The 488,460-nt window shown below is 39.4% G+C and overlaps 25 protein-coding genes across 52 annotated transcripts; 9 read left to right on the forward strand and 16 right to left on the reverse strand.

The window, feature by feature from the left end:
- Positions 1 to 2,220: 2,220 nt before the first annotated feature.
- Positions 2,221 to 12,645, reverse strand: LOC144053047 (uncharacterized). The gene is made up of 5 exons (XM_077567057.1): positions 11,771 to 12,645; positions 9,751 to 9,927; positions 7,028 to 7,237; positions 4,218 to 4,431; positions 2,221 to 3,401 (listed from the first exon to the last, which is right to left on the reverse strand). The coding sequence occupies exons 1-5, from the start codon at positions 12,242 to 12,244 to the stop codon at positions 3,223 to 3,225; spliced, it is 1,254 nt and encodes a 417-aa protein (XP_077423183.1). The 5' UTR covers positions 12,245 to 12,645; the 3' UTR covers positions 2,221 to 3,222.
- Positions 12,646 to 17,683: 5,038 nt separating this feature from the next.
- On the reverse strand, positions 17,684 to 26,452 carry prpf18 (PRP18 pre-mRNA processing factor 18 homolog (yeast)). 2 transcript variants are annotated; one of them, XM_077568305.1, is made up of 10 exons: positions 26,238 to 26,452; positions 25,782 to 25,859; positions 25,531 to 25,557; positions 23,354 to 23,455; positions 22,988 to 23,101; positions 21,574 to 21,720; positions 21,080 to 21,148; positions 20,852 to 20,992; positions 18,938 to 19,165; positions 17,684 to 18,831 (listed from the first exon to the last, which is right to left on the reverse strand). In XM_077568305.1, exons 1-10 carry the CDS (start codon positions 26,301 to 26,303, stop codon positions 18,751 to 18,753), a joined length of 1,053 nt encoding a protein of 350 aa, XP_077424431.1. In that variant the 5' UTR covers positions 26,304 to 26,452; the 3' UTR covers positions 17,684 to 18,750. The 2 variants fall into 2 exon arrangements, with proteins under 2 accessions (XP_077424431.1, XP_077424432.1); XM_077568306.1 differs by lacking the exon at positions 25,531 to 25,557 and having other exon boundaries at positions 26,238 to 26,451.
- On the forward strand, positions 26,447 to 34,135 carry bend7 (BEN domain containing 7). 2 transcript variants are annotated; one of them, XM_077568304.1, is made up of 12 exons: positions 26,447 to 26,760; positions 27,297 to 27,405; positions 27,531 to 27,602; positions 28,507 to 28,576; positions 28,874 to 28,915; positions 29,664 to 29,915; positions 30,016 to 30,129; positions 31,579 to 31,751; positions 33,072 to 33,179; positions 33,258 to 33,375; positions 33,589 to 33,701; positions 33,837 to 34,135. In XM_077568304.1, exons 1-12 carry the CDS (start codon positions 26,510 to 26,512, stop codon positions 33,852 to 33,854), a joined length of 1,440 nt encoding a protein of 479 aa, XP_077424430.1. In that variant the 5' UTR covers positions 26,447 to 26,509; the 3' UTR covers positions 33,855 to 34,135. The 2 variants fall into 2 exon arrangements, with proteins under 2 accessions (XP_077424430.1, XP_077424429.1); XM_077568303.1 differs by having other exon boundaries at positions 26,450 to 26,760; positions 28,507 to 28,615.
- A 996-nt stretch (positions 34,136 to 35,131) lies between these two features.
- Positions 35,132 to 41,402, forward strand: sephs1 (selenophosphate synthetase 1). 3 transcript variants are annotated; one of them, XM_077567555.1, is made up of 10 exons: positions 35,132 to 35,227; positions 36,416 to 36,524; positions 36,624 to 36,720; positions 37,213 to 37,316; positions 37,558 to 37,665; positions 37,749 to 37,903; positions 38,804 to 38,894; positions 38,976 to 39,075; positions 39,291 to 39,503; positions 40,672 to 41,402. In XM_077567555.1, exons 2-10 carry the CDS (start codon positions 36,429 to 36,431, stop codon positions 40,884 to 40,886), a joined length of 1,179 nt encoding a protein of 392 aa, XP_077423681.1. In that variant the 5' UTR covers positions 35,132 to 35,227; positions 36,416 to 36,428; the 3' UTR covers positions 40,887 to 41,402. The 3 variants fall into 3 exon arrangements, with proteins under 3 accessions (XP_077423681.1, XP_077423683.1, XP_077423682.1); XM_077567557.1 differs by lacking the exon at positions 35,132 to 35,227 and adding an exon at positions 35,257 to 35,328; XM_077567556.1 differs by lacking the exon at positions 35,132 to 35,227 and having other exon boundaries at positions 35,343 to 36,524.
- A 1,392-nt stretch (positions 41,403 to 42,794) lies between these two features.
- cpt1b (carnitine palmitoyltransferase 1B (muscle)) lies at positions 42,795 to 55,659 on the reverse strand. 2 transcript variants are annotated; one of them, XM_077567549.1, is made up of 20 exons: positions 55,539 to 55,659; positions 54,438 to 54,684; positions 53,622 to 53,774; positions 52,438 to 52,577; positions 52,104 to 52,275; positions 51,928 to 52,029; positions 50,700 to 50,837; positions 50,538 to 50,615; positions 49,503 to 49,610; positions 49,301 to 49,385; positions 47,885 to 48,080; positions 47,588 to 47,770; positions 46,428 to 46,533; positions 46,235 to 46,351; positions 45,977 to 46,141; positions 45,751 to 45,885; positions 44,509 to 44,661; positions 44,327 to 44,440; positions 43,397 to 43,489; positions 42,795 to 43,081 (listed from the first exon to the last, which is right to left on the reverse strand). In XM_077567549.1, the coding sequence occupies exons 3-20, from the start codon at positions 53,760 to 53,762 to the stop codon at positions 42,953 to 42,955; spliced, it is 2,355 nt and encodes a 784-aa protein (XP_077423675.1). In that variant the 5' UTR covers positions 53,763 to 53,774; positions 54,438 to 54,684; positions 55,539 to 55,659; the 3' UTR covers positions 42,795 to 42,952. The 2 variants fall into 2 exon arrangements, with proteins under 2 accessions (XP_077423675.1, XP_077423676.1); XM_077567550.1 differs by having other exon boundaries at positions 55,451 to 55,576.
- Positions 55,660 to 56,598: 939 nt separating this feature from the next.
- LOC144053268 (kelch domain-containing protein 7A) lies at positions 56,599 to 62,130 on the reverse strand. 4 transcript variants are annotated; one of them, XR_013294373.1, is made up of 9 exons: positions 61,661 to 62,130; positions 61,013 to 61,207; positions 60,317 to 60,501; positions 59,888 to 60,227; positions 59,230 to 59,375; positions 58,421 to 58,512; positions 57,976 to 58,025; positions 57,718 to 57,878; positions 56,960 to 57,082 (listed from the first exon to the last, which is right to left on the reverse strand). XR_013294373.1 is itself a non-coding variant. In XM_077567552.1 (8 exons), the coding sequence occupies exons 1-8, from the start codon at positions 61,904 to 61,906 to the stop codon at positions 56,900 to 56,902; spliced, it is 1,608 nt and encodes a 535-aa protein (XP_077423678.1). In that variant the 5' UTR covers positions 61,907 to 62,130; the 3' UTR covers positions 56,599 to 56,899. The 4 variants fall into 4 exon arrangements, 3 of the variants coding, with proteins under 3 accessions (XP_077423678.1, XP_077423677.1, XP_077423679.1); XM_077567552.1 differs by lacking the exon at positions 58,421 to 58,512 and having other exon boundaries at positions 56,599 to 57,082; positions 57,976 to 58,130; positions 61,013 to 61,204; XM_077567551.1 differs by lacking the exon at positions 58,421 to 58,512 and having other exon boundaries at positions 56,599 to 57,082; positions 57,976 to 58,130.
- An 892-nt stretch (positions 62,131 to 63,022) lies between these two features.
- chkb (choline kinase beta) lies at positions 63,023 to 73,777 on the reverse strand. The gene is made up of 10 exons (XM_077567994.1): positions 73,271 to 73,777; positions 70,019 to 70,241; positions 68,694 to 68,827; positions 68,516 to 68,620; positions 66,727 to 66,785; positions 66,426 to 66,513; positions 66,240 to 66,348; positions 65,280 to 65,380; positions 65,111 to 65,192; positions 63,023 to 64,427 (listed from the first exon to the last, which is right to left on the reverse strand). The coding sequence occupies exons 1-10, from the start codon at positions 73,684 to 73,686 to the stop codon at positions 64,371 to 64,373; spliced, it is 1,374 nt and encodes a 457-aa protein (XP_077424120.1). The 5' UTR covers positions 73,687 to 73,777; the 3' UTR covers positions 63,023 to 64,370.
- A 684-nt stretch (positions 73,778 to 74,461) lies between these two features.
- LOC144053495 (axonemal dynein light intermediate polypeptide 1-like) lies at positions 74,462 to 78,967 on the reverse strand. The gene is made up of 6 exons (XM_077567995.1): positions 78,733 to 78,967; positions 77,876 to 78,012; positions 77,623 to 77,792; positions 77,232 to 77,410; positions 76,336 to 76,500; positions 74,462 to 76,246 (listed from the first exon to the last, which is right to left on the reverse strand). Exons 1-6 carry the CDS (start codon positions 78,811 to 78,813, stop codon positions 76,214 to 76,216), a joined length of 765 nt encoding a protein of 254 aa, XP_077424121.1. The 5' UTR covers positions 78,814 to 78,967; the 3' UTR covers positions 74,462 to 76,213.
- Positions 78,968 to 81,055: 2,088 nt separating this feature from the next.
- Positions 81,056 to 83,496, reverse strand: LOC144053157 (zona pellucida sperm-binding protein 4-like). The gene is made up of 7 exons (XM_077567279.1): positions 83,460 to 83,496; positions 82,653 to 82,837; positions 82,483 to 82,580; positions 81,881 to 82,038; positions 81,612 to 81,804; positions 81,336 to 81,531; positions 81,056 to 81,139 (listed from the first exon to the last, which is right to left on the reverse strand). The coding sequence occupies exons 1-7, from the start codon at positions 83,479 to 83,481 to the stop codon at positions 81,056 to 81,058; spliced, it is 936 nt and encodes a 311-aa protein (XP_077423405.1). The 5' UTR covers positions 83,482 to 83,496.
- Positions 83,497 to 88,002: 4,506 nt separating this feature from the next.
- On the forward strand, positions 88,003 to 94,247 carry LOC144053645 (uncharacterized). The gene is made up of 8 exons (XM_077568307.1): positions 88,003 to 88,491; positions 88,598 to 88,716; positions 89,208 to 89,311; positions 89,388 to 89,562; positions 91,356 to 91,473; positions 91,546 to 91,631; positions 93,249 to 94,072; positions 94,141 to 94,247. Exons 1-8 carry the CDS (start codon positions 88,087 to 88,089, stop codon positions 94,200 to 94,202), a joined length of 1,893 nt encoding a protein of 630 aa, XP_077424433.1. The 5' UTR covers positions 88,003 to 88,086; the 3' UTR covers positions 94,203 to 94,247.
- Positions 94,248 to 95,733: 1,486 nt separating this feature from the next.
- On the forward strand, positions 95,734 to 120,128 carry mapk8ip2 (mitogen-activated protein kinase 8 interacting protein 2). Of its 2 annotated transcripts, none has more exons than XM_077568297.1 (14): positions 95,734 to 96,183; positions 104,975 to 105,080; positions 109,866 to 110,102; positions 110,198 to 110,276; positions 110,651 to 110,854; positions 111,043 to 113,266; positions 113,724 to 113,932; positions 114,507 to 114,582; positions 114,786 to 114,958; positions 115,059 to 115,168; positions 115,303 to 115,425; positions 115,950 to 116,020; positions 116,097 to 116,195; positions 116,914 to 120,128. In XM_077568297.1, exons 1-14 carry the CDS (start codon positions 96,119 to 96,121, stop codon positions 116,984 to 116,986), a joined length of 3,849 nt encoding a protein of 1,282 aa, XP_077424423.1. In that variant the 5' UTR covers positions 95,734 to 96,118; the 3' UTR covers positions 116,987 to 120,128. The 2 variants fall into 2 exon arrangements, with proteins under 2 accessions (XP_077424423.1, XP_077424424.1); XM_077568298.1 differs by having other exon boundaries at positions 110,651 to 110,752.
- Positions 120,129 to 121,074: 946 nt separating this feature from the next.
- arsa (arylsulfatase A) lies at positions 121,075 to 127,032 on the reverse strand. The gene is made up of 8 exons (XM_077568299.1): positions 126,726 to 127,032; positions 126,056 to 126,296; positions 125,656 to 125,874; positions 125,412 to 125,581; positions 124,152 to 124,276; positions 123,752 to 123,879; positions 122,860 to 122,962; positions 121,075 to 122,743 (listed from the first exon to the last, which is right to left on the reverse strand). Exons 1-8 carry the CDS (start codon positions 126,944 to 126,946, stop codon positions 122,448 to 122,450), a joined length of 1,503 nt encoding a protein of 500 aa, XP_077424425.1. The 5' UTR covers positions 126,947 to 127,032; the 3' UTR covers positions 121,075 to 122,447.
- A 519-nt stretch (positions 127,033 to 127,551) lies between these two features.
- Positions 127,552 to 354,432, forward strand: shank3a (SH3 and multiple ankyrin repeat domains 3a). 10 transcript variants are annotated; one of them, XM_077569368.1, is made up of 31 exons: positions 127,552 to 127,682; positions 128,409 to 128,541; positions 128,624 to 128,700; positions 203,976 to 204,427; positions 230,834 to 231,037; positions 234,750 to 234,821; positions 261,461 to 261,569; positions 263,722 to 263,873; positions 265,548 to 265,715; positions 266,956 to 267,072; positions 271,320 to 271,397; positions 272,461 to 272,527; positions 273,287 to 273,522; positions 274,399 to 274,562; positions 281,730 to 281,911; positions 283,432 to 283,455; positions 288,198 to 288,224; positions 289,526 to 289,552; positions 308,107 to 308,220; positions 324,428 to 324,503; positions 327,895 to 327,977; positions 329,432 to 329,556; positions 330,547 to 330,682; positions 333,260 to 333,340; positions 333,717 to 333,740; positions 334,758 to 334,885; positions 334,971 to 335,076; positions 336,564 to 336,599; positions 336,690 to 337,090; positions 337,470 to 339,559; positions 347,191 to 354,432. In XM_077569368.1, the coding sequence occupies exons 4-31, from the start codon at positions 204,107 to 204,109 to the stop codon at positions 347,741 to 347,743; spliced, it is 5,901 nt and encodes a 1,966-aa protein (XP_077425494.1). In that variant the 5' UTR covers positions 127,552 to 127,682; positions 128,409 to 128,541; positions 128,624 to 128,700; positions 203,976 to 204,106; the 3' UTR covers positions 347,744 to 354,432. The 10 variants fall into 10 exon arrangements, with proteins under 10 accessions (XP_077425494.1, XP_077425495.1, XP_077425493.1 ...); XM_077569369.1 differs by lacking the exons at positions 127,552 to 127,682; positions 128,409 to 128,541; positions 128,624 to 128,700 and adding an exon at positions 143,762 to 144,145 and having other exon boundaries at positions 203,976 to 203,998; positions 204,130 to 204,427; positions 336,564 to 337,090; XM_077569367.1 differs by lacking the exons at positions 127,552 to 127,682; positions 128,409 to 128,541; positions 128,624 to 128,700 and adding an exon at positions 180,062 to 180,139 and having other exon boundaries at positions 336,564 to 337,090.
- Position 354,433: 1 nt separating this feature from the next.
- Positions 354,434 to 361,297, reverse strand: rabl2 (RAB, member of RAS oncogene family-like 2). Its single transcript, XM_077569379.1, has 8 exons — positions 360,680 to 361,297; positions 360,557 to 360,586; positions 359,757 to 359,836; positions 359,595 to 359,674; positions 359,305 to 359,416; positions 359,126 to 359,223; positions 358,426 to 358,509; positions 354,434 to 357,973 (listed from the first exon to the last, which is right to left on the reverse strand). Exons 1-8 carry the CDS (start codon positions 360,790 to 360,792, stop codon positions 357,890 to 357,892), a joined length of 681 nt encoding a protein of 226 aa, XP_077425505.1. The 5' UTR covers positions 360,793 to 361,297; the 3' UTR covers positions 354,434 to 357,889.
- Positions 361,298 to 362,014: 717 nt separating this feature from the next.
- Positions 362,015 to 368,642, reverse strand: LOC144053447 (ciliary microtubule associated protein 1A-like). Its single transcript, XM_077567904.1, has 9 exons — positions 368,446 to 368,642; positions 367,515 to 367,570; positions 367,120 to 367,411; positions 366,102 to 366,180; positions 365,668 to 365,871; positions 365,479 to 365,586; positions 363,343 to 363,464; positions 363,132 to 363,272; positions 362,015 to 362,401 (listed from the first exon to the last, which is right to left on the reverse strand). Exons 4-9 carry the CDS (start codon positions 366,175 to 366,177, stop codon positions 362,285 to 362,287), a joined length of 768 nt encoding a protein of 255 aa, XP_077424030.1. The 5' UTR covers positions 366,178 to 366,180; positions 367,120 to 367,411; positions 367,515 to 367,570; positions 368,446 to 368,642; the 3' UTR covers positions 362,015 to 362,284.
- An 817-nt stretch (positions 368,643 to 369,459) lies between these two features.
- On the reverse strand, positions 369,460 to 377,219 carry LOC144053444 (ciliary microtubule associated protein 1A-like). Of its 2 annotated transcripts, none has more exons than XM_077567899.1 (7): positions 376,724 to 377,219; positions 375,162 to 375,276; positions 374,869 to 375,072; positions 374,663 to 374,770; positions 373,285 to 373,406; positions 371,822 to 371,962; positions 369,460 to 370,335 (listed from the first exon to the last, which is right to left on the reverse strand). In XM_077567899.1, the coding sequence occupies exons 2-7, from the start codon at positions 375,271 to 375,273 to the stop codon at positions 370,219 to 370,221; spliced, it is 804 nt and encodes a 267-aa protein (XP_077424025.1). In that variant the 5' UTR covers positions 375,274 to 375,276; positions 376,724 to 377,219; the 3' UTR covers positions 369,460 to 370,218. The 2 variants fall into 2 exon arrangements, with proteins under 2 accessions (XP_077424025.1, XP_077424026.1); XM_077567900.1 differs by lacking the exon at positions 376,724 to 377,219 and adding an exon at positions 376,336 to 376,431.
- Positions 377,220 to 377,640: 421 nt separating this feature from the next.
- On the reverse strand, positions 377,641 to 384,506 carry LOC144053442 (protein tyrosine phosphatase domain-containing protein 1). Of its 3 annotated transcripts, none has more exons than XM_077567898.1 (13): positions 384,031 to 384,506; positions 383,756 to 383,941; positions 383,627 to 383,680; positions 383,395 to 383,513; positions 382,524 to 382,661; positions 382,175 to 382,446; positions 381,805 to 382,101; positions 381,197 to 381,400; positions 381,000 to 381,116; positions 380,832 to 380,933; positions 380,658 to 380,738; positions 378,757 to 378,867; positions 377,641 to 378,669 (listed from the first exon to the last, which is right to left on the reverse strand). In XM_077567898.1, the coding sequence occupies exons 2-13, from the start codon at positions 383,932 to 383,934 to the stop codon at positions 378,547 to 378,549; spliced, it is 1,797 nt and encodes a 598-aa protein (XP_077424024.1). In that variant the 5' UTR covers positions 383,935 to 383,941; positions 384,031 to 384,506; the 3' UTR covers positions 377,641 to 378,546. The 3 variants fall into 3 exon arrangements, 2 of the variants coding, with proteins under 2 accessions (XP_077424024.1, XP_077424023.1); XM_077567897.1 differs by having other exon boundaries at positions 377,645 to 378,669; positions 383,600 to 383,680; XR_013294420.1 differs by lacking the exon at positions 377,641 to 378,669 and having other exon boundaries at positions 380,658 to 380,754; positions 383,600 to 383,680.
- Positions 384,507 to 384,661: 155 nt separating this feature from the next.
- Positions 384,662 to 390,592, reverse strand: LOC144053445 (ADP-ribosylation factor 4-like). The gene is made up of 6 exons (XM_077567902.1): positions 390,393 to 390,592; positions 389,734 to 389,814; positions 389,545 to 389,654; positions 386,655 to 386,726; positions 385,643 to 385,768; positions 384,662 to 385,557 (listed from the first exon to the last, which is right to left on the reverse strand). The coding sequence occupies exons 1-6, from the start codon at positions 390,457 to 390,459 to the stop codon at positions 385,474 to 385,476; spliced, it is 540 nt and encodes a 179-aa protein (XP_077424028.1). The 5' UTR covers positions 390,460 to 390,592; the 3' UTR covers positions 384,662 to 385,473.
- A 3,771-nt stretch (positions 390,593 to 394,363) lies between these two features.
- Positions 394,364 to 398,081, reverse strand: LOC144053446 (galactose-specific lectin nattectin-like). The gene is made up of 6 exons (XM_077567903.1): positions 398,019 to 398,081; positions 397,697 to 397,724; positions 397,138 to 397,223; positions 396,929 to 397,060; positions 394,515 to 394,626; positions 394,364 to 394,443 (listed from the first exon to the last, which is right to left on the reverse strand). Exons 1-6 carry the CDS (start codon positions 398,079 to 398,081, stop codon positions 394,364 to 394,366), a joined length of 501 nt encoding a protein of 166 aa, XP_077424029.1.
- Positions 398,082 to 403,326: 5,245 nt separating this feature from the next.
- On the reverse strand, positions 403,327 to 422,552 carry LOC144053685 (C-type lectin LmsL-like). Of its 2 annotated transcripts, XM_077568390.1 has the most exons (9): positions 422,356 to 422,552; positions 409,027 to 409,053; positions 405,225 to 405,341; positions 405,025 to 405,087; positions 404,886 to 404,913; positions 404,687 to 404,772; positions 404,413 to 404,544; positions 403,636 to 403,747; positions 403,327 to 403,564 (listed from the first exon to the last, which is right to left on the reverse strand). In XM_077568390.1, exons 4-9 carry the CDS (start codon positions 405,085 to 405,087, stop codon positions 403,485 to 403,487), a joined length of 501 nt encoding a protein of 166 aa, XP_077424516.1. In that variant the 5' UTR covers positions 405,225 to 405,341; positions 409,027 to 409,053; positions 422,356 to 422,552; the 3' UTR covers positions 403,327 to 403,484. The 2 variants fall into 2 exon arrangements, with proteins under 2 accessions (XP_077424516.1, XP_077424517.1); XM_077568391.1 differs by lacking the exon at positions 409,027 to 409,053.
- On the forward strand, positions 421,293 to 430,523 carry LOC144053158 (macrophage mannose receptor 1-like). The gene is made up of 12 exons (XM_077567280.1): positions 421,293 to 421,356; positions 421,477 to 421,504; positions 421,629 to 421,714; positions 421,852 to 421,983; positions 424,640 to 425,101; positions 428,307 to 428,351; positions 428,485 to 428,547; positions 428,673 to 428,700; positions 428,843 to 428,928; positions 429,066 to 429,197; positions 430,066 to 430,168; positions 430,236 to 430,523. Exons 1-12 carry the CDS (start codon positions 421,294 to 421,296, stop codon positions 430,313 to 430,315), a joined length of 1,308 nt encoding a protein of 435 aa, XP_077423406.1. The 5' UTR covers position 421,293; the 3' UTR covers positions 430,316 to 430,523.
- Positions 430,524 to 452,782: 22,259 nt separating this feature from the next.
- On the forward strand, positions 452,783 to 454,435 carry LOC144054019 (galactose-specific lectin nattectin-like). The gene is made up of 7 exons (XM_077569040.1): positions 452,783 to 452,834; positions 452,946 to 453,008; positions 453,142 to 453,169; positions 453,286 to 453,371; positions 453,484 to 453,615; positions 453,985 to 454,090; positions 454,159 to 454,435. Exons 2-7 carry the CDS (start codon positions 452,946 to 452,948, stop codon positions 454,227 to 454,229), a joined length of 486 nt encoding a protein of 161 aa, XP_077425166.1. The 5' UTR covers positions 452,783 to 452,834; the 3' UTR covers positions 454,230 to 454,435.
- An 8,823-nt stretch (positions 454,436 to 463,258) lies between these two features.
- LOC144054017 (echinoidin-like) lies at positions 463,259 to 465,237 on the reverse strand. Its single transcript, XM_077569038.1, has 7 exons — positions 465,182 to 465,237; positions 464,966 to 465,028; positions 464,815 to 464,842; positions 464,614 to 464,699; positions 464,355 to 464,483; positions 464,014 to 464,125; positions 463,259 to 463,939 (listed from the first exon to the last, which is right to left on the reverse strand). The coding sequence occupies exons 2-7, from the start codon at positions 465,026 to 465,028 to the stop codon at positions 463,839 to 463,841; spliced, it is 519 nt and encodes a 172-aa protein (XP_077425164.1). The 5' UTR covers positions 465,182 to 465,237; the 3' UTR covers positions 463,259 to 463,838.
- Positions 465,238 to 472,984: 7,747 nt separating this feature from the next.
- Positions 472,985 to 474,713, forward strand: LOC144053904 (lectin BRA-3-like). Its single transcript, XM_077568807.1, has 7 exons — positions 472,985 to 473,052; positions 473,200 to 473,262; positions 473,406 to 473,433; positions 473,553 to 473,650; positions 473,766 to 473,891; positions 474,097 to 474,205; positions 474,278 to 474,713. Exons 2-7 carry the CDS (start codon positions 473,200 to 473,202, stop codon positions 474,352 to 474,354), a joined length of 501 nt encoding a protein of 166 aa, XP_077424933.1. The 5' UTR covers positions 472,985 to 473,052; the 3' UTR covers positions 474,355 to 474,713.
- A 989-nt stretch (positions 474,714 to 475,702) lies between these two features.
- On the forward strand, positions 475,703 to 487,083 carry LOC144054016 (uncharacterized). 6 transcript variants are annotated; one of them, XM_077569032.1, is made up of 13 exons: positions 475,706 to 475,757; positions 476,124 to 476,265; positions 476,353 to 476,396; positions 478,065 to 478,128; positions 478,194 to 478,325; positions 481,562 to 481,666; positions 481,743 to 481,792; positions 481,867 to 481,983; positions 482,076 to 482,121; positions 483,531 to 483,602; positions 483,705 to 483,843; positions 486,272 to 486,354; positions 486,663 to 487,083. In XM_077569032.1, exons 2-13 carry the CDS (start codon positions 476,233 to 476,235, stop codon positions 486,837 to 486,839), a joined length of 1,062 nt encoding a protein of 353 aa, XP_077425158.1. In that variant the 5' UTR covers positions 475,706 to 475,757; positions 476,124 to 476,232; the 3' UTR covers positions 486,840 to 487,083. The 6 variants fall into 6 exon arrangements, with proteins under 6 accessions (XP_077425160.1, XP_077425158.1, XP_077425157.1 ...); XM_077569031.1 differs by having other exon boundaries at positions 475,725 to 475,757; positions 483,690 to 483,843; XM_077569034.1 differs by lacking the exon at positions 486,272 to 486,354 and having other exon boundaries at positions 475,703 to 475,757; positions 483,690 to 483,843.
- The last annotated feature ends 1,377 nt before the right edge of the window (positions 487,084 to 488,460 follow it).

Consider the following 488,460-nt stretch of genomic DNA (forward strand, 5'->3'; position numbering starts at 1 on the left):
GCGTCTTCTCGAACGAGCAAAGAAGGCTGAAAATGACATCTTCATTCATTCATGATGGGTGTTTACTGTTTAGTTCATATGAAGGCGAATGTTAAATCCCAAGAAATATCATACCATACATTTTATTGACTAATTCATAGTTTATTTTCCTCTATTTAATTTTGGTTTTCTTTTTGGAGCCTTTGATAAGTAAGGAACCATATTGGATAACATTTTATGAAGTTTAGTCAAAATGGACTGTCGCCACCTCACTGTACCCAGCCAATGAAAAATTAAAGAAAAAATAGATAACATTTCTAAAAATATAATATTAAAATTCCATATAGTTCTAATATAATGGAATAAAAATCCCAAATATATATATATTTTTTAAATTGCACCACTGACCATTTATAAGAAAGAGCAAAAATGAGTAGCTCACTATTTGGAGAGATCAAGTCAAAGTGTTTAACAACAATGTTTAAAGCATTTATTAGCCCAAAAAAAAAAAACAGGCACCTTTTTGCAATATGTGTAGTCATAAAAATACAGCAATTCCAAACATCCATCCATCTATTTTCAGAACAATAGTTACAAAATGGATTTGCATTGTAAGTAGCTTATTTGTTGGCTCACTATTTCCCAAGTTGAGGCTCTTGAGGCTCGCCGTGTCCATTTTGTTTAATCTCTGATCCTGCTGTTATTACGAGTTTTCCTTTATAACAGAAATATAATTAACAAAGGACCAAAGTTAAACGCTCACAATTTGGTAAGGACAAGTAATCACAAAGTATTTATTTTGATTGTATTTGCTGCATTCCAATCTTGTCATTTTTTTATTTGTATGAATTCATTATTATTATTATTATTATTATTATTATTATTATTATTATTATTATTATTATTATTATTATTATTATTATTATTATCATTGCGCTTGACAAAGTTTCGTTGACTGTGTTAGCCAATGTGGAAGCTTTTTTTATTGGCAAACACTGCCCTCTTGTGGCAGGAAGGAAGCATGTACCAGGCATTTTGGGTGCAACAAATGTGTTGAACTTCCAGTTTAGGTTCCCAAACTAATGTCAAAGTAAGACTTGAGTCAAATGAGTACAAAGTAGTTGAGTCTCACATGAATTCAGTCCGCTTAACATTTGTCATTGATCACAGCCCGTGGTCCCCGTTGGCCAGTCTAATTCATTTACCAACTTGTCATTCCACACATTGATTAAGTTGTCCTTCAACCTTCGCCACCCACCTCCACCCCAGCTGTTAATTATATGCAAGGATAGAAGATGTTGTCATTATTGCGTCTAATCTACGTAATGAGAGGCCTTGTAGTAAAGCAGCAGGCCATCTTAGAGGTCAAACCTGTTGACCTACGGGTCAAACAGGTCCATGAATGAGGCTTTCTTCATTAGATGAGACAAACATTAGTATTATTTGGGATGATTCTGATTTGTTTAGTACACTGATGTTAAAGGTGCAAAGGAGGAAACAAGTTTTGTGCCCACTCGCAGCCTTGTGCAAATCTACAATATTGTTTTTGACTTCTTGTAAAAGCCCAGAGATTGGAAGCTCATCTCAACACACAATACCAGTTGTGATTATTGTGATTTGGTTGAGTGTGCACAGCACACTACAGAAAATTAAGTTAAATTCAATATTTTGGGGGTTGTGTTGTCTTTTAGGCCGTAGAATACATATAATTTACAAATAAAATACTATTTTAATATTAAAACTGCTTTAAAGTTATAGCATTGACAAAGCACCTGAATGACATCCATTGCTTTCAAACTAATTTGACCAATACATTAAAAAAAAAAAAAAACATGTCGGCTGATTATGATTGTGTTCATTCATAGGTGATTTGAACAGTGGTGATGTGGCAAGAGAGCTTGTCACGTATTCATGTTGTGCTATTCAAAGACACCACTAGAGGGCAGCAACGCTCTGTAAACTATTAAACGGTGGTACGAAAATTCCTGGAGCTGCTGGGGAGAACACACACAAAAAAACTCAGACGCAAAGTGAGCCACTGAGAAATAAGTAAGTAATTTAAAAATGTTATGTCTGCTACTAAAATGATGAACAGTGATCAAAGACCAAACATCTGTGAAATCTCATGAAAGATGATAGATAACTTTGATGACTTAAACTAACATTCAGATGCACTGTTTTTGCTTGTTGTGTTGGTATTTAGTCAAATGAATGACATTTTTTATCGATTAGGAGCACAGACTCACGCAAGGATTTTATTAAATTCGCTCCATAATAAAAAAATTTAATCACATTGATATGACATCACCTTTACTAACACAGGATTATTCACATAATCAATATGTCTTTTCTTAATAAAGACGTGTTTTTTTTTTCTTTATTAAAATACTCAAGAATGACAGAACCTTTTTTTTAACCACCCTCAATTTGCTGAAAATCAATCTGTTTGAGAGGGCAGTCATGTCTTGTTGCATCACCCCGCCCCCTCTACTGTGGGGTGCGTTGAAGCCGGGTCTTAAAAGGACATTTTTGTAGTGTTGATGGAAACTATTGACACTCCTTCACAGCTGCAGTCAAAGCAGGAGTCATATTGTACTCACTGGCTTGTGTTGTCAACTTCAGATTCAGATTTGGATTACCTTATTGATCACTATAAAGGCAATTGGCCCAGTTACAACTCATCCAAAAACATGAAAACAACAATGACCGACAGAGTGGGACACGAAGCCTGGCAGGTCGCCTTTCAGCGCTCTGAGTTTTTTTTTTGTTGATGAAAAAGAAACAACAAAAAGAACACAAAAAAAGATGCTCAAGCTCTACTCCTTAAAGGGGGGCACAGTATGAACCTGGGAAAAACTTTTTTTTTAAGCAACTATAAAAAAAATCTCTGACGTTGAGATTCTTAAGCTGTAGTCAGAGCAGGAGGCATTTACTCTTTTCAGCAGAATCACAATCTATGGATAATTCTCTCTGTGACTTTGTAGGAACTGAAACAACTGGCAAGTTTAAAGGGTGTGATTGGCACGTAATAAATTATTTAGTTGGTTAGCGTAGTTTTTACATCATCATTTTTACATTGAGTATGAAAAAGGATACAATCCATCACACAAAAATATGCTATTCTAGCAAAGACATCAGATAATCATTACAGTGCGCTTTGAGGTGGTCTACTCATTTGGTGTTACTTTCTCTCTGTGACCACTAGGTGGACACAGTGTGCACCATCCATGCAAACAGCCAATGTCAGGCATACATGGACTCAGTCAGGCCCGTCTGCTTGAAGGTGCGAGCCACTTGTTTGGAGTGTTGCATCTTAGCCGAGAGGGCTTCCAGGACGTCGTGCTGGTCCACGGCAGTGGCCGTGCGATAGATGAATGTGCCCATGGACTCCAGGCCTCGCAGGCCTAGATTCACCCCGCAGCCTAGAGGACAATATGGAGTTTATAATAATCACAATTTATTTGATCAACGCATTCTGCTGGAAATTCCACAATAAATATTGAATGAATGAACTATGGTAATTTTATTAATGTCGAGTGTGTTATCATCTTTGAAAATGACTATATTACTGCATACTTGTGAATTTGTGACCATCTCATGTATAACCGTTTGGTTGTTTTATACTGCCCCCAAGTGGCCAAGGCGTGCATATAAAAAGGAACAGCACAATGAATGATATTGTTTTAAATCATGATGCACAAACGGCTTCATTATTTACATTTCACTTAATTATGTTAACGAAGTACAAAATCATAAAGTGCTATTTTCCTTATTTTAAAAAAAAATGCTACAATGTTTTGTTATTTTTTAGGAGGCTGATACGGATTGATGGCAGTTCTATTCATTTATATGGGAAAAGAAGATTTTGTATATGGTGAACAATCGCTATTAATAAAATAAAATCAAAATGCCTATGGCTAGTGAGCTTATAGGTTCATTGACAGGTTACAACAAAGAGACTGGAAGAGTCACAGAGAGGCCTTGGAAATTTTCATGGATTAAATCCCCGTTGTGAATTTTGCAGTTCAGCTCTTTGTTAGACAACAAGTTGTCCAAAAAAGTAGTAAAACACTGAAACATTGGGCCCACATGCCAGAAACTGACGCTGCAGTTAGACATTCAAAAGTGCATTCAACGTTTACAGAGCTCAAATTAATTTCACCCAAATCTCAATATCCCCCTTTTTTTTTTTAAAGAGTAGTGTATATCTCCTTTTAGAACGTGATGGTGTGTCGTACCCGTGTCAAAGTTGAGGACGCGGGCGGCTTCTCCCTCCACGGTGACGGCGACGTTGTCCCCCTCGATGTAGGCGGCGCTGACGCGTCTGTGCGACAGCTGGATCTCGAAGAGGCGGCGGCTGCACTGCATGTGGTAGAGCGTCACGTCGTTCAGCCGCGGCTCGATGTCCGTCTTGTACGCGTTGAAGGACTGGTGGAAAATGTTCTTCATGATCTGACCGAGCAAAGAAAGAAAGATGCTCCTTAAAATGACATTTTGGACAATAACTCTCTCGAGGGAAAAAAATGTTAGCAAGGTAGAGATACAATTGAATAAAAACTTGTATGCAAGGTGGGAGTTCAACTACAACCTTATGGCTGCTTCTAGCGATATTATCACAATATGAATGTCACATTATTATTACGATAATGTGTGGAGGTTAGCAAAATAAAAAATGATTTAAATACAATCTATTATTGGGGGGGGGTGGGGGGAGCACAATATTGTGTTTTTGTACGTAGTACCAGCAGTGACAAAGAAATATGCTTGGCCAGTCATTTTATTGTCATGTGATCCTATTGGCTCAGTGGCGCATAGTATCATTGTCTATGTAGTTTTTGAATTTTACATGTTTCGTTTCCCTCTCTCTGGTGATTAACGTGGCTCTTAAATTTACATGACCAAAACATGTCTAATTGAAATTAACCCGCACTAATAATCTAACCACCAAAGGGTGCTGAAACTGCACAAACAAAACCTCTTTTTTTTTATTGATGTCATGTCATTTTTAACTAATTCACTGCCATTGACGGCTATAGACGTCAAAAATTCATTTGAACTATTTTTATTAGTTACATTTTTTTTTCCACTTTTGCTAACAAAATAATTTTTTATTGTACATTCAGAACAGATATAAAATTTGTGATTAATCGTTAGTTAACTAGTGATTAATCGTTAGTTAACTAGTGAAATCATGTGATTAATTACAATTAAAAAATGTAATCGCTTGACGCCCCTAATTTAAATAGTTAACTCAAGATTAATCACAAATTTGATATGTTATAAATGTACAATACAATTTTTTTATAGGTTTTCATAAAAAATGTAATGAAATGAAAAAAAATTAAACTAATAGAAATAGTTCACATGAATTTTTGACGTCTATAGTCGTCAATGGCAGTGAATGAGTTAATATCGCTGACGATATTGCCGTTAGCGGGACATCCCTAGTCATTCATGAATCAAAGTACCACTATGTTGATTTCTTTAAAGAGCTAAAGTTGCAAATGAGAAAATGAGAAGTTTCATTAGCATGAACACAGCTAAAACAATTCAAAAATGTATCGATCCCAGATGGTTCATTCAGATTTTGTAAAGTTGATGACTTGGAATCAGTGGCGGGTCATCAAAGCCCTGAAGATGAACAATTCCCCATTCAAGAGTAATGGTAGCACCAAGCAAACCTCGCTCACTCCCCTCCTGTTCAGTGACGCTGAATGGTTTCTTTCACGCAAACTGGCGCAGGCATCTGTTACCAAGTAACGCTACACGGCAAGTGAATGGACGCCCACGTAGCAACAAGGATGGCCTTGCCATGTACCTGAGTGCGTGTATGCTGCGGCCACACACACAAAAAGTACACACGTACACACTTGAGTGCATCCACAGACACACTCTCTCTCTCTCTCTCTCTCTCTCTCTCTCTCTCTCTCTCTCTCTCTCTCTCTCTCTCTCTCTCTAATGGTCTCTGCCATGAGCATGGTCCATCCGCTGAGTGCAAGGTGTTGAACACCTTGAGCACATTCCGTAAACACGGCTCTGATGTTTGGTCAGTTCGTATTTGGTGTCATTTGGGGGCCAAGACAAACCCCACATCTGTGAACTGTAAATATTTTGAGTAGGCCTATTCTTATTTATCATCAACTAAAAAATAAGAATTTGAGAAAATTTGCCTATTTCCTGCACTAGATTAATCTCTTAATCTCCTATCAACACTTTTTCTGTGATCGATAACATCATCTGATATAGTTTACCATTTTGCCGAAAAGATGAAATAGTTCATCGCATGAGGTGTTCAGTGTTTGTATTAGTTTTTTAAGTGAATGAATTAAGACTAAAAGAATAGCAAAAACAGACAATTTGCTGTGTTTGCCAAACAGGAAGACCACCTCTGTGTGTGACATACTGTATGTGCAATATTACTACTACTAGCGAAGCACTGGGTGTCAACTGTCAAAATGTTATAATGACATTAGTAGTACTAGTAGCACAGAGTTGTCAACTAATGTACACTGCTCAGTTTTTTTCACACTAGTAACTTGTAGTTGTCCACCTAGTATAGCAAAAAGAGCGGACATAACTTTTTTTTGTCCACTACTGCCTTCAATTAGGCACTAGTAGTGGCAAAATATTACTAGCAAGTGCTACTACTCATCCTATGAGTGCACTATATTGTCTTAATAGTGAAGATAAACAGTTTGCTAGTAACAATTTTGCACTACTACCTTCTACAATAAGACAGTTGTACCACTAGTGCACCTTAGTCATTCAACTAGTGCATTAAACTGTCAAACTACTTAAGACAGAGCGAACTTGTAATGTTTTTTCCACTACTGCCTTCCACAAGGCACTTGCAATAGAAAACTACTAGTGCAAATAAAGTATTCTACTAGTGTATTGAATTGTGCAGACAAAGAGTGTGCTTGTCAAAGTTTTTTTTGACCGACTAGCCATAGTAGTGAAAAAAAACATTATTAGTATGACACAGTCATACTATTACAGCACTCGAATCGTTCTACTAGTGTGAGGACAAAGAGTACTAGTAACTCACCGAGGAGTTTGCCGTATGCCTGAGGAAGCGGACCATCCTGCCGTCAGAGGCGGGACACGCAAGGGCCATGTAGCGGTTCCTGAAGGTGCCGTAGATCTTCAAGTGGAAGCCCGGCTTGGCCGCTGTGTTGCGGTGCTCCCTCGGGGCTTCCATACCGTACGCGGACAAGTCGAAGTAGAGACTGTGGGCGCGGATCTCCGGAGTGGGAACCTGACGACAAGATGGCGACACAATAAGGACAAGTCACACAAAATCTCAACCGGGGAATTGACTGTTATAGTAACTGAGGGTCTCATTTACGTAACATCCCCCCCACAGTGAGTTTCTCTGCCTATGACTTCATCAGGAAGACAGGGTGAAGATCCAGAGCCACTTTCAAGCTATGGCAGGATTACAAAATCTGGAACAACTATGAGCAAAAGGTAAGCAGAGCTGCCCTGACTGTCATGACAAGTTCGCTCTATATTATTTATTTGGTTGGTACTAACATAACTATGAGATTCATTTTTCAAAAATCATTTCCAGTTTAATATATATATATATATATATTTTTTCTTTCTTTTTTTTTCTTTCTTTTTTTTTCTAGAGAGGTCAGTATTGTCCATTCGGTAATTTTACCGATTTGACATCTCATCATCATTGCTGTCTTTTTTTTTTTAATATATATATTTTAATATATTTAGGAACGCTACGGAAGCTTACCTTGCTTTCTTTATAAATGTTTTACATCGCTCGGCCGAGAGCCTGCCGCCATTCTACGTCACTGCGCACTGAATGCCTTGCAACGTAAATAACAATGGCGGCGTACGTCCAGATAAAGTTTCTACAAAATGTATTAAACCGGAAATGATTTTTGAAAAATGAATCTCATAGTAATGTAAGTACCAACCAAATAAATAATATAGCGCAAACTTGTCATGACAGTCGGGGTTCCTTTTCATTTGCATTGAGATTGATTACGAAGTGCTGTCTCCATGAGTGAAACCATTTTTATTGTCTTTAAAGGCGTTGTTGCATCAAAATCATTGGTTGGATTCCAGTTGACGGTTATAAACATCCGTAACAGTGAATGAGTTAATTGATGTTGGGATTATACTGTAAGGGATCCTTCAATACAAAAAGTTTGAGAACCCCCTCATTTGGACTATATATGTGGCGAAGGAAGCCATTTGCATGTATGAGCTCTATGCGGTGATAAAGTAGAGAACATACAGTACACGAACTCCTCGTCTCTGCTTATGATGGATCCCTTTCAGTTCAACACTACAACATTACAACCTCCCTCCAGCCGGAATTGATCCATCTCCCTTGTAGTGACATAAAACAGCCAAGTGGGATCAAACAGCATTTAGCGGATGGCAAGATGATGGGGACGGGGACAGGGATGGGGAAGGACAGTAAGCGAGGCCAGCCGGGTCAAATCTTGGGAGGCAAATTCAATCAGAACAGGAAACAAGCCTGGAGGGGGGCGAGCGGGGGGGAGGGGTCAAAACAAGAGGAAGCCACACGACCTCCGTGTTTGGAGGACGTGATGTGAATAGTTAGGATAGCATCAAATAGTAAGAGAGACTGTGACTCAGCATGTACAGTGGATATATTAAAAGTCTACACACCCCTGTTCAAATGCGGGGGGTTTATGATATAAGGAAATGAGATTGATTAATGTGACCTGCACAAGTAAAAAAAAAAATCTAAATATTTTCAAGAGGGGAAGTAAAAATAAACTAAAATGATGTGGTTGCACAAGTCTGCACACCCTCTTATAACTGGGTTTTAGCTCAAATGTTCAACTTTGTTTTAACATTTTGGCATTGTCTAATGAATGAAACCAACTTTTTGGCCATAAATCCAAAAGGTATGTTTGGTGCAAACACAACATGCTCATCCTAACAGAACACCATTTGTTCTCATTGTTTTTCTTCAGCTGGAGCTGAAGCCTTAGTCAAGGTGGAGGGAATTATGACCAGTTCAAAATAGCACCCAGTGATAGCACAAAATCTTCAGGTTTTTGTGGGAAAGCAAAAAAGAAAAGAAAAGTCATGGGAAACCAAACTGGAACAGCTGAATTTTATTTTTTGTTAATCAGAGACATTGTGAATGGTGGCAGGTGTGTTTTGACTCCCATTAAACATGAGTTTGAATTTGATTGGTTGAATCGGAACACATTCCAGTTAAAAGAGGGTGTGTACACTTGCGCAACCACATTATCTCAGTTGAATATTTTCTTATTATTTATTATTATTTATCTTCCCTTCTCGAAAATATGTCATTGATTTTTCAATTGAGCTGTACAGATTCTAGTTCACACTAATGGTGCAAAAAGAGAAAACCTCGGATTTGATCAGGGGTCTTGACTTCTTATATGCACTGTAATAACCCACACAGCATGCTGCATGGAACTGTGATGTGATATTTATCATATGAAATAAGATGAAAATCAATATATTGCTGCCTGTATTTCATATTAGCTTAGCTGGGAAATACACATGATGGACATCGCAAATAAAAGCCATTATCCACCCCCATCAGGAGAACTGCTCTTGTCAGAAAGACAAATATTTTTTTGCTGACATGCCAACAGGACTCTTTATATTCCCCACCACTTTTGTTATTGCCTGTTTGCACAAATTGTGGCTTTATGGTCTTTTTAATATCCTCCTATATCCTGTTTCTGATGACTTCGTACACTTCAGTTTGTTTGTGCTCGCGTTGGTTTATTGCACCTGTCTCTGGTCCAGCCTCTCGATGCTGGCGTTGGCTCCGTAGGCGTGGCACGACTCTACTGTGTAGTCGGAGCTGAGGCCCAAGACGGAACAGGAGTCGCCGCACGAGCCGTCAGCCACCACAATCACGCGTGGCCACTCGCTCGCTGGGATACGCCGCAGGTAATCCTCTGTGAACTAGAAGGGAAAACACACCTCAATTGCAATTATAGAACAGTTTTGCTAGTCAAACTTGGCTGCAACAAGTTTTGTTCATTAAACCAATTAGAGGTTGGACAAATGCTGATGTCATTGAGAGCAAGGGACATAAACCTGCAGCCATGACTCTGTCACTTTCTATGGTCAACCTTAGCTCCTCCCCAAATGTAGAAAATAATAAAGATGTCATTCTTCCTTGACATCAATCATCTCTCTCTTCAACGTTTATTATTAAAATCCTTGACGACCCCTTATGTCTACACGGGGCCACAAATTCAACAAAAGGGCCTACAGGCAAACTAGGGGTGTGCCCAAAAAATCAATTCTCATTTAGTATGATTCGGAATCAATTTTTAATGTCCCAAAATCGATTTTATTTAAATTATTTTATACTGTCTTGCCTTTGTCTGTGTGTGCCTTTATTTGGAGCGCTGTTCATGTTGTACCCGGTTTGGCCACTGAGGGGCAGTGTGGTTCCACGGGGTCTAATACACTGTTAAGTTGTAGCCACATTAGAGAGTAGAAGGAAAAAGTCACGATCAAGTTATTCCAATAAAAGTTGTTGTTTTGCAGTGTGGAGCCGTTCTTTTGAGTGATAAAAGTGCCGCGAGTAGCGCGCTAATTAGCATTAGCAAGTCAGACTGGAGTAGATCATTACAATTCCTTGCACATCTATAGATTGAAGCAAAAATCATTGTCAATCAAATCATTTTGAATAAAAAAATCATTTTTTATCGAAAATGTATTCTGAATCAAATCGCAGACCCAAAAATTGGAATCGAATCGAATCATGAGACATTCAAAGATTCCCACCACTAATGCAAACACTAATAATTATGTGTCACAATGTTGCCTGCAGATCTCACAAGCTGGTGGCAAAGCACTTAGTTTGTCTAAGTGAAACTCCTCAACTCATTTCAACATAGTTCCTTGCTATCAAGCTGCTATCAAGATGCTTCAAGATGGCGGGAATGCACTTTTTCTAGTGGTAAGGGTTGAGCCCATGCCCACAAATAGTGTAAACCCTCAAGGTTTGTTATTGCCTAGCGATGCCACATCATGGCAGCAAAGCACTACTTATTTCTAAATATGTCTTCACTCATTACAACTTATTTCCTTGACACCAATATTTGGATTAGTTTAAACTGATAAAACTATTTGTAAAGGTTTTATTATTATTATTATTAGTAGTAGTAGTATCTCTCTATGGATGGTCTGGAACCCCTACGAAGGAGATGTGACATTAATGCAAACTAACTTTATTTATTTATTAATTTTTAACAGAACTTCGGAAGTCTCTCTCGCTTCACCTTGCAAAATGATCGGCGCCAATGCGGAATGTGGACGTACAACAAGGTCATGTGCGGGTTTAGAATGCAAGCATTGGTGTTTAATGAGGCGGAGAGGTGGACACAAACAACAAGTCTCTGGTCTGCAACCATGACACAAATATTCAGTGAGCATTCATTCATCCATTTTTGCACGCTATCCAATCCACGCCAAATCTTCACACGTTTTTTTTTTCTTATTTCTTTGGACTGGATGAGTTTTGGCTTGGGGAGAAGGGACGAGGACAAGTGTCACTATGATGATGTCATTATTACAACAGTGTATGCATGCGTGTGTATGTATTGGGGGGGTGGGGGCGTGCATGGGGGTCAAGAAAAATGAGTACAGAATATTGCAAAAAGTTTAGCACATTAATTGTGGTCAATCAACAATTTAGTGGGGCAGCGTGCGAAAAATTAAGCAGGCTATACTTTGGCACCAACTGTTTACAACCCTTATGAACAGATATAAAAAACGAGTGCGCTGCAATTACCTTGCTGCCGAGCTGCACCCTGACGTCCACCTCCTGCTTCTTCTGTTCCAGGATGCTGAGCAGGTACTCCTGGAACACGCCCATCCTGGTGAAAAAGTGCTCGTCGTGCCAGCATCCCTCCATGTTGTCAAAGTCCACGCCGAGTCCCAGCAGAAAGTCCACGCTGCGCGGGTCCAGGGCGATCTGCTGCGGCCGGCAGAGCAGCGCGCTCCGGTTGCGCTCGTCCAGCACGGTCAGCTTCAGCACCTTCCCCGAGCGGACAGCGACCAGGGCGGCCGTCAGCCCCACGGGACCCGAGCCCACGACGAGCACCGAGATGCGGGCGCGCCACCGCCGGACGCCGTCCAGGCCGGCTTTGAGCGCCACGTACACGGCCACCGCCACTACCGTGCTCAGCGCCGTGTCGTACGCAAGGGCGCGGAACGTGTCCTCAGCCTCCTCCACGCCGACGTGTTGCGACTGCACGCCGTCCATGACCCGGGGACGCGGAGGAGGCGGCAGTTGTGTCTGGAGGTGAGCCAGTAGGAGAGCGGCCTCCCTTTCGTCCGCCAGTGGGAGGGAGAAGGCTGTCCCACGGGGTAAACACTGGCCGCCTGCGACGTGCCATGTGCGCTCGCTCTCTCACTCTCTCCCCTCATGTCTTCTCCCCTCATTTCTCTCTCTCTCTTTATCTGTCTGTCTATCTGTCTCTCTCTCTCAGTCTCTGTCTGTCTGTCTGTCTCTCTCTCTCTGTCTGTCTCTCTCTTTATCTGTCTGTCTATCTGTCTCTCTCTCTCAGTCTCTGTCTGTCTGTCTCACTCTCTGTCTGTCTGTCTCTCTCTCTGCCTGTCTGTCTGTCTCTCTCTCTCTCCGTCTGTCTGTCTGTCTTTCTGTCTGTCTGTCTGTCTGTCTCTCAGTTTCTGTCTGTCTCGCTCTCTCTCAGTCTCTGTCTGTCTCTCACTCTCTCTCTGTCTCTCTCTCTCTCACTCTCTGTCTGTCTGTCTCTCTCTAATTCTGTCTGTCTCTCTCTTTGTCTGTCTGGCTTGTCTCTCTCTCACTCTCTGTCTCTCTCTCTCTCTCTGTCTGTCTGTCTGTCTGTCTCTCTCTCTCTCTCTCTCCCTCCGTCCCTCCCTGAGAGTAACGGTACCAAAGGTAGGCTACTCCTCTCACACATTGATATTGAGGCCTACCTGTATTGTATTGAATGAAATATGCCAGTTTTGATATTCAACAGCAATAATAAGAATAAATATCCTAATTAGGAAAATTTTGTTTTTGGTCTCCTCTCAGGTAAGGATACAGTAGGAGTGGTATAGCTCAGGTGGTAGAGTAGCTGTCTCACAAGCTGAAGGTTGTGAGTTCGTTCCTCAACCCTTGTCTAACTTGAATGAATAAATTTAGTTAAAACCTCTCCTTGAAAATTTTACTTTTACTCACTAAAAATACTTTGAGTAAAATTCACGTTGAATATTTTACTCTTTTCCAAGTGTAAATTTTACTATTTAGTTACAAACACTCCAGAGAAAAGTTTCCTGCACCACATTTGCAAAGGTTCCCACAGAAACATCAAGACAAGGGGGGGATCTTTGAACAGTAAAAGAGTCCAAGTCATGTGGGGCAGTGTATTTTCACAGGACAGTGATAACTGTTAATGGGGGAGCTTGAAACAGTCCAGTGAACTGTCTGTGTTCCTGCCACATGCACCTGTGGGTCATTGGGGAAGTCCTAAAATGTAAATGCATTGTTTTTGCTTATGCTCCCATTTTTCATGAGCTGAATCTACAGATCTAAAACTTTATCCATGTGCATGTATACAGTCCATAATAGGCCCATTCCTCTCAAATGTTCAGAATTCTATCGTGTTAGTGAGCATTTCTTCTCTGCCGAGATAATCCACCTACCTCACAGGTGTGGCAGACCAAGGTGCTAATTAAACAGCAGGATTGGACCCTACAGGCGGCTCTCGGCTGCCCACAATAAAGAGCCACTGTAAAACGTGCAGTTTGTACAAAATCTCTAAATTGGCTTCAGGCTTGACATGTTTAGTAATTAGCAGGTAAAAACTACAACAAAATACAAATTTGGAATGGATTTTATTGGAATTTATTCATGAACACATTGAAGTAGTACATCTTGACGTTGCATTATCAGACTACATTGGAGCATAAGATGGCAATTGTGAGCATGAGGCTTGAGGACATCAATTTCGTAGAGTCTGTGTTCTGTCTCCATTCTAACGAGCTACCGGATCATCACCATGGTGACGGTCAATTCAAACAGAAAGATGCTGCCGAGTATAAGACTACGCAGAGAGGCAGGAATGCAACAATAATGGTGTGCTGATTTGTGAAGTGAGATGTGCTTTTGTCATTTAATTAACCCTCTGTTATGATCATTTACCTCCTATTTGAAATGAAATGCATACTCTTGAATGCTGAATAAACCACTTAAAAATGCAAGCATAATATTTTAATAAAGCTGTATAGTAGTTTCTGTGCGTTTTAAGAGGCGGGGCCTGGTGAGGCAAGTTGGGAAGTTGGCAAGTCTGTGGCGTCAGCTATGGCCGACAGCAGCTCTTGAATGAGTGGGATTAGCGTCATATTTTTATTGTTCTCTCTGCATCAGTGATAGTGGCTCTCCTTTCCCAATGGCGAGGGCATTACAGTAAATAAGTATAGAGTGAAACCGAGCACGCGAAAATCTGCACGTTATTGATACTCACACAAAACAAAAAAGGTTTGTAAATGCCTTTAGATAGTACAAGATGGCAGCAATGCACTTAAATAAAATTAGACAAAGCTATGGCCGGACTAAATGAAGTTCAATTCAATATAGGTACTGGGTAATATTTTTATATGAGATTTGGCTTAAGATAGGTGAATATGCGACTTTGGTGAATGTAAAACTATGATATAAATGTATATAAAATATACAGGAATTCACTGAACTGTAAAAATATTGAAAAATATGGTTGTCAAAAAAAACGTGCTGGGGCACTAACAACAAGCTGTGATATAGTCGGGGAACACTGCACTGCTATAACCACTTACCTTTGGAGCCTATTAAATTATCCCCATGGGGTGATTTAAGTTATAAATCGGGAAGACAAAAAAATAAAGGAGCCTCATTTTTTGTAGACTTTATCTGAAGATACACTTGGTCACTTTGGATGGTAGATAAAAGACAAGTGTGTGGGAGATGGAGAGTAGGGGGTGAGGGTTATAGGGGGGGGGGGGGGGTTAGGGCACACTGTACTGGTGTGACTCAGCTTGCATCTTAACTGGTTTCTAGGTGCCCCGGCAACGAAACCGCGTACATAGACAGTCAAGGTTGAAAGCTCCGGATCCAGCTACCGCCAGGACCTGCTCACTCATGGGTGGGCGGGCAGACCTTTAAGCGCAACAGCCATATTTGATTTTAAAAACAGACATATGGGTCAGCTCATTTGTAGACCACGTAAAAAAAAAAAAAAGGTTAATACATGTAAAATACATTTTAACATCTATGATTAAGCCATATGCTAAATTAGTTGTACTGTATAGTATTAAAAACTATTTTTTTTTAATTATTACATACAATAAATCCATGAACTAATTATGTAAGTAGACAATTTAATAAATCGATTTTTATTTTTGGAAAGAATGGTTGATTACTGCATTTTTGCATTACATTTCCTTGCCCACCTCTGTGCTAGCTAGCTGCTAGACATTCCGGGTGACCAAGAAAACCGTAACCCACAGCTAAAAGTGAGACGTCACAGTCGAGCAAACAGAAATTACCATCAACATTTGGGTAATTATAATCTTTCAAACAAGTACTAATTTAACACATGGAGCAGCATCACATAAAAAGAGAGCATGTAATTCAACCTCTGCTTTGTGATGATTACAGGAGCCTAATTGGGGATCTTCTCTGCCTCTTATTTTTCTTGTCAATTACACTGCATGTCTTCCAGTAGCCCACATTCAATTTTGGACTCGCCTGTCTGATATAAAAACATATTTAAACCGCCCCACTCTAACAGGGGACACTATACACAAACATCTCAACAAAAGAATTGACAAGCACGCTGTTGCTTTGATTCCTGGCAAATCAGATGCAATTACGCAGCAGCGGGTCACGGAGATCGTGGTTCTACCAAGGATTTGAATACATAATCGTCACCCTCCGTTATTCTTGATACAATCCTATTGAACAACAGGAGCACAAAAAGCAGCTTTTTAATCATCTTCATCAGAGGAAAAATTCCAGTATGGCCTCACGGTTGCCATGGTGGATGACATTAAAGCATTCAATAGTATGCAAAGTAGGACGCATTTGTTACGCCAAGAAGAAAACAGGCCAAGGTACTGTAAACAACGGAGCAAGACTACAAACCAACTGTTGGCTACCAAGTACTTTGTTACTCTCAAATATCTGTAACTTTACTATAAGAGTATTACATTTTTTGACAAATGTTTACTTTTATTTCCTGCAGTTGAGAACAGGTATTGGCACGTTCTATTCCTTACATTGTCAAAATAGGCACTCGGTAAATTGGTGAAAGATTAAACTATTTGCGCAGTTTTTCTTCTCAGTTAGCGCACAAGGAATGTCTTGTGTGCAGTCGGCCGTGTGAAGTATGATAACACGCAGCGCCATTTGTGTGTGCCATGGCCGTTCCAGTTCAGGGTTCTTGTGCACACGTCACACGGTCCCACTGGACCACGGCCAAAATATTTCGCTTACTTAACTCAAGGGCGGATAAAAGCCTCCATGGTTGAATAAACACAATGATCCCCTCCATTCACTGGGCAAACATTTAACATTCCCGCTGCTCGAATAATTGTTTTCGGACGTCAGCGGAGGAAAATCCGACACCGGCAATTTGCCCGTCAACCTACCCTGGCTCAGCATGGCGAGGTAATGACGCGCGGAGCAGACGAAACTGGAGCTGTGATGACGCGCACACACAGCGGACCAGACGACTAGGAACATCAGGAACACTGAATCGCCATGGTTACACACATCGTGTAATAAGGTCAGAGAGTGAGTGACGTCAGATGCTACTAGCTCAGCGACGTCCTGGACCGCGGCCATCTGCAGTCGGGAATAACACTTCACTGCATGGGATTAGCATGGCAACAAATTTTTATGGAAGTTCAGATAAGAGGAGATCTTTCATCTGGATGAAGAAAGCAACAGAAGCCTCAACCCATACCCAAGAATTAAATTGCCTAATCTCATGAGCATTTGCTATGAAACTGTTAGAAAAACTACATTTTTTTTTTTTTACATAGCTTTCTAAGAAGTGTTTAATGTTTTTTTTTTAATTGTCAGGACAAATACCAGTGAATGAAATTAACTCATTCGCTGCCATTGACAGCTATAGACGTCAAAAATTCATTTGAACTATTTCTATTTAACATTTTTTCCATTTTTGTTAGCAAGAGTATGAAAATTTAGAATTTTTTTGTACATTTAGAACAGATGTAAAATTTACCCCTATTTTTTTTTGAACTTTTTTTTTAAAGAAAAGATTATTAAAAATTAGGGCCGTCAGGCGATTAAAATGTGTAATCGTAATTAATCGCATGACTTCACTAGTTAACTCACGATTAAATAATTTTTTTTTACATCTGTTCTAAATGTACAAAAAATGTATAGGTTTTCATACTCCTAACAAAAATGGGAAAAAAATGTTAAATAGAAATAGTTCAAATGAATTCACTAGTTAACTCACAATTAATCACAATTTTTTTAATACAATAAAAACAATTATAGGTTTTCAAACTCTTGTTAAACTAATAAAAATAGTTAAAATGAATTTTGACGTCTATAGCCGTCAATGGCAGTGAATGAGTTAAAAAAATACAATTGAAATTAAGTTTGAAAAAAAAAATGGAAGAAGTCGGGAATGACTTTATGGCGAAATGAGATTAGCATCTAGGCAAGTGCATGACAACAAACCGTTTTAATGGAATAACGTTAAGGTACATTGCATAGATTTTTTTTGCAGGTGTCTAAAGACAGCAATATAAGACTGAACCAGTACATTTATTTTTTTTAATAATAAAAAGATTATATGACAATATGGAGTTTTTGTAAGGGGGGAGGGGGCAGATAACAGACAAATTTTATGAGAATGTAGTAGAATTTTATACAATTTTTTTCTAATGTATGACAAAGCCTGGAGTTTTCAGAGAGTTTTTATTTAATATTTTGAAATAAAAATTTGTAAGAGGGAAAATAATATGCCAGACATATCAGTTAAGAGATTAATTGTGAGAATTTAGTGGAATTTTGTACAAAAGTAATTAGGTCATTTCAAAAAAATGTTTAAATGATCTGAAAAGAAAAACAATGCCACAAATAAATGAGATAAGAGCCTATTCTTGTGAGCAGTTAGTATTTAGCACACCTAAAAAAAAATGCAATGTGTGATGTACGTGCAAACATAAATAAAAATCAACTTCTGAATTACAGAAAATGACTGTATTTTAAATGTAGAAAAAATATGATTATAATATGATTATAGCCGGGGGATTATACTGTTGCAATATGTACCGGTAGTTAGAAAACAGTCCAGCAAATAACATTGTGTTTTGTATAAAATCCTACTAAATTCTCATGAACATGTTGGCTGAAAACAACAAACAACAGAATAAACACACCTGATTCAGCAAAGGTGGCTGTGTGTAATAAAACTTACACTACAGGATCTTCCACATTTGACAGCATGGTGGCTCACACAAAATACTAAACAGTAAATGTTTCCTGAAAGAAGAACACCATTCTTAAGAGGATCCATGATTACGCATACTCTCAAAAGACCAACCAGCTGATATCTACTTTGAAAAATGAGATGCTGAGCAAACCAATAAGCGTCGTGACGAGTCTGAAGATAAACACGCGGAGGTGGATTCGAGTTATCGCCATCGGAGAGTGGATTCTGCAACAAGGTGCAGCCTTGACATAATCCAGCTGCTTACAAATTCCCACCGTTTAGTTGAAGCGTGGCATTAAAGGGCGTTGTATTCCACACACTTGGATGGATCTGTTGTGAAGTGTTTTTGGCAGATGGTCATCAGCCTCTTCAGTCCCTGCACGGGAGGAAGGAAATTGTTTCATTGATTTGTTTTTGGCTGTTTGTAAACCTGACACGTAGATAACCAGGATCTGTTCTTAGTCGTGCCGCCATTCGCTTACCTGAATATACTTCCTCTGCGTTTCATCATTGAGGACGTGGGCCACGTGCTTGGAGAAGATCTTCTCTCTGCCCGTACGGGCGTGGATGCCCACCATGGTCACGCCGATAGGCCAAGGGGCGTTTCCGATGGCCATCTGGAGATAGGAGTCGTTTGCCTTGACGTATTCTCTCTCCAGCATGAATTTGATGATGTCGGTGATAGACTCTTTGATATCAGCTGGTAAATTCTGAAATAAAACACCCACATATTTAATCTGTTGTCAATGCAGGAACTACATTACTTGGTTAACTTATTCACTGTTGACAGCAATAGACGTCAAAAATTAATTTTAACTATTTTTATTAGATTAACAATTTTTTCCCATTCTTGTTAACAAGAGTATGAAAGCCTAGAATTGTTTTGTATATTTAGAACAGATATAAAATTTGTTATTAATCGTGAGTTAACTAGTGAAGTCATGCGAATATTTACAATTACAAATTGTAATCGCCTGCTGCCCCTATTTTTTTTATCTTAAAAAATAAAATAAAAAGAATCCCTAATTTTTATTCTTTTTTTTTTTAAGAAAAGATAAAAAATTAGGGGCGTCAGGCGATTACAATTTTTAATAGTAAGTAATCGCATGACTTCACTAGTTAAAACATGATTAATCACAAATTTTAAATCTGTTCTAATACGATTTAAAAAATCTAGGTTTTCATACTCTTGTTAACAAAAGTGGGAAAAAATGTTAAACTAATAGAAATAGTTCAAATGAATTTTTGACGTCTATAGCCGTCAATGGCAGTAAATGAGTTAATAAGGCTGCAAAATATCGGGAATTTTCAAAATCATAAACTTTCCATTGCAATTGAATATAATATATAATAATGAATATTTATTTGAATAAATCAGTAATTTACTAATGTGAAGGTTGGCTCTTAATGGAGAACTTTACCGTATGTGTGGAAAATATATGACACAAAAAAACAACCCTTTTCTTTTATAGATTTTTATCTTGTGTTATTTTCACAAGTCTTGAGACTTAACCTGGGACCTCGGGGATTGTATTTCGTGCCATGTCAAGTGGAAATGTGTGTTAAGACAAACAAAAAATCCTTGGATGTTTGCATCCATGAATTTCGAGAAAAGAAAGTATTTGAATCCTTGAAATATAAACTTGAAATATAACTTGAAAGGACAATGACAAAATAAAAGAAAGTGAAATAAAAATAGAATAAAGTAAAATAATAGCAACCGAAAAAACAATACAAATACTGACTGTTCCTGTGCGTTTGGGCCTCTTGCAGTGTGGTGCCGTGCATCCATGGTGTACACACTTAAAGTGAGTACAGAAGAAAGTGACGATTAAATACTATTAAAATAACTCGTTTTTTACACATTGGAAAGAATTTGCGCTTTTGCATAGTGTTAACTTACCTGTGGTTATGTGTTAACCCAAAGCATTCGTGTGTGAATATTCGTTATTTGAAGGAAAATGACTCCCGAAGTCGATGCTAACTTCCGGTTAGCATTTGAAAGGGATCCTCCCTTCGCTTTTAGCATTAGCGGTAGGCTAGCGATGTTTTCAAAATGAAGCATGTTTTGTACAGTATAAATATACAGTGGATGTAATTCTTAACATTGTGTGTTTAGTTTTACAGTTAACTCCAACTGGAATGTCATTAAACAGCTTAAAGGATGGTTGGAGGACAACAGAATAACCAGAATAACATACGCTACACACTTGCTAGTTGCTAATGCTACCGAGCAAAATGGTGCATTCAGGGTACTTTCACAGCGTCGAAAACTTATTTGATAACGTTTATAACGTTTTAAGGGGAAAATAATCGGCCGATTATAATCGATTAATCGGTCGGGCCCTACTATACACACAACCAAAGAGCCACAACTGCAACACCAGCCATGTTACCTTCTTCCGGAGTTTCCTGAATAGAGGTTTGAGGTACGACTCTGTTTGCGAATGGGTGGCGCTGGCGAGCTTCCCTTGAACGCTGCGCTTCACGTGGTCCTCACGACTGTTCAGATCTTTGGCCCACACCCCGAGAAGGAACTGGAATGGGAGCAGAAATGACAATCTAATCAATTGACAGAGAGCCTCGCAGCAATACAGAGCTGTGATTGCCTCCAGTTGTCTTACACTCAAGAACTTGTCAATGACATCCTGATCTCCGTCGTCATCTCCTCTTCCTAGAGTTTTTCCAAGAGCCTATATGGGTGATAAATATACACCAGACAACATCCAGTGTGGAGCTCTGAGTATGAGTACAGGGCACACAGTTAATGCGTCAATATCATCAATCAACATGGGCATGTGAAATTTCTCCATTTCACCAATAACAAGAAAAAAAGACATGTTCCATTGAACTCCATGTTCACTGTATTATATAGATGTTATGCTGTTCGAAATGGATAATGGTCGAGATCCCTCACTTATTTTTTCATGAAATACAAGCTGCCAATGTACATGCAAACAGCTAAATAATGTGAGCTTGCTGACACGGTGGACCGTGGCAGGGTGGACATGTTTGGCTAAGACTCCAGAACAAAAAAAAAAACAGCCTTGGTTTGAAGGTTAGCTCTTTTAAGACAGCCCCTATTTTGGGTCAAATTTTCCAGAATGTGTCATCGTACCTCCAGCTCTTCTATAGTGGTGTTCTCTTCGTGCACTTTGAGGTCGTGCTGAGTGTCGTGTTCTCCTGGCTCTGTCCCACCGACAATTTCGTTCAGGTACTGCTGGTCGATCTTGTCCATGGCCGCTTTCAGGTCATTTCTCAAACCCTACACCGCGCAGACAGTGGATGGCGGAACCATGAACAATATGTAATGAACACAGTTTCTGCACTTGCGTTGCAGCTGTGCTGTGAGTGTCAAGCGTAGTATAAAGCACACACAATAAAATGCACACAATTAAGCATGGGCTGATTACCGGTTTAACAGACTATTTAAATTGGCCCATTTTTTCCCATTCCTCCTGTGTTTTCTATGAAGGATCCATTACTCTGAAATGACTTGCTCACAGAAATTAGAGCGGCGATCGCTGCCTGACCCACTGGCATCTGGATTTTGGCCTGTTTTACTGTCACTTCTCTTCTTCTTCTTCCCATAACTCCTTACCGGGAAGGCATTGCCTCACAAAAAGAGTCTACCTCCGCCTGCGGTGTTTCAATTCATTACCTGATTCAAACCCAAAAATGTATGAATACGTTTTTAATAATTTGTCTTTCACTCCCAAAAGCGTATCTATACGTTATTTTTATTTTTTTAATGCTAGACCATACAGAGGGCTTTGATACAGCTTCTGAGATGAAGCGGCAGCTTAAAGCAATGGTAGTTATTACAAAAAAACGGCCAGCAGGTGGCAGCACAGTATAAGAGGTCAGCCAGGGCCATGTTGCAAAAAAGCTCTTTTTGCCAGTGTTTTCAACAGGTTTGGGAATAATGATGAAAACTTAGCTACATTCTGATGCTAATTGCTGCAAAACAGAAACAGATACAAATATACTTTTTTTTCCTGATGAAAGAAGAGACTCTAATCTTTCTTTTGATAGGTTCCATGTTTTATAGCAATAGAGCAGAATATTCTGTGGACCTTGCAAAACCAGTCAAAATCCATTAAAGCAGCCGGGAGCAAAGGAGGTTGCTTCAGTGAAAATGCCTGGGAGTGAATGTGTTAAAAGGACTCTCGTGTTGTTTAAAGTAACATTGTCTTGCATCACTACTTTTCTGCAGTCCGGTCATCCACGAAAGTGATCCCTCCATCTGTCATCCCTTCTAAAAAAATGTTCCTGTTTTCCCTGAAATGGGTTTCCTGGGAATTTTTTCGCATTTGAGGCGTGTAGACCAGACGTGTTGTTGATTCTAGACTACTGTGTGCTTTTGAAGCCCTTTGAGAACCATTTGTTGTGTTTGTCACACCCTAAATGTTGTCTTGCAACACAAAGCAAAATCGGAAACGAACTCATAAATAAGGTCACTGCATTGCTAACTGAAGGGCTCACTGTGTTACAGTATATTGTTTTCCACCTCAAAGTGTGTGGAGGCATACCTTGTTTACTTCTGGAGTCAGAATCTCAATCTTGCGGAGTCTCTGGAAGGCATCGTAGTCGGACTCGCCGAACAGTCGGATTGGCTCGCCTCGTTCTCTCAGCCGTCGGATGACCTAATCGCACACACCACATTTCTTGGATTAATGAGTGTTTTTCTAGGAACCTGCTAATGATTTTAGCCTCTACTTCTACTTAATTTTATTATGATGACATGCTGTGCTTCCAGGTTTAACTGCTTCTTTCAGTGGCTCAAAATAGGTCATTGAATATCTACACACTGACTGCCATTATTATGTGATCACGTTCTTATTACTCATTTCCCTGTGACGCGTGAATAAAAGTGAAACGGACCCAATTTCACTCACCTCCTGTCGTGACAGCGTCATGGGCAGCTTCTCTTCCGTCAGTTCCAACTCCAAAACAGGATTAGCGGAGGTAGATGCTTCTTTCTCTTCCTTGTTGTCAATCTTCAAGAGAAAAAGGAATACACAAAGGTTAGTTTGAGAATTTAAAGGCAACTTGAATCTTATATGAAATGCAGTTTCATCTGTGTAATGTGAAAGCTTCTGGACCGACAGATTCAATGAGGATGACAGCACAGACTTCCATGCATAAATTACATGAAACTATTAAGAAAAGAAAAATTGCAACGTATTATCTAATTGACTGCTTGATGATTGCTATGTTTTTTTTTTTAGCTACTTATAAAAAAGGAAGTAGTGGACTTCATCATGCTTTCATTGATGCATGCATCACTTATCTTTAAAACTGTTATTAACAAGTTTAATCAATACAATCTGGTAGAGCAGGGATGGGCAACTTAAATGATGTTAAATGTGGGGGGGGGGGGCACAATATTTTTTAGCAGTACTACTCGGTGGGAGGCATATAGGACCACACACTACCTAAACATATGTATGATAAAAATGCCATCTTAAATATGGATTAAATATGTGCATTTGTGCAAAATACATGCTCTTCATATAGAGGAATAGATTTTTCATAATACATGTGTTAGTACATGTATAAAAAAATCCAGCCTTCACCAACAAAAGGTTTGAACAATCAAAAAATAAGCACATACTGTGTCTACTCACACCGTAGATCGGGCAGTAAGATTCGTGCAAACACTACTCAGAGCCGTATATATAGTTGGGCCAACTCAGTTTCAGCAGGGTAACAAAATGGCGTCCGTATGTCATGTGACCAGCAGCTGACCAATCACAGCATGACCTTGGTCAACTGCTGGTCACATGACATATGGACGCCATCTTGCTACCCTGCTAAAACCGAGTTGGCCAAACTCTCTATATATGGCTCTGAAACAACTAAGCCATATCTGCCATCTAGTGGTGAATGGTGATATTACAGCTTAAAACTATACTCAACTTTATTTATAAAATAACCTAATTTGCTGCATGCAAAGAGCTGTGCATGGATTAAACTGCATATGGCCCGCGAGTTGCCCATCCCTGTGGTAGAGAATAAAACCTTAAAAAACAAACAAAACAAAAAAAATGGCCCCTTTCACACTGGCCCCCAGAGGCTGCGTTTTCAAAGCTTGCTGTGACTTGTGTGTAACACACCGATGCAGGATGGTTTGGTTGAAGTCTACACAGGAGTTTGCCGGCTGCTGATGTCGGACAAAGGTGGAACACCACCAGTGTGCAATTGCGGATGTCGCGCTGACGACGCCAGGCATCCAATTATCTAAATGTGCAAAGTAAAATCCCTTCAAAAACAGTAATGTCCCGCCTTCAGTGAGTTCTGTCTTAAAGGCAGAGGTGCGGAATTGGGGATGGGGGCATCCATTGCAGTCTGGCCACCCTGTAAGTGGGACCCTTTCATTGTTTTCCTTTTTATCCCCAAAGTAGGTTTTCTTTGATTTTTTTTTCTCCTTGCTAAGATGGTGAGTTTAGACCACAAGTAATGTTGACTTCTGTGGGCTGGGGGCTTGTGAAGGCCTGAACAACTTTTTTTGTGATAAGCTATACTGTACAATATATAAAAAATCATTGTAACTGTAACATTTGCGCAGACTACACGAGGCATCTAATTAGCTGAAATAAACGAGTAAATCTTGTCTTAATTAATGCACCAATTTTCCTGGTAGCCAGTGCCAAAGGGGCCTAAAGACTAAGACCTAACCATTGTAACAACAACTTAAACATGAACAGCAACAACAAAAAAAACGTAAATAAAAGAGTTGCAAGGTAAAAACAAAAAAATTATTTGTAAAATGTGTCCAATTTCAAATCAGTACCCATGCGGAAAAGCACACTAAAGATGTGTCCTGATTTGGCATTGTGGCTTCTGTTCCTTGTCAACTTTTTATAAAACCATGAAACAAGTCAAGGAAATACGAGGAGCAGAGAAAATTACTGCAATCACAAAGGACCATGAAGAACTGAATCAAAGTCTCTTGTTGTCAAAAGGTACCAAGGAAGTAGAAGCAGACACTCTATGTGCATTTAAAAAATAAAATAAAAATCACACTCTTTTAAACATGCATGATGTCTACTTCCTCTGTGCAGACCCATACCTGGCTGTCAGGAGTTTCTCTCTGAACCTACAGAGATGCAGGTAGCAAGTTGAGGAGAAACAGCACAGTGAAGACAAATACAAATACTAAATGCACACCTGAATGTGTCACCTTACTGGTGTATGCGCGCGCGCGTGTGTGTGTGTGTGTGTTGCATGTATCTGTCTGTCGTCATCTGTCTGTCTGTGTGCCTAAATTATGGCAAAACACTGATCAGATTTGTGATGTTTGCATGTTTCACAACAATCCACCTGATAGCCGCATCTGTGAAAGTAGTCCTCCTGCTCCTTGCGCGCAAGATCGGCCCTTTTGAAAAACTTTTTGGAGTCCTGGGAATAAAAATGGGAGTACATTATTGTGAGTTATTTCCGCTGCTAGGGCAACATAGGAAATGCGACACTTCATTAGGTAAACATGAACACGCTACCAAGTGCTAATAAAAGAGGTTGTACAAAACAATCTAATATTATCTGTATAAGTCGAATTTGGCCTTATTTTTTTTAAGTCAGTTAATTAGTGACTATCAAATGATAATTTCAGCTTTGTGAGTAAAGTTAACCTAAAGGTTAGGGCTCGGTCGATAGTTTAACATAATACAAGTAAAAGAAACAAGGAAGTCATTCTATACCAGCCGTCTAAAAACAACGTTAGCATTAGCAAAGGACCTTAACAAGCCCAACAGTCCCCAAATATACAACACAACTCACGTCAACGAGTTGCTTGTCCTCGATGTGTTTCCTCTTCCTCGCGATTTCTGCTTTAAGAATATCCATCCTGGTTGTATAAAAGCAATCAATATTATATATTAGCAGCGGTTATTTTTGCCGTGGCCGACAACTCGCCACCTAGCGCTTTGTTATTTTGCCAGAGCCAGGAAATCGCGCGAGAACGCGCGAGAATACGTTCGTGGTGAGTCACACGGTAATCGACGCCATATTTGCCTTAGATATCTCTTTGCCACATTAGTTGCCGTGCCGTGATGGAGTCGGTCACGCTCTGTGTTGGTGATGAGTTTTCTTCATTTAAAGAAGTAGAATATGCTATTGCAGCATTCGAAAAGACACAAAGTGTGCCTTACTGGCGCAGAGATACGCGAACTTTCACATCAGCCCAGAAAAGGGTGAACGTCCATGATAACGCAGCTCTGAAATATTACGAGATCCGGTATGCGTGTGTGAAAGGTGGGAGAAAATATGAATCGAAGAAGACTGATAAAAGACCTGAACAGTAGTAAGTATCCAAAATTCCATTTGCACTAAGCCAGCCCTGTATGCAGGCTAAGTTAATTGTCAGACAACTCATGCTCATGCTCAGGTGAAGAGTGAAGGGAATTTTGGCTCTTATGTCTTGGCTCACTTAAGAACCGACTCTTTAGGCTCCCAAACGGCTCTTCAGATTTTTTGTTGCCTAAATTAATATATGGTTTAAAAAAAAAAAAGTAGACTCATGCTTATCCACATGCTAGTGACTTTTGGTATGAAACGACACCGGTGTTTTTATTAGGCCATAAAGTCTCAAACTCTAGTTCTCAAGGGCTGCAGTCCTGCATGTTTTAAGGTTTCCCTCCTCCAACACACCTGATTGAAATGATCAGCTCATCAGCATGCTCTGTAGGGACCTGGTAACGGTCCTAGACATTTGATACTGTGAGAGGGAAACACAGCAACTATAAGACATTCTGAAGGACATTATATCCCAAATAAGAGCCGAGTTCAATGCGTTAGTAATCCAGTGATCAAATTCAACTTTTTTTTTTTTTTTTACAGCACATTCCGTGAAGATTGTGGATCGTTTGTGCAGTTCAGGGCTACCAAGGATGGAAAAAAGCTTGCAGTTGTAAAGATTGACACACAACATAATCACCCAGTTTTTGAGGTTAGTAAAAGTTGATATAGTTAGACATTATAGATGTCAGACATGACTCTGTAGCGTTGTCGTTATTTTTCAACATCTTTAAATTGTTATTTAACTTGTCCTTTTTTTAAATTTATTACTTGAAGGAAGAATTCCAGTTTGATGATGCAGAGTGCAAAGATATACAAAAGCTCCTTGGTACGAAATCAAACAAGAAAGTAAGTTACTGGAAAGATGGTGACCTTGTGTCTATTTGTTTTATCCCTAAGAGAAACACATTAGTAGAAAAGGTTTGTGAAACGATTGCCGGTAGGGAACCCTGGGCCTCGAGGGCCTCTGTCCTGCCTCTTTACTATGTCTCCCTCCTCCAACACAGCTGACTCAAATGATCAGCTCATCAGCAGGCTTCGTAGAAGCCTGATAACGATCCTGTTCATCGAATCAGGTGTGTTGGTGGACTGAGACATCGAAAACAGACAAGATGGTGGCTCTCAAGTAACAGGGTTCCTTACCCCTGGTTTAGACTATGGGGTAAAAATGGCTTCCGTTTTTAAGTTCTGGGTCCACCATCTGCGGTGGGGGTGAATATTTGTAAAAATGTGCCCAATAACCTTCTACAGGCCATACTTGTTTTCCACACATGCAAATATTTCACATTAGTGAGTACTGATCCGCTAAAAAAAATCACTTGTAGGGCTCCAGACTGCCTTTAGATGTTTTTTACATTATTGAATATTTTTTTTGATGGTCCACATGTTCGACTTAATTAATTCTCATTTCATTATTTTTCAAAAAACAAAAAAACATTGAATAGGAGGTACATACGGCATTATTAAAACATAATTAACATGTTTCAGTACATACGAATATGTCCCTCACAGGATGGAACTCTCACAGTCCATGTCTGAACTTTCCATCTTTATTTAACAAAAAACCATAATGTTTAAACATACGGGTGTACGCCGGTAATGTGCACAAAAGGAATGCCCAAATGTATTCCATCGTCACGTGACTTTGTCGTCGGTTATGATGATGATCTGCATTGATGATTAATGGAAGGGCATACATTGATTCTTTCAATCTCTTGCTCTTCTGCGTGGATCCCTGCCACAAACTCAAAAGAAGATGGACAATGGGAAGAGTAAAAAGACGAGGAGGAAGTCGCAGAGCTTTAAACTCCTCAGGGACGAAGGTGAGCGCGCGAGCCTTGTGGGACTACCTGATCAACAAGGTAATGGCACACAATTTGTGTACGGACATTTCATTGAAAATTATTTTACCAAAGTGCTTTGTCTTACCAATATTTTGTCATCGTAATTGGTCACATTGTGGCGACACAATAAGCTCTATGTCACCTTTTCTGCTTTGCACCATGTAGTTCATTCACGTCACTCACAGGTAGTGGTGGGTTGTCGGGGCATGCAAGGAGGGAGGGGGAAAGGAAATGCTTCCAATCTTTTGTATTACTATTTTCTTTTTTTAATTCTAGAGTTGGATGTCCAAGGAGAACAGGTTGTGGCGGTGCCAGATGGTATGTGGTACTTGCAATTACATTTCACTCGCAATTTATTCATACTTGTTTGTTACCCAATACATGAGTAAGAGTGTACCCCTGTTAAGATACAGATCCTGCTGATGTAAATAAGTTAAATAATTTGGGGGGGTTACAAATATTTATAGATTTTAATATAGGCCTACCCCTGTTAATAGAAATACATTAATAATATAAATTGTAATGTTTTATTGTATGCATAGTTCTCATAATTTAAAAATCATTAAAAAAAATGTAACCTAATATTTATTATCCATTTGTATCTTTTATTTTACAATAAAGAACATGGTCAATTATTCCAAAAAATAGAAAAGCAAAAACTATTTCACTTCAGAATTGCAGAATAATAAAATTACCCATAAATAATGCATATTGATGAGACGTACAAGATTTACAATTATGTTGTCCCTTTTTTTTCCCGTTCACCTTCATTGCTTGCTTTATACGTCGAAGTCTAATGTGTAGAAAATGTTTCAAATATTAAAGGAAGTTTAGGTTGTTTTATTTTGTACAAAACAAAAATTGACCCAAGTAGTGGGTCGGTCCAGTTTTTGACTAAAAAGTGAGTTATTTGTGACTCAGCAGTTTTAAGAGTTAACTTTCGCTGGAAATTTTATTAGGAACTTTACAAAAATGTTCCAGCCCTATGCAACTCTATAGGTTATATTTTAACAAGCTATGTGGCTACTATCTTAAAATCAACTGTACCAACACTGTGTCTTGACAGTTTGGATGGGGGATGACAGCATGGTGATCAAGAGGCAAATCACAGGCATGATGCAGCTTCTGGGTGACAGGGCCAGCAGAGCGTATCAACGTACGGAAAAAGAGCAGGACGACATGTCGGAGGTGGACCAACTGACTTGCGGACAGCCTGCACTTTTCACAGAAGTTGAGAGTACTCCCGCCTGTAGTGCTGGCTCTGAAGACCCGACAACCGTCAACAATACTCAGGATGAGACCAAAGTGGAGGTTCCCGGTATGAACGACTCTATCCTTGACGCTGTCAATCAAAATAGAACATTACTCTTTGGAAAGGTTGAAATTGTCAAATGACAAAATATGGGACTTTCCTGCAGTGCCGGGACCCGATGCGCCACGTGCCCCCTGTTGCATGTGCAACTGCAAGGACACGTTACAGGCCATATTGCAGGAGCTGCGCACCATACGGACGCTGGTGCAAAGTCAGAGAGGTGAGTAAGGGAGTGATACTCACCTGAGAAGCCCGTACAAATCAGTGACAAAACCGTCACTATATGGAAAGACAATATAACACATATCATTTGGAGCATTTCATTTTCAATATTTATGTAATAACATAACAAAAACATAAGAAAATGTAAATAAAATACATCATACTCACTTGAAATACTGTATATTAAATTCAGAAACGTGTGCAAATTGCTAAAGGTGTGTTTTGTCCAAGTTGGCTGATAATAGATTTTGCTCTGACCAACCATTAAAACTCTTTTACTGCCAGCTACTGGTGGTTGTGCACCAGTGAAGTTGTTTCCAAACTTGAAATTGACAGTGGAACATATCAGACCCTACCCCACCCAACCCCGTTGAAAAACATATTTGACAAGTATACTCGTCAGTGGCAATGAGTTTAAGAGTATGTGAAAGTGCGGATGTTATCCAGGACCAGAGATCAGGCCATGCAAGGCCAGATTTGAAGTCCGATTGGCAAAAGGAGCAGTCCCATTGTTAAGATAGTATAATTTAGATTCCAAAGGCCCCGAGCAGATTAAATGAAGATTACCTTTGTGAAACCGGTGTGTTTTGTGCTCACGTTTATGTTTTTGGTGTTGTTGTTTTTTGTTTTTAAACCATGGGTCCCAAGGAAGTGAGTGTTGATGAGAAGCCGATGTCCATTGAATTCAACACTTGAAATCATAAAAGAATATGCACGAGGTTGTATGTGTCGTCAACTTGGCAAAGCAGTATGATCACAGTACTTCTACGATATGTACTACTCGAGTCCATTAGAGATGTCAAGATTAATTGACAATAATCAATTATCAAATTAACACATATTTTAATCATTAATCGTTTGGAACCGTTGTTGAACTTAAAATTGTCTAAACGCTCTGATTTCAGCCTCTCAACAGTAATTCTTCCCATTTCTGTAGTCTTTCATGAAAGCAGACTGATGATCTTGTTTGTTGTGGTTTTTAAATAAGAAATGTGGAAACATCTTTCACTTTGGAAAACAATGAACAAATTAGTGAATCAGATTCTAAAAGGTTGGGTAGTGTAAAATTAGGACTTTACAAGATTATGGCTCAAAAAAAACATACATAAAAATGCTTTTGCAATATACTTTAATGCAAAATAAAATTGTATTCGGTTATTCGATGATTGAATTCTAAATATAATCACTATTGACAGCCCTAGATTCCATAAATGCTATAATGCCATTCAAATGAATGAAAAGATTAAAATAAAACTCCTAAAGAGATTAATTCAGTGAAAAAAAATAACGAAGAAAAAATATTTTATTTTATTTACATTGTATTGATTTATTGTTATTAACATTACAGTATATAACACGATAATGTACAGTGGTTCTCCCACAAAAAAAATGGTGGGTGTTTTTCTGATAATGTTTACCACTCGTAAGCATACTCTATTTTTTTTAGTGTCATCGCCGCAGCCCTTCCGATCAGGCCCGGGGCCCACTGCTTATCACAGGACCCGGAAGCTGAGGCCATTTTTTAAAGTGGCAAGAAGGCGAACTCCTTCCACTGCTGAGACATCGCCACGCAGTGCTACACCCGCAGAAGCAGGAAAGCGACGGCGCAAAGTCTCAGATGTAACGGCCGATCAAAATTGCATATGACATTTCACACACTAAAGAAGAACCCAAAGCAAAAATATTCTATGGAATAATTTGTTCTACATAGGTGGGAGCACATAGAGTTATTGATTTCCCCTTTTAACTAATTACATGTCCGGGTTTTTAGCATAGGCGAGACCCAGCTGGCCTGGCTGCGCCTCTAAGCCTAATTAACACAATATACACATACGAATTCAGTATATAATAGTGCTGGGCGATATGACAATATATTTCGTAAAGACGATAGAAATATATTGTGTCAACATCATTTTTCACTTACAGTAATTAGCAATCAATGTTAACCACAGTCAGAAAGCTTGTTTGATGGTTTGAAGCTTTCATTATGCTTGCTTGTTTCAGACAGCTGTCACTAGGTGGCAGCCTGAAAAAGTAAGGACACATCCCTGGAGTTTCTCCCAAAATTGAATGGCGGAAATAGCCCCAAAAGGCTTCGCTGGGATGCTTTCATCACCTACAAGCGGGTACTCGGGTCAAGACGACATTGGTTCTTCTTGCGTCTCAGCAGCAATTTCTAGCAATGAGCTTTTGCTGGCTAGTTAATGCGCATGAACACATTGCTCGGTTTCGCTCTAAAGTTAATCAACACAGCTTCCAATGGCGGTGTTTAAGTTATTACAAGTATATCATTGCAATGCTAACTGGCTAATGTTATGGTAAAACTGGAATTAAGTGCTTGGGCGATCGATTACTTTTCATAAAGCGGCGCTTGTCTAACTTTGAACAAGCTGACAATTTAATGAGTTTCTGGAGAGAAAAATGAATGCTACACAGGAAATGTTATAATTGTTACGGCGTCTCGTACGTCCACCAGGAAGAGTGGCCTACAAGATTAAACGCGTTGAGGATAAGCGATTCAGAAAATGGATGGATGAAAGGATCCATATACTAAATTAGGTTTCACAATACAGTCCTGAATTTTGATTTTGACTTTTGAAATGCACAATAAATGTTCTCAAGATTATGTTACATTAGAGTTCATCTTTTTAAAATCAATTTATGCCTGAAACATTTTCTATGCCTCTTGCTCTTATTTGGATTGATATTTACATTTGTGAAAAATATGTTGACTACAGTGCCTCTTATGTTTACATTTGATAATTTTATGTAGCAGCACTACCATTTGATACAGATCTGTTTAATGGCACGTTATTATAAAATTATTTTGGGCCTGTTTTGACGTCAAGAAAAAACTGTGGCAAGCTATTTCACAGGCTACATAAAATGATGTCGAGAACTTTGAGTTTGACGCCTGTGCTTCATCGACCGTCTTCTCAGTCGGTGATTCGTCTCGCCAAGGATTACGACGTGTTCATCTCCAAGGCTCAGCTGGACTCCATCCTGGTCAACCATACACGATCCGGAAGCCTCCTCTTCCGGAAACTGGTGCGACGTTTTTGTGACTCCCGACGAGACATAATAGGAGCCGTTTTATATTTAAACATGTCTTACTGTGTTTACTAGGTGTGTGCTTTCTTTGATGATGCCACCTTGGCAAGCTCGTTGCCAAATGTAAAAAGGAAGAGAGGGCTTAACGACAACCGGAAAAGCCTGGACCACAATATTGTTGATGCAATTAAAGGTAAATTGAGAGAAAATGGCAAAAGGTCTCAACTAGTTTCTTTCCCATTGGAAGAATCAATTATGTGCCAACCAATCAAAAGACAGCTGTGTGTCTAGCTCCAACCACACACACACACAATAGTACAGATAAAAGCCCACTGTTAAATAAAAGCCGTAATTTCAATAGACAACTGATACTACATACTATCTAAAGTCATGCATATGTGTGCAGTTTTTACAGAGAAATATTGCAGTGAGCACAGAATAGAGAAACTGCCTGGCCCACGAGACTGGGCTCGGATCCTTCACGATCAAATCAGAATTGCCAGGCGGAGGCTGAAAACGGTACGTAACCCTGATGTCATCATGTTTGCTGTGTATCGCTACGTTGGCTGATAAGTTTAGGGCCACTGAAGAGTCACTTACTATGCTATCTTGTGTCTAAAAGTTGTTTGTTTTTTCATGCTTGTTTCTGCACAGATGCTGCAGGAGTCATAAATGGACCTTTAGCAAGTATGGTTGCCTGGTGCAACAACACTACTGCAATAAGAATGGGAGGGTCACGACCAGTACCGGACTGTGACCAACTGTTTACATTACTGTACTTGAACCGATTTTGTATTTCCTTCCAGTTTCGTAAAATGACTCAATTGATTTGTGTTATTCATGTCATCATAATGCACCTGCTGACAACCTCACCTATCTGTCCTCTTGGTGTCTCCAATGAAATGTATGTTTCAATGTGCATCTTGACTAGTCAATAAAGCTGAGTCATTACATTTGTGTTATTTTTTTTGTGACTAGTTTCAGAAATAATGTGATTAAATGAGTGTATGTAGTCCAGAAATCATGGTGGGCAAGTGGTTCGCACATCTGCATCTCCCAGCTTCCACATTTCAAAAACATGGGTTCATTAAGGACTAAATTGTACGTAAGCCTGAATGTGAGCGTGAGTTCTTCTTTGTCTATGTGTGACCTTCACTATTAATTGACTGGCGACCACTCCAAGATTCATCCCTAATGAGGACTAGTGCATGAGAAAATTGATAATAGGATCAGGATAGTGAAACAAGATGTCTGCTTGCCAGAAGTTGAGCTGAACTGTTTTTGTTTATTTCACATCACATATATCGTACCCTCGCATTCGTTTGATATTTATAAAACATAGTCATTGAAATCTGGCCCACGGGCCTTAAACTTGATGCACCAACAATCTGATTTTTGCCATTTTGAAGTGCCTCGATTGATCAAATTTGTCCTGTTTATATCAGCGAAAGGTTATTTCAGGCATTCCACCTGCTCCACATATCACTAAGAGTCAGTATCACTTCCATTGGTGTCTACAAAGTAAAGTTGTATATCATCTCAATGTGCACCTCGTATTGTCAATAACTGTTGACATTCTTTTGGTCTTTTCTGGGGAATCCGCCCGTTTAGTTTGAACTATTACTATGGATGATAAAGCTTCAATCTGTAAGTGAAACGCTGAGGGTTAAATTGGAGGGAAAACGCCGAATTAAAGGTACACTCCGTTTTAGAAATTCGGTTGCCAGACTCGTCGACTTGTTAAAGGGGATGTTGAAGCATCCACAGTGCCGACAAAGGACCCATGGCGATCCCGATCATTTCCTATTTTTATTTTAGGACAAATATTTCCTCCAAGTTAATCAATCGCTATGATGGCATTTTTAATTACGTCACACGACGCTTGCACGCACAATAACAAACACATTTTCCATGAAGAGGCTCTAAAATAAATCAATGTGTGGCATTTACAATCAGGCACTATCTGGGGACGCCTAATTGAAGGCCCGCTGCGAGCCGCAGCCGTCCCCGCTCTTGTGTCGGGTTCTGGCGCTGACTTGAAGCTGGTAAGGATCAACTGGACGTTTCAATTAAAGGGGAAATGTGACGCGAATATAACTCCGCTTCGGCACTCAAATTGCAAACGTGGCCGTTGTAAACACCTGTGGTGCGTGGCTGCGTTACCGGCGTTGCGCTGGTTGCACGCCGGGCGCCGATTTTACCGGGAGCAAATTGATGTGGCCCATGTCGCATGGCGTTGGACAGCAAAGGGTTAATTTTTTCCACCGCCGACATTTTTGTTCGGCGCTCTAATGGCAACTTTTAAACTTTTTATTTCGGACGCAGCAAGCCTGATCCTTGTCCCTCCATTTACGTTGTACATTCCAAACAACAACTTGTACTGGCATTGCAGTCCATGTTTGCGTCTGCTAATAGAATGTAGCATCACCTTGTTCACACAATGCGTACATCACTTCATGCACGAGTCGGCGGCTAGGCTAACTAGAGCTCGCACTCGTACAATTTTTACAGCACGTTTAAACACGTTAAAATATTTGGAATTCGCTTTTAATACGTTTCACATTATGTTAGACAAATTATACGTACTGATTTAAAAAATGAACTGCTTGCTACCTTCGAGGCAACCCGGTTGGTTGTTTTAGGGTTGAATAAACTTGGCAGTGTTTTGCTTCTTGAACGCTCCCACTTTAGGACACCAAAATGGCCTATTAAAAAGCTCACCTGGCGAATGTGTTTAATGGGGGAGGTTTTATTATTTTTTCTTTTTGTCATGTGAGGACGTAATGAAGCTGTCTTGCTTGTAACAGCTCCTCTCACTAACCCAGTGGTGGAAAAAAAGTACAAATACTTAGTTACTTTGAATAAGTACTAAGTCAGATTATTTAGTTACTGTTATGTGAACTTTTCGTTATTTTTATTTTTAAAGTGTTGAATCCCTATTACATGAGTTGCATATATATGTATATAGCCCTTAAGTGACTACAGTACCATATGGTACTAAGTGTCTCATGGAGCGCATGCAAATGTTCTGTGCCCCAAAAATTGGATTTCATTATGGAGCTGTCAGCATCAATATTTCATTTTAGGGAATGGAATTATTCTATTTAAGTCCCCTCTTTGGGTGAATAACACCGTCATACCCATCTTTTTCAGTTGTCTTTTTTCACTGTTTCAACATCAGCTTCCGGATTTTCTGATTCAAGTTTTGCTTGTATATGTGTGTGGTGGCCCAGAGCATCTTCAGAAATGTCGGTGAGGGAGTCCTTCAATCCCGAGAGCTACGAGCTGGACAAGAACTTCCGGCTCACGCGCTTCGCAGAGCTCAAGGGAACGGGATGCAAGGTCGGAGCTTTCCTCATCTGTCACATATAAAATGATTGTATGTGCAAGACCATACTCCATTTAAGTACGGTAGCTCATAGACATTTTTGTTTGTCACAGGTGCCCCAAGAGGTTTTACAGAAGCTTTTAGAGAACCTACAAGAGAACCACTACCAAGAAGATGAACAGTTCCTGGGTGCAGTCATGCCTCGATTAGGTCATTATAACACTCAATAGCAATTTCAAACTAAAAACCAGACTAAACAGGGCAAGACAAGGCCGTTTTATTTATTAAGTACATTTCATACACAAGGGAAGGTAATGTGCTTGACATAATTAAAAGTACAACATTTAAAAACATTTACAAAAAAAAAATGTAAAAGCAAAATAAAGAAATACGTACAGTGCAAGAACACAATTTTGGAAAAAAATATTTTAAAAGACCTTAATCATAGGTATGGGGGGGCATAGTTTGTAATCTGAGTTTAAAAGCGCTGACTTAGTTTCCATTAGCTGCACCTGATTCCATTTGTGCGCAGCGTAACAGCTAAATGCTGCTTCACCATGATTGCTTTGATCTCTAGGCTGCACTAATTGACCAGAGCCTTCAAACCTCAGAGCTCTGCTGGTTTATATTCAATGAGCATTTCTTTAATGTATTCAAGAGGGCCTAAAGCAAAAGTAATCTTTGCGATTTTCTATTTTCCAGGCATCGGCATGGACACCTGCGTCATCCCCCTACGACACGGGGGCCTTTCACTCGTCCAGACAACAGATTACATCTACCCTATAGTGGACGACCCCTACATGATGGTATAAAGCCGATGCATGATGAGTACCAAATATCTCAAAAGCTGGTTGAGGGCAAGCCCTCATTTTCAATGGTGTTAATAAGCAAATGAAAGTCTCCATCTTTTTCTTGTATTTGTACTTGTGAGTGTGTTTTAAATGTACACCTTTGGCTTAACCAGATGCAATCAGTATTCCGTGACTTTTTCAAGTATAACGATCTGAAAAATATAGTAGAGTGAAAAACAAACAAAAAATTTTACAGGGTCGCGTGGCATGCGCAAACGTCCTCAGTGACCTGTACGCCATGGGGGTGACGGAATGTGACAACATGTTGATGCTGCTAGGTGTCAGCAACAAAATGTCGGAGAAGGTGAGAGGTCGCGTCCCGAAGAAACTGGGCGGCACACGGACAAGTTTGTTACTCACCCGAGTATGTCCTCCTCACTATTACAGGAGAGGGACAAAGTCATGCCGCTCATCATGCAGGGCTTCAAAGACGCGGCGGAGGAGGCGGGCACATCCGTGACGGGAGGACAGACGGTGCTCAATCCCTGGGTGGTCTTGGGGGGCGTCGCTACCACCGTGTGCCAGCCCAATGAATTCATCATGTGAGTTATTTTTGCACCGGCTTTGCTGAAGCGAGGTGCATTGATGGGAATTGAGCCTTTCTGCCAATAGTGAAAATCTGACAAGAATTGACCCACCCTAAACAAGATGGCGGCAAAGAAATTTAAATGAGGCTGATACTTTTGTTGTTGTTGTTGGTCTCTAACAGACAAATTCTCTGGGTTTTATTGTAAGTGTACTCACGCTGAAGGATTTTACATCATCAGTATTGAACAGGTCTAACATTTACGATTATTGGCCTCGACCATTTCCAGGGATGAAAACTCACCCTTTGGGCCTTTGCTCGCTTGGATTGCAAGGGTGGGAAAATGCTTAACTCATTCACTGCCATAAATTCATAAAAATAAAAAATAAAGATTATTAAAAATAAGGGGCAAGAGGCGATTAGAATTTTTAATTGTAATTAATCACATGACTTCACTAGTTAACTCACGATTAATCACAAAATTTACATCTGTTCTAAATGTACAATAAAAAAAAAGTAGGTTTTCATACTCTTGTTAACAAAAGTGGGAAAAAAAATTAAACTAATAAAAATAGTCAAAATATTTTTTTTACGTTTATAGGCATCAATGGCAGTGAATTAATGAAAAAATTCGGGGCGTCGGGCGATTAAAGTTTTTAATCATAATTAATCGCATGACTTCACTAGTTAACTTGCGATTAATCACAAATTTCATATCTGTTCTAAATGGGCAATAAAAAAAATTCTAGGTTTTCATACTCTTGTTAACAAAAGTGGGAAAAAAATGTTAAACTAATAAAAATAGTTAAAATACATTTTTGACGTTTACAGCCGTCTATGGCAGTGAATGAGTTAATTTTGGCATTTTTTTATAAAAAAAAATCCATTTCATTAAAGGTTTTGTGCTGCTCCACAGGCCAGACAACGCGGTGCCAGGTGACGTGCTGGTGCTCACAAAGCCGCTCGGGACGCAAGTGGCCGTGGCAGTGCACCAGTGGCTCGATATCGTACGTTTGAACACATTTACAAACGCGCGTTTGCAAATGAAGATTTTGAACTCCCATCACTTGTGTTGTTCTACATCACAGCCAGAGAAGTGGAATAAGATCAAGTTGGTAGTCACGCAGGAAGACGTGGAGCTGTCCTACCACGAAGCCATGACGAACATGGCTCGCCTCAATAGGACAGGTAAGAAATACGTCATCATCGATTTGATTTTTAAGAAGTGTGTTCGGTCTTTAGGTTCTTTAAAAAAATAAAAAAGCATGATTAATGATTGTAATGTGTTCTTGTAGTTGTTCCCCAACCTCAGTACAATATTGTAAATGTGGTACAAGTAGGGAACCGTTGCAAACCTTGTTAAAGACCAACCGTTCTAGTGTGTACGTTTTTGTTCCGGGCAGCCGCCAGCCTCATGCACACGTTCAACGCGCACGCCGCCACCGACATCACGGGCTTCGGTATCCTTGGCCACGCCCAGACGCTGGCCAAGCAACAGCGGAGCGAGGTGTCCTTCGTCATCCACAACCTTCCCGTGCTCGCCAAGATGGCCGCCGTGTCCAAGGCGTGCGGCAACATGTTCGGCCTCATGCACGGCACCTGCCCCGAGACGTCAGGTACGCAATTTATATGTATTGGAATTTAGGCTAGAATGTCTTGTCTGCATTTTTTTAGGTGAGATACCCCCCCCGACATTAGTTTTACCTCCTCTTATGTTGAAGGTAAAATTTTAAAGTTCTAGATTAAAATGGACATTTCTCTGTGTTTTTGTATTAACTCATTCACTGCCATTGACGGCTATAGATGTCAAAAACTAATTTGAACTATTTCTATTAGTTTCACCTTTTTTTTTGAGTATGAAAAAAAAATTATTGTACATTTAGAACAGATATAAAGATTTTGATTAACTAGTGAAGTCATGTGATTAATTACAATTAAAAAAATCGCCTGATTAATTATTAATTAATTAATTAATTGAAAAAAGAAAATATTTAAAAAATTAGGGGTGTCAGACGATTACATTTTTTAATTGTAATTAATCTCATGACTTCAATAGTTAACTCACAATTAATAAAATGCTATATCTGTTCTAGATGTACAATTAAAAAAAATTCTAGGTTTTCATACTCTTGTTAACAAAAGAGGGAAAAAACTAATATAAATAGTTCAAATGACTTTACGTCTCTAGCTGTCAATGGCAGTGAATGAGTTAAAATTAAATGTTCTTAAAGGTTTCATAAAAAAAAAAAAACTCTTTCAACTTGATGGGTCTATTTGACTTCCAACATTAATCTTCGATGATGTTAATTCGATTCTAGCAAAATATGATATATATATATATAATAAGTGGCTTAAGGATTCGTATAAAGAGTTCAAAAACTTTATTTAACCCTGCAGGGAAACATGTTGTGTTGTAATAATTTCAGGACATCAAAATGAACACAAATGAATTTTTACAAAATAATGTATCAATAATATAGATTATTGAAAATAAAAATGTTGTGTTAAATTTAATAGATTAAATATGTCAAAAATATATAAAATGTCATTCATTCTGCATTGTTGTGCTTTTGAAATTGAACAAATTAAAAATAAACCAAAATATATAAAATAGGTCATTCATTACTGTAAATGTTGAATACTAATAATATAAATTAAAAATATGTCAATGAAGTAAAAATAGTTTTGAAAAATAGTGTTACTTGCCCATTGTAAAATCATTACACATTGTTGAGAGGCTATAGTCATATAACTTTTTTTAAATTTTTTTATATGGAATTTCAGGAGGGCTGCTGATCTGTCTGCCGCGCGAGCAGGCAGCGCGCTTCTGCGCCGAAATCAAGTCGCCCAAGTACGGCGAGGGCCACCAGGCGTGGATCATCGGCATCGTAGAGAAGGGCAATCGCACGGCACGCATAATCGACAAGCCGCGGATTATCGAGGTGGCGCCGCAGGCCGCCGCACAGAGCGTCAACCCCACGCCCGGCGCCACTTCCTAATCCCCCACCTCACAATCCAAACCCTACAAAACCGCCCCCACATCATCATCATCTTCATCCTACACCCTCATCCGATGGTGATTTCGTTTTGAAACTACAGAACCATTTTAGTAGTGTCCACTAGTTTGAGCACTGGGCTGGTGTGTACGTGACAAACAGCACCACCTAGAGGCCCACGGTGGCATTACATCACCGTCATGGACTCAACAAGAAAGTGATTGGTCTTTCGTTTGCCTTTTGTGTGTGTTTTTTCTGTACTCTTAAGGCGAGAGAAGACAACAGACCCACACTGCTGATTTGTTACAGATCCCGGCTTGTCAGCTTTGTCGGAACTTTGCTCTCTCCAACAAGCAGGCCCGTCTCGTCATTGTTGTGGTTTTGTTTAGCCACTTTTGTACAGTTCTGAAGTTATTTGCTGTAACTGATGCCTTGAAAGAAAGTTTTGGCAGAATGTTTTTTTTTATTCATTTGACTTTTTGTATTGACCCCACCGGAATAAATACTCAAATACTATGATCTGTTGTTTCAGCTGGCTTACTTCCTTTCCCTCCACACATCACGATATGTCCATTTCAACAAACAGTGAGTCATTGGCGGTGAGTTTCAACAGAACAGTTCCTTAGTTCAGAGATAGCAAACTGCCATTGTCCAAATACTTCTACTGTATCTCATTCAAGCTTATGTGGGATGTTCACTAATAACCCTTAATAGTCTTTTACTTGCTAAAGCACACACACGTATTGTGAATCGAATCAAGGCCAAAACATGTTTACGGCAATTAAAATTAAACCACTAGAGGGTGCTGGAACTTCACAAACGGAAAACGACTTCACCTTTGTAACAGATGTTCCTTTTACTATAAAGTCGACAGTGTCGTGGTATTTTCCATATTGTCATATCACCGTTATCACATTTCAATTAATATTACGTTAATATGACGACTCAGGTTTCCATCCAAATGTTTCGAATTTTTTATGCGAATTTTGGGGAGAATGCGCAAAACGGACATGCGACTTATGCCCGTTTCCATCCGCTCTTCTTTTGCGAATATGCGCCGCGAGATGACGTTGTAGTGACGGAACTTTGGGTCAATGGGGAGTTCCAGGTGGGAATGTTGGCTTTAACGGACTGAACGGAAGTAGTTGTGTGTGAAAGTGTGTCGTTACATTGAGAGATGATGTTAATAAAGCCATCTGAAATTGCATTAATAATTTTTGTTTAATTATAAAAAAGAATCGTGTTTCTTCGTCTCCCCAAACACATCTTTATCTGCCATTTATTTTGACTACAAACGTGCGTGTGACGTAGTATCGGTCAAAACGTGCAACGTATAACCGGTCTTGTAGTCGCTTATTCGTTTCCATCGCCCAAAATGTGCATTTTCCTTTTTTCGATGCGCTTCAAAAACCACTCTAAGTGTAAAAACCTTTTTTGCTAATTTCTGACGTTTCCATTCAGTTTATTTTTCACAATTCTTGAAAATTCGAATAAAAATAGTTGTCCCCAACATCGGACAGTCACAATGTGATAATGCGATGGGGCTTGATGTAGTAGCAGGACTTTGTTAGAAAAACTAAGCTTCAATTATGTTGTTGTCCCACAGCAACTGCTGACGTATTAGCCAACATCACTTAGTGATATTACTTCAAATATAAAAGAAATGTCACTTATGGGTTATTATTCAATATGATTTAAATACAGTACAATATCTGTATAACAAATACAATGTAAAGATATTTTTTGTGCTCGTGCAGGACTCACAAGCACAAACTTAATTTGATTTGAAACCGTGACAAAATAGAAGGATGGCTAGTTAGGTGTTCAACCAAACTGTCACCCTGAGGTGTTCCTAATATTTTGGCTGCTTCCAAATATTTTCAACAGTGTATTCAAAGAAGGAAACTTAAATTTAAGATCAGTGTGTGGATGATTTATTTACAAGGTTCCTATTCACAAAACCACAATATACAGAGCAATAACTTACAGGTGTGTGTGTGGAATGAGACTATGACATCATCGCATCAAGTCTGACGCACGCACACACACATACAGTATACACAAGTCTGCTACATGTACTTCTTGCCATTGTTGAGCTGCATCGTAACCTCGCCTGTCGTCTTGTCGTTTGTGGCTTGGAAAAGCATTTGGATGTCCATCATGGCTTTGTCGATGTGCTGACCGAACCTGCTTGAGTCCTGCACGGATCACACAAGGAGCCACAAGTGGCAAATTAAAAGTAAAAGTGGTGGAAGCAACAGGGCAGGCATATCAATATGCATATAGAGGCACGGAAATGGCACAGTGGGATTCGAGAATGTCTCTAATGAGGCCCCCCCTACTGGCAGGCTTACTTTATATAATAATAATTGACAGGAGTACATTTCAATTACGTCAGTAGTATACTCATCTTTTTTTCTTTTTTTTTTTTTTTTACACACGTATTTTGACTACCTACTGTGAACGAAACATTAGTAAGTGAATGTGTGTGGCATCACGTGACAGACATTTACCGTGTCAGGGCTGGAGAACTTGGAGGAGATATGGAATGTGATGAGGTTTTCTCCAACAATGATGTAAGACACGCCGTAACCGTCATCGGCCACCTATAAAATTAGGCAGAAATATATATTTTTTAAATTATAATAATTAATCCCATGGTTAAAACTCATTCACTGACATTGATGGCTTTAAACGTCAAAAATTCATTTGAACTATTTCTATTAGTTAAAATTTTTTCCCCACTTTTGTTAACAAGAGTATGAAAACCTAGATTTTTTTTATTGTACATTTAGAACAGATATAACATTTGTGATTAATCGCTAGTTAACTAGTGAAGTCATGCGAATAATTACGATTAAAAACTTTAATCGCCCGACGCGCCGAATTTTTGATATTTATTTTATTTTGTTATTTATTCACTGCCATTGACGGCTATAAAGGTAAAAAATTAATTTAAACTTTCTATTAGTTTAACATTTTGTCCCACTTTTGGAGTATGAAAACCTAGATTTTTTCTATTGTACATTTAGAACAGATATGAAATTTGTGATTAATCGCGAGTTAACTAGTGAAGTCATGCGAATAATTACGATTAAAAACTTCAATCGCCTGACGCCCCGAATTTTTTATCTTTTTTTTTTTTATTCATTCACTGCCATTGACGGCTATAAACGTCAAAAAATTATTTAAACTATTTCTATTAGTTTAATTTTTTATTGTACATTTAGAACAGATGTAAAATTTGTGATTAAGTGCGAGTTAACTAGTGAAGTCATGCAATTAATTACAATTAAAACATTTAATCGCCTCTTGCCCCTAATTTTTAATGTATATAAATATTTTTTTTTATTAAATGGAATTGAATGAGTTAAGGCAGCCCTTACATACAGTAGGCCTATGTATGTATAAATTCCAATAAAATCATCAAGGATTTCACTCACTGGCCCAAATCCGCCTCCAGCACTGACATATTTAGGGAACTTATTGATGTCCACTAAGTTGAGCTGCTGCTGAGGAGTCTGACTGGTGGACAACTTCCACGGTTCCGACAGAACCTGCAAGCAAGCACGTGGGGCTGTTAGCGTCATTTAGCGTTCTGCCCGGAGCGTGCGCGCATTCTCACCCTTTTAAGGAAAGGAGAGTCCACGCCCACATACTTTGACACGACGTAGAGACAGAAGAGGTGTCGGTCGATGCCGGAACCGGTCATGGCCAGGCGGTACATGTTCTGATGCTTGTCGGCCGCTCTCCGAAACAGCGTCAGCCTCTGTGTGTTCTGTTACGGACACGAGGAGACAAAGGCGGGAAATGAACAGTGGTGGGAGGTTCACATACTTCATTACCGCATTTAGACTTTTTTTGATGACTTTCATTTGAAAACAGAGGACTTAAAAATATTCTGTATATTAATTTTGAATGTATAATTTAGTATGATTTTGTGGAAAAATACAAAGTAATTACTAGAAAAACACACATTTTGGTTAATGTGTTAATGTAAAATTTCTACACTAATTAGTAGAAAACCATAGCATCTTTGAGGTGTGGTGTTCAATTCAAGTTTATTTAACTAATGAATACCATAAAATACTCAAAATTACGTGACATACTGAAATATCCGCCTCCTCTTTGTTGGCAATTTAGTAGGCATTTACTTAAAAAATATATCGTCGCTGCTATGTGAAAAACAGTTGCGTCCATTTTTGTTTAAGGTATGAAACTGAATCCAGACATCCCAAAAACGTAAAAAATGTATAAAAAGCATGACAAAAATGGACAGTGTTTTTCACATGGCAGTAGTGACTATGTATTTTCTACAAATGTTGCACTAAAAATATCAAACTATTAAAAAAAATTGATTTAAAATTAGAATTTTAAGTCAATATGACATTTGATAATCGACTCAATGAGAATTTAGCAGTATTTTGAACGAAAATAGACAAATTAATGTAAACTATAAATATTTGGTTGTATATTTGGAAATGTACTTTTCTTTCACAAAATTTAGTATGATTTTGTATGAAAACGTATATTAGAAAATAATAAATACAATAAAAAAAATTAAATGGTGTGGCTTAAAAAGTTGTATTTTTTGTTTTTAGAAATGTTCTTTCTTGGTTGGACAAACAAATTTAGCCTTGGTGGCGACATTTGTGGGATTTTAAACAAAAATGCTGCAATTTGTACACCAATAGACTTACAGATGATTGAAAATCCATATTTAGTGGCCTACTTAACCCCTTTTTTCTACTAACCACTAATAAAACATTGGTTTATCAATCCTCATTGCTTTGAAATAAAGGCAAAATGGCATTTTCAGTGTGACACAGTCTTTCTCTGCCCTGTTGACCGGGTTAGTCCTTCTTACTGTCGCCCGTCGATCCTCCATGGCTCTGACGAAGGCGACGGCCTCTGAGGTGCACGAGCGCACCGTCTCCGTGCGGCCGTCTCTGAACATGCGCGTCATGGACGACTCGTACGTCAAACAGAACTCCCCCTGATCCTGGCGGGCGGAATCATACCAACAAGCGTGCGTTCACACAATAATGTCATAATAAGTACGGTGATTTTCCAAATGATGAAAGGCAGCGAACCCTAAACTGTGCCAGCTGCAGGGCCATCTGAATAAAAGCATCCGGGCTGGTCTTGCACTTTTTAATCAGGCCTTTACCAAAAGCACTAAACAGGTAGGCGAGGAAGTCCACGTCATCGGCTATCTTTTTAGCAGACAGGTAGGACGTCTCGATCACATTTTGGCACTACACAAGGAAAGAACACACACAGGTGTTTTTCCGTTACGGGTTGCAGAAGGGTTTGGCATTTTAAAGCGCACCCTGAAACTGTTAGCATACCGTTGCGGGAATGAGCCACTGCAGTCGAGAGGGTTGAGGGAGGCCTTTGTTCACGTCTCCTTTGCAGTGGCCCTCCTCTGTGTAGCCCAGATGGAAGCAGTCGGTGGCAAGGACGTACTAACACACGCACAGCCTCGTATGATTAACACACAACAACAAAATAATAATTGGCGGTCAGGAGAGGGTGAATTACCTCCCACATGTGACCCACGATTGGCGCGTCGGCCCACGAATGCTCAGCGTTTATTCCCATTTTGCCATTGGGGTAAGATACGAGGGTGAAAGATTTGTCAAACCACCTAAGAGAACAGAAAGACATTGTGTGATGGTCATTTGATTAGCACAATAGAAGTATTTCTCAGTATTCTCATATGAAGGAATTGCATGTTTAAATTCTATTTATTCATTTTTTAGATTAGAATTTTTTTTTGGGGGGGGGGGGGGGGGGTTAGTACCGTAGTATGTTACAACTTTTATTAGTTTTTAACATTTTTTAAATGTCATCATCATCATATTTTAATTATAGTTAATTGTAACAGAGAAATCATAGGATTCAACTGAAATACTACTTATTTTTTAACATTCATTATTCTGTGTACATTTTAATGTTTCAAAACTTACAATTATTTTCAGCACCGTATTACAGAAAATGTCTAGTCATAATAAAAAAAAAATATCTACATACCATTTAACTCTAATTGATTGTTAATTGAAAGACCCCCCCCAAAAAAAAAAAAAACAATTACATTTTTTCATTCAAAACAGTTTAGATATTTAGTATTTTAGTAAAATACTATTTGTGTATTTTAGTGGGGGGGAATTCAATTTTTTGGGGGTCAAAATAGCATTATTATTTTTTTAACATTTACTTGAATTAATCTTTAATCAGTAGATATTTATTTTAATCACCAATATAGATCTGTATATGTAATTATATATTGTGAGAAATCATAGAATTTAATTTTTATCCATTTCAATACTGCCTACTACTTATACTGTACCTATACGTATACTATGTAACTATATTCATTTGTAATTGTGAGAAATCACAGGATTCAATTTATTAATTTAAAAAATATATTTTCATTTGAATTAAACTTTTTCACATCATTTTTAGTATGCAGTACATTACACACTTTTATGTATTTATTTTTACACTTTTATTTATATATTTCAGTCGAGACTTCATTAGTTCTATATGCATTGTAAACAATTTGATTACTTTTGTTAGATATAAAACAAAAATAAAAAATAAACACTTTTGAGCACTATAGACAGTTATTTTTTTATTTTTCCATTTTTTTTGTCAACATGATCGTGTTTTTTAAGCCACTCCGATGATCTGACTTTTACCTGTCGTAGCACTTCCCGTGCAGCAGTGATTTGGCATAACAGTCCAAAGAGTTGCTCTTGGCATCGAAACCCTGAGGCTTGTCATCCAACGCCAGGAAGAAGGCGGCTGATTCCACCGCATCCAAGGACACTCTGTTCACTCCTTGGCTGAAGTATTTCATCCGAGCCTGAGCCCAAGTAACCCTAGCGGAGGTAACGACATGGTCAGTTATCTACCAGTGGATGCTCAATCCACCTCGTAATCCCACCACGATCACATCGCAATTGTAAACATACACGAAAATGTTATGTGTTCACCTGTTTCCTGCAGTCAGCGCTGCTAGTTTGAGCTCGCCGGGCTGCGGCTCAGACGTGTCGTTGAGGATCCTGCTAAATTGGGTCTCCAGCTCGCTGGGTAGGAGGTGGCGTCCACCCGTGTACAGCCACACTTGGAAGAAGCGACCCTTGTGGTACACCACCAAGTGCTTCCTGTCATTCAGGTGCTGCACGAAATCTGCACACCGCGACAAATTAGGATTTGATTTAAACAGTGGTTGTAATGACTTATTACTACCCTACTACCCTTAAACAACTTGGATTTTTAAATCTGTTATGAGCTGGATGAGAAATTTCACAAGAATTTTGTGGGAATGTGTACAAAAAAAAAACAATTAGTAAGGAAATATACATATTTGGGAGTTAACATGTTTAAACTCTCATGTTACTTATAAAAAATATGGCCTTACTGTGACTACTTTAGAAGGTGAATTTGAAGATATTTATTGTCCCAATGTGGAATTTAACAAAGACTTTTTGAGAATTTGTACAAAAAATACACTACAATTTGTTTAACACATTCACTGCCGTTGACGTCTATAGACGTCAAAAATTCATTTGAACTATTTCAATAAAAAATAAAAAATTCACTTTTGTTAACAAAAGTATGAAAAGCTAGGAAAAAAATACTTTACATTTAGAACAGATGCAAAAATTTGTGATTAATCGTGAATTAATTATTGAAGTCATGCAGTTAATTACAATTGAAAATTTAAATCACCTGACACATTTAAAAAAAAAGATTATTAAAAATTAGGGGCGTCAGGCGATTACATTTTTTAATCGTAATTTATTGCATGACTTAACTAAAAAAAAAATCTAGGTTTTCACTCCTCTTAACAAAAGTGAAAAAAAGAGTTAAGCTAATAGAAATATTCAAATGAATTTCTGACGTCTATAACCGTCAATGGCAGTGAATGAGTTAAAGAGCTAAGTTGTTTTTTATTTATCATATTCTTTAAAAAAAAATTACAAAAAATTATCCCATATCAACACCCTCCATATCCACGAAAAAAAATTGGTATCTAAGAAAATTCACACTTACATCTCCCAATCAAAAAGAAATGAAAAAAAAATCAACAATAGAATAGGAAATTCTTGAAATGTACTATTTGCAGGGAGCTAGAGATTTAACCCTGCCGTGACTAAGGAAAATCCACAAATAATTGATGGCTCTCCTAAAAGGGGTTTGGAATTACAAGATGGCGGCAAATAACTTTTTTCAGTTCGAAACCTATGTCCCCTGACTAAACTAAGCAGCCCTTCACCTCCTCATAGTGATACTATAATAAACCAAAATAGGCTACTATTTTTATTTTTGACGTGGCTTTGACCTAATCACCCAACGGCAAGAAAGTGAGTGAATGAGCAAAGTATGCACATGAGATTTTACTGTACCCGTTTCGATGCCAGGGATGCGGGTGGTGTTGAACATCCTCTCCATCTGAGCGGAGCACATGGGAACCGTCCCTACAGCCCTCAGCTGAGCAGCCAAAGAAAACCAGAACAAAAGTGACTTTGGTTCCAATTAAATGCAGTGTCATGGTGTTCCTTTCAAGAACTGGTCCTGCATTGTGTATTAAGTATGTGGAGTCATTACCGGCGCATGTTCACCGCGCTCCAGTTTGCGTCTGTACTGCAGCATGGCGTGCACTATGTTGCCTGCACGCGCCGCCTGCCGGTGAGTTGGCGTCACATACATCAGGTCCTTTGGAAAATAAAAATTGGTAACAGGAAGCAATTTAGCGATAAATTGCGAGAGAATATTGACACTTGAGTTGGTTAAATAAAATACGATTAGTAGATAACACTTGAAAAAAATAATAAGAAAATTCTTTAAATTTCATAAACCTTTTGGCTGTATAGCTTATTTGAAATGTTAACTCATAAATAAAATGATTTATGTAAAATGAAATAAAACAATTTAACATGAAATACAATAAGACATAATAAAATGAAAAAAATAGAGTAAATACAAATAATAGCTTTGCCTAAAATAAAGCATGACAAAAATAAAAAAGTAATCTAAAATAAAAAACTACCAAATGAAATATAAAATAAATAACTAAACATACAGTACAATGAAATCAAATTAAATGCAATAAACAAAAAAAAAACATTGAATAAAATAACATTTACAGTCATTTCTGGCCTATAAAGCGCACCTGACTATAAGCCGCGCTAGCTAAATTTGGCGAATACTCGAGTTTGTTACAAATATAAGCCGCACCCGACTGTAAGCCGCAGGTGTTTTAATGTTACCGCACCACCTTCCCGCTACTTTATTTTCCATAATGAGGGCGCAAGTTGTCTCGCTCTTGTTCTATCTCTCCTACTGTATTTGGACTCATTTGGTTTGCTCTGCCTGATGCTCTTGCGCTTCCTTTATAGTGCGATCTTTTGATCTAATGAATAAGCCGCACCTTTGTATTAGCCGAAGGGTCGAATGCAAGTAAAAAAAAGTAGCGCCCTATAATCCAGAAATTACTGTAATGTTTAACTCTCAGTTGTCCCATGCTCATCATTTTTCTGTGTTGCTTACACAATAAAATAAGATTGCATTAAATTAATTAATAGCTTGTTGTCTTTACTGTGAACTAAACAAATACGGCGTGATAAGTGTTCTCCATCTTACCATAATGTAGAAGTTACTGTTGACCATAATTGGGCCACGGCCTCTCAGGTAGATGTACTCCTCCCACCAGTCACTTACCTACAGGATATAATATGTAAATATCTATGTTGCGTTAATACTAATAACACCATCTTTTATAAGATATCACTGTACCATACTCACATAATTGGTTGCCCACCAGGACTTGAGGATCAAGTATCTCTGCAGCTGGGCAGCCTTTGTCTCTTTAAAGTCGTTGGCCAAGATCTCCATTTGCTTATAACCCTCATCGTCCAGCAGAGGACGCACGGACTCCAGGTACTGCACACAAAACAAATGGAGCATAACTGGACAGAAATGGCCTCTTATGTTCCTTTAAGGAGAGCAGCAATCGCAATCTAACAGTCCAGAACACTGCAATCGTATGTTATAGAAATCAGCACGTTTACAAGTTATACAAGGTAGTTTAGAAGTAACATGCACAAGTAATATGCACATTGCATGATGATTAAGTTCATCATCATTAGTTACAGCAGAACGGAATGCCAAACTCATTTACATATATTTACATAATGGATGGATTACTAGTTTTGAAATCCGAAGTCAAGGATAATAGCTTGTTTAAATATTTTTCAAGTTACTGTAAAAAGTAACAAAATTATATATGACATGAGATTTTGAAATTTTGGAACAGATTCTTAGCGAGAATCATGGAAGTTGACACAGATGATTTTTGTGATGTTTTCGCGGGCCATATAAAATGACATGGCGAGCCGCATCTGGCCCCGGACCTTGAGTTTGACACCTGTGCAGTAGAATGTCACCAGGATAAAATTGTAGTACTGGCATTACAATAAAAACAAGCCACAATTGGACTGGAATAAAATTGTAGTAATACTAAGGGAAAGCCATTATCTTAACGAAAAGCCATAATATCTGTGAATAAAATTGTAATTTTATGGGAATTAATACAAAACAGAAACTGCAATGTTATAGCAATTAAACTGCAAAATGATAAGAATATAGTTGCGCTTAGAATAAAGTAGCGCAGCTTTACATGAAAAAAATTGTCACGTTACGGGGAAAATTACATTTTGTGAAAATATATATTTATTTATTTTAATGAAAAAAAAGCCGTATTGTGAGATCAATTTAATATTACATGAAAAAAGTCACAATAATACAAAAAAATAAAAGGCTAAATATTATGTAAAACAAGTTTACATTAGATTTTTGGAGAGACAATACGCAGGATGAGAAAAAGTTAAAACTAAATATTTTTTTTTCTCTTGAATAAAATGTTAACATTACGGGGGTTACTGTTGCCAAAGTTTGAGAGCAGCAGCCTCAAAGTAGTAAAGCTTCTACAAGTCGTTTGGAAAACTTTCCAACTTTCCTGGTGAATACCCACCCTGCGAATGGTGTCTTCCACCCTAGGCACAGGTAGTCGGGGTAAGGACGCCTGGAAGCTGTAAAGAAGTGGCCTGCGCCATGAAAGCATCTTCACCAGGCTCTAGGAGCAAACAAACATTCAATTAGCAATCATTTCAAAAGTAAAAACAATGAGATACATTCATTTGTACGTACCAGCCACACTTTAGTGGAAGCGCTCATCTTTCCGTGGGATTCGAAGATCCAGCCGTGGTACGAGAGCAACGCTTTAAGGGTGTACCTGAGCAGGTAGATAAGGAAGAGCCACAGCGCGCTGGCGAACACCACGGAGCTCAGAACGGCGCCCGTCTGCACTGATAGATATCCTCTACTCACAAAATCCACAACACTGCACTCATTACTTTCATCACGGAGACGCGGTCAATCAAACACGGCCACTTCATTAGGTACACCTGTACTGTAAAGTCAGACAAATGGCGTACCCAATCAAGTGTCCAGTGAAATCGTAAGGACGAAAAGGGTTTCTGACCTGAGCGGCATATGTTCATTGATGGCTTGGACGATTCCCAGGGAAAGGTCCACGTCCGTGTACAAGCTACTCATCATGACGACGACCACGATCAGCCAACTGGATGGACTGGCCGGGTACACGCCGGCCAAGATGCCGTTCTGGCCAACAACAATATCATCATTTTCTTTTCCAAACATTGTGTGTATAGATTTAGAGGTGGTGGCAAGTAGCCAAGTACAAATATTTCATTACTGGACTGGATTTATTTAAAGTATCTGTAGTCTATATGATGATTTTTTTTTTTTGTATAGCAGTAGTGAGATGTAATCAATGATCAACTACAAATACAGGTACAGTACTGTACTCAATTCTGTACTTGACTTCTATGACTTTATTCAGCCACTGCTGAAAAAAAGTGCTTAACACCACCACTGTGCAAAGTAATCAAGAACAAATAAAAAGTTACTGTACTTGGGGAGGTACAAATACAAGTACTTCATTTCTGACTTGACTTAACTTTTCAAGTACCTGTAGTTGAGAACTTTTTTTTAGTATCTGTTCTTTTCTAGAGTATTTGTTTTTCTGGTGACTTTTTATTTAGCAGTGGTGAAAAGTACTCAAGTACAAATATTTTTTTTATGTACTTCAGTAGACTTTTTATATACAGGTATCTGTACTTTACTTGAATATTAACTTTTCGGATAACTTTTTTTAAATTTTTATCAGTGATGGGAAATAAGAATAAGTACAAATATATAATTACTGTACTCAAGTAGATTTTTCAACTATCTGTACTTTTCAATAGACGTTTTAGGTTTCTGTACTTGAGTATGAATTTTTCAGATTCAGTGTTGGAAAGTAATCAAGTACAAATATTGTATTACTGTACTCAAGTAGATTTGTCAGCTCTCTTTACTTTTCAGAAGACTTTTTAGGTATCTATATATTATTTGAGGACTCATTTTTCAGCTGACTTCTTATTCATCAGTGTTAAGAAGTAACCAAGTTCAAATACTACATTACTGTACTCGAGTAGATTTTTCACATGTGTGTACTTTGCAACAGTATTATTCTGACGACTTATTTGACTCCCCACATTTGAAAACAGGCAAATATTTGAAACAGTACATCTACTTTTAACCCTCTTTACTCATACACAAATACCTATACTTCTACTCAAGTACAGGGGTAGTATTTTTTACCTTGAACTGTATGGCTCTCTTCTTCCACACCATCAGTCCAGCCTGGCAGATGTTGGTGATGACATCCTGGCTTAGTTTGAGGTCCACGCCATCTGGACGAACGGTGAACTGGAAGCCCACCGCCTGATGGGCTTCGGCCATTGCTCCTAATCACTGTCGGTCATACAATTCGTCATTATTGTAATGCTACATTTCAGTGTCATACATAGAAATATCTTTAATATTTGGTCCCTCTCATTCAGCTAAATATGACAAGTTTTATTAAGTACATAAATATGTATGTTTTTTTTTTTTTACTAAAACAAAGTATTACCAAGAAAAAAAAAACGCAATTTGCTATTTCACCCTGTATAGTTGACCCAAAAAAAAAATGGTACAAATACTTTGTAAAAGCATTTTTTTCCCTCAGCATTTCATCCAGCCAGTTTTAGCCCGAAAAGGAGCCAGCATGCTCTATAACATGACCCCGATGACCTCTGAGCACAGCAACACATATTTGTTGTTTTTTATATTTTAAGCGCACACACGTGGCCCAACAATAATATTGACGTCTGCTGGAGAGCAGGACAGGCCCGAATGATGACGTGAAATGATTTTTCCACGTCACGCGACTGCAGTCACACAAGTGGGTGAAAGTTCAATGGCCAGATATAGCAGAACTCTTCCGGCAGCAGGCCGCAGACACACATGCGTGGTGATATCAATAAACATAAGAACATCCTAGAATTGATCTCGTTGTTTAGCCTCCTGTGTGCTATGTATAATCACATTTAGTAAGAACACATCAAATGACAAAACAGAGGAGTTTTTATTTACCTTGGCTTGATTGTGAAGAAGGAGAAAAGGCGCTGTTAACTTTTTGCAATGAAGCTGTCTGTCCTCTGCGCTGCTCAGCTTTGTGCCCTTCAAGAGCTTCTTCATTCAGGTGGCAACTCACAGCTGCACTCTCTCCCTTGAGCCCAACAGCGCTCACTCTCTTTTTCCCCCCCTCTGTGGCATGTAACAGGACACCAACCAAAGTCAGACGCTCACCTCACGTGTGTGCAGTCACCAAAGCTGTTGCCTGCGTCACAAAAAACATAAATAATAGCATTCATCAGTATCGTATAATGTATAGGGAAACAAAGGTTGAAAGGCTATAGAATTATGAGAAAACATAGAATCATTAGAAAATATAGAAATATATTTTGGGGGAAATGGCCTTATTACAAAATAAAGCTATAAATATTACTGGTTATGTAACTAATGTTACAAAAATACATATTTTATAAAAATGAAAAAATATTTAAGAAAAAAAAAAGAATTATTTGAAAAAATGTATTACAAATACAAACAAGTATCAGTATAAAAAATATATAAATAAATATTGGGAAATGGGCATTAGTGTATAAAAGAGAAATATATTTTACAAGACATAATTAAAAAAAATTATATTAGAACACACATTGGTAAAAATATAGCAATATTTCAGAAAAAGGATTTAATACAAAATATATATATATATATATTTTTTTAATATCAGTATTAGAAAATATAGAAAAACATTGCAAAAAGGCATTAAACATCTAAAAATAAATGTTAGAAACTGGAGATAACATAATATAGAAATAAAATATTTGAAATACAAATACAAATAATTATAAGGGCATTATTACAACATTTTGAAATAAAGGTTCGGGGGAATATGCATTATTAGGCAAAGTAGAAATAAACATTTTAAAAGGTATACTTCAATTAAAAAATATAGAAATACTAGAAAATAGTGTATTATTAGGACTTTTGGTAATTAATAATAAAAATGTAAAAATATTGAATTGGCGTTCATTTACCGAGAGAATGAAGAGGCCTTATTTGAGAAGTAAGGTTTCGAGCATTTGAAGCTACTTAAATAGCATTGCATTATTTTACAGATAATACCTGATGAATAAGGCTGCTTTCACCGCCTGTGCCCCGCGTGCAAAAAGGTTGTTGTTTGTTGCCAGCGCTAAACTGTATCACTCTTTGCTTTGTTTGCTTTGAGTTGGCAGGAACTCACTGTGATGACAAAAAAAGACATGAAGTATGCACAAAGATGACATCATGGCATGTCAGGCACACTTTATGATGATCAAAGGACCACATGACATATTGAGCTTTGAAAAGCAACAATACACTTATCACACAATGTGGTTGGTCACTTTTTTTTTTTTTACTTCATGATTTGTACAAATACTGTTGAATAAATACTTTACAATGGAAAATGTAAAGGAATGTACTGCATTTGTAAACTAAAAGTTTTTGAACATCAAGTTTAGGAAAATGGGAAATTATAAGAAAATATAGAGATAAATATTAAAAGGGCATTGTTAAATTATTGGAAAATATAAAGAATACCAATATTAACTCATTCACTGCCATAAATTCATTTTAAAAAAAGATTAATAGAAAGTAGGGCAAAAGGCGATTCAAATTTTTAATTGTAACTAATCGCATGACTTCACTAGTTAACTCACGATTAATCACAAATTTTATATCTGTTCTAAATGTACAATAAAAAAAATTCTAGGTTTTCATACTCTTGTCAACAAAAGGAAATTTTTTTTTTAACTAATAGAAATAGTTTAAATGAATTGTTGACGTTTATAGCCGTCAATAGCAATGAATGAATTAAAAAAAAAAAAAAACATTACAAATTTGGGGCGTCAGGCGATTAAAATTAGTAATCACAATTAATCACACATTTTATATCTGTTCTAAATGTACAATAAAAAAAATCTAGGTTTTCATACTCTTGTTAACAAAAGTGGGAAAAATAATAATAATAGTTTAAATGAATTTTTGATGTCTATAGCCATCAATGGTAGTGAATGAGTTAAAGGAGCATTTTTTAGAAAATGTAGAAAGAATCAGAAGAAGAAAAAAAAGCAATTATTAGAAATGTAAAAGTATACATTTTCAAGTTTATTAAGAAAATACAGAGAAAAATATTAAAGGCCATTATTGCAACACAAGTACTATAAGAAAAAAGAGAAATAACTATTAGATAGTTCTGTCAAAAAAAGCTAAAAAAAACAAAACAAAAGGCAGCCCAATTAAAAAGCTAGTGTAATATTTATGACACATTTTAAGGGCAAAATATAGCTGTTTTGGCAGATGAATATAAATATAAACATTCAATTGACTCATTCACTCCGAAACAGTGAAGCTTTGTGTGAGTAACAGACAAGCAGAATACTTATATTAAGAGTAATCTAACATTAGAATCAGAGTTCCTAGTACAATACGCATAGTGTGTGATATCAAAAGTGAAGATAAAAGACAGCTTCATAGCAAATGGAGATGGGCAGAGGAGTCAGAACCTTCACAGAGAGCGTTTGCAAGTCCATCGTCGCCACACTGTTATGCTCCACACTCGGCATCACCACCTGCGAGCCCAACAGCGCCCCCTGTCCTGCGAACGCCGCTTTCTGCACACTGTGCACCTGCGCAAAGGAAGTGAAGCACTTGTTGGAGGCCCTCGCCGTTACACAGACCGTTACACAGAATATCTTCCATTTGTTCCAGGGTCCCGAAAAAACACCGCCAAAAATGATTGTACCGTGTTTTGAAAAGAAAAATACCACTACAATGTTTTACATTCTAAAAATAGTTACACTGAAAACAACTAGTGTTCAAATGACTTGTTTGAAGGTTTATAATTACAGCAACAAGGATGCTAGTTTTGTTATCCTGTCTGTTGTTTTTCATTGTGCGTTGGAATTAAAGCGAGTACACTTTTGTATGACCAAGTAACAACTGAAGACAAAAAAAATGGACAAGTAACAGCTCTTATCTTGAAAAACTCTTATGTCGTGTCGCTTGTAAATTGAGATAAAAGTCTATTAAAAAAAAGCTTATATATTTAATTGTGCTGCCTGTCACTAAATGTTTTTGGTTTAGATAGATAAAACAAAGATGCATTATTTAGTTGCAGTAATTCATTTTTGAAATTCTTGTTTAATTTTGTTCGGCGGGACCAGCAAAGACTCCTGTTTCAATGATTTGGGATTTGCTGTCAATGATTGAACAGTTCAGACTTAACAAGAGTTTATATTAACAATCTGTGGTTATTCTTTACCTGCCCCCATTTCTGCGAGCGGACGCAGAACGACGTGACGACGTTATGCGAGTTGTTTCCTCCAATCACCACTAACTTGTCCGAGGCGCCCATGAGCAAGTAAAGAACTGGAAGGTCAGCGTCTGCTCTGGTGAGCGTAGGAAGCAGCTCACACCACGAATCTGCCAGATTCCAAGACACGTTCAGATGACATTTTTCACTCGATCGCTGAATTCTCAAACAGCTTCCCATCCTCAATTGTGATACTGGTACTCGTACCTTGACTGGTGTTGTACTGGAGCAGCAGTTTCTCTCCAGTCCTCTGTATGCTGCCAAGGACGTAGAGACAGTGTCTAAGACTGGTCGCCAGGGGTACGTCATGAGAAAGAGTCATGGTGAACTGAAAGTCCGTGATGGGGAGAGACGAGACAAACCTGAGGCACACAGACATGTTGAAATTACACGTGTGAAAAAAACTGCTTCGTATAGAATGCTTGGCGTGGGGTCGCCTAACCTAGCCTTCCTTAGGCTAACCTAAGACAGCATAACATATCATGGCTTAAACAGAACATAAACACACACACATAAATACATAGAGTAGATACTAGGGGTGTGCCCAAAAATTTTATTCTCATAAGAATCGTAATTCTCATTTAGTACGATTCAGAATCGATTTTAAATGTCCCAAAATCGCTTTTATTTTAATTATTTTATACTGTCTTACCTTTGTCTGTGTGTGCCTTTATTAGGAGCGCTGTTCGTGTTGTACCCGGTTTGGCCACTGAGGGGCAGTGTGGTTCCACGCAGTCTAATACACTGTTAAGTTGTAGCCATATTAGAGAGTAGAATAAAAAAGTCACAATCAAGTTATTCCAATAAGTACTTTTTTTGCAGTGTTTTTTGAGTGATAAAAGTGTCCCGAGTAGCACGCTAATTAGCATTAGCGAGTCAGATTGGAGTAGAACAGAGGTGGGCAATCTCGGTCCTCGAGGGCCGGAGTCCTGCAGGTTTTGTAGGTTTCTCACTTCCAACACAAGCTGATTCCAATCAACAGGATCGTTATCAGGCTTATGCAGAGCTTGCTGATGAGCTGATCATATATCAGCTGTGTTGGAGAAGGGCAACACGCAAAACCTGCAGGACTGCGGCCCTCGATGCCCACCTCTGGAGTAGATCATTACAATTCCTTGCACATCTATAGATTGAAGCAAAAATCATTGTCAATCAAATAATTTTGAATAAAAAATCATTCTTAATCAAAAATCGATTCTGAATCAAATAGCAGACCCAAAAATCGGAATTGAACCGAATCGTGAGACATTCAAAGATTCCCACCCCTAGTAGATACAGTACACGGAGCAAAACAATCTAGCATAGATAAAGTAATAACCTAGCATAGAATATGATAGAACAATATAACAATCTAGAATAGCAAAATGTAGCATAACATATGCTCATCCATCCATGATAACAATCATAGTGATTGGACACTGTTATGGCAATGCCGTGACGTCACTTCTTTCCAGTACAGACCTCCATGTGTCCTCCCATGGATCGTAGCACTCCACAGCTGTGTAGAGGGCCGTGCTGGAGTCCGGGGTGACTAGGGAGTCCAAGTACCAGCCACCTACTGCGTAAATACGGCCCTGGCAGGCCACTGCGCTGAAGTGCCTTCTGTGCTGTAAACCAACAAAACACAGGCAAGGAGCCAAACAATTGTAAGAACTTTGCACTTCTTACAGCATAAAGGTTCAACGTTACAGTTCAAAGCCACAGCAATGTTGAACAGATAAAAAAATAATGAAAAATAATAATAATACATTAATAAATTAATAATAAAAAATCCTTCAATTTCCATCTTATCGTCTCCAAATTTGGCAGACATACAGAGGGAAGATAGCTGTACAACTTAATCATTCTTGGTGACATGTGACCTTTACCAGTTTACCGGTACTAGTCAAAAGGACAAAAATTTAACTGTGATAAGCCACATTAAGTTATATATTAAATGTCTCCGTGAATGCTTTATGGATCCATGTCAATATTATGTCATGTGATGGTATAGTCACTAAAAAGCTATTTCTTTGCTGGAAAGATGACAACAATTACATTGACAGGCCAGACTTATTTATTACTTCTTTTTTTTTTTTTTTAATGGAAAGATGGCTATAAATTAGGATCTTTGTCTTACCTTAATAAGTGGAGCAGCAGCAGTCCATTCCTGAGTCAAAGGATTATACCTAAACGTGGCTATTTTGAAGTCCCACCTCCTCCTCACAAGGGTCCTGTAGCCTCCTATGATGTACAAGTAGTTATACAGTACCACGGCCGTGAAGCACCACTTGTCCGTCCAAAACGGGAACTCCGTGATGGAACGCCACAATCCGTTTTGCTCGACGAAAACGTGGCGGGCGCGCTCCGTCTCCGGATCCTTCCAGGACATCAGGTTTTCCTTCCGAAGACTGCAGAGACGAGGCTTTCCTTGCGTCCTCAAGAGGATGAGCTCCTCTTTCTCCTCGTTGCTCAGACACCTGAGGCATCAAGAGAAGTATGGCAAAAGCGAGTCAAGAGTCACTTTCCTCGAAACACATTCTCAATTAATAACGAGCCGTCAACATACTTGATGACATGAGGCAGCTCCAGCAGGTTTCTACTCAGGTAGGCGAACACGGTGCTCCTCAGCTCCATGCAGCAGATCTCCTGAGCCAAACTCAGGTAGTACAAACACCTCTGCGGCCTCAGCTCCTCGGTCAGCACGGATAGACACCGCGAGAGGAAGTCCTCAGCCAGGAGGTAGCTGCTGACCTCCAAAAACAACACACAAAAAGTTAGTTTGCCTCCTTAAGTGGAAGTTAACCTTAAACATTTATTGACAAAATGTTATGTGACCTCACTAGTCTAAACATGACATTCTGATTAATATTACATTTGTGGAATATGAGTTATGAAGCAAAATCCAGCCGTTTTAAACCATCTCAGGAGGCGGCCATTTTGCCACTTGCTGTCGACTGAAGATGACATCAATGTTGCTCAGGGCTCAGGCAACGACCAATCACAGCTCACCTGTTTTCTCAAGCTGTGCTTTGATTGGTTGTTACCTGAGACCTGAGCAACTGTGATGTCCTCGTCAGTCGACGGCAAGTGGCAAAATGGCCGCCCCCTGAGATGGATAAAAATGGTTTAATTTTGCTGCAATGTAATATCAACCAGAATACCATATTTAGACTAGTGGGTGGGGCTGCATAGAACATATTATTGGGGGGACCACCACTGATCCTACTAATTGGGAAACATTTTATAGCTTATCTGTGAATACCTGTATATGCAGGCCTAACTCCTCCTCTCGCGGCGTCTCGAATGTGTTGTTAAAGTAAAACTCCAGTAGGTGGTGAAAAACATCTGAGGACACGAGTTCCAGGTGGACCAGATTTTCGGCGGCCTCCCTCATTCCGGACTGGGACAAAGCCCGGAAGTACTCGCTGCACTCAGAAAGCCTTCCCAGGTCTGCCTGCTTGGACGATGAAATGGTTGATTATGAAAAAAGAACATTATTGTTTTGGAACACAAAATGATTTTAAATTTGTGGGTGATATGAGCAAAGTCCTGTCGCAAATATTGAAAATCTTCAGTTTTACTGTAATGTAAATGAACTAACATTTAATATAGTTTTGACCCCTTTATTAGTCCCTCGTCACTCTCCACTCCATCTCTACCGCAGCCTCCCCAGCTGACTCAACAGCGCTACTGCTACTACTAGCAATAGCATTTCGGTCTTTCTGTTGTCGCTGTCGGTTACACACAAATGTCCACTGTGATTTTACTCACAATGGGCTAACAAGTTACTTTTGTGACCTTTTACTCTGAATTAAGACTAAAACTGTAATAGTTTTGAATAGAAGAACGCTTTAATACTTTTTTTTTAATATGATGTGTTTGGGAGCAACTATCCGTAAACGGTACTTACGCGGAATGTGTGCGTGCTGGTCTGAATAGTAACCAAGCTTCCGCCTTGGCCTCCCAGGTCGTACGTGCGAAGTTCCATCTTGCGTTTCCACTCGTCTGAGTGTTCTTGGTGTGACGCATTGGTGTGGGTGACACCTGCTGTCCATGCACCAACACTGGGAAAAACACTGCACAGTCTTACCAGACCATACTTCAGCCACATACGAATCCACTCCAACGTCTTTCCAAAACAATTCCATAGGTTCATTTCAGATGACCGAATACTGAATAAACTATCGCTAACTCGTCTTGCCCTTTCGACGCGTCACGTTGTTCAAAATTCTGCGTTTGTTCTGGATAAAGAAAAGATCCAGTTGGTTTAGCTGGGCAGTTTATTCAGTCTGGTCTATTTTTGGCACATGGAACTTGAACCTTCTCTGGGCTCCACTGAACTGACACGAGGAAAATAGGCAAGTAGCCCAACCACCAGAGCAGCGGTGTCCAAACTACTGCTTGGGGGCAATTTGCAGCCCGTGCGTCAAATATACTAAATTAACTAATGACACAGGACATGTTGCTTGCCAGCATTTGTACTACTTACTTTCTACACTGGGCGGCGTGGCAGGAGCAGAGAATAATTTGCTCCCATCACTCTTTTATGTTTTCCACTAATGTCACATCACTGTTTGCTTCATTACCTAGTTTTATTTTTATTTTTTTAATATCTAATATATGACTCAGATATTGAGTCAACATAATGCTGCTAGGCTTCGCCGAGTCAAGAGGTTGAGTTATAACAACACTTCTCAGACTTTTGAAGAGAATGCATGGATTTGCTCTGAAGCCATTTTCAATGTTTAAGATTGGTTCATACTTGGTCATTTGCAAAAGTAACAGACCATGTGGTGACTCATTTGTGGAAAAAAATATGAAATTAACCATAATTGGAAATGTTTCCTCCTGACAGCAACGAAATGATTCATTAAACAATATGTAATTGCTTCACATAACTTTACCGGATGGATGAGTTTCAGGGCGTGAAGTAAAGGTGAAGCATGTCAAGTGGGCCTTGTATTAATCTGTATGCAGTTCTTGAAAGAAAAAGTTTGGACACCCCTTTTCTAGAGACTTAAGTTTATTAAATTATATACAGTACACTAATAGTGCAAACAGGAGCAATGCAAAACAGAGAACAGTATGTTTTACCTGCACTTAAATAGACTGGAAAAGTTCACCATTTACTTTTATCTCCCAAAAATGGTTGGTAGAGCTTTTTTGGTTACAACAAATTCGATAAAAAGGTGCATGACAAACCACAAAAACAAAAACAAGCCACTCCATATATTTTAAGCCGTGCTCAGGATAATAATAATAATTAAAAAAAAAAAATCCAGTAAGATGTCAATGTTGTTGTTTATTGTTTTCATTTCATAAACATTCATGCTGTAGTATTATTTACAGCAGAGTCACCTCGGCCCTATTAACGGTACACCTGTCCAAATAGTTATTTTGTAGAGTACAGTACAGCAGTATCACAGCTTATAAAGGTCAGGAGTTTTGGGTCCTCAATGACAAGAGACAGTAGGCAAAATAGAAGTCATATTAAGTCATAATTCTATGAGAACAAGATGATACCACAAACAGGTCAAATTTGAAAGAAAAGTCACAGTTTTAACTTTTAATAGTGTAGTCATAAATTATAGCGCCTTTCAATAGAAAGTGAAATCACCATGAGACATTTAAATACTTATTGTAAAAAAAAAAAAATCTTGGAACATTCTGATTTTATTCTTAATTTTTTTTTTTTGTCAAATCAACTTTTGTCTTGCAAATTTGTAACTTTTAGTTAATAATTGTATTTTATTCTTGTTTTCCCTTAAATTGATGATTTCCCTGGCAAATCTATGACTTCATTGTTGGGGAAATACATATTATGTCTTGTAATATGACTTTATTCTTGTAAATTATGAAGAACTGTAATTTTTAAAACAATAACAAAGAATTTTGTAACTTAATTCTCCCAAAATTACAATTTGTCTCATAAATTTATGACATCATTCTTGTAAAGCTACATGATTTTTTTGTGTGTAATATGGCAGCTTTCATCCTTACAAATTTACTTTTGTTTTCTTTAAGTATGACTTCAGTCTAATTTTATTTCAAGGGATTTTATGACTATTTTCTGAAAATATTTTCCTTGTAGTATTCTAAAACTTAAATATTTTCCTTGTAGCATTATGACTTAATTATTCCAACAAAATTATAAATTTATTCTCAAATTATTAGCATGTCTTTTACTGCGTCCCTAATACTCCTTCGTCCAGGACAGTCTAATCACCAAATAACGGAACACAATCCACTTTCGAGTACCGTTTAGAGCTCTGGATGACATGTGCTTCTTCATATGAATGTGGACGGAACATCAGTTATCAAAGCAAGTGAGGTAGTCAAAAATAATAACACAACCGCCTTCCACAATGAAAAGACACGACAAATCGTTATGCCAAAAAGTGGTCCATCATAAACTAGTGCATCAAAGAGAAGAAAAAAATGATGGGGTTGTGGGAGGAGACGAATATATCCAACTGGATTTAAAGAACTTGCTTGGACTATCTCAATTTTTTTGATTAGAAATGCACACATAAGACTGTTCTCATTACAAGCTTTTAAATGTACTTAAATAAAGTACTAAAAAAAAAAGTTTGGATTTTCAGATGAGTGCAAGGAGGGCTTCAGGAGAAGAGCTTCTTTTGCTTGAAGTAAGCATCAAAGCGGACCTGGGCGTAGTCCTGGTAAATGATCATATGATGGATTACAATGAGACAAGTATGTACCCTACATAAAATCAGCAATATCTTGATTCATGAGTTTCATTTGATCTAAAAACAATGAGATATGAGCGCTAGATGGTGTCAGCAAGCAGCATTTTGGCGGGTAGTAAAAAAATTCCTCAGAAGAGGTCAAATGCTTTTAAGCTGTTTATCGCCACTCCAAAGTCAAGTTTATTTTAAAACTAGGCATATGACAAAGACATTTTACAATGTGTATTTAATCAAACCACATTACTTTGCTTTATGAAAGTCTGCAGGCAAAACGTAATAGGAAACGACATAGATTGGCTTATGCCATTAGCATCAATATCGCGGTCGTTATAAACCTTTACACGACTTTCATTTGAAAACAAATACTAGCAGCACATGCGGCTGGAAAATATAACAATACTCAAAGGCTTACTCTTTACACTCTGCAAAAAAAAAAACAACTAATATTACTGCAGCCTGATTGCGACAATCTTCCCGCATATCATCATCAAATCTTCTTCGAATGTCTGTATGCGCTATCCCTGGCATGAATCACGATGCACAAACTGTTTAACGCTTCATATTCTACTTAATTATGTACTTGGATGTTTTTATAAACTTATGAAGGTACAACCACTACTATCAAAACAACAAAGGGCTCTCCTCCTTACCATGTAGCCAAACTCGATCTTGGAGAGCTTCGCTTGGATAATGGACCAAAGGCCCCACAGGAAATGTGACGCTAACGCATACCTGCACAAGACAAAGCTGTCATATAATTGTGTTGTACTTTTTTAAAAAAAATTTTTAATTGTCAACGTGTTGGACAGGCCAGTTTACCTGTTGGCTTCAATGATCATCGCTTCCTCCAGCTGCGTCTGGTCCACACTTTGATCACCGCATTCTCTCTGCTCCGACAGATAACTTCGGATGAAATGAAGCTAAGGAGAGAGAGAATTAAAAAATGTTAAATATATCTTAAATGACCACAAACATACCGTAAATATATATAGCTATTTTTGTTATGTTTTTTGTGGCTTTTTGTCATTAAAAAAAACATACGACTTCAAAGGTATTCATTCTTGTAAAATGATTCATTCTTTCTATTCTCAAATTGTTTTTTTTCTTGAGGAATTGCCACCTTTTTTCTTGAAAAAATACGACTATGGTGTCATATTATCACTTACGTAAAGTTTCTTAAAATAATTAGGCTTTTATCTTGCAATATTACGACTTTCCCCATCAACTTTATCGAAATAATATTTATTTTAACTCGCTTAGTATGACCTTTTGTGATTTTTTTCCCCTTGTAGTATTACAACCTTTCTTGTAAATTTGCAAGCATTTTTCAAAATTATGACTTCCCTCGATGTAATTCTCTTAAAATCATATTTTTTTCTGCATATTTACAACTCATAGATTACATATTTTATTTAGTATTTTATGTATTTATTTTTTGTTTTCCCCTCCACATACAGTACTTATCTTTATTCGGGTTTTTTTTGTTTAGCTTTGTTTCACTCACTTTTCACATTACTTTTAGCAACATATTAAATCTTAACTAAAAAATTCACTAGAGGGCACTGTGAAACGAACTACATTTTATAAAGCTGATCATGAATGAGAATAAGGAATATTGTAACTTTCTTCGTTTTTATCGTTAAATATGTATCAAAAATGTTGCATTTACAAAGATAATGATACTTAGTTTATGAATACTTACTAAATGTGAATAATTGACCAGTCCAATGGAATTTAAATGTGTTCAAGTTGCAATAAATGATGAAAATGTGTACCAACCTGTTGCTCTCTGCTTGGGTAATCCTCCGGCGTGGCTTTGTAGAAGGGCCACTGGCTGTAGGTGTAGTCATACATCCACTCGCAGAAATGGTTCCCGAAATCAAAACCCCTAAATAATAATTTTTTAAACACATTCAAATGGCACTGATTTATTTATATAAAGCTACATTTCAAACACGACTTCACCTGTAGTTGTAGCTGCTGTACTCAAAGTCGATGAGCATCAGTCGGTCTGTTGAGCTTTGGTCCGCTTTGTGCAGTATCAGAATATTACCTGCAAGGACATCAAAAGAAAAGCAAATGAGCCTCTTTTTTTTTTTTTTGACAAAGTAAGGAATGGACGAAGTGTTCGTACTTTGTGACTTCTCAGATACATACATAACCATCCTGCACACTAATGACTGTGAACATTTATGAGAAAACTGTTAGTGGTCTGCAGATCCCATTAGTGGAGAGAGCTTTTTGTGTTTTTTTTTTGTTTTTTTACCTTCTTGGACATCATTGTGGCAGAAGACCACAGGCGATGGTGTTGCTGCTAGTAAGTCACTGTGTGAAACAAGAGCAAGAGACATTTGACCCTACTGAACAGCTAAGAACACATGACATTCAGTTAAGTCCAAAAGATTTGCACACAACAAATTTGACATTTAAGTGGTTTTTTTTAAGCATAAACGACAAGAGTATCAGAAACGGAACACCAAATCATTGCTCATGAATTGCCCCTTGTGGGATGAACACAGTTTTCTGAAGATGACTCTCCTATTCAATAAACAATTGAAAGTATATTGGTGGCTGGCGTGGATAATAACTTAAATATTTATAATAATAATAAATAATAATAACAACAACAAGAATAATAAAGAAATAGCATTTTGCCACTTTCTTGAGATTTTCCACTTTAGATAATTCATCATAAAAAGTTCACTTTAACAAAAAATTAAACTGTCACCTGTACATAAATTACATTATGAAATATAACAGCTCCCAGAATGGGTGGATATTGACAGTTTTTCAATAATATACTCCCACCTATTCAGTTTTTTTCTAGAGAATAGTCATACCAAATACAAACTTGTTCCGTGACATAACTTTTGCCATTCCTGTGGCATTTAGGGCTACACACATGGGAGTTACCCGTTTGTTTATTTGTCGTGGATTGAAAAGTAAGCAACCACTGCACTATGGTGTGTGTGTGTGTGTGTGTGTGTGTGTGTGTGTGGTCTTGTTTTTGTTACATATTGGGGCCAATATATCGGGATTTCACAGAGTTGCGGACCCCCGTCCTTGTGGGGCCATTTTGCTGGGCCCCACAAGTTTAGACCTCTTTTTGAGGGTCAAGACTTGGTTTTAGAGTTTAGGTTTGAATTGGGTTATGGTTGAGGTTAGGGTAAGGAATGAGGGTAGGCAATCATTTTCGATGGTTGGGGTTAGGGGGGGTGGGCTAGGTTGGTGTTATTATGCCAATGAGATGGCCCCACAAAAATAGTAAAACAAACTTGCGTGTGTGTGTCCATAACAAGATTCCTAGTTGATGTGGGAACACTTTATCATCATAGAATGCAGCACAATCTGCATCTTAGCGTTTGATAAGGACGACCGACACGTGCGGGCATGCCAACTGGCCGCGTAGACAATTGAGAGGAGAAGGCACTGGGACAAAGGTCAGCCGCTTTCCCAATGAAGGCAAAAATCAAGACAGCTCTTCTTTCCAAAGCTTTAAAGCCCATGTCTCACAGAACAGCGCAAGCTTGCAAGGGTATGCACATTTAGCGAGTGTTGCTATTTCGTCAGGTTTTGTTCAAGACTGCAAAACGTTGTAAGGATGTTTGGTAGCCCCTTGCAAGCCATTTTTAGGTTGTCAAAGAACTTTTAAACGTTCCAAATTTGATGGCGACAAGAAAAGTTGCAGTCTTTTGAATGAAACCTGACGAAATAGCAACACTCGCTACATGTAAGCCTGAGATACACCACACTAAGGAAGATAAATCATGTCATAATGGTTTTGTTTTTCCCCCTTATCTGTATTAGATAAAACTGTTTTATGAGCACTGTATAAAGAGCCGTAAAACACTAACATTGCACATATTGTTATGGTTTAATGAGCCCGTGTGTTGCATCATCTCAGACCAGCTGCCCACTTTTAAATGAATTAGAGACAATATAATGACTTAAATGATTCACTTGATTAAAAAATATGTATGCCCCTATTATGTTTTAATTATTAGGTATTAACTATGAATGAACAGCATATGACTCAAAGTTCTAAGTCCACTCACCGAAGGTTCTTGAGCTCCGTTGGCAGATTGAGCTTCATCAGCTTCTTGTACTTCTTCACATGGGTATCGCGCGTGAAAGTCAGCGTCAACACTTGATCCATGTATCTAACAGACACAGTCAACAACATCATTAAACAAGCGCGGGGGACGTGAGGAGAGAGCTAGTTTTACTACTTACCTGTCAATGGTCCCAAACAGCCAGGTGGGCTCTTTGTTAAAGGGCATAACCATTTTGTGAAAACGTGCCAACTTTGTGGCGGTCTCAGCGGAGATGTCGGCGTCTGACAGCTGATCTGTGCGCATGCGGGTGTTCTGCCGTTTTCAAATCAGACAAACAAAAACGGCAATATGAATAGCCAGAATGTTTTTTTTTGTTTTTTATGGTGTGAAAAATAGCAGATAAAAACACAGACGTGCACACATCGACGTGACTCGTCAGATACACAGAGAACGAAGCCGGTGGACAGAACTCCGTCGGATAAACAAATAATAGATATTGTCGGAAACGGATTACGCCACACGAGCACACTGGAACAATTCAGAAGCACTTTATGCTATGTTCACACCAAAATAGGGGGAAGCGTTCTGCTGTCGTGCCAAAAGTATTTACCCCCCGTACAAAAACTGCATCCCCTGCCGTGGGATATTATAACTTTGACCACAGAAAAGTGGAGATTCTTCGAAAAGGTTCCTTGTAAACGGATATTTAAACTTCAAACATCTGGAACAAAACAGAAAAACAGTACATTCAGTCGTCTGAGCTTTTTCTATGTATATCTGACATTTCTTACTGCGGGTGTGGTCATTGAATGCAACGCGAGTGCTTGCTTTTCTTTTTCTTCTCCACTATAAATATATTTTTTTGTTTCAAAACAAAGCCCACGTGTGTTTATGTATTTATTGAAAAACATGCGTTGTACCCGTAGGAGGGGATACATTTTTTACGGGAGTATTAAGTGTCTGCCCGTGTTGTTGCACGCAGGTGACACCAGACAGGACGCTGTGTGTGACGTAGTCCATCCCTGAAGCCGATGTGGCACATATTTCAGGCCGCGTTGCGAAATGCGAAGAAAGTTCACATTTTTCAACTTTGGGGAATATGCGAATTTTCGCAGCAACACCATATCTCCAAACATGTCACCCGCGCCCCCCCACGCACGCGCCCGTCCGCGTGATATGCAATCGCGCCGCCTCACGGTCCCCCTGCTTTTGGTGACTTGTATGTAAATCTGACGTTAGTAGATTTTTTCTTCTTCTTAGGTGGCAGCCTGGCAGGTTATTTAACATGGGGTTTTGACAGTTGCCATCATATTTTCGGACCGGTCCCGAATTTTTTACCGGAACGCAGTTCCAACTGTTCTGGCCCTCTTTCACACCTGCATTCCATACTATCAAATCTGTGACTGTGTGTAACCTTTTTTTTTTTTACATTTAAAATATAAATTGTCATATAACAAATATGCAAATTTAGATTGTACGTAAATGTAGGTCAGCGTGTCATACTGGAAGATACTGCTCCAAGCGCCCTTCTGGAAAGATGCCGTAGAGTTTGGGTCCCAAAGTCCGCTCGGCCAAAATGGCGAACATGACGCTCTCCGACACCAGCGAGTCCACGCCCTGGAGGATGGCACCGTAGATTCTGAGGAGCACCCGACGAGGCTCCTTCCCTACGCTGTGCACGTGGTCAGGCAGGCTGCACAGGTAGAGCAGATTACTCAGGCCGCCGCTGGAAAAGAGCAACAAAACATAGAACATTACACGATAATCACTAGCATCAGACTTGGCCTCGTTTCCGCCAGTGTCCAAGGTTCAACTGTGTTTGCAACGGATTTCGTAAGATATAATAGTTGGAGATGAAATTTCCAACTATTATATATATATATTTTATTACTTTTGCCCTAATCTTATTTGACCAGCTAAAGTGTTCCTGTTATACATCTATGAAATTAAATTGTGTAAATGTTACTCCATTATCTGCACAGTAAATAAAGGGTTTATGATGGTGCCAGTTTTGACTCCCTCCAAATAATATTGAATGTGAAATGTTTTCAAAAACAAAAAATAAAAGTTTAACCAGCTTCACAGAACGGACTGTGGTCCAAATCGGTGTTTCGCAACCTTAATTTGCGCCATGGCATATTTGACATTTGGAAAACATCTTGCAGTATATCAACAAACAAAAATGGAACAAAAAGTAGATACACAGGTCACCGAGCATAAGGGTGAATTACATTCTACAAGCTATTTGCTGTTTTCAACGCACATTTGATGTCTTTCTAGAACCTCCTAAAATGTCACCAAAGCCCTGGAGGGAGGGAAAGTAGTACAACTGTGGTCATGGAAGAAGCGTTTTAAGTGACACTATACATCTCGACTGAGGGACTAAAATCTTACTCCGGGTATTCTGTAAACATTTATTTTTATGGTTCATTGTTCTAAAATTATCTTGAAACGAGATTAAACTGTTTTGGGATCACAGTTTGTGGCATAATTTACAGTTAAAACAATTAACAGAAGCAATTGGGGTGGTTTCACTTATCGTACTTGCAATTTTTCACTGCAAGGCTCGGTACCCCTCGCAGGCAAGTAGTAGAGGTTCACTATATAGTTCTGGTGACATTTTTGTTTGGTGGTGTGCTATGAAACTTTTCAAACTGTACAGGAGTAGAGGCTGCATAATAAATGTAGAAGTAGAAAAAGAAAAGGCCCCCAAATAATCTGCAGTCTATCTTTTCAACACATTAGAGAAAATACTATATATATTAGGGATGTGAATTGCCCAGTACCTGGCGATTCACTTCGTATCACGATTCATAGGTCACGATTCGATCCCGATACAAATCTATGAATTGATTATTGCGATTTTTTTTTTACTCAAATTTAGAAAATACTCATCAGTAGGGGTGTTAGAAAAAATCGATTCAGCAATATATCGCGATATTACAGCGCGCAATTCTCGAATCGATTCAATATGTGGCCAAATCGATTTTTAAACATAATTTTTTTATGGGAATATTCAACAAAACGTCTTACTGAGGGTTAGGATTTACACATTAAGCATGGAAGAAAGTTATATTAATGGAACATTAAGCCTTAATATTTGATTTCAGTGCTGTTCAAACAGGAAACAGACTGCAACCTAAATTTTCAGATAAATAAATACATTTTCATACAAATCTTACAGTGTACATGTACAAGTTTACTAATTAGCATTTTCTAAATTTGAGTTTAAAAAAAATCGCAATAATCAATTTATAGATTCATATCGGGATTAATCGGTATCAAATCGAATCGTGACACGAATCGAATCGCCAGGTACTAGGCAATTCCCACCCCTACTAATCAGTAAACTTGTACATGTACACTGTAAGATTTGTATGAAAATGTATTTATTTATCTGAAAATTCTGGCTTATAACTGAGCCACTGCATTTAACAAACAGGTTGCAGTCTGTTTCATGTTTGAACAGCACTGAAATAAAATATTAAGGCTTAATGTTCCATTGATATAACATTCTTCCATGCTTAATGTGTGAATCCTAACCCTAAGTAAGACGTTTTCTTGAATATTCCCATGAAAGATTTATGTTTAAAAATCGATTCATATCAAATCGATTTGAGAATTGCACGCTGTAATATCGCGATATATTGCCGAAGCGATTTTTTTTTAACACCCCTACTATATATGCCTGTGAATTGCATGCTGGTTGTATTTGTTGCTGCTCCATGTGTGTGTTAAACACACAGTTGTTTGAAGGTTTGGAATTGGAATTATTAGATTCAGGTTCAGATAACTTTATTCGATCTTCAATTGATCTACAATCAGCCCAATAATAATAATAAGATAAGTGAATAAGCAGCATACATCAAGACACACATCAACTATGGGACCCTAAATGATAAGAACAAGACAAAATAAGAAAAAAATAAAAATAAAATTACCATACCACCGCTGCAAATTTACGCTAGCCCGTCTTTGGCTTTGTGAATATGTTAGCATTGAGCGGGTGGATTATCGTTATAATATATTATGTTTGAACATTTTGAGGGTTTATATATAAACACAATTTAACTCTTGAAAAAGGAAGAGGTCCACCGCACAGTTACAAATTGAGACACAATTTATTGACTTACACTAACAATGCGTTTTGCCTAGGCTGTTCCTGATGAAGCCCTAGGTTGTTGGTGAAAGTGAATAAATTGTGTCTCACTTTTTAACTGTGTGCGGTGAACCTCGTCCCTTTTCCTGAATTGTTGTTTCCTGACACCACAAGCACCAGTGGATACTTTTTCTGTGCGGGGGTATTTCCTCTCCACAATTTAACTTGGATTAAATAAACTTCAACTGGGTAAACAGCTTGAAGCAAGCATGCACCCTTTACTTGGGTGACCTGTGAGCAAGACATATTAGCAGCAATGCACAGGCCATGCCTAGTCTGCCAGAAATAATAATAATAACAATAAGAACAAGACATGTTACACGAAAAGAGGCTGAGAACAGGCATACTAATATAATTTTTGTGTTTGAATAAATTCAAGTGTGTTTAAGTTAGTTTTTAGAGTGTGGGAGGTTCAAAACTACTTTTTAAAAATTCATTAAAAAATAAAATAAAAAAGTTATCTAGATTTTCACCTGTCGCGCGTGGGTGTGCACTGTATCTTCCCCACCATAAACCGGGGTTCCCGGTACGTAAATGACAACAAAATGTGTCCCGAATACGTGGCACAAAGTGAGGGGAAATGATTCGGTAGTCACCTGACGATGCTGATTTGAAAGTCGATTATTTGGATGGTCTTCCACGCTCCAGACAAGAAATCTCCGCACCACGCGAACGCCCTCTCCTTCGTGCCCCGGTCTACCTCCTCGGTCCTGCCGCCCTTGAAGGACTCCGCCTCGGAGTCGTCATCGCCGTTGGCCCCCAAAAGTGGACTCGGGGTTCTCGATGTCCTCTCGTGGGCGAGAATGAGCAACTCGTAGCTGGTCGGCTTCTTTTCGTCCACTGGGATCGAGTCGCCGCCTGCCTGCATCGTGGGTTTCTGGGCTAAGACTCGAGGAGAACCGAGGCGAACTAGAGGTCGGAGAGAGCGACGAAATGTTACTGGAGACGGACGGAATTCGCCGGCAATGCCCACTACCCGGAAGAGGACCAAAGCATATCTAGTTAATCGCATGGGGTCAATGTTTAATCGTAGTCATCATCCCGACAAAAGCCGCAACGCCTCCTTTTGCTAGCACATTGGGGACCACGTGACAGAGTCTGTCCGTGTTTACAACCGTCCAATTGCAGTTTACTTCCGGGTTTAAGGCAAACTGGTTGGTTGTGCTGGGTGGCGCTGTGTTACGTCACTAACGGTACTCTCGAGACTTGCGGTAAATGCAACTGAAAGTCAAGTCACCCATGACTGTCTGCATTATTGACAAACGTAGAAAGTCATGGGTGACTTGACTTTATGTTGTGTTCTGTTATTCGACTGCAGTGCTCGTCATGGATTGTCCATAACGAACATCATGTTCAAACATAGGGGTATCCTTATGTGCACTTGGCACCAGGACACCCTAAGACGCAGGTCGATGATCGACTTTGCAGTCGTGTCATCGGATTTGCGGCCGCATGTTTTGGACCAGGGTTGTCAAACCTACGACCCGCGGGCTAGATTAGACCAGCAGAGGGAGTTTAAACCGGCCCGCGAGATGATCTTGTAAAGTAAGAAAAAAAGAAAATGAGTAGACCAATTAATCAGACAGCCATTATAAAGACGTAATTTCACAAGCAATCCTCAGATGAGTAATGCAACTTGTACACAGAATTGACCTGAATGTCATTATTTTACACACAAACTAGTTATGGTTTATTGAAAAAAATAAAAACAGACCAAAATAAATCAAACATAAACATGGTATTACAACACACATTCAGCTACTGGTAACACAAATGACAAACCTACTGCCAAGATTCTTTCTCACTTGGAAGCAGTTTGCCATTATCATCTCTTCAATTGACACTTCTCAACGTTCAAATATTTTGCATTAGTTAAAGAGACAAAACTTTGTCACCTGCATTTTGTGCGATCGAACCAGCTTCGTTGGTGATGTACAACCGAGTCAAGGCTGACACCTCTGGGTCATCAGGCAAAAGCAATGAAGAGTTTCTGGAGGCGGCCATGCCTGATTTTTTTTTTTTAAATAATCAACAGGTATTGCATAAAAAAAAAATCTAAAATCCACTTTCGCTGCTTTGTAGAAATGTTTCCTTGTAGCTTAGCTGAGTGACAAGTGACAAGTGAAATCTATATTAGCGAGACTAACACAACCATCAGTGACAGGTGTTTTTATGGGTGTGTTTTGACATAGTCTCTGCCAGAACCTTTTGTTTTCGAGACACACCTAAAAAATCTTACGATGAAACTGACCTGAACGTGATCCACAGCTTTGAAATAATTGTACAATTACATCGTGTTGTGTAAAACACACAACTTCTTTGTGGCTGACTCATGTTGCCTAGTTGCACTCAAATACAAAACAAATGGTCACACATTAATTTATATCAATAACCATTTCAAATTTATTTTAGGGGCCTCTGGTATTTTCACGGCTACATTAAAGCAGTACACAATGATGGACCCCCAAAATGTCCCTTGCTATAACTGGTGTTGGGGACTAATTTACAGTATTTCGTTTTGCTTTGTACAATTGTCAAAATTTTCATCAAACTTTGCTGACGCCCATATTTGGTGGCCTAGGTATAAGAGCTTGGCAAGATAACATTACTATCTGTCTAGTACAACTGCTTCTGATTGGGGAATATTTGGGCAACAACTTGCCCCAAAATAGCTGGTTCAAACCAAAATGGCTGACTTACTGCTCATTTTCAGGTGTGGTGTCCTTGAGAATTTTTCATGCATCCTGTTCTGATACACATATCCACCAAATTCCATGTCATAAATGGAGGAAACTAGAGTTGTGGGCACATTTTTATTACTTTTCAAAAAGGCCGCTACTGAGTGAGTTTTGGGGGTATGTGTTGGAGAGCTCTAAAATACATATATTTACACCAGGTACACACATATGCACCAATTTGAGATTTTCCAGAAACAATGAAAAGGCGATTAATTCATTGGAAGAACAATAACCAGGGCCTTAACTCATTCACTTCCATTGACGGCTATAGACTTCTAACTATTTCTTTTAGTTTAACATTTTTTCCATACTTTTGTTAAGAAGAGCATGAAAACCTAGATTTTTTTTATTGTACATTTAGAACAGATATAACAGTTAACTTGTGAAGTCATGCGATTAATTACGATAAAAAAAATTAATCGCCTGACGCCCCCAATTTTTTAAATAATCTTTTCTTTTCTTTTTAAAAATCGCATCAGGCGAATTGTAATCAATTGCATGACTTCAATAGTTAACTCACGATGAATCACAAATTTTATATCTGTTCTAAATGTACAAAAAACATTTTTCTAGATTTTCATACTCTTGTTAACAAAAGTGAAGAAAAAAATTAACTAATAAAAATAGTCTATAGCCATCAATAGCAGTGAATGAGTTAATAATTACCCACTCTCATCCATTCTTAAAAAAAAAGACATATAATATCTAATTGTAACCCAAAGTTACATTCATTCTTTAAAAAAAAAGGGGAAAAAGACATTGTTCAGTGACACGCTCCATAGTGAAATGGCTACTGTGAAGTTACTTTGGTGTCACAACCCCCTCCAACTGAGCCTAAATGGGACAAAATGACAAAGGCAAAGCAGGTTAATACTGTTTGATTTCGCACCATCAATATGAACCCCACTGAAATGCATCATCACCTTAAGCTGCTGATTCGTTCTCTTGAGGAACTGAATCTGCTCCGTGTACTTCTTTTCCTGAACTTCGTGTTTTTCTTCTTCGGTCTTTTCGATGGCATCGCATTTGGCCTTTTCATCACGCAACTCTTTCTGAAGCTCCTCTTTCTCCTGCTCCAGCGTGGCAATCTATGAAGGACAATAGTCAACATGAAAACGATGACGACGCCCACCTTTTAGCGAGTGCACAATGGCGCGAAGCTTTAAAAAAGTACACGGACTGAGCACTGACTGAAGCAGTGAAGCACGTTTATGTCCGTCGATTGGAGTGAATGGAGACAGTCCCTCTCATTCAGTGTACTTGTATTTTTGCAAGGCTTTGCGTCATAAAAGCATTCCCCGAATATGTGGAAGCACTCGGCGAAAGGTGGGCTACGTCATAGGGGGATCAATTGAAAAATGCTGCTGAGATTTTATTCATCTTGCATCAGAAAACTGTTTTAGTCAACCACAACAAGTGCAAGGTGTTTATTGGGTGTAAGGGCTTTCATTTTAACAATGGCATTTCTGTTTGTTAAAATTCCATGCCATAATTTAAACATTTTAAAACTAAATATATTTTATGTCCTTTTATCACGTTTGTAAAAATTATTTGGTTTGGAAAGAGCCAGAAGGCCCTTTTCAAGCTATTTTCATTTGTCAGAAATGCCTGTGGTTCTGAACGGGCCTTTTTCTCATTATTATTAAAACATATTCAATGTGTAAACAAACGTTGCTCCAATTGGGTCACTGTTCTCCTTGATTTTTTATGTAAAACAGCCTCCTCCCTGTTGTACTCTGATTTATCAAATCCACCAACATGCTCAATCAAAGTAAAGATAATGACCTAGTTACTGAAGGAAAGAAGAACTGGGCCTTACTTTTTTCTCCATGTCGACCTTGTCCTGCTCAGCTTGCAGAGCTTTCCTCATGCCAAAAACCACACTGCTCTCATAAAAGGTCTGGTAAGCAGCGATGGTCATCTGGATCTCATCTCGGACCCGCAACAGCAAGTGACCCCGCTCGGCGCAGTTAATGGTCACCTGCCTGATCAGCTCATCTACACAGAGAGCAGCTGCAATTATGATGCAGCCCTTCGGTCAGATTAATACAATTCACAAACATTTACCTTCCATTTATCTATTTACAATAGTCTTCCATTTTTTAACAGCAAAAATCATTTTAAAAGTGCGTTTATATGTTGAAGTATTTACTGTACACTTTAACGTGGCACTGCACGTTATTACATCTTGCGTAGCCTGGCCTCCATACCAAAGCACTGGGTATAAAGCTCTCTTCTGACAGGGCATATTCCCGTCTCTATGGCCCGTCTTTGCTGCAGCTTCCTGTCCAGGTGCTCCTCGAGGTTTACCACGTCTGCTCGCGTGCATGGCGCACTGGACACTTGCTGCACCCACAGCTGGTTTCCTTCAATCCATTCCCTGGCATGACAAGAGAGTGAAAGATAAATGAGTGTTGAATTAGTCGAGTGACATGATGTGGAAAGCAGGGGAGTACACGGCACCTGGGTGGAAAGATGAGGTTGAGTATGTCATCATTTTGCTGCCTCGGGGCTTCTGCTGCAGAAGATTTGGTTTTAGGAGGTGGAGGCACCGGGGAGTCGGCATGTGGTTGGTTGCTGACTTTAAAAGGACGGCCCCCCTGGAAATAAATGGCATTATATTATACTGCCTGATTGATTTGTATTTCATTGTGTGTTCTCTTGACTTTTTTTACTGTCATGTTGACAGAGAGGTTTTTAAATAAAGCACTTAACAATCATCCATTGTAACAGGTGCTCAGTGATTCTCAAAGTGAAGTACAAAAGCTCCTTAAAGTGGTATGCAAATGAATTACAAAATTAAATACAAATAAAATTGAAAACATTTGAAATAGCCTGTTTTTTTTTTTTAATCTAGTAGTAGACATATTTTACTTTTCATTAGCAATATGACAGGTGATAGCCATCTTTGTGGACTTTTCTTAATATGTATATATTTTACTGCTGTTTATTGCTTGGCAGAACATACATGAGTCATCTGAAATGTGATTATTCATCAGGCCCCCCCTTCTCAGTAAGAGCACTAATAAAGAGAGGGAAACTATTTTGGAGGCTATGCAGTTTTCCCCATTGTGTCAAGATTTCAAAACGTATATACTGTATAATTAACAACAGTTAAAAAAAAGTTTTTACTTTCATACTCGTACATGTCAGAGTCTGTACTTAAAAATATATAAAAAAATTAACACCTCTACTTATGCCCCCACCCCCTTAAAAAAATACAAGGATCTGAACTTCAACAAAAGTACATAGTGCGAGTACTTTTCCCACCTCTGATTTACTCAGTGTTGGCATGAACAAATGTCGTCAGTCGCACTCACCTTCGTACACTTTTTATCTGTGGTTTTACTGATTAAAATCGGGGTCTCATATTTCAGCAGAGTCTCGGGGGGTTCAAACATGTTGCCTTAAAAAAATAAAAAAATAAATAACACATCTACAGCGGAAATCCTAGACCCCTGGTTGGCTTCATGAATGCATACGTAACACCGAAGACAAAACTGTCCATTCAGCTGTCTAATTTTGACACTTCGCCCGCGTATGAACGCGTCACCCTTGTCATCAAATTCAAGGGCGGAGTGTTTGAATTTTTTTTCTCTACGAGTGTGACATAATCTGACGTCATCACTAATCGTCTGAGACGCCAGACGTCATCCAACGCGACCAGCCGACATTTAATATGCCCAAGAGGTTGTACACTTTTGTGGCCTTTCTGATAGAACTTTGGAGAAAGGTCTGAAAATGAAGTCGTGAAAGGTGGCTAAGCATTTAGCAAGTCACTTGGTTTCTGCCATAGTATATAATAACATACGTCATGTTAGCTAAAGTAGCTGATCTGTCCGATTGAGTCTGTTTATGCAGGTATGTGTGTAATATTTTAAACATTGATACACACCAGACCAACATTGTCAGACAAATCTTTTAAATACATTCTCAGTGATCTAAGTGTATTTTTTCATGTAATAATGATTTAGGGAGTTATGAAAATGAGTCGTAAAAACGTTTTTTTAATTTTTTTTTTTATTACAGTTCAACCTTTTCATAACGTTCTCAATCTTTATCCTATTTTAAACAGGTGGTATTATTGTAAGGTTGGCTAAACACAAACAAAACATTGTATAAAGATGTTCATTTAAAAACAATGTTAATTGAAAAGTTAAATTACAGTATTTATATGCATGACACACACACACACACAAAAGAATTAAGAGGTGAGAATGAAAAAAAACCACGCCATAATTGGTTGAAATACATACAATATTCTACGTAATTATTGGCACCCCTGGTTAAGATATATAAAAGCCTTCAAATAAATTATTCGTCTTCTTCTTTTTTTTTCTTCACAGTCACCAAACCTCAATCCCATTGAAAACCTGTGGAGTGAGCTACAGATCAGAGTACAGAAGAGAGAACCAAGGTTGCTGGATGATTTTGAAATTATGAAAAAAGAATGGTCAAAGATCCCTGTTTCTGTATTGTATTATCCCATTTTTTGAAGCAATAAAGGAGAAGATTAGTTGCTGTTTTGTTGGGAAAAAAAGGTGTTGTACAAATTATTAACATCAGGAGTGCTGATAATTATGGTGCATGTGTTTTAATGTAAAGGAATGATTTCTTAATGTCGGATGCACTTCAAACAGAATATTTGAGCCATCATGCCAATTGAAGTACAAGGAACCAGGCCAGCAGCAGGTCTGTTGTGTGATTTGGTCAGTTCACATCACATTTGGCAGAATCACAGGAGGAACTAATTCAAGAAGTGTTTGAAAGAATAATTTGCTCCTCTTTTGTTGTTTTAATGGTCGTTTGTTAAGAACATAATGCAAACACAGTAAAACATGGAATGCAGCGGTTCGATCGCTTTTCTGGTTGTTCAATCAAACTGAATACACACCTATGTTGGTGGATAGATGACAAGTAATGTTGTACAATATGTCTTATTATTACTACTACAATCAATGCTAATTAGCATCATGAAAGTGGCAAAATGAAAAAACTGAGCAAAACTATTATTTTAAACAGCTCAATGTAGTAACAATTTATTTATATTTGTTGTATGAAATGGCAACTCCTGTAATGTGTCTTACTGAAAAAACACAACTAATGATGACATTTCTTCTACAGTTGTCTTGTGCCGTCCTGCAAAGTAAACTACGTTGGAAAGCTTTTGCAGTGCTAAAAAAACACAAGGAGGTATGGAGTTTAATTATTATTATTTTTGTTAGGAAGTAATTGGTATAAAACACTTTTCAAAATAAGATTATAGCTTTGTTGTTGCATTAAATTGTGACATTTTGATCCTTCGAGGGTGTCCCTATGAAACTTCAACATCTTATGTGTACTGCAATTGGGAAATAAATGACATATGACTTATACAACACCTACAGCAACTTCAGTGTTTATTTCCACTCCAACATTTCATTGTATTAACAGCATGTATTTCTTGTAAATCCCAGGTGATGAAATTCCATGCTTTTAGTTTGGATCAATAAACTGAATTTCCAAACTGCTAACCAAAGCGCTGTCAGAATCTGTGGTTGTTAGTTTGGTACCCCCAAGGTCCCTCTCTGTGCAGGAAAATAAGATGTAGGATGTCAACTGCAGTCATAAGGTCAAATAGAGAGAGAGAGAGAGAGTGTATGACTACTTACTCCCTCTGTAGCAATGAGGCTCACAGTCGTTTCCTTGATTGGGCTTACACACTGTTGTCTCACAATGGAAATACACCTAGGGAAACATAAAATCAGTTCTTTAAAACAGAGTATTGTGCAAGTTTCATGCACGTTTGTTTGGTCAGAGACTTGAAGGGTAGTTATGAAGCGAGGCTATATTCAGATCTTGCCGTGTTAAAACTGCAAACTCGTAGATAACATTGTTTAAAAAAAACATATGGGCTATACTGCATACAGTATTTGGCATATACCTTTTGCATGAGAGGAGTGCCCTCTGGAACCGCTCCTCCCTTTCCAGCTCCTCCCTTGCCAGTATGGGATGTCGTGGTGGATACAAAAGTGAACATCTTGAAGAAAAAGCGACGATGGTGGCTTGGGAACTCAAGGTTTGACGAGGAGTCGACCTGTACCAGGGTCGTCTTGTAGCGGTCATCTGCATATGGGCAACTGAAATTAAGGAAGTGGGATTAGATGTCCAGTCTTAAACACTTAAAAATGCTGATTAAAGGAGTGGCACTTACTCTTACCCATGAACCAGCAAATCCCACTGAGGTATGCTGTGAGGGTAGGAATCACCAGTGGCCCAGCATCGCTTGAGGGTCAAGACCAGGTTGGGGTCACTCCTCCCCAAGATCCGGACCTCGACGTACACGGGCTCCTTGAGCTCCTTTGTGACCGGATAGTCACTATCGGCGTAGAAGTGGTCGAAGACCACTACCTCTGTACAGACAGCGTTTATAGAATGGTGAATTCAAAGTGACTTCCGATGGCCAACATCACAAAGTTCTTTACCCACCGTTCAAATAACCCTTGACTGTGTGTCTGTTGCTGCCCAGTCTGAGCTCCACGTTCAAGGGCCCCAGAGCTGTGACTGGAGGGGGTACGGGAACCTGGTGCACCTGGATGACAGTTGCTTCAACGGACGTGCCGGCATATCTGCACTTAACGGCCAGCCTGAGAGGAACCACAACATTAGTTACACCGAGTCAAATTGCATCCAATACAGCTTTTCAAAATGTTTACGAACAATAGGCAGTAGATTACTTTATAGGTTTAAATATGTGTCACCAGAAACAGTCATTTATATTTGAAATATAACCTCTAAACTTGAATAATTACATTGAAAAACTAAATTTTAATTCATACATGGAATTTGTATTGTTTAATTTGAATCATGAAAACCTGAATCTGAATTGTACTACAGTATTTGAATTAGAATTTGAAATTGAAGTCCAATGTATATATATATATATATATACGTATATATATATATATATATATATACACACACACATATATATATATATATATATATATATACACACACACACACACATATATATTTATATATGCCCTGTGCCCTGTGATTGCATAGTAAGAAGAGAATCACATACGTACTCAAATCGGCTGTCCCTGGAAATCGCTCCATAGGGTCCAACAGAGGCTTCATAAGAGGCAGACATGGCGTTCTCGTAGATTACAGCACCAGGCTCCTCCTGCAGGAAGTTTGAAGTATTACACTCTATTTTGCTGGAGTAGCGCACACTTTTAAGTGGGACTGGTCTCACCGTGCTGACAGTACCACACGCCGTGACGTAAAACTGGTAGATGGAAAAGGCCGACGTGCTGTCAACCGGGCCGCACCCGGGCTCATTGGAGATGAATGAAAGGGACTCCAAGTCGACACGGGGTAAGGTGGCGTCTCTGCTGATCACCACTATCATCTGGCCATCCTTGGTACACTGGAGAGTCACTGAGCACAACACCAAATGAAAACATCGAAGGAGCAGAAGTACAGACAACACATTTTGACACAGGGATACGTTCTAGATCAACCTGCAAAGATGAAAAGTTGCATTACATGCGTGTGAGTTTCTGGGCGTGAGCTGTGGCTAACGGCAGCTCCTGCATGTGGGTGTTTATCGTGTTGCACTGTCCTCCCAGTGTTTTATAAGACTAATTGAATGTGGCTGTCCTTAGCCACATGCAAATGCATTACAGTACCACTCATATCTCAAGACACCATTGCAGTTGCCACAAAATAGGGGAAAAAGCATGTCCAAATATACGCATTGTCTTAATCAACATGTCTCTGCTAACTTAATTAGCTTCCTCGACACCAAGATGCCTCCAGATGGCGCCAAATCAATGCTTTTATTGTTTTGGCCTAAGCACAAAAACAACAAATAGCAAGGATGGTTTTCTCAATGAAATTTGTAAATGGGTACATTTTCGAGCCACAGAAATACGGTTGTACACCAGATGGTAAAAACTCATATACAAAACGATCGCTTGAAAAATTTGCATTGTCGTGGGAGCAATGAAGCCAGATTTAGCGAGGGAACAGCAGTCCAAATAAAATAGATTTGACCTACCATGTTTGCCATAGTAGCACATATTGCCATCATAGCAGCAGTTGATTGTTTGACACTCAGAAGCCGAGATGTCGGGAAGGCCACACCGTATCTTTTGGTGTGCCCCCACCTCGCAAGATAGGTCTGTGTCCCCGGTGGTGGTTTGCTGACCCCACTGGTTGGTGGACTTTTGAGCACCAGCTTCACAACTCAGCAGCAGGCCGAGCGCAAGGAGACCAATCAACTTCATCGCCTTAATGTTGCAGTACACACACACGCTGGGTGATTTTATAAGGTGTGGGTCATGCTGACATGATAGTCCCTCTATTGGCTTCACCAAAACTGGTTGGGCAGGGTTCTACGTTAAGCCTTTTCAAGAGTCACATTGTGGTGGCACTCCCAGTGCCAGAACCAGCACTGGCCCTGTATATCGCTGGGTCAAAATTTGGTCAAACTAACATTTTTTTCAAAAATCTATACTATTAGTCCATCCCCACACATGTGTGTGGTTTTTGTATTTATTTTTAAATTATTTTAAAATATTTGCCAATTTCAAGTGTTGAAAATTGCTTTCTTTCTTTGATGATACAATGTCAATGATTGAACAAACATTCTGTTTTTGAGGATGACAAAAACACAGCACATCACCAGAACTCGACCCTTCATCACCGCAAGCACGGTGCCACTAGGCAAAAAAAACAACAAGATAGCTGTAATAATAAGTAACACAAGAGAATAAATACTGTAATTATTCATAATAAAAGATAAAGTAATTCATAATAAATAAACATAACTAAAACATTGCATTTTATCTATTAAAAAATATCTATTTTAGGGCCAGTTTTATTTTTACCTGTGTCTAGACTATATGGACACCCTGTAGAATACACAATAAAATTAATTTTAAAAATGAAATACGTAAATAAAATAAAATAAAAATATCTAGTGGCCATAAAAAGTCACATTCAAAATGTGTGGTTGTAAAAGTTATTTTCAGTCCAAGGCAAGTGCAAATAATTAAATTTAATACAACAGTGTGTCAAGTACATTTAGGAGTACTGTATTTCCCATTTAACTGGAGTTTCCGTCTGAACACTGAGTGGCACACTGGGTCTCACCCACATAATAACGTACTCCAAGACAGCCAAAGAAGAAAGCCACAGAAGTTGAATGCATACTTTAGCGTTGTGTGCTAACTACAAAACTGTTAATAAAACAAATTAAAAACAATTACAAGACTAATTGCTGAGAATTCTGCGATCCCCGCCCAATTTAAAACTATTTGCGGCGATTATCTGCCGTGATCGGAACGCAACAAAGCTAAATGCTAACCTCCGCGCACCTTTCAACTGACGTATGCAATGTAATCTATATTGGTTTTGAGGACGGATTTAAAACTATTAAGTGAAATAAATAACTTGCTCATATCTCAACCATTAATTATTTAGGTACTGCAGCTGTTAATAGAAAGCGTAATGGTAAGTAAAATGCCAAATTGTCTAGTTAATAAGCTGGCCCTAGAACAGGGGTGAGCAAACTGGGCCCTCGAGGGCCAGAGTCCTGCATGATTTTTGAGGTATCCCTCTTCCAACACAAGCTGATTCCAATCAACAGGATCATTATCAAGCTTAATCAGAGCTGGCTGATGAGCTGATCATATATCAGCTGTGTTTGAAAAGGGAAACATCCAAAACCTGCAGGACTCCGGCCCTCGAGGTCTGAGTTTGCTCACCCCTGCCCTAGAAGTTTACAATGTAACGGGCCATCATTCGTTAACTTCAGCTGGCCTCCGACACAGTCACGTGGTGGCCACGGGCCATCGGGGCACCGCTAATGTCGAACCCTGTTGGGGATCGTGTGAAGCAAAAATGAGAGTCTAAAGTTTCTTAAGACATGAATATTTTACACTTGGCATCAATCCCTGGACAACCGCTGAGTGCCACATATGAATACAATGCTAACTTGTTTTTAGCAATGACATAATAAAAACCTTCAACGGGTCTGGATGACCGGCGACTGCTCGGGTCACGCTATCTGTGTTCACCGAGTTTTGACAAAATAAACACACACTCTTATCTTCAAGCACATTTTGGCATCGATGGAAATAAAGAGCACAATGTCGCTGAATCTAATCACAACTTTACTGGAATTTCCACACGGTTCACTTTTAAATGGATGGTGTTGGGTTTTTGGGAGGTTGGGGTTGTATGGTTCGGCCACTTGATATTCATTGTCAAAAAGTCATCCCGTGGTTATGCAATTCAGCTAAGTGCAATCAATCCATCCACCCAGCCGGTGTCTGTAGCATTGTGGCTGTGGGTGAGCTGGAGCCTATCCCAGATGACTGATGTCAATATCAGCCAACTTAAAATCAAGGATTTGCTCTGACAATCACACAGATGTACAATTAGTCTCTAACGAACCTACCATACTTGTTTTTGATATGAGGGAGTAAATCAAATACCTAATGTTTTTCTCGTTATTGTAATATACATAAACAAATACAGTTCCCAACACACTGATCAAGAGTTGCACAAAATAGTATTCTTATAGTGTAGAACATCTCTTTGAAAAATAAAACTCAGAGTGAACAGTGAGTGTGCTTGATGTCTTGCTGTTATGGTGTTCCCTTTTTATGTAAAACTGACGATATGGGAAGCTGTTTGGATGTTCTTATTTTGCAACTTTCATGGGTTGGATATAGTGCTGGGGTCCACCATCGATTGGCACAAATGTACTTTGGCAGAAGGCAGTGTGTGACATGTTCTGTGGAGGGCAGGTGACCCTAACCCACTGTCAACATAACCTTTTTGGTGACCGCCATCTTTTCAGTACGATTCTGATTATTAAAAAACATACACAATTGTACTGTATCTTCCGTCATCAATTGGGGTACAGGTGTGACATTTTCAAAATTATGAATCATTATCCTCACTCATGTTTATAATACTGTATAGACAAGTACACTTCTACATTTCTTTTATTGATTTTCATTCATTCTAGCATTATCTCTGTTGATTGGCTGGGAGAAAACGCATGATTGCCATTGCCCGTTTTTGCGTGAACATGTTTAAAGAGGACGTCAACCCCCAAATTTTGTTTACAATAATATGTTGTAGGTTCCCCTACTAGTATAAAGACAGCATTCTGATTATTGTGTTTGTGGAATATGAGTTAAGCAGCAAGATCTGCACCTGTTTTTATTAATCTCAGTGGGTGGCCATTTTGCTACTTGATGTTGACTGAAAATTATATTAGGGCTAAGCAATCATGGCTCACCTGTTTTTCTTAAGCTGAGCCTTGATTGGTCGTTACCTGAGCCCTGAGCAAATGTGATGTCATTTTCAGTTGACACTGACAGCAAATGACAAAATGGCTGCCCCCATGAGATGGATAAAAACGGTTGGATTTTGCTGCATAACTGATATTCCACAAACACAATATTAATCAGAATGCTGTGTTTAGAATAGTGGGGCTGCATAGAACATATTACTGGAAAGAAGATTTTGGGGTTGACTTGGTACAGAGCAAATTTATTACACCGCTTGTCATCATTTGTACATTGAGTCTTGCCATGTGCCTTACTAATTACCCCTCAACATTTGACCATTTTAAACAGGAATGAGTACTTTCAAAATGGATTTGGGGTTTTTATTTAATACTCAAATTCAAGCCAGAAATGAATCAAGCATAAAGTTCTACCACTAACACTACAGTTGTGCTCATCAGTTTGCATACCATTTTTAGGGGCAAAATATGGAGACCATCGCATTATTTCCGTTATTTCTTTTTTGTTTAATCGTTTAATCAATGTTGAAATTTCTGATAGTTTAATTTGAATTTCCCATGAAGAATTAAATATGCTTTGACCGATCACTCAGAATGCATTTTACATGGTGTCTAAATTTATGCACAACTTTTTTTCTTGATTCAGAAATGCACAAATGTAACTACCGGTAATTTTATGTCTAAATCAAGAAATAATCACATAATTTATTATTTTAGAATTGAAAATAATGCATCAGATTTCTATATAGTGCTTTTCTAGACACTCCGAAACACTTTACAATGGAATGGATACATTATTCTTGCACTCATATATTCACACTGTGGTGGCAGTAAGCTACTTAAGTAGCCACAGCTGCCCCGGGGCAGGCTGACGGAAGCGTGGCTGCTAGTGTGCGCCTAGCGACCACCACCAAACATTCGCACTTTCCATACACCATTTTTGCATATTTGCACATTACCCTTGTAGAAGTATACACTATGATTTTTGAACAATGTTGTTCTATTAGGACCACCCGTTTGGCATAATCTTACTTTAGGTTCTGGTTTAATCATTTGTCAAGCTGTGGCTTGTGTTGCACTTGGCACAATATAGATCGCGATCTTGTTATGCAACTGGATGGCACAATTTCAATTTAAAGCTGAGCGGAGATCAGCATCACAGTCAAAACAAAGCGCGACACAACTGCGGTCAACTCAACTGGATTGGTTGACACTTTGTCTTATCAGCTGTCTTGGGAGCAGTCCAACGCAAAGGGTGGGAGGGGAGGCAACCATAAGGCCTGCTTATAAAAGTAGGCAAGCACGCCTCCCGTTCTGACAGCATCTTGTGGGGGTCACTGGTTGTTGTGAGTCCCCGAGAATGAAGCACACCGCTGTGTGCCTCGTGGCACTGGCCCTGTTGGGCAGCCTCTGCTCCGGACACCAGAAGTCCCAGAAGCCCGTAGGTCAGCTGCCCCATGATCAGCAGCAGGCTAAGCATGTACTTGAGAAGCCGCTCCAATGGACCTACCCTGAAGGGCCCACGGCCGCCGTTGAGCATGTGCCTGATTTTATACTGAGGCACCCCGTCCCCGTAGCAACCGTCTCCGTGGAATGCGGGGAGAGGCAAGCACGCGTGGAGGTCCAGATGGACTTCTTTGGAATAGGCCAGAACATCAAGCCCTCCGACCTCACACTGGGTCTCTGTGGTGCAGTGGGTGAGGACAGACAAGCAAATGTGCTGATATACGAGTCCGAGCTGCAAGAGTGCGGCAGCATGTTACGGGTAAGCCACGGTGCGCTATTAATGATAATAATAATATTGAATTTTCGTCCTTTTTTTAAATGCATCAGCCTACATTTGATGACTTTTATTCATCTCCATTTTGCAGACGACAGATGAAGCCCTCGTCTACACCTTCACTCTCAACTATAACCCCACAACGCTGGGCGGCTCCCCAGTTGTGAGGACCAACGAGGCTGCTGTCATTGTGGAATGTCACTACCCAAGGTGACTCATTATTTTCTTATGAAAATACATGCATTATTCACAAGGGGAATTTAAGATATAAAAAAAATACCTGTTTCAATTTGAAAGTGAATCATGAAGTAAAGTACAGAATGTGCACCTTTTATATGGACATGCACAAAAATGTAATTTTTTTATTTGTTTGTATTTTTCTGAAAATCCATTCTTATATAAATTTTCTATAGCTTAATCCTGTTCATAGTCACAGGTGAGCTGGAGTTTATCACAGCTGACTTTTGGTGAGCGGTGTGGTAAACCAGAACTGGTCGTTAGCCACAGAGCGCACATATACAAACAAGCATTTACACTTACATTCACACCTATTGACAAAGTAGAATCTAACGTCATGTTCCAACATCTTCCTGAAAGTATTTCTTGCACAATCAAGCTACAAAGCAACACCAAATTTGGTCATCTTAAAACAACAACAACCCGTAGTCCCATCCCCGCTTTGACCACCTTTAAATCTTCAGGCACCACAACGTGAGCAGCCTCCCACTCGACCCACAATGGATACCGTTCTCTGCGGTCAGGGTTGCCGAGGAGTTTTTGTACTTCACTCTGACCCTAAGGACCGGTGAGTACAGCATCTGTTTTTCTTATCTACTCTGTCGGTTTTCAAAATGTCGACCGAATTCAATCTCTCCTCACAGACGACTGGATGTACGAGAGGCCCCGCTACCAATACTACCTGGGAGATCTGATCCGTATCGAGGCTTCCGTCAGGCAGTACCACCACGTGCCCCTACGTGTTTTTGTGGAAAGCTGCACGGCTACTCTCTCGCCCGATATGGACTCCAGCCCCAGATATACCTTCCTTGATCAGGGGTGAGGAACCGACGTCCCAGCTTGTAACCACATCACTATGGAAATAGACACTAAAACAAATAACTGTACTGCTTTTTCTCAATTAGGGAATGTCGATATTTGTCAACTGTGGGCATGTGAAGCCCTTTGAGACTCTTGTGTGATTAAGGGCTATATAAATGAACTTGACTTTTATCGTCGCTAAAATAATGTTGTTTTAAAAAGTCACTCTACAAAGTGTAATTTCAAGTCGGATAATTAGGATATTTTTTTTCAGCCGATCACAGATCAGCGCTCGATTTTGAAAAAAAAAAGAAGAAGCGATAACCAATCACAGATTCAATCAGAATATGGAGCAATGTTTACATTTACTTTACAGTCAACCGCCGCCATTCGATAGGGAATGGCCCGACCCGCGAATAGTGAAAACCCATGTAAAATTGACATCAATTGAAATGCATGGGAAAAAGACCTGCAAAAAGTATTGATAAACATGAAATATAACATGAATGTCTTATTTTGTCGAGCCAATCAATGATGTCATTGATCGATCGGGCAAATTAAGACATTACAGTCGATCACCGATTTGCAAAAAATCCTAATTATCATCCGATCCCTGATCCGGCCGATCAGATCAGTATAAAGTCTATGGAGAATTATGCATACCACTGTACAGTCTCACGCTGAAATAATCACTCACTGCACAGTGCAGCTTTTCATATGATGTCTCATTTTAAAAACTTGCAGCACAAAGTTTAAAGTTAGATATTTTTTTCTCATATCGCTGGAGTCTGAAACTATAGAGCAAAAATAATGATTTTATTGCTGTTTTTAAATCAATTAAATTTGAAGGAGATTGAAAAATCACTGGATTTGAGAAGTTTCAGTCACAATTGAATCTTAAGTAGAAATACAAACATAACAGTACTGCTTTTCATATGACCATTTCTAAAAGAATCTAATTTAAAACTTATACCACAATGTGAAATTTTAGATCAGAGATTTATTAACCGTACCACTTTAAAGCCTGACACCAAAATATTAAATCAATGTGCAATTACTATATTTTCAAATAATCCAATTTTAGGGATGTTTCAACCACCCACTGCAATTTAATGTCAGTGAATTGCTAATCAGTCCTACACTGAAATAAAGTCACTACACCTGAGCAAGTTCCTCTTTTCACTGTACTCTGTACATTTATCTTATTTAAAAACTCATGTTGTGAACTTTCAAGTCAGACAATGTTTACAGCTGCTCAATGCAGAAAATTTAACTTTCGTGGCCAAAACCTGAAATGTACACAAGAAGTCACATTTGCAGACATAGGGCAGGAAATTCAAACCTGAATCCAGTTTGAAAACTATTGGCCAGAGGCTTGCAGGAGTACCCATTGTGAACAGCTAAAGTGTTAATCTGCTACTTAGAAGGTGTTTGAGTCATAATATAAATATATAAATAAAGAGGCTATTGTAAAGGTATTTTGCGGCAATTTTTTACATTGTGCAGCTTGAAACATCACAATGAGTCTCACTTGTCATTATGCCCCTTCAATCAATATTTCAAAATTATTTCAAAAACAAAAGTACTATGTGACATTTTTAAGTCAAAGAAAATGTTTGCATCTTTTGTCAGCATTGCTTCTTATGAAATCTCCTCATTTTATTGAATGTTTAAAAAAAATAGGTACGCGCAGCTCTTCGTATTATCGCATCTCTATCTCATTTCAAGAACATTTTATCATAAAGGACTTTATGTGAAGCTTGAAATCAGAGACTGTGATACCCACTTGACCCGACTTCTTCTGCATGCAGGTGTTTAATTGACGCAAGGATCACAGGCGCAAACTCCATGTTCATGCAACGCACAGCAGAGAGCATGCTCCAGTTCCAGTTTGAGGCCTTCAGGTTCCAGGGTGCTGACAGCGGGATGGTGAGCACCTCCCAAAGAGAGCCCGACTGGGTTTTTAAAAGCAAAACAACATTCTGTTGACTCTCACAACAGCTTTACATTACCTGCAACTTGAGAGCCACATCGACCGGTCACGACATTGATGGCGAGCACAGAGCCTGCTCCTATTCAATGAACGGGTGAGTGATGAGAAAGGACACACCCACACAGGGGCTTCTTTGTAAATTAGATTACATGTAGTCGAGTGGTATTGTATAAATGTTAATATAATTTAGTAGTAGTAGCAGAATTTTATTTCAATGTAGTAAAAATTTCAATAGTTGAAATAATTAGAGTCAGTAATCATTTCAAATATCTAAAGATGTATCCTTTAAATCAGTGTGTGTGTGTGTATATATATATATATATATATATATATATATATATATATATATATATATATATATATATATATATATATATATATATATATATATATATAAATGCATAATCAGGTAAATTTATAATTTTAATAATTATTATCTGTTATTAATTTCAACAATTTAACAAACATGTCAATGATATCAATTATAATTTCAATAAATAATAAATATTTCAAAGCAAAAATTGAATAATAAATTCAAATGTCTAATAATTTAAATAATGAAAAATATGAATTTGAAATTATTTAAACATCAGATATTTATACAAATAATAGCAAATGTTAGTTAAATTAAAAAAACTGTTATTTTCAAATAAATATTTCATAATCTTGATCAAAATAGCTATAGTGTTCCCTCATTTATCGCTGGGTACTCGTTCCCAAAAATACCTGCAATAGGTGAAATGCGCAAAGTAGTCAGTGTTATTTTTTACATTCATTTAATATATTTAATGGCTTATAAAACCCCTCATCACACTTTATATACTTTTCTCAGACAGGCATTAATATTTTCTCACATTTCTCTTAATTAAACACTCTCAATGTTCAATCCTTCATAGATAAAAAAAAGGTATATGTACTACTGTAAATAAATAAATTCATAAATTAACAAATAATCATGCAAAATTCTACACAAAAATCCACAAAACAGCGAGGCCACAAAAGGTGAACTGATATAGAGAGGGAACACTGTAATGTATTCATTTCAGTAGTTATTGACTGAAACAGTTATTGAACACATGCAAATACTTAGCAGAAGGCCAATTCCGACCTGATTTCTACAAAAAAAGAAAACCCTCATGTATCCTTCTTTACACCCCCCCCCCCCTTGTTTTTGTGCCAAACACATATTAAATGTTCATTCATGGTTTTTGCAAAATAGTTTGGGTTGACATTCCCTGCCTCCACTCCCAATGCATTTCGATGGGGGTCATACACAGACTTTATACCCGGATTTTAACCATTCTCGGGCCGGCCCAGTCCTTTTTAACTTTAATTTTTGAACTCTCTACAATTCCACAACATGGTGCCAAAGTACTGACTAACAGGAAAGCAGTAAGTTCTGCCAATGATACAAATGACCCGACTTCTTTTTTCTTTTTTTTTTGTAACTACAAGAGAAAGGGGCACTGTATGGTGGCAGTAAACTTAACTCATTGAATAGTGGATGTTTATCAGTAATATTTTCATTTCATGGGATGACGAATTGCACGTTTTAGTTAACTGTAAGCTATAATCATCAAGATAATGAAATGTTTCACAGTTTGTGAGTGAATTAATGCATGAGTTTCAATTGAAGGGTTACTATTCTCATTTATTGAGCTGCATCTGTACTGGAGCACAGGCGGCACTGACAGCTTTTGTCCTGCTACAGCTGGCGGGAGGCCAGCGGCGCAGATTCAACATGCTCCACCTGTGACGCCATCGGTGTTGGACAGTACCCAACAGGCAAATGGACCTCCGGTGGTGGAGGCGGCTCTCAAACAGGAGACGTCAACTGGAACACTGGTGGTGGAGGTGGAGGCGGCTCTCAAACTGGTGGTGGTGGTGGTGGCGGCAGCGGTACTGGCGGCAAGCAAACTGGTGTTTCCTGGACCACTGGCGGCGGGACTGGTGGTGGCGGCGGTGGCGGCGGCGGTGGCGGCGGGACTGGTGGTGGCGGCGGCGGCAGCGGCGGCGGCACTGGTGGTGGAAAGCAAACTTCTTGGACAACCAGTGGCTCCGGAGGGACCGGCACTTCCTGGACCACTGGCGGAGGAACCTCTGGAAGCAGCACCTGGCACAGCACCAGTGGAGGAGGAGGGGGTGGCGGCGGCGGCACTGGTGGCGGCGGCACTGGTGGCGGCGGGACTGGTGGTGGCGGCGGCGGCGGCGGCGGCGGCGGCGGCGGCGGCGGCGGCACTGGTGGTGGAAAGCAAACTTCTTGGACAACCAGTGGCTCCGGAGGAACCGGCACTTCCTGGACCACTGGCGGAGGAACCACTGGAACCGCCTGGCATAGCGGTAGTGGTGGTGGAGGAGGAGGAGGAGCAGGAGGAGCAGGAGGAGGAGGAGCGGGTGGCGGCGGCGTCCAAACAGGCAAACAAACCGTTTCTTGGAACCCTAGTGGCACTGGAGGAAGTGCAGGAGGCACTACTTGGAGCACCACCACCACTACCTGGAGCGGAAGGAAGGGCCGTTCAGTTAATCAACAGCAAGGTACGTATTTCAGTTTGACTTGTGTCTGATATTGATATGTAATTGACCTGTTCTTTTTTTTTTCTCAGTTTATGAATGGAAAGGTGTTGTCACACTGGGTCCCTTCGAAATTGCAGAGAAACTCGCTTAAAGTCAACATTTCAACATGGCGATGGAAATAAACATTGTGATTGGATCAATGCTGACTGGATGTTATTCCCTTCGCAACAAATCTCCTTCATAACGCCTCCATTAAAAAAAAAAAAAAAAAAACCTTCAAAAACTGACACAAGTGTCGGAAAGTGACAAATCTTTGTGTACACAAATGGTCACATATTTTGCATTGCCACTGTATAATGATATATATATATTTTTTATTCCCAAATCAGGGATTTGAATGGAAATAAAATTGCAATTGTGTGAAATGCTGCGGTGTCATGATCTGCACAATATCACCCAACACAGTTTCTTAATCTGTAACCTGCGTACATTATGGCAAATAAAGTTCAAATGATGCTTTGCAAAACCATAGTAAAACAAATATATGTTTTGTGTGTGGATCCTATCAGCTGCACAACACACCTATTTAACAGCAGTTTGTTCTGGAATAGATTCTCTCCTTCAATTACAATTTAGAAAAAGTATCAATGGTATTATTGTTCCAATCTTTACATCGAGTATTTACGATTTAGGGATTGTTTTGCGCAACGTTGCAACGTATCAGATCAACAATGGAATTGGTTCAATCTGTCAAGTAAATGAAACCGCAACATGACAATGGGGTGAACCTCCTCTGCCCCCACGTGGACAACTGCACGACTTTTAGAAAGAAAAAAAATCATTCTACTACAGTTGTCGTTATCTACAATAATATTTTAATGATTGTGAAATCAACATTTTAAGACATAATTTAAATTAAGTTCATTTAAATCGTAATTTAAATAATGCCTGATACATTCAACTAATTTTAAATATCTACAACAATAATTTTAAAACTAAATAACACAAATTGAAAATAATGTAGAAATAATTTAAATAATGGCAAACAATAATTTGAATAATGTCACACAGCTGTACCGTAACAAATTACCATCATACTCAATAGGATTGGTTTTATTATTTGAATTGTAATTCATAATTTTAATTTTGAACGTTATTAACATCAAATATTTTCAAATAATTTAACATGTTGCTATTTAAAATGGTCATATACTACTGCTACTACTGATAGTAATAATAATAATAATAATAATAAAAACGCCAAAGTGACTTCTGCATTTCATAGAAAATACTACTTTACTTTAATACTATTTTGTAACATAATTCACAATGTTTGCAAGCAATATTTATGTCAAATATTTCAAATATCAACGTATAAATCACCCACAGTTCCACAAACTGTAATAATGATTACATAAATCATAATGTCAAATAACCAATTGTCATTTCAAATGTTACTATCATAACATAATACTACAGGATAGTACGTAGTGTTAATGTGTAATTATTTTTGTTTATTTGTAATGCATGTCCGAAAAAAAACATTCAATCAAAAGTGATTTTAAAAAACGAGGCTTTTTTCCCCTCCTCCGGTGACGTCACTGCTGGTGGACTATCCCTCCACTCCCTCTGCGCGCATCCCACTGGGTCTAAATGACGCTATCCCCCCCAACCTGCCCCCGCCCGTCTCCGCACTGCTGCCTGCGAGCTTCCGTCGTGTGTCACCCGCAGCATCCTCAACCTCTCCACCCTCTTCACCGTCATCCTCAGACAGACGTTCGCAAGGGGGGGGAGACACTTTGTCTGACATATTGGATCATAATTCGGGATTTTGTTGTTTGTTTCCATGCAGATTATTTAAACCGAGTCGGCATTCCCTTGCCTCCCTCCCTCCCCTCTGCGTGGATGTTCGATTGCTGCTGCACGCGCAACATCCACGACTGAACAAGACGGAGTGGTGGTGGAAGAAAAAGAAAAGCCACCCTGCGAACGCCCTTGCCGTGGATGGACTGCCGTTTCCCCTCCGTGATCGTCTCCACCACATAGTGGGCTCGCGAGTCAGAGAAGATGGCGGACCGGGCTGAGATGTTCTCCCTCAATACGTTCCACTCCCTCTCTCCTCCGGGCTGCAGGTAAGAGGGTGCGCTGGATGCTGCGTGGCGTGTGGGGGAGGACATGAAGGGAAGAGAAGCTTCTTGCTTGCTTGCGCCTCATTCCGATGCAACATGCGGGAATAAAAATGGCGTCATTCATGTCGGAAACAACAACAAATGGTTGTGAATACGCTTTCTAGTGTGGTGTTGTTGTCTGCTGTGGCCTTGCGGTGCTGTGCAGGCCCACGCCCTGATCCTGATTGGCGCCTTGGTGCACGCTGGCTGATGCTGGGAAGTGATTTGTGATGATGCATGAAACACACGAGTGTGAGTGGGATGCACGGCATCATCACCACTGGGGTACACTTGAGCGGAAATCCATATACTGTACTGCAGAATGACTCTTGGCTCTTTGAGATGATTGGAATCGCTCGTGCAATGCAACAAACCGGCCACAACATTAGGGACGCTTGCTCAAACCACTTGCACCCAAGACGAGCTCAAATCTAATCATTCAATTTATTTGTTAATTTCAAACTCAAGTGTTGTAAAAATGCACAGTTCAAAAATAAATCAACAAAATCTAGTCAAAATAATATCTCAAGAACTACACGAGAATCTGATGATAGTAAACGATGATGTAAAATAACATGATGTAATTTAATGTCCACAAACAATTGAACAATAATGCCATATACTGTTTTAAATATAGAATATGAATGTGAGTGTGAATGGTTGTTTGTTGTTTGTGCCCGAACACTCCACACTAAAGGGAAGATACAAGCTGATAGGCGCAGTCGCAGTTCAAAAGTCAGGGATCTTTGCACTCATCTGGGCATTGGTGGAGCATGCATGATGTAGAAAAAGCTTTAACATTTTAAACTCCACAATGCACCTTTAAATGAAAAAATACGTTTAATTAAGGATATACTAAAGTAGTTGTTTTGTGAATAAAGTGATAAGGTTAGGAGAACAGTAAAAAAAAAGGATCTATTTTTTGTAGTCGTATGAGAGCAAATTTTTTAGGTAACAATTTTTTTTCGCATTCATAATTTTGAGTAACTTAGCGTATTGATGTATGATTAATATTCCATTTAGCTCCAAAATGCTGGCCAAACGATCCCAAATCTAAAATCGTCCTTCCGTTTGACCTTGAAACATTACCCAAAAGCGACTAAAACTAAAATATGTATTATAATAATAACGACAGTATTATTTTTTATTACATAGAGCATCATAAATGATGCAAATGTCTCATATCACACGCACACACAATCACATTAGCAATCCCACAGGATTTGTTATTCAACACTGTGCACTTTTGCAGGATTTAGTTTCAACGCTGCAGCTTTATCTCCACATGCTTTCAGATCGATGCTACTCGACAACACGTGACCTCGCGGCACAGCGACAGTTGATTGGCCGTGCTGCTCTTAATCATATCGTTCCCAAAAATGTCAAATGTAATAACTATTGTCATAACATCTGACTGATAGAATATTAAGTTGTGGAGCATGCACGTTGTGACGAATGAGGACCAAAACGTGCACCTGTCATGTAATCCGCTTTATGTAACAACGCGCTAACTCATCTCGACAAATTGAGTCAATCTTTAATCTGATGGATAGAATTACATTATCGTTATTATTATTTTTTCTGCAAGTATTTCTGAATGAACACGCTTTGCCCCAATGCTACTGCACTACTACTACTACTTTTAACTAATGTATTTATGATATATGCATGTAAATTGAGAGGTCGTACACAAATTTGAGTTTCAAGTTGACTATTTTTCAACTGATGCAGCCGGTATTTGTTGTTATTATGATAATATAATTTTGCCAAAATGATAAAAACAAATTATTCACTTCTCATTTATTTTTAATAGATATTATTATTATTATTAATATTTTTACTGTATTTTTATTATTTTGGAATTAATTTTACATTGCTTGGTTGACATAAACATTGGATAGAAAAAGTATGCACACCCCTGTTAAAAAGACAGTTTTGCACAAAAATGTCAGGAAAGGTCTGAAAGAACATCTGAACTTCATTTGGGGTCAAAGGCACTTCAAATGCCGATGGTTAAATTTGAACTGTGTACTTCCCCTCTCGAAAATATTTACCCCCCCACATCAATTAAGTTCTACAGGTTAAAGGTCACAGTAATGGTGGATTTTTTTTTAAAATATTTGATCTTGACCTCATTTTTTATATGACAAAAACCTGGCATTTGAAAAGGGGTGTGTAGACTTTTTATATCCACTGTATTTCCCTTGTGGTGAAGCAACACACTTCCCAACTAGAAAGTCAAACAGCAAATGCTACTTCTTCTACTACAACTATTACTACTGCTAATGATAATATTAAAAATGTATTTGCATTAATGTGCAATGTACATACTGTACATGTAAATTGAGATGTGCAAAAAAAAAAAGAGCATTGTTTTGTTGGAATGACAATTTTCATCTGGCTAGTAAATTATTTTCTGTTATTATTATGGACATTAGAATAGAATAATATACATATAACAAAAAAATACTCCTCATTTTATATTTATTATTTTTTATCATTATTATCTTTTAAAAATGATGCTACATCGATGATGAATTTAAATGTAATTAATTCAATTTAATTCATTTATATTTTGTTGTCAAATCCACACTATAGGGAACACTTTTTTTTTCTTCTTTTCACTATAGGGAAAACTAATGGAACGTAATGTACTATTGTAAACAATAATTTATAGGGTTGGGTGATTATGGAAAAATAATAACCACAATTATTGTGATTGATATTGTGTTCGTGATTAATAAGCATGATTATTAATTGATTCCAAAACTTAATATTTCTTCAACCACCAAAAATCAACAGTAAATATAACTTGAAAGAACAACCAGAAAATAAATTAGTAAAAATAACAGAATAAAATGATAATAGAGTATAATAAAATAATAGCAATAAAAAAAAATCTCATAATGTCAACGAGTACATAAAAAGATCAGATAAATGAAAATATCTAAATTGGGCATCACAGTGTGAACGTAGACTCGTTAAGTTGTTAAAGCAGAAGGTGTATTTTTTTTTATTTAGTTTCTACTAATTCCACTACATTTATTTTTCAAACATACCACCTTTATGTACAAATTCTACGAAACGGTCTTAAGATAAAGCCAGAAGACACTCATTCATGCACTTATTAAATCATATCCATAGCCAGGATATGATTTGTTAGGCTGAATAGTTCCTCATGTTTGGTGAACAGAATTTTACCGAAAGGATGAGTTTTAGTGTTTAGCTGAATTTGAGCTTGAAGTCATTATTGTGGCAAAGAGGGTTGTTCCTTTGCCATTGATTTCATCAGAAACACTTTCAGATTTAGAAGAATTAGAAATGGACTTTAGGGGGGTTGAATGCATGTATAATGAAAAAATAGTCATGGCATTAGATCATTTGATGATAGTAGTACACAATATGCTCTTACTCCTTGGTAAAATGGTATGCGCTTAACAAAGGGCTCCTTCATTAGGTTGAAAGGCATGACTCAAAAGTGTGTGTGTGTACGCACATTTGTGAGGAGTGACAGCAGGGTGACAAGCCTGCGAAATTGATCTCCTGCATGACTCACGAAATAAATGTCCTTGGCTCTTTAAAAATGATGATGTCATCGTGGAGCAGGTGCTATCCTATTTATTATTAAAGCCTTAATTGTTCTTTCTTTCATTCGGTATTTACAATTTTGGTATGATGTGAATATTCACAATTCAGCATTCACAAATTTGCTCTTTTTTTTTCGCCCAGACCTCCCCTTTGTTATTTGCCAACTTGGCTATTCACTGTGTTGTGCTAGGCCAAAGCCATATCTCATATAAATTATTGCTTTGTCACCACTAGGGGTGTGAATTGCCTAGTACCTGGCGATTCGATTCATATCACGATTCATAGGTCACGATTCGATTCGATTAATCCCGATACGAATCTATACATTGATTATTGTGATTTTTTTTAACTCAAATTTAGAAAATACTAATCAGTAAACTTGTACATGTACACTGTAAGATTTGTATGACAATTTATTTATTTATCTGAAAATTCAGGTTGCAGTCTGTTTCATGTTTGAACAGCACTGAAATCAAATATTAAGGCTTAATGTTCCATTAATATAACTTTCTTCCATGCTTAATGTGTAAATCCTAACCCTCAGTAAGACGTTTTGTTAAATATTCCCATAAAAAAATTGATGTTTGAAAATCGATTCGGCCGCATATTGAATCGATTCGAGAATTGCGCGCTGTAATATCGCGATATATTGCCGAATCGATTTTTTCTAACACCCCTCGTCACCACCATATGGCATCTATAGGCAATTCCAAGCCTTTATTTTATTAAAAAAAAAAAATCGTTAGGGGAATTATTCTCAGTTTTTTTTCTTAAAAAAAATTGTGCTTTTTGCGCTATCTAGGAATTTGCAGAGCCTCTGGAAACCTCCAATAAAACTGAAAAACTATTAAAAATTACGATTTGCTGCTGGTCCCTTTAAAAGTGTTTCTATCAAGACACCCGAGAACTCTTCTTTTACATTTACGTACTGTCAAATATGACATTTGATAGCGATACAAATACCCTCAATGTCATTCTTTCATCTTGAAATTTGCTCAAATTGTCCCAAATGACCCAAAATACTGTCCACAAAGATGAAAATATTCAAATGTGTCATTCTGTTGTACAGCTCATACAAAGTTTGTGTACACTGAGGCGACCAAAATGGATGCTAGATTTACCAACGTGTTGAATCAAGGATCAGCTATGTGAATGGGGAGAATCTTGAAACTGAAACTGTACATGCCATCTCTGTTTTTTTATGGGATGGCGGTAACCGTGTTCAAGAGGGAGCATGAAACATTCCTGAGAACTGTCTGTGTTTCCACCACATTTGCACAGTTTCCCACAGAAATGCACCTGTTGGTCTTTGAAGGGCCTTTGGGGATTCTTGAAATAGTCAAAGAGTCCATGTCATGTATTTTTATGGGTCAGTGTTTGTGAATAGATCTGTAGTTTTTATTATGAGGATATTCTTCTTTCCTGTTAAGACAGATATCCCATTACAGTTCAGATGCAGCTAATTTGCGAGATATCCGTGTGAAAAAGACTTCTGTTCTGTCTCTGACCGGCGACTACTAACTCTCCCTCTTGCTATTGAATCAATTAAGCAGCATCATGGCCCTGATTTATTTATTTATTTTCAACAGCATCTCTAAGCATTAGCCAGCAGTTTTTGAGAGTTCCAACGCGTAGTTTCACACACAATTTGACAGTTGAGGCATTTGGTAGTCAGTTTGTGCGTCCCGCAGAGCCTGAATCGACGCCCACGCCTGTTGGCAGAGTTTGAATCTATTCAACAGTTTGGATGGAAAGACTTGGAAGGTGTTGTGACGCACACAGAACACAGTACGTTGACATTGTTATTATTGTTTGCTTCATTTGGACGTAGTTACTACAAAGAAATATTTCAGCAGTGTATTTTTGAGAAGAGAACGCGGAGAAGGCAGAATCGAAGTTTATCTTGATACTTTTTTGTAATGTTATTTCTTTGCTTACTGAATTGTGACCAACCATATGTGCTTTTGAATTGAACAATATGAATCACTATTTACAGTCCAATTACCACTGAGTCTCAGTTCCCCAATTCAGAAGCTTTCTGTGATGACCCAAGAGTTTTTTAAATGGAATTTCTAGTTTTATATTCACAATGTTATTGTGCCTCCCCTATAAGTGTGAATTATAATTTTAAGCCTCTGTGGTGAATAAAATCACATGTAAAATAAAAAAACAAACACATCATTATCCAATAAAGCTATCAATTGAATTTTTAACTTTCTGTTCATTTGTGGTTTTTTTTGCCGTTCATATTTATCTACTACTACTAACTTCTACCTCTACTACCACTACTTGTAATAATAATAATAATAATAATAATAATAAAAAATAAATAAATAATAATAATGATGATCCAGTATTTCTTTTCAAACCATTGTGGTAAATAAATTGGGGGGGGGGGGGCGTTGAAGTGAATATAATGAAGTGATATTTAAAGTTCTCACTATTGCATTAAAAATATGAATTAAATTACTTTTTTCCCTCCTCTCTGCTCTCTCTCTCTCTCTGGATTTTTTGGGGGGATTATCACTATATATTTATTTGCATTTCATTCTTTTGTACATAATTAAGACATCCCTCCCCCACCACCATATTTGTATTTACAGTATTTTATTTGTATTTTAAATTATTGCTGATTTTTGCGCGCGCAGCACACAACGACTGTGAACAGTAACATTACATATAACATTATCATCAAAATTAATGCTAAATAATTGGTGTCCTGGCTGGTCCACCAGTACTATAAGCCACAGTTTTTTTAGCCCCGGTCCTGGAGTACCCCTATCCAGCTTGTTTTCAGTTTTTAAAGAACTTTGTTTACTTACACATCATTTACAAACACATTCAAATTCCAAATATAAAACAAGCTAAACATGGCTTATACAAAATATTTACAATCCTTTAAAACACACAAAAAATCCAATGATTTACAATTGTAAAATGTGCCAAGGGAAAAAAAGTTATTTTTGTCCTTATTGTTTTTCTTTTCTTAAGTGACAGCGGATTTGCTTGACCACCAGCTTGTTTTCCGTGTCTCCCCAGCCAACACAGCTGAAGATCGTTATCAGGTTTCATGCAGAGCTTGCTGATTAGCTGATCATTTGAAACACATGTGTTGCTTGTGGGAGACACGGAAAACAGGCTGGATAAGGGTACTCGAGGACCAGGGTTGAGAACCACCGCTATAGGCCACTATATTAGATGATACAGGGTCACCGTGGCAACCAATATAAAACCTGTATTCGCTTAGTATCACGACTGGTCAAATGCTTACAAATACAGCAGTAGGTACCTTGAGTTACGAGTGCCCCAAATTACAAGTTTTTCAAGTTAAGTGTTACGGGCCAAATGTGAATTGTGTGTGAGAGAAGTCCAAAAAGTAGAGAAATTAAGGTAATGTTATGGGACAAGCCGTTAAAGACAAAAAGACAACACTCATAAAGAACTCCTGTAGGTCACCTCTCATACCTAAGATGCTCACATACTGTATTTTGACCACCTGTAGCCTTCTGACGTCATTCTCTTTGCCATGTCTTTTAAAGGCACATATGTAAACCACAAATACTCCACTGTGTACACTAGTACAGCATATAAAACCAGTTCATATCAATTTACATGTTTTTTATACGACACAGTGTAATTTTTCTTTCTCAATTATGCTCATCAGTTGCTTTCTGTTGCATCAAAGGGAAATCATAACAGCGTCCACCTTTGACATGAGGATTTGCTCCTTGACATTGTGCACAACATAAGCTTTCTTGCATGCACAGTGCGGGTGGTGTCCTTTCCCCTCCATTAGAAGTACTGCAATGCAGCATTTCCTTGTGACACAATTGCAAGACAGCTGCTGTAGAAAACGAATGTGCGCCACAGATAATGAGGCACCGTTGAATTTGGGGCTAACGACGCAAACTGGTCATGCATTACATGGCGCGTCAACTTTACGGACTTTACCTGCTGTGACTTGTGAATGAGTGGCAGACCGATTGCTTCTGGCTTATGCTTTCAACTTCTACACAACGTCTAAAAATAGTGGCAGGGATTGTAGTTGTTAATGCAAAAAAGATGACGTAGTGAGACACAACTGCAGAATTGATTTTTTGTTTGCACTTTTTATTTATCTATGTGGTAATTTTTGTTTTTATTTTGTTGGTTTGTCTTTTTTTTATTGTTGTTTTGGGAGGGGGAGTTTTGATTTTTCTATTTTTTAATTAAAACAAAACAAAGCAATTCCACTACACAGCAAGGTAGTTTAACAAAATACCAGAATAGATATTTGGTATGTTTTTTTTTTCACTATAGCACCACAATTAAAGAATCAATTTTAGTTTCTAGAATCAATTTTAGTTTCTATTTAAAATTTCATTTTTTTTGTGGACGTTTTTGTTTATATTTTTCAATGCAAAAAAGATTTAGTATGAAGCTCGACAGAATTATAGAATAGATTTTTGATTTGGGGTATTTTTATTTATTATTTATTTATTATGATTATTTTATATATATATATATATAAATAATTTTAGTATTATAGATTTGGTTTCTATTTTTGGGGTATTTTTTGGTAGCTTTGGTTTTTATTTTTGGGGGTAATTTTGCCAAATTTTGCTGGACACCGCAACATAACTGATATTTATTTTTATTTTGTTATTTTTTTGTGGTTTATTTTTTGTCAGATTTGCTTTTTAACAAAAATTATTAATTGAAATTATACAGTAAAATATATTTTTGATCCAATTCTTTTTGTTTTACAATATTTTGTAGTAATTTTTTTATTTTTTTATTTTACCTTTGTTGTTTTTTCATATTTTTAATGCAAAAAAAATGCAGACGCAGCAAAGTAGTTTTAAAGAATTAAAGAATTTGCATTTATTTTTGTATTTTATATATATGTTTTTGCCATTCTTTTTCCTTTTTTTGGTATGTTTGCAATGCAAAACGTGCACGTGGGGTGGGAATCTCCAGCTGTAATTTTGTCATGACTTAAGTCTCATTTGGTTGCATCGCTTGTTGCCCGGTGGGACTTAGATAAATATTTCTGGTTGGTATTTTTTTTCAAGAATAAATAAATAAATGATGCAGATGTTTATCAAATAATCCACGTAAAGATAAATCTAGGTCAATGTGTATGTACGTCAACATGTGTTGACTGCGGTGTGTCTGCGTTTGTTAGGCCTTCCCACGACATCAGCCTGGAGGAGTTTGACGATGAAGATCTCTCCGAAATCACAGATGACTGCGGGATTGGCCTAAATTACGACTCGGATCCCTATGAAAAGGTAAGGCTACTGTGTCTTTAAATCCTGATTTCGGCCTCCTACGGCACAATTCAGAAGGGCTCCATCACAGACACAATTCCAGAAATAGACCGATCACAAAAGATTTACTTGAGGTGGTTGGCCATCAAGCTATTAAAAAAAAGTCAGTTCTCACAATATGTCTCCTTTAAATCCTATGAAATTGTAATAAGAGGCTGACAATGATGATCTAAATGTCTTTCATATGACACCGTTGGCACAAACTGCAAAAAGCCTCTGGTTGGTATAATTGCGCAATGAGGAAGTGAATGCGTGTATAATTGCGTCATTAGAGCTATCATTCCAAGCTTATCCCTTAATTAGCTCCTTTGAAAAAAGTATCCTCTCGCGTCCTTACTGTATGCCGGACTCACTCTTCCTTTCTCTGCATCCATCATGTGGTGTGTAAATGTTTTATGCCGGTGGCCCAGAGCCATGACTGCAGCAAAGGGCAGCTGACCACGAATGCTAATATTGGTAACGTTAGGCAGAACCAATTCTCTTCTTCCCTTCATGCCCTGGCTGCTTCTCTCTGTCACCTTATGTGTCTTAATACTTTCCCTCTCTACATCTTTTCATAATTCCTGCTTCATGTCCTATCTCCTTCCCTATATCTTTCTACATGTCCTAGCTCCTTCCCTACCTCCTGTTTCATCTCCCGCCACCCTCTATCGCTTCCTTAGCTCTTTCTACATGTTCAAACTCCTTCCCTTACTACCTCCTCTTTCGTGTCTTAGTTCCTGCCCGCCCAACTTCCTTCTTCATGTCCTCTCTTTCCATCTCTATCTCCTATGATGTGTCCTAATGCCTTCCATGTGTACGTCCTTCTCTATTTCCTCTTTAATGTACTAAATCTGTCCTTCTATACCACTTTTCCTGTATCCTTCATGTCCTCCCTCCTTCCCCTTCAACCTTCATCCTTACCTCCTTCTTCATGTTTTCCATCTTCTCTAGATCCTCTTTCATGTCCTAACTCCTTCCCTATGTCCTTCTACATCTCCTAGCTCTTCCCTCTCTACCTTTTTCTTCATGGTCTACCTCTTTAATGTCCAACCCCCCCTCCTTCTTTACCTCCTCCCCTATCTCCTGTATGTCCTCGGTCCTTCCACTTCTACCAATCCTACCACCCTTCTTCGTGTCCTCTCGCTTCCTTCTCTACCTTCTCTTTCATATCCTATTGCCTTTACTTACACTTTCTTCCCTTTCTTCATGTGCTGTCGTTCCCTCTCTACTTCCTTCTCTACCTTTTCCATTTTTCTTTCTTTCTTTCTTTCTTTCTTTCTTTCTTCCTTTCTTTCTTTCTTTCTTTCTTTCTTTCTCCCCATTTGATGTCCTTCTGTATCTCCTCTTTCATGCCCTCCCTCCCCCTTCCTTACTTCTCTCCCGGAGCTTTCCCTCACTCTTTCCACAACTTCTTCCCTCTATCTACCCCTACCTCTTTTCTTCCCTTTTGTGAAATCCTACCGTCACTCTCTCCCGCCTTGTTTTTCCTTCCTGCCTTCTCTTCTTCCTTCTCAACTCCATCCTTCTATCCACTTCTTTCCCTCCGCTGCAGTCTTTTCTTCCCTATCTACTGCCTCCAACCCATTGAGCGGAATGATCTGAGATATCATTACTTGAGAAGCTTTAGCTCACGTCTTAAGCTTCTGCAATGTCTTTGCTTTTCAAGCGCACCAACAAAAGCCTGCATGAAAGAGATTTCATTTTCTGATGTACAACTCATGCATTGTGAGAATGACACACAGCCATACACATCTGACTGCCCCCCATAAAACAAATCAGGATGAACCATAGCTTCGAGGGCTACATCTTGCTGACAGTAGCTGGATCAGACTCGGCCAGCTGCCCCCGGACCTGCACAAGGACATTTAGGAGTAAGAGCAACAAAAGCCAGACAGGGAAATGTCACACACACAACATTTCAGATTGAATTTGCACTTGTCGTCATTTCAACCCCCTGGGGCAGTCGCTCTTCCGTGCACTGACTCTGCAAAGGGTGACGATCATAACGCGGTGTGATATTTGTTGACAGAAGCTCCAACCTTGAGATTATCCTTTGACCCCAATCCCCAGACCTGATTAATTACAATTAGTCACAGAGGTTCAGTTTTTAATCTGCGCATGGGTGTCCCTTTGAAAGGATCTTGTGCAAAGATACAAAAAACAAAACACATATATTTTGATGACTAAGGATGGAAATTGGTATATTTTCATGTATCCGGTCACTGGTCTTTGGTCAATACATTGATATACGGTTTCATATTAGAAATACTTAAATACTTTAAAAACCTTACTTTACTATACAGGCAACATTTTAATATTCTTGACTGTCGTAAAAATACAAAAAAATAAAGGTTAACCACTGTTAATAATTAAAACAATCTGGTCTGAACTTTGGTTAGCCAGAATTTCACACTGCAGCTTTTGTATTGGATCTCATCAGTTTATGCAACCAGTACTTTGTAGGAATATATTCTGTGTATTTTAAAAAACGAATTTATAAGCGATCACTTTTAACGTTACAGTATAACCTCCTTCCATGTGGGAAAAGAGCCATAGTCAGCCATTTATTAAAATGGTCAAACAAATAAACAGAATGAGCACACTCAAGCAGAATCTGATGTTGACCACTGCTAACCCCCAGATACTCACACGCAGACTCGCCAACATCACATGGCTACCACACCATGACCCGCCTCTTAAAGGCACATACTGTGTTTAACACACTGAAGCTACAATATGAATTATATTGTCTTTACTTTTCATGCTTGTCATTAGGTGTTCAAATACGTTTACAATGTGTTTAAATAAGTTTAAAGTGCACGGGGATTCACTGTATTTATTTTTGTCGTGTCAGATTTGCCGGGCTGATTTGCATGATTACAAGAAGTTGACTGTCTTAATGGTGCTCAAACTGCCATCTCGAACGACTGTTTGGACTGCGGCAGAGGCATAAAATTAGTCTTGCGGGTCTGCTAATTGGACATCTAAAAGTTGTGCTGACCTCTTTTTTTTCTTCCATGCATGAGCAATTTGTGCTAACTGATCTCCGTCCAGGGATGCTGCCATATCGAGGTGCTTTTGAAAAGCACAAATCAATTAAGGGAGATCTGCAACCCTGTCAAATTATTCACCAGTTTGACCGTGAAGCAATCCGGTTGTGCTTCTGTTAGTTACTGTGAATGACCTTATCGATTAAAGAAAACATACAGTATTAGACATTGTTTTCTTCACAATTTAAATCTGTTGACTTTATGTCCCACAGTCCCACTTAGCAGAAGCTAATGCTGTTAACCAATGCAAATCAGTTCAACCAACAAAACATGCAGCGCTGCTGCTTACATTGTGGTTCTGACGCAATAGTGTTTCAGACGTCAGATTCTGACCGTCACTTGAAAATGGTGATTTTGGCCAGGCGTTGCTGCTAAATCATGGGTGTAGAAAGTTAAATTTGATGCAGAGGCAGTATTATGTAAAAGACCCACACTGTGATGCCATCTGGCAAAATTCATAGCGGCTTGCTTAAGACATATTTTCAGAACTAGTCTGATAACAAAAGATTTATTTGGATGTGCAATTTCGCACTGGATGTGTCGGCAGGCACTCCAGAGACCTAACTCTTTGAATTCAAGTAATTAGAAGTCAGTTTTCTATAATAGGCCCCTTTTCTCACTGACACATAGTTGCTATTTATAGCCATGCTTTTTTGGTGACCGTGCAAACAGATGCATCATGACAAAACCCATCCATTATTGTTATTATGATCATCATCCTCTAGATCAGAGGCACTTTTCACAACACAGCTGAGGCATGAAGATTTGTAGTGGTCGCATATCCTCATGGTGGTTTTTATTAGAGGGACAGGGAATGAGAATTTTGACGAGCACAAGCGCGTTAATATCTACTCAAAACAAGTGTTGCTCTCGTCTGAAAAAATCGGGTGTTTGTGTGGCACATAAAGCCAGCGTCAGCAGGATTGTGATGTGAGAGATTTTGATAGGCCCATTAAAAAAAAGACAGCGGTGCGAGAGCCGGAGAAAACTGCTGCGTCGTCGTCGTGCAGACTCCAAACCTGATCAATCACTTCTTGTAAAAATAGAGATCAAATCCACAATTGTCTGTGAAGTTGAGTCTACCAATGGCTGTGATCTTGAATTTTGTCATCAAAACGCTGCTTTGTTTTTGGCATTTCTGGCTACTCTACCCACCCCTCACCAGTCATTGTATTGAGTCAAGAAACAACTCTTAACATGATGCAGTACAGTTCTCAATAGACAGCACACTCAAATATGGGGATGAAGGTGTGGTCTGTTCATCGGGCCTTCCCGTAAAGCTTGTGAAACTTGAGCAGCATGTCAAATTGATCTGTCATCAACCCTCTCTGGCTCTTTGTTTTCACCCACATTCTACTTCATTATTCACAAAGCTTCCTCATAGCTTGGCTGCATGATGTCAAGTGATATTTAACAATTTAACTGATTTTGAAGAGCGAGACCCCACACACGACAAGTAAATGCTAGCACCAAAATAATACTTTTATTGCTTTGAACTGAGTACAAAAAAGCAAATATATGACATTTTAATTAAAAACCGAAGTTAGGGTGCCTCCCCAAAAATCAGTTTCTATGCAAATTGCAAATGTGTGGTGATTTACTATATATACACAGTATATGACTGATGGTAGGATTATTTTCCATTGTAACTGCTGTTAAGAACAGAAGCGCGCTTGAGTTTATTAACTTGATAACATCTACTCCCCATTCCCAGGACTCCCTCATCCTGGAGAAGAACGACATGCACCACCCGGTGTGCTCCTTCCAGGACGACTTCCAGGAGTTTGAAATGATTGACGACGAAGATGAAGAAGACGAAGAGGAGGAGGAGGAAGAGGAGGTGGACCCCGATGCGCCGCCGTCTCCCTCAGCGTCACCTCCCCCCTCTCCCATCCTCGGCACCCTGAAAAGCAGACCCACCACGCTAAACCTTACCATGGCTGTGTCGCAGGTACGCATAAAGAAACCTACAGTATGTGCTGTATACTGTATGTAACGTATACCCAAGTGAGCTTGATGAATTTCTGTCCCTTTTTCTGTTATTAGGATTCACTGAACAACAACAGCAGTCTGTCACCAAAGAAAGCAAGCTGGCAGGACTCGTTGCGCAACCCATCTACACAGGGTGAGATTAGAAGTTGTTATTTAGGAGGCCTCAAAATGTCCGGAAACACACCAAAGAGATAAGACTATCCAAACCTCACTCTGTATTGTCCCATGGAAAGTATATATATTTTTAAACGAACAATCAAATCAGTCATGAACGTTTCAAGGACCCTTGCCTGAAATTGAACAGGTTGAAAAGCCATTTTGTTTCGAAGAGGTTTTGGTCACATTCCAAATATCATACCAATACAATAGAGAATATGTCCAAATAAACCCTAAATGAAACCAGATATCCCAGACAGATTGGTAACGCTAAATTGTGATGAACATACAGTATGGTATAAATTACAACTCATCGTAACCAATCATTATATATTTGTACTGCCTCTCCAGGCCGCACAACTCCAACCCACTCATGTCTGGAGGATGGTAGCCATGTGACAGGCCAATGTCCAGCCTCACCACTTTCCCAGGCTCCAGGGTCCCAGAGTCAAGGTACTCCAGCAAAACAAGCAGGGGAGGGTGGGAACCCCCATTCCCCTCACAGGCCCCTCCTCTGTGACATGGAGGGCAACAGGCGGGAGAGGCTTGAATACGGTAACAGGAAAAACAAAAGCCTGCCCACCTAGTTTAGAACTCATTTCATCCAACATCGGTGATGCCCACCAACAGACGGTTAACTTTGTCCATTTGATCTCATGGTACCACCTATGCATTATTCCATACACAATCTGATATTTTACTTGGAAGTAATTTATTTTTCTCTGTAAATGTTATCTTCTCAGGCTCATTTGGTCAGCTCAAGTCCCACCCTTGCCCTGGTGATGGCACTCAACCAAAGACCGACCCTTCAATCCACACCACCAGAGTAGCTTCTGTTGATGAGCATTCCCAGTGTTCGGACACAGAGGTGGACCATGACCTCAACAACGGCCACAACTACAAACATTTAAATCGGCTTGCCACTGACACATACACAATCACAAGCGAATCTGGCATGGAAGCTGGGAACGACCAGGATCCAGATGGAACCAGTCACTGTTTGTCGTCTACTGCTCCTTTGGGAGGCAATGACGGTGCCGACACCCCCTTGTCTGATGAAGAGCTGGACAAGGACTTTGAAGTTGAGTTCATGCGCAAGGAGACATATGACATGGTGTGCAAGGAGAATCCGTCATCGTACGTGGAGTTCCCGTGCATTGAACCCTATGAGCAGGCTGCTTTCTTCAGCTCTGTATCTTTCAGTCACTCAGATGATCCTGAGCTGTCCAAAAGTTCTGATTCTCCAGCCTTGGCAGCTCCGGTGGGTGCGGTTCATGACTCCCACTCTCCGTCATCAGATCCTGGGATAGCAGACATGAACCAGCAAGGTTACGTGACTTCAGACCTGGATAAGGAACTGAGCTCCCCAGGCTCTGACTCTGAGCTTGATGGAGAAGTGGACATAGCATTTGCTTGCGGAGGTCCAGTGCACTCGAATATGATCTCGTCTATCTCAGAAACAGAGCTTGACCTGACGAGTGATGATAGCAGCAGTGGGCGCTCTTCTCACCTCACCAACTCCATCGAGGAGGCCAGCTCACCCACATCAGACCAGGAACTGGACCCGGATACAGAGTTAGAACAGGACAGTGGGATTGTGGGACTCAAAGCGTCTCTGTTTTTGGGCCAACCTGACCCAATCAAAGAAGGTTCCCCACTACCATCTCCGTCACCTTTACCCTCCCCAACGATCGCCGCCCCATCCCCTGTTGACTCCCCCATTTTGCCACCCAAGTCATACAGTGATGACCAGGCTCCGATTGAGCTAAAGAACGTGGATGACTATCTGTCTGGTGAGCACCAGGCTGACCCAGATGAGACCCTTCCTCCTCAGCAGTGTGAGGACAGCATGTCCAGACAAATGGTGCTCAAAATAGAACCCGACCACAGCCTTGAGTGCTTCAAACGTTCCTTCTACCTTCCAGTAGGACCCAGGCTGATGCCTGCTGAAGATGATTACGATGAAACTAGCGAAGGGGATTCTGAATCAGAAAGTGAGGATGACTTGAGTGAAAACTCTGACTCACCGTGGTTGCTTAGCAATTTGGTCAACAGGATGATCTCAGAAGGCTCATATCCAATAAGCTGTCCTGAGGAGTGCTTCAAGAGGGAGGTGTCTGTGTCGGATACCATCTCACCATCCTCAGAAATTGGTGAGGGAGACAGTTTTGCTGATGAGGACCCAGAAATGATTCGATCAGAGAAGGATGGTGAATTGCCCCAAAAAGTTAAGGTTGAGGAAAGTCAGAGAATGAAGATGGTGGAGCCTTCAAATGAAGGTGTAGCCATGAACTCTTGCCTCTATATGTCTAACTCCACCAGTGACACAATCAAACCACTGAGTCTGGACCACTCTGTAGAGAATTCAGGAGAAACCACAGATTACTCGTCATGCATCGCCAGCGTCTCCACCACTGCTATGAACTTCTCAGATAAACTCTCCAAGAGCACCAAGAGACCAGAGGAAAACCAGGAGTCAAATAATGACTTGCTAGAGGGAAGGAAGGACATGGACTCTCCGAGCTTTAGCAAGAGTATCATAAGTGACAAAGACATCGGACAGAAGAAGGAGCCCCGGACGTCTAGTCGGTCATCCGCCTCCCTTGAACGAATCACTGAAGTCAAACACAGCCTGACACTGGACATACCTACTGCTCAGACCAACCGTTGCTTCAGCCTTACCTACTCCACGGACAATGATGAAGAAGATGACCAAGGGGACTCGTACCCATTCTTGGATGACTTGAGGAGACGGTCTTACAAAGGTAGCGATTCACAGCTTGATGGTTCACCTCCTGCTGACTCCTGCATGCCGGACCATCCCTGTCCAGACCGTAACCTCCCGCCATGTGAGAAAGACCTGTCTCTGAAGCCACCCAGTGAAGACGATGGACTGGCCTATGACTCCATGAAGTACACACTTGTGGTTGATGAGAACACAACTCTGGAACTAGTGAGCCTCAGAAGGTATGCTATGACAGTAATGTTGGATTGTGATAGGTTGTTGTAAATATCTTAATGGAGCAAATTTATTTGGGGTAGTAAAAGGCACTTTATAATCAATGTTTGTATTTTATCCACTGAATGAAGCTTACTTACATGGTGCTACAGTAAACATGTAGGATGTTGACTAGTGTAATCCTTGGGTCTGTGTATAACTGATATGTTGATTACCTATGGAAAAGCTGGCAAATGACGACAGAATTAGTGCGAGAAGGTGCAAATTCAACAGATACAGATATAACAGACGGTATATTGGTTTAGGGGACGATTTTCTAGATAATAATCTCATTAGTCTGATTTATTAACAGAACTTTCCATTGAACATTTGCATCTTTCTCTAATAAACCAAACAAGTCGTAGACCACAATGCCTTGCAGCTAGTTTTCAGTGTGACCCTTTTTAAAAGCCTTCATTTTCTCAGGTGCACATCAGTCCTGAGCGACGACAGTGAGCTCTCCACACTATGCGACGAAGAGCCTTTGGAGAGGGGTCAGGTGGACTATTATTGCGATGAGGAGGGGGTGAGGCCGGAACTGCTAAGTTCTTCAGAAGACTCATCCCCTGAGGCGGACCTTCCGTTTTCCAAGAAGTTCCTCAATGTCTTTGTCAATAGCACATCACGCTCCTCCAGTGAGTCAAATAGCACACTAATAACTTTTTGTACAGCTTTGCATTGGTCTCTAGGTCACAAGAGTGGCATTATGTGAACAATGTCAATGAATTTTGAGCGTCCGTTATTCGTCAACAGTCGGGACACCCTTTTGTCATCCCTCAATATTTCAAGTCGAAAACGTCAATCCGTCATTCGTTCAGCTTCCGTCAATGTTTTCGTCGTTCAATGTGGGCATCCGTCAATGTTCCTTCAATCGTCTTTCATCAATTCGTCAGCAAAATGGGATGTCCCCGTCATTGACGGATTGCCAAATTTATTGACGGATTGACGATAACATTGATGGAAGAAAAACCCCTTCTGTCAATGCTTAGTTCGTCAATTTTCAAAGTTTTCCCTCAATCGTCAACAAAATGGGCGTCCATCATTGACGGACCTCCCGTCAATATTGTCGGAATGCCCACCTCTGGTCATTTGATAGTCAGAGGGCCATTGCATGGTGGTCTTTATTTTTGTTTTTTGGGGGGTATTTTTGTAACTATAGGATAGGAGCTTTTATTGTTATTATTTAAACTTTGTCTGTTTGTCACGTAGGTACCGAATCCTTTGGACTTTTCTCCTGCACCATTAATGGAGAGGAGAGGGACCAAACACACAGGGCAGTGTACAGGTGAGATACAATGCTGAACATCTTCGGACTGGTCAATCAAATGGTAGTTTTTCTATATGTGTGCGGTGATTGGCTTGCAACCATTTCAGAATATACGCCACTTCTCAGGCTGTAGCTCACCCTAGTAAGGACATCCAATAAAGGATGTCTGGAATTGATCTTTGGTGATCATGGTGTTGTAATCCCCGAAACTCCCCGTATAGGTTTATCCCCAGACACGCAGACGAGCTGGAGCTGGACGTGGACGATCCTCTGTTCGTGGAGGAGGAGGAAGACGACTACTGGTACAGAGGCTACAACATGCGCACGGGAGAACGTGGAATCTTTCCCGCCTTCTACGCTCACGAGGTCATCGGTCACTCCAAAGAGATGCTGGGTGAGTGGAGAACCTCGGATTGACTTATGTTCTAAGGTTCAATGTTTTTTTCTAAAAATGAGGCCCAAAAAACTTGACACCTATACTTCTATGCTACCAGCCATGAAACGCAACCCAGCATGGATAGAGACGTTCGACGTGCAGTTCTTGGGTTCCGTCGAAGTCCCTCAACATCAAGGCAACGGAATTCTTTGCGCTGCAATGCAGAAGGTAAGCAAAATATTGAAACACAACAAACACACATAATTGTGTATGGTGGTACCTTGGCTTACTAGCGCTTAAATTACGTTTTTTTTTGTGGGGGAAAAAAATCAGTATTTTGGACACTATTTCCTCTGCGGTAGATTGCACTGTCCCGGAAGCGGACCGTCCATGTGCGCCCCCCGTCCCTGTGTGAGCTGGAGATCAGCTTACAAGGAGTGAAGCTGATCATGAGTCTGGAGGATGAATACGACTGTCTGGACGAGGTGGGAAGAACATAGAAACATGTTCAAAACTAATCTGTACACACACAATCTCATGACCTCAACAGATGCTCAGTTTTAAGAGCGGTCATAATTGATTTACTGAGCCTTCTACACGTACTCGGACTTTAGTCCCACATTTGAATGCATGTTAGGTTCATTGACGACTCTGAGCTCAAGTAGAATGATTTAGGCACTACAAGTGGGAAAAGTGTTACTAGTAAGACACAATCATGCTAGTAGTGTGCTTATTTGTCTTACCAATGGGGACAATGAGTGTACTAGTAGATGGATCTTTAGCTGGATATCAAGGATATTGAATCTCAAATGGCTTTCTATTGTACTTTTCTTGTGGTCAGCTGTTGATCATGATTCTAGGATAGAAAGTCTGACATGTTATGGTTATTAAAGTCATTTGTAACAGCAGGGAACATGGCCATAAAAACCTTGATCCAATTTTAAATTTGGCACCCCAAATAGCGGTAAATGCATTTAATAGAATGCTTTGTTTCTTTTTATGTCATCAGTTTGACAGATGCAGTCACTTCTTCCAGATGAAGAACATCTCCTTCTGCGGTTGTCATCCCAGGAACAACTGGTAACCGGACATAACCTCTGCCTGTTATGATGCCGGTGATGATGTACTATCTGATTTTTGCTCCTCTTTTGCTCAGCTACTTCGGCTTCATCACTAAGCATCCCATGCTGAGCAGGTTTGCGTGCCACGTGTTTGTCTCCCAGGAGTCCATGCGACCTGTAGCAGAGTGTGTTGGGTGAGTGAAAATCCTCTTAGGTTGAAAAACAATGTCAAACAAATGCAAATCTAGTACAAGTTTATCAAACTTTAGGAAATGTTTTAAATTCCCTATGTAACACTTTTAACCGTTTTACCTGTGTAAGAAGAAGGTAGCTACAGTAAATCAAAAGTAACAGCAAAAGACTCAATTTTAACTTTGATAACAAGTAATAATGTACATGGTCAGGCTGCATAAATACTTTTGTCCAAATACTGTACTTCTGTTCGTATGGTGTTCGAATATTTTGTCTATACGCCGTCTCAATATTTTTGTCCTTAGGTAATTGTGTCCGTTTGGTGTCCCAATACTTTTGTCCGAATGCTGGCTCAATACTTTTGTCTTTTTGGTGTCCCAGCACCAATATGTTGGTCTTTTGTCCATATGTTGCTCCAATACTTTTGACCTTGTGGTGTCCTAATACTTTTGTCCAGCCTGACCTTGTCGTTTGTCTCGCTACTAGTTAAGGTAGAGAGATTTGTCCATCTTTTGAGCAAATGTATTGGGATATCTTAGGGGCAAACATATTTGGACACGTATTTGGACACAAAAAGTATTGGGACTTTATTACACTGCAAAAACTGAAATCTTAAGTAAGATATAAGTTGTTACATTTTACCTAAATGTGCTTATTATTATCAAGTATCCCTTTAACTAACTAGCAGAAAAGACATTTAATCGTCTGTGTTTTGCTTAGTCGGGCATTCCAGGAATATTACCAGGAACACGTGGAGTACGCCTGCCCCACCGAGGACATCTATCTGGAGTAAGACACGTTGCCTTGGCTTGTACGCTCATCCACTTTGCCATCAGAGGGCTTCTTCTTCTTCTTTTTGCTCCTCTGAGACTGGGCTTGTCAGTTCAACAGCAAATCCATCTTCTCTCCATCTCAGTGGAATGGTTCCTTTGACCGTTTTCTACGAGACAAACTAAATGCGCTGAGCTATTTGAAGGTTCTTCTTCTGACATTTAAACCACCTGTCTACCTACCTACCTACCTACTAGTGACCACTCTCCCAATGCATGGCTCGTAGGGTTGACCGCACACAGCGACATGTATTCAGGAACATTGGCGAGCGGCTCGACAAGGTTTGTAAATATGTATTTGTTTTCACGTTCCCGACTGCGTGGGTTTCTACTGGTAGTCACACAGCAGCAGAGTAGTTGGAAGAGAGTGCAGTGAGCTTACCTCGGTGTCGCGTACAATACGGTGTGCTGTAAATAGATGTATAGGAAGTAGACGTACAAACAAGCGCCTCATCCACACTCACAAGGGGAGCTGATAGTTTTCTCGCGGTTGTTCACGGCTGTCGGCTGAGGTGGAACTGGAATCGGTTTGGACGATACAACTTGGTTGTATTAGGTGCCACGCTGAATAGAAAAACTAATCGTAAAATGACGAAAAAGTAGTCAGAATCTTACAAGAATTATGTCATAATGTGATTGGATAACAAGATGTAATATTACGAGGGAAAAAGTACTCATGGCGTGACTGTACACTATTGTACAGTATTGTATTATATAAAACACACAAAAATTGCACAATAAAATAGAATGGTAAGAAATAAAATTTTCCTTAATTTCTACAGTTCACTTTCAATAATTTGTCATCTTTTCATGGACAACAGTCCGCAACTTAGCAATTTTTTTTTTACATCCTTGGCTAGCGTTAGAACCTACATCGACTCCTTTCCACTTTCTTAGAGGGCATGGTTAGGCAAATGAAATTGTAAAAAATACAATAGTACACTGTACTGTACTTGTACTGCGAGGTAACCATGTGAACTGTTAGTGGCTGGGATGTTGTAAAGTTCGCTGCTGCCATCCTGTGGTTGACTAGGGAGATTCCGTTATTTTTCTTGTTGCATTACGACTTTACCATCTTTTTGATGAATGGTAAGAATGATACTTTTTTTTAAAAAAAGATGTAATTTTTCATTTAAACGAACAAACAAACAATTGGAATGTATTCTTTGAAGATTACAACTTTTCTCGTGGACATTCTCTTGTTTTTTGGAAATAATTTTGCAGAAACGATTTTTGGGGAATTAAACGTCTATTCTACTTATTTCATGTAATTTGTCATAGTTTTGTTATTCTAGTACAAATACAGCCTTCTTTGCCATTCTCCTAAGATTGCAGTCTTTTTATTTGTAACATTACAAATGTATTCTCCCCCAAAAATATCCGTAAAATTATGTACTACTTTATTTGCGCAAGATTACGACATTCTCACAAGGTTATGACTTTGTTATTGTGACAACTTTATTAAAGTAATGTGAATTTTCGTCATAGTATTACATTTGTCAAAATTTGTTTCCCCATAATATTGTGATTTAAAAAAAAGAAAAGAAAAGGCAATGTATGCCTTTTTTTCTTGTAGGATTACGGGGGGAAATTTTTGAAAAAAATACAACTTTTTTCCTCATAATACAGGGTGACACCAAAAATGGGAACTTTTTAGCAATCTAATAAAACCAAGAGTGATGGAAGAAAAAAATGTTATTCACAGTAATTGAAATCTTGGTTACTAAAATGGCTGAGTGTTTACTTGCTCAAGGTCACTGTCTCGCAGTGCTGACACTTGCTCATGTCTGCCAATACACACTTCAAAAATTCCCGTTTTTTTGTGTCACCCTGTATTATGACTTAATCCACGTAGGATTTACTTATTTGTTTGAAGAATAAGGCTTTTTTCATTCCCATGAAACTCTTCTCCCAAAAATATAATTTTTTTCATTGTAATAGTACATTTTTCTTGTAAAAATAGGATTAACATTTTTATATTACTTACTTTAACTTTTCTTAATATCAAAATTTTTTCTTTATTAAATAGGACTATTTTGCTAAAAACTATAGTTATATCTTGAAAAGAAAAATCTGACTTTCCCTCATGACATTACAACTTTTTTCCTCTCATAACATCACAACTGCATTCTGGTTGTAGAGGTTTGTTCTCTTCAGTGTCGCCCTAAACTTGTTGGTAGGACAATACATAGCTCGTGTTGTAAAACAATTATTCGTTTGTTTGTCAGCCAGCCAAGAGGCCCACCGAAAAGCCATATTTTCACTACCAACGACTGTTCTGGCGTGTAGTAAAAATGTCTGCTGTTTTTGTTCTGAACGAGCTAAAAAAAAAATGGATGTGCTTTTAGGTATGAAGGTTTGGTCGTCACACGCGCTCTCATGTTTATTTCTTGCTTTTAGCGTGGCAACAGGGTGAGCATCAGTCATATAATCTCCAGTATGCAGACTATTTAATATCTTATAAACAAGAGGGGGCACATTGATAAGGAAGGCAGTTTGAGCTTTTATTTTGCATCTTAGGGTCCATGTACTAGTATTCTCATAATTCAGGTTATTGAGGACATTGTATAAATGCTCAAACAGATGTATGAGAATGGTTTTGTCAGGGCTTGGCCGTTATCTCCATCCATCCCAATGCTGTCATTTTGCTGGTGTATATAACCATAGAGACTCCCAAGTAGTGCTGTGTCCTTTTTCTTCGTCTATTATCCAACTGCTGAGTGTGTCATTGATTCAAAAGAGACCACTACAACACAAAAGAAACAACACATTTATATATGTGACCTGCAATAATTGGACCTTTCAGCATTTTTTTTGGCATTACTTTTAGGACACAATGCGGTGACCGGGTTATTGTGCCCCGATACGAAAACGCTTGGGCAAAAATTGATGTTGGAGACCATGAGGCACCGTGTGGCTGCGTTGCTAATTGGTTAGGATGTTTGTGTATTCTACGTACATTAGAGGAACAGTGCAGTATGTGACTGAGCAACATATCTTATCTTTTACCTTTTGAAACTTGTACAACTCAAGGGAGGAAAAAAATAGAATCCGCTTTGCCATGAATTTGGTCTTACGAATAAAATATATGCTTGATGTCCCAAACCGTTCTTCTTGTCTTTATTGTTACAAAACACCACAATGACCCACCGTAATATATATATATATTTACAATATTACTGATATATGATCTTAAACTAGGACTTCATTTTTTATTAATTATTTCCTTTTTTTTGGAGTATTATGACTAGTAACAATTGACAACTTTATTCTAAATAATAAAAATGTGCTTTTATTGTAATAGTACAATTTTTGGCTTAATCTTTTGTAATTTGCTACTTTATCCTGCCGACAACTCCAATTTGTCGTGGAAAAACAAATGACGGACAGATGTTGGGAGGGCTAAACACATTTTTGCATGGTGAAAAACAGTTCTCAGAAGCCGTTGCCATTCTTGGAAGTTTGTGAACAATTAAAATAATGCAGAGAAATTCTATTAAAAGGAAGGACACTGCATGAACATGTTTGCAACAGTTGAGGTAAACCTGACTTCACTCTATCACAATGTTCTCTGTCTATGGGTTCACATTAGTTCCTTCCTTCTACCAAAAAAAAAAACTTCATAACATATTTATTTCGGGAAGACTACGTAAGGGCTAGCAAACATATAGTTAGCCTTAGCCTAATAGCATTATTGCCCAAGCCATTTTTGAACATTTTAAACAAATTCAACTAAAAATAAATCCAGTAGCCACAAATTACAATTCAACCTTTTAGATTTACTAAAACCTGGATTACTGCCACTCTGCATTGGCATGACATTGTTTTTAGCAAAAACATCGTTATTCTTCTATTATTGTTGTGACAGTACTTTAAAAATGAGTTATGCCATTGGTTCTCAGGCCCTGTCCAGACGGAAGCAAAGTTCCTCAAAGAAATCTCGTACACACAGAAGCATTTCAAGGAGCGGAGGACGTTTAACGGCAGTAATGTTTATGCCAAGCCTGGAGTGGCGCTGTAGCGCAGCCACAGGGAATTAACGGAAAGCGTAGAAGAAGAATCACTTTTTTATTTTATTTATTGCAATCTACAGAACAAACATGGCTTTGCATGTATCAACAACATGGAAAAAGACGAACACAGGAGAAGTGACAATGGCGGGTGATACAAGTATAACACCGCTTGTTAAACATGGGAATAAAGAAGCAAAATATTTTGCTGCAAAAACATAAGCAAGCTAAGGAGACTGCGCATAACGACTACACCACGGCTAGCCGCCATTGTTGACAGACTGACGGTTCGCGCGGTCACGCGAGAATTGGCGCATACGTCATCAATCTGCGACAATGCGTCGTCATCAAGCTGCGACCATTACGTCATCGCTGGAGGAGTATCCTGCATATGGTGTCCAGACGGACGCAAACGGGGCGCGTTTTGAAATCTTTCCACTCTGGAGCCCGGTTTCAAAAGTGATCGGTTTCAAGCTCCGAAACGCGCCGTTGTGTTGACAAACGGCCTGAACGGTAAGAAACTTGTGAGGATACATTGAAACTGGCTTTCGTGTGGACGGGGCCTTAAACTTTTGAAAGCAACACTAAGGAACTTTCAGTTTACGTTGATTATGGCGGCGCCATATGGACAAAAGCGGTATTGTTATGTCTGAAGGAAGACCACATTTCCTATGAGGGGAAGCGCATTGCGTCGTTTGCTTTTGAGTGAAAGCCGGGCCAATGTTGATCCTTGACTGTCCTTTTATCCGCATGGCTTCCCTTTTCTTTTTTTGTCTCCTCTGACAAAACTTTTCAGTTGTTTTGCAGCTTCTGCCAGGAAAGCAATAATCGTGCATCAACATTCAAATTGACTTCCGTCTTTGTAACGAATCGGTAAAGGGGGAAGTGACGTATGCTATAAAGCAGTCAGCACGTTTGTATTTTTGTGTGTGGCAGTGTTCCTACCATCCTCCTCAAAGTTGCTTAATAAAATAAAATGATACAGACCCCCTCAGGCCAGGGCAAAAAGTACCATTCAACTAGTGTTTCATCAGAAGAGTTATGAAAATATTTTATCACGGTTGAAAAGTTCCTTAGTGCTACTTTAAATCAAGCACCACCTCAAAAAAATACTTAATTAAAAAAACACTGTAATTAAATAATGACGTTACATACAAAAATGTACTTAAATGAATATTCAAACTGTACTCAACAAATGTACAACAGTGGATTAAAATAAAAGTTTAAGTGACTAACGTTATGTATGGTTTTCATGTGCCACTAGAGAGAGTCCGCATACCGCTAGTGGTACTTATGCTACACTTTGAGAATCACTGAGTTAGGCAATTATTTAATTAGGCTGCCAATACAGAAAAAGTGCAATTTTAAGTGTCACCAGAAACACCGCAAAGTACTAAGCCAATTGTACTAGCCCTCAGCACTGACAGCAATGAGGTTTTGGACTGCACTGTGGGCTGCAGCAAGGCTCCAACTTCGGGTCGTGTCCTTTCCCGATCTGACTCTCCCCGAACAACATGGAGGCTTCGAACCGCTCCTTGACAATCTTGATCCTCTCCAGCAGCGCCGGGATGTCCGTCTCGCCGCCCGGCACTAGTGGGTAGTGCTCCGAGGGGTCCGCCTCCAGGTCGAAAAGCAGCGGCGGGTCGTGAGGAGTAAGGGTGGCGAATACTGAGCATGCTTTGTCAGGAGTGGTGCTGCTGAGGGTTGAACCTGGTGGATGGGAACAACAGTGATAAAAAGGAGTTGGGTAAGGGGATTATGAAGTGGGTTGGGGAATAGAGTTAGGGGCTTGGAAATTTACAAGTGGTTTTGAAATAGACATTCACCTCGTGTGTAGAAGTGCGCCTTGTACTTTCCAAGTCGGAGAGCAAAGAGGCCAAACCTTTCACTGGGATCAGAAGGGTAGAACATCATTGCTTCCCTTTTACTCTGCAAAACAACACGACAGACGTTTACATGAACACGTAACCTCCAAGGTATTCTGGAACGCTTGTTCAACTATGAAAAGGGACCATATCGTCGCTGTCCTGTGAAAAACACTTATGTCCATTTTTGTCTCTTTTTTTTTTCCTCACAGTTTTACGTTTATGGGATGAAACTGAATGCAGGCATCCCAAAAACGTAAAAAAAGAAGAAGAAAAAAAAAGGACACAAGTGTTTTTCACAGGACAGCGATGATATACTAACTTTTTTTTACCAGGATAAATATTACTATTTTCTTGCATTATCTTTTATTTATGTAAAAAAAAAAGAGAGGACCTTTTTCCTTCTAAGTTCACCTGTATGTGCAACTGTGTAAAACTTTTTTGCTTTTAGGATTATTAGTATTTTACAAAAAAAAATCCCCAGTAAAAAAAAAAAAAACTTACTTAAAAAAAAATAATTCTCAAGTAAGAATACTACTTTCTTGTACAAAAAAAAACTAACAGTATTATTTATTGAAAAATATATTATTTTTTCTTGTCATCATGCAAGTATTCCCCCACCTTGACAATTATGACTATATTTCCTTAGGTGGGGAAACAAACCCTTGTTACGATTGATTCAAAGAATGGATAGATTAAGATTATATTTAAAAAAACTTTTGGGGTAAAGTTTCAGTATTTTATTAAAAAAAAAATATATAAAAACATTTTCTTCATTCTTGATACAATACAAATTTTTATCAGATCAAAAGTTTTTTTTTTTTTTTTTTTGCTGGACGTTGGCGGGTTTTACCTTTCTGCGATTGATAAGGATTTCAGTCATATCAACACCATCCAACTCAACTGGAGGCGTTTTAGCTCCGGCTAGCCTAGCGATGGTGGGCAGGATGTCCAGCGTACTGGCCAGCTCACGAGTCACACCTGAACACAAGAAAAGAAAACAAAGTTGAAAACTAAAGAGCTCAAAGCAAAACATGGTGAAGCGGCATTTAGGTGTTATGTTCATGCAAATGGAATAATATGCCAACAGAGTAAAAACAGCCAAGCGTGTAAATGCTTTTGAATCGAGGTTAAAAACAAACACCAAATTTAGAATTGCACAGCTTGAGTGTTGTACCATGTTGTGCCACAACATGCCTGGCAGCACTGTTTGGATTGTCATGAAAAAGCGTAGCGACATTATTGCATCAAACCTGGTGTGATGGTGCCGGGCCAGAAGGCGATGGCGGGCTCCCTCATGCCGCCCTCGTATGTGGTGCCTTTGCCACATCTCAGAGCTCCGGCGTTGCCGCCGCGGGACATGCGCATCAGTGAAGGCCTGATACAAAAACAACATTGAGGGAGAAGTAGAAAACTATAAGAGTTTTGTTGGGGGTTAAAACAAACAAACATCATTTTTGTCATTTCTATTTTTGCAAGAAAAAAAAGTGGCAATTTTACTTTTCCTTCAGGAAAAAAAAATAAACTTAATAAATAATAAATGTGTATGCTTATTGAGAAAAGGGGTTTTAAAAAATCATGAAAATAAGTACAAATTTCATATTTTATGGATATTTTTATACAATCTTTTTCCTTGTTCATCTTACAAGAATAAAGATGCATTTTTTCATGAAAAAAGTAATGTGTTACAACGCTAAATTTTAAATTTTGTGAACCGTTTTTAAGTTGTAAATTTATGCGAATTGAGAAAAGATTTTTAGTTTTCATTTTAAAATGTTTTTCTGTTACTTTTAATCTTACAAGAAGAATTTTGTATTTCTCCCCCCAAATTTTGCAATATAAAAATAGTAAATTCTGAATTAGTGAGCATAACATTGTAATATGAGAAGATACTCGTAAAGGAAATTATTTTCTCTTAAAATGTATTGTAAATGTATTCTTCTGAAATGATGAAGTAATTTTTTCAAGGATAAAAATCTGAATGTTTTCAAATAATTACAACCACTCTATTACTTTTTGCTTGATTTTTTTTCATCTTTCTTCTAACATTACACCTTTTAAGTCACATAATACAATCCTCAAAAAATATTGTTTTTCTTGTTGAATTATGATATCATTTTTTAAATTTACAACTTCAGCCTCATAAAATTATGAATTCTATGTTTGTAGATTACAACTTTTTTATTATTATTTATGATTAGGATTATTTTCCTTTTTGAGGAGTGCAAATAAACAGCCGAGCTGGCATCCGTTACAAATAACATTATCACTTTTTTTCTCATTAATTACGACTTTATCTCTAAAATGACAACTTATGTCTGTCTCCCAAATTTAATTTATGCTTGTAACATTATTATATATATTTTTCTTCTCCAAAACAAAGTTCTCAAACAAAAACTAATAAATCATATTAAGTTAAATTTTGAATTTAATAGCAGAAAATTCCTACTTTTTAAATGCACACAGTAACCACATCCACCACAAATCTGAAGTCCCATCAATTTAAAACCAACCCGTTGTCTGCCGTGAAGAAAACCAGCGTATTGTTAATCACTCCACTCTCCTCCAACGTGGCCAGCAGCTTTCCAACAGTATTGTCAAACTCCAGCAGAGAGTCTCCGAACGGGCCTCTGGAAGTCTTCCCGGCAGCCTCCTGGCCTGCATACTGGGGGTAATGGGTGTGCTGGTGGGGGACACATAAACACATGAATAACAAACATTGCCGTAAAAAGCTACAGTACGTCGTCTGCTGCCTACGTGGGATGGATAGTAAAGGAAGAAGGGTCGCTTCTTCTTGGCCGAGGCGGTGATAAAGCTGGTGGAGAAGTCGCTGTACGCTCGTTCCAGATCCAGGAAGTTGACAGGTTGCTCTTTGATGACTTCATTGTGCATCAGCGGGACCAGAACCGTGCCCACGTCACACTGCCCGAAGCACTTGATGTCCGGAGGGAAGCAGGTCAGGTTGTGACACGGACCCTTAAGGGGGAGAGCAACACGGATAAGCCACAAGCTTTTGTTCGTCGATGAAATACATTAATGTACTGTTAAATAAAATTTGGAAAACTTGATAGATAGAAAACTCCCCAATTTAACTTCCCATGGAAATGTACTTGAAACTTTCAGTCACATTGTTTTCCATACTTTTTGTAACACTGACCATGTCGTGTGAGTACGGTATGCCAAGGTACTCCTCGAAGCCCTGCTTGGTAGGAAGGAACATTCCGTTTGGCCCGAATCCCAGGTGCCACTTCCCCACGGCAGCTGTGGCATAGCCCAGAGGCTTTAGCACCTCGGCGATGGTGGTCTCGTTGAGCGGCAGCCCACCGATGGAACCAGGATACAGAACGCCGGGGTAGATGCCAGAACGGGTCTGATAGCGCCCTGTCAGCAGTGACGCCCTGAACGGGTATTGGCATGTAACAAGATGGTGAGATTTCATTTTAGACACGCTAATATCATTTTACATCAATATAAATATTATCATTATCTTCTCTGTTTGTTTCTCATTAAGTTTCTTTGTTGAAACATTTTGACTACTGTATGTCTAAGTGTGTTTGCAATCATGGGTATGGTCTCCCGGGAAAGATGAAAGAAAACAAAAAAAGCTTCTCTAGTAGTATGACTTAGTTATCAAAAAAGAAAATGGATGGATGGATAGATTATTATTATTACCTGTATTATTTGCACCTGCTAATTATGCTATTACAAGTTATTAAAAATGATAACAATAATAATGCAAATATGTATAAATTCGGCATTTACACAACTACAATTATTTTATTTATCCAAACGTGTAATGATTAAATAGAACAATGTATCACATTGACCTGGACGGGCTGCAGACAGGACTGGTGGAGTAGAAGTCCGTAAAGCGCAGTCCCCCCGCTGCAAGTCGGTCCAGATTCGGTGTAAGCGAGCTGGGATGTCCGTAACACCCCAAGTCTCCAAAACCCACATCATCAGCGAAGATCAAGACGAAATTTGGCGGCGAGGTGGCGTGTGCACAAACGCATAACAGGGCCACAAATCCGAGGGGGGCAAACTGCATTCTGACGTTTGTCACATTCCACAAGAAATTCGGCAAATCAAAGCGGACTCACAACGGGAAGAGAAACCACAACTTCACTTCGGCAATGTAGTGTCGCGTGTATGTGCCGTCACGCAAATGCGGAAATGTAGTCCATTGCCACCGCTATTTCTGGACTACGAAATCAACACAAAACGCATGCTTCCCTGTAGCCAAGCCAAGACGATGTTTAATCGAATCATACTGTATTGCTGAAGTGCCATCTAAATTGAGTAAAAGGAAACACTAATTTGTATTTTATGGAAAATAAAATAGCTTTATTCTTCCACATTTCCCAATTGCGGACACTGCAGGCACCTGTTGCTCACTGCCCAGTAGCATAAACTGAAACCTGTTTTTATGTTGTATCTTTTTATTTCTCTTTCTCTCTGTCCGTCATACAACAACTGAAAAGCTACAGTACAACGGCAACTTTAATTACCATGGCGACAGTAAAGAACGGAGGAGGCGGGACTTCCGACTTCCGGGTTTTCACCCATCAACTTTGCACTTCAAAGTATGATTTCAGTAGCGGAGATCGGCGGGAGCGCGCGGTTGGGGGGTGCGGGGTGCGGGGTGCGGGGTGCGAGTGTTGGAACGCGGCCAGCAGTGGCCGGAAACGACGCTGATGTGTAAAACCCGTGGCACCTACCCCATTGAACTATAAAGGTTGAAATGACGATGGATGGACGCTGTCGACAAGTACTCCGAAGTTCCGGTGAGTTTTATTTATTTATTTTGCAGTTCTTATGGAAATTAGACTAGTGTTCAGGGAGTGATATTGAATAATGCTAATTGTTGTTTCTAATTAAGCATTTAGTCACCAGTCTTTGAAGAATTTTGCTATTGATATAGTTTTCTGTATTGTATTGTTGCAATGAATGTTGGAGTCCCCACATTTTATTTTCAAATCCTTAGCCTGTTTTGACGCCCTTCTTTAAAACCCTAACACTGATTTGAGACCCCAATTCAATACCCCAACACTGCTTTGAAACCGCAAACCGGTCTTGAAACTCTTACCTGAAGCCCTAACCCTAATTTGATTCCTTACTTTGAACCCCCCGACTCTTTCTTGAAAACACTCATTTGAATCCCTAATACTGGATTGTATCACTAAATTTAAACCCTAACCTCAATTTTAAAATCTGATGCTGGCTTGTGGACACTAAAAATTGACATCCAAACCCATGCTTAAAACCCCCAATCCTACCTTGGAACCCTACTTTGAATCCCTATCATTCATTAGAAACCCTACTTTGAAACCCTAACCTTGGCTACAGTGCAGACACCGTAACCCTTGTTTGAAGCCAACAAACCTGTCTTGAAATCCTAATATGAAGCCTGACGTAAAATTCTTATTTTACCACCTTTTTTTATTTATTTTTTATTTGCTGGGTCATGGTGGTACTTAAAATTCTTGAATTCCAGTGTGTGGTCGTTCCAGATGATCTCCCCCTCCCCATGTCCTCCATGGCAACCTTGGCTTTGTCACCACGATTGGACCAGGCACTCGCTTCATTACGCCAACATGAGCAGGAAGAAACGGGCGGCGGGAGAAGACGTCACTACTGATTTTGGTGAATGCAGCGATCCGCGAGCACGTCTGTTTATCCATTTATTTATTCCGAGCTACCTATTCCCATCCTTTGAGGTGGACAGGTTGGGCTTGGATGGAGGAGGTGGAGGTCATAGGAGCCCAGAAGGAAGACACCGCCTGCATTTAAATCACATAGCAGGTCAGTGTACGCAAGTGTATTACTGTACTGCCAGACCATAAAAGAAGATGAATATTCAGATATAACGTGAAAAGTTTTACATTTCGACGCGTGTGATAAGTTTCATGTTTAAATAATACGTGTTTAAATTTAGTTTGCACTTTCAGTAAAACAAAATGAAGCAATTCCAGTTCAAGTCACTGGTGGAGCCCGATGTATGTACGTGCAGCTTCATTTTAAATGTATAATGTTTTTAAACACTTTTCCTTGTTTTTTTTAAACAGTATTATAGAAGAGCAGTAGATAGCTAGTATTTTTTTGGTTTAGAAAACACAAAAATGACTCTGCCAGTGACCTGAACCACAAGTCAAATTTATCACATTTTAATGTGATACCTTAATGTTTAAATATGAACCTTATCAACTTACCATGTTAAAACACAAAACCTCAACACTTTAAAACGTGAAAATGATCACATTATTGTGCGATTGTGATAACTGCTGAGTCAGTGGTGTTACCCACTGAACCATCCAAACGCTATCACTATCCTACTTTTTTTCTGGTACAAAACACTTTCATATCAGGGTTAGCTTGTCAAGCGCTAACTGTAAACTTGAAGTGTGAGGCATAAACATGTGCGTCAGTGTGTTTTTGTGCGCTTCTACCTCACTGCAGTTTAGCTTTGGGGGAAGCGTTGGTGTAGCATCTGCTGATAGTTTTGGTTTACTATTCACTTTCACATTTCTCTGCAGGACTGACCTACATTCAGATTCTAATTCTGTGTGTGCGCGTGCGGTGTGTGCATGTGAGCGAAATGAGTACATTAGAATGAGACACTGTATAGCCATTGATGAATTGGCACAAGCACTTTTATTTCTCACTTGGCTCCTTATTAGTCAGTTGTGTGAGTTATTCACTGTTTTTTCTTTTACAGTGGAAGCGTTATGGTCAAATGCCATCATCCTTTTCTGTATACAGGCTGGACAGTGTTTTTTCCTCATAGAAAATAATGGAAAATGAAATGCTTCGTATGTGTGGGTGTGAAATTTTAGATATTCATGTAAAATAGTTTATTTTAGTAATAAAATATCAATGCACGCTCATATTTAAAACATTTTCTATAACAGAGCTGCACAATTTAAATTTTTAAATCACAATCACAAATTTGGCCACCACAATGAAATTAACCTGATTGTCTGTGATATTTGTATTTAAAATGCTGACAACACTGCTTATTTAATCAAACACTTTCTTAAACAGACAACCACCAGGGTACGAGCATAACTAGATTATAATACTGATCAAAATAATCATGATTAGCATTTTGGCCATAATCGTGCAGCCCTAATCTTTAATTTATTTACAGTTTTGTAACATAAATTGAAAAAAAAAAGAAAAGAAAAAAAAAGTAACTAAATAGAATGTAAAGAATTAAATGAGGCATCATAATGCAAAGATACAGACACAAAAATTTGTTTAACAACTGACTGTGTGAGCTGCAGCAATATTAGTTTTATTTTGCAGAGCATGAAGATCATATTACTTGCTGCACCGTTTGTGTGCATAATCCGTGACCTAAGGGTTACGTCTACTGCAACATCAATGCTAGTTTCATTTGCTCTTCTATGATTTTCTTTGTTTTGTGTGTTAGCATTAAGCTAGCTGACTCTCCTAAGGTAAAGTTATGTGTTCTTTGATTTTTGGACTTGACAATTCGGACCTATTATAACTAAGACTGGGTGCACATTATAGAAAATCCAATGTAGATGGATTTAATTGAATATGAAACGAGAAGATGTGTACTTGAGACGCAAGTCTCTTCACATAAACGCAAAAGACAAGTGCAAAACTTTGGTCTAATTTTTTTTTTTTTTTAATTGTTCAACCTCAGGGCTGTGCCTTTATATGTTTGTGCACAGTTTTACATGATGGCCTCATCAGAATCAGAATCAGTTTTTTGGACGTTGCCAGGCGATCTGCCAGGCTTCCCGTTCTGTTTGGATGGCTTGTGACTGGGGGAATTGCCCTTTTAGGGTTCAGTAAAGCATGTAAAAGCATATGAAGTTTGAAGGACAAGAAGTGCAGAGAGTCTTTTCAGAGGAAGTTACCTCACTTGCCTTATTGTGCTGAATTAAACCGAACGCACACACAAATGCACACACAAATGCACACACACGCACACACTGGCACAGATCAGTTGGCATGTCTGGAAGCTGCAGCTTTTTGGCTTCCTATGTGGGCGTCCTCTGATAGGTTGGTGAGTCTTCTGATTTGTAATTCCCTTGATGGAGCTTGTGAGTCTTGAGTAGCTTTGGAGCTGTTTTTAACATCTGCTTTCACAGCTTTGTGTGTGTGTGTGTCCATGCGTTTGTGTCTGCAGGCCAGTTGAATGTGCGCAGCAAAGAAGGAGCCTGCAGACAAAGCGATACATCCTAACACACCCACCATCTCGAATCCCTCAAACTAAATCCTGACTCTAACTTGAAACCCCAGTGGGACACCTTAACCCTTGTTTGAAACCCCAAAAGTTCAGTTTAACACCTTGCCCTGCCTTTGAAATGCTAACCTTACCTTGAAATCCTCATTCAAAGCCCCAACTATGACTTGAAACCCTAAATTGAAACCATTAATCTAGTTTAAAACCCTGAAACATTTTTTGCAAGCCTTACCCTATCATAAAACTCGAATCTGACACCATGACTTTGTTGTGTCAAACACCAACCATGTCTTGAGACCTTAATTTTACACCATAACTCTTCTTAAAATCTTTAACACTGGCATCAAAACCTATTCTGAAATCCCAACCTGGCCAAATTTAAACCCTTCTGTGACACCCTAATCCTAAATTGACATCCTAACTTTATTCCATCCGTTTAAAAAAATGAATAAAAAATTCTCAATTTGGCTGGTTGCTGTTTGACGCCCGGCATTGTGCTAACAGTGTAAACGCTGTGCAAAAAAATCTAAAAAGATGCAGGCTACCCAATAAACACTAGTGGGCGCTAAAAGATCACAAGTTGAGTTAGCAAAGGCTTTCTGAACAGGGAGGAAAAAAAATGACCATTCATTCAGCTTTTCACCATCTATTCCAACCAAAATCTGTCAAATACGATTTATACAAACCCCAGATATGACATTTTGATTTTTTTTGTAAGCAAAATGTGGATCTAATTAATGTGTGCACAAAATACTGTAGGCCTATTGTGGGTTTAGTCCAGGGGTGGGCAAACTTTTTGACTTGCGGGCCACAATGGGTTTGAAATTTTGACAGATGGGCCGGACTAGGAGCATTTGGACCTCATAGCACAGTAAAAACACACAGATAAATGTACAACCCAATTTACTTATAGTGTGCACTAAGGACTGCGTTTTTCAAATGTGCAAAATCCACTTATTTAAAACAGCTTTTCCAATAGCTTCATTTTTATTGTTTTAGCTCAACTTTTGCTGTGTTTTTATGCTTTGTAAAGTGACCTTGGGTGTTCTGAAAGGTGCTGTTTTTAAATGAAATGTATTATTATTATTATTATGATTATTATAAAATAGCCCTAATCCAGGTAGTACGTTTGCCTCAATGAATATGCAAGATGCGGCATTTACACACTATTTGGCAAAGTGGGAGGAGAAATGTAAATAGATTATAATAGCACATACACTGTGATCTGTCAAACCTGGTGACTGCATCTATTATTAATAGATTTCAATTCAAGGCGTAAAGTTAAAGAATTTTTTTCCATTGGCCCACCCATTTTTAACCCGGGCCCACAGTACGTGTGACACCTGCGGCTGCATGATAGCCGCTGCTGCCTGTCACGCGCTGAGGACAAAGCGCGTACATCCAATCCGTCTCTGACCACTTTTCCATCTCCGTGGGGGACGCATAGCACACGGTGTTTGTGCAGCAGCTCAAAAAGAAGCCAAAAGCCAACGAGGAAACGCTCATAGAAGTGCTCGACGCACGCCCCGGGGATGTATTCACCAATATCAACAGTCTCCTGCATGCACGCTCCTCACCTCACCCATGACAACATGTAGAAAGACTATCTTCAGCTGTCAAAAGGATCAAAACACGCAACAGTGCCACAATGTTGACTGATAGACTGAACTCTTTGTCCCTGCTTTCTTTCAAAAAAGAATTGACCGATTCTCTGGACTATCAGGACATTATTGCTGCGTTCAACACAAAACCGTGCCGTCTCCTGCTATAAATGTCCAAATCCAAATCCAAATCCAATAAGATAAGATCCACTGATTGTCACACCCATCTAAGTGGGGCGAAATTTGTTCTCCGCATTTGACCCATCCCCTGAGGGAGCGGTGAGCAGCAACAGCGCCGTGCTCGGGAATCATGTGGTGATCTAACCTCCCAATTCCAACCCTTAATGCTGAGTGTCAAGCAGAGTGACATTCGGTCCCATTTTTATAGTCTTTGGTATGACCCGGCCGGGAATTGAACCCATGACCTCCCAGTCTCAGGGCGGACACTCTAACCACTCGGCCAATGAGCTGAAGAAAAAACAAACACAAAACAAACATTTCTAGCCTTATTGGATAAGTTCAGCGGGCCGGATTGAAACGCATAACGGGCCGTATTTGGCCCGCGGGCCGGTTTGTAAATGGAGCACGCCTTCACTAGAAACTGTATAACAAAAAAAAGAAGAAGTGATGTCTCCCTCATTTCTAGAGAACGTGCACTCAATTTGCCTACCCAACTCTCCAAGATTTATATGATGCATCGATGCATATACAGTAAAGGTAAAATGTCCACACATGCCTTTTCAAATGAAAAATAATATGAGACCAAGAAAAAACATTTTACAACTTTTATACCATTAATGTGACCGATGACTTGTACAACTTAATTGAAAAGACAAATCTTATCAATACTTTTAAGAAAAAATGAACTGCAATAATGTGGTTGCATAAGTGTGCACACCGTCTTATAACTTGTATGTGAGTGTTCAGAAATAACAATCACATTCAAAATTCATTCGCTTCCTGACTCTGATCGAGGAAGGACGCTCATTTTATCGCTCTGCAAGTTCACTTTCACCACTTTGATTATCTGCGTCCTATTGCATTTTGGGAACGAGAATGAATAAGCTTCGGCTTCATCCCGTCAGCCTTTTTTCTTTTCGGGTAGAATTGTATGTGAAAAGTGAATGTTGTAAATTGTCTCTATGACTGTCTGAAAGGAAAAATGACACAAATAAAAACAAAATCTTGTTAAATGAAAGTCAGCACACACCTGCCGCTACCATTTAAAGTGCATCTGCTTAACTCTAAATAAAGTGCAGCAGTTCTAGTAGGCTTTTCATGACATTTTGGTAGTGATGCCTCGAGTTTTAAGAGGGTGTACTGTACATATTTGTGCTACCACATTCATCTCAGTTATTTATTTAAACTTACCTTCTTGAGAAGATTGTTTTTTTTCTTCTCAAATCTGTTGTATAGGTTATAGGTCCCATTAATGGTGAAAAAAGGTTTGAAAATATTTCTCTTGGTGTCATATTGTTATACCACGTAGAAAACGTAGCTTTTGAACGGAGGTGTGGAGAATTTTTTCCCCACTATCTATATATTGTAGCCACACTAAATAAATTAAAAAAGGGAGTTCTGTAAATCTGTGCGCCATAGTATCTGAAATAATTAGACGAGCACTGTTGAAGGTATCCACAGGCGGTCTCACAGAAATAAATCACAGTGTCAATCAAAAGTGAGCATTAAGTGTTTTATTTACATAAAAGAATGAATATACTACAGTGGCAGCCTGAGGTATTTGCTCAAGGCACATTTTGTGGCCATCTCCTGTTTGAGAGGAGATCAAGCGGTCCTGTGCGTCTGGCTCGTGCGCTGGGGGGAGCGACGGCAAAGAACGCGCTGGCAACCATGGCGGCGGCGCTATCTGGCACAACAGACGCTGGAAGAGCGAGCGAGTGGAATCATGCAGTGAAATCTAACAGGCCTCGGCGGAGCAACGCGAGCCCAGGAACTCATTAATGTTTGAGGAGCTGCTGGGCTAATATTGACATTATTAGCTCGCACATTCGTGTTGTCATTGTTCCAAACTTGGAAGTGAAGGCAAGCTGGCATCATTTATTTGCAAAATTGTCAATGGAGGTTTTGCGATTGCTATTTATTCAAACATATTTTATGCTGCGAATTCGAGTCACATGATTTGACTCGAGTCAGACTTAAGTCACCAATTTTAGGACTAGGCTAAAATTTATGAAAGCTTCACTTTGACTTGGTATCCCTGAGATTTAAGCTATGTGACTTGACAAGATTTGTCTGTTTACATTTGAAGTTCTGCATTTTCAAGATAGTGTGTTATTAGTTTTAATTTTAAAGACATTATTTTGTGTAGTGCGCTCAAAACTCAGCAACATGCTGGGGGACTCTGAGGCGGCCTCATGAAGCAAGTATCAAGGATGGTGCTTAGAAGATTATTACATTTGGATTCAATTGGGATAAAAAAAGAATGTCAACAAGCAAGTTTTGCAACTCCTAGAATGATATATCTATGCGATTTATGTGGTAGACTGTAAATTTGGTCTACGGTATTGATTTGAACCCTACTAGCACTACTGACATCTTACACATTCCGTTACAATAAAACCCACAAAATTGTAACAGTTTTTCTCACAATAGCTTGCCAAACATAAACTCAACTTAATGTCGGTTATGCGTTTTATTGAGAAGACAATAAAGGAAAAGAGAGTACAGAGACAAGTCTGAGACGATTAAAAACTAAGTGATCGTGATGGTGAAGACAGCTAACTGATGCAAGTACTGTACAGATACTGAATACAAAGTGGTCAATGTGCAAATATATGATGTGACCCACAGAGCAAGTGTGTATAACTTAAGACCTGCTCAACCCAAGTAAAAAAAGACACAGCTTACTTGACATAATATTAGGGACTAGGGGTTAAACCATTCCTTCTCAATTATTGTTTGTTACACCGACACCAGGAAGAAGAAAATATATATTTCGCCCCCCCAGTGTCATTTGTCCATTAAATCATTATTAAAAACGCACTTCTGCAGAGGAGCTAATACACCTTGCGCACATTCTAATAGTGAGCACGCCACTGCCACCTACTGTCGTGGAAGTGCAACTATCTTTATTCTGGCTGGGGACTGGTATTGAATAGGGTATCAGTACAGTAAGGTTATCGACATTTTTTCCCCCATCACCTTACTAGTGTCAGCTATAAACATTTCTAATCGAGAGCCTTGACGTGACTTGCTTGATTTTTATCACAGTAACATGCACCAGCATGCATGGAACTTCAACGTTCATACTTATGACTTGCACACATGTGACTTACTCCCACTTCTGCATTTGACACACTTTGCCAGCTTGAATCAACTTCACTGATCCATTGACCATTTCCTTTCGGACCTGCCTGGCGATATTAAAAAGCAAGGCGGGACCATTTCTACCCTCCAGTCTCATCCTCCGCCACACAGCTAAGCTCCAGAAGTGATTTATTCTTTTTCAGACTGACTCCCACCTCAGCCCCCGCTTCTGAGCAATCGACAGCGACGGCTCCCACAGAAAAATGAGTTTACCCGCATATGTGAAGATAGGAGGAGTAGATTTATGCCCAAGAGCAACAATCTCAACATATTCCGATAAGTGTTACATGGGCAAAATTTTGGACGTGGGATTTAGGTGTGAAGATTTATCGTCGTCGTCACCTTGAGATTCGCTTGTCCTCGGGTGCTCCACCCTGACCGTAAACAGCTCTGGCAGAATTGATCATCATCTGCATTGAGTGTGTCATCACCAAGACCTGCTCCTTACCTCGACATTTCCATACACACCTCAAATGCCTCGTTAGAAGCAAATTGTCTTTTTCATTTCCCAATCCGTCGTCACTTGTGTTGTCTAAAGCCTGCCGCACGCTGAGTGATGTGTCCCAATGCGACTAATCGGGACAATCACAAGCGATTTACAGTCAGCGACTAACACCTGCGATTGACCTTTGCACACATGCACATGGAATAACTGCAACTCTTGGTGTTCTTATCAGGAAACAGTTTTGTGGTGCTACATACAGTACTGTTCTATTTTTTTAATGAACCACTAACACGGTGCAGTAGTTAAGGAAGCAGTCACTAGTTGTCATAGTTGAGAATCATCTTGCTATTAAATTAAAACTGCTTTTATTTTACGACATCTTAATCAATCATGTCCTTAGAGGTATCCATGTACTTCTGGCACACTGTGGCATTCTTTCCAGTATTAGTTACATAATAACTTAAACCCCCCCGAGTAACGCATTCCAAGTGTCAAACTCTTAACATATTCATATGAATTCACAATTTATACTCGCATGGAACAAAATGATGTCAAACACCGATGAACACTTGCAGAATACATTTCACACCGGAAGATGTAAACAAGATTGCCGGGCTCTTCATTAGCAGCTTCAGCGCTTTGCTCTTTTACAGAATGCAAGCAGATCACGCTAATGACTTCAGAGGCGCGTACTATAATAAATGCAAAATGCATGAGCGAGGTTCACGATTAGTTTTTGCCGGTGCGAGAGGTTATCTTGATCAGCTGCTGGTAAACACGGCTGACTTTGCTGCTCATGTTGGGAACTGGGATTATCCTATTAAGAGGATATACTGTGCCGGTACTTTATCCAAAGACCCCTGCATCAATTCTAATATGTTTAGTACATGCTGTTATCATGCACATTGGCAGTAATGCTAATAGTTCATGTAATGCGATGAACATTTTAGCTACAGAAACTGCTGTCAACCTTGGGATTACTACTGTATCTGCTCATTCCCTTTGCCCCTCGCCTCAGGAATTGGCCTCACTGTTTCCATACTTTTGAAGAGGACCATACAACTGTTTGTCTGCTACCTTTCGGACTACTTTTTACTTTTAATCTTGTCACATTATTGTAAAGCAACCTTTTTTTGAGGATTTTAAAAACCAACAAATGGCAGTATACCTAAATATATCGTTAACATCCTAAATGTTTGTTCTTTTCACTAAATGGCGAATTCATTGCTAATGCTCTTGTCATTAAATCCAGCAGAGGATTAAATTAGTGATCAAATTTCCACACTTAAATTCCTCTGCTGCATAGTGAGGTCCCGTCAGTGTCCCCGCTGACACAAGTAGCAGAGAGCGGCAGCTCATCATTCTCGTTACCATTTCCGGCGTCAGCTCGGCTTAATCACATGAAATTCATTTGGCGAGGAAGCCGGCAGCTTAATGAACGTAAATGAATTAGCAAGTATAGCGTCTCAAAGTGTCTAATTGCATTCTTGACTCTGAATTAGCATGGCGAGCTATTAGCCACAGAGGCTCATCGAATAGCTATTCAGGTCATCACAGTGCATGTCATCTGCCATACCTTGAATCAATTAGCGATGCGGTTCCCACAAAGTGACATCCTATTTCTTTGTGTCACGCTTGATAACGTCTTCCCGTATTGTTCGTCTTGCGGTGCTGAAGCAGCTTCTCGCTTGTCTGATCTTTCAGGTGCCGTCATTGTCCCAAAACAGTCGCAAGCCCAGTGCATTGAGTATACAATGGAGCCATATTCAAAAAATTTTTTTCACAATGTCAATAGAGTATGATTGTTATTATCTTTGTAAATGTAGTTTTTGAGAACACTGTTGTACATAGGCTAATTTTATTTACATAGACACCAATAGGTTCACCAGATTTTCAAAATGACACTAAAATATATCTGAAAATCAAATATACACTAAATTCTCATCAGGAACTTTTGATGACAAATTTAATCGCTAGTCATTCTGGTGACGGGGTGGTTATGTTATTACTTTGGCAAATGGTAAATGCTATCTTGGTTGACAGTTCAACAGTGCTAAACAAATCATTAAACTTACCATTATATTCACCTTATATCACCCTAGATATTTCCTAGATCATTTTTTTCATTTGAATAACCGATTATCACATTGTTTCATTTCACTTAATTCAGTGACATTTCAGTTGGGTGTCAGCCCTTTAGCTTTCACACCATCTCTAGTTATGACTTTACTAGTGTGTTAGCGTCGATAAGTGACGATAACGATGCCATGTTCAGTCTTCGCAGTAACGGAACTCCGGCGTAAACCGAGGACTGCTGTAAACAGTTCATTGCTCTCTAACTTAATTCTACTTACGTCACTCTCAAGGCCCTCAGCTCAGTTTTGAAGTTCTTTGTAATGTCACTTCTTTCCTGCTATTATTGCCGTCATCATGGCCCCAAATCAAATGGGAATGCTACGCTCTCAAAAAATATCCATCTCATCACTAATGATCACAGTGAGCCTGATTGTCTTCTGTCAGCGCGTGAAACGGCTCCTCTTTAATATGTGCCCACGTCTGCTTAAATATGCTGCTGCTCAACATTTTCAAACAAGAATGATCAATAGGCGTCATCACCAGAGAGCGTTGTGGTCTAGTACACTTTCTTCTGGGCACAGAGGCTCCTATTGTGTTCTTTATTCATGATGCAAATGCAGCCATCTTCTTTTCTGACAACACAGGCTTTACACGATCCCCGGCGAGACAGATGGATATGTACATCAAGTAGCTTGCTGTCAACAAAATAGAAGCGTCACACAAAATAACTGGAAAGGGGGGGAAAAAAAAGCTCCACCAGGGGATAAAGTCGTGATGGCGTAAAGAACACAACACACTGAACAAAGAGCTCCACGGAGAGAGGTTATGAAGTGGTGCATTCTTTTCAAGTACAATACAGAAAAATGCTAAGATTAGGAGGAAAATCAAATATATGTATTGTTAACAGCCTAAAGTAGGATGACCAAACTCTTTTTCACCACATACTTCCATCCATTCACCCAGCTTTGACATCACCTATTCTGGTCACAGTCACTGTTAAGATGGAACCTATATCTCAGTTTGACTAAACCCTAAACTTAAAAACTGAAAACGGGGACGCATTTCTCTAAAGCAGATGGGTCAGATTTCAAATTCAACATCCTCAATTAACTAACATAATGAATATAACTAAGGTATAGAAATTTTTTAATAATAATGGTCTTGAGCCTGCAATCTGCAGCAGGATCTTGTCAAAGACTGAAATTGTAAGAATTCTTCTTCCACATTTATCTTGTAAGCGTGACCGCTGTTGACATCATCAGATCTTGCATGAGTTTAGCAACCTTATACTCTACATCTGCAAACAAACACGTCCTGCCCAAAAAGAGATGCATCAACCCCCACTCTCTTTTATTATTGGAGACAATCTTGATCAATGTAACCATGACAATCCTTGACTTGTATAGGCTACACCTTTTATGTAATTTACATTGGTCATATTCAGCCCCCTCCCAAAAAAATCTCTCCTTCTGTACATATTATATACTGTATATATATTGACACAGGCGACCATTCACACCATCACTGAGGGGGAACTGAACTCACACTTCCGACAAGTCAGTCAAAGGAACCACTCCACCATCAGTGACCCTACTTAGCTTAGCCTGCTAATTTTTGCTTCTTTTGCATTGACTACCAGGTAACATTTCGAGTACCTCGTCAGTCAGGATTCGTTATGGGAGAAATGATGCCTGAAGTGTGTCAATTATGTCCACATTGTGCAGCCTACTGCATATTTTAGTTTTGGTTTCCGCCAATGCGGAAAATCCCACTTCACAAAGATAAGATATTGGAAATGGAAGGAACACATTCAGTGCTTCTTTTGATGATAGTTTTGAACCCTTTATTGCCTCATTTTTAAAGCTTCTCGCTGTATTTTAAGTAGGATTGCTCTTAAATGCTGCTCTCTTTTTCTTGGAAGTTATAGATTATTGTTTTTTTTCCCTCATCATTTGGCCTTTCACCCCTTTCTAGACATTATTTTTCTATTCTTTTTAGGCAATAACTTACATTTGAACACAGGAGCAACAATTCATTCTGTAGTTTCATAATATGTACAGAAAAAAAAGTGAGAAAAAGAGTGGGAAAAATATGATTTTTGCCTGAAAGGGAGTGGGGAGAAGAAAACTTATTTGATCCAACCCCCATCTCTAATCTATAAAACACAAATATACACTTCCTGCAAGTTACAGTATTGCTGATAGTGATGCTACCATAGGCAACATATATTACATTCTTAGTTCATATCAACAATGGTAATACATTCTATATTCCAAGAATATAGTTGTAAGAACAAGACATAAACATACAAATCAACTATATTAATAAACAATACCAACAGTAGTAACAGCAAGGACACACTTGCACAAAGTATTTATAAATTCAAGGCCCACTCCCTGAAATATTGTGACCAAATCATGTTTATTTTAAATCTGGAAGTACAAAACCAATTCCCAAAAAGTTGGGACACTATACAAATTGTGAATGAAAACAGAATGCAATTATGTGGAAGTGCCAAATTTCAATATTTTGTTCAGAATAGAACATAGATGACAGGTCAAAAGTTTAAATTGAGAAAATGTATCATTTTAAGGGAAAAATATGTTGATTGTAAATGTCATGGTGCCAACAAATCCCAAAAAAGTTGGGACAGGTAGCAATAAGAGGCTAAGCCAATTTCACTTATAAAAAAAAACAGCTGGAAGACCAGTTACCACTAATGAGGTCCATTGGCAACTTGATTGGAGTATAAAAAGAGCTTCTCGGAGTGGCAGTGTCTCTCAGAAGCGAAGATGGGTAGCGAATCACCAATTCCTCCAATGTTGCGCAGAAAGATAGTGGAGAAACATCAGAAAGGTGTTTACCAGCGAAAAATTGCAAAAAGGTTGAAGTAATCATCATCTACAGTGCATAACATCATCCAAAGATTCAGAGAATCTGGAACAATCTCTGTGTGTAAGGGTCAAGGCCGAAAAATCCTACTGGATGCCCATGATGGCACTGCACCACAAACAGGAATGCTTACTGTAAGAAAAATCACAGAAAGGGCTCAGCAATACTTCCAGAAAACATCGTGGGCAAACACAATCCACCGTGCCAGCCGCCGTTGCCAGATAAAACTCTACAGTACAAAGAAGAAGCCATTTCTAAAGCAGACCAAGAAGCTCAGGCCTTTCTCTGGGCCAGGGGTTATTTAAAATGGAGTGTGGCAAAGTGGAAACCTGTTTTGTGGTCAGATGAATCACGATTCAGAGTTTTTTTGTGGGAAAACTCATACTGGATAAAGAGGAAGCCGAGTCAGTTTATATCCTTTCAAGAGGAAGATGCAACAAAGAAAGCCCAAAACAGTTAGAGAGACGCGTGTTAGACAGCATTCCTATTTCTAAACTTGAGAAACTTGTCTCCTCGATCCCCAGACGTTTGCAGACTGTTGTAAGAAGAAGAGGGGATGCCTCACAGTGGTGAAAATGGCCTTGTCCCAACTTTTTTGAGATTTGTTGACACCATGGAACTTAATATCAACATAGTTTTCCCTTAAGATGATACATTTTCTCAGTTTAAACTTTTGACCTGTTCTCTATGTTCTATTCTGAATAAAACATTAAAATTTGGCACTTCCCCATAATTGCATTCCGTTTTTATTCACAATTTGTATAGTGTCCCAACTTTTTTTGGAATTGGGTTTGTATATGTATTTGTACTCCACATACTGAAACACAGAAATGTTTTTTCTCACTTTTTCAACTTCTGTGTCCTGTCTGCTTTTGGGTCCAAATTCCGCATCACAAGTGACAGAAACGCTCCCGTCATGTTGACCTACAGTTGTACTCATTTACACTTATGAGCACAGTTAATAGTGATATACACAGTTTTGCTCATAGGTTTACATACTCCAGGTCTGGGTATGTAAATTTATGAGCACAACTGTAATTGAGTTTGGCGGGTCCATGGTTTCACAATTAGTCACACTAGCCTCTCCCTCCATTCCTTTTCCCAGTTGAACTAGTATTAGCAGTAGTTTTGCTCACTCTGGTCACTCTGGTCAGATGACCGTCACTAGAAAAAGTAGCTACACTGTACTTGACAGGCAGTTAGAGGAGGCCTGCTGAAGAAATGTATCTTCCATCTAATCTTATATTTTTCAATTAACTCAAAATAATACTTTTAATAATAATAATAATAACGTAATTACGTTTTTATACGGTTTATAAGGTTTTGTGGCACTGAGTTCATATGGCTGTTTATGCATTAGAGGAGCAAACTTGTTGGTTTCGATTTCAGGCTTCAGGCTTTCAGACCAATAAAAACACATTTTTAACACAGTATCTCTGTACGGCCTGTTACCAAAAGTCCCATCTTGGTGTTTGAAGACTTGTCTGAAGGTCTTCTGCACTTATTCCAGTTCATGAAGCTCAATAGGGTATTTAGAAAAAAACAACAAATCTCCATCCCAGCAATAATCAACTTCTCTTGAAGGTGACCCTAGCTGCAGCCATGAATATGTTATTTATTGTTTTTGTATTTTAGGGGGAGCGCAATTACAGGCCACATCAGTTTGGAGGAGGGTCGATTCGCAGACTGTTAAATAGCCAGCAAGCTCATTGCCATGAGTGGCAGGCATTGCCCTTCTCAGGTGGGAGAGTGAGAGGAATAATTGGGCCAGCTTGTGTATGTATGTGCGTATAAAGTGTGTAACTGCGCTGATATCAATGTCACGCCACCGCTTAGAGGTGGTAATTATCAGACGCAAATCCTTATCCCCTTAATTCGGATCTGGCAAACTGCCAACAAAAGGAGCGGAATTTCGCTGACTTTCGGTAGCAAAACTACACAATACAGATAGAAAACTTGCATCCCTGTCAGGAACCCGCACGCGCACAGTATTCAATTATTAATGCAGGTGTGGATCACTTCTGCCTAGAGAGGGAGAGTTTACACAATGGTTAAAAAGTAATCTTTCATGCTGTTTACCCAATTTCCTCCTCAAACTTTCATCTCCAACAAAGCCGCTCTGCTCCCCACATGACTTTTGAACCCGCAGGAAACGCACGTATACACACACACACACACACACACACATTAATGTGGCTAATGACTGACCAGTACTGACAGGCATTTCATCTTGTTTCCAGCCACACAGGAGGTAGTCAGCCAACACATACACACGCACACGCACGCATACATTTAATATACTGTCTGGTCTGTTCAAGACTGGCTCAGCGTGACTCAGTTGAGTGTGTTCACCTCCGTTTGAATGGCCAGATATTGTTTCACCAGTAGGATCCTCTTACTGCGGACAACAAAGAGAGTCCAGCGTTGCCTTCTTACGCGCACACACATGCACACGCGCACACAGAGGAACAGACTTTGGGTTGGCAGCCCAACAGCAGCAGTCACATTTTGCACAGTGGTTGATCTGGAAAGCTGACTTGCAGACACAGTAACTTTTCTTCTCCACGGTGCTAATTAATTTGGGTCTTTTTTTTTAATTAACAAACAATTTCCATTATTTTTTCTTCTGTTGTAAATTAGCTGCCAAGACCCAGAAGCTCTCTCACTTCTTGATGTTCAGCTCTGCAGGTAGGATGAGTTAATTATTGATGCGTGACTAATTGATGTATTTTTCTACTATAATTTGACATGTTGACACCATTTTGAGGCAATATTGTACCAATGTCTATTGTGGTTACTTTGCCCTTGCTTTTGATCTACAGTACATTTCTTTGTTATCGCCCGACATCGAGTTAAGGGCCTCTAAAGCCCATTCTGATTGTTTTGGTTACACTGTATTATCTTGACATTTTACCTGCACTAACATCTCAGGGCCACAAATAAAAGATGGTCTGTAATGCACCAGCATTGCATGAGATGCACAGCGAGAGATGGGAATAAAAGCCTGCAATATTTAAGTTGCTCCTGAAGGAGGCAGCTGAATGTCAAAGTAGCACTTGGGACTACCTGTCTATTAGATGCTATAGAGAGGCTCAGCATTCATCTGTCTCAAACGGCCTGTTGACCATATTTTTGTGATATTGAAATATATGAAAAGAAACCATGTGAATATGTATTTTTATTCTCAATTCAATAGGTTTTGATTGGACAATTTGTCAGGTGGCGAAGAGTCTGAGTTTAGGTTTTATGTTAGTTCAGAGATATTGAACCAGTCTGGTCTCTAAGCCAAAGTAAATGGAGGGACAACCACTGCTTGAATTGGACGTGTTCACATTCCAGTTAACCAAAGAAAAAGAAAAGTTGTTAGAAAGTAGGCCCTTTTGTTCTTATTGAATCAGCCATGAAGCTTTGCAAGCAGAAAATTGTCTTCCAACCAAGCTGTGAATTGCACCAGCAACACTTGATGTTATCATTGTTTTCAGATAAAGTCTGACAAAAAAAAATCGAGATGTTGCATTTTCCAGTTAAAAAATACAGTGCGATATATTTTCCTTTTGTCCACTCTATATGGAAGACAAAAAAAAGAAGACAATTTTGCAAAACAAGTTAGATGCTCACCCTTTATTGTTCTTAGCCTCAATGTGTGAAGTTGTTCTGCCAGTTGGGCTTAAAAACCCAAACATTTCATTTTCTCTGGACCGATAAGAGTGGAACTGGACAATTTTTTAAGGCACACTGGTATCATGTGAGGTACTGTACTATTTAAAGTGTTCCTCCGGAGTAACATTTCGAGGTATTGGTGGGGAAATGGAGCATATATTGTAAAGTTTGATAAATAACTGGTATTCCCATTTTTTTGTCTAGTCTTTGTATTTGCCAAACTAATTCAGCTTGTTCATTTTACTAGTCATCGTTTTGCCGGATGTGATGTCACCACATTGACAGGCCGTCACTTACTTACTTATTAGTTACCATTGAGCGAGACGCCAGATCGCTTGCCTGTGGATGTAAGTTTGTTAGTCAGACTTGATTATTTATTTCTTATTATTTATTTCATTTTGTTCATCAGCAAATGGGCATCGCCAGTCATGGATAAATGAACCTTCCGTGGGTATTGACGCGGAAGAATTGCCAGAATGGTTCCGATTTGTCAAAAATACCGCGTTGAATCGGGGGAGTCAGTTGAGCCAAGACGGTGTTCAACGTGGTGACGTCACGGCTCAGCTACTCGCCGACAAATACGGTTGCGAGCAGTAACTGTCATGGCATCTCGACAAATACGTTCTGGGAGCAAGCTTGCTTTAATACAACCAGTCTAACAAAAAACACATTTGGATGTTTAGTTTTTCTTGATTAACCATATATATTTTTTTCTCAGAGGTGGGCATTCCGTCAATGACGGACACCCATTTTGTTGACGATTGTCGGGAAACTTAAAAAAATTGACACATTTTGCATTGACAAAAGGTGGTTTTCGTTTGTCAAGGTAATCGTCAATAAATTTGGCAATCCGTCAACAACGGATTTTGGTGACGGATTGACGAATGATGATTGATGGAACATTGACGGATGTTCACCTGGAATGATGGAAACATTGACAGACATCCATTTTGTTGACGATTGATGGGAAACTTCTAAAAATTGACAAATTTAACATTGACGTTCGTCAATGTAATCGTCAATCTGTCAATAAATTTGGGAATCCCACTACTTTATTCTACTTTATGAGTAGTCGCCTAAGCCTTTTTTTATTGTTTGCATTCATGTGCTGGACAAGTGAGTGGCACCTGAATGCGTTACGGTCCTAACAACCTCAACATGCTCCGCATTCCGCCTCTTCTTCCATCACCGTCTCCCTCAGGGCCTCTTCCTCCTCCTCGCCTGCTCCGGCCCCCCCCATCTGTTTCAATTAGGTGGAGTGCGGGGTGGAGCAAAGAGGTCGTTAGCACGTGCACAGCGATGCAGGTGCGCCTCCAGTAAGAAAAACAAGAGTCGCCGTATGTGTCTCTTCGGTGGGGCCGTGCCGTTGGATCTGGATGAGTAAGACAAGGCAGCTGCCACGAGTGTTTGTCAGATAGCAAAGGTAATTTGGGCCAACCGTGACAGGCAGTCGGCAGCAATCTGCATAGGAGACACTCGGATGCTTTCTCTGCTGCCTCGCTTACTCACTGAATTTCTTCTCGCCTCCGCCAGCTCTCTCTCTCTCTCTCGTTGGACTTCCAATCCTTTATCAGCGCAGTGTTGTATGAGAGTGTTTTTCAGCTAGCCTGCTCATTGGATTAGCGGTGAATGTGTTGCCCAGAGCTGTATTCTGGTCTTACAGTATTGCCAATTAGGAGACACAGTGGTAAACAGAAAGTAGACTAGAATGTAGACCAGCTAAAAGCAGGTATAAAGGCCTAGATACACCAATCCGACGCCTACCTCTCTGGCTGGTCGCGTAGTGAAGGAATATTCCACACTATATTAAGTGTAATCTTTGCGTGTCCAAAATAATTGTATTCAGGATCTGATGAAGAAGTTTTCTTGCAAGAATTTATTTAGAAGCTTCTAAAGACACCGTTAGGACATCCACGTCTGAATGCGACGTAGACCCCCCAAGAGTGTGACAATTTACAGAACATCGACTCATTTATACTCAAAAGATAAAAGGTTCCTCCTCCCGGCTCTTGATTGAACAAAGGGCAGACATGTCATCTCCTAGATTGAACAAAGGTGTAAGGTTGATGGTAAACAGACATCTTTATACAGTTCCCCTTCTTGATTGGGGGAACAGAAGTAATCAAAATCTGACCCCAGACCTTCAGTCTCTAATGACAAGAGACTCTGACAACATCATGCACATTCCCCCTCCAACAGCATTGAGGGTACGAAGATCAAATAAAGTCCACCAAATCACCATCCCACTGTATTCTTTTAAACACTCATGATTATATCACATTGATATGCCTATAAGTAAATTCAAAAACAGTAAAACATCAAATTGAAAATGTTAAATGTCTTCAGTAGAAAAATGACGTAATTACACACCGCACCGATCCAGACTAGTACGTACCTTCAGCGCATGCGTGAGAAGTAATTCCCCTCCATACCATTGGCGGCGGTCGTCATTATTCCTAACGGCAACCAGAAACCTCTTTAGGGGGGTGGGATATAAAAACGTAAACATAGCATACCAGTTACTTTTTCTCTCACAATATCCTCCCACGTGAATGAAACCTTTGCACAGTATCGTATATACTGTAAAAGTAAATCCTACCTGCTATATTCAGTCGCGTCCCTATGTCATGCCATAGTTTGGCTTTCATACCTTTGTCGGCATACCCTTTACGGTAATATCATACAATGCCGGTCTCTCTTGAACCAAAGAGACAAAACCAAGAGACATTATATGTTCAAATGCGGAGGGTACAACAGGGTGATGATGTGCAAAATAAGCAAAGAAATAAAAAATTGTTCCAGGCTTCTACTTTTGGAGCAAGGAGGAACCCGACAGTTTTTGTTGTTGTTGTGGTGACATGAATATAATGTCTTTAATTGACCATAGAAAGTTAAAAGCGGAAATTATGTCTATTTGCATAATGACATTCGTGTGTCGTGGTTTCGTTTGGAATATGTATGTGGGAGTAACACTGTCCACTCACAGTTATAAACAGGTTATCCCAAATGTTTCAGAGACCAGAACTTAGACCTTAACCCGAATATTTACTGCATGTAAACTTAGTCAATGACTAAAGCCCCAATACAATTACAATCCCAAAATCAGTTCACGGATGGGCTGCTTTCTAACACACATACGTTAAAGAACCAACTGCTGAGCCCAATTGAACGGGTGTGAACCAAAACAACCGAGCCAACTGAGGCTCACAAGTCATCTGTCAGAAAGTCTGCAGTGTTACCAGCTCGGATATTATTAACAAGTTGCCTATGATGTATTACTGATAGGTCTTAATTTGCATGTTTCATTCACAGTCTTTTCCAGCTAATAGATTATTTCTATTCTTTTTGTAACAGCCATTCTGGGTTGATATTAATCACAATAGTTTATTTCTGAATAGTTACTCTCAGCAGTTGAATAAATAAAACCCCCAAGTATCGTTATGAGGGATTAATGTGTCTCAATGCAAACTTTTTTAAATTTTATTTTTAAACTCAATTATGGTAACCTATATTTCCGTGTTGTAGTATCTATAATCTGATAAAAAAAAAAACTCAGCAAAAACCCATTTCTGATGTCTGCGCTCTGCATTTTCAATTGGAGCATAAACATTCATTGAAATATCTGTTCATACTGCAAATAGTGTTTGCTGGTATTTTGCCAAAGTAGCAAAGTGCAGTTTAACCAAATCGAGCCGATCCCTCATTTGTAGCACCTTCCTCTGCAGCGTTAACAAGATTTTCCAAATATGCAAACAGCAAAATGGAATCACGTAAGAATGATGTGCTCAACTTTATGCGCTCATCAAGTAAAACAAATCATTCTGTTACATTCCAAGAAACTCATTTAACATGTCCAACATGAGCCCTCATGAAGGTGATGAACAATGCTACGTGCGTTTGATCTCCCAGACAACCAAAAGGGCTTGTTTTGTCCCGTCGCTCAAATAAAAACGGCTGACCTCTTCATTTGTGATCCGACCTCATCTCAGCTGGTTCCCTTGCGCACCCAGGCGCTCCAGAAATGAATGATGCGAGCACATGGAAAGCAATAGAACCAATTCAGAAGCTCCTTTGACACAGGGTGCAGTGCTAATGACGTTCCCTCAAGCACAGAGGAGATATGGAATAAGGAACACTAATGACTTTTACTCCTCTGGCCACTCGCAAGCTTGCAGACAGCTTGTTAAATATCGCAGTGGAAGCAACTGGAGGCAAACACCACATGGAATGTCTCGCAATTAAAGGCAAGCTTGCACTTTTCACGGTGATATCATAACCTGTAAATGTGAAAATGTTCAGCAGAATTCCTGGTGATTCCGAAACGATCTTGCATTACATACTTGCTTAAACAGCGTACACACATACGGCTGTTTAACATTGTAAATGGCTCACCCCATGTCACTAAACCTTTAAATGACTTACTCTTCAAAAGCTGTCACATATAATTGCAGCTTCAGGACAGGATGGGCACATATTTAATAATTCCTGAATCTCAAGGCAATGTCCAGGATGGACCAAAGCTCCTCAAAGAGCTTCTTGACACAAATCAGATAAATACAAATCTGAAATCTCAAGACATTGTTCAAGACAAACCAAAGCTCTGCAAAGAAAAAAATCTAATGGAGTCTTGAGTCTTATAGCTTTAATTTGCAATCAGAAGCAGTTCTTTGTCATTTCATACAGACAGTTGTTTGCTACCTGTATCGATCTTAGAACTCTTTTTTTTAAACAATTTGTACTTAATTTTCCTGGTTTTAGATGATGATACCAACCTGCAAATACAGAAAAGTAAGACACTCGCCTGTTTCTTGAGCCAAGGGGACTAAACTTTACTTCTTCACACGGCTAGAAAGAACAAATCTAGTGCACTTCAGGTGACCAACACAGCACACAATACCAACAATTGTGTTTGTCGTTCCCCAAACCAGAACTTTAATACCAAGATTGACCTGTGATAGACAGCTACAGGGCATCCACACTGCCGGAAAAAAATTGTGTAGCGTAGTAATAGAAATACATAGCTAGAAGAAGCTGCTAGCTTAAATGGTAACTACATTACATTTGCAAACTGTGCTTTAAGGTCCAATTGGAATTGCGGTTTATGCTGCTTTTTTGCCTACGCCATCTATTTTGAGGATTGGCCATGAATATGTTACTGTAAATGTTATCATCATGCGACCATTGCACTACACAACACATTGTAATTTATTTGATTAGTCGATCAATATCATTCCGCGGTTATAAGTGATCAAAAATCCTAAAGATTCCTAAATCCTACATCCTTAAACATTGCTTGTTAGGAGGAAGCCTCCAATTTCCAGTCTTTATGCTAAATTGGATTAACAATTTTACAGTTTTCCCTTTTAATTGTAACTATACATTCACATGGGTTAGACGTTTTACTTCCAACATCCTACATTTTGGTGTACAAAAGAACAGTATGGGCTGTAAGATGCGCCCGTCTTTTTCAGGCTACTTACAGTATCTCCCAAACTAATATCTGCCACTGCTAATTGCATAAGGTGGGGTACTTGGCTATATTAGAATGTCTTCCTCTGAGAATCCCCTCCATGATTAAGGAGATTATCTCGCCCCAGCATAAGATCAGGAAACAAAGAAACAGTATGTGAAGACTAAATAGCACATGTTGTGCAACTATGTCATTAGGTTTTCCTTCCGTTGAACATGCAGTTTTTCATCTAAAAGTAATTGCATTCACAACACCATGTATACCATTGACAACAACAGCCTTACCTCCCTCGTTAGGGAGACCAGACGTCCCTATTTATCCGGAACAGTCTCCAGTTTTGAGCCTTGTGTCTCAAGTCCCGGCAGATTTTGTCTGCCCTACTGTATTGTTTTGCCCCACTTTTATGCAGGTCCCGTCTAGATTATTATTATTTTTAATTAGTCCAGTCAGCAAGCCAATTGTTTGGGCCGTGTGTATTTTAATCACACAGTTAGTATAGCCTATTTAATTTCACAATCACATTTGCGTTCTCATTCTCATCCACATCTAATCGATCTTTCGTCATACCTGAACTAGTCCTACTTCCTGCTTCCGTTTCTAAGAATCATGGCAAATCTTGTTTTACTAACCTAATGCTGCGCTCGCTGGTCAGACCCAATGCAAGCTGCGCTTTTCTGGTGCCATATTTCCAATGTTGCAATGTGGGACCAATGCGAGAAAAACGACACAGCCAGCTTCCAATAGCTGTCGGATCGAGCAAAAATGGTTGGATAATGGTGAGTGCATCGACTTGTTTAGTGCTGTTGAACTGTCAACCAAGTTAAAGTTACCACTGATTGTCACACCCACCTAAGTGGGGCGAAATTCGTTCTCCGCATTTGACCCATCCCCTGAGGGAGCGGTGAGCATAGCATTTAGCATTAGCATGACTAGTACTGTCAAAGTTAACGCGTTAATTGATGAATTAATCACCCAAAAAATATCGCATTAATCATGAATTAACGCATTAATTTTGACCATAGATTAGCCTTTAGCGTGACAGCGGATGGCTACGTTTTAGGTAGAACAGGTTGTGTTTGAGCAATAAACATATTTTCATACATTAAAGTAAAGCATTTAATGAATGTTTGCGTATCACATTTAGAAAATTTGTTCATGTCAAAATATCGGCATTTTTTCCCCATTTTAAATTATACAAGTAATTAACTGATTAGAAAAAGAGGAGGATGAGCGTGTGCAGTGGATCAAAAGATTTTGAAGACGTCCTCATAACATTAAATGTCAAAAGAATTAACGCATAACCGGTGCTCTTCAAATTTGGCGAGAAAAAAAAATGTAGATAAAAAAGTGATTTGTTATCAAGCAATTAATCGTGATGAATCAAAAGTCTAAGATGTGATTAATCTGATTCAATAATGTAATTGTTTGACAGCTCTAGTAATAACAAAACCACCGGTCACCAGATTGACTAGCGATTGCATTTGTAATAAATAGTTCCTGGTAAGAATTTATTGTATATTTGATTTTCAGGTAAATTGTAGTGTCCTGGTTAATCTGCTCACCCTAGCCCAGCCCCTTCTCTAAGCAGGAGGGGAGGGCGGTGGGAGAGAGAAGTAGCAGTAAAACAGGCCAAAATCAAAACTATTTCACATTGTAATTATGGTTTCTATCAGAGGTTTGTTTTAATTGAAAATCATATACAGGGAGTTTTTGAGTTACGAACGAGTTCCGTTCCTACGTTGGCTATCAAAATACTTTATATAAAAAACCTTAAATACATATTAGTATGTAAGTGGCCATAATGTGGAAAAAGAGGGCAAATAACTCAAAGATACTCCCGGTGCACAAACACAGACAAGCACTAGCTATAAGGAGAAACACTGAGGACAAAATGGCGGACGAGGTGCGGCCGTCTTAAAGTCGTAGGTCGAGTACATCGTAACTCGAGAACTCTCTGCAAATATGTAATCATCTCATATTATGTGTACACAATTGCTGCTGCATTTTCTTTGTTTGTTTTTAACTCTTTGACTGCCAGACGTTTTCAGAAAAGGGATGCCGTCAGTGCCAGCCGATTTAAGCATTTTCACTGATCTTTCAAGGTCCACAGAAAATGTTGTGTTTGGACTATGGAAACACACATACTACCAAATGAAAGATTGAACTCTCATCTTTCATCAGAAAAAAAAGTTTGTTTCTACCTTATTCCATTTTTCAGTAATCAACAATAGAAAATGGTTAGTTTCACCCAAATGCTCTGTTTTGAAAAAAAAAAAAAAAACGGGGAATAGCAAGTATATACTGCAGTGTGTGTTTGGCCATGTCGCCATCAAGTCTACTCTCAGGATCATGATACGGTGACGTTACGGTGGTGTTACGTCTGGCTTCCTCATTGTCCTTCAGTTCCTATACCGGGTGGTTGATCCATCTTATCCGCTCCATTCATGGTGGCATCGTAGTCCATAACCAGTGTCTTCTCCGTGATCAGACTGTACCCACTCCTCCGATAAATATGCATTGGACTCGTCGTCTGATTGAACGTCCGCCTGAGCAGAAGTGCTCGGGTGTGCTCCGCGTTTTCTGGCATTAGCATCGCTAGCCGGTGAGGGTTTATGACGTGATCATAGCCGCCGCGTCAACGCTTCCAACTTCGGCGTCAACCTCGGAGTCACCATCATCATCATCGTCGTCATCAATGTGCTCTTTAGCATTGGTCGATGCTTTTCGTCTTTGAAAAAAATGCTCAAGCGTGAGCTGCTTGCAACCGGTCGCCATTATGGCTTCCTCAGCCATTGTCCCCTCAACACTCTAGCTCCGCCTCACGTCTTCTACTGACGCCTACCCAATCTTGTCCAAAGAGAGTCATCGCTACCATCTAGTGCCCAAAAATAGGCATTATACTAACTAGATCTGCTTGATACTTTCAGCACAGCTGGCCAAGGCTTTCCTCCACCCGTTTCGCCCAAAAAAAAACAAAAAAACTTGGTGAACGTCTTTTAACGTCTTTGGCGCTTTTACTAAACGTTATTTAACGTTTTTGGCAGTCAAAGAGTTAACAGCAAATTGAGGGAAAAATATTGACAACCAAATACAAATATGATTTTTCAATCAATGCATTTGGTGGGAAAAAATGGCCTAGTTGTAATACCAGTAAAAAGTGAATAAAAGTAGTATTTTTGGACAGATTTTCTGCCAAAATGAAAGGGGGAGAAAATCCATTTAGCAAGAAACCTGAAATGGATACACTTGATTCACTTTAGTGGTGAGACCGATCTGAACACATGTGATGTAAGGGGCCTGAGGATTACCCAGATGAAACCCATAAGACAGTAAGGGAGGAAAGAGTATGATTGAGTTCTCTTGCTGTGAGGGGCCAGCGCTACTAGACTATAATGTCATTGCCACAGCTGTCCTGGCATAATTACAGTCTTTATGGGCTTGAGCAATTGTGTAATTCACACCCGCAGTGCCAATTGAACCAGTTTTTGGAGACGCGAGTCCAAGCAAAAGTGGTGGTCAAGTCACGAAGGTCACGTCACTGGGCTGTCGGCTGTGGTCCGAGGTGTTGAGTGTCTCCGCTCGTCACTTCAGCCCTCCCGCCGATGCAGCCATCACTGTAATGACAGTGGTGACTTTGCCTCTGGCTTTGCTTCGCTCCGCTCGGTTGTCACCTTTTCCCTTGTCATTTTTTTTAAATCTTCATTACTTTTTGTCCTCTTTTTGCAGTTTGTATTATTCTCCGTGGTTGACCCATCATTCACCATTTGTGCTTTCTATGGCCACTGTGTATAAGCAGTTGTGTCTAATTATATTCCTCCAAGGGCCACACACAGCAAAATCCAAGGATGCAAGGGCCAGTTTGACATATTCAACTTTAATTTATCAAACGGAGTAAAATAAATCCATCCAACAATTAGTTTTTTTGCATACAGATCTGGAATTAAAAGACCACTGCAAAATTATTAGCTTCTCTGATTTGGCTATTTACAGGCACAGAGACTTGTCCTTATTAGCTTAAAGGATCTTTGTGCAGTTTGCCACTTTTTTACTCACGTCTGCCTCCTCTGGCCTAAAGCGTAACTGCAGCATCGGTGTCAGGCTTGTTCATGGTGCGCATGCGAGTACGTGCTCATTTGGGCTTTGGTGGAGCATGCAGGACAGTTTTGGTCCTCAATAGTAAATAACTCACAGGCCCGACATTAGACACTCTTGAGCTCCAGTTTAGAAGTGCTGCAGATGAATACACATGGCTAAATTCCAATCAATATTTCAAATACACACAGTATTATTAAAATGATGTATAGCATCACTTTTGGTAGATGAGGGAAGTTTGCTTGCATGTCGCGTCACACGGAGATCAATATAACATGAGGTTTTAATAAAGGTAATGGATTTTGCTATGCAATTCCCATGCAGGCACCTCAGTGTTGCATTGTGCCACTAGCTATGACATAACAGACAACTGCTGTCACACTTGCGTCGTGATTGGATGCCGTGTTCTCTGTCAAATAACATGCAATCATGTTGTGTGTGCATAAGGAAATAGTGCCGTTTTTCAATCAGGTGGGTAGCATTATAACATGGTTTGAACACACTATTGAGGTGCTAAACTTCCTTGTCCAGCATGTTTAAATTACAGTGAGCACAATGTATTATGGTCATAATGTAACCGTACATTGTTCATTGAATAGATAACGTTTTTTATTGAAAGTGAATCCTGGTTCTCAGAAGATTTCAGTAGGATTTCACACAAAATGCATAAACACTTAAATTACTACTCAAGCACCGTGGTTGAAAACCACTGAAGAAAACTTAATCCAATAGGTCATCTCTGCATGTTTAAAAATAAATAAATAAATAAAATAAAATAAATAAATAGCCGGGGAAACTAGTCTAAATGAAGTGCGATATATTGCTCAACTTGTTATATGACAATAAAATGTATTCCACGTAAAGTTCAAGACTTCCACAAATGTTAACTTTTGTATCTGCCTATTATCATCATCAGGAATTCATTTATTCCAAATATCTGGAGTGGTTAAATCTCATGTGGCTCTATTATAATCAGCGCGAGTGGCACAGTGGCAGCCAAGGTTGTCAATGCGTGGATGGAGGACCAACTCTCAGCCTCAACCTGCTGTTTAGATGCAAGAACTCATTAGCATCCGCGTGGTTGGCCCCGCCGACAGAAGACGACACAGTTGGACTTTGATTGAAAATGTGCAATTTACGTGCCGCTGAGGTGTTGAACAAGTTCTCTCTGTTGTAAACACACACTCTTATGTGAACACGATGTATTCTTTTCACCAAAATGGCCTCCAGAGTATGTTTATGACAGGGCTGAGTGAAGGTTGGAGCCAGCTGCTCGTGGCTCTGGCTGCCTGGCAGACACTGAGCCTGTTGTGATACCAAATGTGACATTAGACAGATGGTGATCTAAATATAGAAATACTACAATGATACCAATTGAGTGTGGTAAACATTTCACCCAACATGGTCAGACTAATGAAGACCAACTGCTTGGGATGATTGAGGTTTCAGGTGAATTTTCTGGATGAACTTAAACTGTACTCTAACTTTTACAGGAGAACGTAATTTAACCTGCTAACTTGTTGATTAACGAACCTGTTGATTCATGAACATTTCCGTGTGACTCTTCTGGTTTGTCTGCATCTCTCTTACAACCTGATGATGACACTTAGCTTTGATCCTTGACTGGACCAATACTGTACATTTCCTGTTTCAATTACAATTGGCATTTAAACAGTCCCCTTCATCACGCTGTTTACATTTTGACATCATGATACCATGATGACACCTAGCAATTGATAATTTTGTCGCTATTACAATGCACCATTAGCAGCAGGTTGCAACAGAGATACAGAGATACTGGAAGAGTCACAGAAAGGTTAGATGGGTATGTTCTTGAAAATATATTGATCGATTAATGGATCAAACACTTGTTGGGAATTTTGCCATTTAGTGAGTTGCACTATATATGTATATATATATATATGTATATATATGCATATGTGTTTCCTTACTATACCCATGTACTCAGTGTGAACCAAATCAGGACCTTAAAAATTAAGCTATAACCTGAATGGTAAAATAGTCATTGCACCATACAACTGACTTAAAATTAAAATTACTAGAAATGCAAGGAATCTTAAAATCTGACCACAATCTGTTCTGGGACACACCAGTCACACAGGGTGCTAATGGAAACAGGCAAAATGCATAAAGACACCCCATCACATCCACACAGACAAGCATATTGCTGTGCCACGTTGCGCTGTTACAAATTGGAGAAAATGACAGTACAGTATGGACGGAATGACTGCAGTCTGTCTATGAAGCATGATGATGTGTGTGTTTGCCGTGCAGCTCGAGCCAAATGGCGAGTCTTGTGCCCAGCAAACAATGTGTCATCTTCGTGTTGTGGTTAGCAAACTCAACACTGATCACGATTCAGCCGTTGGGCAATATAAAGTGAGAAAACTGAGAATCTCATTACTTCTTTTCTGGCCTTTCGGTGAAATTGTTTTTCCAGTGTGAGTCAGGGAAATGCTGTGTGTCTGTGTTGCCATGTAGACGCTGGTGATTACTAAAGCTTAGTGCTTTGGTCAGAGAGACCAATCGTAACGTGCAAACAGCGTACCTTGACGTACAGTACTTCTGAATTTCCCAAGTTATGTGCCGTTGTTCAGTATTTTTATTTTATTTATTTTGCTTTATGTTGTGATGGCAAATTTGCGGTATGAGCCAGGTTCACATAGGCCGCCGATAAATGCTGGCAGAGAAACCCACCGCACCTACCAAGCATCACATATCTCACTTACAATTTGAGATGTGGGTACATTTGGTGGCTTATTCAGTCGTGGAACAAACTATACTTGTAAGTTAAAGTAGCAGTAAGAAACTTTTCAACCATGATCAAATACTTTCATAACTTTTCTGATGAAACATAGACTTAAAATTAATTGAATGGTACCTTTGCCACGGCCGGGGGGGGGGCTTGCATCATTTGTACCTACACTAAGCAACTTTGAGGAGGATGGTAGGAACATTGCCACACAAAAAAAGTACAAATGTGCTGACTGCTTTATGGCATACGTCGCTTCTCCCTTTACCCATTTGTTTCAAAGACGGTCAAGTCAATTTGAATGTCAATGCGCGATTACTGCTTTCCTGGCAGAAGCTGCAAAAAACTGAAAAATTTCGTCCGAGGAGACAAAAATGTAATAAGGAAAAGGTAAGCTATCCGGATAGCGGTCCCGGACAGTCAAGGATCAACATTGGCCCAGAATTCACTCACTGGCGTGAGCTAAAAGCAAGCGACGATTGTCCTCATAGGTATTGTGGTCTTTCTTCAGACATAACAATATGTCCATATGTCCATAAGCTTATGTCCATATGGCGCCGCCATACTCAACATAAACTGAAAGTTCCTTAGTGTTGCTTTAAGGCAATACTGTACATTTATTTATCTTAATACTGCTGTGTTAAAACTAACCCAAATTTGGTGAAATAGCTACCTATTAACTCATTCACTCCCAGCCATTTTCACTGGAGCAACCCCCTTCGCTCCCAGCTGTTTTACTGGATTTTGACTGATTTGTCTTGGTCCACAGAATATTCTGTTCTATTGCTATAAAAACATGGACCCTACCGAAGGAAAGATTAAAGTCTCTTCTTTCATCAGGAAAAAAATATATTTCTATCTGTTTCCGTTTTGCAGCAATTAGCGTTAGAATATAGCTAAGTTTTCATCATTATTCACAAACCTGTTGAAAACACTGGCAAAAAAAGCTTGTGGCCCTGGCTGATCTCTTATACTCTGCTGCCACTTGTTTTTTGTAATAACTACCATTGCTTTAAGCGACCTCTTCATGTCAGAAGCTGCATGTCAAAGCCTTCTGTATGCTCTTGCATAAAAACACACACAAAAAAATGTATAAATACATTTTTGGGATTGAAGGACAAAGTAATACAAAACGTACTTAGATGTTTTTGGGTATCAATGAGTTTTAAGTGCTGGATCCAAAAGAGACAGAGCCATTGTTAGGTTATTTATACTCATTGATTTGAGGATTTGAGATGACATGTTGGGTCAGGATTTTAATCTCACATAGATTAACTACCCATATTGTTGAGTTAGTTACCTAAAAATGTGTTACCAGGTTTGCTATATCTGTGGGTAAAAATAATATTATTATTGTTAGTTATTAGTATTACCAACATTTTCTAGTAAGAAGAAGCAACTTTCCCCCGTCAGCGGTCGCCACAGCGAGTCACTTGCATATGTTAGGCTCAGTCTTTAATTGGCTTTCCCTTCCTGATACAATCCACCAGTGGCTGGGAAACACCAAATGGCGTAAAAGTCTTGCCTAAAGACCAGGATTTAAACCCCAAACCCCTTGTCTGAAAGTCAGCGGTGTTACCGATTGAACCAGCCAGCTGCGACCAACGTTTCTAAGAATGTTACATTGAATTAACTTCAACCTCATTACACAGCAAAACTGTCCAAAATGGTGAGCAGTTTCAGATGTTCAGCCTGCCCAAATACAATCTTTAACCTAATCTGCTGGAGCAAAAATAATGAACTCAACCTGATCAAAATTCACAGCTACCCGGCGAGTGAGTTAGGAAAACAACCCATCATTTTTTAGTGTGAACAAATGACTGTGCAGATAAATTGGACATGCACATTTCAAATTGATGGGAATCCGAAGGCACGTTATTGTTAAAGGGGAACATAATATTTAGAAGGCAGATAATCTGCTGGGGAGCATATAAATGAGATTTTATGTGCACTATCCACAAAACGATCATTTGATTGTTTATAATTTTCAGTTTCTGTACAAAAATCATCAAAATTATTGTTTGTAATTAAAACAATACAGTATATATATATATATATATATATATATATATATATATATATATATATATATATATATATAACACATATATATATATAAACACACACACATATATATATATATATATATATATATATATATATATATATATATATATATATATATATATACACATATAGATCTAAAAAAATATATATATATACATATAAATATAGATTTAACAAACCTGGGAAAAATAGCATCATACTTTCATAGTTACTGACGCACTGAAACAGGTGTTCATTGTGCCATTGAGAGGAGCTAAGAGGAGGAGCTGCACGCAAAAACCCGAGCTAGGTATTTACATAACATCTCAATGCCGTTTCTATCATATTGTAGTTTTTGTTTGTCGAGATGTAATATAAATGTGTTATTCAATCAAATGGCTTATGTTGGTGCAGTATGTGTGCCACATACTGTCTTGTATGACCGCCAGCAGTACATTACATAGTCAGCTGTTAAAATGTATTCATTGATTCAGGATCAATACATCTGCAATGTATGCATGCAGAATTGATTATTTCTCCCACTCATTGTTTTGGTCACTTTTTCAATTCCGTCATCGGGTACTCTGCTGTTGTGGAATCACCGAGTCCAAAGCAGCTAGAGCAAGTTAAGCAATGCTTTAGATGTTCAGTGATAAAGTCTCACAAGATTAGCTGATATTTCACTTGATATAAAACACTGGACGATAATGTTTTGAACTCACGGGTTTTGTTTGATTTTGGTTCTACTGTATATTCCGCAAATGCAAATTGTTAAAGACTTAAGATATTTCCAAATGAATTGCACAGGGAGTTTCAACTCGCTTCATTATCGGATGCAGTGAATGTGTTCTGTACTCAACAATGGCAACTTTATCAATATTCAAAGCCACAATTCAGAACTCTAAGAGTTGTAATTTGACAACCAATCCTCCATTCTCTCTTCTTTGTGAGCAAAATCAGTTCGGAGCAGGAGTGATTAGTTTGCCGTGCGATAGCACTTTATGTGCTAGTCTTTGTGTGAAATTGAGAGGGGTCTCGTCCTCGCTGAGCCGCCGTGCCCCTTCCTCAATTGAAACCAAGAAAAAAATAAGATTGCATTCGGGTGGTTTCCCAGACCTCATTACCCAAATGCTTCCCCATTGGGTAAAGGTTACACATCAAGATTCTGGCCAGGATTCTCTCAAGCTATGGTTACCACACGCAAGTATGATAGCTGCCGTCAGTGGGAGGCTTTCCAAAGTCTGTATGCACAAGTTTCACTTTGACTTTACAATGTGATTTCCTTGCAGAACAGATGCTCTGGGGAAACTCTTTGAGTGCCTGTTTACTGTAGGTCACAGCATCCATGTCTTTTATTTAGTGTCCGTTGCAAAGTTTCTGCCTACTGAATATTCCTCATGCCGTTAGTTGTGACCTGCTTTGTTTTGACATTGCTAAGTCCTTCTCAGAAAGCATAGTGATAGTAATACATTCTGCAAGTGTTTCGGAATTCTTTGGCAGATTTCATTCCTAGCAACTATGGGTGTGTATTTTTGAAAATAAACTGAAGTTTCTCATGTGTATTTTCAGTATAGTCATCCAGGTCGTGGTCATCTGGAAAAGAGAATTGAAGTAACTGCACTCTTGGTTGTTCAAGACATCAAATAGGGAAACTGCGCATAAAGTGTACCGAACGTTCTTGAACCACACAAAAATAACAGTTTTGCTGTACCAACACATGTAATCAGTGTTTATTAAAAACTCTTAATAACAGAGAACTGCTCACATCTGCTCACAGAGTGCCAGTAAAGATGAATCAGATAAGACAGATATGCATCAAATCTATTAATGATTTAATTGATTATTAAATCATCCTTCTATTGCCTCTCCCTGATTCATTGTTCCCTAATGACCAATTACTCATACTAGTTGTGTTCTTCCTAAGAAGAGCAGTTCATCATCTAGAGTGTGTATGCAGGTCTAGGCTGACAATCCCACTTCATATATCAAGTGTAATGGAGTACCCTCAACTTGAATTTGATGCAGGTTTACCTGGTCAAAAAACCATAACCATTATACCAATATGCCAGGTTGTCCTGGCAGTAACCACCCACTTCTGACATCTATTGTCATAGAAAATCCTCACTCCATATTCAAATTGAAACCACATGTTACTCCTTCTTTCACATTAACTCGGCCTCATATCAGAATCACACTTCTGATGACAATTTTCCTGGATTACCCTCAACCCGGTTGACCGGGTGGCTCTGACCATGACCAAAATCCATGTCTGACTATACAAATATGCAACCACCCTTTAATTGAAGGTCTCTGATTCATGATTCCTTCAATACTAATTTCTCCTGCTATGTGATCATTGAAGAGTGATCCATCAAACAGAGAGTGTATTCATGTCAAGTCCTTCATGAGTGCACGGTCTGAGTAGAATCATAATTTCTTATTTGACTTTGATGATTTTCAATTTTTATTAGTGAGCTCATTTTAAACTCCCCCCGACTTTGAGGGAGGCATAGGTGAAAACAAGAAATTGGGCAGTTGGGCATGAGTGGGAAAAGAGGAAATGAAGAAAGGACGAGTGTCAAATCTGGTGCATTGGAACTGGTGTTGGCAGAAAACCAAAGTTACCATAGCGACGAGCAAAAACTCTGCAGCAAATGAGAGCCGAGAAGGGGGTGGGTGGGGGGATGGGGGTGGGGGGGGGGTGGCGGATTCATGTGGACCTTGAGGTTTTGTGTCCCTCTTGTTCACGTGTTGTGCTGAGGCAAGTGTTCTGCGCAAATGTAAGATGGGGTAAAATCGCTTTTGATATTGTGGCTTGGTGTTGTAACCTCCTCCCATTCATTACAGGAGAGAAGTCAGGTTAATCAAAGCACTATTAAGCTCATCAGTGCTTCGCTCTAATGGATGACAGCCCCCGGTTGAAAGGATAGGAAGCGGCACAACATTAATTTACATGAGGTGCCGTGTGTAATGTGGACGGCAATTGTAGCTTTTGATGCACCGAACAGCCAGGAGAACTTCCTTTTTTTTAATAAGCTATGTGTGAGGCTTCATCTCAGCTGTATGCAAAATAGGTGCATGGAATTCACAAGCCCACACTTGACAAATATTAGCGGCATCCCCTGATCTAAACTCACCAACCAGTAAATGGTAAATACTTTCAAACAAAGCATAAGAGTAACCTAATTTGTTATTGCATACTTTAACAGCAGGAACATCTACACGCTTAATTGATTACATGGTGTTTCCTCTTTCCTTTAGCTGAATAGCTTTTAGAAAATGGATATCCAACAGCAACATTAATTACAGGTGTTTCCTAAATCAAGACTTGTGGCTTTTGAAACGTGTTCTTTAAGTTAGAAACACCAACCTGGCTCTCCCAAAGTACTATACTGCTATGTATTAATATAATGAACTAGTCTGAGTTTATTAATAACATAATGGCAAAGAAAATAAGACCAGCAAGTACACCAAGCAAGTATGAACCGTATTTTGGTTTACCTTCTGCCATTGTCGTTGAGCTACTGTACAATCTGATCCAAGTTTAAGACCACTTTTTAAAGGAGAAGTCAACCTTAAACATTTCTTGACAATAAGATGTTATATGTGACCTCACTAGTCTAAACTTGACATTGTGATTAATATCACTTTTGTGGAATATGAGCTATGCAGCAAAATCCAGCCATTTTTATCCATCTCGGGGGGCGTTCCATTTCGCCACTTGCTGTCGACTGAAGATGTCACAGACATAATTGCTCAGGGCTCAGAAAATGACCAATCACAGCTCACCTGTTTTTTTGAAGCTGAGCTGTGATTGGTTGTTACCGGAGACATAAGCATCTATGACGTCATTTTCACTGGAAAAGAAGTGACAAAATGGCCGCTTTCTGATATTGATAAAAACTGCTGGATTTTGCGGCTTAACTCATATTCCACTAACAAAATAATTACCAGAATACTGTATTTAGACTAGTGGGGCTGCATAGAACATATTGTCAAGAAAATTTGAAGCTTGGCTTCCCCTTTAAGATCAGTTCCTAGACAAATGCTCCAGTGAGAAACTTAACAAAGAAACAGTATTTTAACGGGCTTTAATAGACAAATTGTACCCATTGATCTCTTTCTCGCTTATCCTCTTGTGAAGTCCACATGCAACAACGTTCCTTGGCAGTTGCCTTCACGCTTGGCATCTTCTGGGATGTTTTGGCACCTGCTAGAATCTGGTGAGCATTGTAGTGTGTACGCCAGTTTTGTGCAGTGTCATCTGGCACCATGTGGGAAAGAGATTAACAATTTTCCACCCCACCAAAAAGAAAAATCCCATTTCTGCCCACTCCTCGCTTCCTAAGCGTTGGTCACCGTCGTAACAATTCAAACAAAATCTCTCAGAGGAAATACAAATATACAGTCACAAAATTGTGAGAGCATATGAGCACGGATAGAAGTAATGATAATAATAATAATAATAATAATAGATTTTATTTGTAACGCATTTTACATTTATAAAATAAATCTCAAAGTGGAGAGCACAAGGCAACAATAAAAGCAATAAAAGTACACAGTAAAAACAAACTAAATCAAAACTCAAAAAATAAATTAAAAATTAAAGTTGTTGTTTTTTTAAAGGAAGGTTTTGAGTCATTTTTTAAAAAAAGTGTAATGTATTATGACTCTTGTGCAAACACCGGCTTTATTTCCATGGAGACGTCCCTCAAATTCACATTTTGGTATTCATTGTGCATCTGTGTGATTGTTGTAAAATAAGCAAAGCATTCAGGTCATTTAAAAAAAATCATCTTGAATTGATTGGGGGAAACAAAGCTTTATTTTAATCTCCAAGGTTACCGGCAGAGACACTCTGTTCTCGTCTTCGCATGAGAATAAATCAACACTGTTATTCTTTCCCACAGGCTGAAAGAGAATCTCCTCATTCCGGCACTGTACACTTTCCTTCATGTTGTTTTGCTGCTTTTGACATCACAATGTAGCCAATACCTTTAAAAACTGTCTGGATGAGGCAGAAGTGATAATACAGTGCACTTCAATGGCAACTACCTTGCATTGTAAGTATTTATAGGCTACATGAAGTAGCTGTGCGCAAGCTTGAGACCTTACATCTGCTTAGAAAACAAAACAAAACAGACTCTCCTCATACACAGCGAGACTTAGTACATAAGGGTGTGTGAACAGTAGGTAATTAGGTAAGGCAGTTTGTCTTTCATAAGCAAGTGTTTGTTTTTATGTCAATTAACAAAACAAGGGTTCAGCCGAATGAGGCTAATGAGGATGCACAGCATTTAACTCTGCTGGTTAAAAGATCTGAACAAAACGTTCGGTTGCTCACAAAAAAAACACACGCATGAGATGAGTGCACTTTGGGAAAAAATAGAGAGACATTTACGTTAGTGAGAGTACAAGAAATTAATATGCATGTGGGCGTGTACTGTTGCATTTGCTGACAACATCTAGCTGCGGTGTATCTGAAGACCACCCATACTTTACAAATTTACATCTCTACCTACTTAAGTAGCCTTGTGTTCTATTGGTCCAAATGTGTTCTTTATTACACTCCCTCATGCACAACTGACAATGTGGTGACAGAGGGCTTTATTTTAATAGACAGCCGCACATGTGCTCAGCATAAAAACAGGTGCATCTTCATTTTTGTGCCGGGTCAGGACTAGTTTAACGTCTTTGGGAATCTGGTACGTCTCGGTAGGCGGTCAGACAGAGAGGGGTTTTCTATTATACACTCCTAGCGCACCTGCCAATTTGGTGACAAAATTTAGACTACACTTTAGTTCAGACGTGGTCTAAGTTGTGGCGCAGTTGGTGTAATGTGATTTTGGTGGATTTGATTTTGGGGTTAACTTACCTCAACTTTATTTATAAAGCACTTTAAAACAACCATTGTGACATAAAAAGTGATGTACCCTTGTGACAAACTGTATGTCCCACACTTTGTACATGGAGTAAAAATAAAGAAAATTTGTAAAAATATGTTTTTGTGATACATATTATTTATACAGGGTGTCCATAAATTCTCTTTACCATTTCAAAAATGTATTAAAAATGCAATTGATTAGATATTTTATTTAGATTTGTTCCATTGTATTCAGCGTTTATTAAAGTTTTTTTTTTTACCTCTTTTAATACACTTCTACATGGGCACCATTAGTTGCACGAAGCACATCAAGACGGTACTCGATTTCTTGCCATGTTCGCTGTAGCATAGCCTCATCAATTGTGGCAATAGCATCAGTAATCCTTTGCTTAAGGTCAGTAATGATAAACACTGTGTGTTGTTTTCAACACTGAATACAATAGAACAAATCTGAATAAAATATCTAATCAATTGCATTTTTAATACATTTTTTAAATGGTAAAGAGACTTTATGGACACCCTTTGTATATGATGTGTAATGATGTGTATTGCTGCTGGAGACGCTGTGAATTTCTCCACTGTGGGATGAATAAAGGTGTATCTTATTTTATCTTATCTTAAAATCAAGTCATACATGAACATGGCTTATAGACGAGATATGGACCGTGCCGTGGGTTACCTTTGCTATTCCATCCCTACTACCTACCCAACTACCAAATTGATCACCTGCCAACCGACTGACTTCTGAGTCAGAAAACTTTGCCACAAAATGAATATATTTAAAAAAAATCATCCTTAAAACTCATTTAGAAACATTCCACCTGCCAACATGATTACTCAAATGATCAATCAACCGGAGTCACTATAACTGATAATAAGTGTAATCAAAGTGTTTTTTTGTGGCTGATGATGAGTAAGCTTGATTTTCATTATCTTCATCATCGTGTGGTCGTCTTTTCCTAATCTACCCCATAGTGATACATTGTGAAGATGAAGCCACTCAAATTCCGACAACAATCTGTGCCTGCTTGTTGCACTTTTCCCTGCGTGTAGCGTCAACGTTACGTTCCATTGGCTTCATTCACTCCCCACCGTGAGCTGGGAACACCTTTTGTCGCCTAACAAAAAAAATAATATATATTTTAAATTATGCCCAGTTAAAATTCTCTTCAGGTCAGAGACTCTTGAGCGGTTCCTACTCTTCTTTATTGGCTTGGGGAGCACAGTTGTCATTTGCATGTTGCCCTTTAACCATAGATTATAGGTTAAGCGCAAAGGATAATGGCCTTTTCATCTGTAGGGAACAACAGCAAATAGAGCGGCTGAATGTGCGGTGAAAGGTGGATGTTGTGAACTTACAGTGGAATCTCTAAAGTTGACCATAGTTTGTTTCTGGGAGGATTCACACTTGTACAACCTTAAAGGCATACAAATTTCACTCTTGGCTGTATATTTTAACCCTGGAGAACCCACAGGGTCAAATTTGGCCCCTATAAATTCTGCTACTCAAATAACAAAGACCTTTTTTTTTTTTTTTTTTACAAATTTAACTTCAAAAGTCCAGAGTGCCACTTCTGACCCCTGCATGGGGCCATCTAGTGGATGAATATTGCACTTACATGAGCCAGTGAGGTGGTGACAAGATGGCTGGCAACATGCTGTTTTGTTGAGCTGGAAATCAATCCAAACAAAACCATTTTCTCAGCAAACCATCAGATGGTAAAATTGTGTTTTTTTTTGTTAATCTATTTCATATCATGTTGCAGAATGCCTAGGAGTATATTTTATATATATATTTTGATAAATTAGCAACTCGGAGCTAGTTAAAAAAAAAAAGGGTTAAAATTGAAAAAATATATATTTGGGTGTTCAGTGAACTTATAGCAGTCATTTAATGTATAATTCATAATTTTCCAAAGAAGAAAAGGTTTTGGGTTCTCCAGGGTTAAATAAAGCTAAATAACTCTCTGAAATGAGCACTTTGATGAAGTTAGCGGGTAGAGGACCTTTTTTTTGATGGTAAATAGTCATTAATTTTTCATTTAATCATCGCATATTGTCCCAATTATTGAGCTTTTTTTTCTTCTTCTTTACATTCTTGCATGAAATCCTTCAGGGCGGACCAGAGACTGAAGCGCGCCGTGTTTGATAGCAGGTGTTCCAGTTTGGAGTCAGTCACGGTGGTTTGTTTTTCGACTCTGTTAGATTGCTGTTCCTGTGTTTTGCATGGCTGCACCCTGAGCCCCACACTTCCACTTATCTATTCTGCTGCTGCACAGTAAACATACACACGCACACACACACAAAACAAAGTCGTCCAATTTATTAACACCACCAGCTGTTTCAACGACCAAAACTGGTTGCTATTGGAAACTCTGCAGTGTACATCAGACACAAAGAAACCGGAATATTTAATCAGATATTTTATGGTAGATGTAATTAGTTGGAAAATAACACTTTCTTTAAAAACAACAAAAACAACTAATTCATTCTATTAAACTAATCAGTAGGTTGAAATTATCGTAACATTGAGGTGAAGTTTTGCCAAAGTTTGAAAGTAAGGCGTAGTTGGACGCTATCGGTTTTGTGACACTGGTTGACTTTCAAATTGTTCTAATTGCAAAGCAAAATACATTGTTCTCTATTTCGCTTATTCATTTTACAGTAAACGAAACTTACTTTCAAACAGTGTGTTAATAAGTTATGTGTGCTTTATGAATTTTAAATGTGTTTATACTAGGGATGTCCTGACCACATCTGATTTCTTCCTTAGGTATTTTCTTAGCAACGAGTTCATGCGACTGTACATAGTGGGTAAATTCTCAAATGTAGTTAGGTGGGCATAAGTTTGCTTGTCACAAAATAATTCACATTTGTTTGACTTCTTGCGTCATATTTCTAACATTCAAACTCGAACAGTGATGCTCAGCGAACTTTTTGACCATAATATTCACTCCTGTGGTCTGTGTGGCTTTCCAGATTTACCGGTAGTTTCATTTGTAGTATCTTTCAGCTAGCCCTGACTGTCGGCCGTGTAAGCAAAATGTTTCCACTTGTCTCTCTCTGCCGCTTTTTTCTTTAACTCTTTGACTGCCAGACGTTTTCAGAAACGGGATGTCGCCAGTGCCAGCCGATTTAAGCATTTTGACTGATCTTTCAAGGTCCACAGAAAATGTTGTGTTTGGACTATGGAAACACACATACTACCAAATGAAAGATTGAACTCTCATCTTTCATCAGAAAAAAAAAAGTTTGTTTCTACCTTATTCCGTTCTTCAGTAATCAACAATAGAAAATGGTTAGTTTCACCGAAATGCTCTGTTTTGAAACAAAAAGCGGAGAAAATGAGCTTTTTGTGAAACGATGTTATTTCATGCACTCTAGTGAATTGTACACTTCTTTTTGTCCATGAATGATGCCACAAACACCTAAATAGTGCTTTACTTCTGTAAAACGCTTTCACCAACAATGAAAAAGTGTTTTTTGATTGCAAAATACGTTTATTTCCATTCAACAGTGTAACAATTTGACAAAACAATTTCGCAAACTATTTACAAATGTGTGCAACTGCGGTACTATTTACAATTATGTGGATGTTTCAAATACAGTTTTTCTTTTTGTAACGCTCCCCTGCGTGCAAGGAGAGGGAGCAGGATTTGCACAACAGATTAGTTTCACTTGCGATGGCTTCTTTCGCGTGCAGACGTTACACTTTCTTGACGGCCTTTTTTTCCGGGGAATAGCAAGTAGCAGACTGTACCCACAACTCCGATGAATATGCATTGGACTCGGGGCACTCTTCGTCGTCCGATTGAACGTCCGCCTGAACGTGCTCGGTTGTGCTCCGCGTTTTCCGGTGTTAGCATCGCTAGCCCGTGAACCTTTATGACGTCGTCATAGCCGCCGCGTCAACGCTTGCAACTTCATCGTCAACCTCGGAGTCACCATCATCATCATCGATGATGATCATCGTCGTCATCAATGTGCTCTTTAGCGTTGGTCGATGCCTTTCGTCTTTGAAAAAAATTCCCAAGTGTGAGCTGCTTGCAACCGGTCGCCATTGTTCGCTTCTTCAGCCATCTAGCTCCGCCTCACGTCTTCTACTGCCGCGTCAATGCTTCCAACCTCGGAGTCACCATCATCATCATCGATGATGATCATCGTCGTCATCAATGTGCTCTTTAGCGTTGGTCGATGCTTTTCGTCTTTGAAAAAAAATGCTCGAGCGTGAGCTGCTTGCAACCGGTCGCCATGTTCTCTTCCCTTCCCCAGCCATTGTCCCCTCTAACTCCGCCTCACGTCTTCTACTCTGCTTGAAAGTTTCTCCACAGCTGGCCAAGGCTTTCCTCCACCCGTTTCCCCCCCAAAAAAAAAAAAAAATTGGAGAACGTCTTTTAACGTCCTTGGCGGCCCTACATAGGTTTTTGCTAAACGTCATTTAACGTTTTTGGCAGTCAAAGAGTTAAGGGAAAGTCAACCCCAATTTATTTTTTTTTGACGATTATGTTCTGTGCAGCCCCACTAGTCTAAATATGGTATTCTGGTTAATATTGTGTTAGTGGAATATGAGTTGAAATCCAGCCGACCAATCACAGCACATCTGTTTTCTGTAGCTGTGCTGTTATTGGTTGTTACCTGAGCTCTGAGCAACATTGATGTCATCTTCAGTCAATAGCAAGTGTCAAAATGGCTGCACCCTGAGATGGATAAAAACAGCTGGATTTTGCTTCATAGCGCATATTCCACAAATGTAATATTAATCAGAATGTTATGTTTAACTAGTGAGGTAACATATAACATTATTGTCAAGAAATGTTTGGTTGACTTCGACTTAAATCATCTGCCGACAAGCACTAAAGCTTGTGGCCATTTGGAACACAAGCTTTGTGGACAAAGGTGCCGCTTACGACAGAGAATTCTGCATGAAACCAGTTAGGTCTGTGAAAAAAATGATTGGAACAACTTTAAAGTGAGATCAAATGACATGTAGTGTTGTGTCGTTCACGACCGTTTCGTTCCAAAAGAACAAATCTTTTCAGTGAATGTGAGTGAACGGCTCAATTCCTGAAGTGATTCGTTCTTTTCTTAGTTCATTTAAACTCAGCCACGCTCATGCTGTCATTCTCGAACGACCAAGCAGCAGCCAGCGTCAGACGGGGGCGAGAGTTTACTGAACATACATGAACGATTCGGTGAACGATTCGGTGAACGATTCGGTGAACGATTCGGTGAACGATTCTGTGAACGAATCTTTTGAACGGTTCTTTTTGATGAACTGATTTTAATGATTCACTAATGTAAAGGATGGTTTACATATAAAGGGTGGTTTACTGGGGGTTAGGGGTGTGAATTGCCAAGTACCTGGCGATTCGATCCGTATCACGATTCATAGGTCATGATTCGATTCAATACCGATCAATCCCGATACAAATCTATAAGTCAATTATTGCGATTTTTTTTTCTCTCTCTCTCAAATTTAGAAAATACTAATCAATCAAGTTATACTTGTACACGGTAAGATTTGTATGAAAATGCATTTATTTATCTAAAACTTCACGCTTAATAATAGGTTGCAATCTGTTTCATGTTTGAACAGCATTGAAATGAACTATTAAGGCTTAATGTTCCATTAATATAACATTCTTCCATGCTTAAAGTGTGAACCTTAACACTGAGTAAGACGTTTTGTTGATTATTTCCATCAAAAATTGCTGTTTAAACATCGATTCGGCCGCATATTGAATCGATATGGGAATTGCGTACTGTAACATTGCGATATATTGCCGAATCGATTTTTTTAACAATCCATCTGGGGGTATAAAGTTGTACATTGGCATCGTGGGAAATAGGTCAACATTTAGAAGGCCAGTGGTCACAGTTTTTCACAGTTGCAGCGCATTAGTAGTTGTGTGATGGTCAGCCGCCAGGTGCGTGAGTGTGATCGACAAAAGTCATTTGTTTAGTGTGCCATTTTCGTCTAATTAAGCCCTGTCGCTCGATGTGCGGCAGGTCATAGACACCTCAGTGCCTTCAAATCCGACACTAAATAAATATGAAGTGATGTGACATCATGGTCATTTGAACATTGACATTCTCCCAAAAGCGCAGGTCAATCAATGATTCACCGCTTTAGTTGGCGAACAGGCCATTTGTGTGCTCTCTCTCTGGGTGTCATTTATCAGCTTGTGTGTTCAACCCAGCACTGCACACACATCCCAGCCTGGGATGTGGGAACAGTTGATGATGGATTAACAGGGGAGAACATTGGGCTTTGTCTAAAGCCAGGAGATGTGATTGTATTACGCTTGCCACTCTGTCCAAATCTTTTTCTTGGGATTTCGTCTTTTCTCCATTGGATGTACTGGATTGAATGTATTGCTATCAAGATATCTGGCATGAATATCGAAATATGAAATGTTGTCCATATCATCCAGCACTAGTTTGAAGTGTTGAGTATGAAGTTCTGCCTCCATGAGTAAAAAATGTGTTCCGTTTCTTTACCGGCGCTCACTTTTTTCTTCACACTTTGGGTTTTGCTTCTCATTCAACCTCTTAACGTCACCAGTGGTTGTCATGGTAACAAAAGCCTAAGTAGTAGTACTGGACCAATCCCTCTAAACAAGATTTGGCAGACTTTGATAATAAAAGTAAAAAAAAAAAGTAATGTAATTCTTGATTGCTGGATTAATTTGATAAAAGCATGTCATCAGAATGTTATTGAGACACTTTTAACGCATAATTTGTCTCCTTTAAGTGCTAGTTTTGGTCCCATTCACTCCTGTATGATTTCTATTCTAATGAATGTAATTTGTCTCCTTTGTCATAGCCAATTAATCGATGCAGGGGCCACTCGTCCCTTTCCATTATTACACTTCTTAATCTTGCCACCTGACTGACGACAGAAGATGATGTACAGAAGCAAACCTTTTCCCTACACACATTAGAGCCAAAGACGAGCTATATCAAACAATTTCTATGTTTGGGGGAATTCTGAGGAACCTCTAAATGGGAATTCTCTTCAACTTGTACTATTCTGAATTTGACTTCCATTATGAGTGTTAGTCGCCCTTGATTGCTACGTGGCTAATGTCTGACTCATTTTTTCCTTCTTTTGAGATTTTTCAGAAAATGCCTCACTTTCATTTGGTTATTTCTTTCCTAAGACCTTTTGAAGTATTTTATTTGTTCGTTCCTGTGGTCAGTACCTCTTGTTATCTTTCACTTGTTTCTATTGAGCCCGCATCAAATGATCAATGTCCTTACTCCCTCGCTTCAAGTGCAGTCACTCTCCGTCCGCATACAGGCGCTGGCTGCTCGATAACAATTATCCCACTTCGTTTATATGCAATGACAGAATGACTCTGGCACAATTTGGTCGGTTGGATGCAGATGTCCTTGCATTAGTTTGATTATATGATTAAAAAGTTTAGGGGAGGGGCAGCTCATTAAGACTACTTAAGTACTCATAATACACACCCTTGTCCAAAAGCCAGTTTTTTTTATACAAGTGACACCAAGACAAATGACACAAATAAAAACAAAATCTTTTTGAGATAGGAAGTAAAAATAAAGGCTTCCATTGATGCCCGAGTGACACAAACAAACTGTAAGTCACATAGTCCCCATAGTCTTTCCTGGAGAGCTCAGTATTGTTCATTCGGTAATTTTACCGATTTGACATGTCATCGTCATTGCTCTCGTGTGTGTGTGTGTGCGTGCGTGCGAGTGTGTGTGTATTCATTAGTTAAAAAAATCCCATACCGTTCACCTAAACCGAAAACTTCCAGCCAGAGTCGTGAGGCCGTCAGGAGACCCGAGGAAGGACCAAAGAAAAGAAAGGAAAGTGAAATCCAGCACCGACCAGACACCACCCACCACCCACCACCCACCGGGCCACCAACCAGAGTCCTTCACCAACCCCAGAAACATCTAAATTTCAACAAATCAGGGAGACCTCAAGAGACCAAAGGAGAGACTGAGCATCCATTGATGCCCGAGTGACACAAACAAACAAACTGTATGTCCCACAAACAGTATGTAAACATTCTGTGACTTCTTCCCTCATTTCAAACCCTTATGACTTTAACAAAGCTATATATTTTTTTGTCACCTCTGAGAAAATGGAAAAAAGGGCCACTAAACAATTAAGCTAGTGGTGGCCTAAATGTTTTTGAGTCATGTGAAGAAAGGAATTCAATTCCAACGACTTAATTTAGAGAACAAAGCAGAAGGCAGTGACTTCTTAAGTCTCCAAACAAGAACAAGGGCTAGGATAGGATAGGAAAAGGAAGTCCAAGGACAGAACACAACACACACAAACAGCAGCAGACACATTAGGCTAATACTAAATAGCCAGGAAGCAATTTGTATCCAATAGCCCTTAGCTTAAATAACAGTCCAAACAGTACTGTGAGTTCTAGCCTTTCTATAGCCCCCCCCAACAAAAAAAAAACATGCTGGGAAGCAGTCCAATAGAGGTCTTGAGCGATGGCGACAGAGGGGACACACTGAATGGAGGGGGTCCGTCTGCCAAGGCGACACAGAGGACGACATCAATCCTCATCTGTTTGCGTTAGTGCTCCCTTCGGCCTGAATGGACGTGAGCGTCGCTTTGCCACATCACACAGCCGCTGATGAGGCAAGCGCTGCCAAGATGGCAGCCACACACATGTCTCTATGAAAGCACTCTCAGGGCTTCGCAGATAACCAGTCAGCCCCAGTTAACCCTTTCGCTAACATTGGACACACTGAGCATTTCAATCATTTTCATTTACGGCGAACCCCCATTTTCCTGCGGTTTATCGTTCGCGACCCGCTACAAACCTTCACCATGGCTATATCAATTTTATGTCTCATAGTGCAACTGCAATTATGACAGTTTGCTAGCACTGCTCACTCAATGCTATTGTGCTTGTGAAAGGTAATTCAAAACATTGTAAATATAACTAAAATGCCATTAATGTCTTTCTCCGTGTGACTGTTTAGTTTCATGAGGTTGTTAACGCGAACAGTGTTTACGATAACCCTAACCCAAGTCTCCCGTGGCTCCACTCAAGGTCATTCATGCTCATTGTCTTGCTCAAGTGGCGCTCGTATTGGGTTTATGTATATTAGCATCATTACAGTTGTTATCCCTCTTTGTTGTTTCAATGTCACGGACACTAAAAAGAAATGTATTCAGAGCCGTAAACGGACACGCATTATTTGCACACTAGCGCCAGTGTACGCCGGCACACACTTTAGCAAGAGCCATGATTTTCGATTTCCGAAGTGTCAGAGTTAATTTTTCATAAAGACAGGCCTTGAAAGTAAAGTAGGATCTTCCGTCTTTTTTTTCTCTCCACTCTCCTAGAAACACTTGGCACTCATTTTCCCCTCCAGCACTCATCTTGATACAGTCCAGTGCACTAAAAGATAGTTTTTTGCAGGCTTGTACATTAGAGCTCTACTAACTGAAAAGTAGATTATTCAGCACCTAAGTGTCATTTTAAAAAAATATATAAACTACAAAAAGATGCAACTAGAGATGAAAGAGTGTACAAATATCACATCACTATTATCATGACCAAAATAATCACAATTATTGGTAACACAGACCCGTTCTGAAAACCAGAGGAAGGGACTCCGTCAACATTGACGGAAGGTCAATCCGTCATACGGACGCCCATTTTATTGACCAATAACGATTAAAAAATTGGTGGGCTAAGCATTGACAGAAGTAGGTTTTCACCCGTCAATATAATCGTCAATAACCGGGCCAGCGCAACATTAATGGTGGTGGGGCTCTATTAATTATAATCATGTTAATTAGAGGCTTTGTCGTTAATTATTTTCATTTTAATCAAGGATTTTTTTTTTTTAAATTTTGATCAATGAATACATATAAGTGAACATAAACAATACAACTAAAAAAAAAAGCATTTTTCCATCAGGCTACAGTACTGCAGTAAAAGTTTACTGTAAAACTGACTCATGAAACAAAAGAGAATTACTCATTGTGTATTTTCAAATGTTCAACAAAACCATATAATTCAACTAACAATGTCTACTATTCTAATTCATATATAGTAAGATTACAAGCTAACCGAAATTAGCATAGATGTTGCAGTATTTATTACAAACATCAAACAACTGCTACTTTGACATAAACGGAGCAACAACACATATAAACCGAGTGTGCAACAGTAATCACACTCAATCATATACTATATAGTGCACAGGTGTGCCTTAGACTGCCCACAATAAAAGGCCACTCTCAGTCGGCAGACAAAACTACACCTTTCAAAGTGGCTTTTTATAGTGGGGAGTCTTAGGCACACCTGTGCACTAATTATGGTGTCCAATCAGCATCTTGATATGGCACACCTGTGAGGTGGGATGGATTATCTCGGCAAAGGAGAAGTGCTCAGTATCACAGATTTAGACTGGTTTGTGAATAATATTTGAAAGAAATGATGATATTGTGTATGTGGAAGAAGTTTTAGATCTTTGAGTTCATCTGATAAAAAATGGGAGCAAAAACAAAAGTGTTGCATTTATATTTTTGTTGAGTATATATTTTCTCTACAATTAAAAAAAAAAAAATCACCTGCCATATAGCTTATGTGCAAACGATGAACCTTGGTATAAAAAGGGTAACACTTTGCTTTTGCTGTAAATCTCTTTATAATTAGAGCTGCAAGCACATTGATGGTGTTAAACACATTTTGGCTGTCAATGCTCAATGCATTATTGTTGTTTTCTACACAAACAGTTAATTTGGTTTCATCAACATATAAACAACATTGTGACAGGCCGTGACTAACTCCATCTGTAATGATATAATGATGAGCTTTACAGACATCAATGCAATTAAGCTAGACACTGTTATAACAGTGTCAAAATGACAGCCAGATGTCAGAGGGCTCCTGAACATATTGCTGCATCCTGTCACAAGGCGCCGGAGGTAATTAGGGTACCAATATTGCATTCCACATCATTACTTCTCTCAGTGACACATGTACAACAAATTCTCACATATTTACGGCGGGGTTGAGGTTTTACATCCTAAGCTCTTAGCTTTTGGACGCCAGCATCTACGAGAGCGAATCTCCCGAGCCTTGTCTGATTCTTTGCTGGATTTTATTTGCGCTTGTAAACTGACAGCTGGATGTCTTTTTACTGCTCAAGTGACCCAGAATGTCCCAAAATCGGACTTTAAACACCACTGTGAGGAATAAAAAATAAATAAATCATGAACACATGAGGATTCCCTCTGATAGTGTAAAGTCCCAAATTTAAATCCTCGGTTGAAATGTACTTGAAATGCCATTAATCCCTTCTATTACACTAAAAGCACCCCCGTTCTTTGAGCTATGTGTTAACACACACACACACACGCACGCACGCACGCACGCACGCACGCACGCACGCACGCACGCACGCACGCACGCACGCACACACGCACACACACACAGAAAATGGTGTCAAAGCACTTCTTTTATATTCATCAAGGCTTGAGCCTGTTTAACAGAAGCCCCTCCTGTCACTTCAACATAGTTATTTGACACTGACATTGCCCAACAAGGCACCAAAGCACTACTTTTTTATTAGATAGGGCTTTGGCACCATCTTGTGGCACCTTGGGGCATTTCTAAAAGGGCACATAAAGTAGTCATGTTTGTAAGCGAATAACAGAACATGGGAAAATCAGTGAAAAGGTGAAATTACAAGTAACATTACAACATACTTACTGTTAGTTTAAAAAACTGAATTACACTCTAAAAACGGATTGGCCAAATTAACAACAACAAAAAAAGGTTAAATCTGAGCAATCTAGCTGGTAGTTATGTGCCCGATCCTTTAGTTAAAACAACCACTCTAGAATGGTAGGTGTTTTCGACCATGATTGAGCCAACCGATACAAATTGGTCATTCTGACCAAGATATTGGTTAATCTGTGTCAGAGGCTGACAAAAAGAGTACCACTGATTGTCACATCCATCGAAGTGGGGCGAAATGTGTTCTCCGTATTTGACCCATCCCCTGAGGGAGCGGTGAGCAGCCACAGGGGCTGCACTCAGTAATCATTTGGTGATCTAAACCCCCCCAATTCCAACCCATAATGCTGAGTGTCAAGCAGGGAGGCAAATGGGTCCCTTTTTTTTATAGTCTTTGGTATTGCCCGGCCACTGATTGAACCCACAACCTCCCAGTCTCAGGGTAGACACCCTACCACTAGCCCACTGAACAAGTCACACCTGGTGATCTATCTAGACACACATTTCCATTTTATTTATATCATAATTTATTGTAATTACTTATAATAATTAACAATTAATAAATACATGTAGAATACAATAAATTGATACAACAAATATATTTCCAAGTGATCTATCTAGACTTACATTCTATTGTAAACTAATTTCATTAGTTGTTTGGCTAACCAATAAAATTGGTATGGGCATAACCACCCAGAATGGTCAATGTCAATCTATTGGTTAATCAAGCCAATATAAGCTTAAGATACTAGATTGGTAGTTTTTTTTCTTCTAACCAATCCATTTTTAGAGTGTAGCTAGCTAATAGAGGAAAGTAGTAGGTTTTGTCGTGGGCCACATCGTAATTACGTTTTCCCTTGTAAAGCCATTATGAATGTGAACCCGTATGATTGTGTCATATACTGTACACACAACAAACATTATGGATAAATAGTTCTGAAATACCCCCCACCCCCCACCCCACCCGCCACATTAAAAAAAAAAATCAGTTTATTTAAAAAGGAGATTTTAAACAAAATACTTTAAACATGATTTCTTTTCACGGCCCCCTTTCAATGTGGTGGGCCAAATCAGGCCCCCAGGCCTCAAGTTTGACACACCTGCCGTTATTGGTATTGTTGCGAAGACATATATGCCAGTATGCGTCTTTGCACTTTTCAAAATCAAATCATGTTTGAACTGTTTTAATGTAAATATTGTAAGATTAATTTGAATTCATATTTAGGTGTTGGGACATTAATTCGGGACTACCTATAATTATATACACAGTTTTGGCAAGGAGGGGACTTCGCCAATCTTTGCAAGTCACAAAATCGGGAGTGTTCACTGTATACACTATGGCATTGAGTGCCTTTTGTGCTTGCTAGCTCTCCCAATGCGCACCAGCTCACATTTGCTATTCTCTGTGTGCAGCCCTTTTTATCGTATTCCTATGCAGGCAATTAGCAGTTGATGCACACATACACACAGACCAACGCATGCGTGCGACAGCATGGTAGATCAAGTGGTTTGCTCAGCAGTGACTCCCTCTTCTTTTTACTTGTGTCTCTCCCAAACCTGAGACCCAAGGTGGAAACACGTACCTAATTTTTTGTGATAAAGCATTGCTAGACACAAAGTGTGTGAGTGTGTGTTTTGCTCATTTGTATGGACGCGGGATGCTTCTTGACATCTGTCAGTGCCAATATGATGGACGCGAGCGGGTCCAGGCTGCGGAAGCTTCCCCAGGAAAATCAACTGCAGCCTCCTGTAAGGATGCCGTGTCACTGACAATCATCAGTCAACATTACCTCAAACAAGATGGATAGCTAGATTAGCTGTTTGGTGGTGGTCTCCCGCAAAGCTATGATAGATTAAATGTAAGTAAACTTGTAAAGCGTATTAAAGAAGATAAGAATGCCTGATTTCATCTGATCTTGGAAGCTATGCAGGGCCAGGTGTAGTTGGTTGGATGGGAGACCAATTGGGAATTCCAGGACCGGTACAGTATGATTACCTCGCCTAGTCTAGATGGGAATCAGTCTATGAAACAATACTACGAATGGTTTTCTATTGGCACTATGACACTTAGCATACCGGTGTGTGTTTGCATGGGGAATTAGCACCAACATTGTGGAGACATTATACACGGTTTTCAGGTATTAGGCTAATAAAGTGAGCTTATCAATGTCAAGGAAGTATAACATCTTGATTTTTGAAGATCTCTGTATTTAGGGGAGGAGCTAAGGTTAGCTCATTGTTGGTATAAAGTGAGAGTGTGTCATGGCCGCCATGTGTATGGTTTTGCTTTACCAAATGGTTGATTAAAAACACAAGCCAACCAGCGACGGAAGTCGTTCTTGCTTCGTAACTGACGATAGAAAGTAGTGATCGATTCAAATGGATTGACATTACATCAAAATAAGAGTAGGCTATGTTTGTATTCCTGGACAAATGTTAGTGGTACTCAATCCATAAATGTCTTATATGAAAATTATATTTTATGCACCATCACAAGCATTCCTCAAGTATTTTGGAACCTCTTCTGTCTTTAAGGACGGCAGAAGTCGGACACCATTTAAGCTAGGGCTAACGCTCTGTGGTGTTAATGCAAGGCTGACCGGTCAAGTCGGGGTCAGTGGCAAGATGCCCGGTGTTGTTGGCCACATTCATCCTGTGGTTCAAGAGTTCATGCTTGGTGGTGTTTAGCCTATGCTATAATATCAATAAAGCACATTAGAAAGGTCTGCATTTTGTTGACGTTGCCACAATACAATCAATAAAAGACTTAAAGAGATACGATCAGCTAATAACATTATTAGCATGTCTATTTATAATCTTGTGGCGTGTATCAGCAGTGAGGCCAGATGGTTGGCTTGTGATCCAATTATGTCTTTACTTCTCACGGTAGGAGAGGCGTTACCTTCTCACAGGCTGTACTGTGACACTAAAGATGGACACCTTAGCTTATTCTGCTCATTGACGACCCGCTCATCCATTCAGACTGAAGCACTGCACGGTACGTGTCGCAATTGTTGGTGTAGACATGCGTGTCACAGCTACATGATGTCCGAAAGATGGCATGCTTCACTTTTGCTAAGACGACTTGAGATTTAAGATCTGTTGTGATTGTGGTTTTAAGCAACCACAGAGGTAGAATAAAAGGCAACTGTAATCAAATCGCAGGAAATTACTTTCTGCTTTTGCCTCATGCTCGCAATTTCCAAACAGAACGTTCCAGACAATAAATACAATAATCCAAGCCTCTCGTTGTGCTCTCCACACTAATGCCGAGTAAGCAAGCGAGCTTCCTGGCATCATTGATCGTGACCCACACACAAACTCCTCAAGTGAACTTGATTGCCAGCTGCTCTCTTCTCCATCCGCACATGAATGAACAGGAACTGCTATGTTTTACGGCGCCAGTGAAAAGCAATACGTGCATTTAGTGTCATGCTTAAAATCCCATATAAAGATCCGTTCGCTAGTTACGGCATGACAGGTGCAGACGGTTGGGGGCCTTCACTGAGCAAATGTTCAATATGTGTGATGGCACTTCACCTAAGGAAGTGGCACTTAACTCTTTTGAAGGGAGATGAAACCATACAAATCAGGTGCGATGGGTCATTGATATGACCTTTGCTATTGATAGGCAACGTGCTCACTCTAGGCACACTTTGACTTTAATGGGAGACGAAAAATATTCTGTACTGTGATGTGTTGGCTTTTTAGCCAGTCTTGCATGTCCCACATACTATAAAGCAATAATCAAATGGGCAAAAACGCTGAAACACAAATCCATGTTCTAATTATTCTGAATTCCAGGTTATTTACTATGTCAAGGTCAAAATGAAGCTTTTGGCTCGGGATGGACATTTCGAGACTTGTTGTAGATCAAAGTGTGCATTCCGGAACTGGGTCCTTGATCCTGGTGCCCTTTTCGCAACCCTAATAGGATCCTGAGGAACTGGGTCCTTGATCCTGGTGCCCTTTTCGCAACCCTAATAGGATACTGATTGTGGCCTGGGAATACATTTCCCACTTGAAGTAAATGGAACAGTGAGGAAAATTCATTTTCACAGTAGACTGAACATTTGGGTTTGACTTCAAAAGTTTATTCTGAGGCAAGATATTAACCCTGGAGAACCCGAGAACCCTTTTCTTCTTTGGAAAATTATGAATTATACATTAAATGACTGCTATAAATTCACTGAACACCAAAATATCTGTTTTTTCAATGTTTTTTTCAATTTATTCCCTAATTTAGGATTAGGGCGAAATTTGACCCTTTGGGATTTAGGGGTATCATTTTGAAAAATCTGAATAACAAAAACTGTCAATAAAAAATCAATCAAATACACAGCTACATTGAACAATATAATTTTTTTGTTTTATTTGTTGCATTTTAGCCATCTTGTCACCACCACTCTGGCTCATGTAAGTGCAATATTCATCCACTAGATGGCCCCATGCAGGGGTCAGAAGTGGCCCCCCGGACTTTTGAAGTTAAATTTGTAAAAAAAAAAAAGGTCTTTGTTATTTGAGTAGCAGAATTTATAGGGGCCAAATTTGACCCCATGGGTTCTCCAGGGTTAATAGCTACAGTACACTTTTATTTACACACGTCAAAGTGAAGGGAATTGATTTCAGTGTTTTTTTCTCTTTCTTTTTGTGGGGGAGTGTAAATTCAAGATCAATAACAGAATAAAAAAAATCCCGTAGGATTATTAAAAAAAATGCAATTTGATTCCATTATATTGGACAAAACTTGGCCAGTTTTCAGAAAAGTGTTGATTGATTTGCTTGTTTTTAACTGTTTTTGTATTTTCACTTGTTCTGACATTGATTACCATGTTCAAAATACAAACCTCACAATCAAATGACTGCCATTAATAAGATGTGTAGTTTTAGATGGCTAAATATGCAAAACAATATTATATTTCAACACAGACTAGCTAAAGTAGTTGTGGGGGTAAGGGAAGGGTAATTGTTGTCTCAAAGTGTTGACATTACTGAGGGAGAAATGAGCGGAGATGCCTGGCTGACTTATTACTAATGTCTCTGTACAGGGCACCTATGGGAACCGCAACACACAGTTGGTTCATCTTGACTTGCATTCATTTCCTATTGGAGTGACTGATAGGACCATGTTTTCAATGGGGAGGCCATTTGGGTCTGGCTGCAAGAATCTTAGAATGACAATTTCACAACCTATTAGGACTCCAGTTCAATGGGTTCAGAGTGTATATTGTGTGTTAAAAAGGTGTTATTAGGCCCAAGGACCAGTGCCAAGGCACTCTTGAAATCATTGTGTTTTGTTATTATTGTATTTTGGGGTGGATCATGGAGTCATTGTGTTGTTATGGTCCTGTATTTGTCCCTTGTTAAGTTGTGACGATGTTGTCAGTTGATATGTCCTTTATGATGATTATGTTGCTCTCAGTTACTATGGCCGTGTATTAGTCACTCTTATTTTGTCAGGTCAATCTTATTTTGTAGTTGCTATGCAATTGTTATGGCCATTATGATGATGGTGTTGTCAGTTGATATGCAGTTGCTATAATCACTCTTATTTTGTAGTTGATATGCAGTTGCGATGTCCCTTATGATGATGATCTTGTCAGTTGCTATGTAGTTGTTATGGTCCTGTATTAGTCATTATTTTTTGTCTAGTCACTCTAATTGTAGTTGATATGCAGTTGCTATGTCCCTTATGATGATGATGATGTTGTCAGTTGATATGCAGTTGCTATGGCCCTGTATTAATCACTCTTATTTTGTAGTTGATATGCAGTTGCTCTGTTACTTATGATGATGATCTTGTCAGTAGCTATGCAGTTGTTATGGTCTTGTATTAGTCCCTCTTTTTTGTCTGGTCACTCTAATTGTAGTTGATATGCAGTTGCTATGTCCCTTAGGATGATGTTCTTGTCAGTTGCTATGCAGTTGTTATGGTCCTGTATTAGTCACTCTTTTTTGTCTAGTCACTCTAATTGTAATTGATATGCAGTAGCTATGGTCCTGTATTAGTCACTCTTATTTTGTCCAGTCACTCTTATTTTGTAGTTGATATCCAGTATATGTCCTTTATTATGATGATATTGTCAGTTGCTACACATTTACTATGGTCCCATATTAGTCAGTCTTACTTGGTATTATAGGCCCTTATTTTGTCATATAGAATTATGCCTTGCCCTAGCGGGAGTTACCGAGTGACACTTTTGTCAGTACAACAAGGTTTCCTCTTAATATGTTGAGGTTTCTTATCCTGACTCTTCCATGCCAAGCTTTCTTCCATGCAAGCTTTTCTTCCTTATGTTCGAGGTTGCTACCAGCGTCACTCAAGATACTTAGTCAAGTTTTCTCCGTCAAGTGTTTTCTTCAAGACCATCTGAATCCAGCCCTGCTCTCAGTTCTTACTTGATATTTTTGTATATAAAGAGTGTGCTGTGTCTTGTCTGCAGTGGGTCCTAACTCTGCATCTCACGTGACAGCGTTTATTATTATTCCAGCAAATGAATATAAGCCCTTTTTGGACCTCAACATAGACCAAAAAATTTACTCGATAGTGCTCCCTGGAAACTAAAACATTTTTTTTTTTGCCCCTGACACCTGTTTGACAGATCAACACAAAATTGTGTGGGCATATCTGTGTGCTCAGGATGCATGAAAAAGTCTCAAGGACCCATTCGAAAAATTGAACGGAAGTCTGCCATTTTGGTTTGAAGCAGTCCTTCTGGGTAAATTCCAAGTCTTGCCCAAATGAGTTTTGATGGTGTCCAAGACAGCCACACATAAATATGTTATTTTTCTTCAGCATTTAATGTGAAATCAAAGTTTGATAGTCATTTTGAGGATTTACAATTATATAGACGAATGCGCAAATGTTATGATGGCTACACTTAGAAATAGGGTTACAGTAGTTGTCCATTCTATAATAATAATAATAATGCAGATTTATATAGTGCTTTTCTAGACACTCAAACATTCACACTGTGGTGGCAGTAAGCTACTTAAGTAGCCACAGTTGCCCTGGGGCAGGCTGACGGAAGCGTGGCTGCCAGTGTGCGCCTACGACCACCACACAACATTCGCACCTTCCATACACTAGTGTGAGTAGCACTGGAGGCAAAGTGGGTGAAGTGCCTTGCCCAAGGACACAATTACACATGACTTGGGGAGAGCGGGGAACCAAACAGCCAACCTTCTGGTTCCTGAATGACCGTCTCTACACCCTGAGCCACGGTCACCACTATCATCAAGGTCATATCAACAACCTTGTGTCTCATTGGGCTTCCTATTACAAGTCAAAAGAAGTTAACGGTTTCTGTGTTAAAAGTCAAAGAATGCTTTTCTCCTTTATTACTATTTTACTGGTTGGCATACTATTACTGATTGCCTCATAAAGGTGTAGATGGCAAAAAAAAGCCCAATAAAGATTAAGCCCGAGGGAGTGGGTGTCTTGTCTTGTCTCATTCGTCGTTCTTCTTCAGATTTTTGTATCGGCTTTGGCTTTAGGGAATATATTTGGAAGTTTAGCTGAGCAAGTTTTTACTTGTGTATTAACTTCGCTCGTGAAAGATTTGATGGGGGCAGCAGGTTTTGAATGTTTTTGTGTAGTCTGCATGCGCTTGGCTGGGTTTTCTCCAAGTACTACGGATTCTTCCCACATTCACAAACATGCAATTTATGTTCATGGAGACTTTAAATACGGTAGTCCATATGTGCAAATGGTTGTTTGTCTATACGACATCTGTGATTTGCTGGGGACCAGTGCAGGTGGGATAGGCTCCAATTCACCCGCAACCTCAGTACGGACAAACACTATAGAAAATGGGAGTATAGAAGATGCAATGGCCGTTATTCTAAATGGGTTGTGTAAGCCGATGGGATATGGTGGAGAGAGAGGTATGCAGATGATGGACGCTCGTGCATAATGACTCTGGCCGCTGGTCAAGAAAATGACAATGCTTTGGATTAGAACTGGAAAAGCAGCTCTATTATCCACCGCAGAGCGACACTTTGGTGTCGTAGGGCAGCCCGCCAAATAATTTAGCACACGAGCAACTGTTCAAGAATGATGAGCTCATTTCATAGGATTCAAATATCTGAAAAGTGTGAAATGAGATCGATCACCACGGGACCGTGTTGGCATCACATTTTCTGTCAACAATGCACCCAACAGTTACAATGTGAATTTCACTTTGATACTAACATACTGTCCTTGTTTTTAGGGCAGGTCAGCCTCACGTTTCCGTCTATTGTTAAGAGTGCGTTGGCCTCATTACATCACCCCGAAGATGTTATGCAGTAAACATCTGGCTCAGTGGCTGCTTCGTCTCCATTGCAAAGTCAGTGCTTTTATTCAGGCCTCATTGCAAGCTGTCTGCCTATACGAATGGGTTGCGCTTTGCTTTCTCTCTCTCATTACACAGTCACTTTTATCTGCGCGGCCACTTTTTTTTTTTCCCATAGACCCTTTGTAGCATTTATTTCTCATGAGAGGGGAATCAGATTTTCCTCTGCTGGCTCTTAGGCTGAAGGAGGGCAATTTCAAATGCAGCACATGCACATATTAAGTCATTCATTTGGGCTTGCATACAAATGTATACACAAAGGCACCTTATACATCCCTCTAGATCTTGGAGTTTGGTGTCATTATTGGAGCTGTAAAGAAGTGATCACATCATATTCATGCCTTTTCTAGAGGTTGCCGATCCGACTTCTCAAATCAATCAAATTAAATCATTGTCTGAATTTTATCTTCACCAATGTATTAAAAGTTGCTCGAACTGCTTTCTCTGTCCGAGCTGCTACCGATTGGAATCTCACTCCTGTTGAGTTAAAAAATGGTTAGTTGATAATCAGAAATGTCAACACTAATGCTTCCTGTATTTGTTCATCCCTAGTTGGTTTTAATGTACAATTTTAGTAAATGTGTTGCTTTTGTTATTAAAAGGTAATTTTAACATTTTAATAGTATTTTTGTGAATGTATTGTTATTGTTGTGCATTTTATTATTTAATTTTACTATGGTGCCATTTATGATATATGATGGACTGCAGATGAAAAATAGTCTTTTGGCTAATTCTGGCATATTTACTGAAATGTTTATTAATATGTACTGTCCCTGATACAAATCAATCAAAACAGTGCTTCTGAAACTTTCAACACCAAGTAACATCTCTAAAAAGGACTACCAATAAAAACAATTGAAATAAAGTAGCAGAGTAGGCCGAAGTATTTTCCCAAAATAAGACAGAGGTTTTATTCCTAAAAGTATTTTGTAATCAACTGTAACATTAGAAACAAATCCAATTAAAATGTATTACACATTAAAGAAACATGAAAAATAAAAATGGGACTTATAATAGATGTTCAAGAACAAAAAGGTCAAATATTAAATGCAAATGTGTAATACTGAAAAGTGATTATTTTGTGTATCACTAGAAGGTCCGCTTATCACTTGTGGAACAAGTTCCACACTTAACTCATTCACTCCCAGCCATTTTCACTGAAGCAACCCCCTTCGCTCCCGGCTGTTTTACTGGATTTTGACGGATTTTTGCAAGGACCACAGAATATTGTGTTCTATTGCTACAAAAACATGGAACCTACCAAAAGATAGATTAGAGTCTCTTCTTTCATCAGGAAAAATGTATTGTACTGTATTTCTATCTGTTTCCGTTTTGCAACAATGAGCATTAGAATATAGCTAAGTTTCATCATTATTCACAAATCTGTATAGAACTGTGGGTAAATTCGCATTTTTCAACATGGCCCTGGTTGATCTTTTTTGCTCTGCTGCCACCTGCTGGGCGTTTGTGTAATAACTACCGTTTCCTCAACTGTTCTCTGCAGTTGAGAGGCTGCATCAAAGCCTTCTGTTTTCTCTGGCATAAAAAAAAAAAAAATATATATATATAACTATGTCTTTGGGACACTTAAAACTTAAAATAGAATGTATTTATACGTTTTGGGGAACAAATGAGTCACTGTATTGCAATACTATGATAATGTCAGGTCCATAAATATTGGGACATCAATAATATTCCCACCTTTTTGGCTCTAAACACTTTCACAGAAGATGTGAAATGAAATAAACAAGACGCGAGTTAAATGCAGACTTGCAGCTTTAATTAGAGGGTATTTACATCCAAATCAGGTGAATGATGCATTGGTGGGCATTTATGGCTGCCAATGGAATTGGATTGCTTGTATTTATTGTATTTAGTCTCTGCAACTGGCTTCACCTTATAGACAGATGTCCTCTTGCAGTTCTCAGCCATTTTTAAAGTATGCGGTGAGATCGGTGGAACTACAACGATGAATGGCTGACTCCGATGCTCAGCGGCTACATGCTACAAACACTCAAAGTGCGCATGCAAAGCTAGGAACGAGCACGCACGACGTCGTTACGGGAGATTGATTGACAGGATCGAGAACCAATTGTTTAGATGATCCACCTGGTATATGCATTGACAAAAGATCCTGGGATATTACGCAATGGCCATGTCAATTACTTGACCTGAATCCGATTGAGCATGCATTTGACTTGCTGCAGACAAAACTGAAGGGAAAATGCCCCAAAGCAAGAACTGAAGACGGTTTCAACGTGTCCATGTATATCATAGCAGGATCCATGAAAAAGTTTCAAGGACCCATGCCTGATATTAAACAGGAAGTGAACAATTTTGCTTTGAAACCGGCAACTCCTACTAGGGCATTTACGCAATGAGCCCCAACTAGTGTATCCTCAATGCTAAATTGCAAAGCCAATAACATCTAATGTAGGCAGAGCTTTGTGTCAAAGTTTGCCGATCATTTTGACAATCCTCCATGAATAGCGGGTGTGAAGGCTCGTTTATCTCTTCTCCCGGCGTTAATACAGGCATTGTAGTTGGAGGCCTTGTTATCTTTCAACTGGGGTGGTTACATTTGCAGAGAAGTGACAATAAAGAATGGACAACAATAAGGCACGGTGACAGCGGCAGTCGCAGATGCGTAATCGAAAAGTACATTTATAAAGGCTTTGTGTCCCTGTGTAACTATGTTTCTGCTCCATTGGCGCAAATGGCGTTTCCTTTATAATGTCAGAGCCCATGAAATGTGACAGTATAGTGCACTGCAGCCCCCCTCCCTGTCTCATCTTGTCGCGCGGCTTCTTAGTCCACGTCACTGTTGGCTCTCCGAGGCACATTTGATAATAAAGTTATTTTTAAGGGAGAACATTTCCCAAAATATCATAAAGCATCCACTGCTTTGGGCTTTATATGCCAGTATGTCCACTTTGGTGTAATAGCCAATACATCAACGTGTGTGTGTGTGTGTGTGTGCGTGTGCGTGTGCATGTGTGATGTGTGTGTGCGTGTGTGATGTAGAGAAAGAGAACTTGTGTGAAATCTGCATTTATTGACAAATGTGTGAATGTTGTAGCCTGTGTAACGGTGCTTATCTTATCATTGCACCAGCAGTGGTATAAAAATTATTTGTTCACAGGATAGACTGTACAGGAGTATTGGGACACCTACCCATTACAACCCCCCCCCCCACAAAAAAAACACATTATATTGTATATGATAACAAATGAATTTTTTTTATAATTTTTTATAATAAAAAAAAGAAACTTAAACATACTTTTGTACTTTATGACATTAGAAATTGTAAATGGAAAATTTTTATGCTGAAAGACCACATAAAATATACTTATATATATTTTAATTGTGGTTGGACTCCAGTGGTGCCTTGAAATACAAGTGACCTGACTTTTTTTGAGATGTGAGCTGTATTTGACAGAATAAACAATGAACATGAGATCACAGTGCCGAAGGGCTTGCGAACGTCACATGACCAAATGCAGAAAACAGGTGAGCCGTGATTGGTTGTTTCCTGATCCCGACAGCAATTATATGGGTGCAAGGGTCCAGATTTATCAGGATTTTGTGCAACTGCTATCTTTCATTAAGTCTTCACCTACTTAATTAATTTGTCCAGTACCACCAGCGCCTATCATCATGAGGGTTGTGGGTGAGCAGCTGCTGATTTTGGGCGAGAGGCGCCCGAACCATAGTTTGGACACCCTTCATCAATACAAAGATATAAACATGAATATTTTTAAATATATACGCAATTACGTCTCTGAGGCTAGATGGTGTAGTGAGTGTCTTTGGGTTACATCAGCCCACATCTGGGCCCTTGACAAGCACGCTGCTGCAAATGGCGGCAACAATTATCCTGCCGGTGTTTTGAAATAGAACCACTGAAAACATCCCGGCCTTCTCAGGTGTCCCCAGCTGTTGCAATTTTTAAAAAAAAAATTTTACTAGCTAAACCGGCACGGGCTTGCTATTGATGTCAGTCCAAGGAGAGTTTGTCCTAGAAAAGGACATTTCTCTCACTTTATTTAGATGCAAAGTTAAACACAGTAATTCTGTGTGATCCAAATCTCAATCTAAAACACAATTTCTAAATGTATTAACAGAAGACAATGATTTCACAATTTAGCAAATTTTCAATGATTTGATTTTTAAAATGGCGAATAATCAAATTAATTTGTTTAAAACCCTGGAGAACCCACGGGGTCAAATTTGGCCCCTATAAATTCTGCTACTCAAATAACAAAGACCTTTTTTTTTTATTTTTACAAATTTAACTTCAAAAGTCCAGAGTGCCACTTCTGACCCCTGCATGGGTCCATCTAGTGGATGAATATTGCACTTACATGAGCCAGAGTGGTGGTGACAAGATGGCTGGCAACATGCTGTTCTGTTGAGCTGGAAATCAATCCAAACAAAACCATCTTCTCAGCAAACCATCAGATGGTAAAATTGTGTTTTTTTTGTTAATCTATTTCATATCATGTTGCAGAATGCCTAGGAGTATGTTATATATATATTTTTTAATAAATTAGCAACTCTGAGCTAGTTCATAAAACAAGGGTTAAAATTGAAAAAACATATATTTTGGTGTTCAGTGAACTTATAGCCGTCATTTAATGTATAATTCATAATTTTCCAAAGAAGAAAATGATTCTTGGGTTCTCCAAGGTTAATTGCCAAGCCCTGGTCTGTAGTAATCTGCACACATTAATACATCTGAATGTATTATATTTTATATATTTTTTTAAAAAGTTTTTGTCATGTCACATATTATAAAATATTGATTCTGAACTTCTCCAGATGATGTGTATTGCACATTCACATGGTGTTATATTGCATTTTCTTATGGTATTGATGGTTTCTGTGATTGGGTGGTGAAAGTGGTAGTATTAAGCGAAGGATTAAGTCCGGTAAATCCCCACCGAAGGCCCAGCCGGGTATCAAAATACCTGGCCTGCATCATATTCCAATGTCCCTCTGTATTGTGTTCTCCTTGCACAAATGACCGATCAATAGTCCTAAAATGCCAGGAGTTGATGACTTAGCAGACGCTTATGTCACCATTCGAGAGAGATCAGCAGAGCTGATCTTGATGTGATAATGACTAGCGTACCTTCGTCTACTCCGTATGCTGTGCTAATTAGTGACAAAAGTCCTTTTATTGTTACCGTTCTTCTTATTAGGGCGGTAATCCCCCTGCTGCAAACTACGGTAATTATTTTCCTCAGTTTTGCACAGATGCTAACATAAGGACAGAACACTGTGTGCTGTTTTAAGGCCGCAACAAAGCAAACAGTGTAAAATATTTACACGCGGGGAGGTTTGCAGATCATAGCGCCAAAACTTGTAATTGGAGCCAGATGTAATGAATAGAAATAGATGTCCAAAATCCTCCTCTGTTACAAGTTTGGCGTCCACCAGTGTCTGGTGTGTTCTTGTTCTCATTGTGATTGATCAGCTGCATCTTCAGCCATAATTTGATCAGAGATTTTATGATGATTTATCTTTTCATCCAATTAATTTCTCATCACTTCTGTGGCTCTGAGAGCCCCGAGAGGGATTTGTCAGGAGATTGTGCGGGTCCTCTTGTTGAATCAGCTTCTATTATCTGACAGATGAGGAAGACCACTTATGGAATCAGAGCAAGACGCGTTAACAAAAAACAACAATTAAAACCAGTATAGCTGGAATGGAAATGAAGGCTGCTGCAGCGAAGTGGAGACTGTGGAGTTAAAATGCTGCGTCAAGAGCAGGGTTATTATAGTTTTGGAATTTTCATTTGAGTTATTTTTTATTTCATTGTGTGTTTTGTTTTTTAAATTTAGTTTTAATTATTTTAATTAGTTTTCAGGGCGACTGTTAGTTTTTATTCGTTTTTTAAAATGCTTGGTTTTAGTTTGGTTTTAGGTAGTTTCAGTATTCGTTTTTGTTTAAAAAAAAAGTGTATTACTTGTGTGCAATATTTAATAAACACCATGGTAAAATGAAAAAAAATTACGCATTTCTTACCTAGCGTTGCATTTCGGCTGAGTTACATGAAAAAGCAGTCGAGCCGAGCCATTGGAGCCAAAAGTCAAGCACGCAAAATTGTCGCCTGGGAGCGACGCCATCTGAAGGTGCTTTTCTATTGGCTGCTGCGAGATGACTTCTGTGTGACAAACACACTTTCAAACGTCCTTATTTCGGATAATATCAAAATTAAATATAAACAATTATAATATATAATAAATATACACATTTAAAATCAATCAAATAAATTTCCAAAGACTAAAACAAAGGACAAAGGACATTTTTTTTTACATTTATTTCATTAATGAATTTTAGTTTTAGTTATTTTGTTAGTTTTCGTTAACTAAAATAACCTTGGTCAATAGCTAAGGTACGGAAAGTGGGTTGTGTTTATTGTCTTCATTTTAAAACACATATCCTCAAAAGTTACAATGATATCATTGACTATCTATTTAATATCCTATTTAATATCAGTACTTTTTTTTCATTCTTGCTTGAGCATAGGGAAATAATTGCAGAATACAGAATGTGCTCTTTTGTTTTTGAAATGCTGAGCTCAGATTGTAGCCCGATTTGGACCCGGCAAATGGTCACTGATAAGTGGACGATTTTTGGAGTTGCGTTCTTCCTTCGTGTAGTGTGACATAATCAACGGCAATCTGCCAAGTCTGGCGTGTCAAATTTTTTTGTGGCTCCATGATTTGAGTCCTAGACATTGACCAATAATGTGATTTTCTGACCGGTGCTTCTGACCTCTCTTTTCTGCCCGTGGGAGCGCAAGCCATGTGTTTGCACTAGTCGACCCCGCGGACCCACACTTGTGTCCTGCGGTCCTCGACCTCTGCCGTGGGAACGTGCCATTGGTGCCAGTGGTCTGGTCAGTTGTAGTGTGGCCACTCTCAACTGTCGTGAATGACCAGGGAAAAAAAAGTAATGCATCTTCGTTTTGGTGTCGGAGCCAGTCTACTGTTTTTGGGACCTTGTCGCACCTGGCTGGGTGTGCCAGTGGACACAGCTGCGGAGCCCGCGGCACACCTGCCAATTTGATAGCAGAAAGTAGACTGTGCTTGGGCTAAAAAAGGGTACATCTTCATTTTCGTGCCGGGACAAATGTAGTTTAGTGCGTTTGTGAATTTGGTAAATGCGCTACGCCTCGTAATTTGGACTTGGTAAAACCAGGTCTAACTAGTGGCACAAGAATCGTGGCACAGGAAGACAGATTTGGCACTCCGCGGATGTGTGTGTGCGTGTATTTCATTCATAAATATGACAACAGTGTGGGCCAACCAATCTGACTTATTGTTGAAAACTATTAATTGAATGAGACATTATGATCTTAAAACAATTTTAATAGCTCCCCCCTGACTACACGTTACAACTTGTGGTGGAGTTTGGGGTCTCACACATAGATGCACAATTGGGGGTGCAAGGCAACCTCCAACTGCTGACTTCATCCTCTTCATGGGGAGGTCAAGGACTGTTTATGAGCAGCACAGTGGAATGTTTGCCTCACAGTTCTAAGGTTCTAGGTTTGAATTTTGATGCAGACTTACAGGTGCATGAACAGCAAAAGTGGTGCACAGCAGTAGGGGGAACAAAACATCACACTTATGAAACACACATATAGGGGTGTGCGTTATAAACGGCACATTGAATAGATGGTTTGAATTTGCTTAAAGGTAGAGATTTTAAACCCTTCTGGCCAATCGCAGTAACGCATGCTGCGTATGCCTTATTATGTAAATTCACCCTGGCATTTGGTATGTGTGTACCCTGCATTAATTGGCTGGCAGGTTTATTAACTTCTCTCCCAAGAGACCCATTGATTATTAATTCTCATGCTGCATCAAAGAGCCAGCTGTCACTCAATAGATCAAAAGACAGTACTGTACATCTGCACACAGTAGGAATGGATTTACAGTTTATTCATGAACCACAAATTAATTTCTTCCACTTGGGTGTATGTGTTTGACTCTTTCTTTTCGCTTGCCATTTACCGTCCCCGTAGCTTCACATATGCCAGTCGTGTGTGCGTGAGCCACATGCTGTGTCAGAGAATGTGGATCGGATAGAAAATGTGGATTTGGTGCGGCGCTTCAGTTACTGTGGAGTATTGATTTCAAAAGCTTTCAGCGCGTGGCTAATTTTCCATATGCGGTGTGTGCCACATGTGGCCCCCGGTTTACGGATGGGAAAGGCGAGGTTTATGGAGGGCAGTATGTGGACAATATTTGCGCCAATTATGTATGTTTGTGTGAGTATGTGTGTGAGTCTTAAGTGTATGCATGCATTTATATACAAGGCAGCGGATTTTCAGGTCTAATTGCGCTGTTTTCCAGCTGGATGAGAAACATGTTCGTGCTCGGTGGTGCACGCACAATCCTGGAGTGGATTGAATACACAAAATGGCAGTAAAGCAACACAATCAAATAACACTTTAAAAACTTATAGTGGAAGATCTTGTGGGATTTCAGCTTGTGAGCATCTGAAGGGTGAATTACGCAAGTGTTTTTTTAAAAAAATGTTTTACTTTATTTTTTTCATTTTGGTGGGGGAAACCACAAACAAGTGTTATGATAACCAGAGAGCCAGAAATGGAAATAGCTGGCTTCACAGTAATATAAGCAGTAAAGTTAAATGTTTACGTGATGCTAACATAAAATATAAATGGCCAAAAATTAACTTGACATTGGCCGGAGAAGCTTACCAAGAAATGGCAATTTTTTGCCATTCATTGCTTTCCATTAAGTGTCTGCCAGTACTTTGTTCGTAATGGCCGACAAATTTCTTAAAATCCTAATGGAGCTGGCTTTTTCCACTTAAGTGTTTCGCCCTCACTTAGTGAAACTGCACATCTGGAAATAGAAGTCAGCTTAAAACAATTAAGATGACTCATTTCATTCATTGCACTCATGTTGCTCTGTTGCTCAAGCAAATAAAAAAATAAATTAAGTATAACAAAAAAAAGAAGTCAACATAGTCTCTAAACTTTGTGGCGTAGTAAAGCTAACATTGCCAACTAGGGTATTAGTCTGTATAACTCATACTGTATAGTACAGTGATTCGCATCAGTGGTTATCCGGCGCAATCAGTGAGTCAATTACTAATTATTATATGCCTACAGTAATTGTTACTACAACTACAGCATGTAGTAGCTAGCTATGATTACACTGAAAATGCATTGATGCCACTATTTATAGAACAGCTCGGTGTTATTTCAATTCCAAAGTCAGGAATTGATACCGCAGACAAGCCTGCCGTCTGTCGGTGTCGGTACCAGATGTGATCGGGCTGCCAGATCGTATCGGGGGTTGTCTGACGAACACGTCACGCTACAGGATTGGCTGGAAATGATCCAGTTGACGAACTTGATGTCAAACATTGGAAAGAAAATATTAAAGATGTAATTTAAATGACAAAATGTATAGAATTAAATAGTAAAAATGCAAATAAACCTAAGAAAATAGATTGAATAAATTATGAATACACAAATTAATTGCCTGAGATGTGACAAATATGATCAGTTTAGATTGTTAATGTGTACCTATTATCATTAAGACTGTTTTTGTGTTTTGTGTTTTGTTTTTGTGATGTATTGGGATTTGTGAACAGCTAATATAGAAACAAAACCAGAGTGAACACATCTGAATTGCGCATTTTGCTAGCGCTTGTACTGACGTCACCGACAAGGGCGAAGGCGCTTCAATCTATTTTTATTATTTCTTCAATCTTAAAGAATCTTTCTTTTATATTATTATGTTTATTTAAATGTTTTAAATTTTAGTCCATACATTTTGTTGTTGAAATGGCATCTTTAATATTTTCCTTCCAATGTTTTGACGTCAACTGTCAATTTTTTTTCCCATATAACTTTATTGAACGATTGCAAACTGACAATTTCCAGCCAATCCTGTCGCGTGACGTCATCTGTAAGCGACCCCAATATAATCTAGCAGCCCGATCACATCTGGTACCGACACTGGATGAGAAAAGCTGTGTTACCCAGCTAGCTTGCAAGCTAGGTGGTGGCAAGGGCCTCTTATCGTGACGATTCAGTAGGATATATTTTAGCCACAGAGGCTTGAAGTAGGTATATTTTTACGGCTCAACCATATAGAGGTTTGTAGGCGTAAGAAAGTTTCTAGACAAGCAAGCTTTGATATTTCAGCTTTACTGCACTCAATAGACACACACTCAGTGTTTTAGAGTAGACGACTTTATTTTTCAGGATTTTGAAGCCATGTTTTATTTTAACCATTCAAATGTGTCAAGATTCTTAACAATGTTCTTCTAAACACTGTGTCAAATTTAAAAGACAGATTTATTTTCATAGGGACTTTAACAAAGTATTACATTGGAGCCTTACTTTATAGTGATGACATTTAAAATCTTGATTAGTTGGCTATACAGTTTAACGGTGACATTCATAGACTGCCCATTGCTTTATTATGTCGCACCCCTGTGGACAACTTGGTAACGAGTACAAGTATTAATATTCAACACATTCTACTCAAATGGTCTGCGCCTTCATCAAGCGAGCACCATTGAACGATATTTCAAGCTGAGCACATCTGGGGAGCCATAAACCGGCAATTTACAATAAACAAAATAAGCCGCGCTATATCCACATTGTCCCTTGATGTTAAATGCCTCTCCGTCTGTCTAATCAATTACAAAATTAGCTCTCAGTGGGAAAGGATATAGCACAAAAAAGTGGGAGTGTGCGAAGAGAAAAATGTGTCCCTGAAGGATTGAGGGTTGGCGAATAGCCGTGACATTTGCGTTACAAGGTGTGGAGGAGCATGAAGCACACGGTTGCGCATTATCACAATTACTCCAGCGTTTCAAGCTCTGTGGTAGGTTACTCGTGAGGGACTGACACTTCCCTCCGTGCGAAGCCTTTCCCCTCCACCTGAACATCAGAGGTTGCGACTCTGACTCTCTGGCATACATTGAACTGGATCCGTGCTCGCGCAGCTTTGTATGCCTCTAAATTATTCACTTTGTTTTAGCTGTGCTGGCGTGCAAAAGATGGGGTGAGACGGAGGTGCGCTGAGTGATCCGAGCTAACGGGAGGTGAGGCGCTTGTTGCTTACTGAGGCATGGAAGATAACCTTGTTATTCCACTCTCCAATTGCTTAATTTCCCAGGAGGAGCGAATAATACGGTGGATCTGCATCCACAATTGATTATAGAAAGATTATTGATTATTGTGTACACAGAACACGGGTGACGGGTCTCATTTTTATTTAGATCAAGTTTAAATTTGACCAGATTTTACCAGTACCTGTGATCTACAACATGGGCCAATAATTGTATCCAATTATCCATCCATTCATCCTTCCAATGATGGGTTGTCTTTTATATCTTAAAAATCTAAATTACAGAACAAGATTCCCTCATTTGTCGCAGAGATTATGTTCGAGAACCTTCTGTGATCGCCGAAAAATCCACAAAGTAGTGACAGAGTATTTATTTTATTTATATATATTTTAAATCTTTATTTAGGATACCAATACAAAATATGCTTATGAAGTGCAGGTGTTATTTTTGTCCACTTCAGCTCTCCAGCCTCACCTTGTAGACTGTAATATCTGTTGTGTCTTTGAGTGTATGTGGCATAAAAGACGGGGCTGGTCCTGGTCAATGATGTGCTGCAATATAAAATTAGATATTTAGGACTAAAAATCCACAACTGCAGTATGATGAATGTCGACTGTATTCCAGAAGAACCTGTATGAAAGGAGGACAAGGCTAATGTACGTCGTAAAGAGTTCTACAGAGAAGATGGCAAGACTGCCTGGCGATAAAGTATAAAAAGTAGTTACCGTATTTTCACGACCATAAGGCGCACCGTATTAAATTGCGCAGACTCAGTTATGGGTGCTATTTCTCTATTTAACACACACATGAGGTGCACCGCACTATTGGGTGAAGGCACGGTTAAACATATAAGCTAGCTCAAGACATATGGTAGCATGCTTTCACTTGCTAGCGTATGTTTTTAAAAAGGCAGTAGAGCAAAACTGAGTTTGGTTATACTTTATTGAAGTATTTAACAACGTAAACAGTGAGATCGGTTGTACTTGAAATATTTAAGAATGTACTCACGTTACTTTTGATCAATCCTCATCCACAAATCAAACACCTCAGGTTCCCTCTTGTCATTGTAGTATTGTCACAGTCAATCTCGTTAGCGTGCGGCTCCTCAGGAATGATGCTGGCTTTTGCGAAAGCTTGATTGGTGCAAGCAGACACGTTTAGCCCAAGCATGCATGCACAATCCATTCACAAATTGTGGCTGAACTTGCTCTAGTCTAGCAGTTCCATAAAGCGAAAGCAATGAGCTCCATGTCGTCCTCCTGTATCTTATATACAGGAAACCCGGCCCTGGTTGAGGACTGGCAGGCATGAAAACCCTATAGACTTACATCATCTTTCAATTGAGTCGTTCTCATGCCTGCCAGTTCTCAACCAGGGCCGGACTTCCTGCATATAGGTAATATGTCGGCCCTGCTCCCACACAGACAGTCAAGCGGAGCGCTTACCAAAGTCGCACAACAACATTTACAGGTTATGGAACTCGGTGCACATAAAAGGCGCACCTCACTATTAGGTGTACCATCAATTTTTCAGAAAATGTAAGAATTTTAAGTCCGGTACTTGCTTTTTTGGAGTCATTACGGCAAGTTTTTTGTTCTATATTTGGGTAATTTTTTTCTACATATACATTAGTTAGCGAGTTAACTAACATGCAACCCAAAAAAGAAATTGTGAAGCTGAGAGAAGGTGTAAAGTCCAATGGAACAATTTTATGATGGATGGATGTCATCATAGACGTTTCTTGCTATAGGCCAAGTAGGCGGCTGCCTAGGGCCCCTAAGCCACCAAGGGGCCCCCAAGTATGTAGTCTTACCTGAGAACGATAAAAATGTCCTGTCTTTATCTGTCTCGAATATTTGTTTTTTTTACATGCCTTTTATGCTTAAAAAAATAAACATAGGATATAAATAAAATAAACTGATGATAAGCAGTGGCTGTGTTTTTGTGTCACACGGTTAGTGACATAGAGCCTCTATGTCACTAACTGTGTGAGAATGATTGACAGCTACCCGTCTCTTGGTCCTTTTAGCGAGAGTACTAAACAAAACAGACAAAAATAAGTTATCTCAGTGGCGCAAAAAAAAATGAAGAAAAAGAAAACTGAAGAAAAAAAAACAGTCAAAGGAGAAACGTTGGCACTTGTTAGTGATGGATAGTAGGAGGCGAAATTCCATTTTATTAAATTTTTAGCAAGTTTGTTTGTTTTGCTAGCCAGCTCGCTAGCCTCTGCCATTTATTTTATTATTTATAGATGTTATCCTTCCCTTGGCCAGCCCCTAGTTTAACTAGTAAAATATGTAAATATTTGTAGAAAATACTTAGAAATTTGTAATTGGGTACAAACTTTAAAAAGACACTGTACATCACATTTTTTTATTTTTTAAAACTATTATTTTTGATATTCTGTATTATTGTAATATTACTGTAATTAAAAAAATAGGAATATTCACTCATGGTCTTTATGCTTGATAACCTAAGGAGCTATTTTAAGTTTTCCTTGTTGCACTTTAGAATTTAGTTTGTTTTGTTGTGTTTTATTTAAATTAAATATTTATCTAAACACTCAAAAGCTGTTTTATTTATTTATGTAAAAATGACTGTCAACTTAAGATGTTTAATTCTAACTGTAGTCTGTTTTGTTCATAAAGTCTAATAGAATGTGCTATCATAGGAGACCATCTAAAGGGTTAGGAATCTCTTCATTGTAGTTTGGGAAACTAGGGGGCCCCAAACAGCATCTTGCCTAGGGCCCCCATGAAGCTAGAAACGACCCTGGATGTCATCAACGTCTTTTTGACTTACGTCCAGTTAAGTTTCAGGCGTCTATCTGCTGGTGAATTGAAATGAAATAGGCATTATTTATAAATAACTGTAACTCTAGTTTCAGATGCCTTATCTACAATTCCATTCAGACTAACCAAAATTCTACTTATTGAAAATTGGTTTATGAGACGGGACCTGGAGATACTAAATTATAAATAGCTCAAACTATCTGCAATTCCTTTGCAGATGTATATTATTCACATAGTGGATATCTGCAACTGAATGGTAGATAAGGAGAGTGGATGGTGGTTCAAACAGATGATATGCTTCTACTTTTGTCTCAAGTGCCGACGTCACCAAAGTTTCTGCTTGTGCGTGATGATGCAAGTCAGATGAAATGATCCATCCAGCTGATTTCAGTTTATTAAACAGGCTGTGTCAGTATGTGCAATGTGTTGATTGACTTGTTCCTGCTTCTGAATGCTTCATATTTGCCTCACGCATGAGCAATCTTGATTGAGACTGTGAATACAAATAATTTAGAATACAAAAATTGGTCGGTAAGTAAATCATTTTGGCCTTGTGGCAGACTAGCGCCTTCACTGCTGGAGTGATATGCTAATGCATTAGGGCTATCTGTCATGCACTGTTTTTCATCTACATTCAGCTCAGTGCGCAGCATTGGTGATGCATTAAAATCAGCTTCTTTGGGGCGAATCGTATTTTCCTTTGCAAAGGAGACAATAGGACAATATTAAATGTCACTTTGTTATTGTCGATATTCCACAATAGCAAGAAAACAAGAGACGTCCCTGGAACAGTTTGCCAAATAAACGACAACAGTATCACTGATAGTCACCGGTGTATCGATTAATTTTGCACTCGCTATCAGGTTGGTTGAACATTAACACACAAGTTATTCAGCATCAGCGGGCCTACAAAAACATTCCAAAGTTGAGAGACAAGTTCTGATATAAAGTTACAGTACACAGTTGTGTACTACAGCTGTAAAGCAAAACTCTACTTTTCATATCATTTTTCAACTACTTAAAAGAGACATATTAAAACTTGATGAAAATAAAATACCGAAGGATCAAGAATTGTAGATGTATCAGCCTCTCCGAGGAGCCTTGTTCAAAGCAGACGGTTTTAGGAGCTGGCGTGTTCTGTCTCATGCAGATAAAACGTAGCTCACCCCACCTCACCCTACTGTGGGAATGGGCCAAGGCGAGTACAGCGTTGCGTTACCACGACGACTACTGAGAGTCAATCTTGGCAGACACATGGCAGCTGGAGAAATTACATTGTACGTCTGAGTCCTGAACAACTTTGAGGGTTTCAGATAGTTACTGGTATGTTCTTTTCGAATGCCGGGTTGAATACTAGTCTAATGTGAGAAGTTTCAGTAGAAAAGAAGACGTTACATGTTGTAGAGTGCTTGGAAAGGAGAGAATGGACCTTGAGTCGACCTTGCGGAAATTCAGACAAAATTAACATGATCAATGAAAGACTGGCTAATTGATAGGCAGTCTTGCAATCTTCTTTGTGCAACTATTTACGACATTCACTTGATTTATTATCGTCATCTCCAGCATCCACAAGATTTATTCAGTTTTTGTCAAGTCAATTTGAAAATAAATCAATGAAGAAATAAAATATTAGTATTCACTCCCAATCTTCCACACTGAAATACCCTAGTCCCTATTGTTTATAAACATTGACCAGGTCTATACAAGCAAGTAAAAAATCAGCTTTTTCAAATGTCTCCTTTATGTCTTGTTGGTGTGTGTTTTGAAATTTAAATGGCTAAAGGACGTGTAAATGTGGCTGATAGTGTCAAACATTGGAGGACGGCGCGTTCTAACTTAGATCCATCGTCAAATTGTCAAAACGGCAGCGATGTTCGAATTGTGAGAAACTCTTGACGGGAATCTATTTTGGCTTGAGATGTTATGTGAAAATACAGTACCCAGAAAGTGTAATTGCAACACTGCACAGGCAATTTTCAGTTTTGTCAGCTACAACCTGTTTCTCTGAATTGGTCAGCTTCATACTTGGAAACGCACAATGGCGAGCTGTGTGGTGCAACTGTGTTGTTTGTTACATGTCTCCACTGCTGCTCCACTACTCCACTCGGTCAATTATGTCGTCAACGTCTTTTTACATTTACAGTTTGCATATCTCTATATATCATTATGCTGTGTAGCAGCAATTGCATCACACCGCCATTGACGTGCATGTTTAAAATTCCAACCAATCGGACGCTCCGATCGTCCTGAGGCTGCAGGGTCAGCGTGAACAACGACAGTGCGGGCGAATACTTTGGAGCACAGAACTGACTTAAGATCACACTTAATAATTCAGGAAGCTGCCAGAAATGTTTTATGGCCCATTTTCCTCCCATTTCAAGCTCACTTGTTCAACTAGCGATGTTACAAGTAATAGTCAAAGCCTTAAAGTATTCATATTATACAACGCAGTGTTCATGTCCTGGTCCCTTCCCATTGGTGTCTTAATAATTAAGAATTCACTCTAGGCTTCTATCTTGTAAAACAGCCTTATTTTATTTCATGAAGCCATGTCCAGTTCTGATAAAAATGCTTCCATTCAATTCCATTTTCTATACGACTACAGAATTTTTGCAGATTAATGCCAATTAAAATCAACAACATTCTTGGTAGAGGTAATAACTGACCCTCTTTGATGGATAAAACATCCCACAAAAATGTTATGTTACCTTGCGTGTTTTAGCAGATAAAGCCAAGCATGACAGTCACAGCCTGCTCAGTATTGATCTGAACAAACACCCCCACCTAACCATTCTCCCCTTTACCTTAATACCGTCACACATTGGAGCAACTCTAAGTTGAGTGCTGCTAGCATAATATTAACACTATATTTATCAAACAACAGCAGCATAACCAATATGCAGTAAAACCTACTATGTAAAAAAAGTTTGTATAGTTTTATCACTCCACACGTTTGACATGTTTGGTCTAATTAAAACACACACTTTAAAGTTTTCCTATAGAGTTGCATGCATTCAGTTTAGTACCAAGTTGTGCCACAACATGCCGTGCAGCACTGAGTTCTACTGGAAGAGATAATAGAATAAGAGGTAGAGAAGGTCCCTGATTTGAAGTTTTAGTAATAGTCGTGCCCACATAGTAGAGAGAATACAGTGCTCTACAAAAGTGTTGGAACAACAAAAATTTCATGGTGTTGATGAAATTACGCCACATGGTTTGTTTGTTTGAACAAATATGCATCCTTTAATTATTTTTTTAAATTAGACTTTTTTTATTTAATGCCAACTGAGAGGGACAAAAAACTTGAAGCATGCACGCCTGACCTCTTATTTGGAGAATAACTAAGGAATACTTTAAAATGTGCTACTTCTATTGTTACTAATACTACTAAGGGGTCAAAAATGGTGGTTTTGGTAAATTTAAATGGGTTTATAGTGTATGAAGGACAAAAGTACAGTGGAACCTCGGAGTTTGAATGTCTCGGAACTCGTACAAATCGGATTTCAACCCAAAAATCGGAGTAAAAAGTGCTTTCGAGTTTGACCTCATTTTCGGAGTTTGAACACCCAAGCAAAGCAAGCTAAGCCGAACGTACCTTGAAAACGGGTAGCCGAGTGAAGCCGAGCGGAGCCGAATGCTCACGTTGCGGTACTTGAGACGATGCACTGCTCGTTTCCAGTCACATCGTGAATACTAGGTGCTTTATACTCGCGAGTGCATTTTGATTTTTTTTTCTTCGCCATGGGCCCAAAGAAAGACAACAGTGCCAGTGGCAGCAAAGAAAAACATACAGTGTTACGAACCACAGTGGAATTAGGAAGGAGATTATCGCGCCGTTGTAACTACCGTGACTACTTCTGTAAATACTGGCACGAGGACCCCCTCCTTAGCTGTTCAACAACGTGCCTGACGTTAAACAAGGCACGCAAGGACCGCTTAGTAGTCTAACAATATGCCCAATGTAAAATACACAAACTCAGCACTGAACTAAAGCTAGCATTAACATAGCATTTATCATCCACTGATGAAATCACACCACAACATAAAAGTTAAGGTATTTTTTTATTGTTTAAATACTGTACTGTACTGTAAAAAAATAGACATAGACAAAACCATAGAAATTAAAATCGGAATTTTCTGTTTTCGGAGCTTGGGAACGGATTAATTGTATTTACGTTATTTCCTATAGGGAACATTTTTTCGGATGTTGAACAATTCGGACTTTGAACACTTCGCACAAACGAATTATGTTCAAACTCCGAGATACCACCGTATATGCTTTTGACAAGATCTCGTGTGTCACCCATTATGGGCGTGTTCACTGTGTAAGAAATGGGATGGCTGTGATATTTGTTTAATCTCTAGTATGGCCTTCAGAGGACTTCATAAAACCAAAAAAAGCTTCAGCACCCCACTGATTGCAGGGATTCCTTTTTTTGCACTGTGTTGCTTTGGACTCCTCCTCAATGCTTGTGCACTTCTGATCCGTTTGTGTTTTTCTCCTCCGTCTGTTGCCTCCCCTCTTCACTCCCTCCCCGGCTGGCTCTTCTCTTTTTTTGTGTGTGTTTCCCAGGCGAGGGATGCATGCTGCAAAAGGTGTGTGTGTTCCGCGTGCTTGCCAGCCACAAGGGTGTGTGTGTATCTGTGTGTGAATGTGAGAGAGAAAGAGAGAGAGAGACATAGTCCAAGTCCCTAACACAGAGCATGCCTCTGCGTCCGGCTGCCAGCAAACATGAGCCACCCAGCCCTCCACGGCAGGACCAGCAGCAGCATCAGTGCGCGCACACACACCCGCGCGCGCACTCCTCTTACGCACACACCGCAAACGGCAGCCAGGGAGCCAGCACCGACAGCGGCGGCAGCTCCCTGGAAGAGGACATCGTCGGCGCCAGTAACGGCGACAGCGGCAGCGGCATTCCCCTTCCCGTCTCGCCGGCGTTCCTACCCGGCGCCTCTGCACCCATGGAGGAGCCCACGGGCAACACGGTCGTGATCCGCATCGGAATCCCAGACCTGCAACAGACGGTAAGAGACAGACTGGAGACTGGCCTCTCCCCTCTCTATGATTACTTTTTGCTTCATTCATCCACTGGTGCTTTCTTACTTTCTGTTTATTTCTTCCTTGTTCATGACTCTGCATGTTTCTTTTTCTCATTGGCTTGATCCATCCTGGCGCCTTCCAAAATCCCCGCTAATAAATCTAGCTCTTCATTAACTGGGCTTGAGCTGACTTTGACAATTGGCTACTTAGCCCTTAACCCGTTCATTTTCTAGGCGTGCGTAGTACAGTTTTGACCAGGGCGAAGAGTATCTTCATAATAATTGTCTAAATCAGATTACGATCTAATTGTCTTAATAGCTTGTTTGACATTAATAAATTAATGATCAATCCTTGCAGATACCTGTTTGCGAAGGTGTACGTGTCACCTTCTGACCTCTATATGACTTGACATGATTATTCCTATTCTGTTTGACTGTTTCATGTTGCGGGATTTGCCCATGACGCTACAAAGATCAACAGGTGCATGTTTTTGCGGCAACTTGTGCAAGTGTGGTGGCAACACAAACAGTTCAGACTATTGCAAACTACTCTGTGAACGCCATCCCAACTACCCCTCATTACAGGACTTGGATCATTAGAATGTTTAAGATTCTCCCAAAGCTGCTTACAGGTGAAGATGTGGTAGACATAGACAGTTTTCAAGCTCCTTTTTTTTTTTTGAACATTCGAAACTTGTAAAGACATCCACATACTCTTGTCGTCCAGCCGGAAGAAGCTCTTACTGAGCTAACAGGCCAGTAAATATCTGAGTGTTTTTTTTTTACTGTTGATATGTAAGTCAATTTGTTAGTATTAGGCTTTCAGCGAGGTTGTACACGTTACGTCTTTACATTATGGCGAGGTTAGGAAGAGGCTCAGTGAGGCGGTATTATGGTTGACGTTACAAAACATGTAGTCAACACTAAAACAATCACTGGCTAGTTAGCTGAGTCAGATAGACGCTCGTCTTCCCACCGAACAGCCCAGGTTCGAATCCCAGTAACTAAACTTGCGGTTCACTTTACTATTTTTCCGCTATTTACGTGGCCGATAGGGGGCGCAATACGTAACACTTGGTGGTAATTTGGCGCATTACAAAACAACCTATGTGGTCGTTTATTGTTGGAGGACTGTCTCGTACCCCGATATATGGCCTTACATTAACTTTAAATACATTTATATCAAAACAGTCATATGTATACCCAAATTCCGTTTTTATTTTGCTGGATAGCAAACATGTTTTCTTCTTGTAAAGTAATCTAGTCGTGTAATGCACAACAAGGAACAGCTTTCAGAAACGCCCCGGGAAACTTTATGAATGAATATACAATATCGATTCTGACACCTCCGTATTGATATGTGTATTGTAAAGAGAATCTGCGACAATATATTCCTGTATTGATTTTTGTTATTTTTAAGCACACCCCTAGTTAAAGCGAGAGCTAGAGGTGAAGAGGAAGAAGGATGGAGTATTGGCAGGGGGGTGGGTCCAGAGAAGAGACATCCGTGAGAGGGGTTGTAAATCTTCAAGGGAGGGGGCGTGTAAGGTGAATGCGTTAAGATAGTTATGACCCAACTGGGAAACTTTACATTCTTCTTCATGAAAAAGTTCAATCCATTAGCCGGTGGCATTAATTACTTCCTCGGAATCCAGTAAATGCAAACACGGCCTCTTTTCGACTCCAAATGCACAGCCAAGCACATCATTTTCTAATGTAAAAGCTGGAAGTCTCACATATGCTCGCTGTCCATTTCCATTTGTGATCAAAACACAGCACAAATGACACATTTTGAATTACCTTTAGCATAAGGCAAGCGCTGTATGATAGCAAAAAGAGGCTTCAAGCTTTTTTTTTTGCCACTCCCAGTTAAAGTTTACTATCAAACTAAATACAAAACAAAGGGAATTACATGTACATTTAAAAACAACCAAACAACTTTACCCTAAGAATGGCCTCACTAGCTTAACGCATCCATCCATCCATTGAAAATCTACCGATTAGCATCGGTAGACGTGGTGTTAAAACCCTTTAAGCATCGGATATTTGAACACAAATGGCGTAGCAACACATATTGGCAGATCATGTCATATTTTCTATACATAGCATATATATAATTAATTGTCTGATGGGTGATCGGACCTGGGCTGAGAATGAGACCTGATTTGACCTGCATGATTGCCATCTGCTCAAAAATTTAACACAACATAAAACATAATCCAAGGTTGTCTGCAACCTACAGCGGCAGCCGGTTCTTGTCTGACGAGTCCTCTTCAAAACAAAATAAGTCTGAAATGAGTTCTCTGAAGCTGAACTATCTGTTTTGAAGGACATCACTTGCGAAGATACTCGTTAAAAATATGACAGTACAAATCATTGGTTGTTGGGCTTCACTCTGTTGATAGTACAGGGAGTCCTTGGTTTATAATAGGAGCGATGTAAACCGAATTTGTAAGTTGTCTGGCGTTGTTAACTTTACATCATACTTATAGTAAATATTTTCATGAAAAACACTTCTAGGCCATGAATGTAAACAGAAAGTAACGGTGATAAATGTGCATGCATTTTTGTACCAGAGTGACCTGAATAAAGTGGTATTTTCAATACACCCCTGCAATTTCCAGGAGATCGGGATTGAGTCTCAGCGTGAATAGCAAGTAATAGATGCTCCTCCCGAAAAGGGGTTTGTAAAAAAAATCTATAGATGCCACAAGATGACATAGAGGACCATAAAGCATCAACACCATGCTTCTAGCATATACCGGTACACAGTCATGATGTTACTTAAATGGCAACATTTAGTAGGTAAATTAATCAACACAAACACACCTGTTCACACAAGGTTCATCAATAGTAGCTAGCATACGAGCCTCGATAAAACACGGGCAAACAAATACAGTGGACCCCTACATAATTGTGGTTTGGCACCCGCAGATTCACCTACTCACAGATAAACAATGAAAACACTTATTGGCCATATATCTCCATTTATTCAAAATGAGGGTTTCGCAATTTTCTGGCAGATCTTTAAAAAGTCTGACCTGCCGATCCCGATCTTTTTTTCATAACCAACAGTATACATATTCAAGGCTCCAATCTTATTTTATTGTAAAACCTTGAACAATACCTATGAAACTGTAGAAATTGTTTTTTTTAACTGCACATGATCTAGTTCTCTCAAAAAAAAAATGAAAACCCTTCAGTCATCTCAAAGCAGAAGAGGACTGTGACTGACTTTTTCAGACCTCTGCGGAGGAAAATGAGATCTGTGGATCAGTTTTATTTTCAGGGAATGGCTGGTCATCCAAAATTAAGGAAATTGCCACTCATCACTGCTGATTGATCTAGGCACCCATATTCAAGATTTTTTTGTAGTTATTTTTTTCCCCCTTACCCCAAATGTAATTATAATAGGTGTCAATTGTTGGTAGTTTTTCACTATTTTGTACAAGTCACTGAACTCACCTTTTGGCCCTTCACACACGACAACGGGGTGCATTCACAAGGGCGGCCGACAAAACAGGGCATCACAAATTCAGACAAAAAAACAAACAATAAACAGATCCTAACAATAATAACACCAAGATTCCACTAGATGGTGGCAAAGTTGACTTTTATTTAGCGAGTAATAGATGATACGTTTCGCAGAAATCAGATATTGGGAGAATTCACGGATGTCAAACTGTGAATATGTGGTGGTGCACTGTAAATACTAAAAAAACAAACACTTGCAGGCCATAAATAATGAAATTAAAAACAGAAAAGACCGTAATAAGTAAATATGCCTTGTTGTGCCTCGTGACCATGCGTTCTTCCTTCACTTGCCAAACTAGTTCATTGTGTGCCGTTATTTAACCTGTTAAACCAATGCCCCCCTTATTATACTATATGTGGGAAAACACTTAATATCATTCTGCTAAAAAGTTCAAATTGTCATGAAGTGGACATATGTGGTACTCATTAGACCGCAGCAATGTTGACCTTTTTTTTTTTTTAACAATGCCAGCTGTTTCTCTTACTTTAATGTTAGGTCGTCAAAGGGGCGTTGATTAAAAGTCACGATGCACTTAAAAACCTTTTTACGTAACATGACATCAAAAGTCCTTTCTCATAGCAATACATGTATCCGTGAAGCACGAACACACAGAGCCCTCCGTGTGTACCCTTTACGTCAGTCCTTCTTCTTTAGCGATTACACACAGGAGCAAACTACTGGAGAAATACCTGGTGACATTTTCCTGTGTAACGACAACACACACACACAGGAATACAAGCACACACTTTTTTGTTCATTCTAATGGGCCCTTGTCATCTGTCCTCGACTCACCTTCTCTCACATTTCCTCAGGAGACCTTTATCCGCTAATGGTGGCGCAGAATGCAGATGGACCCTTTTTACAGGGCGTCACTGTGTGTGTGCTGCATGCACTCGTTGCTCTGCTGTCTGTTATTTTTATTCGGCCGTCTCATGCGTTTATTATTGTTGATTATCCATCCGTGCTGGGCGACTTTTGTGAAATTTGTGCTAAGGAAATGAAAGGAGCAGCAGCAGTAGTAGGAGTTGAAAAGAAAGCAGAGAATTCCCCAAAGGTGCTGCGGAATCGCCGGCTGTGAACCAAAAAAAAAAAAAAGATTTTCCTCTTGTGGTGGCTCTCTCTTGCTCACGCACACACACATCTCACACGTAGTACTGAGGAGCTTGGCTTGAAGATTTTGATCACTTTTCCCCTGCATAATGCAAAGTGATAAGCGTTTTATGTCAGTTCAAGGTCTATTAGCTGTGCCCTCCAGAGGGTGAGCTAGATTAAACGTATATTTTCACAAACATGAACAACGCAGGTTAAATATGGGGAATTCCTCATTATATTAACCCTGGAGAACCCAAGAACCCTTTTCTTCTTTGGAAAATTATGAATTATACATTAAATGACTGCTATAAATTTACTGAACACCAAAATATATGTTTTTTCAATTTTAACCCTTTATTCCCTAATTTAGGATTAGGGCGAAATTTGACCCTTTTGGGATTTAGGGGTATCATTTCGAAAAATCTGAATAACAAAAACTGTCAGTAAACTATAATTTAAGAAAATAATCAATCAAATACACAGCTACATTGAACAATATAATTTTTGTTTTATTTGTTGCATTTTAGAACTGGATTTTGAATGTACAAACACACTTTGGCCAATGGAAACAAGAACACAGGGACAAAATTACTGCTGGAACAAAAAAAAGGTCTTTGTTATTTGAGTAGCAGAATTTACAGGGGCCAAATTTGACCCTGTGGGTTCTCCGGGGTTAAATAAATAAATGTCAATGATGTCATCAATTAGTCCGAGTAAAAGTGTCATTCAAGCCCTACTGCCAGCACTAATAAAGTGAGCAGCAGAAGACAAGCCAAACCTGTGACTTTCTTCAAGCAGTCTTATAAATGCAGATTACATCTGATAAGTCATCTCCTGAAGTAGGCTTATGTGTCGCCTACTGTGTTTCAAGCACAGATCAGGATAAGCAACATGCCAGGACAACAACTAGGACACGTTTTTCTTTTCAGCAGCAGAAAGAGGAAGCAAGGGAACCTCCTGCAGGGTTAAGCTTCAAGTCCAAAATGGCTTAATCCTTACACTGGTTCTTCAGTGACCGCTCTATCATATTAAATGCTGTTTTAAGTATGATATCAAAGCAGGAAGCACTTAAATCCGAAGCATTCCTGTAGGACAGCGCTCATTCTCACTGTTCTGTGCACAGTCCAATATCTGCTCCTATCATCAAGGCCATTGTCATATTTTTCAGACTAATGTAACATCAAGGGACTTTCATTACTTCTTGTCAGTAGAGTGGGGGCTTTAGGACCCAGATGCGGGAAGGCAGAGCAAGGAGGCAGAGGTGCAGTCCAAAAAGAGGTTTTAATTTCTAATCAAAAAGCTAACTTCAAAGAACAAAATAAACTGAACTAACAAAACATGAAGCTAAACATGACAAAACAACTTAGGCAAAACTAACAACATGACATGGATCCTGATAAGGCAAAAAGGTCATCGTGACGTGGCGAAAGACTTACGACAGTGGCAACAATGAACCGACACAGACAGGGGGGAGACAACCGACTAAATACACCAACACTAATGACATAACAAGACACACCTGGCTGAGGGCACTGATTGGATGACACATGAGGGTAATGGGGAAAGGTGGACACAATCAGGGATCAGGGTTGACAAAGACACCAAACAAGCAAGGGCAAGTGACCTGAAACGAGAGGAGTCCGACTTTTCACAATAAAACAGAAAATGACAAGACAAGGGGAAAACACAAGCTAAACATGACAGGGAGTAAACAAGACTGAAAATAAACATGACACTTCTCTATTAATGGAGAGTCTTCTATAACTGGTTTGTGGTTCATTGTCCTAGTTGAGGATGCATAAAGAGATTTAGATTGTATTGCAAAGATGTCTATATAGTATATATATGTCCGTCACTACCAAACCTTTTTTGGAATCTATAAACAACTATTTCAACCAATAATTGAGTGATCAGACGGATTTGAAATGGCCATGAGTAATTTGAATAAAGTACAGTGGAGTTTTACTTAGACTGGAAATGGCTCTATTTTGTGACTACCTATTTTTGTGTTCCAGTTATCTGACTTTTTGGGGGGTTGGGGGGGGGTCTCATTGTCATTGACGGATCGCATGTAAATAATTCTTGGGGTGGCTTCACACTGAAATTTAACGCCTTTAAGAGTACATGGGCCGAAAATACCTTGTCTGTATATTGAATTTTTGTCTGTATATTGAATTTTGATGAAGTTTTTTCATAGATTCAGTGTCTTTGAAAAGTCAGTTTGAGACAATGTTATGATGTGAACCTGACCATTTGTCTAAATACTTTGATCATGTATGATCAATTGGGACAATTGATCTACTCTGCTCGGTAGTCTTCAAACATGCACTTAATTGTAAATGTAATTCAATCATGCCACACTCATCCAAAGTTGTCAAACAAAAAATGTCACGCATGTAGACGTTGTGTGTTTCAGAGTTTTTGTTGGCAGAACGCAGACAATTGCTCCTACTTCTGCCTCACAGCAAGGACATCTGGATTCAAATCTCTTTTGGATTTCTTCTTATCATGCTTGAATGGGTTCATTAAATTGTCCATACAGTAGGTGTGAATGTGAGTGTGAGAGGTTTTCTCTATTGACTGGCGACCAGTCTCACCAAAAGTCGGCTCTAGCTAATGAAGACAAACACTATAAAAAAAATTGATGGCTGGATGGACAGTCTTGGTTTGGTTGCAGTATATATTTGTATGAAAACATTGTTGAGCCATGAATATGACATAATCTAAAAAAACAAACATTGACCCTAGTCCGTAACTGAGTGACCCCTGCGTCTAATACTTTTAAATGCTGAACAAAAGCATCTGTGTTTTTGTTGTATTAGCAATTAGTAGCATCCCGTTCAGTCAGACCTTCGGGCAGATTATTTGCAAAGGTTGTTGTTGTTGTTGTTTTTTTAATGGCCATGTTTTCTCATTCATCATCTCCAACTCCACCAAAAACTCAATTTCTATGATTGGGCCAAAAAGAGACAGCTTCCCAATTCTGCTAATGGCGGCTATTCATCTCTCAACAGAGGCAAGTGAGACACTGACATCAACAGTCTGCCCCAGTGCTTTCTAACTGCATGCATCTGTATTCTCCTTTTGCGGCTCGTTTTGCCTCTTTAGCCTACTGTACTCTGCTCTCTTTCATCACTCACCCACTTTTCTCCAGTGTGACGTTAGTAAGTTAAAATAAAACACGCTCTGTCCGTGCTGAGGTGAATTCCCAGATCTTCTGTCCAAATTCTTCAATTGTTACTGCTTTGATAATGAACCAGGCAAAACCGCTTCATTGCCCCTTTATATTCACATGAAAGAACTATGAAATACCATTTCCAGCATCTGCGTAGCTGGTTCCAGCGGTGCTGGGTGATGTAATCATTGTGGAGTAATTACTAATATTTAAGAATGTACGGTGAATAAATAATAAATGGTACTCAATGATTTTCAAAGGGATTGAAGAGTGTCATCTACAGTGGGTAACTTAAGATGGCGGACCGTGGTCCGTGTTCAGACCAAGTGAGCTCATCCATCCATTTTCTTAACTGCTTATTCCTCACATGTTAAATAGAAATAAATGTGTGTGTTGTCACACGGCAGTTTTTTTCCCCACATAGGTCGCTGACACAGACTGCGAAGGCAGATATATTCAGTACTGTTTTAAACGGCCCATTCGCTTCTCTATTTGAGTCATCACTGAGTTGTGCACAGCCCTAGTATTTATGTGTTTTTAATACATTTATTATTGTTAATAGCATTGTTGTCCTGTGGTAAAATGTTTCATATGGAAATGTGCCATTTCGGCTACACAAATGAAAACATTTTGAGGTTCCGACTTTTGACCCCAGAAAACCTTTGCAAGTGCACCTTCATATTTTGACTTGAAGATCCCTTTTGTAGTCTTGTGTATCATTCATGCGTTCATGCGTCTCTGCTGCTACAATGATTCCATTTTTTTGGAACATTCTTTATGGAAATATGTTATCCAGTGGGCCATCTTTGCTGTGTGTTTTGCATCTTTGATTTCATTTTCAGCAGATGGTGGTTCTTGTGTGACTGCATCACCGCACTACTGCAAGCTTCGGACTATAGATTGTCCTACTTGGATCCAACATTCTTTTTTTTTTTATATTCTTGGCAGCGATGTTGAGATTTTTTGCTGCAGTGGGCAAATCATCATATTGCGCGCAGGTCTGATTGATTATGCAGTGGAAGAGGTCTTAGAGTTCATATTTGAATCAATTGTATGTGGAGTTGCACAAAATGTTTGATATGAAACTCAAACCAAATTCCAAATGAAGTTTTGTCAGTTTTGTCACTCCCATCTAAATTCCCCTCCTTCGCATATATAAAGATAATCAGTTTTATGTGTGTCTGATTCCCTCCTTCTAAGCAGTCAGCAATGGGCCGACTTATCTGATGTCTCTAATAAGGATCCTAAAAGATTATCTTGTGTGAGGTCTGGAAATTGCTTGAGATCTGTGAATCCCTCAACACTTTATGATCCACAGGGCAACAATTCGATTTGGTTTCAGATTGCTGATCTTGAGTGGGTTCTTTTTTTTTTTTTTTTTCCTCCAATGGGATGGATGCCACGAACTTCCGACTTCCGGGTTTCACGCATCAGCTCCATTTCCGGACACTGCTGGTCGCGTTCCAGCACTCGCACTCCCACCCCTGGGACCCCCAACCGCGCGCTTCCGTTCATCGGCGGGAGGGCGTCTTGGCTATTTGAAATGCTTCAGACACTACACACTCGTAGCCTCGCACCCGTCGACGGGACCGCGCAACCGAGGGGCACAGAGGCGGAAGCGCAAGTACTGGGACGTGGCCTACACGTCGCAAACCGGAAACTGAAACAAAGTTGATGGGTAACAACCCGGAAGTCGGAAGTACCGATTCCTCCGTGGCATATACTCCATATGACTACTTAATCTCACGAAGGGGTGGAGGACCCAAATGCAGGGATGCATGTAATACTGAACACAATTTACTTTACAAAAACACTAACAGGGGTACTGGGTAAAACTCTAAATAAACAAAACCAACAAATTTCTGAAAAGACCAAAAATCAAAGTAACAACAAAACACAAGATTGGTGACAGCGACAACGATCCAACAAAGACTGAACGAAACCAGGAAACTAAATACAAACCAACTGACGAGACAACGAGAGACACCTGGACAAGACACAAGTGGCTGGGGGAGATCATTGGATGACACAAGGGAACAGGATGACGAGTACAGGTGCAAACAAAACCTAACAAGCAAGACAGGACACAAAGCCAAAACAACAAACCTAAGCATGATATACACAAATCATAACCACTTAACACATTAAAAACATTTGCAATAACACATGGTCTTGTTTCAAATAAACCTTCATACAATATGATTAAATTAGCCAGTAGTCGGTGGGACAAGCACTATTCTCTGGCAGTCTGGACCCGGAGGGGTAAACATTTCCTTCTCTGGAGGGAGTCTCAAAGTTTTCAAGTTTCTATTAACACTAATGGAAAAGCTGCTTGATTTGTTGTGCATTGTTTTTTGTTCTAGGTTTTTTGTTTTTGGGGTGTGGGGCAAATACTGTATATGTGTGTCTCCAAAACCGAGTGATTGGGAAACAAATGTTTCTCAGCATTGCAAAAAACAACAACGGCAATGTTTCAGTTGTGTGTATTCTAATTTTAACAAAAAAAAAAACACCATAACTGTTGTAATTAAGCCTATAGTGATGAATACCGGTATTGGCATTAGGCTCTGTCACGGTTTTCTCACAAGTCAGTACCAGGTGCTACGCCCAACTTGTGCTTTGCAGCTGTTTATTTTTGATGGACAGATACAGTTGACTGTATGGCGTGCTCATGATGTGTTGTCATTTTGTAATTGTCGTATGTTTGATCCCTCACATTTTAAGTGTTTTGTGTGAGTATCCCACAACCTCAGGTGTTTTTGTGGCACATGCGTTTTACTTCATCCTCACTGTAAGAACCTCGCATGTTCCTCCCCTCTCAGGGAAGAGTTGACTGTAGCATAACATCCCTTTCCAAGTGTCCTTATCTCACTCGTCCCGCATCCCTCCTCTCCCTGAGCATCTGTTCTTGGGCCCCCCCAAAGAGTGGTGAAGCAGAAAAAGAAGAGTCACGTTTTTGAAATGAGATCTTTGCCTCATGGCAACTTAAAAAAGCTACAAACTTGATCCGTTTGGAGCAAATACTTTCAGCAAATGTTATGTGCAGGGGTGCACATAAGCGGTGCACAGGTGCGCATGCGTGCTGAAAACAGTGCACGCCCGATTTACCTGCCTCAGTGCGAATTTGTGTTCCAAATATATTGCAGGCAACAAAAAAAACACACAAAAAAGTAAATGTCAAGTTAAAATCCACAATAATCGCTTTCTAGTGTTAACTTCATGAATAGAAAAAAAGTACTAAGGCATAAATGTTCATGTAAAATATTTGTTGTAAGTCTTTTATTTTGAAGTTGCCTTTGCAGCGGGAAGGAACAAGCGTTATGTTAGCTGACTAGACTTTTGTTGCCTCTCACGAAAATGGTTGCTAACTCGACTCGAGTGGTGGCGGCTGTGGCTGAGCCGCCGAACATGGGGACGATACCGTCCGGCCATTTAGGTCTCTTAGGACCGCGGCTTCGATGGTCAGAATATGTCATCACATGAAAGTGGTCTGTAGTGCAAACAATAAATAAAAACAACCCTGCTAAAACAGCTGAAGTTGCCATGTCGAAAAAGTCAAAACAGTTGCCAAAGTCCACACCAACACTTGAATTAAATATGAATTTGATGTCTTCTTCTTTTTAATTTTTTTTTATTTTATTTTTTTTACAAAGCATTTAATTGTATTGCCACTTGTGTGGCCCTGGGAGAGTTTGTTCTAAAAATTAAAAGCTAATGTTTTGTCGCATCACATATACACTGTCCCTATTATGTTATTTATATATTTTTAAAGTGTGCTGACATTATGAGAAAACGCCGTTCATAGGACTCCTAAATCATTACCAGGGCAAATTCCTCTCATCCCTCCTACCTGTGCTGGAAATAAAAATATTGCTAACATAAAGACCACAGTTAGTTTTGGCACTATTCGTTTTTAAGAAATAGTTGCTAGTTTGGTTGAATACACCATCTAATCTTTAAATTGGCAACCATGAAGCCAAGTCGCTTCTCTTTTTCCCTGGCACTGCAGACATGTGCATCAAAATAAAAGCAGCGCATACTAGATGTTTTAGTTTGACTTCATAAGGAATATGGAAAGGCCAGATGTAGCCCGCAGGCCCTACTTTTCCCAGATGGGCTGTAAGCAACAACCTCTGCTGCTCATTTGAATGCCATGCTAAATTTTGTACGTGGTGTTCATGATTAAATATATCGGCAAAGGTGTTTTACTTTCTAGACCTGGATTTGACACAACTGTATTCAACACAATTAATTATCAGACCGATCAAATTGTTTTACGTAACTCATTACATGTCTGTTTGTCTATTCCACTGACACTTCCAGTTCCATCACTTCAAACTTCCTTTGGCGCTTGTGGTACTTTTCCAGATGTTCCATCAGAGGTGTCGCAAACCCTCTATTAGATACCATGCTCTCGACTACTTTTATACCTGGTGCAAGCAACATGGGCAATCTGTTCGTAAATGTACAATTTAGCACCCATTGAAGATTGTCATTGAATTGGTGGAGGCTGGTGTCTGTGGATCTCACTCAGCTTCGTCTGTCCTTCCTTCCTTTCCTCAGTCTCTCCTTTGGTCTCTTGAGGTCTCCCTGATTTGTTGGAATTGAGATATCTCTGGGGTTGGTGAAGGACTCTGGTTGGTGGCCTGGTGGGTGGTGTCTGGTCGGTGCTGGATTCCACTTTCCTTTCTTTTCTTTGGTCCTTCCTCGGGTCTCCTGACGGCCTCACGACTCTGGCTGGAAGTGTTCGGTTTAGGTGAACGGTATGGGATTTTTTAATAGGTTTTAGGTGAACTAATGAATACACACACACACTCGCACGCACGCACATACACATACTCACCCACATACAAAAAAAAAAAAGAAGAGCAATGATGATGACATGTCAAATCGGTAAAATTACCCAATGAACAATACTGAGCTCTCCAGAAAAAAAAAGGAAAAAAAAGAAGATTGTAAACTTAGATCATTTGTAACACACCCACCATCAGAACGCTAGCGTGATCAAATAATTTATCGCCCATTATTTGTGATCTTAGTACATCAGGCCTTCTAAGAGCAGTCAGAACACACTTGCCATTTTTTCCTTATCATGTGTGGGGCGTTTCTCACATTCCAAAATTTAGTATTTGTGTCACCCCGCTTGATCGGTCCGCTCACCAACTGTTTACAGGTGCAACCTTTTCTTCTGTTTCTTGTTTGCCTTCATCTCCTGTTGCAAAACTATTTCCCCAGAGAGGCTTTTGAGTTGAGGGTACACATTGTAACATAATATCCACAACTTGAAAAATGAGAGGACACTAGATAGTAAAACATGATTTCCTTCCCTGGATGATGGTTGTGGTCTCGGCTGAGAGATGGAGTCAGCTCATTTGAAGTGTACGATGAAATTGCATGTATGGTGTTAAGATTTCTCTGCGAGCTTTATAGCCAATGCTGTATTACACCCATCTCTACCTTGCCACCAATGGCAACTGCCAATTTGCTGCACTACAATTGTCAAGTGCTGCACTCGCCTACTTTTGCTTCTGGATTGAGAAGATTGCTTTTGCACCAGCAGTATTTTGTAGTGTTACTTTTTTTTCATCCTCGCATATTGTTCCCTAAAAATGAATTGGTCTATAAGACTGACAAGTAAAATTATACATTGTACTATGGTAGTAAAGTCATCATATTAATTAGGTAATATTACAAGAATAGTCATCTTGGTACAAGTTGAGCACAAGAGTGTGTTCATACATTGGTACTTTTTTGAGGACAAAAGTTGTAATCTTACAAAATAGATTATATTATATATCTAATAATTATTATATAATTTTTAAAATTGTATTCTTAAAAAAATAATAATTATAGAAAAGAACATCTTAGTTATCTAATTTTAGTTTCATTTCCCCCTCCCTGGAGTTTAAATTGATGAGAATAAAAAAAAGAAAAGAAAACTATGATTACAACTTAAGTTTTCTTGAGTTTAGGTCTTAATTTTGTCAACATATTTTTTTGGGGGGGAGGTTTGAATTTACAAGAAATAAACTTAAAAAATTGTTTACGTCCAAACTACAGATAAAAAAAAAAAAGCTGCTGTTTTTCATGACCTAAACTTTTTCTAAAGAGTTATGGGTTTCATTCATGACATTGTGCATGTGAGTGTGAATGGTTGTCTCTCGCTATCTGCATCCTGTGATTGATTGGTGACCAGTCCAGGGAGGAGAGGAAGACTTTGGACTGTACCCGCTAGACTCAGCAGTAAATGTGCGACAGAAAAAGATTGATGGTTTGAAGTTGTAATTCAAGAATGAAGTCTTAGTTTTTATGCAAAAGCTAGTTATTAGAGCATACTGTATTTGTATTTTTCTGAGGATAAAAGTAATCGCACGACAGGAATAGTCACTTAGTATAGAAAAGAATATTACAAGTAAAAACTATCTGAGAATATGTGTAAAGGCAAACATATTGTAAGTTTTTTTTTTCATTTTTTTTTTTTTAATCAAAATGACAATGTCTTTCTTTGGCAGCAGTTCCGACATGGCCCGTGCGTTCTGATGTACAACATATTAGTGGGTCGCCTCATGCAGAAATGAACTATGTATTTGATGTCTGAATGGAGCTTCCTATTTCTCCATCTTAATTAAATCTATTCACACGTATGCACACAGTGTACTTGGAACCTTTGATTAGCCGTGTGTTATGACATTGCTCACCGCCCCCCCCAAAAAAATCAGGCATATTGAGCTTTGGGGTGAAATTTCAGCCTGAACCTAAAATGCACTGTAAGCTTTATTTATAACGTTCTTCGGCGAGTAATAAGCTGTGAGCAGCATGTTGTCCAAGTCATATCTATTTGTGGCGAAATGTGTGGACCTGGAACTAAGCCGCTGCCTAATTTGCAACACTCTCTTACACAGTACACAGCCAGTAGACTTGCATTTAGCATCGCAACACACTTGTCTGTCATGATATTCATCACATTAACATGCCGATGTGACCGTGACAACTGTTGACCCGAGCCTTCAAGTTGTGTGGACAACGACAACTTGAAACAGTAGCTAGCGTTAGCGCAAATGTTAGCACAGACACGACATGTGTTCTGGCTGGTCCGCCAATATTATAGATTTGTGTTTCTCATACTTCATAAACAAAATGACCACTTAACAAATAAGCTTTTGTGGCCACCGTCACAAGATAGCATTTATTCTAGTAGGTTCCTACGTTTTTTTTTTGTTCTCGTTTCTGCTAGCATGATGGGACTCTTGGCCGGTCTGGACCAACTTTTTCTCAACAAAGAACTTTAATTTTCATCTTATTTTCAATAGGTACATTTAAGTCCAAGGAGGAGCACTGAGTGAAGATGTAGAATGATACATTCGTTTCTCATGCTAATGTTTGCTTTCATGCTTTCTCGCACTCTGCCACGTTTGTCACTCTCAATTCCACTGCTATAGTCTACTAGAGTTAGGCGATTGACAGTAATGCTCTCTAACTTTTACCTAACTGAAAGGCAAGACATTAATAAAATAAAAAAAATAATTAAAATAAAGTAAAAGACACAAGATAAAACCCTTTTAGTTTTCAAACACAGAGCTGAACAGAACTGTTTTCAGCCTAGACTTGAAGATTTATTTTTATTTATTTGTTTATTTTAAAGGCCCGTCTTAAATCATCAGGAAGAAAGTTCCAGAGTTTAACTGCATGGACCTGGAACGTGTATTCAATGTTTAGTTCTGACCGTGGGCACGAGCAGAAGACATGTCCCTGAGGTTCTCAGGGACCTGGATGATTCCTGTGGGACCAAAACGTGAGAGGTGTACTTTGGTGCTATGCCATGGAGAGACTTATACACAAATAAATCTGTTTTAAAGTATATTCTCCAGGCAACAGGAAGCCTGTGCAGAGACCTGAGGTCTGATTATGGTCATACTTCATAGTTCTAGTCAGGACTAGCATTCTGGATGTACTGTGGAGGTCTTTTACTGTAGCTCGTTTAGAAAGTCCTGTGAGAAAGCCGTTATGTTAGTACTAGTAGTAATGGTTAAAGGCTAATGTGCTTATTGATTTAATGTGGCTGTTAAAGTTGAGGTCTGTGTCTATTGTTAACCCAAGATTTCTAACGTGTTTTTTATGTTTAGAGTAAGATATTTAAGGAGCTGCTGACACTTTCTTTTGGTTGTTGTAGGCCAAGGAAAATGGCTTAAATCTTGGTGTCTGAGTTTAGTCAAAAGAAGTTGTTTTGTAGCCACATACAGATATGTTGAAAACAGTGGCAGAGAGTCCAAGAGCCCATAATCACCTACAGTCAGTGAGTGTCGTCTGTGTAGTTGAGGTCAAAGCCATAGAAAGCAAAAGTCTGGACATTCACGGCAGTGCTATGTCACTGGTTAAATCCATGTCACATGCTTAAAGATGTCATGTTGTCAACGCAGGTCATTAGCCTGGGTCAGTTTTTGGGCATTTTTTAAAGTGGATTTTTGGATTTTGGGAGGTGAACCCTTTATTAATAAAATGTCCATTAAGGAAAACCTAAATGAAGTTACCTTCAACCTCGTGATGGCAAAAAAAAAAAAGAAAAAGGAAAAACCATATGCTATCTTAGTAATTGTAGCCATGATGATAATTGATTTCTGTGGAAAATATCCCTACATTTTGTAAATTTTGGAAATATTCAGTAGTGTTGCATTGCATCGCATAATAATGTTGTGTCAAACGGGTGACAATATGATGTCCAAACTTTGTTTTATACATCTTTAGTTGTGGTAGGACATTAATATTGCATATTAACTGGTTGAAGTCAGTATGTATCAAAATGGGTCCAGGATTGACCCCTGGGGGACTCCGCAACTCACTACCATTCGGTTTGACTAATAGTGTCTGCTTTTAACAAAGTTCTTCTTGTCCTCAACATTGAACTATCCTCTTCCCTGACAAAATGTCTCCTTAAAGCAAAATTCAACTTTGCCATTAAGTGTCAAGCACACAAAACCCATCCTTCATCCTGCACGACTGTCCGTGATGGCTGAGGAGGGTGAAAGTCCACCCTCAGCATTTTTGTTGTAAAGTATATGTTCAAGTGGTGTTTTTCAAGGTGTCTGATTCTCGATGCTAGACCATTATTCCAAGTTAATTGAATCAATGTAGTTTCCACCACCTTGTCTCAGGGGTGCGTCGCCACGACTCAGATGTTAACCCTTTGGTGAAGTCGGCCGGAGAGGGAATGCAACTGTGCTCCTTTTAATTTAAGTCAAGCGTGTTTGTTCGTGTTCATTAAAGCGATGCGATTTCTCAGTGAATCGTTCAGCTCTACTGCAGTGCCAGAAGGGGTCTGGCTGCATTATCGGTCTTCTGCAAGATGATTGTGGTGATGATCACAAATGGTAGGCACGCTGTGCTGTATTAATTTGTCTGTAGCCAGATGTGTCCCCATGACATTATGCCCGTTACAGCAAAGTTCACACTTGGTGAGATTTGATCAAAGGATGAGAACATCAGGACGGTTGTTGTGACCGTCGCTCGTCGCAATCCAATTTGTGATGCTGGTCCAACTTCCATTTGCTCCACTTTTGAAAACCCCCAAGCTCTGAGCCCAACATAAACACCCCACCACTACCGCCTAGATCGATCTTATTCATTTATCCATCAACAGTAGGAGACCGGCCAACACAGGGACAAAGTTGTAACCTACAGTATGTAATACAGAATTTACTAAAAGGTTCATTAGAGCAACAAAAATAATTGCTGTGGTATCAATGAAAGCAGCAATTATAGTATCACTAATGTTAACAATAATAATGATTATTTATATATATATATATATATATATATATATATATATATATATATATATATATATATATTATTACAACTCTTAGCACAGGTCTTTGTTTTACAACAGTACCGACATAAACAATTTTGAGGTTAAGAATGGCACGTTATAAACCAGTTTAATCATGGTTTCCCAGCAATCACAAAAATGTCCTTTGCATTCTTACTTAGTTGGCCTAAAGTGACTTAAGTTTGATTGCTCAAGACACACGGAATATTGAGTTCTGTGACATTGTAAGGAAGGGTAGACTGTTTTTCTTTTCCGTTCTTTAGTAATCAGCGGTTGAGTTGGTTTCAGAGATGGGAAAACCAGGTCAAGAAAGTAAAAACCCTGCCAGAGTTTGGCTGTAGCCACAGGTGCTTCTTGTAATGACCTCGTTTACCTGTCGGTTGAGTACGAGCGCCTGTAGCTAAAGCCAAATTGTGGCAGGGTTTTTACTTTCTGGAGCTGGATATCTCATCTCTGGTTGGTTTCACTAAAAGCACTGGTTTCTAGTCAAAAAATTGGAGAAAACAAGCTTTTCGTAAAAAGAAACATCAAGCAAAACAGTGATTTTAGCGTCAATATTTGTTTAGCTATTGTGTCACCTCAAACTGAGTAGGACTTTTGATGTGAACATAATTATTACAGATAAACAATTTTGAAATGGATGGTGAGCAACACTGACCCACCACCACATGGTTTGAGTTGAACGTCAGTGGCTATTTTACATGCCGTTTGTCATTCACTCCATAAAATGTGTCATCTTTTATCATGATCACGACAAAAACATACGCTGATCAACTGTGAATTGTCTAAAACTTTCAACCTTTCAGCATTTCTCACTCTCATAAGTGACGTTACATCTTGAGATTCACCCAAATCAATGCAACACCGCCATTTACATTGATCTGTTAGACTTTACAGTGGTTTACAAACCTGAATTTCACAGACAAGCTGAGCCCTCTATCCAGTGAAAAACACACTTGGCAAATATATTTGTCAGGTGGCAGTTGCCGGTTGGATCCCAGCTGACGAATATAAAGTTCCACGGCAATGAATGAGGTGACCAATGTATTAGACCAGCACTTACGTAAGGTTTATGCCACATATTCTCTAAATAAACAACAGCATAGAACATTAGAAGTATTTTAAAGAAAGGAATTACTTTTCAATCACCTTGTAGTGCTTAACTTTTCCGCTAATCTCATATGCTGAGCTTTGCAGCAAACAAGCAGCCACTTTGTCTTCCCTTTGGACTCCAGCCTGAAAGGAAATGCAGTCAGCGTGTCCACTGGCCATTTCATAGCCGTAGGTAAAAATCACAACAGCAAAAGGAGTGACCTGAAATGTCCCCTTCAGGACTCTTGCTTCTGTCCTTTCCCAGTCACGCGTTACCAAGTGTTAATTAGTAATAGTCATGCGGCCGAGATGGAGTCATGGCGGTGCGTTGGAGTCATTACCCTCCATCATCTCGACACGCTTATCTTCTTTCCTTACTTTGCGCGTAAATGTGCGGTCTTCTGCCCGTTGCGGCCCCTCCTTCCGTGTCTTCTGTGGCTTTGCAGATACTGATGCGACGTCCTGCACCTCCATGTATCACCCTTGATTGCGTAAGCACACAACAATGCATCCTAATTAGTAGGTGCGTGTTGTGAATTACAAATACGCCGTGACATAATTACATGTCATTGTGCATTTGTTTCCATTAGGTACAACCCTTAGCACTTATCTACTAAATGTGTGAGTGTTGTGTATGTCCCACTTAAGTAACCCCATTAAACCAACTGTACAGCCCGGAGAATGATAACCCGGTAAGCACTCGCTCTGTGTATTAGTATGCTTCTGATGCTATACCCACCTCAAGGCCACAGTTTGTTGTTTTTGAATGGAGGCGCAGGAAGTGTGCGGATAGGAACACATCATAACTCCCTATTGACTATTACCGATAGTAACCTTCAAAGTGAGTTTGTATTTTGTCGTGCCGTTCAAATGTCTGGTGAGTTTAGGTTATCCCCTATAAATCTTTTCATCATGACATCACACGGGTGGCAGAAGACGGAGCTTTCCACTAATAAACAGACACTTCTTCGGTATGTCATTTGTTCAAGGCTTGAACGGGGATTGTAGTCTACCGTCGTAGTTTAAAGGTGTGAATTGTCAGTTGAAAAGATGTTGCATTCCTGTGATCCCTCAGGGGATGGGTCAAATGCGGAGGATGAATTTTGCACCACTTAGGTAGGTGTGACAATCAGTGGTACTTCAACTTTAATTTAGCTGAAATGCAACGCTGGGTAAGAAGTGCGTAAAACACATTTTTTAAACAAAAACTATTACTAAAACTAACTAAAACTAACAGAGCAGCCCTGAAAACTTAAAACTAACTATCCATCCATTTTCTTAACCACTTGTCCTCACAAGGGTCGCGGGGGGTGCTGGAGCCTATCCCAGCTGGCTTCGGGCAGTAGGCGGGGTACACCCTGAACTGGTTGCCAGCCAATCGCAGGGCACACAGAGACGAACAACCACACTCACAATCACACCTATGGACAATTTAGAGTGTTCAATTAACCTGCCATGCATGTCCTTGGAATGTGGGAGGAAACCGGAGTACCTGGAGAAAACCCACGCAAGCACGGGGAGAACATGCAAACTCCACCCAGGAAGGCCGAAGCCCGGACTTGATCTCACGTCCTCTGCACTGGGAGGCAGACGTACTAACCAGTCATCCATCGTGCCGCCCTAAAACTAACTAAATAGAAACAAAAAAAACTCAAAACGAAATAAAAATGAGCTATAATGAAATTTCAAAAACTATAATAACCCTGCCTCACACACCGAGCAATACAGATGAAAGCAACTTTACTGAACAACTACAAACAAAAAATACAGTCACCGATTCGTCGCTGCACACCAAGTAATTGAACTCCTCTCATCTACTTGCAACAGAAAAAAATATGCCACTGTATTGAGTTCTGTGGCTCCACGTACCGATTGTATTATTTATGAATTTAATTTAATAGAAGCACAAAAACATGGGGCAATTGTCAAGGATGTAGGTGATTGCCACAAAGAAAGGAATAAAGGCAATAAAGGAGAGTGTGTGGATGTCCATATGCAAATTATAAATATATTTGTGTCTTATCATCAATGTTTTAAGTGCATCACATTGTTGTAAGCTGTTTCCATAATAGAAGTGGTGGAGTTTCCGTAGTTACCAAGATGATTGAGGAACTGGATGAATAATTGACTTTTCTATTGCTTGGATTAATGGCACAGACGTGCTACTTTGACGAAATGGATAGTGTGCTGTAGTGCTGGAGATAGCTACAGGCTAGCTAGCTAAGAAGTAATAACAAAATCATACTAATTTATAGCTTTTAGGATTGGGGAATTGAGATGCAGTGATAATTGGACTGCAAATAGTGATTAGAATCGTTAAAATAGCAATCGCTGGACATTGCACAGTCAGTAGGATATGGTCGTTAACATTATAGTTAATCTGATGGTGACGCAATGATCCATTCAGTATCTAACATCATCCTATCCTGCAGAGAGGCTGATGCTAAATGATTTGCAGATGACCTGATTTTGAGTCAGGATTTCATGTGTAGCAGAGCAGCTCCTTCGCTGTGATCTATTGATGTTTTGCTAAATTACTTAAAAACAACCCACTCAAACATTTTATACAGATTTGTGAGAAAATGCCTCCATCAATTTAGAAGTGGCTACTCCGCCTCTAGGCAGACTTGCAAGCTTCTCTAAACAACTATTTAAGACATCCACACAATTTAGCCTCTTTTACCACAGGTTCTGCTAAAAAAAATTATAATTTTTTGGAAGGAAATTTAAAAATAGCCTTAACCTTTTGAGAATATTTAGCAGTGCAACCCAAACACAGGGTTTTTTCATGTTTCTCAGTTCAGATCATTGGTAGTCAATTCGCGTTCTGCCCCTTGGAGGTAACCTGGTTTACACACATAAAAAGTGTATTAAAAATTATAATTATAAATTAATGTATCTCACAAAGTATGTTCAAAAGTTAAGAACAACTGATGTTCACCATAAAAGTGCTATACACTACATTGTTGGGAAATTAGATTTCATAAAGGTCGATCACCACACAGAGGGACATGCTGCATAGTGAACAGCTTTGGTAAAATAGACTCATCTTAAAATAATATAATTTTATTTTGATTAATTTATTTGTTCAGTATTTAGTCTGTAAATTCCACAGCTGGTACGTTGATCCGGCACGTTGTCATTTTGGGACATTAATGACATAATTAACACCCAAATTGTTCCAAAACTATTTTTCTCTTGACCGATCACTTAACTATTACAGTGAATTTCTGCGTATTCACAGTTCAGTTGTCCAAAATGTATTCAGCTGTTCCTCTCTTCACTATATAAAAATTATTGTACAATAAACAAGAACACGAATAGCGAAAAATCCGTATGTAATTAAAGTCTATGTTCAAAATGGTTTGTAATTGCCAATAGATGCTGCAAGATGGCAGCAAAGCACTTTTGGTTATTAGACAGAACTATGGCCTGATTCAATGAAGCGCTTCACTGTAGTTCAACATATGTTGTTGGCACCATGATGTCACCAGAAGACGCCAAAGCATCATGGGTGAATTTGCCGATATGTGGTCGTTCACTCTCGTCTGCTTGCAAATTTACTTACTCGTTGTGAAACAAGCAAAGTTTAATTGAACCTTTTGCCATGCTGCGGAAGTGCATGCAATTGTTATGCCTGTCACTACACATCGCTGCCATACGTAGATGACCAAGGATTCATTATTTGCAGTAAATAACATTGGATAATTTGCCGCACTGTGGTTGGGAATCCCTAAATTAGTAGCCACCTTTTTCCCTGAAGTATTCCTTGACCTGCAGTTCATCATCTCCTGTTCTGTCCAATCATCTTTCACCGCTGTTCCTAATTGAGGAGACAAGCAGTTCTTTGATTAAATAAATAAATAAATAAATAAATAAATAAATGAGATATTGTAGAAGAGAGGAGAGGACGACTGAAGAAGAGGGCAATGTCACAGCCGGGCGACTCTCCTCAGGCGTGTGAACTAGTCTGACACGTCGGGACACTGATTAATACACAGGGCACGGTTCGCGGAGGGTTGAGCATGTAAACAACGCCGTGACAGGAGGAGGAAAGCAAGGAAGTGAGTCAGCATTGCTTGTCAAACATCGCCATGTTGGACAAGGCCGTCCAAGTGGAGAAGACACTTTGTTTCCAGAGTAATTGAACACCTTTTATACACAAAATCGAAAACGGGTCTGCTCTTGCATCTTATTCTGCAATGTGAGCACGGGGAAATGACTGTACTGTACTGTACTATGATTTGCAAATTGACTTGGGTGCGCGCCTCCAATTATTTGGAAAATTCAGCCCGTGAAGCCAGTTTCACTTAGCAACAGAGATGGTAAAAGTGCTGACATTCTCTACTTGAGTAAAATTACAATTATTTATGTAAAAAAGAATAAAAACTTGGGTAAAAGTACTCACTCAAATAATTACTCAAGTAAAAGTACAAATGTACAGGCTCTGAATTGTACTTCACGAGTAGAAGTAAAAAAAATATTTATACCGGCTGTTTCCTCTTAGGTCAATTTTAAAGACATTAGCTATTGGAGCAAAAATTAGCCAATCGCCCAGCTGACTCTGACTTGCACTGCGTCAAGTCGACAGTGTTGAGTTTCACTCGCTCATGTTGCTGGTCCACTCCTCGCTGACACGATAGAACCTTCTTTCATATTGTTGACTGGCAGTCTGCAGCGTTCTTATCAAGTTCAAATGATCCTCTATAGTGGCGGCATTCATATTTACGGGTTGTTTTAATCTAGCCAATTGCACTTCATGTGATTACGTGTCGGATATCACAAGCTGTAGCGATTAATATGATTGGCAGAGCCAGGAGGCATTGACGCTGCTGTTTTTTTTAGGTCAAGTATTTCGATTGTTTTCGTGTATAAAAAAAAAAAGTAACAACCTTGTTTTGAAAATGTATCAAGTAAAAAGTACAGATCATGTTAAAATGTAACAGATACAAGTTAAAAAGGAGTCTAAAAAATAAATACTCAGGAAAGTACAAAGTACTGAAAAAAACTACTCAAGTAAAGTCTTTGCACTTCGTTACTTCCCATCTCTGCTTAGCAACTTAAAAATTGATAGACATGTCAAGAGTAGACCCACAAAAAAGTCATAAGGACCCAAACAGGATTCCGGTTTTCTCTATTATGGTCTTTAATTTCCAGGGATCCTTCAAAGACAAACTTCGCGAAATTGTCTGATTGCTACTGAGACAGATGGATGAAACTAAGGCCCCGTCCAGACGGAAGCAAAGCCGGCTTCGTTCGTCAAACAAATCTCGTACACACAGAAGCATTTCAAGACTTGCTTGTGTCCAGAAGAAGACGCTGAGGACGTTTAACGGCTGTAATGTTTATGCCAAGTCTGGAGCGGCGCTGTAGCGCAGCCACAGGGAGGTATCGGAAAGCCTAAAAGAAGAATCAGCAAAGAAGAAGAACACATTTTTATTTTTTTTACTTTATTGCAATTTACAGAACAAACATGGCTTTGCATGTATCAAAACAACATGAAGAAGACAAACACAGGAGAAGTGACAATGGCGCGTGATTTAAGTACATTGTTGAACGTGGGAATAAAGAAGCAAAATATTTAGCTGCAAAAGCATAAGCAAGCTAATGAGGCTGCGCAAAACGACTACGACACGGCTATCCGCCATTGTTGTTGACAGACTGGCGGTTCGCGTGCAGTCACACGAGAATTGGCGTATACGTCATCAATCTGCGACAATGCGTCGTCATCCAGCTGCGACCATTACGTCATCGCTGGAGGAGTATCCTGTATATGGTGTCCAGACGGACGAATACGCGGCGCGTTTTGAAATCTTTCCACTCTGGAGCCTGGTTTCAAAAGTGATCGGTTTCAAGCTCTGAAACCGCGCCGTCATGTGGACGAATGGCCTTAAACGGTATGAAACTTGAGAGGATACGTTGAAACTGGCTTTCGTGTGGACGTGGCCTCAATTATGGGTATTTTTATTTTTTGTCATTATGTGTGGGTAGAACATGGCAGCAAAATTTGGGTGACTCGCTCTAAAACCTGAAAGTGACTTAGTGCCCTAAGAAGTCTTGAAAAATTCAGCCTTCAAAGCCAGTTTCACTTACAGAAACGTCAACATTGGTAGGCTTGCCTTAATGACCAGACACACAAAAAAAGTCTCAAGGACTAATGCTGTAGAACAAACCGGAAGAATGCCATTTTGATTTGAAACAAACATTTTAGGCACATTTATACCTTTACTGGGCACCTTAAAAGTCGTCCATCCATCCATCCATTTATTTATTTTGTTCACTTTTATTTATTTATTTTTAAAAGACAAACTCCTAATGATTTTACGTATGCCGGTTTGTTCACAAACGGAGACGAGTTCTTTGCACTGATGTTTACTGTGGGCTTACTTAGCTTTTTTTTTTTTTAACCACACACACCGTAGAACTGGTGAGACAAACAAATGGTGTACAATTAAATAAACTTAGCTTTACAAAATATACATAAACATAAAATACAAATAAAACATATACATACCACTTTGGCCTGCTAATGAACAAACAGGGGTACTTATTTCTGACTTTAGCTTTACTTAATATCTGAAACTTTCGCGAGGTTGGACTGCTGCGAGCTGCACCGGACTATTGTTTTGCTATATTAGTGAAAAACAGGAAGTGAACTAATCGTGGTCTAAAAGTTAAATATGTAAATTTTACCCTTATAATTTAACTTGCAACTAATTATTATTAACAATATAGTCCTACAAATTACAATTAAAATAAGTGAAACAACAGTTCTTCCTACGGGTGAAACACAAAATTACAGGTGACATCAACTGTTAAATTATGTGTAAAGACAAACTCCTCCTAATGATTTTATGTGATCGCTAATACATTTGAACTACATACACTAGACTTATGGGTGACACTAACTTATGACCATCTTTAGTTTAGTCATTGCGCGTGGGCGGAGCATGGCAGTGAAACTTTGATGACTTACCATAAAACCCGGAAGTCTTAATTTAGTGCCTCTTGTATGTCTTTCAAAATTCAGCCCCCTAAGGCAGTTTTACTTAGCAGCATGACAGTTGGTAGGGATGTCTATCATGGTCAAAAAGTCTCATGGACCCAGGTCGGAAAACAGGAAGTCTGACATTCGAGTTTTAAAAGGCCTGATGCTATTTTTTAAATGCAATTTCCAGAGCTCCTTCACAGACAAACTCCTCCAAGAGATTTGGTCTGATTGCTAATAAATCTGACCCACGTACACTAGACAGATTGACGACACTACATTATGAACATTTTTATTTTTTGTCATTGCAAGTGGGAGGAGCAGGGCAAATGTTTGATGACTCGCTATAAAACCTGAAACTCCGATTTAGTGCCTTGAGGAAGTCTTTAAAAATTCAGCCCTCAAAGCCAGTTTCACTTAGGAACTTGAAAGTTGGTAGGCTTGTCTATCATGAGTAGACCCACAAAAATCTCAAGGACCCGTGCCGTTAAAAAAAGAAAAAGAAAAACTGAAAATCTGTCACTTTGGTTTGAGACTGCCATTTTAGGGTCCTTCATGCCATTTCTAGAGATTCTTAAGTGAAGAATATTCCACCTGCACGTCAGTCCACTTCCTTTAAAGTTCATCATGTGTTATGTGGAGGAAAACAGACAAGTGTGACTGACCCTGTCCTGTGGTTCCCGCAGAAATGCATGAAATTCAACGTGGATGCTCCCATCTGGCGCTCCAAGCAGCGGATCCTGTGCACGCTCAACCAGAGCCTGAAGGACGTGCTCAACTACGGCCTGTTCCAGCCGGCGTACAATGGCAAGGCTGGCAAGTTTCTGGATGAGGAGAGACAGCTGAGGGAATACCCTTTCCCATCCATCGCACCCGTACCTTATCTGGAGGTAAGCCGTGGATCATGTTTATGGATGACACTTTATACACGGGCTGAGAGACTGTGAATGGATAACAGAAAAATGACAACTTGGAAATGTATGCGATGAGAGAAAGATGGATTGTTAGAGATGGAGAGTAGAGATATTGTGGGCCAATTAACCCAAGACTGTATTGACTTACTGAAAAAGACAACAGACGACAACAAAAATAGCAATTTTAGTCGACGAAATTGACAGTTTAGTCGATATTTTCCATCACCATAGATTTCAACTTTTATACAGAAAATCTTAACACAGCTATTTGTAACTGTAGTTTTACATGCAAGACACATTTAATACAACGGTGTCTTTATTAGTTGTTTCAATGAAACATGTTGAACTGACAATAATATAGCTTAGTTTTTACCTAAATAAAAAAGCTCATGATTGCTTGAGATTAATCTTAAATGAATGAAAACATGTTTGAACATTGAATAAAAGGAAAAGAAAAACAATTAATCATCTTATTTACGTCAACTTGAAATATGGAATTTTATTTAATAACACAGTTTTTACTGTTATCAATGTAAGTGTATGTTTAATTTAATATTTTTTTCATTGATATTTTGACTGTTTTTAAAGGTGCATTGTGCCGTTTAAAAAGTTAATATTAGAGCTTTTTCTACATCATGCATGCTCCACCAATGCCCAGATGAGTACGAAGAGTCCTGACTCACTCTGACTGCACCTATCAGCTTTTATCTTACCTTTATAGTAGAGTGTGTGGACCCTGGATACTCAACAGTTTCTTTGGGGAAGAGAGGGGTGGAGTTTTTCTTACCTCATTTGAAGTCATGTCTTCGTTTGTCAACTGTGGCTGTCGCTTTAAAACGTGCACATACTCGCAGGCGCACCATAAACGAGCCTGACACAGATGTTGCAGTTACGCTTTGGGCCAGAGTTGTCAGTTGTGAGTAAAAAAGTGACAAACTGCACAAAGATCCTTTAAGGAAAGCATCATAATTTTTTTTCTCAGCATTGTAAACAAAAAAGAATAAAAATCCCACCACAGTCATCATTTTATGGTTTAATTGTATATTGCATGATTTGTTTATTGACATTAACTTTAAGGGCTTTATTTTCATGCTAGGGGCACATCTTCATTATTGTGCCATGGCAAGTCTAGTTTACCGTGTTTGGGGCTTTGGCAGACCGCGATACTCTGTGCTGGCTGTTAGCATTCCAACACATGATTTAGTCACACGCTTGAAAAAAAAAAGGTATCTCTATGGGATTTTCATGCCTAAAGAGCTGTATTAGTGACATTGCGAGCGGTTACGTCTCCCATAGTAAAGTTCAACTTGTGCAGCATTGTGCAAAACTGTCACTGCTTCGGGTGTCTGCTGTCAGTTGTCAATCATTGTTTACGCCATTGTTGCTGACAAGATGCTGAAATCGTTTTAAAGGTGTGGAAATGTGTCTGCTTGTGTGTGCACGTCTGTGGTAAAGGTACTCACGAGTCAGTACTTGAGTAGACGTACAGGTGCTGTGTGGGATATTTGGACAAAGTAAGGAGTAGAACGTACAGGTATCTGTTTTCAAATCTGTGGGGTAAAAATAAAAAGTCATCAGAAACATAAACACACAAGTAAAGTATAGATACAACAGATATTAAAAGTCTACACACCCCTGTTCAAATGTCACACTTTTGTGCGATAAGTTGACCATTCAACTTTTTTCCGCCATTACTATGTAAACTATACAACTCAGTAGGAAAACAGCCTACAAGAACAACTGAACTTCATTTGGGGTATATCGGACGCACTTCAAATGGTGACAGCTGACTTGTATTAAACATAAGTTTGAAATGTGACTGGTAATTCTGAACACAGCTATGTCCCAGTTAAAAAAAAAAAAAGGGTGTGGGCACTTGTGCAATCACATTATCTAAGCCTGTTTCATAATTCCTCACTTTCCTGAAAATATTTTTTTAAGTGAATTGTACATATTGTAGGTCACATTAATGGTGGAAAAAGTTTTGAAATAATTCATCTTGGTCTAACAAAAAAACTCATTTGAAAAGAGGTGCGTAGACTTTTTATATCCGCTGTACCTGAAAAATCTTATAAAGTAAAGTAAAAAATTGAATGTTGAAAACTACTACATCTCAACACATGCTATATGGGATGTGTATTCATCCAAATACTGTAGCAATGACGACATGCAGTAGCAAGCAACTGTGGCATCTCAGACCAGATCCCAGCGCTCGTCCATCACGACGGGAAATTTAGCGAGTATAACGACGTGTCACGACTGCAGTATAAACACGTCACTTGCTTTTCTGAGCGGCCGTCTCGCTCCCTGCACTTTTTTACGACCAGGGGCGAAATCAAGATGAATGTCACACCCTCATCTTTTGGAATACGGCGCCAACGAATAATTATTCATCATTATTATTACTATTGCTGCCTCCTAACAATCAGTAATATAAACTTATTCAGTTTGTATTATATTGTGTATATCTATCTCTCTCTCTCTCTATATATATATATATATATATATATAATTCAACAAGGTGCTAAAGATTTGAGTATTTTATAGTATAGAATATTTTATTATTATTATTATTATTATTATTATTATTATTAATTATTATTATTATTATTTGTTGTTGCTCTAATAAATGCCTGCTACTTTCTCGAGTTGCGTAAATTACCTTCCCAGATGTGCCTATATATATATATATATATATATATGTATATATATATATATATATATATATATATATATATATATATATATATATATATATATATATGGCACTCTGTGATTGACGGATGAGTGGATGAAACACTAGTGTAGAAAAGTGGGTGACATGACATTATAAAGCCATCCGATACCGTCAAATGTATTTATTATCTGCACTCCACATTTCTTTCACTTTTCCTTTCACTGTTGCATGTGTGTGCAAAAAGCATCCATTCAGGCCCCAGTAGCTGTCATGGTGTGTTTTACGAGTGTTACAGTGTTGTCGTGCTGTGTGTGTCATTGATTGACCCCCACTTACTTCCCCGAGGCGGCGGGCAGACTGACAGGATGAGATGAGTTCAACACCATTTGTTCCATGGAGCATTTTGCTGGTGTTGACTGGTGTAAAAGATGTGGAGGAAGGCTGTATTTGCACTGCAGATCTAATTGAGAAATTCCCATTTAATGCCTGAAGTATCTCACAAAAGCGAGTACAACCATCACGTAAATATTGTATTTCATCTTTTCATGGGTAAACACTGAAGAAATGACACACAGTGTATAGCCAGCTTTTTTACTGTCTTCTTGAACTCAACACACAACTAATTTCTAAACTGCTGGCAACAAAAGTGACTGCACTCCTAGATGAAAATTTTATGGTAAATGGTAAATAGACTGCTTTTTTTTATACAGCTACACAGCTTGATTGTTAACACTGCACTTTTAGGTATAACAAAAACGACTTTAATTGTGACTCCATCATTTGTTCCATATCTGCTGACATGACACATTTCCCAACAGATCCAGCAAAAGACAGCAAACAAAATCAATTTGTCTCACTTGAACCATAAGGCACAAAACCAGCCTAAACGTGTCATTGTTGACGCTCTCTGCAAACAATTCTAAAATCATCCAAATAGAAATGTATAATATTTTTTTTACCGTCCCCACGATGGTTGTTGTTTTGGTTGAGTCGCCTCTGTTTGTGTTTCAGTTCCGCTACAAAAGACGTGTCTACACTCAGTCCTACCTGGATGAGAAGCAGTTGTCCAAGCTCCACACAAAGGTAGGAGCCCACTGCTGTGAATGCAGCAGATGATGTTGGAGCCATTGCGTCCTGCTTGTGTTGTGTTTGCATGTGAAAAAATGCTGCAAGTGGCAGGAACTGAATACTGTCAGCCCTAAAGACACCAAAGCAACTGCAGACTTTGTCAAGCACTAAATACTCCCCGATCACTCTTTGTCGTTGGCTTTTTGTGTTGTTGCTAATTCCATATGGTGGACTGCTGTCATGGATGGTGTCACATGAGAGACAAGCTGTGGAATCAACTAAGGTTCTGCGAGAACTAACGTTGTTTATTTGGGGAGATTTCAAGTGTCTTTCTGCGCAAACACAACATTGCTTATTACCGAATGATCACCATAGTTAAGAATGAATCATGGTGGTGGTGGCCTCTTGCTTTTCTTCATCTGGAACTGGGCCCTAAGAAAAGGTGGAGGGAATTATGAACAGTTCCAACTGTCACTGCAGTCACTGTTAGCACAAAAACCTTGAGGATTCTGCTTGAAGAAAAATATCATAATTTAAAGAAAAGTCTACTAAAACACCTGATCTTGATTTGGGGTTGGTGTCAGAGGCACTTTAAATGGTGGCAGGTGTGTGCAGACCCTCCTTTAATATGAATTTGAATGTGGATGGCATATTCTGAACACTTCTCCAGTTACAAGACGAAGTGCAACTTCATTATCTCAACTGCCCATTTTTATCTTGTCTCTCAGACAATTTTTTGTTGGCAGATGTCACAATTCATATCAGATTTTCATACATATTCCGAAGAGGCCGGATTCTGATCTGAATATTTTTTTTAATTAATTAATTAATTTATTTATTTTAATACTTACTGTATGTACTATGGTCATTATGCAAATAGGAGTGTGCAGTGTGTATTCAATTTAAGCTTTTATTTTATTTTATTTTATTTCATAATTATTATTTTTTTTTTTTTACAAAAGAGGACTTCAGTTAAAGCTCAGCATGCCACTGAGTTCATTCATTTATACTTAACTCATTTGCTCCTAAAAACTTATGAATAGGTTTTATTTTAAATGTTTTAAGTGTCCCAAAAACATATTTATATGCTTTTTTATGTTTATGTTCATACTCTAGACCAAACGGAAGGCTTTGATGCAGCCTCTCAACTGCAGAGAAGGGTTGTAGAAATGGTAGTTATTACAAAAAGTGCCAGCAGGTGGCAGCAGAGCAGAAGAGGCCAACCAGGGCCATGTTGAAAAAAAGCTCATTTCCCCACAGTTCTAAACAGATTTGTGAATAATGATTAAACTTAGCTATATTCTCATGCTAACTGCTGCAAAACGGAAACAGGTAGAAATATAGAGAATCTAATCTTTCTTTTGGTAGGTTCCATGTTTTTATAGGAATAGAATACAATATTCTGTGGGCCTTGCAAAATAAGTCAAAATCCAGCAAAACAGCCAGGAGCGAAGGGGGGTTGCTTCAGTGAAAATGGCTGGGAGTAATTGAGTTAAGCAGTGTTCTCCATTAGCTTGACATCAGGCAGACGGAACCCCTTACAAAGAATCGTTTCAATGTTTATGAACAGACACAGCAGGCAAGACCATTTTTGTCAAATTATAATTTATTTTGCTAGCAAGAAAGGAGCAGAAGTCAAGGCAGGACAGCTCAGTGGGGACAACTAGTGGACGGATTGAACTCCAGACAATTATGAGTTCATTAGAATGCAGGAAACTTTTTAACTAATTTCCTGCCGTGTATGTTTAGTATATTTTGGTAAATGGAATCCAACTGTACTGGCACGGACTTATATATGTGTCAAGTATATTCTTCAACAGTTAGACGCACTTGCGAGTTCATGTAGTTAATTTCCAGTCATGCCTTGTCCGTGTCACTCACGGTGTTCTTCATACAAGTAGTTGCACATTTGTAAATAATTTACTATTTTGCCCATTTTTGTCAGTCTTGTTCTTGTTTTTATGTTTTGTTGTTATAGTTAGGTTTCACTAAAGGTCGTCACGTCAAAGTCACTGTTCTGCTTGACATGTTTCTTTCCAGCTCATTTTCTCCACTTTTTTGGCCAGAAACCAGTGTTTTTGGTAAACTAACCCATTGCACTGCTGATTACGGCAAGCGGTAGAAACAATAATACAGTATATATTTTTTACTCCTTCTTTTGGTAGGTTTCAGCGATAGAACATAAGATTCTGTGGGTCTTGAAAGATGAGTCAAAATGCTTTAAAAAGGGAATGCACTATATGGAACCCTGCTTTGCAATAAGTATTTTAGTCACCTGGGGGAAAAAAAGCACAATATGTCTCTTTTAGCATTTTGACACTGTGTAATTAGTGATGACACAAGTTGTGAGACATCCACACATTTAATTTAAAGTTCAACCTCATGAACACAAACTCATTTTTAAAAACAGCAGGAAAAGTAGCACTTTTATTCCCTAATGGAAAGAGATCAGCGCTTCAGGCCAATTCTATTCGCGTGGCAGCGAGCGGGATGTTTCGCTAAGTACAGTATATTATTTAAATGCTTTCCTTGAAAGTTGGATTCAGTGATGGGCCGATTATTGCATGATCCATCACGGATAATGTGCGTTTGTCTAAGAACTACAGAATGAATGGGCCGTATAGAAAAAGGTGCGCATTCAAAGCTGACCTTACGTGTTGGCAGCTCGGAAGTTACAAACGCGTGAGGCGTGACCGCGTGAGCTTTCTGGCGAGAGCTGCGGCTTTTTGCTGCGTGGCAGCATTGTGTAGACTTGTGAATAAACAGACCAGAAAGATGTTGCGCTTCAGCAGTGCACTGGACCCATCTTCCGCCTAGACTCACTCCCCCCTCTAATGTGTGTGTGTACACTTACATACATATTTTGCAGGCCTCCATACACTTTGTACAGATGTAAACACTGTGCATTGCTATAAAGTGCCCTGATTTGGAGCTTCTATCAAACAGAAGTATTTTGCTTGCGTTTATTCTAATTCTAATCACTGAGCTGATTGAGATAATTAGTTATGTGATGATGTCAAAACTAGTGTCAGAGAGAGAGAGTGACAATTGCTTTCGACACAAAGGGCCAGGGGCAATGAGTCTTGGGTGTTAAATGTCACACTCTAGTTGCAGTTTATCGCTATGCTTATAATTGAGCCTGATTCCTTCCTCTGATTGCTACCAGCTGTGCACACTAAAGTCTACGCATGCGCTGCCCCCCTAACAGCACAAAAAACCTTTAAGATGTCACAAAAGCAAACAATTGTGGTTGCATCATCTTCTCAAACTCTCATGAGTGATGCGATAAATGAAACGATGAGCTGACTAAGCAGTTTGATGAAATTAATTTGCACACACTTACTTTCGTGGCTGACAAGTTCCTTCTGTAACGGAACATAACAGCAATTAAAATGTATCTAACAATTGTCATTCCTTGTTATTTAAAAAGCATTCAGACTTTTAATCTTGAGGTGATGTCATGCTGCAAGGCTCCCTCAGAATGTTTGTTTGAGTAGTTGACACTTCTCAGGAAGTTCAAGTGTACAAGGCTATTTTCAATCATTTAAACTGGCTGCTAATGAGTAAAGATAATGAGCCAGACTAATAGTATTGATTTGTGAAAAAATAATAAAGTGACCATATTTTGACTTACAGAGTTACAGCCCGAACGATAATGTAGAATTCTCCAAAAGATTATGCTCACACACAATGTGAAGTAATAGAGAATGCTATAAAAGAAAAAGCTGCAAAAAGATCAAACGTGTGGGTCGATCTGTCTTACAACAATCTTTTGGGGTGTGTCATAAAAGAGTTTTATCATTACCGAGCAATCATATCATAATCAATTGGTGTATGGCCGCCGGCCATCCAGTGCGGCCGAGAAAGCAACCGGCGTTGCGGGCATTCACCGTCCGAGCATTTAACCTACTTTGCCATCATGGAGTTAATTCACCGCGGGCCAAAGTTCAAAATGAGGTCATAATTAATAGGATTTTTCTTCAACCCCCACGCCCCCAGCATCCTCACCCTTCCTGTTGTCCTGATTATCCAGCAGGACAATTGCATGGAATATTTTCACAGCACAAATGCACAATCTGTTTATATGCCAAGCTTGCATAAAAGCCCTCAGCGCGGTGTAAGTGGGTGGCACATACAGTATAACATAGAGAGCTCTTTAGTAACGCACTATTTGGCAACGTGGTCATGACACCGCCTCAGCCCGGCCCTTACTACACATTGTGCTAATATGATATCCACTGCTTGCAATAATTAGCGGAATCACAGTATAAACAAACACAGAAGCCGTGCTGAGTTCTCGTGAGTGCACAAAAGGCAATATTCTAATATCCTCATATTTCACTCGCGCTGTTCCTCCCACATGTTTGAATGTTGTAAGTGGCTCTTTGTGTCTCTAAATGGGAATTCCTGCAATATAACTGAGAGAATGCTGTGCGTCATATACACTATATTGTGTATGGGAAATGTGAAAACGCAGCATTACAATGGCTCACAATTCACACATAAGCATTGGTCCCCCTCACAAAACACACAGATTTTGTTAGGAAATGACATGGGGGGAAAAAGTGTTAAAAGTGTCTTTCTCTCTTTGATGGCACAATGTTAATGGTTAAGCAAACATGCCATTTTTGGGGTGTGTTGAAAAGATGATTTGGGGCTCGGGAGGTTCAAGGATTACGCCTAATGGCAGTGTTATGCAAATCGATGTATCCTGGTTCGGGCTGCAGCTATCGAATATTTTAGTATTCAGATGTCCAACTGAAAATTCCATTGAGAAATTAATTATTCAGATACAATTATAAGTTGTCAGGCTATCAGTATCTAAAGTGTGTCAGTCGGACCTGCCAGCTTATATCGGGCACTTGCTTAGTGACTAGCTAATAGCTACTAGCCGCTAACTCTTGGAACAGGCACATATAAACTATGTACAGGCACATAATAGATTAGCGATTGAACATGACTTGATGATGTTGTGTTGATGTTGGTGACAACAGCTTGTTATGACATCATGGCAATTTAAGATAGAACTGGGCACCTATTAGCTGACTTCCAATCAGAAAGATGAGTCAAGTCACCACCACGCCATCACACGCTGCCAGGAACAATTTCAAAATTGAGAATTTCTGGAGGACTCTTTTCACCGCTAATCTGGTGAAAATGTTTTTTTTTTCTTTTTTTTTTTTTTAGTCCAGAACATCATCTTCAATAACTCACTCGGTAGAACCCGCTGGAAAAAAAATAATCCCTTGACACTGGTTCCAGTGATCGACTGTAAATTTGGTGGACATATCATAACAGGACATATGACAAAGTGTGAAGGACCTACAATTAAGCAGGAATTTGGGCATTGTAGCTTTCAGAAGCCACTTTGAGTGAATTCTAGAGGTCATACTTTGACGAGTCCATCCTAACACAAAATAAGAAATTCTATAGACAAGCTAATGCATAGTATCAGAGTTGCTTCAAGCAATGGCTATTTAAAAACAAATTGGTGGAATAAGTTTGCAGACTGATAATATACCAATTCTCTCTCTAGGCATATTACACTCTGTGAAAAACAATATAAATGCAACTTACTGAGTTAGTTGCAAAACTCTTTTGTATTTGTACATCTGAATGATACTAAAACCCAGATGGCCACGGCAGGCACGCCAGAAGGAGCAGCAGCATAATGTCCGTTGAAATGAAACTTGAAAAACGGTTCAATTTCTTTACATTATGTTGGTTTATGTAAATAAAAAAATAAAAAACACGTTACACTTTTTTGGGTGGTGGGGGGTAGAATGGATTCATGGTATTTTCAGTAATTTAAATTGGTAACGCTGTGGCATAAATACGAACAAAGATACACTATGTGAATGTTTTTTTTTTTTTACTTATTTGGTGGGTTTGGGGTAATTTCTCTACACAGTTGTTGGGAGTCATTGACAAATGAACAACTCTAAATTGGGAACCTTCTTTGCTTATATACGCCATCTTGTTTGATGATCACTTGGAGGATTTGCCATGAAAAGGGGGTGTGAGGACCCATCTGTGGCTAATTGCAGCTTTGTTTCCAAATTTGCTTAATCTCAGTGTGTGAATTTGTTTTGAAACTCGAGCAAACGGAATTTGGGTTGGGTGAGGGTCACCTAAGGAATTTTGTGTTGGAGGTACCAATGTCTCACGCATCCCCTCCCTCTTGTCCCACTTTGCCTCCCTCACTCTCTCACATCTCTCCAGCATCCTGCACATTTCCCCCCTCACCATCTCCCTGCCTGTGCGGCGCATGCGTCCATGCCGGGGTGAGTGCGTGTTTGCATGTGTGTGTTGGTGTGTGCGTGTGAGTGAGACCATGCGAATGTCCATGTGCTACTTTGACAAGCGCAGTGAGAGAGCGGGGAGCGAGAGGGGAACAGGTCGGTAGCAGGATCGGGAGGACGCGGCGGACATGTGGACGGCGTTCAGGCTCGGGGAGCGCAGATGACCTACGGGGTTGCGTGTGTGGCGCTGAGCGTGTCCGCGTGTGAAATGGGTTCTGCTCTGGGCCGAAGACGAACGAGCGAGAAAAGGGAAAGAAAAACCAAAGATGCCAGGAAGGCCAAAGTCAATAGTAAGGTAGCCCAATCGTCCGTCTTTTTAATCTCCACTCTGCATGCTGACTTTTCATACACTTTCTGTCAGTGGTTATTTGCAGAAACTCTCCAAGCGTCCCTGCTACCTGTCAAGCTGCTCTCTCGCTCGCCCCCTCTCTTACTCTCGCTCTCTCTCTCTCGTCTTGGCTTTCCTTCTGTTGTAATGCTCTGCTGCATGTTGGCTGTGCGAGGAGTTGGTGCAGTCTTGTCTGAAAGCCTGCCAGAATGCTAATGCAGCTCTACCGGTTCATTTCCCAAACCACGGCCGTGGATCACTGTAAATTTGTTTCTTCTGTTAATAACAAGTGCGGAGAGGCGCCGCTTGTTTGTGCGCAGGCATGTTGGCGAAGGAGGGTCACTCAGGGGGTCCAAACATTGTCACAACTGTTGGCTTGAGTGTGTGAAATTCCGGCCGTTGATTCGTTTGGGTCAAAGAAGGAGCTGAATTGTTGACTTGACTCGCTTCACTGCCCAATAGTCTGACTTTAAAATGTTAAAATACAAGCCGTCATTCGGACAATTGTTTTACTTTGGCCTGCAAGCAAAACTTTGCGATGCGACCGCTGTACACTCTAAAAACAGTTGGGTCAAAAAGAACCCAACTATTTGACACAAGTTTGAGTCAAAAATGGGTCTTTTAGTGTAAAACAACTCATAAATATTGGTCCGATCCTTTACTTGGGTCAAAAAATTGGGTCATTTTGCATAAAAGAACCCAGAAAATTGGGTCAAATTGACCCATAAAGTGAATCGGTCCATTTTTGATCCAACTTTTTTTTAGAGTGCATGGTGGCAGTGAATGCCAACTCAACTCACTTTACAACAAGCAGCACTTTGGCAAATAGTAAACAATTCTTCAAAAAGAGGCTTGGAGCTGTTTGCTGTTACTCCCAGTTGAAGTTTAGTATCATTTTTATTTAACTTTTATGCACAATAAAATTTTTGTCATTATTGAAGTAGTTTGGGTTAAATTTCAAACTGCATAATCTTACAATGGCCTTTAATAAAATTAATTATTATTTTTAGGAATATATTATTTACCTAGTTTTTGATGAAAACCTAGGCATGTTTCTATTTTAGTGTTCATGAAAGTATTTTTTGTAGGTGGCATTTGTATTAAATGTTGAAGGACTACTGCTTTAAGTAACATATCATTGCTCTCCGACAGATTCCTCGTAATGTCAAACTGACAACTTTTCAGGGAAAGAAAAAAGTTTGCGGACACCACTTTGTTCAATTTGTACCATTACACACTCACATCAATACAATACCACCCAAACAATACGTTCAATCGCTAGTTTAATATGCTAAAAAAATTGCTAATTTATTGATTAAAATGTACAGTACTTCCGTATTTCTGCGTTATCAGAAGGAGCAGCACAATGCCCACTGAACTGAAGCAAAAAAAAAAGTGGCAAAAACTGATTGATTCTGTGGAAATGATGTGCCTAAAATGTGCCTACATGTTGACAGCTAGTGTATAGCAAACCAATTTTCCCCATTAAAAGAAATTATAATTTTTGTATGATAACTATACTGTATATGTTATGTAATATGTCAGTGAATTAATGAATTCATCACCTTATTGACCTGAAACTCGAAAGTTGGCTAATTAAGCAGACATTTTGAGGACATACTTTAATAAACTTCTACTAGGGAATTCACCCAACTGAGTCAAAATCAGAAATGTCATAGATCAAGGTTGGCCAAGTTCGGTCCTTAAGAGCCACTATCCAACCTGTTTTCCACGTTTCTCTCCATTATCACCTGATTCATGTTCAGGTCCGTTATCAGGCTTCTTGCTGATGAGCTGATCATTAGATTCAGCTACGCTGAAGGAGAGAGACATAGAAAACAGACTGGATAGTGGCTCTCGAGGACCGGACTTGGCCACCCCTGTCCTAAATGTCACCCCTTCAAAGAAAAAACAAACAAACACCTCCGCCAGATTGTTACAAAATATCCATGCCCACCCTTAGTGGCATAGAAGCAAGACATACAACTCAAACAAAGTCGTCGTTTTTTAAAGGATTTTGACACCTTTCAGGTACCAGAGCCAAGTGGAACAGATGAAATTCTTTCATGGCCCCCATATGTACCATGGGCCCTAGCTTTCCCACCCCAGCTATAAATACAAGCAAACATCAAGGCATCCAATAAAAAGAATCCATACTTTTGTAGGTTCACTTCAAAAGCACAAGATTAGCTTGTTTTGTTTGCGGTATTTACCTACTACACTTGACTTTGAACCTATCATGGCACCACAAGGGCTTAAATCCTGTTTAAACATGTCACTTCAGTTGGGGGGAAGTTGTTTGTGGGTGTGTGTATGTGAGTGTGTGAGAGTAGAAGGAGGAAATTGATTGTTTGTTCACTACGCTCTGGAATCAGGCCATATGGAAAATAAGGCCTCGGGTGCTTAATGATACACCCCAGCCACATCCACCAAGTAAATCCTTTATTTATTTATTTATTTATTCATTTATTTTTAAGTCTGATACCAGTCTAGCTGAAAATGGCGCCCATCGACCACGGGCAATCAAAATTTATTGTACTCCCTTTGAAACCAAACTAGTGTTGGGTTACAACTTACTATTACAGTGAACGGCCATTATTGGGGATATGCAGCAGGACCACCTGCGATTGGTGTAAATCTGCAATATTGAGATAAAATGGTTAGTTTTAAAATGGTAAATACCCCTCGCACATGCTTTAAACACAGTAAACCACATTAAATACATTTTTAAAACTTGTAACCACGTTGGAGACCCAAAGAAGTTGTATTTTAAGATCACCTTTCCCAATTGCAAAGAATGGAAATAATAAAAGAAATGCCATTAGTTCATAACAGCCTCTCAAAAACAACACACACATTGTAAAATGTTTGTATTTAATAAGTTAAACGACACTCTATACTATTGTACTTAAAATAACATACAAGAATGACATAATAAAAATAATTAAAGAATGAAACCACTTTGTTGTTGTTGTTGCTTTAATTCAATGGGCATTGTGCTGCTTCTGCTGTGCGCCCTCCGGCCAGCAGAGAGCAGTATAATACAGAAATGTGGATATACATGGAGACAATGTAGCCGCAAGGGGTCACAAGCCAGTGTCTTCTTGTGCCGGTCCCAAGCCCGGATAAATACAGAGGGTTGTGTCAGGAAGGGCATCCAATGTAACACTTTGGCCAAATCAAATAGATGACTTCCATACCGGATCGGTCAAGGCCCAGGTCAACAACGGACGCCATTGGTGCTGTTGAAGGTGGACATAATGTGTGTTCAGGAGACCAGGTGAAAAGGAGGCAAAGCTAGAAGTTTAGGAGCAGGGTTCAAGTTGTTCTATCATGGTGTAGATAGGAAGAGAAATGGAGTAGGAGTTATCGTGAAGGAGGAGTTTGTTAGGAACGTCCTGGAGGTAAAAAGAGTGTCAGATAGAGTGATGACCCTGAAGCTAGGAATCGAAGGTATGATGATCAATCTTCTTAGTCTTGTCTTATATGTGCCACAGGTAGGATGTGAGCTGGAGGAGAAGGAGAACTTTTGGTTGGACCTTCATGAAATGATGCAGAGCATGCCTAAAACTGAGAGAGTTGTCATTGGTGCAGACTTCAATGGATATGTTGGTGCAGGAAACAGAGATGATGAGGAGGTGATGGGCAAGTTTGGTATCCAGGAGAGGAACGCAGAAGGACAGACGGTGGTTGTAGAAGTACACAGGTAGACTACATCTTGTGTAGACGGTGTAATCTGAAGAAGATCAGCGACTGCAAAGAAGTACTACTAGGTGAGAGTGTTGCCAGACAGCATAGGATGGTAGTGTGTAGGATGACTATGGTGGTGAGGAAGACAAAGACGGCAAAGGCCGAGCAGAGGACGAAATGGTGGAAGATGAAAAAGGAAGAGTGTTGTATGAGTTGAGGCTCTGGATGGTCAGGAGGTGATTCCAGATGACTGGACAACTACAGCAAATGTGATCAGGGAGACAGGTAGGACAGTCCTTGGTGTGTCATCTGCAAGCAAAGGAGATAAGGAGACTTGGTAGTGCAATGAGGAGGTGCAGAAGTGGATCCAGAGAAAGAGGTTAGCTAAGTACAAGTAAGTGGTACACTGAGAGGACTGAAGAAAGTAGACAGGACTACAGGGAAATACAGCGTGAGGTGAAAGTAGGAGTGGCAAAGGCCAAACAAGGAGCTTACAATGACTTGTATGCGAGGTTGGATAGTAAGGAGGGAGAGACTGATCTGTACAGGTTGGCAAGGCAAAGAGACAGAGATGGGAAGGACGTGCAACAGGTTAGGGTAATAAAGGATAGGGATGGAAGTGGAGGTCATGAAGGTAGTTGGTGTGAGAGCAGAGGATGCAGAGTGCAGGGTTAGATGGAGGCAACTGATTTCCTGTGGCGACCCCTGAAGGGAATAGCCAAAAGGAAAAGAAGGAGGATATACATGAAGACAGTCACAAAGTTACTCCCCAATAGGCTGTAATAATATGAATCGTTCTTTGCAGTGGATAAAGAATGCAGTGGACCCCCACTTACTCAGAGTTTGGCAACCTCTTTTTGGATTTTTTTGCAATATGTATTAAAATGTGTTTTAATATAACAATTATAATTGTAATACAGTATTAATGCAATACTGTATATACTTGCAGTATAAGTTCGTATGAAAAACACATCACTAGGCTATAAATATAAAACAGTAAATATGCCAAGTTTGCCTTCTTGTATCCTTTAACTTGTAGTTTCCTGCGCGTTTCGTAATCTCGATCCGGTGGTACCGTCATATACCAAGGCCCCCCTGTTATGTTCAGCCAAGCGTGCGTCAATCCACTGATCCATCATCCCTCATCCGTCCGCCCGTCCTTCCATCAGTGAGCCGCTATAGGACTTGATGTTTGGCCTTGAAAGTCCTTCGTCTTGTTGCCTAACTCGGTCTCGCATAATTCACGTCATAAAGCTCTGGGCGCATCGGCCCTCTCGCATGAGACTTGATCATTCTGGGTCAGGAAGTTTGAATAGATGGCCGCGGAACGGGATGCCACAGGCGCACACAAAGCACAATGGAGTTCTAATAATCATCAGTCTGAAAAAATAGACGACACACATCGCTCCTCTTTCAGCCGGCAGTTTTTGTCGTCCGTCCTCTTGTGTTCTCCGCGTGTCGCCCGCAGCCCCCTTTGTAGCACAGGTCCAAATATAGTGGATCATAGATTTTTCAGCCATTGTGTTGCATCTGCTGCACTGCACCTAATGTTGTTCTCGTTCTTCTTCTTTGCTGGTGCAGCAAAAATGAAAGTATTAATCACGCAACCTCTCTTCCACAGATACAAATCTGCCGTTAACATAATGTGTTTCATTTATTTTGGGATATTGGCAATATCTGTTCTGGCAATATCTGTTCTTTAGTAATCAGTAGGAGAACATGTATTGAGTTCACCAAAAGCACCAGTTTCTGACCAAAAAGATACATGTAAAAATATGCAGAGGATGGCATCTAGTATAAAACCTCACTCCTCGGAGCCTTACATAGAATGTGCTGGATGCTGAGATAGCAGCCCCAGTTTTAGCGCAGCAGTAAGCGCGCTCAACTTCCAAGCCGGTGAAACAGTGGTGGTGCAGGTTCAAACCCCGTGTCACTGTTGTGGCTTTTTTTTTACATGGTGTTTGCCATTCACTCCATGATGACACATGCCCTGTTTATACCTTAGATACGTACTCTGTTGAACTGTAATGTGTGTAAGCTTGTCTGACTTTAAACTTGTTGGAATTTCTCTTCCTCACAATCGACATGACAAGCTGAAGTTCACACCTTAATCTTTTTCTTTAACTCAAAAGGTGTGCTGACTGATCCAAAACAGTCCGTCGCCATCTACAGGGATATATGTATGTCATTATAGTGGTAAAAAAATAAATAAAAATAATTTTCACTTATCACGCGTATCAGAAACTTGCTGGGAAATAAAAATTGTTTCAGGGTAAAAAAAGAAGAAGAAATAAATCAGAAAGCCCTTACATAGTTACATATAACTTACCTTTAACATACTTTTATTGAACTCAAATAGGACATTCTTAGTTAATAGTAGTAAAACAAATACATTCGTAAAACCATGTTTAAATGAGAAAACATTGTTATGGAATATGGCGTTTTAATTGTTTTTATAATAATAATAATGTGTTATATTTAGATGCGCCTTTCTAGACACTCAAGGACACCGTACAATTTTAAAAACGATTTAAATAAAAACATTGTTTATTAAGAAAAAATCAAAACTCCCGCTATATTTTAAGCAATAATTTTTCAAGTTTTTTTTCGTAGTACCACATTGTGCCACAACGTACTGGACAGTGCTGAGCTCTACTGGATGTTGTTACCACAGAGCAAAGACAATAAGCTGCATGCCTGTGTGTAACATTGTACTGTTGAATTATTATCTTTTGTTGTATGTGATGCTCCTCCGTGTGTGTTAAGCAGCAGTTGTTTGATGGTTTCTAATTACGTACTTCAAACTATAATTACTCATGCGATATGTTGGATACATTCCATGTGTGTGTGTGCGTGCGTGCGTGTGTGTGTGTGTATTTGTGGGTGTGTATTTGTGAAAGCACCTGACCAATCCTGATTCAGCATTCTCCTTTCTGTTGATTGTGATGACAACATGCATTCTCCTTGTTAGGGTTAGGGTTAGGGTTAGCCTGCTGCCTGCATTCTGATGCATTCAAACAACTGTTGTCATATTTAATGATAGGACAGTAGTTGTATTGTATTGTTATTATTCTTTTACTTAGTTTGTTATTATCTAACTTGCTAAATAACTCATTTAGTTTAGTCTGCGGACTACATTACATACTTAAATAAAATTGAAACAAAATACATTCATCATAAATCCATATATAAATGTTATTATCCAATGTAATAGAAATACTTTATTATATATTTATTTGTAAACATAACAAAATCAATAGTTATTATTGTTGTTATTATTATTATTATTATTACTAATGCTATAAAATATATTAAATTTGTCATTAAAAAAAATTGATTATTGCGTATTTTTAATAATCCATCCATTTTCCAAACTGCTTATCTTCACGAGCGTCGCGGGCATGTTGGAGCCTATCCGAGCTGTCAATGGGCGAAGAGTACACCCGGGTACACCCTGAACTGGTCGCCAGCCAATCGCAAGGCACACATTGCCGAACAACCATTCACAATATTTATATTAATGTGTAATAAATTAAATCATTATAATAAAATATTTATTAAGTTATTTAAAAATATATATATTTACATGTTTATTTATATTATACTAAGTATTGGAATAATACAGAATACAATTTCCTATTTAAAGATAGACTTTATTACATGTTATCTGTAAATTAAGGATATTTGATACCACTTTTTTCAAACCAGTACTAGTACGAGTACTCAACTCTTGTCACCGATACCGAATCCCAACACCACTAGTACTTTTTATGCATAAAATTTCCCACAAAAATTACGACAAATACAGTCATTTTAAAAGAAGACTTCCAAATGCCAATATGGCATCTTTGTTGAGAATTGCCTGAAATTAATGGCAATTTTCTATTCTTCTCATTTTTCATTTCTAATTCCTGATTGTAAAACTGGCTGCCACTGTGATTACTGGTATTGGGTATTGGCCCAATAACGCTAAGTATCGTACTCGCCCATCTCTACTATAAAATACTATACATGATACATATTTTATAAATTATTTTAGCATTGTATTAATCACTAAATATTGAAGACAGCTGGGATAGGCTCCAGCATGCCCTCATGAGGATAAGTGCTTCAAAAAAATTGATAAATCAATGGATATAAGTTGTAAATACCATTATTATTATGTTAATTTGTTACAATTACAATGATAATTTTTATTTTATTTTGTTTTTTTATTAGTGTGGTAGAACTGCCCTGCGAAAGAGGGCCACCATATCAATTCTACCTTTCATCATCACATCATCCGACCGAATATTGCACACTTTATAATCACCTCGTTCATATTTCATTTGTTGACGTCTCTTTGGCCAAATCAGCCTGCGTCCGAGCTGGCCTGATTGAAAGGACACAACAAAGCTGTCCTACCATTGTGGCCACTCGGGTGGGTGGAATTAGTTTAGAGAGTGGAGCAGAATGTGTGTGTTTTTGGAGGGGTGTGGGGGAAGGGGGGGGTACAATACAGTAAGCTGGGTGTGTGTGTTTGTGTGGCGCTGAGTGGCAAAGAGGCTCTGTGCTTTGTTGTGGCCTTTAATCAAGCCAACACTGCCAGTTAACACTGGACTACCTGCTGGCTTGCCAGGAATAGCAGCAAAAATAATATTCCTATCTATACTGTACATATACTTATACATAATACATTGCGTATTGCTCCAGCACCTTTTTGAAAAGGATTACCCAGGAGGCATCGTGATGCTGCGTTTGGAGAGAGCTGCAAAGAGCAAAGCCACTGAGGTTGGACTGTAAGCTTACTTATGTAATCGCACACTTTGGTGCTAACCGTATTGTGCTGCTTTTCACCCCCGTTGCTTTTGGCTGCACTGTGCTTTCTTATATTTTAGTGGAGGAATAATAGGCATGAGGCGGCTGCCGCTTTCAAGGTATACCGCCTTTTTAAAAAGTCACTGTTTCAAAACTTTCAATCAGCAGTACTGTCTGGATTTTTATTTTTAAGTCATCAGTGCAGGAGAAGTTACACGTCCACTCCCCTTCTCATTGTGAGCCAGACAACTTTTCCTCCTTGTGCCTTTAAGGGGTGTGGCCTAGTGAGCGACAACAGGAGCAGGAATGAGTCCGATTGACTGCTTAGTTCAGTGTTCTCGTTTTGTATGCGTGTTAGTCCCGTTCAATACACGCCTCGAATTGCATCAGCGAGTCCAGCTCTCCAAATAGCTCTATTATTGCTTTATTTCACTCGAGCAGAAGCTTAATTATATTAATGTTGCTAACTCAAATTTTGGTTCGTAACACAAAGCAAAAAAAAAAAAAAAAAACGTAAAGTACAATAATATGTTGTATGCGCACTCACTAGTCTAAACATGTTATTCTGATTAATATTGTGTTTGTGGAATATAAATTAAGCAGTAAAATCCACCCGTTTTTATCCATCGCAGGTGGTGGTCGTTTTGCTACTACTGTAAGTCACTGTGTATTGTGTACTAAAGTAAAGTCAACTACAGTTCTCAAACGTCGGCTTTTCCTTCTTTTGCACGGAAATACCAAATTAAATACATCTATAATGAACACCGAAAGCTCATCTATGATATTGACAAAAAAAAAGAAAAGAAAAGAAACTGAAGGACATATTCGCTACAATTACAGTCAATTGTAACAACAATCTTGATATACCAGACCTGTGAGGTGAATGGATTATTTTGGCATTATTATGAACAATATAGGAGAGTAATAAGTCATTTGTTTATGTAGAAAAACTTTTAGATGTTTAGGTCCAGCTCATGAAAAATGCCAGCATAAAAAAAAGTGACATTTATGTTTTTTTTCAGTACATTGAGTCCAAATCTTCCCTAGACACATATATTATTGCAGTGAGATGTATGGGAACAGATATGGTTAATGACACTGCCGATGCTGTTGCTATAGTAACACCACTTATTTTTTCTTGTTATTATTATGTTTTACATTGGGGAATGTTTTCTTTCAGCACTCATGAATGATACATCCAGCGTGTTCTTCTTAAGTGCAATGAATTATGAATCTATGTGTGTGAATGAGGACCACAAATGTCATACTGTATAGCTTCCAGTGCTTTTGTATGAAGCGAAGCGTTACTTACAGCTTTTAGTGCTTCAAATGACAAAAACACACACACACGGCCGTGGTGTTTGGTGCCATAATGTGTAAAAGGTTAAACATTTTTCCTCACAAGCTGAATCCTATTCCTCAGGATAAAGTCTATAAGATGTCATAGAGTGTATTTTTTTTTTTTTTTTTTAATAGCATGGAGCATTACAATATAATCTTGTTAGATATGGATAGCTGAAATTTTAGAAGCTCACCATCTCAGACAGAGAGAGAGAGAGAGAGAGAGAGAGAGAGAGAGAGAGAGAGAGAGAGAGAGAGACATCATAGAATAGCTACAATTCAATATGTGTGTGCGTGTGTAATTAGATTTCTAATCACACTCTTAACTGTGTATTTAATAGAATCCTTATTAGGCAGCGTCACTAACAGTAATTTAGTGCAGTCATTGTCCTTGTCCTGTATTGACTAACAGTTTTAATGGCATTGTAACTGCATTATTATTATTTTAAGTAACCTTGGACAAGTGGTCCAATCCGAATTCTAACCTTCCTGTGTGAAGCTTAGAGCACCTTGTTGTCAGCCAAGACGCACCGAAGAGCATGGAGGTTGAATTTATTTATTTATTTTTTGCCTGTAGAAAAGTCATTCTGACTGGACTGCTAGTGTGTGGACTGAGGGCCACTTTAGAGTGCCTCATTGTCAGCTGCGAGTGTGTTTAAGCGGTTTGTCTATTTGTCAATCTCTGAATGTGAGTTGTGGCCAACCGCTCCTGTGTTTTCAATTTGTATTTGTGTTTTGGATTTGTTTGGGTTCAAATGTTTTTAAATGGCATAAATCCTGCACGACGGGCAATTTCGTAGATGAGCTGCTCACAGGATAGTCACCTGTGTTGATCACCTGGAGTCCAACACACACTGTAAGCAATGATTTTGATTTCTCTCATGTGCAGGGCACTTGTCAGAACTTTAAGGCATAATTTTCCTCAAAACTTTGGTCAGATGGTTGTTGCGTAATCCTAGCCTCAATCCTATTTTCTGGCTTGACAGCAGGCCTTTGTGTATTTGTGGGCTCACACTCAAATCCCGAGCTCTTCTTCCCCAAATGTTTAGTCTGTCTCGCTGCATCTCGAAAGCAGCACGTTCGTCCTCCTGCACTCACATTTTGGCCGCACGCCTCGCAGTAGCGCACATAGACATTTTTGTAATGTTTGTAAACAGACGCCAGGGTACTTCAGAAATCGGCCGAAAATGAAAATGTTGCCAAAACTTGGTAGAGAGGAAGGCCAAAATCTTGCTTTAATTCATTACAGGGATACTTGACTCATTGAGCCATTTTCAGCAGTAAAAAGTTAATATTTTATCCAGAATGAATTTGATGACTTCATTAATTTTCATGTACAATTAATACCTTTAAAAACAAATGTTTCCACTTGCTGTCGACTGAAGATGACATCACCTGTGCTGAGGAAGTAGGTAACGACCAATCATGGCTCACCTGTTTTCTGGGTTTGATCAACAAACTGAGCCATGATCATGATCATGATCATGATCATGATCATGATCATCTTCAGTCCACAGCAAGTGGAAAAAAATAGTTTTTAAAGGTATTTATTGTACATGAAAATTAATGAAGTTATCAAAGTTATTCTGGACAAAATATTAACTTTTTACTGCTGTATCCCTTTAAGCCTGTTGTTGCAATCGTTTCAACTCGGTCAAATGGCATGTACGCGTGTGTTTACTAGTGGTGTGATTGTGCAAATATTTTTTCCACCCTGATGTACTGTACGTGTGACATTATGGTGAAAACGAGTCTACAGTATACGAGCTCTCCTCGCCAATGAGTACTCACCCGAGCCGGCCAGCTGCGATGCACCAGAGGCGAAGCAGCCGCCCCGGTAATGAGTGTCAATATAGGCCAGCGTGAGCGTTTGACACACTTAGCGTATGTACAGCACATGTATGTGATGCATGAATGCACAGGCCCGTATTCAACTGCCCGCTGAGTAGAAACAGAACAAAGAATCAAAAAATAAAATGGCTGCGAGGGAAGTAGTTAAACTGCATTGGTTGTTGTTTCACAACAGCCACCGCCTGATATTAGTACTCGCCCATGCCTAGTAACAATAGTCACAGGCATTCTTTATTCTTTATCTTCCGCAAAGAACAACTAATATAAATGCCGCCTACTAAGAGAAGGTTTCTCATAGATCCTTAAAAAAATCTTAAAATGCATTGAATCCACTGATCTAAAAATAATGCCTTAATTGGCAATAAAATGTCCTAAATTTTTCAGAAGTCTTAAAAATGTGAACATAAATTTCTGGATTGTAAATAGTTTCAAATAATTTACTTAATGACTTGTGGTAATAGTACACAATCACGATAGTGGAACGAAAACAAGAACAAAACAATTTATTTACTGTAACCCCAGTCCATGTCTTTTCTTTTTTTCTTTTTTTCTTTTTTGCATATCACAATTATGCCAGTTGAAACAAAAAAAAACCTCTCAATTGGGTCACTTCAAACTTTCTCATTTTAAATCACTGTGTTTTTATTTTATTTTGCTACATTATGTTTAGGAAATGTCCCACATAAAAAAGAAAGTATGTGTAAAAGTGCAGACCTCGGGGTTTGCTATTTGTCTTCCTAAAATATTTTTCACGGGGTATGTGGGCCGACCCGTTCACAGCCATCTGTGAAAAATTGTGTCACAGGGACCCAGATAAACTATCAAAGCCAGTCCTGCTCAAAAGGTGCAAGTGAAAAGTGGTTTTGGGAGGCAGCAGGCTCCAATTTAAATGGGGAATATTATGTAAGATGGACTTCAAGAGTGTGGATACAAATAGTTAGGTCTCAGGGTACCTGCCAATCCAACCAAGGACATGTGTGAGCAACATCACCTTAGGTGATTTGGTGCCCAAGGGGAAACTTCGAAAAATTGATGAACTCGACGGATGATGGAAGTGTCAGTAAGGTGGGGCTTTAGGACCCAGATGCGGGAAGGCAGAGCAAGGAGGCAGAGGTGCAGTCCAAAAGAGGTTTTAATATCAAATCAAAAAAAGGCTAACTTCAAAGTACAAAACAAATGGAACTAACAAAACCTGAAGCAAAACATGAAAAAACAACTAAGGCGAGACTAACAACATGACATGGATCCGGATAAGGCAAAGAGGTCAGCGTGACGTGGCAAAAGAGGTCAGCGTGACGTGGCAAAAGACTTACGAACGTGGCAACAGCAAAAATGAACCGACACAGACAGGGGGGAGACAACCGACTAAATACACCAACACTAATGACATGACAAGACACACCTGGCTGAGGGCACTGATTGGATGACACATGAGGGTAATGGGGAAAGGTAGACACAATCAGGGTTGACACAGACACCACACGAGGAAGGGCAAGTGACCAGAAACGAGAGGAGTCAGACTTTTCACAATAAAACAGGAAATGACAAGACAAGGGGAAAACACAAGGAAAACATGACAGGGAGTAAACAAGACTGAAAATAAACATGACAGGAAGGGGGTTTTCATCCGTCAATGTAATCGTCGATCCGTCAATAAATTCTGCAATCCGTCAATGACGGACGTCCCATTTTGGTGACGGATTGACGATGACGTAACATTGACAAATGCCCACCTCGAATACCAGAAACATATGTTCACAATGTGTTCACAAAGTATGTTTTAATGTTTTAATTGAGTCTCCTGACAAAACATTTTGTATTTACAGGCACTTAAGGGTCATCCAGTTGTGATTGAGTCCACCACCACCATTTTTAAATACAATTTTCTTAACTCTTACAAGGGTAAAAATATTTAAATAAAATAAAAAGTTAGCTTTGTTAATATTAGAATTAAAAAATGAGCTTTAATCTCATTTTGTAACATTCTTTGCTCAAAACGAAGAAAAATCCCAAATTCACAGTAAATCCATTTACATGCATGGCAGCGATTGTGAACCTCAATTATTTTCCACTTTAGGAGCAAATTTAGAGGTTCTGCTGTAATTGTTTCGTTACGCTGCACATTGGACGATTAATAAGTTATTTCAACACCAGAGGCTTATTGAAGTGAGTACACAGCAAAATAGTCAAGGGCTGCTGATAAAACATTGATTTGTTCTCCAGTGTAATAAGCCCATGAACACTATTGCATGTTCAGTGATCTACCCACCCCGATATTCACCTTGCCCTGAAGCCACAAGCTTTTATTTATTTAGCATTTTTTTGATATGGCTGCTGCTCTGGCACACGTCCACTTCCTGTTTCTGTGCTATGAGCTCAATTGACTCCTAGGTCGCTGTCGCCTTACAGCGTGATTGATGCCACACGCCGCTGTTACTGCCTTTAACTTCCTGTGTTAAGCATTGATTTCCCACTAGTGAGATCGGTCCCTTTACAAATGTGTGTTGCGTGTTTGTGTTTTCTAATGTTAGGGACATAATTGTCGAACATGTTCTTATGTCAAAATTAGGATGTAATCAACAACAAACATATAATGCTACTCATCATCCTAATCCACTTGAACAATGCCTGAACACAGATGCTCTCTCTCTGTTTAATATGGAGAACATACGTAAACATAATTTATATATTTACGCACATTTTACTGGAAATAAAAGACCCGTTTATTTTTTTAGGATGCAAAAAAATGCCTTTAAGATATTATTCATTTAGAATTTAAGGGAGATATCCAGCAAAGTCAAAACTATGGAGCCCATTGATGATTGATTTGATAAAACCAGGTCAAATTAGATTTTTGCTTTATTTTTTTTGTTTTTATGTTTTTTTATTGCATTTTATTTTAATTGTTTTTATTTTATTTCTTTAATTATTTTCTTAAAGTGAAGTTTACAATAATATCTTTTATGTGCGCCCACTAGTCTAGATTTTGACTGATTTTGCAATGCCCACAGAATATTGTGTTCTATTGCTATAAAAACATGGAACCAACCAAAAGAAAGATTTGAGTCTCTTCTTTCATCAGGAAAAAAAAGTATATTTCTATCTGTTTCTGTTTTGCAGCAGTTAGCATAAGAATGAAGCTAAGTTTCATCATTATTCATGAATCTGCTTTAAATTGTGGGGAAATCAGCTTGTTTTCAACATGGCCCTGGTTGATCTCTTCTTCTCTGCTTACACCCGCTGCTCGTTTTTGTAATAACTACCATTGCTTCAACCATTTGGTGCAGTTGAGAGGCTGCATCAAAGCCTGCTGTATGCTCTAGCATTAAAAAAAAAAAAAAAACAGAAAACGTATAAATACGTCTTTGGGACACTTAAAACATTTAAATAGAACATATTTTTACGTTTTTGGGAGCAAATGAGTTAATATTAGCTTGTGAATGGCACATGACCAAATCCAGAAAACAGGTGAGCCTTGTCAGTTGTTAGCTGAGCCCTTATGCTGCTTTCTGGCAGCAGGTGGGAAATCAGATTTATCACACTCGGGTTGTCCCAGTTTTGACCTCAAAGCGTTGGGGTGAACGTAAACAACAAAGATAGCTGATTCAGATAAATTGTTCTGGTTTAGGCAGTAGTACAATTTTATTATCATGTAAATTATATTTTGCCATTCACGGTCTTGTGTTTCTGTTGGGGTCGCCATTGTTGAGAGATGTCAGATCAAGTCGGGGTCGGGGTTTTGAATCTTAAATTGATTCTGAATCAAATCACAGACACAAAAAGCAGAATCGAATCGTGAGACTGTCAAAGATTGCCACTCCTATCATATACCAAAAAAAAAGACATTCAGCAATTTGTTCTTACTGTGGATTTATTCATGATTGTTTAGCAACTGTTCGCATGACATTGAATGAATGACAAATGCAGTGGTGCATTAGAAGTGTTCACATGGCGCGCATGGAGACTGATGATGTCTTTCTAGTAATGCTGCTCCAGTAGCTCGTAAGTCTCTTGTTGTGCTTTGCTCACTTGCTGTGTTTGTAAGTGATGTGCAGGTGCAGCTGTAACTCACCGCCGGTGATTGCTAATGCTTTGTTTTGGCTGCTTCTCGGATGCATATGCCACACAGATTGCTCCTCGTAATGTGGTGCTTAAAAAAAATGCTGACTCGGCGTCCCTCCCCTAGTTTCTTTTAGTCATACGCTGCATACATCATGTACTAGTCGTCAGTCAGCTCTGCATCTGTCTTTAGATTTCAGTTTATGCCACTCCTCTGGTTTGAATCAAATTAAGACCCTGTAAAGTGAAAGTAAAGTGGCAGTGAAAATAATGAAATACTGTAGCTAAAAGTCTTCAATAGTTGACCCATCACAGAGAAGACTTTTGTTAACTACTTTGCTAAATTTGAACAATTTAAAAATCCAGCAAGGCTGGAATATACAGTATGTCACCAGGTCGTCGTGCCGCGTTTCCACACTGCCACAACGAGGCGCTCTGTAATGACCAAGCCAGCGTAAACCCACTGTCACACACTGGCTCTCATGTTGGACTTTTCAAAAAATTATTTGAACTCTTCCGCCTTCTCGCTGTAATGGCCGCACACTCATGTCCTTTAACGAGGCACTCTATAGCCAGCAGTCTATCAAGCAAATTATTGGGGCTCAGGCATAGCTAGCTAGCTAACTGCTTGTCACAATGAGGTACCGCACAAATGCTATTTTTAGACCGCAAGGTCACGTGACTTCCGCAGCTTGAACCGGAAGGTCAAAAAGAAGCAGCCATGCTAGAAGTGCTTGCATTGTTCTCGTTTATCTCCGGAAAAAAACATGCAGAGTAAACACAACTGTTATGGAACTTGCAGAAACAACTCCAGACGCTACGACCGTCCACATATGAAGGATGTATTCTTTATTGGTTTCCCGAAGCCAAAAACTCAAAGGAATAAATGTGAACGATGGGTGAACGTTCAAAAGACAAGTTTAAGTGAGCCTTACGCCTTCATATGTAGTAAACATTTTGTTGGGGGCCATCATGCCATGCATGCTCCGACCGATGACAATCCTGATCCCATGCCCGACTTGCCTGCCACCGCCGTCCCGAAGATTGTCTTTATTATTTATTTTTATTTTTGGGCGTTTGGCATTACCCCGACTGCCGGAAAACAATAATGAATGATGAGGAAAAATACTAAAATGGCGTTGGCACTGTTGTTCGGACCTGTCTTGATTACCGCCCGTTTTGTTTTTTTTGCCTTTTGTGCAGCTGTGACATGTATGAAAATGTATCTGTAGGGCCTTTTTTGAATTAAGGAAACAGGTTTATAGTAAATAATTGAAAGAATTGAGGTATAGCAAATACTGTTGGTTGTGCCGAATTTCCGAGTAGAATTGTGATCGCAATCAATCAATAAAAATGTACCCTCAAACAACTGTCAAAGACGGAAGACAACCAGATATGACAGACAGGGCATATGGTGGTAAAGGAAGGATAGCTTGTTGAAACTGGAGAATGTCAGTGTCAATTGCGTAGGACGATGTTTTGAGGGAAGGGGGGGGGGGGACTTTCCCCCGTCTTTAGCCATCTCGTAGTATGTTCTTCCACGTCTATTCCAGTGAATTTGGCACCAGGTATATCATTCTCGGACAGAATTAGTATAGCGTAGTAGACATCTCGCTAGTAGACTGTTTACATGCGTCTAGCATGACTGACCCACCGAGTTTGACCCCCTCGCTAGACTCATTAAGATTAATTAAGTGTGGTGATGTATATCTTGCGGTACCCCATTGCACTAAAATTCCCAAACAACCCGCCAAAATCAGGTGAACTGGAAAGGTGAAAAACAGTTTAAAGCGATATCTCCAAATCTGAGCACTACATAGTACAAGGGGGACACTAGTTGGTTGCACATTGTCCACAAAACACTGTCAAAACTGTCCTAAACCTGTAGACCCCCGCCTGCACTGTTGCACTCTCAACTTGCGAGCTGCCTTTGTATCCCATCGCCATAACAACCACATCTGCCAACTTCTGAAGATAGAAGGAGAGGGGAGAGAGGGGCGGGGGGGGGCTACAGTGTATTCTCTCACTCGCCCAGAGATGGTGAGAGTAGCAATCGGTGGCGGCGGCTCGTGGCAGCGGTGGGCGTGTGACTGGGAGGGTTTAGGGGGGGTACAGACGTGTAGAGGCAGACAGCCGGGACTCGGCGTGAAGACAAACGCAGCCTGCGTGAAGTGGAATTAAGGAGAGGAAGTGCGTGCAATATATGATGCTGCACAAGGTGAGCGCCTTATCGACTCTCACTCGTTGTAAGTGCGAGTGTGTGTGAGAGTGTGTGCGTGTCCGTGTGCGAGTGTGTTATGTAATGGATGCAGCTGCAAGCAAGAGTAGTTGTGAAAGTTCAGTTCATTATAAAATGAGTGTTTGTTAGGAAATGGCATCACTGTTGTGTAGAGGTTAGAAGGATTAATTAGTAGTGATTTGCACATCTGCCTCACAGTCAGAAGATCTGGGTTTGAATCTCTATCGGAGCTGTGTGGAGTTTGATGGCTTTTCTCATGAATGAATTCATGAAAACATGAATGTTAGGTTCTTGAACGATTCTAAATTGTACATCCATATAAATGATGCTGTAATTGGTTATTCATCTTCCAGTCCAAGGTTCCCTCGCCCCAAAGTCAGCCCTAACTTACACACCCATCTCAAAAGTAAAGGGTTTCAAAGTAGGGTTTGTATTAAGGTAACGGGTATAATTTAAAATTAGGGTTACTATTTGTAACAGTGGCAGTGGTAGGGTTTTAGTTAGGCTACCATCGAATTGTGTGATCTCAAGGTTCAAAGAACGGTTTCCATTTAGTGTTAGGGTTTGAAACTAGGGTTAGGGTATATGGTTAGTGTTTCAAATTAGGTTTTCAAACATTGAGTATGGTGGTTTCATATAAAGGTTTTCAACTAGGTTTTGGTTTTTCAAACTAGTATGCATAAGGTGTATAAGGTTTAGGACTAGGGCTTCAAATTAGAGTTTCATTTGAAACATGGGGGTTTCAAATGACGGTTTCAAACTAGGGTAGGCTTTCAAATTGGGATTTCAGACTTGGGTTAAGGCCGGACACCAAGCAAAGCGACCTAGCATGACTAAACTGGACAACTGTGAAAAACACAAACTGCGACTCACATCTACACATCAAGAAATCCACACACATACCAAACAGGAAGCAAAGTTTTGAAGCGCCAAGTCTTTTTTTTTATGTTGTATTTATTTATTTATTTATTTATTTTTAAAGTTTCTCAAATTGGTGCATGGGACATAAAAACGTATTACTAGGCGGCTGTTTTGCAATTCTGCTCCAATATTAATTGACGAGCCATGGGAAAGGCTACCAAAAAGAGCAAGCTATCAAATGCTATGGTCTCACGTTTGATACCTGAAACCAAAGAGAACAAAGGAAATGTATAGTCATTTTTGGTACACCCTGTTGATTTTGCAAGATGTCCAATGTGTCATGATTGTGTGTGTGTGTGTGTTTGTGTGTGTGTGTGTGTAATAGTAAACAGCCGCTTCACTGATGTGCAAGACAAATTTCCCAAGAGGATGATACAGTTCATGATGATCTTGATAATCAAAAATTCTTGTTTCATACAGTTAACGCCATTTGGAAAGCTTCCTTTGTGAGTTTGCATCTATAATGAATGTCAAAACAAAGTGGATTTGCTTGTATTTGTTGATGAACTCTTCATGCTTGCTGATTTGAATGCCTTTTGCAACATCCATCCTTCCATTTTCTATAGTGCTTGTCCTCATTACAGTAAGCGGAAGTCCGTCCCAGCTGACTATGAGGCGAGAGGAGAGGCAGGGATACACCCTGGACTGGTCACCAGCCAATCACAATCACAGGGCACACATGAGCAAAGAACTCACATTAATGCCTATGGCCCATTTCGAGTCTTCTGTGTACCTATCATGCATGTTTCTTTTCAAATGTGAAAGGAAGCCGGTGTAGAACCCGGAAGCAGCAACAACAACTAGCATACTGTGCTGCCCATTTTTCAACATTACAAGTGTAAATAAAACTTTATCACCATGTTAACTCCCCCTAGACCTTTTTTCCTCCCGTTGTCTTTGTGGCAAGCTTATCTACGACCGCACGCTCCATTTGTTTGATATGATGACAGAAGAGACATAAAACCTTCACGCGCCGGCAAAGAGGAGCGCAGCGAATTAAGCTTTCATCTCGCCGTTGCATTATTAAACGGCGTCAGCCCCACGAGTCTGCTGTGGGCCTATCACAGCTGCCCCCCACACACACACACACACAACCTTTTCTCACTCCCTTGTCTCCCTCCATTAGGCCAACCTGAAGAAGTTCATGGAGTATGTGCAGCAGAGGAGTGTTGAAAAGGTCTCCCGGTTTCTGGAAAAAGGACTGGACCCCAATTTCCACGATCCCGACACAGGAGGTGAGGAAGTTGGAAGGGAAAGTCACTAATGTACACGTCCTGTCTTCGTTTTGTGTCATTTTCTTTAATACGCCAGTACGTCAGCGCACAGGGTGTGAAATTCATTTTCATCGCAATTTTGTCTTTTTTGTGTGAAATAAATGCTTGTCTTATCTGTAAAAATGTTTTCTTCAAAAGCTGTATTTTGAAAGAAAAAAATCAATATCACATTTATTATTATTAAACAATCTACAAACAAAAACCCAATCACCTAAATCAAAATAAGGAAAGACCGATAGAAACTAGAACTATATGCCTTATCATGCACTTATCAAAACAGTTTGCAAGTGTCTAAGAGCATCTTCCTAAACCCGAGGAGTAATCTACGTGGTCAGAGATGTCAATCATTCAATTTTGCAAACGACACCTTGAGTAAAGCTGGCTGTCTCTCTTTGCTAATCTCCTCATGTTTATTCTGAATGTTTATCCATACCTGACAGAAATTTGCATGCTTGCTGACCTGTAAGTCTCCAATCAGAAACGGGAGAATACATTGAATACATTACAATACACAATCACAGGACACTTTTGCATTATTTTGGCTAGCCGTTTCTATGACGACCATAGTACAGTTGAGTTTTCAAACATTTATCTACATACAGTTTTTATTCAATGTTTATGTACAAGATATTTTTATGGAATCATTACATATTTTGACTATCCTATATTTAAGATCATTGTTAATGCTCTAACTGTGCCTAATGTTACAATGACTTACATTATTGTCTTGTTTTTGGTAGTATTTTAATACTCAACTGAACTCAATTCGCAACAAGCTGCAGTTTGGCAGATAGTGAACAATTCTTCAAAATGTGGCTTCAACCTGTTTATTGCCACTCCCAGTTGAAGTTCACTGTCAAACCAAATATTAAACAAAGAATGACACTTTTTTTCTAATATATAATTTAATATATTGGCAAAACTTTGCCTTAAAGTACGCTAGCTTAATGCTAACGCATAATGGGAAATTGAACAAATTAATGGCATTTCAATATATTTCAATGTGGTTAGATCCTTAATGTGAATATATGACTGGATAGCCAAGGGATAGGCAAGTTCGGTCCTAGAGAGCTGCAGTCCTGCATGTTTTCGGTGTCTCCTGCCACCAACCCAGGTGTTTCAAATCATCAGCTCAAAATTACGTTCTGCAGGAGCCTCTCAGCTGTGTTCGAGGAGGGAGACATCAAAAACATAAAGGACTGCGGCTCTCGAGGACCGAATTTGCCTACCCCTGGAATAGCCGATAGCGAGCAAGCCGTTGAAGCGACAGGGCGGCCATTTTGATCCTCCCGTCTCGCGAGCAGACTACTGTATAAACTATACGGTATGCGTACAGATTAGACACATACAGCTCGTAGGCAGTAACTATAGGGACGGGGGCCGGGATGGGGAGGGGGGGGGGGGTTGTGGCAAGGTGGTCACTATTTTTTAATAAGTAAAACAAAAAACAAATAAAAACAAGTGAATAGTATGTGCTGCTTTGAAGACCCCCTTTTTCTTTTATCTCTCAGTTCCTTAGATCCCACTATTTAATTTGGCAGAGGCATCTTTTGTTTAATTACAGTTATAATTCTGTAATAAAAAATATATATACAAGTTTCCTCCTGTCAACATCATTAAGCATATAATTTATAAATTTATTTAAGGCAAGTTGTAAAATGTCTGTATTCCTCTTGTTTATGTTTAACAAATTTAATACATCATAAATCATGCTGTTTCTACTAAGTACTATCTCAAATGTTCTCCAATTTCTATACTGTAAATGTATAGGATCGTATGCTGAGAAACGTTTCTTGGGAGGAGCAATATGGCGGCCTTGCGGCTTCAAGAGTCCTGGCCTATCCAGTCATATATTCAGATCAGTGGGTTAGATGATATGCTATAGGTGTGTATTAACTTACTAACATGGTCACAGACTAACTTAAACTTTTATCTTAAGGCACCACTGAACTTTGGTGTAAACAGTTTTGACAACTACCAGCTTTTACTGTAAAGACCATAAAGTTTTTTCAAAACCCAAAAATAGGCCTTTTTTTAATTAGTTGTCCTCTGAGGTATAGAGTGACATAAATGCTGTAGTTATTTTTATGTGCGTCCTTGTGCTTGCTTGTAGAATGCCCTCTGACGCTGGCGGTGCAGCTGGAGGGATGCACGGAACTCATCAAGGTGCTGAAGAGCGGCGGCGCACATCTGGACTTCAGAACAAAAGACGGCATCACCTCCCTGCACAAGGCGGTTCGCAGCAAGAACCACACGGCGCTCATTGTGAGTGACGCACACACAACACAGTGTTTCTTTGAGAAAATCACTTGAAATACCTGCTATACAGTTTATAGCAATCATTAAAAACAAAAACAAAAAAAATCGTTTTATTGAATACCGGGAGAAAAGTAAAACACATAAACAAAACGAGCACGTGAGTTGAAAGTGTGTTTCTCCACCATTTGTGCTCAAATAACCATTGTTTAAAGGGTTCTCAAACTGCAAATATCGATGCTAACATTTAGCATGTCATTGGCATGGCATTTTCCATTATATGTTAGCATTAAGCTAGCGGCTTGTTCTTAAGGTGTTGTTTTAAATACACAACATGTATCTTTGTTTTATGTTAAGTTTGGCAGTAAACTTCAGCTAGGAGTGGCAGCAAACAGCTTGAAGGCTCTTTTTTTGAACAACTATTCACTATCTGCCAAAGTGCTGCTGATTACCGTATTGCCAGTTTTGGCTCTGAAGTCAAAGCAAAAAAATTGACTGAATGAATGTTCTTATCTTCAAATTTGTTTTAATCAGTTGAAGTGTGTTTGAATCAGTTTTAATTTGAGGAAGAGGGTACAACTATCCGTTTAAAAATATATATTTTATATGGTCTTGCTATAGTGAGTGGGTCTGGAACGTATCCCTCACCTCATGAGCTCTCAGTGTAATGGCCAGCAGAAAGGGTGACTCATCTCTTTCATTCACTTCTCTACAACAATAGGCTCGCCGGGCCAATTTGGCAGAACAGACTTTTGCGAACGGGCAATTTCCTTCACTGGAGTGTGCTTGAGCAATTTTGCTCCGTATGAAGCTTAGCGCGTCATCTCTTAATGATGTGACATTTACTGACAGCTCACGTACGGCGTCCGTCTACGCTGACTCAGATCACTTTCATGACTCATGTCATTGATTTCCCAAACTTTTTTAATAGGTTATTTACTCCCGTTTGTTAGTATGCGCATGGGAAATGGACAAAAGCTTTTGTCCCTGTTTTTTTTCTATTGTGGTGTTTTCATGGATGATAGCCCTTAAAAAATAATTTATCAATGACATGAAAGAAATATGAATAGTAATCAGAAGAGCAAAAGCAATTTGTAGCCCTTCAAAATATCCAGAACGTGCTTACACCTGAACTACATAATTAAAATGTTTTGATTTGTCGATGTTCACAAAAGTGGGAAAGCAATGCTGTAATTATAGGATATACGAGGATGAAAGATTTTGTACAAGAAGCAAAAAATCGATTATCTATACATTAACATGAAAATATTAATATTGCAATGTATACAGTACAGTCTTGATACACAAGCAAATCATTGCTGCTATGTGGAAAAAAACACTTATGTTCTTTTTTTTTTGTTACTTCTTTTTTGTTTTTGCGATGTCTGCATTCAGTTTCATCCCAAAAACATAAAAATGTTTAAAAACACACGACACACCAGCACAAAATACAGATATTGTGTGATTCATTGTACCATTATCTGATATAATACAGTATCACAGCTGTATTAAATATCAATACTATAGTGTCATGTACCGCAAAGTCAGTCACGATACAGTATTCTCCTTATTTCAAGCCTGTGTCCAGCCACACTACATTGAAAGCTTTAACAAAAACGAAAGATATTGTTGCTTTTAAGCTTCTGCAAGAAATCCTTTTTTTTTTCTCTCCTTACCCTTTAGACGCTGTTAGACTTGGGCGCATCTCCTGACTACAAGGACAGTCGGGGGCTAACTCCTCTCTACCACAGCTCTATGGTGGGGGGAGACCCTTACTGCTGCGAGCTGCTGCTGCATGACCATGCGCAGGTCGGCTGCATGGACGAGAACGGCTGGCAGGAGATACACCAGGTGACAAATGTTCTAGTAGAACGTTATTGTTACTTATCGTCTGTTCAGAAATGTGATTATGGAGTTTCTGGGTGATCTAGGGGCTAACTTGGAGCCAATCACAAGAAGGAGTCATGCTGTATCACCTATGACAAAACTCCTTTCAACTCGGCATTGCCTTCTGTCATGTACAAGTTTACTGATTAGTATTTTCTAAATTTGAGTTGTTTAAATATCGCAGTAATTGACTTTTAGATTTGTGTCGGGAATAATCGGTATAGAATCAAATCAAGACCTATTAATCGTGATACAGATCAAATCACAAGGTACTAGGTAATTCACACCCGTACCGACTAGTAACGTCTATAAGCAATGACGGCATTTTCTCGCTCCTCTGATCATTTACCAATCAGAGACATTCACGGCAAAATAACGCTCGCAGGAGGGTTGCCGGTTACGGCAAAAAAAACACTGCCTAAACAATCGCAGCTGAAAAACATTTTTCAACAATACACTTGCCTGCATGATGCCACAAAATGGCTGCTATGCTGAATTTTTTTTCCTTCTACGGCACGAGGACCAATCACACGAGAAAATAATTTCTTGACTTTTGCAAATTGCCACTGACTTCTGAAGGTTTGTGTTTTATTTGTATTTGCTAAGTAAATGTGCTTTATGTGCTTTTAGCAGTTATGTTACAATTAGACCTCGCAGGGTAAACACTACCTGGCCTGTTTTTATTTCTATTTCATTCCATTAAAAACATGGAAAAAAGGTTGCTTAAATTTTGTGCTGCATTAAAAGTGCTATTATTCCGAAGCATCAATCACAAATCTATTCAGTAATTATTACCAATATCGTAAAGAATATCGTCACCGCAAATATCACCCACCCCTAATTCCCACGCACTCTGGAAATATAAATCAAACAAAACATGGCTTTTAGAAGTTTGCTGGTTTCCCCAAAATTTTGGAAACAATAGATTTTTGTTCTGTAACTCAGTAATTTGATTGTTAGTCTCTTCCACTGACACTTCCAATTCCATCACTTCAAATGTAATTTTCACTTACAGTGCTCTCTTAAATTTTCAGTTTTTTAAATCACAAAACACAGTCAGGTCCCCATCACTTTTACACCTATTGCCAATTGTGCTGGAATCTGTTAACGTCAATGAACATAAAAATTTGTGCCCACTATTTGGGATCTTGGTAAATCAGGCCCACTTTGTAAAGCAGATTTTGATTGATTCCTGTACTTGCAGTCATGTCGCTATGGCCACGTGCAGCACCTGGAACATCTTCTGTTTTACGGAGCGGACATGAGCGCCCAGAACGCTTCCGGGAACACGGCCCTACATGTGTGCGCACTCTACAACCAGGTACCACTTTTCCCTGTCTGTCACCATACAGCATTATACCATAAAGTGCTCTATGAAGTTGAGCTGAGTGGATACTATGCTGTATCATTACAGTATGTGTCGTGTCATGATACGGTCACCATACACAAATGAGTGAGATGCTAGCATGTGACAATGCATTTTTGTTGGTTTGTTCTCATTCAGAGTCATAAAAGGAAATACAAATCACAGAAAAATGGAATAATGCATGTCCAGGATGGTAATGAGCCTTTATGTAATGGGTCACTCATGGACCAGTGAATTGACAATATGCATTGATGTCTACTCACTGACATGTGAGTGAACGCTGTGTAGCAATGTGGTTACTATACATCGACCACCCCCTTCCGTTGCTTTGCGGGTCAAATTGACCCGTGTTCATTTTTCTAAAAAATTGCCTTCTTCTGTTCTTAACTCATTCACTGCCTTTGACGGCGATAGACGTCAAAAATTCATTTGAATTATTTCTATTAGTTAAAAATGTTTTCCCACTTTTGTTAACAAGAGTATGAAAACCTTGAACATTTTTTTACTGAACATTTAGAACAGATATAAAATGTGTTAACTAGTGAAGTCATGCGATTAATTATGATTTTAAAAAAAATTATCCCCCGACGCCCCTAAATTTTAATAATCTTTTCTTTAAAAAAAAAAGTTTATTAAAAATAAAAAATAATTACAATTACTTAAAAAAAAAGACTATTAAAAAGTCAGGCGATTAATTTTTTTCGTAATTAATCGCATGACTTCACTAGTTAACTCACGATTAATCACAAATTGTGTATCTGTTCTAAATGTACAATATTTTTTTCTATGTTCTATACTCTTGTTAACAAAAGTGGAAAAAAATGTTAAACTAATAGAAATAGTTCAAATGAATTTTTGACGTCTATGGCCGTCAATGGCAGTGAATGAGTTCATTTCATTCTATAAAGATACTATTGATGTGGTTCCATTTGAATTCAGGCCTACATCTTCTTAACTTGAGTAAAAAGGAGCCTGGGAACTTTTGTGTGTCCTCCGTTAGAGAGAAGTCGCTGTTCTTCTCCCCGTGGAGGCGCAATACGGAGATGAGAGGATTGATCTGCAAGACAGGCAGGCTTTAGCAGTGGGGGGTGGTGGTGGGGTGCAACCCGGGAAGCTCGAGACCCGCTTATCTCCACGGTCGTCTGCAATCATGCAGCCAAATGGGCAGGCGAAATCTAAGCCGCAATCCGAGATCAATACATCCACAGACGGGGCACACAGGAGGATCCCAAACCGTGAAAGATGAGAGATGTTGTACATCTGGAGCAACAGGAGGACTTTGTTTTGATTAGGGACGATCACAAGTTGTTACTGTCTGCTCACGTAAACTCGATGGATGTTTAAGTTGTCAGTTGGAGAGAGAGAGAGAGGGTCTGTTAAGGGCGCCTCTGAGCTCCACAGAAACACAAAAGTCACACACAGAAACATACGCACACTAAAGGTTCAGGGTTTAATGTCCAATGAATTTTGAAAAACTCAAAACTTATAAAACACTTTATTTTCACATTACAGTGACTTTTAAGTTCGGTACAGTGTTAAGTCAACTCATCGACTAGTCAACTAATCAGTTCCACATATAATGAATACGATCCATATATCTTATATATATATATATATATATATAAAATGAACTGCCACCTTGCACAATAGAAATAAACAAAATGACTAAAAATGGTCAGGAAAAGACACACATGGAAGTGGCTCTTGAAACATCCACCACACAAACACGGCTGTGACAAGGAGCATCTGTCTTCTTCTTTAAACATGACTGAACACGGTCATTAAGTGCCTGTAGTGTACAGCCATGCTGAAGACGTCATGGGATGGTGTTTCAAGTGATTTGCAGTAGAAAGACTGATGGTGCAAGCGCTAATTGGCTTCTCTCAGTCTCAACGCAGACTCAGTGCTGTGTGTAAACAAGAGGAAAAAGGTTCGACAGAATGGAGTCCAATTATCATAGCGCGCAATATGGATGCACACCTTAACTTTATATGTGCATTCTCTTTCTTCATATTCCTGTCAAAATGATGAATTGTAGTTGCACAAATGAAAACCACAATGTTAAATATAATGCATTGTTTGTATTATGTGGACTGTTCCTTATATAGTACTTTTCAGAGTTACTATATCGTCCTTAATTCTTCTCCTTTTGCCGAACCCTGTTTTTGTAATCAATGTGGAGCACTGAAATGTACTCACGCTCACAAAGCACACTCACGCTGGAGGATGTTTTGGGATAAATCTTACAAGGTCATGGCTCAGTTAGCTGCAGAATATCTCTTAGTCTGCTACAGGCACTTTTGTTTCAACTTATACGAAGGGTCGTAAAACTGGTTCATGTCCAATAATATTTACATGTCTCCTTCTTTAAGTGAGGTCAGCTAATATTTATGTTTCTTATTTGCTACAACGGGTTTTTAAAACTTTGACAAAACCTTGTGAAATATGGCGGATTAGTACTAGAACCTATTATTTCAGAAGTTTTCATTGAATCTTTTTTTTTTATTAATTTAATGTAGGTCTCGAAATAGAACAATATATTAAAATGTGCAGCATATTTGGTTTAATTTTTTTCTTTTATGTATATTTGTATTTAATTTATTGTTAATTGTTTTTTGTGGTATCATTTCAGAGAGAACAACCTAGCACATTTTCTTAGTTTTATTTTATTCTATTTTACTCTATTTTGTTTATTTTAGATTTTACATTAATTTGTTTTAGTTTATTTTTGTCATTGATTTTATTAAATTTATATTGTAATGTTTTTGTATATATCTTTATTTTATTTATTTTTTATTCTATGTTACTCTATTTTGTTTATTTTAAATTTTACATTAATTTGTTTTAGCGTATTTTTGTATTTTATATTTTAATGTTCTTCTACATATCTTTATTTTGTTTTATTACTGTATATTTTATTGATTTTGTGTTCATGTTTTACATATTTTGTTAATATGGTTTTTTTATGTTATGTACTTTTATTTGGTTCACCTTTTTTATCTTTCCTTCGATGTTAGTATTTAAGTATTTAATAAATGTATGTTTTATTTTTTTTATTTTTACTTTATTTCATTTATTATCTATTTAGATTTTTCTATTATATTATTCATGTAAAAAAAATTAACACATCAAAATATGGTGGAGATGGACTTTTCTACCTATTTAACATTGAACCATTTTATTTCTAAATTCATTAGGTCATGAATTAATTTATGATTTTTTTTTTTTTTTTAAATTATGCATTTTAAGAGAACAAGTGACTTGGTGAGTTTGGATCATCTGTATTTGCTTGTGGACCAAAGCTTGTCCGGTTCATTCTGTGCTCAGTGTTAAATTACTTATCGACCACCCCCAACAACCCTGGAGCTGAACAGCCAACCCCCGCACGTGTGGGTCTGTAGATGTGTCCATCAATCTACTAGTGGATTTTACCTTGCCTTAGGGCTCTGTGTACAGTTACACTAAGTACATGGCAGAGATTTGGAAAGGAAAGACAGCTCGGGCTTCCACACACTCGGCTCGGTATACTTTAAAAACAGAAAGTAATAAGACACATACAGCATGATGTAGGCCTACACTACCAATTTCCACAAAACGTTGCAGGATGGTGCATCAGACTAGGACGAACCAGTCAGGTGAAGCTCGTGGTATGGGCTGAGATATGTGAGTGATACATGAAATTGTCTCATGGTTCACTTCCCTAAGAATCATAATGATACCTCCCGTGTGTTTGTCATCCTCCATGAGCCAGGATTGGGAAGTAGCCTGCTAACTAACAAACAGATGGGCAAACCAATGAACAGTTTGGCCTTGGTGGAGGTCTGTATTTTATGTATTAGAAAATGCACGCCATTGGTAGTGTCTTTTGTGAAAAAAGTATTTTGTGTTAACAAATAAATAAAAAGTCGTTTTTCCACTAAATGCCAAGTACGTCCTGGATGATGATTTTTACGCTCACTTTATGTTACTGCGAAAACTCGTGTATTGATCCCCTTTCGAGTGTTTCTCTCCCTCTCCAGGCAGACTTTAGTGCTATTTGTAAAAGGTGACATTTAAAAGTCTGCGCATACAGACAGCCACGTGACCTCCACCACACCTGTCTAATAGGTAGACCAATTAAAAGTTGGGGGAAATGGCACCCGTTCACCTGCGTGCATGATTGTGTCTGCTCATACCACATAAATGTCTGTATTGTCATTCAGGACAGCTGTGCTCGGGTTCTCCTGTTTCGGGGGGCCAATAAAGAGATCAAGAACTACAACAGCCAGACTGCCTTTCAGGTATGACACTTCTGCCTAAATGAGGTACATGCGTATCAGTTTTTTAGCATCTTAAGCGTGCTAACATCGATGTGATGATTCCAATCAAAGTCAGCAAAAGCCTGATTATCGTCTGTCTCTGAAAGGCTATCCTGAGAGTTATTCTGTGGCGTAAAAATAGTGATGAGGGATTTTTCTTCCTCCTCCAGTGTGTTGAAAATGTCTGGCAATCTTAAAAGTTAAACGTGTTCAATATTTACGATAAAGCAACCTGAAGCACGGTACATACAGAAAGACAATCAAGCCAGATTTAAGCACTTCTCCCTCCCTTCCAATCAAAGTAAGCAAAGGCCCAATTCTCAGATGTCTCTGAAAGATTACCCTTAACGATTATCTTATGGTAAAGGGTGTGCTAAGATTTTTCAGCTCAGATCAGCTCAGAAACCATCCGTCAATTATAAATGTTAAACCTATTTCCTATTTAGGATAGCGACAATTGGGCCAAATTTGAGCGTTTTTCTGGCGATGAGCAAAAGCCAGATTCTCGTATGTCTCTAAATGATTATCCTTAACGAACATCCTGTGATGAGCAGTGCGCTAAGAGTGATTTTTTTTTTTATCGTAAATATTGAACAATTCTATCATTTGTTTGATTGCTGGAATTTTCATAAGCAGATTGGCGAGGTAAAATCATGTAACACACCCCAGACCACAGGATTATCGCTAATGATCGTCTTCCAAAGACATTGGATAATCGGACCTTTGCTGACGTTGATCACAAGCAGGGAGAAATTTAATTAATTCCATTCTGATTCAGTGGCCCGACCTTTTAGCTTAATTAAAGAATTGGTTTCACATTTATGATCGTCAGATGTTTTTTGAGCATGTTGGGGGAAAATCATTTACAGCCCACATCACAGGGTAATCATTCAAGATTATCTTTTAGAGACATCTGACAATTGGGCCTTATGTGTGCAAAATGAGTACAACGGCTTAATAATCACATTTGAGCACTGCAATAAAAAAATTATTTTGTGTTGAATTTAACACTACGCTCTATAATGTATCTGTCGTTGCCCTCCAGGTGGCTATTATAGCAGGGAACTTTGATCTGGCTGAAATCATAAAGGTCCACAAAGCATCAGATGTTGGTGAGTAACTCGTGTTTCGGCAATCCTTCCTCCAGGTTTGAAGGATGTGAAGGCTTCAGATAGAAAGATGTTAGGGCGGGGAGATGTCAAGGGACACGGAGTAAAAAGCGGGGAAGATGAAGACCGCGAGATTAAAGACATGCAGAGAAGTTTTCAGGGGGGTTTTTGGATCCCCCATCAAACCCCTGCTACATGCAGGAAAACTCTGCCATCTAGTGTACATATGCATATACAGTACTGTACAACACAGCAATACCACCACGTGCATCAGTTTACATGTCGAGCATACAACATACACCTTCCACAAAATTTAAACATAAAAGTCCAACTTAACTTAGTGACTGAACCAGAGTTTGTAGAAACATGTATATATTCCTATGATGTCTCTTTATGTCTATCCCGTAATGTTTGTCCCGTAATGTCCCCCAAATTCCCTTATATGGCCATCATGGCCCAGTTTATCCCATTATGTCCACTTTTGTGTCTCATTTCGTCCCACAGGGTCACATCATGACCCATTTTGTCCAATAAACTGTGCCAACGACTTACTCGCTGTGGTGACCCTTGACGGACAGGAACAAAAGTCAAACAACAACAGTGTCCCATAATTTGTCCAATTTTGTGTCATTGTGTCCCTAATATGCCATATTGTGTCATCGTATATCCCATAGTGTTCAAGTGTCCCGGGACATTATTTGACACAATTCATTTATTGGAAAGAATGAAACGCTCCACCTCAAGTTGGTTTTATGTCATCAGTGCCTTTCCGGGAGACGCCTTCCTACACCAACCGCCGCCGGGTGACGGGTCCCACGCCGTCCCCCCGCTCGCTGCTACGGTCGGCTAGTGACAACAACCTCAACGGCAACGACACTGTCCACATCCTCCGACAGACGTCTCGAGAGTCCCGCGGCCGCCAGCAGGGTCACTCCCCCGTGCCATCACTGCGCAGCCTGCCTGCTTTCGGCCAGCACCAAGGGGGCAGCCTTGGGGAGGTAAGACAACAACGTGCTCCCGTGGCTTTTTCTTCATTTTTTTTAAACACACAAAGAGGATGATGTGGGACAAAGTGAACATAGAGATTGATTATATTTTTTATATTGACTTCAAAGTGCTCTCAGGCTTGCACTGTGAATGTCACATGACCAAACCCAGAAAACAGGTGAGCCATGGCATTCGCAATGAGGGCCTGAGGTCACTGTGACGTCAGTTTCGCTCGACAGCTGAGGTCGGTATAATGCTAAAAATGGCAGCCTCCCCGAGATTGCAAACGGTTGGATTCATCTGCTTTATTCTTTTTCCACCAATGCAATATTAATCAAGATACTGCATTTAGGCTAGTAGGGACACATATTATTGCTAATAAAATGGCAGATTTGAGTTTGACTTAAACTATTTTCGACACCAACATTGAAATCATTAAATTCATCAGTACGTGGAGGACACAGTCATCTAACTCTATCTTCCATGGTAATCGCATTGGAACATTGGAAAGATACCACGAAGAAAAGAAACAGTGGATAGTAGGACTACATTTCCTATGATTCTTAGATGCAAAGGCAGGAAGTACTTCTAGTTCCTGTCAATTCCTATTGCCTCCTATAAAGTAGATGCGGATGAGAACGCAAATGTGAGTTTGGAAGTAAATAAGAAGGAATTTAACAGTCATCGCTATGACAACTGTGTGATTGATGTGCACATGGCAAAAAAAACAAAAAAAAACAGCAAGCCGGAATGGGACCTGCATGACAAAACACTGAGGTTGGCGAAATCTGCCAGGATGGATGTATGGATGGATATGAAGCTTGAGTGGGAAATGAACATTTAAATTGATTTGAATTGAATATTCACTCCTTTGCTGTCCTTTCCAGAGTCGTCATGGCGACTTCCCTGACAGCAGCCTCCAGAGCACGGGCAGCTCCAGGTCCTCTCATTCCCGCTCGCCTTCCTTGCATCACTCGCACGATGACGACAGACCGGTACCCAGACGCTCCCACAGCCACGGTTACCCTCACGGACATCGGGGAAGACTCAGGTCTGTAATGCTTACTTTTGCTTTAAGGCTGGAGAGATGTGTAGAGGTGTGGATTTGGACGGGGCATACTACTCACCCTGCGAAGGCATTTGGAAGACCTTCCTTCTCCTTGTCAATCAAACGCTAAGAATGTATCAATTGCCTCTGCTGTGTTGGAAGTGAGTACAAAAGGAACGCCAGATTTGGTCAGGTTTAGCATGTTAGCCGCATCCTAGCCTAATTGGCCTTCTGCATACGCAGAGTACCTTGTTACTTGGTGCGCTTTCAGCTTTAAAGAATTGGAGAGTGAGGTGAATGCATAAAGAAGGGCAAACCAGGAGCTGCTCTTTATGGCCCACACGCATACCCTAACCTTTTGTTTATGGCTTAGTTTGGATTGGACGGTTGACCTGAGCGGTCGACGGTCGTCACAGGGATATTTTATTCATATTGTACTGAGAGAGGCCAACTATTTTGGTTATTAGGTGAGAAATAGTTTACTTTTTGTTTTGTTGTTTTCTTCTTCTTCTTCTTTTTAATGAAAACAAAAGTTTTTTAAATGCGGCACTGGAAAAGCCAACTAGTTTTACATGTTTAATTTTGAGAAATATGCATTTAGCATTTTCTGTACTTTTAGAGTAGGTCCGTTTTACCCTTGACATCCCTGAAGTCGTACAATTTTGAAATAAAATTAAATTGCATACCAAATTGCTTGACATTAAGAGACGTTTCGGGGAGCGTTTTTAATTTGAAGTCCGGGTATGTACCTTTTTTAGTGGCTTTTTGTGACTTTGTTTTTACACCTGTAGCAAAAAAAGGAGCAGAGATGAATTAAGTGAGAAAACTCACATTCTCACATCGTTACTTATGAAAGATAAGCTAGACTATTTTTTCTATTGATGACAGTGGCTAACTTAATTTAATGTAATAGGGTTTGTTTTTTTACACTTGTATGACAGTTAATGATAGATAAACATTTAATTCAAATATTACGTGAAAAACAGAATTTTGTAATTTTTGCTCCTTTTTTTGCTCATGGCGTGAATTGGTCGAATATATTGAAGTGGGAATGAAGTGAATCAGATGAAAAATGTGGAAGTAAATGTGAAATTTAGAATCTCCCATTAAGAATGAATGGGGAAAAATAGGGTACAAAATCGGGAATTGTGGGTAAGGCGTGAATATTTGGAATAAGAAAATGAATGAAGAGAATCGGATGAATGATGTTAGCCGTCAAAAAAGTGGGCCTTCACACAATTATCAGGATGCAAAGCACAGTGCTGATGATCAGAGAGAGAGAGAGAGAAATCAGGCAGTGGTGGGACTTCAACTCAACTTATTTACAAAAGTACATGTAAATAAAAATAACAATAGATAAATAACCTTTTGATTTTTATAAAAAAAATATGATGTATATAAAAAACTGAATTATTTCATTACGCAACGCATAATTTTCTTTGTTTCATTTGACAGTAAGGTTCAATTGACAGTGGCAATAAACAGCTTGAAGACTCACAGCACCACTGCCCTTTCAGTTGTATCTGTACTTCTATTTGAGTGTGAGTACTTTTGCCACCTTTGAAAGCAGTCAGTTGAGTTAGAGCTGTTGAAAAACATCCCCGTGAATGCCATCTCCTGACATTTTCACATTCAACTTCGGGTCGCAGCCGCTCACGCTAGGTCGGCAATATTGACTCGTTATCTGCGTGTTAACCTGTCGAGCGGCTTCGCCGATCCAATCAAGCGCATTATCCTCCATGTGTGATAGGAGTCATTTATTTGTAATTGTTAAGTCAATACTGATGCACGTTCAAGGCCGGAATGGCAGAGGAGACACGTCGGTCATGCCCGCAGCATGCTTGACAGACATTAGCGTCCTCGGCTTAGTGTTGATGCAAGTGTTGGTCGTATTAATGACGTACTAACGTGATGATTTTCATTCCACTATTATAGATGTACATTCATTTTATTTTACTCCAGAAAAGCTTTAGCTGTAAAGCCAAACTATTTCAGGGTTTTTACTTCCTGGACCTGCATTCCCCAATCTTGCTTGGGGCTCACACATCATTTGAGTTATTCCATCCATGAGCCATTTTTGGTTTGTTTGTTTTGTCTCGAGTTATGAGCAGAGATTTGTGTCACGAGCACTAAATGGTGGTAGCAAACTTCAAAGAAAATTATGGTGCAGATGGTGAATAATTATTTTAAATATAGACCAAATGCTTGTTTAAAGTTGTTTAAAAAAACAAGACAATTGGGCCCGATTTTTGTAGACCGCATCTGCCCCGTGGCACAAATGCCGGCGGATCCTGATTTGTGTATTATTGCTCACTTGTATCATTACTTACATGCGGTTTGGGCATGTGCACATATTTGCTTTTTTGTGTGTTCCATCAGTGTAAGCACACTCATAAGTGTTATGTGTCACTTGAATTGTACATGGAAGTACAATCGTAAAGAATGGGGAATCAAGGCAATGACTTGGAATTGGCCGATTGGACCTTGGTGTTAATCTAGCCTTAGCTAAAATCAATTCCTCACCTTGCAATTTCCACGGATGCTGGTGATAATAGTGTCATATTGTATATTGTATACTTGTGCATCACATTTGACTTCCCGTATTGCTGTTCGTCTGCTCATTGACGTTTACCACTGTTACATGGGCTGGGCTGGTTATGTGAGAAATCGATCTAAAAGTCTTGTGTGTACATAATGAATCCGGCAGCGTCTTTTGTGCCTTTTCAATAAAGGACAGGTGTGAAAGGGAAGAAAAACAGCAGTCAATTGTTATTCATCCATTTTTGCAACCATTTTCAAACTTGGAAAATGTTTTCTCATTTTAAAAATTATTGTAAGTGAACCAACTGAACTTTGCCCACTGTTCAGGCACATTTAAGTACAATTGTAATATTCTGAATTGTCTTAGAAGTTCAAAATGAAGGTAACTACTGTGAATAGTAAAACATAAAAACAATACTTTTAAAAAAAAAGAAAAAAAAGCAATATTGCAAAGCACTACAAAAATCAAAAAAGTTGCAGTACTGATTTAATTCCTTTATTTGAGTAATACATGAATGGGAAATATCAATCAAATGTAATCTTGTTTCTCTCAAAGCTAAAGCTAACTGGTTCACAATCCTCCATGTTACTAAGTATAGACAAAATATTGTTTCTTTGGTACTTCCCATGACTACAAATAGGTCATATAATTAAGTTTAAATAATAAGGCACCCTTTACCGTTGCCTATAATAATGCACAATCAGACATCGCACATGTATGGCAGAAGGATGAACAGAAGCACTTGTCAAGGCTTCTAAAGGCTGCCGATGTCACTTTGCGCATTCTCGTGTCCCCTGCCTCTCGCCTCTCCTCCACCGGGGTTCAACATTAACATGCGGCAGCCGTCCCCGATGGCCCCCCGCTCACATCAGCCCCCACAGTAATTGGAAAGCCGTCAGCAAGCTGTTGCTGCTTGTAGATGGGGATGGAGAGAGAGGTTGGTGTGGCTCAGGGGGAAGTCGTGGGTAGAGTAGAGAAGAGTAGAGTTGAGACGGAAGGGAGCAATCAGGTAAATGAAAGCTATAACGTAAGTGATTCGTTTGATGGGGCCAACCTACTGACAAAAGGGAGACGGACGTGCTTGAAATACATCAGTGCAATATATTGATCTGGATCAATATCAGTTTTGCATACAAATATTAGAGGGCCAGTTCCCATGAGAATTTTTGTAGAATTTTTGACACAAATAACAATTGTCCCATAGCAAATAATGGAAATTAAACACCTTTATTAACTCATTCATTGTAATTGACGGCTATAGACGGTCAAAAATTCATTTGAACTCTTTCTACTAGTTAAATTTTTTCCCCACTTTTGTTAACAAGAGTCTGAAAACCTAGAAAAAAATATTGTACATTTAGAACAGATATAAAAAAATATATATTTTTTTTTTTAAAGAAAAGATTATTAAAAAATTAGGGGCGTCAGGCGACTACATTTTTTTATCGTAATTAATCGCATGACTTCACTAGTTAACTCACGATTAATATATATTTTTTTATATCTGTTCTAAATGTACAATAAAAAAATTCTAGGTTTTCATACTCTTGTTAACAAAAGTGGGAGAAAAAAATTAAACTAATAGAAATAGTTCAAATGAATTTTTTACGTCTATAGCCGTCAATGGCAGTGAATGAGTTAACTGTACAGGCAATGTACAAGTAAAAAATAATTAAACCACTGTTTATAGTTAAAAAAAAATAAAAAGTTACAACAATGAAAGACTCAGTGTTTTATTTTCGGCATAAATGCTGCACAGCATAATTGCATGAAAAACGAATAAAGCCAGTGTTGGCTTTCGGAGCAGTAGAAATGCGCTGCTGTGGGAGTGACCACAGCTTCAAAGCAGCTCCTCACATTCCATTAAATGCAACTTGGATGCCGCCCACCGACCCCGATCATTTGTGTGATTTACATTACTTACTTACCTAATTCCATCACTATCACGTCGCAATGATATGAACCGTTAATACAATAGAAAAAAAGAATAAACCAACACACAAGTGTGCCACCTACATCATGTGAAACACGCATGTCACATTTTTGTACAGTTTGTGCAACACAACCGCAATCAAAAACAGGGTGTTTTTATTCTGCTCTATTTCATTGAAGCCACACGGCAAATATTGTATTTACTTATGATATTACTAATGTCATTGACTGTGTTTAATGGGCCACTAAATAGAAATGGAATTTCAGCAAACTTTGTGACTTGATTATTCCTCACTCAAACAATAACATTTATAGCACACAGTTGGTGGGAAATGCACATGGAATCACTACATGCATTTGCCTCGTTATTAATATTATTATTTATTTATTCATTTATTCATTATATATTTTTTCTGTCAAATAGAATGCTCTAGGATACATTATCTAGAAAATAACAGGAGTATTTATTTACAATAGTGCAAAAATTTTATAACCTTTCCACAGTTGATCAGTTACACCAAACAATTGACACATATCTGTCATTAAGATCTCTTTTAATGGTCTTATGTTTTTTACTACTTTAAGAAAAATAGTTGAATGGACATACCTGTTTTTTAATTTTAAATAGCTTTACGAGTGTAAACTAAAATGAATGCACACTCGCACAGTAATGAAGAAATAATCTTATCAAACTGTTTCCGCCACAAAACATTTATTGATTCTCTGGACACATTTTTAGGAAACTTGAATATTGTCTTACAAGTGTTAAAAAAAAGAAAGAAGAAGTTAAGCACTCTTTTTTTTTTAAGTAGTCCAGAAAAATGTCCTCTTTCAGAAACGGTAAAATGTAAGAATTAAAAATGTGTCATTTGTACTTGTTCACAATAATAAAATGATCATGACTTGTTTAGAACAGTTTGGTAACACAAGCAGCCTGAAATAATGTAAAATGTATTTATTATGAGGCTAACAAAGTATAAGTTATAAAACAAATGACAATATTTAGTGAACAAGGAACGAAAATAGTGAAAAAGAGTCTGGTTAGACTTCAATATTGTTTTGTGCTGAATCTTAAACTATTTGTCCTCATTCTTGTGTTTTAATTTACCGGTATTTAAAAATCAAGGACCAGCTTATAGCTACTAAAAAAATTAACGAGAGTATGTAGTTAATGTGTAACCGGCATCGTCCACCCCAGGAATTGAACCCACATCATGATCAAGTTTCCTGTGTACGAGGGCAAATCAGTTCACCTGAGCTAAATTTCTTGGTCACCATTGTTTTCCTTGACATGACCCGCCCTACTCTGCCTCCGATTGGCTCATCAATCCTCATGCCAAAAGGCAGCCAACCTAATCTGTGTAGGCAGGGGGACCAGCCAATTAGAGGCACGGGAGGGTAAGCGATGGCAGAACGGTATGCATCAGGGGCAATTTAGAAGTGGGCATACTCAATGCTGAGTGAAAAAAAAGTGGGACTACTCCGCGTATACCCTGGAATACACCACTGTTTGTAACCAAGCATGTCTAATTTTGCACGGAGAAAAAAAAGTGCAACATCTTGTGATTCTGTCTTTTTGGATATGTCTTGTAAAATGAGTGCGTATTTTTCAATGAGTAAATAAAAGTATAACACATGTAACGACATATTAGAATTTTACCACCTCGACCTCAATTTGAGCCCAGAAAAACCCTGTCCTGAATCGTTGTTGTTTTCCGCTGCATTTTCATGCCATTACCTTGCAGAGCTTCACATGTGTGTGCTGTGTAGAATGAAATGCATTTGAGTCTGAGAGGAGAAGCGTGAGCAGGCGGAGGACAAGGATGCTGAGTAGCACGTGGTTAGGCTTGTAGCGACGGAGGAGGGATGAATGAAAACTATAGGTGGAGCTCTGCCACTGCTGTAATTAAAGGCAGAATGGATGCCGGGGAAGGAGGGGAGGAGCAACAGTTCAACCAAATGAGCTCCAGCTTTTCACCTAGCCCGCTGCCACCCTTCCTTACTCGGTCACACACTCCAATATTTGCACACTCACTTGATCAATCATGTGCACTGGGACCGACCACCGATGTGTGTGTAATATGATGGAGGGGGCTGCGTGTGAAAGGCTAGCATGCTCGTAGAGGGGTTGGCAAAGGGGAGGGGAGCAACACAACAACAGCAGCAGCAGTAGTAGCAGCAGCAGGATTGGCCGGTGTGTGTTAGCGCATGTGTGTGAAAGAGGAGTGGTGGAAGGAGAGGAGGAGGGAGAAGGAAGGAAGGGCGGAAGGTAGGAAGGAAGGCGGAGGGGCTCCAGAGGAGAAGGGGAGCAGAAATCCACGCTCCCCCCTCGAAAGGAGGGATCCGTAGGTGTCGGGATAATCCGTAGTCCCACCCGCCAACAGGGAGACATGCGGGATACGCGTCCCTCCTCTCCAGAGGGGGCTTCTGCCAACTCAGGATGACTAAGAGGGGATTCCGATGGGATCTATCGCACGGGAAGGCACCTGACTATCTTGGTTTTGCTTTGGATCATCTACAATGGAACACTGACGGCTGTCGTTTGAACGCAAATCTTTTATGAATCTCTCCCTGTCCACCACAAAGACCAGGGGCCGTCACCCGCCGGCGGCCCCGCGGACTGTCATGTCTGTGACCACGGGCTTTGGCTACCAGCTGCCCGGGATCACCACGGTAACCTATGTGTTTGTTTACAGCCCCGGCTCGGTGCAGCGGGACCCCAGTCCGCCTCATCACACGCCTCCGGCGTTGATGGGCGCCCGCGGGCCCAAGCGGAAACTCTACAGCGCCGTCCCGGGTCGCACCTTCATAGTCGTCAAGCCCTACACGCCGCAAGGGGAGGGGGAGATTCAACTCAATCGAGGAGAGAGGGTCAAAGGTAAGATGACCTCAAATGCAATGTTTCCCAACCTATATTTTACTTTAGGGATAATACAACAGTGCAACAACAAACAAATGTGGTATGAAAAGTTGAGACAGACGTGCCATCTAGGGGCAGATGATTTAATTGTTCTGCCTGTCACTATGTGTTGCTGGTATGGATAGATGAACATATTTTAACTTTTTTCCTCTACTTTTCCAGACCAGCAATGCACCATGTTTCGGTATGGAGAATGTATAACTTAGATAATGTTCTTTCTTTGTACTCCATTTTCTAAATAAAGTTTAGTCATTCAAATCAAAACAAAAACACATTATTTTTATTAAATTAAAAGCTTTTGGACTAATTAAGTAAAATTGGAGAATTTCCTGAGGCACACCTGATGATCTCTCATTGCATCCTGGTTGGGAATCACTGCTGTACCCTGTGTTTTGTGTGTGTTTTTGCGCGTTTGTGTTTGCATATCTCCATTACTACTGTACATCCGGCTCAATTGGGTTACATGCAGAATTGAAATGGAAAAAAAGCTTCTTATTTGAGCGACGAATTTCACCAATATTGAGCTGTTCCTTAAAGTGATTTGTATATTATCATGCAACAGAGAGACAACAGGACTGTACCATTTTTGATTCTGGGGTGAGATAAACAGTTCTTTCCTCGATCACAGAGAAAGTCAAAATGAGTTTCTCATTATATGTTTGTCTGTTCATTGTACCATTAGCATCCACCGGTTACAAGACAACAGGACCGTACCATTTTATATTTGAGATGAACAAATCAAAAAAAAATGTGGCACTGCACATCATTATGATTTATTTGTCCATTGGCGTGTTAACATGCAACATTTTTCATTCTGAGACAGCAAAATTGCTTTCAAAAATGGGAATTACGTTTGTCGTATAACATTGGGGAGGGGCAAATGTTTACCTTTGATGCATAAAATTTCCCCCCAAAATGACAGATCATTTTAAAGAATGATCTATATATCCCAATATAGTGTTTTTTCCATGAGATTGTCATTAATGGCAATTTTATATTCTTCTAATTTCTAGTTCCTGATCATAAAATGGCCACGTATCAGCCACCATTTCAAGTACCGATCCCTCGAAATAAGGTTGTGTATCGATATATTAGGGATGGGCGAGTATATACGATATATATGTATATGTATAGTATATTCATTTTTCACATGTATGTTGGCATGCAAAAGGCGTAAGAAGCTATTATACAGGAATGTTCATGTGAATGTGAATTGCCACCTACCTTGGAGATCAAATGGTGCTGTCCTATCTGTCATTAAGAAATCATCAACGCCACCACTGCACAAAGTACAATGAAAATTGTCATTCTGCTCATACAGCGCAACGCTATGTATATTTCTGCTCCTCTCATGTTATAAATGTTGCTTTTATTTTATTTCTGCTTTACACAGAGCTGCAGTGGCTCAACTTTTCATCTGCCTGTATATGTGTGTGTGTGTGTGTGTGCTTTTTGTCTCCATCCATGCCTCACTCAAGACTTTGACTGTAATGACGTAGAAGGTAAACACCATACTGTTCTTCTCAACCCTTGCCACTGTCCTCCACGTGTCACCCCTCCATGTGCACCGTGTATGTAGTACACCCGCTGCCCTGTTTGAATCACTGCGAGTGAGTCGAGTGAAGCAGTCGGGATGGGCATGGCACTTTAGCAAGCCAGCAAAAATTATCACTGATTATGCGGAATTAGATGGACCATACGATCTTATCGGCATGGTTTTGTATCCAAAGTAGGATTTCACTGTTTGGCAGCAATCGGCAGAGTACGAGAATAATTGAGACGTGCCTATTTAGCTGCTGTTGAAATCGAAAAAAGCTTGGGAAGCGTATGAGTATTTAAATTGGTTGTACATACTGCAATATTTTCTATCCGTATGACAGACTGCTGGAGTGGAGTGAAGTGCCCCGGGTTTCCGTGTTTGCAGAGGTCAGAACAGGAAGTTAAGGAATATTTGATGACATTAGCCGATCTACTTCACTTGTCATTTGATTGCTTTTACATATACGGTGACATGCTTTAGCTAGAATCAGTGATGTGCTATACATAATTTACCATAGGTTTGGGTGAGGACTTTTAGCTTTACTTTAACATCTGTGACGAAAACGAGAATGATCCTTCCTTCAACTGCTGTCTAAATGAGTCCATATTGGAATTTTCTTCCAATGCCCATCCCTCGTTTGAGGAGAGTGCATGCAGATTCAAACAGGTCCTGTCAACTTCCTCCTCTCTGGTGGTGCTCTCCCACTTGAGCATGCAACCTCTCCCCCCCCCCCACCTTTCCACAGATATACCCCAGCCCCACTCTAGAGCCCACACACTTTGCATCCATCACGGTGGTTCATACCCACATTAGCTTAATGAGGACTTCCGAGAGAGTGAGTAGCAGCTGCACTTAGGGTGGGATCACTCATACTCTCTTCACATATGCCAGGGAATGTAGTATTAAAGTATTTGGTATTGTCTGTAACACTGTAAAGACACCATAAAGTTACAAAGGCGTCCTTTCTGGTTGGTACATGGTATGATTCTGCCCACATTAGCCAGTGGACATCCTTCCATTTGAACTCACATGTTCCTAAAGAGGTCTTTCGTCTGCTTTATGGTGACAATGCTTTCATTTGCATTCCTTTTACTGATACAAATAGCAAACAATTCAGACTCGTTACGGCCAATGAAACCCAATTATAGAACATTAGCGGGAAACCGTGACAAATCCTGAAATGTTTTTGTTTTTTGGGGAATATGAGGAATCAAGGGCAGCACGGTGGATATTGGTACTCGGTTTGAATATCAGAAGCAGAACTTACTGTATTCTTGTATCACGTCTGAAAAGTACTGCCATTGTTTTTGGTGAAGTTTGTGTCTTATGAGACATTTAGTGTTCTAAGGAACAATGATCTGATAATAGTTGTAATTGGAGGACTAAAATAAAATAGATTAAAATGGGAAACACTCTACAATTACAACAACATCTTGACATATTGCTTTTCGTTAGCCCATCTCTGGTGTTTTGCATTGCGTGTTAGCATTAAGCGAGTGGAAGGTAAACTTGTGTAGTCTTCCAAATACACGACATGCAATTCTTTTTGTTTTATGTTTTGTTTGACAAACTTCCACTGGGATTGGAAAATAATAGCATTTTTTATTTTTATTTTTTGCCTGTTCACTGTTTCCCAAACTGATGCTTTTGGTGAAGTGAGCTTAGTTAACTGCCACCATGCAGTGCTCATATCTCTTTTAACCCCCCCCCCCCCCCCCCAAAAAAAAGGACAGAGCAAAAATGTGCCCACACAGCTTGTATTTAAAAAATTAATTAATAAATCTGGTCACTCGTATCTCAGGCACCACTGTATAGGGAAACGTTTATTTATTTCGTGATAGCAAAGTCAGAATATTATGAACAAAGTCATATTATACTATAGAATGGAAGTTTTTTTGTATGCAATTCGCATCCCAACTGAGAACAATCGGTAAAGAAAACGGATGGATCAGACCTCTGTCGCTTTTCTTGTTAGCACAGACCAATCCTTCATCCTGCCGCTAATGCGAACTCGCTTCTTCCATGTCGATCCACGCAGGAAATGTGTTCACAAATGCTTTCACGTGCCCGTGGCTGCCAGGATCGTGACGGGCCATCGGGGCGAAACCATCTGGCTCTGTTATGCAACACTGGCCGTCACACTGCGTGCCACTTGTATCGCCTACGTCATCTGGGGGACGTAAATATTTGAATGGCTGTTGAAGTTAAGGTTAAACAAACACCATGTAAAAATTGTGGCCTCTAAAAAACAGCTGGTATGTACATTAGCTTACAATAGGGGGGGATTGCATCGCTTTCATAGTGATGCCAAATTAACCACTTAAAGCTGACATATTATGGTAAATTGAGTTTTTGTTTGTGTACAGATGGTTGGGTCTCTGGGGTGCTTGCCCACCCATCAAAATTTGAAATTAAACAACCAAGTACATCTTTTGTGTGCTGTCTCGTTTCAACGCTCAAAAGATTTTTTTTTGTCTTTAAAGAGCAGAGTTTTGCTAATCAATGGAGCAATTTTCTTATTTTGTGGAGCATTCACCCCCCACTCCCAAACATGAATCCCAAGGACCTGAAGCAAGGTTTATTTAAAAAAAATAAAAAATGACAATGAAAAAATTGGTTTCTTTTGATATAATCAACAGTTTTATGCCTTATATTCCCACTATTTTAAGCAGCTAGAAGCAAAGCTACATTGATTAAAATGATTAAATAGGTTTTGAACTACTTTAATGTAATTTTGAAAACATGTTTTTGTTGACATCAAGATCAAAACTCAGAATTTCTTGTTAAATCAAATAACATTACTGATCATATAAATATTTTTTACTATACTTCCGATGTAAAATGCGCTAGCCATGTCGACCTTTTCTTAGCTTAGCAATTAGCATGGCTTCTCCCTTTGCAAGAATGAGACTTGTCAGAAAAGTAAATGTTATTCACCGCCACGGATGTGATAATTAGTGACCTTGGAGTGACTCCGCAACATGTTTAGCAGCAGCAGTAGCCAGCCGAAGCTTGTTGCTAGCTAGCTGGTGAAGCATAATTAGCATGGAGCCGTACCTTAGTCTCTGACTACTTGTGGTGGGTGACGAGAGCCCAGCGAAGCCTTTTGGGTCATCTCGCTGGTTCATACTTCTATGTTAATCAATGTCTTTTAAAGAGGTGCAAATGCACATTTTGATTTGCAAACTGTGATGTGAAGCCGCTTATTTCAAGCCTTGTGTTTTTAAATTAAATATGTCTGTAAATCATTCTGACTTTCGCCAGATTGTGCAATTGATGTAACACTGAGACAAATTTACATAATACGGCACACTCAATTCTCTGCCCGGATTTGGCAGCTTGACTATACGAAAACTCTCATCATGTCAAAGCCAAAAGATAAGCAGAGCTGCAGCATTGGAAGCATAGATTACGGTCGCTGACAATATTCTGAAGTGCAGCACATACTCAGATGTTCAATTTTGTTTGCGTTTGGCCGTGGGTTACTGCTGCTACGCTAATTGACATGTAATTTAGCAACGAGGTGATGAAGTGCTGCATCCAAGAGTAAAAATGCAATCCATGCTTTGACTGTCTTTATGATACTTTGCCTTTTTTCTTCACACTTAGGGCTAGTCGGCGCTCACTTTGTCACACTCCCTAGCTCCGCCCCTCGTCGTCATGGTAATTGAAGCCGTACTCGCCATTGACTCTCAGTTGCAGTAAAAAATGGACAGGAATGAGGGGAAATTTGTGTTATAATAGGTTTTGTCTTTTGTTTGCCATAGACATGTTATTAGGACACTTGGAATTTTTAAATTATATATATATATATATTTTTTTTTTAAAACACACACAATATGTCTCCATTGAAATTGGCGGACCACCATTGGCATATACCAAATGTTGCTTGTTCATTTGAAGCCCAGAAAAAAGAATCCCTTATTTATTGAATTGCATGTGTCTCGAGCGGAGAATGAGCAGTCCCCCCTTGAGGCTTGAGAGAAGCTATTTTAAAGACGGACGACCCTGCCTTTGATTCATAATGCATTTCGTCTCATCTGCATTCATAAATGGATGGACTCGTTAATAGTAATAGTGCTCATTTGCCACGGAGGACGAAAGGAAGTCAAGCGAGTTAAAAAGCAAAGAAAGAAGACAACATCGCGTTTCATGGGAGGTCATGAGTTGAGTCTTTTTGAAGCCTGAATTTGCGCTCTTGTAGTTGGCACTGGAGCGTGCAGGGGTACCTAATGAAATGTCTGACGGCTGTGTATGAAATTTCAACACAATGGGCTGCTTGTACCTTGAAGCCAACTGTCATAGTGCTTTGCATTACAAACGTGACAGTGATTCATTGAGAGGTAATTAGCGTGTTAACAGCCTCTCTGCCCACAACAAACACACACACACACACTCATCAGTGTCATCTTGTTAACACCTTTGTTAATCACTAGATTTACCGGAGGAGCATCCTTACGATGAGATCAGAATAGGTACATCTAATTAGATTGATTGACTTTCAGTATTTGGCATAATCAAAGTATCATTGTTATTATAGTATAGAATTGGTATAGTACATGTGTATGTTGGATGTGCATGTAGACCTTCTGCTCCCAATTATAGAGGCTTGGAGTCATAGTATGTATCGAGCTAAACTTCTTGAATTTTGAGCTTCACTCTTGGATGAATTCCACTCATCTTTATTTTTGTATACTTTTATAGCGAAGGACGACTATTCGGATGTGGACGGTAAATAAGCTTTAATAGATCCCAACGCTACACTAAAATATGACAGTTGTAAAATAAGAGCTAGCAGTAGAGTGGAGCCTCTAAAGTTGAACACTAAACGACGTTTAAGTAGAAAACAGCAATGAATGGGCCCTCGCAATCCCTATTTTCATGGTGTCTGTTTTGGATGTGTGCTTCTGATTTGGGCCTAACCAGGCAAATTGCAACCAATATAGATGACTTCCTTTTCAATTTCAGGCATGGATCTAGAGAACTTTTTACGTGTCATGTTACAGGCTCATTTGGGAAAAATCCCTAGTAGGAGCTTATCAAAGTGCAAGCCCTGGTATTCACATAAAATGGTGGCTTCAAACTAAAATGGCCAACTTCCTGTTCCATTCTGGGCATTGATCTTTGAGGGATTTTCATGGGTCCTGTTAAGACATACATGCCCACCCAATCTTGCCTTGATGGTAAACTGTTACCAGGGGCAAATTATATTAAAGTTTCAAAGAATTGATATCAAAATAAAAAAATTCCCAGTAAGGGTACACCCAAGATGGCTGCTTCAAATCAAGATGGCTGACTTCCTGTTTTGGGCAAGAAGCCTTAAGACATTTTTAAGTGCCCTGTTATGATGACATAGGCTAAACTTCTACCCAATTACGTCTTGATTGCTGAAACTGTTTGCGAGTGGCTAATTTTTAATGACTTTTCAAGGAGTGCCTTTGAGTTCTGGGGGGTGTTTGATTTGGAGACCCCAAAAATACATAAGCGATGATGCAAGGGATATTAAGATTCTTACAAGTTACCTTGGGGGCATCCAACTTTCCAGGTTCCACTCTATTGGATTTTTTATATAAAGTAGTAGTATAGTCGTAGTGTAGCTCCCAACTATAGGTTGTTCAAAGTTTAGCTTTGTGTTTTTTCATGCTAAGCTTTCTACGACGTTGTGGTCCAATGAAAAGTGTTTCTGCAGTTTTGACATTTTCATTTCATTTTTGTTTTGTTTTGTATTTGCCGATATGTCTGCACGTGCACATGCACACTAATTGGCAAGTGCAATTTGATGGCTTTGCGATAAAGTGCTGCCTCCAGGAGTGCAAATATGTAATTCATTATTCTATAGTCCTCTTTAAGGGGACTCACTTTATTTTCTTCTACACTTTTTTTTTTTGCGCTTACTAGCACCATATCTGAAAATATTTTTTGCCTGGAGGTCACAAAATTTGCAGATACATGTATGTGTTTCATAGGACAACGGCGATAATTAGAGTTGCACAAAGTAATCTTTCTTTTTTTTCTCATGTACAATTCTATAGTGAAAGACGACTATCTGGACTCGGATGGTAAATACCACATTTTTTTCCCATGTCATTACTGTGCCTTAGATAAATGTTTACTTTAATTAATATTTTGTGATCTTTTCAATGAACTGCATATACAAAACGCATCTCAATAAATTACAATATGGTTGAAAAGTTTATTTCAAGAGTTCAGTTCATAAAGTGAAACTAATATACGCAACACTTTTTGAATTAAACTACTGAAAAAAATATTTTTTCCCCCTTAATATTCAAATTTATTGAGCTATGCCTGTCCAAAAAACACACATTTGTTGTGTGAACTCATGCCGTCAACCTGACACTGATTATTGAGGAAGAAGAGGAGGAGGATGACGGTGAAGGTAAAAATGCATTGTTGAAATGAACTGGGGATGACAAAGTGCTTTAAAAGAAGTCAATTGTGCTGCCCCGTTAATGAAGTGTGTGCCTCAGGCTACAGTATGCTGTTAATAGCTTTGAATAGTGAATAAATAAATAAATGAAAACCTCATTTGGAGCTGGAAAAAGGAAGCCAATCCCACTCTTTTTCATCCCTCCTTTTTATGGATGATTCACATACTGTACATTCAGCCACAGTAGTCTCTTTTAAAAGTATCTATAGTGTGTACATAGTTGTCTTTTCCCCCTTGCCGCTTCTCTCCTCCGTCAAGACGACTGACTGACTTGGAAAAGCTCCAGCAGTGATTGGAGGCCGTGTGGGAGATCAATGTGTGTAGTTAGCCTTCGTCCACACGCACACGTTCACACACGCGGCCTGACTGCCTTCCGCCATTTAGCAGGGTCGTCCGTATACTGCACATTGTCTCAGGGTAATGAGCTCGCCTTGCCTTCGTGCATTCACTGACCGCCACTGGAGCACAACATGAGCATGCACTACTGGACCGTGTATTTGTATGTGTTTTGAATGTGTGTGTGTGTGTTAGCGTACAATCCATTTATTTACGTTCAAGTACCTCCCCCTCTCACACATCCTCACGCTAACCTCATTCCCCGATTTGCCCCCGTATCTCTTTCCATTCGCTCTCTCGGTAACCGTAGTAATCACGCACAATCACCACAACGCGGTTAAGTTTTGCAATTGGTTTACGGTGGTCTGCGATGTCAGTGAACAGCTTGGGCAATGCTTCTGTCGCGTTAGCATTAGCATTGCAAGCAAGCAAAGTAATAAAACGCTGGGGGAAAGCCTGCCTGCAAGATCATTTACTTTCCCTGCATGCGTGGCCACCCAATTCACCTGCAAAGAGGTACACACTTTGCATCAAAATGATTGTTGACGCCAAGAGCAACCATTTTGTATTTCGCAAAGCAAAGGAGCAGGAACAATTATACACATGCAGCAATCAGACTGCATATCCATTCCTGTAAGCAGTACACAGCAGGGCTTCTCAGCTGGTCTCGCCTTGGAGCCCCTATTTTAAAATGGCCATTAAGTTGGGACCCACTTTTAAACAAGTCAGACCTAATAAATCAATTTTTCTCTTCAAAGAATACAAAGCTCCCAGTTTTTTTCACAGTGCAACATTCAGTTCAGACCCAATACAGTGGAGCAAAGGAGCAACATGATTAATTGTATGTAAAAAAATAAATAAGAAGCTATCTTATGTAGGTAACTATTTGGTCACAGAGTCTTCTGCATGTTATTTTTATTGTGGCGAATGTCCCAATGTGACAACTTATATAAACGCTCAACACAACCAGTTGCCAGCAACAGCCCAACTTGTTTCTTATTTGACTGTGTTTCACATCACAATCATAGAATTAGAAGGATTTGCAGTCATAAAATAAATATTGATCAACTTTGTAGATAGTTTTCCCAGAAGGAACATTCAATCTTAACACACCCAACACCAAACTCAGGATAATCTTTTAGTGACATCTGACAATTTTCAATTTCAATTGCTAACTTGCTCAGATTTGGCCCAGTGGTCGATCTGTTATACACCGCCGGATTTGTGATTGTAAATATTGAAAGGTTTAAAACTTTTATAATTATTGGCTCGAGGGATGGTCGAGTACTGATGCCAGGTATTGATATCGGGCCATACTCCACCTTATTTCAAGTTATTGGTACTCATGACGATTACCATCGTCCTCTTGTGGCCGTTTTGCAATCAGGAACGGCAAACAATAAGAATAGAAAATTGCCATTCATTTCATGCAATTTTAAGGAAAAATGCTAAATTGGGATATACACCGGTAGGTTGTTTTTTTGTTGTTAATTATCTGTGTCTGTTTTTTTTTTTTAATCAAAAGTACTGTGTATCGGTGATTACTCAAAACTTGAGTTTTCGTACTGGTATTGGTCTGGAAAAAGTAGTGTCCAACATCCCAAGTTGACCCCGACATTTTTCCAAGTAAGTTTGGAAGGAAAAATCACTCTTAACACACCCCACACTACAGGTTATATAAACTCAGGGTAATCTGCACAAGACATCTGACAATGGGGCCTTTGTAGACTTTGAACTGAAGGGGCAGGTAATCTCAAATTTGTTCGAAATGTCCATATTTATGTACTAGGGTGTCAAAATGAGTCCGTTAATTTTAAGTTTCTTCAACGCCACAATTTTTTTTTAAATGCGTGATTATTGGCCGCCCCTTACTTATAAAGCCTGTACTGGGGGATTCCTTTTACAATTTTAAAAATAAGCAGAATTTCACAAGTTACTTCATGTTAAAGATTAGATAGCTCTTAATATAAAAAGTAAAATGCAATGAGCTGGCATTATCTTACAAATGCAATTATGCCATCTAGTGGCGGAAAAATGACCTCAGCACAAATCAATATCACACTCGTTTTTTACAGTATCTTTAAATCGATTTTATGAACTATTATAAAATTACTGTATCGATGACTAAAAGATGCATATATATATATATATATATATATATATATATAATATTTGCGATCATAAATATTGAACAAGTTTGCGATTGCCAGCTCTAACAGTTGCCACACGTTTTTGAAAAAAGTCAACATGGTTGCATAATTGCACGCCGAGGGCTTTCTCCACCTCGGCAAGGTGACACATTGAAGAGCATTCTTTCACCAGCGTGCTAGCCACCTCTCACACACACACTTACATATTACATGCACCTCTCCACCCAACGCCATTATAAATCTTGCAGGCAGCCGTGAAAATGAAAAGCAGCGCAAGTAACGTTGCGATTAGACATTCACAAACATGATTAATGGGCTTGCTTTGCGCTCCCGCTCTGTGCGGAATATTAACGCCGTCTCGGACCGCCGCTATAACCGGCAACACAGATGTTTGAGTCTACCTTCACGCTGGCGTTCCCGCTGCTTGGATGACTGGGAATAAACATAGCATCTGTAGCCACTGGCTAATGTTGCAATACAGCCAGGGAAGAGCTAAAAGCTTTTTTTCTTTTTTGTGCCTGTCATCATGTATGATTGCACATACAAGTACAGGGTGCGTTCCTGCTTTTTGGCCAATGATAAGAACCAGTGGACTGTGCAAATGAATTATACATGATTTTATTTGGAGCATGCAAGTTGTTGTTGTTTAGACACATATGCATGTGCATGTATGGCGTTACCAAGCAACCAGCACACGGGCGCTCTCGGCAGACAAATCCATTTGTTGTCTCTTTCACCTTGGTTTGTGTCATTCTTCGTGAGGTGGCTCAATTTTGTGCTGTTTAACGTCTGCTGGCAAATTAGCTCGGGCAATAGCCTGGATGCTAATTGTGGAATTAGATACCGGGGGTAATTGGTTTATGATAGAGTTGTGTTCCTACTGTGACGACATAACTCATAAAAGTCGTAATGTGCCCATGTGATGTAATCACATATTCCATGCTATGCTATGCAAATATATATACTGTAATTAGAATTAGTATTTAAATGGAACTCATGTATTTTCATGCAACTTCATTGTTACAACTTTTTTTTTCTTGAGACGCTAGACTTTTGGTCAGAAATACACAATTTTGTTTTCGGAAGATTTTTATTTTTATTTTTATTTTTTACAAAATATACAGTTTCACTCATAAGATAAAAGAAGATGGTCTTAATAGTCAATTACCCTTGTATTTTCAGAGTTTTTATTATTATTATTATCATTATTATTATCATTATTTTTATTATTATACTCATCCATTCAATTTCTGTCGTGGAGAACATGAAAACTCAGAGATTCAAACCCAGAACTCCAGAACTGTGTGGCTGATTACTCGGGCACCATACTGACCCCCCCCCCCCACCCCCCTTTTGGTCTTAAATGTAATCAATGTGGCCTTAAAAAACTCTTTAATGTGGCCTCCTTGAACCTGCAAATGAGCAGTTCCTACACAATGTTTAATTTAGAGCTAAAAGTCTAATAATTTGATTAAAACAATAGCTCCTGTTTGTCAAAAAACAATCTAAATTCTATGACTTCCCAACCATATTTTTTAGTTAAAAAAAAGGAAAAAGGCAACAAATGGTTGTTGCTGAGAACCATCTGGTCAGTGCGGCCCTGTCATGCTGTCAACGGAGCATCTTTGGCTCCATCTGTATTAGCTAATGGTTATACATTATGCTCTTCCTCTTCATGTTTATTCATCAACTGATTACCTCTGCAATTGCTATTTTGGCTGTTGGCTTGTCAGGACGCACACAGGGTGGGCGGCTTGACTGATGCATATTTGTGAAGAAAAAAAAAAGTATGTTTTTGGAAGCTGATGTTTGAATTTCTGTGACAGTTAAGTGCTGGGCTAAACAAACAGGAACACAAGGCAAAGGAGCGTGAGGGCAGAATAGGAAGACAGGTGGTGCGATCTGCAGGGAGTGGAGAAGTGCGTGGGCGGGACTTTGCGCCCCGTCGACACCATGATTGGACAGCGAGATGGTCAACTGTGACTTCGATGACCTTGCCTGAAGGGTTTTGAGAGTGTCTATCCATTTATTCCAACTATAATGTAGAACATACAACAGCTACGCGGCTGTCGATGTACTGGGGAGAAAAAAATCCGCTTGGCGACATCTTAATGTCTGTGAAACTAAAAAATTATTTGTCTATTTTGACCAAGACAAACATGATTAAAAGTAATAGAAATCTACATTTGCTGACATAGATGCATGTTTAACGTCTAAAGCCAAAATTCACAAGACATGAATCTCCTATTCATGTTCTTCGCAGCCTTTATAAACATTACAAAGTAAAACTAATTCAAATTCATAGTTTGATGTTTAATTTTGCTTCTGTCACTGTAATATCAAGCATCTATTAAGAAAGAACGTAAAGGTCATTATCTTCTCACTGCCTGGTGTATGGTAAGGTTTAAGTGATTTCAGATTTTTCTATTCGACACTCTGGGGATGATTACAGCCGACGCTGTTTACAACAAAGAGGTCGTTAATCGTCCGCTAACTGTTGGCTGATTTGAGAATTTCGGCTGTTTGTCAGCTAATATTTGCCGTGCATGGTACTTGGATTTTTATTATATTTGAGGATAGACTTTGCAAAACACTGTGCTAGTCTCATTTTTAGAAAAAATATTTCCACAAGCTTGAGACGTCACTTCTAGTTTGCCGCTCAGACCCACCATCATCATTGTCATCGACTAGTCGGTTCAACCTTATTGCTCGGACCCTAAATATAGCAAACTTTTCTCCCAAATTAAATCAATTGTCTTTTAATTACCACGGGTGAAAATCACAATTAATGTGTAAGTCATACTAATGCTTCACAGGTTATCCCTCAACGTTTCAAGCAATTTCAAAGTTACTGGACAAATTTCAGGTAAGGCCAAATCCCCAGTAAATTTAAATTTCAAATTTCTGTCATAACAAATGAAGTTGGATGTAATAGTTGATGTGTATCGTATCTTCCAGTTGCAAACCTTGTCATGCTCTTTTTACCAGTTTGATGAAAAATCAATCCCCAATTCCAAATGTAATTATCTTTGGAGCTTTTTCTCTTACTTTTCTTGTACTTAAAGCTACTGAACGTAGAATATTCCATTTCAAATCGCTACTGCCACCTGCTGACGAAAAATAAAACTGCACATACCGTTCTTCACATACACACCACGCACATTACGTCACATCCGCAGACAGGGCGCTAACCTGATTCCAGGAGAAAAAAAAGTTCCATATTGCATCTTTAAGTCATTTAGTAGCCTCAGTTGCCATGTTTGTCTGCACTACAAAAATTACTTTTCTTTAAAAAATAAAATAAAATTTAAAAAAAAATTAAAATCCTTTTAAAAGGCATATTTTCAAATTAAACAGGCAAGTCTTGTGAAATGATGTACTATAGTTCAAGTCCAAGTCAAGTGCCATGATTGCAAGGTCAAGTCCAAGCTTTCATAAGTTTTTAGCCAAGCAAATCCTAAATCCTAAAATTGGCCACTTGAGCCTGACTCGAGTCAAGTCATGTGACCCGAGTCTACCACTTGTAGGCACATTCTTGCGAACATTCTTTTCCTATAACTGTGATGAGGGGAGGCTTCAGCAACCTTGTTTTTATTTGCACCTAAAGAAAGGAGAGATGTTGGAAAAGTATGTCAGCCGGTTAGGGAGGAGGAGACGAGCAGAGGAATCCCTCTGAGTCATCCTTTGAGTTTTCCTCCCCATCTAACACTCCCACCTTCCTCTTTCTTTCTTCTTCCTCCTGTGACTCAGGTCGTCACTCACCGAAAGCATTTTGTCTCCGCCATCGCCTGGTTTTGATTTATTTACCCGTCTGCTCCTCCCCCCCCTCCTCTCTGCTGAGTGCAGATAAGGCTGCTCCACCCTCCTCATCCTCACCGAGTAGTGTGAAGTAACAAAATGCAAATGCATTGTTAATGTGTTTAAGCAGATTTTTCAGGTATTTACTTTTCTGATGATTTTTTACTTTTCCTCCCTACATTTGAAAACAGATATCGCGCTAGCTCCTGCTTGCCAGGGTGCTCGCTCACGCCAAATAATAATTGATAGCGATTAGCGGTAGGCTTGTGAAGTGTGGTCTGTCTGAGACACCGTAGAGCGCTGGCTTTGATATCATTGCATTATGCTAGTTTACCACTAGATGGCACTAAATTGTACACACTGCCTTTAATAGCAACTTACAATAATTGTTCCTTCACTGTTTTTAGTTAATTAATTAATTAATTAATTAACAGGGTGGCACCATTTTATATATTTAAACCGACATCGATGCATTTTAACATCCCTCATGACAAAAAAACATTGTTTCAGTAAATAAATACTGTACACATTATTTAACAATCAAGTTACACTAAACACGTTTATTTTCCATTGTGCAAAGTTATCAAAATGGGAATTATATATAATTGACAGTAAAAATAATTATTTTTTGTTACTTTTTATGCTTCAGACAGTTTTTTTGTAGTTTTTTTACCTATACTTTCTATACGAAAAACATTAGTTCTGGTGCTGCTTGATCTCAGTGCAGCCTTTGACACTGTTGACCACTAAAATGGTAAATGAACTGCGTTTTATATAGCGCTTTTATTTACACCATATGGTGCCCAAAGCACTTTACAATGCTTCACATGCACCCATTCACACACCAGTGGTTGGCTGCTGCCATGCAGTGCGCCGCCAGGTCCACTGAGAGCAAATCTAGGTTCATTGTCTTGCTCAATAACACTTTGACATGGTCAGCCGGGGTAAGGATCGAAACCACAACCTCACGGATGTGAGACGACCATTCTACCACTGAGCCATGCCGCCCCGAAATCTTTCTGACAGACAAGAAAAGTGGGTGGGTATTTCAGGTACGGTCCTCAGCTGGTTCAGACCATATCTTAAAGGCAGGGGTTATGTTGTGGAGTCCTCCAGGGTTCGATTCTTGGACCACTATTATTTAACCTGTACATGCTTCCATTGGCTCAGGTCATTCACAACGGTAATGCTGCCTATCCTTTTTATGCAGACAACATGCAGATTTACTTAGCTCTGTCGCCTAGTGACTATGGTCCCTTAGATTCACTTTTCTTAATATGTGACTCTGCTCTGCGCTATACATGCTCTGTGTGTGCGTGTGTGTGTATTACACTGACTGGAAGTGAAGTTTAATAAAGAGAGCAGGCAAGCAAATCTAATAACAGCTTCATTCTGCTTATTGGATTTCGCTCTCCTCGCTCAAGTCTCTCACACACTTTGTTTCACACGCGCATGTGGCGACATAGGATCAGCCGTGTACCGCTAATTGAAAACAGCCTGACTCGGCAAGTCTTATTCACGCACGGAGGTGGAGGGCAAAAGTGGCATCGCTTCCGTTTTTGTTGTTGTTGTGTGGAGTTTGTAAATTTGTTCATCATTTCCTCCAAAAGTGAATCAAGGTGGGTTTTTTTTTTTTGTGCAATTCAGATGAGTTTGGCATTTTATTTGTAAATAAGTGAGGCAATATTAACGGATTGTCCATCAATGGTGGACGCTTGTTTTGTTGACTATTAACAAATGATGGGAAACTTAGAAATGTTGACAGACTAAGCATTGCTGGAAGTTTTCATCAGCAGTTACGACCGTGTGCACATATATACAGTATGAATATAACAAACAATCTCAAGCAGATTTGATGACAAAATATAATTCAGCATGGTTAAAATGATGTTGATGGATTGCGCCCATGATATTTACTGTTGGTCCTAAAATAGCGGCAATAGCGACGGAACCCCAGTTAAAACAGCATTGACGGATTGGCAATTACAATTTGGTTTGGCTTGAAATATTGACAGATTGATGATGATGATGATGATGGAAGGTTGTCCCGACTGTTGGCAATTGTCGAATGACGGAATTCTGACCTTACTGTGTAATATTCGCATGATCTCCACATGGTTTTATTTTTGTACTCAAGCTGCCTTCCACCAAGCATAAGAACTATGACTATACTATGACAAAACCACATTGTTATTTTTTTTCCATTTTTGCCACAGTCCACTTATAACAGACAGAGGGCTGCAAAATCTCCACCCATACCCCAAATGAGTCCAAATAAGTCACTATTGAAAATTAACTCATTCACTGCCATTGACGGCTATAGACGTCAAAGATTTTTTTTAAATAATAATAATAATTTTAACTGTTTCTATTAGTTTAACATTTTTTCCACTTTTAACAAGAGTATGAAAACCTAGAATTATTATTATTATTTTTTTAATCTATTATACATGCAGAACAGATGTAAAAATTTGCGATTAATTGTGAATTAACTAGTGAAGTCATTTTTATCACCTGACACCCCCAATTTTTTAATAATCTTTATATATATAATCAATCATTTGGAGCCATTTTTTTAAATGCAAAACTGTAAAACCAAAACCAAACCAAAACCAAATCCTCTGATTTCAGCATATCAACTGTGACTGATTTCTGTAGTCTTAGATTATTAAAAATGACGGTGCTTCAGGCAATTAAAAGTCTTAATTGTAATTAATCGAATGACTTCACTAGTTAATGCACGATTAATCACAAATGTTATATTTGTTCTAAATGTACAATGAAAAAAATCTAGGTTTTCATACTCTTGTTAACTAAAGTGGAAAAAAATGCTAAACAAATAGAATTAGTTCAAATGGATTTTTGACGTCCATAGCCATCAATGGCAGTGAATGAGTTAATGAATTTAAAAAAAAAGTCTAATGATGTGTTATAAAACGGTAAAAAATTTGTGCATAATGGGCCGCGATGAGCTGATTGCTGCCTTTTCCTGTCCAAATATCCTTGAGGAATATGCTGCATCATCACTGAATTGTCCTCCTATGACTCTACTAAGATGTTACATAAAGCCAGTCGGGATATATTCGGTTCCCCTGGCGAGGCTTTCGTTTGCACATCTTTGTATTGTGTGACACAAATGTAAAGGTTTTAACTCTTGCCTATTGTAGCATGGGAAAATGTTTCCCTCATTCATGCGAGGCAATTACTGTCTCATTGTGCGCGCGTGTGTGTGTGAGAATGGACGATGCGTTTAGAGGAACAAAGATGCTGAGACTGCTGGGAGTAAATGAGTGACTCAGCCTGATGCGATAGGCAAAATTGAAATGAGCTCCGCCAGTTTAAAACTAAATGCAATCGCTCACACACACACACACACACACACACACACACATTGGAGATGTATTGATGCTTGCAGCAAGAAAGGGTGTGTGATATATAAATAGCTGCGCAACCTCACACAAGTGCCATTTCTGAAGTTGCAAAGAGTCGTGACTGACTTAGGCAAGGGCAAAACTCAATATAACAACTCGGCACACACAGAGGAATACCTCCACCAATCTTTTCACCACACCCGACGGAGATACGCATCTTTTTTTTTCTTTGCCACTTTGTCAGCTCGTGTCTGTCTTAATCGCATCCGGCATCTCCCTTTGTCACGGCGCCATTGAAGCTTCTGTCACATTTCGTCTCCTTTGTTTCATTCTCGCTGGGGATTTTCTCTTTTTTGCCACAGCTGCTATTTGTATTCACACTTCCTTTTTGCCATTAACTGTACTTTGTTGTCAATGCATATAACTCCGAAAACACACATTGCGAGCGCGTGTTTCCATATGTCAGCAGAAATTTTGACACTGCGTCACCTCTGTATGTTGGCGTATTTGTGATTATGTAGGGCTGAACTATACAATGTTCCCCCACTATGTTGTGATTTATCGTTACAAGATTTTCAAGATACTAGTTGCTCCAATTTGACTTTGACTTAAGAGCAAAAATGTGAGATACGAGCACTAAGGAGTTTGGCAGTGAACGGTCTTTCAGAAAAGAGGCATCAAACAGAGTATAGATGTGCCTTGAAATCAGTTTAGCTTCATGTGAACAAGTGAGGCAAAACTCCATAGACGGGCTAATGAATAGCATCTGTGTCATAGTGTTACAACCCTTAAAGCAAAAGACATCTGAACACAAAAAGTGGGGGGAACACACGTGCGATTTAGCAATGCTCACAGACATATTTTCTTTATCCTCTGCAAAGAATGACTAATATTACTTGGGTCTGAGACCAAAAATACCCACAATAAATGAAATCCGCAAAGTAGTTAGCGTTGTGTTTTACATTTATTATAAATGTTTTAAGGCTCTAACACCCCTCACCACAGTTTATATACTTTTCTCATGGAGGCATTTACATGTTCTCATATTTATCACTTGTTTAAACATTTGCAAAGTTCAAACCTTCATAAATTTTATAAAATAGGTAGCCTACATTACTTTAAAAAGAATGCATACAAAATTGCACACCAAAAAAAATCAGTGAAGCCGCGAAAAGTGAACCGCGTTATAGCGAGGGAACACTGTACTAATGTTGCACGGGATACCGATACCAGTACCGTACCTCGATGTTTTGACGTCAAAAATGGCTCGGTGTCATTTTTTCTTAGTACCGGTATTTAAAAAAATAAATACAAGACAGCCCGCCAACTCTGTTTTAAAGGCAGGTACACATACACGCATGGCGGACATGTGGTCTACCGATATGTGGAAAACGCCTTAAGTAAGCGACACGCCTCTTTCAGCGTGTGTGCGAGAGGGCGCAGGAAGATGGCTTCACGCACTGAAGAAACATGAAACGTGAAGCGCTAATTAAGGCTCCACAGGAGCGCGCAAGCAGAGTGGAAGTCACGCGACAGCATTGGCATTGCCTACGCATGTTTTAAATAAACATACGAAGAACACACGCGTGGTTTTCAATTTTCAGTTTTAGAAACGTTTTGTAACAAGAGCAAATGTTTTTCACGGAGAAGCGGAAGAAAAAGCAGCAATCATTCCTGCAGTGGACTCAAGGTGCGTTCAATGAACAGACACACAGTAGGAAATCACATTTTTGCATAGAAAAGCTCCGACGCATTTTTGACACTTCCCTTAAAAATAAGTTGAGTGTGAATTATTTTGTTCCCAGTTTGTAGTATTTGATTACGCATTTGACTAATTGGGAGCGTAATAGAGAAGAGCAGAGACATGCACGCACACACAAGCAGTGTTACATTAAGTCATTGGAGTGCCACTGTATTGCCAACATTTAAAACGGATGACATCAAATGCAGTCAAATACAGTACGTCAAGTAAATGTGAAAGCACATACAGATAAACATAAATATTTACAGTATGTACATAAATTAACATGTATACATCCGATTTTATTTTGAATTAATAATAAATAAATAAATAATTTGAAGTTCTTTTGGCAGTTTTAACTTCGCTGCTTTTGCTGATGTTTTGTCGAGGTACCGTTTCAGTACCGGTATCGAGGTATTTTAAGCAGGTATAGTATCGAAGTCAACATTTTGGTATCGTAGCAACACTACACTATACACTGTATTTATTTATGTTGTTGCTGTATGTTTTTATGAAGTACATGATTAAGTGCTACAGTATTTTTCTTATTAAAAACAAGAAAAACTGTGTTGGAATTTTGGGGGGAGGCTGAAATGTATTTAGGGCCTCTCCATTCATTTTAATAGGGTTCGTTTAATAGGGTTAATGATGTAAACTAATATCTCCAGGCAACACAGTAGTTCTCACCCATCTCATGCAAATCTTTTCCCCCTCAATTAGCAATGTTAATTATGGTATTCAAAGTCAAAAAGCAATGGGTAAATGACTCCGAATGTAGATGGCGAGTAAACGATTGTGTAAGGCTAATCAGAAACGGTCAGTAGATAACACGAAAGGGCAGGCAAGGGACTAATTTGCCAGACACATGTATAATACCAAGGCTATCAACGCAATGCAATGTCTGTATGTGTGCGTGCGTGTATGTGTTCATGTTCACGTGTGTGTGTGTACGCTGTCCCCAGTTCACCTGCGGAGGTAAATACGAGTCAGCGTTACAGGCCATGATGCGCTTGACCTCTCAGTGCGCACCTCAGAGCAAGCTGAGGTGTTGATTGGCTTCCATGGCCAGTCGTTATTTACACTTTGTCCAGTGCGGTGGCGGGAGGTCAGGGCCAGGAAGGCAATCACAATGTGTAAGGGCTCATCTTGCAAATGTCACATGACTTAACTTTAAAAAATAACAGGCGTGGGCCCTGAGCAACTGTGATATCATTTTCAGTCGACAGCAAGGTGCAAAATGTCCGCCTCGTGGATAAAAATGGGTGTTTTTTCTGCTTAACTCAGTTTCCACAAATGTAATTTGATCAGAATACCATTTTTGGACATGGAACACGTTATTGTACGGACTTTTTTTTTTTTTTACTTGTCTTTCCCTGCAGATTATTCCAGTCATCTTGTAATCATTCTCAGTGCTCTGACATTTTGTCCTCTACCGGTCTCTGCTGTCGACTGAAATTGATGTCAACGTGCCCTCAAACTTACATTATGAATATCATGTGACCAAACCCAGAAAACAGGTAAGATGTGACATTCGCAATGCGAGCCCGAGGGCACTTTGACATAACTTGTAGTCGACAGCAGAGGGCGGTATGGGACAAAAACGAGATTTATTGAGAAAAAAAATGATGATGATTTGTTGACCAACTTAGTAAAATTTCTTCAATTGGTAAAACACGATTGATGTTTGGTCCATGTTTTTATAGCGATAGAACACAATATTTTGTGGGCCTTGCAAAATCAGTCAAAATCCAGTAAAACAGTTGGGAGTGAAGGGGATTGCTTTAGTGAAAATGGCTGGGAGTGAATGAGTTAATATATTTACTTGAATTAAGTCAATCCAAAGTGAATATATTAAGTTTAATCAAATTTAATATGTTCACTTTGGATTAACTTAATTTAATTGTGTGTTATCAATTGGATTATTTTTGTATTATTGCAAAGAAATATTTACATTGTTAACAAAAATGGTCAAACAAGTAAAAGTTATATTGCAGTTAGAACTGCTCTGCCGAACACAATTGATCCCAAAAAGTGACGTCAGTAAATGTAAAAAGAAAAATGTAGCGCATTACTACCCACCTCTGCTGTTCCAAAGCTTGCCAGGATGCATTTATGAGATTACAAATGTGCGTTCTTATGAAAACCATCTGCCTTCGGTAGCCCGCGCCGGAAATGGATGGACGGCGGGCCCATAAAGGGGCCAAGGGCCCGTTGGCGAGGATCAATCACAGAGTTCACCTTGGCTGTCACCGCTGTCAGTGGAGCGTGCAGCCGTCAATGAACAGATGCGTTTACTCACCGGATCGTTCTCAAGTGTGGAGAAGTAACACGTTTGTACTAGTAAGAGATTAGAGCTTTGTAAAAGGAGGGGTTTTCCCATGAGACCGGGATGCTAAACTTGTGCTAAGCTGAGATCACACAGGGCGGATCAGCCTGTGCTGAGTGGCCATCTTCTTTTTTTTTCTTCTTTTTTTTTTACACGTAGTGGTCGATACGCTACACGCTGTGCTTCCCCACCGTTCTCCATTGGTAGAATCGAGGGTAGCCACACTGCACTCACCAAGCGCAGCGTTTTAAATAATCACTTTTCAAGCGGTGAATATCATACAGTATGTATTTTTACCTCAGTGTGATGGAACAATTTGTCACTTAAAGCCGGTATCCCACTGAGGGGGCCAACGTTTGCGAGGCTTAGCGAATGTTGATTTCTCATCAGGGTTTGTTCAAGGTTGCAACGTTCGTCTAAATGTTCACCAGACGTTTGCCTGGAGTCTTAATGGTTTTTCTTGTCGCAAGGTTCCTTGCGAACCTTCAACAAACACTGACGGGAGCGCGCATTCGCTACCTTCGCCAACATTCAGAAACGATCGCCTGTCAGTGGGATACGGGCTTGAAGACGATACGTTCCAGATCCTCTCGCAAAAGTGAAAATCTGTGATGTGCTGTAAACAACACAACTTGCATGTTTTGGTCTAAAACATAATTTAAGTCTGTCTATTATATATTTTACAAGTATAAAGTGGCAAATTACACGGATTTTTTTTTACAAGATAGTTATATTATTGGGGGGGGGGTGGGGGAACCCAAAACACCACACATATAAAGTTGTAATATTAACAGAAAAAAAAAGTAATAATATTATTTTTTTTAAAAAAGACGAAAAAATCCAAGTCAAAAGTTGCTGTTTGGTGAGAATGTGATAGCATTGCCAAAATTAAGTTAGTTTTTATGATAGCAAAATAAAAATTATAATGAAAATAATGTGTTAATGTTTCAAGAAACGCAATTGTACAATTATATTTTTTTCATAAGATTGTGGTGGAAAAAAAACTCAAGTTGCAAGGTTGAAGTCTACAGGACTCCAGACTAACTTATTTAATTAAATTTTTATTTTATTTTTTTAAGATTACAGTAGCCCAACCTGAAAAGGGTTAGGGTTTACTATAAATTGACTTGTAAAGTAAATATTCATCCCACTCATTTTTACTATGTTATTGATTAATGGGCTGAAATATGGAGCAGAGTTTGACAACAAATATTCACAAGCAGTAATTATAAAAAATCTGCAAATTTACTGTTTGCACTGGCGCGAGTGGATGAAAATTTTAGTTGCACTGTCTCAAATTTTAGGGGCAAAATGCCACCATTTAGGGGCAATCTGCACCCCTGGTCTATATTTGTGTACGTGTGTTTCTGATTTGTTTTCAAGTGTTGTGTTATGAGTCAAATCATGACTGTAACTCACATTGTCGACCGTTTTAGAGCATTTTGACAGAAAAAGACCCACAGAATATTGAATTATGTGACCATATATAATTGATCTACTAAACGTGAAGATTAGAATCACCAGGAAAAAAAATGTTTCTAGCTTTTTCCGTTCTTTAGTAATGAGCAAAAGAACAGTGGTTGGTTTCACCAAAAACACCACTTTCTGACCAGAAAGTAGAGAAAACGAGCTTTTTGTGAAAAGACACATCAAGCAGAACAGTGACTTTGATGCTGATTTGTTTTGCTTTTGGACTCCTCAAACTATAAGACAGCATAAACAAGACAAAGAAAGGAATGTTTTTTGGCAAAATTATTTATGTACAGATCTACAGCTACTAAATGGGAGCAATGCTGAATCTATCTGTTAAAGTTTGAGGTGCCTAAACTTATCCAAGAAGTCAAGAATATTGACAACTTCAAGGATTTCATGACAACCACCGTCGTCTTCCTCACAGGACTGGCAGATACTTTGGACTCGTCTTATGACATCACTAATTGAGCGCTTTGTACGGCGGCCTCGGGTTGCATCACCACGCCGGAGGAAATACACTGCATCATTTAACAAGCTGTCTAGCGTCCGGTTGCAACATCATACTGCCGTATCCTAGCAACCGGCTGGAAGGAGGGTTCACTCAGGCACAGCTTCACTTCCAGCTGGTGTGTGTGTGTGCATGCGTGTGTGTATTAGCTTGCCGGGATAATGGATGAGTGTTGTAGAAACGAGCGCGCCGGCTGAGTCCAGCGGGGACGATCAATATCAGCTCTGCATTTATCTGTAATTACCACAGCGCAACTTCTCTTTTTCTCCTTCTTTTGACTTTCTTTTACACCGCCTGTTTCTGTTTTTTCGACATCTTTTTTTCCTCCTCCTCACACATCATACACTTCATTGCTGATAGTTCCATTAGTTGCGGAGCCTTCCCGCACCTCAGACTGCTGTGTTTAATCATTAGGAGCGGGTCAGCAAACTCCTCCAAAAATTTCATTCGCGATTCGGAACAAGATTTGTCTTAGTACTGTCTTGCCTCATTAGGCCGATGTTTCTACACAGAATTCTTCTTCATGTGCACAATCCAATCAAATCCCATGCAGGAGTATTGGGGTCATACTTAAATGTTTTTTTGTTTTTTTAATACTGCTACCTTCACCTAGGGAATTACATTCCACACTATCCCCACAATAAATTAAAAATCCACAATATAGAAATACCCTATTTAAATGATCTAGACATGTTTTTAAAGCATTTATGGCACATAATTTGATAAAGGTTTTAAAACACACTTTTAAAATAATACACATTTAAACACATACTATTTTGAGAGAGAGCAAGCGCAATGGATAAAAAAATATATATATTGTACATTGTTACACTATACCAATCCCTCTGTTTACAGTAGACATACAGTATACTGTTTTTTTTTTTCCAAAATAACAATCTTATTTACAAATATGCATCAAAAATTTAATCCAAAGATGTGCATTATAAAATGAACCTACAGCCATCGCTTTCTGTAGGCGTAAAAAGCAGGATTTAAGAATAGTTCACATTCATTCTCAACAGAAACTGGTCTTTGCTGAAATACAGAAGCCCACTTCCTGATGGTTTCTTCGTCTTTCCAATTTAGTCCGTCAAAAACTGTGTTACCATCTAGTGGTTGATAGTGGAATTACACCCAATATGAACAATAGATAGACCATCCATCCTTCCATTATCTGAACTGCTTAATTAGAGTTATTAACTTGACAAAAAAAATCCTCAAAATATCTGGAACACAAACCGGGAACCTATGATGGAGGGGGTTACTGTATATTATGAAGAAAAGCAATTCTGAAGAAGCAAGTCATAAAAGAGCGATTGAAAGGAGAATAATAAAGTGGTAATATTACATGAAAACATAACTACAATAAAGTTGTAATATCATGATGTTTTTTTATTACAAGTAAATCATAATCTCATTTTACAAGATCAAATTGTAAAATTACAAAAAATAAAGTAGCAATAAGGCATAAATAAAGATATTAAATGTAAAGAGTAGACGTAAAATACATTTTATATGAACAAAGTCATGATGCATAAGAGAGTGTTATTTTACAGGAATTGTATTACAGGAATCGTATTATGTGAAACGAATCTATTTTACGACGATGAAGTTGTAATATGTGAAAATGTCATAATTTTAAACAGTAAATTTCGTAAAGCAAATTTTACTCTCAAAAGACTATATTCAGTCCCATTCTAAACAGAGTAAACTTTTACACTTGGAACAAAGTAAAAAACAACAGTAATGATAAAACGCTCAAGGTTTAAGGAACGATCCCGCAACCTCCAGCATGGAAGACAGCCACTCTACCACTTGAGCTATGTCGGCCTTATTGTTAGCTAGCATTTTGCTGATGTGTTCCAAAGGTGACCAAAAATGGAGGTATACGAGGAATCCACCTGACACCTGCTATATATTGACACCAGTTAGGAGTGGCATGGGTCAGTGGTTAGGTTGACTGTCTCCCAAACTGAAGGTTCGAAGATTGTTCCTCAACTGTTGAGTTTTTTGTTGTTGTTGTTGTTGTTGTTGAATATTTTACTCTTTTCCGGGTATAAAGTTTACTCTGTTTAGACTGGGCCCGAATAAAGTCTTTTTCAGAGTGAAATTTATTCTACAGAATTCACTGTGTGCTCAGTAATATTGCAACGTCAAAAGTTGTAATGTCAAATGCAAAATAAAGTGTTCATTTCCCAAAGATAAAAGTTACTCTAAACCATAGTTATTTTATAAGATGAAATTGTTTGCGTAGACAATATATTCAAACCCATCTCTTGTCTCCCCCACTAAAATGAATGCATCATTCCTGAGTGAGTCGTAATGAGTCTTTTGTCCTTTCCTGCCCTTCCTCGCTTTTCTTTCCAACGAGGAGTGTTCAGCCGCCTCCCATCGGCCACGACAGCCACGCGTGTTTTATGAGCGTACGTGTACTAATTTAACATGTTTCTGTTCCTGCGCAGTGCTGAGCATCGGAGAAGGAGGCTTCTGGGAAGGCAGCGTCAAAGGGAGGACGGGCTGGTTTCCTGCCGACTGCGTGGAAGAAGTTCAGATGAGACAGTTTGACCCTCGGCTCGGTAAGACGCGTGTGCCAAAAATCAATCGGCAATACATTTAAAGGGGAAGTCAACCCCTTTTTTTTTCTCTTTTTTTTTTACAATAACATGTTCTATTCAGCCCCACTAGTCTAAATGCAGCCGTTTCATCCATCTCTGGGGGCGGCCATTTTGCCACTTGCTATGTCGACTGAAGATGACATCAATGTTCAAGTCTCAGGTAACAACCAATTACAGCGCAGCTTCCGAAAACAGGTAAGCTGTGATTGGTCGTTGCCTGAGCCCTGAACAACTGTGATGTCGTTCTTGAGTCGACAGCAAATGGCAAAATGGCCGCCCCCTGAGACGGATAAAAATGGCTGGATTTTGTTTTATAAAAATCATATTAGTCATATTCCACAAATGTAATATTAATCAGAAATTCATGTTTAGACGAAGGAGGTCACATACTGTATAACATTGTCAAGAAATGTTTAAGGTTGACTTCCACTTTAAGGTACACAGGTATAGCCTACATAGTGAATTTAAAATATATATGGACATATTAGTGGGGAAAAAGTTATAAATTTAGAATAATGAAAGTCATATAAAAATATATTCAGAATACTAATGTTATGTTGTATTATTCACAAATAAAGTTGCACTCACAGAAATCCAGATGCCAAAACATTGGGAGGAAAAAGTTATTTTAGGAAAAAATGCAGTATACCGTTGTTGCAATTTGAGGGGAAAAAACTCATGAGTTTTAAAGTGTTAAATGTGAAAAATCTACGTTATGATTCTATTTTTAAAAAGTTGGAATAATTTGAATAGTTATTATATCACCAGAAAAATGCCGTAATAGTAACAGAAAAAAAGGTAGCCTTAATGAGGTGTCAATATATTGAGAGAAAGTCCTTTCATGAGAGAAAAAAATAAGAATTAAGTAAGTACTTATCAAAGTTTGTTGCTTTGAAATTTTGAGTAATGTACACAAGTTGAATCAGTAGTTCTTTTACCAAAGTCTTTGTTAACACAAGTATCAGTACTTCTTCTTAAGTACATTGAACCAGAATTGTTGCCACCTTTACTACTACTACTACTAATTCTTATTATTAGTAGTAGTAGCCGTAAAAAGTGATAAGTTGTAAGCAAAGTACAGGAGTTTAATCAATACTTCTTTTACTTGAGTCTTTATTCACACAAGTTATGTGTACTTTTACTTAAGTGCCGAGTGAGAGTACTTTTGCCTCCTCTCAGCAAAAGTTTTCATGTGGGGGGGGGGGGGTTGCACTTTACTCCGTTGTTGGGCATAGAGGGAATCCCTAAACACTCGATTTAAATGCATTGTTGGCGGAGGCAAGCGGGGGAAGAGAGAAAGAAAGGAAGGATGGCAGAAAGCGGCGAGACGTATGGTGGAGACAACTCTACAGGACAGCAAAGTGAATGCAGCCGAGCACCGCTTTTCACAGGGGGGGTAGAAACTCACGCCGATATTACACTCCACTCACTCATCAGCATGGACGTGTCACACACGTATTTGACTTCACATTCGGGATCTTGTGACCGCGCAGGGAAAAAAAACAAAACATAGGTGTGTTTCAATGTGTTCAGGAAATAGGATGAATAAATGCATGTCATTTGAATGGGTAGTCGTTTTTTTTCCCCCTCCACGAATGCTTCGTAATCATTTTTTTTTCTTTTTTGAGCATTACAGAGACTTTCCAAAAACGTAAGCATTAAAGAAATGGTCGTGAATATACATTTTGACATGATCGAAAGTGATATGACTAAAAAGATAGTAAATGGATTGCATGCGTGTTGACAAGCCTCTTTTAGTTTAAACGTTCTGTTAAACATACAAAGCTTTGAGAAGTACTATTATTGATGCAATTGTTATCTGTTGTTTTCCATGCATGTAAGGAAATAATTCAGTACACTTTCAATAAACATGACTACACTATTTTACAATGTGGTTGAATAGAAAAAAGTGATAAATTCATCTTGGAAAGAAGTTTTGAAATTCAGTAAATGTCTGTCTAGTTAGATAACGTGAAGTTATGGGGTTCCATTTGTAAATAACAGGAACTTTGCCACATTTTACTTCAAACAATGCTAAAAAAAAATAATAATAAATGAAACTGGTGTGAATGGATATTTGCATTTTAGTTGTTAATGTGAGATTTTCAATTTGTATTTAACATTAAAGATTTATCTTGAACATTCAGATATAACTTTTATATTTAGATGCAAAATTTATATTTAGATACAACATTTATATTTGGATTTAACATTTACATCTGACATTTGTAATAAGCATTTTATCTTCTTCTTTTTTTTATGTCTAGCTGCAAATTTAATGCTAAACAAGCCATGAACCTACCACACATGATCTATTTTGTAATACAGTAGCACATATTACCGTTTGAATATATATTTTCTTCAGAGCAGAGATAATCTACAGCTCTGTGTGTTCTTAAAGGTTTATAATTCACGTAACATCTATGCTAATTTCTGCTAGCCCGTCAATGGCATTTCAAATTATATGTTAGCATGAAGCTAGCAAACTTTTGTGAGACTAAACTAATGGTTTGGTTTAACAGTTTGGTGTTTAAATGGATAAAGTTGAAAGTGTCAGATTTGCAACTTGAGCCGAGAGTGGCAAAAGCTTAAAATGTTTTGCCTCTTGTAGTATCATTTTTTATTTTCACACACTGATCACATTTCTTGACAGCATGAGTCTGTATTGTGGATTTTCACCCATTTTCACCTGATAAATGGCAATTGACTGTATAATATATACTTACGTAACCTTATTATATCCCGTTGTGCTATTAGTGTGGGGGCGCGGTACAAAATAATTGAAATGAAATGGCGCTGTAATCTTTTTACCGAATTGCAGGCTAATTTGTGAGGAACACTGAGGCGTGGATAAATTAATCTCTTCCCCAGACTCATCTACTTTGAGTCAACGCACACACAAACGCGCACACGGCTTTTGTTTATCTGAAGCTAAGCATTGAGGCGTCATTGACAGTTGCCAATATGTCTCAGCCTAGTGAAGCAGGCAAGGCGGCGCCACCTACAATTGAGTTGAAGCCGCATGCTGCCGTTTTTTCTTTTCCCTCTGTGCCCTCTTATCAGTCATCCCTCTGAGGGCTCCATCACTCTGCTCTCAAAATGGACCCTGGGAAGTCAAAAAAAAAAAAAAGAAGAAGAAGGAGGAGGAAATGATTGCTTCGGCGCGAGGTGGTCGCTGCTGGTGAGTCGGTGGCCATTTATCTTGAAGCAGGTGAAAAATGACGGTCGCGATGTTGCAGGGAGAGAAAGGACGAAAGAAGGTGTGACTGAGCTGATGGGGAACATGAGGCTGCAAAGCAAATGCTATTGATTGGAGTCATCAGGGGTGATGCAGGGCTGAGATTGTTTTGAGTCACATGGCGTCTTTCTGGAACTTTCGGAGGACCTGATACTTTATTGATCGCAGAAAATATGGATTATTGAGCTCAGCCAATGGGAGTTGTCTAATTTTAGCTCGGGGTAATTGATGGGTGCCAAAAGAAGGTCCTCTTTGAGGGTTCGGGAACCTTTGGGACAGATTCTGCAGCAATAAATATTTATCTGATTAGTTGACTAATGCGCAAATTTGCAGTAATTTGCCATATATTTTATTATATTTATGTGTAATTGTGTGTTATGTAATTAGATTTTTATTTCTGTGTACCTCTAGTGGTACTACTATCACACTCAGAATCAATTATCTAGGCCTACTATCTAACAAAAATAGACCAATATAGTGGACTTTTAACTTTTGTACTTGCCGGAACTGTATTGATTTGAGTGGTTTTGAGTGGTACAGCAATACCGACAGCCACTAGTAATTGATAAACCTAAATAAATAAATAAAAACTTCATCAACTCATTTGCTCCCAAAAACGTATAAATATGTTCTATTTTAATTTACCCAAAGACGTAGTTATACGTTTTTTTGTTTTGTTATGCTAGAGCATACAGTAGGCTTTGATGCAGCCTTTCAACTGCACAAAATGTCTCCCTCCATCAACACACATGATTGATGAACAAGATCGTAATCAGGCTTCTAAAGAGCTTGCTGATTAGCTGATCAGTTAAGTCAGCTGTGTTTGAGGAGTGAGACATGGAAGGACAGTGGCTCTCGAGGACCAGGGTACCCTATCCCTGAACCAGGGCCATGTTGAAAACAAGCTAATTTACCCACAGTTCTTAGCAGATTGTGAATAATGATGAAACTTAGCTATATTCTAATGCTAATTGCTGCAACAGTGAAACAGATAGAAATATATATTTTTCCTGATAAAAGAAGAGACTTTAATCTTTCCTTTGGTAGGTTCCATGTTTTTATAGCAATATAACACAATGTTCCGTGGGCCTTGCAAAATCTGTCAAAATCCAGTAAAACAGCCGGGAGCGAAGGGGATTGCTTCAGTGAAAATGGCTGGGAGTGAATGAGTTAAGAGCACAACAAATGAAATGAAATCAATAAGGTTTTTTCAGCAAATAGCGACAGAAAGAAAATGTGTCCAGGTGAATTAGTGAATGGAGAACTTTGATTTGTGAGGGATTACTGTACATTCTACTTGACAGCTGTCGGGTGTGCCTCGAAGTAAAAGCAGTTGATCGTACCTTACTTCTGCTTCAAATTACGCTGACCTTAAATGGTGCTAAGTGCCTGTAGCCTCAATACATGCATTCCATCTCTGTCACACATACACACACAAATGTGTATGAGGCTGTTTATACGTGCTAATGGCGAGGTTAATGACGTTGGCCCATTTTTGCCTTTGTAATGACGTAACCCAATGACCGTGGGCTGCTTATGTTCACCAAAAGCGTTCTTGTTAATCTCTTGGCTGGGATTTTAGCCACTCCAAACCCTGCCCCTCATCCCGCTGCCAACCAGAGGTGGCATAAGTAGTAAGTTTTTACTCAAGATACTTCAGTAAAAAAAAAAAAAAGTAAAAATGAATTTTTGCTCAATTATATGCAAAACCCATTTTAGTAACACCTGCAGCCTTTTAAAGTATTTTTGTTTTTCCGTGATGAAAAAAGCAATACGGTCGTTTGCGGCTCTGGTTTGGCTTTAAGAGGCACGCGCTTCTCATTCACCGGCGCTTGAATGACTCACAGCCGCATGAATCAGCTCAGTCGTGCCCCGCCAGGGCTATTTTTAGCGCGGCCATTAAGAAGTTTAGAAATGTGTCTGCACACCCTCGGAATGCTTAAACGTCCGCGTGGCTGCGGCAGTGTGGAGAGGAGAGCGAGTGAGGATGGAGAGGATGATGCAATGCACTCGTGAGGGAACACCTGGTGAAAAGACTTGCCGGCCACGCAACACACAGGATTTGGCAGTTGTGATTTTTTTTTATCATATTCACTTAAGGGATTTTAATGGGTATAATAGGTTAATGAAATAATGAAAAGATTTTTAGCCTTGATAAAACGAGCATGTTTTGAGCCACTGCTCACCCAGCCCCCTCTACTGCGGGGCCAATGCACTGTGACTTTCGTTACCGTAGGATCAGAGCTAGGGTTGGTTACATGTTGCAAAAGGATGCTAAGAGCAGGGTTTGTATTTTCACTCATGGATGCAGCACTTCATTATGACACTTGTCATTTATTCACTGTTAATCAGAGTCACTTTAAATCAGTGGGTAGCAAACTCGGTTCTTGAGGGCCGGAGTCCTGCAGGTTTTGGATGTTTCCCTTTTCCAACACAGGTGATATATGATCAGCTCATCAGCAAGCTCTGCATAAGCCTGATAACAAACCTGTTGATTGGAATCAGCTTGTGTTGAAAGAGGGAAATCTCCAAAACCTCAAGGACCGAGTTTGCCCACCCCTGCTTTAAATGGTGGCAGGCGCGACTTCCAATTAACACAAGTTTGTGATTGGTTCGTTCTGAACACACCTGCAATTGTTTATTTGTTTTATTTGTATGAAAAGATTTTATTGTTTTTTTAACTGATGTATGTTTTTATTTTGGGTAGTCAGTGTCTTTCTACTCAGCACTACGCTAAAGTACTTGATGAAGGGAAAGGATATGGGAATCATGAAGTGTTTTAAACCCGAAGGGAGCCAAAGCACAGTCAACCTCTATTAATTAGAGTCAATGTGGAGTGAATTATGAATAGTTCCAAATGTCAGTCAGTGTTAGAAAAATAGTTCTGCTGAGAAAAAAAGTCAGAACGGCTACGAAAAGATCTGAACTTTATTTGAGGTTAATTACAGGTATTTTACAGTTTTTCTCCATAGGTTTGGCACATTTCTTGAAACTGAAATGACATTTTCAAAACTGCAAGCTCATTTTGGCCAAACAGACTTGCATTTTGTGCACAAGCTATCAGTACATTATCAAAAGCACATATCTATCCCAAAACTGGTCACACATGCTTCACTTCAAGTTCCTTTTCCAAACAAAGAGTCGATACTGTCACAACTGCAAAGATCCTTCTCAATTGCTTTGGCTCATCTGCATTCACTTAGTACTTTTGCCAAAAGTAACTTGGATGACTTTGCACAACTGTTTGGATCATCTGCAAAAGCTCGTATCTCTCCTAAAACTTACCTATGTGTCAAAATCAAATTTCTATGTCATACAAGTAGTCAGTGCCCCCAAAATGCATCATCACTTTGGCATTGTGTGAGCACTGCAAGTCCAAATCATTAGATTTTTTCTCACAACAGCAGAGGTGCCGCTAACAAAATATAACTATATATAAAACTGAGGGGAAAAAAGGATTTTACAAGAGCCGTTTTCAAAGTTTGCGGTTTGACATACTCCACTCACAGTCAAGGAAAGTGCAACAGTTTTTATTCACACAAAGTTATTTACACATTGAGTGCAACAAAAGTGTAAGCCAAATTCTGTTTATTCATTAAAAACTAAAATTATATCTAGTGCACAGCGTAATTGAAGAACCAACTACAGTAACCCTTTCACTAGTCACTATATCGTCACCTTCCCCCTCTTGGCCATCGCCGTCATTATCTTGGCCATCCATACGCTGCTCTCTGTTTGGCCAATCCATGTCGCAGCAGATATTTTCCCTTGCAATGCAGCGAGGAGAGAAAAAGCAAACGGCGTGAATGTCTCAACCATCCGCTACACTGATCCCCTGTGATGTCCTTGCATGCAGCATGCATTGCTTGAAGTAGGGTCAACTGGTCTTTAGCCCGATATTCATAAACTCTCCACCTCCAAGCGGGGATTGGATTGGGAAAAGGAGGATATGGTGGTAGTAGCTGCATGAGCATCCTTGGATGGGTTGTAAACCAGGCCCTGATGAGATGGCCACGATGAAAAGTCACATTTTGACAATTGAACAGATGATTTTGCATATTATGACTTAAACACTGAAATCCTGCTGACATGTTTTGGAGAGGACAATCATTAGACTGAAAAACAACTAATCCAATTAGATCAGCTAGATCTATTCATTTGGAAAATGTGCGAAATACGGGCACATTGTGCTAACTGTAGGCTAAATGTGTATAAGCATTTGCACAGATCCACTAAGGCAATTGAGACATGTACTAAGACATTGGCAATTTGATGAAAGCAATGAGGAATGCCATAGTTGACACCACTTGTAAGGTGGTTTTGGGATTTGTCCATGGTATTTTGAAAATGTAATTTCAGTTTCAAGAAATGTGCCAAATCTATGGAGGCAAGTAGTGATTGGAATCACTTGCAATATTTTTTTACTCTTCTATATACTGCTCTTTGTTAAAAGATAATGTCTTGTGCAATGCAAATTGATAACATTTCTACAGCATCTTTAAACCAATAGTGCCATTAGAGGAGTCAAAAAATATCACAAGTGTTTCATGAAGCTTCATTTGTCCGTCATTAGTGGCAAGTGTGTGCTGACTCCCATATAACATGAGTTTGAATGTGGTTGGTCAATTCTGAACACAGCCAGCCACATCTCCATTTATAAGAGGGTGCGCATACTTGTGCAACCCCAGGTCACTTATTTTATTTTTTACTTTCCCTCCTGAAAGCATTTTATTGGCATTTAAGTACGGGTGTGTAGACTTTTTATATCCACGATAGGCAGAGAATCAGTGTGTTTCCTTCTATTCAGTATTACATTAATATGGATGATTGAAAAACAATGGAATATGGCAATGATGAAATGTTTTCATCCCAAAAAGGAGGGAGGCCAGGCATCGGCAAGCCAGCCAACCTCGTCATTCGGTTCCTGTGCTGTGCTCACAAGTGACAAAGAGCCTGAGGATAATGTCATTTCGTTGCGGCTTAATCACTACTTTGCACGCACGCATGATGCTGTTTTTGTTTTTGTGGGTGATGGTTTGAAACGACAAATGCCTGGTGACAAATTAAGAAGCCAAGGGGAGGTGGAGTGTTTAATTAGCGGGATTTTTGTGCAGATGACCACTCATCAAGGCATAATCCAGACAAATCCGGTGGTGTGCGTTCCCCTTTGATTGAAACAAACAGAAATGAGAAACAATACTACTAATGTGCTAGCAATACTTCAAAATAAAGGCAATCCCTGTTGCAATGCTTTTTATAAACGTGTAAAAAAAAAAAAGGCCACCTAAATTGTAGTTGCATTTATTATTTTGTGTTTTCATAGTTTTGTTATTGGGTTTAAAGCATATTATCAAAATGTGGTAATTTTATAAAACTTCTCTCTGATATGGTGCTATATTGTACTAATGTATATTTTTGTAATGACTATTTTACGTTTTAAGAAGTGAGGATTAGGTTTAGTAGTCAATGAATTAATATAAAATAACTAAGTAAAACATTTAAGAAGATCTGTGTAATGGGTAAAAATGTCAAGAAACCTCAAAATATGTAAAATATTTGCCATATCATGCAATAACTTTATTTTCTTTCTTGAAGTATATATTTTGGGAGCTGTAGGGCAGTTTCATAACATCAGCAAATTCATTTTGTTAAATTTTTTGTATGTTTTAGCTTTATTTTCATAAAAGCAATTTTTTTGTTAATATATGTTTTCTTTTTATTGTAGTTGTTAAGTATTTGCATTTTATGTTTTATGTTTTATATTGCTAAATTACACATATATATTATTTATTATACGTGTAGGCCAGAAAAGCCGTTAATTGAATAAAAGTATTTAAAGCAATTAAAGAAATTTGCATAATATAATATAGTATTTTGAATACATTTGGTTTTAATTGTTTAGTTATAAATTCTTATACATTTTATAATGTCCAATCATTTTATGGAGAGAGAGAAAAGGGAACACAGAAATATGTGCACTTTCTGAATTATTTTCCGATATATATTTTTTAATGATTTAATTATGTATTGTTTTGTATTTTAGATTCAGAATATATATGAATACCATTCTTCATTACTAGAAGCAAACATCCCCAGAAACACTCCTTGTACATTTAGTACAACTTTTATTTATTGTCATTCAAAATGTCACTACATTCTTTCTATCCACGTTTTCATCTTCCATCTGTTTCATCTGTGCTTTAAAGCGGATCTTAAATTAACATTATGCAAGATTCCGAGTGATTTTCAATTCACGCCATGTTATTTAAACTATTTAAATAAGGTCTTTAATCTTTCATATGTTAAACACTAGAAGCTGTGTGGCCTTTTTGCCTTCATTTCACTTCATTTTTCCACCGTCACGCTATCACACCGGTCCAGTCGTAGCCTTTTACACTTAAAATGTCATGTTAACACATCCGACATAAAAGCCGTGCGCTCAGTATGCCTGTCACTTTTCTTATCGCACCTTGTCCCTTTGCTGCAGCTTTTTACGGCCACACCAAATATCTGTTGGCTGTCCGCTCAAAAGACGTCGTTTGTGCTGTGCACAAGTAAGGCCGAGTGATTGAACTAGACAATCGTGAAAAAAATATATATTGTCGGCCACTCCCCCACCGCACATCAGGAGATCGACCTGAAGTATAAGAAATAGATATTTCTGTACCATTCATTAAATGTGCTTGTGCATTTCCAAAATGAGCTTTTTCATTGAAATGTACACATGAGATTCTAATTCTAATTATATTTGATTATTATTGTGAAACAAAATGTATATACTGTAATTTATTGGTATGGCTTGGCAATTTGGAATTTCAATGGAGGACAGTAAAATATCATTTTCATGCTCGTTATTAGCCGTTGTGCTATTAGCCACAGGCTATTCTATGTCAATTCTAAATCACGTTCAAGGGAGTTCAACTGGTGGCTATGAAACGGTGAAACATGCGCACACTTCACAGATTGTGTGTGTAGCGTGTCGTGTGTGGCGTGTGGAGTCAGCAGACACTTTAGCATAGCAGACTAATCCATCTTATTATTAGAAAGGGGAGCCAGGCGCAGACTATAAAGCACCGTTTGGAAGACGTGTCTGGTATTAAAGTTGAGCTGAGTCGGCAATATCGGACTGGCAGCTTGGGGGTGGGGGGGGGCATGCTCATATGGAGCGCCACCTTTTCCAAGTCTGTGTGTTAGTGTTTGTGTGTTGGAGTGAATGAGCGTCCATGTGTGTGTGTGTGCAGAATGCTTTTCATCAGAAGTCAGTCAGGTGCAATGTGAGGCTTCTCTCACTCTGCAGAGGAGCAAGCCACATCAAATCGTAATAGACAGCGGCAGGAATGAATCACAGCCAAGCGGCTCCACTAGAGGAGAAGACGTATCGCACTTGACAAGGGAGTCTGATTGGAGGACAGCAGGTCACATGCATGTAAACGCACATGTCCGCCAGGTATAATCCAGTGTGTGAGTGCCAGGGCACGGTTCACTGTCGATTCTCTTCATTGCTGTCCTTCATCCTTATCTCATACTTTATACTTTCAGTGCCTGAAGGTTGACGTCAGCCTGCAACAAAAGCAGAGCAGACAGCTTCCAAGGCATTTTCTGCCATACAGAAACAGTGAAGAAAGCGATGATACAATAATCACATTATTCATGATGACGTATTGCCAAAAATGAAATGTTACCGGTATATTGTTGTATTTTTTGGAGGCATAAATTTAGATCATTCTGCCACCAATTGTCACTCTCCACGGACACACACTCGCTTGCTCAGCTTGGTGTAGACAGACCGGTCTGTCAAATTAGCAAACTACAAACTAGCGTTGATAGGAAGATAACATTATTCATAATGAAGTATTGCCAAAAATGAAATGTTAATGGTTAATGCCTCTTTGAGATGTTGACACATCCCTCGGTTACGCCTTCTGTCTCTACAGTATCTGATTAGTTAAGTTAAGAAATAATCATTAAAAATGACATTAGAGGCATAAGATGGAGCCAGATTTTCCCAGAAAACACAGAATCAGTTCATACAAATAATTTTAACATATTCATTGTTGCAATATAGCGCTTGTAAGTCAAAATTTTGATCGCCAAGTGACGGCTCATTTTTCGAGAGACTCATAAGTCGAGGTCCACTGTATTTTTAAATATTCATTTTTGTGTCTTGCTCTGAAATGTCAAAAATGGGTCGAATGTGAGCCAAACATTATGTAAGGGTTAAGATGTGTTGACATTATTGTTGTGTTAAAAGCATTTATAATTGACATGCTCGCCGGCTGTTTGTCAGCGAGTGTCGTAGCGTTCGCCGGGCTTCGACACACAACTCGCCTCTTGTTGTTATGAGTGCATTTGCACTGAATTATTCAAGGCTTCCTCCACTTTGACAAGAGCCGAGGTATTTTCGGGTCATGACGACACTCGGGCGGTAACGAGGAGCTCTCCAAAGGCTCTTCAAGCAAACCCACCAAAATCAGAGAGAGAGAGAGAGAGAGAGAGAGAGGGAGATGTGAAGCAGTTGTTTGCTGGAGGCTGAAAGAGTCTGACACACTTTGGGCTTTTTGTGAAGCAAAAATGCGGATAATGTGTGCATGGAAGGCCGGCTACTCGGAGGGATCATCTCGGGGGACCGACCCCTGCGTCTAAACGATAGACGGGACACAAAATGGACTGCTGTCCCGTCATGGTGTCCGAACTGCCTGTGGTGTGTAGCAGAATCGACGGGGTGGTGACGGCGGTGAAGGCGGAGCAAGCCAGAGTGTTATGGCGTGATTTTTACTGGGGTAAGTCCAGTGGTGGGAAGTAAGTGCAAATATGTTGATGCTGCATTATAAGTATATTTGTCAGGTACTTGAGTATTTATCTTTTTAACAACTTAGTTGCATTTACCCCTTATATAGCTTTAGAACCGTCAATAGCTAGCAGGCGCTAGCCATTATGTTTTGCTAAATTACTCAAAGACAACCAGAGGTATCAAATCCAGGTCAACTCAACCGGCTCCCTGGGAGCTTGTTTACCTTTTCGTTTGAGTAAAAGCACCTGTGGGAAAAAAACAAACTGTGGCAGGTTTTTAACTCTCTGGACCTGGATTTGCCACCTCTTGGGGCAACCTAACAAATACCTAGAAAGTGTCTTCAACAAAACCAATGATTGAGGTTTAGTTCTCAGGTCTGCGCCTTGAGTAGTATTGCAATCTTCTCTGTACAAAGGTCTATGTATTTCCATGGCAAATCCTGATACAGTATGTGTGGTCCACGCCAAGTTCATCCGAGTCACGGACTCTGTGATTGTGACATCTCCTTTTTCCAGGAAGGAACCAACCTGAACCAACAAGCTATTTTGTCATTTAGCTGTCAGGACTGTTTGACAGGAAGCCTCTCTTTTCTCTCAACTAGATGTGTCTCACTGCTCGACAACAACTCGCCTCCCTCCGCTCACTCTTTACGCTGAAAACTGTGACTGAAACTGATGTGCACTTTGTGCTGACTTTTCTCCACTTGCTGTCCCTTCCTTCACCCTATCATATTGTCAGCATGCTAAATGTATCCAGAACGAGGCAGGACGTCTAGTTCAAAGAATCTTCTTGTCAACGATTAAAGCAACAGGGTTAGACGAACAAATCATTTTCTTTGTTTTTAGGGAGTTGGATGCCAAACCGATCCCTGTCTTAACCGAATTTTAACATGTGAGACCTCACATATGATGAGGAGAAAAAAAATCAACGTGTGTTCTTACTGCTCTTATCGATGTCTTCACCAACCATCGCAAGTCTCCTCACAAACCAGATGTCTGTTGTAGTACCAAGACTGACCTGTGAAAGCCAGCATTGTGCCACACACTGCCAGAAAATATAAAGAAGAAGAAATAGAAGGCACTAGGCTGTTTGCTTATCTGGAAGAAATAGAAGATGCTAGTAACAGTTAGCTTATCTGGGAACAATGTCCCACTCCACGTCGTGATTAGGAGTCTGTGGCTCGGCCTCGCTTAGTGTTGACTACACACATACAGATTTTCAATTGGAAAAGTTGAACAGGTTTAACATTTGTGATTGTTGGCAGTGACTGTTATCTGAGAATTAGGGAGGAGAAATCCCTCTCAACACCCCACACCACAAAATATGCTAGAGACATCTGATGATCGGGTATTTCCTGACTTTGGTCAAATTGGAAGGCAAAGTTCTCAACTTGGGTCTGATTATCAGAATGTTTGTCCCCATGCTTGAGGCCCCAATTCACCTAGTTTAGGAGGTTAACATTCCTGGCATGAGCGGGGAAAATCAGATGAGTCAGGGTGTAGGAGGAAAGATTTACAAAGTCAATGAGGCTTACTCAATAAGTGTGTGTGTGTGCGTGTGTGCGTGTGTGTGTGTGTGTGTGTGCGTGCGTGCGTTTGTCGGCAGCTCTTATCTATCAGCAGCAAGACAGTGTAGGTTAATTCCCTTTTCAGCAGGGTTGAGAGAGTGGATGTGTGCTGCTTGTGCCCTTCAGACAAGGACAGCAAAGATGTTTGTGTGTCCAGGAGAGGATCCGTCATAAGAGTCGCACGCCGCTAGAACGCTTGCACAACGACCCCTTAGCGTCTCGCCGTGACGCTTATGCTAAAGAGGCTTCGTGGGGGTGTTGTCATCTTATTTGCTGAAACAACACCTACGATAGCTGCCGCCTTTTCCAAGCCCAAAAGTTTGGACTGTTTGTGTAATATTTGTTAAACAACTTTTCCACCTTCTTTCTGCCATGGCTGTTTTTTATTCATGCTTCTCTGATTATCTTCAACCTTAGATGTGATTTTACCACTTTCCTTCCTGACCACCTACTTTCCCTTTCTATCTATCTTCCTTCCTTCCTTCCCTCAATTATTTCATTCAGAAAATATTTTGTGCCCTTCCATGTTAAGCTTAAAACTAAATTTCTGCCTTCCTTCCTTTCTTTTTCATCTCTCTTGCCTTATTCTTTTCCTTCATGTTAACTTTTTCCTCCCCTCAGACCCATTTTTATTCATGCATCCTTCTGTGGCTTAAACTGCTTTTCTGCTTGACTTCCTTATCTTTGACCTTTGATGTGATTTTACGACTTTCCACTTACTTGCTTAACTTCCTTCATTTCTTCCTTCCATTCCATCAATTACGCTTTCCTTCCTTGTTTGTTTCCATTGTTCCTTTTTCCCTTCCCTCCTTATTTTCTTCCTTCCTTCATTCTTTCTTTATTTCATTTGCTACATTTCTGCCTTCTTTACTTTCTGATCTCTTTTTTTCTTTTCCTCCATGGCAGCCTTCTTCTTTTCTGTCTTCCTTTCTGCCCTATACCCACTTTGTATGCTTTTTATTTTCATGCTGCCTTACCTCTTCCCTTCAACCTGCTTCATCTTCTTTCCTTCATTCCCCCTTCCTTCCATCAGACCCTCTTTTGCAACTTGTCTTCCTTTGCTTAGAATTACTTCGCTGCCATTCTTTTTTTGGTACCTCTCCAATACTACATTAAAATCTACTTTCTTGGTTCTTATTTAAATTATTTGCCGTTATTCACAGTGCCTATAAAAGTAGACATTCATTTCAAAAGTGCATCTACTGTACATACTTTTGTCCCACCCTGTACACTATATAGAGGATCATGTGAGCATGAGGTCGCTATAATGTAGTGGCTCAAACGTCAAGTAGATGTTAAAGAGGGTGATAAGTGTAGGCCTACACTGTATTCTCTGAGGGGCCAAACAGGAAATAGAAGTGACGGCCAACACAAGAGTAAATATTCGACACTATATGATGACCGGGAGGTGATGGATGTGTCAGACTTGAGCGTGAAATGGAGAATTTGATGGCGTGGGCAGTTTACATTTTTCTCACACATGCACACACAAACATGATAAATTAACTCATCAACATGGTAAGCTGACAGTCCTTCACTCTCACTCACTCACTCGCGCGCACACACACACACACAGAATGAGGTAACATGGTTCAAATGGCACCTGCCTTATCAAATCTGCTCACTGCCTCTTTGTCATTTTTTTTCTCATTCTCTGTCAGCGCTGCACTGTACTGGTTCATAATGATAGATCCACTGATCTACCGTTCTCAATCTCTTTACACCATTCTGTTTTCTTTTAGCCTTTAACTGGTTTTATTTTGTTGTCTTTATGTTTATAGCTCCAGTGTTTCCTGGGTGCCGTTCCTCACATGGTTTCTCTGTGCCCTGCCATGTTTTTGTTTTGTTTGTTTTGTTGTTTTTGTGTTTTTGGCGGAGGGTAGGGGGGCAATGTTGGGGGGATGGGTGTTTTTTTCTTTTTATTGTATTATGCACGTTGAGTTGCATTTTAATGTATGAAAGGTGCTACATAAATAAAGTTTGAATTATTGATTGATTGATTTAATAATAATAATAATAATAATAACTTGAATGTTTAATTGATTGACACTAGACATTTTAACATGTCATACAATTGATCTAAAAAGCAGCTCAGTGGCCTAGTGTTAGAGTGTCCACCTTGAGATTGGGAGGTTGTGGGTTCAATCCCTGGCTGGGTCATATACAAAGACTATAAAAATGGGACCCATTGTGTCCCTGCTTGACACTCAGCATTAAGGGTTGGAATTGGGGGGGGTTAGCTCACCATAAGATTCCCAAGCACGGCTGCTGCTGCTGCTCACCGCTCCCTCAGGGCATGGGTCAAATGCGGAGGATACATTTTGCCCCATTTAGGTGGGTGTGACAATCAGTTAATCTTAATCTTAAAAATATGAACCAACTGTATTGGTGGTGCTGGAGACTTGTTACGTTCTTGTTGAGGCTCCTCCTTCATTTGAACTTCGCAACCAAGCTAAAGATAAAGCAAAACACACACTCAAGCTTTACCCTTTGATGCTTGCTGAACCGCATTCTTGGGTGTCCATTCATTCAGATGAAAATCTTCATATTGTTGTGTTGTTTTGTTTTGCAGAGACTCGAGAGGACCGCACCAAAAGACTGTTCAGACACTACACTGTGGGATCCTATGACAACTTCACCTCATACAGGTTTGTCCTTGCTCACCTGTGCTAAAATGTAGTTTATTTGTGATCATGCCCAGAATGTCCTAGAAAAGTCAGTCAAGTCTCCTTGGAGTGTGCCACTGGACAGGTGAATCTGTTGTGGAATTGGCTGCCACCTAAAGGCAACAAGCTGGCACTGCACTGATGAAATGATGACATATTTTGGAACTTTTTCAGTGGACCCCAATGGATTCGAATCAAATCTATCAACGTGCTATTGAAGTGTAGAATTGATTTGCTTTGATTTATTAACACTCCTGTTAAGTTGTTGATCAAACTGTCTTGCAAAGTTTAAAAAAGGTACGGGAAAAAAATTAGTTTTTTTTTCTCTTCAAAAAACAGAAAACAAAAAACAAAGGGATCAAACTTTAATAGTTGGCACATTATTGTAATGTTGTCGATGTCTGTTATAAAACACATAGTTGTACAAAAAAAATGGGTAATAGGTGCAAAATTATCAGAAGTTTTTATTTTGGAATTTATAGGGGTATGTTTAAGTTAAAAGAGCATTTTTTTGTTTATTAAATTAACTGCTAACAGCACAGCTCAGAAATTCCAAAGACAAAGGTTGTCATTTAGCGCATGTATTTGCAGAACATGAACAATGGTAAAATTAATCAAAAGCCTACATTTTATAATAATTATTATTATTTTTATATTATTATTATTTAGGTATTTTGTCTCATTTCCTGAGCTGCATATGTACTGTACAGTATATTGGGTTTTGGTTTGTGCTTTAGTTTTTATTTTTGCAAATGTACATGGGGTGCCATACATCAGTTTTCTAGTCATTGGGTTATGGGGCATGTAGACCCTGGCCTAGTCGCCAGCCAATTGCAGGCCATATTGTACATAGACAAACAATTTCAATTTGTTTAGTTCTTTTAATAAAAGAAAGTAATAAATACTCAAATTAAAAATAGCTTTTGCAACTATAACAAAAAGCGATGTCATTAATACAAAAGTAACATCCGTAAATTAATATATGTCAAAATTGATTCTTAATTAATAATTATTATAATTATAAAATCAAATTTGGAAGAAATATTTATAACATTTGGGGAACAAAAATATAAAATTAAAAAATGAACTCTGAGAAGCACTATTCATTTAAAGAAAAATATTATATTGTTTAAAAAAGAAAAACATTCTAATTAGTAGTAAATTCACTATCTTAAAGATGCATTGTGCAGTTCAAAAAGGTAATATTAAAGCCCAGATGCGTACAAAGATCCCTGACTTTTTAACAAAGACTGCGCCCATCATCTTGTATCTTCCCTTCAGTGTGGAGTGTTCACCCCCGAACATGCCACAATTTGTTGAAGAGGGGGGTCAGGAAGGGGCATGCACAAGCTTTACACAGAGGCTGCAGTTACGCTTTAGGCCAGAGGTGGCAGTTGTGATTAAAAAAAAAAAGACCAGTAGCTACATGTCTTTATTAGAACTCATTCACTGCCAGCCCAGTTAAATTAAAAGGAATCTTTGCCGTCCTTAGCCATCAATGGCGGTGAATGAGTTTGCATCCTGGGCGAGCCGATGCCTATCCCATCTGATTTCCATTTTGAGTTACCTAACTTGCAAGTTTTGGGATGTGGTAGGAAGCCTCCTGAGGACAAGTGCAATAGAAAATGGATGTAGGGTTTAGATGTTGTATCATATACCACTGAGTAATGACGGCCATTTTGTGCCAAACACCTCAAATTAAAGCTGAAAGTTTCATTTTAATCTATAGTGTTGGCGTATAAAGACTAAATCATTACAATTCTGTCATCATCCAAATACTTGTGAGCATATAACGCTCTATGAATTTGTCCAAGCTGTCATCGCTCAAGCTGACATTAATACAAAAATGTATTTTTGCTTTCAGTCGCTTTTAGTTTGGAGGCAAATGTAGTATATAGCAATTTCAACGGCAATTTTAATATGACTTCACACATGACGGCGGGCATTGTTTCGCCACTCTTTCTCTGCGGTCCTATGAAATGTCAGCTTTTCATCCATTTCTTTCCTGCTTTTCGAGTTTCTAAATGTCATTTATGTCGCCGGAGCTCTGGCTTTTATGAAATCTACCCTCGGCATGCGCGGTACAATTGACGGTCGACAACCATACGCGTCCAATATGTCAATGCGGCAACTGCCCACATTCAAGTCTGATACTGAAATTCAAACTACATGTTGAGCAATAAAGGATTCACATCCCAAAGGACAGATATTATTATTGTTTTCTTTATGTAGGCATGATAGTTTTACGAGTTGGACAATGCGTAAGCTTGACATTTCAACAGATTTCTTGTTGAGTTTAAAATAAACTCTAAAGTGCACAGGCAGCCAATAGAGGAAGGCCAGAAACAGTTATGTGCTCCTTCTTGCGTATTCCAGTTTACTCAAGTCAATTTGATTTCTATATCACTTTAAAACAATCATCGCTGCATTTTCACAATTGCGAGCGTTTGGTATGACTTAATACAGAGCACCTTTGGCCTCCCTCTTGCAGAAAAGTTTGTTTCCGATCAGACGCTTGCACCAGCATGAGCTCCGTGTTCTCTTGGTAAGTCTTGAGTGCCAAATGGTGTGTTGCTAAGCTAAAGGGAGAGCGAGCGCAATGGCTAATGAGTCATTTCACACCCTGCTACTAAAACGTTTGTTTTGATGTTGGAGTGGCCGCAACATTATAGAGCCAAGTGTGACTGTTTTGAGTTTGCATTGAAGTGTACCGAAGTTTGTGATTTTATTTTTGTGATGACATTCTACTCGTACTTCCTACAGCTACTACTTCTACATTTACATTTGCAAAAATGTCCTGCTATAAGTCTGTTCTTTCTATGATCTGTCGTCAGCATCAGGTCTGAGCCTCTCGCGTCTGTCACTTAAGGGGTGGGTTGCTCTTAACTGATTCACTGCCATTGGCGGCTAGAGACGACAAAAATTAATTTGAACTATTTCTATTAGTTTTTTTTCCCCTCTTTTGTTAACAAGAGTATAAAGACCTAGATTTGTTTATTGTACATTTAGAACAGATATAAAATTTGTGATTAAACGATTAATTACAATTAAAAAAAATTATCGTCTGACGCCCCTAGTTTTTAATAATCCTTTTTTCTTTTTTTATTAGGGGCATTTTTACATCTGTTCTAAATGTACAATAAAAAAAAAATCTAGGTTTTCATACGCTTGTTAACAAAAGTATAACATTTTTTTGAAATGAATAAAAATAGTTCAAAGGAAATTTTTACGTCTATAGCCGTCAATGGCAGTGAATGAGTTAAGATGCTGCTGAGCCGCACTTCAGTGGCAGCGGCCTTTGGCCAGTGTGTGAGTGAGTGTGTGTGCAGAGTTCCGCAGTCATACTTATTTTATTCATCTGTTCTCTCCCCAGTGATTACATCATAGAGGAGAAGAATGCCGTCTTACAGAAGAAAGAAAACGAGGGCTTTGGTTTTGTCCTTCGTGGAGCAAAAGGTCAGCATTATTATAACCGTAGTAGATTCTAGAGTTATTTACTGAATAGGCACGGTGACCACGTGGTTAACAAATCCGCCTCACAGCTCTGGGGTTGGTGGTTCGAATCCACTCTCTGGCCTTTCTGTGTGGTTTGTGTTTCTGGAGAAAATCCACACAAGCACGAGAGGAATACGCAAACTCCACGTAGAAGAGTCTTGAACCCAGAACCTTTCGACTGCGAGACAGACAAACTAACCACTAGGGCAATGTGCTGTGGATGAATGCACTGTATCACGAGTCAGTAGCAGCTTTGGTCAACATGTTTGTGGACTCAGATGTGTGTGTGAGAGAGCCGCCAGCTCGCTGTCCCATCTGCTGCTCACACATGGCACTCACAGTTTGCAGACACCTCTCCTCTCTCTCGTCTTTTCTTTCCTCCTCCCTCTCTCCTTCGCTCCTTCTCTTCATATTGCTTGGCAACCTCTCCATCTATTATTCCCACCATCTATTCCACCAGTATGGCCACTGTACTCATTTCCTTCGACGTGAATGTGCCCCCCCGCCCCCCATCGATGGGTGCGGGGGGAGGGTGTGACGGGCGGTTACCGTGGCAACCTCCGCTAAGGCACCTTGGCGGGAGACTACTTTTACTTCTATATCAATCAATACTAGTGGAGCTGTCTTTTTACACTATAGCGATGCAGTCCACTTAGTGCGCTTCAGAAAAAAGTGTGTGTTTTCAAACATGACGTTGTATGCAGTTGTGCTTCTCAACAAATATTCAGGATCACAAGAAAGAAACAAGGCAGCATGGTGGACTCGTGGTCGCGGTATTATAATCTTGGCTCCCCCTGTCTATAGTTGGGTACTGCAGCTTCCTCTCACACTCCTAAACAAGCATGTTAGATTCATTGAAGACTTTAAATTGTGACCCGGCATAGCAAAATGATTCCGAAGTGGCACAGGTAGATTTTGAGATACAAGGCAATAATGGTTATTAAGTAGGGGAAACTCCCACACTTGACTCTTTCATCGATGAAAAGTTTCATTTTCATGATTTGAACATTGGGAAGTGTTCAAAAATGTCACTTTGAAAAGGTCCCCAACAAAGTAGTCAGTATTATCTCAAACTATTGCAAAACTATCGCTCATTACTTTGGCGTTCAGGTATCCAGTATAAAGCTGACGATACCCTTTTGCGAATTTTGTGCTCATTTTATAATTCTACGTCATTATGAGCCATAATTAGGCTAGGAATCCTGCTATGGTGGAGTTCATGGCCCCAAAATACTGGCCTCTGATTGGTTTACTGTATTGCCGTTCCTTCAAGTAGTGCAATAGGCAATATTGGTAATAACTCATGACTAGCGTAGCGTAGCTTATGGTAGATAACAATGGAAAGCTGAAAGTATTCTCTTTTGGATTATGTCAAAACCTCAGTGTGACCATTAAATCCTCTTGTGCTCGCTTAGCCGAGACGCCCATCGAAGAGTTTACGCCTACTCCAGCCTTCCCCGCTCTGCAGTATCTGGAGTCAGTGGATGTGGAGGGTGTGGCCTGGAGGGCCGGACTGAGGACGGGAGACTTTCTCATCGAGGTAATCGCTTGCACGCACACACACACACACACACACACATACAGACGTTTGTTTTACTATCTTTATGGGGCCATCTCATTGACATAATGCATTTCCTAGCCCCTTCCCCTAACCCCAACCATCAAAAATGATTGCCTACCCCTATTCCTTACCCTAACTTCAACCATAACCCAATTCAAACCTAAACTCTAAAACCAAGTCTTGACCCTCAAAAAGAGGTCTAAACTTGTGGGGCCCAGCAAAATGGCCCCACATTGATGGGTGGGCCCCACAACTCTGTGAAATCCCGGAATGTTAGCCCCACTATGTAACAAAACAAGACCACACACACACACACATGTTTGTTTTACTACATTTGTGGGCCCATCTGAATTTAACCTCCTGGGTGTTTTTCGCTTTTGGTAAAATTTTAAATCCATCTATGTTATGTCGTACCGGCTAGCTAGTGCTAAGCTAAACTGGGAGGGTTTGCCAAATTGGCTTTTATTAGCGAGAGATATCTTTGAAGGAAATGGCAACTTTATATTTAAAATAACAAGAAACTCACTGCGTCTTGCACATTTTTTTCTTTGCTACAATGGCAGTATGTTAAAGGTTTATAAGTACTGCAACAGTGCTGCTACATTTGTTAACCCTTCTATAGTGTTTTAGATTTTGTGTTAGCATTAGGCTAGTGAACTTTTATGTAATTCTTTGTTTTAGGTTTAAGTTTTAGCGTAAACTTCAACTTGGGGTGTCAATAAAAAGCTTGAAGCAAACACACTTGTCCTCTTTTGAATAACTGTTCACTGTCATCTAGAGGACAGCAGTGTAGAAATTACTTGCTTCTTCTCAGCACTCACTTTTCTTAGGACCCATGGTTAGAAAAAAAGCTCACTTGTTATTTCCTTTTCCTTTTCACTCAAGCAACAGCTTGTAACTCAAAAGAGTGATAAGATGAGGCATGTGTAAATCAAAATTACGTTTTTGTGCACGTGTGGCGCCCATTAGGTGAACGGCGTGAACGTGGTGAAGGTCGGCCACAAGCAGGTGGTGTCGTTAATCCGGCAAGGAGGCAACCGGCTGCTGATGAAGGTGGTGTCCGTCACGCGTAAACCGGAGTCGGAGGAAGTTGTCCGCAAGAAAGGTAAACACCACCGTGCATGTGCATGAGCATGTGGGTGGTACATCTGCCTCACAGTCTAGAGGTTTTGGGTTCAAATCTTGGTCTAAATTGTCCATAGGTGTAAATTTAAGTGAGAATGCCCGTCTGTCTATATGTGCCCTGTGATGGAATGGTGACTAGTCCAGGTTGTTAATCTTGCCCAAAGTCAACAGACAACCAAAATTCAAACTCATTCTTGTCGAGATCTGCAATCTGCTGGCAACTAGACCATTGTCTAACCCGCCTCTTGCTAGGGATGTAACGATAACGGCAATATCGTGATATCACAATATTAAAACTGCCGCAATATATCGTTGTCGTCATGTCACGATATTAAAAGCAGCGCATCTGTTAAAAAAGTTGGGTTGATTTCCATTTGTGCATTTCTAGCACCCTCTGGTGGCTAGTTTTTTTGTGCAGTTTAATTTTCACAAGGCATGTTTTGGCTCTTCTATGTTTAAAATCCATGCTAATGGTCAGATGAAGGGGAATGTCATAAAAAATGTTTTTAAAAAAACTATGATAAAAAAAATATGTGGAAGAACTCAATGTGTGCTTTTTATTGCTGTAATGTACAAAAGCACAATATTGTTTTTTTTTTTGTTTTTTTAGTATGAGCTCTTTTTTTCTTTTTACAATATTGTGACCTTTGTTTGTATCGCCAACCTCCCCACAATATCGTGATAATATCGTATCGTGATGTTTGGATATCGTTACATCCCTACCTCTTGCCGTATATAGCATGACCAAAAAATTTTAGATTAGTTGGACGTCGTTGGTATTTGTCAACTGCGGGCATGTGAAGCCCTTTGGGACTCTTGTGTGATTAAGGGCTATATAAATGAACTTGACTTGGACAAAAAAATTACAAGTAGCCTAAAGTCAGCTGATTGAGGAGCTGCTAATTACTAATAACCCTAACCTTGAGCAAGCCAGATTCCTTCCTCGCCAACAATCACAATATGTCCGGCTGCTCCTCAGATGCATTTGAGACTTTACCGCATGAACTTCTTGTACTGTAATGAAATGCACATAGAAAACACAAAGTCTCCCTGCACCTCTGCATCTTTGGTGCTCCTCGCCACCGTTGTCATGGCGACTACACCGCATGTTTTGAATTAAGCATTGCATTATAGCAACAGGCTCTCTCTACATCTCGGGCTGGTTCCTCTCTCTTTTTTGCAAACCTCCTCCGTCTCCACTAATGCTGCGGCACAACCCGCACACATACAGAATCGCCGAAGACCAGGACTGTTGACTGTGGACTTACGTATGATTGGATGCATTTTTTTTTTTCACGGAAGGACTCAAATGTGGTGCACTGACTTTTTGACTGTGAGCTGCAGTTTTTTCTTAGGTCTCTCGGTAGTAAACTTTCTACATATAGGGAATATATCTCACACACCTGAGATGCTTGAATACATGTTTTAAAGTGAGCAGCACTGAGCATTTGAAGGACTACAAAACTCCAGCGAGTGTGGAGGTGTGATGTCTGGTGCATATCGTTCTCCTTAGCTGTTAAACCATTGTCCTCTCTCCATCTGTCAGCACAGATGTGGTTTTGTCCTCCAAGGGCCTGATTTACTAAAAGGGTTGCACGTGCAAAAAAGAGCAAATTTGATTGCTCACGCCAACAGATTTTAAAGCTGATCTACTAACCGGGCACACCAAATGGGTAAAATTGCTGCACAGGTTATTTGGCGTGTTCTGTGAGAGGTTAATTTAAATACAGTAGAGGAATTTAGCACACGCAATGTGATTTATCAAATTTGAGTCAACTTGTAGTGCCTTATTTTGTCTTCAGATGCGTATTCTGGAAGGCATGTGCAAACCGGTACTGCCGCGCGTAACCATGGTTGCGTTACCGTAGGAGGAGGTGTAGGCAAAATGAGAGGCATCAGTTTAAACAGATCCTTTCCACTCGTGTACTTTTTGGGAAATACCAGAAACAAAAATTATTCTGACATATCATCTATTCAGCAACGCAAATTTGGGGCTTCTGCTTGATCTGGCTTGTAGGCAGTCACAAGAAGGAGTCATGCCATATCACCTGTGCGACTGATTTCTATTTTGCAACTCACTTATATATTTTTTTTTCCACTAACACTTCCGATTCCATCACTTCAAACTTTTCCACTTTAGATTCTCTCACAAATGTTCCATACATGAAACCAATACAGCTACTGAAAGGGCAAAAGGCTGTAAATCAGGTCCCACATGAGTGTGGACCAGCTTGTGTATCCAAGCTGCTTTGTTTCTGCGTTTCAAATAGCATCCATGGACCACATTTTCCCTCAATGCAATGTTACGTGTGGGCGTGACCGACAAAGAACACCTCCCAACTAATCGAGCCTCGGTAGACAGGCGGAGGCATGAAGAAGTCGAGCTCCCAGCATAGAGCTCCGTCCGAATCGGATCTGATCAAAACAAAGGCGACGGCGGCATGGGCCGGCCGTTTGCGGGAGGCTCGGAGGGCGCTGAGCCGCAAAGCCAAAGATTTTCCATCACGGTCTTCAAAACCACAGTGGTCCTCTTCAACGCCGTGCCTTTTTTCCACAGCGCCGCCGCCTCCCAAAAGAGCCCCCAGCACCACGCTCACGCTGCGCTCCAAGTCCATGACGGCCGAGTTGGAGGAATTGGGTGAGTGTTTGCGTTTTGGGGCATGTTTCCTCTCCATGCTATCATTCTCTTATGGAAAACCGATCTGCTTCATGTCCACCTTAAGGTCCATATGCTTTTTGTCCATACAGTAGTGAAAATAGCAAGAAAAAAATACACTGTGAATTTTTTTTTACTGTAGTTGTTCTAGTCTTACTATTGAAGTCATAAAGCGAACTAGTGCATGGACCTTAAGCTGGATATCAAGGATATTATATAAATAATCAAACGGTTTTCCATAGCCTACCCCCCTTCTTTCTGCTTTCCTTTTTCCCCCCCACTAACTTTGACAATAGTTACTTCTCTTGGCTTGTTGTGCTTTTTCTCTCCTCTGCTGATGCTTTCGTTGTCTACCAAGCTTCTGCTCGGAGGAGAAGAGGAGGTGAGTCTGAGGCAAGAGAGTCAGATATTTTATCACTGCTCTGGGGTTGTTGTTTTTTGGGCAAGGACATATTTTTTGCTAACATTACTTCATAGTAATCTTATAAGTTTATTGATAAAATATAGGCTTTTTAGTATAGCTATGTTTTATTGTACCTAAATTGTACTACAACTAAGTGTGTGTAGGTGTCTACTCCAAAAGATGCACATTTGACAGTTTGTCTACGTATGAGCAGAAAATTGTTAGCATTTGCGCAGCTTACCGCAAGGTGCTTTTCTCAAATTAGACGTTGAGCTTTTGTAGGCTGCTCATTATAAAACGTACACTTTAATGTGAACAACATGAGCTTAATGTGCGCCAGGAGTGTTTTGCTTCTTGAAACGGAGTGTCACAGTGATACCTCTCCACTTTTTGGGCCATTCTTTGTAGCCTGCAAAAATTGTGTGTGGTCATGTGGCTGCTTGTTTGTTTGAGTCAAACGTCACTAATGAGTACGTACATTTGATTAGTGTGCAGCACCAGAGCATGAAGTCTCGCAGACAAAATAATACGAATAATAAATTCATCGTGCAAGCGATGAATTAATAAATAAATAAAAATGCAGCTTAATGTAATAGAGTAAATGTACTGCTACTTCTTAACATATACTCAAGTACAGCTTGTCCCAAAAGTTACTTTAGTAAATATAATGGAGTAAATGTAGCAACCAACCTCTGAATACAACTGAATTGTACTTAGCAAATGTACTGTCAAAAATAATAAAGCCATTGTGAAATTATGCCTGTTTGAAAATTTAATTCAGTGATTCTTTCATTTACCATCAGAGAGACTCCTTGTACCACATTTGGCAAATCACTGCATTAAATGGCATACCTTCAAATGTCGCTCGTCATATCATCATTTGTACTGTATTCTTTTTTGTGTCTAGCAGTTTAAAGAGTGATGCGGCGGTCGCCTCCTCATGTGTCTCATTGCTTTCTTACGTACTTAGTTCCGGCTCATTTGCCTTCTCAATAGAGAGACTCGACGAGATGTTGGCATCCCAGGAGTCCATGTTACGCTCTCAACCCCCAGAGGCGGATTACAGAGCAGCCACCGTCAAGCAGCGGCCCACCAGCAGGAGAATAACACCAGCAGAGATCAGTGTACGTGCACCTACTCAAAGATCAGCACCTCACTCTAAACATATAACGTAACACATTTACATTTTTGTGGGTGGTTTGGCTGCAGTCACTGTTTGAGCGACAAGGGATGACGCTACATGGAGGTTTTCATCCAGCCATGGAGAGAGGTCATATGGCACTACCTAGGGGGATGTCCAGGACCAAGTCATTTGGTAAAGCAATCACCTATCATGTTACTGTGCTATCTATTAGGGCAGACGATCACAACCACATATGGTGTGCTGTGAGAAATCACTAGGTGTGATAATTATGCATCTTTATCTATTGCCGTTGACACGTTTTAATAGGCAGAACAATTCAATTCTCTTCCACAACACTCTTTGCCCATTTATATTTCACATTATAGATTAGCATTAAGTTAGCATCTTTCCTTAGATGAAATTCTATGGTGTTTGGGCATTTTGTTAGTGAAATATTATTATATAATTGTCTTTTTTGTGTTTTTGTGCTGCATCTCGGTTAAAGTGGCAGTTGTTTGAAGGTTTAGAGTTACCACAACATCTCTGCAAATTTTTCATTGGGTCATCTATAGCTTTTCAATTTCTAATTTGGCATGCTTTTTATTAAATTTGGTGACAGAAGGTGGACTAGATTATAGACCGGCTAAAAGCAGGTCAAACTAGTGGCGCAGGTGGTCTGACGCGATTTTGGTGGATTTGATCGAGGCACAGGCAGACTGATTCTGAGCCCCGTCCGTGGACATGGATGTCATCGTATTTTATTCATAAATATGACAACTGCTTTGGGCAATCCCTCTGAACAATTGTACGACTAGCTCGGTGAGCTAGTGGTAGTGTCCACCCTGAGACTGGGAGGTCATGGGTTCAATCTCTGGTCGGGTCATACTAAAGACTATAACAATTGGACCCTTTTGCCTCCCTGCTTGACACTCAGCATTAAAGGTTGGAATTGGGGGGTTAGATCACCAAATGATTCCCGAGCGCGGCCGCTGCTGCTGCTCACCGCTCTCTCAGGGGATGGGTCAAATGCAGAGAACCCACTTAGTTGGGTGTGACAATCAATAGTACTTTACCTTTAACCAATCAATTCATTGAACAAATTATTATTATCATCATCTTGAAAATATTTTTTAGAGCATCCCCTTTACTGCTGTGCAACTATCATGCTTGTCATATGCAGATGCACGAATGGTGGCACAAAAATAAGGCTCAATATGTTAGCATTAAGCTAGCAGACTTTCATTGGGCAAAATTCTATGATTTGGTTGGACATTTTGGTGTTAAAATATAATTTACAAATTTAAATACAGTATTTTGTACTGTATTGTCTTTTGTTTAATGTTTTGTGATAAACAGGGGTACAGCTCAATTGTGGGGTATATTGTTAAATTCATAGCCAGATATACAGTTTTAATCCTCCAAGTATCACTGAAAGATTTTGCTGTGTGAGCCACTCACTTAATTCATGTTTAATGAAGTGTTGAATAAGTCAGACAAAGATTTAAAAAGCCTTGAAAAAAAATGTGTTAAAAGGATAAACTGTTGACTGTGCTAGGTGACACTTTCACACAAAGCAAGATTAAAGTGTGAAGTAGCCTGGATCTGCTGGGCCGTTAACAAAAGGTCTGTTTTCCTGAGTTTACTGTAATCCTCATCCTTAAATGTGGCGTGCCCTGCAGGTGCCACAGAGGAGGATCGGCTATCTGCCCTGGAAGGTGAGCACCGCCTCCCCCGCAGTTCCTCCATGACAGACAGCCTTCGAGAACACCCGCAGCCTCATCCCATCCCACCTCCTCCACAAACAGCACCTCCTCCGCCTCCCTATTACCTGGACACGGGACCTCCCCCAGCTTTCTGCCCACCGCCACCCCCGTCGCGGACCCAGAGTCAGGGCCACGAACCCGGGGGACGCTCCAGCTTTAAGCCCTCCTCTCTGGACCTGCCCTACGAGGCGGCTCATCGGCAGGCCGCCCAGATGGAGAGACAGAAGAAAGCGCGCTCCATGATCATCCTGCAGGACTCTTCCCATTTACCCGTAGAACCCACAGAAATCCCCCGGCCTTCTGCTGCTACTCCGCCCGAGCGAATAAAACGGAAGGGGCGGATCATTGACAACCCCTACGCTAATGTGGGCCAATTCAGCATTGGACTGTACACACCTACCAAGCCTCAGAGGAAGAAGAGCCCCCTGGTTAAGCAATTACAGGTAAGTGATATTTGTTAGTTGAACTGGTGTCAAAGAGCCTCTCATTTATTTTCATACTGCGTCCTTGAAATCCAGGATTAGAGCCTTTGAAAATGTGTAATGGGGGTCCTCTGTAGTCACTGATTTTTAATGAGTCACTTGCCTGACTTCCATGCAGGCAGCGTGGGTTTAGTTCCCACTCAGAGATGATGTTAATGTAAGTTTCAGAGGTCGTCTGTCTTTATGCAGTGGTACCTTGACAGTGTTTTTCATACAAAAATGTACTGTAATTTGACTTTTCTACTGCGTCAGTGGTAGTTAACGGCATGCTGCCGTAGGAAAGGATCTCTGTACTGTAAATGGACAACTTCCTGCATATAAAGCATCCCTGTTATTCCAGGTGGAGGATGCACAAGAAAAAGCTAATTTGGTCTTCGCAGCTGCCCACTCCCGAGAGAGCTCACCCTCAGGACGACTCCCACACGGCCACACGCGCACCAGCCGTGCAGACTACTACCAGCAGCAGCTGATGGCCGAGCGGGAGCGCTTGCGGGCCCAGGGCGAGGCCGTGTTTCAGGGTAAGGGCCCCTTTGCCGCCGCCATTGCTGGAGCAGTAAAAGACCGTGAGCGTCGCCTGGAGGAGCGGCGAAGATCCACTGTCTTCCTTTCTGTCGGAACAATGGAGGGGGTGTCCTCCGCCGGAACGGAGGTCCCCTCTCTGACTCAGTCTCACTCCGTCGATGAGCGGATACTCACCAGAGAGCTTGGCCAGTTGCCACCTCCTGCCTTGGCCTTGAGCCCCTCACCTAGCGGGACCACCTTTATCCATCCGCTGACAGGAAAGCCCCTGGATCCCAATTCCCCTCTGGCTCTTGCGCTGGCCGCAAGGGAGAGGGCGCTGACCTCCCAGAGCCAATCCCCAACTAGCAGCCCAGAGCCACGGACTAAACAGGAGCGGGTGGGCCAGGGCGTAATATTCATTGAAACTCAGACCAAAGAGTCTCCACATGGAGAAGGACCACCCATATCTCCTTCTTTTACATCTCAAAGCTCCAAGGGAGCGGTGCTTGGCCTTGGATCCATCCCAGCTTCAGTGTTCCCTCAGCCCACCAAACCACCATGGTCACCATCAAGTGTGTCGTTCCACCAGGAGATGGAGGCCAGGATTGAGGAGAGGAAGGAGGAAAAGACGCTAGAAGACAAGAAGAGCATGTTGATCAGTATTATGGACACGTCACAGCAGAAAACGGCAGGACTGATCATGGTCCATGCAACCAGTAACGGCCAAGCTGGTGGCGGGGGTCCAGAATTAGAACAGACAACTGTCGTGGCATCCAAAGAGTCGAGTAAGTCTCTAAGTCCACGGAGTAAGTCCCCCAGTCCCACAGTCTCTTTGCCCCAGCTTCAGAGTCAGCGTGCTGCCAGTCCAGCTCTCGAGAAGGCTCTGGTTCCAGGAAGCTCGGAGGAAGACACTGATCCATACACGGTGACGCTGCCCCCCGTCATGCTGTCCTCCAGTGATGAGGAAACACGCGAGGAGTTGCGTAAGATCGGTTTTGTCCCACCGCCTGATGAGTTTGCCAACGGACTGGCGGCACAGGCTCAGGCAAAGGGTATTTTACTATCACCAAGTAAACCATCTGTCTCTTCTCCCACCACCCCGCCAACGCCCTCAACCCAGATTACCCTGACTGTAACCCCCACCCAGCCTCAGCCTCCACCACAGCTCCCGCCTCCACCCAGCGCTCCGCTCAGTGCAGCAGCTGTCTCAGGGAAACCCTCGGACCCCCTGGAGCCCCCACCAGTGGGCGAGTCCGGCTCTGCAGCCGATTCGGGCGTGGAAGAGGCCGACACGCGCAGCTCTAGCGAGCGGGAGAGAGACCACCACCTCGAGACCACCAGCACTGTCTCCACGGTTTCCAGCATGTCCACGCTGTCCTCAGAAAGTGGCGAACCAGCCGACACACACACCACACACACTTCCTATGCCGACGGGCAGACTTTTGTGCTCGACAAGCCGCCAGTGCCTCCAAAGCCCCGACTCAAGTCCCACTTAGGAGGCAGTAAAGGCCCCGTCACCTTCAGGGACCCTCTGCTGAAGCAGAGTTCTGATAGTGAGCTGCTATCCCAGCAACAGGCTGCGGCGCTGGCTGCGGCGGTGGCCGGAGGAGCCGGGCTGCCCCCTGGCGGCTCAGCCTCCGTGACCGGACTAGCACCCACCAAGCCGCGCTACCTCTTCCAGCGGCGGTCCAAGCTATGGGGGGACCCGGTGGAGCCCCGTGGGCCAGGAGTGGGACTCGGTATTGGGAGTTTGGGCAACCTCGGCGGGCTGGGACTAGGGCTGGGTGCTGATGAGGGGGCGAAACCCTCTGTGATGGGGGAGCTCAGTTCACGACTACAGCAGCTAAATAAAGACACACGGTCATTGGGAGAGGAACCACTGGGAGCATCACTCGATCCTGGAAGGAAGTCTCCTGTAGCAGGTGCCAGGTAAGAATCCAAATGAACTCTAGGAACTGATATTAAAAAGTGGAGCACCATTGCAATGTTTACAATATATGAAGCTTAAGAGTAGTTTTCCCAACAACTACTGTTGGTGTGTGCTTGAGTGTTGGCGGCAATCACTGAGAGAACAACAAAGTGCTTTTTATTTCTGCAGATGTGAGGACACTGGAGAGAGTAAACCCTAAGGTTGTAGGCACTAGGGTAAACTTTTTGTTTTTTTAAACACTGTTTCCTAACCAGCTTGTCAACTAATCCTTCTGAAGACTACTCCCTTCTACACATTTATTAGTTTAGTTTCATTTACTTAAATACTGTATTTCCTCACATAGTGGCCTCCAATCTAACAGGTGCCGTGACTCACCAGTTGTGTCGTCTACAAAGTAAAGCCTGTTTGTTATTGTTATAATGGTCCTGTATTATCTGCTTGTCAGCAATACCAAAGAGTTTACTGTTTGATTTCTTCACCGCTCACAAAGAATACAAACATGGGATCTGTAAAACGGATGTTTATGTCAGTTTAAAAAGACAGCCTAGAGCAAAATCTGTGTAACGTGTTCATATACACTACTTAGAAAACTTTGGAATGTTCAGCCTTCGGGTGCAATTTCAGGATGAACTCAAAATATACTCTAACCGTATGAGGTGAACTTCATGTGACCTTCTCTAACTTTGTAATGTACATGTCCAACTTTTCAATGTTACAGTACTTTGTGCGCATCTTGATTTGATTAATCCAGGAATGGACTAATTAATGTCCTGGTTGACCCACAGCACTCTTAATATGAACATTCAAGGTACTTTTATTAAATTAATATCTCAAATTCAGCAATACAGGTTTTCCCTGCTCAAAACTACAGATACTCATTTTTAAGCTCGTCTTTAAATGCAAAGTCAAGGCCAGCCAATCACGAACATCATTTTGTGTTTGTGGTATGTCAACTGAAGCAATGACGAGCATCCGAGTGCGGAAACAACGAATAAGAGATTCATTGGGGAATTTATACACAAGGTAGAACTTAAGAGAGAGAGAGAGATAGACTGAAAGAGTCACAGAAAGGCATGGAAGCTCAAACACCTGACTTCTTGCAGGAGAACTGAAAGATGTACAGAAAGTAGTAAAACATTGATCAGTTGAACATTCAAAAGTTTACAGAAGGTCACATTGGATTGACTTGTGTAGGGTGTAGTGCATTTTGAATCAGCGTTAAATTTAATTCACCCCAAATCCTCAAATTCTGAACTTTCTGGGAGGTGTGTATTTACCAATGAAGGATAATTAATTTGCTCCCCAAGCTTTAGGGTTGAAAAATGACTGAAACTTCGGAATGTAAAAGCACAGAGCAGTCGAGTAATTAAACATCCCTCCTGGCTGCTATTTGAGGAAATAAAGTATATTGGTTACCTTGTTTGCATCACTTGATTATGTATACTAACTAGTATTTGGAGCCCTCGTACTTTTGACCAGTTATTTAGCTTTAGTCCCAAAATTGTGCAGAGAAGCAACAATGGCTTGGTCTTGTTTGTATAGTGACAGAAATGTGTTTTAGCACACGCAAGTTGAGCATAGTCTGTCTGCATTATCAGTTGATGCAAACAAGGAAACTAGCCTTGAGGTGACAGAGTGTACACCTGAGGCTTCTCACCACACACACACACAGTCTGTAAGACTGTGACCTAGAGGATCCCCTCCTGTTCCCCCCTTTCCCGAGCTCCATACAAAGTCGTTGTTCAAATAATACATCGAGTGATACATCTACAGCTCCGTGGGCTCGTCACTGATAAACGCAAGATAAGAGCACACGCTGCCTTATCGCTTGCCTGACAGTATCAGAAAAAAATCTCCAAGGATGTATCTTCAGATGTATTTGAACATGACTGAATTAATGGTGTGTCGTGTCTCTAGTGAAAAGCCTTCTTGCGGTCTTTGCATCGACTACCAGATCGAATTTTGACCTTGTCAAAATAGCGTACAGTAGAGCCTGTATTTAATTAACTCAGAAGTGTCCCCGTGGGGGACGTAGAATATCTGGGCAAACGTCCTTTTAAATGTTGTTGGGGTCACCTGGGAATTGTTCAGATTTGCATTATCATCTAATTTTAAATCAAGGATGATCCAGATCATGACGGTCTGAAAGAGTTAAACGGGGCTCGGTTGATGAAGATGGTTCACCGTTAATCCAAAAGACTTCTTAAATTCTAAATCTTAGGTGTTGAGTTCCCCCTGGAGACACAACCAGATCCACAAACAGTTGGGGATACTACACTGAAGATTTGGAACAGATGAACCATTTTGGATTTAAGTAGAAATGGCTTTACGACCAAGAATAGTCCAGTTGCCTCGATTGCACTTTTTGGAAGGAGGGAATAATAAAAAAGCAGAGTAATAATTAAAGCTACAAACAGCAGTAATCCAAAACAGTTGACTCCCTTTCTAATTTCGGGTACAGGTCCTTGAGACTTTTTGATCTTGTTATAAGACACGTCCACCAATTTTTGTGTGGTTCAGAAAATGATGTTGGGGGCTTTTTTTTTCTAAAAATTTCCTGGGGATGCTACTTTTGGGTGTGCCATGTTGTAAAAGGCAGGCATTTTGATTATGCGCAGTCAAATCAAGTGTTGTCTATCCCCCTTAATCACATCAAAGCCCATAGGAGACACATTTCGACAACATTCCCCGATGTAAACCCCTTGCAAAACTTAAGAGATGAGGTCCACTTAAGTTTCCCTATAAAGGTTATTTAACGCACACCGCAAACCGAGCGACATGGCCAAACACAACTGACCTGGGCAATTGCAAACAAATTAGTCGCCAACACAGGACTTTACTTTTTTAAGCCACATGTAGATATGAAATCACAGTGTTCCCTGACCATTTTACCCTTTGGTTATTTCGGCTTTATTCTCTGGCACAGTTTTCACTTGCGACCGTAACTTCATCTATTGCAGGTTGGTTTACCTCGCTATTTTATGTCAGACCAGTCCGAAAAATGTGGGTAATTAGTTTGACAAAAACTGAGACCATGCACATTAGAGCTTGCCCCCCACAAAAAATAAAATGAAATCTCTGTTCCGAAAATATGCTCTGAGGGCACTGCCTCACTCAGACTGCTCGGAAACTCAGAATATTATTCAAATGTGCTGTTCGGTTATTCAGAGTGCCCAAAAAAGGGGCTATTAAAGCCTAGTGCGTCAGGCAGTACAAAGAAAGTAAATAGTTGTAGCACAAGATGCTGATTATAAGCTGCATTTAAAAATTAACATGAGCGGCGCACACATGGATGATCAAACAACAATTTAACTATGTTAAAGGGTTGTTGTTTTTTTTTTTTTTTTTTTTTTTTTGGGGGGGGTGGGGGTAAATGGCTTACCTTAACCACAATTATACGTAAATCTAAGTAAAACTCAATCAATTTTTGCAAGGGTGAAAAGTATGTATTTCATAGAGGATCAAAACCCACTCAGTAGTGAAATAATTAGTAAGTGAAGGTCGTTTTAGCTTCATGGTGGGTAGTGTAATGAGCAAATATGACGCTGTTGTGACTGGAAGCAGCAGTGGAGAGGATCGTCTTGTTACAAAGACCATCATGCGCACCATTACTTCCGCTTGGCTCCCCACCTGCCGTGTGTGTGTGTGTGTGTGAACTCTCCCGCTCACTCAAAACAACACACACATGCTTCCATGTACCGTATTGTGTCACGCATCCACATTGTTGGTCATGCTTTTCGGTGCTTGTCATGTTTCAAAACAGTTTGTCTGTCCCTGACTGTCCATGGTAAAAAAAAAAAAAAAAAAAAGGCATTCAAGCCAAGTCTACAAGTAGGCTACCATAAATGGACAAAAGTCTTGGGACAATCCCTTATTTTCTTCATTTCAGCTGTAATGCCAGGAGAGCAACAACAAACTCATCCATAAAAGTCAAGGGATGAGTGTCATCACCCCCCACCCCCATCCCCCCCGCCCAACCCCCGTTGTGTGTATCTTGTGTTTTTCTTTGTGCAGTTGTTTGAGATTGAGAACCATGTGCTCATTTCTCTCTCATGTTGCCCGCGAGTCAGACCAACTGGTGCTCAAGCCTACGCTGCTGTCATTGTCATGTTTCCTCAACATACTACATACACATACAATTGCATACATACATACATACTGTATGTATAGATTAGCATGATCAGGATGGGAAAATTTGGGGCAAAATCTGATTTTATTTTATTTTCTTTCTTTTGGAATCGACAGATGGGCCAGGTCATTTGATTTATTTATTTTTTTTCAATAAAAAAATAATCAATTCAGTTTGTATTTTATTGTATAATTAATCTACCAATTACTTATTAAATACATGAAATGGGAAATGTTTAAGTTGTACTAGTACTACTGATATTTACCAGTTATTTAATTGTGTACTTGAAAATTAACAATAGTTTGTTTCAATCATAAAATAATAGATTTGTAAAAGCCTAAAGCTGGGCCAAATGAGGAATTGAAATGTGTATGTATGTAATGTGTATGTAAACATAACATATGATTATTTATCATTCATTTTGTTATAAATACGTAAAATGTTCTGCTTTACAAATGTGTATTTATTATTTATGAGACATCCTTAACCATTATTTCATGAAATGCATGAATTTTAAAACTAAAATATCTTGTTTTATATATTAGATTTTTTTTAGATTGAGATAACATAATAAGATGATTTTAAAAATGCCAAATGTTAAAGTAAAATTATTTTTAAAATAAAACAATGCATCCTCATTTTTATTTGAACTGCAGCAAACTAAGCACTTGACTAAAATGAACTATTTGTTATTTTTTTACTAATAGGTTTTGCATGGATGCATGAATAAAAATAATAAACATGAATGCATGTAAAGTCAGTTCATTTTAATTAAATAATGTATTCTCACTTTTACATTTTATTATTGATAAATCATTGAATGTAAAGAACACTTTTTCAATGATCAATGACATAAATAGTAACGTTTAAAGAAAAAAAAAACTCTAAATGAATATAATAAATATGACAGGTGGGCCGGATTGAATAACCCAAACATACCAAGCAGCTCACTTTTATACACCACTGCAAATTATAACAATTGTAATCATTTTTTATTAGCCACAGCTCCTCAACACACGCACATAGCATGTCAAAGACAGCAGAGGAGGGGTCCGAGGCCGTGGACGGGTCTGCTTAGCGGGCTGCGTCCCATGCGAGCGATGCTAACATTCTCTCCCATTGCTCTCTCTTTGCTCGCCTTGCATGTTCCGCCCCCTGCTGCTCTGATCTGATTGGTCTAGAACTGACTGTGCGCCCAGGAGGGCAGGACCACTGTGTAAGTGCGCATGGAGCTCATCTCATTATCCGTCGGCCCCCTATGTAGTCTGAACGTTTTTGTTTGATTCAGCCTTGGTTTCAGTGCACCCCTCGTTGCAGTGTTTCCCAACCTGATTGGTCCAAAGCACGTAGCCACGTACTGGTATTCTATAGGACACAAATCACAGCATGCCACCGAACAAAAATGTCACAAAATAATGGCGTTCCTGTGTGAAATCTGAGACTGCTCATTTGAATACAAACTTTGATTCGGCATCTAGTGAAAAAGCATTTCATTGTTCTGCCTGTCATTACACGCCGTTGCCATTTCTATGCAGAAAATATGTACGTGAAATTGGATCATGTGTGTCACACCTGATGATCAATCACACTAATGGCAAAGTGGTTGGGAATCGCTGCCTCGTAGTACACGTCTCACCCACATTGTTGCTGGCCAATGAAAACGATGTATCCTCCAATAAATTGTTTTGTGTTTGAAAGCGGAGATACATGATTTTCACTGGCGAGTGAGGCTATGCATGTACAAAACGACATCAGCATATGCGTAGTATGTCCTCTCTGCTCCTCCCTGCTTGCAACAAGCCAGACGAAAGCTTTCACACGACTACGTAACTGACAATTACTCAGCCCCAATCCGCCGTCTTTCCATTTTTCTACTTAATTTGCAGCATACTGGTGGCATAACAGCCGTTAATCAACGCTAATGTAATGTTAGGGCCAGATATGAAAAGGTATCCTTCCTTATGCTGCAGATTGTATAGCTGGAGTGGGTGAGTGGTAATTATTTGAAACCACGTGACACATTTAATTACATGCATTGCTCATGTATACTGCATTCCAGAAAAGCAGGAAATTTATGAGAGATTTCCAAGTAGAAGAATGACAGATTTACAAGATATGAATTTAGAGCTGGTCCATTATGATTACAATACGCACCACAACTACATCATTAATATACTCAAAAATATATATTTGGAAAATATATATATTTTGAGATGAACTCAAAGATCTCAAACTTCTTCCACGTACACAATATCACCATTTCTCTCAAATATTGTTCACAAACCTAAATCTGTGATAGTGAGCACTTCTCCTTTGTGTGCCATATCAAGATGCTGATTGGACGGTAGAGACCATGATTAGGGCACAGGTGTGCCTTTAGACTGCCCACCTTAAAACGCCAGTTAATAACAGTCAGCCAAAAAAAAAAACTGCACCTTTCAGAGTGGCTTTTTGTCGTGGGTAGTCTAAGGCACACCTGTGCACTAGGGTTGCACAAGGGGTGGGTTATCTCTTTATTGTACTATGGATGTTTTAATTGCTAAGCACCTTGAGTTGCGTTTTAATGTATGAAAGGTGCTATATAAATAAAGTTTGATTGATTGATTGACTAATCATGGTGTCTCATCAGCATCTTGATATGGCACACCTGTGAGGTGGGATGGATTATCTCGGCAAAGGAGAAGTGCTCATTATCACAGATTTAGACTGGTTTGAAATTATGTATGATGAAGAAGTTTTACATCTTTGTGTTTATCTTTAAAAAAAAATGGGTGCAAAAACAAAAATGCTGAGTTTAGATTTTTGTTGAGTATATTAGCAAGAGTTTTACCTGTTTTTTTTTTGTTAGTTTTTTTACAGAGGGTGCCTGCACACAAAAATATAGATAAATAGAATGTCTTTGTTATTTTGTTGATTTAACCCGGTGAACTCCAAGTGGGGATTTTCTTGGCTTTCGAGCAGTCTGGAATGCAGCATACGTCATGTTTCGTGTCTCTGGGAATGCATTTTAACCAAAAACAAGCTTTGATTAAACCAAGTGCAGTAAAAGCACTTGTAGTAAATCCGATTATTTTTTCTTCTTTAACCCTTAAGTGGTGCAATCAACCAAGTCAGCACTTTTTCCTGTCAGGTTCAAGGTTAAGACTCAGTTGGATGGCTTTGTAGGACTACTGTGATTTTTCCGACAGTTCACCTCTGCCTTCGCTCTAATCTCAATTTTCTGATGCAAAGATCAAGTTTGCACCAAGTGGTACCATTTGTTCTGATTGAGTCAACCTCTGATTTCTTGGAATAATGGAGGATATTGACAAGTATTATTTTTCCATACAATTTCATTAGACTTTCAGACTGCCCGTTTTTAAAAATCTAATCAGGTCCTTGAGCACAAATGTTTGCGGGGATGAAGAGTACGATACCACTTGGTGGAAACAAAGAGAGAAATGAGTCCTGTTTCCATTCAGACCTGACCTCAAGCTGTCTGCTTCTGCTGGTCTCCTTCAGACTTTTCAGCAGTCTAGGTGAACTCCACACCATTTCTCAGAGAAGCTACGGCACCACGTACACCATCCGACCCGGCAGCCGCTACCCCGTCATGCGACGCACCCCCAGCCCGGGCTCCCCCGACCGGGGCGACCCCCTCGGACGCTACCCGGGCTACTCGCCGAACATGCCCCCTCAGACCATCCTCAAATCGTCCAGCCTCAGCCTACCGCAGGAGCCCAAGGAGGTCCGCTTCGTGATGCGGAGCTCCAGCGCCCGCTCGCGCTCTCGCTCGCCGTCCCCGTCGCCCTCGCACTCGCCCGGTCTGGGCTCGCCGCTGCTGGCGCTCAGACCTTTCCACCAGAAGCCCCTGCACCTGTGGAACAAATATGACGTGGGTGACTGGCTGGAGAGCATCAACCTGGGCGAGCACCGCGCCGGCTTCCAGGAGCACGAGATCGAGGGCTCCCACCTGCCGGCGCTGACCAAGGACGACTTCGCCGAGCTGGGCGTGACGCGGGTGGGCCACCGCATGAACATCGAGCGGGCGCTCAAGCAGCTGCTGGAGAGCTGACCCCCGCCCTGAGACCACACCCGCGACGGCAGCCGAGTGGATGGAAAAGCAACAGCTCCTCTTTTACTCGGGCCGCGCCCATGTTTGGCGTCGTGCACTGAAGAGGAGGAGCCAGCACCTTTGTCCACATTGGGCTCCATCACACTACGTTAATCCGTGTATCATTCACGCTTTCCATTTTCAATTGGCAATCAAAAACTGAAAAAGTGGCTAATTTTGTTTTTTAATCTAACACAAACAAACAAAATGCCTGATATTTCATATTTTTATTGGAAGCTCAGATCTAAAATAGTAAATTGGAAAATCCAACCAGAAGACCGAATTTGAGTTTAGTAATTGATCGGTCCAGTTTTCATGCTGAGTTTGGTAAGGCACATTAGTTAAGAAACATTAGCATTAGCCACCACAATCATTCCAGACTTTTAACAAAATTACTACCTCTGCAAGTAGAACAGAAAAATTTGACCTGGCAAAATAGCTAGCCTCAAAAAACTCCACTGATGGAGTTACCCCATTTACACAAGTTATTTTAACCAAAACTTACTAAACAGTCATTCCAAGTAAATGGAATGTCTGGGTTATGTAAATCCAACTAATTAAATATTAAAATCAAATTCCACTATAATAACATAATTCTACAGGTAGTGTACATTTTAGGTCATCAGTGAGGCTTTTTGAGGCTAGCTTTATTTATTGGTTAGGAGATATATTTGCTTAACTCTTTTGCTCCCGAAAACGTATAAATACGCTCTATTTTAAATATTACCAGTGTTCCATTTATACGTTTTTTTATGTTGTTGTTTTTAATGCTAGAGCATACAGAAGGCTTTGATGCAGCCTCTGAACTGAAGAGAACGGTTGAAGCAATGGTAGTTATTACAAAAACGGCCAGCAGGTGGCAGCAGACTATAAGAGATCAACCAGGGCAGGTTGCAAAAAGCTGTTTTCCCCAGTTTTAAACTAGCTGTATTCTAATGCTAATTGTTGCAAAACGGACACAGCTAGAAGCATACTTTTTTCATTTTTTTTGCCTGATGAAAGAAGAGACTCTAATCTTTCTTTTGGTAGGTTCCATGTTTTTATAGCAATAGAACACAATATTCTGTGGGCTTTGCAAAATCAGTCAAAATCCAGTAAAACAGCCGGGAGTGAAGGGATTTGCTGGGAGTGAATTTAAACGAAGTCATACTGTATATTCCTTATTTCATCACTTCTTTAGTAATGCTCCATACCAAACTTTCAGTCACTTAAACCCGATTAATTAAATATTCAAATAACATTCAGTCTTGTGGCCATTTTTTTTAAATTTCCTGATTTTGATCAGAGACTAAAATTTTATTTAATTAAGAAAATTCTCACCATTTTGTGTATATGATTTATTAAAACACAACCAAATAATTACTGAGTCCCTTTTTTAAGATTTATAATTTTCCAATAAAAAATGGAAAGAAGGAATCACCCACGGGTTGCCCTCCTCCCCTCTCTACCTCTAACCCCGCCATCCACCAGGCCAAGCCTTTTTGCGGTTTTCGAGTAAAGGAGGAACGAGTTCTTGCTCCAATCAAGAAAAAAAAAAAGCTCAGTTGCCTTTCGACAATATTTCTACAGCGATCGACGACGGCGGCGGTGAACACAACAGACAACCACAACATGTCTGCTCTATATCTGCTGTTGTTTTTAAAGAAAGCCCCAACAGCCGCAGCTCCACAGACCACAGGAGAAGCCTTGCGATACCCAGACTGTGCTATCCATTCCTTTTGGAGAATGTTTAACCAACACTCGTGGCTTTTTTCATAATCAATTATTTTGGTTTTCCAAAGGGAATATATATATATATATATATATATATACAGTGGATAGGGGGTGGGGGGGTGGGGGGAGTAAACGCACCCCTGTTCATATGCCAAGTTTTTCTGATGTAAAAAAATGAGACCAAGATAAATCACTTGAAATGTTTTCCACCATTAATGTGACCTGTAACCTCTACAACTCCGTTGAACGGTTAAAAATAAACAACTGAGGTAGAGATAGTATAAGTGTGTACACCTCTTATAACTCGAGATGCAACTGTGTTCAAAATTATTACATTCAAGATGGAAGCTGTAACTCACTCTACCAAAAACAAACAAATGAACACTTGAAATCTCTCAATCTTGGAAAAATGTGTTAGTCCATTGAACCCATGGCAGTATCATGGCTTGGAATTGGCTCCCAAGTCAAGGTGGGGACAATTATTATTCAAATACTAGTCCGTGTTAGCAAACGTTCATGTTATAAATGGAAAAAAAAATCTCTATCAGGAAAAGCCTACTAGCACACCTGAACTTCATTTGGGGTAAATCACACTCCCGTTTAACCTGAGTTTGAAATTGTTGGTTAATTCTGAACAGAGCAACATCCTCAATTGTAGGAGTGTGCACACTTGAACAAATGATTTCAGACGTTTATTTTTACTTAACTTATTGAAAAGAGTCTCTTTTTTTCAACTGAGTTGTACAATTTACAAGGGCAACATTAATTGTAGAAAAAGTTTTAGAAAATGTATCTTTGTCTAATTGTTTTATATAACAAATAATTAAAAAAGAAAACTGGCATCTGAAGAGGAGTGTAGACTTTTTAAGATCCAGTGCATATATAGAGACGTATAATATAACAATATGAATATGTCTATCTAATTATAGCTTTCAAAAGACAATTGTGGGAAGAGGAAATTGAATCTGCACCTGTTTTTTTGGTTTTGTACTATTGAAAACAAAGATGAATCTATTTCACTAATAGTTTACTCATTTCTCCCAAACACGTATATATTTGAAAGGGGAAATTAATATATAAATATGGACATGATTTTTGGGGGGAAGTTATCTCCTTATGTTCACATTTTTCTTCAACTGTAGCATGACGTCGCATCATGGATTTTGTTGTATTCATATTGTCTCCTCACGGTCTTCCTTTATACTAAAGGGCATCCCAAAATGTGAGGCAGAGAACACCCCCATCCCCTCAGCACATCCAAGCAGCATCAACCCGAAAAATCAATACAAGAGGCTATTGTACCTCTCAGCGATGGAAGTTTGGAGCACTAGGTGGATTTTAATCAACATGTTTTGCCTACCAAATTTAAATAGCACCTGTTATGTGTTTTTTTTCTTCGACATTTAATCTTATGAGGACGTCTTCAAAAAAATGTATCCACTGCACACGCATATCCTCCTCTTTTTCTAATCCGTTAAATACTTGCTTAATTTAAAATGAAAAAAAAAATGACCCCAATAAATCGACACAAACAAATATTCTGAATGTCATATGAAAGCATTTATTAAATGCATTACTTTAATGCATGTAGTTATGTTTATTGCTCAAACACAACCTGTGCTACCTTTAACGTAACCAGCCGCTGTCAAGCTAAAGGATCATCTGCGGTCAAAATTAATTGTGTGATTCATCTAAGTTAATACATGACTAATGCAATAATAGTTAACGCTTTAACTTTAATAATAAAATAAAATCCTATCAGAGCATTTCTTGATTCCTTTGTGTTTTACGCAATTTTAGGCACAGTATCATAATCCTCAAACAACCCTAATAATTAGCAACCAGCTGATACCGAATATCTCACCCAAACAGCTGGTATGTTAAGTGTTTTTCCAAAATTAGGTTCCAACCAGTGGCATCCCGGAATGTTCTTTGACGAGCTCCAGCGAAACATCCATCCCTGAGATCGCCAATGCTGCGCCTCGCACCAGGCACATTTTTCCAATCCAAGCTCAATGAGCCAAACGCTGCGGGGACGGACGGGATGGTCTCTGCGAGGTCTTCATCAACAACCTGGCGGGCTTCAAGTATCGCAACTCAAGTCTGTATGTATCGCTGCTATCTACTTAGTAAGCGGCACACTGAAGTCAACTTGAGGGTGACGAGAGCCAGGTTGTCCACAGAGACAAGGTTACAATCATGTCGAACAGTGAGCCCGTTTTTGTGTGTGTGTGTGTGTGTGTGTGTGTGTGTGTGTGTGTGTGTGTATGTGTGCTCACTCAAAAAGCATCTAAAACAGTATATATTTTTTCCTTTCTCATTTAAAAAAGTGTTTATGGGTTGTAAGAGTAGCTAGCGCTCACTGTGACCTCACTCACACTCAGTTTGAACAGCTTGTTTTTTCTTTCTTTCTTTTGACACTGGCTAGAATTTTTTAGTGTTTGAAACAGAATGAGAACAAAAAACAAGAAAAAAGACATGTCCTGTCCATTCTAAACATTCAATACTTGTACAAAAAAAAGAAAAGAAAAATGTGTTATTTTAATTCAGAAGCAAATGTATATAGGATAGATTTCATATAAATTTTTGGAAGACAAAAAATATATATAGATATATATATATATATATATATATATATGAATGTTTGGCATACAGTATATGCATAGTTAACCACCTGTGGAAAGGTGAGCAGATTTTATTCTTTCTATGATCTTTTGAACTATGAACTTTAGGGGATGATTTGCACAAAACATAAAAGGTGACAAGGTGCTAACATAGAAGCCACCCATCGTCCAGGCGCATGTGTGTACACCCCCCCACTCCCACCCCCACCCCCAACTTAACGTGTGCGCGAGAGTGCAAATGTTTGCTTGCTGTTTATATCCATCTTTACAATGAGTCCACTACAGCCTTACTGTATTACCATCAGAGATTCCCACTATAAGGCTTCATTATTAGTAGTTACTGTATTTGCTCAAAAAGACAAATGATGACTGCACTATATGGACAAAAGTACTGGGACGGATTCTTAAAAGGTTTGAATATGATTTTCCCTAATGTATTATCATTTTCCAAAATGCCACTTTATCTTGTAGCTAGCATATGTTTAAAATGTTCTAATTAGCATTTTGTATTCTCACAATCAACCCCTAGGCGTTATTGTGACCATTTTGGGGCTTTTTGTTGGTTCTGACCAAGCCATTTCAAAATAAAATACTGCCCACGGGTTAAAATACAGGGTGTCCATAAAGTATCTTTACCATTTAAAAAATGTATTAAAAATGCAATTGATTAGATATTTTATTCAGATTTGTTCTATTGTATTCAGTGTTTAAAAAAAAAACAGTGTTTATCATTACTGACCTTAAGCAAAGGATTACTGATGCCATTGCCACAATTGATGAGGCTATGCTACAGCGAACATGGCAAGAAATCGAGTATGTGTATAAATATATGTGTATAAATCTTGATGTGCTTCGTGCAACTAATGGTGCCCATGTAGAAGGTGTATTAAAAGAGGTAAAAAAAATTAAAAAAAAAAAAACTTTTAATAAACGCTGAATACAATAGAACAAATCTAAATAAAATATCTAATCAATTGCATTTTTAATAAATTTTTTAAATGGTAAAGAGACTTTATGGACACGACACCCTGTACATCATTTGGAATTTAAACGTGATAAACTAAATGTTCTAGGCTAACCAAATTAAATTGGTTCATGTTGGGAAAAGTGATTAAAATTGGTAATGAAGTATTGCTTCTAGGAGTTAAAACACAATCCATCTCTTACTTTGTCTTCACGGAGTGGACTGTGTGAAAACGCATAGCTCTAGATTTCAGGCAAAGGTGACCTAGTCAAAAAGTGGATTAGCGCAGTAAACGCAGCTAATTACAGCTCGATTCCAGCACATCAGACAGGAATCCTCGCAGGTGACGGTCACCCCAGTTCATAACAAAAGGTGCTTGAAACTCATTCATCATTTCAGTTACGAACCTTGTTTTGAGAACACAAGAAAATGTCTCGCCTCAAGACTTTTGTCCAAATAGTGTGCCTGTGAGTATTGAGAACAAACATTGTCACATAATGAACATAATTCACCTTTTAGCTGATTGGTTCCACTTCCTGCGTGCCCTTTATAACACCTCTGCTTTGAGTTGATCTGATATGGGACAAAAACAAAACAAAAATGTGCCAAAAAAAAAAAGTGTATTTGTCTTTAGGACTCTTAGTTACAGCATTTTTGGAGCTGTTCAGACTCAATAATATGGTGCCATCTCCTGAAAATCTTGAGAACTGCATTTGACATTTGATAGCTCGCTCACTTCTTGACCACCTCACAGGACATGCAGTCATGTCTTGTCACTTACACTAAGTACAGAGGCAGGCTTTATAACGCTATTTGTGTATATATACATAAGTCCGGGCCTGTGTTTTATCTACCTTTTGACCTTTGCTTTATTATTATGAAGTATTATCTGCAGTTTATGAACACGGAATTGTTTTGAGAACACACTTACGACACATCATTTGGGGCTAATCAGTCGAAGTGAGGGGGTTATCGTCGTCTTCTTTTCTAATCAACAAAGCACAATCTACATAGAGAAGGTGCGCTGTGACCTTTTTTTTTTTTAAAAAAAAAAAGCCCCTCGGAGGTCCGGTCACCCGCTGATTTATCATGGAAGGGTTTTCATTTTCTTTTCACTGTTGGGTTGTTGTTGGTTTTTTTTTTTCTTCCTTTCCTTGTTTGCACTGTGAAGTTTTTCAATGGTAGGCGTTATCCCTTGCAACATCTTAGCCTTGTCGCGTGGCACTGTTGATAACACAACGTCATAGAGGGGCCGCGACGGTTCTGGGACGCTGCATGGGATATCGCCGCCGCAGAGATACGTTTGTTATATTATGTAATACATTTATAATTAAAACATGAACTGCTAAGTCAGTGCCTCGGTACATTTATTCACACTTGACAACACGGATACAGCTTATTGACACTGTTGAAATAAAAAGGGTTACATTTCTTGTCTTCCAGTATGGAAACGACAATGTTGATGACTCGTGTAAACTGCTGCGCGAGTCGTCGTCAATTTTTTATTACACACTACATTGAGTTTTCATCTAAAGGCTACTGCTGCTGGCAAACGGGCTGTGCAGCTTGAAACTAATGCAGCAACTCAGCCCTCTCTGCACAAGACAAAATAACACAAAAGACATCAACGGGGAAGTGGTTCATATTTTATCACGTGACACATGGTTGCTAAGGGCAAAAGAAATACATATCTGGAAATTCCACAGGAATTTAAATCGGATAATTTAGAAAATACAGGGTTGCCCACAGGTACACTGGTGCTTTGAGATAAGACTGCCTTGACCTTTTTTTCTTAAGATAGGAGTTGTCCCTGAGATACGAGTGCGCTTCAGACCCCCACCACTAGATGGAGGCAGCCGTCTGAGTCTTCACAACATCTGACTACCATCACGTCATATTGGTTTCCTTGCAGTGGAAGGACAATGTCAGTTGGTGGCAGTAATGTGCCATTAAGATGATTTGCCAACCTCCAATAGACCCCACAAAACAAGGAAGGGCAATACATTAGCCACAGTTGTGTTTTGTATAAATATTTTCTATGTTTGCAGGTTCTGTGCTTTTACACAATACAACACTGTTGAGTAATTTTTTTTACATACTATATATTTTGGGGGGGCTGTAACGGATCAACTGCATTTCCATTCATTTCAGTTGGCAAAGATGATTTAAGATATGAATATGTTGAGGTAAAAGCATGATCACAGAATGAATTAAGATCTATCTCAAGGCACCACTGTATTACTTTAGTGCCATCTTGTGGCATCTTGGTGCTAATGAGTTATGCAGAAGTGATGTGATGAGAGTGAGTGGTTCTTTGTCACCATCGTGTGGCATTTATAGGCAATTACAAACTAGGCATGGGCCGATTACCAGTTTGATGGTTTAGAACTACTTTAAAAAGTAATAACTTCAATGACCAATAAAACTGCCACCAGTAATGAGCTTTTTGTTTTTTAAGGGGACTTTTAAGTAGGCCATGTCCTGCTGCAACATGATTAGCTGTTTGCAGTGATGAGAACACTGAACTGAAGAAATCACCGCTTTGCCAAATTAGCAGAGAGGGGAGTGGCGAGCAGTTACACACACACATCACACAGAGGGAGATTAGAGATATTTAGCCACTGCAGTTACTTACACAGATGCATATTAGCTACGTTCATTAATATGTGTTGTCCTTAAAAAAATTTTTTTTTAACAAAAATACATGACGTCAGCGGATACTAGTTAGTAGTGATGACAAAATGAAGCTTCATAAAGCACTTGTGATTTTTTTTAAGTCCCCTAGATGGTGCTCTTGGTTAGAAGATGCAGTGGAAATTTAATACATTTCCATTGCACTAGCCTTTATATTTAAACCAAGAGCACCATCTAGGGGACTTAAAAAAAATCACAAGTGCTTCATGAAGGTTCATTTTGCCATCACTACTAGTTAGTCCCTAGGACAACATGGATAGCCCACAGGGTCTGTTCTAAAAAATATCTCACCAGTAATGGGAATATAACAGAAGAAGAATGTTAATATTTCTTTATTTTAACTTAAATCTGTACAAATTTCTTAATGTATTAAATTGTGTATATTTTGTTTTAGAAAAATACACTGGGTTCCAAAGGGATTTTTTTTTTAACCAAATATTTCAAAAGGGGCATTTTAGAAATGTAAATTTATACCTTGATACTGCAATAATTTTGCTCATGGTTATCATACCATCACAATCTAAAACCGGCCCATGTCTATTATGTCTATTATGATGATCATCTCAGATTCACATAAAATATCTTTGGTGAGGTTTCAGTGGAAAATATCCCGGGCAGAAGCTCTATTTCGGAGAAAGTCAATTGTGTTACATTGCAAAGTGGCATAATGTCAAGATGGGTAACAATATGGCACCCACACGTCACTATCCAGACTTTTCTATACAGTATAAGACTTTTGCGAGGGCATCACAGTACAATAATTGCTAAGAGGGTATTTCTGAAGCTGGCTCATACCTCAAATTTTGGCTTTTAATACAAAGCATAAAATCAACTTGGAAAAAGGTTGGGGCACTCATAAATCAAGGTACCACTATACTGTAGTTGCACATGAAATCTAGTTTGTTTTTGTCAAGATTACGCTAAAATAAACAGTATGTATGTGCCCTGAGATTAGCTGGAGACAAGTACAGGGTATAGCCGCCTTTCAGAAAATAGATGGGCGCTTTTCCCTATAACTAGATTTAAGTTCCATATAAAGAAGCAACCTTTAATTCTATGAATTTTTGGTTTATTGCCATAAATCCTCTTTAATTCCCATGAAAAATTCTTGAAACGCAACTCCAGTAAGAGAATAATGACTACTTTATACTGTAGTCTTATGTCTTCCAGCAGGTAACCACGGTACAAATTACAAGGAGTCCCCTCGGTTTACTACAGTCCCAACATGCACGGTTTCTAGAGTACGCATGGCACATGATGAACTAGTCTAAAAACATCCAAAAATTATCTGCGTATGCCGCCTACTCGCCGCAGCAAGAACTGAAGTCACCGGCGACCATGTTGTGTTGCCACTCGTTACGCGTGGCTTATTTGAATACAATGTTTTCTCTGCGGCATTTTCACATTATTTTCTGTCTAGATGGCGAAAACGCCAGTGTGTGGCATACGGTAGTACCAGTACTCAAAGATTTGTCAGAATCATGTTTTTAGAACCATCAACAATGGAATGAAAGCAAATCCCGTCAGTAATTTTTTTTGCAAATTGTATTTGCTCATCAATAATAGGAGACTGTCACTGTGAAATGTAAACTTACACTCTGTAAATCATGAGTCATAATATGGGTCGATGCAAACAATGAAGTTTGTTCTTTGCGAGGCTCTTATTACTCCATAAGGGAATCCTGACCTAAAACACAACTAATTGTTTTCAGTACAATTTTTTGGGGGGGGAAGTTGTAATAGTGGCAATGCAAGATGGCTGCCCTCTGACTTCAGCTGCGAAAGGCCACTGTAAGTCCAGGTTATTTTTAGACATCAGTGGTTTGCACAGTAGTGTAAAAATGTGTGGTCACGTGGCACGAGATTGCAAGCTCAGTTACTGCCGTATTTGCTGCATTAGCGTAGCGTAGTGACTGACAATGGCGCATTTACGACATGCGAAGAAATTCGTGTTACACTGTAAGAACAGAACTCCGTCGTAAACCAAGGACTCCTCTCAACGGGAGACTATGCACATCAAAATCACATATCCAAATTTGAGATGTCATGCATCAGAGATCATTCAAACTATCAGCTTCAGGACATGGCAGGTTGCATACGTGAGGACTTTGATCAAGGCAGCTCAGGGCTCTCCTCCCTCTCGACGTCACCGCCTTCCATGTCCGAATGAGCTTCTTTCTTCTCAAGTTCAAACTTCTACAAAAGACAAAATATCATTATTGGGATGAAATACAATTAATTCTTTATGCAACTATTTTTCCCCCCAAAATAAACACAATCCTATTTAGAGGTTTGTAACCTCAAAACATTGTAAACCAAGGCTGTATTACAATAGATAGTTTGATACATTTGCTCTTTGCTCATTTTCCAAACTGCCGCACTTTCTCATGAGGCTCCAGCATAAGTCAGCTTTACATATGCTATATCTATATAAGACGTCTACTGTGACACATTTATAAATAAATTTAAAAAATCATGAAATATGCCATGCTGTGTTTAATGAATCCATATAATGAGTTGTCATGGCAACTTAATACACAATTGTCTTAATTGCAATCAATTACTGAATAAAACTATTATTTGAGGCAACATTCCATGAGATACTTTTGCTTCAAACGGCAATAAATAAGTAGAAAGTATCAACTTGCCTCCAGTTCTTGCATGACTTCGTCCATGAAGTCGCTGGGATTTTGCTTGTATTCCACGGCTCGCTTGATCATCTCTCGGAACATCTGTCGGACCAAGATACAAATCAAAGCAGCAAACACTCATGCTGAGAAGGTGGAGCAACCCGGACTAGTCTTCACACAACTTGTCTTCAAGCAACTGTATCACAAGAATACTAAACATGCAGCAGTCAACCACTTCAAGATGGTAAAGCATAAATATGACACTGGGGTGTGTGTGTGTGTGTGTGTGTGTGCGTGCGTGCGTGCTGAGGATAAAAAGGGACAGAAATCCCATTGAAATACATTTTGTAATGTGTGACCATTTTGCTAGCAATGGAGCTGCCTCGGCGTAGCGACATGCACGTGCGTTACTGAGTCGGGGGGTGTTTCTTTGGGCAGAGATGCGAGTGGGCGACTTTAAGATTACAAATTCGACCTTTGATGTGAATTCACGTTTATGTACTCTATATGTGCCCTGTAATTGCCTGGCGAGTAGTCCAAGGTGTCCCAATATGCTGGGATCGGCTCTAGCTCACCCTTGGGGCTACTGAGGAACAGGAGTATAGAAAATGGATGCATGCAAGAAAATGTGCTCGGTTTTACTTGAATAAAATTGTGTGGCCAATTGGGAAAATGTAGGCCCCCAGGCCCACTGCCATAAATAAAGAGGACCTCAAACCTTGACAACATTTGTTCCATCGGCTGCAGATACAAAGTAAAACGGGAGTCCTTTCTTCTTGGCAAAGTTGAAACTTCGCTGGGTCACCTTCATGTCAGCTGCAGATGGAAATAAATTGGTGAGGTCATCAAGCTTTTGCTGTCACAGATACGTGGAGTTGGAAAACAATGGTGACCCACCATCGATCTTGTTGGCCACCACACAACAGGGAATCTCGGGTCTGTACTCTCTCAGCTCCTGGTACCAGTTGGCCAAATTCTTGTAGGTGAGCTTCCTCTGGACGTCGAAAACCTTACATGTGGAACAAGACAAGAGAGATGTTATTTGGAATTAACTGGAAATGGGCTTGGTCAAGCAGTGTAAATCCAGCCAAGGTGTGCAGGTAAAGTTTGAAGAATCATTTGAAATCAGAGGGTATGTTATAACTATGTTAAATGATTAAATAATGCTCACCATGCATGTGTCTTACCATGATGCAAGCATGTGCTTTGTGGTAGTATGAGGGATGCATGCTTTGAAACCTCTCCTGACCAGCCGTGTCCCAGAAATCTGTTGATCAGATCAAAGTTAACTACAACCTGTCGAGACCAGAAAGGGTCACAGGTAGTGTGTGCGTGTGTGTGTTACATACCCACTGCCACCGTCCTGTTGGCCAAAGTGGCTGTGTGTTTGTAGAGTGTCAAAGCATACGTTGACAACTGTTGCGGGCGACTGAAAGAGGAATTAAGGAATTTTGAAATGCTGCGTTTCCCAAATGAATGGCACCAACTCAGCTTGCCTTGTTTTGGAAGGGAATTAGGCTGGGGGAGTACAACACTGCAGAGTCCAGAGAACTTCTGCTTAAATATAGATTGTGAATACTTTTGCCATTGCTTAGTAGCAATAGGTTGTAAGCAAAGTGCAGAAGCCCCAGTACTTTTAATTTTACCAGTGTTTTTTTTTTAACACAAGTATCTGTACTTGTACTATAAATACAGTGTGAGAGTACTTTTACCACATCTGACTACTAGTAATACTACTACTATTAAACGTACTATCACTGTACTAACTACTATAATGTACAATTTAAATTTCTTTATGTGTGCTTGCTAAAAAATAAAAAATAAAATTGATGTGTAGCTTCTCTGTCATCCGGGTACTAGTGATCCACAACGGCTAAGGAAACTGGACTCGTTTTTGGGTGTGTTTTTTCCCTTTCATGTTTTCTGAAACTAACAAGGGTCATTATGTTATTTGGATTTGGCTAATGATATGGTTATGTATGTGGTGTGTTGTGTTGTGTTGGTCATTACATTCCCACACCAGTGTGGTAGCAGTTATAGCAAAGGGGGCATAATGGGACTGGAAATAATGCCTTTAAGGGACGTCACAAGGTAATGTAATGGTAACCCAATACTTCTGTCGATGTATTTGTACCTCCACTAAGGATACTATTCATCCAGGAGAAACCTCGCCATCAGCCTGAAGAAGAGAATAAACCTTTCAAAACATGTTCACAACGACACAATTGTTGTATTTTTATTGTACTTTCATATTTATTTAGTTTCAACTTACTTGGATTTACCAACGGCACTGTCTCCCAGACAGATGATTTTCACTTGTTCGTCCGCGTCGTACTTCTTTTGGTCCAGCTCTGGGATGTTGTTGTCACCATCGTCGGTGGCCATTTCCTCGCCTCCTCCTCTTCGTGTGTGTTTTTATTCACATCCACTTCGATTTAACGATTTCGACATTGCGAAATAGCTTCTCAAGATAACGAAGCGTAGCTGACCGCGTCCTCGGGCCGGTTAGCAGATTAACTCGTGTACGTTATTTTCGCCTCTGAACATTTGACTTGTTAGTCGAGTTAGTTTTCAGCTCAAGCGAAATCAAACGGGCAACGATAGCAGCTGAGGAAACATTATGTCGAAATAAAACGCGCAGGTTTTGTACGTAATCTCACTTGCTAACTACCTCGCGCCGAGTAATCGAATTCACTGCGTTAAGACGGATATTAAGTTACGTTTAACAACCACGTCGCAACTATTTATCACTTATATATAAGTGTGTATTTAAATATCGTATAGTCTTCCCTAACGCTGTAAAAAAATATATATAGCACACGTTTATTAGCTTTCAGTTTGTGAATGTACAAATCCGTGTTGGCGGTTTCTATGCAACGGTGACGCCCAACGGACCCCTCCTGTCTTAGACTTAGGTGTCCTTACTAGTGCCGGTCAAAAAGTCATTCGACATAGGGCGTTCTTATGTTACCATGGCAACTTTTTTGTTTTGTTTTGGGAGGGTTTACCTCAAGACAAGTGGCCAAAAAGTTAACGTTGTTCGGTTTAAGATTTTTTTTTTTTTATTACAAAGTGTTTGCAAATTATATAGTTTTAAGAAATCATTATTAAATTTTGTATTGCATTGTTCAACTACATTCGTCACCTTGTTTTAAGTTTTCATGTTCTGTGTTCATTTTCATGTTTAATTATTTACTCCGTCAATTTCATACATCTTTTGTTTTTGTACTTTTTTGTTTTGCACAACAAATTATCTTTGCAATCGGATGTGACTGACATATAGCAAATGACAAAAGTGGAACTAAATGAACCACTGAGAACTAGAACGGGCTAACGCCATTGTCATTTTGTATATTGAGCGAGTTTTATGGCTGCATTAAAATCTGGGAGGGAGGGAGGGGGTATAGTTTAGTGATTTATATGGCATGAATACTTCCAGATAGTTTTTGTTTTCCCAAGATTTTGGCACTTTTCCAAATGATTTTGAAAATACACAAGTACAGAATATTTTCCTTTAATATTTTTTATTATTTCAAAATATTCTAGAGCAGAGATTTCTAAAACAGGTACGAGATTAAAGTGACATTGTGGTATGTGATTTTCTTTCTCAAAATAGAAGTGCTTTATGTAACACACAAAAATAATTAGATTTTTTTTTTTTTAACACACAAAATACATGGTGATCTAGTGGTTAGCATGTCTGCCTAACATTTCTGGAGTTCTGGACTGGAATCTGGACTCGGGCCTCCCTGTGTGGTGTTTACATGATTCCCCATGCCCCGTACCTGGCCTCTCTCCCAAAGTCACCTGAATTAACACCAGCTCACCCTAGGCCTTAAAGAGGACAAGCACTTTTACCGCTTTTATCAGTGTGACGTTAAATTAGCGTTAATGAGCGTTGACAGCGATCCACATCTGTAAGAGGGATGATGGTTTGTTCCGAGTGATATCTTCCAAAGCTGAAGGATGGTGCTTTGAGGTGTGAGGAGGTGACCTAGAACAAAAAAAGCCTTTAGTCAAATAATCCAATATTGATTGCGGTGTGTCAATTACTTCAATGCAACATGCTTTATTGTCAGCCTATACTAGCATAAAAAAATCTTAATATAGATAATGTCATCTGTAGACCTGTAAGTATGTCACAGAAATGCGTGGGCGCAGTCAGTGAACATTAGTAGGCCTATGTTTACATAAAGTCAATAACCCTTTTGTAGTGGCTACGTCTACCTTGAAACCACTGTGGGTGAGTAGACAGTGAGTGTTTGACACGCTTGTTAGCGTTGGTGGAAAAGCAAGTCATTTGCTGGTGAGTTTTTAAGATTTGTATTCACCTAAAACGTCATTGATCTTCCAAAAAAAAAGCAATTCTGCAAAAAACATGTTTCATACTAAACAAATCGTCACTACCAAGGCAGTCAAAAGACTACATTGCTCCCGTCTTACACACCTGCTAACAGATGAGCACCTGCAACTTAAACAGGTTTGTGAACAGAAGAAGAGATACAACAGCGACACCCAACTGTCAACTCCGCGACCCACATGCACGCAAATTAAATAGCTCATACACTTTTTAAAACCATAATATTGGTAATACTCATTTTTTTAAAGGCCATGTAAACATGCTCCAATTCCGTATATATTTCCCTGGGTGACCCCTTTTCAAACCCAAATTCTTGTTCATATAAACACATTCGGCATGTCTCTTAAAAAAGAAAAACATTGACCTTTTCAGGACAGTATACTCCAGGTGCTGGCGTCCTTGTAATGCTTGGGGGTAGGAACTTGCGGGCTGGCATGCTGTACTCTGGAGACTTCTTTAGGTAAGTTTTGAGGTCCACAGCTTGATAGGCTGCGGGGCCTGGAGTCTGCAGGAGGACTTATCAATTAAACCAGGATGGATTTATTTACATAAAATGGGGTCTTATATATGTCTACCTTTGCCAAATCATTGGTAAAGTTGCCAATTTTGGTGCGACCACAGATTGTGTGTGAGGGGACTGAAGCTATGTTCACAGTTTTGGATCCCAGAACAGGAGGCAGCATGTTGGATGCTGGACCTGCAGTGACAGGCAGAATATGAAATATCACATACGTTGTATCAGTGTTAAAGATAAATATCACATACACTGTATCAGTATTCATTATCAGTTGCCACTCCCCCATGCACAGTGGTCACACTACTTGAAGACAAAAAACAAACAAAAAAAAAGAAAAACAAAAATATATCTTTTTTTAAATACTGTATGTATTTTTTTTACATGAGCAGGATAACCTTTAATATCCTGAAATCAGGGGTGCTCAAGTTCGGTCCTTGAGAGCCCCTATCCACCTTGTTTTCCATGTTTCCCTCCTGCAGCACAGTTGAATCTAATAATCCGCTCATCAGCAAGCTTTGCAGAAGCCTGATAACGATCCTGATCCTGAATCAGGTGTGTTAGTGGAGAGAAACATGGAAACCAGGCTAAATAGGGGCTCTCGAGGACTGAACTTGAGCACCCCTGCTGTAAATAATATTCATTTTTGTTTTTAAAAATCACAAATCGGGGGTGGTATTATACAGAGATCTTAATAAGAATTCAGTTTGTGAGGCAGAATTTGCATTTAATGCCTCAGCAAAACACATTGAATAACAAAACTGACAATCGCTGAGAAGTCCCAAAAAGCATTCCTGGGCGCAGGGTTGTTATAGATTTGGAATTTTCATTTTAGTTTGTATTTTGTTTTTTAAATTAAGTTATTTTTTTATTAGTTTTCAGGGTGGTTCTGTTAGTTTTTATTGGTTTCAGTTATTTAAAAAATGCTTAGTTTTAATGTAGTTTTAATTTAAGTATTAGTTTTTGTTTTATTTTGTTTTTTAAATATGTATTACTTGTGTGCAATATTTAATAAACACCATGGTAAAATGAAAAAAGTAACACATTTCTGATCCAGCGTTGCATTTGGGCTGATTTAAATGAAAAAGCAGGCGAGGTGAGCCATTGGAGCCAAAAGTCAAGCAAGCAAAATTGCCGCCTAGAAGCGATGTCATCTGAAGGTGCTTTTCTATTGGCTGCTGCTAGATGACATCACTTCTGTGCGACACACTTTCAAACGTCCTTATTCCAGTTAAATAAATTTACTTAAAATCATCCCCAAAGGCTCATGCATTAACTTAATTACCAAAGACTAAAACAAAGGACATTTTCGCTAGGGCTGGGCAGTATATCTAAAAAAAAATATCAATATCACGATATTGGTCCATGCAATATGCATATCGCAAAGACATGCAATAAGATTCATATGGAATTGTATGCTTTTATCTCAATTTGACCAGTCAAACTCAAACTTAAATGTGCATCACCATCCAATAGTAGGTATTTGTAGTTACCATATATTCTAGGGTAACTAAATTAACTAAGAATGCATTAAGCTTGCTTATTTTGTCACATGAAAAAAAAGTTATTCTTTCATTAGATAATAAAAAATGTATTTCTTCAGGTACATGTTAAATATCGCAATAATATTGAAATCGCAATATTCAATAACTATCTTATGTTTTTCCAATATCGTGCAGCCCTAATTTTTACTATAATTAGTTAGTTTTGTAAATATAAACTCTAGTTTCAGTTAGTTTTAGTTTTTTTAAAAGCATTTTCGTTTAGTTTTTTATTTCATTAACGAAATAGCTTTTTTTGTTAATTGTCACCCAAAATGACCTTGCCTGGGCGGCAGCAGAGACGCTCCTAGGTTAGTAATAATTGCCTCCGAGCTGGCAAATAAGCGACACTTCTCACAAGAATAGTTCTCATAAAAGGATGACAAGGAAAGATGGAGAAGCCATGCTAATTGCTAAGATAACCAAAGGAAATATGTAATCATGAGTCATCAGAATTAAGTGCTTGTGTGATCGAGTAAACTCTTCAAAGAAGTCTGACTGGTAAAGCGGAGCGTATCAAACTTTGCACAGCTAAATACTGTAGCAGGCATATTAATAAGTGTCTAGACTCTGAGAGAAAATCTAAACATAAGAGAACATTATTTATTTATTTATATTTATATTATCTATAAGTAAAATGTTAGAAACATTGTTACCAGGAGTGAATAGGTAGCTTGGTGCCACTTGTTTCCACCTTGTCGACAACGTGTACGCAGGAGAAGAACGAAATGTGACTTTCTCTGCATTTGCAATGTGGTAGCAGTCTAAAACAAAAAAAAAAGCACAAGAAAAGTATGCAATTACTGTGAGCCTGTTTAATGAATACATTCATGTGTTTTGCTCACTGGGCGCAGGGAATTCATCACGTGCTCGCTCCTTTCGACGTCTGCCAAATGAATATGCCGGTGTTCCATCGCGACCGGTTTTGGTGACGTTGGAGGGGATAAAGTGGGCGGGTCCAGGTGAGATGTGTGGTTTGCTCAAGTGACATGTTTTGCCAAACGTGTAACTTGGTGCTTTGTTTTTTGTCGGATCGTGGTTCTGAGCGCCTAGATGAAAGGGGAAGACACAGATGTTACCACTAATCATAATAATATCAGCAAATCATATTGCTTATAATAATAATAATAATAATAGATTTTACACAGATGCAGAGCGTATGAAGAGTTTATTTGAAGTGGGCCTTTGCATGTGGGCCTTTGCATGTGTAAAGAGTGTTAAATCTGATTCTCAGGAGAGTGTTCCTCCTATTTGAAGAACTACACTACTTGTGTTTTACCTGTGAGTGAAGGAAGGGCATACAGTGTTCTGGTGGGCCTCACCACCACGCTAACGTTAGGCTTTTCACCAGGCATGGGCTAAATGAAGGAGATATAGTAGACATGAATTGATAGCAGTATACATTAACATGAGCACATGGACCATATATACCATCCTAAATCGTGATGGTTAAGCTAAATGAATGGATGGATATTATGTGAGCAACATTTCATCTAAGGCATTTTTTATCTACACCGTAGTGCTCAAAGCGCTTTACAAAGGCTCACATTCACGCACACATTCATACACCAAAGGCAGGCTGCTGCCATGTCCATTGGGAGCAAATTGGGGTTCTGCATCTTGCTCAACAACACTTAGAAATGGTCAAGGTTGAGGACTGAACCCACAAACTTCAGGTTGGGAGACGACCACCCTACTGAGCCATGATGAGCCAAATGTTTGTTTCTTCTTTCTCATGGAATTACATCCAAAAAATTATTCAAAATATTTATTCGGTGTATTTAGGAGTGTTTATTTTGTTTTTTGATTTGACACTGTACAGTTTCAATTCATCGTATTATTTAACACTTCATATATAAATTATTGGCTGTTAACTGTTAGAATATAATAAAATGATAAATAATTTATAAAGTAAATTAAATAAACTTTTAATTTGGCAAACATGGAGCACTTTTTTTTATTTTTTTATTTGCTAATGTACAGTTTCAATTATTCGTATTATTTAACACTTCATATATAAATTATTGGCTGATAACTGTTAGAATATAATAAAACGATAAACAACTTGTAAATTAAATCTACTTTTAATTTGGCAAACATGGAGCAATTTTTTTATTTTTGTTTTTTGATTTGATACTGCAGTTTTAATTATTTGTATTTGTAATACTTCATATATAAATTATTGGCTGGTAACTGCTAAAATATAATAAACTGATAAACAACTTGTAAAGTAAATTAAATCAACTTTTAATTTGTATACATGTAGACATGGAGTACTTTTTGAGCATGCAACTAACCTGTCACGGGCTCCCTTGGACTTCCGGTGAAATCGAAGCACGTCGAATGCTATCACATGCTAACCAAACCAAATGCTATCGTACACTTAATGCATACTGACGCCGCCCCTTGCGTTCGACGTCATTAGAGGCCAAATGTGATGATGGATTTTGGATTAGGGTGGCGTGTGCACGAAACACAGAGCACATAAATTTGCTGAGTAGCGGTGACGTCATGGCTCCGTCCCTCCAAGGCCAAGTTGCGACTGTGTGAACGGGGCCGAGCAGAGTTTTATTCACCAAATAGCCAGCACTGCAGACGGCGTTGTAAAGAAAGAAAAGACAACGTTACTTTTATTGACTCATTTTGATTTTGGAATGCATGGGTGTTCTTGCGGTCTATCGCCATTCGCCACCTGTGTTTTAGTAGTAGTTGTTGTTGTTGTAGCAGCAGCAGCACGTGCGTTAATATCTGTTAAAAACAGGAAAAATATTTTTTATTTAAAAAAAAAAAGCTCAATGTTGACCAGTGTTGGGTCATAGTGCCAAATACGGTAACGAAAGTCTAGTTTTGTTTCAATCAATTAATCAAACTTTATTTATATTGCACCTTTCCTTTCATACATTAAAATGCAACTAAAGGTGCTGAAATATTAAAATATCCAGAGTACAATAAAAAGTCAGCGGGGATAGGCTCCAGCACCCCTGTGACCCTTATGAGGGTTAAGTGGTTAAGAAAATTGAAGGATAGATGATTATAACAGATGAGTAGGTTCAACAGGTGTTCAAGGCGGGTGACTTTACCCCAACTGAGAAAGCAGATGGCGCTACAGTGCCAGTGACGCACACAATTTATTTATTTTTTAACAATGACTGTGCCCTTGCCGTCTATGACACCATCGTTTTAATGAATGATTCACACACAAAACGCAATTTCTGTCTGACAACACACAGCTATACATCATGTTAAGTTAACCAGAAAATACTAGTTTTATAATAAATCACATGCATCAACGTGTAGCAAAAGTTTGCTTAAATAATATTTAAAAATAATAATTTTTAATAAAAAAATCATGTATTTGTTTCTGTCATGTCTTGTTTCGTTCTGGTCGTTTCCTGCCTTTTTTATTATTATTTTTTGTTTTCCTGGAGTGTCAGTGGGCGGAGTTCCTGCGTCTCAGCTGCAGGCAATCCTAATCAGCAGGTTATTTAGACACAGGACTCACGGGAGGGAGATTTTAAAGTTATTGTTCTTGCTGGTTGCCATTGCCACATCAATTTGTTACTCTCGTGCTTAATTGTACCCGTTGTTGCTTGTAATTGTTCTGGTTGTTGATTTGTACGTACCTCGAGTCGTGTAGGTCTTTTGTTTTCATCCCTAGATAGTAGCCCGCCCGTGGTACTCTGCCCACCTTTCTTGGTTAGTTTTTTTTTGTTTTCTGTTAGGTACACGTTGACCTTTTGTTAGTTAGGCGTCAAGCTCCTTCTGTTCAATAAAAACTGTCAAACATGCCCAGCATTTGAGTTGCATTTGACTCCTTCACCTCCGCTTTTGCTCACCTAACAGTTTCTACTGTTATGAGTAGCTTCACGTGTACTCTTGAGGCCGATACTGACAATTCCGAGATGACGTCACAGGTCAAAACTGCGTTCAATTCGGTGGAAAAAAATCTCTCCGCTCTTTGAAAAGCATTGGATTTTGGATTGATGTAATTTGATTTATGAGGATTATTTTAAAATGTGATGACATGTCGTTTGACTACCATAACAATCTGTGTTGTTTGTTAGCCAATGTGCCGTTTGTTTTCACCGTAGGAAGCATTTGCATTTTGTAGCATTGACAGATTATCAAAAATGCCAGATGTTCGATATTGTCAATTGGGTCAAGCATGGGCTATTCCGAACATCCGGGCATTTCTGATATTTTTGCAATGCAAAACGCACCTTACACGGTGAAAGCAAACTGCATATTGGTATTGCTTTTGCCTGTGACTACAAACTAGCAGATTGTTATAGAAGTCAAATGACATTTCATCACATTTTGAAACCAAAATAATCCTGACAATTCTCCTGAGCGCAGAGCTTTCTTTCACAGAATAAGACGGTAAAATCAGAAATGTCCATCGCATCCATACACAGAAATTGTCTTCAATTTAATACATTTTCGAACTTTGTTTCATGAGATACTTTTGCTGTAAATTCTGATCAAATAAGAAATCCGAAAAAAATATTACTTCAATATTAACTCGACTCTAATGGCATACGTGCTGTCGTAGCATGTGCAAAGAGATATCATAAAATGACGTCAATACATGGACTCATTTGAAATAATGTCCTTATTTATTCAGAATTCTCCACATCTGTACATGACACTATGTATAAATATCTATACTTATGCATATACAATATACATGTTTTATTTGTACAATCCAATATACAAAAAGGACAATTTACTTACAACTAAGCCCAAAATGACTCAACCTGGGCAAATTTTGAATTCAAGTGACTTTTTATAGTGGAATGAATGTTTGACATGAATTGACAAGTGGTAACACTATTTCCATTTCCCCATGTTCTGAATGGGCTATTTTGAATATCGTGTGTACCATTCTGAAGAAACCTACTAAATTGTTTTAGAAACATTGCCTGGGCCAGTACTGAAAATAGTGTGAATAATTTTGTACACCAAAAAAAAACATGAAAATGATTGCCAAAATAGAAGGCAAATAAAAATAACTAGCCAGTGAATTAATTTTGACCTTACTGTAACTGCACTGTATTACAAGCTAAAGAACAATTGCTTGCATTGTTTGTTTGTTTTTTTATTAAAAAAATATAGTAGAAAACAATGTACCTGTAGTTAATTTCCCTGACACCATTGAGTTCACAAGTGCCACCTGCAGGGTACATTTAAGGGAGTTTTAGTAAGCCTTAATTGAGATGCAACAGTAGGATGCGATGGAAAGGAAGGACATTTCCCAACTGTTTGCAATTGTGGACCACATTCACAGACAAGACAAAGTATTGCAAATGCTGAACTGTGATATCTCATCAACAAATCTCATCCGCTGACTTTGACCACTTTGCTTTATCTGATGCCCCGGTGTTGAAATGTCCGGCTCAAAGGAAGGAGAGTGACTGTTGGTATCTATCTGCATCCATGATGGGGCATACGGTGTATTGCGAGTGACGTAGTCCAAAGGTGTAGGCTGGCGCTTTGGAATGTGTGGTGGTGACCTGGACAAAATAAGAACATTTAGCTTTAACCTAAAAATGATTTTTTTTTTAATTGTGAAAAAAAGTTTCTCATTTATTGCCCACCATTTTTAGCACCAAACCTATCAAAAGAGTAAGCTTTTGTCTTGCACTTGAAAAAAAAATATATATATATTTTTTTCCATACTTCAATAATCAGAACATTGGTTTGTTTCACCGAAAACACTGGCTTCTGACCAAAAAGCGGAGGAAAGTTAACAATTTGGGAAAGCAGAACAGTGACTAGTTTTTGCTTCTGTAAAACTATAAAACAAAAACAAGACTGAGAAAACAAACACTTCAAATACAAATACACAAAATACACAACTAAGACATGCTGACTCACCACATGGCTCGAATTACGTCAACAGCTTTTTTACATGGCTATCTTCACACACTGTCTAGTGTCAACAAACTACTGCAACATTCTGGTTATACACTCTCTTTGAGTGTCAGGTGCCTAAACTTGTCCGATTTCCAACTTCTCGTTCTCATAATTGCCATGAAAAGCCGAGATTCCCCCCGAATCTTTATCTTCAAATCATAAGCAATGGCATGCAACACCACCATCTACAGGCATCTGTTAGCTATTACAGTGGTTTACAAACCTGAATTTCACAATTTAGGTGAAACTCTTCCACGCCTTTACGTGGAAAAACATACTTGAATATATTCAGCGGTGGCTTTAAACTGTTGGATTTTAGCATGTCTACCTTTTGTGGCATCTTTAGTGTAGTACATTGAGCTGTGAGATTTTGTTTGGGATATGTAAAATGTAGTGATGGGAAAATGAAGCCTCATGAAGCACTTGTGATATTTTTTGACTCCTCTAGATGGCACTATTGGTTTAAAAAGGCAGTGGAAATGTAATACATTTTCATTGCACTAGCCTTTATATTTGAACCAAGAGCACCATCTAGAGGAGTAAAAAAAAAAAAAGTAAAAGTGCTTCATTTTCCCATCTCTAGTAAAATATGTGCCTTGTCTCCTTGAAGGTTGGGAATCAATGTATTAAGAGAAAGTAAACACAAAAATGTTCTTTACAATAATATGTTCTATGTGCCCCCACTAGTGTAAACACGACATTCAGATTAATATTGGATTGGTGGAACATGAACTAAGCATAAAAAAACAACTGTTTCTAGTGATGGCAAAATGAACCTTCATGAAGCACTTGTGATTTTTTTTAAGTCCCCTAGATGGTGCTCTTGGTTTAAATATAAAGGCTAGTGCAATGGAAATGTATTAAATTTCCACTGCATCTTCCAACCAAGAGCACCATCTAGGGGACTTAAAAAAAATCACAAGTGCTTCATGAAGCTTCATTTTGCCATCACTAACTGTTTCCCATTTTACCACTTGCTGTTGACTGCTCAGGGCTCAGTGACCTTCGCAAGCTGATTTAAACTTTTTCATTGTGGAAAAAAAATGTATAATTTGCTCCAAGAAGAAGCAAGACTTCCCCCACCTTCTCAGGACGATAGACTCCAGGAGCTGGCGTCCTCGTAGCGCCTTCAGGGATGAACTTGCGACCTGGCATGCTGTACTGAGGGGATTTGTTTAGGTAAATTTGGGGATCCACAGCTTGATAGGCTGCAGGGCCTGGAGACTGAAAGAGAAAGTACAAGAAGCAATGTTTAAAGGGCACTTTGTCATTTTGAAGAACCTATCACAGTTTTACTGGACAGTAGCTGGAATATTTTTAATTGCAGCACATTATCTATGTTTTATGTTTGTTGGTGTTCTGTTTGTCTTTTAATGTTGCTCTGTATCCCTTTTGAATTGCCCCTCTTGGTCAAATAAAGTGCTTTGAATTTAATTGAATATCGGGGATAGAGGGTGTCACAAGGTGTCAATTACTTGCTGTACACTTTTGGACACACTTTGGGAGCTTTTGCTGAACCTTTTTGGGAAAATAATAAAACTGTCTGTTGCCAGAGGTGTCAAATTCAGGTCCAGAAAGTTAAAACACTGCCAAAGTTTGGTTTTGGCCAAAGTTACACTTTCACTCAAGTTTAGTAGAAGAACTTGTGGCTGAAGCCAAACTGTGGCAGGGTTTTTAACTTTCTGGACCGGAATTTGACACCTCTGCCCATTGATCATTTGTCAGCAACAGAGCACAAGACTGTCAAACAAAAGCAGAGCAAAGCGACTACAGGCAGCTGAGAGTGTTCAAAAGTAACTGAGCTAAATTTTTGCTTGACAAGTACGTTCAGCACATTTTTTTATTTTTAGTTGAATGTAGTGATGGGAAAATGAAGCCTCATGAAGCTTCATGAAGCACTTTTACTATTTTTATTACTCCTCTAGATAGTGCTCTTGGTTCAAATATAAAGGCTAGTGCAATGAAAATGTATTACATTTCCACTGCCTTTTTAAACCAATAGTGCCATCTAGAGGAGTCAAAAAATATCACAAGTGCTTCATGAGGCTTCATTTTCCCATCACTAGTTGAATGTACAGTCCAATAGATACAACTTAGAACCAACATTTAGTGTAAGAGTAACACCTTATTACCTATATGAGTCATGGTGGCAACGTAGCAACTGTGTATGCCTGGCCGTGTTTGATAGTCGCAAGAGTTCAGTCAATGTCAATGAAACAGGGCAACCATTGCCAACAGCATTTGAAACGTCCACTCTCTCCTTTTTTCTCATTCGTTTCCTCTCTTTGTAGCATTATAATATCTACAGCGGCCAAGGAAATAATCTGCTCCTTCCTGGACAAACGCACCATGTTGTTTGTGGTATAGTAAACATATTACAATAGTGATACTTGCAGCCTGAAAACCTTGTTTTCCGATCAGAACACCACGGATTGCCATTTTTCCGCTGCATTGCTATGTGTGCGAGGTATAATCGCCAGTTGTGTGAGTCTGAGTGAATTGTTTGTTTGTCGCTTGGTGTCCCTTTAGTGTTTTAGACAAAATACCTTTGTGTGGTCTTCCATGAAGCTGCCATTTTTACCACGACCGTAGAGTGAATGTGCGGGTGCTGCGCGTATATTGACAGTTTTGGGTCCGAACACAGGAGGTAGACTGTTGGATGCTGGACCTGCGAGACATTGGACAAAACCGTTAAAGGGTACACACATACAGATAATGTAAGCATTTTTTTTTTATCCCACAGTGAAATCTGACAATCATAAATGTTTAAAACAGTTCAATGTTAATGATGTCAAATCCTTGTGTGTGTGGCCAACACCAAGACCGTGACAAGACATGGACGTCGTGTTTGTGACGTGAAACGGAGCATTAGCCATTTGGGAGGTTGTCACCAGACATGAATAGAGCAACTGATTGTTTTGACTGTATGACAAATGAAAATTACAAGAAGTGAAGCGTGTGACCGTAATGTTGTCATCGGATAAGCTAAAAGCTTATTTTTTTTATTTCTTCTACAATGGTGCTTATCATTCGTTCTGTGACCACGCTACTAAGACAACACATTAGTATCTCTTTCCCGATTAAATTAGGGTTGTCCCAATATAATCCAATACTTTTTTTTGTGCTGATTTCGGACTGATATCTGGTATCTATCGAAACGGGACACCCCTAACCGAAATAAATGAAAATGGCATTAACCTGTTACAGCCTTCCCAAAAAACAGACATGTTCAGTGTTTTGTTTTTTTAAATACAGAAAATAGCACTCCTCAACATTGTACTCAATAAAAACAAATGCAGTAGTAACATAATTAAATAGAACGTAAAGAATGAATCGATTTATGCATCATGGTTACATTGTGGCTCCTTTTGGTTTGTGACTTGGCCACTAGGGGGCAATATAAAGTCATGCAGACACAAATGAGGCAAAAGTTTTTGAAACTCAATAAACTGCAGTAAGTTTTTATAGATGCAACATATATACCTGTGAGTTTTGTTATTGTGTCTGTCTTAAAGCATTACAACACCACCAGAGATGCTATTCTTTTGCCACTCTATGACATTATGCGAAGCGGAATTAAGGCAAAATTATTTGCTCATTTTATATACACATGTAATTGTTTTGGTTTTATGTTCAGATTGACATTAAACTTCAACTGGGAGTGAATTTAAAGAGCTTGAAGGTTATTTTGTAGAATTGTTCACTCTTCAATCAATTGGACGACGGCACGTATCTCACCCCTATCAGATGTTGTAACTTATTTATGTGGCATTTTGTGATTACGCCACACACTATAAGAGCATTGACAGAACACATGCTGATTTTAAAAATCATATAAAATGGTTAAAGTCTGTACGCGTGTACCCTGCTGTAGACATTGATTTTGCCAAGAAGTGTAAGAAATGTCAAGAAGTGAAAAGTTACCAGGTGTAGTCTGGTTGCTCTGTATAACTTGCTTTCCCCTCCCGGACAACGTATATGATGGAGAAGAGTGATAAGCGACCTTGTCTGAACTTTCAAGGTGGTACTGGTCTAAAAACAGCAAAAGAAAATGTCATTATTCTGAAGGTATCCAAGCTGTGCAGCTATAAAAAAATAAAAAAAAAAAGGGAAAAAAGCATCATGCTCACTGGGTGCAGGGACTTGAAAGCGCGCCAGATCTTTGGGACGGCTGCCGAATGAAAACGCTGGCGTCCCATCACGGCCAGTTTTGGTGATGTTGGAGGGGATGAGGTGTTTAGGTCCGGGTGAGGCTTCTGTGCTTGTATCATAGTGTTTGTCCCGAAAGCTGTAACTGGGTGCTTTGTATTTTGTCGGATCATGTAACGAAGATCCTGTTTGAAGGGGGGGGGGGGGCACTTATTATCTTATGATACAACAAATCTTAACACTGGTAGGGGAGAAAAAGAAAAATATATTGTACCTGTCAATGAAGGTAGTGCATACTTTGGCCCTGGGCTGCTATAGAGAGCAGCTATGGGCCCTCGTGGTCTATGGGGCCTCCATGGTCCAACCCAAGGCACTTCATCAGGCATTATCTGTAACAAAGACTCTAATTTTGCTTTCCACTCAATGGGCCGTGTGAAAACAAACAGCTGTCCTCCAATCAGCCAATAGTAATTAAGCAGTCCAGTCTAGTCACCAGTCACCTGCAGGGCATATAGGCCTACAGCGGATATTAAAATAAAAAGTCTACACACCCCTGTTCAAATGCTACGTATTTGTGTTAAAGAAATAAAATAGATACATAATTTAAAAGCACACAACACAAAACCTGACATTTTAACAGGTGTATGTACTTTTTACAACCACTGTATATACAGACAACATTTCGTGGACAATTTACAAGGGTGTCAGCATATAGATTAGAAGTCAATAGTCATGGAAAGCATTGACAAATTACAACCAAATATAGATATTATTATTGAAATAATGCTGTGTTAGGGATTGTTTGTTTTTTGTGTTTGTTTTTTGGGGCGGAATGGGTGTACTATCCGAAAAGGAAGCAAGGATTTTGTGCCCAAATGCAAAGAACAAATATATTTAGCAGGAAACATTAAGTATTAACTTCTTTTTTTTTTTATGGACAGGGCAGTTGAAGAAGAGACTGGAAGCGGGGAATAATCATGCAGGGAAGAGGCGTTCTGCACGGGATTCGAAACATGTCATCTACTGCACGTCTGCACGAACAAACCTCAACACATGAGGCGGAGGCTATTCCAAGTGAGCTAAGCACATTGTTTTCTTTCGTGGGGCACGAAAAAGTGGCACGATTTAGTCCTCAACCTATCATGTTTTTCAGAGTGTAGGAGTAAATTAGAGTATCCGCACAAAACTCCCGCATTACGCAAGCATGGGGAGAACGTAAACTCCGCTCAGAACTGTTTTAACCAAGAATCTGAGAATTGTGATGCAGAGACGCTCAGTTCCTCCTGGCAGTATGCCAATCACCTGTAAATATTACACTAAAGTAGTGCAACTCTAAGATGTGCCTGTGTTACTCAACAAAAATGTCTCCCAGGAAGAATAGGTTCATTAAGGTTCATTATTAATTCTAAAAGGCGTCTGGTCAATTTAAAATAGTTGAAAAAGTTTACCTTTTGCAAATTCTAATTCCCTCTCCCTCTGTAGTCTTCATGTGATCCGGAAATCAGCGTGTTCATTGAACTACAACACAAATTGTTTCAGAGCCGGCCCACTTCACTATGACAATGTTACCAGGGAGACGGCTGAACATGCTGATCGTGTTGTGTTCAGAACACTCAAGCAAGTGAAGGAATTTGTAAGACTGAGCATGTTGTGAAAGCATTTCCAACGTTCGATTATTTTAAATCCGTGTTTCTTGAATGCATCGCAGCCTTACTACAGTTTACGTGATTCAAGCCTACATAGTACAGTACTTATTTTTAGTTTTTCATTGAAAATAAGCGGTTATGAAAATGGATGTATGGAAGTTTTGATAAATTTGTTAACCACACGACTTACCTGTCAGGATGACCCTTGATTTTCTTGTTGAAGTTTCTGGCGGTTGACAACAAATGCTATCGAGCATTTTAGCATCCTGACGCCGCCCCCTCGTCCTGGCTGGAAGATGACATAATTACAGCCTGAATGTAATGACGTGTCACCCGGCGGCAATTTGTACTCGGGTGGCGTGTGCGAGAAACACAGCACGAAAGTGCTTAGGCACAAAACGGTTTTGTTGGTTTACAGTGCGCGCGCACGTCCGACGCCGTTCGAGTTGCTCAAACGCCTAGTCGCACCTCGTCTGAAAGTCGTGACAATAACGGAAACATGGCAGTTTGACAGGTGAAGCAGACGTTCGCACGGTGAACTCACGGAAAGTGGATCAAAAGTTTAATTGGACAATTAATAGCGAATGCGCAGGCAGATAAATATGAGTGAAATGGCCTTTTCCGACAGATTGACACTCGCATCCGCAGTTAATTTCCAGTGTTGAGCAAGCGTTATGTGTGTGTAAGTCAGACACCATGACCTAGCTCTTCGGGTTTAGGAGGAAACATTAAAGAGGAGAGTGCAGAGGACAGGACCCGGGTCGGTGGAAGGTTATTGTGGAATGGGAGTAGTCGAAGATCCCTCTTTCTGTATTCTCATTTTGTAAATTTTATACAGAAGATTACGTGCTGTTTTGTTGGCAAAAGGTCGTTGTACAAAGTATTAACATCATGAGTGATAATATATGAGTTGATGTAAAGTATAATATAATTATTTCATAATGTGGGATTTTTCCCCCACCCATTTAATAAATGCCATTGAAATTAAGGTTGGATTTTCCATTAAAAACATGGTCCTGCATTATTTAGAAAATTAGTTTATTAGAAGTTAAAGAAAATATCATAACCAGGGGTGCCAATAATTATGAAGGGTGCTGTATACCTGTAGTTGTAGTGGAAAAAAATAGTTATTAAAGAGAAGGGAATGTGCTGTAAATGCTTCTGAACACAGCCATGGTTCAGTGTGACTTGTTTAAAGGGGAAGTCAACCCATTTTTGTTTATTTACAATATGTTGTATGCATCTTCACAAGCCCAAATAGGTCATTCTGATTCATATTGTTTGTGGAATATGAATTAAGCAGCAAAATCCGCCCGTTTTTATCCATCTTGGGGTGGCCATTTTGCCACTGAAAATGACATGACAGTTGCTCAGGCCTCAAGTTACGACCAATCACGGCTCACCTGTTTTTCTGAGTTTGGTCACATGATGTTGACAAGCTGAACCGTGATTGGTTGTTGCCGAGACCTAGAAGCAACTGTGACGTTAATTTTAGTCGATAGCAAGGGGCTAAATGGTTGAGATGGATAAAAACATTAGAATGGCGTGTGTAGACTAGTGGGGCTGCATAAAACATATTGCCAATAACATTTCTGGATTGAATTCCCTTTTAGGTCTTATGTAATAGCTCAATAATCATGCACAGAACACCAACATGCCAAAATAGAATTTGCACATTATTGGTTGATACAAGTTATCTAAACTTTTCCTGCTTTATTGTGATTTTGAAATAATCAAGATTTAAAAACGGGAAATAATTTAAGTGAGTCCTTGGTTTACAGCAGAGCTCCATTCCTATACGGCGGCGCCCTAACAAGAATTTAACATAAATCAGAACATGCCATTATCTGTCACTATTATGTTAATGCAGTAGTTAAATCATAATTACAAAAAATATTTGTATGAAAAATAAGTCTGGGTCACAATCAAATGAAAAATAGCAACTAGTTCATTGCCCCATTCATAGCAACAACAACAAAAAAACTTATTTTGGAATGATTGAAGTGGTTCGATTCAAAGTGTAGCACCCCAGCTGCAGGCCCTCCGGATGTAGCTGTTCTTGGGAAAAGTCTCCCTCAAATGGGCCCGCATGAGATTGATTAAACTTGCAAGGCTTCCCATGTCCTCTTGAGACCGCTGTTGAGTGAAAAAGACAAATATATCTATGTTGTCATGCTTTCCTCACTAAAGGAAGAAGAACATTGCGATGTTTTATTCGCTGACCTTTGTCAGTGCTCGTATCAGTCGCTGCAGCACGGCATCTTCTCTGTGTGGACACAGGCTGGTCACCGTGTTGACACAGCTCAACAGACAATAGATGGTGTGCCTCTGTGACTGAAATGACGACATGATTACTAGCAACTATTTGCATCAGAAATTTCTGAATTTAAAAATGCAGCAGGGTCAGACATCAGTTCCACTTGAATCACGTGTGTTTTCTTCATGGTCGTGAATAAAATAGACGGATACACCACCACAGTCTACCATTGTGTTTCTGAAGTATCCAAAGAAACACAATATACGCTTTATATTTATTACAAGTAGCAGAAGTGAAGATATGGTAATCATAACCAACCTTAAGTCAACCTTAAAGGGACTACAACATGGTATTTTAAGCCTTGTAATTTCTTATGAAATATGAGTTATTTTGGTAGCTATTTTTTTTTACCCGGACGCTCGGTTAAGTAAAACCCCGCCTCTCCCCCTGTGGCTGCCGCGCCCCTCTTATGATGTCGTCCGAGCAGGCTGCTTCGCTCAACATCGACAAAACATACATATTTAAAATGGACTCTAAATTTCACGGGCTACTAGATCTCTGCGTTTGGTCACGCAAGCCATCAATTCTTGAATAAACATTTGAAACAAAACGGGTCCTTGCCGCAAGAAATCGTGGAGGAGGAGGGGAGCAGAGAGGTTAGAGGAAAGAAGGAGGAGGGGAAAAAAGCACTATTCCAGGTCTCAAACCCGCATCCCGTAGCTTATGGGGCAAGCGCACTATCCACAACATCATCCATTCATTTATACTCACCAGTGCAAATGTTTTACTTGTAGTTTACACTAATGTCAGCCAATGGAATTGCACTTCGGCATTGCAAATGTGAAGAATAATTGTTTGCTTTGAATTCATTTGGACAGAATGTTTATTGATAAAGGCTACTTTAGTCATTATCCCATGGAGGGAGATGTCAGAAAAAGTGCGTGCGTTTAGTCCGCAGAGGCAGTGCGAGGTTGGGGCCGCAAGCAATGACGTCAAACCGTGCCAACAGCTCGTTTTCTCAGGTTGGGAGGGGATGGTGCTTGGAGAACAGAATAACCTAGAATTTCTCATACAGGGGCGAATGGAGGAAAACACAACTTTGGTCATGTTTTTGGTGAGGAATTAACATTTTAACATGGATAAAAGCTCCAAAAAGTTGATTTTTCATGTTGCAGTGCCTTTAAACATTTCTTGACAATAATATGTTATATGTGACCTCACTAGTCTAAATGTGACATTCTGAATAATATTCCATTTGTGGAATATGAGTTATGAAGCAAAATTCAGCCGTTTTATCCATCAAAGGGGGCGGCCATTTTGTTACTTGCTGTCGACTGAAGATGACATCAACGTTACTCAGGGTTCAGGCAACGACCAATCAGAGCTCACCTGTTTTTTTAAGCTGAGCTGTGATTGGTTGTTACCTGAGCAACATGGTTCAGTCGACAGCAAGTGACAAAATGGCCGCCCCCTGAGATAGATAAAAATGGCTGGATTTTGCTGCTTAAATTATATTCCATTAACACAATATTAACCAAAATACCATATTTAGATCAGTGGGGCTACATAGAACATATTATTGCCCCCCCCACACACACACACAAATGGGTTGAATTCCTCTTTAAAAACTGTGAGAAGCATTGGGTTGACATGATTGAATACTTTGTAAGTGCTACAATTGCCACTAAAGAATCCCAATATTTCAGAACTAGGAGATCTCGTTTCTCGAATGGGTCTCCATCAATACTTGCCCAAAATCAGAACCAATCTTTTGAGCTACAGCTTTTCAAAAGTCGAAAGAATGAGCAGTTTAGTAGCTAGCTTGCTTAGCTTTAACACAATTTATCAAGATGTTTGAGTAGCTTACCTTCATGAGCACACCGAGAGGCTTCCTGTTACATCCCACACAACTCAACCTTACTACATCCTCAGCACCAAGAACAGGCTCCTGTGTAAAGATAGATCTAATATGTTATAATGATATGATGATAAATTGTAAATATTGACATCATTGTGTGATGCTTGAAGTCCACTGACTGACTTTTAACTTCTCCAGCCAGGTCCACAGCAGACACGTGAGAACCTGAGGATCCGTCTCAGTCACCAAAAGAGCCCAGCCACATTCACTGCTGTTCAGCTCCTCCTGTTAGGAAGGTGAGTGCTTGACTTTGGAGTATTGTATGAAAATGTGCACATGTGGGTTTCGCACCTGTAGAAGAGACGATCGCTGTAGGATGGATTCTTCCGGTGGACCTTGGTCCGCCATTGCCTTGGCAATTGCGCGAGCCACTGCGGTCGGGCGCACATTGCGTGCGCTCCTACACAACTACTGAGGAATAATCAATGAGTCAAGACATTCGTCAGTCGTCACATATTTTGTAATCTAAAATAGTCGGTCTCTTTTACCTCAAGGTTGGAACTGTACTTGGATTGAGCCTTTTTGACCGTACACTTTAACTTCCTAGCAGGGTTGTTGCTTGGCTGCATAACGCATGCATGAGAGTGGTTATTGGTGATCAGGTGTGGTGAAAGTGGGGCAGTCTTGGAGGTCCGTGGTCTCAGTTTGGGTCCTATCGCATCCCATTCACACCAGGGACTCATCTCTAGATCCTACAGGACAAGATACAATGGAATGACAATGGCTGACTTGGTTCAGATTTACAACTCATAAGAAATTATAGATATGGAACCAATCGATTCCAGAGGATAACCAATAGCCATCTGTTTTACTGTCTAGGCAGTATTGAAAGTAACCAACAACACTGACGAGTATACACTTTTTTTTATTATTGTAGATTTTGACGAGTAATCAGGAAGGAGACCTATGTACCACTTAGTTGTATTTGCTGGACTACGCTCATTTTCCTCTTTGCCATCTGTGGTGTGTGGCGTTAAAAAAAAAAGCCAAAGGAAATGCAAACTACTTGTTATTAATCTCAAGATGTTCACTGAATTAAAGTCTCCAGTGGTTTGGGGTCTGGATTTCTGAGTTTGTGAAATTCAGCCTCGCTTACCGCCATCTTGGAGAGGTCAGAGTCACTGTAGCTGCGCTTGTCCAGAAGCGAGTCCTTCCTCTTCCTCTCCAAGAATCCCAGCTGCTCATCCCAGGAGGACACGGAGCTCGAGCTCACCCGTGCGAGGTTGTGATGTTCCCTCAGCAAGGGCAGGAACTGTTTGGACACCAGGGTCTCCCTCACCACTCTGGTCAGGATCCTCAGGGCAGACCTCTTCTCCAGTTCTGCGTTTACCTCCGGAGCTGCAGATAGTCCCATCGACAAGCAGGAGAGGCGCACACACAAGAGGTACACCACCTGATGAGATGGTACGTGGAGGATCAGGATCAGTTGACGCTGTTAGCGACACGGGCGAAGATCAAGTCCTGACCTTGGGTATGTATCTGAGCGTGCGGCCCTCTTGGCCGTGCAACAAGAGCGCCTGGCGGTTGAGGTAATGCTGCAGGGTGACGGGGGATCCGTGTCGCAGGTTGAGGTCTGGGTACTGAACCAGCTGCGTATTGAGTAGCCGAGCAAAGTCGAACACCTGGCTGATCTGCGCTCGAGTTTGGATGGAGCGCGGCCTCTTGATACGCACGTAATGGACGGCCTCGCTGGGACTGATGCGCAAAGTGTAGATTAAGTAGCAGGCTATCAGGACGCCTGTGGAGCAGTCACAGTGCAAACTTGTATATTGCGTGCTGTCATGCTTGCTCGGATACTACTGATGGAACCCAAACCTGTTCTGCCGAGGCCTGCATGGCAGTGCACAGCAACCCTGCCTTCCCCCACTGCAAAGGCCAGCACCTTTACCCCGTCTATTATGTTGACCAGGGAAGACGCGCAGAAGTCTGGCATCCCAAAGTTGTAAAAGTAAACTGCAAAATGAACACACGTTCACATCAAATCTTTTGGATGGTCGGTTGAGGAGAATCATGCAGTAACTGGCCTCAACATTAGGTAACCAATGAGATCCAATCCAGCAAATGGATAAAACGGATACAACAAATGGATGGAAATGTGTTCTTCTCTTGGAACTACACTCTTCTGGGAATAGTTTCCATATGAATTTTAAGTTTGTCTGGATCAGCCTAATGTTAAATCCTCTTCCCCTATCCAATGAACTCTTAACCGTGTACAGAGACTGAACTGGCATGTTCTCTTTTCGTTGCTTTCGCACAAACTTTATTTGATCTTTTTTCCACTAACGTACAGAGCAAGCTCCACCGCTCTCATTCACTCCCTGGACCAACACCGCCCCCCTGTGCCAAAGTGCGGCACTGCAACACTCTATCCCCTATAATACTACTCCTTTAAAGGGCCAGGCTTGACCTGTAACTAATATTGTTTCCACACAGTTGGATGAATAATATAGTCCAAAACGACGTCCTCTTCTGCCCGGACATGTTGTAACTTGTAACGTGTAATGGTTTGGGCCAAGAACAGCCATGGACGGACACTACTGGATAGCCAAATAGGGAGCAAACATGGGGTGCATGTCCACATGTAACTTACTTTATTTGGATGCAGCTTTGGTATTGATTGTCTCTCATTGGTTGTTTACACGGTCAAGTGTTTTGAGTGTTTACAACATACTACAAAGTGTCTCACTGTCATTCTCCATGAAGGTCTGCGGCGAGTACGTGAAGCCACTTTTAGGGTCTAGTGGGGGTCCACAGTAAGCGTGCTCGCCTGGCATTTGCATGTTTATGATGGATCTGATGTTTAATCTAGGTCAGAAGTCACATATGAAAAGAACACAATGCCAACACTTATCTGTTGTGTACTTTAGATAGATACAAATTCAAGGCAATACCGTTGGAATTGCTCAATAATGTTATACTTGTCAATCAAGCTTTTGGACGGTCGTGCCATGGCGATGATGTCATCAGTCACCCTGTGATAGGTAAGAGTACATTGTATTAACCAAAGGCCTCATATTCCTGACAAGGAGACAATCATATCATCCTACCATGATGAAAAAATGCCACGTATAACCTGCTGGTTTGCTTTCCAGCACTCTGGTCCTTCATAACGGCAGTCCACTCCACCACAGGCCAGCAGACAAAGCAGTTTGGGCGGTATTGCCTTTACCAGGTTCTCCCGGGCTTGGGAGTAAGCGGGTCGTGGAACTGGAACATGGGTCTGCATCCTACACCTGCAGGGAGGAAGTGTATCACCCCCACCCAACATCACCCTGTAATAACTCTCTAAGGGTCTGGTTATTCAAGAAAACTCAACGCTTACCTTTGCAAATATGTTGGACAGAGGTGCTATAATTCCCATTAATTGTATTTAGTCCAAACCTGGAGCGTGTAATGGTTAAAAAAGATAATTTAAAAAAAAAAGTGTAGCAGGACACGCACGTGTTGTTCAACGCTGGCCCATTCGGCTGCTTACTGACAGGCAGACACAGAGCTGACCCATCTTTGCTAAACCAGATTAGCAGTCATAAATGGATTAAGACCAATTAAATAGTGCTTATACATTCACAGACAAACACAGTGTATCCATGTCACAATTGACCAAAAGGTTTATTGTGATATAACATGAATGGCACACATTACAATAATTGTTGTGGTCCTACTTTGATATTGACAGTTGTTTCTAATATTTTGATCATACAGTACGAATTCCTCAGCATTGCAGTCTTAGACAAACTAACCCATTACTATTAAAAGGAGACTCATATTGCTCTTAAACACTACAGATAAATGCATTTTTTCTTGGATAAGAATTAGGTAACAAGAGAATTAAAATATGTATTTTGGTGGGGGGGGGGGGGGGGGGGCTGGCGAGCAGCTCAGGATGTACCCTGCCTACCGCTCCTGCATGCCTGTGACCATTGTGAGAATAAGCGGTTCAGAAAATCGATAGATGGATTTTAAAATCTTTATTGTGAACCTATTTGTAAAACACTTTAAAGCAAATTTGTGTTATAAACAATCACACATTTTAGGGTCTACAAATATATGAAGGAATGTACACCCCACCCGTTGTTTTTCCAAAATGGAGCAAACTATTTAAGTATACAAGGGTATAGTACTAAATGTAAAGTATTTGCTAGCAAACAGTACAAGCAAAACATAAAAAAAGTATGTCATGCAAACAGTTTGAAGAATAAGTACAAAATGAATCCTTGTCTGTGGTTCAACAATTGTTCGATCTGACAATCGCAAGTGCAGACTTTGGGTTGTTTAGTGGAAAACAGTTTGCAAAGAAGCAGCACACAAAAAGACAGTACCCCAAAAAGTATTTTGTCTTTTTAAAAGTCACTAAAGCATCTAAGGAGGCCGTGAGGAAGCATGAAATAAAAGAGTCTGGAAGGCAAGGCACAGTGTTCCTTTTTGGATCCATTCAGCGGGAGGCAATGCGGTGGAAGAACACTTCAAAAGACAAATCACTGCAATCTTTACATCCGTTGACCAAAACATCACAAACCCCAACCTAACACTACCAGACTGGAATTATTTAAGTGGTCAGTTTGCATCGTTTTCATGATGAGTCTCACAGATTGTTGGTCATACAATGGAACGAAGTAGGAGGACAAGACACCCACCCACCCCTCTTCCCATGTCAAAAAACAAGACAAAAACATACTGGCCACCAGCAAGTCCTCTGCAGCTGGAGGATCAAATGTTGAATGTCCGTGTGAAAGTTCATGCTTTCATCTGCCTGGTTGATCCGCGTCTACTTGGTCAGCTCCGCAGAAAGCCAGTCGAGACCTTCGTACAAGCCGCTGCCCTGGGTGGCGCAGGCCGCCTGAATGTGCCACTGCAACAGCAAGCGTGGCGATGACAGGCGGTCGTACGCAACCTGCCGACGCTTTTCTTACAGAAAACGTTTCTGGGTGACTTACCTTTTTATTCCTCAGCCCGTTGAGAGACAAACGTTCTGTGAGCTCTGCGACTGGAAGGGCGTTGGGGAGGTCCTGTTTGTTGGCAAACACCAACAACACGGTATCTTGCAACTCCTGCTCGCCCAACTGCAAGCACATACACCAAAGACTTGAACCACGTGTCCATACATTGTCAATTTCAATTGTTATTTCATTGTATTTTTTAACAAATTATCAACCAATCTTAAGTGTTGAAAATAGGTTGAAAGCACGACTATTAACTCTCTTGGATATATGAACTGACCAATAAGTGTCATAAAACACATCTTCTCGACGAAACTATATAAAACAGATGACAAAAAAAAAACACACTCACACTTAACTCATTCACTGCCATTGACGGCTGCAAACGTCAAAAATTCATTTGAATTATTTCTATTAGTTTAACATTTTTTCTCACTTTTGTTAACAAGAGTATGAAAACCTAGAATTTTTTTTCAAACTATTGAAATCATGCGATTAATTACAATTAAAAAATATAATCTTTAATCTATTTTTTTTAATAGTAATTAATCGCATGACTTCAATAGTTAACTCACGATTAATCACAAATTTTATATATGTTCTAATTGTACAACAACAAAAAAAATCTAGGTTTTCAAACTCTTAACAAAAGTAGAAAAAAAAGTTAAACTAATAGAAATAGTTCAAATGGATTTTTGACGTCTATAGCCATCAATTGCAGTGAATAAGTTAATAATGAACAACCAGGTCATTCTCATTTTTAGAGAATCAACATTTTTTTAAACTTTAACTTGCTTAGCAGCACACTATTTTCCTCTCTAGAAACATTGTGAGCTTTTAGACAAATCTTGTGATTGAATACAGCGCATTCCTGCAAATCGAGGACCTCACTGACGGAATGTATTACATTTCAATACAAAGACAAAGCTCCATTTTGATAGTCGCATACACTGTCAGAGCGGTATTGCCACCATTCGGGCTTCAGGATTCAAGCATCAATAAGACCCACCATCTTCGAGAGTTCATTTGAAGCCTCGACCACTCTTTCTCGGTCATTGCTGTCCACTACGAAGATGAGGCCCTGCAAGTTGAAAGCAAAATTGATGATAAATTAATTGTATTCACATTCATCTTAATTGGCAAAGATGATTTTCTGACATGGAAATAAATGGGTCAGGGGTGGGCAGCTGGTGTTGATTTATAAGACCATATCAATGTATAATAAAAAAACAAACATTATGCTGTAGAAGGAAGACTGACTACTTCTGATGAAATGCGCAATGAGAACGTTTGGGGGTTTAAATAAATGTAAACATCTTTACAACCTTCAGTGTTGGAAAAGTTCATTTCCTATACAAACTAGTTCAAAGTTCAGCTCACAATTATTAAAATTAACTAGTTCAGTTCATCGTTCCTAACGAAAATTCTTCAAACTAATGCTGCATTCGAAGATGGTCGAAAGTCTGACTATTCCGAGTTCAAACCAGGAAGTGTGTACCTTAATGACTTTCAGGCTCGTTTATGGTGCAATTACCTGCGTTTTCTCCTTGTAGTCTATAGCCGGGTTCACAAGGCAGGAGAATTTGCCAAATTTTGGCCCTGAATCTCCCCTCCCAACAATCGTAAGGATGCGCCGACATCGCAAAGATAATCTTAACAGATAATCCTGCCATTTGTGGTGTGTTCAGACCGATCCCAGCCGCTCAGAAGGTTGTTTGGGCTGCTCTGATGTCAAATCGGGGATATTCAACATGTTGAATTGTTTTGGCCCGATTTCTCACCATTTGTGGTGTACCACGAGGACAAACGAGCATGGAGGGCTCGGTTGACAGTGATGTGCAGCCAATCAAAAAGTGAGGTAATGAGGAAGACGGCAGGGAATCAAAAATCAAAACATGGTGAAACAAAAAGTCTGCACTTGTGCATTAGCACAACAGACGCCGACAACTATTAACTCTTTGACTGCCAAAAACGTTAAATAACGTTTAGTAAAATCCTACGGAGGAGCGCCAAAGACGTTAAAAGACGTTCACCAAGTTTTTTTGTTCTTTTTTGGAAACGGGCGGAAGAAAGCCTTGGCCAGCTGTGCTGAAAGTATCAAGCAGATCTAGTTAGTAGAATGCCTATTTTTGGGCACTAGATGGCAGCGATGACTCTCTTTGGGCAAGATTGGGTAGGCGTCAGTAGAAGACGTGAGGCTGAGCTAGAGTGTTGAGGGGACAATGGCTGAGGAAGCCATAATGGCGACCGGTGCAAGCAGCTCACGCTTGAGCATTTTTTTCAAAGACGAAAAGCATCGACCAATGCTAAAGAGCACATTGATGATGACGATGATGATGATGATGATGGTGACTGCGAGGTTGACGCCGAAGTTGGAAGCGTTGACGCGGCGGCTATGATCACGTCATAAAGCCTCACCGGCTAGCGATGCTAACGCCTGAAAACGCGGAGCACAACCGAGCACTTCTGCTCAGGCGGACGTTTAATCGGACGACGAAGAGTGCCCCGAGTCCAATACATATTCATCGGAGGAGTGGGTACAGTCTGATCACGGAGAAGACACTGGTTATGGACTATGATGCCACCATGAATGGAGCGGATAAGATGGATCAGAACATCTCTTACCACCCGGTATAGGAACTGAAGGACAACGAGGAAGCCAGACGTAACACCACCGTAACGTCACCGTATCATGATCCTGAGAGTAGACTTGATGGCAACATGGCCAAATACACACTGCAGTATATACTTGCTATTCCCCGGGAAAAAAAGCCAGCAAAAAAGTGTAGCGTCTGCAATCGCAGTGAAACTAATCTGTTGTGCAAATCCTGCTGCGTCTCCTTGCACGCAGGGGAGTGTTACAAAAAGAAAAACTGTATTTGAAACATCCACACAATTGTAAATAGTACCACGGTTGCACACATTTGTAAATAGTTTGCCAAATTTTTTTGTCAAATTGTTACACTGTTTAATGTAAATCAACGTATTTTGTTATCAAAAAACACTTTTTCATTGTTGGTGGTAGTATTTTACAGAAGTAAAGCACTGTTTAGGTGTTTGTGGCATCATTCATGAAAAAAAAGGTGTCAAATTCACTAGAGTGCATGAAATAATATCGTTTCACAAAAAGCTTGATTTCTCCGTATTTTGTTTCAAAACAGAGCATTTGGGTGAAACTAACCATTTTCTATTGTAGATTACTGAAAAACGGAATAAGGTAGAAACAAACTTTTTTTTCTGATGAAAGATGAGAGTCCAATCTTTCATTTGGTAGTATGTGTGTTTCCATAGTCCAAACACAACATTTTCTGTGGACCTTGAAAGTACAGTCAAAATGCTTAAATCGGCCGGCACCCACGGCATCCCTTTTCTGAAAACGTCTGGCAGTCAAAGAGTTAAGTACCTTCTGTGCATGCGTGAGAAGTAACCCCCTCCATACCACCAGTGGTGGTAGTTACTATTCCTCATTATTAGAAAAAGCCAACAAGAAAGCTCTTTATGGCGGCGGGATATAAAAATCTAAACAAAGCAAAACGCTATTTTTCTCTCCCATGATGATGTACACCCATGCAAATCACACCCTCAGGGTCTTTACAGAGTATTGTGTAATATAAAAGTAAATCCTACCTGGTCTAGCCAGTTGCATCCCCATGTATTGCCCTAGTTTGGCTTTTATCATTGTATAATTTGATAATCAATCGAATAATAAGAATAATAATTGTTGAATAATCAAATTTAATTTTGACACCTCAAGTGAGTTTGTTAAATATATAACCGAGACTAAGGCAAAGATTTTCACACTTTTATTCACACTAAAGGCAAGCAGGTAGGTGTGTGTGTCGTATCATCAGCACTACCAAATTTATTATTTCACTTTGGCTCAACAAGAATCTTCATACCTGTGTGTTCTGGAAGTAATGTCGCCAAAGGGGTCTGATCTTGTCCTGGCCACCCACATCCCACACTGTGAAAGTGATGTTCTTGTATTCCACCGTCTCCACGTTGAAACCTGGCGCCGAGGAGAGAAAGTAAAAACAGACCTTAGCTCAAAATGACTAACAGAACAGCCTATTAAATATGTCTTTCACCTATAGTTGGGATGGTAGTTACAATTTCACCAAGCTTCAGCTTGTACAGGATTGTAGTTTTTCCAGCAGCGTCCAGACCAACTATGGGACAAAGTTGTGAAATGATACAGGTTACGACAGTAGGATAACGGCAACCTAGCAGTGTTACATAACAGAACAAGCCTAGCTAGCAGAACGTGCCGGTTGGCTTTAGTCAAGAGAAAGCTATTCAAGTTTACGTAAAAAAAAGCTAAATGAAGCGATCTGGAAGGGCGTGAACGAAACATGACACAATGACCCTAAGAAAACATTGCGGAAACCAGCTTAAGATGTAAGGTAGTGTAAATAAAGTTGAGCCGAACTAAATTAAATGTCGATGGAATATCAAGATTACTCTTATTTCCTCGAGAAAGCCAATGAGTGCCAGAATATCTTTGAAAACAATCTGTACAGTACTTATTTACAAACTAGCGATGGCGTCAACCCCCCCCCCCCCCCCTTTTTCGCAAAAGTGAATTTAGATGGTCTCTTTCAATTCAGCCACCTGTATACATATCGGAAGTAAAAATAATAATAATAATAATAATAAAAAACAACTGAAAACTGCTGGCAAAGCTCCTCTGAGATTAGCTTAGCGAGCGGGTAGCCGTCAACAAAGCGCTTTATTTTTTTGTACTCACCCATTAAAATTCTCATTTGCGTTTTGCCAAAAAGTCGAGTGAAGAGATTAGATATGGTCAGCCCCATGACTGCTAGGGTATTTGGGATTCCTTCGCGAGTACCCGAAAGCTGTCGGAGATGTTCGCTTTGCTTCTTCGCAAGAGTCGGGAGCTACTGCCACGTCCGGGGCCAACGTGGAACGCGTGACGTCATCGTTGGCTTCGTCTTCTTTGATGGTATTTATTTGCGGTTGTCAACCTAGCTTAATAGTGCATTACTGTCACCAATCGGACTGGAGTGTGACAAGAGCAAATGCGCAGGATTTTTTTTGCCGTGGGAGTGGGACGAGACTGGAGTGAAAATCCACTCCCGTGTCACCTTCTACTGTCTGTCAACTACAATAAACAATGAAATTATTCTATATACAGGTACTCAAAATCCAACCAAGTAAAGCCAACTAAACTCTTCGTTATCAATTCATACTACTTTGATTAATCATACTTTCTTCAGGACGTTCCAGCCTTGTTGCTGTGGGATATGAATACTCATTTGTTACCAATTCCCATGCAAGGAAAACTTGACAACAGGTGGGGTAACTTTCCCCATTTTAACTGGATTTATTCAGAGCAGGAGGAAGATGGCCTGAACCATTACTTACTTAATAATAATAGTAATAATAATCAGATTTATATAGCATTTTTCTAGACACTCAAAGATGCTTTAAAATGGAATGGATACATTACACACACTTTCACACTTTGGTGGCCGGTGGCTACCACCACCAAACATTCGCACCTTCCATACACCAGTGTGAGTAGCACTGTGTCAGAACGGGGGAGCTTGGGAACCCAAATGCGGGAAGACGAGGCGAGGAGGCAGAGGTTCACTCGAAAAATAATTTAATTTCTAGGACAAAAAAGATCTTCAAAGTACAAAATAACCAATCAAACAAAACATGGGGGAACAACTAGGCAAAAACAAACAGCATGACATGGGGAAAAGCCGCTGCAAAAAACGGGCAGCATTACGTGGGGGAAAAACATACAATGAACCCACACAGAAAGAGGGGAGACAGCAGACTAAATACACGATGACACAACAAGACACACCTGGGCAAGACACAAGTGGCTGAGGGCACTGATTGGATAACACGAGGAAGGGCAGGATCACAATTAACAAGACAAGGAAGACAGAAACTAAACATGACAGAACAAGGAAGACACGCAAGGAAAACAGAAACTAAACATGACAGAGATAACACGAGGAAGGGCAGGATCACAATTAACAAGACAAGGAAGACACACAAGGAAAACAGAACCTAAACATGACATTACAGAAACTAAACATGACACACTGGAGGCAACGTGTGTGAAGTTTCTTGCCCAAGAACACACACTATGTTCAAACTATGTACAATATATTTGTGTAAGATGCATATAAAAAGTAATAAAAAAAATTAGGTCAATGACGGGCGCCCATTTTGTTAACAATTGACGGGAAACTGAAAATGAAAATTAACGCTATTTTGATGTTTATGTTTATAGACAATTCTGATTGACTGACATACATGCCTCTACCCTGGGCCCGTTGTTCCTCCTCCTTTCCTTTCCTCCTGTCACCGCTGTCTTAATGCAGTACCTGAGGGCTTGGACCTTTTCATTGTAAAGGTTTTTGATGTATAGACAACAACATAAGCAAGCCATCGATCTATCAATAGCGCTGACACTCTGAGATGATGCGCGACCCCTCCCCCTACTTTTCACTGTAAACAGCAGCAGCAGGTCATATTCAGGGTGCCAGGTCATGATCTCATATTTATTTGGACTAGGAGTCATAAAAATATATACTTATTATATAAAATATATATGCGTTATAATATAACATATATAAATAATGTAATGTAAAATAAATTAAAAATATATGCTCTATAACATTTTGTAGCATCCTCGGTTGAAATAAAGGTGGTCTCTCTCCAACCGGCCTTGAAATTGTGGTACCAGTCGCAGTTACACAGTGTACTTCACCTCCTATTGGTCACGCAATGCCAACCGGACATTTTCATGAATTTATAAAAAAAAACAGACGCCCCAGCAGGACGTAAGAAAATGGTCTGTCCTCCCAAAAAGGACACGTTTGGTTACACTACTTTATATTCTATAAACAAATTGCCTTAAATTATTACCTTTGATAGCCTTGACAATCTCTTGAGTACAATTTATATTGTAAATAAACATTTTAACCTTGCCTGTTGCCTTTATAAATACCTTAAAACAAAAATAAACCATACAGAAATACGGATTCTTTGTCAATAAAACAGAATCTTGAGCAATAGCATTGCTAAAGGAGCGTTAGCACACTCCAGTGGACAAAAACGGTAACGTTTTACTATGCAGTAAATTACACAATGAACATGAAATATAGGAACATTAGTTAAACAATGGAACACTGCTCCAATACGAAGCTCGTTCCCGTCTCAGCCAGGTGCTAATGAATTGTTTACTGAATTAGTTGTAAATTTCAGTTTTCTCTTATTTCTGATTTCTCTGCACTTGGAATACAGCGCTACTAAGTACGTCGGTTACCTATGTCAGTTCCTACTGGTTTATGAGACCTTTTCCTGTATTCTTCAAAATAAAAGTATCAACTATATGATAATGGCACAATAAAACAACACAATTCTGCAATACAAAAATGCAAAAACAAAAATAATAGCAGGGTAATTTACAGATTTTATTTTCGAAAACCTGACGGGGGAAAGTATTTTTTAACTTTTTTGTTTTGTTTTTTTGCACTGCAATTTGGCGCCTCTTCCACTAGATGGTGCCCTAGGCGAACGCCTAGTTTGCCTATGCCCTGGGCTGGCCCTGTTTAGCAGATTTTGGTCTATGCGACGATAAGTGACGTCATAACCACAGTAGCGATTTTGGGGAACTTTAGCACTGCTAGCTAGCGCGGCTAGCTTGCTGCTTGTTGCTGCTAGCTGGCAGCCTTTGTTAAACGCTGGCAATGTCAGCGCAATTATGTTTTACTTAGTGATGGGAAAATGAAGCCTCATGAAGCACTTGTGATATTTTTTGACTCCTCTAGATGTCACTATTGGTTTAAAAAGGCAGTGGAAATGTAATACATTTTCATTGCACTAGCATTTATATTTGAACCAAGAGCACCATCTAGAGGAGTAAAAAAAATAGTAAAAGTGCTTCATGAGGCTTCATGAGGCTTCATTTTCCCATCTCTAGTTTTACTGCTCTTAACTGGAGCTTGAACGTGATTTCAGGACTAAGTTGTGTTACTGCCGTCTGTCGCAAGTTTGGTGCGGTCACAAACTATGAATAGACGAGTCACGTCAGGCCTTATGGTGCTTTATGTCGTGTCTTTTTAGGAATGGAGTGAAAGTCCGGGCAACATTAGTGGTCGACTTCTGAAGAGCTGTGCAGAGCCACTAGTTGGATTTTTTAAATTATTATTATTATTTTTCATATGGATGCCAGTTAGGATGCAAAGAGGAAGAGCGAGGAAGAGGAGATACTGTATGTTCATGTCATCATTGACCATTCCCTTATGCACTATATTGTCTATTAAATTTGGCAATAAAAACGCTAAACATCTAAGCTTTATCAAACGTGGAAAGTAGCCTATATTACTTTAATAGTGGTTAGCGTGTGGCCATAAATTATCATGTATTGTTCTTCCTTCATTATAATGAATTAATATATTAAATTCAAAACTATAGACTCAACAAGGTTCAATTGGAGTGTGTAGAGAAAAAAGACAAGTATGTTTTGATGCTGACAGATTTCTTTATTTATCAGAGATGCTCTTTGACTTTGCAAATTGGTTGTCAATAACAATGGAGAATTGAGGGAAAAAGAGAGAAATCTATAGTAAACCCAAAGGTATAGAGGCACCAGTAAAGTGTAATATTGTCTCAGTGAATCATCATGCTTCGCAAACTTCACTGTGACAGAAGACAGGATAGTAAAATGAGCGATTAGTGGTGGTCAAGGAGCAAATCTCTGATGCACAGATACTCGTTCTCGTCTGTGCAGTCCGCAGTTTGCCACAAACCATCTTTAAGAAATAAATGTGTAAATATAACAGCATTATGCTCTTAGCAATCTTAGATCAATGATTTTACTTACCCATCAAGTCCACTTCTACACAGTCACCAGTATTACTATTAGGCTCTGAATTGGTTGTGTCAAAGTTAAGGAAATCCTCATCTGAGCCATCAGTCCAGATGTAGTCACCATCCTGGAAGAAAAAAAAGAAAAACTTGAATAAGTCACATATAAAGATAATATTTAACCAGAGAGAAAAAAGTCATGTTTTACATATATGTTATACACTTACTGTTTTTAAGTTAAACTCAAGCCCTCCTAATGGACATCTGACAAATGTCAACCTCTACTAGGTCGCACTACATCTTTTGTTCCAGCATGTTCTATTATCACAGGCCTGAGATTTAGCAAGCCAGGCTAAGGAGCCAGCCGGGTTTCTAACATGAGAAATTGAGGTTGCCCGACAATTTTCCAGGTAGCCCAACCCTTTGATAAGAAATACAGTAAATTTTTCAAGACGTATTGTCACAAAACTGAAAATAATGCAGGGTTCTATGTTAAGCCTCTTCGGGTGGTGGCCAAAAAACAAATTGTTGTGGCCATGCCAGAACCAGCACTGTCTCTATATATCGCTGGCTTGGTCCGATACATCACATATCATAATTTCACCAATTTAATATATATATATATATATATATATATATATATATAAATAAAATAAAATATTCAATAAATAAAAACGTCATTTTGAAATAAATATTCTTTTGATAAGTAACAGACAATTGTTTAATATGGCCATTAAATTGTAAAATGTAGTGTTAGTATTATTATGAAAAGTGTTCATACTATTCTTTAATATGTAACAAATATTTAAATTTTTATTAAACATTTCATAATGATTATTTTAACAACGTCACACACACATTTGCCAAGGTTTTGTCACATAAAAACACGTTTATTTTACAAAGTCCGTTTTTATTTTATAATATCCTTTTCCACAATGGCCTTTTCTATTACATAATGACGTTTTACAGCTGAATGACTTGATCTTGTCAATCAAATCACATGAGGCGGAGCCAGTTACGTTATTGGCTGACGTCATACAGACATGAGCTGGAGAACTTGTAGTATCGATTCACGCGAGGAGAGTTTAGGGCCTGATGATGAGCTGTCTAGGAAAACTAATCGATCGTAGAGGATCAAACAACCCACTAACTTTGATAGACAAGACCAAGTCATTATGTAATAGAAAGGCCATTGTGGAAAAGCACATTATGAAATAAAAACTGACTTTGTAAAAACAAACAAACTTTTTCTTAGTTTATAAAACCTTGGAAAATAAATTAAATGTCATTATTATATATATATATATATTTTTAAAGTATGACGTTTTGATAATCATTATGAAATGTTTAATCAAAATAAAATATATAGTGCCCATGAAAAGTCCCATTCAAACTATGTGGTTGTATTTCAAGGCAAGTGCAAGGAATTAAATTACATTTGATACAACAGTGTGTGGTTCAAGTATGTTTAGAAGTACTAGAGTTCAACACAACCTGTGGTGTCGCAGTTTGAACACCGGGAGGCACACTGGGTGACACCCACGTAATGATGTACTTCACTGAGACAGCCGAAGAAGAAAGTCACAGATGATGAATGGATTTTAGCATTGTGATTAAATATAAATAGTAGGGTGACCATATTCCCTTTTTCAATAAAAAGAGGTCACTTGTCCGGGCCTTGAAATTGTGGTACAAGTCGCAGTTACACAGCGTACTTCACCTCTTATCAGTCACGTAATACCAACCGGACATTTTCATGAATTTATAAAACCTCCAGACGCCCGAACAGAATGTAAGAAAATGGATTGTCCTCCCAAAATTACTCCCAAAAGAGGACGCTTGGTCACCCTAATAAATAGATGACTGATTGATAAAAATACTGCACTGATAATCAAACCCAATGTCCGCTACAAGCACGGACAGTGACCCCCTCCCAATTTAAGACTATTTGCAGTGATCGAAGGCTTTTATCTGCCGTAATTGGACCGCAACCAAGTTACATGCTATGCTAATGGCCATAGTGAACGCAAGTGAACTCGTTGCACACTCAAATGGGAAAAGTATGGAAGAGGTCTTGCGAAATCATGGTGTTTGAGCAGTGCTAACGGTGCCATCTTTTTTCGATTCAATCACCAAATGAATGTAGTTTTATAGCGCAGGCTGTCACGAGTTTGTGTGCACTCTTCCAATCGCATTCATTTTCAGGTCGCCATCCGGGAAAATGGTAGCGCAAACTGAGTTTGCCCGACGCAGTTTTTAGTCGCCATTGGTGATCTGGCAAACGCTAAAGCTCAGCCCTGTTATCATGCAGTACTGAACTCTATACTTATTTTCCATCCATTCCATTTAGCAAAAAATGCTTTCACTGAACACAAGTGACAGGATTCAATCAGAACATATGTACCACGTTTGTACTGGTCAATGTTTTACCTCAATCGCATCGTGGAGTCCAATCCAGCCTTCACCGGTGTCACTATTTGCTTTGATTAATTCAACAACAAATGCATTTTCCAAGTCACTGTGGATAGAGGCCAGATTCCCACCAAGAATGTTGCAGATGCTCTGATGGAAAAAGAGTCAAAAGTTGATTTCACTCCATCAGACGGCAAAAAAAGTATCATAAATATTGTGTTACATACCTCTGCATCTGCATAGGTCCTCTGTTCATCTTCGTAGATGTAACATTTACAGTCCAACCGAGTCCACCCTCTAGGGCAGCCATTGTCTGCAACGCAATTTGTGTTTTTGGAACAAAATGAAACAATCAAATCTGCTGTCAATACTTAAAAAACATGGATTCATAGTGATCAGGGCTGGACTTGTACAAAAAAAAAAAAATGGGTCAGGGAATTTTGGCTTTGATTGCTACCCTCTATGTAACTGAGAAGTCATTGTTTGTCATACCACTCAGAATCAGGGTGTCATGAAAGAAAATTCAAACATCTCTAGTACCTCGCTCAAAACACTCATAATACAAGCACAATCAAGTACAACTAAAAAGCAATGTTCAGCAATGTGCTGAGCTTAATTTACTAGATAATGCCATCTTATTTGCTGTTACTTTTCTCATACGTACAGTATATCTAGCTCATGCACTAAATTGCATTTGCTAGCTTAGAGCCAATCAGAGCCAACACCGTTTTGCATATATTATACAGTATATGCCAAATAGCCTGTCCAGCCTTGATAGCGACCAACCTTTGTAATGAATCACTCGGTTGGACCACTGTGAAAAAGAAAAGCACGTTGTTAATATCAGACTGCAGAACTCTGACACATGAATACGGCAATACTTTAAACACCGTAGTACAGTGGTTCTCAACCGCGGTCCTTAAGCCAACACAGGTGTTTCAAACGACTAATCAGCAAGCTCTGCATGAAGCCTGATAACGATACTTAGCTGTGTTGGCTAAGAGAGACATAGAAAACAGGCTGGATGGGGGTACTCGAGGACCGGGCTTGAGAACCACTGCCATAGTAAATATGTTCATTTAAATTACTGGATGAGAATTGGACTTACGACTCCAGTCAACAGTCCACTGATCCCACAAAGGAGGAACAACGAGCGAAGAGCAAATGCCATCTGCAATGAAAGAAAAATACAAGATATTTCCAGTGTTACATTTACATCTGAGCATGTCAAACAAAAATGCAGTTAAAGTTGAAAATATCACATTCGATTGATTTTCAGAGGTAGGATGGAAAGTTGTGTGAAGTTACCTTTGAGGTCGTGATGTCTGATGCTGACAAAGATGACAAGCTTTATATACGTTTAGTTGGCAGTCTTGGAATGTATACAATGTGTACATCAGGCGTACATCAATGACACATGACACATTGGAGGAAGTCCTGCAACAAGACAAACAACCCTGTAAGCCAAGAATGCAACCAAATAATAGCAGGTTTGCCAAACTCATTTTTGTCTCGGGCCACTTCCTCGTTGGTTCTATGAGTATGAACCCATATAAATATATGACCGCCTTATCACATTTCCTGTTCACAGCCAATTGATGGATAACTAGCTTTAATATCAGAAGCCAGCAAAACATCATTTATATTAATTTATTCATATATATATATATATATATATATATATATATATATATATATATATATATATATGTATATACTGTATATATATATATATATATATGTATAAACGGCAACGGCAGCCGATGCGAGGACCTCTTGCAGCCATTTAAAACTCATTTGATCATGTGTTCTATGCATCTGGGGACATACTCTCCCGATTGCATGCTCAAAAGCTAAGAAATAGAAGAATAGAAAATTGTTTAGCTTCATACAATTCAAGGAAAAATGCTATTTGGGATATTCAGTACAGATCTTTTTTAAAATGTTCTGACTTTGTTTTTTTGTATGTGTTTTTTTTTTAAGGGGATTAAAAAAAAAGTACTAGTGAACTGTAGATAATTTTGTTTTATGGCCTTTAAACCTGCTACTAAATTGGTGGCCTTATTAAGGGTGTCGATATTGTGTGGACATGTACATGTTCATGAAAGAAAACAAAGACATTGTTTCAACCTACAGACAAATTGGGCTCACCTTGGGTGACATTTCAATTATAATATTTATTTTTCACTCATATATTTTTCAAGTAAAAACACATTTTGCAGTTTCATGGCATTATAATAATGCACTGATTTGCTGTAAGAGTCACTTTATATTTGTCAAACAAGTACATTTAGTAAGGTAAGTAACAATAGGAATTATGTATTTCAACTTTGTTCCCACCTTTATTTGATTGACATTGTCTTGTCAGACTTTGCATTTCTGAGTAATTACACAACTTTAAAAAGTATGCTGCGCTTTTCGCCCCTAAGCATGTCAAATATGGAAAGTGTGAACAGGTCAGACTGGTTTATCCGTAACTGCTTTATCTGAGTCTTCAAATTAAGCATAAATATATTTAATTAAAATTTAAATTAATTTATACAGCGCTTTCAGTCCACACGAGAAAAATCAAATACAGGTACAAATTAAGATAGACAGATAGTAGTACCAACAACAAATAGTTTCATACATAAGGAGAAGTAAAAAAAAAAAAAAAAAAAGTAGATAAAAACGCAACACACACTTAAAACAGGGAACACCCTAGAAATTAAATACAGATGAGCAGTAAACATATGGGACATTAGTTTTACTTTAAAAATCTAATCTGAGCAGCCTTGTTGAAGACCTGTTATATGGAAATCAGTGCTGTCAAAGTTAATGTGTTAACTAATTAATTAATCACAAAAAATGATCGCATTAGTTATGTATTAACGCAGATTAATCTCACAATTAACTTTGACAGCGGATGATTATGTTAAAGGTAGCACAGGTTGTGTTTGAGCAATAAACATAACTACATGCATTAAAGTTAAGCCTTTTAATACATGTTTGCGTATGACAATCAGAATATTTGTTCATGTCAAACTATTTTTTTCTCCCATTTTTTTTCTCCCATTTTAAATTATGCGAGTAATTAACTGATGAGAAAAAGAGGAGGAATGAGCGTGTAGTGGCGAAAACATTTTGATGACGTCCTCATAACATTAAATGTCGAAAAAAAATTAACACATAACACGTGCTTTTTAAATTTGGCAAAAAATGTTGATAAGAAAAGCTCAATTTTATTAAGCGATTAATTGTGGGTGGAGGGGGGGTCGGGCATTGTTACTGAGGAAGACTACTCTGTCAGGTAGCCTACATAAAAGTAAGTATGTGTCAAATAAAAGTGTGTACACTTTGGATTTCACTTGACTACATTTAATGCAAAACACTATAACTAAAGTAAATAGTGTTGTGGGGCATAGCATGACTGACAAGTGCAACCACACCAATTATCGTAACTAACTGGATCAGTCGCATACCGTTCAATCAACCATTACTGACGTCGCTGCAACAGCTGGCAGTTTCCCACCCTCATGTCACAGACCCTTTAGAGTAATTATGTAGATAGTGCACCAACAATTGTGAAATCCCCTGAGTGTCATCAAATAACTGCAATTAGTCTATAGTTGGCATGAACAACATTTTAAATTCCGATGATTAATACATTATCTTCGAGTCCGGGCTTCGGCCTTCCTGGGTGGAGTTTGCATGTTCTCCCCGTGCTTGCGTGGGTTTTCACCGGGTACTCCGGTTTCCTCCCACATTCCAAAGACATGCATGGCAGGTTAATTGAACACTCCAAATTGTCCATAGGTGTGATTGTGAGTATGGTTGTTCGTCTCTGTGTGCCCTGCGATTGGCTGGCAACCAGTTCAGGGTGTACCCCGCCTACTGCCCGAAGCCAGCTGGGATAGGCTCCAGCCCCCCCGTGACCCTTGTGAGGAAAAGCGGTCAAGAAAATGGATGGATGGATGGATGAATACATTATCTTACATTACATACATCTTACATTACAGTACCCATCTTCCTTTAATGCATTTATTATAAAACACCTATTAGATAGAAAACACAATCAAATGAATAAACTATCCATCCTTCTGAACCGCTTATTCCCCACAAGGATCACGGGGGGCGCTGGAGCCTAATCCCAGTTGGTTTCAGGCAGTAGTAGTACACCCTGAACTGGTTACCAGACAATCCAGGAAAATGAATAAACAATTAATAAAAATAACCACATACTCCCACAGTGTGTTACTTGGCAACGTAACTTTCAATTTGCATGAACTTGAGCATGGTATTCTGATTGAATTGCTCATAAAGAAAAGGCCCCTCAAGCAATCTGATATTGGCAATATGAAGATGACAATACCAGTTCTTATAAAAAAACGAAAAGTGAGTACAAGGCTAAAGCAGCTGTATCAAAGTCCTATAATCAATCGGCGCCGATATTGGGCATTTTGACGAATAGTGGTATTGGCCTTTTAGAAAAATCTGATGGCCGATAAAAGGTAAATCTAAAACCATTTTAATGTCAGGGAACTATTTATTTAAAATTTCAGTTAACTTTAGAAGAGATACTGCTGACTCTGGGAACCTTCTGAACCTTTTGTTTTTGTTCAACATTAAAATAAATAAATGAGAAAGTTTTAAGATTTTAGGTTTAAATTTAGGAAAAATAGATTTACTGTAGAAAACTACAGAGAGCTATAGTATTTACTTGTTTAAGTTTCCATTTGACTTTTTAAGACGTGTTGATAACCTTGGGAGCTCCCTGAACATTTTTAAAATGAAGTCTATTGTCTAAGTCAGGGGTGTCAAACTCATATTAGCTCAGGGGCCGCATGGAAGAAAATATATTAATAAGTGGGCCAGATCAGTAAAATAATAGTATATAACATAAAAACAATTACCGTCAATTTTACGCTATTTATTGGCCAGCCCTAAATTACAAAGCTCAACTGTAATCATATTGTTCCAAAAAATAACACAAATACAAATGTAGTAGGCAACACTTTGCCTGAAAGAATTCCGGAAGTGTTATAACTATCTGTTTTGCATATGTAACTAATTTATGTTGGTTTATGATTTTTTTTTTTTTAACAAAACGTAACTTTAGGTTGTGTGTAAAATAATAACATCCAGGACAATTCCGTGTACAAGTTGCATTGCTCATCTGAGGACCGCTTGTAAAATTCCGAAATTATATGTTTTGATTGTGGCCGGCTGATTAATTGGCCCGACATTACTAAATTTATTTTCTTTCACTTCACAAAATCGTCCCATGGGCCACATTAAAACCCTATGTGGGCCTAATCTGGCCCGCAGGCCATATGTTTGACACCCCTGGTCTAAGTTAAAAAAATTTGCAAAAATCTCGTCTGGTGGGATTTTTCCCTTTTCACTTTGTATGTCAGGCTTTTAACCCTAGTTGCATGATGTGTTAAAATTGTCTAAAGCGCTGGTTCTCAAGCCCGGTCCTCGATTGCCCCTATTCAGCCTGTTTGCCATGTCTCCCCTAGCCAACACAGCTGAGGATCGTTATCAGGCTTCATGCAGACCTTGATTTTTAGCTGATTGTTTGAAACACCAATTGGCTGTGGAAGACATGGAAAACGGACTGGATAGGGGTACTGGAGGACTGCGGTTGAGAACCACTGGTCTAAAGCATGTTAATTGTTTTTATGTTTACATCACACGTTGTTATGAGTATGATAATTATTATTATTACCATTAGTAGTATACTCTAAACCAGGGCTATTATATTACGAATGCAGTTGGGCCAAGTTGGATGGCAGAATCTGACAAGAATGTTGGAATCTCAAAGACAACGTCGCCAGATGTAAGTCCTAACAGCAGTAAGCAAAGCAGATCCTCTTGGAAGCATTTGACGTTACCCCCAAATAAATAAATAAATAAAAGAAAATAAAAATCTATCAGAGAGAGAGAAAGAAAGAGAGAGGGAGAGAGAGAGAGACCTACATTTTACACAAGCCCACAATGTACACATTTTAAAGAATGATCTTATTTTCCCTCCAGATGACGTCCTAGTAGCTTGAAACATACGGAGACTGGAAATCTGTTCACTACCTAGTCTTTCCTCCCAGAAATTCTCAGTGTGCGGATGTCCATTTTGTCCATTGATGTCATCATTGACCCATCCTCTTGATTGAGTTTGGCAATGAGCGTCATGCATGTCTAATTTTTAGCGAACGTGGAAAGCATCATGCATTGTTGTATCATAATTATTATAATGAATTTTTTATTTTATTATATTTCAAGCGATAGACTTGTCAAGTTTGATATGGAGTGTGTAGAGAGAAAAAAAAGACAAGACTGTTTTGATGCAGACAAATTTCTTTATTAACCAGAGAGAGAGAGAGAGATGCTCTTTGACATTACAAATGTGATGTCAATAACAATTGAGCATTGTGGGCAAAAAAGGAGAAGTTTATTAAGTTTAAGTTTTTTATTAAGTTTTTTAGTTTAAGTAAGCCCAAAAACAAAGACACCACTAAAGTGTGATACTGTCTCATTGAGTCATCATGATTATAAAACTCCATTGTGACAGAAGACAGGATGGTAAGATGAGCCCTTAGTGGTGAAAGGGTTGACTATCCTTGATGCAGACGTATATATTGTCGTCTGTGCAGTCCGCAGTTTGCCACAAACCATCTTTAAGAAATAAATGTGTAAATATAACAGCATTATGCTCTTAGCAATCTTAGATCAATGATTTTACTTACCCATCAAGTCCACTTCTACACAGTCACCAGTAATACTATTAGGCTCTGAATTGGTTGTGTCAAAGTTAAGGAAATCCTCATCTGAGCCATCAGTCCATATGTAGTCACCATCCTGGAAGACAAAAAAAACAAAACTTAAGTCACACATAAAAATAAGTTTATTTGTCAAAATGTAATCTGTCTTAATTGTGTTTCATCATCATAAGAATTAGGGATGGGTGAGTACCAATGCAAGGTCTCGGTGCCGATACCAGTCTTATTTTAAAGTATCGGTACTTGCGACAGTGGCTGATACCAGTATTGTCTGTCCTCTTGTGGCCGTGTTACGATCAGGAAGTAGAAATTAGAAGAATCAGCAATTTCCATTCATTTATTGAAATTTGAAGGTAAAATGCTATATAGGGATATAAAGATCTGTCTTTAAAATGATCTGTCATAGTTTTTTTGTTGGGTTTTTTTTCGGTGGGGGGTGAATTTTAGGTAATAAGAGTACTAGTGGTATTGGTGCTTGGTATTGGTATTGATGACTACTCAAGAGTGTCGGTAAGATAATGGTGTCGGTCTGAAACTTGAATTAGTCCTGGTGGATGTCTGTAAAAAAAAAAGTCAACGTCTGTTTTCCTCTCATGAAGTACTCAACACTTGCTTCTTTCTGGTGACAAGATTGAGTCTAGAGAACAAATTTGTTTGAAAATACTTCTACTGAAATACAAGCGTTACTAACATACACAAGGGACAGAATTCAATCAAAGATATTTCTGTTGGTCAATGTTTCACCAAAATTGAATCATGGAGTCCAATCCAGCCTGCAGAAGCAGAAGTCCCTTGCTTCAACAGTTCAACATTAAGTGCATTTTCCAGGTCATTGTGGATGGAGACCAGATTCCCACCAAGAATGTTGCAGACGGACTAATGGGGGAAAAGAGAGTAAGCAAGTTGATTTCACTCGTTCAGATACACCAGACAGTTGGCAAGATATTTTAAACTCTGAACCAAAGTCTTCAATCAACAGGTAGGTGGATCACTAGCAATAAACTATTGTCTTCCATACCTCTGCGTCTGCAAAGCTCCTGGCTTCATCTTCTATGATGTAACATTTACAGTCCAACTGAGTCCAGCCTTCAGGACAGTCATTGTCTGCAACACAATGGTTGTTTCGGGGAAAAAAGACGACAAGTTTAATAAAATCTGGTGTTGCGGCTGACAAAACCTGAGAAATTAATCAAAAATATTGAGTCAAAGCTACCAACATTGTGTATAAATCGCAGGGAAAGACCGCTGTGAGGAAGAAAAGCACATTGTTCAAATCCAAGTGCAGAAAATTGACACATGAACACACCAGTCAACTTTGAATGTTCACCTAAATCATTGGGTGAGATTTTGACTTACGACTTCAGTCAACAGTCCCGCGATCCCGCAGAGGAGGAACAACGAGTGAAGAGCAAATGCCATCTGCACCGAAAGAATTATACAAAATATTTCTAACGATATACGTCAGCGTTACATTTACAACCTGACCATATAGTTAAGATTGAAAAGTCACATTGAAATACATTTCCAAAATAGAACAAAAAGATGTGTGAAGTTACCTTTGCAGTCGTGATGTTTGATGCTGAGAAAGACGACAAGTCAGCTTTATATATGTTCAGTTGAAAGTCTTGGAATGTTGAAGGTATAGTTTACGTCAATGTCCCATCAGATGAGATCTGCAACAAGAAAATACCTTGTGACCAATAATTAAGTAGAACAACATGTACTTCTCTTATTCTGTCTTTGCCATAGAGGTTTTGCAGGAAAGTAAGTCGCTGGAACCCAGTTTGGTTACTAATATTCTTGAGATAAGGGACAAAAGAGGTTAGACTTTTTTTTTTATCCAAATGCTATTATTTAGATTTTCATGTTTGTATAGAAAAGTATTTTTATTAACCATGTAAATTAACCGGTTCTAAATAAAATCACTTTTATGTCTCAGTTTAGAATTTGATTCGTGTCAGTTCTGTCAGACACATTAAAAAGTGTACAATAGTAAAACAGGTCTAAGAAGAATTGAAAGTCTGAAATACATTGGAATAATTTCGTCATAAAATACAGTATATAAACTGGTGTTGTGATTTCAGACTAGTTTGAGAACTCAAATCTCTAAAAGTCTGAATTTTGACTATTTCTTTTTAATTTCAGAATGAGAAAAAAATATTTTCTTAAATACATTTATATTCAACCGTATGATGACATTCGCTTCTGCTGGATTAGGTAAGATTGAACCTAAAGTCATTGTATATGCAACACAGCTGGAGTACGTTTGTCTTCTGTTCCATTTTGAGCAGGGGGTCACATGATGTATTAAGACTAGGGATGAGCCGGATATCTGCACAATACGAGTATCCAGATATATATTTTCTATTATTATTAACAATCAGTCGTGTGTTATTATGTCAATGTAATTATTATTATTATTATTATTATTATTATTATTATTATTATTATTATTATTATTATTATTATTGTTATGTAATTATGTCAATACTTGACGACACCATAGGCATTTTTATAGCACATTATAGATCAGGAAATAAGTCCAAAATGCAGGGCATTGTGTCCTGCTCACCACGTCATCGTAACAAATCATAACAAATGTTTGGTGGTGCAAAGGTTGTGATACTGGCAACACTTCAGCAGGGAAAATTTGCACATAAATTAGGTTTTTGTTTATTGCTGCTGTTAATGCTGAGAGAGCACACTTGTTTTATATAAGCAGAGCTTTTAGTTTTTATTTATTAAAAAAAAAACTTTTTTCACGATTTCAAATCAAAAAATTTGAATATAAAATGAGTGAGAGCCAATACATTCATGGAGGTGTACTGTTTATTGAGAATGTTATTTTGGCCAAGATACTATATTAAGTAGCTTAGTTACAAGTATGTTTGAAATGATATAAGTCAAATGTGTGGTTTTGTTTTTTATATTTTGTTCCAATTTTCATTTCAAACTTCACTGTTTAGATTTTTGTTAACTAAAGGTGCTTACAAAAAGAATGCCTACTCAACTGGATCCGTTGCATACCAAACAAACAAGCATTATTGTGAGTTCTGTCCCATCCTTTTGTGTTTGAGCATATGGAGGATTCATGTTATGGGCATGCCATCAGTATGTATTCTGCCCCTGGTGTTTCCGTCCCTCCGCGTGGTGGGGGGTCGTGGGGGGAGTGGGGGTTGTGGGCCGGTGGGGTGCCTGGTGGGCCTGCAGTGCCCCGTCCTGCTGCGTTGGGTTGGGGGCGCGGGCCGCGTTGGGGTGGGGGGCGCTCCTGCTCCTGGGTTTGCTCTCCGGCCGGTGGCCCCTGCGGGGCCCGGGGATCGTCCTTTGGCGCTGCCGCGGCCTGGGGGGCCCTGAGGTGTTGCGCTTGCTCTGTCCTGGCGGGGGTCGACGGCTCCCCTCTTTGGTGGAGATTTTCATGCATGCCAGATCCACCACACCAGCATCTATCGAAACTCAGACACAATTTGTTTCTCCCTCAGGTCATTGATTCGGTGGAGGCGGGTGTCTGTGGATCTCACTCTGCTTCGTCTGTCCTTTCTACCTTTCCTCAGTTTCTCCTTTGGGCCCTTGATGTCTCCCTGATTTGTTGGAATTTAGATGTCTCTGGGGTTGGTGAAGGACTCTGGTTAGTGGCCCGGTGGGTGGTAGACGTCTGGTCGGTGCTGGGCTTCGCTTTTCTTTCTTTTCTTTGGTCCCTCTTCGGGTCTCCTGGCGGCCCCACTGGATTTTGAAGTGTTCGGTTTAGGTGAACGGTATGGGAATTCTTTTTTTTTTTTTTACGCGCACGCACGCACGCACGCACGCACGCACGCACGCACGCACGCACACACACACACACACACACACACACACACACACACACAAAAAAAAAAGGGGAGAACAATGATGATGACATGTCAAATGATCAATACTGAGCTCTCCCCGAAAAAAAAAAAAAAAGAGATAATGAGCAGTAAAAAAAAAAAAAAAAAAAAGTATGTATTGGTGAGTCCCTATGCGTCATCACATATTTGAAATTGGTTAATGGCCAGTTTGTTTCTTTAAAAATCCACTTCTTGTTATCATTTATGGGGTTATATTTTTAGGGTAAAGGCGCACAATAATAAGAGCACATCAAAGTAACGTCCTGTTGTTCTTATTTTTCTTTTGTATCAATAATGATGAAATAATGACAGTTTTTTTCCATTGACATTATAGTTGCTACTATGCGTTTTTTTACTGTACGTCATCACCCTCAAGCTTTGTCCCCGGTAATGACACCAAGAAGGTAATTGTCAAAAGTCCTAGTTCAACTAATTGTAGGTTTAATGATGGCACTCTGGAATCTCTAGTGTCTTAAGAATGGTCTTGTCCCTGATACAATGATGACAGATGCACTGTCGGTTTGATAGCTATGCAAAAATTCCGGTTTCCTAGTTTATTTGCATTAAGTGCTTTTCAGCTGTGCGTTGTTCCCAGTATTTCTTTTGACAGCCCTTACCTTTCTTGTCTGCTCCAATCAATTTAGTACACTAAAACGTTTTAGATTTTTATTTTTCTATTATCTAAATTGTTGCAGTTTTAGTCTACTACATTTTTTAACATTTTAGTCTAGTAAAATATTGCCACATTGCCTTAGTTGCAAAATGACACACCTCAGTGACAACCAGGGTTGGGGAATCCAGGTCCAGAAAGTAAAACCCCTAAAACAGTTTAGCCTAAGACCCCGTCCACACGACAGCCAGTTTCAATGTATCCTCACAAGTTTCTTACCGTTCAGGCCGTTCGTTCACACGACGGTGCTTTTTCGGAGCTTGAAACCGATCACTTTTGAAACCGATCACTTTTGAAACCGGGCTCCAGAGTGGAAAGATTTCAAAACGCGCCCATTACGCGTCCGTCTGGACACCATATGCGGAATACTCCTCCAGTGATGACGTAATGGTCGCAGATCGATGACGACGCATTGTCGCAGATTGATGACGTATGCGGCAATTCTCGCGTGTCATTTTGCGCAAAATGTTTTGCTTTTTTATTCCCACGTTTAGGAAGCGGTTTTGTACTTGTATCACCCGCCATTGTTACTTCTCCTGTGTTCATCTTTTTCATGTTGTTTTGATACATGCAAAGCCATGTTTGTTCCGTAGATTGCAATAAAGTAAGAAAAAAAAGTGTCAGTTTTGTTCGCTGATTCTTCTTCTACGCTTTCGGTTAACATCAGACTTGGCATATGCATTGCAGCCGTTAAACGTCCTCAGCGTCTTCTTTTGGACACACGCAAGTCTTGAAATGCTTCTGTCTGTACAAGAATTGTTTGAGGAACGAAGCCGGCTTTGTTTCCGTCTGGACGAAGCCTTAGTCACAGGTGCTTCTACTCACCTGGCAGGTAAATGAGCTTGTCTCCACCTGTTGAGTAGACACACAAGAGCCAAACTGTTAAAAAACATACACATATTTACAAAAATGTTGTTTTGTTGTCATCTCACGAACACAGTCTGAAATGATCAGACACAATAGCAGTCAGTGACACACTGCTGTGACCAATACCATTTTAGGGAATAGCTTGTGCAAGACGTTTTGGACAGATATTTTTTTATGCAAGGGGTAATTTAGATTTAGAAAAGATTAGACCCATCTCCAGAGCCCAGGCTTAATAATTATTAGGCTTACTATTTATTTGCTGATTTAATGGCAAATACAATTGCCGCATCAAATATGGCATATGCACTGACACATCACTTCAAACAGGCCACCTTTTTGAACGGTGTCTGCAGCAGAATTAAAAAGAAAATAGGAAAGCCAAATCCAACCTCATTTTAGATGCCCAAACAATATGCGGCTCCTGAGGTTTCTTTTTTAAAGGCTACGTAGAGCCAATAGGAGTTACCCACTTATGGCATTGTCCGGCCTCCTGATTAGCATTTAGTGTAACTAGTGCCACTAGTAAGCAATTTGTTTTTCACTTGTTCTACTAGTGAACATTTGGGCATCATAGCTACCTAGCAAATTCAAAAGACTGTAACAATCGTTGACAAGTGAGCATGTTGGCATCCACTAGTTCTACTAGTGAACAATTTGGACCTCACAAGTTGAACTAATTCAGTCAAAATGTCTCACTAGTGTAACTAGTGGCAATTTTGTGCCTTACTAGTTAACTAGTGAAGACATTTAACATTTTCTATGCATATTTTTAATGTTTATGAATCTACTTATAGTATATAGATGCCGTATAACTGTGATAATGGTTGTGTGAAATATATTGGACATATAACTGTATTGTAATGAATAACACTTTTCACTCCCTTCCAGCTGGTGAGATAGGAATGCACATGGGAGGCATGTTCTCAAGTTCTCAGGGTGATAACTGTGGGTCTGAGGGAGTCTAGGTCGCATGGTAGTACCTGTCTAATCATATATTTCCGGCTTTGGACGCAACTGGAGTAAACATGTCAGTAAATCACTTGTCTGTCTATTATAATTGCTAACCCTTTGTCCAGCCTCAGAGGAGGAGTATGCTTTTTTCATCTATAAAGCGACTGTGTGTTTTCATATTGACACACTCGAGGCTTAACATCACTTTTGAATGTAAGCATGTCTTGTGTCTTTTAAGAGCTCTTAAAATAAATTCTTTATAAAGAAGGCTTCTTCATCAGATCTCATTTTTCAATTATTTCGAACACGCAAAGATTACATTTAATATAGTAATCAAATAATACCTTCAATTGGTGACCTCCGACGGCGACAAATTGGGACGTTTTTGCAACAGCTGTGATGATCTTGGACAACTGAATTTCTAAATGCGCAAATATTAACAAGGTGAGTGGACAAATTATCCACGTAGAGAAATTCTGTTTGTTTGGGATTACTCAGAGCTGCATTACGTCCGTACCAAATTGTATTTGAGATCTGTGAACAAGTTAGGTTTTTTTTTAAAGTCGTATTTGTTACGGAGGGACGCGAAAGTCCTCGATTCTGACAATTACTACGACATTGAACCATGCATGGGAAGCCCGTGGTATACGGAAGTGACGTCAAGTAGGAGCGCTCCGCCGTTCGGAAACGGCATATGAGATTTGTTCCGCGGTGGAATAGGCTGTGTGGATAAGCCGCCTGTGTAATATCATTTACACAGTGTGGGTGCTGGGAGTGTATTAGCCGCTCGTATTGATATAATTCTACGATGTGTGTGCTGTGGATTATTAGACCGTGGGACATAATTCCTCGGTGTGTGTCTGTTGTGTTGATTTAAAGCCGCCCGTATTGATCACACGGAGCGAGAGCTTTTAAACGCCGTATATCGCTACGGTTTGGTGTGATATTGCCCGTCCGTATATTTTCACGGTTCGGTGCTGTGTGAAAAGCCGCTCGCGAAGATCCGGATAAGTATTTATTAAGTCGCGCAAAAAGATATTTAATTTCTGTTTCGTTTTTTCTTTTTCTAATAAAAAAAAAAAATATATATATATAATAATAATTTTTTGGGGGGATTAATGAGAATAGTTTTGATCTGTTGTATTGTAGTATCATAAGTGAGACGTCACTGACTTAATAAATATTATAACGACTGACTTACTACATATAATGGACGACATTTTTGACCGAGACTCAGGGTGGTTCGATTTGCATAAACTTCCGGTCCATACTCAAAGCCTCTCGCTAAGCAAACAAGTCACGGCCGCAACGCTCGTCATGGCTGAAGCGCTGCCACCACGGCGACGGCGGAAGATGAAAAATCTTTTAAATGAATGGATGCGGACTAATTGTGATAAAGGTTGGTTCCCACCGTTAAAATCTGAGATATGTCTGATTGCATTAATGAAGTCTGTAATGCTTGCTTGTGTAAAACAGCGCCAGATGCTGATTGACTCCGTGAAAAACACATCTATATTTTCTTTGAATGGAAAAAAGTGAGACGACAATGTAAGGTCGTCGACCAAATGTTGGTTAACGCTAGAATGCTTGCTTTGGGCAGCTCTGTGAAAGTTGCTCGTAAAGCTGTGTTGAGCGAGTCCGCTAGCCACGGCTCGGCTAACGGCAACGTGTTTGATGAACGCATGGCGAATGCTAGGCTAAAATCTCCGCCAGTTTAAAATTGTTAGAAATGAGACATGACCCGGAAGATAGATTAAATAAGGCAAAAGTTTTCGGATTGGAATTGGCTCGGCATGCGGAGATTCTACAGTCTATTGGTTCTAGATGGCGTACTAATCTGGAGCATGTGTGACTTGTGTGATTTGGAGGGTATGTTTTTTGTTATAAAATGATTTGGTTCAATTGTGTGATTATAATGGGGATTTTTCTAGTTGGTATGTGTGTGCGTATGTGCCCCAAAAGTTTGAAAAAGTTGAGAGAATTGTTGAGTAATTGAATGAGACCTAGATAAGGAAAGTGGAGGCTATCCGGGTGGTTTGGGAGTTAACTGAATCTGTAATTGTGAATAAGAAATGTGTGGATGGATATTTCATTTGTTTTTCTTTAAAATCTTTAAAACACTGTATGTTTGGTGTTGTTTTTGAGTAGAAAAGACTGGTGTGATAATGGCGTTTGTTTTTCGTATAGGAATGTAGGAAAAAATAGGTTTGAATGTGATCTTCCCTCCCCCTTTTTCTGCTCCTTCCCTGTGTCTTAAATGGGACGAGGGGGGATTTGTGTGGAAAATAGGAGTCAGAGGGCAATGTGTCCTGTAATGGGAGCTTTTCTCTTTTCTAGGTAAGAGAAGAATGCGGAAAGATATAGAGGTCTAGATGATAACTACAGGCCACTATCATATTATTATTTTTTTTTTAAATCAGGTCTGTGTTTTTTATGGTTGAATGAGTAATAAAACCAAATTTTAATGTAGTTGAATGGGTAATAAAACCAAATTTTAATTAAAAAAAAAAAAGACTTTTGATTTTTTCCCCTTACATCTCTCATGACTCATTCGTAGGTGTGAAAATGATTTAACCTTTGTTCTGTCTCTGAGTCCGTTTCCAGAATTTGAAGTCGGCCATTTTGTGTGTCAGTCCTGACACTTGAGAACTTCCCATGAGGGCGCCGACTGGGAGTTGTCACATTTTAAGCATAATTTGAGGTAACATGTAATGAAGAAGAAGTCTATGGTAGACATATGCGTAAATATAGTAATACTACTTGCTATAGTGTAGTGAACATATTTAAATAAAATTACAAAATACATATTTTTTGAGAAAATTATTATTTTTTTAATTATAACAAGCATATAAATCTCTTGCTATGATCTCATCTCCTTCTGTCTGTTCCGAGTGTATATGTGTTTCAGGCAGGTTCAATCTTTGACGAGAGGTGTTGTTCTTGGGTGTCTCCAACGTGCTGGAATAACCTGGCTGTTGGGCACAGAGTGGACGGCGAACTGAACAATGGTCACTTTCGGGGGGGGGGAAGTGATCACACGGACTGCGAAAAGGATGGTATACTGCAAATCCGCTCGCCATGAGACTGTTCAATGACTCTTATGAATTATCTGAGCAAAATGTCCATCAACTCTTTGAGCAGACATCTCAAACTCTCATCACAGCCGTCCTGATGAAACTGTCAGGGGTCTGCAGTGACAGCTAAGGCCTGCTTTGAACTTTGCCCTGCATAAACTGCTATCAACAAGGACAGGAAGGAATATGAACTCCAGTGTGGACTCAAAAGTTCGAGTCATCTGAGATCGGCCTTTGAGTCATATTTTGGTCTGTTTTGAGTACAGTTTGCACTCTGTACTGTGTCGGAAAAGGAGATGTGATCTATAGCAACGCAGTTTCGGAAATTGAGAACGGCTTATGTGAATTAGGGTAGTATAAAATTTATTCTAATCTTTAATACTATATTTTCCGTTGTTTGATGCTTGTTGAATTTGGTCTTCTAATTTTTTGCCCATTTTCCTTTTAAATTTTAGCTTCTGGATTGGACTCAGATGTGGAACACTTACGGCGAATTTGCTGGTTAAATTTTTAATTTTTGATTTAGGTCGCAGCACTGATTTTAATTGGGTCATGATCTGCAAAGTTGCCTACTGTGTTGTACAAGCCCCGCTACTCTGTAGAAGAGGGGAGGATAATTAGCATTTTAAGATTACTTTTTGGTTTGTTTGAAGTAGGTATTTTGATATTTTATCCTATTATACAGTTAGTTTGTTTTTTCCTCACCCTGTGTTGCCTGGACAGAATTCAAATTTGCGCCTCCAAGGGTTTTGTTTTTAGGAATTGTTGTTGCAAGACTAAGCAGGATCTGCTCCTGTAGTCTTGGTGTTGGCCAAATTGCCCAAATTTGGTTTTTATTATCAACAGGACACAAGGTGTCAGTTTTTTTCCCTTTTTGAAGCAGCAATTTGTAAGCGGCTGCAGTTTTCACATTCAGGTCTGAAATGATCAAAATTGATCTTTATCAGATGAGGGAGTCAGTTACTGGTCTGTCTGTGTGTGTCACGAAGGAAGGTATGCACACAAACAGTTCATGTTGAATTAAATCAATATAGGACTATAAGTTAGTCTGAATGAGGTGATACTTCTATAGTATGTGAGTGAATTAATTCACAGATGGAGAATTGAAGTGTTCGGATTTTGACCATGGGAGGAAAAGTAAGTGCTGGCGAAGACAACTCATGGTGAAAATAAGGTAAGTATATTCAATTTCAGAAACAATTGAAAAATATAATTTCTAGAGCCCATGGAATTTGCCATTTAGGTGTGGAAGGAACATTGGGACACCTGGTGGACATTATTTTATGAGACAAGTTGTAAAAATGAACTGCAGGACTGCAGTGTTTATTAAAGGTATAAATATATATAAATCTCTTCTCAGACTGTTTATGGCCCGGCCGGACATGAGCAGTTTTGGGTTAAGATGATGTTGTTTTTAAATGATTTACACTGCTTTAATAAAAACCAGCGTAAAAAATACAGAAATTTGATGTATGATAAAAAGTACATTTATGCTAAATCTACAACAGTAAATATCATGGTAAAATATTTGATTAATCATTATCTACTATTATAAGGGCTTCTTAGGAATATTGGATTAGACGAACCCATTTGAAAAAACAAAAACTTCATAAGATATAAAAAGGCTGGACTCCTTTTGAGGGTCATAAAAACAGGCTGTTTCCCGCCCCCAATGTTCCGCTGAGGGAGTCACACGTTGAGAGGCCCCCAGTAATTAAGGAGATAGTGTCTACATTCTCTAAGCTAAACAGATGTTCCTTCAAAAATAAGTGATTGTGAATATGTGTGGTTGAAAGTAACTAAACGGAAATGGTCTTGTCCTCGTTGGGTAGGTCCATTTAAGGTCAAGGAGCGTACATCCTGTGCGGTGCGCTTGTATCGAAAAGGAGCTACTTGGTATCATCTCTCATCTACAAGGCCGGCTGTTTCTGGTTCAACGCTGCCACCAAGGGCAACCATCTGATGATCTACGCCCACACCAGTTGGAGCCATCTGACGGATCCAAAACACGCCGTTTCCAGTGTCTACCTGACAAGCTGTCCAAGGAGGTCCTGGAAGGAGATTCATTGGAGTGCCTTTTCCATGGGCAAAGCTGACCAAGTGTCAATCTGCTGTTTGAAAGGGAGAAATCACTCAATGGTGATTTGAGTCACATGCCCCTTTTCATCAATCCACAAGGATAGAGTCACACTGGGAATGAAGTCCCGTGACCTTTCCTGCGATCTCTGGCAGTGAGCCAGGGTTCGGAAAAAGGCTGACAACGCCTCTAAAAAAAAAAAAAAAAAAAAATCAACCAACGACTGACAAACATCCTTCTCCTTCGACAAAAGAACTTCTTCTCAAGATGGCTTCGATGAAGAACTCTGCTACTAATTGCTGCATTGTGACGATTTTTCTCTTGTTAATTGTTGTGCCATTTTGGTTTTTCATGAAACCCCTTGACGTGAGTTTGAATACAACACACCGGTAAAAGAAATGTTATTTCTACCCAAATTCCAAGGATAATGACCTGGGCGTATAATAACTCAATTGTCCTGACCGTTGCTCCTAACAGAAACACATGTGTCAAACTCCCCATTAAATCTTTGAAGGGATTTAGTAGTGGGGGGCCGATGAAGGGGGGCCTTTGGCTCAAGTACTGGTGGTATTTGACAGGTAGTGTTTTACGACGGGACTGGAGCACCTTCATTACCACCCAAAGTGGCCGATACTGGCCGTCAGGTTCCAGTGGGGAGGCAGTTTACTGCAAGAGAGTAACATTGAGTAGAATGGGACATCAATTCGAATTAACTTTTGTTTTTCCTGAAGGTAATATCCGGCCACCTAATGTAACCATAAATAACACCTTTTGTTATGGCCTAATGCTGTGGGCATGGTTCTCTGGAACTGATCCCTATTTTTAATTTTAATTTGCATTGATAAAACTATGAGTAGGACAGAACAACCTAAAATGACTAAATCAGAATCGTATAGCCCTTGATATGTTACTTGCAGAAAGGGGTGGTGTTTGTTCAATGTTCGGAGAACAATGTTGTACTTTTATTCCTAATAACACTGCACCGGGTGGAAGTTTAACCAATGCCATTGAGGGACTCCGAACACATAATAAAAATGAAAGAGCAGTCCGGTATCGATACGTCAATTTGGATAACTGGATGGATGTTTTTGGAAGATATAAAAATTTGGTTTCAGCTTTTTTGACAACTTGCGGTTGTTGCTGTATTCCTTGTTTAAGATCGTTGTGCACGCGGCTTATTGCCACAGCCATTGAAAAGCAAGATGTACAAAACAAGTCGTCTTATATGATGGTTGAATCTGTAACTTCTAAAGCTATGACCGCGGTGGCAACATCAGATGAAGATCCGGCTGGAATTTTTCTCTAGACTATTTCTAAGGGATTTAATGTCTTATTTTGAACAAATATATTTTGTTCATTGAGGGACTGAAGACATTTAACATTGTCTATGCATATTTTTACTGTTTATGAATCTACTTATAGTATATAGATGCCATATAACTGTGATAATGGTTGTGTGAAATATATTGGACATATAACTGTATTGTAATGAATAACACTTTTCACTCCCTTCCAGCTGGTGAGATAGGAATGCACATGGGAGGCATGTTCTCAAGTTCTCAGGGTGATAACACTGTGGGTCTGAGGGAGTCTAGGTCGCATGGTAGTACCTGTCTAATCATATATTTCCGGCTTTGGACGGAACTGGAGTAAACATGTCAGTAAATCACTTGTCTGTCTATTATAATTGCTAACCCTTTGTCTAGCCTCAGAGGAGGAGTATGCTTTTTTCATCTATAAAGCGACTGTGTGTTTTCATATTGACACACTCGAGGCTTAACATCACTTTTGAATGTAAGCATGTCTTGTGTCTTTTAAGAGCTCTTAAAATAAATTCTTTATAAAGAAGGCTTCTTCATCAGATCTCATTTTTCAATTATTTCGAACACGCAAAGATTACATTTAATATAGTAATCAAATAATACCTTCACTAGTAAGACTTTGAACATTACTTGTTTGGTCCATTGGGCAACTAGTGCATAAAAAAGCTGACTAGCTGCGAGTTTGGCACTACATGCATGCTTATATGTGTCACTAGTTAGACTTGTGTCAGCACTAGTTGGATTAAAGTGGCACAAGTTGCAGAAAATGGGTGACATGTCAGTGTTTTTGTACAAGTAGTACGACAAAGCGCAGAACTAGTATGGCTGAATGTCAACCTAGTTCTGACGAAGACTGCACTAGTTAGGAAACACTACTGTCTGATATCAAGGATATGGAATAAATGCTCAAAGGGCTTGCCATAGTGGACTGGTGGAGTCGTTTCGCGGATGTGTTAGGAGTTTGATTCATGTGTCTTTTCTGCATACATTATGCAAATTCAGCTGTGCGAACGCCCGCGCTCTGTTCGGTGGACTGTTTTCACGCGTGTCCTCGGCTTCCTCGTGTGTCAGTTTCGAATGTGCTGTTTACAAACAGCAACAGAAATCCGTCTGATTTATTTTTTAATTTCATGTCACCAGAATAGCGAGGTTGGAAGAGGTAAATTTGGGGGAAATAATGGGATACTCCTCGACCTCCTCATTTCATTGTGAAGTCTACCGAAGATGACGTCGCGTCATCGCCGTTTTTGATGAACCGTCCGCAAGGCTGAATTTCTACTACTGCCAGCCACACGTCAACTTTATGCTTCACGTTTCAAGTGAGATTAAATTAAAGACAAATAAAAATGTAGCACTGTTACTCAAAACAGCTTTACATATATTCACAGACGTGTCAGTAGTCTCCCTTCCAAGCACTCTCTCCCACCCGCGCCGAGCGCATATCAGGCTTTTGATGACATATGAATCGGATGCATGCGGATGAGCATTCACAGTGCAGATGCATCGCATGCATATCCGATTTAGATCCACATACGAAAGAGGCCCAGGTCGGGTGTGAAAAAAATCTGAATTGTACCATTCACACTGCATGAAAAAAATCTGATACTTTACTTGATACCTCACTTGTCTTGTGCACCAGCGTCCTCGGAAACTTGCGGCTTCACTCGTACAAAATGTACATGACTCTTGCACGCCAACATTGACGTATTCGGCGCGTATAAGCCAACGTAGGCCGACCTAAAATTATTTTCAGTAAGGTTGTGATGACTGGCCACCAATGAAACAAAACCACACCACTATTTCTTCATATTGTGACGTCTTGCAAGATTGCCGCCAGCAAAGACTGTTTGGGTATGTCACCCTTTTTATTTGTCTTGAACAAACGTTTACTGTTGGACGTCGCCGACCCCGAAAACAAGAACAATTGGGTAGATGCCACGGACTTCCGACTTCCGGGTTTCACACATGAGCGCCGTTTCCGGCCACTGCTGGCCGCGTTCCAACACTGGCACCCCCAACCGTCTCAGCTCTCTGAAATGCTTCGGACAACTGAGACGGACACACTACTATGGAGCCACAACACTGACAATGAGATTTGGTATTGGATAAAAAAATGTCATTGTGGAAACAACTGCAATGACATTGAAACAAGTATTGGCATTGTAAAAGGTTGTATTGAAAAATAAAATACAGACATAAAAAAAACACAATTTTCTATTTTATATATTTTTTGTATTATGATATCTTTTTCAATGCCATTCTGCAGATTATTTTTTTTACAATTTCTCTCTTTTTTTCCGAGTGTCACAGGTTTTCAGTTTCACTTCTCTTTTTTTCAGTTACAACTTATTGGCAGTGTTTTAACGTGGAGGGGCGGGAGCGGGGCTTGGAGCGCAAGAACGCCTTCTAGCTTTTCAGGTGAGGAAAGAGGAGAGCGCACCCTCTGCCGGCTAAAGGCAATACTTGAATTCCCTGTGGCAGATAGTCAGAGACTCATGGATACAAGTTCACCAGGAACTCCTAAACCGCCTGTAAATCTGTGTTTTTTTTCTACATATAACCTTGTGTGTCAGTGTTAATCTCCTTGGATGAATTTAAATCCTGATTCAGAGCATTTTAGATGAATTCCTTAACTTGTACCTGTTTTGTATACTTTAAAAAAAAAGTCATTTTGCAGTAAATTGTGTTAAAATTTTGTTCCAACTGTAACTTCTGCCGCCTCTTGGCCAGGATTTCCTTGGAAAAGAGGTTTTTAATCTCAATGGGACATTCGTGGTTAAATAAAGGTAAAATGAAAAAGCAATATTCTTCATGATTAATTTGATGTATACAGAGAGAGTCCACCAATTCCACAATCTTACCAAGTACGGCACATTTCACAACACTGTTTTGATGCTGCAGACTGAAAATATATTACCATACTCAGCTCCAGTAACATATCACTGAACAATAAAATTCACAACAAAATAGTAGTTTTTCTTACTACCGGTAGACAAATACAAATCTGTAGACAGATAAAAATGACTGCATGAAGTATTTTCAATTAAGCACATGCGTGCTTCCACCCTTGGTGGATGTGAATATCCAATGTGTTCATTAGTGTGGTCAGGGCCGGACTGGGACTCATTTTCAGCCCTGGAGTTTCAGGGCGCAGACCGGCCCACTTTAGTTCACATTTTAATGAACATACACAATTTTATCATTTGTGTATCAATGTAAAATAGATGAGCATTCGCTGCAACAATGTTTATATATCATTTGATCAAAAATGAAATTTACAATTGAATGCTCTAAGAGCACGGTCTATGTTTAGTTGAACAAGTATGTGAACATAAAATGGGCAAAAAAAGAACAAAAAGAAACCAATAAGCAAATGTACATTAAATGTGATAAGACATTTTACACTTCTCAAGACACACTTACCAAATGAAGTTAAACCAGCAAGATTAAGGCAGTACTCTTAAGTACTCTTACTTTGAAATGTGGTCTCACCACTTTTGGTGCACACTACTGAGCTGACTAACCTAACTCGAGATCAACGGTAATGGTAGGAGGCTCTCCCATCATGCTTTGTTGCTGTTACTAGTAACACTTGTGATGTGTTATGCCTCTTTTATGTTTTAATTTTTTTTACAGAGAAGGTTTAATATACTTATATTTGTTATTGTTTCTATTCATGGATTAAAGTTTTGCTACTTTTGATATAAAACTATTGTAACTTGGTGACACCCTTAGCAGCAAAGGCTGCCTGCCAGTGCTATATATAATACAATGGCCATGTAAATTGCATGGGAGTTGATTGACAATGAGACAGTCGACATAAGATGATGTGCATATTCTTTATTTACGGGGGGATTTCACAACAAATGTGTGAGCTGCTGCCAGAGTGATTTTGAAATGCATGTGTGGGCGATTTGCCTGCCCACTGGGAATTGTCCAGATGACCGAGTATGGCCATTGACTTGCCAGGGCTTTGTAATGACAAGGAAGTAACATCACAATCCTTATGTGTGTCGAACGTATTAAAATGTGCGTAGATTTTTTCAAATCACTGTGTGTAATGTTTTGCAAAAAGTGTGAAGCTGAGTCTGTGCCTATTGCTGTCCAAATCTGGACAAGTGTTGTGCTCTTTGTGTGCAAACATCGGCAATTGTGTGAAAATTTTCATTTAACTGTAAAGAGGGAAGTATAGAGACTGTGAGAGGAGAACACTTTGCAACACATCTAATGCCACCTAGAGGTTAACCTTTGTCAGATATCCACTGGTGTTAGGAAACTTTGTTTTATTTCATTTTATTTTTTCAGGAAATCCACTTTTCTATCCGGATATTATTTTTGTTTTTTGTTTTTGTTGGGGGGGGGTTGAGGGCCGGGAGGGAGCGGGAGCTGGGTTGTGGTGGATGGAGGGATGTGGGTGAGAGGCAAGAAGTAATGGGGGGAGCGGGGGCTACCAACCAAGGATCTAAGGTCTATGCCATGGGAACGAGGCAGACATTCTAACTAGTCAGACAGCATGCCACCATTACACATACATAAAAAATGTTTTTAATCATGGGCCTTGGTTTAATGCATAGTGACACAGTAAACATTCCATGACACCCAACCCAAAATATAAAAGGAATCATTATTGTCATCCTCAGTAGCAAACATCGTGACTGCAAAGGTAACTACTTGACAAATTAATTTTCATTTGAATCTTTTACCTTTAACTGCATTCTTGATTTACGAAAATTAAATGCAGATTTTTATTCCCAGAAGTCTTTACGTACAGTATGTTTCAAAATTCTACAATATTCTACAGATGGCATTTGCTCTTCGCTCGTTGTTCCTCCTTTGTGGCATCAGTGGACTGTTGACTGGAGTCGTAAGTCAAAAGCTCACCAGCTGACTTAAATGAACATATATTTACAATGGCTTTTGATGTATTGGTGCCTTCTTTTGTTTTAATGTTCTTATGTTAACCATATGTTTTTCTTCTTCAAAGTGGTCTTTCCCGACAAAAATTCTGCAAGGTTAGTAGCTGTGACTCATGCTTTTTCCGATGAAAAACTTGGTAGTTTGTTGTCATTCAAATTTGTTCAACATGCCTCCCTTTTTTGGAAAAACAAAAACAAAACAATAACAACTGTGCTGCAGATGTTAGCTGTCCTGAAGGCTGGACTCAGGTGGACTGTAAATGTTACATTTACCAAGGTGAAATGAGGACCTTTGCAGCTGCCGAGGTATGGAAGACAATAGTTTACTGCAATTATAGTCAGTGATCCATCAGGCTTGAACATTTTGGTCAAAATATCTTGCCAACTGCCTGGCGTATTTGAACGGGTGAAATCAACTTGTTTACAGTAATTTTCCCTATTAGGCCGTCTGCAACATTCTTGGTGGAAATCTGGTGTCCATCCACAGTGACCTGGAATGTGCAGTTGTTCAACAACTGGTTCTCGCGAATACTGCATCTTTGGGTGCTTGGATTGGACTCCATGAGGCAATTGTGGTAAAACATTGTGTCTTTAAGATTCAATCTTGTCACCATTCTTGAAATTGAAGTTGAAATTAGGGGTGTCAAAATTATCGCGTTAATATCGTGTTAACTTAAAGTGCCTCTAACGGCACAAATTTTTTTTAAGCTCAATTAATCACCACCCCTTATTTGGAAAGCCTCTACTAAGGGAATTCCAGTCGCGACGCACTTTTTATTTTATTTTTTTTACTTGTTACTACCCCCGCCCCTGGCCCTATACTAATCTGTACGTTTACCGTATCGTTTATACAGTAGTCTCGGGCTCTCGGCTATCCAGTTATATATTCAGATCAGTGCATTAACCAGGGCCAAGCTAACGAAAGGGTAATGATTATTTAGCCTTACCTCAATAAATTGTTTCATACTGGACGGGGAGTTCTTGCAGGCGGCTAGCTCGTGGACTTTACTGTTTACACAGGACACAATGTATTCATGAATCGTTCTTCGAGCCAACCAACGTGAACATTTCCCGGAGGTAAGGCCATGGGTGGGGGGGCTTGACGGCTGCAGCCGACTCGCTAGCTCTGAGTCGAGTCCATGAATGACAGTTTCGTTTCAACTTTGACACTCTCCATCGCGTCATCTCATTGGTTGAGTTACAGCCTATCACAAGCGGGGATGTTGGGGACCGTGTCTAACGCTTCATATAATTGGCTGAGCAAGGAACACAGAAACGCAAAATCTGCCGTCACTTTGTGCTGTAACCAGTGTCACAAACACCATTATACCATGCGTTTGAGCAACACATCCCTGTTCATTGTGGACTTATTTCCTCATGGTCTAACTGTGCTATAAAAATGAGTACTGCGTCGTCAAGCAATGCCATAATTTAGATATCACTCCATCTGAGTATTCTTTCTTCAAGAAAGAAAGAAAAAAATACATTTAATTTCAGAAGTGACTGCAGCGCGACACAGCCAACCACCGTTTTATGCAATACGGTGGCATGAATGAAAACTGTGACTGATTGTCCCCCAAATTTATTAGTACTCACCGGCATGTCTATGGGAACTTCAGAGGGGAAAACTGCCTCCCTCCCATACATCAATGAAAAAGGGGAGTGCTTTGTGGTCGTGTTAATCTTGAATCTTAATGCAAATAATGCTGGATCCAAGAACACATCCCAGTTGTCCTGCTGCTCATTCACCATTTTTCTAAGAACTCTAAGAAGTACAAGGGTACACTTGTGCTACTCACAAAAAAAAGTATTTTGTTGCGATGTAACTTATTTTTCATCAAGAGTAATTTTTTATTGGTTCATTAGAATTGTTTTGCTTCAATTTGTCTATTTACATTGAAGTGATGTTATTTTGTTTTGTGAAATGAAAACTGCAGTGTCACAGCGACCGCGTAATGTACAGCGGAGAAGGGAGGCTCATTATCCAAGTGCATGGACGAAGAGCAACAAGTGTCTAGCGTCGCTGATTTACGTGTCGTGTTTATATTTACAGGTTAGTTTTTCCATTGTCGTGTGACTACAAATGTTTATAAGCAACTACAAATGCCCAGTGATGTGTTAAATGTGAGCTAAATGTGCTTTAACTATGTTTAAAATGCTACTGTTTGCAACGCGGTGCAATTTAGCTTGAGACAAGCTTATAACACAGCTACTTAATTATTCTTTTTTTGTTTTGTTTGGCTCCTGGCCATTTGAGGTTAATTTCTCTATGTGTATAAATTGAAATGTACTCTTGTGTGTGCATTGCCCAAAATGCAACGAGCTAATGCTCACCAGGGTTAGCGATGCCTAGCTCGTTGGCCTTGTTTAAACCATCAAAAGTATTATTTCATTTTGATTAGTTTGTTTAAAGTAAAGTTATTAAATGTTAATTGATGTTTGTAAAAAGGACAAAATGTAGATGTTAAAATAAAAATATATTTTGGTTATCTAAGACATTTTATTTAAAAAGAAAAAAAAGAATCAAATCGAAAATCGGGAACTGAAAATCAAAACTCGAATCAGGCTTGAGTGAATCGTTACATCCCTAATTAGTAACCATGAATGAATAAGCAATGAGAGCAGACTCCATGACTGAAAGTCCTCGGTAATGATGTGAAAGGCAGATATTTTTCACCGACTTTGCGACTTCCCAAACTGAGTGACTTCCAGTGCATCCTGGAATGCAGCATTACACGTTGTGCACTGACAAAACTGGATTTGTCATATGCTTATTTGCACACTGGATGGCAGTATTTAGTTTTTCACTGCGGACCGGAGCATTGATGTGTTTTTCATTGTGCATCACTGTGGCCTAGTGCAGTGCTTCTCAACCCTGGTCCTCGAGTACCCCTATCCAGCCTTTTTTCCATGTCGCTCTCAACCAACACAGCTGAGGAGCATTATACATATTGCCATGATGAAGAGTCCTTGAGACAGATACTGAGCACCCGGTTGTTCCTGATGCTTCTCTACAGGTATCATCAGTAAGTGAATAAGAAGTAAGTATGAAGCAAAACTTAATATGCCTTGATTTTGTGTTAATAGTTGGAAAAGCCCTACCATTTTAGCAAACCAAGAACAATAATTTAATATATTTAATAATAATTTATATAATAATAATTATAATTCAATAAATTTGAACGGCGTGTGTAAATAAAAGAACAAATAAGGAACGACATGGCTTTGAAGAGATGTTACTACATCAGAGACGCGCTCTGGGCCCTCCGCTCAACAGGCGACACACCACCCCCCGACCTGCCGGAGGAGATTCGGCGAGCAGACCCGGGGAAATGCCGCCGGAGGAGAGGACAGCGAGGTGGAGCACGCCAAAGGCTTCAGAAAAGAGGATACAGGCCAGCGCTGCCGTCCTTGCTGCTCGGCAACGTGAGATCCTTAAAGAGCAAGCTGGATGAGCTGAGGAGCCTCACCTCAGCCTGCCGCGAGCACCGTGACGCCTGCGCCATGGTGTTCACGGAGACATGGTTCCACAGCGACATCCCAGACTCTTTGTGTGAGGTCGAGGGATTCTCACTCATTCGCGCCGACAGGACTGAGCCGTCGGGGAAAAGCAGAGGTGGGGGCGTCTGTACTTACATTAATGACAACTGGTGTCGGAATTACGCGGTGCGGCTGACCACCTGCACCCCCGACGTGGAGCTTCTCTGCTTGAGTCTGAGGCCGGGTTACCTGCTGAGGGAGTTTGGAAACATTTTCCTCTGCGCCGTGTACGTTCCGCCCAGCGGGAACGCCGCCAGCGCCGCCGCCTTCATCTCCGACTGCGTTCAACAACAACTGCGACGGTGCCCGGATGCCCCGGTTTTCATCTTAGGAGACCTCAACCACTGCAAATTGGAGCTGTCTCTCCCCGGTTTTCATCAGTATGTAAAATGTGGAACAAGGGGAGACAGAGTCCTGGACAAATGCTTTGGGAACGTGAAGAACGCATATGTGAGTAGAGCCCGCCCCCCCCTCTCCAACTCAGACCACAACACAATCCACCTCATCCCAACCTACAAAACAGCTCTCAAACGCAGCAAACCACAGAGAAAGACTGTTAAAATCTGGTCTCATGACAGCATTGAGACCCTTACAGGATGTTTCCTATGCACGGAGTGGAATACATTTCATGGGCTGGATGTGGATACTGCTGCTGTGACTGTAACTGACTATATTCAATTCTGTGTGGACAGCATCATACCAACAAAGGAAATAACTGTTTACCCCAACAACAAACCGTACATTACTAAAGAGGTTAAAGACTATTAACCGCAAAAAAAGGGCATTTAAGAACCAGGACAGAGCCCAGCTCAAACTGGTTCAAAAAGAACTCAAGCACATGCTTAAAAAAGCAAAAAGGAAGCACAAAGAGACTATAGAACAACACTTTGCTGCTAACAACTCCAAGAAAATGTGGGACACCATGAGGAGGATCACCAACTTGACTCCTGCTCAAAAAGGTCTCAGCACTCTAAATGACCTCCAGAAGGCAAGGGAGCTGAATGACTTTTATTTAAGATTCGAAACCCAGGACTTTTCCTCTGAATGTGGGGAGGTCCTGAGGTCCATTTCAGTGAATGAGCAGGACTCAAGGCTGGTCATTCATCCCCATGATGTCCAATCTGCTTTTAGGTCTGTCTGCACAAAGAAGGCCTCAGGACCAAATGGGATATCTGCCCTTCTCCTAAAATCCTGTGCAGAGGAGCTCACAGCGGCATGGCAGCCCATCTTCCAGAGATCTGTGGACTCACACTCCATTCCCAGTCTCTGGAAAAAATCAGTAATCACCCCGGTTCCTAAAAAACAATGTCCTGTGGTCAATAATGACTTCAGGCCTGTGGCTCTAACTTCCATTGTCATGAAGTGTTTCGAGAGGCTGATGGTGACTCGGCTCAGGGGGGAGGTGGATGCACACTTAGAGTCCCTTCAGTTTGCCTACAAGCGGGGTCGCGGCACTGACGATGCTATCAACAGCATCACACATCTGGTCAGCAAACACCTAGACGGCCCGAAAGCTTATGCACGTGTGTTGTTCGTTGACTTTAGCTCAGTGTTCAACACAATGCAGCCACACCTGCTTTTGGGTAAACTGAAGGAGATGAATGTGAACCCGTACATCTCAAGGTGGTATCACTCCTTCCTGACACAGCGCACACAGCAAGTCAGGGTCAACAGCTCCCTCTTGGAACCCAGATTGATAAGCACAGGCGCCCCACAGGGCTGCGTCAGCTCCCCGGTCCTCTTCACGCTGTACACAAATGATTGTGTGACATCACACCCAGAGAACTTTATCATTAAGTTCTCTGATGACACAGCTATCGTCAGCTTGCTGCAGGCCGGCGGTAGCCCACTGGACAATTTCTCAGAAATAGAGAAGTTTGTCCAGTGGTGTGACCAGAATCATCTTGTGCTCAATGTGGGGAAGACAGAGGAGGTGATATTTGATCCAAAAACTGTTGGTGACCACAGGCGAGTCGTCATTAAAAACAATCACATCAGCCAGGTGGGTTCATGCAGGTATCTGGGGGTTCACATTGACAACACACTCAGCTGGAGGGTACACGTTGGAAGTCTCTGCTCCAAACTCCAACAGCGTCTCTATTTCTTACGCAGACTTAGAGTCTATGGAGTGGAGCAGAGGATCATGCTGTTGTTCTACCGGGCTGCATTGGACAGTATCATCAGATACGGCATTGCGGCCTGGTACGGCAACCTGACTGTGCAGTCAAGGTCACAGATTGCCGGTCTGGTGCGGACTGCCATGAAGATCATAGGGGTCAGGAATCATCCTTCCCTACAGATGCTTTATGAGCGGTCCGTCACCGGACTGGCACAGAAAATTGTTAATGACCCGACTCACATTCTGCATTATGAGTTCCAGCTACTGCCTTCCGGCAGGAGATTCAGGGCCCCCAGAACCAGGCTGAACCGCTACAAGAACTCATTCCTGCCGACATCCATCAAACTGCTTAACAACCGACATTAACTCAGTGCAATAATATATATATATATGGTGCAATGTTGTGTACATACCCATGTGTGTGTATATATAAATATATATATATAGAAGTGTGTATATGTGTGCGTGTATATGGGTGTGTGCAATGTACTTCTCTACACATGTATACTCCTGTGAAGACTTCTGGGAAGTCTTCTACTTATTGCTGCACTTCTTATTTATTTAATTTAAATTTTATCTCTTTCTATTCTGTTGTTTTCTCTCACTGTAAACTGCAGCTGGACGGAGTCCAGGAAAAAGTTCCCCACGGGGAAAATAAAAGTATATCGTATCGTATCGTATCATATCGTAATAGTGTTCAATAAATTCTACATAATGGAGTTAAGTCAATTCAACATAATGAGGATTGATAATTTATTATTTAACAATATCAGGTAAATTCAACACAATTACTTTTAGTAAATTCAACATAACCATATTGTGTAAATTCAACACAACTATGTAATGTAGTGTTAAGTTAAGAAGATTTCTTGAGACAAAATTGAGGTTAGCATCTTTGCTTGTCCCTCAGCAAGTGTTTTTCATGTGGCCCTTTTGCTAAATAAAACGCCCACCGCTGATTTAGAATCTTCATCACCTAAGATTCATTATTTGGAATGTGGAAGGAAACGAGTACCCGGAGAAAATTCACACAAGCACAAGGACAAGATGAAAAGGGAGGCTGGAATCTGGATACAACCAAGGATCTAAGGCCTAGGGGAACGAGGCAGGCATTCTAACTAGTCAGACAGCATGCCACCATTACTCAAGCATAAATTATTATTTTTTTAATTATGGGCCTTGGTTTAATTTATAGTGACACAATAAACATTCCATGACACCCAACCCAAAATATAAAAGGAATCATCATTGTCATCCTCAGTAGCAAACATCGTGACTGCAAAGGTAACTACTTGTCAAATTCATTTTCACTTGAATCTTTCACCTTTTACTGCATTCTTGATTTACGAAAATGAAATGCTGATTTTTATTCCCAGAAGTCTTTACGTATTTTTCAAAATTCTACAATATTCTACAGATGGCATTCTTACTTCGCTCGTTGTTCCTCCTTTGTGGCATCAGTGGACTGTTGACTGGAGTCGTAAGTCAAAAGCTCACCAGCTGACTTAAATGAACATACTGTATATTTGCAATGGCTTTTGATGTATTGGTGCCTTCTTTATTTTCAATGTTCTTATGTTAACCATGTGCTTTTCTTCTTCAAAGTGGTCTTTCCCGACAAAAATTCTGAAAGGTTAGTAGCTGTGACTCATGCTTTTTCCGATGAAAAACTTAGTAGTTTGTTGCCATTCAAATTTTTCAACATGCCTCCCTTTTTTTGAAAAAAAAACAAAAAAAAAACAAACAAAAACAAAACAATAACAACTGTGCTGCAGATGTTAGCTGTCCTGAAGGCTGGACTCAGGTGGACTGTAAATGTTACATTTACCAAGGTGAAATGAGGTCCTTTGCAGATGCCGAGGTATGGAAGACAATAGTTTACTGCAATTATAGTCAGTGATCCATCAGGCTTGAACATTTTGGTCAAAATATCTTGCCAACAGCCTGGCGTATTTGAACGGGTGAAATCAACTTGTTTACAGTAATTTTCCCTATTAGGCCGTCTGCAACATTCTTGGTGGAAATCTGGTCTCCATCCACAGTGACCTGGAATGTGCAGTTGTTCAACAACTGTTTCTCGCGAATACTGGATCTCCGGGTGCTTGGATTGGACTCCATGAGGCAATTGCGGTAAAACATTTTGTCTTCAAGATTCAATCTTGTCACCATTCCTTTTTTATTTATTTTTTATTTTTTTTACTTTTTACTACCCTCGCCCCTGGCCCTCTACTAATCTGTACGTTTACCGTATAGTTTATACAGTAGTCTCGGGCTCTCGGCTATCCAGTTATATATTCAGATCAGTGCATTAACCAGGGCCAAGCTAATGAAAGGGAAATGATTATTTAGCTTTACCTCAATAAATTGTTTCATACTAGACGGGGAATTCTTGCAGGGGGCTAGCTCGTGGACTTTACTGTCATGGGTGGGGGGGCTTGACGGCTGCAGCCGACTCTCTAGCTCTGAGTCGAGTCCATAAATGACAGTTTCGTTTCAACTTTGACACTCTCCAAGGAACACAGAAGCACAAAATCTGCCGTCACCTTGTGCTGTAACCATTGTTTTACAAACACCATTATACCATGTAGTGACATAAAAATGACCAACACAAATCAATGTCACACTCGTTTTTTTTACATTACAGTACATATTCTAAATTTTAAAACAATTTTATGAATTGTTTTGAAATTACTGTATCACTGACTAAAAGATGCAGCCATATTTCTATTAGGTTAACATTTCTTCCCACTTTTATTTTAACAAGAGTATGAAACATAAGGGAAAAAAATATTGTACATTTATTGTAAATATAGATATAAATTGAGATGTATAATGTGCGATTAATGACGTGATTATTTATTAAAGTTAAAAATTTTCATCGACTGACACCTCTAGTTGAAATACAATTTGTGGATTACGTTCTGACAAACAAAGAGCAGATGCAAATCAAAGCAAATTATCGTTGTGTAACTAACTGAAATGTCACTTTGTCTTCCAGGATAACGATGACTTCATATGGACTGATGGCACAGTTGAGGATTTTCTTAACTTTGATCCAGCGGATAGCGATACTGGTGACTGTGTCGAGATGATTTTGGATAGTAAGTGAAATCAGTGATAGAAGTTTGATAAGAATATATTGGTGTAATACGTCAATATTTCTTACAGGTGGACTATGGGAAACTGCGGACTGCGCTGACCTTGAAGAATATATTTGCAATAAGGATGCACACCCCCTCTTCCTCTAATTGCTCAACTTTCCTCACTCATCGGTCGCAATGGAGTTCTGTCACCATGGCTCAATGAGACAATATTAAACGTTTGTGGTGCCTTTGTACTTTTGGGTTTATTATCAATGCTCATTTTCTTCTCTATTCCTTAATTTTTTTTGGACAACACATTTGTAACATAAAAGAGCTTCTCTCTAGTAAATAAAGGAATCTGTCTGCATCAAAATATGTGTGATTGGCTTTTACTTTTCAAACTTACTGAGTCTATTGCTCTTCATATGTTTAAATCAAGGCGGCTAACTGGTTAGCACGCCCGCCTCCCAGTTGTAGCGATAATTGGGTCGTCGTTTGCGGCAAATTAATAATTTGAATGGCACTATATAAATAAAGATGACTTGATTTGAGGAAGTCATAACTCCCTCAGTCGCCTGTAGGGGCACAGTGTTTGCTTTTACTTACAATTTGGAGAAAAACAAACAAATTAAAATCCAAATCCTCATTTACTTTCTCATAATCTGAAGTCACTTCATTACACACATTGTTTATGGATCTTTGAATTAATAAAATAAATAATAATCCACTCGAACGCACAAATGACCTAGGCGGAATAAAATTTATAGAACATGCAGTTATTCATCACTGTCGCACATACAGAGTCAAAACGCTGTCTACCTAATTATCCTACCGAAAGAAGAAAATAAATAAAATGAAGCTGATGAAAATAGAAAGGAAACATAAACTAATGAGGTTTTTGACTGGCCAAATCTTGGGATAAATTGGTTGCACCAGTCGAAAGGTCGAATTTGCTATAAAAACGTGCAACTTACATTGGGTCGGGCGGGCACAGTGAGGGTTGGACAAATAAATGTCTGCTTCCCCCAAAAAATAAAAAATAGTACTAAGCCCGTGCTCCCAGAAGATTGCGCGGTCAGCCAAGGTGGCAATGCATGCAGCCGTGTAGCATACTATGATGTAATAAATTACTGATAATGTAATAACGCCTGAAAATGTAATAAACTAATGTAATAATTTAATTAATAATGAATAAAAAATTCCTGATTGATATCGTAATAACAGGGTGTGTTTCAACTTTAGAGGGATCACACTCCTCAGCCTCCCAGGTAAGGTCTACTCAGGGGTGCTGGAGAGGAGGGTCCGTCGGGAAGTCGAATCTCGGATTCAGGAGGAGCAGTATGGTGTTCGTCCCAGCCGTGGAACAGTGGACCAGCTCTGCACCCTCAGCATGGTCCTCGAGGATGCGTGGGAATTCGCCCAACCAGTCCGCATGTGCTTTGTGGACTTGGAGAAGGCGTTTGACCGTGTCCCTTGGGGAGTCCTGTGGGGGGTGCTTCGGGAGTACGGGGTACAGAGCCCCCTGATACGGGCTATTTGGTCCCTGCACGACCGATGTCAGAGTCTGGTCCGCATTGCCGGCAGTAGATCGAATTTGTTTCCTGTGAGGGTTGGACTCCGCCAAGGTTGCCCTTTGTCACCGATTCTGTTCATAACTTTTATGGACAGAATTTCTAGGCGTTGCCGAAGCTTTGATGGGGTCCGGTTTGGTGGCCTCAACATTGCATCTCTGCTTTTCGCAGATGATGTGGTGCTGTTGGCTTTGTCAAGCCGTTATCTCCAGCTCTCACTGGAGCGGTTTGCAGCCGAGTGTGAAGCGGTTGGGATGAAGATCAGCACCTCCAAATCCGAGACCATGTTCCTCAGTCGGAAATGGGTGGAGTACCCTCTCCGGGTCGGGGATGAGATCCTGCCCCAAGTGGAGGAGTTCAAGTATCTTGGGGTCTTGTTCACGAGTGAGGGTAGGTTAGAGCGAGAGATCGACAGGCGGATCGGTGCAGCGTCTGCAGTGATGCGGATGCTTTATCGGTCCGTTGTGATGGAGGAGGAGCTGAGCCGAAAGGCAAAGTTCTCGATTTACCGGTCGATCTACGTTCCTGCCCTCACCTATGGTCACGAGCTGTGGGTCGTGACCGAAAGAACAAGATCCCGGATACAAGCGGCCAAAATGAGTTTCCTCTGCAGGGTAGCCGGATTCTCCCTTAGAGATAGGGTGAGAAGCTCGGTCATCTGGGAGGGACTCAGCGTCGAGCGGCTACTCCTCCGCGTTGAGAGGAACCAGTTGAGGTGGCTTGGGCATCTGGTTCGGATGCCTCCTGGACGCCACCCTGGGGAGGTGTTCCGGGCATGTCCTACCGCGGGGAGGCCCCGGGGACGACCCAAGACACGCTGGAGAGACTACGTCTCTCGGCTGGCCTGGGAACGCCTTGGGATCCCGCCGGAGGAGCTGGCTGAAGTGGCTGGGGAGAGGGAAGTCTGGACTTCCCTGCTAAAGCTGCTGCCCCACGACCCGACCCCGGATAAGCCAAATTGAAGACGGAACGGAACAAAAAATTATCGCATTAATCATGTATTAACGCAGAATAATCACACTACCGATTTTGGCTGCAGATGATCCTTTAGCAAGTAAAGCAAAGCATTTAATAAATGTTTGCGTATGACATTCAGAATTTTTTTTCTGGTCAAAATATCGATGGGTCATTTTTTTCATTTTAAATTAAGCAAGTAATTAACTGATTATAAAAAAGAGGATGAGCGTGTGCAGTGGATCCATTTTTTTTGAAGACGTGCTCATAACAATAAATGTTGAAAAAATTAACACATAACAGGTGTTCTTTAAATTTGGTGGGCAAAAAGTTTTGATAAAAAAGCCTTTTTAATTAAGCGATTAATCGTGATTGATCAAAATCTTAAATTGTGATTATTCTGATTTCCAAATGTAATCGTTTGAATATATATATATATATATATATATATATTGCACGGGAGACCGGTACCAGTACTGTACCTCGATGTTTTGGCATCAAAAACGGCTCGGTATAAATTTGTTTTTATCAAAAAATTTATAAAAAATAAATATGAGACAGCCCTCCGACTCTGTTTTAAAGGTGGATACACATACACGCATGGCCGCCTGTCTACCGATATGCAGAAAACGCCTTAAGCGGCACGCCTCTTTCGCTGCGGGAGGGCTCAAGAAAGATGGCTTCACGCACTGAAGCGAGGAGTATAACACGCAAAGTGTCATAGCCCTGGCAAGCCAACCGACATGAAAAAGCAACAATCATTCCTGGCCCTGCAGTGGTGCAATGGACAGGCACACAGTAGGAAATCCCAGGTATACATAGAAAAAGCCCAGATGACTGACAGGGCGACAGGTTGTGACGCATTTTTTGACACTTCCCTTAAAAATATTTTTTTTTGTTCCCAGTTTGTAGTATTTGATTACGCATTCCACTAATTGGGAGCGTAATGGAGAAGAGCAGAGACATGCACGCACACTCTAGCAATGTTACATTGAGTCATGGGAGTGCCACTGTATTACCAATATTTAAAACGGATGACATCAAATGCAGTTAAATACAGTACTTCAAGAATATGCCATGCAATGTGAAAGCACACACAGTATATAAATAAATATATACAGTATTTACATAAATTAACATGTATACATCCTAATATTTTGAATTACCGGTAAAAATAAAAATAAATAATAATTTGGTGATGTTTTAGATTTTTGTCAAGGTACCGTTTCAGTAACAGTATCGAGGTATTCAAAGTCAAAATTTTGGTATCGAGAGGCCGACCATCCACCTCGCGGGGCCGCAGCCGCGGTCCACTCGCGCCCCACGTCCACTCAGCCTGATCCAGGCCGGGCCGCGGATGGCGTGGAGTAAGTTGCTGTATTTGCGCCCAAGGCGCCATGAATGGAGCGAACAACACAATACATGAATATGTGTATATGTTATTTTAGCGTGATGTGAAGGCTGCCACGTTACGTTTCAACTGGCTCCCGATTTAAGATGTGGCCTGTAGGGCAATACTCCAGTAGCTAATGTGTTTCGTGTCTGCAGATTCATCACAATCTACATTCATCACAAGCTTCTCTTTTTTTTAACCTGTAATGCACACTTGTTTTTCATTATTAAGAGAAAATGTCTTATTTTTTGGTTGCGTACTTTAAATTACTCTTTTTCCAAGCAAAAATATATTTAATCCAAGTACTTCAGTACTCAATAGAATTTTCAGTCAAGTATTCAAATACTAAAATACTCTAGAGTTGCAGCCCTATACTGTACTCCTTAAAAGTAAATTGTTGTACAACCACATATTTTGATAGGGACTTTTTTTTCTGGCCACTGGATTATTTGTTTCATTTTCTTCATCTATTTTTTTTAAAATTCATTTTATTGTGTGCTTTATGCAAAATGACTTTTATGAGCAAATTGAAAGAAAAATAATTACCATTAAAGACCAGCTGGTCGGCAACTGAAAAAGTTGGTAGCACGAATGCTGCTACCAGTGCAAAAGTTAGTGTAGAGTCCTGCACTATATTGTTCTATACACCTCTGATGTAGAATACTGTATTTAAACCATATTTCACTTTCTGCTGACTTCTAATGTAGCATATTTATACCACACTTAATAGTGTAGCGGGGCAAATTAAGATGATTCGTGACTTGAAGGAGAACCCAGCTCCATTCGCCTGCATCATCTTGTATGTCATACTTCCATTTCCTGGGGACCAGCATTGGCAATATCCCCTCATTTATACTGACTAGGCCAATATCCATATTTGCCGCAATGTTTCGGACTCCAAACAAAAATAGACTTTGCAGAATCATAACTTTAAGCATTTTCCACTTAACTCAGAATTGCACAAAGCATTTTTATTGTATTTTGTATATTTCTTGGATTTCTATAATGACTTCATGACCAACTTTTTTTACAGTATATTTTTAATGTTATTTGCCTATATTTTAATTCCTTTGTTACATTCAATATTGCACCAAAGGTGAAGGCTGCATTTGTGTTAGGGGGCATTTTGGGCAATGAAGGTGAACATTACATTTTTGTTGAACTTGGAGCTAACTTTAAAGGGATAACACCACGGTATTTTAAACCCTTCCACAGTTAACTTTAGGCATATAATGATAAAATCTTACCTTTGACCCCACGGCGATGTAATTTTTAATGAAATATTAGGCGTTTTGATGATTCTTTTTCTAACGCGGAAGTAAAATGCCCGGTTCAGTCATACCCCGCCTCTCCCCGTGTGGTTGCCGCGCCCCCGGCGAACCGGCTGCTGGATGGATCTCTGCGTTTGGCCACGCAAGCCATCAATTCTTCAATAAACATTTGAAACAAAACGGCTCCTTGTCACAATAAATCGTGGAGGTGGAGAGGAGGAAAGGGAAGGGAAGAAGAGACTGAGGGGAAAAAAGTCCAAAGTACCGAGTACTGCTTACACGGCGATCGCGATCGCGCCAACCACTACACTACTCTTTCAGTTAGGTTCACCAGCGCAAAGGTTTTACTTGTAGTTTACACAAGTGTCAGCCAGAACCCTTTGTGGGAATTTAAGACGACCAATTCTCATTGCACTTTGGCATTGCAAATGTGAATGATAATTGATTGCTTTCATTTGGAAGAATGTTTAATGTTAAAGCCTACTTTTGTCACTATCCCATGGAAGTCTCAGAGAAAGTGGCCGTGTGTTTGGAGGCGGTGCGGGAGTGGATCCGCTCCTAATGACGTCAAACAGTGGCAACAGTTCCTTTTCTCAGGTTGGGAGGGGCTGGTGCTTGGAGGGCAGAATGAACTTGAATTTCTCATAGAGGGGCAAATGGAGGAAAACACCACTTTGGTGTTGTTTTTGGTGAGGAATTAGCATTTTAATATGGCCAAAATTTCCCAAAAGTTGATGTTTCATGTTGCTGTCCCATTATTAGTGTTTTGCATTGTCATTTATGACCTTTCACTGTTGTTATATCTTCATTCTAATAATTTTTAAAAATTAAGTTTTAAGCAATTGACTCAGTAAGTTTGAAAAACGGTGTGTGTAAAACAACAACAACAGACAAGCATTTTGATGCAGACAGATTGCTTAATTTACTAGCGAGAAGCTCTTTGATGATACAAAAGTGGAAAAGTAGCGTTTCGGTAAACCGACAAATAAATACAAAGACACCACAAAAGTTTGATCTTGTCTCATTAAGTGATCATGATTATGAACGTCATTGTGACAGACGGCAGGATAGTAAGATGAGCGATTAGTGGCTGAAACGGTGTGCTTCCTTGATGCAAACATATTCGTCAATGTCTGAGCACAACGCAGTTTCCCAAAGTCCAGCTGTAAGAAAAAAAAAGTTGGACTATTACAGCATTTTATTGTTTTCAAACTTCAATAACTGATTTTTACTTACAATCCTGATCCATCACGACACAATCACCATTGTTGTTGTTGGGCTCATTTGCATTAAAGTTAAGAAAATCCTCAACTGTGCCATCAGTCCATATGAAGTCGCCATCCTGTAAGGCAAAGTGACATTTCAGTTAGTGACATGATGATAACAACGGCTTGAATTTGTATCTGCTGTTTGTTTGTTACAGTGTAATCCGTAAAAATTGTGTTTCAACATTATAATCATATAGTATTATTATAAAACTGAGACCATCATCTGATTCCCGAGAGTGGCACTGCTGCTGCTCACCGCTCCCTCGAAATGGGTCAAATGCGGAGAACTAATTACGCCCCACTTAGGTGGTTGTGACAATCAATGGTACTTTAAAATGTAGCATTATTGAAACTGGACTTCAAGGTAGGAGTGTGGAGCACAAGGTCATGTGATTGGAGTGTTAAATGTATTGCCTCTGAAAATGTGTGTGGATTAATTCACAAAGTTGAATTAAAACTTCCCTGTGCATACCTGACAAATGTAAAATTCAAAGTGGAGATAGATTAAGTGTTTTCCCCTCATGAAGGGCCTCATCTCCATGCCTCCCTTCCCTTACACTGGTGATAAGATTGCATCTGGATGGCACATTTTGTGTTATAGGCAGCCAAAATACTTCTGCTGAACACAAGACACAGGCTTCAATCAGAAAAATTGCAATGGTCAATGTTTTACCTCAAGTCTATCGTGGAGTCCAATCCAGGCATCATCATCATTATTATCACCCGCGAGAATCAGTTGTTGAACAACTGCATTTTCCAGGCCACATATTTTAATGTATTCTTATTTCACTCTCATATAGTACTCTCATTTGTTTTTTTTACATTCCATTTTTGATTGATTCCACCTTATTACAAAATTCACATTTCCCATCTTCTTGGTTATCAATAAGAAGCATCCAGGCACATTTCTCGTCTTGTACTCAGCATTTAAAGGGTGGTTCTGAGATTTTTAAGTTGTCCTAATTTAAATAAACTTCTGAGTTAAGGCAAAAATGTCTGTTCAGAATCAATATATTATTGAGTTAAGAAATTTTTATTTAGACCAACTTAGTTATCAATTGATTATAATATGTTCATGGAACAAAATTAACAAAAATGTAAACTTAGAAAGCCCTTGATGTTAAGCTTTATCTAACGCCATGAATCATTTCTTCTTTTTTTTGCGTGTACTAGATCAAGTTTAATAATTATTCTTTGTCAGTCACAGTCTGTTCCCAAATATGAGGAAGATAGGGCACATACAGTGACAAGCACAAGTACACTAATGAAGATAAATCAACTGGGTCAGTTGCATACCAAGAAAACAAGTATAATTGTCTTCACTGTTCAGGTTTGTCATGTGTGACATCAGTAAAAGTAAAAGTCCCAGAGGATCATCAAATAACTGTTGCTTATATTCACTTCCTGGTATAATTTATTGTGCTGAATCTTGAGGGTAAACACATCTGTGTCTGCACCATCTCTTTCAAAAATTACGTTGACCATAAAAGAGATTGCATACTATTATTTTTTCAAATATATATTTTACATTTTTAATGGGGAAGTCAACCAATTTTTTTTATTTTAAGTAATGCAGCCTCACGAGTCTAAACACAGTATTCTGATTAATAGTTAAAGCAACAAACTCCACTCATTTTTATATATCTCATGGGGCGGCCAATTGACATTTTTATTTTCTGTATGTGACCAAAAACATTTGAGACATAACATCCATGATAAATTATCAATAAACTTACTTGTCAAAGATCCCACCAAATGGCAAATAATCTTTAAATTCACACAAAATTCCTCAAAATGACCTCATTTAAACTAGAAAATACCACAAGGAGCAACAATAAAATAACCAATCGTTGGCTGAGGCCTCAGAAGATGAATTGTAAGCTGAATGGGATCTTCAAAGTTGAGGCTGATTTCATCTGGTGAGAGGTCAAACTTCCAAAACTTTGAAAGGGTTCAAATCTCGGATGATGACCTTACCTGCTATTGGAATTGACTTTCCACTTTTCTTCCTGAAAATTTGGCATCAATATGGTTGCTATGGACATTTGAAAGATGCAAGTACCAAAACTATGAACCCGTTTTTCTGATAGTTAGGGATTTCAACCTGGAAACATTAAAATTGCTGTAACTGTCAATTTTTTAAGTATGTCCACATACTGTATATAATTTTAAAGGGAATTTAGTGCAGAATTCAAATATGTGAATATCTCAATAATGATTTTGTATTTGGACACATGAGGACCCTTTTGCCAGAGCCGGTCAAATATCGTCCTCACAAATCCACCTGGTCTGTTTCCTTGTTTTTCAACAAGGCAACAACAACAGCTCTTTTGTCTCAGCTGTGTAATTGCTCAACAATGAGGAACACATTACATAGTTTGGTAAGGCATTTAATTGAGTGTCAATCAAAGTGAGAGCAAAAATGGTTGTGTCAACGTGTAATCTTTTTCCAACTTCTTTGCCAAGAATAGCAGCTGCTTTACCAAAACTCAAGCTGACTTGTGATAACAGCGCAATTCTAGAAAAGGCCCCAATGAGTTGTGACAAGTATTTATTTTTTATTTTTAAAGACATCATTAAATACACTGATGCGAGGATTGAAAGGTGACATCAAGGTAAGGTTTAACCAATGTAGGGGGACCAGGGACAGTTGCAGACCTGTCTCCAGACTTACAAAGTATGTCGACGTTGCACCGTACTTGATGTGGCAAAGTAAAGTCATTTGTGAAGATGCATTGTTTACTTGCTCCTTGGAGATACATCATCAAGCCGGCCACAACTTATTGGATTAATAGTGCACAATACTGTACAATACTGCTGGCACTATCTAATTTATTTTTCATTTTTGAATTTATTAATCTATTATTCAATCAATTGACTAATCTGATTTATTTTAATGTTGCATTAAAGTGTATTACAAAAGCATATCCCCCTGATAACTGTTTATTGACCAGTGGTTGGTGTTTATTTTGTACTTCATATTCATATAGTGATAAAAAAAAAAAAAAGAGGGAGGGATTGATGTAGTCCTTTGTTACGGGTTCAGTCATGGCTTTCCAAAGTAAAACCAGATGTTTGCAAATGTCTTATTTTGACTAAACACAGAAGATCATCAGTCTTCTTTCATGAAGGACTACAGAAATCAGTGGGCACTTGCTGTTGATATGCTGAAATCAGAGGATTTTTAGTTAGAGCATTCATCAATGTTACTATGTTTGCCCTTACAACATAATTCCAGTGCTTTATGGAAAATAATATTAGGGCTGAATGATTATGGAAAATAATCAAATTGCAATCACCTAAAAAAAGGAGGAAAAAAATGATATATATATATATATATATATATATATATATATATATATATATATATATATGCAATAATTTTTTTCAAGGTCCTTTTCGATGACTTTTTTTACCCAACAAAAAGTTAATTATAATAAACAATATCAGTTATAAATTACAGGATCTTAAGATAAAGGAAAATGAGGCCTTAATATCACACTATTTCTTCTTCACGTTATTTTAGTCAACTAAAATGGGATTAAAACTAAAATACAATCAGGTGACTAAATTATGACAAAAATTTTAATTTTAGTCAATAGACTATTACTAAAACTAAATTAGTTCTTTCCCTCTTCCCCTTCTCCCGTTCCGTTTCAATGAGCATTTAAATCGCAGCTTTCATGATTACGTAATCGCGTTTTGACAAATTGCGACAATATTGCAAATGTAATTAATCATTCAGCCCTAAATAATATACTGCTGATCAACTTCACTAATTTGCATTTACATCACTAAACTCTGCTCAGCATTTTTGTCTGTACAAGCACAAAGCTGACTCAAACAGAAAGTCATTTTGAAAGCTAATTCAAGTCAAACCAGCAAAGTCAATGTCATTCAAATGCTATCCTTAACTCACTTTCTATTTTTGAGTATTCCTAATCCTAATTCCTAAATTCGATACGTTTTCCGTCCCATTTGCTGTGTGCCGACTGGGCACGTTATCATGCTAGCCAGCTATGCAAACAAGCTGCCTGAAAGCAGGTGGCTACACAGTACATACCGGAGCAGGCCTTCCATAAACTCCATCTTTGTCTCAACACTGCTAAAACCAAGTCTATGTCATTCAGCCGTAAGCAAGTAGAGGGAGTCCTCATCCATAGCACTTTCTTTTTCGTTAATTTCCCAAAGTAATCACGCCATTTTAAAGTTATTTAAACTTGTGTTGTTGTTACTTCCAGCAGCGGACGTCCATCAGCAGGTCGGTTTGCCATCAGGTGCGTCAAATTTCCGTGTTTAAATTAGAATTAGCTCCGCTCTGCCGTCCGTCAGTAATAAATGTCCGTGCACAAAATATTGTTTTCGGCTCTTTTGGGACGCGCAAATATGTTTTTTTTTTTAATTACTGTACAAAGTATTTTGATGTAAATATCGACTTTAACGGGGAAATCCCACTTAAGTCGAAATTCAGGTTACATCGCCAGCCTGGGAACGGAATGCCGCCGTAACTTGAGGACTCCCTGTAATCTGTCATCCTACTATTACTTTGGAATTTGTTACTTCTTACAAATACTTCTAGGTATTTGGTTTGACTCATTCCTGTCATTTGCCACATACATCAGTAATCTGCTAGATAAGGTTAAAGACAGATTATCATTTCTTTTTTGCAATAAAGCCTCCTGCCACTCATACCACATAACCCAAACCCTATGCAAGCTAGTGGAGATGACTTTGCTGCCTATTCTTGCTCATGGAGATATTATTTACAGAATGGCACAAAACTTCACTCTTAAAAAACTGGACACCCTCTATCATTCAGCTATCCGATTTGTGACAAATACTCCATTTCAGACTCACCGTTGTGATCTTTAAAAATTTGTGGGCCAGCCACCTCTCCAAACACTGCGGCTTCATCACTGGTTTGTCTTTATCGATAAAACTTGTCTTGGCATGACACCATCTTAGCTGTCATCACTTCTTCATCTTGCTTTTTAAATTTGGGATTTTGGGCTACAATTACGTTTGAAGGGGCAATCAGGGCAGTTGGGGGTGAATTGCCCTCCCTTGCCCATGCCTAAATATGGGGCAGGCATAGAACACCCTACATTAGTGGTCCCCAACCACTGGGCCACGGACCGGTCCCGGCCGTCGGCCATTTTGGACCGGCCCGCGGCGGGCCGCACAGTTTAAAGAATAAAACAACTTACTGTACTTCCGGTTAATTGTAGTCGAGGCTTAAAAATATTTTATTTTGAAAAGTGACCGGATTCTCTCCGTTTACGACGGACTCTTGACGCATGCCAAGATGCTAATTATCTCAGTCACGTAGTGTAGTAAAAAACAGACATATTTGGAAAGTTTCTTTGTAACGGAGAAAAGGCCAAGTGATGAGCCAACACAGGAGCCTAAGAAGAAAAAGAAAGGTGCATGGACTTACAGCTACAGATGATTCCCACATATGATGGCCCACTTTGCGGTGGGCGGCTCTTAATTTAGCGTTATGATGAATGAGTTACTCATGGACCTTAGATTTGTTCTGTGCCTTATGTTGGCGTTGCTAATTTAGTTACGTATAAAATGTGGCTTCACATTTATTGTTATATCTACAAAATACTCTAGGTTTTTGTGTTGCTCGTATCATTCATAAGCATTACCATATTGACCTCACCATATTTTAGGCGTTGTTGTTACCCTTGTTATGGTGTTTGTGCTTGTCAGGGGGGTAGTGGTGGTTGCGGACCCAAACGCAGGGAAGCAGGGCAAGGGGGCAGAGGTGATTGACAAAAAAGGAATTTAATTATACAAAACAAACGCAAACTCCAAATGGCAATGAAACAAAACGTGGGGAGGACAACAAGGCAAAAAAAAAAAACGGGCAGCATGACGTGAGGGAAAACGACAATGAATTGACGCAAACAGAGGGGAGACAGGAGACTAAACACACACACGCTAATGACACAACAAGACACACCTGGGGCAAGATACAAGTGGCTGAGGGCACTGATTGGTTGACACGAAGAAGGGCAGGCTTACATTTAACAAGACCAAGGGTGACACACAAGGAAAAACAGAACCCAAACATGACAGTGCTACTAGTACAGGTGCATAAAAATACATAGTGGATTTGCGTTTGTTGTTGTAGCCTTTTATTAATCAGCCGCCGAACAGCCAAGTAGAGATGGGACAATGAAGCCTTGTGAAGCTTTTGAGGCTTTCGGCTGATTGATTTGGAAAAAGAGTCGAAGTTTCAAAGCCCCATAAGATAGAACGTACCGGTGACATCTGGTGGTCAGCTGGAGTCATAGCAGCTATAATCTTCAAAGTGATTCGCCTGATTGATTTATATTCCAACATAACACCAGTACATTCAGTCTTACATTTGTGTCTGTCTAATGATTATCAGGTACACATGGAAGTGTTGCAATATTTTGACACTGTACCAGTACTATGGTTCAATGTGATGTCCTGTTACTCATTCTATTTTTATAAACATGATTTGGATATGACACAAGTGCGCTGTGAAGCCAGATGACAAGTATTTCAACATCAGTCTTTGGGAGATGTGACTGAGGGTCTTGGAGATGCGCTTATAGCAACTCGGTGGAAAATACTTGGGTCAAGCCTGTATCTTCTACACACGATTTAAAAATAATGCATAATTGGAAACTTTGAATGCATCATTGTGGGAGTACTTTTGTTGGAAACATACCGAATAACTAACTTTTCCAGGTGAACATAAAGTGAAGCAAATATCTACATGAGGAAATTGTGCGCCTGACACCGCGGCAAAAGGTTTGAATCAGTTACGTAATTTCCGGTATCTCATTAGCGCGCATAAAGCCGCATACGTCATCAGCACGTGATCACGGAGGTTTCATCGAGGCTTTTGATACATTGTTTCGAGCAGTCTGTCTCACTCGGCTGACACATGCTCCAGAGTCTCAGTGTCAAACGTCCCATCTCTACAGCCAAGCATCCCGCCCACCCCCAACCCGCTGGGTTGCCAGTCCGCGAAAGTTGTGGACTTGTATGAACCGGTCCGTGGTGGAAAAAAAAATTGGGGACTACTGCCCTACAGAACAAACTCATACTCATTTCTCAGTTGACAGTGTATTTGTTCAAAAACAAGATTCAGGAAATTATGGTTGACACCTGTTTTTGTTAATATAAGCACAAGTGTCCTTCTCTTCCTTTGTTTTATATTTATGTTCTGCTTTGTTGTTTTATTTGTATGTTTCTGTATTGTGTTGTATGTGTTCCTCTTATTTAGTTTTTTTTAAATCCAGGTCTTGTTTGTAAATGAGGATTAGTTCAGAATTTTTTTTGCCTGGTTAAAAATTTTTAAACGGATGCATGTTTACAACAAAATACCATGCAATAGTTTGTTGATCTGTCTGGTTAAAATCTAGTTGCTGTTTTGTTGCAGGGCCTTGACTGACTTCAAGTGTGTCCACTGTCCACTGTTGCCGGGGTTTGTCAAGGCATGTACTGCTTGTGGATGTGTTTCAGCAGATTCTATTTGCTCTATGTCGAAGTTGACGAGACCTCCAAGCCAAAAAGACACAGCTTACATTTGACTAAAATATTTTTCTTTATTTTCTACCGTTAAATAATGAGCATATTTCTATTTTGTGAAAGTCATCTTGGCTCTCCTTGACTGTCGCACACATCAATAACTGGAATTGATGATTGATGGAAGTGCCCACCTCTGCCTGTTAGCGAGAGCCACCACATCGTGATAACTTACATTGATGTCCCTGCATTTGACAGTTTGTAACTAATGGTTGTATTTTTATAGTCAGGAACCCAGTTGCTGCCAACAGGATTGAGCAGATTCACCTCCAATGGGCACTAAGGGCTAATATTCGGATTCACTGCATGCCAGGGGACTAACTCTACAGGTGCTGACCCCCCCTGGCTGGGCGTGGGCGGGTCTGCCCCTCTGTTGGCTGCTGGGTGGCGGCTGCGTCTTGGTCGTTCCCTGGGTCTCGTGGGGGGTGCTGTGTTGCGGGGAGCTTTGGAATGTCTGCCGATGCCAATACCATACCAATAGCTATGTTTTTTTTCTCAACATGAAAAAGCTGTCCTGCCATTGGTTCTGAGCATTCAAGGGCCAATACGATATCTTGGCTCAGCATGCAGTAAACATGTCACACATCAGTGAATGTCGTGCACGAGCAAGACACAAGATGCTGCATCCAAAGTCCTCTATTAGCGTCGGAATTAATGGTATCGGCATGTTACTTGTTAGAACTCACCAATACCGATACCACTGTTTTAATGCAGTATCGGGGCCTCTGCCGATACCAGTATCAGTATGGGAACAACACTTGTGTAAAAAATATTGTCACATGGGCTCAAGAACACTTCAGAAAACCAAAGCTAGTTAACATAGGTTGTTGCTATGAGATATATTACAAAATAGAATAACTATAACATTGCATTAATTCTATTTTATTTTATGTACTTGGCGTGGATGGATGGTTTGAGTGAGAGGAGACTTTTAGATGCAGAATTTGACAAGGCTGACTCGCAAGTCAGGAGTTTCAATTGACACGTAATCGCCTTGCGACGGTTTCTGTGACGTCACCCAAACACGGCGCCGCAAAAATCAGAACAAGAGAAAAACTTGTGGCAGTTGCCGTTTTTTTCTGCTTTTGTTCTGTGCTTAAAATAAAATGGGTTAGGGTTGGGTTTGAAGATGACATCACCTGTGCTGAGGAAGTCGGTAACGCCAATCATGGCTCAGTTTGCTGACCAAACCTGGAAAACAGGTGAGCCATGATTGGTCGTTACCTACTTCCTCAGCACAGGTGATGTCATCTTCAATCAACAGCAAGTGGAAATTTTAGTTTTTAAAGTTAATAATTGCACAAGAAAAACTTTTTACTGCTAAAAATGACACAATGAGTCAAGTATCCCATTAAGTTAACTAACTGTAGTTCTGTTCATTCCTAACTTCAAAGTAAGATGCAACTAGACGGTAAGATTTATCACTGACATTCCAATGAGTTATATAAAACTTTCACAATGTAGTCAAGAAGCTTAACAGCCTGGGAACATAATAGGGGGTGATTTCTTACCGTTTAATATTAGGAAGTCTGAAGGATTCACGTAGCGTGATATTTTTGTTTTCTGCAGGGTTCGTACAGAAGAAAGACCAAAGTGTTTTGCGTGTACACAATGCATGGAAGTTTGACACCTGCATTTAATGAACTTTTATTCCAAGCTACATGCAGCAGTGTCAGAGGAAGTTCTTCCATGGTCAACCTCAGCAACTGCTCAGCGGCACCCACGCAGAGTTGTTGGAAGAGACTACGCTTTTCTAAGAAAATACACATCCACAAAGAAATTAAAAGTCGACCGTGCAAAGCAGAAGCCATAAATAAACAACTCTCTCAAATGCTGCCGGCTTCTCTGGGCCCGAGCTAGTCTGAGATTGTAACAATCCGCAGCGTGGCACCTCTTTGTTTTAGTGGTTATGTTCTTTTTCATTTTTGGCTGTGAATGTTTTTGACACCGGAGAGGCACGGCTATTGTAACGCGCTGGTGGCGCCTAGCCCACTGTTTTTTGTTGTGTTTCTTTTTAATAAAAGTGAACCTGTGAACTTCCAGTTGCTCTCACGTTTTTGCTCTCCCGTTTTTGCTTTCCCACTGCGCCGTCCATGGCCGATCAGCCACCGTACATTACAAGATGGACTGCCAAGTGAAAAAGTGTGCTGTGGTCTGACAAATCCACATTTCAGGAGTCATGTTTCATGTACAGCACTTAGTAACAGTTGAGGTTGTTGTTAAAGAGCTATAGAAATATAGTTGAGTTGAGTTTATTGTCTTCACCCTTAGCCAGACGGTAATTAGCCACAACAGACCAACTAGTTATTTGCAGAGCGTCAGGTTGTTTTCTCACAATTACGCGCAGAGACAAAAGGATGTACACTCCCTGATGCAATGAAGACAGAATGTATGTTTGGTTAGTATCCAACAAATCCAGTTTAGTTGTCAGTTGTGCTCTGTTGCCAGTGTTTATTTCAACAGTTTGGTTTATTTAGTTGGTAGCTGTAGTCCTCTACAATGTATTTAAATTATTTTAGTCCTCTAAATTGTTGTCGTCTTAGCTGGCTGAATTTTCAGAGACTTTTAGTTAAGAAGTTGCTGTTGGATAGATGATGCTGAAAACACTTTGGCACTATTTGTTATAAATGTGCTCTCTCAGTGTTAACAGTAGGCAGGAAACAAAAACCTCATTTATTGTGTACATGTGCTATCAGTATCACCTTTGCACCCAATCTAACACATTTGCTTCTCTTATTAGCAAATCCAAAATTTCCTCATCATTAAAGTGGTTATCAAAAAAAAAAAAAAATCAAGCTCTATACCTTATTATCACTGCCTGTTTCAGCTGTGTTCTTTTAACCATGAACAAAATACAATTTTTAAGCTAGCACACAGACACAACATTAATAATATGAATAGAGTGAGAAAAAATACAAACAAATAACAAAACAGTCAACAACAACAATAATTATTAGTAATAGTTTTCACCCAATCCAAACCATAGGGCTTTAAGTATTCCGGCACCATGCCGGATCTCCGGCTTTTGGCTATGATTTATAGAGAAAAAAAACTCGCCATAGTTTTTCTCCGCCAAAGGTAACTGTATAGCGTTACCGCTCTTTCCGAGTGGTCTTGGATGCAACATTCAAGCCATCGGTAGTTTCACCGAATGAGATCAGAAAAAAATGGAAAGTAATTCATATAGCCAGGGGAAGACGTCCTAATTGACAACGGTCTTCAAAAAAAATTGCGCTGGGTACGGATCGAAGAAATTGTTGGACTGGAGACGGCAAGCCTTTTGTTGCACTGGTACCAGAAACTAAACTCTTTGTTAAACAAAATTCCTCATATAATAACGGTGTTTCAAATATGGGGAGAATAATTAGTTAGACTAGCCCGTTTATGAAAAAAAAAAGTAGTCACCTAACGTATTTCCAACACTGATAATAAATCAAGACTGCAATCTCCCGGTGGCTTCTTTTGTTCGACCATCGGGCCGAAAGCTTGGCGACATGCAACGCGAGTTGTCCACGGAGGTGACTCTGACCGAGGGAGAAATCACCCCTGCGTCCCCCGACCACGGTCAGAATATCGAGCATTAAAAGATAACACTGTTCCCATAAAAAGGGCAAAACTGAAGTCGCACAAGCGCCGCAGGAGGACGTGGATCAATATAATATACAGCAGCGTTAATATTGGAGTAGTGGAAAAACCTAAGAGGATGAAATTCTTCTTGCTATAAAGGTAAGACTTTGTCACGAAAATGCGATAGGGTCTATTTATGATAAGCAATGCACAATAAAACTACCACTAACTAACGTCTCGGCACTTTGGGCACGTGCACATTGCTGGCTTCCATTCCACTTTTCGCCAGAGGGGTCACACTTCTGAAAAAACTCTATCTTGCGACATGGACCTTTGAAATGGCTTACCTTTTCAAATGTCACAAATGAAAAGCCACGATAAAGTGAATCCGCAATAACTGAAACGCGAAGTAGCTAGGAAACACTGTAGTGTATAAGCGTCTGATCCACTCCACCTCCGCTCCCCACAAAAAAGTTCAGGCTCAGGATTTTTTTATTTTTATTTTTTTACTCTAAGCCCTGAAACCATCTTCTTTACTTCAGATATAATGCATGATTGGAAAAGGTGACCCAAAAGATTGAAAAATTCAAAGCCAAAACGGTTAGAGGTGGTCCATAATTAATTAAAGTACTACCATAAATTAAAAACTTGAACATATTGGGGAGGCATATACATGCCTCAGGTGTCAAGAGGGGGGGTCCCTCAACCTGACAGTTGTGGATTTGATCTTCAACCCTTGTGCCAATGTTGAAGCATCTTTGCTCAAGATACAGAACACTAATTTGCTCCCAGTGGACCTGGCAATGCCTTGCATGCTAGCAGCCTCCCATCGATGTATGAATGTGCGCGTGACTGGGTGAATGTGAGGCGTAGTAAAATGCTTTGGGTGCCATATGGTTTAAATGAAACGCTATGTAAGTGCACTTCCTTTACCATACTGTTTTGTGATACAATAATAGAATAATACAATAATAGAAATACTGTAACAATGAAGAGAGGTCATTTATTTATTTGAATGAGAAAACTTTAAATTCCAATCAGATGGAGCTTCTTAACTACATGACCTGCAACCAAATTCTAGGAATGCAAAAAGAAGGGTAATGTAAATATTGGTGGTGGTATCAGCTTGGAACCAGATGATCCTCACAAGCTGGCCCTTATTTATTTCATTTTGTTGTATTTGACACGCAAAGAGGCAACTAACACCACGCCTGTCTAAACTATGTTAATTACGCAACAATGAGAAACTAATTACATTGTCTGGCAAGGTATCTAATTGGTTGACCAATCAAGAGAGCAAAGTTAATTAATATTATTATTGTGTCAATCTACAATGTTCCATCACCAACTCTTTTGCTGCCAATCAAACTTTAGTTGTCATAACAGTGAAATACAAGAAAAAGCTGCAAAACGTCTTTACCAGTAGTTTATCCATCAATTGACGTTCCAAACTGCTTATCCTCACTAGGGTCGCGGATGGTGCCGGAGCCCAGCTGTCTTCAGGCGGTGGGCAGGGTACACCCCGAACTGGTTGTCAACCAATCACAGGGACAGTCACAACAGGGCCGGTTGTAAGCAGGTTTATCTGAGGGGGCAGTCAGAAATATGAAGGGGGCATCATATGTACACATGCGTCAGAACTTTTCTCTCTCTCTGTGCTTATAGTAACACTGTGTTTTTTTGTTGTTGATGGAATTGGCGTGTTAGCTATGTGTCCAGCCACAACGTAGAGAAGTGGCCTGGCCACAATAAGGTGGCAATCCCTTAAGGGGGTAAACTTAAAAATAAAATATTGTTCATCCGGATTTTATCAACCAACAACAATGCATATATCTTAACTAGATGGCCTAATTCTCAAACAAACGTTAACCTCAAGTAAGACTTCACACACTATAATAAATATTTACAAAACTGAAAGGTAGTCTTATGGCTAATAACAAAAAATACTCCTTAAACTAATTTATAAAACACAACAGATACACACATTTTATGTTTTATTTCATTTGTTCAGCTTTTTACTTTTTTTACAGTTTAACAGTTCGGCTTTTTATTTTATTTTATTTTTTTACAGTTTAACAGTTATAAAATATCCTTTCGCTCCACTCCTCTTTCATTTCTCCCACTCCTCTCCACTCCACCCTACAACAACAGTCTCCTATTTCCCTTCGCAAAAACTCATCCATGTCAGACAGTCTTACAGGAACACACACACACAGACACACACACGCACAGGTGTGGTTTACTATCTTTGTGGGGCCATCTCATTGACCTAATGCATTTCCTAGCCCCTTCCTCTAACCCCAACCATAAAAATTGATTGCCTACCCCTATTCCTTACCCTAACCTAGACCATAACCCAATTCAAACCTAAACTCTAAAACCCTCAAAAAGAGGTCTAAACCCTTGTGAAATCACAAACTGTTGGCCCCACTAAGTAAAAAAAACAAGATCACACACACACCACCCCCGACAACACCACACACCCCCACAAAAAATGGACTTGCCACCAAACCCCGCTACCAACGCATTAGTTCATTTAATATAATCAGAATACAAAACCGTAACTAGGACAAAGGAAAAAACTGAATCAATAAATGAAATACAATAAATAACAAATAAATTGCACCTGCTTGAGAAATCCCTGAAAAAAGCATAATAACAATAACAATAATAATAAGAAATAATAATAATAAGGTAACTCTATAGAACATAAAACAATATATACTGTATATTCCTGCAATTAACTATTTATCAACCTGGGGTTTTCACCCAGTTTAGAAGTGGCATTAACATTAACAAGTGTGAAGTGCAATCTAAAATTTGTCTTTTCTAATCTTTTTTGACGCAAAATAATCAACGACATCATCATACGAAATATGTTGTACAACTGTTTTGATTGATGCTGATGAACAAGCCCAGAGAGATGCTCCTGTCACATAGTAGACCTCAACCACGTTTTATAATAAGATTAAGAATAACACACTATAATTTATTTAACCATCTATATCACATGTAGCTTACAAAATGTCATGTCAAAGTATGTTAGAAGTTATTTAACTTGGCAAGTAAGTCAACACCAGCCAGACGTCTGTGTTGTGTTGCAAACACACTAAACTAGGTTGACTATGGGTGAAATTAGTTCCATCACATGATGCCTCAATTTTAATAGTTGCTAGTTCAGCCAAACGAAATAACAAATAAAATACAGTCGAGTTTTGTGGCTAAGCAACATATTAGCAAGAGGCTAATAAATAGCCGATTCATAATCAACCGGAGTCACGTGACGTAAGCAAGCTTGTGTGTCCCTAGCCCCCCTCTCCCTCTGCAGTCGCAAATTGATTGATTGAATTGTTTTTTTAAGGGCGCCTGCCTGTACACCCTCACATTGACTGCGCCCTGAGCGGTTGCCCACATTGCCCATAGCAAAAACCACTGCTGCGTGCATATTAAAAATGTGATTTCTCAACTTCTGATTTGAGGGGGCAAGACATTTATTTGAGGGATCGATGCCCCCTCTTGCCCCTGCGTGTAGCCGGCCCCACGTCACAATCACACCTATGAACACATTCAATTAACCTGCCACACGTTTTGGGGATGTGGGAGAAAACTGGAGTACCCGAATAAAACCTACGCAGGCACGGGGAGAACACAAACTCCATACAGAAAGCCGGAGCCCAGATTCGAACCTCTGCAGTGTGCCAACCAGTGACCACCGTGTCACCCCCAGTTGTTTATACTGTATTAGCAACATTTCTGACTTGAAAAACACATACATGATTAAATACACTGATATGAGGATTGAAATGTAGTCCAAAGGGATGCCAAGGTTTCTGGAGGTTTAACAAATGCGTTTCAGCATTTAAATCACATTTTGTGGAATGTATAGGCATTTATTTTACGGTCATTCTTATCAGTGTTGTTCCGATACCGGTATCGGGAGAAGCCCCGATGCTGCATTAAAACAATTGTATCGGCATTGGCAAGTACTAACAAGCAACATGCCAATACCATTATTTCCGAAGCTAATATAGGACTTTGGATGCAGCATCTTGTGTCTTGCTTAATGGCCGAACAAGGAACGAATTTGTATTTTACGGGACGGATGCTAACCTAGCCATACAACATAAACAGTGGAGGAAGTGAGAGATTCACAGTTTCAAACTGGAAATATAGTCACTATTTTTTTGAGTTTGCGTCAGCTAAAGATGCAAATATTACGTTTTGCTGCACACTCTGCGCGGTATATGAAAACGAGTAGCAGTGAAATCAGATAAGACCCATTTTTTTAAATAAAAATAAAGTATGCATGTAAATAATTGTTTATTTTCAATAAAAACAAACTTTATTCTCTATTCTTTCTGACTTTATTAACATCACTGCTAAAATTGCACTTCAAATTAACTGAAGTGGCAAAACCGGGCAGTCATTTTTATGTGAAGCAAGATTTTTGGCATCTGCTGAATGTAACTACTAAAGTAACGAGTAATCTAACTTGGCTACTTTTAAAATCAAGTCATCAGTAACTAAGTTACTTTTAAAAGCAAGTAACAAGTACTCTTCCAAGGTGACTGTGGCAAACACTCTTTCCAAGCAATAAACATCCGTCCAAAGAAGCGCCTGTATCTGTTTTGTTGCAAAGGGTTCCCATATACGCAGTTGTCTGGTTACACATATTGAGCGCTGATCTAGTTAACATTGGGGTGTAAGAAACAGTGGACACACAGCACAATAAGACACGCACAGTTACCGACATAGTTGCTGGTTTTCAGACATTTAGTTAATTAAGACCTAATGATAGACTGCTGTGTTTCCCTACAATTTTCAGATAAAGAAAGATTCCTTAATTAGATCGCATTGATTTCCCAGTGACTCACTCTGGTCTAAAACCTGTTTGGCAGAGACAGAACAGCACTAATGAAGGTTCTTTGTTTGTTTGTTTTGTTTGATTACATGACTTGCCATCATTTCTGGTCTTATGCGTCATGTGACAGTGACATGATTTGACATTCAACATTGCAAAGCTGCCAACCCAGCATATAAAAGGAATCGTTACTGTCGTTCTCAGCATCAAACATCACAACTGCAAAGGTAACTTTACATCTTACTTTTCAAACTCAATTTCACATGACTCTTTCTGCGTGTACTGTATTTCATTCTGGCATGGTGATTGTTATAAAGTATTTTTCTTATGTTGCACAGATGGCATTTGCTCTACGCTTGTTGTTCCTCCTTTGTGGGATCAGTGGACTGTTGACTGGAGTTGTAAGTCAAAATCTCACCCACTGACTTCAATAAACATATACAGTATTTCCTATTGTGTTTGATGCACTCTTGTCTTCATTTGTGTCAGTGTTCTGCAGTCAAATTTTTACCAATGTGCTTTTCTTCTTTACAGTGGTCCATCAAAAAGACTGCAAGCAAAGGTTCACAGCTTTGACTCTATGCTTTTCGCAAATGAATTATTTCTTAGTTTTGTAATCATTGACATCAGATTTCATTGACACAATACGTTCTTCATAATACAACATTTGTGTTGCAGATAATAACTGTCCCAAAGGCTGGACTCGATTGGACTGTAACTGTTATATCTACCAACCTGATACAAGGGACTTTGCAGATGCAGAGGTATGGAAGAAAATCACTTGTGACAGCAACCAGTTATTATCAGTCTTACCTAATGAATGACGGATCCGATTGAGTTATAACAACTTTTATTTTTTCTCCCTCTTTCCATCAGAGCGTCTGCAACATTCTTGAGGCGAATCTGGCTTCCATCCACAGTGACCTAGAAAATGCATTTGTTACCGAATTGGCTCTAGCGGGTGACAATGATGCCGAATTCTGGATCGGACTCAATGATGCTATTGAGGTGAGACATTGACCAGCACATTTCCATTTGAATCCTCTCGCTTGTGTTCATCAGAATGTAATTTGTGTCCTCCAGACCCAATCTTGTCACCATATTAAATGGATGAAGTGTTGAGTTGACTTTTTTTCAGGATAAATTGAGATTTTTCCTACAATTGTCTAATAACCCAACCTTGCCCTTCACAGCTTGTACCTCAGTGTGACGTTAAAAAAAACAACAACAACAACAAAAATTTTACGATGATGCTGTACGATTCTAATAACGTTCGACAAACAAAATCAAGATAGATTGTGACCAACCAACAACAGATGCAAATCCAAGTAATTGCTATCTTTCCGTGTAACTCATTCAATTTGATTTGTCTTTCAGGCCGATGATTACATATGGACTGATGGCACAGTCAATGATTTTGAGAACTTTGCTGGTTCAGGGCCTGATAACACTATAGGAAACTGTGTTGAGGTCGACTCAAGCGGTAAGTAAAATCCGTGATTAAATATGCTAACACTACAATGATGTTATACTTAAACGTATCTCTTATAGATGGAGAATGGAGTACCGAGCTGTGCGTATCAGACAATGCATTTGTTTGCATCAGAGAGGTGCTCCACTAATTGCTCCTAACTACCCTGTCTTGTCACAATGGCGTTCGCTAATTCTAATGACTTTTAAGAGAAGCTCAAACTTTAGTGGTGTCGTATTTCCGGGATTACCATCAAGTCTTCTTTTATTCTTCCACAATGTTTACTTATTATTGACAACCAAATTTGTAATGTCAAAGAGCATCTGTTTGGTCAATAAAGGAATCTTTCTGCATCAATACATGTTTTGTGTCTTTCTTTATTTATTCCATTTTAAATCTGCTTATTAATTTTCAGATGTAAAATCATTATGATAAAGATATCATGTATGGACATTGATGACCAAAATGCAGATTACTACTGTATTAAAGGCCTTTCCAGGTTTGATTAGTATGTATTGTCAAAAGGTGCCCAAACATAAATGAAAAATTTCCTTTGATACATTGTCACAAAAACAAAATTCAAATAGTGCTATAATGAAAGGGGCAATGCAATAAACCCCTGAGTGTAAATTAGTACAATGCTCTAATGTTCAAATGAAGTGCATTCAAATGCAATGTGCAAATAATTCTGTTTGGAGTCCAAAGCAGTTGTGCAAATATAGTAATCAGAGGATTGTGTCAATGATGGTTCCCAGGAAATAGATGGGGTGCGCAAATGCAGCTGAGTTCTTGCTCCAGTCAAAACCCAACTCTGAGTCCGTAGGACACATTCAATTTGTACGTAACAAAATGGTGAGCAAAAATGACACGGTTCGATCATAACGTTTGTAATGGTCAATGTTTCACCTCAATCGCATCATGCAGTCCGATCCAGCCTTGCGTTTCCGTACCACCTGCTGCAATCAGTTCAACAATGAGTGTATTTTTCCAGGTCGTTGCGGACTGAAGAGGATTCAATTCTTAAGAAAATAGAATGTTAAAGGAAATTTATTTTTATCGTACTGTTTTCTTGGAATTTATTGTTGACATGAATTTAAAAGTATGTTCTTACCTTTATGAAAGACCTGATTTATTACACTTTAAGGCAATTCAGAATGTTTTAAGTTTATATTTACAATTATTCAATCAGAATTATGAAAATATTTTCATTTTATCCTGTGATGTCAATGTTTGTGTAACACCTAAGCAATTAAAACAGATGTTACTTCCATGAATTAACTAAATCATTTGACCAGTTGCTGCTTCTGCAAAATTTACTTTTTAATTTAATATTTGTGGAGTTTTTTTTATTTTTATCATGTCCTTGAAATTTAAGAAGAATTTATGTTCCATAATGACTCAATATCAGATTGAAGTGAAGTGAATCAAATCAAATCGGGAAATATCAAAATCGAATCGAATCAATTGAGGAAATTATAGGGATACCCAGCCCTACTAATAATACATCAAAATGAAGAGTGGGTGAGGTTTTGACTTACAACTCCAGTCAACAGTCCGTTGATCCCACAAAGGAGGTAAAACAAGCAAACCGAAAAATACTTCAAATTCCTAACCATTCGACATCTGTTTACATCTGACCATGTGAAACAAAAATGCAGTTAACGTTGAAAAAGTCACATGAAAGTAGGATGAAAAGTTGGGTGAAGTTACCTTTGCAGTTGAGATGCTTGCTGCTGAGAAAGAAGACGAACAGCTTTATATAAGTGCACTTGACAATCTTGGAATGTTGAATGTATAGCTTATGACATGAGGAGAATTCGCAGAACAGGAAAATAGCATAAGTATACATAAGAGTGTAACCAAACACAACAACCTTCTTCACTGTTGTGGCCACCTGAAAAGTTTCCGAGCCAAAAATTGATGTCAGCTCACTCCTGACTAACAACATCATTGGATGGGCGAGTACTGGTATCAGGGGTCCATTTCACAAAGCATGTTCAACAAACAGCAAGACTAACCCTGAACAGCAAGTTGACATGCCCTGAGATAGGAAATTCTGCGTTTTCGGTTCCAGGACAGCTGATTTGAGGTATTTATATCAACGCAGATTTGTTTCACCTGGCGTTGCATCAATGGAGCCCAGATTCGTCGAGTCACCATGGCAACGGGGAAGCGCAGTGCCTGTATCTGCTTCTGTGTGTTTTTTTTTAGCCCTCTCAACTGAAAATCCTAATGCGATCATATGGAGAATTTGAACACGTCTTTAGAAAAAAAGTGCAACACCGCAGCGGCTCCCCATAAAGAAAGGCAGCGTGGGAGAACGTTGCTACTCGGGTGTCAGGTCAATGCATACATTTAAATGTAGTGCTTTGCAATCATAAGAATATTACAGGGGAAAACTGTTGAATGATAACTCATTAACTAGAAAAATTCCCGCGGAAATTTTGAATGGGACTGCTGACTCTTGCAAGGTGGAAAGCATGCGCTGAACCGTTTGCCAAATGTTGGTGTACTTTACCTCTCTATCTGTGTCAAACCACTTTTCTAGGGTGGATATTGATACGTGCTTCGCTGCTGCTTGCTCCGCTAGCAGTACCATTATAAGTATTGTTTGTAGTTTTAGTAATTTTAATAGTAGTAAAATGGCCAAGATGGCCGCCGACCCAGGTGGGCGAGGGGGAGAGAGTCCTTGGCGTACCTAATCAATTGGCCAAGATGGTCGCCGACCTGGATGGGCAGAGTGGCGATAATCCAGGGTGTACCTAATTAATTGGCCAAGATGGCCGCCGCCCTGGGCAAGCGGAGTGGCGAGAATCCTGGGCGTACCTAATCAATTGGCCAAGATGGCCGCTGACCCGGGTGGGCGAGGGGGAGAGAGTCCTTGCCGTACCTAATTAATTGGCCAAGATGGCCGCCGCCCTGGGTGGGCAGAGTGGCGATAATCCAGGGTGTACCTAATTAATTGGCTAAAATGGCCACCGCCCTGGGCGAGCGGAGTGGCGAGAATCCTGGGTGTACCTTATTAATTGGCCAAGATGGCCGCCGTCCTGGGCGAGCGGAGTGGCGAGAATCCTGGGCGTACCTAATAAATTGGCCAAGATGGCCGCCGACCCGGGTGGGCGAGTGGGAGAGAGTCCTTGCCGTACCTATTCAATTGGCCAAGATGGCCGCCGACCCGGGTGGGCGAGGGGGAGAGAGTCCTTGAAGTACCTAAATAATTGGCCAAGATGGCCGCCGCCCTGGGCGAGCGGAGTGGCGAGAATCTTTGGCGTACCTAATCAATTGGCCAAGATGGCCGCCGCCCTGAGCGAGCGTAGTGGCGAGAATCCTGGGTGAACCTAATTAATTGGCCAAGATGGCCGCCACCCTGGGCGAGCGTAGTGGCGAGAATCCTGGGTGTACCTAATTAATTGGCCAAGATGGCCGCCGCCCTGGGCGAGCGGAGTGGCGAGAATCCTGGGCGTACCTAATAAATTGGCCAAGATGGCCGCCGACCCGGGTGGGCGAGGGGGAGAGAGTCCTTGCCTACCTAATTAATTGGCCAAAATGGCCACCGCCCTGAGCGAGCAGAGTGCCGAGTATCCTGGGCGTACCTAATTAATTGGCCAAGATGGCCGCCGCCCTGGGCGAGCGTAGTGGCGAGAATCCTGGGTGTACCTAATCAATTGGCCAAGATGGCCGCCACGGGGGAGCGGAGTGGCGAGAATCCTGAGCGTACCTAATAAATTGGCCAAGATGGCCGCCGACCCGGTGGGCGAGGGGGAGAGAGTCCTTGCCGTACCTAATTAATTGGCCAAAATGGCCGCCGCCCTGGGCGAGCGTAGTGGCGAGAATCCTGGGTGTACCTAATCAATTGGCCAAGATGGCCGCCCGTACATAGGCCAAGCCTTGAGTACACCAAGAAAAAAAGGGGTTGAGTTGAGATGAGCGAGATGATTGGCTGAGGCAGTTGCTATGCAGACGTGAGAGACCAGGCAGTATATAATAATATAATGTTTTTTTTTTTAATGTATTTTTTATTTTTTATTTAAATGAGCTGAACAGTATAAAATTCAAACGATTGAAATCGGTCAAGAAATGTGGAAGTTTACCATAATCGACATCAACTAAAAATATCTTATTGTCACTTAAAGAGCGCACACACATTTGATTAGAACTTGTTGGACACACTTGAATTCACGCACCAACATTCTATTGATATTGTATGACAGACGCAAACCTGCAACGAAAGCCTCTCACGACTTAACGGTTCAAGATAGAGATTCAAGAAATGGCTCGTTAGAACGGCAAGGGTTTGGGGAACACGAGCATGTTCTCATTTTTTTAATCGGATGAAAAATGATCAAATGAGAGCAGGTTGAAAACTTATGATTTATCAGAAATGAAGAGGAAAAAGTCGCCCAAATTAACATGGAAGAGATAGGCGAGTTCGTCCGACTTCCCCTGGCTTAAAGTGAAAATAAAGGTACTAAATGACACCTTAGCCAAATAAAAGTTAGTTTGTCTGAAAGAAGACACTCATGACTACAAAATGTGAGAATTTGACATCTCGTGAGAAAAGATTGTGGCCATGGTGACGAGTTGAAGTGAAATTTTTTCAAATACATTATTTGGTTCCCGGCACTGGATGGCTAATTAGTCCACTCTAACCAACGCAATACACAACAATGGGAGAAGGCTATTTGTCTGCTGTTTGCTCACTGTCTTTGAACCCGCACAGGGGGGAGAGCTTTCATTCCTTAAAAAAGATTTTGACACTGAGCTAAAGATGGGAAAAATTCCTACAAAATGAGCTAAAATTCATATCGGTCGGATAACGTATGCGCGCTGTTAGATATTATTAACATTTAAATTCCTTATTTCATATATTAACCATTGTTATTCATTAACAATTCTTAATCCTTTATATTAACCATGTTGAAATGTTTTATAGATGTGTAAAGCAAGTAGTGTTGAACTCAGTATAATTTGACCTTAAGCTGGGACATATTATTTGGTCTAGAAGTTCCTTCTCTGTGGGAAAACACATTTGGTCCTTGAGAACAGAATCTGCTTCGAACACGCACCCCTGACTCTGTTTTCGCCATCGCTCACGGAAAAGTACCCAGAGAGTATGTTTTGTCTACAAATGAAAGAGAGGCGTTCTGTTTAACTATAAGAAGCCATTTTACACGCGGAAGAGACACATTCGGCACTCTGAAATTCCACCTGTTATGTGATGTTTGGAGCCTGTCACGATGTCCAGAGATCTCTGTTTTTTATTAAATCATCTTGCAAAGGTGTTTTTCCTTACATTAAATCTGTCTTCAAATTTTGGAACACGCAAAGAGGACAAATATTTTGTTATTCCTCTTCAGCGCGCAGCGTGTCTTGGAAAAAGGTGCTTGATCTGTAATTTGTTCCCCCTTTCTCCATTCATTTCCTATGGGAGTTTTTTGGGAGTTTTTGGGGAATTGCGTCGCCATGGTAACTCGGAATTCCTAGAAAAGTAAGTAAACTAACTGAGTCAGATCGAGCCGCATTGTTTGATACCTCATTTGTCCCGGTGCGATCTACGGTACGGGCCGCATTTTTGCGGAAAAATCTCGGGATTTTCTAGGGTGGAGAGTAATATGTGCTGCTTTCAGCAGTCCCATAATTAATTGCATTTAGGTGCAATCCTGCGGGGGAGAAGCGCACTTGACTTAAGATGAAATATAAAAACATTATTCAAACGGTTGTAGGAAAAAAACGGAGCGCATCACACAATGTATGCTTTAATGTGAGCGCATGACTACAGCGCCGATAATGTTGCAAATGTAACGGGATGGGCGGATTAAGTTTTGTATGTAGATGATGGACTGTGATGTGAAACGGTACCGCTCAAAAAGATAACTGTCCGCGGTCTGATAACAATCTCACGACAAATATTTAATTCCCTGTGCAATATTGCGGCACCTTCATCAATAGGGTCATTTTCAAAAGGACATGCTATGTTTGTGACAAAAGACTTTACGTCATAGACTATAGGCGTATTTACGCAAAAACTCGCGAGAATGAGAAAATGAAATGTCAGAATGCGGCTGAAAGGAGGCGGGGACAGAAAACCTCAAGGTTCATTGTAAAAAAGCTTCAACCGACCAGGTTTGGTTTATGGACACTGTTACTACGGTAACTGACCGAGAGCTTAAATGACCTCTTTTTATGAAACAGGCTAGAGTTACCGCTTTTTCTCTGGTTTCAGTTACTTCCCTTTCTGAAACGGAAAACGCAGAGTTTCCCACATTTCAGGGTTTCTTGACCCAGAATTCTCACTAAACCTGCATTGTGAAATAGACCCCAGGCCTCAGTATTGAGCCAATACTAGGCTTTATTTCAAGGTTTCGATCGGTATTTGCTATATTGGCTGATGCCACTATCAGCTGCCTTCTTGTGGCAATTTTATGATCAGGAACTACCGGCACAAATTAGAAGAGTAGACAATGGCCATTAATTTCTGCCAGTTTTAAGGGGAAATGCCGTATTGGAATACTGTAGATACTTTAGGTCTTTCTTTAAGATTATCTTTATTTGTTTTTTTATTTTTGGTGTGAAAATTTTATACATCAAGACTCAGGAGACCTATCAGTAATTGGTATCGGTGACTACTCAAGCACAACTACAGCGCAGAATTGTTGTGCTGCAACAGAAATTGAGATGGGCCCATATTTACAAAAATAAGAACCCTATGACTGTACATCACTGGTAGACAGTGTATTTCTGTGTGCAGATAGCATGTTCAGAGCCCAGTCTGGGAAAGGTGGGAGGGATTGTGAGGAACATAACAAAAGGGAAACTTGCTTGATCAGTAACACCAAATTGTTTTTAAATATTGATTTCAAATCTGTGTCCAACCCTGGCAAATTCCTTTGCTTTGTTGGGGCGGCATGGCTTAGGTGGTAGTTTCCCGACTTGAAGGATGTGGGTTGGATCATCTACCTTTCTGAGCATGTTGGCGTGTTTTTGGAGCAAGACAATCGCACAACTTGAGCCACAACCACAACGGATGGAGCAACATGGCTAGTCTATTATTATCGGCGGATTTCTTTATTATCTGGTTTATCTGTATGACATCAAATTGGTAGATATTGGCAGATAATTATTGGCCACCAATATTATCGTATGTCCCTAAAAAAACCCAACAACTTTAAACTCTAAAAATACCTTCATTTGAAAACCGACTAGTGACTTAGGCTTCATTGCTAGAATTAAAGGGATACTTGACTCACTGTGCCATTTTCAGCAGCAACTAACTAACTAACTAACCCTAACCCTAACCCTAACCAAGAAAACAGGTGAGCAATGATTGGTCGTTACTTACTTCCTCAACACATTTGATGTCATCTTCAGTCGACAGCAAGTAGGAAAAAAATAGTTTTTAAAGTTATTAATTGTATTAATTGAAAAATAATGAAGTTATCAAATTCATTCTGGACAAAAACTTTTTACTGCTGAAAATATCTCAATGAGTCATGTATCCCTTTAGGATCTTCACCCTTTGCTTTTACTTTCCTTTCTTTTACTCTGCGTTGCAAATAAAAATGTGTTCTTAGCGGCCTAAACTGGATAAATAGAACTTAAAAGAGGTGGAAAGAGTGCCACAAGTAACATCACTAGATCATCACTTCCGCAAAAAAATAATAGAAGCAAACACAGAAGCAATGACAGCTATTTAAAAAAAAAATGGGAATAAATTAGGTTTCTGTTGCTATTAATGCGCATTTTTAGATTGTATGCAGAGTGCTCTGAATATTTTCTAAGTGCAGGTAAAATAGTAAAAATAGGTAAAAAAGTTTTGGCCAGTCTGTATGTTAATCAGGAGCAAGTGTGTTTATTGGGAATGTTGTTATTGCTACTAGGAGGCTCTGTCAGGTAGCCTAAATAAAAGTGAAAACGGTTCACGTAAGGAAAGTTACATTTGTGGCTGTGTGTCAAAACATTTCAACTTTAGACTAAAGATTTCCGTCGACTCCACGTATGTAGGCATTTCGCAGACAACACCTGCACTGGGAACAGGGCATGGCCCATGAGCACAAGCACGCTAATTATCCGAAAGAAGACAACTGAACCGGATCAGTTGCACGCCAACCAAGCAAGCATAATTCCTTCACTGTGACAGGTAGCATTCCATCCTTTCATGTCTGATGCTGTGGAAGAGTCAAAATGAGGTGTGTCATCGATAATCGTCTTCAAATTACTGTAATTAGTTGTTCAATTGTTGAGAATTCTCTGAACAAAAGCAGCACATGCAAATCCAAGTAACTTTTTTTTCTGTCTTTATTCATCAAGATAAATGAAGGCTAAACTAATTAAACAACTTTTATTGTTATTCTGATGTGCTCTAAGCAAATACAACAAGCACATCTGACAAACTTCCTGTGTCTCTTCCAAATTCTGTTTCTGACCTTGCGAAGTTGGGCTTCATCATCAAACTTGTATATGAACGACAAATGGTGTTACTTGTATCAGTGTTTTATAATATGAATAACTGCTTGAAATGCAAGGCAAGGCAACTTAATTTGCTTAGCATCAACAAGTAGTTTAAAGTCACACATAGGACACATTAGATAACAGTACAAACATTTTGAAGGACGAAGGAGAAAGTGGTGAAAACCGCAAATAAAACCCACAAGAGATAAACATAAAGTAAATGTTGCAGTATTGTGCTGTAATACAAATAGAAATGGAGCAGACATGATGTTTGCTGGGAGTCTGTTTTAAAAAATATACTACATAAAAGATTCAGAATGTGAGAAACAAATATGAGGGTCTCAAAATCACTTGTCCAAGAGACAGGGAAGCAGCGCAAAGACATCAGAATGAGCTGCATTGTTTTGACATCAGCTGCAGCTGCCATCTTGACAAAAGATGGGCATGCTGTTTATTTATTTATTTACGAAGGTATCAATATCTGTCTTTTAATCATAGAAATACTCTTTAGCGTATAATAAACTGTATTGGTAATGGATTTGTGTTTTTTTTTTAATATTCAGATATAATACATGACAACACTACAGAATTATGGTCTGGTGTGGTCCGGTAGCTTTTAACTGCAGTGAACGGAACTGCATACTGACTATACAAGCTCCCTCCTTGGCTCCAAAAATAACTAACTCAGTTTTTCTCAGTTTACCTGAAGGAAATTAAGACACATCCACTCAGTAGCTCAGTAATGTTTAATGTATTGACCCAGTGCTTGAATGGGGCTGAACTTGAGTCACATGCTCGTCATTTCAGCAGTATACAAGTTATGGAGTGCAATGATTAGTATACTACAGTATGTTTCTGAAAGGTGTTTTAAACTCTTTTTTTTTTACTTTTGCCCCTCCAAAGGTCTCTGCCAGTCAGCTCCATGCAAGTCAATTGTTGAATGCCACACATCTGAGCCAAACAGGTCAATCGACTCGTCATCACTAGGGGTAGGCGGGGCCAACTCACCCCCTGCACCACCTCAGAGGAAACCCCAGCAAAGTGATTGGTTGCATATTATGTTGGGTGAAGTATTTCTAATACAAATAAATAACAGATGTTTGTGACAGGCATCAATGTGTTCATTCCGAAATTCAGAGGTGTAATGGACTCGAAAAACGGATCAGGTCTTTGCGGGTCTAACAAGGGACGAAGCAAATTTGCTGTCAGTAACTGAGAATTGTGGAAGAAGAAGAAGAAATGAGATGATAGCAAAGCCTTAAAAAAGAGAAGAAAAACAATAACAGCACAAGTTTAATGATGTCGCATTAAGTTATGGACAGTCTGGATAGCTTGGATCTCCGCCATTGCACACATCCATGATGCAAACATATACTTTTGAGTCTGTGCAATCTTCATCTGCCCAAAGTCCAGCTGTAAGAAATAAATGTTGAAGTAAAACCACATTATATCTCCCTAACCAAACTTGTATCACAAATGATACTTACTACTCTCTGACATCTGGACACAGGGACCAGTTTCGTCAGGCTCGCCACCCACGGTGGAATCAAAGTTAGTGAAATCCTCAAGTGAGCCATCAGTCCAAATGAAGTCATTGTTCTTAAAAAGACAAAATCACATTTGATTGAGCTTGAATTTGCATCAACTGTCACAATCCATCTTGATTGTATTTCACCATCATTAGTGTCATACAGTGTCCTCGTAAAACTAGGTTTTTAGGTAGGAGTGTGGAGGAAAAGGCCAGGCGATTTTTTTTTTGGTGGAAAGAAATTATCCTGAAAGTAAAATACATTTAGTTTAACTAAAGTGCACCTGATCAAAGTCTTACCAAAATTGCATCGTGGAGTCCAATCCAGCCTTCATTCACGGTATTATCCGTAAGCAGTTGACGAACGATGTCATTTTCCAGGTCATTGTGAATGGAAACCAGATTTGCATCTAGAGCGATGCAAGCCAACTGATTGAAAAAGAGAATGCAAAGTTGATTTCACTCACTTGGGATCCAACAGACACCAATCAACAGACCAGAAGGATCACTGATTATAAAAGAACTATAATCACAACTTGTAAGTAAAAGTCTCCCATACCTCTGCATCGATAAAGCTCGCTCCGGTATCTTGGTACATGTAACAATGACAGTCCAACTGAGTCCAGCCTGTAGGACATTTAATGTCTGCAACACAATTTTTGTTTAAGGGCGAAAATAAGACGTCAATAAAATCTGATGTCAACATTCAAAACTCAAAAATGTTTTGTTTGCAAAGTATCACTGGGTCATAGCTACCAACTTTTCCAATGGTGCAAAGGGAGAGACCACTGCGAAGAAGACAAGAACATTAGAAAATTCGAACTGCGGCGCGTTGGCACAAATGCAGACACCAGCATCAAACACAATAGTTTATTTTTTTTTTAAGTCAGTGAGTAAGATTTTTGACTTACGACCCCAGTCAGCAGTCCACTTATCCCACAAAGGAGTAACAACGAGCAAAGAGCAAATGCCATCTGTGTGATAATAGAAAAACACTTTGAAATTCTAACGATAACTACCACTGTCACATGTACATTGTGACCATGTGACACAAAAATACAGTCTTTGCTGAAAAGCTCCCATGAAATTGAGTTAGAAAAGTAGGATGCAAAGTTGTGTCACGTTACCTTTGCAGTCGTGTTGCTTGATGCTGAGGACAATGACGACGATTCCTTTTATATGTTGGGTTGGCTCTGCTGGAATGTTGAATGTGTTAAATTAGTCACATGACACATCAGACCAGGCCTCGCAGCTCAAGTTTGTCAGACAAAAACAAAGCAATGGACTGACTGTTTGACAAACAGGTTTTGGACTAAAGTGATCAGTCACTATAGGAACCCAACTTGGGGATTAACTAAAAAACTAACAAGCTTAATTTGTTCCGAGATTCTGTTTGTGAACCAAAATGTTTGCCAACTGAAGCAATATGTGGGTAAAAGTATCTTAATGGAAAATAATTGCGATAGAAGTAAAAGTCACCTTGGACAATGTACCATTAGTAAAATTGTCTGACAAGTTAATTAAGATTCTAGCTTACATTATTTTAGTACAAACAACTTAAATTGTTTTGCGTGCTAGAATCTTAATTAAGTTGAAGCAACTCAATTTTCATTGTGTGATACTACTCGATTTAATTATATACTGTGAGAAAAATTGCGCTGGAGCAACTTAACAAATTGAGGTAAACATTTGTTAAGTTATTCCAACTTAGCCATTGCGTAAATGCAACAAAACTTCTCTAGTTTTTCTTCTCTAGAAAAGTTAATGCTTAGACCAACCGCCTCAAAAAGACTTGACAATCATAATGGTCAGACTGATCCAAAGTCACAAGCATGTAGATCTGCACCTTATCTAGTCAGCTCTCTCCATAGAATAGACCAATTTATTCATTTGTTTTTAACGGATTGAAATGTGTACATTTAACAAACTTTTTTAAAAAAAAAAATTATAGAAAGTCCTTGATTTTAAGTCGAAGTAACCCAATGAATCAAACTGGCAGGCACTACACGCGCTGGGTGCCGCCTCCGTTCGACGTCGTTACTACAGCAACCTGTCAGATGGGTCAATAATGTGGCTCAGTTTGAACAGGGCCAGATTGGATTTCAACAATTGCTAAAAACATTCTGGACAGTCAGTCCTAAAAATCCGATTTGAGGAGGAATCCGATTGGAGTCAGATATGCCCGCAGTCTGAACGCAGCCTAAGTTGTTCTAACTTAAATACACTCCTGAGTTAAGCCAGGGCAAAAATGTCTGTTCAGAATCAATATATTATTAAGTTAAGACCACTTTCTCTGTTTTAATTTATTGTAGACCAACTTATTAAAATAAATTATCTAATAATTATAATGTGTTCATGGAACAAACTATTTTTTATGCATGGAAAGCCCTTGATTTTAAGCTGTACCTACTAACGCCATGAATCATTTTTTAGAGTGTGGTTGAACCAACACTGTATTCATAGTAGTGCTGGGCGATATGACGATATTATCATGAAGACGATAAAAAAAATTTTTTTATTATGGTGTAATTTTTTTCCTATCGTGTCTATCGGCATTTGGCGCTTACAGCAAACAAAATACGTGACAGGACGCTTGTTTGATACACAAAAACAGAGCCCTTTGGGAAAGTTTTTTTTTTTTTTTTTTTTAAATAAACACTTTACTGAGGACAGGTCAATGTTGACACAATCGTTTAGAAAAGCTGCATGATTAATCACGTGTGAAACCCCCCCAATATGCGTCCCCTTCGCGCGCTCACCCGACCTAGCTCAAATCGCTCGCTTCCTTTGTCACATGAACGCTATATACCAACGGTCGCGATGTGGGACAGACACACGCATCTCCTTCCCCTGCTGCTCCACCCCAGCCAGGTATGAATCCAGTGAAATTGTAATGTTTGTTTGCCCACTTTTTCCTACCTATAATCATTTTGTTGAGAAGTAGCCTGTCTCATACAGCACACCTAGTTTAAAATGCTATATGTTAATTCAATAATAGATAACGTGATAACCACCACATAGTAAGGCTAATGACGTTTAAAGGAAGCTCTCTGTGGTCCAAGCATTGAAAAGCAGTGGACTTTGGATCATTGTAATTTGATTTGTGGGGATTATTTTGACATCAAAATGTGATGTACTGTTGTTTGGTTTGCATTATGCTAGTAGTCACAGGCAAAAACAATCCAATACGGCATTGGTGATCGAATCATTTGCATAGAGTTGCATTGTGGAAATATCAGAAATGCCCGGATGTTTGGAATTGTCAATTGCTTGTGAAAAATACTCTTTTGCCTTCTTGTAATGACAACAGCCAGTCTTATTCATTCTCATGCCATTGGTCTGTTTGGTTACAATTTGTCTATTTATTTAGAAATTGTAGCTTAATGCCTGAAGGGGGGGGGGGGGGGGACTACAGCAAGCAGTCAAGGGAAGCATCTCTCTGCTCTCTTGGATGAAATCAAAGACACATGAAGATGAAAGGTCAGACTCAGAGTCAAGGCCAGAGTCAAGGCCAGAGAGAGAAAAGAAAAGGATGTTTTATTAGTGATGTGCCCAACTGTGCCGAGGCGCCGATGCGTGTGCTGAGTAAACCGGAAAAAAAATCTGCAAAGCGCGCATCGAGGCATGTGTTGGTTACGCGTTGGTTCAGAAGCCTCGGAACGCTTGTGGCCACGCCCGAAGCCTCGGAACGCTTGTGGCCACACCCGAAGCCTCGGAACGCGCGCTGCTACGTCCAAAGCGTCGCGAGACGGGCTTCCTACGTCATCGCCAACACATAGTTTCGCGGGTGATTCGACATAAAATGGCGCACCGAGACGACAATGAGCTCACAGGTGACACTGACACAACTCGCATCTTCAAACCTCAATTCAATCGGATTTGTTTTGCAATGTCCAGTCCACAACGAAAAAGAAGAGAACATCCCCTGTCTGGGATCATTTTGAGCAGATCTCTCCTAAAAAGGTACAAATTATAATAACCAGTGTGAATATATATTGGAAATTATTGTGACAACACAGTGTATCCCTCGTTTTAATGTCTTTCTTCTACTTAAAAGGTGAAGTGTAAACTTTGTTCTAAAGAACTTGGGTACCAAGAGAACACTCTTTAGCCCCAATAAACCACAAGAGGCTGAGAGGAGGCTCACAGCTGAATGTGCGACAGTGATCCGGCACAGGGCATCTTCCTCCTCCTCCTCCTCCAACCCATCATCTTCATCAACACAACCGGACACGTCAGAAGCTTCCCAGCCTGTGGAGCAAGGTAATATTCGATATATTCTTCTTTTTTTTCCCTTTTTCTTCTTCTCTAGAAAAATAAAAAATATTCGATACATTCTAATGGTGTTAATTAAGCAATAGGAAATGAGCGGCAGTGCATTATTGTGGGATAAGGCATTCTTTTGCTCCCATCTCTACGATGGGCAGCCAGAACTGCCTGTTGGCTGTTAGTCTGTTTGTTGTGTCTTAGTTGACAAACTGTGGCGGTGATTGGACCACACAGTCATGCAGAGGAGGACCCAGAGTGAGACCGCAGATGCGACTGTGGAGGTCCACACTTACCTGGGGGAACCCAACATAAGCAGGATGTCAAACCCCCTGGACTACTGGGAGCTGCACAAACATCTCTACCCAAACCGCTACAAACTAGCAATTACCTTCCTCTGTACCCCGGCCTCATCCGTCCCTTGCGAAAGAATATTTTCAAAAGCAGAAGAAATCCTATGTAAAAGAAGAAACCGTTTGAAGCCCAAAACTTTGGAAATGCTAGTTTTACTAAATAAAAATGAATGAAATGTGTTCGTTGTTTATATGTCAATGTCTAAAAAAACAAAACAAATAGAGCAATCATTCTTTCAAGTACCACACGCACATTCATTCACATCACAACTCCCTGCCCTTTTGACCCCATCAAATCTATGGTATCATTTTAATCACTCTGTCTGTCATGACATTTATTGTCCACATGATGGCGCAATAGAGCAAATGAAGCCTCATGATGCTTCGGCCCAGGAGCGAAGCATTTGGATGGAAGGCCTCATTGCTTCATGATGCTTCATTTTCCCATCACTATGTTTTATCGTCGGAAAGCCCTCGCGGCTATACATGAAGAAGAAGACGAACACTTGTCGAAAAGGACACGGCTGGTAAGGAGTTTTGTTTTTCCCCTCGCCAAAGTTCGTTACTGATGACACCACACGACCGACCGCCCAATCAACTGCCGTGGTGTCATACGTCATGTCCTGGGCTCGCCATAGCGGCAACAACGACATACTCACCAGTGCTCAGCGGGCTCGGCACCAGAAGCTACCGCCCGTGGCCGACAACAACCCGACAACGGCGACCGGCGGCAGCAGCAGCGGAGACGACGAATTGCTCACCCTACCGGTGTCCAAGGCGAAGCGGCGGTGTCGGCAGCGGCGAGGCAGCAAGTGGCTGGAAACCCACCAGCCTAAACATCGGCAGCCAGCAATAAGCGACATGCCTGAAGCAAGACGTAAAGCCGGACGTAGAATACATTACTCTTACGCGAGTAAATGACTTATTACAATAGCAAAAATAACTTTTTACAGCGCTTATGCAGCAACACTTCCTACTCCCTTTTGAACATGTAAGCTGTGCTTAATGATGATTATGTAAGTGAAAAAAAACAAACGTTTCTTTTAAATCTTTGTCTTTTAATTGCAGTATTTCTGTTGCTGGTTTAATAAACAAACAAATAACACGCTGCAAAGTTGAGCTGATGTGCAAAGCAGTGCATATAAATGGCCTCTGGATGCTTGACTGTGAATTTGGCTTGGACCCCTCAAACTGCACCACTCATCACAGCTGCACCATCATAAGCCAGTGCAGCACTGAAGAGTTTCAATGCCATTCGAAACCTTCAATAGCAATATTCATGCCTTCTTCATCGAATTCTCTCAATCCTACCAATGCCAGCAAACGCTCATTTACGCCCTCATTAGTGACACAGTGAACACAACTGTTTTGTGTTTCCGTTTCTGGCTTTCACAATAACTGAATAATAACTGCTATCTCCTCCTCGATCTGCACAGCACTCAGTTATCTCATTTTGGGACAAAGGCGATAAACATACACTATGTTATGGGGTGTAAGAATGGAGAAAAGGATGAAATAGCTTTAAATGTTTGATACAATCGAGAAAATGTTCCTTATTGTGACTCCCTCATCGTGACGCGAAACGAAATGTTTTGATTGACTAAGAATTGCGTCCCAACCACAATATGGCTGACGTGCTCCCTTCTCCTTGATTTCTGCCTCATGTTATTCAACTACATTCAACTTCAACGTCATGAACAGCGCTGGCTTATACTGTTCCAGGTGTTCATACCTGAAGTATGAAACCAATTATGTTTATGCGGCATGAGAAAATGCACAACGTTCTGAGCCACCCGCGAGATTCCAAGAGTGTCAACTTAAATGTTGTGTAACCGAGGTCATATTTCTTTGAAAAAAAAAAAAAAAAGTTGCTCATGAACTGAAATGTTCGTAAACCGGCTTACTCATAAACCGAGTATCGACTGTATATGTTTACAAATATCAGACTGATTGGTTCATATATTGCCACGATTGCATCTTTCCATCACGATCATCATCAAAACTCTTTCAATTTATTACACATGAATTATAAAGGTGTGAGGGGCAAAATCATAAAAAAGGGCAGACTAAACATTACAATAACAACATAAATTGGTACAAACCGGAAATATCTGTATTTTCCATGTTAAACGCTTGACTGAAATCGTTGTAAAATCTGGTTTTAATCCACCACCTTACCAACTGTGTCACTAAAGTCCCCTGCCTCCTCTGGCGAGAACTTTTTCCCACTCACAATTATGCGGGTAATTCCAGGCCCCATTTTGTGCATACGCAATGTTGACACGTGGGGGAAACGTTGGAGCTGTGCGCTGGCTTTCTTGAAATCCTGAATGATCTCACACTTTTTTCTTTTTTTTTTTGCACATTCAGAATGCTAACAGCTAAACTTCTGACCAAAACAAGGTTTAGGTCTAGAATGCATTAAAGACATGGTAATTGAAAATAAACCCAGTAGGGCTGTGAGGTTTGAAGGCAATTAGTGGAGACAAGAGTTCAAAGCAAACACAGTGAAGAAGTTGAGTTAGCCCCAAGTGTAAATGCTTCCAAATCCAGGTTAAAACGTATACCCCTAACCCTCATATCTATTATCAGTAAAGTCTTTTAAAGCATTTTCAAAATCAAAATTTCCAAAATCTTGTTCCTGCAAGCTACTTTGTATTTATTTACTTTGCTTTTGAATATCTTGACTCTTTTGTTTGCAAATGCTTTAAAATGCTGTAATTCAGGTCAAAGGCTGTTGGTTTTAGAGGTTTCCCTGCTCCAACACAGCTGATTTCAATGAACAGGATCGTTATCAGGGTTTTGCAGAGCTTGCTGATGATCTGATTATATGAATCAGGTGTGTTGAAGAAGGGAAACATCCAAAACATGACTCCGACCCTCGAGGGCCGAGTACCTTGCTGTAATTTGTTGTTTGTTGTAAAATGCACTATATAAATAAAGCTGACTTTTGATTCTGTGCTGTTCAGTGTGAGGTTGTTTACTGCACACCAGTTGGTATTCTTGGCAAAAATGTTGAAGAAACAGTATAAGTAGCAGGGGTTCCCGACCTTTTTGAAACTGAGAGCTACTTTGTGATTACTGATTAATGCAAAGGGCTACCAGTTTGATACACCCTGATGAAATAACAAATGTGCTTAAATTAGTTTTAATAATGTTATTATATTAATTATTCATTATTCATTTAAATGATTTCTCCTCGTATTTAGGAAACAGATGGCTCTGGTTGGCGAGGTGGTACCGTTGCTTACCCTTGGTGCATGTGGCACAGATTCACTTCCTGCCCGGGTGACCACGTTTGTGTGTGTTTGAGTAGATGGGTGTGGAAAAAAAGAAAGAAAATTTAGGAAACAGATAAATATAAATATGGATCACCTTATTTCTATCAATCTATGCCAGTGTTTACATTTTCAAATGAGCATGTCGACAATCTATCTAGAAAATCACAATGTCCCATCATTTGTAAGCTATAACTTTGCTCTCACCCAGTTGGTTGTTGTTGAGTTTTTAAATCTGCAGTGCTTTATTGGGTAATACTTTGTTCCTGATGTTTCAGTAATTGCACCTTGTGTGCAACTTCTCCATCCAGTTATGCTGCATACCATACCATACCAAGAAGTTGATTCTCAAAAACAGACTGACAAAGTAATTTGATGACACTCAGGAACACCATTTTAACTGTTGGTACCATCTCTCTTTGTCTACATTGTAAAAAAACATTTTGGCAATAAGTACTGTATGATAAGAATACTACGACATATATAAACAGAAATATAAGCCAATCCTGAACTAATAAATGAATATTTCAATAATCTGCAATTCCTACAGTACGCACAATGAGTCAATATGTCACCATAGTCACTTTCTGGCTGCGCTCCTGTCTGGTAAAGGAAGGCTGGTGCTTTTACAAGCACAGGTCTTCGATTTACAATAGCTCCAACATGAGGCTTCAGGGTGCCAAATGGTGAGAGATAAGTAGTTTGCACTGCACACTCCACCATACTCACTATTTGTTTATAGTATATATTTTTTTAATACTTTTGTAATCATGATTTTATACAGCATTGATTTCGGTTAGTGATAGACTACTGCACGTTCCCACTTGTGTATAGGTTACAAATTATTCAAATATTTTTTTGTTAGTCCCCAATTTGGGTTCTCTGTGACTCACTTGGTCCAAAACCTGTTTGGCACACACAGAGAACATCTTTGATGGGAGCTTCTTTGTTGTCTAGTGACAGATTTGTCTGAAAAATATTTCCTTGTTTTGGGACCTGGTCTGACGAGTCATATGACTTCAACATTTCAAGACCCAACCCAGCTTATAAAAGAAATCGTCGTCATCAACATCCTCAGCATTAAGGCACACGGCTGCAAAGGTAACTTCACACAACTTTACATCCTACTTTTTAAAATCAATATATTGTGGTCTTGAGCATTTTTTGCATTGTTGTCTCACACGGTGAGCTGTAAGTGTAATGTTAATATTTATTGTTTGCTTTATTTGTTTGTTTGTCATTGCACAGATGGCATTTGCTTTTTGCCCCTTGCTCCTGTTTTGCGTGATCAGTGTACTGCTGCATGGAGCTGTAAGTCAAAATCGCATTCACTGACCTAAATATACAACATGAATATTACAAATATATTTCTTATGATATTTGCTATATTTGTGTCTTCATTTGTGTCGATGTTCTCCTGTCCAATTTTAAAAATGTGCTTTTGTTCTTTGCAGTGGTCTTTCTCTTTCGATTTTTGGAAAAGTTAGTATCTGTATATCAATGATAGCTTTTAAATAAATACTTTATGAGTTTTTTGGCATTGCCACCAGATTTTACTGACCGGTCTTGTTTTTTTTCTGTTTGTTTGTTTGTTTTTAAAGAAAATATAGCCATCAATAATTGTCCTCCCGGCTGGACTCAATTCAACTGTAACTGCTACATTTTCCAAGCAGAAGAGAGGGAATTTGATGATGCAGAGGTATGGAAGACAACAGTTGTGATGTAGTTCCCAAGTCCCGACCAATATGTCTGTTGATCCAAAGTGTCTGGTGGATCTGACTAAGTGAAATCAACTCTACTCTCTTTCCCATCAGAGCGTCTGCCAAATTCTTGGTGGGAATCTGGCCTCCATCCACACTGACTTGGAAAATACATTTGTTCAAGGACTAATTCCAGGGGATGTTTCTGCAGCCTGGATTGGATACAATGATCAAGATACGGTATATCATTGACCAGAACAAAGTTCTGATTGAATACTGTCAACTTGTGTACTGTATTACTATATTCAAATTTGTTTTAGTATGACTGTGTAGTTTACATGGAAAATCTTATGTGTCCTAAAAACTCAGAATCAATCTTGTTACCGGCATTAAAGGAAAGAGGTTTAGAATTGTGACTGATTTAAATGTGACTTTGGTCTTCCAGAATACTGACTTCGTATGGACTGATGGTACAGCTGATGATTTCATGAACTTTGACACCACTAATTCAGAGCCTGATGACGATGGTGATTGTGTCACAATCAATGAGGATGGTAAGTATAAATAAAGTTTGCTGAGAATCTAACGCTGTTACAACATAAATATGTATTTTTTTCCCTTTACAGATGGGCTTTGGTCTGATGCGGACTGCAAAAACGAAGAAGCATTTGTTTGCATCCAACCAGTCGACTCGAGTCACTAATCACGCCTCTTCCCATCCCGTCGTTTGTCACAATTGAGTTACGATGCCGTAGTGAGACAACATCAAACTCTTCTGGTGTCTTTGTATTTCCGGGCTTGCTATCAACTTTGCTTTTCTTCTTTTTCAGCAATGCTGAACTGACAGCGAAGGCTGTTTGAAAGCGCTATATAAATAAAGATGACTTGATTTGACATCAAATTGCATTTCTCTGGTATATGAAAAAAAAATGAGAATCAAAATACTTTAACAATACTTTTCTACTTCTCACTATTTTGAACTTGTTGAGTCTATTACTAAAATGTTATTCATGGTCATTGATGATCACGATGCAAAGCACTATTAAAGGCCATTCAATGTTTCATTATGGTAATTCCCAAGAATGTTTTCATTTAGTACATCAGTACAAAAACAAAAGAAGTGTCCAGTTGGAGACTGCAGGGAAGCATGTGATGGTGGAGCAGCTACGAGCCGAATGTGAGCCTTAAAAAGATGAGTTTTCTTTTACCAAAAGCAACACAAACTACCAAGAATATTGTTGTGCTCCATTGTACATATCATCGCCCCAAATCAACTATGTTCTAAGGTGCCACAGAGTTCCCAGCAATGTTTCACCCATTCGTAATGTCATGGTCTGTGTTTTGGTTTGTTTTATTGGTCATGTTTTCCTAGTGTGTCTCCCTTTGTCAATGTCTCCTCTTGTGCAGGTGTCTCTCGTTGTCTCGTTACTGTGTGTATTTAGGCCAGACAGAAGCAAAGCCGGCTTTGTGATTCAAACAAATCTCGTATACACAGAAAAAAGAAGACTTGCGTGTGTCCAAAAGAAGACGCTGAGGACGATTAACGGCTGTAATGTATATGCCGAGTCTGGAGTGGCGCTGTGGCGCAGCCACAGGGAGTTAACGGAAAGCGTAGAAGAAGAATCAGCGAAGAAGACAGACACTTTTTTTTTTAAACAACTTTATTGGAATCTACAGAACAAACATGGCTTTGCATGTATCAAAACAACATGATATAGACAAACAGTTTACAATGGCGGGTGATTCAAGTACAACACCGCTTGTTGAACGTGTGAATAAAGAAACAATATTTAGCTGCAAAAGCATAAGCAAGCTAAGAAGGCTGCGCAAAATGACTACGACACGGCTATCCACCATTGTTGTTGACAGACTGACGGTTCGCACGCAGTCACACGAGAATTGGCGCATATGTCATCAATCTGCGACAATGTGTCGTCATCGAGCTGCAACCATGACGTCATCACTAGAGGAGTATCCTGTATATGGTGTCCAGACGGACGTGTACGGGGCGCGTTTTGAAATCGTTTCACTCTGGAACCCGGTTTCAGAAGTGATCGGTTTCAAGCTGTGAAACAGCGCCATCGTGTGGACGAACGGCCTAAAATGGTAAGAAACTTGTGAGGATACATTGAAACTAGCTTTTGTGTAGACGGGGCCTTAGTTTGATACCCGGGAGTTTGTTCCCAATTTTGGTTTGTACTTTGTATCTTGTTTTGTACGTTGTTTGCTTTTTGTTTTTGTTTAATTAAACAACCACTTTCTCAAACTCCACCCCTCTAACACATAATTACAGTATGTGTATCGCTCAGTCTCAGAGCCTGCTTTACTAGATACTGCAGTGCCTGAAAAATAAGTTATGAGGAAAAAAATTTACTCAGATATATACATGCACACACACACACACACACACACAGTTGCAGGGGGAGTGAAAGCAGAATCATGTGACTTGTTTCACTTTGCGTTCGTGTGCAGGTGTTCATTGACCAAAGCACACATTTGCCATAAAAGCTGCCATGGAGGAATGTTCTTCAGTGTGTGTGTCCAACCAAACGTGACTTTTACTTAAACAGATTTATCAAGCATGGCCCTCAACGGTACGCTTACTACTTATCAGGTAAGACCTTCTGTATACCATTTTCTTGGCGTGTAAAGAGCCATGAAGAGCCAAACATGAGAAAAAAATTATATTTTTGTTTTGCAGATTGATGTTCTCTCAACAGTGTATTTGCTCTCATTAGCTCCCAGGTAATGCATTTCAGCTTCTGTTTCCCATCAGATTTTATTGATATGAAAATCCCATTCACCTTGTGCCCCAAAATATTTGCCATCAATGAATGTGTGATAACTGTTGGTACATGTGGCCTGAAAATGTTATTCACTGTCGCTTTTTCATGAAGCCAAAACATGATTTCACCATCTTGTTTTACATGGCTTGAAATAAGCAGTTTCGCATCACAATTTGTGAGACAACATTCACACTTTGTGCCTCATTAAAACAAATTGAAGAGTAAAACTGAGAATCATAGTTCAGTATCAGGCTTGTACTGCCAAAAACGTCATGACTCCATCACATCTATGAGCCTATTTTTTTTTACTATAAGCTTTTACTATGCCTTGGGCTTCGTCACCACTTCCAATGGAGCGGTACACGGCTCCTTTTAGCGGGGGGTGGGCTGGTCTTGTTTGGACTTGCTGTCTGAAACTGCCGTGATTCGTCAGACTCTGTCAGCTTCCCATAATGTAGCTGTAAAGTCTCCTCTCTAGTTTTTTTTTTTTTTATTCACCATGGTGATCTATCTAGCTTGTATCCAAAGCCAAAAGCCTCCGTGCTGAATGGGAGTTGCTACAGAAGCCCAGCGGCGCCAACTGCGGAAGCCTAGCGGCACAACCCCGCGAGTGCCAGCAACGCGAAAGATGAACATTGAAATGAATAGAGCAGTCAAATTGACGGTCACGGAGGTAAAGTAGTAATTACTCCTAAATATTTTTCTATTTGTAATACAATAAAATGGCAGCGCATTAATGATATACATACAGAGGAAAAGTCAAAAGTCCGGGAACATTATTCATCTATGTAAAAAAAGTAATAACAAACCCAATTTTGAGAACGGTCAAAATGGCGACTCTGGGAGATCTGACTGGAAACCGGAAATAAGTTATGTTACATTGTGGCGAGTGGCAGCCTGGAGGAATGGCCTAGAAAATGAAAAGTATATTGATACAATGTATTGAAAATTTATAATATCACTAATGTTACTTGTTTTTAGAATACAGTCTTGAGTTTAGGTTTTGACTTAGGAGAAGTTGTTGCGAGCCTTGCTGTTGTTCTGTGATCTTCAATGTGTTTTGTATCGTTTCATAATCAACATTCATGTTGATTATGTGTTTGCCTATGTGAAACACTATGGATTTGCCTTGTGCATGAACGGTGCGATACAAATAAACTAACTAGCCTTGCTTTGCAACATTGCATGGACAATTAATCACAGTGTTACCAGTTAATTCACTAGTAATTACATTCATTCACACGGGCATATTTGTGTGAGGTGAAATGAGAACAACTTGGAAGTCAACCAGGATTATGTTTAACATTGATGCTCCCGCTGTATAATTACGACTAATCAAAAATGTCAATCAAATCAAGTTCTGTAGATAATAAAAGACCGAACTAGAATGTAAAACACAATAACTGACAAAGTTAATGTATTATTTCACTTTTATTCTTCTTATGCAATAGGACAAAACACATTGATTTTTTTCAATGTGTCATCTCTCTTGACTCAGCTTTTAAACACCAAGGAGGTTCCAAAGTACCATCAACTTAACATGCGAAATTTCATACATACTGTCCACTTGGTTATAAAACTTGGCTGTGTGCACGTGTGTATCTTTTTGTCTGTGTCTCGTCTGCAGCGTGATTGGCAGCTGTTCTGTGCTGGTGGTTTCCATGGTCAGATGGAGGCGTCTGAAAGAACAGGTTTGATTGGATAGATAGATAGATGGATAGATGGATAGATGAAAACATGGTGTTTATGTGTGCAGGTGCACCTCCTAGTGCAGCTGTCCCTGGCAGACCTTGTGGCTGCTCTGATCCTGACCTTCACCAGTGCCATGAACAAAGTCCGCGCCGACAACAGTATAACCATCTGCCAATACAGCCTGCCTCTGTCACTGGTGAGGAACCATGGCCTTTTATAAAGTCAAGTATCACCTAAAAAAAACAAAAAAAAAACATTTGGCTCTCAAACTATGACTACCATGACCAACACTGGAATACAGGGATGATATTGAGGAGAAAATGATTGGTATTCATTATTTCAAACAGTTATTTATATCAGTGACACAACTTGTAGTTCAGATATATTTCTCTGTGGTCGAAGGGGAATGTTGTTTTAGATAAGCAAAATGATGGTGGAATGTGTGACTCTATTCAAGCTCTTTCAAAATGCAAATATGGAAAATATTGAGACTATCGGGTTGACTATTGGGCGAAGGGAGTAGCCAGTTCACCAGACAAAGGATCGACATACAGTCGTGATCAAAAGTTTACATACACTTGCATAGAACATAATGTCATGGCTCTCCCGAGCTTCCAATTTCTATAACTCTGATTTTTTTCTCTGATAGAGTAATTGGAACAGATACTTTCTTGTCACAAAAAAGATTCATGAATTTTTGTTCTTTTATGACTTTATTCGGGGTTAACAGAAAAAGTGAGCAAATCTGTTGGGTCAATTATAAATACAGCAATGCTAATATTCGGTTACATGTCTCATGGCCATGTTCACTTCAATTAGGCGCTTTTGGTAGCCATCCACAAGCTTATGGTAAGATTCTGGTTGAATCTTTGACCACTCCTCTTGACAGAAATGGTGCAGTTCTGTTACATTTGTTGGCTTGCTGGGACTTTCTTTAGCATTGTTCACATGTTCTCAATTGGGTTTAATAAGTCAGCACTTTGGGAAGGCCATTCTAAAACCTTAATTCTAGCTCAATTTAGCCATTCTATTACCATTGTTGGTAAAAACAAAAACCCAAAACCCAAAATTTGAGGTGATAATTTTTGAAAGGAAAAAAAAGGGACGTTATCCTCCTCCTTCATTACCCCATTTACTTTGTGTAAAGCATCAGTTCTACGGTATGGGCAGCAAAACAACCCCACAGCATAACACTACCACAGCCGTATGCTTGACGCTAGGCATGGTGTTGTTGGGATTAAGGCCTCACCTTTTCTCCTCCAAATTTATTGCTGGGCAGCAGAACAACTCAATTTTTGTTTTGTCTGACCACAGAACTTTCCTTCAGAAGGTCTTATCTTTGTCCAAATGATCAGCAATGCAGCAACCTTCAGTTGAGGCACTTTTGGAGCAAGAGCTTCCTTCTTGCACGGCAACCTCCCAGTCATGGCGATTGAAAACACGCTTGACTGTGGACACTGACAGCTGTATTCCAGCAGCTTCTAATTCTTAACAGATCTGCTTTTTGGTGGTTCTCGGTCAACTCTTCACTCTCTGGACCAATTTTCTCTCAGCGGCAGGTGATAGCTTGCATTTTCTTCCTGATTATGGCAGTGATAAACAGTGCCATGCACTTTATACTTGCAAACAATTGCTTGCACTGTTGTTCTTGGGACCTGCAGCTGCTTCGAAATGGCTCAAAGCAACTTTCCTCATTTGATAATTTGCATTTTCAGATCCGTTTTGACACTACTGAGCTCTTTTTGACTGTCCATTGTAGCATTTTGTGGGCATTGGTATCCAATGCGTCCTATTTCAGAAGTTGCAGGCACTCAAAATTACACACAAGAAGTTAAGGTGTGTGTGCGTGCGTGCGTGTTATTCATGAGTAAAAAAACAACAACCTTTTTCTCTTTAAAGCAGAAGTGGGAGTAGTTTTCGTTTGCTTCCAGGTTTCCCCTACAGCTGTGAAGTTTCAATTTATATTTAGGGCACTATAGTAGAGTAAAAAAATAGTAGAGTAAAAAAAAAACATTAAAGTGTATTACAACATGTCTTTAAACACACACATGCTAACTTAACTTGTAACATTGAAACAACTTTAAAGGTGTCCTGGCCAGTGCACATGCATTACTGAAATGTATGGAAAAATATTTATGTTTGTTCAAATTATATTTGTTAAAATTATTAAGTTGATCATTGTATTTTATTTTTGTAAATACCCAGAAAGTAACCAAAATATGTATTCATAATATATACTGCTCTAAAATGACTTTTAAAATGATTTATTTCTGTTAAACTTACTTTTTTCAATATTTCTTAAGTATTTTTTCCAAGCAATTTAAGTCTTACTTGCCAAAATAAGTCGGCCTTTTTCAAGATAAACTGTTTTAGATTTTACAATAGTTATAGAATATATTGCATTTTCTTAGTTATGTTATTAATTTTTATTTCATTTTCATTTTCAGTTCATATTTTGTATTTTAATAGTAACACTCACAAAAGAAACATAACCTTTTCTTGATTTTTTATTAAAAATATGCATTATTTTTTTAGTGAACGATAAAAAAGAATTGGAACTTTTAAAGTATCAAAAACATTAAGACATTATTAATGGTAGACAATTTTTAGGTATCAAAATTTCATCGAACATTAATGGATTGTTATTTGCTGCAATGAAACACAAAAGCAATACTGGTCTATATATATATATATATATATACACACCGTATATATGTTTTACATTCATACACTGGTACCTCTCAATATTTTTTTTTTTTAAAGGCAAACATAACAAACGAGATTCACACACAATATAAAATATTATGGTGTTTTCCCATGTTCTGAACATTCATGGCCTACTGCATTGTAATACTTGTAGTAGTAGCAGCAGTAGTACTAAAACCATCTTTAATTCCATGTGCATGACCGTTGCCTATAAAGAAACAAATCGTCATTAAGAAGTAAAACACGTGTGTTGTAAATCTGAGGAATGTGAGCGTGCCAAAGGGACACTTGTAAAAAGAAAAATAAATGACATCATTGCCACGAGAACATGTGCTTGGACTTCATGTGTTACATAACAACATAAACAGAACAATCATTAGCCAAGGAGGCATTGTCAGAGTAACACATTGAAATTGAACTGCGACAAAAATGCTACGTTATGCTAACCACTTGGTGATCATGCTGCCAAATTGTCATGTCCAGTGCAGCAATCCCTTGATTTATGAGTGCCTCAACTTGCGAGTTTTTGAAGTTACAAGCCGTCTCAGTTGATTTTTGTTTTTTATTTGAGTTCAAAATGCCACAGGTCAAGTGAAGTGACAAGAACGGAATGGAGCAATGCCATTGCAATGGCCGAGCATGCATTGGCGTGCAAAGTATGGCTGGGGGGGAAAGCCACACTCCATGGCACCCTGTTTTTAGTTGTCTTTTATTCATTTGTGCCAGACATTTTATCTGATCTCATTCCTGCTGGTGGCAGTGTACGCATGGAAGTCCAAAAACTCCATCAAAGGCTGGCGAGCGAGGCCCACTGAGGACGAGGGGAGGCGGGTGAGATATCAACCCGTACATTGTTGAGCACATTTTAATTACAGTGAGACATAGATAACACACGTTTGTCTCACAGAGTGGCATCAGAAGCAGACTATTATCTTTATCGGTGTATCTGTACGTGTGGTGAGTGTTACTTCTGAAGCCTTTTTCAACTAGAGTGTAAACGATGCGGCTAATGTCATGAAACTCTTCATCAGGTTGATCCCTGCTGCCGTTTACTTGGCGTATGTGCTGACTCCTTTCATCAGATCCACTCCGTTGATTCCTTACCCCCGAAGCGACACCATTCATGACCATGCTAAATACTGCACCAGGTCAGCACCACACTTTCAATATTCAATATTCAATGAGAAAGATGCCACAATATTTTCTGACTTCTTTTGTTGTCCTTTTTTTTAATCATCAGTTGTATTTTGTTCTTGCACATCTGGAGGGATTCCTGTTCAAATACTGTGAGTATCAACACATTGCTTATTTTCAATGTTGTTATTTACATAATTCGACATTTTGATGTTGAATGTCAACTTCACGAGATCTAAATGTTTTACTTGACAACAAATATTTGGTCGCCATGTGTCATTAGTAGACTATTTTAGGAATTCAGATGTTTCTGGGGTTGGTGAAAGACTCTGGTTGGTAACCCGGTGGGTAGTAGGTAATGTCTGGTCGGTGCTGGATTTCACTTTCCTTTCTTTTCTTTGATCCTTCCTCGGGTCTCCTGACAACCTCACGACTCTAGCGGGATTCTGAAGTATTCGGTTTAGGTGAACGGTATGGGATTTTGAATAGGTTTTAGGTGAACTAACGACTACACACTCACACGCACGCACACATGCACACACACACGCACACGCACATACTCACGCACAAACAAAATAAAAAATAAAATAAAATAAAAAAGAGAGAGCAATGATGATGACATGTCGCATCTGTAAAATTACCGAATGAACAATACTGAGCTCTCTCAGAGAAAAAGAGAAAGAAAATAAAAGTAGACTAGTCTCAGGAAGCAGTTCCGCAAATGACACAGGAAGTCTGCCATTTTGGCTTGAAGCAGCCATATTAGGCTCAATTTGGCCGGTTGAAGGGGTCCTTAAAGAGCTAGTGTCTTTAACCAGCAACCAGTTTCAAATAGCAACATGAAATTTGGTAGACATGTCAATCATGAGTAGACTCAAACAGACACACACAAAAAGACTGAAAAGGCTGTCCCCGATAAGAGGGCGCTGTGTGCACCCGTCTCCCTATATACTGTAGTGCCCTACTGATGGGTCACGCCATTTTGTAGTTAGGGAACAAGGGTGGACATTCGGACACAGCCAGGGCGTCTGCCATTTTGGCTTAAGGCAGCTATTTTGTGCTCATTTTGGCCATTTTCTGGAACCCAGAAAGAGGAACATGTCAGAGAGATTGTTGTCTTTAATTAGCAGGATCAAATTTAGTGCCTATGATTCATGAGTAGATGCAAAAATCTCAAGAACCCATACAGGAAGTCTTCAATTCTGGTATTAACAAGATATTTTCGAATATATTTCCAAGTTTGTATCAAAACAAATTCAGCAAAGAGACCGTGTAATACCTATCTAGAGTAGGCGACGTTAGACAGACAAACAAAAATAAATTGAGCAAATTGCCCAACAGGCAGAGAGGTGCAGTAACGGTGATCCTGACGCAATTGCTTATTTTGTTTTTTTACTTTATTTTTTCCTTTCGGACATATTATTACAACAGATTTCACCGATCACATCATTTGCAACATCAACAACTTACAAAAGAAGGGCTGGGTGGGTGCTTTTTTGACTGAGTTGCATAATGATCACGATTCTTTCATATAAGCAATTTATTTGTTCCTTCTTCCCAGGAAATAATCCATGACACTTTTATGCGAGTTTTTGTGTTCCTGGTGGTGATTCCTGTGGTGCTGTCATGCTCTGTAAGTCACCACCATCATTTAAAAAAAAGTATTTTAAGCCTTATTTTGTTGTTGTTGACAGTTTGATTCTGTTCTTATGAATGAAAGATAATTTATCATAAGGTGGGCAGATGGTATGAAGAGCACCAACAGGAGGCTCTTTTCCCAGTGGAAGGGGATGGACGCTCCGGAAGAAGATTGAAAAGTGTCTGCGCCACAGCCAGGAACATGGTCATGGTCATCTTGATCTGTTGGACACCAGGTTATACACGCACGTGCGCGCACACACAGACACACGCAAACGCATGTTATATGTCAATAAGCACTCTATTCTACTCTAATTTTTATTACATTGCATCACACATCACATAAGTGGTGCTGGCTTCTCCCAGACCAGTTTTTCAGGAACTGTCTCATGTTTTAAACGAAATGTTCGGCAGGACGTCGGGACACTTGGGGTGAATTAAATCAAACGAAGTACGACTTTTATCGGTGCATGTTAACATGCAATTTAGCATGATTAGCATGCAGCTCCATGTCAACTGCCGTATTAACAAAAAATAAACCATTACATGATGCATTTACTTTAAACGTGTCATCTGGATTATTACTATTAGCGGGGGAAAAACCTGCAACACAAATGTGCAAATATAACTTGTAGTGAAAAAACAAGAATAAAGTGCAACAGATAAAATCACCTGCATGTATAAAAATAACTGCTAGCCTACAAAAAAACAGCAAATACTTAAATAATACTGTAAATTAACAGAGGTATCAAAAATAAGGTGACAAAATTGGTTTCAGAAAAAATAATACACAATTGAATATTTTGTTTTTTTCTTCAATAGTTCTAGCAGTGAATTTGAAAATTAATTAACTATACCTTGATTCAATCATGCAACTTCTTTTATGTTAGTTCACTCAGCCTATTACAGTTTTTCTCCATAGGTTTGGCACATTTCGTCAAAGTGAAATTACATTTTCAAAATACCATGGACAAATCCCAAAACCACCTTACAAGTGGTGTCAACTATGGCATTCCTCATTGCTTTCATCAAATTGCCAATGTCTTAGTACATGTCTCAATTGCCTTAGTGGATCTGTGCAAATGCTTATACACATTTAGCCTACAGTTAGCACAATGTGCCCGCATTTAGCACATTTTCCAAATGAAAATATCTTGCGAATCAAACTGGATTAGTTGTTTTTTTGTCTAATGGTTGTCCTCTCCAAAACACGTCAGTAGGATTTCAGTGTGTAAGTCATGAAATGCAAAATCATCTGTTCAATTGTCAAAATTAGTCCAGCATATCACAGGTGATCAGTGTAGCGGATGGTTGGGACATTGACATCGTTTTTTTCCTGGCTGAATTGCAAGGGAAAATATTCGCCGCGACGTGGATGAAAACCTTTGGCCAAACAGAAAGCAGCGTATGGATGGCCAAGAGAATGACCACAATGGCCAAGAGGGGGAAGGTGACTATAGTGACTGCACAATAAATTCTGTAGAGAAATTTGGCTCTAGAGTAATTTTGACTCTATTTTGTGTGGGACCAAATAGACTCAGTTTTAGAGTAATACTTACACTTGGAAGAAAGTAAAACAAATAATTGAAAACAATAAATGGAAGTCACTCGAGGTTTGAGGAACAAACTCACAACCTTCAGGCACTACCACCTGAGCTATGCCCCGCCTACTGTTTGCTTATCTCCAAGAGGAGACCAAAAACATCGTTATGAAGAGAAGCTGCGTGGCTCAGGGGGTACATCGGCTGTCTCCCAAGCTGAAGGTCGTGAGTTTGTAAATATTACTCTGGAACTACACTGTATGTCTATTTGGTCCCACGCTAAATAGAGTCAAATACTCTGCAGAATTTACTGTGTAGTGAAAGTGTTACAGTACTGTAGTTGGTTCTTCATTTACGCTGTGCACTAGATATAATTTTAGTTATTATGAGTTAGTTTTTCATGAATATATAGAATTCAGCTAACACTTTTGACGCACCCTAATGTGTAAGTAACTTTGAGTGAGCAAAAAGTGTTGCAATTTCCTTGACTGTAAGTAGAGTATGTCAAACGACAAACTTTGAAAACTGCTCTTGTAAAATCCTTTTTCCCCCTCAGTTTTATATATAATTGTATTTTGTTAGCGGCATCTCTGCTGTTGTGACAAAACATCTAATGGTTTTGACTTGCAGTGCTCACACAATGCCAAAGGGATGATACATTGTGGGGGCACTGACTACTTGTATGATATAGAAATTTGATTTTGACACATAGAGTAGCTGTTCTGGGAAAGATATGATCTTTTGCAGATGATCCAAATAGTTGTACAAAGTCATCCAAGTTACTTTTGGCAAACAGTCAAAAAGTGAATGCAGATGAGCCAATACAATTGAGAAGGATCTTTGCAGTTGTGACAGTATTGACTCTTTGTTTGGAAAAGGAACTTGATGTAAAGCATGTGTGACCAGTTTTGGGATAGATATGTGCTTTTGATAATGAACTGATAGCTTGTGCACAAAATGTCTGTTTAGCCAAATGAGCTTGCAGTTTCAGTTTCAAGAAATGTGCCAAACCATTGAAGAAAAACTGTAATTGTGTTTAGTTGGTTCTGTGAGTGAGGATCACATTCTGTACTGACATAGAATGAAAACAATGCTGATAAATACATTCTCCAAATGTTCCCAGCCCTGCTTGTCATTCTACTTTCAACTTTATTGATGTGGCCTGGTGTTGAACAGCGGAACCTGTTTGCCGCCTACATGATCCAGGTGTGTTTTATGACTGAGCAGCACATACTGGTTTTTTTCTCTGTTGGTTGACTCATTTCGTGAAACAGAAATGACATTTTGGAAACTATAAAATCATTATGCCAAACAGTCTGACAGATCATTTTTATTTGCAATGAAACACTTGAGACGTGTACTACAACGTGCAACTGGATGAAATGTCATTCGGTTGTGAACAATTGCAAGGTGGTTTGGGGATTTATTGATGTTATTTCGAGAAATGAGCCAAACCAATGGAGAAAAACTGTAAAGGGAGGAATTAGTTCAAGGCAGTCTTCTGTTCATTTCAGGCTGCCAGCGTGTCCCTGCAAGGCTTCCTCAACAGTTTGGTGTATGCATGGGGACGTCCCAACTTTACCCAGGCCGTGTTGGGGGAGAGCACACCCCTGGTGGATTACAGACACATGGCCTTCTTTGAGGAGTCCCTAAAAAGCGACATCAGACAAGAAAAAAAGACATTCTACTAATAAAATGGGACTAAAGCTGGAAGCAAGAGAAGAACAGGCGTAGGATGGACAAACACTGGTGCAGTTTCTCTCACTGAAATATAGATAGATAGATAGATAGATAGATAGATAGATAGATAGATAGATAGATAGATAGATAGATAGATAGAATTATTTTTCCAGAGAACCCCTTAATTGTCATAAGGGGAAAAAATTGTTTTGTAATACTATATAAATGATAATAAAGTTATGTTTTTCAAGACTATGAATTTTTTTTCACTTCAAGATACAGCTATTGTTGTCTAACAAACTGTGCACTTGTGTAACTGACGTGAATGAGCATTTAGATGAGGAAAGCAGATTTTGGAACTTTGCTGAAGAATTAGTAGGTGTGGTCACAATGGTTAAGAAGTTACAAACAACAAGCAATGAACCAGTCAAGTTTGTTTTCATAGTTGTATATAGTGAATAGTACAGGAGCATACGTACAGAATGCTGCTTCACTTGGTTTGGTTCTGGCTCTAGAAACACTCAATAAGCCAAAACCTGACAACCTGATTGGTCTGGAAGTCTCATAGGGAGTTTAAAGGTCAAAACATGGAATTCATAGTTTTGAACTGAATACAAAAAGAGAGAATTGAAGCTAGTGGATGATAAGGATTGAGTAGACGGGAGGCAGAGTTCGGGATGTACTGAAGTTTGTTGAGGAGCTGTGAAGAATGTTGCGTCAATTCCGAGTGTTATGAATGAATGGATCAACTACTCAAAATTAATCCCTGCATGTTGAACACTTTCTTCTTGAACAATACTCTTTTTCTCAAGCACAAAATTACCAACATTTTCATTCTTAAGCATTACATAACCTTTATGTCTTTATCATATTTATTTTTATCTTATTTTCACGAGTCTTGGGACTTAGTGGGCTAACATATGTATATTTGTGCCTGGACTGGATAGCACTATCTTCATCATACTGTACGTTTACAAAGCCATATTAACTCCACTCATTCACGCATATTGGAGTGTAGCGTACACTGGCCTTGATGCAGCCTACCAACCCACATAGAGGTTTTTCTTTTCAGTTTAGTGTACAGGCAGTTCTCGAGCTACGTCGCACGCGACCTACGTCGTTTCGAATTTACGGCGCCCGCGCCTCGTCCATAGCATCTTCTTTTTCGTTAATTTCCCATAGTAATCATGCTATTTTACAGTTATTTTAAGTTGCGTTGTTGTTACCTCCAGCAACAGATGTCCATCAAGCAGGTCAGCTCGCCATCAGGCGCGTCATATTTCCGTGTTTAAGTTTGAATTAGCTCTGCTCTGCCGTCCGTTAGCATTGAATGTCCGTGCGGAAACACAAAATATCGCGCAAATATGTTTTTTAAGGTTACTGTACAAAGTATTTTGATGTAAATTTCGACTTTAACGGGGAAATCCCCCTTTAAGTCGAAATTCGGGTTACATCGCCAGCGTAGAAGCGGAACTCCGCCGTAACTTGAGGACTCCCTGTAACTTACTTGAACCTTTAGGATGCCGCACCGTACCCTGGCCAACGGCAGAACCCAGGATGTTGTTTTCTCTTTGGTCCAATTTTAAATGTTGTACTAGTCTGTCTGGTCCAGGCTCGTGCTAAATATATATA

The sequence above is a fragment of the Vanacampus margaritifer genome, chromosome 6 (genome assembly GCF_051991255.1).
Source record: "Vanacampus margaritifer isolate UIUO_Vmar chromosome 6, RoL_Vmar_1.0, whole genome shotgun sequence".
NCBI lineage: Eukaryota > Metazoa > Chordata > Actinopteri > Syngnathiformes > Syngnathidae > Vanacampus > Vanacampus margaritifer.

What these genes read in the sequence shown, in the direction of transcription:
- LOC144053047 (XM_077567057.1), bottom strand. Translation starts at nt 12,244, where the DNA reads ATGGACGGCGTGCAGTCGCAACACGTCGGCGTGGAGGAGGCTGAGGAC. An exon ending in AGAGGCTGGACCAGAGACAG is followed by an intron (nt 7,238 to 9,750) that starts GTGCAATAAACC and finishes TCTTGTCGTCAG; the next exon opens with GTTCCCACTCCGGAGATCCG. An exon ending in CGTCCTCAACTTTGACACGG is followed by an intron (nt 3,402 to 4,217) that starts GTACGACACACC and finishes ATTGTCCTCTAG; the next exon opens with GCTGCGGGGTGAATCTAGGC.
- prpf18 (XM_077568305.1), bottom strand. Translation starts at nt 26,303, where the DNA reads ATGGATATTCTTAAAGCAGAAATCGCGAGGAAGAGGAAACACATCGAG. An exon ending in TCATTGACAAGTTCTTGAGT is followed by an intron (nt 20,993 to 21,079) that starts GTAAGACAACTG and finishes CTCCCATTCCAG; the next exon opens with TTCCTTCTCGGGGTGTGGGC. An exon ending in CGCAGAGGAAGTATATTCAG is followed by an intron (nt 18,832 to 18,937) that starts GTAAGCGAATGG and finishes CCTCCCGTGCAG; the next exon opens with GGACTGAAGAGGCTGATGAC.
- bend7 (XM_077568303.1), top strand. Translation starts at nt 26,510, where the DNA reads ATGGAGTCGGTCACGCTCTGTGTTGGTGATGAGTTTTCTTCATTTAAA. An exon ending in GTACGAAATCAAACAAGAAA is followed by an intron (nt 27,603 to 28,506) that starts GTAAGTTACTGG and finishes CAAACTCAAAAG; the next exon opens with AAGATGGACAATGGGAAGAG. An exon ending in GGGACTACCTGATCAACAAG is followed by an intron (nt 28,616 to 28,873) that starts GTAATGGCACAC and finishes TTTTAATTCTAG; the next exon opens with AGTTGGATGTCCAAGGAGAA.
- sephs1 (XM_077567555.1), top strand. Translation starts at nt 36,429, where the DNA reads ATGTCGGTGAGGGAGTCCTTCAATCCCGAGAGCTACGAGCTGGACAAG. An exon ending in TGCAGTCATGCCTCGATTAG is followed by an intron (nt 36,721 to 37,212) that starts GTCATTATAACA and finishes TCTATTTTCCAG; the next exon opens with GCATCGGCATGGACACCTGC. An exon ending in GGCTCGCCTCAATAGGACAG is followed by an intron (nt 39,076 to 39,290) that starts GTAAGAAATACG and finishes TGTTCCGGGCAG; the next exon opens with CCGCCAGCCTCATGCACACG.
- cpt1b (XM_077567549.1), bottom strand. Translation starts at nt 53,762, where the DNA reads ATGGCCGAAGCCCATCAGGCGGTGGGCTTCCAGTTCACCGTTCGTCCA. An exon ending in CCTGGTGGGCAACCAATTAT is followed by an intron (nt 50,616 to 50,699) that starts GTGAGTATGGTA and finishes TATATCCTGTAG; the next exon opens with GTAAGTGACTGGTGGGAGGA. An exon ending in CTGGAGGCGGATTTGGGCCA is followed by an intron (nt 43,490 to 44,326) that starts GTGAGTGAAATC and finishes CTAATTTTATAG; the next exon opens with GTGGCCGATGACGGTTACGG.
- LOC144053268 (XM_077567551.1), bottom strand. Translation starts at nt 61,906, where the DNA reads ATGAACCTATGGAATTGTTTTGGAAAGACGTTGGAGTGGATTCGTATG. An exon ending in CCAGCACGCACACATTCCGC is followed by an intron (nt 61,208 to 61,660) that starts GTAAGTACCGTT and finishes TCATCGTCCAAG; the next exon opens with CAGGCAGACCTGGGAAGGCT. An exon ending in CCATGGGAGGACACATGGAG is followed by an intron (nt 58,131 to 59,229) that starts GTCTGTACTGGA and finishes TGTGTGCCTCAG; the next exon opens with GTTTGTCTCGTCTCTCCCCA.
- chkb (XM_077567994.1), bottom strand. Translation starts at nt 73,686, where the DNA reads ATGCGATTAACTAGATATGCTTTGGTCCTCTTCCGGGTAGTGGGCATT. An exon ending in GCTTGGAGCAGTATCTTCCA is followed by an intron (nt 68,828 to 70,018) that starts GTATGACACGCT and finishes TGAAAACGGCAG; the next exon opens with AACACCCGCATGCGCACAGA. An exon ending in TACAGCAGCTACAACTACAG is followed by an intron (nt 66,349 to 66,425) that starts GTGAAGTCGTGT and finishes ATTATTATTTAG; the next exon opens with GGGTTTTGATTTCGGGAACC.
- LOC144053495 (XM_077567995.1), bottom strand. Translation starts at nt 78,813, where the DNA reads ATGTTTGAACCCCCCGAGACTCTGCTGAAATATGAGACCCCGATTTTA. An exon ending in AACCTCATCTTTCCACCCAG is followed by an intron (nt 77,793 to 77,875) that starts GTGCCGTGTACT and finishes TTGTCATGCCAG; the next exon opens with GGAATGGATTGAAGGAAACC. An exon ending in GCTTTATACCCAGTGCTTTG is followed by an intron (nt 77,411 to 77,622) that starts GTATGGAGGCCA and finishes CTCTCTGTGTAG; the next exon opens with ATGAGCTGATCAGGCAGGTG.
- LOC144053157 (XM_077567279.1), bottom strand. Translation starts at nt 83,481, where the DNA reads ATGTGCTACTATGGCAAACATG. An exon ending in GTGCTACTATGGCAAACATG is followed by an intron (nt 82,838 to 83,459) that starts GTAGGTCAAATC and finishes TGTTGTGCTCAG; the next exon opens with TGACTCTCCAGTGTACCAAG. An exon ending in GCACTCCTCTCATGCAAAAG is followed by an intron (nt 81,140 to 81,335) that starts GTATATGCCAAA and finishes ATGTTTCCCTAG; the next exon opens with GTGTATTTCCATTGTGAGAC.
- LOC144053645 (XM_077568307.1), top strand. Translation starts at nt 88,087, where the DNA reads ATGAAGCACACCGCTGTGTGCCTCGTGGCACTGGCCCTGTTGGGCAGC. An exon ending in AGGGTGCTGACAGCGGGATG is followed by an intron (nt 91,474 to 91,545) that starts GTGAGCACCTCC and finishes CTCTCACAACAG; the next exon opens with CTTTACATTACCTGCAACTT. An exon ending in TGCTCCTATTCAATGAACGG is followed by an intron (nt 91,632 to 93,248) that starts GTGAGTGATGAG and finishes GTCCTGCTACAG; the next exon opens with CTGGCGGGAGGCCAGCGGCG.
- mapk8ip2 (XM_077568297.1), top strand. Translation starts at nt 96,119, where the DNA reads ATGGCGGACCGGGCTGAGATGTTCTCCCTCAATACGTTCCACTCCCTC. An exon ending in ACTCGGATCCCTATGAAAAG is followed by an intron (nt 105,081 to 109,865) that starts GTAAGGCTACTG and finishes CCCCATTCCCAG; the next exon opens with GACTCCCTCATCCTGGAGAA. An exon ending in TTACCATGGCTGTGTCGCAG is followed by an intron (nt 110,103 to 110,197) that starts GTACGCATAAAG and finishes TTCTGTTATTAG; the next exon opens with GATTCACTGAACAACAACAG.
- arsa (XM_077568299.1), bottom strand. Translation starts at nt 126,946, where the DNA reads ATGCAGTTTGCCCCCCTCGGATTTGTGGCCCTGTTATGCGTTTGTGCA. An exon ending in TCCTTTACTATCCATCCCAC is followed by an intron (nt 125,582 to 125,655) that starts GTAGGCAGCAGA and finishes GTCCCCCACCAG; the next exon opens with CACACCCATTACCCCCAGTA. An exon ending in TCCTTATCAATCGCAGAAAG is followed by an intron (nt 122,963 to 123,751) that starts GTAAAACCCGCC and finishes GTTGTTTTGCAG; the next exon opens with AGTAAAAGGGAAGCAATGAT.
- shank3a (XM_077569367.1), top strand. Translation starts at nt 204,107, where the DNA reads ATGCCTCTGCGTCCGGCTGCCAGCAAACATGAGCCACCCAGCCCTCCA. An exon ending in AGAACCACACGGCGCTCATT is followed by an intron (nt 263,874 to 265,547) that starts GTGAGTGACGCA and finishes CTTACCCTTTAG; the next exon opens with ACGCTGTTAGACTTGGGCGC. An exon ending in ACAGCCAGACTGCCTTTCAG is followed by an intron (nt 271,398 to 272,460) that starts GTATGACACTTC and finishes GTTGCCCTCCAG; the next exon opens with GTGGCTATTATAGCAGGGAA.
- rabl2 (XM_077569379.1), bottom strand. Translation starts at nt 360,792, where the DNA reads ATGGCCACCGACGATGGTGACAACAACATCCCAGAGCTGGACCAAAAG. An exon ending in AAGCACATGCTTGCATCATG is followed by an intron (nt 359,417 to 359,594) that starts GTAAGACACATG and finishes TCCACATGTAAG; the next exon opens with GTTTTCGACGTCCAGAGGAA. An exon ending in AAGTCATGCAAGAACTGGAG is followed by an intron (nt 357,974 to 358,425) that starts GCAAGTTGATAC and finishes TGTCTTTTGTAG; the next exon opens with AAGTTTGAACTTGAGAAGAA.
- LOC144053447 (XM_077567904.1), bottom strand. Translation starts at nt 366,177, where the DNA reads ATGCCTGGTGAAAAGCCTAACGTTAGCGTGGTGGTGAGGCCCACCAGA. An exon ending in TGATGAATTCCCTGCGCCCA is followed by an intron (nt 365,587 to 365,667) that starts GTGAGCAAAACA and finishes TTTTTGTTTTAG; the next exon opens with ACTGCTACCACATTGCAAAT. An exon ending in AAGCTACCTATTCACTCCTG is followed by an intron (nt 363,465 to 365,478) that starts GTAACAATGTTT and finishes CTGTCACTGCAG; the next exon opens with GTCCAGCATCCAACATGCTG.
- LOC144053444 (XM_077567899.1), bottom strand. Translation starts at nt 375,273, where the DNA reads ATGCCTGATGAAGTGCCTTGGGTTGGACCATGGAGGCCCCATAGACCA. An exon ending in CTTTCAAGTCCCTGCACCCA is followed by an intron (nt 374,771 to 374,868) that starts GTGAGCATGATG and finishes TGCTGTTTTTAG; the next exon opens with ACCAGTACCACCTTGAAAGT. An exon ending in GAGTCTATCGTCCTGAGAAG is followed by an intron (nt 370,336 to 371,821) that starts GTGGGGGAAGTC and finishes TATTTTGTCCAG; the next exon opens with GTCACCACCACACATTCCAA.
- LOC144053442 (XM_077567897.1), bottom strand. Translation starts at nt 383,934, where the DNA reads ATGCAGACCCATGTTCCAGTTCCACGACCCGCTTACTCCCAAGCCCGG. An exon ending in CGTGGCATTTTTTCATCATG is followed by an intron (nt 383,681 to 383,755) that starts GTAGGATGATAT and finishes TACCTATCACAG; the next exon opens with GGTGACTGATGACATCATCG. An exon ending in AGCGATCGTCTCTTCTACAG is followed by an intron (nt 380,934 to 380,999) that starts GTGCGAAACCCA and finishes CCTTCCTAACAG; the next exon opens with GAGGAGCTGAACAGCAGTGA.
- LOC144053445 (XM_077567902.1), bottom strand. Translation starts at nt 390,459, where the DNA reads ATGGGGCTGACCATATCTAATCTCTTCACTCGACTTTTTGGCAAAACG. An exon ending in AACTACCATCCCAACTATAG is followed by an intron (nt 389,655 to 389,733) that starts GTGAAAGACATA and finishes CCTCGGCGCCAG; the next exon opens with GTTTCAACGTGGAGACGGTG. An exon ending in CAAATGAACTCTCGAAGATG is followed by an intron (nt 385,769 to 386,654) that starts GTGGGTCTTATT and finishes ATGTGCTTGCAG; the next exon opens with TTGGGCGAGCAGGAGTTGCA.
- LOC144053446 (XM_077567903.1), bottom strand. Translation starts at nt 398,081, where the DNA reads ATGGCATTTGCTCTTCGCTCGTTGTTCCTCCTTTGTGGGATCAGTGGA. An exon ending in GGACCTATGCAGATGCAGAG is followed by an intron (nt 397,061 to 397,137) that starts GTATGTAACACA and finishes TTTTTCCATCAG; the next exon opens with AGCATCTGCAACATTCTTGG. An exon ending in GACTCCACGATGCGATTGAG is followed by an intron (nt 394,627 to 396,928) that starts GTAAAACATTGA and finishes TTTTTCTTCCAG; the next exon opens with GATGGTGACTACATCTGGAC.
- LOC144053685 (XM_077568391.1), bottom strand. Translation starts at nt 405,087, where the DNA reads ATGGCATTTGCTCTTCACTCGTTGTTCCTCCTCTGCGGGATCGCGGGA. An exon ending in GGAGCTTTGCAGACGCAGAG is followed by an intron (nt 404,545 to 404,686) that starts GTATGGAAGACA and finishes TTCCCCCATTAG; the next exon opens with TCCGTCTGCAACATTCTTGG. An exon ending in TGTAGAAGTGGACTTGATGG is followed by an intron (nt 403,565 to 403,635) that starts GTAAGTAAAATC and finishes TATTTCTTAAAG; the next exon opens with ATGGTTTGTGGCAAACTGCG.
- LOC144053158 (XM_077567280.1), top strand. Translation starts at nt 421,294, where the DNA reads ATGGCATTTGCTCTTCGCTCGTTGTTCCTCCTTTGTGGCATCAGTGGA. An exon ending in GTGGACTGTTGACTGGAGTC is followed by an intron (nt 421,357 to 421,476) that starts GTAAGTCAAAAG and finishes TCTTCTTCAAAG; the next exon opens with TGGTCTTTCCCGACAAAAAT. An exon ending in GTGGACTGTTGACTGGAGTC is followed by an intron (nt 428,548 to 428,672) that starts GTAAGTCAAAAG and finishes TCTTCTTCAAAG; the next exon opens with TGGTCTTTCCCGACAAAAAT.
- LOC144054019 (XM_077569040.1), top strand. Translation starts at nt 452,946, where the DNA reads ATGGCATTTGCTCTACGCTTGTTGTTCCTCCTTTGTGGGATCAGTGGA. An exon ending in GTGGACTGTTGACTGGAGTT is followed by an intron (nt 453,009 to 453,141) that starts GTAAGTCAAAAT and finishes TCTTCTTTACAG; the next exon opens with TGGTCCATCAAAAAGACTGC. An exon ending in GGGACTTTGCAGATGCAGAG is followed by an intron (nt 453,372 to 453,483) that starts GTATGGAAGAAA and finishes TCTTTCCATCAG; the next exon opens with AGCGTCTGCAACATTCTTGA.
- LOC144054017 (XM_077569038.1), bottom strand. Translation starts at nt 465,028, where the DNA reads ATGGCATTTGCTCTTTGCTCGTTGTTACTCCTTTGTGGGATAAGTGGA. An exon ending in CGAGCTTTATCGATGCAGAG is followed by an intron (nt 464,484 to 464,613) that starts GTATGGGAGACT and finishes TTTTTCAATCAG; the next exon opens with TTGGCTTGCATCGCTCTAGA. An exon ending in TGTCCAGATGTCAGAGAGTA is followed by an intron (nt 463,940 to 464,013) that starts GTAAGTATCATT and finishes TATTTCTTACAG; the next exon opens with CTGGACTTTGGGCAGATGAA.
- LOC144053904 (XM_077568807.1), top strand. Translation starts at nt 473,200, where the DNA reads ATGGCATTTGCTTTTTGCCCCTTGCTCCTGTTTTGCGTGATCAGTGTA. An exon ending in GTGTACTGCTGCATGGAGCT is followed by an intron (nt 473,263 to 473,405) that starts GTAAGTCAAAAT and finishes TGTTCTTTGCAG; the next exon opens with TGGTCTTTCTCTTTCGATTT. An exon ending in GATACAATGATCAAGATACG is followed by an intron (nt 473,892 to 474,096) that starts GTATATCATTGA and finishes TTGGTCTTCCAG; the next exon opens with AATACTGACTTCGTATGGAC.
- LOC144054016 (XM_077569031.1), top strand. Translation starts at nt 476,233, where the DNA reads ATGGCCCTCAACGGTACGCTTACTACTTATCAG. An exon ending in TCGGTGTATCTGTACGTGTG is followed by an intron (nt 481,793 to 481,866) that starts GTGAGTGTTACT and finishes ACTCTTCATCAG; the next exon opens with GTTGATCCCTGCTGCCGTTT. An exon ending in TTGCCGCCTACATGATCCAG is followed by an intron (nt 486,355 to 486,662) that starts GTGTGTTTTATG and finishes TGTTCATTTCAG; the next exon opens with GCTGCCAGCGTGTCCCTGCA.